The 576,716-nt window shown below is 41.8% G+C and overlaps 13 protein-coding genes and 1 long non-coding RNA gene across 44 annotated transcripts in view; 8 read left to right on the forward strand and 6 right to left on the reverse strand.

Annotated features, from left to right (window-relative positions):
• The window catches only part of LMLN (leishmanolysin like peptidase), a 16,961-nt gene extending 5,352 nt beyond the window's left edge, over positions 1–11,609 (forward strand). The window contains exons 4-17 of one of the 3 annotated variants that reach the window (XM_035129622.3): positions 342–424; positions 670–787; positions 2,790–2,965; positions 3,524–3,629; positions 3,872–3,966; positions 4,282–4,399; positions 5,686–5,793; positions 6,600–6,676; positions 7,466–7,576; positions 7,731–7,863; positions 8,395–8,554; positions 8,782–8,912; positions 9,307–9,520; positions 9,873–11,609. In XM_035129622.3, coding sequence (XP_034985513.1) covers positions 342–424; positions 670–787; positions 2,790–2,965; positions 3,524–3,629; positions 3,872–3,966; positions 4,282–4,399; positions 5,686–5,793; positions 6,600–6,676; positions 7,466–7,576; positions 7,731–7,863; positions 8,395–8,554; positions 8,782–8,912; positions 9,307–9,520; positions 9,873–9,973 — 1,731 coding nt within the window. In that variant the 3' untranslated portion in view covers positions 9,974–11,609. The other 2 variants (XM_088652223.1, XM_035129631.3) reach the window with 2 other exon arrangements.
• A 4,908-nt stretch (positions 11,610–16,517) lies between these two features.
• On the reverse strand, positions 16,518–31,944 carry LOC118091959 (glycerol-3-phosphate dehydrogenase 1-like protein). The gene is made up of 8 exons (XM_035129601.3): positions 31,852–31,944; positions 23,321–23,498; positions 22,144–22,284; positions 20,447–20,585; positions 19,702–19,814; positions 18,196–18,429; positions 17,353–17,459; positions 16,518–16,698 (listed from the first exon to the last, which is right to left on the reverse strand). The coding sequence occupies exons 1-8, from the start codon at positions 31,890–31,892 to the stop codon at positions 16,602–16,604; spliced, it is 1,050 nt and encodes a 349-aa protein (XP_034985492.1). The 5' UTR covers positions 31,893–31,944; the 3' UTR covers positions 16,518–16,601.
• A 6,931-nt stretch (positions 31,945–38,875) lies between these two features.
• On the forward strand, positions 38,876–83,283 carry OSBPL11 (oxysterol binding protein like 11). 4 transcript variants are annotated; one of them, XM_035129540.3, is made up of 13 exons: positions 38,876–39,808; positions 58,168–58,236; positions 62,056–62,231; positions 63,449–63,528; positions 64,389–64,568; positions 67,153–67,354; positions 68,518–68,663; positions 73,300–73,440; positions 74,156–74,645; positions 77,778–77,964; positions 79,546–79,728; positions 80,212–80,365; positions 81,492–83,283. In XM_035129540.3, the coding sequence occupies exons 1-13, from the start codon at positions 39,612–39,614 to the stop codon at positions 81,567–81,569; spliced, it is 2,283 nt and encodes a 760-aa protein (XP_034985431.1). In that variant the 5' UTR covers positions 38,876–39,611; the 3' UTR covers positions 81,570–83,283. The 4 variants fall into 4 exon arrangements, with proteins under 4 accessions (XP_034985431.1, XP_034985440.1, XP_088508396.1 ...); XM_035129549.3 differs by lacking the exon at positions 38,876–39,808 and adding an exon at positions 49,353–49,489; XM_088652270.1 differs by lacking the exon at positions 38,876–39,808 and adding an exon at positions 52,167–52,335.
• Positions 67,961–69,624, reverse strand: LOC132592657 (uncharacterized). The gene is made up of 2 exons (XR_009558189.2): positions 69,451–69,624; positions 67,961–68,787 (listed from the first exon to the last, which is right to left on the reverse strand). It is a non-coding gene; the product is annotated as an uncharacterized LOC132592657 (long non-coding RNA).
• Positions 83,284–84,131: 848 nt separating the features above from the next.
• LOC118091951 (TGF-beta receptor type-2) lies at positions 84,132–119,526 on the reverse strand. 5 transcript variants are annotated; one of them, XM_035129579.3, is made up of 7 exons: positions 116,150–119,526; positions 100,429–100,579; positions 98,371–98,573; positions 89,634–90,445; positions 88,166–88,307; positions 86,464–86,591; positions 84,132–84,803 (listed from the first exon to the last, which is right to left on the reverse strand). In XM_035129579.3, exons 1-7 carry the CDS (start codon positions 116,199–116,201, stop codon positions 84,561–84,563), a joined length of 1,731 nt encoding a protein of 576 aa, XP_034985470.2. In that variant the 5' UTR covers positions 116,202–119,526; the 3' UTR covers positions 84,132–84,560. The 5 variants fall into 5 exon arrangements, with proteins under 5 accessions (XP_034985470.2, XP_034985479.2, XP_088508425.1 ...); XM_035129588.3 differs by having other exon boundaries at positions 100,538–100,579; positions 116,150–116,346; XM_088652299.1 differs by lacking the exon at positions 116,150–119,526 and adding an exon at positions 108,463–108,621.
• Positions 119,527–120,975: 1,449 nt separating this feature from the next.
• On the forward strand, positions 120,976–150,067 carry SNX4 (sorting nexin 4). The gene is made up of 14 exons (XM_035129524.3): positions 120,976–121,188; positions 122,510–122,628; positions 127,651–127,789; positions 129,197–129,346; positions 131,589–131,636; positions 132,097–132,152; positions 136,155–136,227; positions 137,667–137,728; positions 140,611–140,676; positions 142,344–142,433; positions 142,860–142,959; positions 144,603–144,748; positions 147,811–147,925; positions 148,284–150,067. The coding sequence occupies exons 1-14, from the start codon at positions 121,012–121,014 to the stop codon at positions 148,329–148,331; spliced, it is 1,389 nt and encodes a 462-aa protein (XP_034985415.1). The 5' UTR covers positions 120,976–121,011; the 3' UTR covers positions 148,332–150,067.
• Positions 150,068–158,651: 8,584 nt separating this feature from the next.
• Positions 158,652–189,340, forward strand: ZNF148 (zinc finger protein 148). 3 transcript variants are annotated; one of them, XM_035129501.3, is made up of 7 exons: positions 158,652–159,031; positions 173,496–173,841; positions 175,191–175,319; positions 178,801–178,924; positions 179,516–179,599; positions 185,840–185,958; positions 186,779–189,340. In XM_035129501.3, the coding sequence occupies exons 2-7, from the start codon at positions 173,512–173,514 to the stop codon at positions 188,381–188,383; spliced, it is 2,391 nt and encodes a 796-aa protein (XP_034985392.1). In that variant the 5' UTR covers positions 158,652–159,031; positions 173,496–173,511; the 3' UTR covers positions 188,384–189,340. The 3 variants fall into 3 exon arrangements, with proteins under 3 accessions (XP_034985392.1, XP_034985384.2, XP_088508378.1); XM_035129493.3 differs by having other exon boundaries at positions 175,194–175,319; XM_088652252.1 differs by lacking the exon at positions 179,516–179,599.
• Positions 189,341–200,798: 11,458 nt separating this feature from the next.
• Positions 200,799–267,786, forward strand: SLC12A8 (solute carrier family 12 member 8). 2 transcript variants are annotated; one of them, XM_035129407.3, is made up of 14 exons: positions 200,799–200,934; positions 206,576–206,809; positions 208,010–208,156; positions 212,578–212,769; positions 215,420–215,651; positions 237,879–237,992; positions 244,403–244,490; positions 245,325–245,412; positions 253,401–253,547; positions 254,431–255,100; positions 256,482–256,579; positions 257,695–257,812; positions 261,183–261,243; positions 264,916–267,786. In XM_035129407.3, exons 2-14 carry the CDS (start codon positions 206,690–206,692, stop codon positions 265,079–265,081), a joined length of 2,241 nt encoding a protein of 746 aa, XP_034985298.1. In that variant the 5' UTR covers positions 200,799–200,934; positions 206,576–206,689; the 3' UTR covers positions 265,082–267,786. The 2 variants fall into 2 exon arrangements, with proteins under 2 accessions (XP_034985298.1, XP_034985355.1); XM_035129464.3 differs by lacking the exon at positions 261,183–261,243 and having other exon boundaries at positions 264,916–265,092.
• A 94-nt stretch (positions 267,787–267,880) lies between these two features.
• On the forward strand, positions 267,881–327,336 carry HEG1 (heart development protein with EGF like domains 1). 4 transcript variants are annotated; one of them, XM_035129394.3, is made up of 21 exons: positions 267,881–268,020; positions 294,299–294,634; positions 295,202–295,528; positions 298,100–298,423; positions 299,397–299,720; positions 301,424–301,750; positions 304,102–304,443; positions 306,538–306,879; positions 307,368–307,700; positions 309,129–310,532; positions 311,443–311,559; positions 311,666–311,785; positions 312,226–312,305; positions 313,025–313,083; positions 314,116–314,276; positions 316,004–316,138; positions 321,340–321,382; positions 321,528–321,565; positions 322,848–322,935; positions 324,584–324,758; positions 326,113–327,336. In XM_035129394.3, exons 1-21 carry the CDS (start codon positions 268,014–268,016, stop codon positions 326,260–326,262), a joined length of 5,232 nt encoding a protein of 1,743 aa, XP_034985285.2. In that variant the 5' UTR covers positions 267,881–268,013; the 3' UTR covers positions 326,263–327,336. The 4 variants fall into 4 exon arrangements, with proteins under 4 accessions (XP_034985285.2, XP_034985258.2, XP_034985276.2 ...); XM_035129367.3 differs by lacking the exon at positions 267,881–268,020 and adding an exon at positions 272,255–273,915; XM_035129385.3 differs by lacking the exon at positions 267,881–268,020 and adding an exon at positions 272,255–273,915 and having other exon boundaries at positions 304,102–304,365.
• Positions 327,337–335,315: 7,979 nt separating this feature from the next.
• On the forward strand, positions 335,316–355,379 carry MUC13 (mucin 13, cell surface associated). Of its 2 annotated transcripts, none has more exons than XM_060278960.2 (12): positions 335,316–335,472; positions 341,928–342,302; positions 343,068–343,190; positions 343,522–343,628; positions 345,710–345,768; positions 346,554–346,711; positions 348,185–348,319; positions 348,744–348,861; positions 351,141–351,178; positions 352,025–352,112; positions 352,555–352,798; positions 353,783–355,379. In XM_060278960.2, the coding sequence occupies exons 1-12, from the start codon at positions 335,418–335,420 to the stop codon at positions 353,819–353,821; spliced, it is 1,539 nt and encodes a 512-aa protein (XP_060134943.2). In that variant the 5' UTR covers positions 335,316–335,417; the 3' UTR covers positions 353,822–355,379. The 2 variants fall into 2 exon arrangements, with proteins under 2 accessions (XP_060134943.2, XP_060134933.2); XM_060278950.2 differs by having other exon boundaries at positions 335,318–335,472; positions 352,552–352,798.
• Positions 355,380–362,431: 7,052 nt separating this feature from the next.
• On the forward strand, positions 362,432–439,382 carry ITGB5 (integrin subunit beta 5). 4 transcript variants are annotated; one of them, XM_088652355.1, is made up of 16 exons: positions 362,480–363,113; positions 371,737–371,818; positions 375,646–375,731; positions 384,993–385,197; positions 392,889–393,138; positions 397,560–397,728; positions 399,865–400,026; positions 402,317–402,412; positions 403,515–403,604; positions 406,305–406,439; positions 409,251–409,680; positions 430,470–430,692; positions 432,814–432,917; positions 436,337–436,453; positions 438,168–438,334; positions 438,808–439,382. In XM_088652355.1, exons 4-16 carry the CDS (start codon positions 385,164–385,166, stop codon positions 438,901–438,903), a joined length of 2,073 nt encoding a protein of 690 aa, XP_088508481.1. In that variant the 5' UTR covers positions 362,480–363,113; positions 371,737–371,818; positions 375,646–375,731; positions 384,993–385,163; the 3' UTR covers positions 438,904–439,382. The 4 variants fall into 4 exon arrangements, with proteins under 4 accessions (XP_088508488.1, XP_034985223.3, XP_088508481.1 ...); XM_035129332.3 differs by lacking the exon at positions 371,737–371,818 and having other exon boundaries at positions 362,452–363,113; XM_088652362.1 differs by lacking the exons at positions 371,737–371,818; positions 375,646–375,731 and having other exon boundaries at positions 362,432–363,113.
• Positions 439,383–440,834: 1,452 nt separating this feature from the next.
• Positions 440,835–451,972, reverse strand: UMPS (uridine monophosphate synthetase). The gene is made up of 6 exons (XM_035129351.3): positions 451,774–451,972; positions 450,598–450,751; positions 448,907–449,575; positions 446,652–446,827; positions 445,793–445,907; positions 440,835–444,393 (listed from the first exon to the last, which is right to left on the reverse strand). Exons 1-6 carry the CDS (start codon positions 451,930–451,932, stop codon positions 444,212–444,214), a joined length of 1,455 nt encoding a protein of 484 aa, XP_034985242.2. The 5' UTR covers positions 451,933–451,972; the 3' UTR covers positions 440,835–444,211.
• A 4,551-nt stretch (positions 451,973–456,523) lies between these two features.
• On the reverse strand, positions 456,524–476,077 carry LOC148687530 (kalirin-like). 5 transcript variants are annotated; one of them, XM_088652422.1, is made up of 11 exons: positions 475,849–476,077; positions 471,144–471,203; positions 466,733–466,760; positions 465,549–465,720; positions 464,455–464,576; positions 463,190–463,321; positions 460,782–460,946; positions 460,306–460,384; positions 459,954–460,154; positions 459,403–459,541; positions 456,524–457,961 (listed from the first exon to the last, which is right to left on the reverse strand). In XM_088652422.1, the coding sequence occupies exons 1-11, from the start codon at positions 475,942–475,944 to the stop codon at positions 457,416–457,418; spliced, it is 1,740 nt and encodes a 579-aa protein (XP_088508548.1). In that variant the 5' UTR covers positions 475,945–476,077; the 3' UTR covers positions 456,524–457,415. The 5 variants fall into 5 exon arrangements, with proteins under 5 accessions (XP_088508548.1, XP_088508563.1, XP_088508555.1 ...); XM_088652437.1 differs by lacking the exon at positions 475,849–476,077 and adding an exon at positions 471,771–471,909; XM_088652429.1 differs by lacking the exon at positions 471,144–471,203.
• A 3,592-nt stretch (positions 476,078–479,669) lies between these two features.
• LOC148687531 (kalirin-like) lies at positions 479,670–570,017 on the reverse strand. Of its 8 annotated transcripts, none has more exons than XM_088652404.1 (17): positions 569,869–570,017; positions 547,125–547,371; positions 504,517–504,800; positions 503,034–503,138; positions 495,704–495,799; positions 492,864–492,997; positions 491,709–491,775; positions 491,318–491,421; positions 490,752–490,821; positions 489,419–489,505; positions 488,216–488,308; positions 487,528–487,578; positions 485,881–485,958; positions 484,856–485,041; positions 483,118–483,289; positions 481,976–482,217; positions 479,670–480,840 (listed from the first exon to the last, which is right to left on the reverse strand). In XM_088652404.1, the coding sequence occupies exons 1-17, from the start codon at positions 569,914–569,916 to the stop codon at positions 480,589–480,591; spliced, it is 2,316 nt and encodes a 771-aa protein (XP_088508530.1). In that variant the 5' UTR covers positions 569,917–570,017; the 3' UTR covers positions 479,670–480,588. The 8 variants fall into 8 exon arrangements, with proteins under 8 accessions (XP_088508530.1, XP_088508500.1, XP_088508511.1 ...); XM_088652374.1 differs by having other exon boundaries at positions 503,034–503,135; positions 569,869–570,016; XM_088652385.1 differs by lacking the exon at positions 495,704–495,799 and having other exon boundaries at positions 503,034–503,135; positions 569,869–570,015.
• Positions 570,018–576,716: the final 6,699 nt, after the last annotated feature.

Raw genomic sequence — 576,716 nt, forward strand, 5'->3', positions numbered from 1 at the left:
TCCCTTACCTTGGCAACTTTAACCAAAAGCAGCATTAAGAACTACAGAAATGATAAGTGTGGTTTTAGCACTAGCCAGGGTTCGTGTATGAACCAAGTTCTGAAGTATGCTACAAATAAATCTTAATTTGTGTCACTTTGCTACAGATTTTGTTAAAGTTCAGGATACATGAGTATTGTCTGATAATACAATAAAATCAGCACTTCTTTATGCTTATCTCATTCAGTTCAAAGCTGTGAAAATATACTTAGTAAGTGAGACTTGGGATTTCATTCTTTAGAATCTAGTTTCAACTCTCTCTCTTTTTGGTGTAAAGAGACTTTTCTTTTCTGTACATTTAGAATAAGCTTTTCCCGCAAGCTATTTCCAATTTAGAGAAGACATTCCAAGTACGGAAACCTACTGGTACCATCCTATTAAGCAGGTATGTACATGGTTTAGTGTTGTTTAATAATAAGTGTCAACAGAAATCTGCATTTAAGATTATATTCTGCCTGTAGATCAGTATTGTTCCCCCCACCCCACCCCAAAAAACCCACTAAGAGTAATTCCATTCTGATAAGTAAATTAAATTGGTTACATTGGTATACCTAGCTTCTCTGTTATGTGGGTTTATTCTATACATCCATTTTCTTGATAACTAAATCTGTAATTCTGATTTGTTTGAAGACAGTGTGTAACAAATGAATATTTAAGGAAGAAAGATGACCCTCACCGATACTGCCGAAAAGCCTGTGCAGAATATACGAAGTGTGGTCCAGTCACAGTTCCTGAGGAACACCTGCAGGTAATTCAGTCCTCGGCAGCCCAGGTGTGGGGAACTTCCAGTTCATGGTTCGAAGATGGCCTTCCGGGCATCCTTCATTTTTAATAAGCCATGCCTACCTGCCCTGCACCTGATATCATACATGAGGGGCAGGTAAGGGCAGGACTTTAAAGGAACAACTGGGACACGTTCCTTTGAGCAAGGTTTGCTTTTATTTGATTTGATCTGATTGATCTATATCCTACCCTTTGTCCAAAATGGAGCATAGGGCAGCTTACAAAAACAATTATATAATACTATAATCATAATAAAACCACTCCTAAACCCAACAAATGAAAATGCAATGAACAGCAGCAATAAAGCTCTGCAGCGCAAATAACACTTCATATCCAAATTCCTGGACAAATAAAAATGTCTTAATTCTTAGCACATATCTTATGAGAATGGTTGCGCTATATATCCACAGTTAACATCCCTGGCCGGAAAAAACATAGTAACTCTTATAAGTAGCAAATTTCTAAACAGAAGTTGTGAGTCAACTGTACCAGTCATCACTTGCAAGGGTTTAATCTTAAATCCTGTTATAGTATCACAATGAGAAGATTCCATTTCCTTTGGTACTTAACTGGTATCAAGGCAAATCAATAAGTGGCATCAAGCGAAGTGAAGTTAAGAAGAGCAAATAATGTTGGGAATCAACAGGGATGAGAGGACTAGGAGCTGAGTTCCAACAGATTGGTGAGAGGATTGAATTTTCAACTTGAGTGCCGAGAAATTTGGGGTTCAGTAATATTCAAAAGTATATTATGTTGATGGACCTTGGCTACTTTTAAAAATTGTTTTCAGTTTTAATGTCTTGTTTTTAAATAGACTAGAATGGTGTTTTTTTTCAATTTCATTAAATAAAATAAGTTTTGGACAGTCTCTGTATTACACTTTTCAGTGTTTACTTCCTTAGTTTTCCTTGAGTTAACAAAACAGCTGAATAAACCAGCTGAAAGCTGCCTTTTTAAAAACCTTGAACAGAGCAAGAGTGATCATATATCTCACCCAGTGTAAATTCTCTGGCACCAGATATTAAGGCTAACCACAGTGCATGTAGACCATAGCAGACGATGTGCTTTGTACAATCTATCATATGTGTAATGATAATAAGATGTCACAATATAATGTACTACGGCAGGCATCCCCAAACTGCGACCCTCCATATGTTTTGGCCTACAACTCCCATGATCCCTAGCTAACAGGACCAGTGGTCAGGGATGATGGCAATTGTAGTCTAAAACACCTGGAGGGCCGAAGTTTGGGGATGCCTGTACTACAGCATCTTCAGATGCTAAACACACACACACAACACACACCTCACTTTCACAATCTGAATGATGTCTCTGGATTGGAAGTCAGTGTAGTAGGCATGAGAGCTTTCCAAAAGAAAAGATTAAGCATTCATTAATGTCATTCCCTGTTTCAATATCATTTGGTCCTAACACATCTTGCCATTTTCTGAACTTTGGACTCTTAAAAGCACTTGTGGATTCTGGAGGGTATAGCTTTCAAAAGCTATTTTAAAAAATAATCAGGTACACCTATACCCTTTGAATATTGGCTGTGAACAGTATAACAAAATCAGTATAAGTGTGGCAAATCATTGTCTTAATATCTTTCTTCAGTCAGATAAAGAAAAATAGAAAGGAGGAGGATGGGTTGAATCTAAGTCATGCTCAGAGCAGACCTATTAAATGGCTGGCTAGCTCAGTTGGTAGAGCATGAGACTCTTAATCTTAGGGTTGTGGGTTTGAGCCCCATGTTGGGCAAAATAATCCTGCTTTGCAGGGGGTTGGATTAGATGGCTCTTGTGGTCCCTTCAAAATCTACAATTCTATGATTCTATAAATTAGTCATGGCCATTGATTTCAGTGCCTCAACTCTGAGCAGTTGGCTACCAAATTTATTCTGTTAGACTGAAGACAGTTGTTAAATTATGTCTGTTTGAAACTCGTTTCCTCTAAATTTAATGTCTTAGCAATGTAGGGTATGTAATGAAATGCTGAATTGTGGACTTGTTGGTGTAAGAGACCAAGAAGGGGTTCGAGATGCTGACTTCGTGCTATATGTTAGTGCTCTGACTACTGAAAGGTGTGGCCAAGAAAATATTATTGCATATGCAGCATACTGTCAACTGGAAGCTGATACGGACAGGTAACATTTTTTCCTCCAAATTACCGGTAACTTTAATTTATAAGTGTACTGGTATAATGACTTCCAAAGGTGGCTTTAACTGACCAGTTTACTAGATTAACTGCGCTGCTCAAATTAATGGCTAATTCTTAATGGAATTCTTAATGGAATGGAACTAGAATTATCCATTTAAGTTCTTTTTGAGCAGTAGATGTCTGTGTTTGTAGCCTGAATCATGAAATTAGAAGAATTGCCTACTAAAGTAGATGTTGCACTCTTCATCTCTATTGTTTGCAGAGAAATCCAACTTCTCTTTGTTAAGAGATTTTACTAGCAATACCATTATCAAAATCTATTTAATTTATGGTCAGATGGGGATTGAGTGAAAATATGTTTCACTCTGCTGCCGATTGTGTAAATGGTGAAACGACAATTGCTTACGTGCTTTAGCATTCTAAATTTAGATTTTTTGTTGTTGTTGAGTGCACATTGTTTCTATTCATTTATTAAACTTAGTATGTTCCTAAGACAGTGAAATTTTTTATTCTATAGAAATAGATATTTTTCATTATTTCCCAGGCCAATTGCAGGGTATGCTAATCTTTGCCCGAATATGATTTCAACCCAACCACAAGAATTTGTTGGCATGTTGTCTACAGTGAAACATGAAATCATTCATGCACTGGTAAGATATGTTATTTTTGCGTTCATTTAAAATACTAGCAACATCTTTGTGTTGCACCATGCAAAAAATTGTTTGATTTTTGTTTCTCTTCTAAAGACATAGATGTGAACTTTGCCTACACTGTATGTTTATTTTACTTTCAGAAAACTTTTTTGTTGTTTTGAGGTTTGTTAACTTCTAGGCAAAGCATGCTTTCTTATGTTGAAGGTAAATAATATACATGACTTTGCATTGCTTTAAAGGGTTTTTCTGCTGGGCTGTTTGCATTTTATCGTGATGATGATGGAAAGCCTTTGACTGCCCGAAATGCAAATGGATTGCCACCCTTTAATGAAAGGTATATATTTAAATCTATGTTGGACTTTACAAACCTACCGTATGTAGTTTTGTTGAAGGAAGTGATGTGGCATAGTTGTGAAATAATTATTTTGTCAACATTTTAATAGGTTGTGACTCAGTCAGTTTGTTTCCTTGGCTGATTTTTCTTCCATGTCCTCTTTTATAGACAGCCAGCTGTCATGAGCTTCACAGTTATCAGGTTTAATAATATTTTTTTGAAATGGATTTAACATTTGCTAATGTCAGCCTGTTGATCATATTTAGAATTGATCCTGCTTACCAGTCCAGTTAATTCAGTCTGCCTTTCTTACAGCCTTGGTGTATATCAGTGGAGCAATAAAGTAGTAAATAGCGCAGTGCGGTTATGGGATGTACGGGGCAATAAGAAACTGCTTCACAATGTTTTCCTTCTGATAACTCCTAAAGTAGTTGTAAGTATCATTTTCACTTTTTATCAGACTAAATCTAACTAACTTCCTCAGATACAGACATCTACACAATTTGCCTTGCCTTCTTTAGGAGGTTTGTCTAACACTTTGAAAATTATAGGAATAGCTTACTCCCAGTATCCCTGGCAAGCTGCTTACTGGTAAAATAATGCATGTCAAAAGGAATAGTTCTCATTAGAATAATGATCACTCCTTGTAATAGTAAAGTGGCTGCCCCTTTTCCAGCTACTAGAGCACCAGAACAAGGCCACCCACAGACATGGGAGTGGGGTTGGTTCGGGATATTGCAGGTGTGCCAAAGATATCAGTCCATGTTTCAACAGAGAAATGAGAGACCTAAAGGAAATATCTCAAACTGCATGGAAGTTGCCATCATGCTGCCATAGAACCTGAGTGGCATGAAGCCACAGCACAGACACAAAACTTCAGCTGACTGGGTTGCTGCTTGTATTCCTTCAGCCTACTAAAGAGGAAGGAAGTTGGGCAAAAGCCTGATCACATTGTGGCTTGGATAGTTACCTGTTAGATATGCTTTTTATCCTCCAAGTGATTCCATTAAAAGAATCATTCTGAAGACTTTAAATTATGGGTTTTTTGAGATCAGAACATGTTATGCTTTTCATATAGGTGAATTAATTTTTAAACTATTTTTTTAGTTTATTCTCAGCTTCATGAACTTTAAACAGTATTTCTTACTAGCAGCTTCCATCTCCGGCTCACTCCATTCACTAACCTCGCCTACCCACCAACCCCTTTGACAATCCTCCCTTCCCCATGTATATGTAACCCCTCCTCCCTTTACACCTCACCCTTCCCCTCACCCCAAGCTTTAAAGGAGGGGCTTGTTTTTGCCCAAAGCCACTCTCTGAATTGCCTCCTCCCTCCGTTAACATTTGCTGCAGCTGTATTTAATAGGGGAAGCACTTCAGAGAGCTGCTGGGCAAATCACTCTATGAAGCGCCTCTCTTCCCAAACATCTTGCCTGGGGCACCTGCCACCCACACTGCTTGCTCGTCTGCCTGTTCTGCTGTCCATGGTGTTTTCATGGCTGACTATTGGCAATCATGTGAACCACATTGTGATAGCAGCCTTACATTTCAGTGCATATAGGAAGAAGAATTGGGGGACCCTTTTCATTGGAAATCTGTGCAAGATGAAAGAAGCCCCTCCTGGGAACTTAAAATATTGGGGGGGGGGGTAGTTTTGATTCTCATGGAAGAGTATTGCTAATTATTTTGACAGTGGTCTTCTGATGCATCTTTTTGAAGGAGGAGGCCCGAAAACACTTTGGATGTCAATTTCTAGAGGGGATGGAACTTGAAAATCAAGGTGGCATGGGTACAGAGCTCAATCATTGGGAAAAGAGATTGTTGGAGGTCAGTACAGCTAATGATGATACAGTGGCTATTGGGTTTTTTGCGAGGTGATCATAAACTGAAATGTAGGTTTTTGTGATATCGGATACTTTTGTCTCCAGAACGACAGATTGATTAAAGTCTAAAGTAGGATATATCACTGGAAATATTCCTTCCCCCATCCTCAGACTTCTATTTAATCTTTCCCTTACAATTTGTTAATGGGACAGTCACTGCAAATCTAGATAAAACGGGATTATATAAAGCAGTTTTTAAAAGAGGAGCAGTACAGCTTGCTTTGTGAAAGAATACCATACATTATAAAGAATATATAATTGTAATTATTACCTTTGTCTTCATTTGTCTTTACCTTTCCACTCTGCCATTTTTATTTATTTTAAATGAGCAGGATCAGAGAAGCAATTTAGGGTAGCCCCCCCCCCCAGTGTTTCAGACTACTGTACATGCAACTCCTCAGTCTGTAGTCAACTTATACAGTGATGAGAGGGCCTCCTGCACATATCAGCTCATCAGGAAGCCTGTCCCATACTGTGTGGGAATTAGACGCCTAGTGTGGCAGTGCCTACCCTTTGGAAACCACACCTTTATAAACCCCAGAGGTGCTGTCTTCACTGGCTTTAAACACCTATTGAATCCTCTACCATCCAATCTCCTAAGTGGACTTTATCCCAGACTTTATCCGAATTGGCCCAGGAATAGCACTTGCATGTAAATCACTTCAGACCATTTCTTTCCCCACTCCAAATCAAGGAATGAGTTCCTGTTCTGTCACGAAGCTTGCAGTTATTTTTGGTGGTTACTTTCAGAATGAAGCTATGACTGGATCGCACACTCAGAACAGGGTCTTCTCCCGCATCACTTTGGCATTAATGGAAGACACTGGGTAAGAATGTATAGTTTTGGTTTTCTCATAAATATGCCTTGTTTGGACAGATCTTAAATATATAGTTAAGAAACTTATGTAGTAGGTGGTGTTTGAATTTTAGGCTTTGGAAACAATGCAACCTTTCTATGCAAATCATTTTGTCAATATTGTTGCCACTCCTTGTTCTTGTAAATATTGGGGTTTCATGTGAGGTTTTGTCTTAAGATTAATATTTCCGTTCTGGATTTGCATCTGCCACTCGGCTATTTTTAATGCACATGAAAAGCCTATACCTTGAGTTGGATAACTTAAATTCTAACATGAAATTGAAATCAAAATTTCTCTGTTCATTTTGCATTTATCTACTAGTGCAATGTGAAATTGTTTAGTCAAATTAAGGATACTCCTGAACTAATCATAATTCTCGAGCATTTCCCTCCAGTTGAAAGAGGATAATGGGGGATGGAAAAGGCTGGCAATAACTAGTCAGATTTGAATTACCTAGAGTGGCATTAGCACTAGCTGTTGAAATCCCCCCTTCATTGTTTATTCCTTCATTAAAAGAGAAGAGCAATTCCATTTTTTGGCTTCGCTTCTTAAGCCAAAAGAGGAGCGGCAATCTTGGAGGCGACAATACGTGTGCCTGTTTGTAGAAATGCATTTGCCTTTTCTTGCCCTGCCTGCATTAGGAAATGGTTCATATCAGGTAGTTTGATTAACAAATGCAAGAGCTTTGAAATAACTTTTTGCTGACTGTTCAGAAGTGCAATAATACCGTAGCATTTCTGTTTCAACATATGTTTACAGCTGGTATAAAGCCAATTACAACATGGCAGAAAAACTTGATTGGGGCCGAGATAAAGGCTGTGACTTTGTGATGAAAAGCTGTAAGTTTTGGATTGATCACAAGAGGAGAAGGTAAGAATATGTTTCTTTAGATTACATGTTCTGTGATGCCACTGGCATTGCAATAGCCTATTAATGTTTGTCTGATTAGTACTGATTTTTTGTTAAGTGTTGTATAGAAAGATTTTAACAGTTCCCTTATTGTGGTTTTCAACTTTATTCACAGGAAAGAATTGGTGGATCCATATTGTGACACTCTGCGGACTAATCCATTGCAGCTAACCTGTAGACAGGACCAAAGAGCAGTGGCAGTGTGCAATTTACAGAAATTCCCTCAACAGCTGCCTCAGGAATATCAGGTATAAAGGATGTGACTCTATGTGAATTCTATGAACCACCAGTCTCATTCAGACATGAGAACAAGCAGAGGGGCTGGGCACTTCCTCCTTCTCTTCCAGTGCAACCACAAGAAGGAATTTGGAAGCTTTTGCTTCCATTTTAGATTCAGCTTGATTTGTTGTTGGATCACATACAAACTGTAGTTTGTTGAAACAAGTCAACTTTAAATAATAGTTTAAGCAGCTGTCTTGTTTCCACTCACCAAAGTTAAGATTAACAGTAGTTTAGGGTTCAGACAACACCCAGTCAAAAGAGAATGCATTTGTCATGCTTAGCAGACTTGTATGTGCAGTACCTAGCAATACTGTTGGTCCTAAAATAAAAATTATTAATGGCAGTAGCAACTATAGCTTTGTGCTTTGGTTCTCTTTAACATGAATATAATGTATGGAATGTAGGCTTCTGCCGTTGTTGTAAAAGTTTGCTATTACTACCAGGTGATGGTGGTGGTGATGATATGACTGTGCTTCTTCTACCTTCATCTTTTGCAGTATTTTGACCGTCTCTATGGAGTACCATCAGAAGATTTGCCTTATTATGGTGGGTCTGTTGAAATTGCTGACTTCTGTCCGTTCAGTCAGGAATTCAGCTGGCACTTAAGTGGTGAATTTCAACGAAGTTCAGACTGTAGAATACTCGAAAATCAACCAGGTCAGTTGGTTTTGTGTTTAGTTTCTCCTTTAATATCTTTCAGAAATTTTGGGTTCCAATGTAAAGGAAACCCATGGCTTCTTTAGCTACTCCATGGTTGTCATGTTGCATCTGTATCTGAGTCTACCCTGGTTTGTTTCAGGCTCAGAAACTAGGATCTGAAATCACAGTCTGAAGCTGGTTAGCAGTCCACAGTATGTGTTAACAGTGCTTTCCTGGTTTTTTAGATCCTTTCAAAAACTATGGTGCAGAAAAATATGGACCAAATTCTGTGTGTCTCATTCAGAAGTCGGCTTTTGTTATGGAACAATGCAGAAAGAAACTCAGTTACCCTGACTGGGGCAGTGGCTGTTACCAGGTAACTGCAGGAGCTCTTAATTTAAGGTTGCATTTTGTAAAGATGTGTTGTTTAGAAATCATTATTCCTCTTAACTAGTCATTACATGTTTCTATATTTGTATCTAATTGTATTAGACCAGATAGTCATGTGGAAGTCCAAATATCTCCCTACCTCATGTCCCTTAGTTTTATGCCAACAGTATGTCTCTAAAGTGAGCAGATACCCTCTTACCCGGCCTTACCAACAATCTGTCGTCTTCCAAATCTGCATGCAAACAAGTGAAGGTACACACAAATAGTTCTAGCCTTTCCTTTTGACAGCTCGACTACAAGCAACATGTCTCTTAAAAGACTTGGTTTTAAAATTAAATAAATGCTTGCAATAATCTAGCTAGTCCAACTTTATTTCTTAGGTTTCTTGTTCTCCCCATGGGCTGACAGTTTGGGTCAAGGATGAGTCATATTTGTGCAGTCGCTCAGGTCAAATCCTAACAGTGAATATTCAGATGAATGGATGGGTACATATTGGGAACCTAATTTGCCCAGCGTGTTCAGACTTCTGCGATTTCTGCCCACCTGAGCAGGATCCTCCTCCAGTTGCTAATTTAACAAGAGTTACATCTATTGGTAAGCAATCCTTCAAAAGTCATTAAGAGAAATAGAGAGTTCTTGGGTTTTTTTGCTGTCATGTTCTTTGCTAGGAATACAATTCTGAAAATGCTACAAACAGGAGAACTAGTTCACTTGTTTTACACTACAGTGGTTTTAGAGGAGGAGAGCAGGACCAAAACAGACAATTCAATTAGGCTTTGGAAAACACTTTCCCCCTCCTTCTCTTTCTTTAGTTTGGAAAAATGATGAATTAATGTTTAGACTCTCAAAGAGCATCTGCCTCTATTCCTATTTGTCAAGGACTATTTTGAACAGCATCTGCAGAAGTACTTAAACTATGCTAATACCATTTTAAAATTTATTTTAGATTTGTGTTCCTGTTCCCCTAGCCTGGTAGTAACCCTATGGCTATTGATGGCGAACTTGCTTCCGCTACTGGCTGGATTTCTTCTTTGTGCATGGAGTTAAACTGGGCTCCCAGGTTATCCCATAGACTACGTCTAGAGGACACTCCATTTGAGTTCTTCTCAAAGGCAGCTATCCAGAAGAGCAAACACATCTCCACCTGCCTTGTGGCAAGAAGGCCGGCTGATCACTGGCCAGAAGATGCTGGAGAAACAACCTCTAGCCCGAGGAAGGCGAAGTTTACAGCGTCATCTCAATAAGTGCCAGTATTAAAGTTTTGTTTTTACATTGGTAACAAATTGTGGGGAACAAAATCGCCAGTAGTGTTATGTTGCCACTGGTCTGGAGTACTCTAGTTAGGCAGAATTCTCTGAGACTGGTAGCAGAATTTTTGGTATCCTTAGAGATATACCTCAGAGTTTCCTTTAATTTAAAAGCCATGAAAATAAGTCGCCATCATTGCTAATAACTTGAGCCTAGTGTGGCTTTATGGATTCTTGCAGATGGATCCAAAGAGTTAGCCTTTCAGTACAGCTTTAGGATGCTTTGTACACTCTGGTGATTTGAAGATATTCTCTGAAGTATCTGCTGCTCAGAATATGGAGGAACTTTTCAATAGCTGCACATCATGCACTTTTGATATTCTAAATATTTAGGGAAGCTTTTAATCTTTAAGAAATTAGTGTATTTTAATGTTTTTGTTGGAAGCCGCCCTGAGTGGCTGGGGTATAAATTATTATTATTATTATAAATAATGAAAATATTTAATGTCCCCTTAACTTGTTGAAGACCAACTACTAAACTATTATGCTGTAATTTTGATGGACTTAAGCCTTCAGTCCTAAGCATACTTGCTAGGAAGATTTGCCTCCTAGCAAGCATGTTTAGGATTGAACCTTCCTAAGTAAACTTGTTTTGGGTTGGTTACTCGTGTTCCGTTTCTTACAAGGTAATTTGAAAAAAGGAGTAGCCCTCATTCATGAATGTTCATTTCATTGCATTGGCCTTCTTCAAATGCTGGTATACAGCACCAAACTGTGATACTTACAGATTCCATACTGACACCTTTGGGGCCAAAATGTGGGTTTCTATTATCAGGGACCCTATTCTGGTTCTTGGGTGAAAGAATTGCTGAGTTCAATTACGTTGGGTACATGAAGACTTGTAAACTTTTTTTAAAAAAAAGTATGCTGCTTGTGCCACTAAGAAATTGGTAAAAGTCAGTGAGCAACTTGTAGATGAAGAATCTGTTCCCGTGAGACTGAAAAACCCTCAGGGATCATAGTTCTGATAACTTTCCTTTCTTGCAACTGGCACAAATTGCTTTTGTCTTGGGACTGGAGGGGGTCACATCTGGTCCTGCTGATCATTCTGATCCATTGAAAGCAATGCTGCATTAGGAGAAGCAAATGTTTACCTAAATCTTCCAGTCCTCTCAAAGTGTGCAGTGGTAGCAGGCTGATCAGCATAGTGAGATCAGAAACTCGAGTGGAATCAGGTGAACTCTTCCACTAACAAGAAATGCAGTCTCTTTGCAGAAAGTACATTGGGAGTGGCTAACCAGATGTTGGACCATAACTCCCATCCTCTCCAGCTTGGTCAAGGGTCCAAATACAGCTGGAGGGCTAAAGGTTGGCCACCCCTGCTCTAATAGTGCCTGCTAGATTTCTTTTCTTAAAATAAACCTTATTTTTACAAAGAGGGTTTGTGTGAATACAGCTTGTCAGTAAACTGCTTCCTACGTGAAGCATGAGAAAGCTGACTGAAGCATTTGAGAGGGGATTATTTCCTCCAATGATGTGAATATGTGTACACTACTATAAATATGCTCCTGCCAACCTAGCAGTTCGAAAGCACATCAAAGTGCAAGTAGATAAACAGGTACCGCTCCAGCGGGAAGGTAAACGGCGTTTCCGTGCACTGCTCTGGTTCACCAGTAGCGGCTTAGTCATGCTGGCCACATGACCCAGAAGCTGTACGCCAGCTCCCTCGGCCAATAGAGATGAGCACCGCAACCCCAGAGTTGTCCGCGACTGGACCTAACGGTCAGGGGTCACTTTACCTTTACTATAAATATACTATTTATATTACACATGACATTAGCCTTAAATAAGCAGGTGGGGCATGGAAATAGCAATAAAATATTAGGGTTAAGAAATGCTTTAAATATGTCCAATTTGAATAGGAATGAAAATTCTCTAAATAGATCTATAGCTCAACTCATAGGAAATGGTTCCATGGAACATGGAGTAAAGATTAATTCTTATCTGTGCAATAATAATAGAACTTAAATAGCATCTAGTAAGGATGCTTTTATATACTTGAACATTTTTCTCATTGTCTTGAAGCAAAACAATTGCACTGTATTAACTTTTTGGCTAACTTTGTGTATAGGCATTTTTACCAATGTTAATGAATTTGTGTCGTAAAAATAGAACATTGTCCTGTTTGAGAAATGTTTTTTTCTTCTGCTAGGCATTTGTCCATCTGAGAATGTAATGAAATGGAGAAATATCTTAAGGTCCCCTTAAAAGTTGCAAGTTTGTAAATATATTAGCCCAGAACTTAAGAGAGCATTTGCCTGTGTTACCTTCCAGCACCTTTGCATGCAGCTATTAGTTGCTTTTATGCATCTTGCGAAAGCAAAATACAGTTTTAATATGAGATTCTAGTTATATCTGAGAACATGGTAGCAACTTATAATCCACAGCCCTAACCGATGTGACTGGTATTGATTACTGTGTTTAAAGAAATGCTCCTCAGTTAAAATATAAGTAGGCTATTCTCCTCTATGAGTTAGACAAATTCTGGTTGATTAGCAAAGGTCAACACATCTAAAACACATTTTACTGTTGCAGAACAATCTCATGTGCAGGAAGCAAGTTCTGCTACTACCACTGCTGTCACCATCGTTGAGATCAACTGCTTCTGGACATTTTTCTGAGCAGGAGTCACCAAGTCCTTGGGCACATTTGCCAACAGAGAAGCTGTTGTGGGCAGCACACTTGCCCTTCCTCCTCCTGAAATTAGGCTTGGCAAAAAGCATGTTTGCTGCCCTGCCTCACCCAAGCATTGTGGCAGGGAGAACAAGCAACCAACCTTCCTGGAGAGGGCAGCTGGAGAAACAAGAGCTATCTCTTTATATATCACCTACATGCCAAAATGGCACTAACCTTCCTTTGCAATTGCAGTCTGCAGGAAGAAAAGCCTTCTGTTGGGAGTGGGATTTTTTTGCTAGGGAGCATCACGCCTGGGAGGAAAAAGGATAATCCTTCCCTCTCCAAATAATTTCCCATAGTAGAATAAAGCTGGGGGCAGGGAGCCCCATCATTGGCTACAATAGAGGGTTCTTCAAGGTTAATTTCAACAGAGGGGAACTTCCATCTCTACATGTACACGTGTATGCATGTGTGTCATGTTAGCAACCCCAAGATGCAAGAGAGTAGCTGATCATGAGAGGATCATTGGGAGTTGATGCTATGCTTGAGGCATTCATAAAATGTATTAACTGCTTCTCGCCTCAGATTAGATTCTGCAGTAGAATAATGTTTCCCACACTGGAACAAATAATTTCATAAAACTGCCTCTCTGTTTCAGGTACATTTTGTTCTTTGGGGATGCATTGAGGTTTCAAGTTTATTAGAATGAGATTGAGTGTTTCATCAAAAATGGGTCAGGGTGGTGTTTGTTTGTTTTTTAAAGAGAACAAAAGTAACAGTAGGAAGCCATAGACTTATTTCAAAATACAGAATATAAGAGCACATCCCTGACTCAGGACAGAAATCAGTAGATGCAGTTCGAGTTAAACTGTATTTACATTTCAACTATCACTATCATTAATTAAATTTGTACACCTCCCTTCCTCTGAAGATTACAGGGTGGCTCACAACAGAAACCTGTTGTTTCCAGTTAAATACCCACGTTCTTTCTAAATACAGTCGTACCTTGGATCCTGAACACCTTGGTACTCAGACGTTTTGGCTCCCGAACGCCACAACCCTGGAAGTGAGTGTTCTTGTTTGTGAATGTTCTTTGGAATCTGAAGGTCTGATGGGGCTTCCGCAGCTTCCAATTGGCTGCAGGAGCAGGGGCGTTTTGCCCATAGAGGCAAGTGGCGCAGGGCACCAAGTTCACACAGAGTTCTGGAGGGCGCCTGGGAAGAGGCGGAGGCTCGACACCGCACCTCCCAGCATCAGCTCACTGCCCTTGTCTGCCACGCCGAAGCAGCACCGCGCCTGGAGCTTCCTGCTGCCATGGCCACCGCGGCATGGGCACCAGGGAAGAGGTGGAGGCTGGGAGCGGCGCCTTCGCCCGCTGCGCTGAAGCAGCACCGTGCCCAGAGCCTCCACCTCTTCGCCCTCGGAGGAGCCGCCCTCCAGCCTCTGCCCGCCTCCTCCAGCCCCGCAAAGCTGCCAGCAGCGCTGTAAAAAGGTCAGCAACTCTGAGAAAGGGGGGAGGGATCTTTGAACCACGGCACCGGATAGGCTTAAGACGGCTCTGTGCAGGAGCTTCCTGCAGCCAATCAGAAGCCACGCTTTCATTTCCGAACATTTTGGAAGTCGAACAGATTTCCGGAATGGATTGCATTCGACTTCCAAGGTACAACTGTACAAAATAACACTGCCACCATTCTTCTTCTTGGCAAGCACACGAACAATAGGTGCATTACTGTATCTAGCCTGACAAGACTCCTCACCATGTTGGCATTCACTAGCCTACAAGTCATTCTAAACAAGGAAAGATGTTTTTTGATGAAATGTCATAAGGAAACATGACCTATGTTTTACTTGATACCATATAATGCTGCATATCTTGGTTATGAGGAAGGAAATGAATGTTAAAGCTGCTCATTTTAAATATTTTCATTGTGTTAGGTCCCAGTTATTGTACAGATATGCTCCAAATAAACCTACTTGAAATATTAATTTTAGCTAGACAAGTTTCTCCATGCCAGTGAGCTGTTTTCTATTTTAGGTTCCCAACTTGAACTCGTGGGAGGGTTTTATGAGAGCATACTTACCGTACATTTTATTTTATTGTTTTATTGTGTGTGTCTTGAATAAGGTATAGATTGTTTGGGGAATGGGGGTGGGAATCTTACCTATCTCTGCATATGTGGGCCAAAGCAGACACTACGCTTATCTGAATTAATTTATATGAATGTTATACAGTTTATAACTTGGTAGTTTAAAATCCAGCATAAGCTGTGGATGAGCAGTAGAGAACGGTCTGCGGATGCACATCTCTTGAGAACCAGGATCATGACTGAGAGCAGTAATACAGTTAAGACTCCGTATATATGTGCAATCTGTCACTCCATAGTACAAAATGTCAACATAGATTTTTACATGTAAATTGTACTTTGCCGATTGATACAACATACTATTTATGCAGAACTATTCTTTTCCACTTCTTGTCATGAGTGGACTTCAGGCTGGATTATGTATGTGGCGTTTAAATGTGCAATTGATTTTATTATTTTTAAAATATGCGGAAGATTCTTTTAGCATAAACACTTTGAGCATTAGCGTCAAATTAAAGAACCTTGTCTTAAAAAAAACACCCTTTGGTCCTTTTTGTTCACAGAAAACGCACACTTTCTAGAAAGAAATTGAGTTCTGTAGCGAGAAATGTAGAATACACTGCAGCTGCTCTGAAAAAAAAAACGGAATTATTCAGTTGAGTGATAAGCATGCCATTATTTTAAACTTTTCAGTACTGTTCTACTTTGTTTTGATATCACTTTGGGATACCTCGTGGGAATTGTAAACAAAAGGTATTAAATTGCCTTGTGGGACTTAGCTTTCTTGTGTGTTTAAGCTCCACATAACTACATTTTCCCTCAGGACTGTGAGGGAAAGCTGCTTGTCACTGATGGCATAGCTTTGTGGGGTATGTAGCTAAAAGAAGAGCTGAGAGCCATCAGTGGACTGAGAAAGAGAAATCTAAGATGAGGGTGGACAGAGGTGAAGTAGGATTTGAAGAACAGGGCAGAGGAAGTGGAACTGGTGGGACAGATCTCCCCCATCCCTGCTGGAATATGGCGGGGGGTGGAGAGAGGAATCCTAAGGAGGCCAACAAGAATGGGAAAAGATGTGGAGCCATTGAAGGGAGGCACCAAGGAGGAGACTGGCAAAACGTATAATACCTGGAGCATTTTGGCTTGACAGTGAGCTCCCTGCCAAGTGCTACCCCATTCAATTTCACAGGCTTTTTTTGGCTAAGGCTTTCTGCTTCAGTAGATCCAAGTTGAAACATTAATGTGTCACTCAGGGGAAAGGAAGGTTCAGAAATCAAAGACACTGCCTCAGGAGGTTCTTAAATCTTTCACTGGAGGTCTTTAACAAAAGGCTCAACAAGTGTACCTCAAGGGTGCTTTAGGTATCAGAAACACACACTCCCGTTCCATGTCTGAATTCTCGTGAGTGACTTTGAAATGACATCCTCATTTTCAGCTTACGAGCCCTATGTAATATCCTCCACTTCCCTGGCGTCTGAAGTTTATACTGAGATGTTGTATCTAATTGACTTCACTTTCTGTGGAAATGGTTATGCTGTTTTTCTGTAAAGCCTGTGACAATGAACACGGAGTACAGTACAGATGATATCGTTTTGCTTGCTTTTATTCAGCATGGTCAAACTGACAGAATCCTCGTGCAGAGATACTTAATTGGCAAGTCATGACACTATCTTACATGTGTTCCGGATGATTCTGCAAACAAGTGATGAACTCTTTGAGAGACTTCCCTTCATAGCAGATCAGGTAGACGTTTACAAATAATGGAAACCTGGGAGAAATGCAATTGCTAAAATAAAATTTCATGCAAAATACAACCAATTTAAATTTTTATCAGCAAGGTCATTTTTAGTTGGGTTTTCGGAACACTGCTGGTGCATGATGTAAACTTTATCATAAGGACAGAATACTATCAAAATATATTAATTTAAAGCACTGTAGCAAGTATGAATGGGAGAATATCAATTTCTGTTTCTCTGTGTCTCAAGTCCAGTTCTCAACATTTCCACGTCAATTTGCAATTTTTTAAAAATAGAAAAGCCTCATGAAAATTCACCAGCTTTTAAAAGCTGATTTATCATACACATTATTTACAAATCAATTTTCTATAATTTAATGCATTTTGTATGTTATTTTCACTTAGATGTGCACTTTATCCTACTATATGCGTTTTGTAAACATTGCTTGGCCATAGAACTACATGCAAAATTCAGAGAAGTATGAATTTTGAATGATGACTGTGTTTTGGTTCCCATACCTTCTCGGAAAGCGTGAATTATGTAAGTTCACCTTTAAATACAAACTTCTTCCCCAACTCTAGTGATGGCTCACAACAGAGACACCCAAGAGATTTTCTATGGCCAAAGGAACCAGCAAAGTGCAGACTTCTCAGGCAGGGTATTTACTAGAAAGTTAAGCTACATACTTGTCAACCATTTTCTTCTGCTTCAGGATTTTGTAGACTTCAGCAGATGTTTGAGGCCCTTGTAGCTTTTGCCCATTCAACATTTCTTTTTCTAGCTGTTCAATTGTCTGGAAATTATTTTTAAAGAGTTGTTAAATCATTTGTATTTGGTTTAAAGGAAACTGCATCACTAAACTCTATTGAAAGCTAAGTAATAAATGTGAAAGTGCTAAAGCCGGAACTCCCTTTGTTCTCTTTTGCAAAGAATGGAAATAATAATTTTGTGCAGACTCCCAATCTAAGCAATACCCGAGATTTACTTATACAGACGAAAAACGTATGTGTTTTAAATTAGGACAAGCATCTCTATTTGGTATTATTTCCGGCTAAACTCTCTGTGTGACACTAGAAAGCCCACACAGCTATCATGATGACTAGTGGCAGATACCCACCACTGATTTGTCTAATCTTTTAAAGCCATCTAAGTTGAAGACCATCACATTTTCTGGGAATGGATACCAGTTACATGGTGTGAACAACTGTGTCCCTTTCTTTGTTCTGAATCTCCCACCATTATTTTTTACTGGATGGTGCCTGGTTATATTATGAAAGGTGGAGAGAGAAGAGCTTCTTTCTACTTTCTCAACATTATGCCCAATTTAGAAAGGTTAACGTCACACAATGTCAGTTATTACCAAGGGGCCTTGGTCACTACCACTGGTCTCATCCACAAACAAATGCATGCTGTAATATACTAATTAGATATGCCCCCTGCCCTCATAAGTAAATGCAGAATATTATTGGGAAAGGGCTGATAAGACAAAAGTGTACCCATTACAGCAATTAATATCGGGGGGCACTTACTTTTCCACCACGCGCAAAAGCTTCAGCCACCTTCCTGTTGCGTCCCCCGTAGCATGTGGTAATCAGATCAGCAACACCACAACTTTCCAGAAATGTATTTATTACTACGGGGCCTTTGCAAAAGAGTCTGGCAAAGGCAATCATTTCCATCAGGCCCAGACGAATCACAGCTGCCTTGGTATTGTCACCTTGGCCCAACCCATCACAAAAACCAGCCCCTACTGCAACGATATTCTAAATCCAATTGGGATGGGGAGAAAAGGAGAGTGAAGAAAAAAAATCACATGAGACAAAGGCATCACATTTAATGACTTGAGAAAGCATGAATGCTTAGCAAAAGGTGCCATTCACAAATGCATTCTCCATTCAATTGCTCCTAAATGCCCCCAAGTGCAAAACTGCATGCAATTCAGTGGTCTATTCAGAGATATTCAGCAAATGGTGTCGGCAAGTTTGGTCACTGTAAGAAGTGCTGCTGCAGTAGAAGAATATGCTGCTAAAATATGTCTTGGTTGTGACAAGCCACACTTTCTCCACAGGATCAAAGCAGTTGGTGAGACATTTCCATAGAATCGAAACAGCTAATGAGGTGTATCTTTGTATTGAATGTTTTTAAGTGAGATAGTGATATGAGGAAGGGATCATAGCTCTGTAGCACATGGTTTTTAGGCGGAAGATCCCAAATTCCCTTGCATCTCAAATTAAAAGCATCAGGTAGAGGGTGATATTAAAGGGCCTCTGCTAATGACAGCAATGGATGGGACAGAGCTGATCTACAAATAGTCTGACCTAGAAGAAAGCAACTTTGGATGTATTATAGAGTAACGCCTATGGTGTTGTGTGGACGCTGGTTTTTCTTCCTCTATCAGAAACAAGTGTTTCACAACTCATTATAGTGGACAAAAGTGTGTGCATGTTGTCCCACCTTCAGCAAATCTCTAAAAAGTACTTTATCATATGTCCTACGAACTCCAGTGCAGACGTTTAGAAAGTCATCTAAAAAGTGCCCAACATAAAACTAACAGATCTCGCTTAAAAAAAGAAGTCATTGGACATATTTTCCCGCTGTCTACATCAAAGCCCAGAAAACTCACTTGAGAATAGTATGTCCAAAGGATTCCTTTTTTTCTGAGGTGACAAGTCACATATATTTGCTTCCTAATTGGCAGCAGCGATTTAACAACCAGCTATTGTCCAACCTATATCAAGGCCATTTTTAATTAGTATAGAAAGTGGGATATAAGTGCAATTCTATCCAGTGGCTCCGGCACGGGAGGGGTGGGTGGAGAGCAATGGCACCCCACTGGGATCGCACTGCCGAGGGCGGTACGCTCCTCCCACCCCCCACTCCTCTTCCTTTGCCAGTGGTTCTACCAGTTTACAGATTTGTAAAGCCAATGAACAAATGAATGAGAAAACAAATGAAATTTTTTTGAAAGCTTAGCTGGCCACACAGATTGCAAAAACTTTAACTGGCTTCACAATATTTGATTTTGAATTACTCACTTTTAAGGCTCCACAGAGCTCCACAGTGTCACAGTCATCTACCACAGTAATTCTGAAATTTGGGGTTTGAAACAACTCTTTATAGATCTTCCCACTTTCAGCATTTTTGCAACCTACGGAAAGAAGCACAGCAAATTAGGATTGAGGTGATGGCCAAGTAACAGCATATCATATGACTTGGATTTAAATGGAAGCATCTCTTCTAATCTCAGCTATGCTTGTGACTCACCATTAGATATACCCAAACCCAGTAAGCTTTCTATAGGGAGAGATGCTCAATAATGTTTAAATATGCTTTCAGTGCTGTGTTATTGAAAACACAAGTGCCTGTTTTCAAATGCTACATACATTTCCATTTGCAAAATGATGGGCAATAATAATAATAATAAACCACCTGGGTCAGCTGTGGTATCAGTGAGATGTAGAGGTTAAAAGTGTTGGACAAAGGAGACCCAGATTCAAATTCCCACTCACCCATGAATCTTATTGGGTGACCTTTGACCAGCTGCTACCTTTCATTCTTACAGGGGTGGGCAGAACACTGCAACAACAAACAAAAAAGTTGGCAAGGGTTTTTTGGGGGGTGGGGTGGGGGGGAAAGTCTCATCACAGCAGCTATAGATCCACAGCTATATCTTCCAGATCACCACAAAGTGGAGCAGGGGGAACATTCTGGATCTATATTCTGAATAAGTGGACTGTACTGATCCCTGGTTTAGTCATTTGTCTTTAAAAACAGAATTACCAATGGTGGTTTCACAGAACTTTTCATCTGCCACTTCGTTTGCGATGTTGGCTCCCATGAGTACACTGACTTCTATGCCCAGCTTCTCTCGAATGATATCCGATATGAGTTTCAGTCCTTTAGGGCCTTCGTCTATGCCCTGTTTAACAGGAAGGCAGTGAACAAAAGTAAGACTAGCCTTCCTTGCACTTCAGTAGATGAAACATAGATCTGATCCTGTTGTACTCTATGAAACTGAGCACGTGCAGGAGCCGTTTACAACAAAGGGTAATGGGAACAGACAGCACGTTGTCGGGATGATATATATCTTGGTTATGACCCACACAGTGCATTTATCTTAAGATTGTTTGATGTGTGTTACATAGCCAACTTTTAATATAATAACATAAGCTTTAGAAAATAATATATGTGGGGGAGCAACTAGTCCAGGCATGTCCAACAAGTAGATCGTGATCTACTGGTAGATCATTGGACTTCAGTGGTAGATCATTGGCTCCCCCAAAGAAGCTGAACAACTGTGGCTCCCCTTAAAAAAGCTCAACATTTTACCTCCTCCCTGAAAAAACTCAACAACTTTGACCCGAACCCCCCAAACATGGCCCTTCCTCCTTCCTTTAAAAAATCTCAACAACTTTGACCTGAACCCCCAAAAAGGGGGTAGATCACTGCCAGTTTTTAACTCTGTGAGTAGATTGCAGTCTCTTGGGAGTTGGCCACCCCTGGACTAGTCCATTCCAAATATGGCACTTTCGCCTTCTGTTCTGCAGCTTGGGGTGTCCATAGCTCTTGAAACCAACCCAGACGCATGGTTCATTCAAACTGCAGGCAGAGGGGGAGTCTGCACTAGAGTTACTATTATTTATCACCCAAGTCAGGTTACAACAATTAAAACATAACGTTAGAAACAATTTTGTCTGCACCCCATAGGAGCCAACTCCTAGGGACAATGGGGGCTTCAGCCTTCCCAATAAAATATTTGAGGGGGCTTTCCCCCCCCAAAAAAATTGATGGGCATTCCCATTCAAATAGTGTGTGTACCATGTCATGTAATGATCTCAGGCATGCAAGCAAGCCCCGATAAGAAGTAATGACTTTCCAGAGTTTTATGTTACGTTTATTTACAAAACAAAAACCCACACATCTAGAGCACGGCTTCTCACCTGCTCACATAGATGATAGTATGTCAGTCTGAACTTCCTCCCCTTTCACAGCAAGAAGGATGCCAAATTCCCGCCCTTCCTCTCTTTCCCTTCCATTGTCCTCTGACCTTATCCAGTCTCCTATAATGGGGACTGGGGGGGGGCTGGCCTTCCCCCTCCCCACTTCCACTCAACACACTCTCAGTCCTCTGCTTATCTGTTGATTGCCTAGCAACACTTCAGCTGCCTCCTAACTCTCCCGCTTCTTGAGAGCTAACAGTGTCTTCTTCTGCAAGGGGGGTTGAACTACCCCTTCTCGGCTTTGTCAGCCAGCTCTCATCCGCAGTTGGTGTCTCACTTAAACCAGTTTCTGAGTCTGACTCTTCCCCTGCGCTCTGGTGAGCCACGTTCCTGACACATTATCGATTATGCGGGGCGGGGCTTACCTGGGCCCCCACAATATTTTATTCACCCTATATGCAGTCATGACCCTGGAAATTTCACTGTTCCGTTTTCTCCCTAACTGGTCCCACCCCTTGGGAAAGGTTCACAAATTACCTTGATTAGTGTAATTCCAATGGCTCCTTTTTTTACATGGCCAGTTAGCTGCTCACAGATTTTAGGAATGAACTGATGAGGTATAACAAATATTATAATGTCTGCACCATTTACTGTTTCTACTGGGTCTGCTACAGCAACCTGAGACAAAAAAAGAAGAAAGTTTAAACATTATATTATTGAAAACAAACAAGGGCAGCAGATATCCAGCAGTGTTTCCCATAACAGCAAGAGTGGATTGAGATGACATTCACATATATACACATTTTGAGCATACAATGTGTATTTCCTGGGGTTGCGCTTGCAGGAAGGCACATCCATATATGCAACACAAGTATTTCTTGCAGCAGTCTTAATATGGCCTGCTCTCCTGAATTGAGGTCTGTACAAAATAACATTGATCTACTAACTCACATGAAAACACAATGTGTTTTCATAACTGCACATGATTTTTTGGAGAGAGAGAGAAACCACGCTTTTACATTTATATTCTAGAGATATTTAGTAAAAATAGATTTAAGCTTTGCATCTGATAAACTTCTTGAAGTATCCTAGCTCAGTTCTCTTAACAACCTAATTCTATCAATGTTTGCTCAGATGTCGTGCACATTCTACAATTTGGGACACAATGGTCTACAGCTCCTCATAGTATTCTGGAATACCAAGTAGGACTGGAGACAATGTATTTAAGCCCAACCAACTGCAAAACTCACCAGGTCCTTGCATTGTTCTGGCAGCTGTGCCAAGATTTCTTCTTTAGTTTAGATAATGCACAACTCATATCAATGCCTCTGTGTACCTATGCTGCTCTTTAATCAATTGTATTAACCTTCTGATATATTTTGAGTCCAATTCCCTTCTCAGTCTGCTTCTGGGAATGCTGCACAGCTGTTCTGCTATGTTGTTGTTGTTTTTAAAGAAAGGGCAGATTTTTCTAAGCTTGAGGATTGGGGTTGGGGTGGAAGAAAGCCAAAAAGGAGAAGCATGGGAATAGGGTGTTTAGCTCACAATGTTAAGCACGAGTCTTATAAAAAGTGAGCAACCCAAAATGCAGCTATTGTATACTAAATTCCCAGCGTGGAAGCAGCCTTTGTTAATTTGAATTGCATACCATTATGGCCCAACTACACTACCTTTAAAACCTGAAACTACAGTTAAGAAGTTACACTGAACTTACCACGTTATGGGGTAGCTTATGCCCTGGGAGATACTTCACATTCTCATGGTCTTGGTTAATTATTTCTGTGAGTTTTCGCCCATCGATTTGCTCTTCAAATACCCACATATTTATAGTAGGGTGAAATTTGAGGGATTTCTCGGTATTTTTGCCTATGATTTTCGCAATGGCAGTTCCCCTTTAAAAAAAGAAAAGCGGTGGGGGGGGGAGGAAAAGAAGGCAAATAATTAAAGGCAGGGTTAATTGCATCCCCATTCACCAGAAGCGTATGGTTGCACAAGCACTATATCTCAAGAATTTAGACACAAGCAAAATTGGCATAGCAATTTGGATTTAGCAAACTTTATAAAGCTTTACCTCCTATAGTAAATTTCACAAATGGCTACCAATGTGTGTACTACTGGAATGCTACAACATATGTACTGTACATATGCACTGCTTGTGCACTTTGGATGGTCATTTTGGTGCTGCTAACAAAGGAGTTTGACTTCATCCCTGGAGGTGCCCTCTGTTATCTTTCGAGACAGATGGATGCCAAAACCAACACCCCACATCAAAATTCCATGTGGGGTTTTTTAGCTAAGAAATTGGCAGTTTAGATACATACGTCATATTTAGACGTTAAAGAGTTTAACTGAGGAGGAAGTATGGTTTCCCCTTTAAAGAGTTGTGTGCACAGTTAGTCTAGAACTGCTTCTCCACCTAGTGCAGAATTCAGGGCAAGAAGGTCTGAGCATATTACACTGATCCTGGTCCGACTGGCTGCCAATCAATTTCCAGGCCCAGGTTTTGATCAATAAAACCTTATGGCTCAGGACCACAATACCCCCAAGGACCACCTCTCACCATATGAGCCTATCTGAACCCTGAGATCATAATCTGAGGCCCCTTCTTCATGTGCCTCCTCCATGAAAGGTCCAGAGAGTGGCAACATGAGAACGGGCCTTTTCTGCAACAGTTCCCTGTTTGTGGAATACTCTCCCCAGGGAGGTTCACCTGGCACCTTCATTATACACCTTTAGGCGCCAGGTGAAAGCATTCCTCTTCAACCAGGCCTCGGGTTGATTGATATCCAATGCCCTTTTAAATGTGATGTGGAGGGGTGATTTTTGGCTTGTTTTTGTTCTTATTTTTAGTCTGTATTTTGTGGTTTTTATATTGCAAATTGTTGTGAACCACCATGAGATCTACAGATGAAGGGCAACTTAATAAATGAAAATAAAAATGGGGAGAAATGTCGGGGAACATACTACTGTACACAAAAGAGTACATGAACCTTACTTGAATTATCACACCATCTTGCCTAATCTCTATAACAACAATTCCTAGTGCTTTTCTCCTTGTTTCATGCAAATAGAAAGGAGACCAGGACTTCTGTCCCCCAGAGGTGTCGCAAGAGGGGTGTGGCAGGTGCGCTTTGCCCCAGGTGTCATGCCTAGGGGGGTGACAAACTCCTGGGCAGATCGGCGTGGCAGCACTCGCACCCCTAGTGGGCAGATTTTCGCAATTGCCGCAATTGCTGCAGGGAAAATCTGCCTGCTGATTGCGCACGTACGCCCGGTGATCAGCCTGCCCCCCCCCCGGTGGGTGGCGTTCGCTCCCCCCAGCAGGCAGTGCTTGCATCCCCAGTGGGCAGATTTTCATGATTGGCGGGCAGATTTTCAAGATGAATATCGCGCCAATCATGAAAATCTGCCTGCAAGGGATGCGAACGCCGCCTGCCACGGCGCACCCGCCTGGGAGGCTAGCCCCGCCCCCTGCTCCGGGTGCCAGAGCACCTAGCTTCGCCACTGCTGTCCCCTCTGGGGCAACATCAGAGTGTCACCATTGCAGATCCAGTGAAGTTACACTCTATTTTTCTAAGCCCATTAATGATATTCAAGGTCATTCAAGCAAACACAACATCCTCAGGGGAGCTATATCTGAGTGCCTTGTGTTGTGACTGAACAAGTGAAAGTAAAACAGAACCTGGGAGTCCCAAAATTCACTCAGCAAAATTGTATCTCTGGCTGCTGGCAGAAATGTAAGCAACATAGAGCTACAGCCAAGAGACCAGTTGAAAAGCTTTTCAAATTAGTAGTACAAATAAAGTTGGGTTTTCAGGAGGTCCGAGTCTGTTGAGCTACCACAGACTTCACACATAAGCTTCAAAAACCCATCTCTCTGAAGTTAGAACTTAAATCAATCTTTAAAATGTTGGCAATACCTTCTTGCATATGTCTGTGTCAAGCATATCTAAGGCAAAGGTCTTCTCAGCTGAGAGAAGGCTGCTAGATCAGCATTGAGGATCTCTCTGCCTCACTGAGCCATGTCCTAGTAGCTGTCTTCATCAGAAGGCAAAAAGCTTTTGACAGCTTGTACATTTCTTTATTAATACTGTATATTTATATTTTCCTAATGACTCTACAAGGTAGCTTGTGATACCTATTAAATCTGGATGATTGAATTCAGGTTCACAAGTTATATACAACAATCTAGCAGAGCTCCTAACCCGGGTCATCAGCAAGATTTCTCCTAGTCCAGGGATGCAGAAACCGGTGGCCCACCAGAGATGAGCAGACAAACTAGCTACTCCTTAAGACTCTCCAAGCAAAATGTTTGCACATGGCTTAGTCACACTGATTAAAGAAAAGTAAACATTTGCATAGGGTGGGGGATTCAACTCCACGTTTGTGATTGTGAGTATTGAACAAGGACAATGGTTGTTCCAGAGTCCAGACCAACACATCTGAAAACAGGAAGGTGTGGTACTGAGCTGTCCAAAAATCAGCTTCGCATATGTCATACCTGACATCAGTTTGATGACCACATTTTCAAAATGTTGATTTTGTTTGTCAGTTTAACAGCTAATAATAACATTATTCCAGCTTCACTGGAAGGACAGATCCTGAAGCTGAGGCTCCAATACTTTGGCCACCTCATGAGAAGAGAAGACTCCCTGGAAAAGACCCTGATGTTGGGAAAGATTGAGGGCACTAGGAGAAGGGGACGACAGAGGACAAGATGGTTGGGCAGTGTTCTCGAAGCTACGAACATGAGTTTGACCAAACTGCGGAGGCAGTGGAAGACAGGAGTGCCTGGTGTGCTCTGGTCCATGGGGTCACGAAGAGTCGGACATGACTAAACAACAATAACAATAAAACCAAAAACAGCAGCAAATCGGAAACCATTATGGAAAATAAAGATTTCAAGATCTGAATATGAAACCTCCAAAAACAACTAAGAAGCCAATGTTTAGTATGCAAGGGGTGGTTTAGATGTTTTTGAAAGTACAGTACAGTATTGCTGACCATTGAACTTTCACATCTATTTTGGTAGCTTAATGTAATGCAACCCTGACTGCAAATGTTACAGATAAGCTTGGAGGTTAGTGTCTCTGACTCAACTCACAAACAAAAAAGCTCAAAATTTTCCCCCACCTCTGAAGGACTCTGACTTGTAGCCTATCACATGAGAGCTGCATCAGCATTTTGGGGTGCTGGTGGGATGTGGGGGGTGGGTTGCAAGACCAAACGTCTAACCTCTGTTATACACAACCATTCTGCATGCATACATGAAAGGCACAATTCTTATTTCTTGTAGGGGAGCCAGACATCTTTACTGAAGGTGGTTCCTTTGTAGCCAAGATATCACCAAAAAGTTGGTATTTGAAGCTAGCTACCCATGCTATGCTGTTGTGTCTGGGGGCAGCTTTAATTGTGGCTCATTTTGAGTTTGGGTGCAAATAAGAGGCCTTTACCAGGATTGGTGCCATGTCTGAGGGAACTTGCTAGGAGTCACCTTGCCCAGGGTTCCATCAAACCTAACAATGACCCTCTGGTGCCCATACCCCAGTGCTGCATTCAGTCTTTCAAAGCTTACCAAGGGACTAGTGAAGATGCTTTGGGCACCAGAGAAGCTACATGGGTGGAGTTCCATGAGAACAGCACAGCTCCAGCTACCCAGTACACCCTTGGCTCAGCAACTAAGCAGTTGTAACAGCCACCATCATTTTCCATATATCCAGTGCGTTCAAGTGCCACCCCTGAAGTGTAGGATCTGCTACTGTCAATCTCCATGCTGCTAGAGCTTCCAACCCAACAAAGGAACTGTAGCCATGCAACTGGGAGTGGAAAAATTGCAAGTACCGTGTTTCCCCCTTTTTAAGGCGTAGTCATAAAATAAGCCATAGCAGCATTTCTAAGCATTTGAGAAATATAAACCGTACCCCGAAAATAAGCCATAGTGATAGGCGCTGTGCGGAAGAGAGCACTGAGCTCCCCGAGTCAGCAGCAGCAACGCCGGCCGCAGCAGTGTTTGCTGAGTCCTTTCTTGCTTTTGGGACTTGGTTACTGTGCTGGCTTGGGATGGTGTGTGTGCAATTGCTGTTGCTGCTTCGTGTTTTTCAGCTGGATTCTCTGGGTTCTAAGCACTTTCCCCCGTTTGTTTGCGAAGCAGCACTCGGCTGCAGCCCTTGCCTCTCCCCGCGGCTGCAGGAGGCTGCAGTTGATCGCTATCTCCTTTTCCATTTCTTTTGTCTTTGAGCACCCGGCCCCGCCCCCTCTCCCCTTCGTGGAATGAAGAACGGAGTTTTAGCAGCATTTCCTCATTATAAAAAAAAGGTCAGGAACTTTTACTTTAACCTCAAAAATGGGATATTTCCTCTCTCTAAAAACAACTCTGACCTGAACACCAATAAAACGGGAGTAGATCACCTCCAGTTTATAAATCCGCAAGTAGATCGCAGTCTCCTGGAAGTTGGGCTCTATACTTTGGCTGATTGCAAGCCTTTGCATCTTTAAAAAACAAAAACCATGCGCCTCTCAGTCTTAATTTTTCTTTAATTCATCCCCCTATACCCTCCTCCAGCCATTGCCTCCTTCCATTCCTTACCCCCCCTCCCTCTCTCCCCACTTCCCTCACTCCTGTGCGATCTCATTTAGTCATATACTTGCTTTTTCTGTTGTGTTGTCTATTTTATATTTAATATTATTACCCTTTATGATGTTATTTTTTCCCTTGCGATAATTATTTATTTTTTATCTTTAACTAACTTTCCTTTCCATATTTTTCCATATATAACTCAACACTTTCCCATTCCTTCTTAACTCTTTGGATAGAGTGCCCCCCCATTATTGTTGTTAATTTTACAATTCCTGGATTTTTTATGGAACCGAACAGCTCGGGTGCTTCAGAATGTGCCTTCTGTTGCTACAGGGCTATGGGGCTTCACTATTTGACCCCCCCCCCCCAGGTTGGGATTTTTAAAGTAGTTCTGTGGGTCCCAGGGCGCAGAATCACCCCCGATCCTTTCCTTTGTCTAAACAGACCTCTTCCCCCCTGACTTTGGAAGGCTGTGCTTCAAGGGTGATACCAGGGGTTTTTTAAGACCTGCGCCTCTTAAGGATTGTTACGGTCCATAACTTCCATTGCTTTCTAAAGGGTTGGGGGTTTAAAGCACTGCCACCCCCACCCCACCCTGCAGGCGCTCGGAACTGGCAGCGCCAACAACGCGCCCAGCAGCGCGCAGAAGAGAGCACTGAGCGTCCTGAGCCAGTGGGTCCCAGTTGTACCAGCACTTTTTTAAAAAAAAGACACCCCCTGAAAATAAGCCACTGTGTGTTTTTTTGAGGGAAAAAAGTTATAAGACGGTGTCTTAAAAAGGGGGAAACACGGTAGCAGGCAAAGCACAAGGAGCAGAACATCCATATTTTATCTGTTATGGTACATTTCTGGTGCATTGAGTCTTAAGGAACCTGCCTACCTTCCTGCAGGGCTTGCCTTCATATAATAATATAATAATAATTTATTATTTATACCCCACCCATCTGGCTGGGTTACCCCAGCCACTCTGGGCGGCTTCCAACAGAAGTGTTAAAATACAATAATTTATTAAACATTAAAAACTTCCCTAAACAGGGCTGCCTTCAGATGTCTTCTAAAAGTCTGGTACTTGTTTTTCTCTTTGACATCTGGTGGGAGGGCGTTCCACAGGGCCGGTGCCACTACCGAGAAGGCCCTCTGCCTGGTTCCCTGTAACTTGGCTTCTCGCAGCGAGGGAACTACCAGAAGGCCCTCAGCACTGGACCTCAGTGTCCTGGCAGAACGATGGAGGTGGAGACGCTCCTTCAGGTATACTGGACCGAGGTCTTTTAGGTGGATTTAAGGTGTCAGTTTGTACCTTAAATGTGGAGTTGGTACAGTTCATCCATGCTACACTCTGTGGGATCTGTCACTACTTTGCTCCCTTTCATCTCCACCCACTCCCTTTTCACTCCTTAAAGAGGTGTAATCTCTGCCTAACTATCCAGACAGGAGGAATCTTGTGCTGCCCTTGGCTGTTGTGTCCCATCTCACATGATCAGTCTTTTCTTTCTTTCTTCATACAAACAATGGTGAATTTGCACCAAACCACTCATTGTGACATCATTCTAGTACGCCACGAAGAGAGAAAAGTTAAGAATAAAATACACAAATCCTCCCTGTTTTTTTCAAGCTCAACCTCCACCCCGCTTAACATAAATTCTGAAACTTGCCCAGGGTTTACATTATGGAGTATGCATCTCTAAGATCAAGGAGTTATAAAGCTCACCAGAAAACGTCACCAAGGTGTACAGCCATAATGAAATTTGTGTAGTTGTAGGTTCTATTTATTTATTTAGTATTGTTATTGTGGAATAAGAACAAAGCCCCTTTCATTGGTGTGGATTTCTAGGAGAGTGCCCAAACTGGATGTTAAGATAACAAAGACCTGTCTCTGAATTCACTGTTCTTTGAAAGAATGGAAAAGTAAGCATAAATCTTTATGTAAATCTTAGCATAGTAATCTGAGAACGTACATGGAAAGGACAGGGTGGGGAAGACAGGGAGAAATAGGTATGGCTATAATTAAGTCTCGGCCTGTCGGTCAGGGTGTGTGCAACATTTCTCTCTTGAGAGACCAGAAACTCCTGCAAATAAACTACTTAACATTCAATTTCATAGATGGTATCAAATTATTCCACGCTGCGAGGACATGACTAAAAAAAAAAGTAGGTTTCTCTGTTGGTCTAGGAAATAAATTTTAAAAATCAAAAGTGTCCTTTTTGGTCAGTGTTAGAAATTTTTTAAGTTGGGTCCTATTAACTGTGCTGGTTGGTCCTAATGACTTTCACTTGTACCTACATGAAGCTACTATGGAAAGAAAACGCTTGAGAAGAATAAAGAAACACCTTCCCTTCCTGATGCACAACCACCATCTTGCTCTGCAAGTACACATTAGAAAATAGCACCCATGCTGGCTTTCGATGATGCACTGCTACTGTATTATGAAAGCACAGTAATAATATCACATCTAAAACAAATTTGGGAAATTAATCCCAAACTGATTTCAAAAGGGTGTGTGCGTGTATAAAATGTACAACAGTTTCATGCCTGTTTCCCCTAGCACTTTTTCTCCCAGGGGAACTCAGCCTGTCACTGGATATGTTCCCTTTGAGGCCAATGTTCTAGTCTGATCTGCAGGAGCTATAGAAACACAGGAAGCATGATTCAGACTGGAGATGGAAATTCTGCAAAACAAGCAAACGGTTCCCTCTCACAAAACTCTGGAAGGCTGTAGTCCAAAACATGTCTTAGGGAAGCATGTGGGGCATTTCCCCCGAGTAAACTGGTACAGGTCTGTCGGTCTGTCCGTCTTTCTAGTCTGCTCCATTGGTCTACACAGCGTTTCTGCTTGGATTACAGAACTGCTCCGCACTTGTCCCTTACTTTATAGCAGGGGGCCAACCTGTAGCCCCCCGCTACTGCGGAACTACAGTTCCCAGCACCCCTGAACATCGGTCCTGCAGCCTAGGACTGATAGACTGTCCAACAACAATGGGAGCGCAAGAGGCTCCTCTTTCCTGTTTTTATAAGGTACTAGCATTTCAGGGGAGCCAATGCAGCCCCATAGAACATAACAGATGCACCGTCAGCACTAGCATGTCTACTCAGCAGGAAGCCCTATTGGATTCAGTTGGGCTTACTCCCAGGTAAATGGGGTGGGATTGCAGCCTAAGCAACCTCGTCTGCTGGTTTCCTCTGGACTCTCGTTGGGAACGATCGGGGCAATCCAAAGGCAATTAAATTTTCTAAGGTGAAGCGGGGGAGGGGCTGGCATCATAGCTGTCAAGTTTTCCCTTTTCTCGCGAGGAAGCTTATTAAGGATAAGGGAATTTCCCTTTTAAAAAGGGAGAATTTGACAGCTATGGCTGGCATTTTTGCGCAGATGTCCAAGTTAGGACAGATATGGACTACCTGGATATGAATGCAGAGCGAGAGAGGAAAGGTGCGGAGAGGGCTGGGCTGACTCCCTCCGCGCTTCCTCGCCCCCTCTCTGGATAGCCCTTCGGGCACCCTCGGCTTTTGTTGCAAGGCTCGCTCCAGAGAGAGAGACGCTTGGACCTCTTCTCGGCGAGGGCGCACATGCACCCAGCTCTTGGGTGGGTGGCTGGGTGAGTGAGTACCGTAGGTGGCTCTCCGCCCTCTGCCCCCCTGCGATTCCCACTCGGCTCTGTCCGAGTCGTACTCACCAGTTCCCGGAACCGATAATGCAGACTTTGAGCGCAGACATGGTGGCTGGGCTCCCCAAGTCGACTCTGGATCCTTTCGCGCCCGGCGGCGTCAAGTTCGGCGCTCGTCCGCTTTAAGTATCCCGGAGGCTGGGAAAGACGTTTGACACACCCCGGCCTGCATGCGCCGCCTTGTCTGCCGGGATCCAGCCCGCGGTGGAGGGAGGTCAGCCCCTAAAGACCAGTCAGAGAAGATCGGGGTCAGGAAGCCCAGCGGGCCGGCGTTGGAAGGGAGAAGTACAGTAGCTCTCTTCCTGCTGGGTGAGCCATTAGGGCAAACAAGCCCTCCCCCACCAACCTCAGGCTGCCCCAGTGGTGGCTGGTGCTCGTTGGGCAGAAGGCAGGGAGGCCAACGGTAGGGGGAGCCAGAGCCAATGTCAGGCAGAAGCCAACCTATCCTCCCTGGTAAGCTCAACATGGATAACGCTGAGGAAACTGACAGCCAGTGTCACCCCCTGGACTGGTTGATTGGAAGAAAAAAGGCTGGCAGATGCTGTGGGGCAGGCTGAGCTTGGTGGGGCAGTTCCCCATTTGCCCTATTGGACCAGCTTACACAGCTTCTGCCAGACCCACCCCCCACCTGCCAGTCTTCTTATAACCAGTCCAGGTACTGGCACCAGCAAATAGCTCCTTCTTTCTCAGTGTTGCCTTCATGGCACTCAACAGGAAAAAGGACAAAACTAGAGTGTGTTGGCTCCTTTCAGCCCTGGGGCAGGCTTTGCTAATCTTTTATAATATGGCGCTCTGTGCAAGACCAACAGTTGACATACCCAAATGGGTCTTCTCAATTTTGCACCCCTTCAACTCAGGGCCTGGGGGGGGGGAACCACTCAGAAGTGTGCATGCACACGAAAGCTCATACCAAAATAAAAACTTAGTTGGTCTTTAAGGTGCTACTGAAGGAATTTTTTTATTTTACTTCGATCCAGACCAACACGGCTACCTACCTGTAACCTGGCCTAAATCCAGTGCTGTTTCAGCATTACCACTCCTAATAGGCACCAGCTAATGCTGAACATTTTTCTTCTTTGGGCTGTGCTCTTGTACCATTTCTGAGCAAACAATGTGTGGAAGGACCAACATCTATTAAATATGAATTAATAGGTTTTTTAATTTGAATTCAACTTAAACATTCTGAGAAAACTGTCAGATTTTATGATTAAAGGAAATATAAATTTTAAGGCCAATATCTTCAGTATTAGCATATTCCCTAATCACTATCTGGACCACAAAACAAACATCTGTTTTATGGCTACTGAACTTTGATTCCTTGATCAATTAAGAATGAGTGGCTGTGGTGCTAATGAGTGGATGTGGTGATGATATATAAGGTAGAGAGTGCACAATGACTGTACCTGCTCTGAGAGCCTTCTCGACTAAGGCTGGAGTATAGATGCCATAAAGTAATCTCTGGGTCTGTTAGTTCAGGATCTGCTATTACAAAACAGAAAGAATAGGTCACACTGGAGAAGTAGAAAACTGATCCCATTCACCTGTGAGCAAGCACCATTGAACATGGACAGGATTCCTCCAATGCATAATGATCTATAATTATTTCCACTCAGCCTGAATTGGTAAGATTATCTTGAATTATGGAAGATCTGTCTGTCAACAGTTATTAGCTAAAACAGATCAAACTTTCAAATGGCTTGTAAATCTTGTTAAACAATTTTTAAAAGTCCAACAGAAACATGCGGAACCTGCAATGCAGAATCATGGACTTGACACCCAAAATAAAACAAGGTGACTGTCTAGATATTCTGAATTAATGAACCTATAAATCAAAAGTGTGATATTTGTGCATTTGTGTGTGGCAGATGTTTTCAATAAGAGGTAACTAAAAAAAATAAAACTGACATCATGACAAGCAAATTGAGTAATTAATTGCTTACTATAGCAAGTAAATAGTGTTGCTTTAAAGATTGGCTAGCAGTTTCTGTGGTTGAATTATAACCAATTGCCATAAAGACCATTCAAAGACTTTGCATGGTAGGCCTATGTTTCTGTTTTCACTCCAATGCTTGCCTATCATCCTGAATTGCAATTTGTGTTGTCTTATTTTTAATGTTAAAAAAAAGCAAAAAAAGTCACAGGGAAGAGTCACAGAAAAATGTTTTTTTTAAAAAAAATTCTAAATATTCCCAAGCAGAAAATGGGTTTAATTCATACACGATTACTGTTATTGGACAAAGACAACCACGTGAAGGCAATGGAAGTGATCCAAGGTACATTAGCTTAGGGCAGTGTTTCTCAACCAGTGTGCCTCCAGATGTTTTGGGACTACAACTCCCATCATCCCTAGCTAGCAAGACCAGTGGTCAGGAATGATGGGAGTTGTAGTCCCAAAACATCTGGAGGCACACTGGTTGAGAAACACTGGCTTAGGGAACCCATGGAATTTCACACGTAACAAACTCTGGCTGCATGTGCACCATACATTTAAAGCAAATGGCCTCCCTCCTGGGGAATGTAAATTTACAATTTACAGACCTACAATTCCCAGAATCCTGAAACCATAGGAGAACTCATGTGCATTAAAATGTGCTTTAAATATATGGTGCGCACACAACCCATATATTGACTCAAGCAGGCTTCTACCTGCTAGGATTAACAATGCTAATAGTGTTTCATGCGGCATAAAGAATCCTAGTTTGGGGTGGGTAGGTGGGCAATGTATGTTGTTTTATCAGAACTAGACCCCAGCCCAGCCCTACCAGTCGTGCTTCACAGATCCTTAGCTCCAGGGAAACACAGCTTTGCCCTTTTTGCCAGGCAAAGATTGCTCTTCCCCCGCAGTCATGAGCTAATCCACAAAACTGGAGTATCAGGACCACAATTAAGCAAAGGGAAGCAGATTGCCATGTTGCCATAGGAACTGGTGCACACAAAAAACCCAGCAGAAATAATGGTAATGTAGTCTTTAGGAGGTAAAGCCCCATGACTGAGGAAGCAAAATTAACTCAGCACATTTGATGCAGCTATTAATATAATTGTGTTAAGATACAAATAGACCAAGAGGGAATTGAAGTATCAAAGCTGAAGAAGAAAACAATGTGGCTGATGAAACAATATTATTTCTTTCTTTCTTTCTCTTGTAGACTCTCTAACTGGTTGTACATACATGCTTGCTAAGCTAACCCTACTCAAAGTATAAAGGTGACCTCAAGCAACACAGTGCATATAGAATAAATTTCTAAATATGTTGAAACACAGGACCAAAGGTGTGATGCTGCAGCTTTTATCTTAGCATCAGGTGGGAATATGACCTCCCTCCTTACTGTTCCTTTACAGGAGCAAATGCTACATTGAACATGCCCATGCCAGAAGCGCGTAGCGTTCTTGTCACCACATGAAGGCCAGCCTTATACAGGTCTGAAGTGGGTCACTGGTGCCGTGAACTGATTGCACAGATTGAAGTTCAGTGGAACTGATCCCAATTCATCTCCAAGTTTTGCCTCAATCTTAAGTATTTCTGATAAATACCCAGAGATCCACTAATCCAAATGCTGAAACAGCATGATAAGGTTAATAATGCAAATCCTTCAAACTCTTTTAGCGGTAGAAACCAGGGAAGCAGGATTGAGGGAAGCTGTAGGAAAGGGAGAACAGGGATGCAGTCTGGTCAGCAACAAAGAACCAAAGACAAATTATGATATACGGGTCAGAGTTTGGGGAAGGGCTGAAGCTCAGTGATTGAGCACAGGTTTTGTATACAAAGGGTCCCAGATTCAGACTTTGGTGCCCCCAGGTAGGTGCCCTGAGAGAGACTCCTGTGTGGCACTATGGAGAGCCAGCCAGCATAGACAAGACTGAAATAGGCAGACTGATAGTTTTACTTAGGGCAACTTTCTGTGTTCCTATGCTACCAGTATATCCTCGGGTACTTTAATTTGGCTTTGTTCTGAACAGATAGTTAACACCCCGACCCCAGTAAAATGAGTCATTTATTCTGCTCCTTCTGACAGCATGCTCTAGCTGAAATTGGGCCATTCCCCTTCCCTATCCATTTGAGGCAAAAGTCATGCATGTTTGAGCTGCATTAATAAATATGTGATTTCACCCCTCAGATAGCTTGATGGTTGTCAGGGGAACATATTTTAAGCTCCCTGAAGCACAAACAGGTTGCTTTTGTTCACATTAGGCATGTGAGCTATTGACTTCTGTGGGTGTGTTAAGTTTGCTACCTACACTTTCAAAGCTACATGTGGTTTGTTTGTGGCACCCAGCTGTCTGCTGTTTGTTTAAAGCTTCAGCGAACCCATTCAGAATAAACCTGAATTGATTACCTGATACAATTTAAGGAGAAAGATTGCAGGTAGGAACTATACATAATCAGAACCAGCATACAGTATATGCTTGGTTTTCCAGTGATCAAGAAAATCAGAAACCATCTAGTAGATATTACTATGTACTGTAGAACACCAGGAGCCATGGAGGGAGCTGAATATTTGTGGCCACTAACCATTCAGTTAAGGTCAGTATTTTCCATGTATTTTTATGTTTCCCTGGATTATAAAGTGTTGTGAATGAATAATAAGGGGAGGGTGTGCATGCAACTGAATGCACTCCCTGAATGATGATAGGGCAAAGTTGACTGAACCTATTATAAGACAAGATGGCCTAACCTTATTCATCTTGTGTGTGGTAGAAGATATTAAGATCTTAATTCTCTGCCAAAGTTCAAGAGTGCCCAGCTGTACTGGAAATAGGTAACCCTCTTTTTATGTTTCCTATGTGAATAGAAGGCAGGAGCACTAATTAAAACCCTTTAACCATCATTAACCAACTAGTATCAAGTGCCATGTAAATCAATACTTTGTAACCCAGCCACATCCTTCGCTTGAAACATGTAACCTGTCACATCATATGATGAAGGAGGTGTGGTGGTTCACCTATCTCTTAGTGTGAGAATTATCATGGTTTGGTAAAACTTAAGATAAGACCTTTCATCATCACCATTAAAAAAAGTGTTTGACATTGTACTGGCTTCTCTTCTTTCACATGTAGTATTTAGTTACAGGTAGGTAGCCGTTTTGGTCTGCTGTAGTCGAAACAAAATTTAAAAAATATTTCCAGTATTTAGTTTGGTCACTAGAGGGAAACAGCAGCTAAATAAAATAAATATACGTTTCTCTTTTGGTTTTAGTGTGTTTCAGGTGTAAGAACTTGATTCATTTTATTTTATTGTGTTTGCCTAAATATTAATGCTGGGAAACTATTAAAGAACAGACTGCACCTATTGCTGGAAGTTTTGAAAGTAGCCTGCTAGGGAAGACACATACTATCCATATGCAAAGAAATAATTTAAATTTTGTAATCAAGAAGCCCCTAGGTAAACATATAAATACAGATAGTTATTTCACTTTTCATAATAATAATAAAAAATCTTTAATACGGTCAAAGACCAGCAAGACTTTTCATATTAAAAGTTCAAGGTTTTCTAATGCCTTGTCTATTAGAAACTGTTAGCCAATCTAGTATACTGTATATTATATAGCCTAATGTACATAAATATTATATATTGCACAGAAATATATATTTGAAACCTGAAAGGCAAAGAATGTTAACAATCATCATATGGAAAGCAGCTGTCAGGCTCACAACGGAAACTATTGGTATCCAGCCAGGGCTCTTCAACTGCTGCCTTGTGAAAGAGCCTTTATTTCTAATGTATTGCAAGCCAAAAGTATGCACATTTTTATAGGAGGGAAATCACTAGATGCATGGTAGAGAACCTGTGACCATCCGGGTGTTGGATCCAGATGCATTCAACTCCCAGCATCCCTTATTATTGACAACCCGGACTGAGGCTGATAGGAAACTGAAATGCAATAATGCCTGCATGCCTACAGGTTCCCCACTCCTATGTACTAACTAGGACATCACAGAGACTAACAGCAAAACTGTGTGCATTTTACTAGGAAGTAAGCTCCATTGTCTATAAACAGGCTTACTAGGGAGTATGTTTAGTATTGCAGTCTCAATTGTTTTAGATCTCATAGGGAACAGCCTATTTCATCAAGGATAGCAGGCATTGTGCATAATGAAAAGTCATGCAGTGTCACACAAGGATGAATGATGAATGCTCCTCCTTCTGTGAGAGTCCACTGTGTTTTTGCAGTATAGGTAGCATCCCAAGGCAGCAAGATCCATGGCTTTGTCTTACTGAGTGGCATATAGGAATGGCTGAACTTCTAGGGCAATGTAAGAGTGTAGAACTGGTGGTACCTTCCAGATGGCTTAGATACCTTCTACCAACTCTAAGGGCTCTGAAAATATCAAGAATAGGCTCTTCTACACTTGTCTTTCATATTTAAATTGGCTTTATCTTTAGCTGAAAAGAACAAAATAATTTGGCTTTTTAAAATATAAGTTTAGCTTCGATCAAGCATGTTCTGGTCCAAAGTCTTATACGTCGCAATTGGCTAGCCTTTTGAGATGCCACAAGATCCATTGGGTTGCAGCCAGCTAAGTTAGAGCACGCTATTTAAATGAATGGACCTAAGTTAGCCATGCCCATTAATTTCAATGGGTTTAGTCTGGGTCGGGCTAAAAAGTGCCCACAAGCCCTTTGTTTTTATTTTGCTGCAACAGACTGGAGCTGCTGGGGCAGCAGAGAACGTCGTGAACAATGCGGAGCAGACGAAAACGAAAATATAAGAGGCTGTTGTGTAAAAATAGATCTCCATACACCCAGAAGTGGGCGCAGAGGGCGCGTTGGCGTGCAGCTGAGTGCAGCTTGCTCCAAGTTCGGTTTCTTCCGCAGAAATAAGAGGATAAAAAAACCTCCAGTGTTTGATTTAAAGGCCCTTCTGGTGTTTTAGGCAGGTATTATTATCACCGTTCGTTATTAACTCCTCCTTCCTGTAAGGGCAGCCCTCCCCCGTTTCCCTTAACAAAGATGGCGCCCCCAGCGCTCACGCCCGCCCTCGGCCTTCACGGGGCGGAGAAACAGGGACGAAAGCGGCGGGGAGCGGCTAAGCCTGACCCGGAAGGGGTGGGAGCGGCTCTGCTACTGCTGCTGCTGCTGCTGCTGCCCTCGGTTCGTGTGGGCTGGGAGCTGCGCCGCTGCTGCTACTAGTCCTGAAAGACGGAGCCTGGCCGAGTGAGGGAGGGGGCTGCAGGAGGGGCGTTTGCTGTTCATGGTGAGACACAAGCCCCAGGCAGGCAGGCAGCCTCTGGGGGAAGGAGGTACAAGACCCAGGCGGCCACCCTCCTTTCGGCGCCAGCATCCCGCCTCTCTGAACAATTGAGGAATTTCCCGCTGCCTCCCCACCACTTATGCGCCCCCCGTGGGATACTAAGGTGCGCGGAGCTGCTCCCCCGGTTTAAACACGCCTTGGGAGCGAGTGCCTGGATCCCACCCCCCTTCCACGTTGCCAACGCAGCTGGCTGCCCTGCTCCCGATTCATTCTCTGGGTGTTCAGGAAACTCTTCTGTTGGATCCCTGGCCTTTCCCCCAGACCTGGCCTTTCCCCCTCCATATTTTCCCTTTCCACCCTTCAAAGCTGCCTTTCGAGCTTATTTCCATATACTTCCTTGCTTCCTCTATGGCCCACATTTTGCCCCATTCACAAAAGTTCCACTTTGGAGTGACCCCTGGTTTTTTCTAAGGATACTTGACAGTTTTCCTCGAGCCCTTGTTGACTTGGCTTGTTGCTGCTACATACAACCTTGCACTCTCCCACCCTTGGGTGGGTGGGGGCCTGACAGGCCCCACCATGCAAAGTGGGGAGCCTGTGTCTACGGCTCCGGCAGCGCCACCGGCAGCGATGAAAGTGTCCGAAAGCGAAGGCAAGCTGGAGATTTTGATCCCAGCCCAGAACTGCACAAGCAAGAGCAGCAGCAGTAGTGGCATCAGCAGCAGTGGGATCAGCAGTAGCAGAGGAGGAAGCACTACCAAAAGCTGGCAGTATAGGTGAGTATCTCTGCTGAAGCCTAGTGGGGACTAACTTGTTGGTATCCCAAGTGGGTTGGTGGTTCTTTTTTTAGGGTGTTGGGGGGAGGAGTATTGAGAAATGGGAAGTATACACCTAAAAGCACCCATGTGTGTCTGATAAAGTTTCTGGTGCAACTGAACTTTTTCACCCCAGAGGCCTAACTCTAAAGTTGCAAGTCTTTTATTCTGGAGGGCTTTGGAATGATAACACAGTAAAATGTGATGGGCCGGAATGTACATTTCTAAATATGCCGGAATACTGAGTGGGCACATGTGGTGGAACTGCGTTCTTCTGCCTGTTTACCATTGCACTTCTTTGGGTTGTACTTGAAAGCATTTTGTGCTTTGACAAATTTATAAATCGTGCCTTGGCAAGAGCTGCTTACATATTTGGGTATATACAGGTAACTCACAAATTACATGCTTTTAACTAGTGTTCACTCATTTGCCAATTAAAAAAAATTAATGGAAAGGGGGCAGGCATCTGGGATTAAAAACTTTGGGTTCAATGGCGGGTGGAACTGCCAATGTGTTTGACTATACATGTATATGATTTTGATTTTAGGCGCTACTCCTGGAACATAACTCCAGAGTTAGTTGAGAGTCACCTGCATGCCTAAAAATAGCAGCTTTGTACCCAGTGTTGCTTGGGAATTCTAAGAAGCCCCCCCCCCCAAATCAGTACAATTTTGAAATCAATGACTAAAATCAGTGCAGTTTTGATTCAGTCTCCCATTCTTATTCAAAATAGCATCCAGTTATATCCAAACATAGATGAAAACCTGCTCCTTGATCTCAGAAATGGTTTTGCAAAATTTGGTTATAATATCTTAAGAGGTGTCCAAATGCAAGCAACTTTTCAAAATATATAGTAGATAAATGTAGAAATGCTTCCACTGATAAAACAATCAGGAAAGCATAACATTGAATTTCTCCCAGTGTGTGAAATGACACTGAGATTTGTGCAAAATAGCTATTTTGTTTCTTTCTAGATTTTACTATATGCCCTGTTCCTTGATGTAAGGAAACAAAAATGAATACACATCACCCCAAAACAGGCATTTCATTAATTCACATTAAGTTGATTTTTAATATTTACAGTCAGTTAATATCTGGTGGCGGGTGGCGCTGTGGGTTAAACCACAAAGTCTAGGGGCTTGCCAATCAGAAGATCGGTGGTTCGAATCTCTGTGACCGGGTGAGCTCCCATTGCTCGGTCCCTGCTCCTGCCGACCTAGCAGTTTGAAAGCACGTCAAAGTGCAAGTAGATAAATAGGCAGGAAGGTAAACAGCGTTTTCGTGCGCTGCTCTGGTTCGCCAGAAGCGGCTTAGTCATTCTGGCCACATAACCTGGAAGCTGTACGCCGGCTCCCTCGGCCAGTAAAGCGAGATGAGCGCCGCAACCCCAGAGTCGGTCACAACTGGACCTAACGATCAGGGGTCCCTTTACCCTTTACCTTTAATATCTGGTGTAGTCAACAACGCTGAGCTCAATAGACTTGGTATAAGGGAGTTTCGCATAAGATTGATTTGTGAATTGCAGGTGTTCTATAAATCAATAGTGTAATCATATCCATGCGTACTAGGAAATAAACCCCAATGAATTCGCTAAATGTATCTACTTTGATGCTCCTTAAATACCTTGTCATTGTGTTTCCTTTCTAAAGCAATTGTGAGAAAGTATGTTTAGGGAATGGTTTTTTTATTTTTAATGTCAGGACATTGCTAAGCACCAGCTGACTGTGTTTACAGCATGTCACTTCAAATTTTCACTTCTAATGTTACATTACACTTTTTCCTCCTAAATTGCCAGCACGTTACTCCTTGGAGCTGTTACAATTTTCTTTGAATGTGGTAAATTATTTCATACATGACAAAATGAAACCAATGACTTAGTTCTTGGCATTCATCTGGTTCAGACAGAATGCTAAATTATAGTTTAGAATTCCATACACAAACCTGCTTCCTCCTCAATTGAACATGGAGCTGTAAGGAGGAAATTGGGCGCATCCACTTTCATTTTAAACCAACTGTGTTTCATCCAAAGCAGGGACTGCAGTTGTAACTGCAGTTGTATTTACACCAGTGTGGTGTAGTGGTTAAGAGTGGTAGACTCGTAATCTGGGGAACCAGGTTCACGTCTCTGCTCCTCCACATGCAGCTGCTGGGTGACCTTGGGCTAGTCACACTTCTCTGAAGTCTCTCAGCCCCACTCACCTTGCAGTGTTTGTTGTGGTGGAGGAAGGGAAAGGAGAATGTTACTGGTAGCTGCTTTAAGACTCCTTAGGGTAGTGATAAAGTGGGATATCAAATCCAAACTCTTCCTCTTCTTCTCCAGATGTTGTTAGACTGCCCCTCCCAGCAGCCCCAGCCATGACCAGTAGTCAGAACTGATTTAAGTTCAACAACATCTGGAGTGCTGGTTTAAACTAACCACAGTTTGGACAAAATTACAAACTGCAATTAGTTTAAAATAGAAGCACTGCTTCCCAACTTCTCATGGTTGCATTGGAGCAGAAGAGTAAAAGTGGCAGATACATGAACCTGAGACTGAGCAATTCTGGTAAGGTTGAGCAAACCAAACTATGATCTCCCACTTTAGACATACTAAGCCATGGATTGTGTTTTGTTGCTCCCACACTTACAGAGGGAGGAATCTCCCAAGTTCATGGTAAATCATGAACTATGTCAGCCTACTTAAAGAGTCTGCTCTTTGATTCAGGCTTGGTCTGATCTGTAAGCTACAACTTTTCATTATCATGAGCCTCACTCACCTGGGAGTTCAGGTTGCTCAAATTCTGCTAGTTTACAATATTTGGAAATCAGTATTCTTTGAAAGGTAACTTTTATACCAGCTTTGAATATAATGTTTGCCTTTTTCGGTCAAATAATGCTAGGCAGAAATTTTATTTCACTGTCTAGTATTGACTTGGAACATCCCAGAAGGATACAATGCATGAGGGAAAAGTAGTTACAAAGTAGGAAATAAGCCCTGCTGATAGATCGCATAGCAAGTAATGTTTCTTAATCATGACTTCATACACTGCAGCCCACACACTGCAGCACTAAAGCTTCAAAAACTTTATAAAATTGTGCTAAACTAGACACATTTCCTTACTTGCTGTACCTTCTTGACTGCAGAACTTTGGTTTCTTTGTAACCTCTGGATTATTATTATTTTTTAGATGCTAGAATAGTGGAAGGGGGGGAAGAGAGTGGTGTAGAGCTAATTTAATTAGGGTCAGGAAGTGGTTAATTTACTATGTATTTCATTTGTATAGCACTCAAAATCAAATCCATCCCAAACTGGGTCTGTAACACAACTACGTGTTTGTTGTTGTTTGATTGCCATCAAATACTCCATGGAGCCAATAATGTATTGTTGTTGTTAGTGATCTAGCTATATGTGTGTGTGTGTGCGCGTGTGTGTGTGCATTTGATGTCTTGATGATAGGCAGGAATGAGGGCTCCTTGCTGTTCAGTCCCATAGGAGTACAGGTATCTTAAATTCGTGACCTTACAGAAATGGGCTTTTATGATATCACTGCTGAAACAGACATACGGTAAAACAGAATGGGTGTGAGTGCCTGTGGATTTTTAAGGGAGCGGCTTAAATTCGGGTATTGTATTTTTTTATTTTTTCCCTCTTGAATTTTAAAGGTGCGGCTTATATGCTGGCCAATACGGTACTGTATCTAAATCAGTTTCCCCATACCTGAACCAATTGTGTACCATTGTGGATATGCACATATCCTTTGCTACTTAAACAAGAAATTAGTTTTTAGACAATAAATTACAATGCTTCCAAAGTTTCTCCAGGTATGGTGGGATAGGGAAAGGAGATATTTGCCATGGGCATCTACTGTCACACTAAAAAATGCAGATATCTGTTGCAGTTGTGGTAGCCACACTGCGGAGGGCTAGTTACAGCTTTTGCCATGTCTCTCCTTGAAATGTTACAAAAAGCTGTAAAATCACGATGACCAGATATCATGGGTGAAAGAGAGGGGCAGAGTGTGGCAATGATAGCTCTACAATACCATATCCAGTTCTTTAAAAAGCCATTGTTTGTGCACAGCCTTTACATTTGTAAGCTTTTTAGGTGCAATGAGAAGGGCTATGCATTTACATTAAAAGCACGGACTATGAGAATTTGGGTGTGGAGCTAGGTACACCCTACTCAGGTGTCATTAAAACCTAGATACAGTATATAACACATAAGCAGAGATTTTAGGGATGTGTTGCTAGTTCCACCCACTGCCACCCACATGCTTTTCCTCTCATAGGCTCCCCACATTTCCCAAGGTTCTACATTGCATGTGATCATCAGTGAGCACAGAACACAAGAAAATCCTTGCTTGATCAGGCCAAAGACCCATCTAGCCCAGTATCCTGTTCTTACAGTGGTCAGCCAGGTGTCTGTGGAAAGCCTGCAAACAGGACATGGGTGCAGCAGCACTCTTTCTGCTTGTGCTTCCCTGCAACTGGGATTTAGAAGCATATAGGACTAGGAGTCTCCCCGCTTCAGATAAGGACAAAGCTAATATGCTTGTCTCCCCACTAATGTGTTCTGTTTCCAGATATGCATGATACTTGAATAGGGCTGCTTTAATGGTAATTTCTATTATTTTTTAAAAAATAATAATCTAATTTGTCTTATTTGGACTTGCTTGATCATATGTTGAAAACTAGCTGTACTGACCTTGACAAAGATCTTTCAACTGCAGAGGTTCTTAAGGAAATGATGTAGCTTGTGACTGAAAAGCAAAGCGTAACACATTAAAATGCTGCCTCTTAATATGCGCATCCAGTCCTTTTTTGAGAAATGTAATGCATATACTGAAGGCACCAGGCACCAGAAGCTTTGCTCAGAGACTATAGTTCAGCTGTAGGGCATATGCTAGGGATGGAGGAACTGTTTTCAACCTGAAGGCCACAGGTCAGTGGTGCACTGGGCCCAGAAGCAAAGCGTGGTGGAGCAATGGTTGTAAATCTTACCTTTCTACAGTAGGTTGCATTCCAGACATGGAAAAATCAGCCACACAACTCTGCATGCATACAAGCAGGAGACACATTCTAGAGAGACAAGTGCGCTTAAGGAAGGTGTGGAGCATGTCCGTATGGGGACATGGGCCACAGCGAGTTTGTCAAGGCTGGACAAAGAGGCACGGAGGGCTACCTGAGGCTTCCCCACCCTTAGACTATTCTTTCCACATAGAGGATGGGATATTCGGATAGGTAAGGGAAATGCCTTGAATAGCAACTGCCATTTCGGTGCAAGGCATGGATAGGGAATATGTTGCTCTCCAGTTTTTGTTGGAATCATCCATTCCCATTGGCCACAGCCAACATAGTTGGGAATCGAGGATGATTCCGGTATTAATGTACTCGAGGGCTGTATTATATTTTAAAAAATGAATCAAATTTAAAAGTTACAGGCAAAGCTAGATCTCTCAGATCTGGATGTCTTTTTCTTTTCAAATTTGGCTAGACTGAAATGCTTGCCACTGAAAGGTTCAAGCGAACCTTGTAGGTATGAGATAAGCCATAATTGCTATCTGTGCTTCTATGGCATATCCATTGTAGAGCCCTTAATGAATTACATCTACATTGGATTTGTATGTGATGTGATGCGCTGTATGGCAGTGTTGCAAACAAGTTTACAAAAGTTACTGGCTTGCATGCCCGTGCCTGCCTGTCTTAGTTTAGGCACATTGACAGCCAGAAATAAAAGGATAGAGACTTTTCTAACGTACTAAAGCTTCTGCAGGCATGGGAGCACATGAGGAGAAAACAGAATGATAATCTGTTTTTGATTTCTTTCCCATTTTCTTTTGAAATGATAAACAAACCTCACTTAACCCCACTGTACATAGTTACAACAAATACACATATATGTACCATTCCCCCAGTACGCTGCAGAGATATGAAAAAGAATCTCATAGGTTATATAGAAAGTTTCTAGGTTTACATTACAGTGGCCGTTTTTTAAGTCCTCTAGGATGGAAGTGAAAAGAGCTCATAAAAATCAATGGAGAAATTCAGGATTTTAGTGTAGGTATGATTTGGCAACTGGATGCCCCCCCTGCTACCCCCCCCCCCAAACGCTGAAAACTAGTACTGTAGTAAAGAGAGGCATTAATTCCCACTCTTTCCCACACAGGTTTGTCTTCTGCCCTGGGAGACAATGAAAAAAAGGCAATTGAAAATAGAAAGTGGTCCTGCTTTAGTCTAGCGGCTAGCCATTACAGCTATATAATCTACATGCCAGTTAACAGCTTCCCCCTTATTCTGGTGGCAGCTATCTTTGCTTAGGGAAAAGGCTCCACCCTGAAGACTCGAATCAGGGACTGACTATGTCTTTCAAGATGACTGACCCTTAACTGATCAATTTAAAGTAGCAATTTAAAAAGTAGTATATTCATAAAGACATAATGCATTTTGTCAAAAGGAGGAAGGACCCCTGAAATTTCCTTAAATTTAGAATTCCTTTGAAGAGACAAGGAAAAAACAGATATTATGAGGGAGCACAACAATTATTAAGAAGGGAAACTTGTATATTTCAACCATCTTTGTAATTGATCCATCTGAAATCTGGTCATATGGTACTTAGTGTGTAGACAGACACGCCATGCCAAATTTCAGGCAATGTGGATAAATATTCTGGAATTTATTAATATTTAGAACATTCCAGTTTTCTCATGATAGATTGCAGTTCAACCTGTCTGATTTAACTGTGCATGCAGTCTTCTCGTGCCTTTTGTATTTTTAGGCAGGTTCAGATTATTTATTAGATTAGATGGGAGAAGATAGCCCTGTAAGTAGAATAATAGAATCATAGAATTTTTGAGTTGGAAGGGACCACAAGGGTCATCTAGTCCAACCCCCTGCAATGCTGGAATCTTCTGCCCAACATGGGGCTTGAATCAATGACCCTAAGATTAAGTGTCTCATGCTCCACCGACCGAACTATCCCAGGGATAATGCACTACAGTTCTGTGTGTCAATGAGGAATGGGAAAGGGAAGGATGGCAGGACATGTGTAAGATCGCTGGCTGTTTTTTTAAATTATCAATATGACTGCCAGATTAAAGAAAAGTCTCTTTATTCCTGATGCTGAGTCTTAACAGTGTTGTTATATAGCCACAAATGCTATAATTCTCTCTGTTCTGGCATTTCATCACATATGAGGTTAGAATCTTGCCTAAGCCTGTACTGCACAGGTTATGTGGGTGTGAAAGCTAAATGCTGTACACACCAACTTAAGCCACTTCAAATGCTTGATTAAAAAATCCCTAAATCGTAGGCATCATCTTTGGCGAGTAAAATGGGAGTGCCAGGAGATTGCACAAAGACGTAGTTAAGTTCTAAACATTCAGTATCTATCAAATATCAAAGGCTGTCATCTTTAACTTGACCAGGCGAATACTGTGTGCATGTAACATGATTTTCAACATTTGTTTCATTTTGAATTTGGGACTAATTTGTCATCCTGTGGTTTCATCTTAGACCTGTGGTGTGACTCCATAGCATGACTATTTTGGGACAGCCCTTTTCATCAGAACCCCCCTTCTACAGAGCAATCAGAAACTTCAATGAGCTAAATGAAGTTAGAAGCACATAGGTCTGGGCAGTTAAAAAATGTTCGGAAATTCTAGGCACCAACATAACTTACATAGCATAATATTTGTCTGTTGGGGCAGTAAAAATAGAAAAGCAATGTTAAGGTCATTAAGATTCCTGCTGGGTCACACTGCTAGGCCAGTCAGAGGCTTCTAGGAATGCTGCAAGGAGGACATGAAGGCAATACCTGTTCCCCACCCCTGTTGTATGTATGTCCTCTTGTAACTTGGTACAGTATATTGTTTCTAAACCTGGAAGTTCAGTTGCGCTACAGGCAGTAGCTTGGTAATGGGCTGGTCTTCCATGAATCAATCTAAGCCAGAGGCTGTCATCACATCTTGAGAGCAAATTCCAAAGGTTTATATACATTACCTGAATAAGTATTTGTTTCTTTCTGTCCGGAACCTACTACCCATCAATCTCATTGACTTCCCATGTGTTCCAGTATTATGAAAGATGGAGAAAGATTTATCTCTCTCTATTTTCTCTATATCATTAATTGATACATTTCTTAAGTGTTCCTCCTTGCCCTTGCTTGTCTTTCTTCCCTAAACTAAAAAAGCCCCCAATGCTTTGGTGTTTCTTCTTAGCAAAGCCATTTTTCAGCTCTACACTATCCTTTTTGGGGAAATGGGGTGACTACAGTGGTACATGATAAAAAAATGAAAAAATTGTCCAGTGGCACCTTAGAGACCAACTAAGTCTGTTCTAGATATAAGCTATTACATGAAAGCTTATACCTAGAACAAACTTACTGTAGTTGGTCTCTAAGGTGCTACTGGATTATTTTTTAATTTTGACTGTGTCAGACCATGTAGGTCAGACCAGGTAGACTGCTACCTACCTGAATACAGTGGTACATGGTTTTCCAAATCTCACTACACCATAGATTTATATTGGGGCATTATGACACTAAGTGTTTTATTTTCAGTCTTTTCCCTAATGATGCCTAGATACTTTGTCTCTTTTACTGCCCCACAGCTGGTGCTATCGTTGCATTATCCATCTGAACCCAAATATTTCTTTCCTAGTTCAGATCCCATCAGTTAGTATAAATCTAAAAATGTGATTGTTTGTCCCACTGTGTATCAACTTACAGTTTACCAGTAAGTTGATACAGTTGGATTCTTGCAAACCTGACTCCAAGAAAAATAGGGAAAGGCACACTGGGTACAGTAGCTCATTTTAGAGTGATTGGGCTACTGGAAATGACTATGGGGCCAAAGAGTGTATTTGTATAATACTTACAATGTGCTCTGGGCAAAATCACATGTGTGGTTTAGCCCTTCGTAAGCGAGTGTCACTGTGTCCTTTTTAAGGTTGCAGGTCGTGAAAATGAAAATTGGGATGTTGGTTTCCTTAACACAGTTGTTGAATCTTTCCCAGTTTTTAACCCTGCGTTTCTTCATATTAGGGTATTGGATGGTGCATTATAATTCTATAGGTAGTAATAATTGACCTAATGGAGATTGGACTTTTGAGACTTTGCCAGAGCTTCCATTAGATTGAAAGTGTCTGCTGTTCTGATGAGTAAGGTGGTTTGTTTGCGTAATTTGTTGATGGCTAGTTTTCTCTGATGCTTTCAAAAATCCCAGCCTTCCCTTTCCTCCTTTCCTATTTTATTTTGTATCTCTTCCCTCACGTACAGTGTTCTGTTCTGATTTTTATTTTGACAAACTCCTCTTGGCTTCCACTTGCAAAAGACATTTGATTCTGACTGGTTCCCCAAGTTCAGTTTGTAGGCACCTCATGTTCCAAATAATGAAGTGTTTTTAGTTGTTTGAGCTGCTGAGACTGATGTTGTTAGGGCACAGAGCCTGTAGCATATTACCAGTAGTTTATCTGATGTAGATAGTATCCTACCCAGTGTACTTTAACCTTTGCACCAGTTTCTCATTCTCAGCTGGGAGCTTCAAAATGACGCTTGCATCTATTACCATGACCTGTTTATTTTTTTCCATGGTGTTTCTTAACATGATTGCTTTAACAGTCTGACCAAGTGGGCTCTGGCAAACGAAAGCTTATGCCACAATCTGTGTAAGTCTTTAAGGTTCCTTATTCCTTGTTCTTTCTGCTTTAAGACCCTTACCTGGTGATTCTGTGCTGAGCCAGGCATGTTTGCATTTCCTCTGCTGCCTTTCTTCTGGTCAGCTCTTCAGCTTATTTATTCATTTTGTCCTATACCTCTGAAAACAGCTCATAATTGGGTAGTGGGCTGGATTGTGACATCAGTAAGCAAGCTGCTTATCACTGGGATACCCCCACCCACCTTTTTGTCATGTTTCCATCTTGTGGATTTATTGGTTGCAGTGCTTTTGTCATGATTTATGGGTGCCCTACTTAAGATCGTACTTCCTGAAAATCAAGTTTCTGTTTAGTTGCTTTAAAGTGACACAGCTAGAACCAATATTGGTATTTTAAAATTAGAGACTAACTTTTCTAAAATAACTTTGATCTGAATCTTAGCTTCATAAGAAGAAGACAGTGAGGCTTCCACCAGTACTTTAATGTATGGAGTCCAAGTTGTTCATATGAGCTTTTCCAACCCCTCCCTATGCTACCGTGTGTGCTTTTACATTACCTAACATTGCTTTTGTCTGTCTGTCTGTCTGTCTGTCTCTCTCCATTTAACTCCCCTGTTCTATTTTTACGTCTGTGTTCCTTCAGACTTGCCCTTCCAAAGCTGTGACCTCTCCTCCTTTCATGAGTATTTACATCTTTCTACCATTCCAAGTCTCCACAGAAACACTATTTCTTACTGCATTTTACTAAATTCATGAGAACCTTTTTGGGTTAGTGGGGTATAAACTTTAATAAATTGACTTGTGTGTTCAACGATGTGAATATATATATATATTTCCTGACAAGGCTGCAGCCTGCTTTTAAGTAGCATAATAAGGGGAACTGTCTGTGAAGCATAATGTGAATGTACACTGCCATGTAAATAATAAGTAATGCACACCTGCAGATGAGGATCCCGTGAGATTTGTAGTGCTCTGACTGAGAGTTGCTGGGATGACCTTCAGGGCTTGAAAATCTGAACTGATAGACAAGATCTGTCACACTGGCATCTGATCAGACAGTCGTGTTAGCCGAAAAGATTGCGCAGTGTTGTTTTGTTTGTCTTTTTTACTTGCCTGCACTGGGGAAACAGCATTGTTACTTATCTGCTTTCTTGGTGGCTTCAGACACCTGTTCTAGAGATGAGAAATCCTTGGTGCTGTCTCCTCCAGTATGGACAGCAACAAGTACATGGATGACCCACTTCCCAAAGGCAAGAGACTGAGGCTGACTAGTGAACATCACTTGCACTTAGAGCCAGATCCTATGCATTTTTACTTTAAAAGTAAGTGTGCTTCAGACTGCAGCCTTGGACTAAGTAGTGCTTAGTGAGGCACTCTCAGCCACTCAGTGCTGCAGAAATTGACCATTGCTCCTGGAGGAAAGTTGTAGCTGCCTTGGGCTCTTCTTGGGAAGAAAGGCAGGATATAAATATAAGAAAATAAATAAAAGATCCAAACTAGGTGGGTGACCTGGCTTCATGGTTTTGGAAGCTCATTGGCTTTTGGAATTATGGTTGAAGCCAACCTTTAAGTTACTATGGTGCTGAACTACAATTCTCTTACAATTATACTTGGTAATGGTAACTATAAATGGTGATTGTCTTTGTGGGTTACCCTGAGCATTGTCCAATTTGTTCTCATCACTCTGAAAAAAACAAGTCTTACCAACTTGTGGTCTGTCTCATACAATACATCTTCTTTATTTCTTTTTCAACTTTCAACCAAATAAAAATAACAAAAATGTGCATATTTATTTGAGCAAGTGGCTTAGGCTGGAGATAAGCCCAGCAGCTGCCTAAGGCTGTGGCAGCGGTAGCAGCAGGAGGAGAGGCGGCGGCAGCAGCTGTGATGACCCCACCATCCACTTCTGGCCACTCGCTGCCTCGTGTGTGCAGTCTTCTCCCGCACAGCCTTAGTCTTAGTGGATAGTCTTAAGACAGCCCTGAGTTTAGCTTTATCACTATCTGACATTCTTTTCAGTCTCTCTGCAGGAACTACATTTGAATAATCTCTACTGAATTTGAAATGTGTTTCCTTAGTACAACTTCAGATTTTCAGCTTTTGAAAAATATGGCCACACGATACAATTGAAAAGAGGGGGGAAAGGACTGCTTCTCACATTAGCAGTGAAATCCTGTCTATACCTACTTAGAACTAAGTTCCACTGAGTTGCTCCCAAGTAAACATGCATAAGACAGCAGCCTAAATGTTCTGTGCACACACAAAAATGCACCAGAACTCTCTGTTCTTTTCCACTGCCTGTACACAGGGTGATAAATGTTCATCTGCCACATATTATATGTGCTGCAGCCTTTGGAATTGCAAAGTCTGAGAGGTTTCATTCCATGAGCTGCAGGCATGTACTGATATTGTGTGTGATATGTTTCAGGAGTGAATGCTGTAACTGAGTCCTAGTTCAGATCAAGTCCTGAAACCGCTGCTTCATTGAGCCATTTTGAAGTGGCCTTCGGTTATCTCGACACTTCACACTGCTCAGTTCAGAATTTAAAACATGCCTTAGATAGCAAGTCAGTGAGGGTTGTTGACTGTTGTGCCAAAGTAAGTGGAAGCATACAAGACTCTTAACTTGGTCATGAGGATGTGTAGACGCATGCTTATCATCTACAGACACCAACTAACCAATTCTGGGCAGGGTAGGAGGAGTTGGATATGTAAAAGGTGCTAGAAACAGACCTTGAGCACTAAGGCTTACTACCTTCTACTTAAAAACATGTTTCAGTTTCTAGCTGAGAGGAAATGAGTCTTTGTTTATGGGCTTGCTCCACTTTTCTATGCTTTTTCTTCAAAGACCCTTCAAAGGTAGGTTTCAGAGCCTGACAGGAGAGCTACTTTCTAAACGGTGCACGTTGGCCAGACATGTGAGCGATTTGTTTTAGAGCTGCAAATTGATTGTGAACTGTTTGCTTGTTCTAGGCTTCTCAGCACTGAGTAGGGAGTGTAGTTCCTCATTTTAAGCCCTTTAATTTCAGAGAGAGAGCACTAGTTCACGTGATTTGAAGCAGCGTGCTCTGGTCCATGGGGTCACGAAGAGTCGGACACGACTAAATGACTAAACAACAACAACAGGCAGCAGGGTTTAGCAATAGGAACTGACACAAATAAGTAGTTTTGTGTTGCAAAATCATGGTGTTGTGGGCTCTATTCCCTATCCTAACAGTGCTCTGCAGAGGATCTAATACTGCATTTCCTGCCTGTGATATAAATAAGTTGTACTGTTTTAGAACAGAGCTGTTTTGTAAGGGTCATTGCATTAGATCAATGGGTTTTAAAATGTGAGATATGGACAGCTGCCAAGGGAAGCATGAAAGTTTCCCTGATCTCTTCTTCTTGCACCTCTGATGGTTCCTCTCTCAGGACCAGTGGAAGAGTTATCAAACTCCCACACCTCTCCCAGTTAGGTGCAAGTCCTCCCCACTCTTCGCATTAAGCTTGGGGGATCAGCACAGCAAAGCAACTTGCGCCCCCCCCCCCCATAATTAGTTTGGTTTTCTACAGATAGATTAAAGCAGGGGTTCCCAACAAAATTTTCTCGAGGACCCCTCATCGAGCCGCTATTGTGACAAGGACCCCCATTAATTCCTAATCCTAAAATTAAAAAGTGAGAGCCAAATTAAGAGTCTTTTTATATTTTATATTTATACGTTTTTTACAGTTACGATTTAGGTTCAATGGACACTGACAAGATCGGTTCGAGAGTCACTGACTTACTTGCTTGAACATCAAATGCATTCTCTTCCTCTTCATCTGTAGGCCTTAGTCATTTTAACAAACCACTTTTTAACCAACGGTCCATTTTTAACTACGCGAACTGTAGCTTCCGCGAAAAACAACGCTTTGTTTACAAACACTACTGTTTTGCAAAGAGGCAGCGCGCGCAAGGGAGGAGGGAGGGGAATGGAGAAGACAGGGTACCTGCGCAGTAGCGCACAAATGAAGCCGACACGCGCAAAGCATCTTGGGGAGGTGAGCGTTAGTAGAATGCACGCGCTGCCTCTTTGCAAAACAGTAGTGTTTGTAAAGCGCCACCTAACAGCATACAGCAGAACTACTGCCTCTATCTAATTCTAGTTTTGCGCTAGACTCTGCTCATGCAGGAAGCGGCCAAAACAAAAAATCTGATATCATACGAAATATATTTAATATATTTTTTATTCTAATAGCATCTTGCGGACCCCTCTGGCATAGCTCGCGGACCCCTGGGGGTCCCCGGACCACCTGTTGGGAACCACTGGATTAAAGCATCACCTGGGCCAATGGGCTGTGCTCTTTTACTTTTCTGAAGCTTCAGTCCACTTTTCTTGGACCTGAAGTAAACAACCTACTGTCTCTTGTTTTTGCCTGTTACAGTTGAGAATGCTTAAAGGACAGTTTGCCAGTCTTGAGCTTTTTCTTACAACGGTTTTAGAAAATATGTTTTAGACTGGCCAGATCTTATTTGCTTGTGGTTACTGCCTGCTTTGTACTCCTCTCCTCTCTTGCAGGGGAAAGTTAACAGGAAAAGGGGTGGGATGAGTGTTTTGGTGAGTGCAGGAAGTACCCTCTTGTCCCTGTATGACCTCGGGGGGGGGGGGGAACAGTGCATTTTCTTCTGATACATACTGTTGTTTGTCTACCTTGCTGGTACATAATTATATCAAATTAATATAGTATTAGCAAAAGTAATGCTTTTGCTGAACCAGAGGAAGCTGGGACATAATGGGTAATGTTCAACTAACTTTTCCTGTCAAGGATTTCTTCTTGCACATTAGGACCTTGTCCTTCCCGCCCCGCCCCCACTGTATGCCTTGTACCCTCCTCAGATTGTTCCGGAGTGTTCAGGAAACCCCTGGAACAAATCTAGGGGGTGCATGGGAGAAGGCTCCATTGTGCAATTAGAAATCCTTGCACTGATGGAACATTCAATGTAGTGCCATGTTGGATAGAACCTCTTGTGTTCTATGTCATTTGGGTTGATTGCAGACAGACAGACAGACAGACAGACAGACAGACAGAGATGCTGTTACAAGTTCAGCTCATTCATTGTGATCCGCAGCCAATCACTGAGCAAGCAATATGTGGTTATATATTTTTTGTTAGACCTTGATGGCTAGAAAAATTTCCTCTAGCCTTTTGAAAAGAGACTTTCTTCAGCAAGTGGGAAGGGCAAAGAAAGAATCTGGTGAAAAATACCAGAGACAACAATGGAATGAAGCTTTTTGGCATATACAAGGGCCTAATGGACAAGAGTAAGGTGTATTTTTATTAGAAACACAGACACACAGCCTTTTTTATTACACACTCACACAGAGCCTACTCATTAAAAACCACAGTGGTGTACAACAGAATCATGAAAACATTGTAAAATTATAAAGATAACAAAATATGGAAGAAATGGCCAACACTTGGTCAAAATTATTCTCTAAAAGTTTTTGACAGAAGTGTTTTCAGTAGGCAACAAAACTGGTGGCTGTCTGATTTCAATAAAAGCATTGTTTCAAATTACTAGTCTCACTACTCCAGAAGGAATTCTATACTGCAGAATTCTATACAGTATTAGCTGCAGTTTCCAAATCAGCCTCATGGGTAGCCCATGCATTCCAATACAGTACTGTAGTCCAATTCAGCAGTTATGAAAGCTTGAACTGGGATACCAAGAGACTTTTTTTGTATTTTCCCTAATGCTTGTACTACTATGGTCAAGCTATGTCCATATGTAAATGGTCAATTCCATTGACTAAATCATCAAAACTAACATGATTAAATCTTAATACCCTGTTCCAGAATTATGATGTAAAAGAGAAAAGATGGTCAAAGGGATAACTATCTTTCTCCACGTTGCAACAAGCATTTTATATGAGCCAGATTTTAACACCATAGCCACCTGATTTATGATATACATGCCTGATTACTCTGCTGAGGCAGCCACTGATTCACACACTCATTCATCTTTACTACAATATATTTTCTGTCTGTAATTCGTCAATCTTTGCATCATGGATTTGGCTTAATTCTTTTGTTTCCGTATTTTCCGTTAAAAGAGTCAAGCCTCTGAACTACAACTTGCGGCAATTCAGTTGCACCTTAACAAATTGTGGCAAGGTAGTTCTATGTTGATATAATTTGAGAAAAACCACGTTCTGTGTCATCCAGCACTTTAAAAATATTGGCAGTTTGCTCCACTATGAGATGTGTTGCTCTGTCTCACCCTTGAAATGAGTAACGTTTCTGATTCTTTTATGCTCTTTCAATTATTCACACACCCTATGTATGCAGCTCTAAAGGAAGGCACTTTGATGTAGGCTTCTAAATGAAAAATAGGTCATTATATTTAGTAAATGCTTCAGTTCAGCTTGCATCTAGGACAGGTTCTGTGTTTTGCACATGAAATAGGCACCCAGCAATGCTGACTTGCTTAATAAGGTTGTGCCTAGTACAATATCTCTGTGCCCTTAGCTGTATGGGATATGCTGATTTTTTATTTTTATAAGTCTTTTAGAGTTTCTATGGATTTTAAAATATTTATTCCTGGTGTTCAGGCATGCAGGGGTGCTTTTCTCCCAAGTGACCATGGAGAAGCATTCATTTACCTTGACAACTTCCCACCAGAGCAGCATGGGATTCCTTGAATGGTAGATTTTCCAGTTTGATCATTTTATGCACTTTAACCAGGGCTCAAAATATCACTTAAGTTACATCAACCAATTTGGTGGGCCAGTTATAGGATCTGACTGGGGTTAGGAACCCAGAAATGGAGCTCTCCTTTTTGATGGGGCAAATCTCATAGGTAGATCAGGGATTGTTCTTCCATTCTTGAGTAACTCTGTGCTGGCATGTCAGGGTTTCATTCTGTCCTCTTCTGTTTAGTGTCCATGTGGACCTGCTGGAAGAGATTGCCAAAAGGATGGCAGTAACATATCAGTATACTTGCACTACACAGCAATATGTTTCCTTTACAGCGGATACAGTGATGGAGCAGTGTCTTAGCAGGCGCTGTTGGGCTGAAGAACAGACTATGCAGTTTATAGAATAGATGGTGGTGCTGATGCCAACTGGGAATCCATTCTCTAAAGGGAGGAGGGAGTCTGGTGTAGGTGCTGTGGTCCATTCATTAGTGGCCCAGGTACACTCTTTAGATTGGGGATAACCAATGCAGAAGGCCTTCCCTGGTGCTTCCAGGCACCATGGCGCCTATGAGTGCCAGCTTGGTATCCCTCAATATTTTGGGGTGGGGGGAGGGTGGGTTGAGCTGGGGTGGGCCTGCCGCCTTGGATTTGGTTGGTCTGCAAGGATTGGGGGGGGGAGAGAAAAATGGCAGGGATGACTTCCTTGCTTGCTTAGTGGCCCATCCATCCTCTTTGCTTGTTTCTTGCCTACTTGGAACTGGCAGAATAAAAATAATAATTTGAATAATAATGATTTTATTATTTATACCCTGCCCATCTGGCTGGGTTTCCCCAGCCACTCTGGGTAGCTTACAGAAGGCACTTGCTTCACCCCATGAAAGGACTGTGTGTTTTTAGAATTATGCAGTTGGGCACAGAGGGGTGTGTGTGTGTAGTGTCTTAGTAGGGAGGTATATTTGAATGTGTGGTTTGTGTGAGGGAGGGATAAATGCACTTGGGCAGAGAGGGAGAGGTGTGTGTGTGTGTGTGTGTGTGTGTGTGTGTGTGTGTGTGAGAGAGAGAGAGAGAGAGAGAGAGAGAGAGAGAGAGAGAGAGAGAGAGAGGTAGCCGCTTTTTACTATTTGCACCTAGTGAACTTACTTTATTAAGCTGAGATATGAAGGGTGTTCAGACGTTACATTCAACAAGTGTATGATCCGTGTACACAAAGAGTTGATCTGTACATTCACATATAACATTTAATAAGTGCACAGCCTACACAGATTGAGCTATATAAATTAGGAAGTGCACACTCCCACACAAACACTTGCACGTATGTAAAGATGACTTGCATCTGTGTTCAGTGCAACATGTAAACAAGCCTATGATCTTCTGAACCATGGCAGGGTTTCAGATCTTTCTTTTAGATTTTTGGAATTGCACCAAATACTCCATTTTCCAATGAGGGTCATAATTTATAATGTGCACTTAGAGGTTCCAAGAACAGTGTGTTTGGAAATGAAAACAACTCTTTCCTTAATTACTAGTGCCCAGTGATGGATTTGCTTAACTCCATTCTGTTAAGCCTGTTCTTTTTAGCCTTAGTTAAGAACAATTTTCATAGTGAAAAGTTGTCCAAGAGCCCAGACGTAATCTTGGGGGAAATTAGAAACCTTAAGTGTGTTGAGTAATTTAATCTTAATGTTGAAGCTTTATAAATGAGAGGTGCCGTGTAATTTTAATGCAGATTCAAAGTGGTTTCTGTGTCAGTAATGCTGGAATTGGCTCCCCTTAATCTGCAGTCTAGTAGGTGTAAAGCGTCTCCATTCTGAATCAACACTGCAAAGACAAGGAGAAGACCAAGCACTTGCAGCAGTCTCTCTTTCAGAGTCATTTGACATTAATGCTGACTTAGAGTCAGCTTCTAAAAATAAAGTTATTGGAAGAAGATTTAGGCTGCAAATATGAAATTGCAGAACTTCTACGTGAAATGTTTTCATTGTCATTATTACTCTTTTTCTGATGGACTTTGTTCTTATATTTGTCACAGTGACCACATGGAAAATATATCGGGCTATTTAATGAAATACACAAATCTTGTCACAGGCTGGCAGTACCGGTAAGTATGGTTTCTTAAAAATTCACTGTATTACCTAATGATGAAATGAAGTTGTCTTAATCGGTAGGCAGGGATTTGTTTTAAAATGCTGGACATAGTCAAGGGCTGTTTTTGTTCTGTTTTAGAAAACGATAAGCAAACTACAGATAAAGGCAGAAGTGTTGCATCAATAATCTCTTATTTTTGTGCCAGGCATTGATTGCCTGAGCTGTAAATGCCCTCATTTGACTAGCAGGTTTTGTGTGTTTCTGAGGAAAAACTCTGCTATGAAACACATTCGGAAAACCCAGAGCACAGTTAATATTTGGGAGTAAAGTGAAAATAATGAGGCATGCTTTGATTTCAAATGTTATATTGTACAGTACATTTGAAAAGCATAGTGTTTACAAGATAAAATACTGCATCCCTGTGGAATATTACAGATGGTATTCTGAGATACTTCTTGGAGAATATTTAGCATAACTAGTGTATTGCTATTGCAACCATCTTTTGGCCATCAGTATTTGGGGACATTTGAAAAAGGTTTGAAATGCTTGTTTTTCACAAATCTAAAGAGGCTTTGAGGAATTCAAATTTTTCTGCTGCTCCCAACCCCTGCAGTCTTTCCTTCCACCCCGAAAGCTCAGTGTTATTTCGATTTGACAGATTTGGGTATGCCGCTCCTTATTTTTTTCCGGCTCTCTGAAGTATGCACCATGTTTTGCTTCAAGTTAATCACATCAGTATATTTTAAAAACCTGTTAAATTTGCTTGGACTTTAGGGGAAGAATTAAAAAGTGAACCAAGCACTTCACCTTCCTTTTCTCTCCCAATGCCTTAGTTGTATTGCATTGTGTGTTTTGAGCTAAGGGAACAGCATTTCATGATTTCCTCTAAATATCTACTATATTAATTTGCTTCTCCCATCTTTATTGCCTGTGCAGTTTGAACTTGAACCCTCAGTGTGTCAGCAACTAGTTTTCGTTGCACTGAGGTTTCCCAAATACACATTTTGTTATTGGTACTATATAGTGATTAAACTAACCCCATAGGAAACCATTGCATTTTTATTGTCCTATGAACAGGTGGTGATGAAGCAGCAGTAGCACAATTTCGTCTTTTAATAATGGAAATGGTAGTATATAATTACCATTAGTGTTATTTGGTGTGTGTGTGTGTGAGCCATCAGAGTGCCACAAAAGTCCTTCACAAAAAATTATCCCACTTCCCCAGCGCTGATGTCTAGGACAACTTAGCAAGTTTTTAAAATGTCGTACACATAATTTATAAGTAAAGCAACAGAAGTATATATACCCTTAGGACCAAGCCACGCATGGCATGTGACTGGATCTATTGATTTTTTTTTTTTTTAGAAACAGCAGCAACCCATTTTTTAAACACAGGTATAGAATTCTGAATTTGGTCAGAGCATCAGTGCTGGGGAGGAGTCCCTAAGCTCTGTTCCCTAATCTAGACAATTCCATCCTAAATTGCTGCTGTGTTTCCCTCCCCCTATAAAGTATTTAGCAAATATATTGGGTGCAATGCACAATAACCAATGACTGAGCCATACATCAGAAAAGGCCTGTGCAAACAGAAGAGTCTTAAGCAGGAATCTGAAACAAAGCACCAATTGTTATTGCTTAATGGCTAGGGAAGGAGTTCCACAACCTATGCGCAGACGGTCTAAAGGACTTCTACCTTTTGGAAGCAAGGCAAACATCGTGTGGCATTCTTAAAAGTTCCTTTCTGGCTAAATAAAAATATTGGGCAGAGGGTCATAAACCTGCTCTCTGGACATGACCCTGCAGATGAGTATTGGAGATAATGCAGTGCAGTCCCTCCTGTACTCATTTTGTAGAGTAATCCAAGAGGATGCCATTGTCAGTACTATCAAAAACCATAGAAGAAGGAGAATGGTCATACTGTGTCCTGCTCTTAATAAAGGTAATTCTTTGAATGACCCAAGGGTGATTCATCCCATAACCAGGCCTGAACCTAGACTGGGAAGGGTCCAGAAAATTGGTATCCTCTAGGCATGCCTGCAGTTGCTCCACCATGATTCCACCATGACTTTCCTCCTCTAGAAAGGAAGTTGCCCTATATCAAAGGTCCAGGGTAGGCTGCTTGAGGAGTGGCTTGAGGACAGCAGGGACCCTCCCCAATGCAGAAATGTGTTAACTACATTCTGAACCCACCCAGTCACACCCTTTCTGCTAGTTTTTATTAGCCGAGAAGAGCAGGGGTCAAGAGAGTATTGCTGCAAAGACCCTGTCAATGTCACCAGGCTGCAGCAGCAGGTTAGACATGGCAACGGAAAACTCAACAGAGATGTCCTTTGGGCATCAAGTGAGTTTGTCCTCAAAAGTACAAAGCTAAACCATCACAAAGGGCTTCCAAGGACACTAAGGATCCACCCACAACAGCAGGTGTGATCAAACTTCAGGCCACATTAGAAAACTCAGTTGGACATTTACTGGAAGGTGCAGTGCATCTGATAAAGTAAGTCTTTTTTGCCACCTGCACTACTGCATGGTTATGGACTCTAGTGTTTGATCAGCTTCAGGGTGAGACATGTGCCATTTGCATTCTAGTCATTATCCAGCCTGCTTCATCTTCCATGCTCCTAAGAGTACCATGAGGCTGCCTGGACTCCTCAGCACCTGAGAGGACACACTCAGGGTCAATTGTGTGTTACCTCACTTTTTCTCAATTTGATGAAATCTTCAACAGGTTCACCTGTGGGAAATCCTCCAGATATCATTCAGGAATCCATTGGATTCCATAAAACTCAGGGGTGGGCCATCCTTCTTGGTCCTCCATCCCTGTAGGGAGACACTGGCACCAGGAGTCTGCACTTTCCCAGTACCGTAAGTGGTCTGTCCATGACATGGGGTATTGTAGAATCCCCTCCTTTCAGACTGCTCCTCCCTTTGTTCAAAGCAAAAACCATATTCAGGGTATGCTCTGTTCTGTGCGGTTTGCCAGCAGTCTGTTGTGGCGTTCCCATCATAGCCATGGAGGTTAGGAAATGCCAAGCTGGACTGACATGACAATAGACCCCAAATGAAAATTGAAATTGCCTAGAATAATTGTCCTTGTTCTTCCAAAATCTTACCAGAGACCACTTCAGCCAGCTCAGTCGCTGAGGTTACTGAGCAGCAAAGGGGGAATGGCACAGCAGTAGTATTCCTAGTTTGTTTTTATGGCCCAACACCAGACGCAGACCCTGACCCTCTAAGTCAGTTCCAAGTTCAAGAGGTTTTCTGGTGACAAGAGAGTATTTTGATAAACTTTGTTGACCTAATCCCCCAACATTCAAGCTTAGCCCTATGCTGCTCTGAAAAGCCTCACCACCCCCACATCAAAAACATTAGTCTCAGTAGCAGCACAGAGTTATATACCAAGGGGAGAAATAATATTTTTCTAAGGACAAAATGCCCACAAACATGTGCAATTCCTTTGTGGTAGAAGGACTTCCTTGCCAGTCTGGGGAACTGCAGGATCTGAGGTCCTGTCCCTCAGCTTGTACATTTAGCATGACTGTGGACCCAGAGGCAGCTTATTTACTGAGTGGGGAGACAATTTATTGAACTAACAGGAAGAAACTGGTTATAGCTGGCAGACTGGTCTTCAAGGCAGACAATGACTGCCCTTGACTTCATGGAATATTTGATCAGTCAGTTGATGGGCATTCCGAAACTAATCACTTCTCTTATTGACACAACCCAGTTTTCTGTAATCCCAAAATATCTAAATATGACCATCTGCGTAAAGAGCAATTTGTTTAACCTTTAGTCTTGCTTTACTCTTACATGGTTTATTCTCTCAAAACTACAGGTATTTTGTCTTGAACAATGAAGCTGGTCTCTTGGAATATTTTGTGAATGAACAGCTGAGAAACCAGAAGCCCAGGGGTACATTACAGCTGGCTGGAGCTGTGATCTCTCCTAGTGACGAAGACTCTCATACGTTCACAGTGAATGCAGCTAGTGGAGAACAATATAAGCTGCGAGGTAAGACTCTGTAGTTCTTGGACTTCCCCACTAGGAGGAAGCCTTGCTTCTTCTTTGCTTGTCTTTGGGTAGCTGTCTTCTTCAAGTCCGTGACTGCTTGCTGTTTTGTATGTTCTGAATAATTACTGTGTCTGAACTCAAACAAGAATTTTTTAAACAAATTAAACTGCTAGAGGTATAAAACACTTTCTTTTTACATTAAAAAATGCATAGTAGACAAGAAAAATATTAAAGATAAGTGAAATCCTCTAATTTAATTCCACTTTGATAGTTGGCATAAAAACAGTCACATTTTTTCTATATGCATCATTTGGGGAGAGTGGTGCTTTTAGTCAGATGTAACCAATCAATGTGCTGTAACTTTTTACTAAAATGCATATTTGCAAAATGTGACTGCTGAAGATTGAGGGCTGATAGGTCTTCACCCTTTTACACAGGTGTTCAGACAAATGCCACATTTCACTGAAGAGGAGTTTTCTGTTGCAGTCCAGACTGGAAGGTTTCTTCTGACTAATAGTGAATACGTGCAAAACTTGCAACACTTAATATATCTTACAGTTGCACTTATCTGATTCCCACATTTGTCCCAGCCCAATCAGTGGATTGTGAAAAGGTGTGGGTGTGTTAGAACAGTGTTTCCCAACCGGGTGCCACCAGGATATTATAAGGGGGGCCCAGGTGAACAATGCACAAGGCACAGCAAGAGGCCAGGGGACCAGAGAGGGAAGTGAGAAGTGAAGAAAAAAATCCTGATTGGCTGACTATCTGCTAATTACAAGTGGGTAAGGGGGCCCACCAGGGCTTAGTGCTCTTTTTGCCGTGTGCACCCTCCTTTTTCAGTATAGCTTCCTCAGAGTGCATGAGGAGTTGTTTTAGTTCAGCATTTGCCATTGTTTGCTGTAGAAAGCATTTTCCTCTATTTTTGTTGTGGCCCTGGCATCACCTAAAAGCGTACTGTGGACAATCAGTGCTGCATAGATCACAGAACCATTGCAGTGGGAGGTTAGAGTTATAATATGCCTCAGGATCAGACCCAGTAACCCAAAGCAAGAGGTGCCACAGGTTGTATCTATCCCACATTTTGCACACCCTCTCCTTCTGCATTGCTGGAAGTGATGTTCCCTAAACAAAACTTAACTTGAAATAAATAATTGTATTCTTGCCTTGTCTGCCTCTGAACTTCCTTTTCCTTCCGATGATTTTTTTAAAAAATTCAGCTACTGATGCCAAAGAACGGCAGCATTGGGTCAGCAGGCTTCAGATATGCACACAGCACCACACCGAAGCAATTGGAAAGGTAATGTCTGTAACGTATACTTTTAAGTTATGCAGCAGTTATTTAAACTGCCCATCAATTATGTAGTTTAAAGGGTCATAATTACAATTGCTGAAGAAGCGTGAGCCTACCATAGAAAGATGACAGCAATGCCAAGACGAATTAGGTTTTAATGGTGTTTTATTTGAAACGTGATGCTGCAAACTTAAGCATGTATTTGTTGTAATGGTTGAATAGCGGGGACCTCCTCTGATTGCCACTGTAGTAACTTCTCTGTAGCTTCTTATGGCACTGTTCAGTAAAACCTAAACAATCTGACAGGTAGTTAGCTAAACACCTCTAAAACACCCCGAGAAGGAAATTCTACAACTTTCCAACTAGGTTTGGCTTTTTCCATGGACCACTGTCTCTTCTGCACTTGGGATATCTGAAGTCTATTTCCTTAAATTGTAACGGCAATGCAGCCTTTAAAACTGAAACTGCAGCCCTTTCACTTAGGAGTAATCCTTTTTGAACCCAGTGGGACGGACTTCTGAGTAAGCATGCATTGGATTAGACTGTGCATCTGTTTTTTCTTGTAGATATAAATTAGGTGTACAGCACAGCAGAGAAGATGTCTGTTCTCTTTTATAAACTGAAGCGTGGTGGGGGAGGGGGAGCAGCAACCCCATGGGGGCTAGTTCTGCATTCTGAAGAATTATTTAGTATTGGTCAAGGCCTGAATATATGTTGATGATTTAGCCAGTCCTCAGGGTTTTCTAAATCACTGGGTGCATATTCTAATAGTATATCTATGTACTTAATATGTATATAAGTAAAAAAAGGTGGAGACTTCAGGATTAGTTTTCAAGTATTTCCTAATACCTATGTTTGTTCACCAGAACAATCCTCCTCTGAAATCTCGCAGCTTCTCTCTTGCATCGCAAGGAAGTGGCTCCCCTGGTTTGCAGAGAAGACCCAGCCAAAATGCAGCTTCCTTTTTTAATGTTGGGCATCACAAGCTGCCAGCTGGGAGGAGAATTCCCATTTTGCAGCCAGATCATTTAATCGATGTACGAGAGGTTAGTATAATCTTAACTTCTTCTTCTTTTTACCAGTTTCTTGTAAGAATAGCTTGCTTTGGAAAGCAAATAGCCCCTGTACTATCTAAAATTCAACACGATAATTGAATTTATGATACAGTGGTACCTCAGGTTAAGTAATTAATTGGTTCCGGAAGTCTGTACTTAATCAGAAGCATACTTAACCTGAAGCGAACTTTCCCATTGAAAGTAATGGAAAGTGGATTAATCCGTTCCAGACGATGAAAAACACCCCCTAAAACAGCAATTTACCATGAATTTTACTCTCTAAATGACGGCAAAAATCAATGTACAGTGGTACCTCAGGTTAAGTACTTAATTGGTTCTGGAAGTCCGTACTTAACCTAAAGCATACTTAACCTGAAGCGAACTTTCCCATTGAAAGTAATGGAAAGTGGATTAATCCGTTCCAGACAGGTCCGCGGAGTACTTAACTTGAAAGTACTCAACCTGAAGCATACTTAACCCGAGGTATGACTGTAATAGTAATTTACACATTGCAGCGTCCATGACTTATTCTGGTTACTTTTCCCTTAATCTACTCAGGTTGAGGTTGGCGGTGAGCATTGAACTCAACATGTGCTCTCATTCTTTGCTGCCTTAATCATGGGTCGCTAGTACAAAACTAGTAATTGATAAACTGCTATTTCCATTCTCTATACAGTACACTTCCTTATCTGGGTACTCGGGGGTGATAGTTGCGACTTACTCTTATTTTTTTAAATTGTTGGCTTCCTTGAGTATTTTGTATGGAAAGGCAAGGTATAAATTTAATAAATAAATAAATAAATAAATAAATAAATAAATAAATAATCCTTTCATGTTGAGAAAGAAAATCTAACACATGGAACTAAGGGGTTACAGGTGTTATCTTGACCTAAGAGGGGTGGCAGTGGGCGGGGAGATGCCTTACTCTCTGAATTTGGGATTGGATCTTTCTTGAAATGCAAGCTCAGACCATGATTCTTTAAATTAAGAAACTATCTGAGCAGGAAACACAAATTCATGACCAGTTCCATCATCACTCCTGTAATAAGTCTTGGGGCTGGAATGTAGCACTGGATGGTGATGAAATTCTATCAGTCTCCCTCTCGTAGCCTCCCTTATATTCGTTTGAATAAGCTGCACAGTGAATTATCTATGTAATCTGCTCTCATTGCTGGCTACAGAAGGTTGAGATCGCCATGCATAATAGATCACATAGCCAAAAAGTAGAGTGACCCAGTTGTGCTCTCAGTCCTCTGTCAAGTGATCATGGGCAAGACGTCCTGTGCTGCCTGCTCATCATCTGCTCAAAACAAAGTAGAAAACACTGGAGTTTAGGATCCATTGACATCCTTTTACTGTTCGGTTTTGAGGGGTGAGGATATGGTAACTCCTCATTCCTACTGAGCACCAACTATGATGAAAGTTTGATTCAAAAGGTGGATTTCTAAAGTCTCAATAAATCCAAAGCAGGGCTGTTTCTCCTACTGTGTCTTAACTTCCAGGTTGGTGCTTGGCTTTGCTCTGGCAGTGTTAATCATACCACATTTCTAGCTTTCATCTGTCTAAAAAGAGCATTAAGTACAGAGAACAAGACAGGTTTGAGGCTTTAAGATGATGGTGAAGAATTGTGGTTAACCTTTGACTGTGGTTCAAACCAATGCTGAAGTATTTCATGGGGAGGGGGGTTTAAGACAAGACAAGAGGGAAGGTGCAGGACTCTGGAGATATGTGATATCTTGCCTGGTTTCCATCCCATCTGCAGCATCCCCAAAATATAAAACTTGTTTTGAGTAGAGAAAAGAATAGTGCTTCTTTTTAATATAGGGCTGTTACTTTTGTGTAGTAGATTATTAGCACAAATGTTTCTTCCATGCAGGTTCAGCCCAAGACATTTCACAGTAAATGGTTGTCTTCTCCACCTTCCCCCACCCCAAACCACTGGCCCAACCAAGGCTAATTGTGTTATTTTGGAATGCAAGGCAAAAAGGCCCACAATCACCTCTCCCTGGCAATAAAAATGCAATACTAATAAATTAAATAACTAACAAGTTCCTGCCATAGGTGTCAGCAAAGGAGTGGAATGTGATCATTTATAATTATTATTATTCTAAAGGAATGGATTGGCACCATCATATGGTGCTTTTAAAAATAGATTTTGTGTGTGTGTGTGATTGCTTATTTAGTCTGAATATAAATATGTTCTTGCTGGTTTGAATGAGTAGGTTAGCAAAAAAAACTGGCTAGGTGAGTTTAGATAGAGTTATTTCCCAATATAATTTGACTAAAGAACCATCTGAGGTCTCAAGCCATTTCTGCAACTAAAGGCAGGCCCTATAATTAGGCAGAGACCTGGGAGGCAATGGAGGCAGACACACCCACCCCAGATGTTTTTGCTGAGATCTATACCGTTTGGATGTTTGAAGAGTTCAGGGGACTGGATGAAGCCCGAGTGCTCTTTTCATAATGTTACCTTGGCAAGTGAATTTGAATAACAAGGAGTTTTAGGTAAATGAGAGTTCGGCTGATGTTTCAGATGACCCAAACCTCAGCCTTTTGTGCATTGCTTGCCTGCTAGATGATGTCGCAAGCTGAGGGACAGCAGAGAGACTTGATAAGGAACATAGAATGTCTTCCTTCCTCTGGCCATCTTTCTTCCTTGGACCAAGACCTGCTGATGCTCAAGGCAACGTCTATGGCCACAATGAATTGCTTAAATGATTGTTTCCACATTCTTCAGCTCCAGCATGCGTCGCAACAAAAAGGGTCCTTACCTACTGGTGAGTTATATATGCTCTGTCTTCTTCTTTTAATGAAGCCTTGATTCGATCTTTCTCTTCTATGCAACATAGGAAACACATTTAAATGCCTTCAGTACTTTGGAGTTCTTACGCTCCCACTTTGCTGCTTGCAACTTTAGCATTTGCCTATCATGAGTTTACATCACTCCTTTCATGGAATTCACAATGGTGTCATGGCGTTCCTAAGTGTTCAGCATCCAGGCACCAACCAGACCTGCTTAGTTTCCAAATGGTGGTGGCCTTGTGTGCCTTCAGATCATTCCCAAAGGGGAATGCTCAGTCAACCTAGATAGCTGGTGCTGCTGAACTTCCCCAGGGTCCTTGTATGGTGTAACAGCTCAGCTCAGAATCCAGCACTGTGATCGGCAGAAGATGCCAAGTTACCAGTAATGTTTATGTCCCAGCTTGACTGTTCTTTTATTCAAGCTTGTGTATGTGTTTCTTTTAATAGGGCATTATTAGAGTCTACACACACTAGCCTTTGAGAACAGAATGGAACATTTTTATTATTGATGAGGAATTGTATCCATTCCGATAGACTAGCTGGGGGGTAATTGGAGACACCAGAATCATTAAACGAATGGGTGACAGTTTTCCAAATGATGCAGCTTTTATTTTCAAGCAGCTATTATTTATTCAACAGAGATTTATTCAGCTGTGCAAAACCAAGTATTCCCCCCCCCCCCATCATTGCCCCAACAAGACTGCTGGCAAAACATGTGTTCTTTAGCTTTACTTCCTAGAAATAAATTGCAGTTTGCAATTGTTTCCCCTAATGGTTTTGCTAGAATGTCGATGCTGCAACCTGTCCAAAGGGATTACGTAACAACCCAGTCTTATTGGGTTCTTTAAATGGTGTCTGATTACACCTTTCGTAACCCCATCTCCTCCTCCGCCAGAGCAAGTTGTGTGTTTCATCATGGCCCAATCACAGGCATCATTCTAATGACCCGAGGAGGTGGTGTTCTCCTGCACCCATCTTTGTTTTTTTGTAGCTGCTTGAGGAAGTTCAGTTGCTTTTTAGTCATTTGGGGGGGAGGGGGGAGCAAAGCTGCTTAATGAGAGTTGCCTTTTTGGAAAACAAAACAAAATACCCTTCTAGAATATGAGCAAGTTTCAGCGTAAACTCTCGTTTGCTTCAGGGACAACTATCAGTTGGTTGGAACCAAAGATCTCCTTGCCAAACCACTTCAAAAATGGAGCAGATCAGAATTTTTCAGCAGATGAAAACAAGCCATCATCGATCAGAGAGGAGCAGTCCATTTCAGGTTCCAGTCAGCTAACCAGGGTAAGGTAACATGAAAGCCCCTGTTGTGTGCTTTGTTTTTCCCTCTTTACTTAAGAAACAGGGACTGCTCGGGATTTTAATATGCAACTATTTGAGTAGGCATCATTGAGAAAAATCAGAGTTTCTGTGAGTGGAAACAGAAAAAAGTAACACAGTTATCAGTACAGGTATCGCTTCTTAACTTGTAGCTTTTTTCCTTTTGTCATTAACAGGAGGAAATATGGAAAAGCAAGCATTGATGAAAGGAATAATTAAGTAAATTATAATGAATCCTATGCAGTTAAATATAGTTACAAAGCCACAAGCAGATTAAACAGTGAAAACCTTTCCAGGTATAAGTGCCCAAATCAGTCAAGATAAAGTGAGAATGAAATTGGGTATTTTTAATATAATTTTTTGTCACTTAATCTATAGATACCATTCTTAAAAATTAACAGCAGATTAGAATAGTAATGGGGCAACAAGATGTAAGATCTCATTGTAAAACTACATATCCTGATCTTAAAATATCTTAAATTGAAAGGGTATAGTGAAAGCTATGAAAAAAATTGTAATATGACCATATTTCAGAAAGCAAGCCATGACCCTTGGCATGAATGAAAGTTAAAAATGAAGAAATTTAGTGATTGCCCGTTTGATTTAAACTTTGCTTAAAAAGTGTGTGTGTTTAAGTTTTTTTAATGAGTTGGAAGCTAAAGCTAGGCATTTCATGGTTGCTTCCAAACAAGAAACTGATTTACAGAAGTGGAATACCCTTGCTGGAAGAATGTGATGCCAATATACTTACTGACAGTTCAGCAGCTGTTTGCACCCTGGAGAGACAATGCAAGAAAATAGGCTCCCTTTCCCTGCCTGCCCCGTCATGGCTGCTGCTTCTGTTCTGATGACTGCTGTTTACAGCTTTTCTTTACTTCTCCCTGGTTACCACCATACTTTGCTCTAGGAGATGGCAAATTCCCACTGCACACCCTGTTGCTTGCAGCACTTGACGGTGTTACCTAGAAGAGTTACTGAATTGTACCTGAAAAGACCTGGTGCCCAACCCATTCTTCACCGAGGCAGAAATCTCCACACACCCAAGCATTCCTAAATGATGAGTGTATGTAACTGAATAGAATTCGGAGTGCAGTTTGCCATGAGCAGGGAACTTCAAGGCTGGGAGAGGAATACAAGTAAATACAAATGCAAGCAAATAAATAAACTCATTTAGTAAGATGCAACTAGATGATTTAAAATGAAATCACATCTCCCTCATCAGCCAAAGGCCAAGAGTCAGTTTCATAGCCCACTTCCTATGCTGTTCTTGCTGCCCCCCAACCTCCATTCTGCTCCTGTATCCCCTGTTCCTTAGTATTCTCTCCCAGTTGCTGGAATGAGCAAGCCCTGTTGCAAAGCTTTTGAGTTTCCACAATAGCGGTAGTAGTGTGAATGTGGCTGTTCTCTCAGCTACTTTTCTGCCCGCACTGGGATCAATATCCACCACAGCTCCATCCCAGAAAAAAGAGCAAGCAACATCTAAGGTGAGAAGCCAAATAAGAGAGGTGTGTATGCAGAGCTGTGGTGGCTGCTAGTTCTGGCTAAAATGCCTAGGTTAGCAGTTTATCTGTAGACACTAAAGAGTAGTAGGTCTGCTAGAGAGAAGAGCAATTTGATAGTCATTTGCTTGCCATGGATGGCACAGGGCAGAATATGGTGTGACATGAGTGAACAGGTGGATGAGAAATAGTACTTGCTGCCCAAATAAGGCCAAGGCACCCGCTTACAGGAGGGAGTGCTAAACAAACCAGTGGACTAATTGGTCTGAGTTGTGGGGAAATTAATTCAGGTATCACAGCGGTTCTCAAACTTTCTACCCCCAGTGCCCACTTGAGAGGACTGAAGGCTACCACTTACAAAACTGTTGGGTCTCAGGGCAGGGGCAGAAACAATTACAAAATGGTGGCAGGTAGAGACGGAGACAGGCATAATCAGCTGGCAGTTACTGACATCGTTCTTTATTGATATCTAATTACGCTTTGGAAATCTCTAAATTCTCTGGCAGAGCGATTTCCCTTGTGGCAAGAAGTTCCGCAGTACAGATACTGGCCCTGAGGTGATATGACTCAGCCTGCCTGTTTTAGGTAGAATTTGCTGATTCAGGGGCTCTAGATAGAGAAGTCTTTTTATATTATACTCTCCCCCTGCCCTGCCCCCATTTCAAAGTCTTTATTCACCTGTTATTTCTTCTTGTTTAACACTTGTGCCTTATCTACCTAAGCTGAACCGCCAGTTTTTCCTTTCCTCCTCCCTTACCCTTTTATGTTCACTTCTTTCTTCTGCAACAGCTTTCCTCACATTTCCTTTCTTTCCGTTTCCAGTTGCTACTTATTTTTAAGTATTAGCCTTTTGCATCTCTCATTTCCTTCTATTCCTCTTGCCCTTTCCTCTCAGAGAAGGGAAAACTCCCTTTCCTCCCCCACCCCACCTCTGACTCCCACCCATCTTTCTCAGCAAGGAATTGCTGGTACTGGCATCTGTCCAACCAAAATGGCAGGGGCAGGGCGGGCAAGTGAGGAGACACGGTGCGGGCTGTGTCAGTGAGGCCCACTTGAAAGTGCACTAGGACCCACTGGCATTCCCAGACCTACTACTGTTGGAGAATCGTTGCCCCAGCCTAAGCAGGGAAGAGGGGGGGGGAAATGTTTTTGCACCTTTCCGAGGAACTATTAAAGGAAGGTGTCTACTCAGTATAGCTTTGAAGGGCACTTCAAATGGGACATGGGAACAATAAGCATTCGCAGTTATTCTATTCTATAAGCAGTCTTTATTAATATCACTGACATTTTGTGGAATATGGAGGGTAACTCCTGGGTCCGTATGTTTGAAGAGGCTTTGCTCATTTTGATAGCTACCATAGTGGTCAATTGGTTAAGACTCCTTGTTGTTTATTTAGAATGTTACCTGCCTTTCACCACAAGGTTCCAGAGTGGGATACAGCAATTTAGAATACAGTATTAAAATTAATTAAAAACAAATACTTGGTGTGCCTTATCTGCCTGTGTCTTCAGTCTGCCTCTTCCAAGGTGAGACATGATACTGAATATATCATTCCCTCCCTGCCATTGGAGCTAATAGACCTTTGAGTCTGGCAAGCCAGGTCATCTTACTAAATACTTCTGCTATGCTTGGTCTATAGCCGTTTTGTAGTTGGCTATTCCACTTCGGACAAGCAGGAGTTCCTTCTGGGAGAGTAAACTTCATATCCTGTGATACATGGATACATGCAGGCCATACTTCATTTATTTCTTTTTTGTGTGTTGGCACATTTTATATTCAGGGCAAGTCTGTCAGAGAACTTTTAGTGTTCCCACTTTTTTCCATCTGTAATACTTGAAGTCATCATTCTACATGGGAGAAACTGAGCATCATTAGCATTAAGCATAACATATGCAACGACTCTTATTTTTGTTTTACATTTAATTGTTATTAAAGTGGGTTTTTAAATTTCCCACTCAGTGATTTTGTCCCATTGTTTTCAGGAAATTGACAGCAAGTACTAGAAATACAGTGGTACCTCGACTTACGAATAACTCTACTTACGAATGTTTCTACTTACGAATGGAGCTCCGTCCGCCATCTTGGATGCGGTTTAGATAGGATTTTTTCTACTTACGAATTTTTAGATAGGATTTTTTCTACTTACGGTTTTTTTCTCCCAATGCATTCCTATGATTCGACTTATAAATTTTTTCTACTTACAAATGTGCGTTTGTAACGCATTAAATTCGTAAGTAGAGGTACCACTGTATAAAATTTTGTTCCATCAAAGACAAAATATGATTATACCTACCTATCTGTTAAGCAGGTCTATCAGCTGAAGTTAAAATGCAGTTGGTGAAACACCCAACTTTTAATTAACAGATCAAGTAAATGATGCATATTACCAAAACCCTAAGTGTGTTTGAGGTGGGTGTTTGAGATCATTAAATAATGCTCCTGGACAGCATAAGAACTCATAAGCAAAGGCTACCATTCATTGCTAAACCATCTTTAGTTTTTTTAATCAATGTAGAAATCCAGATTGTATAATAATTCCTATTTTGATAGCACCCTAGAGACACAAAAATGGAGCATATTGAAATCCCACCCATATTGCAGAAGTCCAAAGAGATACAGTGACACTGGTTTAAACTGAGTGCTGTCAGCTTTACTAGCTTGTGTCTCTTATTCCTAGAAGTGAAATCATACATATGGGCTAGTTTTGTAGAGAAACTAAAAATAAAATTTGTGTTTTTAAAAAAAATAAAACTTCCATAGGGAGAAGAGAGCTAGTGTGTCTGTGGAGGATGAACAGTGATATTCTCTTCAGTCTAAGAAATTAGTTAGGATGTTTAATTGGGACTAAGTCTTTCTTCTGATTCGTCATTCTCAGGATCACACTGTTAATTGAAGCTTGCAGCCTTAACTGTTGTTAAGTGGTTTGTTTGGCATCACTCCTACAAATGATGTTGCTTGAGACATGAGTGATTATCTGTGAGGTTTGGGAGGATGACTGAACCATCGTGCTTGGGAGGAAGAGGGATTAAGTTATAAAGCCCAGATATTTAGGGCTGGTAAATTATTTGAAGTGTCATTTGTTTTTTGGAATTTACACTAGGAACCAGAGGAAATAAACCCAGATGAGGAGATAGAGGACACATGTGAACTTAAAGAGGATGACCTTGGAGCCGTGGAAGAACAGCGTAGCGTTATCTTGCACCTCCTGTCTCAACTCAAACTTGGCATGGACTTAACAAGAGTAAGTGACTGAAACATTAATCTTTTTGAAATTGAGAGGGAAGTGCTTCTGTAACTGAAGGCTGGCCCGGCCACATCTGGATTTGCACAGACAACTTAATTAACTTGGAATTAAGCCTTTGCTCCCCTTCCCACAAAAAAGCCCTCGCTGAAGACATTCCTACCAGTTGAGTTTATATCAACTAGTTGAACTGTGCTCTCAGAATTGTTTATGTAGGAATTCTTTGTGTAATAAGGAATCTGCTCAGTCTCTCTCTCTCTCTCTCTCTCTCTCTCTCTCTCTCTCTCTCTCTCTCTCTCTCTGTGTGTGTGTGTGTGTGTGTGTGTGTTAGTTCCATCTCAAACTCACCCCAGGTTGTCATTCCTATTGACCACCATGGACTGAAATGGGAAGCTTCCTGCACTTGTGGAGGCTTGGTGTACATTTCAGAGCCATGGAAAATCAGGGTTCTAGAACACTCAGGGAGCCCCGATAAGTATAAGTGATGCCTGAGCTTCAGACAGCCACCCTCCACTGTGTTGGAACACCTAAAGTAAAGGAGAGGGAGGAAGTATTTCATAGCGTTTTCAGAATACGCAAAGTAACATGTCTTCCTCTAGTTTGCGCTAGTTATGGTTGCGCTCTTTGCTTAGAAAAGCATTATACCCTTATCCCATCACTGCCTTGCTTGCAATTCGAAGCTTTAGGTGTGCTTCATGCCTTTCTTTCTTTTCAGGTGGTACTCCCCACTTTTATATTAGAGAAACGCTCTTTGCTGGAAATGTATGCTGACTTCATGTCCCACCCAGATCTCTTCATTGCGATTTCCAGCGGCAGCAGCCCTGAGGAGAGGATGATCCGTTTTGTTGAATATTACCTCACTTCCTTTCATGAAGGTCGCAAAGGGGCGATAGCGAAAAAGCCATACAACCCTATCATCGGGGAAACGTTTCACTGCTCGTGGAGGAGCCGAGTACCATCTGACACGAGTAGTAACTCTTCGTCCCATTCCCTCTCTGAGCAAGGGACTGTCTCAGAAGAGTCCCAGGAACAAGCAGAGTCGGACTACCACACAGTCAGATTTGTAGCAGAACAAGTGTCCCATCACCCTCCAGTCTCAGGGTTTTATGCTGAATGTGTAGAAAGGAATATGTGTGTCAATGCTCACGTCTGGACTAAAAGTAAATTCCTAGGAATGTCAATAGGAGTGACTATGGTTGGCGAAGGTAAGTGGAGAACGCTGCAATTAGCCACTTGCCACAATAGGCTCACTCATGTTTGGTCAGTTTCACAGTGTCTCTTTCACCACTTGCGCTTTACTTGTCAGCTAACCCAGTGTTTTCCAACCTTTTTCCAACTGTGGCCCCCCATGGTTGTAGCTGGGGGGGCAGCTGTGTGCTGTGCCCCCCCCCCCATTTATGAGATTTTGACCTGTACCTTCCTGGAATATCCTGGTGGCCCCCGGGGGCCATATGGCCCCTGGTTGGGAAAAACTGATCTAACCTGTGAAGAAAGGGCTCCATGTTGGCAGAGATGCTCAGGGATGGCCATGTCAAGAGCTCAATGTGCTTCAACAGCGCAACTAAGTTTCAAATTGATTGTTTGCTCTACACACTGGGTGGAAAGCCCAGGGCATTCAGGCATCCTTTGGATTTCATTAATCTCCAGTGGTGGGGATGGGCCATCCAACTCAGTCCCCCACCCCTGCAGGGCTGGATCAAAGCCATTAGATCAGGCATCCCCAAACTCGGCCCTCCAGATGTTTTGGGACTACAATTCCCATCATCCCTACCTGTTAGCTAGGGATGATGGGAGTTGTAGTTCCAAAACATCTGGAGGGCCGAGTTTGGGGATGCCTGCATTAGACCATACTTCACCAGAAAGTGGTTTGACAATGAGGACAGGATGATCTGTACCCCCCCCTTACTTCCAGACAACCCCTTACTCCATCTGGAGCAAAGACCAGAGTGAGGGTGTGCCCTGGCCAGTGTGTTGGTTCATTGATAACTTGGGACAGCCCCATGGCTGTCATGGAGGCCATGAAGTTCTGAAAAGAAATACCTGAGGCATCCTCTGCATGGATGTTGACATCATCCAGGATTATTGTTCTGGGCTCCTCCATCACCATGCCCATCAGCTTGGTCAGATAAGCTGGTGAGCAGCAGAGTAGATGTTAAACCAGCAGTGAGCCTTGTTGACTGTCTTCTTGGCCCAACAACAGGTAACAGGCCCTAACAACCAGCTCCAAGACATGGTTTTTTTCTGGTGATGTAGATGGAAGTACTGTGGACCACACCCACTCCATTGCTGTCCTATCCCTGTGGCTTGTGCTGATGCTGTAATCAGGTGGGCAGAGCTGAGTCAGATCAACTCCCAGCTTGCCCACCCAGGTCTCATACGCACCATGGACAGGCTGATGGCCACAGCAGATGAACCACCAGGAACCCAGCCATGGGAGTGGTGGGAGCAATAATCAAGGTTTAAATAGCCCTCTTCTGTGATAACTTACCTCCCATGGCCATTTCTCTCCCTAACCATGTTCACTGAGATAAAGGCAGCTCTTCACAAGCCTATGATATAAATAACAGCCCAACAACAAAAATGTACTGCTACCCAACAGTTATCCCAGAAGGTATTTAGCTGGTTAAGAACAGCTTTACTAAAGGCATGTACAAACCACCCAGTCCCTGCCACACTCCAATCCTGCCTCATATTCACCTTGCAGGCTCTTGCCCTGGGAGAATCTGGCAACGTTCTCCAGTCAGGTTCTCACCCTGTGCAGGAAGCACGGACACCTTATGAGGAATGAACCCCTTTAGTGTCACCCTTTTGGTGACAAGCCTACCACCCAAGGGCTGCTGAGCTTTTATGCCCTCTGTCCCAGCCAGGTGCTGATGCAACAGCCTACAGGATTAGGTGCTCCTTCCAAGGGCAACCTCTCTTTGGTCTCTTGGTCAGAGAAGAAGACAAGGCTCCAGTCCTGTCAGAACTTACAGGGGACCTCAGTTGTTTTGGGAGCAGCTGGGACAAAGTTCGGTAACCTTGTAGCACATGAAAATGGCAAAAAAGTTTGTCTCCAGATGATGTCTTTTGTGTCTTCTTTTATGATGCCTATGTCCTGGCCCTGGTATGCATTCCATTCAGTATCAACAGTTTCTTCTTTGCTTCTTTTGCAGTGCACATTTCTGTTAATTTCAGATATTTCCTACAGAATTTCAGGCGCACAGACCCCTTTTTCTGAAACTGTTGCTTTGCTCTAGTTCCTTGTGAGAGGTGATGCCATCCATTCTGCACCGAAAACTAATCTTACTCCATTGCTCAACTTATTATACAGTGGAGACATTTTTGTGATGTAGGGTTGTTTGGTGGGACAGTTAATATATGTCATTGACAAGTCACAGTGAGACATAGATACCAGCAAGCCCTAGAAATGTAGAGAAATTGTGATGGGGGGTGGGAAGGGTCATAGGCTTTACTGTTCTAAACTATGTTGGCCTCTTAAGTAGAAAATGCAAACAGAGATGAACCAAATGAATTTTATCTCTCATAGGAAAACGGGGGGGGGGGATATTTTCTGTCTTTACAGTTAATTATCATAATTTCCTAACAGAATAGAAATAGAAATACTTTATTGTCACTACCACTTGTTTACAGTGAGATTAAACGAGCCTCCCCCCCCAATCTCTCAGTCCTTGTTACACTCTGTGTGCTGTTGTACGACCACCAACCCTGAATCAACATAGTACTGTTAGAGTAAGGCTTTCTACCTATGCAATAGGACGTCCTTCCATCTATTCCAAAGGATCTCCCAACCCTCCAGAGCATATTTGCAGGCGCGTGGGTGTCAGGGAGAGGAAGTTATATTGCACAGGCAAAAGTCCTTGCACTAACGCAGGCATCCCCAAACTGCGGCCCTCTAGATGTTTTGGCCTGCAACTCCCATGATCCCTGACCACTGGTCCTCTTAGCTAGGGATCATGGGAGTTGTAGGCCAAAACATCTGGAGGGACGCAGTTTGGGGATGCCCGCACTAACGGAACAGCAACTGATTTTAATCTTTCTAATATGGTTTTTGCTGCATGGTTTTATGTACTTTTGTTGTAAGCCACTTTGATAACTATGAAATAGCAGTATGTAAATACTTTTATAAACAAATAAGCTTGTTTGAATACAACCCTATACTGTTCCTGCAAGTTACTCCCTTGCGAGTTAAAAGAAAAGGGCTGTTGTCACCTTAAGTAAGTGATATATGATTAAAAAATGTCCTGGTTCTCTGCCTCCTCTAATATAAATAAGGGGAGTATGAATTATTTGCTTCTGTTATTGTGGAGCTGATGTGAATCTCTCTTGTCTCGCAGGTATTTTAAGTCTCTTGGAACATGGAGAGGAATACACGTTTTCTCTGCCTTGTGCATATGCTCGGTCAATTCTGACTGTCCCTTGGGTAGAACTGGGAGGAAAAGTCAGTGTTAATTGTGCAAAAACGGGATACTCTGCAAGTATTACTTTCCATACCAAACCATTCTATGGTGGCAAGCTTCACCGGTAAGTATTTATGGTTGGCAGGCGTTTTTTGTAATGTAGTGCAGAATGAATTGCAGGTAACTTTCTTATGGGAATGGCATCTTTTCATCTTCCTCTTTTGAGCTGGATGTTGTAAAACGAAGTCCATGTATGCTGCTGCTGCTGCTGCTACTGATCTAAGCAAGCCACTTCACCACTTTGTTCTGAAAACTTGAGAAGGACATGTAAACCTTTTCTGAAATACTTTTGATGCTTGTTGGAATGTCCCTTTCAAGTCACAGTCTCAGTAACTCGAAAAGGATCTTCAGAGAATTGTAGAGTTGGAAGGGATCCTCAGGGTCATCTAGTCCAACCCCCTGCAATGCAGGAATCTCAACTAGATTTTCAGCATCTAAAACCACCTTGATTTATTTAACTAGTTAAATATTTGCAAAAGATTGATTGAACTCTGGCCAAATACATCAAAGCACTTGACTGTAGTTTCAGTTTCCAATGGGATTTTGGATTAGCGTTTGTATGAGCTTTTTTGTAGTCATAAGTACAAGAGAGAGAAAATGCTGTCATAGTGACTCTGCTGCTAGTTGATATTGTAATGAAAATAATGTTGCTATAGATTTTTAAGAGAACTTTACTATTAAATACTTTTTATTGAGCGGAATTGTATTGTGCACAGCTGAATTGCTGAGGCAGAAGTTGGCTTCTATAGTACAATTCACATTTGCTTAGGTTTAAAATAATGTTAGGGAAACATTTGATTTCAGGGAGTTTTACCTAAAATAGAGTATAGTATCTAGACACTATTTCATATTTAGTATTGGTCGCTATTGGTATTTTTAACAGGATGTTGGGAAAACTGTATATTTCTCTGTAATCCAAAATCTGCAATGCTTCTCTGTAATCAGCATGTTAAGGTAGCAGTGGCCTTTCAAGATGTTGCTGCACTGCGGCTCCCCTTATGCCTGACCATTGGCCCTGCTGGTTGGGACTGATGGGAGTTGGAGTCCAGCAACATCCAGAGGGCTACAGGGTAGCCACCCTTGATGCAGAGGAACGTTTACCCAGTCTAGTGTATTCCTATCTTAGAAAGCTTAGAGGAGACCACCAGAAACTCATCTAGCATTGAATTGTAAGCAAAATGTTCATTTTTTTAGTACGCTAGATTTGGCAAATTTGGTGAAGTTCCAAAACATTGTTGTTCAGTATTAATTGGCAAGCTGCATACTTAAAAGTCTCTCTCTCTCTCTCTCCCCTCCATGGCATGAAATTCTTGAGCTGCCATCAATAGAAAACAATGATTTTTAAAGAAATAAAATGCAAGAGATGAGCGCAAAAATAATTAGTGGACTCCTCTAAGTTTACTATTTTTTTTCTTTTGAAACTGTTTTGAACTAGCTGCACAGTTAAACATTAGAAATGTAGCTTTTAAAAACACATTTGGAAATAAGATGGCGAGCACTCAAATCCTGCTGTACTAGAACTTGCATGTATTCCTCTGTTTCTAAAAATAAATAGCACGATGTGAGCTGTATCCCTACATGAATACAGAGCGTGGGCTAATCTACCTATTGTCACATTTTACTATTTGAATGCTGGTTTTTTTAGGGTTACTGGTGAGGTGAAACAGAATGCTACCAACACTGTTGTCTGTAGAGTGCAAGGTGAATGGAATAGCATCCTTGAATTCACCTACAACAATGGAGAGACAAAATGCATGGACTTGACGAAGCTGTCTGTCACAAGAAAACGAGTCCGACCCATTGAGAAACAAGGGCCATTTGAGTCCAGGTAAGAGAAGTTCTTTTATGTTTTCACAATTAACACTTATTGGGTACACTTAGATGCCTGCATTTCTTTTTCATTCATATTTGTGGGAGTCAAAGTGGTTTTTTTATTTTTATTTTTTTAAAAGTGTTAGAAAAACCTAAGGAAAACCAAAATGGGCATAGGAGGCTCTCTCAAAAAATGCCCCAGAGAATTAGAGGCTCTTCACAGAATGGTTTGGCACTTTCATTAAATGTGGCTGCACTGAGGTTGTCCACTGCTGCCATGCATTTTTATTCTTCAGTTGGGTAACAGCTACATTCTATATTGTGCTGCAAGTTCCTCATAATTTTTTCTGGAAGGAAAGCACTTCCAGGATGCGGTGGCAGTCCTTTCTTGCCTTTTGGTTCACCTTATTCTTAATCTGAGAGGAACCAAAATTATAGCTGTGAATTCTGCTCAAGTGTGCTGCAAGTATTGACCACACACTGACCTTCTTTAATTCAGGAAGCTGTGGCAACATGTGACAGAGTCTCTGAGGGACGGGGACATTGATAAGGCAACAGAGCATAAGAAAGCACTTGAGGAACGGCAGAGAAATGAAGAACGACTGCGGGCTGAGACAGGAGAACCGTGGCAAACTAAGTACTTCGTCAAAGATGTAAGTAACTCAACACAAGTTGAATATTTAAAATGCCAACCTTCCAGCATGTCATAGGGGCTACTGGTTGCCTCTGTAAATATAAAAAATATTCCTCTGCTTAGTTCTTTGCATTCTTTTGAAAAGTTCACATATAAACAGAAGATGGTTGAATACAAATGGCCTCTGCTGGGACATTTTTCTTGCCACTTTATTTTATAGATTAATGCCTTCACTTCAGTTTCTCTATATGATCAATGTATATGCTTCTTTTTGGAACTGAACTGTAGCTTTGGCTTCATATTAATAAGTCACATTTGCAACAATCCTGTCTAGTAGGTTAGCATTATTATCCTTATCTTGCAAGCATAAGATATTGTGACTTGTCTGAAGCCACTCCCTGAGTCTGTGGCTGAGATTTGAACTAGGGATCTCCTAACATTAGCTGCTATGGTGAAGAATCTCTAGAACCTAGAAAAGGCAGTCCAAAATTAGGCTTTCTTGTCTTGTAAGGGCCAGACTATACACTGACTCAGTTCATCTGTAGTTCAGTGTTGGAGCCTCTGACTTGCATGCAGAAGGGCCTAAATTCAATCCTTGGCTTCTCCAGGTAGGACTGGGAATGTTCTTATCTGAAACCTTGCAGAGCCACTGCCAGACAATGTGGGCAATATTGAGCTAGATGGATCAATAGTCTCACATAGTGTAAGGCAGCTTCCTATGAGAACATAAAAAGAGCCCATCTACTCCTTCCTGTTCTCACAGTAGCCAATCAGATGCCAGGGTAAGAACAATGGTCACCTGTGTTCCTAGATGTATTAGAAAGCTCTGGTTTTCTGCTAAGGGAGTCATAGCCTCATGCATATGTACGGTAGTCCCCTTCCAACTCTCCAGTTTTGTACTTGTAAATTCAGCTTCTGATTTGAAATTTGTCGGTTTCCTGAAGGTATCCAAACTCAAGCAACTGTGGCTTGTTTAAACTGTGGATAGTGAGAAGGATCAAATAGTGGTTTCAGATATTATGGCTATGGTCAGTCTCTGGGCAGTAGTGTACTACTCAGTTCCTAGGACAATTAGCATTCACCATTGAATTTACATGGAAATTTTTTCTTCAACTGAGTAATCTTGTTCTCTGTTTGAATTGCAGGGAGATGGCTGGGTTTATTATAACCCTCTTTGGAAAAGAATGCCTGCTGTCCAAAATCAACCAGCAGACACAAACTAGATGACATTTCTTCAAAATTATTCTTCTCTTTTGTTCTAATCCCTACAACTTCCAAAATGCTGTGTCTCACTAACAGTCCTTTGGGATTTTTATACAATTGCACAAAATTAAGTAAGCATAATGGAATAAACTACCAGGGCACTTTAAAGTTGCAGAAAATCAAAAGATAGCAAGAGAGAACCTTGCCAGGTATGTCTTCTCCCCCCCACTTCAAAAAATTTTTATATGGCACTGAAGATTTTATCTGAACTGTGTATTGTATTCTTTCTAAGCACACACTTCTGCAAAAGCTGCCTAAGATGTTTTATATACATATATATATATAAAATCTTCTAGAAACAGTAGCATTCAGAGCTGCTATGCTGTTCTGCCCAAGTGGAATTGCTTCTGGAGTAATAGCTGAATTGCTTCTGGAGTAATAGCTGAATCTGTGCTCCATTTTCCACTTGTTTCTGAACTACTCAGTGCCCGTATAGAGAAACACCTTTTGCTGCTCTGAATTATTATTCTCGCTGAAAACCTTGAAGAGGAAGCTCTTCAAAAGTTGACCTTGGAATCAGTGTTATTGAACTGTCTGGATCAGGACTTGACACTTCTTTTTAAAATTATTCTTCGGAGGCAATGTGTGCATGGCTCTGGAAGAATGAGATAGTCGTGTAAACCACACCTTTTTTAAAAACAACAACAACAAAAACCCCACAACATTCTAAAGTAGATTGGAATTGTAACTGTGGGGTGTTTCCTATATGTGAAAGAGTTGTGGAGAGAAAGGTGGGAGCAGAAGTGTAAAATTCAGAACAATTTTTAGCTCTAGAATTTCCCTTAACCTCCTGCCAGCTTCATTTCCTTAGCAAACTGCTGTAAATACCCTGAAGATGTTCTGTCTCTTAAGAGACTGAAGCTCAGACCTGACTGATGTATCCTTTTTAAAATATATATATATATACTTTGCCCCCACTCACCGTTCACCATGGATCACCTCTGAGACAGAGTCAGTGTTACAGGTTGCCCAGGCAAGTGATTTCATTTGTCTTCTGTGTAAGTTCCGAGTCAAACATCTTTGTGTGCCCGCTGAGTACAAAGACCGTCACTTTGGTTTTTCTACAACACCTGAGAAGGCTTGTTTTTTTGTTTTTGCTATGGGACTACATACAAAACCAGTTGCAATCTGATACCGGAAAACCATGTTCAGGTAAAAACGTCCATTGTTTTTTATGATACCGATATTTTATTGAAGTCTAAGAATTGCTGGCAATTAAGAATAGTACTGATTTATGGCTTTCATTCTTGTTACTACAAGCTACCTTAATTTTTCTAAGAGTGGTGCCTTACTCTGTTTCTTCTGATGTAGTCTTCCAATCAGTGTATATACCATTATCTGTCATCTTCTGGTTTGTGTCAACAGTGGGGTCTCTCCCTGCCATCATGAAAACCTTCAAACTCTGTGTGTGCTGGTCAAGTGTGTTTAGTTTTTTTCTTCCATATTAAGGGAAAAGGTTATCCGAATGCACCCGAGGGTGGTTAAGTAATCACCCTCATTTTCCACAAAGTCTGAAAAGTGTTTGGGGAAAATTGGGGGGGGGGGTATGCACATGTGTTAAGATTCCCTTGTACTTTTTTTTTGCTGTGAAATGCACTGAAATCTTAATGCGACTAGTGTACAATTCCATGTGTGAGAAATGGGGAGGGAAGGAAATAAAGCTACCAAATGGAACTGTTTGGGGTTTTTTTTTGTCTGTGTTCATAGCAATGTGGTGCTCAGTGCTGACAGCATATTCAGCTTCAAATTGTGGAATAGGATTTTCCAGCTCAGAATTTGTGTGCTTTTAAGAATATCTCTGCTCTCTCTCTCCTGTCCCACACATGACACAATTGCTACTTCTGTAGCATCCAGATTTCTCTTCAAAGAGCTTTTGCGAGTAAGATGAGATGGTGCTTTGGCATTATAGGCAAGCTATGTGCTTCCAAGAACTTGTATAGTTTTCGTGGAAAGCAGCCCATTCAAAATAACAAAAAAGGAAGAAAAAAAAAGAAATCTGCCAATAGCTGCTACAGAATGCCAGTGTCTTTCACTGTGATACATAAATATATATATATATATATTTCAAGTATGTACTGTTGGTTTCAATAGAACTTAAGTTTCCCAGTATGCTTACAGGTGCAATCTTAGTCCAGAATCCAGAGAGCCCCCTCCCTGTGCAGAGATCTTCCTCATCCAGTAGCCAACACCTTGCCTTGTCCAAAGAGAGCAGTGACTTTCACAAGTGGCTTGTCAGGTGGCATGCTAAAAGCCCTAGCTCTTACTCAGAAGCCCACACTGTGGTCCTTTGGAGTTCTAATTCAATAGATGTTCTATTAAAGTGGAAGAACAGCTTAAAGCTGCTTAGACAAATAAGCTGGTTAGACAAAATGTGGGTTTTGGCTGAGATGACAATAGTGGAAATTAGGAAGGAAAGTTTGCAGAGTTAGGTGTCAAACCTTAACTTTAGGAGTCAACATGGTATCAATATTGGGTTTCTTAAAGTCTTTGAAAGATGCGACAATTTTTTCAAAACTTTGGAAGACTGTGTTAATAGAAAAATTTATTAATTTTTTAAAAAAGCAAGCGAATGGAGTTCTTCTCTGCTTAATACCTAATGGTTCCAGCAATTTCTTGTGTGGTCTAGTAACAGGCTAGGGTCAAGATTCTGCCTTACTCCCTCATAAAGAATGAACATTGAATGGTGTGTTTTTTTATTTAAAAAAAGCCTATTGTGAATCTTTTTAAAAATAAAGAATTTTTTGTGTTACACATTTAAAATAAGTATAAAATGATTTATATTGCGTGCTGAACATAATACAGTGACTCTGCCTTTTTGCCTAGTAAATTAAAAGGGCTTATAAATACGTTTTATTCATTCAGAGAACTAAATGGGGTTTGGGGGAGGTATGTATTTTTTCTGAGTGGCATGCCCATTGGTGCTTCTGTCCAGCTTTTATTTCTTTCTCCAGTCATTGGATATTCCTGCCATTCCCTTGATTCTCATCTATTGGGCAACCCATTTTGCTTGCCTCATCACCAAGGCTGCTGCCATGGCTGCTGCTGCTGCTGCTGCTGTTGTTGTTGTTGAGGATGTCATCGCAATCCGTCTGCACCATCAAGTTGAACCGCTCTGCCACGCAGTGAGCCGTGAGTCTCGCTTCAGGATCATGGTCCCAGCATTCTGTGATGGTGTCACACAGGAAATGCATTCCCTGAAATTAAGAAGGAAGCTGGGAAGTTAGCAATCTCAAATCTAGGGGGAACGAAATGAACAGGGCATCAAAATAAGGACATGTGTTGTATTTATGATACCTTCCTCTGTGCTCTTCCTTCTGCTTCACTACAATTATTGCCCACTTTTGAAGTAAAAAGGAGAGCAATCAATGTGCGTTACTGGCTCAGTAACATGGTTTTTGGGCTTGTGCGTGATTTCCTTTTCCCTCTAAGGGGCACTGTATTCCATTCACCTCCCCAAAAAATAAACTCTGCTTGATGCTATTGCCCACATAAATTATATTGATGATTTACTGGGAAAGCTACAATAAATCTTGATTTCTTTCAGGCACGTATTGGTGATTAGTGAAGACACTTCCTCCGCAGCCAGTATGGGAAGCCAGTCAAACAGATGAAGCAGATGATCTGCTTTAGTAGCCCGATAGAGCTGACCAGGCAGGGGAAGCAGAAGGTTCTGTCCTGCCTCATTTGTCCAGTTAGCTTATGTGCAAGTCCTGCCGGACGGTCTTTGCTGGGGCAACTAAAAATTGTCTGGAAGGGTCTCGGGCAGTGTTATAATGGAAAGGGTGTGTGTGTGCGGCTCTCAGGACAATGCCTTAAGAGGAGAAGAGGACTGTTCATGAGAGGTCTGTGACTATACGAGGCCATTTTTGTCCACCGAGCACACTTCACTTTGTTTAATACAAAATTACTGATTTCTGTTTTTAGCTTTTATTTTTTCCCCTTCAAATTGCAAAAAACTAAGATAAGAAAATGTACAAGGCAGCAAAGGGTAGCAGTTGACAGCTTGTGCTCTTCGATACTGGGTGCATTTGCAACGGTGCTTCTACAAAACTTAAAACATTTATTCTTCTGAGACTGTAATCATAGGTACAGTATATTCCTGCGTATAAGACTACTTTTTAACCCAGGAAAATCTTTTCAAAAGTCGGGAGTCGTCTTATACGCCGGGTCGTTTTATTAATACGGTGAGTATATCCCAAACTCAATATTTTAACTGGAAAAGTTGTGGGTCGTCTTATACGCCCAGTCGTCTTATACGCCGGAATATACGGTACTTTGAGAGTGCCACTGAACAGAATCAGTATTAGTAATGAGTAAACATACAGAGGGCAGCTCTCTGCATTTCAGAAATATGCCAAATATAAAATTGTACTATGCCAAGTTAGGATGCATTTTATGTTAAAACATATTAGGTTTGATAAGAAAGTAAGTATTATGTTAATTTCAATTTTCCCCAAAGTCTCCATTTTGCCTCAGAAACCTGAGGAGGGGGACAGTGTTTTTTGGGGGGGAGAGGGGGCTTCAAGTTTTCTGCAAATGTTGTTTGTGTAGCCACACACCTCTAGGTCTGCTGCTCAGAAATATTTATTTAACGCATTTTTGCCTGCTCTTCAGAGGAAAAGGCTTCCAGAGCAGCTTACATGAGATCAATAACGAATAAGACTGCCCCTGCCCTCAGGCTTACGATTTAAAAAGAAAAGAAACCAAAATGGATGAGGAGGGAAGAAGAAAACAAACTTGGGCACCAGTTCTCAGTTATAAACTTGAATGGAAACAGTTCAAGAGGAGGAGTAGGCAAAAGAAGGTGGTCTCATGGCAAAGCCATAAATTTTACCTTGCTTTTTTTGTACTTACCTGATGCACCAGCCAATTGCCAGGTATCTCTGGACGCCCTCGACCATGCAATACAACATCTCTCATAACCTCCATGCAGGGTTGCTCCCGGACCTTTGATCCAAATGGTAGCTCATAGTTCTTCACCTCTGCAAGGAAGCAGCGTTGATGTTAGTTAGATGTGCGTGCAATTTAGATACACATTGACTTTGTACTTCTTGGGGCAGTGCTGTGGAGCCACAGAGAACATTCACCAGGAAATGGATAATAAAACTACCTCTAGTGGTGGCTTGCAGCTGTACCTGGTGAAGAACTGTTCATTGATAACATAGCTTGGCAGCCAGGTTGTGAACAGGGGACACTTTTAAATTCAGGCAGCACATTTAAAGATTTGTCGAAATGCCACTCTGTGTTTCGGAAAAGAAGCCTGCTTTAGTATTGGCAGCACGGTATTGGCTGGTTGATGCCCACAGTTTGTTTTAAAACCTGTAAACTGTTAAAAGTAGTAGCACCTACAGCCAAACTGGGTTGTGTTTGAGATGTGGAGTTGCAAAGGGGTGTGTGTGTGGATGTACAACAGGTACTTCCTTAATGGACTACATTGTAGGACACAGCAGAGGCCACTAAGTATTTGTTGCTTGTTTAACCACTACAACAGGTGGTGGACCTGGGAGACCAGGAGTCTAATCCCCACTCAGGCATGAAGCTCACGGGGTGACCTTGGGGGGCCAGTCACTGCCTCTCAGCCTAACCTGAGGTTTGTTTTGAGGATAAAAGTGGAAAGGGCGGAAACCTTGCATGCCACCTTGAGGTCCTTGGAGAAAAGGTGGTGTATAATGGAATGACAGATAAATGAACCCGAATCCATATTGCACCAGTGCTGTATAGCTCCCCACCCCCACCATCCTGTTGACACATACCGGTATACTGCCCTTGTATACTGTTCCACATGCTAGCATCTGGACTTGCATCTCATGAACATTAGAATCAGCACAAGCCCAAATCGCTTTGAATTAGCGGGACAGGTTAGCATTGCTGCTACCAGTTCAAAGCCTGATTGTGTAGAGGGAAATGCTAAAGCAATAAATTAATCCCTGTTAGTGAATTTTTGTTACTGCTGATGAAACGTGGGTTCCTTTAGTGGCCATTCGCACTCCAAACGCTTCCTTCAATCTTAGTATTTTCTTCCATTTTAGCAGGCTCTTAGTGACGCCTATTTTAACATAATAAAAGGGTACAATCATTTCCTAGTGGAGAGGCAATACAATCTCCACTGGAGCCACATGAACCCCCATACTACTGAGACAGGTCATTTGCCCATCTATCCTAGGATTATTTGCCTTTGCTATGGGCAGTGTGGCTTTTTGAGTCCTGGGGCCAGGAGTCTTTCCCAGCCTTGCTACCTGAAACCCATTTTTGCAAGAGATGTCCTCCTTCCATCTGAGAAATGTGTTCTTCTGCTAAGGCAGTAGTGGCTAACCTGTGGCCCTCCAGATGTTTGCTGAACTACAGCTTTCATCCGCCTCGGTGCATGACTGGCAGTCAGAGATATTGGGAGTTTTAGTTCATCAACATCTAGGGAGGGGTGGCCATAGATTAGCTTCTCTGCACTAAGGTTTGCTCCCACCTCCTCTGGCAACTTCTTGTTGGAACAGCCATGTTTGCTTTGCCCAGTAGACCTGTAAAGCTTGGAAGACAGCAGACTCTAATGGTATAGACTTACCTCCTATGGCATCACACCTGGAGGCAAGCTCCCATAAAACCAGAGCCATAGAATAAACATCCATTTGTTTGAAGGACTCCAGATCTTCGAGATTCACTCGAGATTCCAAAACTTCAGGAGCCATATATCTGGCAGTGCCCACCTGACCATAAATTGAGTAGATGTTAGAAGGGGTGTAGGAGTGAAGCCATGGTTAAAAGGAGGCTGCAATACATTGGAAGATTTGTGATACAGACTGGACCTTTTGTGCTCCAGAGTTGCTACACCCCTTTATCTCCAGATTTTTGTCAAAGTATAGGGTAGCCAGGAAAGTTTTTAACGTACACTTGAAACTTAAGAGTTTGATGGTGACCATAAAATCTTCTCTAAACTTACCAGCCCTTAGTGCAGGCACCCCCAAACTGCAGCCCTCCAGATGTTTTGGCCTACAACTCCCATGACCCTTAGCTAACAGGACCAGTGGTCAGGGAAGATGGGAATTGTAGTCCAAAACATCTGGAGGGCAGAAGTTTGGGGTGCCTGCCTTAGTGGGATGGGAACAAAGGCCCAAATTAGATGTGACAATAATTGAGAGCTGTTTTCCTGGGTTTTCTGTTTGTTTCATTCAAACCAAAAGGTGCTGTGGGCAGCTGTGAGTTTGAATGGAGGAAAGTACCACTCTACTGTCTAGTGGGCAGCTTTCTGCTCAAATCACTCCTCTCCCTGCCGCATTTCCACCATGAGGGGAAAGACTGAGTATTGCAGTGGTGTTAGATTTTGAATGCAAAAAGAGCTTGGGAAGATCAAGTAGCCCCAGCCTTTGATTAAAAACTAGCTGCCAAAATCAAGATACCCTCTAGAACCCAGAACCCAGTAGCTATTTGTCATTCAGCAACAAAGGTGATTCCAGCCAATTGTGTAACAACAAGCAGGGCAACTCTCTTAAATCTTAGTTGCATGTTTTTATATGGAACTTGCCAAATGCCTGCGGCAAATTCCATAGTAGCGTTGCCTTTTCAGAGCTTTTCCATACTGCCTGCTATTGTGGATTATATTTGACATTCCGAAGGACCCCCTTCACACACAGAAGGGCCCTCCATCCATGGAAAGGGCAGCAGGCAGCACTTCTGGCCCCACCCCCAAGGTTTACATGCTGAACAGGCTGTCCAGGGGAAGCTTATGAGTGTCATGCTCTACAGATGCAGTAGGCTTTCATGTTACCTGGATCCCTATTCACGCAGGGTTCTGGATCACATGGAAAACCTATATAGGCAGGCTTCTGCTATGCAAATGTCCATGCTCAACACATGGAAGCTGGGATTGGTCAATCAAATGATGTTTTGGGGTGGGGCCAGTGGCACAGCCCCCACTGCCCCTTGCACAGTGCGCAGAACTCTTTGCATGGCTAGCACGTGAAAGAGGCTAAGATCTTTCTACTTTCCATCAAGCAGAAGGGATTGCTCTGCTGGTTTCGTTCTACAGCACTCACCTGTCCGCTGTTTGCAAAATCTTCCACACTTAAGGCTGGATCCAGCCTCAGAGCAATCCCAAAATCACAGAGCACACATTCCTGTTCGTTCTTAATGAGGATGTTGGTGCTTTTGATGTCCCGGTGGGCAATGGGGATCTTTGGACTGCCACAGGCGGTGTAGTCACTGTGCAAGTGAGCCACACCACTCACTAGGGAGCCAGCCATCTTCTGCAAGTCTCTCCAGCTCAGAACATTCCTGGACAAATAATCCTTGAGGTTTCCCTGGCTGTGGTAGGCTGTGATGAGCCAGTATTCTTTCTGGAGTCCAGAGTGCCTCTCCTCCGCCGTGAGGAACTGAAGGATGCTGTCATGCTTGAGGTTGGCATCACTGAAGATCTGGCTTTCGTTTTTCCAGGAAGCATAGTCCTCGCAGGGGAAAATCTTCACTGCTACCGTCTCGTACTGTCCTGAAGAGGCATGCTTCAGCTTCGCTCTCCAGACTTCTGCAAACTGCCCTTTCCCGACTCGCTCATCTAGCTCAATAGGCAACAGTTCAGTGTTGTGGTTGATGTTGTTGGCGCAGGCTGTGCTCAAGGCGACGCAGTGGTCAATCTTGACAGATAGTATCTCGTCGTAGCTAGTGGCTCTGCTGGGTTCAGGCAGTGGGTGGCGCTGGACTTGTTTCTGGGGCCATTCCTTGGCTCTCCTCCTCTGTCTGTGGGTTCGGCAGAGATAGAACGTCACCGTTATCATGATGGCAACTAGCAGTGGGGGCAACAGGCTGATGGCTGCCACGGGAATTATTTCTTTGCTTTGTAGCATGGAGTATCCTATGGCAAGAGGAAAGCAAAAAATAACATGCAGCAAGAACATCTCTGCATAGGCCAGTTAGTCAACATGAACAGCTTTTTTAGTGAAGAATGAACATAAAACTAATACAGGTGAAACTCGGAAAATTAGAATATCGTTGAAAAGTGCATTTATTTCAGTAACGCAATTTAAAAGGTGAAACCAATATATGAGATAGATACATGACATGCAAAGCAAGATATGTCAAGCCTTTATTTGTTGTAATTATTTGTCGTTAGGCGGATCAATTATAAATGGAATGTAATTAATGAAATGTAATAGCGATGTTTATTTTTGTTCAATTTTGTATTATTGTAACTACAGTATTTGTTTTATTACTGTGGAATTTCCAAAAGAAAGCATTTGTAAAAATTAAAAGAAAAAGAAAAAATAATAAGTTGCATTACTGAAATAAATGCACTTTTCGACGATACTCTAATTTTATGAGTTTCACCTGTAACTTGTGGGGAAGAATCACAGCTTAACCCCCAACCACTACAGGTAGAGCTGGAAATGCTCCTTCTAAAAACCCTGGAGAGCTGCTGCCAGTCAGTGCAGACAATACTCAGCTAGATGAACCCAATGGTCTGACTCAGAATAAGGCAGCTTCCTACGTACCTTCTCCTGTATCCTAGGGCTCAACATTTTAAGTGCTAACGTTTTTGTACCATGGGTTTGCTTGGTTGTCTGTTTTCTTTAATATATAGTGCGATTTTGAAAAAAAGTGTCCAAGCAGTCTAACATGTGGCAAATGTTAATTTATTATTTGTTTGTTTATTATTACATGTATATCCCACCTTTCCTCCTAGGAGCTCGAGATAGTGTATCTGGTCCCCCTCTGCTTTTCATTTATTTTATACTCAGCAACTATGGGCAGAGCAGCAGCCACTCAACGATTACAACCAAGTCAGCCACAGTCATCCGTATCGCAGCACTTTACCATGCATTTAGGAAACAGGCAAATTTCCCCCACATTTTACAATTTGGTAAGTTAGTTGTTTTGTTCTCAGACATAGTCAGGAGATCTGATCTGGGAAGAAGCCCCAACTCATTGGGTAAAGCCATAGCTGCCAAGTTATCCATTTTTTTAAGGGAAATTCCATTATGCTGAATAGGCTTCCTCGCGAGAAAGGGGAAAACTTGGCAGCTATGGTAAAGCACATGCCGGAGACTTTTGAGATGTGCTGTTAATTAGTATATATGTACTGTAGATCTGATGACTGTATAAGCGGCTTCATATGCACTCAAGATGACAGAGCCAAATCTTCCTTGCCGACTAAAATGAATAGTCTTTACAAAAAGTCAGCTCTTAGATCATAAACCCAAGAGACCAATGGTGGAAAATGCTGGTAACTCCTTTGCTCCAGGTATTTTGAAAATATGCATGGCCCTGCTATCAGATTAATCTAAGGAAGGAATGCTAAATAAAAGCAGTCTGTCCAGCGGCAGTGTAGGAGCATGGTCCAGAGGTTCTGACTCCCAAGATTCCTTCCACACAAACCCCGTTTTTTTAACTCACATATTTTTTAATTTTATCATGGGGCAGCTAGGTGCAGTGCTGCAGAGACCTCTTAATTTCCCAGAGGCACCTAAACAGGTACATCTCTGTAGGGGAAAAACAGAAAGCACCCAGTGGTGGGTGCTGTTAATGTACTCATAAGATAAAGGGACCCCTGGCCATTAGGTCCAGTTGCGGATGACTCTGGGGTTGCAGCGCTCATCTCGCTTTATAAGAAGCCCAAAATGCATCACTGTGAAAGGAGCATGCTGGGTGGAGCTGCCATAGATGCTCACTCCCCTCCCCAGACACACTCAGCAAGTAAGAACCTGTTTCACGCTGCACCCAAGTGGCCCTAGAAGTGCAGCTCTGGTCGGGAAAGAGACCAATACTGGGCACCTTTATCTTTCCTTGTGAAGTGAGGATTACGGAGCGGATTGATTGCTATTAGGCCAGGTTTGTAAAAGCTGGATTATAACCACACTAAATGCTTGAAGAACAGGCTGGCTAACCTTTGTGGAAAAGATTCTGTTCTGCAGTTCCTAGTGGCTGAAATCACTACTAGGATGGGGGTGTTTGTAAACCGCACTTGCAACTATAGCACCATACTTGCACCTCTGATTTGCAGATGCTGCAGACTCTTGCAGGAGCCTCTTTGCTGCCACCTGCTGGTTGTAATGCGAATCTGCTGCTGCCCCATTAGCTACGGTAGGAGTATTTGCAATGAAACAAGCTTTACTGCTGAGTTTACATTGCAACGTTTCTGCATGTTCAGATCCACCTAAGGGATATTCACTGACTGCATCCTTGAATAAACTCTGGGACGCGGGTGTCGCTGTGTGGGTTAAACCACAGTGCCTAGGGCTTGCCGATCAGAAGGTCGGCGGTTCGAATCCCTGCGGCGGGGTGAGCTCCTGTTGCTCGGTCCCTGCTCCTGCCAACCTAGCAGTTCGAAAGGACATCAAAGTGCAAGTAGAAAAATAGGTACCGCTACAGTGGGAAGGTAAACGGCGTTTCTGTGTGCTGCTCTGGTTTGCCAGAAGCAGCTTTGTCATGCTGGCCACATGACCTGGAAGCTGTACGCCGGCTCCCTCGGCCAATAACGTGAGATGAGCGCTGCAACCCCAGAGTTGGTCACGACTGGACTTAATGGTCAGGGGTACCTTTACTTTTAAGGCCCACGTGCGTGCATTTGTACACATGCTTAAAGGTGTTGTTGGGTTTTTAAAAAATGAAACTAATCAAGCATACAAACTAACACAATGAACTAAAATGGGAACAGTTCATTCAGATAGCTAGTAAAAATGGAATATTTTAAGTTTAAAAAAGAAAGCTACCATTGATGCTAAAGGTTCTTTAAAGTCTGGGGAAAGCATAAATGATTTTGCCTGGCAGCCAAAGGAGGGTAATAAGGGTGCTACCTGGGTATCTCTAGGAAGATTGGCATCCCAAAGCTGAGGATCTACCCTGTTTCCCCTATTTTAAGACGTAATCATAAAATAAGCCAAAGCAGGATTTTTAAGCATTCAGGGAATATAAGCCATACCCTGAAAATAAGCCATAGTGTATTTGTTTTTTGAGGAAAAATAAATATAAGACGGTGTCTTATTTTTGGAGAAACACGGCACATTAAAAAGGCTCTTTTTGGTCACTGCCCACCCGACTTCAGATGGTGGTACCAGCTTAAGGAAGGCCTCAGACAATGACCTCAGTGGATGGGCAGATTGATATGGGAGAAGATGGCCCATCAGGTATTAGGAAGATAAACCGTGTGGCTTTAAGAGTTAATACTGGCACTTTCAACTGAACTTGGAGACTTGCTGGGAGCCAGGGGAGTTGTTTTCAATACAGGCAAGATATGAGATGCAATCTCTTCTCTCCACTGCAAAGAGATAGGTGCAGTGCCTTACTGCTGCTCATGAAATTCAAATAAAAACTTTGAAAGGATTCTTGGCCAAGTATAATACCGAGGAAGAGAAGTTCAAGAGCCATCCCCTAAGCAAAAAGCCTTTGCTGCATGACCTCAGTGGGTGCAGTCTACAGTTCAGATACTGGAAAAAGAAACTCAAAGCACTTGGCTGTTTTACTTGGCAGTTTACAAAAAAATAAAAATCTGCCACAGCTAACTTCTGCTAAGCTGTGAATGTTTCTAAAATAGGCATTGAGTTCAAACCACAGGATCAACCTCAAATGATATAATTTGAGTTTGTTTTGGAAAGCGCGAAGCCTGGCTATCTCCTGCTTCTCTAATGGATTTACCTGATGGGTATGACTACATCGCTAAAGGCTGTGAAATCCAATGGAAAGCAGAATTGTTTTCAGAGGATTTTCCAGGACTTCTCTTATGTGCAAACCCTGAAGTAATAACTGTGTACATAATTCCCATCAGCTGCTTAAGTATGTTGCCTCCTGGGCTGCAAAGTCATCAGCTTGTAGCAGGGATCATTAAATGAGCCTGAAGAATGATCAGGCAGGCAGTTGTTTTCTATGAAAACAAATGCTGAAATGTAAAGAAAAGAAAAACCATCGCCTCATATTTCTCTGTGCCTCCCACTGCTGTCTCTGCCAGAAATGAACTGGTTCTGGAAGAAAGAAAGAAAGAAAAACCCACCTCACGGACAAATGAAACAAGAAATGTTGAGGGCATCTAAATATTCCTCAATGGATATATTCTGAATCCAGCAATATAATCTCTATTAGGTAGATTTAGAGTTATATTATAACCTTGCCCACCTTCCTATGGTCCTTGTCTGCTCTCAAAAGGGTGTAGGAGGATAATGGCATATAATGAGTATGGTATGCTACTTTCTGAACACCAAACAATAATGTGCCACTGCTTTAACGTTCCAAGGAAGCCAAGAGAATATGAGTTTCTTTGCATACCGCTAACTCTAAAGAGGTAAAACTTAACGCACAATATATCTATAACATAGCTGTCGAGTTCTCCCTTTTTTAAAGGGAAATTCCCTTATGCTGAATAGGCTTCCTTGCGAGAAAATGGAAAACTTGACAGCTATGATCTATAATGAGTGCTTTTTTTCTTTAAAAAAATGTTTAGGGACACTCTCATTTTGACTCAAGAAAGCCACCATTTTATAGTTCAAATCGGGAAAAATAAATACAGCAAATGGACAAAAGTACAAAGATTCACAAAATGTTTAGGGGTATGTTTACCCCTACGCCCCCACCCCCCGGAAAAAAACCTCTGTCTATAATGAAAAGCAATTAGCCGCTGCACTGTCCATTTGACCTTGGCACTGGCTGCCATGAGATGTGATCATAATCAGCAGTGTAACTTATTGATAACATGATAATTCATTTGAGGGCTGCCCTCGCACAATACTGGCAAAACCTGGAAGTGATGACCACTGACGGCCACATGTTCTAAGTACGCTTTTACTGCCAAACAGTAAGAGTCACTGGCCCTGTGTGCACATAATGTTAAGCCCAAACCATGGCTAAGCCTGAACACATAAGTGTGTGTTTTTACAGTAAAAATCAAGCCTGTTTCTCTCCAGTCCTCCTGCTGTAAGGTAAGGCATGATTTGGCTTAATGTTATGTCCAAACCCATGCTCAAGTTTCTCTCCCTGGACAGATTTAACATGTCAAACCATTGCTTAACTCAAGGTAGCATGGCGGCAGGAGGACTGAGGGACAGTGAAGTGGCTGTGATTTTTTTCTATTGGTACCTGAACACTTGGCACATTCACACTTAGCCATGGTCTGGCTTAGTGTTATGTGTGAGCCAGACCACAGGGAACAGTATCAACTGCATGCAATGACATGTTCAACTGAGATTCTATTGCTCTCTTGCTCCCAACTGCGGTTTGTTGTTGCTTCTGTTGGTTTTTTACTTGTTTTTCAATGCAATTAAGATGCAACACTGTTCTAACCTTGATTTTTATATGTAATATCACACGACATATAAATAAATGTTTGCATTAAATGTTGCATTAAAATAAATAGTCTGCCCATCAAGCCAGTGGAATTTTCTGGAGCACCACTTATAACTCAGCTATAGATTCTGAAGCTGATAATGTGACTTAAGGGGCGATTTTCTTCCTAAAGCAGGCTACGTAATCATTGCACGGGAGATCACATTGGATAAACTCAAATTTCAGTTTCACGGCTCAAAAACTGCATCAAACTTTACCACAGTTTCATCCAAACTAAGCAGACCCACAATTAGGGCAGGAGTGATGGGGAGAGGCATCTCACTGCTACATTTTGTTCCTTCCCACACATGACCCAGCCTGGTGTTTTATGTTTTTGCCTGACAGGCAAACTTTCAATGGAATGTTTGGGAGGTGGGGAGCTGTGGTTGGGCCATCTCTGTTTTTAGACTGTATAAGCAGGAAACAGATCCCATTCCTTGCAAAACCAACATCTGATAACGTCAACACTGAAAGCGATGGCTTAGCTTGCAAGTCTGAAATAATAATGGCTTGAACATATGCATATGGAGTCAAACAATCACTCCATCATGGGCCGCCAGTATGCTGCCCTTCCAATGTTATTGGACTGCAACTCCCATCTTCCCTGGCCATCAGCTGCGCTGGCTAAGGCCCATCTAACAACTTCTAGAGGGCACCTTGTTGGCTACTACTGGTCTACTTTAATGGTCAGTAATAATAATTAATTAATTAATTATACCCCGCCCATCTGGCTGGGTTTCCCAAGCCATTCTGGGCGGCTTCCAACCGAATATTAAAAACAGTACAGCATCAAACATTTAAAACTTCCCTAAACAGGGCCGCCTTCAGTTGCCTTGACATCTGCTGGGCAGGCGTTCCACAGGGCGGGTGCCACTACCAAGAAGGCCCTCTGCCTGGTTCCCTGTAACCTCACTTCTTGCAATGAGGGAACCGCCAGAAGGCCCTCGGTGCTGGATCTCAGTGTCCGGGCTGAATGGTGGGGGTGGAGACACTCCTTCAGGTATACTGGGCTGAGGTTCTTTAGGGCTTTAAAGGTCAGCACCAACACTTTGAATTGTGCTCGGAAACGTACTGGGAGCCAGTGTAGATCTCTCAGGACCGGTTTTATGTGGTCCCGGTGGCCACTCCCAGTCACTAGTCTAGCTGCCGCATTCTGGATTAATTGCAGTTTCCGGGTCACCTTCAAAGGTAGCCCCACGTAGAGCACATTGTAGTAGTCCAAGCGGGAGATAACCAGAGCATGCACCACTCTGGCGAGACAGTCTGCAGGCAGGTAGGGTCTCAGCCTGCATACCAGATGGAGCTGGTAGACAGCCGCTCTGGACACAGAATTGACCTGCGCCTCCATGGACAGCTGTGAGTCCAAAATGACTCCCAGGCTGCGCACCTGGTCCTTCAGGAGCACAGTTACCCCATTCAAGACCAGGGAGTCCTCCACACCTCCCCGCCTCCTGTCCCCCCAAAACAGTTCTTCTGTCTTGTCAGGATTCAACTTCAATCCGTTAGCCGTCACTTTAACTGATCTACTTTGACAGTCAACAAGACCTTAGGCAGCACTCCTTTCCTGCCTTGCAACATAGGCTACTTTCACACTGAGGATTTACTGTGGAAGATTTACACTGCATTCTCTCTTTTTTTTTCTGGGGAATCTATAATGTTGTGAACAAAACATTCTCCTCTATGTTCTGTCCAGCTTCCCTTTCCCCACCCTTCAGAGCTCAGAAAGTCAAGCTTTTTAAAATTCAGTTGACTAGCCGCACCATTTCCCCAGGTGTAAATGGCCAACTGTGTTACTACAGGGGTACCTTGGTGTTCTCTAAATTCAAGAGAATCCATTCGACTCCCAAAATGATTTGAAAACCAAGGTGTGGCTTCTGATTGGCTGCAGGAGCTTCCTGCATTCAATCAGAAGATGTGGAAGTTGCGTTGGACACCTGGCTTCCAAAAAACGTTCACAAACAGGAACACTTCTGGGTTTGTGGCATTCAGGAGCCAATTTGTTTGAGAGCCAAGCCGTTCAACTACCAAGGTATCACTGTAATCCACCAGGTTAGATTGTTCAGTCTAGCCATTTTCTATATTGTGCTTGAGTCATTTTTTCCTCCTCTCTAGGAATTGACTCAATCACTTCAACCCAAATAACATTGCCTTTATATCAGTCTTCTCCTCCCCCCTTTCACCCCAATTGCAGCAGGGGCAAGAATGATTGGGAATGAAGGTGGGGGAGAAAGGATTTAACACATGCACCCCAACGGCAGAGGTGGATTTAGGGGAGCACAATCAGTTTGCCTACACTGGGAGCTGCACCGCAAGGGCAACACAGGGGGCATCACAACAATGACAAACAACAGAAGGTGAGAGGTGGGTGTGCCATTGAAATTTTAAAGCCCAAAATCTGCCACTGCCAACAGTCTCAATAAAAATAATCTCTAAAATGGGGAAAGGTGGACTTAAACCAGGAAGAATACTCACCATTGGTGTGCTTTTCAAAAATGAGTTTGTCATTGCATTCCTGTTCATTCACACAGCCACAGATGTAAAATAGCCCCTCCTCATTGTGCTGACGGACCATAACACACTGGGATGTGTTATACTTGGGAACCATGACATTTTCCACGGGAAGCTGCGGATTGTGACAAAGAGTACTCACTCTAATGCTCTCGTTGTCTTGTTTCCTGAAATGCATAATTAATCGGGGGGAAATTATCACTGTGAAGGTAGAATAATGTAAGCCAACATTTATGTACTTGTTCACAAACAAATAATAAATCAGTCCTGAACATAGTTTCAAGTTACAAGAAAGGAGATTCCAACTATACAGAAAAAAACTTTCTGACAGTAAGGTAAAGGTAAAAAGGTAGAGGATCCCTGGATGGTTAAGTCCAGTCCAAGGCGACTTTGGGGTGTGGCGCGCATCTCGCTTCAGGCCAAGGGAACTGGTGTTTGCCCGCAGACAGCTTTCTGGGTCATGTGGCCAGCATGACTAAAACACTTCTGGCGCAACAGGACACTGACAGAAACCAGAGCGCACGGAAATGCCGTTTACCTTCCCGCCACAGCGGTACCTATTTATTTACTTGCACTGGCGGGCTTTCGAACTGCTAGGATGGCAGGAGCTGGGACAGAGCAATGGGAGCTCACCCCGTCGCAGGGATTTGAAACTGCGAACCTTCTGATCGGCAAGCCCAAGAGGCTCAGTTGTTTAGTCCACAGCGCCACCCGCATCCCTTTCTGACAGTAAGAGCTGTTCGATGGTGGAACAGTCTCCCTTGGGAGGCTGTGGACTCTCCTTCCTTGCAGGTTTTTAAGAGGAGGTTGGATGGCCACCTGCCATGGATGCTTTAGCTGATATTCCTGTATTGCAGGGGGTTGGACTAGATGACCCTTGGATAACTTCCAACTCTATTATTCTATAGATATACCTTGACACAGTAGCCTAAGTAGTGCTTTGTACAAGGGGTAGAATTCACCATTGCCTGTTACAAATGTTCTGCGGCTTGCCAGATGGAATGATTCCTTCCTTCCTCGCCCCACATATTGTTTTGGGGGTTCTTCTGACCATTTTTTGGGGGGAGGGGAGTCTTGTTGGGCTTGTCCACACTGGAGCAAAACATAGATTTGCACCTGCCTGCCTCCCCATTGATGTGGTGGTGTCCACATGACAGCCTCCTCATCATAGTGTTGTCTTGAACCTGGAAAGATAAGGTTTTTCCATCCTTGGAAAGTCCAAAATAGACAGGATCAAAAAACCCACATTTAAAGGGGGGGTACAGGACAACACCTTCATTCCTATCAGATGAACTCCCATATAAATTAAAAATGTCAATTGCTTGTCCCCAGCTGTGACTTTGTACTTATTAGAATCCTCAAGATATAATGTGCAGCAGTTGGAAAATGTAACTGCTAGGTGTGGATCTTTCCGTAACTATGTTCTTGCACTTTATTTTACACTTAATATGTAAAGGTTTTTATTAACAGAGGTGCCAGAGGTGCCAGAGTTCTGGTGAGTTACGGCTTAAAAAAAGCCCTGCTAATAATGTATATATTTCCTTTTAAAGGTAAAGGTAAAGGGACCCCTGACCATTAGGTCCAGTCGTGACCGACTCTGGGATTGCGGTGCTCATCTCGCGTTATTGGCCGAGGGAGCCGGCGTATAGCTTCCAGGTCATGTGGCCAGCATGACAAAGCCGCTTCTGGCAAACCAGAGCAGCACATGGAAATGCCGTTTACCTTCCTGCTGTAGCGGTTCCTATTTATCCACTTGCATTTTGACGTGCTTTCGAACTGCTAGGTTGGCAGGAGCTGGGACCAAGCAACGGGAGCTCACCCCGTCACAGGGATTCGAACCGCCAACCTTCTGATCGGCAAGCCCTAGGCTCAGTGGTTCAACCACAGCGCCACCTGGGTCCCTCATATATTTCCTTTTACCCATATTCTAATATGATCTGTGCATTTGATTTCACTGACAGTTTGTTTCATCGCCTATTAGGGATGTGCTTAATGCGGGTTGGTGGCTCTTCGCCTGCTTACCATATAGACACACAGATTTCCTCTGACTTTTCACAATAGGAGCTCAGATCACAGTTGCTGTAGCACTCCTGATCTTTACAGACTGGGTACGTGTTATTACACCACTTACATAAATTGCTCTTCACATTCCGCCCTCCTTGGCCATCATGTGCTGTGAGTAAAAAGAAATCAAACAAAAGGAGCATCTTTAGTTGTTTGAATGAACAATTTTGTATATATGTCTCATCTGCTAATTCTGAGTTCACACATGGGTCATTCATTGACATACAGTACTATGAGATGGTCATCCATGGGGAGAGAATGCACAGGTTTCACATATTGCAAGCACCATGTGAACATGTGTTTGGTGGAATCTAGACACACATAAAAAAATGTTGTGGAAATACTTTTATATTGAATTTGCCATAGCCGTCTCATGTCACATTTGTATAATACACCTTAAAGGTAAAGGGGCCCCTGACCATCAGGTCCAGTCATGTCCGACTCTGGGGTTGCGGTGCTCATCTTGCTCTATAGGCCGAGGGAGCCGGTGTTTGTCCACAGACAGCTTCCGTGTCATGTGGCCAACATGACAAAGCTGCTTCTGGCGAACCAGAGCAGCGCACGGAAACGCCGTTTACCTTCCCGCCGGAGCGGTCCCTATTTATCTACTTGCACTTTGATGTGCTTTCGAACTGCTAGGTGGGCAGGAGCTGGGACCAAGCAACGGGAGCTTACCCCGATGCAGGGATTCGAACCGCCGACCTTCTGATCAGCGAGCCCTAGACTCTGTGGTTTAACCCACAGCGCCACCTGGGTCCCTATAATGCACTTTACAACACACTTTAAATGTTTTATTTGCAGCTGTATAGCTGAGTCCTTTATATGTGTGTGTGTGTGTGTGTGTGCACGCTTTATGGATAAGGGGATTCTCTTTATGTAGCAAACGCTGACCATACTCTGTTTCCCTTTAGGCCTCATTAAAAGTGCACTCATTAATTCTGTGCCTTGCATTCACACATCCACACACTGTCACACCAACATGCAAAACAACTTTCACTAACATGCACGGTCACAAACTTTCTGGGTGTTTCTGCATACGTTTATGTTAATGCATAGGCATATGCTTATAGCAAACTTCATCTTCTCTCAAGGTTGCACTTCTGTTATGGGGATATTGTATCCACTGAGCACTCAAAAGGCAATTTACTTCAATGGGTTTTGCTGTAAGTCCCCCCCTTTTTTTGGTGAATAGGACTATCACCATGAGTTGTTTTAAGGCAATATGTGCCAGAGTCTTGACAGAGGAGACTGTTAATAGTCCTGGCTATTCAGGTGATGTGTTTCCATAGAAACTAATTATTAGACAATCCTCCTTACGTCTTATGAATCGGGCAAGAGCAAACCTCCTCCCCCTTGATGATGTAATCTAGATGTCTTGTGTGTGAAGAGAAACGATAGGAAATGCAGTTTGAATCAGAGTATTAGGAGAAATTAAGCCACTGGTGATCTGGTGATCTGATGTAGACTTGGCTGTCTTTTGAAGTATTTAAGCTGTGATCAACCTTCATTTTTGTAAATGAACTCACATATCACAAAATGCCATAAGCATGCCACAGACCTCCTTCCAAAGGAAGCAGAACCCAGTAAGTTCTGTACACTCAAAATGTTGTACACTTGAAATGGGCTGAGCATAACAATCTTGTACGTGTGGTGCTGTGGTCTGGGGATGGCCCATGTGTGATGCTCTCAGAACCACTCTGACACTACCTTTTCACATGAACAAGACTAGGAGGGGGTATCAAGCAAGGGCTAAAATGTGATTGGGACACATTTTGGCTGATCACACAGAAAACGCCTTCTCTCCCACAAACATTTGTGTTTACCTATCTGGCACAGTTCTGACAGATGGAGACGATCAAAAGTAGCAGAATAGCAAATTAAGGCAACATGCTTGATTCAAAGATCAGGACAGGACAGAGCAAGGGCCTGCCTCTCAAGTCAGTTTCAGTGAGGGTCAAGGAAAACACTATTAAACTTAATCTCATCCACAGGTGAAATCCTGTGACCATCAGGGTTCCTAACCCTTGCTACTAGAAGCTTGCAAAGCTCCACAATGATTTGGAATGAGGCAGAGCACTTTCGTTAGATTCACTACTCAGCAAATTTGTTGTAGCTGAGAGTCAGTGGATGCTGTTTCAGAAGCTGAAAAGCAGACCTAGATATCTGGTTCCGATTATCATGATGTTCTTCCAAAGAATATTTTATACCAATATTCAGATTTGACCCTTTATTGTTCTCTAGTTTCTGGCAACCAGCAATAAATCTCCCATCCCATTTCCTGATGCATAAAATGAAATTTTGCATTACAAAAGAGACAGTAATCCTATGATTGGTGAATTCCTGTGTGTGTGTGTGTGTGTGTGTGTGTGTGTGAGTGAGAGAGAGAGAGAGAGACAGACAGACAGACAGACAGACAGACAGACAGACAGACTTTGCAACAACGTTGACTAGTACAATCATTATTGGCTACCACCAAACCCTTATGTCTCCAATTTATTCTTGGAGACCTCATCATATTTAATTAGTTTATAGTTCGTTCCAAGTTTTGCTCTCCCAAACTTTTTTTTTTAAAAAAAAGGTTTTATTTTGATGCTTTACATTTGCCTCTGCAACATCTGGAAAGCTTTTTGTAGAAGCTTATTGTTACTTTACTGCCTGTGCAGCTTTATTAAATTATCTGAGTATTAACATTGAAAGCATTCATCTGGGTTTAATTAGGGGTAAGATGAGTGATGTGGCAGTTAAACTACAAGCTAATGGTTCAAGGACACAAAGTTCTAATAGTAATTTTAGCAAGTTTCTTGCCCTGATTTCCACTAATTAAGAAGCTGGGCTCCTATGCAAAAGCTTGTCTTCCAAAACAGATGGGGAGAAATCACATGATGAACCAAGCTTGCAATAACCTCTCACTGAAAATTTTCGTAACTTGGTGGCAGTGTTTTATTTGGATTCAGAAGTGGTCTATAACAGTGGTGGCTGGTGCCCATTGAGACTGGTGGGGCAGAAGTTGGGGAGCCCAATAGTAGGTAGAGCCAGAGTCAATTACATGTATGTACAGTATTGTTTTGTTGTTGTTTAGTCGTTTAGTCATCTCCGACTCTTTGTGACCCCATGGACCAGAGCACACCAGGCACTCCTGTCTTCCACTGCCTCCCACAGTTTGGTCAAACTCATGTTCGTAGCTTCGAGAACACTGTCCAACCATCTTGTCCTCTGTCGTCACCTTCTCCTAGTGCCCTCAATCTTTCCCAACATCAGGATCTTTTCCAAGGATTCTTCTCTTCTCATGAGGTGGCCAAAGTATCGGAGCCTCAGCTTCACGATCTGTCCTTCCAGTGAGCACTCGGGGCTGATTTCCTTCAGAATGGATAGGTTTGATCTTCTTGCAGTCCATGGGACTCTCAAGAGTCTCCTCCAGCACCATGATTCAAAAGCATCAATTCTTCAGCCTTCTTTATGGTCCAGCTCTCACTTCCATACATCACTACTGGGAAAACCATAGCCTTAACTATACGGACCTTTGTCAGCAAGGTGATGTCTCTGCTTTTTAAGATGCTGTCTAGGTTTGTCATTGCTTTTCTCCCAAGAAGCAGGCGTATTTTAATTTTGTGACTGCTGTCACCATCTGCAGTGATCATGGAACCCAAGAAAGTAAAATCTCTCAGTATTGTTTAGCACTAGTCTTTCTTCACATTCCAACATTGCGCATCTTCACACAGTGGTGCTGCCGGGGCAGGGCTTTGGGGCAGAGGTCCAGGGCCCCTCTCAGCAGAATGAGCAGGAAAGCTGCCCGAAATGCAGCAGGACTGGCTTGCCGTATTTTGAATTGCGTGAATATGGAGGGAGCCCCTGCAAGGCCATGGATTCCAGAGCCCAAAATTAAGACCTGCATCCACATGATCATCTGGAGGAATGTGACAGTGTCGCCTGGCACCGAGAAAGAAAATATAATCGACAGTAGGAGATAAAAGCAAGGGTGATCCATTCATTTATGCGATGAACCTCAGTTTTTCCATAGGGTGCCTCTTAATGCATATGTTGCCCCTACTTGCGTACTTGGCTGTCTTCAATTTATCTGACAGCTGTGTCTAATGACACATCGGCAAGGCATCTTTCCCTAAAAGAAATATGCTTCTGGGATTGCTAAGGCACCCGTGTTGTTGATTCTTCCATGTGTATCCAATAATTTTCAACCAGCACGCTGCTTCTTAGCGTTCCTGTTTGCTGCATCAGTTACTTTTAGTTCCTCAATGTAAAATGCTTCCTACTTGGAAGCACACACTGTACACCCTACTGATGAAGGGGTTGATAGGTCTATGAGAGCCAATGGCTCAAGAGGATGGGTTCTCATCAGCCTAATCTCAAAAGGGCCATTAGCAAGGGTTTCAAAATTTATCAGGGAGAGACTGTTTGTCACATGGCACTTTTTCACACTGAGGATATAATTGCATTTCCGATCACCTTTCACATAGCTTATATTAAGGGAGGAAATATTGGCTTGTTTTCAAATGATTTACCTGACTGGAACTACTGCACATGCAAGGGAATGAGATAGGAGACCCATGAGCTGGTCTAGAGGGCTGGGCCATTTTGGACTGTAGGATGAGAAAATAGATTATAAATATAATGCTCCCCCAAGAAAATAATTCAATGCAAGCAGGAAACTAGCAAACCAGGGAAGGGTTATAGACCTGTTATTTCCCTGTTCTACTAGCTTTATATTTTCAGGGAGTTTTTTTATTTTACATAGGGAAACATAACCACGCCAATCTGAATGGTTTCAAGTGGAACTTTCTCCAACTTTCTCGTGATTAAGAAGAATTGCATTTTAAAATTGTCAAAGAATAGACTTACATAGTGCTTCGAAGATTAGCTATGGGCTGAAAAGAACTTGGCTCTTCATTCAGTTTCTTTTTGTGTTCATCATGAAATGTTAAGAAAACACCACTCCTGTTTACATCCAATTATTCAAATCCCCTTGATATGCCCAAAACGCTGAAGATAACTGAACACAAATTATACTTAATTTGTATACATACACATTCACTAGTCTGTTTTCTTTTCCATAGCTCTCATTCTTTCAAAAAAATAAATATGCCTACAGTGCTGTCCAAGGCTGACCCAATACATTTTGATGCCTGAAGTGGAGCAGCAAATGGCACCAAGTCAAGTTATTTTATCACCTGAGACATAAATAAATCCCACAAGTGCCTCTCCCGCTTTTTGCCAGTAAAAACACAATAATAAGTTAAGTAACTAATAGTAGGCTGCCCTTTCATGACATCTAAGATATGCTACCTGGGCCAGGCCCCATCCATTATATGGGGAAGATAACAGATATAATAACATCATGAGGAGCCTACTCCCCATGTTCTTGCAGAAGTCCCTGCCCAGGAATTTATCATGGTGTGTTTCAGCCTCTTTTCTTGGTGGCTATTCTGGGTTCCTGGGAATGTTCAATTATTTATCTCTTCAGGCCTGCTGGTGATTCCTTGCACCGCACACTAATCTTCACTGGCACACATTTTGAAATTACCGGTAAAGATACTGAAATGAAACAGTTCAAATTAATAACAGCCTTAATTGAAAGTCATTATAAGACTTATTTAAGGCCTGTGGAGAAGGGGTGACGTTCTTTTCAGACACAACTTGGTCAGCACAAATAACCACAGACACTGAACAGGAAATTTGCACAACCCAAGAGCCTTAATGAGAATTCATGTCAGGAGGGGGAAATGGCAACACAAGCAGCACTTAGAAAATCTATTTCAAAGACAAATATACATTGAAAATCCCCGCGGGGAATAATCCATTCCTTTGCCCCATTTTTGCTACCTCTGTGACTATATAATGGTGGTTAAAGCCTGTGCTGGTCATTAATCTGTATTAAATTATCTAAAACAATCCATAAGATTTGTTCTGCATAATGTTTAAGTCATGGTATCTACATAGTCATGTTAGTATAAATATGATTGGGTGGGGGTGGGGGGGTGAAGCACAGCAAACTTATAATAAACCAATTCCTATCTTTGAAGACAGTCCAGGTATCCCTGCAATATGCATATTGCATTGTATTCATTGGCAACAGACAGCACTAGTGTCTAATCCAATAAACTTCAATGCTATATCTGGTGCAAGCAATGGGGAGAAGGCAAAGGTGAATGTCAGTTTAGTGGGAATGGAACAGAGAACAATGGGAGCCCCTGCCTCTAAAGATGTGACTTTGCGGGGAGAAGGCAATGCAGGCAATACTGTACATTATTTGGTTTTGGCAGATACTCTGCTTGGTGCTGCTGTCTGATAGCAGCTGTCACACAGGCTCTCTTACTCATTGGTTGGTATACATTATAAAATTCTACACACACCTGTGTCTCTGTCATCAAGCTGGTATGGAGAAAACATGATGGCCAATAAATTTTTGCTTGTGTGTGTACATGCAATGGGGTTTCATGGTCAATCCTGCTACCCTGGTTACATATACCTGCATGTGTGTGTGTGTGATGGAAAAGCATTTCTTCTCTGTGCCTTTTTACTTGTTACTTTCACAATCTTTTCCTTTTCCCAACTAATCAGACCTCGGGCCCTTGGAAATAAAGTTATGGAGGAGCTGCATGGCATTCTAAACTAAAAAATACGTTGGACGACGAATATTCTCCATTTGCTCTGGGATTAGAAGATTGAGTAATAAACATTTACAACTACAAAGCCAATTTTCTCCTCTTTAGGGTTTTCTTTCAAGTTTAATAAAAGAGATTGCTCTCATAAGCTGATTAACAATCAAGATTTTACTGAAGCACTTTGTAGAAAATTATTCAGATCAGTGAAAAAAGAAAATCCTTCAATAAAAGGAGGAAGATGAGAAATTGCATACTGAATTGGTGAATCCAAGAGCGAGTAACACATGGCCTCTTCTAAAATCCATTGACACCAGCAACAAAAATTCCCACTGACTTTGGGGGCTCTGGCCGAAGCCTAGAAAATACTTCAAGAGTGGCAATATAATAATCTTTCTCTCTGATATGTTTGATATTTTTCTTTTATTGAATGAATGAATGAATGTAGGAACACTGGAAATGGCTTTCCCTCACTGACAACCTGGCGTGGTACAGTCCATTCTCTGTCATCAGCAGAATTCTACCATCTCACTTTGCTACATGTGTATACCAGGCAGATTGGCCTCGGAGCCAGGCAAACAGTTCTCACATTCATCCAGGTATTAAGAGTATAAGATCTAACTTGTATACCCATTTGTACTTGGGCACAGGCTTGATTTTCGCTGAGGTGGTAATGCCGGAATCTGGGCCTCACTATTTCAAACTGCAGTTTGGGTTAATATGGTGGAATCTTTGGGTTTTTCTTTTTGTCAATGTATGAGCTGCACTTCAGGTAACAGGACTCTTAGGATGGCATGTGAATTTAAAAATTATATCCCTCACATTTCATTTAAAAATAAGGAGGTCAGGAAGAAGGATAGGCTAGAATGGTTTCCCCTGACATCTAATTTTCTGTATGAAGGGAATTTCTTTTAAACACATAAGCTCCCACCTGCATTCTGAAGTGGTTCAGAACAAACAGATTTATTATCTCAGTGACAAATAGATCTCGAAACACAAGTATCATATTTTGTGTTAAGCCACTTCCTTAAATAGTGAGAGTTTCCAAGGATAGGGCTACACAGGGTTTGGTTTCCTTTGGCTGAGAGAACACACAAATCTTATGGTGTCTGTATTATGGGGAGGGAATTAGATATAGATCACCTGTGTGGGGTAATTAATAAATGAATCGGAAGGATTGCTGGATCCAAAAACATTCAAGAGCCCCCAGCAGATTATTAAAATCACAGGATTATGCAGCATGGTGAAGCATGGGAATAATAGGTTAATAGACTTTTAAAATACTGTATCCCGTTCTAGCCACTTACAGCATTTCCCCTCTCTACTCCTCTCGCAATGAACAGACTACACAGTTACTAAGTTTAAATGTTTTACTTACAGACTCCAAAGCTCAGATTAATGCCTTATTCCACGCAGCAGCAAGAAGAACACAAGTAGAAATCTTGGGTTTACAAAATACAGAAAAATATTTCTGAGAACACAGTGACGGTCTTTGCCTGAAGCAGTCCAGCCCAGGCATGTTGCCTGGTCAGCTTTGCATAGTGGAAGAGAATGAAGAAAGAATCTTCACTTCCTTCTTCACTGGAGGTGAGGGGGCATGAGCTAACTGAGTCTAAGAAAACAATTTATGTGGTCTTAACCCCCTCGTGCATTAACTAGCCCTGAGCTTAAGAGTTATATTTGACTGCAATTTCCCACATTTGTAATATTTGTTTTACTTACAGACACACAGGTATAGCACACTGGAAGTAAAGAAGCACCCCAACAGCAGGCAGCAAATCCGCTATCCCTACACCTGATTCTCAGAGAGACCCCATACATTACTAAGGTTCTTCAGTCATCTTGCCTATAAAAGGTTTATTGCTAATGGGAGTTGCAATTGTACAACACTTGATGGTCCACCAGTTCCTCATCCCTGCTGTAGCATTATAACCAATCCACATTGAAAATGTCCAGAAGGATGCAGGCAACTTTCTCTCTTGACTTAAGCCCCATAACTAAGGATAACTATTGCTCAAATACGCTCCTTCTATGGCAGATGAGGGTATGGGCTGATTGCCACTTGTATTCAGCAAGTCCGCAAAAATACAGCACAAGCAAAGAATCTGACATGGGATCCAAAATTCAGAATCCTAAATCTGCAATCTTAAGTTTGCTTGCCCAGGAGTAATTCCCATTGAACTCAGTGGGGCTTATTCTGAGTAGGCACACATAGGATTGCACAGGAAGCACCTCAAATTTCATGTGGCAATTCTGACCTTGAGACTCGTGTTTCCTATATTTTGCTTCCCCTGTAGGAATTGTAGACCCATCTAAGTGGATGGGAAGGAACTGGGAAGGGCAGTGTAAAGAAATCTGGTGTTGTCCTTGGAACAGTCAACATGGCAGAAATGTTATCTGTGTCACATTTGAGCAACCGGGGGGGGGGGGGGGGTTTGTGCTCTGTTTTAAGTGCAAATGGTTTTCTGGTGATTTAGATGAACTTCCTGGGGAGTGTTTGAAAATTTCTGGCAGGCGTTCTGTTTACCATCTGGCAGAAAGACTTTGATGAGCCAACAAAGAGATGTCAGAGCAAAGAAAATGCTATAACTCAGTGACAAACTTCTGTGGACCACTAAGCTAAGCATTTTCCAGCCTTTTTTTGTTATTTTATTGCAATGATGAATCTTGCAAGAGGCTATAAATCATGAGAAGCAAGAAGAAGGGTTTAAAATTTAATGCCACCCCTTTCTTAATCAGACAGTTCCAGTAACCATCTCCTTGCAGCTGATAAAGTTGCCAACTGTTACTATTTTTAAAGTCTTAGAAAACAGAAATGTGTTTTTTTTTAAAATGTTGCTTTATAATCATTTAGCGAGACTCATATTACTTGGTCCTCTATTTGCTACTCCATGCAAGTTACAGCAGCTGGGTTTGCAAAACTCATCTTAGCCAATAGCCCTCTATGCGTAACTATAATGTGAACAGCGCAATAAGCCTTCTTTATTTTATGATTATTAATTTAATTTATCTATATCCTCCCTTTCCCCCAGAACTGGAACAAGGTGGATCACAAATTCCCAAAAGCCTGCTGGAATAAAAAACTAAAATAAAATTCTAACCCGTATGCCAGTCCCTTAGACTTGGTAAGGATTTTAGTTTACTGTATACTGAATTGATACAGTATTGTGCTTGTGGTAGCAAATTCTCTGATTTATTGAACTGTGTGATGGCATGGAATGCTTATAAACATTCCAGCTGTTGAAGGAAAGCTGCTAAGATGCTTTTAGTCCAGATTTGCAAGGGTTTTAAAAGGTGGGCTGGGATTAAAACTCGCACAAACCCTGAAGGTAGGGTAAGGTAGATAGGCTCAATGGACAGAGGAGACAGAGAGATGAGGCAAGAAAGAATTAGTGAGAGGTGGCTGAGAGGGAATAAATAGACTTAAAGCAGCTTTTCCCAACCTTGAGTCCCTAGATGTTGCATTGCCACTGGCCAGGGATGGTGAGAGATGTCGTCCAAAATATCTCAAGGGCATACCAGGTAGTGAATGGTCGCTGCACTATGACTTGCTGCAAGCCTAAGGGGGCAATAAGGGCAAAGAAGCAGAGTGGGTGGGGAGCTGAGGGCAAAACTGGTATGTTGGTTATAACTAATGTGTCAATTTTTGGACTGCAAACTTTTCAATTCAAAGTAGATCTGCATAACATAGAAAGCTTCATTACACCTGTCAGGTTATTAGAACATCTAGCTCCTGGCACTGCCTACTGTGACTGGGGTGGAATCAACACACACATAAAAAAACACTGTGAAAATGTGTGTTTTTTTAAAAAAAAGTTTTGAAAAATATATTGAATTTACCATAGCTCACTTTCTCCATTTAGTGTCATATTTATATATTGAACCTCACAACACACTTAAAATGTTTCATTTGCAGCTGCATAGCTGAGTCCTGGGTTTCAAGTAGAAATCAAGATCCTTTTTAACCGGACATTCCAGAAATGGAAGTTGGTACCTTCTGCATGCAACACATGTCCTGCCACTAAATTATAGTCTCCCTCAATCGGACTTCATTCGCCATCCTATTGCCACCACCCCATCCCTAAACTTCCTTAATCCTTTGGATACCTTATTTTATATGCAATAAAAGCAGGGTTGAGAAAGAACTCTGGAGTGCCATCTCCAATCTGTGTGTAGACCAGGCATCCCCAAACTTTGGGCCTCCAGATGTTTTGGACTACAATTCCCATCTTCCCCGACCACTGGTCCTGTTAGCTATGGATCATGGGAGTTGTAGGCCAAAACATCTGGAGGGCCGCAGTTTGGGGATGCCTGGTGTAGACAATACTGTGAGCCACTGCTCTGACAGAAACAATTTACAGTTGCCTAGTGACTAGAAACCAAGACACATGGTGATAGGCAAGAAAAGGAAAGATAGAGAATAAAGTACTTATTCACATAGCACATAGTTAAACTATCAGCAGGGGTGGCCAACTCCCAAGAGACTGCGATCTACTTGCAGAGTTAAAAACTGGCAGTGATCTACCCCCTTTTGGGGGGTTCAGGTCAAAGTTGTTGAGCTTCTTTTTATGGGCTGCAGGGCTAAAGTGTTTAGCTTTTTTTTAGGGGAGAGAAAGTTCTTGGGCTTCTTTGGGGGGGAGCCAGTGACCTACCAGTGACCTACCACAGACGTCCAGTGATCTACTGGTAGATCACGATCTACCTGTTGGACGTGCCTGAATGATAACATTCATTCCCACATTGAATGGCCACCAACTCAGACGGCTTTACATGAGGATTAGACAAATTCATGGGGGATAATGTAGCAATGGCTACTAGCTATGTTCTATCTCCACCGTCAAGAGGCACTATGCCTCTGTGTACCGGTTGCCGGGAATCACAAGGGGTTGGGGGAGAGCACTGTGGCACTCAGCTTCTGCTTGCAGGTTTCCCATGGGCATCTGGTTGTCCACCATGAGAACAGGACGCTGGACTAGATGGGCCTTTGGCCGGACCCAGCAGGGCTCTTCTTATGGTTCTATGCCACCCTTTTCTCCAAGGAGCTCAAGGTCATGTCCATGGTTCTCCCCCCTCTTCATTTAATACCCACAACCACCCTGTGAAGTAGGTTGGGCTGAGAGGCAGCGAGGGGCCTAGGGTCACCCAGTGAGCTTCATGGCCAAGTGGGGACTTGAAACTTTACCTCCCAGGTCCTAGTCCAACACTCTAACCACGGCACCACACTCAGTTCAGTATGCCTACCATTCTCAAAGCCAGTGATAAATTCTGGAGTACAGTCACACTTCATAACTCCCGCAGCCTTGCTTCTTCTAAGACTATTGAAGAAAAATTAACTTTTCACTAATGCAGACATTATGGCTTCAATATGAAGCCAGCTTTTGTTCTCACTCCCCTATGCTTCACTTAACAGTCAGCCTGATGAAGGTTATTCACTATTTCGCTACTTTCTCATTGGTCATAAGAAAGCAATGCTTAATGTTACCTCCTTCCTCTGTTTGGCTTATTTGGTGGGTTTCTTTCTGAGAAAAAACACACTTATTTGGCATGCAGAGGACTGGCAAATAGCTTCCCAGGAGAAAACATCCTAGTCCCTGCTGCAAAATAAACTGACACTTCTTCCTTGCCTGTCTCTGCTTTGCCACATCACAGCTCAAACCCCTCCCCCTCGGGAGACACCTTTCATCTCCCCCAACTTCAAGTAATCCTTGCATTTCTATAGGAAGGACTAGGTCACTCTTTTTGATAACTATGTCCCTAGAGTAACAACAACAAAACAGAATGTGTGATGGAGGATGGCAAGCAACCCCAAAAAAACTATCTTCCTGTACATCTGGTGAGAATATCCTACAGAATTTTCCAGCAACCTTGGAAAGATGCCTATTTGCAAATTAAATACAGAAATTAAAAGTTCTGAAGGCTTTGTTGGTCTAACATGTGTGATTGCCTGTTCTATATGTCCAGTTTGAAGAAAGCCAAACTTATTACTTGCTGGCTAGATACACAGTCTTTCTTTCTTTCACGAAGGAGTTTGCCTGAATTAAAGGCACTTCAGGCATATCTGTACTTGCATTGTACCATAGCTTGCATTCTGGACTGAGACCTCAAAGTCATGCATTCTTAGCCCCACTAAACATTCCCCAGTTGCCTTGGGCAAATCAGTTCTCCATCTTAGAAATGAAAACCACAGTGCCTTATCTGACGGGCTGTTGTGGGTAGGAATAAGACACTGGTTATAAAATACTCCGGGAAGTGCTGTTGAAATGATTAAGAAGTATTTTCTCAGGGTATTGATACAAGGTATGAAATATTTGCAGAGAGGGTGTCTTTCATATAATATACCCATTGAACTCAGTGGAATTTACTGCTGAGTAGGCATCCATTGGATCAGGATGTTGAATAGGCCTTTCCATAGAAATCAAAGTGCTTCATTTTGGCTGTTTGGCACCCAGTATCTGAACTCAGAGGTCCTGATTCACAGTTTCTGATCCTCACTAGCTACACAAGATCTTCACCGATAGGACACTGTTACTATATACTATACACTATACTGTACACGGGAACAATTAAGAAATTTGTAAAGGTTGGGGGAGTGTTTTGCAACGGAACATGAAACATGGTATTCCTTCCTATTATATGTTACTTTGCTTTGCATTCTGCTTTCTGCATTTCTGCTTTAGCACCAAACTGGCAACAGAGGGAGTTTTGATCCAGGCACTCCCTTAAAGCAATCGGGAGTAAAGGAAACTCTTGTTGCTTCCAGTCCTCATTCTTTAGCATGCAATTTGGAAGTGGGGTGCGGGTGGCAAGCAGGAGCTTGCCTGCCCCCCCCAAGAAAAAAAACAGGGACGAGCCATAACTCAGTTAAAAAGCAAAGGCTTTGCATGCAGAAAATTCTGTTCCTGGGTTCTCAAGTTATGAAGTGGTGCAGTTAGGTTACTGAAGATTTCTGATGTAATAACCTTATGGGGTCCTTTTCTTTAGATCAGGCACGTCCAACAGGTAGATTGTGATCTACCAGTAGATCACTGGATGTCTGTGGTAGATCACTGCTAGATCACTGGCACCCCTAAAAAAAGCTCACCCAAAATTTTCCTCCTCCCTAAAAAAAGCTGAACTATGACCTGAAGCCCTAAACAAAAATGGGCCTCCCTCCCTCCTAAAAGAAGCTCAACAAGTTTGACCTTAACCCCCCAAAACAGGGCTTCCCTTCCTTAAAAAAACTCAACAACTTTGACCTGAACCCCCCCCCCCCAAAGGGGGTAGATCACTCCCAGTTTTTAACTCTGTGAGTAGATCAGAGTCTCTTGGGAGTTGGCCACCCCTGCTTTAGATGATACACTAATGTAAGTTATTTCACTTACTTCAAAGTCATCCAGCCTTGCTGCATTTGGCAGCCTTCCAGCTCATTCTAGACTTCTGCCCCAAAGTCATGCCCTTACGATACCACAGCTAATAACCCACTTGGGGTGGTGGGGTTTGACAATCAAGCAGTACGTGCATTTTATTAAACATATAAGTCTAGGCAAGACCTCTACTTGAGAACTTGCAGAGCCATTGTCAAGTGAAGCGGATCAGTCTTTGCCAACTTGGTGCTCTCCAGATGTTTTGGACCCCAACTCCCACCTGCCCCAAACACCTGGAAGGCCACCAGGGTGTCAAAGGCTGCAGTGGGCACTATTTGACCAGAGGCATTGATGCTCCGATTCTGCATCAGACAGCTTCATGGGTTTATAATTCTAGGAGCCTGCCCCTGTTCTTGTCGTTGTGTCCTGTGGAAGGGGGAGAAACAGAACCACGAAGAAGAGCTAAGGGTTGTGCAGGAACAAACATGACAATGCTGCCAAAATAGGTTACTTAAACAGCTCCCCCCCCCCCGATAACCCTTGCTCTGTTATTTGTGCTTGTGGGAAACTGCAGCACATGGAACAGGCAGGGGTCTATCTGTGTGTCTTGCACATGAGCCTATGTAGAGCTCTGCAGGATCAGATATAAGACCCAAATGCCTATGAGAAGCCTGCAAACAAGATCTGAGAGCGACAGAATTCTCCCTGCTTTATGACCTCCCCTTTTATGATTTCCAGAAACTAGCATACTGAGGCATACTTCCTCTGAGGCAGAACATAGCCATCATGCCTAGTAGCCACTGATAGCCTTACCCTCCAGGAGTTGGGTACACTGAATTGCCATAACTCACAGCCATGTAATAATCCATCAAAAGGCACCCTTATGGTTTCATAGAATGACAAAGAATGCATTTTTAGTTAAAATGTTGTGTATCAGTGCAATAAACAAATCCCATATAAAGCCATGCAGTTTGCGCCACATATATATATGAGAAGTGTATATACTACTTCTGACTTGTGTATATATAGCATCTATATGTGTGCATCTGTGATTTAAACAAGAGCCTTTGCAGCCTGGTGGGGCATACTATCAAATCCACGCATGGAAGTTGTATCTTCAGTATTAACAGACTGTTAACAGAAACATAAACACAGTGCGTGCCACAAAGAATTATTTGCTTATGCGATAGTTGGGCTGCCTTGCCAAGCAGCAAGATGCAATGGCAGAAATCTTCCTTTCCCTCCACATCATACTTATTTGGTTTAGTTAGTACTGCACTTAAATTTGTGTGAATGGGTCAATGTGAGAGTGACACAAGCTATGTTACAATCATCTCAAAATCCTGACCATGCTGAAATCACACTATCCAACCAAGTCTGCTGATTTTAAAATGCTGCAATACAATGTAAAAACAACCAATGCAACCCCCCCCCAAAAAAACACATTAGTTTCTTCATCTAACATTGACCCATGTTTGGTTACAGCAAGTACCGTAATGGTTGCAGCTACAAGAAGGCTGACTATAGGAGACAAACATCTACCAAAAGAAAGAAGTAGAGATTGGATTTTCAAGCCTGCCTTGCAGCTAGTGCTTATACCAAATTATCAGACATTTCTTATCCTTCCACTCATCAGCAAAGGAGAAGGGAGCTGAGAGAAGAAACATAAACAGCCTCTTGCTTTGCACAGCTGAAGTAGAAGCTCTTTTTTTCTTTACTCACGGAGCAACAGCAGCAGTAGCAGACTCAGAGTGAGGCTCCTCCAGTAACCCATTTTCTGGATCTTGCCAGCAACTGAATCCGTGCTTCACAGCGTTGATCGGTTCATCCTCCGCCAGCCCATCCAGAGCTTGTGGGGCTCCTGTCTAAAATTGAAGGGGAGGCAGATCCAGCTGTTTCAAATCCAGCTGTGCGTGTGTGGGGTCCGCCCAGGAACTGAAGTTTATGAGCAGGCTAAGCTTGACTCTCTGAACACACACAAATATGGGAGGGGGAGGAGGGGGAGGGGAAAGTTGGCACGGAGAGCAGGGCTTGATATAATGATGACAATACTAAGCTGCTTCAGGGGGGAAAAGAACTCCAGCTCAGCTCTATATGGTCCAACACTGTTTGAAGAGCACCTCATTCCTGCCTCTAATTTTAACAGGTCTGCTAAGATTAGATGTACAAATCCTTTTCTTGGAAAGAGAATGAAAGAATCCAGCAGTGACTATTTCCCCATGTTATCACTTTCCTTTAGTACTGCAATTTGATGTTAAAGGTAAAGGGACCCCTGACCATTAGGTCCAGTCGTGACCGACTCTGGGGTTGTGGCGCTCATCTTGCGTTATTGGCCGAGGGAGCTGGCGTACAGCTTCCAGGTCATGTGGCCAGCATGACTAAGCCGCTTCTGGCAAACCAGAGCAGCGCATGGAAACACCATTTATCTTCCCGCTGTAGCAGTACCTATTTATCTACTTGCACTTTGAGGTGCTTTCGAACTGCTACGTGGGCAGGAGCTGGGACCGAGCAACGGGAGCTCACCCTGTCGTGGGGATTCGAACCGCTGACCTTCAGATTGGCAAGCCCTAGTCTCTGTCGTATATTTGATGTTAAGCTTCATCAAATACCAAAATCCGACATTCAGGAAAACATCTGTACATTCTAACAGGCTATAAGCCTGTTGCCATTATCATCATTGGGTTTTGTTTTGTTTTGAAAGCTTTTATTTAAAACTAGTCAAAATATCTTAAAAGGATACAAAAGCACACCCTATCTTAACCTTCTAGTCTGCCTTCAGGTCTGAAAGACAGTACTGAAGCAGCCTCACTCTGGTTGATGACCATTATTAGGGAAGAGATGGTGTGTGGTGGTGGTTCTGCTCCTTCATGCAGGGCTACTCCTGCCAGATGTAGAACTCAGGGGGGACTTCAGCTCAGCTCCATTGCAGTTGAGAAACTGCTGACGAGGGGTATCCAGAGATGTGGAGCACGTTTGTCACCGATATGCTAACGACAACCAGTTCTACCTCCTGGTTCCATCTGAATTGGGCTTTGCAAGTGGTGTCTGCAAGCAGTAGCTGGCTCTATGAGGACCGATAAACTAAGCCTATATCCCCCAAAGGTGGAGATGCTGTGGGCAAGTGGTTGTTCCATGCCTGGCGTTTAGGGAGACAACCTGTTCTGGATGAGGTAGCAGCCACATAGTCTGGGGGTGTTCCTCAATACTAAGTTGTCACTTCATGTCTGCATGACCTCAGCAGTTAGGAGTACATCTTCTCTGGTTTGCCAGCTACGACCATTCCTAGATCTGGATAACCTGGCTGCTGTGATTTATTAATATATTTTTAGCATGGTACCACCAGTTCACATCAGAAGCTCCTGCTGGTATACCACAGCTAGACTGATGATGGGGACAGGTGGGGACAGTAAAGAAATATATAATACGTATATAATACCCTAGAGGAAAAGAAGGCAGATCAATTAATACATTAATATTTCAGTGGTAAGAATTGTCATTGCAGGCAGACACTTAAATTTCACTGGCATATATCCCTGACCAGTTTTTCTGCAAGAATATCATAACCATTCATGTTATCTTTGTGGATATCTGGTGTTTATGAGCTGAAAGAAACTAGCATTTTTTTCTTCTGGCTTCAGTATATATTCAGTCCAGACACTGAGGTCCTCCTCTGAGGATTTTATGCTAGTTCCCTCACTGTGAGAAGCGAGGTTACAGGGAACCATGCAGAGGGCCTTCTTACATGCAGAAGAAGCCTTCAAATCTTTTTTGCACAAACATGTGCTTACTGCTTATAAGTGTGTATCAGACTTGCTTTGTATGCTTTGAACACAGGTGAATGTGGCTGTGATACTTCTGCTGTACCTATAGCTCACATTTCCATGAAACTTTTTTCCTGTTCCTGTTCAACTGATCAAACTACAAAAATTTACAAGGATCAAAATCCTCTTCTAATGTCCCAGCAATCAAGACATCTCAGTTTCTTCTCATGAGCCACTCTACCCTTAAACCTATTTTGCTCATACCAAAATAAAAACTTAGTTGGTCTTTAAGGTCCTACTGAAGGAATTTTTTTTATTCTATTTTATCAACGGTTGTCTTGGAATGCATTTCTCCATCTGTAAAATTAGCTTTTAGCTATTGCAAGCAAAACATTCATACTGTACTAAACTTGCATGCATTTGCCCTCTCTAACCTATCCTCCCTTCACAACTCCAATTAAAATAAACTCAAAGATGATTTTAAAGACCCTTTGAGTGCTTTCAGTGTATCTGGTTTCTATTCTGTTGTCTCCATTGTTTGTACAAATTTCTTCCAAGGTTATTTTAATTGTTACCTTTGACCATTCATTCCTAGTCCTATAGAATTTCCCAAGTTTTTACAACGAACATTTTATTGGAACAAACACTCCTTTTAAGAATGTGAACTGCCGATGTGCCCTTTGAGTACGACTGATTTAAGATTTGTTTTATAAACCAACAGTCCATTTTATGCATGATTGCACAGTCGCCCAAAATCTGTTTCCCATTATGAAGCGGTCTTTGGGGTGTTTACTCTAGATATACATGTACAGTAAGATATGTCTCTTGCATCAGTTACACTTCCATTTTAAAGGATATGCATATTTGAATTTTCTGAACCCACCCCAGTGATACTGAAATATTTGTGCAAATCCCATATATGCCTCATCAAGCATTATTGTTATGGCTGGGTTCTAAAGACGAAGATAATGGGAAACTTGGGATTGTATCTTCTCTCATGACAACAAAAGCAAATCTGGACAAGTCTCAAAGAGACCTTTTGACTTCCTTACCCGCATTAAAGCATACACGGGGCCATGCTGTCTTGCTAGCTCTCTTCTCTTTTGATGGGGTTATCTCTAAGCTGAATAACATTCAGCACAGCCAGGCAAATTGCCTAGTTCAATCCTGTCTTGTTAACATGGCCTGGGAGAGGCTTAAAGTGTTGATTGCTTGGCTTAAATAAGACTCAAAGTAGTCTGTATTAAACAGTGTACTGGTAACTCCCCATTTATGCGCATTCAAGTCATGTGATGCATTGCCAGAACCCGGAAATGGCAGTGAAAGGGGCAAAAATGGCCTCCCAAAGAGTGCGAGAACGGCATCTAGCAATCCCACAAGCCTTTGCACCAGCCTTTGAGACCTGTGGAGAGTTGGAGTTTGAGCAAGGAGGTTTGGAGGGAGCAATTGTGGTGGAGTTCAGCCAGTCTGTAAGTGCTGCCAAAGAATCCTGGGAACTGTAGTTTACTCTTCACTTAGATACAATTCCCAGCATCCTTAACAAAGTACCATAACCAGGATTATTTGGCAGAAGTCATGTGTTTTAAATATATTGTGTTTAATTAAAACTCACTGTGGATGGAAATACTGGTAGATGGTTACTACAACTGTTGCTTTGTCCAGGGGCAAAACAAGGTTTTATTTCACCCGGGTCAAAGACCTAGTTTGGTTCCCCTCCCCATGCATTTGCATTCACACATACTGACTGGGAGCCTCAATGGCACCATTCTCTGGAGGCTTTGGGGGGGCAGTGAGCCCCCCCCCCGCCCTATAGCACTGCATTGTCTATACCCCAGATATCATATAGGGTTGGGTAGATTATATTTTGCGACAGCTTTAGAAATCTGCCACTGATAAAGCATAATTAAGAGAAATTACTGGACTGGAGAGGAAGTGGAATCAGCCCATGAGGGGCTGCAAGAATTAAGACTGCTGCACATGCAAAGGTACACACCCTCTCTCCTTTACTGATTCTCCCATTAATCCCAGTGTATATCTTATTACAGCCTGAGAAAACACAAAGCCTAAACACGTTTACTAGATAGTTGTTGTTGTTGTTTAGTCGTTTAGTCGTGTCCGACTCTTCGTGACCCCATTACTAGATAGTAAGCCCCACCAAATAAAGTGGGAGTCACTTCCGGATCTCCTATTAGACATGCAAAAAAAAACCTGCACGGCGGGAGGCGGCGGGGGGCGGGGGAAGTTACCTAAACTGAGTATCTCTCACTGTAGCCAATGAGTCGGGCTGGTTGCGAGCCCCATTGGGATTTGCCAAGACTAAACAATATGCACGCAACAACACATGCAGGCTTTAAGTCAGTGACTACTAATGCTAGCAACGTCCAACCGAAACATGCATAGCACCCGGATGATCAAGCGGTGCAAATCTCGCCTTAGTGGTGCCGAGGAGGATCATACGATCACAGAATACCAGTAGAGCTGGGAGGGACCCCCAGAGTCATCCAGCCCAACCCCCTGCGGTGCGAGGGATCTCAACATCTCTGCGACAGATCTCTGCTTAAAAACCTTCAAGGAAGGGCTGGGGCGGGAGAGAGAGCATACTAGCGGGTACTACTCCTTCCCAAAGAGTGCGTGCCACTTCACGTTTTCAGTAGAGCTGCGTGAAAGGGCTTGGGCGGAGGAGGGGGGGGAACTACTGTACCACTAGCGGGGAAGACACGCCCCCACTCCCTTCTTCCGCCTTCCGCGTAGTTACCTCAGCCAGGGAGCCTTCCGCGCCTGCGCGGTGGAGTCTCCGCGTCCCTTTCCCCCCTTGTGTCCTCCATGGAGCATCCCGGTGCCGAGAGCCCTGGCGGCGGGAGCAGCAGCGGCGGTGGAGGCGGCAGCACCAGCAGCACCAGCAGCCAGGAAGGCGAGGAGCCCGAGTCTCCCGGAGGCCCCGGGCCTGAGGAGGAGGAAGACGACGAGGCGGCGGCCGCCGCCTCCCCGGCCACTTACGCGGTGAGGGGAGCTGCGCCGCTCCCGGGGACCAGGAGGGCAGTTAGGCCGCGGCCCTCGCCTTAGTCCCGCTTCCCCGGCTTTTCCTGGCGGAGGCGGCTGAGGAAAAGAAGGACGGCAGGGGAAGAGGCGGGGGTGTTGGTGGAGGGCCTGGGGAGAGGGGGTATTGGGGGGACAGAGGGAGGCTGGGTTTGAGCTGAGGTGGGGGCTTGGGAGGGTTAGTTGCATGATGTGGGGAGGAGGAAGAGGGTCCCGCGGGCGTTTTCCGTTGAGAAGCAGGAAGGGGGAGGGGGAACCTCTAGGCTCTTAAAGAGTTTCTCTCCGCTGGGAGTTCTGCAAGGTGCAGCTGTGCGTGCACAGGTGAGGAAAGCCTCTCCAGCTGAATCCCTTCTCTGTCATGGTTAACGAAATCAAATTGCGGGGGCAATTAGAATAAGATATATTATTTGATTTTTAATGTAAAGCCCCAAAGTTTTTACCTCTTATCTTCAGTACATTTTATTTTATTGCTATGGCTAGTGACTGATGCAATTAAAGATTCTGTCATTGTTAACGAAATTCCCTCAACGCCCTCAGAACTAACGCCCTCAGAACTGCCGTCCTCCTGTTAACTCTCCTAGGAATTCAGGGGTTGACAATAACGATGGTAAAGACTTGGCAGTAGCATGCAAAGGACTTTGCATGGCACCACCATCTCCACGTTCCTGGTTCATTTCTGCTTTGTTATGTATTTTGTGCCTCCTTTCATGTTTTTGTGTTGTGATATTTGGATGAAGGATGATAATGTGGATTGAACAAGTAATACTAACTGGAGCAGGTGGTCTGCCTAAGGCGCACTGTTGCATTGGTCTTTAGCTGGTGAGCTAGGACCCACTTCAGGGTCACGGCATGTTCTGAGGTGGGTCGCAAGAGCTGCACTACTGTCGTACAAATATATGCTTTAAAAATGGGTTCCCAGATTCATGCCATGGTTAAAGGTAGACCCTGGATCAAAATACTGTAGGTTGAAACTTAGTACTCTAGTGTGTGTATTCAAGCAGAGGCTTAATTTAAAACACCACTTGTGGTGCTTGGCTATTCCAGGAATTGAATGTGTGCTGGATCCAGAAAGTAGAAGGCGGCTCAGGCATACAACCTACCTCCCCCCCCCCAAAAAATTCATAACAATAGGTACTGTGGGGTGAGCTTACTTGTATTGTTGGCACCAATGAATAGTATGAAACTAAACTGTGCTCTGCCCTTTTGAAGAACCAGAATTCCAAATGAGTTTATAGTTGTTTTTGTCTTGTGTGATGCTTACTAATCTCTCTCTCTCTCTAAAAAGATGATGGAAGATTGCTTATTGAAGAAAATAGAAATTAGCGTTGCAGAAGCAGAGAAACGGACTGGACGGAATGCCATGAATATGCAGGAAACTTACACTGCTTACCTCGTGGAAACAAGGTGGGTAAAAGAGCATTCAACCAAGGTTAGTTATCTGATTGGCTTGTCTCCAGTAGTTTAAGGGCCAGTTACAGTGCAGTATTCTGTGGCTGCTTTTGGATGACTATGGAAACATGTACTTGAAGGACAATTCATATTAGCCTACTTGTAGATGAATCTGTGAGCCGAGGGCTGTATGTAGTCCACAGAATTCTTTAGTATTCTGAAATAGATTGTATAGATTTAATCTTTGTATCTTTTCTTGTTTAGTTACTCTACTGGCAAGAATTCAAAATGCTAGTATCAGTAGCCATATATAAGCTCAACATAGCTAGCTGACAACTCATTCTGGAAGCATTTTCATATAAATGTTGGTTGGCTGTTGTGGCCCTTTGTACATTATTAACCAAGCAGTTCAAGCTTACTGTAGCACCCTCTCTAACACAGCTTTATTAATTTTTTTGCAAATAATACACAGGTACTATTTTTCTCTGTTAAATAAAATGAGCGTTCTAGAGTATTGTTTTCAATCCTAACTGCAAAATGGTCCTATTCATCTGCTGAAAAAACTGCCATGCTACCCTGTTGAGCTTTTAGCACTGTGGCACAGATGGTAGGGTTTTCCCCTTTCTGTTGTTGTTTAGTCGTGTCCGACTCTTCGTGACCTCATGGACCAGAGCATGCCAGGCACTCCTGTCTTGCACTGCCTCCCGCAGTTTGGTCAAACTCATGTTCGTAGCTTCGAGAACACTGTCCAACCATCTCGTCCTCTGTCGTCCCCTTCTCCTAGTGCCCTCAATCTTTCCCAACATCAGGGTCTTTTCCAGGGAGTCTTCTCTTCTCATGAGGTGGCCAAAGTATTGGAGCCTCAGCTTCACGATCTGTCCTTCCAGTGAGCACTCAGGGCTGATTTCCTTCAGAATGGATAGGTTTGATCTTCTTGCAGTCCATGGGACTCTCAAGAGTCTCCTCCAGCACAATAATTCAAAAGCATCAATTCTTCGGCGATCAGCCTTCTTTATGGTCAGTGATTATGTGCCTTCTTTATGAAGCAGGCGTCTTCCCCCCCCCTTTCTACAGCATCTAAAACATTATTTTTTCATATCTTATTAATTAGCAATATTGGTGAATTGCTTAAGCCCTTATTAAAAAGGAATTTTGTATCAGCTTTGCTTATCTAAGATTATTTTGAACTGGAGATCGAGAGCAGTGGCTAATTCTGACTGCTGGAAACAGAGTCCTTTCTTGTTTGTTTGTTTGTTTGTTTGTTGAATCTCAGTGCTGGATGATGCTATAAAATCAATATAAGGTGATCAGCCCATTGTATCTCCATCACTAAAGAATAAACCTCCAAAGCTAGGTTAAATTTACTAAAGTTGATATACTCAGAAAAATGTCGAAAAATAAAAAAAATCCTTCCAGTAGCACCTTAGAGACCAACTAAGTTTGTCATATGTATAAGTTCTGCTTTGAATAAGAATGGGTTAAATCAGTAACTTGTGGATATTTCAGTTTTAAAATAAGATCCCTTGTTTGTCTAATACAGGGACAGGCAATTTTTGACCCTCAGCTCAATTTCATGTATCCCTTGCACTAATTTCTTATGGGTGGCAAGGAGGGTGACTGGGAGCAGACTGGAGGGTGACAGGGTTGAGGGAGAGCGAGGGAGGGGGAAGGGGACACAAGGAGAGAGAAAAGGAGCAGCCATGTCTACTTTTGCTCTCGGACCAGTTGTCACTGGCTTCTGTCCTGCCCACTGCTGGTGTAAGACTCCTGGCACGTAATCACTGAGGGAATGTAGCTGCAGCAGGAAAGATTCTCCAGCCTTCCCCTAATAGTAAATGTGGTCATGATGCTTCCTGTCTGCAGTTGCTGAATTCCCAGTGTTTCATGAGTAGACTGCTATACTATAGACTGCTATACTATATCCACTTACCTGGAAATAGGCTTTATTGAACTCAGCAGGACTTGCTGCTGAGTAGACAGGATTGATCTGTTAAGGTTCCAAGTTACTTGAATTTAAATGTATTAGGAATTTATTAAGTAACATTTGTCCTTTGCTAGCTCTGTGCAGTTAGAGAGGCTAGATTTGCTGTGATTTAAAACGCCAAAATAAAAATTGAATTAAAATCAATTAAAATAGCAAAATCTAAATGAGAATTCAAGTTCTGTGGACTTGTTTTTAACCATCCCAAAAATATTAACAAGGTGTCTTTATTACAAGTGATCTGCACATTGGGTCAGAACAGGACTAGTTAAAAGGATCCATCTCTATAAGAGAATTGCTAACTTGAACTCTTACGATGCAGTTCACACATAATGCTAATCTAAGTCATTGCTTAGTACAGATGTGCAGTTCCCAGAGTGACAATTGTAGCTGTTTCACTGATTCCCTGGTCTTGCTGGTAACTTTATTAAATCATCTTCAGATAAATCTGTGAAATGAAAACTATCCTAGGGGAAGAGGAGGTTTGAAGACTTGATTAATAGTAATAAGGACTGAAAGAGACATGGTTGGCAGTAAAAATCGAGAGCTTCCATCCAGTGGTCTCAAATGGGCTTCCCAGTAGACCCTCCCCATGCCAAAGGGTACTAGGATAGTCTCTTGACTGTTGAACATTAAGGAAATGAAACAAGTTGTAATTGTTCTACAGGGTATAATATACATCTTGTTTTCCCATACTGCTGCTATTCGTTATTTATACATCACTTTTGGTGTGTGCTTGCCTTTGTATATAGAGCAATGGGACAAGCATAAACAGTGTAGCAGAAATGGTTATAGTGTATTGAATTGTTTGTATGTGAGAAACTAGTAGTATTGAGTTTGGCTTTTTTTTAAAAAAACAAAGTTTACAAAAGCATGTTGAGAGTAACTGTAATAAGCGACTCCACTCTTTTTTCTTTTGCTTGACACCTCTAGATTACAGTTGTGTGCAACCTATTTGTCAATGTAAAATTCCTCTTCTTATGTTAAATTTTGGACTTTATTATATTGGACTGCCTTTCTTACTAAGTACTTTAGTTCTTCCTAATTCAAGTAAATAATTAGACAGCTCTTATCATTTCCTTTGATATGCCAGCCTTTTCGCAACTTCAGTGGAGCAAGGAAGAGAAAAGAGATTTATGAGTAGGTAAAAAACACTAATCCTAAACTGGGAAGGACCTGCTGCATTATCCTTTATTCATTGCTTATCTGTCTGCTTTAGCAGCCAAATACCCTTTTCTGTATTTCATATTCAAATAATTTTGGGCACCTATAATATTTACCAGGATGTTGGTCAAGAAGGATTTTAAATAGTTGTTGGACTACTGGATCCCTTAAATATATTCTTCTTTGGAGGAAAGCACACAAATACAATCATTTGGCTAAGTATTCAGCAAAATGTAACTTTTATTCTCATATAATAATGGTAATATGCCTATGTCCCCTTCTAAACATCAAATAATTCATTTGTAAACTTGTATTAAAAGTGTGTGAACCAGGCCTAACAATGTAAGTCATCCAGTCAAAAGGTTTTTTTAATTGGAAATCAACAATGTCATTCTTGCATTTTCCTGATTTTTAAGGTTCTTTCTGTTTAACGACCCATTTTCAGATAGTTAGTTTTATATAGCAATGAGAATTGACGGATCTTCTCTACCTATTGGTTCAGTTTGGCATTTCTCACTAAGGTAAATAAATGTGGGTTTAGAGTAATTTAGTATCTTAATCACTTACACCATTAAATGGTGGAAATTCAGAGGTATAACATTTTCCTTAACTTTCCCCCCAGGCATTTTGCTTCAGCTCATGGCAAGGACCATTGTTACTGCTTTATTAAGTGGGAAAGCATATGGTTTTCTTGTCAGAACACTTGACAAGCATCGTAATGTTTCAAAACCGATAATAAATTGAAAAGTTAGACCAAATGTCAGCAAGTGATTATCATCTTAATTGAGGCAGGGATTGCAGAACTTGTGTTTAGAGATGAAGTTTATAATGTGGCTGCAAGAATCAAATGATGATGAAGGCATTCAGCATAATGAGTACCTTTTGTGGGTTTAACTTCCTTTCATGGAGTAAACCTCCTGGGAAGAAGTATTCTCACATTAGTGATATTTTATGGCCACTTAATGCAGCCAGATGGAAAAATATTCTTCAAGAATAAAAATACCTCCAATTTTCCCTACCTTGTCTCCATTGTAGTGCAGAATCTCAGCCTTCCATTATAATCTCTCTTTCTGAACCTATGCTTTTGTTAAAAAATAAATAAAAGTACCAAGCAAGACTTAGTGATTGTGTCATTGAAAAGAGCTCAACCACAGATGTAGGTTCCCCACTGTCTCTTCATTGTACTTGCTGCAATGACAGGAGAGTCTGTTACAGGACAGCAGTAGGGAGGAAAGGGAGGCAGAATTCCCATTGTGTCCGAGCATACTTTCACTGCATTGGATGCCATCCATTTTATATATTTTACTCAAGTGCTTACCATTTTTGGCTGGTCATGCTAGTGAAGCCAAAATTTGCACTTGCCATATTCCTTTGCTTTCGCTGCTGGCTTGATGTCAGCTTCCCAATAGTAGCCAAGGGTGTACATACAATATCCTGATATGTTATCTCATAGGCATGGAACCTCAGTAACATTTTATGTGAATATTTAACATGGTGCATATCATTATAGTTGTTTCTGTTCCAGCTTATGGTACTTCTTGCTTCATGTATACGTACACTGTTTCACAACTCAATCTAGCACTAAAATATAGAGACATTTTAAATGAAGTAAATACCCTGGATATAAAAAAATGGCCAGAAGCACTTAGTAAGGTAAGAATGACCATTGCATTTTTAAAAGGTTCATATAGCAAAACCAGTGAAACATTACAGTTGGAATCTTTGGCATTATTTGTTTCCCCACAGTTCAGAACCCCATATAGTATCTCTATAAAGGCCATTGCAAAACCCACAAAATAACATTTCTTAGCAAATTGTATATAGCTTGAAGACTAAGATCTTGTACTGATCTTAGCATTATCTCATCAAAATTATGATCTGATGTCTTTCAGGGCTGTGGAGTCGCAGGCTGAAGTGCAATGTTCTCCCCCAGATTCTCTTTGGAGGCGATACAGTGAATTTGAATTGTTGAGGAATTATTTGCTAGTTAACTACCCACATGTTATTGTACCACCTTTGCCAGAAAAAAGGGTAAGAAAATGTTGCAACTTCACCTCCTTCTGTTTTTCCATCTTTCTTGACACAATATCCACACTATCATTTATCCAGTACTATGCTGGGTTTTTTTAAAGCAGCCTTTTGGGGTTGCCAGTGTGGAGTCCATGGGAACAATGACACCCTTGTAGATTTTCCCTAGCAAAGCCTCTGTGCCTCCCCACCACCATATATAGACATGCTTACTGCCCCCTTTTGCCATGTGGCGTGGATGGGTACTGTGTTTTATTCTAAAAGTACATATGGCTAAATGAAGAAGTTGGAAGAGCTTTATGTGCCCACTTCCCACTTCCTTTTTCAGCTTTATGTGCTTTTTAATGCTTAGATTAGAAATTGAACACAAAGCTTGGCAATGTGTGGGGATTAGGGAAAGGGGAGCAGTATGGGAAACAGGTGAGAAAAATGGAGAAACCAGAGGTAGCAACCAGGGGTGCCACAGGAATCAAAAGGGAGGGAAAAGGGGGGGAACACATGTACATACATTGGATCTAGTAAAACTGATCCTCTTTTATTATTATTATTTTTACAAGTTTCTCATCAGACCACCATTATACCACACATTATTTCTGTTTCCATTGACCAAACTGTAAAAAAATCATGAATCCCGTGCTTTTCAGTGCTGCTGTGGTGCAAAAATGCAGATCGATCCTCAGTTTTACTCGAAATTCTCTCAAACTCATTGGTCAGATGTATGGCTGTAGATGTATTCTGTGATTTGATGGTGGTTTCGTTGTCGTCCAATGTAAAATAATGATAATAATGATCACTCATGCCTTGCATCATTATTGTTTTATTACTGACACCTATTTTTATTTTGCTGTCTGCCAACATAAACCTTAATTTGGTGGTTTTTGGGTGGACTCCATGTAAGATCACAGTACTACTAGGTGCAGCTTTTACCCAAACCACATGGTGGTGGTGGTGGTGGGGAACAAGTATTGTGTGTGTGCTTTCTCTCTTTCTGGGGCATATATATGAATGTGAGAGAGACCTGGGTTAATAGGGAGAGAAACAACCAGAAGATACGGTTCTCATAGCACACACTCAACATTCCAAATATACCCAGGATTCCCAAAAAGCTGGTGACCTCAGAAGGTTGTGAAGATATGTTTACACAAATATGGGCAGTGCCTAGTGAAATTTCAAGAAGGAGGAACTGAACTGTAGCAGCATTTTCAGTCACCAGAGCACAAGGCTTCTGTCCCTTTGCCCCAGAATAAATTATGTAAAGCAAACATAGCTGCTAATATACGTAATTCACATAATTTGTAGAAATGGAAAACATTATCTTAGTGTTTTTCCATTTCTACGAATTATGTGAATTATGTATATTAGTGTGAAGTATACACTATCATGCTCTTAACACATCCCCTTGTTCCACAGGCAGAGTTTGTTTGGCATAAGCTAGCAGCAGATAACATGGATCCAGATTTTGTGGAAAGAAGAAGAATTGGCTTGGAAAACTTCCTTTTGCGGGTGGCTTCACATCCCATTCTTTGTCAGGAGAAGATTTTTAATGCATTTTTAACCAAGGTACCTTAATACTGTCTGCTGGATATTTTTTTAAAAAAACCTTTTCCACCTTGATTCTAATTCATGATAAATGCATCAGATTATGTAAGAATTGTGAGGCTGTAACTCAATGTCAGAGTGCATGCTTTGCTTGCAAAAGGTTCTAGATTCAATTGGTGGCTTCTCTTGAGTAGGAAACACCTGTGTGAAGTTCTGGAAATCTGTTGGCAGTTAGTGTAGAGTCTACACTGACTATAAAATATATTTGGGACTCTTTCTCAGCCCTGCACTGTTGACAATACTGAGTTAAGTGGACCAGTGGTCTGATACAGTACAAGGCAAATACCTACATTGCTCTGTCTGAGACCCAACAACTGTAGACATCTACCGTAATAGGAGCCTGTTTTTTGTTTAAAGCCTGTAATATTACTTCTACTCGTGTTCATGTTGTTTACTGGTTTATTTTCCAGTCCACTTTTAAGGGACGGATGTTTTATTCCCCTAGTTGCTTGGATTTGATCTTTCAGTTTAATTGAAAAATAAACATTAGTGTAATGCACTTTAATTCATAAACTGATTACTGGATACGGTTAATGAAATCTGTCAGGCCTTGTTCACCTGCTGGTGGCCTCTGTTGCCTCTCTTCTGTCTGTTGTGCTGGAAACGACTTCTTCTGACCATCAAGCAGATATCTCCTTTAGCAACAGTACATAAGTGAATACTACATGGACATACTGGAGTGCTACTTCTGAAAGTTTCCTGGACTTTTTGGAAAGGAGATAAACTTGTTTCATTTCACTTTTAATTTGTATAGCATCTTTCTATACTGCTATACACAAAGCGGTTTACAAGCTGAAGAAAATATGCAACAAAGATCACACATCTTATAACAAAAAGTCATAATGAAAACATAAATTTAAAATAAACAACTTATATCGAATAAAGTAATATTCAATAATCCATTAGAATGTAATAGTACACAATAAAATTAAATACCAGCAAATAATAAACAGAAATTCACTCCTAACAATTACAATAAATAATTACTAAACTGTAGTCAATTTAAAAACAGCAAGTTACACTGCATAAAAAGCCACAGCACATACAAAACCATGTTAAAAGGATCAAATTGAAAAACAGACACATTACTTATAAAATTGTTGTTGTTTTTAAAAAATACCGTAAGTCCTTGTTTCTCTTCCTAGCTGCTCCTCCTGTTCTTAAAGTCATGGTCTGGAAACATCTCTTAGGGTTGGCGGGTGGGACAAGGCAGGTGGGAAAAGCCATTGCCTGATGGCCAGCAGTGCATTGGGCAGGATAATGTAACAAGAAAAATCTACTGTAGGCTTTCGATAGTTGAATTTGGGTAATGGAAGCGTCCCATTTTCATCTTGTTCTGTAGTATATCAAATCCATATAAATAGCCGTCCAGTCCTGCCTGTTGAAGATTTTCAGGATTATTTATTGCATTTGCCCTGTAGGCAAAGCTGAAGTGTCTCGATGTCATGACTGAAAAAGGAGGGCTGCTAGCCTGCTCTGTTATTTTTCTGGTGGTTGGTCTTTTCTAGCTGTTGGGAAAAGGGTAAAGTGGGAAAGATTAACTGCCACAGAAGTAACTGGATAGAGCAATAGTTTTCTGTAGACTACTGTGATATTTTAGAATGTGAGCAGTTGATAAATCTTTTAAAATAAAAATATCAGAACTGGCCATTAACTCTTCTCTTCCTGAGTATGACTCATGTTTTTTGCATGGAGCCACCAGAGAACCTTCAGATTTCTGAACAGGTATTGCTAGAATGTGTTTTATGAGAATAATGAAGCAAGTAATACATATCCTGGCTCTTATACCAGACTGGTAAATAACCATTTGCCTCCTCATTTGAAGTGGGTAGAATTGATTCCAGGTGACAGAGAGGAAATCATTGTAAATTGGAGCAGAGGTGGGTTTTTTAAACAAATTACTTTACATTGGTAAGCATGAGCAGATGGAATAATGAAAAGTTCTGTGGGCTGGTAACTCTTGTGGATTTATTTGCAAGGCTGTTTTATATATGCAGATACCCATTTATTTATATAAACATTTCTATCCCGTTGTCCCAGTGCCCACTCAGGGCAGCTTACTGTAGCTTAAAAACACAATACAGTAAAATGCTAGCACTTTTTTGTGTTGGACCAGCGGTGTTACAGAGGCAGCACTCACACATTTATAATGCATTTAAAAATGAAATTGAAATTGAAGTTGAAATGAAAATTCCATTTCTAGGAAGGTGGATGGAAGGAGACGGTGAATGAAACAGGATTTCAGCTAAAGGTAATTATCTCCTTTTATTATAATTGTGACATTCTGTCAAAGGGTAAGCCTAATTTGCAGCTTCATAATTTAATGTGAGGGGAGCAATATTCAAAATTAATTTTTAGCTGAAAGTTATGGCATAATATTGTAAAGAGATTTGAAGAATAGAATTGTAGAGTTGAAGGGACCACGATGGAAGGGACCACGATGCAGGTTTTTTCGCCTAATGTGGGGCTCAAGGCCACGACCCTGAGATTAAGAGTCTCAACTGAGCTATCCCATTTCTGTTCATGAAAGTTTTGTGACGTAGTAGCTAGGCCTCAATACTCAAATGTAACTTGAAATATTGTTGCAATAACTGGTTCTAGTACATTTTTTATCACATGATACTATATTTTATTCTGGTGATAATCTTCTGAAATGTGTGTTTTAAATTTATTTAAGTGAATAAAATTAATGTCTGTGTGTTCTTCATTAGGCAGATTCTAGGTTAAAAGCCCTTAATGCAACATTCAGAGTGAAAAACCCAGACAGGTAAGTGTGTTGTGTGTGTTTTTAGTTTGTTTTGCAATTGGGAATTATAGTTAATGTGTAAATACTTTTTATTTGGTATTCACTCTGATTTGGTTTATTACATTTCTATGCCGCTTTTCATTCAAATGAATCCCAAAGTGGCTTACAAACAATAAATAACAATAATATGATAGAATATAATAGAACATCACAAGTACAGGATAAATCATATAGAATAATTAAAAATAGCATTAGTATAGTAATAGTATAGTAGTCTATAACAAAGCAACAACTAAAACAAGCTAAACATCACAATGAAAGCAAAAGTCATATTATATGATTAACAAATCAATATGGCATTTATAATCTATTTAAAAAAATTAACAACATTAACAAAATAGCAAGCAAAAGATGAACTAAGCACTGTTAAGTTCATACACACACCCTGCACACCCCCATGACTGGAGGGTGGGACAAGGCAGGTGGGAAAAGCCATTACCAGCTGGCCAATGCAGAGTCCCTCACCTCTCACAGCCAGCCGTTCCTTGGGCTGGAGGTGTCTCTCCCCCTTCACTCTTGGTTTATTGACCCTATCTGCAAAGAGCACCCAATGTAAATTTGAAAGGTGATCCTCATTCCCTTTCCCAAATCCCTTGGGCATCTTCTCTGCCCTCTCTTTAAAAGGGTGTTGTTGTTCATTTTGTTTACATACAGAAAATGCTTCTGCATCCCAGTAATAATTTCCTACACATGCACCTCTCCTTTTCCTCCCTTGACATATTTCCACCCAATGATAATTGTAAGCAGATAGGCAGGGCCGGCTTAAGCGTATCTGGCGCCGTGGTTCATAGATACCTTCGGCGCCCCCGCCCCATTTCCCAGCGCTGCTGCTGCGGGCACAGCCGTGCGGCGCTCCCCTGATGGCCCAGTGCCCTGGCACCCTGCGCCAACCAGCCTTGCCTTATAGCCGGCCCTGCAGATAGGCTTTCTAAATGTCATAATATGTCATTGAGATGACCACAATATATCTACTAATAAATCCCACAGTAAAGGGGAAAACCCTGGGGTGAAAGGAATAATGTGGTAATAATGCAGCTGGAAGCCCAACTTTTGCTTTATTGTGAATAGAGTATAGAGCATGCAAAAATATGTAAGTGCAAGTGGTGTGCTGATGATTGGCCATACTGTTTGGAGCTGATAGAAAGCTAGAGTCACAGCAGCATTTGGAGAGCCACAGGTTCCCCATCCTTGTCCTATCCCTACTGGGAATAAGCCCAATTCAACTCCGTTGGACTTCTGAGTATACATGTATAGGATGCTGCTGTAAAGCTCTTACAAATTTGATATTTTTTCATGACTGATTTTGGGAGCCCCTCATTTATGCTGCAACACAGTTTCCCAATGACTTCATGACTAGTTAAAATGATCTCTCACAAAAACAACCAACAAATACAAAATAGAACTTTTCCTTCTGCTTTAAGGTTTGGTGACTGGCTATGGCTCTCTTTCTTTCCATGTCTTTTGCAGAGGAAGTAGACTTTGAGGAGAAGGGCTTGGGAATTTTGACTGGTAAAAAGATGAAATGTTGTCGTAACTAAAATATTTTCAGCTAGAGTCTTTTTGATTTAATAATTCAAAACTGTTTGCTAACAAGCATTTAAAAATATTAGCTATTGCAGTTGTTCTTGAACTAAGCACAGAGCTCTTCCTGTCCTAAGCAATGACTAAGAGGGATGATGAAAATGTTGTGGCCTGCTGATGGAAAGAAAAGAATATCTCAGTGATGCATTAATTAAACTCTTTTCTTACATCATAATCCCTCTCTTTCCCTCCAGTCACTCACAGTTTAAAACAAAATTTGCCAAGCTCAAAGCTTTTTGTTAGTTTCCTTTACAACTCCAGCAGCTATTTTCCAAAAAGCTAATGCAGAACATGGCAACATCTTGCATGATGAAATTAGTGTCTCTGCTTTTGTTGGCTGAACCATGTGCTGATAAAGGCAATGCTCTCTAATTCCCTTCCATTCCCTAGACCACTTTTACATTTATTTCAGCCATGCTTGCTTACTCTTTTTCAGTTCTCTTTGTCCCCTGTTGCTATAAGAATGGGAAATTGGACTGTAGTTAGTCCTTTCCCTTATATTTCAAATGCTGGCAAAAACCCAAAATCAACAAACTCCAACTGAGGGGAGAATTCTCTCATTTTTCTGATATATTAATCTTGCATGTGGTTAACAGTAATGGTAGCTATTTTCAGGCAATGAGAATCATTTGTTTAGTGTGGAGACAGATGTGGAATTGTTTTAGAACAGTAGGGCTAGCTACACAGTATTTTCCCTGAGTTCTTTACAAACATACAGTGTTCTTTCATGGGCACGTAGCTGAAAGCTGGTACTAGATAGCACCTGTGACATCAACCACACACTCCTCCTTCCCCCACCCCATACCCCAAAGTCACAAAGTCTATGCCTTTGCTAAAGTTTGGGCCTTGCCATGTTCCTGATGATGGGCCCTACCTCTCATCCTTTATTTTTGCCAACTTTTCCCATAGCAGTGGGGCCTCCGGCTTTAGATTGGAACAGGGAGCAGCTGTTCTGTGTTGGATGTGCCCCTGAGACTTCCGCACTTAACCCTCTGTGTCTCCTCTTCTCCCCTCTCCTGCTGCAATTGGCTTTGAAAAAAGTTTGCTGTTGAATACTTTTTTTCAAGCCTAATTGCAGGGTAGGTTGGATAAAATCTTAGGTTGTGCAGCTGAAGAAAGCACTGCTGTGATATATAACATTTCCTGTGGTTCCTGAAACCTTTGGATTCTGTTGGAGCATGCCATGGCAGTATTTACAGATGCACTTCCTTGCCATAGCTGAATAAGTTGAGGGAAGGGGTTAAATCAGTAGTAGCAAGAGTCAAAACAAGCCCATGTTGAGCTGAGCATAAATTTTGAAGAACTCTGCGTCCAGCTCTGCAAGCGCTCATGAGTGTGTGCTAGCAAAAAAATATTTTGAGACTTCTTTTTTTGAGTGTTCCAGTAACACTACTTCTGACTGCTCTTAAATTATTACATCTGCCTGCACCCTTAAATTACTCATTTTGCTGAGATGCAGTTGCACTTTGAAATCAGCTAACTTGTCCAAGCTTTCAGCATTTTTTTATTAGCTGTGTTTCCTCCAAAAAGCATTCCACAGTCGGCACTACTTGGGGAAGGGTCTGACCCCCCCACCTTTTTAAATGTGGTCATTATCTGCAGAAATGTACCAAAAACACTTCTGAAAAAGGGTTTAAGAGGGGCCAAATTTTTCTGTTGATAACTTGATTTTTGTTTTCCTGTATTTTTTAACAGAATTCACCATGTTGTGAATGTGCAGTCCTTGTTTTGCACTGGTAGCTTAAGTCACACATTGTAGTGTATTGTTTTCCATCTGTCTGTGTCTCAAACTGCTGAGGTTTGTGCTTGAAATGTAATATTGCGCCTAAATGAGGGTTCTACATTTCACTATCTCTTTGTCCAAATAAATTGTTTTACAAGCTGACCGAATAGAATACTGAACAGGCTATTAGTTAAACCCAAGGCCTGGTTTTGTTCAACCAACTCTTCCTTGCATTAATAAGTGTTCTCCCAAATCCTTACTTTAGCTGATGACTGCTACTTCAGGAAGCTAGAGATAATTCTACTTAAACAAGTCAAACTTTTCCTTAAACTGTTTTACAGTGATACCTCGAGTTACAAATGCCTCAGGTTACAAGTGCTTCAGGTTACAAACTCCGCTAACCTGGAAGAGTTACCTCAAGTTGAGAACTTTACCCCAGGATGAGAACGGAAATTGTGTGTCGGTGGTGCAGCAGCAGCAAGAGGCTCCATTAGCGAAAGCACGCCTCTAGTTAAGAACAGTTTCAGGTTAAGAACGGACCTCTGGAACAAATTAAGTTCGTAACTAGAGGTACCACGGTATTCTGAAGCTGTCATACAGTTTATGGCAGTTTGCGTTCCTGATTGCTAATGATCTGCTATCCGTTTTTGCATTCCCAGGAGATTTACAGAACTTAAACATTACAGTGATGAGCTGCAGTCTGTCATATCACACCTTCTGAGAGTCAGAGCTGTAAGTGTTTCCTCCTTGGATTCTGATGGAGAGTAACATTTATCAATATTGGTTAAAGTACAATAAAAGAATCCATCTATCGCTTGTTGATGTGCAGTTGATTTGATTGTAGTGCTGGGTTTTGGAAGTGGCCATTTATTTCTCTAAAAAACATGCCTTTGCTTTGTGTCCCGGAATTCAAGAAATAGCGAGAAGTTGGAAAACAATCACAATTTTAAGTGTTGTTCTCTGATGTGAGGGGGTAAAAAAAAAACCTGGAACAATTTCACAAATTAAAAAAGGTGCTCAAAAATGGGACGCCCCTTGGGAGGTGTGGATAGTCAAATACTTCTTTTTGTGTTTCCCAGTTAGAAGTATTATGGTTCCCCACCCCCCACCCCGCATATCCATTGTACTGTGCTGTAATAGAGGTCAACCTCTTTGATTTGATTTGATCCCTCCCAGAAGAACATCAGACTGTGCTGTGAGCTCATGTGCCCATTTTTCCTCTTTAGATTGTTGTGGGGCTGGGTAGAAGATTTCAGAATAAACCTTTGCCTTGTGTTCGGGGGTGAAGTAAGGAATTGTTTGGTCCTGTAAGAATACCCATTGGTTTAAGTGTAGGATCTGATATCATGGATTTGAAAAATTAAATATAAAATTGCTTACCTACTTAAGGCAGTAACTAATAAAGCAATTCTGTTAGCACAAGGACTTCTGGCTGTGCAACAGAACCCCCCCCCCCACTGTCCCGATATGCCCCTTAATCTGTTTTTAGGTTTCCCTCAACCCTCCAGAGCAAATTTGGGAAGGGTGCTAACAGTACTACTTGGTTGGATTCTGCCCATAGTCTCCATGTCTGTTTCTGTCTTCAGGCTGTTTTTTAGGGACTAGTAAGTAGCTGATATAATTCTGTTATTTCAGAAAGCTCAGTTTGTCTTGAAAGTGAGCCAGACTTCAGTGCTGGGCATAGTGTCAAAAATTACAATTAAGGCTGGCAAAAAAACTCACACCTGATACATTACAGAAGAGTCAGCAACTATTTTGCAAATGCCATCATATCTCATCCTAATATCCTTACATTTGGAGGCCATGGACCATTTGGATAACATTGTAATTCAGTTTTTAAGAAAAATTGACAAGATTTTCTATTAATGGTTTCTTAAATCAAATAAAGCAGTCACGATGTAAAAGAATATATTTTGGTGGGTCATGATGAGATTGGAACAATGAAGAGAAAGCAGATCAAATAAGTATTTTCTTGTTTGGGTAGAGACCAAAAAGAGAAAATAAAATTCTTGCCCCCTGGTATTTTATTAATGTAATTCAGGCTAGCATTCCAGAAGGCAAAAGTGGAATGGAGCTTTGTTAATGTGAATATCTTATATGGCACACTTTTCCTAGAACGCTTCGGTTAAATAATATGTCTGGAAAAACTAACCACGGCTTGCTTGCTTTAGAGAGTGGCAGACCGGCTTTATGGTGTGTACAAAGTCCATGGGAATTATGGAAGAGTTTTCAGGTAAGATATAAAAGCAATTTACCCCTTGATTGACTGATATTTTATTCCCACCTCTCCAATTCATATTGGACAAAATCAGCTATAAAAAACAACTATAGAACAACTTTTTAATGCAGGAAATCCTATATAATAAAGTCCCTGTGTCTCTGCGTCCAGATTCCGTGTGTCCCTGGGTTACTGCGCATGTGCCCCAGGGACACAGGGATTGGAGGCAGAGACAACCGACAACCGACGCTCCGAAGCCCCGTCTCATGCTGGAGGTGCGCTGCGATGCGGCGGGGGAGAGAAGCGCTCCTCCCCCCCCGCCGCCTTGCCACGCACCGCCGGCATGGGACAGCGCTTCCTCGGTGAAGGCAAGCAGGGGAGCTGTCTGCCTGCTTGCCGTAGCCGAGGAAGTCGAAGCTGCAGCGGGCAATTCGGCTGGGGGACTGGCTTGGCGGCGGCAGGAAAAAGGGGAGGAATTCCTCCCCTTCTTCCCGCCACCGCCAAGCCAGTCCCGGAGCCAAAGTATGCTGCGGTGGGGGTTTTCGCTGTTTGCCTCCCCCTGGGGGGAAGGCAAACGACGAAAAGCCCCCGCTGCGGGGTTGCCAGCTCTGTCGGGAGGGGGGAGGGAGAAGCAGAAGATCCGATCGGTCTTCGGCTTCTCCCTCCCCCGGCCCAACAGAGCCAGCATTTGGCTCTGTCAGGCGGGGGGAGGGAGAAGCAGAGGATCGGATTGCTTCCCCCTCCCCCCACTCGACAGAGCCGGCAACCCCGGGATCTGTGCTTTCTGTCGGCGGTGGGGGGGGAGAGGAACGAACAGAGAGAAAGGGCTGCTTTCTCTCCGTTCGTTCCTCTCCCCTCACCGCCGACAGAAAGGGCTGTCGGCGGCGGGGGGAGAGGAAGGAAGGAGGAGAAAGGGCTGCTTTCTCCTCCTTTGTTCCTGTCCCCCTGCCGCCGACAGCAAGGACAGGTCCCAGGGTTCGGAGAAGCGCTGCACAAGCGCTTCTCCGAACCCCGGGATGTTCTAGCACCCGTTATTGAACGGGCTGAAATACACTAGTCAGTAGATAAACAGTCAAGAGGTGGTGAGAGGAGACAGTGAATTTTTCAGCTGGTATTGGTATAAAAGTTGGGGCGGGGAATGGAGCTCCTGTCGTTGGGAGATTCGCATCCTAAGCATCTTCATACCACAGAAGGCTCCTTTATCACATGAAACCTGTTGGAGGGAAGTGACTAGTGGGTGCTTAGCTTCCAGGGCTAATAGAAGCTTCGCCAAAGGTGGGGTGGGGGCATTGTTCATGTTGTGGTCTCAGTTCTGATCAGGTTTTCTCCCTGTGACTGTTAACACCACTTAAAAAGCTTGTAGTGTAACACTAGTGTGTTTAGTATCACATCCAATTTAGTCTTTAGAAACTCTTGTGTTTTGCTCTTGTCAGTAAATGTTGCTGAAAAGCATCTCTAATACCTTTTTAATCGAGTTCAACAAAACATGTTGCTACTTCCAAACTGAGGGTACAAACTGCAGACTGGGCTAGAGCTGAAGTCTCAGGAATCAAAAGAAAAAGTTTCATGACTGTAGAAGGCTAAGAACCACTTCTTAGCTCTGTCTGGAAATGCCAACACTGCTACTTGAGTGTCTTTTGTTGCCTCCCAGCTATCAAGAAAAGGGAAGCAAGAGGTAGCTTATTAGCAGATCCTCTTTGAAGTACTTTGCCTGTACCTTATTCTGTGCAAAACCTGGGAGAAAGTCCAGCCACATTGTGACATCATGAAACATGACTGGAGAGCCTGAACCTTTTGATCATATTGCATGTGACTTAAATGACAGGTGACTTTTTAGTGCTGTAAGAAACCAAACACCATCATGACAATTGCCAAGATGATCTATATTTAGTTGTTTCAAGAACTGACTGAAGCAATAAGCTTTTGTGATTTGCATGCCTGATTGTGAACTTAACTTGGCCATCTTACTGGAAAATTAAAGAATCTGATTCTCCTTTTTGTGTTCTGCAGCTGGCACATTTAATCCACTAGGCTAATTGATTGCAGATGTGCATCTCTGATTTTAGAACTCTAAACTGTATCAGTGGTACTCCTGTAATTATGCTAGATAGAATAACACAAGATGAACTGCATATTAGTTTTTGGAGTGCTTGGTTTATTTGCAAGATTTCTGTAGGTTTTCAGTAATCTTATTAAAAATGCTACTGAAATTTTAACATAAAACGACATAGCAAAATAATATAAGATGTCAAGAAAATATTACTGGAACTCATGGACAGTAGACATAATGTTGCCAAAAATAACAGACTATATTAGGTGAAAGGTGTTAATTTAGTAGAACTTAAAGGCAAGTGCCACCATTGTTTTAAAATCCTTCTATGGATCTGGTGATAACAAATAGACACAATCAAACTCCATCCAAGTATGTTTCAGACTCTGGATGAGAAAATATTTCTTTTTAAAATTAAAGCTTTATTCAGTAGGAAATTTAGTGATAATATAAAGGTGAGAAAGACTGCTTCTCCTCCAACTTTTGGGAAGTCATTTGTTTTTAAGTGTAGTAAAATGACGTGGTGATGCTTTCCAGTTTTAAATGTTCAAACAAAGCTTCTTTTGGGGGCCTTAAACTGCTGGGAGTTTTTAAAAGTCATATTTTACACGTGGTGTTTGAGATAGGATAGCATATCTTATAATAGACTTCCAAGTTTTGCATTCAGAACTACTGCTTGCTCGGAGGAAGTACAGCAGTTTAGCCAAGTATAACTTGGAGGTTTCTCCATATAGATACCACCTGGGGAGAGACTACATACAGGATGCAGCTTATTAACTTTCTCACCCTTCATGTGTTATGTTGTTTCTTATTTAAAGTTTTTTTTCTTTTCTTTTTTTTCCTCTAGTGAATGGAGTGCAATAGAGAAGGAGATGGGGGATGGGCTGCAGAGTGCTGGCCATCACATGGATGTGTAAGTATTGACTATCTGAGAGTTGATGGAATCCAGATGGACACATTAAGGAGGGGTGCATGTGTAGGAAAATGTAGTTTTGAGAAGATGGTGTGTTTTGAAAAATAGCACTGTAGGCTGCTCAGTATTTCATTGGCTTTAGCTTTGGACTGCTTCAGAATCTGTTGCATTAAGTAGCCCAAGGAATCCCTGGTGACTTAAAAAGGATTTCTTTTTATTATTATTTTGAAACTATAGAAGTTGGAAACGCTTCCAGAGTTTCCCTTAAGCTACTATGCCAGAAACTGGTAGAATGAAACCTGATGTTCTCCATTTGTTTGACAGCAGTAGCTATTCCATAGATACTATATAACTTTATAGCTTTGTTTTTTAAAAGTCACATCTATATATTGCCTGAATTTTAAAGGGGTTCTGTAGAGTATTTAAAATCTGAGGAATTTTCAGTTATCCTAATATGTTGCAGTTTAAAGCCCTACATGACTCAGGCCCCAGGTATCTGAAAGACTGTCTCTTTTCCTACAGATTTGGGTGATGAGATTGGCAGAGGGTGCCCTCTTGGTAGTTCCTCCATCCTCAGTGGCTGGAGACCTGTGACAGAGCATGCTTTGTGGCAGCTTCTGATGACCTTTGCTATCTGAGGTGTATATTGTCACAAAGTATACATATATTTTTAGGACCCACCTTATTTTTGTGACTGAAGGTTGTTTTTAACTATTTAAATATTGTGTTTCAATAGTGTAACTCACCTGGGACCTTATGGTGGTCTTAGGGATCTTAATGTAAAATCATCAATCATCATCATGAACAACATTATCATTTAGGCAAGGTTATTAACATGTTTATTTTGCATTGATCAGTATGGGAAGGTAAAACTTGAGGCTAAATCTCCCTCATTCTGAAGCCAGTGGGATTTTAAATGGTGTAATTCTGCTTAAGCAGTCAGCAGGGGCTTTGACCATAATGGTGATGGAAGGGGTTGGGGACTGCGGGCTGCTTTTCTCTCTGGCTGTCTTGGCATCTGTACTGCCTGGATACCAAGAGTGACAGCTGAGGCTCTCAGGAAGCCAGAGCCTGCCTATCAAAGTTAGCTGATCCTCCATCTCAAGGATTATAGTTTCAAGAAGTGGCCCACTGAGTACTGTATTCTTTTAAGTGTCTTCAACACTTTGCATCCTGGAAAGCTTTTTCAAATTGGCAGAACACCATCCCCTTTCTGGCTGCACTGCAACATTTCTTAAAGTTCTTTGGTATAATAATATTTGGTCAGTAGGGGAGCACCAAAATTCTTCCCCTGCCTTACTGGCTACCTAACATAATGTAAAAGTTGTCTTGTAAAATTCAGTTGATATGTTTTATTTCATATTTTTAGCTGCCTGTTTGACTGAAGAACGACAATCAACTACTCTAACCTATTTTATTGGGTTCCCCTCCCTTGCAATAAAACTGCTTTCTTTTTAGCAGGAAATATATTACTAAAATAAGATTTATCATTTTATTGTAGCAATGGCTTGGAAGGCTTTAAAGGCTTTTAAGGAGCATTTCTCACAAGTGCCCTTTCAATATATTTTGTTGTTGTGAGAAATATGTTTCTTGACTAGTACATAATTATTTTACAACATTGATGAAGTTTCAGGGGCTCTTTTATCTGTTATGCTCTCTTTTGGTAGGTATGCAGCTTCAATTGATGATATACTAGAAGAGGAAGAACATTATGCAGACCAGTTGAAAGAATATCTCTTCTATGCAGAAGCTCTTCGGTAAGCATATTAGCATAATTTCTATGATGATTCTAGTTATGCTTAAAGCATTGCAGTTGAGCACATTTGTAAAGAGTTTACAAATGTAAAAGATTATTGTGCAGGTGAGTTCAAAAGCTTGCGCATACATGGAATTCTGGAACAAGTTGCTTTCTCAGCCTTTTCTCCTGATCCATTAGTAATTGGGAAATAATGGCGCTCACATAAAAGTGGTTGTATGGGATGTAACAGAGGTGCATATGGCTGTAAAAGTGAGTTGAAAGCAACATGGAGAGAACAATTCTCCTTAGCATGTTAATTGGATCAGTAATGCATTAATAATGATGATGGGATTATTAAAATTCAGACTAGATGTTGGTTAGGATGTGTATTTAAAATCTGATTTAAACTGTTGCACATGAATCTCTTTTATTGATTTATTTTTAGGGCTGTTTGCAGGAAGCATGAACTTCTTCAGTATGAATTGGAAATGGCTGCTCAGGATCTGACATCAAAGAAGCAGCAATGTGAGGAATTGGCGACGGGAGTAAGCCTGGTTTCATTTTTTCCCCACTTTCCTTTCCAAAATCTAGAATTGGAGAAAGCCAGGTTCTTGCACTAAATGTCATTAATGTATTGCTTGCTGACAGGAGACTTGTGAAGGGTCTTACTCAAGTTGTAGATCTTAGTAATTTATTTCACAGCGATTTATGCTGTTTATGCAAAACTTCTGTATGGAAAATGTATGTGTTGACCACAAGGGTGTGTTACATGCTGCTCGATAAGTGCAGTTTTTGAACTTAGAGGGAGGCAGGAAAGAGAGAGGGAGAAACTTTTTACTTTCAGACATTTTAAAATACAGTATTATAGAACAACTTCCCTTGTTCAGTGGCCTGGGAGGCACCCAGTGAATCTGGATAAACAGGAGTGTTCTGTGTACTTGGGTAGTATTGACATCAGCATAGTTTATCTCATTGGCCAGATTTTGAGAATGCACAGTACTGCATTCAGAGTACTATTATGGATAGCTCTATTTGTCTAACAGCATATGATGATGGTGAGAATGGAGTTGATCATTTGAGTAAGTCAAAAGGGCAGGAAGCTGTTTGTTTGGAATTTAATCGCATTTTTTTAAAAAAACTGTTATGGAAGGGATGCATGTCAGGAAAGAATAGAAAGGAAGATATAAGCCATGGGAAATATTTAATGTAAAGCATAAGTATGTATGATATAACCTCCTTTTAATTACTAGTTTCTATCCCTTACCTGTTTTAAGCCTTATGTGTTCAATTTATCCGTATGTTTTATCATATGCTGCTCTGTGACCAAAATAAAGTTTGATACTGATACTCCCTGACCCTACCAGGAATAGAGCAGTGTGTAAAAAAATGAAACACTAAGACTGAAATCTTGCATGTGGTTACTTAAATCTTTCTTAAACAAATGGAGTAGCTTAACTCCCTTGTAACCTAAACATCCAGTTATAAACATGGACTACTGAAAGAGGAGTACAGTACTTATAATCAAAATTCAGTAACAGCTTTTTTAGAGTTGGAGCCACTTCATTGGTTCATTTCAGAGAATCCTCTGAACCATTATTTGGAGGACTGGGGACTTGCTCTATGCTTCTCTTTCTTTCCCTGCTTCTCATCTTTATTTTCTGCTTAACGTTAGTTTGCCAAGATAGCCTAATTTGTCCAACTATAGTTGCTCAGAAATGGAGCAGGCAGTTGGCCAGAGATGGAAATGTGTAAACTGGCAGCATATTCTTGGTCTGAGTTGTACCATGCTGCATTAAGTAAAGATATATAGTTAAAAAAATAAATAAATCTTGATTTAGGTTTAAATTTAACAGTCTGTCTCTTTTAGACAGTGTGAGATCGAACATGGTGTCATTGTTAAGAGTATCTGACTTGGATGAGGGAGGGTCTAATTCCCCCTTGGCTGTGAAGAGCACTAGGTGTCCTTGGGGGCAATCAGCCTAAACTGCTTCACAGGGTGGCTGTGAGGAAGAACCAAATATGTCATTGAGCTCTTTGAAAGACAGCTGGGATAAAAATAGAATACATTTTATATGCAGCTAAATATTTTGAAATTTTGTGTGCCATGTAAGCTTTCCTTATCCATGTATTTGGGCACCTTCCCCTCTAGAAAAGCAAATTTCCTAGAATACATGTTTACTCTTTTCAGACTGTAAGAACATTCTCCTTGAAGGGAATGACCAGCAAGCTGTTTGGCCAGGAAACACCAGAACAAAGAGAAGCAAAGATAAAAGTGCTCGAAGAACAGATACGTGATGGAGAGGAGCAGCTCAAAGCAAAGAATTTAGAAAGCCGGTAACTGTTGATCAGGTTTAAAGAAAATGTAGATGTGAAAGTCATATTTGTGCAAGCTGACAGTATGCTGCCAGCATCTGACTATCTTTGGAAACTTTGGTTATCTGTTAAATGGCTAAATACGAGGGAAGAAGCTATCTGGGATCTGTCACACAACTTTTATATATTTCTGGTGTTTATGAGTTTTTGCAAAATCTTTCACTTGCAAAAAGAACATATTCAGTATTCGTCAGAGTAGCCCTACTGAATAGTATGACTTTCGTTGGCTACCACATTCTTAGCTATTGCTTGTGAGAGAAAGCTGAACACTTTCAAAGCATGTTTCATGGTTTATTGTGTGTGTTCTATTAAGGTAGTAACAGGTTTAGCAGCCTGGCTTCTCAGTCACAGAACTGAATACAAACATAATGCTTCTTCACACTGAGAAAACTTGGTTAACTAAAAATATCCCTTTGAGATTTTATAGAAAGCATAGGTAGCTTCCTATTAAGGTTAGATGTATCAGCAGGCTACTCATGAACAAACAGTATGATCTTTTGCTAGGAACAAAAATCTTAGGAAATAAGTGCTGACATTTCCAAAACCAGTGTATTTGTTGCAGAGGAAAACAGCTTTTACGATTTCCTGTGTAAGGATTGCAGCTAAGAAGATCAATATGCTCAGTGTTATCTGTACATCTTGGTTTAAAAACAAAAATTCTGCACCCAGGGAAACCAGGCTTCATGCCAAGAATAGTGGATTTCTCTGTGACCTGCATGAATTATGTAAATTTTGTATATTTGCATAGGTAGCAAGTTCTTAGCAGAATTCTCCCCATCTTTATTATTGTGCATAATTCTGGCTTTGTTAGGCATGAGGCAAAGCAAAGGAACTGTATAGGGCACGGAAGGCCCCCTCCTTCAGCAGTCCCTTTGGCTTTGAAAGCTTCAGCAGATGTTTCCCAGACACTTCCAAACATATCTTTGCAATCACAAGCAAATTTTGCTTTTAAAAATGAAAGCTGAGATTCTCAGGAAGCTGGAGTTCTGCTCTCCCACAGAATTGCAGCACACACATGACCCTGAATAATCTATTCCATTTAATGAAGAGCAAGTTTGTATTTTACTTTTGCCATGCAAATTAATAGATGCTGTTCAGGTCTGTGGGGAACATAGTTTGGGGTTGGATTCAGAGAGAAGGCTTATGCTCACGGAATATTCATCACAGAAGGGAGGGTGCTTCTCATCAGTTTTTCCCTCCCTCTGCAACTTATTATGCCCCTGAAAATCTTCTGTGGAGGATTGGAAAACTCTTCAGAACAGAAGAGAAGATGCAGGGAGAATTGACAAAAGTTGCCTCCTCTTCCATCCCCCCACACCCTGTTCATTTCACAGAACTGTCAGTTCAGATTGCAACCCCTTTCCCTGAATGGAAAGTTGTGTCTGAGAGCCTCATAAGGCTGGCAAAGGTGCAGAAAATGACAACTAAAGTAATCGAAAAGCTGGAGCAATCTATTATAAGGAAAGTTTGCAATGTTGCAAAGTATATATATATAATGTGTGTGTGTGTGTGTGTAATGTATAAAATTATGCATGGTGTGAAGAAAGTGGATAGAGAGAAGTGTTTCTCCATCTCACAATATTAGAACCTGGTCTCATTCAGTGAAGCTGGATAGTGGAAGGCTCAGGACAAACAACATGAGGTTTTTCACATAGCACATAATTAAACTGGAATTCACTACTGCAAGATATAGTGATGAGCACCAACTGGGATGGTTTAAAAAGGGATTAAAATGATGGCTGTTTATTACTTCCAGTATCAGAAGCAGTGTGCTTCAGAGTCCTGGTTGTCAGGGAGCATGAGCCGGGGAGTGCTATTGCGTGCATGTTCTGCTTGTGGGCTTTTCATAGCCATTTAAAGGTTTGCGCACTGTGGGAACAGACTCTTTGTAGGCCTTTGAACTGATCAGTAGACTTCCAAGGCCCTTGACACAGTTCATCTGGAAAAAGGTCTGACAATGAAAATCTGTCAGGCCATAAGAAGTAGAAGAGGGGAACAGGTTTTGTTTCCACCTCAATGGAGTGTATTATTGCAGCCCCTTTTCTTTCTTGCATAGGATGAATGTCTACCATTCATTTCTATTCAAGAATGCAAAGCTGATACAGTTAAACCATTAAGTTTTGCCTCCAAGCTTTGGGATCTTGGTTGGATGATACATTTTGATCCATTGAACAGTTTTGAGTGTTCGAACAGTCATTGGTTATAGATAGATAATGACTGTTATGCATACTTGGCTGTTCATAAAATGTCAAGAGACATTGACACTTTGTGTCAAAATGATTGGGAAATGCAAACTGGTCACTGAAAAAGGCACCAAGTTTTCAGTTTAGAAATAAAATACTTAAAATGTTAACTCCCATCAGCTGGCCAGTAAAACTATTCAAAATTTCCCAAAGAACAAACAGTGCAGAATACACAAGAGGGAACTCCCAGAGACCACCTTGCTTATTTCCTTCCTCCCCCCACCCCCTTACCCATATTTGTATATTTAGACACGAAGTTGTATTTTAATCCCCAAGGCTGTTTAGGAAAGAGTTTCCACATTCCAGAATCCACAGCAATAAAATACTTCCGTGAAAGGTTAAAATTCCAAGTAGCATGCTGTCCCGATCTCCATCTGAGCCTCGAGCAGTGAAAGAAGCATGAGGGGGGGAAATGCATTAATTACACGTAATCACGTTGCCCCCAAATTTTAATCCAGTATTTTAATCCAAAAATTTAGTCCTGTATATAAAACTGACCCCAGTTCAGCTAATTGGAAAATCTGGATTGATAATTAATGACACATTAAATTGATAAATGCACAACTGCAATTAGTGAGGAAAGATGAGAGAAGGAATCCTGAAAAAATCCTGAAAATCACAATCTTTCTTGAATATGTCTCCTTCTCATGAGCAGTTACAGTTGCTTCTCACATTGAGTAGGATGGCGGCAATTGTTCATCCAGTAAATAACAGGATTGATAGCTTGGGCTTACATGATGCAGACATTTTTTGCACTAATTTGCTTTTCATTTATTGCAGTGACTTTATGAAAAGTGCCTGGACTGATATTGAACGCTTCAAAGAGCAAAAGAACCATGACTTGAAAGAGGCCCTGATAAGTTATGCTGTAATGCAGATCAGCATGTGCAAAAAGGTAAGTCTGTTGGACTAATGTTTTAAACTTGGGAAGCACAGTATGAAGATTTAATACATGTTTCTGCACTCAGGAAGGGAAGCCTCAGGATACTCCTCTCTGCATTACTCAGTAGTCTGCTTCCACAGCCCTAAACTGTTATGCTCTGGGGATAGGAACATTTATTTTGTGCTTAAGCTTAGAGCATTCATTACATGATGAATGTAAGATTTGTGCTCCTCCATCATGTGTAAAATTCCCAGGATTTTTAAGTGGAAATGGATGCATGGATTTGGTTAGTTGGTTTTATCCAACTGTCAGCTTGAAAGCTCACTTCAAAACCAGCATTTTCTTTGTTTCCCCCCTATTTCTTATGAAGGGAATTCAAGTTTGGACAAATGCAAAAGAATGTTTCAGCAAGATGTGATGTATGGAACTCAGTCCTTCGTGGCAAATTGCCAGATAACAAGCACAAGTGCATGAACATGGATACTAAGTTGCTACATTATTAAACCATGGAATTGGTGTATTTGTGAAAGTAGGGCACAAAGAATTGGTCTCTGTTCCTTGATGGCCACCTTGTGGCTTCTTTTGCATGCAGTAGCAAATTGAACATTGTAGTTCTCTCTTGAGGTAAGGCTATAAGGAGGATCCAAGTTGGCTCCAATGATTACATAAACTAAACTGTTCAACATACTAGGCTCTTGAACCACCAATCTTTGCACTATGTAAATCATTTCCAGGTGCCCCTTCTTCATATGTTGCTGTTTCACAATTGTAATGCTATAAGATGTGCTCATGTTTTTCCCATTATTATTTTTTTGTCATGGCACAAAATTATGTTTTCAAAGTTTAAGCACCATCTGTAACATAAGACATACATTAAAGCTTAATCTTTATATCAAATTTTTAAACAGTGGGGATGCTCCATATAGTTTCTGTGCTTGAATTTAAAACCAATAGAAATCTATTATAGAATTTCTCCAATTGCCAGCACATGATTAAACAATTAGCACTGAATACAATTAGCAGTGTTACTGACCTCAGTAAAAATGCTTAACACCAGCTTTAAATTTACTCAACATCATCCATCAGGTTAAAATTATTTGGTTCTGCATCAATGTGTCTTTTTAAGCTTATGCCGAACATAAAATTATTCCCCTTGTTGAATAGTAACACCGTTCCACCGCATCTGGAAGAACACTATTAATCTGAATTGCTTTTGCTTACACTTGTAGCAACATGAATGTGAATTGCATTTATATGTGTATGCATCTGTTTTGTTTACTGCACTCATTTTGTCCAGATTTTTTTTTGAAAGGGAAATGAATAGAATGAATTGTTTGGTGTCCTCTCTGGTACAGCGTGTTCAAAAGCAAGGTTGCTCCTTCTCTCTCTGAATCTTAAAATGCAAGACACTGATTCCCAGCTGTAAGAAAGATCTAATGCACATTTGCTCTTCTGCATAGGAGTCTTTAAAATGTCACTTGAGTAAATGTGGAATCATGCCAGACATAATTTGTAGCAATGCTTCTGAGATTAATAGTATTCATTTGTCAAGTATGCATTTAATTATTTTGGATGATAACACTGTATTAGTTTACATATTCCAAAAAGAACTACTAAATATGTTTATTTTCCCCAAATCAGATCTTGTTTCTTGCTGCAGTTATAAAATCAGGTTTCCAGAGTAAAATGTTTTCAGCTAAATTGATGTAATTCTTGATGTGTGGTTTTAAAGGTTAACAACTTATTTTAAGAATGGTTTCATTTTCATTGTTTAAGTGGAAAATTGAGCCACCTTAAGATGGATATATCTATTGCCAATCATTCCATTTCAAAGAACTGTAGAATCTGGGTCCTAAAACTGAGTAAAAACTTGTACATTCCAAAAAACAATAAGCAGCTACAAAGTTAGATTTTTCTAGTAAACTTCCTAGAGTAGTCGTGCCTTAATTTAATACCACTAGGCACTTGAAGTCAATATTTTCCATGCACTTGATCTTCCTAGTGCCTTCCCCTATCCCGCCCCTCTATTTCATAAGCTGTATAACTTAAATGTATTAGTATGCCTTTTTCTTGCTAATTGTATTAAATCTGAGAAGGGATCAAAAGGTTCTTGTATGCTTTGTGCCAAATGCTAAATAAAACTACACTTTATTATTTTTTGTATTTTTGCACTTATTTTGAATTGTCCAATTATTAAAATGGTTGTATCCTATATTGGGCTTCATTTACTTTTTAAGAGGTACATTTTCATTTGATGTGGGACTCAAATTCTTCATTGCTGATATACATCTCTTTCTCCCTCTAAAAAAAAAGTAACCTCAAATCCATTTTTGCTCAAAGTAAACTAGTACATCAGGCCTATTTTAGATGAGGATGCTGGTTGATGCACTGCTTCAGATGTAACCTAAAAGATGGATTGGGCTATCATTAATAAGCTCATTGCCCTCCTGCATTCCTGATCATTCTCAGTAACAGCAGACCCCCACATCTCATCTGTCCAATACTTCATGGAGAGTATTGTTTGCAATTTTTAGTTTTTGTATAATTTGAGAGTGCATGTTGTTCTCAGTCTTCCATCCAGACACTGACCCAACCTAGATCTACTTAGCCTCAGCAAGGATGCTTCATCATATTGCTGGGGATCCTGTATATAATATATTATTATAACAAAGAATTGTACTTCTTGGACTGCCCTCAAAGCAGCGGAGGAGGGAAGAAGGATTCTGCCAATTTTCCCAAGACACTGAAGAGAGTGCCTTGGGGTATGGGGTACTAACTTTTTTATTGGAGCAGACCCAAAAGTCACTTTGTTCCTTGTTAACAGAAGTTTTATGTAAAAGGAGAGAACTTTGATATGACAAAAACACAAAACAAGTATTGCATCTGACAAATTGTACCTGAAACACATAAGGCATAAAAATTTTATGGACTGCTTTCGTAAAGCAGGTTTTTAGCATTTTTAAAGGTTTGCCTCACTTTGGTTTCTTGAGACTCTGGAGCAAATTGACTTTCCAACATGTCTCAGAAAAACTGGCATTCCGTATAGGCTCTCATTTCACTCTGCAGTACTGTGAAACAAGTCTGTTTCTGTTTCAAATTGTTCTAATAGTGTGTTGTTGAAATGTTGACTACTCAGCAAAAGGAAAATTGTGTGCATAGGCCATCAACAATGTTTCTACAAGTATATGGATAGGAGCATATTCCTACCTCACCTGCAAATACTATAGCAGTTGATAGAACCTTTCTCTGCCATATTTGGAAAACCTTAACTCGTATTGAGCTTAGTTTTAGAGAGTTTAACTGTTACTATGGTGCCAAAAGACAAGCTGTTAGTTCAGTACATTTTGCTATTTTGAAGTATCCAGGGAAGGCTGTATGCCAACAATCATAGTGGCTTGCTCTGTGCTTCAGAATGTCAGCATCTATATGAAGGTTAAGTATTAGAAGTGGAACATTTACAAGACAAATGGAACATGTGCCTGCATCAACCATTATCAAGCAAGCTAGCTAATCTTACTATCAACTATGCATGGATTTCTCTCCAATAATTTTTTAGACAGGTTAAACTAATAAGCTAATATTTGCATAAGGAATATATCTATACTGTACATAGAAGAAGCTCAGATACTTCTTGGGCATTTTGCTTTCTATACTCAGTATCAACATGGTATTTCAGATATCTGTTTTGACATCTCAGACGATTGACTCCTGACTCCTACTACCTTACAGAGATGGATATTTCAACAATAATTTAATCTAACAATATTAAACATGCTGGATTGCAAAAATAATTATTCAGGCCTGTTTTGTAGCCAAGGATCTCTGTAGTCTCTGCCCCCACCCCTACAGTATAGGTGTGAGCTCACAAATTGAAATTTCTGCTATGAAAAATTTAGGATGGGGTTCATTGGAGAGGTAGATATGAAGCAGCAGCCTTGGGTCATATGAACCTTTGCTAGATACTGCATAGCTTCTCAAGGTAAGGAAAACTTATGAGGAATAGACTATCCTTTCTGCTTAAAATTCGATATGGACTGAATAGGCTCTTTGTGCTTTTTAACTGCACTTATTCATTGAACTGTGGTGTCTACATATACTCACTTATAATTAATTTTTGGGCACAGTTTTGATTTATGAATGTAGTAAATTACTTACTGACAAACAAACACATTTTATAAACCCAAATGTGAATAACTGTACATCTCCCAACTAGTGTCTACCAAAATTTGTTTCTTTAAAATGAAAAGTACTTAGGTAAAAGAAATGTTTGATTACATATTGCCCCCTAGTGTCAAAGTATTTCAAAAATAGCTTAACACACACAAAAATAAGGCAGAACAATTTGCAATGGTTATCACGACATTTTCACAGGAGAGGAATCTGTAAAGAAATAGGTACCACATAACAAACATCTTCTTGAGTGAAAATGGGGTGTTAAAGTCATTGTAAACTCCCCCTTCTAAATAGAGTCTGGGAGACTCTGCAACTGTCAAATGCCATTTTCTAGGTACAGCTTCCCTCCTGTCCCAGACTCTGCCAAAATTCTTCTCTCCTGTTGCACCTACCGTAAGTAGGATCCGCATTGTTGAGCAGCTGGGATCTTTAATCTGAACTCTGGAACTGCCAGCCATTATGGAATGCACTTGTTGGCAGACAAAGGTAAATTGCATTCTAAGTATCAGGTGTGTTAGCAGGTGGACTGGAAGAATCAAGGCTGAAAGTTTCATATCCACTTCCGATAGATTCACGAGCCACAACTTTTTCGACAGCTCTAGCAGGATGTCAGATTTGTGTTTCTCTACGTGATCTCAACCTCACCCCTGCTTTCTATACAGCAAAACAAAAATAAAAATTTCAGGGGAGCAGAGATTTTTTATTTCTGGCCCGATGCCGAGTGCAGCAATTGATGGACTGTATGTTAAACCATGGTTAAAATGAAACAGGTATGGCAGGAAAAACAGCAGCATACAAGTCACTGCAAACTTTTCAAGGGGATCTATATATTAGTTCAAGGGTTGCCATAAAACCACAGGCAAAAAATTATATACTGTACCGGATTTTTTGGTTTATGTGTTTCCATAGAATTGGAAAGGTGTTGCAGATTTACTATGCGGTCTGCTTTCAAGATACCCCTAATTCAAAATGGTGGCTAAAATGTAATTTCCCTTACAGTTCTGACATGCTCAAAGAGATTTGAAGAGGAACTGAATCATGTTTGTTATGTTAGCTGTGTGCTACCGTGGGAAAGACTAAATGCAACATATGGCAGGTAAATTACTGATAAAAGTAAAATATGGGAAGTGTGCTCTTCTTTCAACATTTTCCCCAGGTGTAATATGCAATGATGATTCATGTTAGTCAGAATACACCAACCAGTACAACAACAAATAAATAAATACGCCAACATTAATAAGCAATTTATTTCATATCAGTTGAAGGTGGCATATTATGAAATGAACTAAATAAATATTCAGCTGTATGCTACATGAAAATAAGAGTAAAAAGAAGAGCTTGTTCTAGCCATTGACTCTTCACATGTTCTGTAGCCAGACTGCTCTATTTGTATCTGGCAAAATATGCAATGCTTCATGTCGCTAGTGTAGCATGGTTACATTTTTTACATGTTAGAAGTGTCTAAATTTTAAGTCTTTTCCGTTGAAGCCATTTGTTACAGATGTGCATCCTCTTTAGCTGAAGCTATATGTTACTCCTTCCCCTTAAGGTTGTGCTCATTGATGTATGATGCATAGAAATTTCTGTGATATTTGCAAATACATCTGTTAATATGTTGCTCTTTTTCCAGCAGCCTGTATAATTTTTGTAACACTTGTATCATTGGTTTTTTGTACTGCTTGGCTTTTGACACAGGGCATGTAAGGTGGGGAGCACAATCTACATCTTTTCTGCTGCATCTGACAACATTTAGTGTCTCAGTTACATATATAGTGTTAAATCTAATTCTACTAGATTATACAGGCTTTCAGCAAGCAAAGCAAAACACTCTTGAAATAAACTTCCAACAATTGTTCCTGCTCCTAACTTGCCTGTGTTTTAAATGTGTGTGTACTGAAATTGCCCTATTGCATGACCGTGACAGGGCTTTTAAAAGAATTTGTATGTTTTGCAGTCTGATCCTGTAGTTTTTTTGGGAGTAAGTCTCACTAAATGAACTATTGCCAATTTAAGATTGAGGGTGCCTATTCAATATTACTACATATGGCATGTGTGCGCCACATTGGTGGCTGCTACTATAGAAACAATTATTGAGGTGTGTGTGTCCATCCATCTTTTGTATGTTAGAATAATCTTTTAGATAATGTTTTGAACATTAACATTCTGAGAATGTATTATTTGTACAATAATAATATGGTGTGATCTTTGATAAGCTGTTATGAGACTGGGTCAATTCTGAAAGGTTATGAGATAAGATACAGTTTTGGTTCTCTTGGTGTATTATCTCTGCCAGGAACTGGATGGAGGGAGTATGTCACAGTCACTGTCGATTCTACTCAACCTCTTTGTAGCTTTTCATACTATCACATGCTATGTTTCTGGACCGGGTGGCTGTGATGAAACTTTGGAGCCCGCTTTATGGTGGTTTGGTCCTACTTGGTGGGGCAGTTCCTGAACATGGTGCTGGGGCAACTCCTGTTCAGTGCCTTGGCTATTGACCTATAGAGTCCCTCAAGTTTCAATTTGTCCTCCATGGTATTTAACATCTACATGAAACCACTGGGTGAGATTGTCCAGGTAACACCAATATGCGGATGACACCCTACTCTATATCTTGTTTCCATCTAATTTCAATGAAGTTGTTCAAATTCTAAGTCCATACCCAACATTGCTAATGGGTGTGGTGAGGGCAAATAAATTGAATTTCAATCTGAAAAATAAATAGGTTCCCCCAGTCATAATTCGGATGCATTATTCAATTCAGCCCATAACTTGTAAAACCAGTTTTGAACAGTGACCAGGAGCATTTGGCCAGGTATGACTACTGTTTCCATTCTTGGATGTCAGATCTAGCCATGGCAACACATGCCTTGGTTATATTGTTAGGACAGCTGTAACCACTGGTTCTTTATTTGAAGAGTGTTTGAAAACATCAGCTGCTTCAGAATGCTGTAGCCAGACTATTGACCAGAGTCTGTCATAGACAGCAAGCACATGTTACAATCAGGGCCGTCTCTAGGCCCGGGTCCGGTGGCGCGGGGCGCCGGACCACCAGGGGCGTCGCTGCGCCCACTAAGAGATGCGGCGGAGGCCGCCCCAGGTGCGCCGGATGCAGCCCTAGGCGCGCCTCTCAGCTGTTCAGGCTGCTCTCCACTGCGCGCAGGGGCGTCGCAACAGGGGGCAGCCAGGCTGGATGGTGCAGGGTGCCAGTCCTCCAGGTGGCGGCCGCGCTGCGCCCGCCCACCGCGCCGGGAAACGGGGGGGGGGCGCTGGAGGGATCCGTCGCGCCAGGGCGCCAGGCATGCTTAAGACAGCCCTGGTTACAATAGCTTAATAAGCTACCTGTTTATTTCTGGGCATATTTGAAAGTGCTGACATTTGAAAAACATTTGGTGGAAACTCAAGAGAACACCTTTGTGCCTGTTCCCTCTGTAACTGTAACTGTGTTCAGGATTGCAACCTAAGTAAATATATTTAGATTGTATTTCATAAAATGATATTAAAATATTTGTGGATATTTATTCTATGATTCCTGTGAAATGTTTATAAATTGTTTGTATTAGTTCATTTCAGTGTGAGAGAATAGTTCAGGCCCAACAGTTAATTTGGTGCTCATTAATTACTAGTATTTCAGTTTTGTGGCCTACAAACTGCAAAAGGGTGCAATATTTGCACACACTGTGACAGGCAGGTGACTCCAGGAATATCAGCTGGCCATCACTCCTGATTAATCAACTTTATTCAGCCATACACAAAGTCTAGAGAGATGATCATCTCAGCACAACGGCACTACCATAGTAGTATGTTGCTGAAGATCTCAGGAGTGTGGGAGAGCTGTGGAAGTATCAGAAACATCACAGACCTGCTGACATTTGTTCCAGTGCCTTCACCATAATTTCCCTACAATTTAACTAACTACAGGCTGCCAAACAAATTTGAGAAAGGATTCCAGATGATGCAGCTTCGGAAAAAGGAGTGGCTTTTGTTGTGCTGGAGGCCTTTCATTCTATTTCTCATTAGAGGGAAAGCTAGTCATGATGGTGGCAGGCTGTGTGCTTAAACCCAGACCTGTCCCAGTCATGTAGAAAATGAGAGTCTGGTATTAACTGAAAAAGGATAACATGGGCTGGGAGACACTAACACTTTTTTCTCCCACTGCCCCATAGCTTATTATCCACCAACCCTTACAACCAGTGTGATTGGGACACTTTAAACATCTTTTCTCCTTATGTCTAGCTTTGCTCTGAGGAATCTAAATTCCTTTTTAAAAGATGCAACAAAGGAACGAAGCTGGAAGCAGAACACCATTTGTCAGCAAAGAGGCAGCGCCTGTAAAAAGTGGAACATTCTATAAAAAGTATATTACACTTGAGTATACTATTATTTGCATATTCATGTGTCTCTTCTCTTTGTCTCCAGTACACTCTCCTCAGAAGGAACATCATCAAATAAAAGCCTGCCCTGGAACTTCCTAATACTCATGGATGTGGGGAGTATAAAATGCTGCCAATAAGTGCATCCACACTACAGTACTAGGTATTTCCTATGGAAAAGAGGGCATATTTATTACATTCTCATCAATGGTTGCTCTCCTGTGTTTCATCAGCCTACCCAGAAAATTAGACTGCTGCAGAAGCAACAGCACAGCACTGCATTATCCAATATTTCCCATCTGTGTTAAGAGGCATGTAAAGTGGCCTTGATCTGTTAGTGATATTATTTTGTTATTATTACATTTATATCTCACCTTTCCTCCCTCAAAGTAGTGCACATTGTTATCTACCTCCCCATTTTATCCTCGTAACAATCCTGTGAGGTAGGTTAGGCTGGGTGTGACTGGCCAAAGGTCACACAGTAAGTTTTATTGGTGAGTAGGCCCGGTCTCCTAGGTCCCAGTCTAGCACTAATTTTACCTATTACCTTTCTGGTTGGGGCCATTTCATTTGCACAGCTTTTTGGCAATCTTTAATTTGTATTTTGCCTACTAAAAAAAGAAAAGAAATTGAGCAACGGCACACAAATGAAAAAATGTCTTAAGTCAAATTGTCAAAATGATTTTTAAAAGCACACAGTGCCTTTTCAGTCTGTGTCATTTTATCACTGTGTTTATTTTATTTTTCCATTTTACCCTTTTCATCTACTTTTTAACATAACTGAAGTAATTGTGCGCAGTGCCACTGAAATGGAAAAAAGTGCTTTGGTATGAATTTTTTAAATGTCTGGAAACAGATAAACAAAAAATGCTGTGCTCAGGTGAATTGCTCCTTCCCTGCCCATAAAGCTGCATCACACTTAGTAGTGTAGATGAAACACACAACACTTTTTACAAAACAATGTGAAAAGTCAATTGCAATTCTGTATACAGTATATCTAACAGTGGGAGGACATTTGGGTAGCGTTAGAAGTATGAGAAGTGAAATTGTGTGTTTGTGTGTGTGTGTGTTTAGGATTGCAGCCTAAGTATCTTCTTGTTAGCTGCTTGTTTAGGATGGGTAACAGTTCTTAGTGAATTGCCTGTCAGAGTCACCACTCAATGTATATGTGCTTAGATGGGCTGGTATATATATTTCAATACTTGCAAAAATGCCATGAGTATAGATTGTGTGTGTGTTTTTTTAAAAATGTTGTCTCTTCAGCTTTGTAATGCAGCTTTCCCCAACTTGGTATCTACCAGATGTATTAGACTGCAACTCAACCATCCAGAACAAAAACAATGCTGGGTGGAGCTGATGGGAGTTGTAATGACAAACTTCTGGAGAGTAGCTCTAGCTCTAGCAACATGATCTAAGCATGCTGTAGGGATTATGCAGGTGCTGGGAGGCCAAAATCTCACTGCAACACTTCTGAATTCATCCTAGAAGGGGAAACTACCAGCTGTCTAGTCACTCACTACTACAGTATATTGAGATGAACCTACCTGATCCATTAGATCAGTAACAGGCTTTGCTTTCTGGCTTACTGTTAGTGAAGACCAGATTGGTGGGAATCGGCAACAGGGCCTATTCAGATGTGGCTCTGCAACTGTGGATTTATCTCTTTATAAATTTTAATTATTTTTGGCCAACTCTTGCAATGCATGATGATGCTGGTGCACTTTTTTGTTTGCCTTACCGTGTTTCATCTACGCTTTTCTTATCAGTTTGGGGACATCGGGGGTGTGGAATAACCCAAGATAGGACTACCTATCCCTTTAACCTTGTTCACCAGAATGCAGTTGTTGCATCTACTCCCCTCCTTCACTCTCCTCAGCACTTTTTAGGTAGGCCCCCTTGCTATTCTCTTCTCCCCACCCCCTTCATCTCCAAGTGCTGAATTTCAGATCAGAGGTCCAAGCTGGCTTAGAAACCACACCGATTAATCAAACTAGTCCTTGATGCTGGTGGCTGCAGTTTACTCAGAGATTTGGGCACACGCTCAGAGTGACTCCCTAACGCCAAAGTTCCCAGCACTCAGAAATAAGTCCTGGGGGTTGAGACCTCCTCCCTCGGCCCTTCGCGTCTCTGTTACTCCTCTCGCTCTTTCACCCACCTTCCCTTCAGGGGGAGATAGCAGCAGCAGCAGCCCTGCTTCTGGTGGCGGGTTCGGATCCTGCGGGCGATTTCCCAAGCTGCACCGCGGCGGCTCTCTCTCGCTCTCTCTCTCGCTCTCTCGGCCCGTTGCTGTCACCGCCAGTAGGAGGCTGAGGCGGCTGCGCTTTCTCCGACCGGCCTGCCGCCCGCCACCGCCGCTGCGGCAGCTTCTTGCAGGAAGGGAGCCATCGCTGCTGCTGCTGCTGCTTGCTGCTGCCGCCGCCATCATGGTGCCCGGGGCAGGAGCCGGAGCCGCGGCCTGGGGGCTCTGAGCCCCCCATTACCTCTTCTTCCCCCGCCGCCCTCGCCTTCTTTTGCCACCGTCGTCGTCATCGCGCTGCCGCCGCCCTACTCTTTCCCCAGCTTCGGTCCGCCGGTAAGAATCCAGTACGGGAGGCGGGCCCGGCCGGGCTCCTTGGTGGGGCCTCGTCGCCTGAGCTCTGTGGCGGCACCGCGAGGGAGGGGCGGGCGGAGGGAGACGCTTCGGGCCTGGAGCGGGTGGGTGGCGGTGCGAAGTGCGTGAGGCGAAAGGGGGCTGAGGGGAGGTGAGAGCCCGGGCTCCGTCCCCAGCCCCCCCCCCGCTCCCCTTGCCTCCTTTCCAGAACCTGCTTGCATGGGGCCTTGCAACTGCTCGCCAGGATCTCGGGTTCGGGCGAGCGAGCGAGCAGGCCTCGCTGGGGCTCCGGTAGCCCTCCGAGCCCTTCGTAGGTCACGAAAGCCAAAGGCAAAGGAGACAAGATATAGGCAAACAAAGGAGGAAGGGGACTATGGGGGGAACGGGCAGGCGGGCGTCGGGGGCGGGCAGATCTCCCCCGGGAGGCTTCCCAACCCCCCCTTCCCCTCTTCTTCCAAGGTGGCCTCCTTAAAAATAAAAAAGGAGAAGAGAGCCTGGCAGACAAAGGGACTTGCAGGGATGACCGATCTACAGAAATGCACATTCCGAAACCTTTGGCCCACAGTGATTTCTTCCTCTCCCCTCTTTGCAGTTTTTATAACCTTGAGGGCTGTTGTTTTTAAAAAATAAGAAGTCACATAGGCTTCAGTGTCACAGATACTTGACACTGGGACAGTCATGACTACAAAGGATGACCCCTTGCCATCAGCCCCCTTGAACTACCGAACCCTGCGATTGACAGCCTGATTCAGAAGTGGCCAGCCCCAACTCTGGTTGCTTCCTTTTCCAGCAAGGGATCCCTAGGATTCCTGAAGACAGCCGGGCAAACATTAGAGACAAAGGGATTGACAGATCCCTATGAACAGGCATCCTCAACACCTAACAGGCAATTCTGTCCTGCTCTGAATGTTGCATTTTGATATAGATGGGTAGGTAAATCTCCTGCAGGACTTTTCCCCTTTTTCAGAATTGTTGCCGCAAGAGTATGTCTCACAGAGACCCACATGCCCTGAATCTGAAGAGCCTGTAAATAGATATGCAGAACAGAGATATCTAGCTTCTTTTTCCTGTTCAGCAGGGGACTCCAGTCTCCTTAGAGACAGACTGTCAGAAACATAGATTAAGGCTGCAGGCTTGTGCACACTTACATGGGAGTAAATGCCAGTAATGTCAGTGGAATTTATTTCTGAGTAAGTAGAGCATCAGGCTGCACAAGACTGTCAGAACGTGAAATGCATCAGTTTCCAGATGCAGAGCAATGTTAAACCTTCCTTCCCTCTCTTCCAGTATAAGCCCAAATACATTTCTTTTTCAGGTACTGAATTACAGAACTGAGACATGCACAAACAAACGGGGGCTGTCTACTTCCTACAACTACTGTTTGGATACATAACTTAGCCTAGCTCATACTCCTATGTGATAAGGATTTTGCAACATACTGTTAGGGTTCATTTATTTGTAAATAGTTGTATATTAAGGTACATACCTTGTCATAAGCAGAGCATTGCTAAGTGGGCACCAAGGGGTATTTACTAAGAGTCAAGCTCAGCATGAATAGGAAGATAAAACCAGGGTGCCATTATGGACCCAGAAATATACTTCTAAGCTACAGAAATACTTGAACATCATCTACACACTTACTGCTTCTTCTAGCATTGTGTGTTTCTCCTTGGGAGTTCATTTGGAATGATTTCAGTAGAGATACATGAATGGAAGATCTTGCATTGGAATTGGTCACCACTATGAATTTCTGAGGAAAAGTTTGACAGCAGTAGTTTCTGGCTATCTGTCTAGAGATTGTCTCTAAAAATCTGTGTGATTGAACAATTCCAAAACAGAGGTTTATATATTTATTCCTGTATGGGAATAATTTCAAAGTGCTCTCATAAATTGAAAATGGCCATCTTGGTTGTTGTTAAAACTTAGCCCAAATACCTTTGCTTTCCTTCAGAAATGGTTGTGGAAAGGTCAGAAACATTCAGATCCAGACTGAAATGGTGGCCTACATAAATATAATTGTAATCCAATATCTGAAAGCAGTATTGCCAGATCTGTGGCTATCTGCTACCTACCATTATTGAATCCACTATCCCATTCCCTCTTTAGTCTGGTTACACTCCATGTAAACAATATTTTGGAGTAAGTGCTTGTGGGGCATGAGAGAGATCATCAAAGCTTTCCATTTACAAGTTGAGACACTTATACTGTAGCAAAACTACAGGGAACCAGGCAGAGGGCTTTTTCGGTAGTGGCGCCCGCCCTGTGGAACGCCCTCCCATCGGAGGTCAAGGAGATAAACAACTACCTGACATTTAGAAAACACCTAAATGCAGCCCTGTTTAGGGAAGTTTTTAATCTGTGATATTTTAATGTATTTTGGTATTTGCTGGAAGCCGCCCAGAGTGGTGGGGAAAACCCAGCCAGATGGGCGGGGTATAAATAATAATAATAATAATTAGATTGTATTCATTTTCAACATCACAATGGGGCTAAAATATGTGAATGCAATAGATAGTTCTGTTTCAAGACAATTTTTGTGAGGCCTTGTTCTGTGTCATTTTTGGAAGATTGGGGTCCAGTTGTGTAGGATGACATTCCACCATGTTTTTCATAAGTGTCTACAAAAAAGAGAGAGCCCCTTATAGAGTTTTAAAGGTACAACATCCTTTCTGTTGGTTATATTTGTTATGTGACTAGTATTTTCTAGGTTAACTATTGTTAATAGTTTGAAGAACCTTGGTCTTTTTAGATTTTAATCTTCAATAACAATTGCTTTTTGTGGGCCAGATAGATGTTGAACTGCCAGGAGTGATTTGGGAAAAGGCTTTCTTCCTTTCCAGAATAGAGAGTTGGGAGAGCTTATTTTTTACACAAATATTGGCTGCGGTTCTGCCAGTTATCCACAAATAGGTTCCTTGGACTTCAGTGGGACTTGCAGATGTGCAACATTGTGCAGGGTTGTAGCCTTAATATTTACTTAACTTTGACAAGGGTTCATTCAGGCTAGGGCTTCTATTAAAATCTGTATGCAGAACTACCGTAGTTTGCCAATATTGAACAAACACTTGTGGCTGGCTATTTATTATAACACATCTTGCCCTGAATGTGAAAATGTGAGGCAGTGCTTTTGTTTGTTTTTGTTAAACATAGTTTTTGTCTTTACAAAAAACTGGGGTTTTAGCCTGTGACCCTATATGATAGATAACCCTTGAAAAGATAGAGGACTATGTCCAATGTTGGTCCTATTCAGAGTAAACCCTTGGATTGACACTGCTAACTTAGGTCCATTAACTTCAGTGGGTGTACTCTTAAATATAATGTACTTGGATACAGTCCAAAGTAACACGTTTTTGATAAATTATATACATTTAAACTCATAACTCTTCAAGTCATGTCTAAGTGATTAGAGGAACAATTAGATAATGTAATTACTACTAAAGTTACTACTAAAGAAGAAAACCCCAACTACAAATGTAGAGTTGGAATGTAATTTCTTTCTTTCACAAAAGCATTCTCTAATTTAAGATCAGCTGCAAACCTTTCAGAAGACAGGTCTCCCCCCCCCCAATATCAGCCAGCAGTGGTAATGCTAGGGTTCCATTTTGGGGGGTATAAGCATCTAATCATTATTTAGAATCCAGTCAAAGCCTGCAAGGGTTGAAAGTTAATATTTAGACTATTACTTAAAGAGTATCCTGCACACCATTGAGTAAAGAAAAAGTATGAGGTGATTTCCATTGTGACAAAAGCGGTTCATTCCTTCTTCTTTTCCCACCTTGAAAGCACCTGCACTCTGCAGTATGCTCAGGGGGGTTCCCCAACTCACAAGAGTGTATTTGCAAGGTGTACAAGGAGTTGCGGGGTGTGTGTGTGTCATACTGAATGTTGACATCATTGGATGTTCACCATGACCCCTCTACTGAGAAACCATATGGAAAGTCATAGGCATGTAACAGGATGTGAAAATACTACCTACCCTTCAACAGGTGCATCGAAAAAATGGTTTGAGACAGGTATGTTGGATGATGAAAGGGAACGCTATGCATTTTTGAAACAGGAATAGTGCCACTAAAACTTTAGCTTGCAAAGGGTGACGTTGTGCAATTTGGAAACTGCTCAGTCGACTCGGTTTGAAGAGATTATACTTTATTAGGGTCAAAGAGTGCCATTACCTTTCAAAATCTGAATGAAGGGGATCAGTGTAAAATCGGCATCTTAGCTATTTTATCATTCTCTCTATTTGAGATTGTCAATAAAGCAGTACATTATATCCTGTTTAACATGAAAACCTAACTCTAGGTTCAAAGCAAGTAAACAGCCCCCAGCCATTTAAGAGAATTGATATCATTCATTGCTCATCATTATAGGTGTATATACACATATTTCAACAAAGCTAAGAGCTAACATAACTCTCCAAAATACATAATGAGTGGATGCCACATTTTCCTAAAATGATTATTTTCTGGTAGACTAGCTTAATTTGAAATGTCTTTTTTTCAATATAAGAATCTCCCACACTTCTAAGAGCCATTGTTGCCTTGTGGGTTGCCTGGGATCCTTAAGTTGTCAGGCCATCAAGAATTTGGTTACAGCAAATAAAGCAACTAAAAGTTGCTAGGCCTTGTTATACCAACTATATTATTAAATAGATCACATATCACTCTCACAGGGTTGTGTTTGTTTTTTTAAAGTCATTATACCACACTAGTGCAATATTTTATTTTTTGAGCAGTTTCACATTTGCACTGATTTTTTAATTTTGCAAAGCATTGCATTTGGCCAGTTTCAATGAAAACGTTATCAACCTGTGTTGCTAACTTGTGGGCTGTATGCAGGCTCCCAATAGGGTTTTTTGACCTTCCCATAATTTGCAGTTTAATTTTTTTAACCTCTCCTGTGTGGATCCTTGCTGTGATGTGTCAAAAGGTTTATTGTGGTCCTCCAAAGTTAACATTTTTTAAAAAAAAAAAATTCCCCAAAACCTGTTTTAAACTGACTGCTCCTGTGATACTGTAATGCCAGAAGGTTTCATGACCTCTCAAAAATTTGTTCCAAATCCCCCCATCACTCCCACAGCCTCCATGCTGTGATTGCATGTACTGTATTAAAAGTTTTTTTTTTTCTGACTCCCAGGAACCTCTGGAAGGTGTCCTTAAAAAGGAGGGAGGTTCACTTCCTTTTACATTTCACTCACACCCACTTTTTCACTTTGGCCACATCCACTTTGACATTTGGTCTCCATGGGTTAGTGTGGCCCTCAGCCTAAAAAATGGTTAAACACTCTGGTTAACAACATGATTTTTGCCTTTTTTTAAAAAAATGTAACATATACGGTAGTTTAATTTTCCTTGGATGATACTTGTTTTTAAAAGATACCACAAACAATGCACCTAGGCTGCTAATAATAAAATTGGCATATAGTGACAAAAGTACTCTTTAAACATTAGAATTGCAGAATTTGATGTGATGGAAGATAGTAATTTTGGTAAAATGTAGGACCACCACCCATTCATCAGCAACCTGAGGACCCCATCAGTCCAGGTGGAAGTACAGTATTTTGTAGAGACCATGTTGTAGAACCGCTGATTCCACATGACTCAAGCAAGAAACCCAAGTCAACTTAATGATGAGAACTTTGGAAGTACAGGTATTAAATATCCTGGCCCTCCTTTCTTTTTGTTAGTCAAGGCAATCAGACTTTCTAATGGGTGCTTACCTGCTTTAAAGGTGTTGCACCCAACTTTTATATAAAAGACCAAATACACAAATAGTATCTGTGTGGGAGAAACCCACTTATCCTTAAAATAGCGAATAAGCTCACAGAAGAGTGATTAGAACACCAAAGATACACACTTTTCTCAAAGCATCTACTCCATCTGTAGTCTTTTGGCTGTTATCCAACAGAGAAAGTCTTATAAAATGTATGATCTTACTGGAAGTCCCTGCCCAGATCATTAGTGCTGTTATTTGTCTTGGTTGTTATTTATTTGAGTTAATGCCGCAACCTATGAAATCTGAAGAGGTTTACAAAAGTGAAACACGACAGGCAAGCTGGAGGCTTCAGTGGGACTTTGCACCTGATCAAATGAGCTGTTCTTTGAGCACGGTAGCTTACACAATTGTTTCCAGTGCAACTGCCCAATTGACCCCTGACTTGCTGCTGTTGTTCCTTTACCAGTGCTCCACTTGCCGTTCCTGCACAGGGGATACCCAGCGTTGCAGCAGTGGATGTGTCGGGGCTTCCTGTTTCTCTCCTCCCCAAAATATCCATTCAGTCTGCCCCAGAGAAAATTTGGGGTGTGTGTGGGGAGCTGCAGGGGAGAGTAGAGGAGGAGGGGAGCCCCATTATGCAAACAGAAGTTGGTTGTTCAAGCAGACACCTTGGGTGCTATCCCATGATTATGATACAGGAATTAATGTGCACAAGTTTCTGAAATGGGATTATTGCATGCATCTATATTGGAATTGCTTTTAGATGTTTCAGTTGTTTTTGTTTGTTTGTGTGTTTACTGTCCTGGCCCTTTTTGGGAGGAAGGATGGCTATAAATTTAATTAATAATAATAAGAAGAACAACTGTCAGATGAGTATGGAGTCCTTGCTTTAAATTCTAGTCAATGGATTAGCCCATTTTGGTTGGCCCATGGTCAAATGTCCCCTTAAGGCAAAAATGCCCAGTGCAGTTGGTAATTTAACTGTCTGTTGGATTGCGATGTCATTGGGTAGAAAAAGCAGGGCTGAATACTCCTCATCCCATTCTCCTTGCACATAGCATTAAGTAAGCCAGTTTTAAATCAATAGCACAACATGAACGAAGAGAAGTAATAATGTTGGAAACATTACAGCACAGTTAGCCAACATGGTGCCCTCCAGACGTTTGTTTAATTTATCAAGAAAAAAAATCTTTAATTGCTTTATATTGAAAATGATTCAAAGAAAAAAAAACATATTAACAATCAAAAAGAGAAATTTAAAAATCCTTTTTGTGTGTGGATTTCATAGTCCCTATTTCACCAAATAGCGTGACCAGTAGTCAGGGGTGATGGGAATTGTAATTCAGCAACATCTGGAGGGTACTCTGCTGGCTAGCTCTGCATTACAGATTTAACACATGCAAATCTGCAGAGCTCCAGACTTTTTGTGGCAGAATACAAGCTATGATATTGTGGTTCCATCGCTCAGCTCTGAATGGCTGCATCTAAACATTTGAAAGACACTGATCTTGTTGAGCTTTCTGCTTCACTAACGCTATGGAGTTAAATGGCATTGCTTCAGTCTTCAAATTTGCTTGTATGCTACAGGAGAAATTCTCCAAGTGGCAGCTCAATTCTTATTGCTGTGATAGCAAAGTTTTGTGCCATAAAACCTGTGGTGTCATGCAGAGCAGAGCAAGGGAACAGTCCTCTGCTTCGAGTTCCTTGTTGGCACAAGGATGTACCAGTGTTAGGAAATGTCTTTGAAGGGACCTCTCTTCCCATCTGGAAAACCTCATTGCACAGTGCTTCTGTGATGTGAAGGGGATTTTCTCCTCTGCTTGAGTGGTAATGCCAATGGCTTTTAGTGCTTTTCCAGAGTGCGAGCCTAGCTCCTGGTTAGCAAGTGGAACTAGCATTCACTCTTCTATCCAGTTGCCTCTACACGCAGAGTATCAGACTCCTAGAAGCATCAGTGATCTCATTCTCTTTGGCAGTTACACTTTTGTTGAAACGGAACATAGCATATTACCTCTAAAGCTTCCTGTACCTTACAAACTCAGTCTCACTTTCACGTGTACCATTCCAATCTTTAAGATGCGCATCTGCCAAGTTGACACAAAAGGACACTAAGATTATCTTAGTGGCTGCCCCAATATGGTGATACTCTTCTCCTTAGAGGCTCACAAGATTTCAAGTCTTCAGCATTTTCCTTACTTAGTCTGACTTTCATTTCCCTAAGTCAAAAAGATATGGGGCAGTAGTGGCTTTTTCTATTTAGTGTTTCATTATTCCCAAGCTTTCAAAAGGCAGGTTTGAAATGGAAATAAATAAATTAATAATATTTATACAGTTTAATGTAGTATAAATATGCTAAACTAACAAGTAACAGTTGCAATTTATGACTGTTTCTGAAGAATTACCTCTGTCCATTTGCCTTTCTTGCTTTACATTTCAAGTGATTTAATTCTATGGAAATCAGTAGGAGCAAATCAATTTAAAACATACTGTCATGGTTTAATGAGGATATATTTTGGTATAAAACCAAGTTCTCTGTAAGTTCTCTATTTATCATGACATTATTCTTTAATTGAGCAACATACCTTTTTAATACAGGTCTTTAAACCATGGACTGGCCAACTTTAAGAGGTGGCAGAGGCCACCCACCTGTCAGTTTCCTGATATCATAATGATATCAGTTCACTGATATCTCTTAAAGTTCAAAGGAGGTTGCTGCTACCTCTGATCAGCTGATGGGAAGTTAGAGGGAACCCCTGTGGAGTCTCTGCAGAAGTGGAAATGCTCCTAAGATAACATAGTACTGTATAGGAATTTTACTGACATACTTTTGAAAAATCTTACATTTAATAGAAGAACTTTCTTACTCTTTTATTACAGTGCTTTTTTTTTAAGATCAAGAAAATTGACTGGAAGATATTCTTGCCTGTAATTTTGTGCACTTGAAGCTCAGTGTATACAGAGCTTGATCATTCTCTTGAATCTTCTTCTTCTTTGGTGATCACTCATAACCAAGTAAGATTGTCTTCGATGAACATAGTCTTAACAGTGAGTCCGTGACTGACTGTGGAGGCCAATTCTGGATCCATACGTCCTTTCACAGTGGGGAAGAAGAAGAAGACTGCTTTGTCCAGCTTTCAGTAGAACACCTTGAGGCATGTTCTACAGAAAATATCTGATACCATTTTTATTAGGGAACATAAAAATATAGACTCAGCCCCACAGCACTATTGCTGCCATTGGTGGCCTGATTTACCAATAAAAATAGTTCCATTGATATCCAAAGAACTACTATTACCTATTGTAGCAAATAAAGTATCTATTTGAATGAAGGATTCTAGTGCTGAATACTTTCTCATCATTGCTGCACAAAATGCTTTCTCATCAGTGCTGCATCAATAACTGAACACTTTACATATGGCAATATTACTTTACTGATATTTTTGATGTAATCAGAAATGTTAAATACTGTAGAAGGGATTATAGCTTCAGATAGAGATTCCCAATAACCTATTAGGCATATTACTGCTGCATATTATTGGAGGAAAGGGAGAGAAAAAAAACCAGGCTGGTATACCTCTGGGTATAGGGCGGTATATAAATTCTAATAACAATAACAATAAAATAAAGTAGTAATGAGTAAAACATACAAACAAATACTGTATTTGTTTGTTAATTATACTTTCCAAGTGTTGTTTGGAAAAAAAACAAACATATGCATTTATGTTTTGGCCAGTAGGAATGATTGTAATATGAGAAAATTTTCCTGCCTGCTATTAACTCTTTTGGGTTTTTGAACAAGACAGGGAGTTATGTCCCGGCTCAGAGCAGAAGATTTTATACTTGAGCAGTACGTTTACCATTGCTGTGAAAGGCTATACAACTGCATTCACTTGCAAAAGATGTGAACAGGCTTTTTGCATGAAAGACAAGACCAGACCAGTGCTTTTTTTCTGGGGGTACTCAAGGGTATGCAGTACTGGCAGCTTCCCCCCCAAAACGTTAAAAGTATGGCACTTACTGTAACAACTTCATGGTGAGTACCAACACCTCCCCCCCTTTATTTAAAAAGGCACTGGACAAATCTAGAGTAGTAATGTGTACTGATGCATTTAGATTCTGTGGCTGAGGCAGAGGTTTTTGTTATATGTGGTGGATACGGCAGTATCATAAGCAATTATTGATATGACGCTACATATTTTCATCCAGCACTGGATAATGACGCATTTACATGACTATATATGCAGCTGTCTTATGCAGAGTCAGACCATTAGGGCATCTTGTCTTCTTGTTGTTGTTGTTTAGTCGTATCCCCATGTCCTTCATGACCCCATGGACCAGAGCACGCCGGGCACTCCTGTCTTCCACTGCCTCCCGCAGTTTGGTCAAACTCATGTTGGTAGCCTCGAGAACACTGTCCAACCATCTCATCCTCTGTCATCCCCTGCTCCTTGTGCCCTTAATCTTTCACAACATCAGGGTATTTTCCAGAGAGTCCTCTTCTTTTCCCATGAGGTGGCCAAAGTATTGGAGCCTCAGCTTCAGGATCTGTCCTTCCAGTGAACACTCAGGGCTGATTTCCTTCAGAATGGAGGCATCTTGCCTAGCAGCGCCAAACCTTCAGAAAAATCTCACATTCTCAAAACTGGGTGATGAGGATCACATGACGATATGAAACGACCTTATAAGAAGTCCAACTGTTTCATCATCTTGCCCTGTGGTATATATTCTGTCCGACAACAGCTCTTCAAGGTTGCACGCTGAGACTTTTCCCAGCCAAGATACATTTTTAACAGATAATGACTGAGCCTGGGACCTTCTCCCTGCAAGACTTGTGCTGCTATTGCTGAGCTATGATAGCTCTGTGATTCTTAAAACCTTGTCAGATAAGTGGCCTGCTATATTGTTTCACTGTACTGGCAGACTAGCTGACAATGTTTCTGTTTGGGGCTATTATTAATCTGAACGTTACTTTTATAGAATCAGATCTAGTGGTAAAGAATTATTTATTGCCTTGCAACCTAATTTGTTGCTTTGTAGATCTTTGCCCAAACTGGAACAGGACAGGCAGGTTTCCTTTGCGTTGTTTGGTACTCTGGTTACCAGTTTGGTCTGAAGTGTTTGGTCCTTCAACCATTCATAATAACAAGCTGAGGAAATACACATACAAAACCTGCATATTCACATTGAATCTAGGACTGGGTGATGAGAGCCATCTTGCCCTGCGGTATATATGTGTGTCTGAATTGCTTTTAATTATGTATCTGATTTATACATAAGATAATTTCTAGCTCATTCTTCCTCATATGATCACAAGGTAGGTCACAATAAAATAACACTTCGATGAAACCAATTCACATTTTAAAAGCAGAGAAAAATACAGCATGTCTTAAGAAACACCCAGAGAGGCACCACTTGGGCTCCTCACTTTCAATGACAATTCCCTAATGGGTTGTATCCAATTGTGCCCCTCTGCTGATTGAAGGCTCTTTGTTCCAGTGGAGCTGCTAAGAGCTGATTTGCCACTCTCCGTATCCCTTGCCCTCTGCTGGAATACTACAGGAGAAAGGGGGGAAATTCTAAAATCACTTGCTCTCATGGAATCTCTGCTGGATCAAGGAGCCCTCCATCAACAGAGGGACAAAATGGGACACAACCTTATGTCTAAATAGGTCAAGGGCCAATGATTATGCTTCAGCACCATAAATCCTTTTCTTTGATGTTTTCAGTTCCATGGTTGTACAAAATATCAATTTCTCCTGGTACTTCCTGCTTCTTTTCCTTTTGTAGAATCATCAACATGATCTTAAATGGATACTGTACTGGAAAATCTTTAGATATGTGACTATCACAACACTCATATATCTGTAGTTTTTGACTTGATTCTAATACAGTAGTTTTTATATTTTCCATAAATAGCCAGAATTCATTGTAAAAAATGGTGTGAGATGCATTGCAACTAGATACAGTGCAGTAGAGTTGATAAATGTAGCATAGCTTGAAACTATGCAAGCACCATGGGTCAATTTGCAGGCAGCAGCATGACTATTCCTCTGCAAGGACAGGAAAAAACCTGTTCATTGCATTTTCCACAAGTTTTTTGATATTTGTTATAGTAAGGAAAATATATCAAATTGGATTCCATACTTTCTACTACCTATCAAGACATAGCAAAACATACTGTGCTGTTTTTTTTAAGTATGTAACTATTCTGTTTGTGAGACTGATATAGGATTTAAAGAATTTTGGACAGTTGCTGAATTTTTGAGCATGCATATTCTTTAAAAAATTGTGATAATATTTTTAGAAAATAATAAACTGCAGGATTACTTAAGTAAGTTATATATAGTTTTTGAGAAGAAGGGAGAAGTCTTCTTTTAAGAGCCAGTATTTTGTTCCAGGGAGTATATTAACGTACCCGAGCTAGTACATGGTGTATAATATCATGCATTTTGTCAAGGGTCAGTTTGTTTTGGAAACACTTCCTTTTGTAGATACAATCCAATTTTCCGGCTGACCTATTGCAGAATTCCTTTATTTTTGAAGTTTCAGTGAAATGTCTCTTTAAACAAAGCTGTTTTTTTCTTATCTAAATAATTTGCCTATCACTTTGTTAAAGGTGCCTTCATCTATCTTTATCTTTCGTCTCTTAAATATATAAATAAATTTGAGGGGCCCACAATAATGTTGTTGTTGTTGTTGTTTTTTAAAAAATCAATTCCAGTTTGATTTGTGTGGTCTTGCCTTTGCCATCTGAATGTGCCTCTCTTGCAAGAGCATCACTGTAAATTATTGCTGGGAAATATAGTTGCTTTCTTGATTTCCACCATGTGTGTAGTCAAGCATAAGGTGCTGGTGTACACTAGTAGCCATCTTGGATAGGCCTGCATAGGCACTGGCAGTATCCATAAACACAGGCAATGCCTGACTTCTCAGACTTGGCATTGATGAATGCTTTGCAAGAGTTTCGTGAAGTTTCTGACAAGGCTTGTGGTGATAGGAAGGTCAGTTGATGCTTCACACATTCTGCATGAAGGTCTCTGTCTAACCCAGTGTTCTTAAAAATTGCTAGGGCCATGGAAATTGTTAATATGTAGTGACTTTTTTCCTAGAAAATGTATTTAAGTGCAGTTCTCTCATTGCCTGTTTAGTCCTTTAATAATTAAAGCAATTGAACGGCAGCAAGGCATATTTTTTCAGCCTTTGACTGATTCAGGAAAGGGCAATTTCACGAAAATGTCAATCTACAGACTCATTTTCCATACTGTATATAGTTAACGTGGGCATCATTTTAAAGATAATTTTCCAAAGTTTAATTATCTGGCAACGGTTTTTCAAAATAGCATGTTACACATGTGTAGAACAGATTTTACATATGAGAAGTTGACATGCAAGCTGACTCAGAATTTATCTATTTTTATCTATCTAATCTTCATTTAAAGATCTATCCAAGAAAACAGACAATAATGTAATGACCCTTTATTGATAAGTTTGTCTCATTTGGTAAATAGAGAAGAAATTTTGTTAGGAATAAAATCAGGTGAGTTAAGGATAATAAAGATTGGTTTAGCATGTTTTGTTGGTCACAAAAACACATCCCTCTCCCACAAATGAAAAGAAAAATCTAAGTGGACTTCTGCTCGCCCAGTGAGACTTACTGTCCTCCTTGTGGACTTTCCATAGGCATCAGGTTGACTGCTTTGAGAACAGAATGCCGGAGTAACTAGGCCTTGAGTGTGATCTAGCAGAGCTCTCCCTTAAGTTCTTATGCTGTGTTTGTCCTTGGGGGCATGGAAGAGGAAAGGGAAGGGAAGTTTCAGTGTGTGCAACCAAAAGTCCTTGCACCAGCAGATGCATCAAGGTGCAGTTTGGAAAATTTCAAGCTAAAAAAATTAAATGGTGCATTCATCTTGCAAGCATAAATCTGTTTTTTCTACCTGAACTGCTCCAGATCCAAACCTAAGGAAGCAGTGATTTTTTGCACTCTAAAATTCTATTCCCAGTTTGGAATCTTTTTGCAAGACGTGTCAGATTTTTGAGACTTTATGAGTAGTTGGCATGTATTGGGCTCTGTACCTGATTATTAGTCTTATGGGTGGCCTGAAATATCTTATTTGTTGAGGGATGCACTTCTTATCCTTTTCCTAGGGAGAGATTTACAAATACCCTGTAATCAGATTTTTGTGAAGTTATTTTTCTTATGGTGATTCGTGTTTTTTTTTTTACAAACAAGTTAGAGTGACTCACAGTACCTTTAAAATTATAGAACAAAGCATTTCAAAAAACACAAATAACCCATAAAAATAGTAAAAGTGTTCATCAACATGCCTTACATTTCCCATGTATGTATCCATAAATACCCAAATATTGTCAGTGAAGCTTGAGTGTGGGGCTGTGTTTTTAAACACTCTGCTTATTAGCTCTATGGCAGGCATGTCAAACCTGCGGCCCTCCAGATGTTTTGGACTACAATTCCCATCTTTCCCAACCACTGGTCCTGCTAGCTAGGGATCATGGGAGTTGTAGGCCAAAACATCTGGAGGGCCGCAGGTTTGACATGCCTGCTCTATGGTATTGTTTACTTTTTTCTTTTATTGTATCATTCTTTTAAAATCATTTTTCCTGTTCTATTTGTCTTTTTTGAGGTGTAACAGTCTACTCTACTTATGTAACAAAAATGAAATAAAAGGTAAATACTCTGCTAATTGAGTTTTGTTTTTTGTTTCTGTATGTGCAGGTTATTGCACTTAAGAATGAACATTGAAGATAAGCTGGGAGGATTGTTTCTTAAATGTGGTAGTATAGAGCAAATGCAGTCATCCAGGGCTATGGTTGGAATGGGTGCTGCATCTGAACAGTCGGCAGTTCCTGTGGAACGGCAGGAAGCAGTGCTTCAAGACCGGGCTATGGCACACCAGGAAATCCTTTCTGCAGAAGAAGTGCTACAGGAAAGTGAACTTCGACAGCAAGAAATGATCCCACACGATGAACTCATGGTCCACGAAGAGACGGTGAAAAATGATGATGAGATGGAGGGGCAAGACAGGCTTCCTCAAGGGCTTCAGTATGCAGTCAATGTCCCTGTAAGCAATTTATTTAGCAGGACTTGCAATTAAATGTTGAGCAAATCATATCGAAAGGTCTGCTTTAAAAAAAAAAGTATGGCAGGAACAACCAAATGAAAACTAAAATAAAAGTAGTTGATTACTCAGAAAAAACAATTGGAGTTTTTTTTAACAACAAAAAAAATCTATAAATACCATGGCTTGTTTTATCTCTGGTGCGGTTTGCACAGTTAAGGAGGTAATAAGATACTGACTTAAAGTATGGACTAGGAATAGAGCCCATGGCTAAATTATCAGCCCCTGGTTACCTTATTTCTTCCTCTGTAAAAAACAGTATAGTCATAATAGATGTATTTTCAATCAGCATTGGGGGGGGGGGAGTTATGCGCAAAGAAGGACTGCTTTTGGATAACAATCTTAACCTTTCTAGAAATCTTGGGAATCTTTGATGCTGTGAACCAACCATTGTTTATTTAGGAACATGTTCTCATGTTTTAATACACATTTTATACACTTTTTAAATATATATCTTACATAGACGGTGCTCATTTGACTTTTAAGTGTCTGCATTCTTCCTGCACAGGATACAAGGACTTGAAAATGCTTGGTCTGATTCTATAACAAAATATTGTTGCTGAAAGTACAGTTCGCAACCTTAGGGGAGAAAACTGAGGTGACAGAAGCTGTGTGTGTTTGAACATGGAACAGCTCTAGTAACAAAAAACAAGGGGGTTAGGTGGGTGTCTGACCTTCACAGCATATGCAGGATCCTTGTGGCACACTTTCCTGCTCTGAGAGCTTTTGTTTCTAGCTGAGCCGGTGATCTTGCCTGAGAGAAAAGAAAACTGAGGGGAAGCAGGGAAGTAAGCTTTGGGGTAGGGAAAGGCTCCTGATTCCTCATCCACATGCCCCTTTGAAGGATGGCCCCTTCAAATAGGTTTGATATTATCATGGTAGCTTTCTGTTCTACTGGCAGAAATGAATGTTTGATTCACAGGCTCTTTGGCAAAAAGGAGGGTTTGGCTTATAACAGTGAAACTGTGGTTCAAATGCCAACATAACCAAATCTTAAATTATAAAGTGTTTTTGTAAGATGAAATTTCTTTGTTAAATGTTAAATTATATGTGGCATGTAGTCCAAGCTTCTGTGCTTGAAGGTATGAAAGGAGTACCATATTGGAATACTCGCCACAAATAGGACTTTTTAAAATAGTATCCCCCCCCCTCTTCACCAAAACAGTATGTACAGATAAAGTAACTCCATATGTATTGCTATTTTTGAAAGAATTTGTTAAAATGTGTCTTATATGTAATTATCTGTGTCATATGTAATTAATATTATCTGATGCTGGTACTTCGTATCCTAGCAGATCAGCGTGAAACAAGAAATTACATTTACTGATGTAGCAGAGCAGCAGAAAAGGGACAAAAAGCTAATACGAGAGGGTTTAGATATGCAAAAGAAGAAGAAAAGGAAACAGCGGTCACCAGCAAAGGTAAGACATTTAATTTGAACCTTGAAGGCAACTGGTGATTTTTCTTGAACTTGCAATTGGAAATGATAGTATTTGGAAACCATAGATTCAGCCACCTAACTTTAATCTCAAAGCCAAGCCAAAATATATTCATAGCTTGTTTCTTTGAAATTCTTTTCACAGCATGAATATTTGACATACTTTAACATCTGTTTCCCAGGCATCTCCTTCTCTAAATATTATCTTTTGATGAGTGTGTGGTTTTTAAGGACCACTTATCAATTACGGAGACTGTTTAGCTTAATAATAATATTGGGCTTATTTAAATATCATAGTGTTTTTCTAACAACTTTGTTTTTAATCAGACAGGTGCACAAGTGTTGAAATTGATTACTGCATGCACCTGAAATTAAATGAATGCCTTCCATTCACTGGCTTCTAATTTGAAATGAGCCATTTTAATCTAAAATTCAGTTTTCAGAGTTGCACATCTTGAATTTCCTCTCAGGAAGTGCAGCCAAAATGCTATGCATGCACTTTGAAGCATAAAATATGAAGCATTTGAATAGATTTTTATTCAGCTTCCTGCAGTACAATTGACACTTGCAAATTCAAATGGAGTACTTGCCCACTGTAGTATTATTCTTGTTTTCATTTGCAATTCCTGAAGTTTAGTGAAAACTAATTGGAAGCACTGATTGGAAGCTATTTTCATGTACTTGTCTCAGTCATAGTTTGAGAACCCCTTTTTCCCTTTATTTCATTGTAGAGGTTGTCCTTCAAATCTTCCTAATATTGTATAGTAAAGGTAAAGGACCCCTGACCATTAGATCTAGTCGTGAGCGACTCTGGGGTTGCAGCGCTCATCTCGCATTATTGGCCAAGGGAGCCGGCATACAGCTTCCAGGTCATGTGGCTAGCATGACAAAGTTGCTTCTGGCGAACCAGAGCAGCGCACGGAAATGCCGTTTACCTTCCCACTTGGAGCGGTACCTATATATCTACTTGCACTTTGACGTGCTTTTGAACTGCTAGGTTGGCAGAAGCTGGGACCGAGCAACGGGAGCTCACCCCATCGCGGGGATTCGAACTGCCGACCTTCAGATTGGCAAGCCCTAGGCTCTGTGGTTTAGACCACAGCATCACCTGCGTCCCTAATATTGTATAGTAAGAGATCACAAATTGACCAGAGAGATTGAGAGCAGGTTGGGTACTGGAGGGTCATTTTCTAGTATTGACTTTGAAGGCTATAACTGCCTAGAGCATGAACATTATATACACTCACCTGAGAAAATGAAGTATTAGAAGGACCCAATCTTAAGTATTTGCATGTGCAGTACTAGGTATAAGTCAAGTTCATAGCTGTATATCAAGAAAGGCAATATTTCTTTTGAAAGCAAGTATAATTAATGGTGTATTTTCTTTTCTATGCAAAGAAAGTCAAACCAACCCACTACAACACATTTAGCAACTTTGTTTTCCCCCCTGCAAGGTGTATGATGGTGAATGCCAATTGTGTAAGGCACCCAAATATCCTAGAACCAACAGGATCTATCAAAACAAGTGTTTTCTGATGAGCTGTTCCTGAATCTTATTGATTAGGAATACCTGAAGAAAGATGGGCTTTCTTCCATGCAAAAAAATCATTTGCAGGGACACCTTTAAAAGGGTTACACTCACTTAGAAGAAACTCTGAAGAACTGCACCAATTTAATGTACCTAAAGGGGCTTTTGGCTTGTGTTTCCTGAACAGCAGTTCTCTGTGCTGTTAAAATGGAGGGAACAAAAGCCGTGGGGTGGGTAAAAAAGCCCATGGGTGCATTTAAAGTAGCTATGAATTATTTATCTTTAGAATTTGAGGTGCATATTTGTACAGAACAAATTTATGAAAAGTCACAACATACTACTGAAACATGCTTTAACAGTGTCATGCGTTGGCTTTGTTCATGTCACAGGGTTTAGCTTAGCACAAATGTGCAAGGATATTGCAACTGCTTTGCTTCTCCCTGATCATTTTGCTGCTGTGTCACCCAGACCTAAGCCATAGGTAGCCTTAGCATGTTGTCTAAAGCCGGGCTCATGGTTTACTTCTCCCAGACAAATACTGAACTATAACCTATAGAACAAGCCTTGGCTACAGCTCATAGTTAGTCTGCAGAGACCTAAGCCACACCCCTGGATTTGGACTGCACACTAAGCTAAACTACAGTATAGTTTAGCTCAGTGTGATGCACTAAAAAAATGATCAGGGAAGAGTGATGCAAGATTTTCTTTTGACTTAGCATGACATGCAAATTGGGCTGTTGTAATGGGTTATTAAGACTGAAAAATGTTAAGGTTATCCTTAACCTTCTGTTGAGATGGAAAAGATAAAGTACACAATTATCATTTCACTAACACATGTAAGTAAAAGTACCAAACTTCAAATCCTGTCACCAGTATGCTTGTACAAAAAAATAATCGCAATTGCTGGATGTACTCCATGTCTTGAGAAATAAATGGATATAACATGAGTGCCTCTAGATTTTATAGCTTTCTGTTCTTGCCCAACTGAGTAGATTAAAGACTGATTTATAGTGCTACCATTTGAGGAGATAGTGGTCCTGTTTGTACACCAAGGGTTTAGCTTGACGGGAATGAATGTCATCCACTCCCAGGCTTGCATGCTCCCTCCCTTCCCCTCTCCTCCTGCTAAGTGTAAAAATGTCTACTTCAGCTGTTTGTTAACTGCAGCTTCCTATGTTGTCTGAATTGGAATACAGTATGTGGTTTTAACATACCAGTAACTGAAACAATGGTTAGTTTTGGGACAAGCCAACTTCATAATCCATGGTTTGAAATCATCTAGTTCTGAAATCTGCCATATTTAGTGTGAAACCACAATTTGTGGTCTGATGACACAGGAAGGTGCAGTTAACTAAGAGTAAAAATAAAATAAAAAAATTCCTCCCAGCAGCACCTTAGAGACCAACTAAGTTTGTCCTTGGTATGAGCTTTCGTGTTCATGCACACTTCTTCAGATACACTGAAACAGAAGTCACCAGATGCTTATATATAGTGAGATGGTGGGGAGGGGTATTACTCCCTCCTTGTGGTGGGAGTGGGTGATTGAATGCAAAGTTTCTGTACCCCTCCTGTCTGCCATGTTAGAGAAGGATGGGGACACAGGCAAACCTGGGAAGATAGGCTTGCTCATGTCACAGTTAACCGTATTTTGAGTGACAACCAAACATGATCAAAAATATTCTGACTTGCTTTTTTGAGAATAAATTTTCTAGCTCTTCTTTGGATGTATTATGTGTTTATATATATCACAAATCTTGTAAAGCTAAGGTTCAATTAGGTCAACTAAAAGATAGTTGATATTTATGTCTACAGTCTTCCTATTTAGCATTGTGGTTTTGCCTAAAAGCACTTGAATTCCTCCATTACGTATTCATATGAATCTTGTAACATTATTGAGAAATTAACGTGAGACTGAATTTTGCCCTTTTAAAAATAGATCCTTACAATAAATGAGGATGGATCACTTGGTCTGAAAACTACCAAATCTCACATTTGTGAGCATTGTCATGCTGCCTTTAGAACCAACTACCATTTACAAAGGCATGTCTTCATTCATACAGGTACTGCTTGAATTTAAGTTGTATTTTATATTATCTAAAAATGGTTGGATCTTTAATAATACACTGAATTATGAAAAAAATGATGCAAACTTTATATTCTAAAGTGCAGGAAATGTGGCATCTAAGCTTAGGTATTCCATGCACCAAAGTGTCAAAAAATACCAGAAAAGAATTAGTGTCATTTCTGTTAATTTGAGATTTACTGTGTTGCTTTGCTTTCTGTATAAGGATGGGTTGGTAAGTCACCCAATTTCCAGTTTTGTCTTGTTCATAGCATAGTCTCTGGGTTCTTATTTTACCAGTGATGGAACTCTAGTTGGAATAGATGAAAGAGTTTTACAGTACCTTATGACAGCATCCTGCCTGATTTTGCTCATGAGCTGCACTCCTCTGTTAGCAGCAGGCTCACCGAATTAATAGCCTTTTTCTTTTTAGCCCAGGTAGTTTAGACAGACTTTTTTATACTAAAATATTTTGGAATTCATTCATATGCTGGATTCCAATAGCTGACTATTTTATTTCTCAGCAGAATCTGTTAGAAACAAATGTTTGTAGCTTTTAACTTACAGATGTGGAATTATATTGTTTAAGGTGAAAAACCATTTCAGTGCAGTCAGTGCGAGATGCGTTTCATTCAGAAGTACCTGCTACAGAGACATGAGAAGATTCATACTGGTGAGTATAGTGCCTTGAGTTTCTTTTTACTGGTGTGTTTAAAGAACTGTTTCCGAAACATGGCCAAGTATTGAGTGATTATGCAGCTTCTGTTTTAACGTGGCATTCAAGAAACTCTAGAAAAGAATTTAGGTGTCTGCTTTAGCCTTGCCTTTTTCCTCCCTTGCCCCCAATAAGTTACTGACAGCTGGTTTGAGCAAACCTTGAGAGAATAAATATTTCTATTGGGTAAGTGGTAAATAGGAATACTTCAAACACTATTATGGCCAAAATGCCTAACCCCATAGGTATCTGAACCCTGTTATTTTTGTAAAAAAAAATACAGAAAATTATACAAGAGTACGCGTTTTAGCAAAAGACAAATAGAAAAAATGAGACCCAAAGTTAAAGCAGAATAGTTACGTTTATATTGGTTTGTTTTAAAATTTTACTTCTGGAAAACCACATTCTGTAAAAAGACTTGGCTTTACTGGGTTTTTGGCATTTTGGTGCATGGCCTTTCATTATCTCTGCAAATATTTAGAAATATAGTCTTTTTTGGACTAGATGCCAATTTTCAGTCTATATTTCAGAAAAGTGGAGCTTGCAAATGTGCTGAGTGTTGCTTGGTGAAAGGTTTCATATCTGTTCAAACTGCTGGTGCTGATGTCTAGTACTTTATGTGTATGCATGTAAACCTTGAGCAACCAAAACATGACAGAAAATTGCACAAATACCCCGGTTGTATTGGAATGTTTGTACTGTATCTGTGCTTATCATCAAACTAGCCTTACTAGTATTTGGATTTGCACTTTTGCTTATACTTCTGTTTCTTCCAAGCCATGCGTTTTTCTGTACACCCGGGCTTCTTTCTGCTGCTGCCTTTCAGTATTGTTGCATTCAGTTATATAAATGATGTGCTGTTGGGTATGTTCTGCATAGAGAAAGAAATGTATTTTATTGAATTTTAGATTGTTTTTACTCTTGGTTTTTATATCTGTTTTCAATTTTTGTAAGTCATCTTGAGTTCATTTTTGAAAAAGTGACTAATTAATATATTTTTTAAAAATATATAATCCTGTTTCACAATTGACGCCTGTGTATTTTGCACTTATTGAACCCCAAAATAAATGGGGGAAAGCACGGGAGAAGGAGTGGGAGGAGAGGTTCTGTTGCACAAGTGGAAATTCATATACAAACAACATGGCTGATTTGAGTACAACTCATAATACATTAAGAAACATGGCAAAAAAAAATGGGCAGGAATGAAATAAATCAGATATTGGAAGTAATATTACTGTTTTAATATAGAATCTACAAAACCTTTCTTTACTATACAGTACTACACAATTATTAATAGAATATAAACTTGCCACTTTGACTGGTATTACGGTACATCTATTAGTAATGTTACTAATTTTATGAAGCAATGCAGTTTTAGCCATGGAAAAGTTTGTGCAAAAAAAACAGTTTTGGGAAATATTTCACTATATACCATTTCCTGAGAATAATTTTGCATACTTCACTTTAAAAATTGGATAATATTTCTAGAATGCCTTCTGTATACTTAGTTCCACAGGCATGCACTGAATGTATGTGAATTGACTGGAGACTGGCTTGGTTATCTGCTCTGCATACATTTTATTAAGATTGTTGGGGTATGGTGCCTGCCGCCCTTGCAGGGCTGTTGCAGTTAGGCAGCCGAGCTGTGATGGCTACCTTGTTTGGTTAGTAGGCAAGCAAAGGAGCTTGTATTCAAACAGAGGTCTGTTAAAGTGGTGGTAAGAGTCTCTTAGCTATGTGAGCTATTTCTTTTTTGAGCAATTCTTCCCTCTTGACTCTGTAGTCAGGCAGCAGGAATGGAGTTACACTGGAAACCAAAATACTGAGTTCAGCTATTACAAAAAACCAACATTACCAATCCTAGTTTCTTGACCTTAAAGAAACCATGCTGACTGGGTTTGGATGCACAGACAAACCAGAGTTAAGCTAAACAAACCATGGTTTAATTTTTAGTCTGAACTGAGCCTATGAGTTTGGTGGTATGTTTCTTATGTGTCATTTGGCTACACCTACTTCATCTAAAGTAATTGTCAGTTTAATGTTTCATGCTTTTAAATATATATTTTTTAATATGTAAGTTGGATCTGTGTATCTTTTTATAACTGTGGGTGGTACTGCTTGCCAGTTAGGTTTGAGTACATGAAATATAAGGGACCCAGGTGGTGCAGTGGGTTAAACCACTGAGCCTAGGGCTTGCTGATCAGAAGGTCGGTGGTTCGAATCCCTGTGACGGAGTGAGCTCCCGTTGCTTGGTCCCAGCTCCTGCCAACCTAGCAGTTCGAAAGCACGTCAAAATGCAAGTAGATAAATAGGAACCGCTACAGCGGGAAGGTAAACGGCATTTCCATGTGTTGCTCTGGTTTGCCAGAAGCGGCTTTGTCATGCTGGCCACATGACCTGGAAGCTATACGCCGGCTCCCTCGGCCAATAATGCGAGATGAGCGCGCAACCCCAGAGTTGGTCACGACTGGACCTAATGGTCAGGGGTCCCTTTACCTTTACCTTTACATGAAATATATAATGTTGTGACTCCAAGTATATGCAGTATAGGAGACAAGAAAGACAGGGCGAAGACTTGAAGTTTTGCTTCAGACTGAGTCAGGGGCTAGGGTGGACAAGATACAACATTATTTTTTACTTTCCAACAGAGAACTGAAATGCTTGAATTTAAGTCATCTTAGTCATTAAGTCAAGGAGACAAATTGGCTTCAATACAAAGAATCTTAACATAAGTGTGTAGTGGATTAAACTAAGACAATGAGCTAATACAGCAGTTTTATGTAAAGGGAAAAACAGATAAAAGAAAGGGAAAGGAAATTATAAAAAATGATATTGTTTTATGTATTAACATGGAAAACAAATATTAAGTGCTACTTGTGTTTGAAACAAAATTATGGAACCATCTATGATATTAAACAATAAATAGCCTGAGTCTTTATAAAAATTCATTGCTTTTATAAATAAATATTTTGTCAGAATGATTCAACTCTGAAGGCTGAATTTTAATTAGCTATTTTTAGCTTTTCAGTCTTTTTTTAGTCTTTGTAAAAGCGAGGAGCCTTAGTATTCTCTAGTTCATCGCTGCCTTGAATACGAAGCAATGCAATAGAAAGTAATCAAATACAAAGTACAGTGGTACCTTGACTTACGAACGGCTCGACAACCGAATTTTTCGACTTACGAATGGGGCAAATGGCCGCACGCTTACGAATTTCTCAACATCCAAATGGAAACCGTGGCGGTTTTAGATAGGGTTTTTTCGACTTACGAATTTTTAGATGGGGTTGCTTCGACTTACAAATTTTTCCGTTTCCAATGCATTCCTATGGGAAATCGCGTTTCCAATAGTGCTTTTCGACTTACGAATTTTTCGGCCTACGAATGTGCCTTCAGAACGGATTAAATTTGTAAGTCAAGGCACCACTGTAATACATGAGGTCTGTCTTTTGGCATATACTGTATCTTTTTAGAGTTGCTTTGCCTCTGTTGTGTCTTTTATTCTTTGACCATTCTTTATTTCTTTACTCAGTACGAACTTTTTACCGTGTTTCCCCCTTTTTAAGGCGTAGTCATAAAATAAGCCATAGCAGCATTTCTAAGCATTTGAGAAATATAAACCGTACCCCGAAAATAAGCCATAGTGATAGGCGCTGTGCGGAAGAGAGCACTGAGCTCCCCGAGTCAGCAGCAGCAACGCCGGCCGCAGCAGTGTTTGCTGAGTCCTTTCTTGCTTTTGGGACTTGGTTACTGTGCTGGCTTGGGATGGTGTGTGTGCAATTGCTGTTGCTGCTTCGTGTTTTTCAGCTGGATTCTCTGGGTTCTAAGCACTTTCCCCCGTTTGTTTGCGAAGCAGCACTCGGCTGCAGCCCTTGCCTCTCCCCGCGGCTGCAGGAGGCTGCAGTTGATCGCTATCTCCTTTTCCATTTCTTTTGTCTTTGAGCACCCGGCCCCGCCCCCTCTCCCCTTCGTGGAATGAAGAACGGAGTTTTAGCAGCATTTCCTCATTATAAAAAAAAGGTCAGGAACTTTTACTTTAACCTCAAAAATGGGATATTTCCTCTCTCTAAAAACAACTCTGACCTGAACACCAATAAAACGGGAGTAGATCACCTCCAGTTTATAAATCCGCAAGTAGATCGCAGTCTCCTGGAAGTTGGGCTCTATACTTTGGCTGATTGCAAGCCTTTGCATCTTTAAAAAACAAAAACCATGCGCCTCTCAGTCTTAATTTTTCTTTAATTCATCCCCCTATACCCTCCTCCAGCCATTGCCTCCTTCCATTCCTTACCCCCCCTCCCTCTCTCCCCACTTCCCTCACTCCTGTGCGATCTCATTTAGTCATATACTTGCTTTTTCTGTTGTGTTGTCTATTTTATATTTAATATTATTACCCTTTATGATGTTATTTTTTCCCTTGCGATAATTATTTATTTTTTATCTTTAACTAACTTTCCTTTCCATATTTTTCCATATATAACTCAACACTTTCCCATTCCTTCTTAACTCTTTGGATAGAGTGCCCCCCCATTATTGTTGTTAATTTTACAATTCCTGGATTTTTTATGGAACCGAACAGCTCGGGTGCTTCAGAATGTGCCTTCTGTTGCTACAGGGCTATGGGGCTTCACTATTTGACCCCCCCCCCCAGGTTGGGATTTTTAAAGTAGTTCTGTGGGTCCCAGGGCGCAGAATCACCCCCGATCCTTTCCTTTGTCTAAACAGACCTCTTCCCCCCTGACTTTGGAAGGCTGTGCTTCAAGGGTGATACCAGGGGTTTTTTAAGACCTGCGCCTCTTAAGGATTGTTACGGTCCATAACTTCCATTGCTTTCTAAAGGGTTGGGGGTTTAAAGCACTGCCACCCCCACCCCACCCTGCAGGCGCTCGGAACTGGCAGCGCCAACAACGCGCCCAGCAGCGCGCAGAAGAGAGCACTGAGCGTCCTGAGCCAGTGGGTCCCAGTTGTACCAGCACTTTTTTAAAAAAAAGACACCCCCTGAAAATAAGCCACTGTGTGTTTTTTTGAGGGAAAAAAGTTATAAGACGGTGTCTTAAAAAGGGGGAAACACGGTACCTGGTTCACCTGTACATAAGATTCCTACTGTATTTGCTTTTCACCCAGGAGTAGAAAGCAGGTTCAGGGAGATCCATGGCATACTGTATATAAATTTGTCAGTGCACTAGCCAGATGATACTTTTATCCCTGGGAAGGGCTAAGGAACCAGCAGATAGCTCATTCGGTAGAGCATAAGACTCTTAATCTCAGGGTCGTGGGTTCGAGACCACACTGGGCAAAAAGATTCTGGCATCGCATGGGGTTTGACTACATGACCCTTGTGGTCCCTTCCAACTCTCCCGTTCTATGATTCTGTTATTCACCTTCAGCTAACTAAATTAAGGATCAGGATATTTATTGCTATAAGTCAGCAACTAGCTATTCCAATTTCAGTTATTTTATCTTGTTACAAGGATGCTTAAAAATGTGGTATTAAATAATAACAGCAGCACTTGTGAACATGCTTGTGGCTGGTCTGAAAAAATTGAGACAAGTTAATCACAAGGGCATAGAAAATTATTTCTCTTCATAAACACACTCTTTTTGTCAATATAAGGAGCTTTTACGTGCAGTCTTTTTCAGTTTACTAGTACATACTGGCAACTTATTGGGGCAAGTCTGTTACAGTGTTAGACTAGAACCAAGCTCATGTGTGACCTTGGGCCCCTCACTGCCTCTCAGATTAACCTACTTCACAGGGTTGATTAAATGGGGAGTGAGAGAACCATGTACATCACCTTTAGTTCCTTAGGAAAGCGGTGAGATAGAAATACAATAAATAATAATGAATAAAATACTGGAATGAAAATGGAAATTTATTGTTTTATTTGTTTTCCTCTAGTTCTGATTGTTATGAATGTTGGGACATTCTTTTTTGATGGGCTAGTTTATTTTTTATTTGATTCTCTTCCACCTCTACTCAATATTTGTGTGATTCTTTTAAGATGTTTGGAGTGATGAGCCACATGAAAAAATATTGGTGTGTGGTCAAACCTATATTTTGTTTACATCCAGCTGATCAAACCAATACTTTGTAAGTTTGTTGTTAAGTAAACCTAAATAATAGCATGGCAGGGAGAGGTATGAATCTGTCTTCTCCTTTTTTTCTTAAACGGTACTTCCTCTTTTCATTTTTATTCTTAGGTGAGAAACCATTTCGATGTGATGAATGTGGCATGAGATTTATACAGAAATATCACATGGAAAGGCACAAGAGAACTCACAGTGGAGAGAAGCCTTATCAGTGTGAATACTGCTTGCAGGTAATTTGAGAAAGAGAAAGAAGGGAGTTTAAGGGAATCTGTTTTTACAATATCTGACAATTGTGATTCCAAGTTTTAAAACCTTGAGGTAAGAGTGCACTTTGGCTTGTCTTCTAAATACCATACATTTCATTGTGGATTTAATTAAAAGCAATTAAAAAATAGATTTTATAGTTATGTATGAAAAAATTATGGCTCTCCAGTATGAAAGGAACATATACCCATTGAGAAACCTAAGTTTTTAGTTATCTAAAATATGCATAATTAATGACAGAGACCTTGAAACAAATTAATGCTAATTGAAAGGGTCATTTAGGTTTCTGTCCTTTTGTCTTACCTTTCCCACAGTTGCAGGTATTTGAAGTGGCAGGAAGGGCCCTTATGTACTGCAGTAGGCTCCTATAGATCAAGAACAAAGGGTTGGGTTTGCAATAACTGAAATTGTTTGAATATTAATATTGACTCTCACATCTTCTGACATGGTAAGGTTTTCACATTGTGACATGTGACCATTTTTTAATTCCCAAAATCACTTATGACAGGGTTGCGGTATCTCAAATATGGCCCCTTCAGGCCTCTCTAGTTCTCCCTCAGGACTCTCACTTCACCAAGCATCTCCTCACATCAGCCATATTTGAGCTTTTGCCTGACTGAAATTTGCCCCTGAACTCTGATATTGCCTCTGGCCTTGCCCATGCCGCCCCAGAGCATTCTCCATGAGAGAATAGGACCCTGACTTAGAAGGACTTTACCATGTGAAAAAATGTGAATTGGCCAAAAGGCTGCATTGCTTTTCTCTAACCAAAAATGTCTTCCACAGTTCTTCTCAAGGACTGACCGGGTGTTGAAACACAAACGTATGTGCCATGAAAACCGTGACAAGAAACCCAACAGAAGTGCCACCAAAATTGGCCTTTTGACTCCTGATGATGATCAAGGCTTCCCTATGCCTTTGAAGGACAGCTCTTTGCCAAAGAAGAAAAGGCAAAAAACGGAGAAATTGAAGTCTTCTGGGCTAGAAAGAGAAAGCGGGGCAGATAAATCTGAGCATAAGAAAGATAAGAATGATTTTTTGCCTTTGTATGCTGGCAGCACTAAGATCAAGGATGAGTATATGGTGGCTGAATATGCAGTGGAGTTACCACATTCTTCCGTCAGTGGAGGGCACCTACAAGAAGCAAATTCTGGAGAAATACACCCACCTAAACTGGTGCTCAAAAAAGTTAACAGTAAGAGGAGCCTAAAACAGCCACTAGAGCAAAGTCAGACAATTTCATCTTTAGCATCTTACGAAGACAGCAAGGTTTCTAAGTATCCCTTTGATCTTGTGGATAAACAAGGCCTGTTGGACTCTGAAGGCAATGCTGACATTGACCAAGTTGATACTTTGCAGGAAGGCCCCAGTAAACCTGTACACAGCAGCACAAACTATGATGATGCAATGCAGTTTTTAAAGAAGAGGCGGTATCTCCAAGCAGCTAATAGTAATAGCAGAGAATATGCCTTGAATGTAGGCACCATTGCCTCTCAGCCTTCAGTCACACAGGCTGCTGTGGCCAGTGTCATAGACGAAGGTAACACAGCCTCAATACTGGATACATCGGGGCTGAATGTGGAGATTAAAGGCAACCATGACAAAAATGTCATTCCAGATGAGGTACTTCAGACTCTTTTAGACCATTATTCCCATAAAGCTAATGGCCAGCATGAAATAGCTTTTAATGTGGCTGATACGGAAGTGACCTCTAGTATATCAATCAATTCTTCTGAGGTGTCAGAAGTCACACAAACTGAGAATGTTGCAACAAGCTCTCAAGGTTCCTCATCCGATAAAGCCAGTATGTTACAGGAATATTCCAAGTTTCTTCAGCAAGCTTTGGATAGAACTAGCCAAAATGATGCCTATTTGAACAACCCAAGCCTTAATTTTGTGAGTGATAACCAGACTCTTGCAGGGCAACCAGCATTCTCTTCTATAGACAAGCAGGTCTATGCATCTATACCAGTCAACAGTTTTCGATCAGGAATGAACTCTCCATTAAGAACAACTCCAGACAAGTCTCACTTTGGACTTATCGTTGGTGATTCCCAGCACTCTTTTCCCTTTTCAGGTGACGAGCCAAATCATTCTTCCTCATCCTCTACCCAGGACTTTCTGGATCAAGTTACTTCTCAGAAGAAGGCAGAAGCACAGCCTGTCCATCAAGCATATCAAATAAGTTCCTTTGAGCAACCGTTCAGGGCTCAGTACCATGGAGCAAGAGCTGGAATATCATCTCAGTTTAACACTGCTAATGGGCAGGTGAATCTGCGGGGACCAGGGACAAGTGCTGAATTCCCAGAATTCCCTTTGGTGAATGTAAATGATGCTCGAGCTGGGATGAACTCTTCACCTGATGCCACAACAGGCCAGACATTTGGCTAAGAAAATCTGTAGAAATAACACGGGCACTTTAGCATGGGTCTGTCAAGAGCGAGCATCTTCTGTATAAGATGGAGTCAGTCCTATACAAATTTAAGGCCTTGGGTTGCAACAAAAAAGTAAGCTGGTACAGAGTATTGGCAACTGCTTTTTGTGTGTGTGATTAGTCACCATTCTTTTTGAATTGCCTTATATGTGGGTGTCCACTGAAAAGGCAGGTGGTTATTTGCTTGCTGGAGATCAGGAGCTTGCTATGTTGAGATTTTATACAAGACAAAAGAAACCAAAAAACCCAGATAAGATGTCTCTCCTGTAATAATTTCTTAGTTTGGTAACATTGATTATTTTGGGGAGAATGATAATTATGAGATTATTCATTTTGGATTTTCCTGGTTAGTTCGTCAAGCCATTGCACTTCAGCAGGGAACACAAATATAGACTGTACAGATAATATGAACTTAAAAGTTTTAATGTCAGGAGATGATGGCTAGACAACTATAGTGCATTCTGAGGGGAAATCTGTTTTATCAACTCTCTTAAAAAGTAATACACATAATATTCCTTCTTGGTTTCTTTGAATTTCCTTTTACAACACTTAGAGATAGGTAATTATGTTTTCTAAATGCACTCCCCTATTTAAATGTCTGATTCAATTAAAAGTACTTTAAAAGGAAAATACTTACTATTAATGCATTTACTTCATTCCTGAAGTATTGCATATTTCTTTGTACCTTTATGTTTTTATCTCCAAATGACAGGTATCAAGATGGTTAGGATTGAACTAAAATGCTTTGTAGATGACATTCCCATTTCCATAATGTTTATATGAATGGTGAACTCCAGGTTTTAAGAGTTTAAATTGTACTTCAGCCTACAAATCTGCAATAATTAACGTTAGAGCACTTAGATTCTTTTCAATTTTTCTTTCTTTCTCAAAAATAAAACTATTTTAGACCTTTAGGTTTGATGTGGCTGCATCATTATCACCTTACATAACAACAGAAGGGTTATCTTAATGAACAATTTCATTGGCAGTTTTACCAACTAGAGCTGGTGACTGAGAACAGTGACCAAAAGATCACTTTTGCTGCATTTCACAAATAAATTAACTGCAAACTTTATCCCTATCCCCTGTAGTTGTTTTAATAGTAGACTGTCTTGAATTACACTGTGTGGTGCAATGATTAGTTCTGTATACAGTTTTAACACGCCGTGCTTCGACTTAACATAAATGTCGGGATAATAATAATTTTTAAAATTGAAGCTTTTATTTTCGTTATATTGTATTCACTAATGGGCTGCTTTAAGGTAATATTGCAGGCAGTGTTTTACCTGAAGGCTGAGCAACAGGAACGCAGATAGACCCCCCCAAAAAACCCCTCACCATACTCAACATTTAGGCAGGGGAGATGGGTGCATGTTTTACAGCTTCAGGTCTGCTCACCACCTCTCAAAGATAGCCCTAACGATACCTCCTTCATTCAAAAAATTTAAGGAAAGCAAAATTTCAATTCCCGGAGAAAACCTTGTTTTAATTAAAATGGTACTCCTAATTTTGGTTGCCAAAGTTCTCCTTTGTTTCACCTGTGTTTCGGACCCATTTTAGAATCTACATGAAAGTCATAGGCAACTACTGAGAACCCAAGACGCATATGCTACAAAATGCCTTGTTTATTCCTATAGGTCACGAACAGGTTAATTTTACAGGAAGGTCTTGTTCTATCCCATTACTCTACATAAATTGCCCAAGGATTTATTTCATAGTACAGTAAGTAAATGCAACCGTGGTACTGAGTCAAAATAAGCACACATGAAAACTTCTAAATAATGGAACTTTTTAGGTCTTTTTAGTTTGTCTCCTGCCCCACACCAGCACAGCTAGCACATAACATATTTTAATTTAATTAAGCATTCGTGGCACAGTGTTTGAGTGCACCACTATTTGTACAATTAACATTCAGTTGTGCTTCAGAGAAGTAAACAGGACTGGCAAGTGAGAGTTGTGCACAATTAGTATCTAGAAGGAATGGCTAAGAGTCTGTGTGTGTATGTAGATATGGCAAGACAGTAAGGCCAGGGTGTAAAGGCTATGGGTTGTATCTTGTGTCCCACTCATGCAAGTTTCTTTGTTCTGGGAGAGCTTTCCGTGAATGGAAGGGCGAGGAAGTCATTTTTTTTGCAAACTCCCCTTTCTCTCACAACCCTTGTGTCCTCTTCCCTTGCTGTTCCAAAGGGACCCCAGCCCTCTGGAGGAGATTGGTGGGGGCCAGAAGGGACTCAGGTGAAATAAATGAAATGGCCTTCCCCTTCTTCATTCATTGGAGCACCAACTTCATCAAAGAACCATCTGTGAGTGGAGGGGTACAAGTTGAATATAATCCCTACAGTGAGAAGACAAGGAGATGCTTCTCTGAAAGTGTCCATTATGAAAAAAGTGAGCAGAGAGGAATGGAAGGAACTATGGCTAGGTTCCAAAGTGTGTGCATGGCCAAGCATTTCCATATTTACCCTTCTGATGGCTGCCTTTGCACTGCATTGAGGGAGTGCTGTTTTATAGCATTCCAACATTTTTAGAGGGACTTACTGGGAACACGAGAGGCTGTAGCTGAGGAGAAGCATTGGCAAGCGATGGAATATAATGAGCAGAACCTCCACCTGTGGCTCTTGAGGGTGCCCATTGGAATCATGTAAAAACCTGTTCCTAAGTTGCTTTTTAGAAGAAGAAGAAATGACACAGATATATCTTAAGCCTTGTCAGTTATAATACAAACCTATTTTATACATGCTAGGAGACAGTGTTAATAGAAATACTTTCTTAATAATGCTTTTTAAAGTGTATTTAGGAAATCTCTGCTATGGTTCTACAGTCCTGTTAAGCTCAATGTTATGTTTGGATTCAGTTAACTTAAACTCTTTGAAACTAGACTTCAATGCAAACATGCTGCTTAATTTTCTCTATTTTTAATGGCTTATATTTTGGGTGACTGCTGGGCCTGAGTGTCCCTTTTAACACTAATTTCCTGTTCCTTTAACTTTGAATATAAAGCAAGTTAATGAAGGAACTGACTTTTGAGCTGAAAGCTGAAGTAGCTCCTTTTCCTTCTCTTCGTCTTAGTTATTCAGAGTAAACAATTGATCAAAGATGATATATCCATTTATTAGAAGAGAAACCACATCATGTACTGCAGTGTACTCTATTTCTGAAGAAAAATTCAGAAGGATTTGTTTTTCATTTATATGGACCACCTCTTCATGCCTTTTTTGAAATTAATTTAAGAGAATTATTACAGACTCCCAGGTATTGTAGGTGGCCAAGGTTTTTGAGAGAAGGAGCAGTTCAGAGAAAGTACAGTGAAAGCTTGAACGTTTTATTATTAATGAGGATGCTAATCCCTACACAATTTCTCCTTGTTTCTTCAGTGGCGTAAAGTCGTGTAGTCAAGGTCTTATGAAAGTATGACTATAACTTTAATCAAGCATATTGCAGAACCTATGTACAAATACTGCGAACTAAACCACAGTTGTCGAAATGAATGAAATGCATTGTAATGTCATATGCCTGCTTTTGTTGCTTATTTATTTTGTGATTTTAAAGATGGGTTTTCAAGTCACTAGTGAATTACTGAATTTTTAGTATAGCTGTTTGATTTCATTTCCAAGTTTCTGGCTTGTTTCCTGAAAAATTTCCACTTGGATACATACAGCATATTCCATGTTTCTTTAGATTAATTTTTTATGATGTGTGTATCATATTTCGTAAATATTTGAAAAGGATCTAAAATGGATCCAGGATCAGCCTGTTTGAGTATCTCAGTATTAACTTGCTTTGTATTTGTAAAATTGCAACCTAAAATTTTGTTGGGTTGACATTGAACTCTTTCGCAAGTTGCAGGGGAGTAGCTATTAGAATATAGTTCAAAGCTTTAGAAGGCAGAAACGTGTTAGTGATCTGGGTATTTTGGTTGGTAAAAATTCAAATGTACGTTTTCCAGTTATTATTAATAATAAAACAAACTATTTTTATGTTTTCTTAAATTCTGCTCAATGGAAGCCTTGTGACTTTTGGAGATGCTTTCCTTTTATGTTAAGTGCATGTTTGTTAGGTATATGTAGGACATTTAAGTACTCCTTTTGCAAAACAAAAAACGAAAACATGTCCTGTGAAAGTATTGCAATGAATGAAAACCATTATGTTTTTTTTAAAAAAATAACTTTCATTATTTCCAAACAACTTTGTTTCAGGGAAATTTTCTAGTTGCTTTTGCTATACTTATATAAAATCATTGTTTCAATAATAATTTAAGAGAGAGACAGTCTTGTAGCGAACACAAACCGAAGCAAGCAAACCTTTCTCAAAGTAGTTTCTTGCTTTCTTTTTCCCAGTGAATGGAAAGGTAAAAGAAAAAAAAGTGTAAATGTTTATTTTATTTTTTTATGCAATATTGTTCTGTAAATATGAGTTACAAATAAGGATGTACCTATGATTGAATCTTTGATTCTGCACAGTTAGAGTTTATATATGAAATATAAATGTGTCTTGACAATCAAGGACTTACTGTCAGTCTTCCTTTATGATGTTTTATTAATGTTATGCATTCCATTTGTTAGACTTGAGTACAAATGTGGGAATTTGTATTGTCTGTAAAGTATGTAATGTTTTTACAGCTTGTTTCAAAAAAAAGGAAAAAAGAACCTTGTATATAAACAGATCACAGTACTGCTTTATATCGGGAGGCATATGATGTACTGTATGTAAGCAATAATGCCTAACAGTGCTAACTTTGCAAGTAGCATAAGGAAAGTTCCAAAAACTGTTTGGGGAGTTAATAGCTTTGATTAAGTTAATGGATATTCTTAATTGTTTTTAATCAATAAATTCAACTGTTTTTTTGGTTTGTAGTATATAACATTGTTTACATAGCACAATCTGAGTTTCAGGGAGAGCAGGCCTTAGATCTGCACCTGTACACACATTCATGATGAAACTAATGGCTCAGATGAGCTTCTGCAAGATGAGTTAGTGTCCTTATTTTTGAAGGAAGATTAAGGATTTGCTCCTCCAGTTTCCGCACCAATTGAGTAAGTTTGAAATTTAATTTTAAATCCTTAAATCCCAGTATAGTTTGGGTATAAATCAGGTTCACGTGATACAAAAAGTGGTTCTTGTTCATAATTCACATTGCAGTTGAACACTGAGTCATGGTTGATTTTGATATAATTTTGCCATAGGGATTTAACAGCTGCTGAGATGAGCTTTATCCGGAGTTCAAGCAAAACAAAACCAAGTCAAAAAGTTTGAACAATGCTTTCAGACTGTACAGAGCAACATAATTATTTGAAAACTATCATTGCTTTGGTGGGGAAAGATCGCCGATTTATAAATGTATATGACCTACATTTTATAGGAAGAAATGTTTTTGAATGCTAGTCATTTATATAATATGTGCTTTGAAGGATTTGCTAGTTCACTTCTGTCACTTTTAGTACACTGGTATCTTTTTATATGTAATGTATGCTTTTTATTATTGTAGCAAAGCATTTCAGTAGAAGGAATTTTGCAACAGTGTTCAAGGAGATTTTATTGTTGGAAACTAATTATACTGGATTCTGTCTCTGTAAGTTTTATCTTTATTTTAACAATGTCAGGAAAAGGACCTTGGTATTCAAATAAACCTGATGATCTGCTCTTTTTTAAGGATACATTGTGTGATTTGCAAACGAGTTCAGAAATTTTACGATGTTTGGTAGAAAATTCAGGACTTATACACAACTTTTAAAAAATATTAGGGGCCGAGAAAGGGGCCGAAAAATAGAAGAATGCTGCTGGAATTAATTTTCTGATACAGTATTTCCCCTTCCCCCCAGCATCCATATGCCTTCTTTGCCTTTCAGTTCATAAAATCCCCTGTAATACCAGAAAAGGAGACTTCAGTGGTCATACAGTATTACTTAAAAAAATACAAGAGATATGTCCATTTTACTATGAGTGTTGGTTTTTTTTTAAGCAATTAAATTCCCAGTTTCATTAATTTAAAAATATGTATAATATAGATGCTTTTGTATGAAACTTGAAAGTATGAATTTGTGTAATTATTTTGTATTTGAAATAAATTAGGTAATGCAGGATTCCTGAGGAATCAGGAATATTGTGATGATAATGTGTTTGTGTGGTAGTTGTGTATGGACATACACCAGAACATTTAATGGATTGTGTGAGATACATTGAGAAATTGCTGTGTGGATACTTGCACTCTTGTCTAGGGAAGATGCATGTACCTTTCTGTACTCACAGCCAATACCTCTATGTATTTTGGACCAGAAAGTGCCATCTTCAGTCCTGGATCTCACAGTTCATGTAATATGGCCAGTAGTTTGGTTCACCACTTTTGTGAACTGAAAGTCATAGGAATGGATGGAATGGTTCCTTCTATTGTTCAGGGACTTATGTCCTTTGGGACTGAAAAGGACATCATAGACCATTATTGTTTTGTTCCCCTTTTCTATAGATCTGAATGTTCTGGGATCACGGTAACTGTGCATTTGAGCCAGATTTGTATTTTCAGGCAATACCATGCTTCAGCTACAGTGGCACAAGCACTGAGTTGTGTAGGTGGAGCTCAACAAGATTCACTGCCTTGCAAATCAGGGAGACATCCTCACAGAATCAAAGTTAAGATCTTAGTATTGGAAAGAGTTTCAAATACCAGGTATGGGAGATGCAGAAAAACACAAAAAGCCAATATAATTTTCATGCAACAATGCCCATTACTGCACAGGGGTGCTATTTCATGTACCCAAAGACCTTTGCAATACTGGAAAGGGAGTTCTGCCCAAATAATAATGGGATTTATCTGTTTAAGAAACAGAGTGAAATTTACTACTTTTTGACTTTTTTCTTTAAGGTTAATTTATTTGGAGTTTATAGTAACCATTGAAAAATGTACACAAAGACATTTTAAAAAAAACCTTATTAAATGTATAAGCAATGGCTGAAATCTCAGTGTGCTCTGGCTGCTGGAAAATAAAAATACAGAACTCTGCATTATGAATTAAGGCTCACAAGAAATTTTTCATGATCACAACATTTGAAAAATGCATACATTTCTTATGTAGCAGAAGATTCAGCTTCATTCTTGATATAAGCCAATGATCAGTCTCTGGGTATTCAAAGGATATCTCTAGCTTTGAATTGTTTATGCACATTACATTTTTATAAGTTATATTCATTTTGCATTAAAATGTCTATGGCTAACACCTCAGTTACTTAAAAGGCAAATTCTACATTGCATAAGGAGGAAGAACTGAAGGCGGACAAACTACAAAATTTTCATCTCTAATGGACTTGCATTGGCAGAATGGATTGGGATAGTCTTATGTATCACACCACCAATATTGTATACATTTTTACTTCTTTACTAAATCTTGTCATTTCAGCAAGCTATACATGTAGAAATGAGTGGAAATGAATGGCAGTCAACTTCTAGGCAGCCAGGGCCACTCCCTGTGTTACAAAAGTATTCTCATCACTCAAAAGAAATGACCATTTTGCTCACTTGTGAAAGCAAAGGTTTCAGCAAGCGATCTCTTGGGTGTCTGAATAAAGGGGGCAGGCTAACAGATAATGAGTGATGTCTTCTACCTGTGGTTGACTACGATTTCAAAGTCTTTCTGTGTACGGGACCTTGTTGCAGATATCCAAGACTGCAGTGGGCATCACTTGGAAACAGCTCAATAATGGCATTTCTTAAGGAAGCTGGTGAAAGTTTGATCAGACAACTAGCTCTAAAACGCTCTGTTCTCAAGAGTGGATACCCAAGGGGAAAACGAGGTGTTTCTAATTAGTTGCAGGTCCCTTCTGGATTCTATCCAAAAGAGCCAATCCATTGGTTGACACTTATTCAAAGTCAAAGCAGAGCTCAGTTCTGGAAAATAATAATAGTATAAAACATATTGGCAAGCTTCATTCTTATCATCCGATTCCATATAGCACAGATCAGGAAAACACCCAATAGGCATGGTAGCATTCTTTTAGCATACTTTAACTGAGCACAGTCCAGTCTTACCATAATTGTTGGCCACAGATTCTGTACAAAGAAGAACAACTGATATTTCTGATGGATAGGGAGTATGGCTTCTGGGGAAAAATATTTTGCACAGTTTCCAAAACTTTAATGGAATTCAAATCAGAGCTCCAGATTTCAGTGTCATAGATAGAGCATCTGGGTAAGCATTTTGAACCTACCCTAAAGATTTTTGGTAGCAATCGGCTGCCTTCCTTTATTGTAATAGAATTTCCTCAATGCTCATATGGTTTCCTGTGCCTTTAATTTCACTGCTTCCATATGACATTTCCAAGAGAGGGTTTCATTTACACCTAGATATCTAAATAACTTGGTTTTATAACCTGCTGATCCAAGCACCACCTATACCTGGAGGGTACGCTGGAGTACTTTGACACAGAACCTGTGGGCTGCACACTGCCTTGTCATGCGGGGGGGGGGCTGGGGGCTGGGAGTGAAGCCAAATTGCCTCAGTCCAGTCCTCATGCTACCTTCCAAAAGCCAGCTAAGCAAGGCTCTGGGCTTGGGGAAGGAGGCCTGAGGCTCTGGCAGGGTCCTAGAGCCCTCCCATTTCCTTTTAAAAGCTGGGAAAGTGCTAACTTGGCTTTGGTAAGTAGGTAGGACGACTCTAGGAGAGTCAGAGATCTCACACCTTCCCAAAGCCCAGCACCTCGCTTAGCCAGCTTTGGCAAGGCAGCACAAATGTTGCTGAGGGCCTCCAAAAAAAAAGCCTCTAGGCCACATGTTAGGCCACCCTGATCTTAACTAGGACTATCTCTGCCAGGAATCGCAATCCTGGTCTAACTTCTACACTCCTTGTAATTCCTGGTGCTTTTAAAATTGGTGCCCTCTTCAAGATTTGCAGGTCCTATATTACTGGTGTATAACCTAATGCAGGGGAGTTTTAATTTAAAAGTACAAATGGTACAACGTCCAAAGTACAAGTGGATATTCTTAGAAATTTGCTCTTATTTTACATATGTGTAAAATTGATTTTGTGCACCTTGTAGCTTCAGAATTAATTTGGTATGTGGGACATTCAATTCACAATGCATACTATGCCCAATGCTTCCTATAAATGCCATTAGTTTCAATCATATCTAGTATAGCCGTTTGTCAGTTCCCCCTCCCTGTCCATGTTTATTTCACTGCTGTAATGAACAGGTACCTGTAAATCTTGGTTCTATGCCATCTTAATTACAGTCAAAGGTTGTGTGTTGAAGGCAGGTCCAAACTTGACATCACTGTGAACTAGAATGCTTGATATAACCATTTCTACTACTGTACTTCCAAGAGCTTCAGCTCCTTGTGAATATTGATGGTATTCCCATTCTTGCTGATATTATAGAGTATATTTAGCCCCAAGAGCTGCAAATAAAGCAAATAGGTCTTGGACTGTTATCATATCTCATTGATAATGGAGACCTTTTATTACCTTGGACCACTCTGCTGATTTAAGGGCCATGATAAAAGTCTTCATCAAAGGGTACATTCTGCTCAACCAGCTGGGCTGATCCACACTGGTTGCGGGCTGGCAGCAAGTCAACCTCTCCATTGCACCCATTGCATATAGTGGACATAAACTTGGTCTGAACCAAATATATTCCCCTCTGCCTTGCCTCCATGAACCACAGGCTTCTGGATTGCTCCCACTGGAAGGGTCTATCTCCAGGGCACATCAAGTGCAGGGCTTTCACGATGTACACAAGAGCTACAAAAGTCAGGAAGGGTTTGCTTTTTGCCCAGGTTACTAGGATGCGGTTCTTCAAGCCGATTCACTTTTAGTGCAGGATTTAACTTTCTCGTGCTTGCCTTGGCTTCCTGCCGTTTTCTGCTCCTCTTCATTGCTGTCACTGCCTGTTCATCTGACCTCTCAAAGTGTGTGACCAAGAGCAAAGAAAAGGTGTAGCAGCCTTTACCAGTGGTGGGAATTTGGCTAAGAGGGAGAGGGCTAGCAAATGAGCAGTAGTGACAGAGGCCATATTCTACATCTGACACACATCGGATTCATATAAATGTTGCGTGTTATTAAAGGTTAATCAGAAACATGTAAGTTTTCATAGAATAATAACAAATAAATAATTTATTTAAGAATAACTACTCATGAGGTATCCCAAAGTGATAAAAACATACATAAAACTAAAAACAGCTAAAACATCTGCATATATAAATACAATTAAAAACCAATACACACATACACAACTTAAACCAGCCAACATACATAAAACCAATTCAAATCCATTACAGATACCACTAGGATTAAAGTTCACTTTGAAGGCTCCTTGAAAGAGGCCTTAAAGCAGGATTCCCCAAACTCGGCCCTCTAGATGTTTTGAGACTACAATTCCCATCATGCCTGACCTCTGGTCCTCCTAGCTAAAGATCATGGGAGTTGTAGGCCAAAATATCTGGAGGGTCAAATTTGAGGAAGCTTGCCTTAAAGGAACATTTAAGTGTCTGAGCGGGGCTACATTTTCACTTTGAGCTATAGCTCTTCTTTTAATTACACACTAAAATTGTTCTTTCCTTGATGAAGATCATAGTTAAGAATTTTTTTCCATTTTGACAATTTATGTTGAATTTTTGATGTTTTACAGCACAGGAATAAAATGGATGGTCTTTGCACGCCTTACATTTTCACCAGCCAAAGACTATGATCCTGTAGAACAGTTACCTTATTGTGAAAGTTCCCACTGATTTGGCAAGTCCGCTTGGCTGTTGCTGTGGCAACTTGAGGCCTAAAAATATTGCATGTCGTTATATAGTCCAGCTGCGGCATTTCCTAGCCACAAATTACATTTGCTGTCTACTTGTTAGGTTGACCAGAATTCTTATTCAGTGAAGTGCTGGTTTTCAGAATAATGGTAAGTCATTAGTAAACCACCACTTATCCAAGCTACACTGTCCAAATTGGGTGTTACAACCTAGACTCATGAATCTTTCTAGAGAGAGAAAAAATCAACAAATGTAAATGTAAAAATACTTTTTATATACAGTCAAAGCACTTCATGTGCATTATGAGAAAAAGCACTGTCTATGGCGAAACTTCACTTGGAGACCTCCTGCAACTTGGTCTCTTTGGCTACAAGCATACCTGCTTGCCTGAACTCAATGGGACTTCAGATGTATAGAGCTCAGGAAGTTACCAGATGAGAATGCACCATAGCATGACCTATAAAACGTTCTCTCTTCCAAGACCCATTGCACTATAATATGCAAAATGCTCTCTTGATTCCACCATCAGCAATACAGAATATTTGTTAGACCTTGGACAAAAATATTAGGAAGCAGCTAACCCTATTTGGAGGCATTCATCTCATATTTCTGGTATTTGTGCACCAAAAGACATGCAATGTATTATGAAAGGAAGCATTTTTTAAAAGCACTGCTTGCCAGAATCCTGTTGATTTTGTGTATTTTCTTTGGTTTAGCCTTGATAAACCAGTTCATCTGGCTCTGTTGTCATACACTCTTTTGCTCATTCAACATATGACACTTGTGTCGCTTGATTTCCCTTCCTACTTAAAAAAGAAGAAGCTATGCTAAGGAGAAGAAAACTACTAAATATAAATGACTGTGACTGGCCTCTTTACTCTTATGAAGAGGAAGCTTCAGGGGTCAGAGCTAATTTTAGTAGTTTTTCCTCTCTTTTCAACAAAGAATTGTAAATGCCAAGAGGATGTATGTGGTTTAAAAATCAACTGGGTAATTAATTGTGCTCCAATATTATTTTTCTATAAATGTGGGGGGAAAAACAAAGTGCCTTGTGCACTTAGTATTATATTTGTGTGTGTGTGATTTGAGAGCTCCAAAAATCCCTCTGAAAGCCTGTTTCTGGAATAAGGCTTTTTGTCACCTTTTAAAAGTACGTAGTAGTACTGTACAGTAGTAGAATTGGTAACAATAACAACAATTTTATTATTTATACCACACCCCTATGGCTGGGTTGCTTTCTGTCCTCATGGACCTAAATATAAAGGATTATCGAAATATCTAAAACCTCATTCCAAAGTTAGAGGGGAGCATAGCTGCCAAGTTTTCCCTTTTCTCACGAGGAAGCCTATTCAGCATAAGGGAATTTCCCTTTAAAAAAGGGAGAACTTGGCAGCTATGGAGGGGAGCCTTTTCACCCACAAATAAAACTGATGCAACCAGCAAGATGCGCACACATCCAGCCGTACCAGAAATCCTGATCTATAATGTCACCGGTGAGAGGGTGTGCTATCGCCCTGGTATTCTCAAGAACGAAACGACTCAGTTAAAACCCTTTTTGTAAAGCCAGAAAGGTGGGAGGGCCGAAAGAAAAGCAAACATCCTGACGTGGGAATATCCCTTCCTGTCCTGCACCCAGCCACCCCCAGTCCGGCCCACGTGGCACCTGGGTGGCTGCTGTCCGTCCCAGCTGTCCAGCAAGACTTGATCGCAAAGGGTCTGACTGGAAGGCGGCTGGGGCGGAGCTGCATCCTTCGCCTTTGGCGGCCGAGAAGAAACAAGGTAAGTATCCAGCGGATCCCCCAGGCTGGATAAATTCAAGCAACGCTTTGCTGCAAGGTGTCTCTGTGTGAGAAAGCGCGCGCGCAAGAGGAGGCAGTGGGGAGATCCTGGGAGCTCGCTAATATCTACACTGACTGGCAGCGGCTCTCCCGGGTTTCATAGCTGCCAAGTTATCCCTTTTTTAAGGGATTTCCCCTTATGCTGAATAGGCTTCCTCGCGAGAAAAGGGAAAACTTGGCAGCTATGCAGGGTTTCTGACAGGAGACATTCCTAGAGATGCCTGGGACTTTGTGCTCTCGAAACTGCGCGTCTTCCCTATGAATTCAGGCTGAATTCCAGCAGTCCAAAGGATCCGGGGCTTGCAAACTGAGGAAGGTAGTCAGGACGGAGGCAGCCGCTATAATACTGTTTTTCAGTGACGGCGGGGCGGGGCGGCGCTCGCAAGGGGCACGAAGCAGCAGGCTTTCTCCAGTTCACGAGCAGGCTGCCAGCGGGCGGCCGTGAGAAAGCAAGCAGGCAGCTGAGGCGGCGGCCGCAACAGGTGCCTCCCGGATCCGGGAAACTCCTGCGGCGGGGCGCCGTGAACGTGGAAGTGTGGGCAGGCCCGGGCGCGAAGCAGGCCTCGTCAGCAAGGGAGGGAACCCCGCCCACACGCGCCCCAAGGGCTGAACCCAAGGGAGTCAAAAGGCGCGTGGACTAGAGACCACCGCTTTTCCCGCCCTTCCCAGTCAAGGCGCCTGCTGTCGCGCTCAAACACCCGCAGCCGGTAGTGGAGCCTTCTTCCTCGCTCAAAACGTACAAAAGCCTCGTTATGCTCTTTCCTGTTTTGGAACTACAGTACGTATTTATTGGCATAATGCTATGTTTAATGTACTGTACAGTATATATTTAAAAGTTGCATTGGAGAAAGAGGATTTCATTAACTGGGGGGGGGGGTTTGTAAGAAAATATCACACGCGTCCAAGTGGTGGCACGTTTGTCATAGGCAGGGTTGCAGAGAGCTGCGTGGAGAAGGACACTATTTCAACGTGCAGCGCTTTGCTTAGCATAGAGATTCACTGCAGAAATTCGAGTTCCTGGTGAAGTCCAGAAATAAACAGTAAAATGCAAGAACATTAGAAATAAATAAAATTGAACATTAGAAATAAATCTTAGAGTAATTATCCTTATAACAAAAATACGTTCAGATTTCTAAACACAATGTTTTATTGTTTGTAAAAGACAGAGATAACTATGTTTAAATGAACATTGAAGGTATATCTAAGAATGACTATCCTTACACCAAAATTAAATTCTGTTTTCTAAATACAGAGTTAAATCGCTTATAATAGACAGAGGTAGCTTGCCTATGTTTTAAATGATAAAACATCTTAAAGTAAAGTTCTGAAGGTTTGGAGAACTTTAGAGATAGTGTGGGGCACCCCCAAACTGCGGCCCTCCAGATGTTTTGGCCTAGAACTCCCATGATTCATAGCTAACAGGACCAGTGGTCGGGGAAGATGGGAATTGTAGTCCAAAACATCTGGAGGGTCAAAGTTTGGGGATGCCTGGGGTGGGGTGTGGTGCAAAGGGCTACAGATGGAGATGATGGAAGACTTATTGGAGATCATGGGCTTTTCCTTTGTGTGAGCAGGTGCTCTGGATCAATGGATCAAGTCCTATTCATTGATTGGTGATATTATTCAAGAGAGATACCCAAACTTTATTTATAAAATATTGAAGACTTACAATGCAGTAGCTCAGCTTACAATGTTATCCTGTAGTGCTTAGTATTAAAGAAAAGCCACTATAAGATAATACTACAGGAGACTTTCCTTAATGGTGTAATCTCTACTCCTATTACACTGGCTTTACTTGAAAATGGAGGCTGCCTGGGAAGTTATGGCACCTCAGTAAAACGAATGTGTGTGTACTTACAGGTTCTGCATTAGGTTTTATTTGCTGTAATGCATTTTCACTTTTTAAAAAACTATTTCCCCCTTGAGTACTAAAAATAAGGTGTTTTAAAGATATGAGGTGAGATATTGGTTAAGGCTTTTATTTAAATGAAGTCATGTGAGATCTTGGATCACTTTACATAGCACAGCCAATAGTAACCTCTGTAATAGGAAAGGGAGCCCCTCGGAAGTTAGTGAAACCACATGTACATATGGTGAGAAATATATTAACCTTTTTGTTTTTATAAACCAGCCATCTGTTGAAAGCGGTGATTTCAGCTTAGAGAGCTTCCTTAGTTATGTGTTTATTGACAAAATATCCTAAGGTGCAAAAGCAGAGATTTTGGTGTTGCTAAATGAACAGAAAAGGCTCAGCTAGTCTTGGAGGGATGTAATTTAGACTCAGTCTATATCTGCATGATAAAAGCCACAGAATCTGCTATGGATATAATTTGGGCACAATCATTTTAGCTGTATGGAATTAACAGCTCAACTCTATACATTTATATTACTTAGAAATAAGTCCCATTGAGTTCAATTATGCTTTGGTTAGTGGATACAGCATTGAATGCTCCTGTGGTAGAAGAGAATAATGAATTAGTGCAGCATTTTGAAACAACAACCCATGTTTTAGGACATAAATAAGTTTCCAGCTGGGTCCATCTATTCCAGCACCCTGTGTCTGAAGCAGTGGAGGCCCCCCACCCCACGGCAAAGCCTCCATGGAGGAACACATCTGCCTCACCTAAATCCTTTCCAGCATGACAGATCAAGGGTTGGATTTGTTCTGTAAGAAAAGGATCTTTCTATAGAAAAGGAAAACTTGGAATGTTGCAGTTATCTACAAACACACAAGAGTCTCAAATACTTGGGCACAATTGCTTGGTGTACAGTCCTATCCACACTTCCTTGGAAGTCAATCCCATTGAGGTTCCATGTGAGTAAATGTTTATACAACCGGGCTGACAGCCTCTGTGAAATAACCCTGTCACTGACTAATTACATTTTTTTTAGCCAGAGCTCACAGGAGCTCAGCTTTGGCACCTATCAGGTGGGTGCCATTGCCATTCTAAGAGAACAAGGGAGAAGTTTGTTGTGAACTCTGGCACCTCTTTTTCTAGAAAAATATTATTGCTCATTGGCCACATTCAGATGACACACATTTGGATAGTATAGTGGTTAGTGTGTTGGACTAGAGCCTTTGGAAAAGGTAAAGGACCCCTGACAGTTAAGTCCACTCGCAGACGACTCTGGGGTTGCGGTGCTCATCTCGCTTTAGGGGCCAAGAGAGCCAGCATTTGTCTGCCGACAGTTTTTCCAGGTCATCTGGCCAGCATGATTAAGCCACTTCTGCCGCAGTGGAACACCGAAACCAGAGCAGAGCACGGAAACACCCTTTACCTTACCCCCGGAGCGGTACCTATTTATCTACTTGCACTTTTTGGCATGATTTCGAACTGCTGGGTTGGCAGGAGCTGGGACCGAGCAATGGGAGCTCGCCCCACTGTGGGGATTCGAACCACTGACCTTCTGTTCGGCAAGCCCAAGAGCCTCAGTGGTTTAGACCACAGCACTACCCGCATCCGTAGAGCCTTTGGAAACCTGGGTTCAATTCCACAGTCAGCCATGAAGCCGACTGGGTGACTTTCCTTGGTCAAGTCACAGCCTGTCAGCCTAACCTATCTGATAGGTGAGGATCAAATGGGGCGGGGGAGAGCCATGTATTCAACTTTGAGCTTCTTGGAGGAGAAGGTGGGCTGTAAACAATGATAGCAGCTGAACTATAGTTTAATGAGACATCCAAATGCTACACCTTGCTGTTTGGTTAAATCTAGTTGAATATGTAAAATGGGTTTTTGATTTCTTCATTAAGGGGTCTTGTGGTTTGTTTGGTGTCATTTTTCACATTCTTCAGGGAGCTACAGTCTTTGGTGTATTTTAACTTTTGAACTCTTCCCCCTCCCCCCCCGAACTAAATGTTTTTTTTCTTTTCTTTACCATGTTGATACCCTCTTCTTTAACACCAACTGGTTCCTTATAAACCACATTTTAAATATTTTTTTTATACTTTCAAAAAATTAAGGCACTAAAACTAGCATGAGCACTGCAATACAATACAATACAGGTTTTCTTTTAGTTTTCCTTCCTTGAAGCACTGGCTGCCGAATGAAATATGGACATAATGCCGAAGCTCTCACAAAATAAAATTTCTGTTTCAAATCTTCTTGAAATTGTTGGGGGCAGGCGGGAATAGCTTATTAAGAAACCATTTTTTTACTTGCCTGCCATGTTAATGTTCCTTGCTGGCTTTTATGACAAAGACTATTTGCATAAAAGCTCTATCTTTGTTGCTGAGAGTTCATTCCCCCTGCTGCTTTTTCCGCTGCATGAAGCCTCAATTGCACTGAAAAACAGCAACCAGTGGTGGAGCTGGCAAGGATTCCTTCCTTCCACTGGAGGGGAATGAACATCAGGGAATCAGTGAACCTTAACTGCTTCATTGCTGCTTAACTGGTAATTTGCATAGGGTAAAGGAAGTGAGTGGTAGTGTAAGGATTTGCCTGTGTTTTACCGTCACAGGTGCCTGGGCAGGTAAAGCAAAGAAGGGTTGGGCTTGTTTCACAATAGTCTACCAGGAGGCCAAAGCTGAAGAAGGCAGCTGGAAAGCAGGATAGGGGAGGGGTGGCTTCTTCCTGAGCTTGGACAGTGGTGGCAGCTAGATTCTGAACATCAAGCAGATGAATTGAAAGTCTGTAGTGAGAAGGTCAGGAAGATAATCCTGCTTTTGTATACCACAACGTGGATTCTCGAAGACATCTTGCCTCTACGTCATCTCAAAGACATTGTGGGCGCTATATTTCTCCCCTTTCTCCTGCCAACCAGCATGGGGAGGGATGAGGCAGAGTTACCTGCCCAGCAAAACTTTTCCTTTTCAGTTGTTCTAGTGCTTCCGATGTCACAGTGATGGCATTGTAAGGAGTTAGGGAAATCAAACAGCACACCTGGGAAGAGCAAAGCCAGGTCTAGCATTTGCGTTGTCATCCTTGCTATGTTACGCAGGTTTTGCTACATTCTGATGTTATTATTCCAGTCTCTGGCCCCCACCTACCCCATGTATTCTGCCTTGGTCAGATCCCACCTAGAGTCCTGTGTCCAGTTCTGGGCACCACAGTTTAAGAAGGATGTTGACAAGCTTGGAATGTGTGCAGAGGAGGGAGACCAAGACGATCAAGGGTCTGGAAACCAAGCCTTAAGAGGAACAGTTGAGGGAGTTGCATATGTTTAGCCTGGATAAGAGGAGACTGAGATAGACATCTTCAAATATCTAAAGGGATGTCACATGGAAGATGGAGGAAGCTTGTTTTTTCCTGCTCTGGAGGCTAGGAACCAAACCAATGGATTCAAGTTACAAGAAAGGAGATTCCGACTAAGCATCAGGAAGAACTTTCTGACAGTGAGAGCTGTTTCACAGTGAAACAGACTCCTGCGAGAGGTGGTTGGCTCTCCTTCCTTGGAGACTTTTAAGCAGAGGTAGGATGGCCACCTGCCATGAATGATGTAGTTCAGATTCCTGCATTGGAGGGGGTTGGACTAGAAGACCCTTGGGATCCCTTCCAATTCTTCTGTTCTATGATTCTGTGATAAAACTGTTGTGCCTATATCTGAAGGTGATGGTAAGTTGTTCCATCTTTTCTCTGAACTAGGTGAAGTACAGCAATGAAGCCTCTGCTGTGCATGCCTCAGCTGTGCAGGAACTCACCTGAGCATAATAGCTGACATTGAGCTCTGTTCCCTGCCCCGTGGCTTCCATTATCATTATGGCATTACCCTCCAGCTACAGCTTTAATGTGGATGCCAGACTGTTTTTGCCCAGGGGCAACACCAGCATGAGGAATGATGGACATGTGCAAGAACTTTTTCATGAAGAAGCACAACAGGTATGTTGCAAAAGCCCTGGTTCCCTACAGCTGAGTTCTGAATTCTGAAACATTGCAAGGTGGTGGGAGTAATGCTCTGAGAAGAGTCCAGATTTGTGTTCAGTTTACAGTCTGTATATGAATTGTTGTTTATTTGTTTAAAAGTCTCCATAAATCATTGCTAATGAATCACTTTGTAGCAAGAGCCACGATTGCTACAAAGCACTGGAATAATCTCCAAATTAACGACTTTGAATATTGGTATCAAAAGCTTATTAGAGAAACTCGCACAAACTCGCATTGGTATCAAAAGCTTATTAGAGAAACTCGCACAAAAAGTGAAAATTGTCAGGGGACAAAGTACGCAGGAGAAGTTTGTGGTCCTTTGGCATGGCTTTATTGAGTATACAGGAGCTAGTAAACATGATTATTCCCCGCCTGCTGCATATTCTTGATTGTGTTTATAGTAATAACTTTTGGTTGGGGTGGGAGTCAAGGGTAATGTGGAACCTGCAAGGAAGATGCTTGTTAATTAGAAAATGTCATTTGATCAATTATTCCAGTTGCTTATGTATATTATTTATTTATAATAATTCTTAACCCCGTTTCATGTCCTGTAATTTGTTTTGCATAAATTGAAATGGTTTATTTTCACATTTCCCACTAAAACCAACAAAAATTACTATTTAAAAAGGTTACTACTGAGGCAAAAAGAGAGTGGTATTTGTGAAAACAGGACTTAATTTTTTGTTTCTAATTTCCTTTTTGATGGCAGGGGCAAGGGATAAGTGTCAGAACCTTTTGCCCTTCCCTGCTGGCTCCATTCTTAAAAATTGGCACTGAAATCTAGTTGCTGATAAGTAGGTCTTTGAAGGCCAGAATCAACAGGAGATTTGGGTTTTGTTTGTAGTAGGGTGGGATTCAGGCAACATGATTATTGGTACTCTTCATAAGCTGAAGAACACTTCTGAATCAAACCAAAGGCCCATCTCTTCTAGCTGCCTGTTGTCACAGTGGCCAACCAGATGCCACAGTAGTGTGACTTATTTAGGATTCTCACTCCCGTACAATAAAGTGCCCTGGGGGTAAGAATGGAGCAAGTTCTGTCATCCTTAAAGTGTGCATTTTGCAGGCATTATAGTACTGACCCTTTGTGCCTCTTTGCTGGTGCCCAGCAAGATGAAAGAGCAAACGTAACCTTTAAATCCTATTTTCATTCAGAGTTCTCCGACACACAACAGACCTTGGTGGAAGATACATCTTTTTGTTTGGGAACCAGTGCTCTTTGGCACTTGGGACGGAGTCTTTACCTCTTGTATGATCAATATCTTTGGAGTAGTTCTCTTTCTGAGGACAGGGTGGCTGGTGGTAAGTATGGGGAACTAAATGACAAGCCATACTGTTATTGATTTGGAATGTGTTTTGATGTCCTTAAGGTGATTTTAGGCATTGCATTTAAATTAGTCCTGAGAGCCTGTGTGCTGGCGACCATTCTTTTGCCTTATGCATCTTTAGGTCTTTCCAGCATCTCTTCTGTAATAGCTGCTGAATTGCATATTCATCTGCATAGCCTTCATTACATATCCAACCTCCAGCTATGGTGTGTCTGTTTTTAAGCAGCTTGCTGACACAAAACACACACATGCATGCAAGCAAGTGGGAGATATAACTGGAGCACTGGAAAACAGCCCAATCCAACCCAGTTAGGACTGTATTGAGAGCAAATACAGTAATTTTAAACCAGTGTGCTTTGGTGTCAACATTTTGCCCTGCTGGCAAACCTGATTACATTATCTGATCATGTGGAGAAATTTGCATGGTATTTGGTGCTCGCGGCCTCTGTTTGGACCACACTGCTGTAGGGATCGATCCTTTTTAGTCACAAAAGGGGAAATCCTGCGTGGTAACAAGATGGTTTGACTAGATGACCTTTTGATCCTTCCACCTCCTGATGAAATGTGGGAAGCTTGTGATGGAGCAGAGAATGGCTTATACTGACTGCAGCAGCAGCAGCAGCATATCATGCCTTGCAAATGGCGCAAAAGCTATTCTGCTAGGTTGACAATCCTGTTATTATTACCAAATATTTAGCATGTGGTTCTACCTTGTCACAGCTGGGTGCTTAGGTGGCCAGAATGTATTTAGGTTGGCACATCCCCAATCACTTTGCCCTGTGCTGCATTATGGTAGAAACAGGCACTGCCTGTGCAACATCCTGGTTTGATTCGAGGTACCCCCTCCATACCACTGGGTCTGGCTTTTTGCTGGTGCAGCAGTTATTGTGGTCCTCTTACAGCCTGCTCCAGATTGTTTGTTGGTTACTTCGAAGTAAGTTCTGCTGAAATCACTTGGAATGCATCTGAGTTCAACTGATTGATTGCAGCAGGACTTGGTTCCAAGTAAGCTCTTTAGGACTACAGCTTGCAGTCCCTGTTGGCATAGACCAGATTTAAATTTTATTTTATCAGCTCTTTAAGGCCCACAAAATCACTTGCTTAAAATATACTTGGGTTCCTATGGCTTTGTTAATTTCTCTCCCTTTATGTCAAAGTAAAATAAAATAGTAGCTTGGGCTATTTACAGGGAAGCTGATCAAATATAACTGTTCAGGTAACACATGTTGCCATAGTTACACGTCCTCCCTCATGTTCCTCCAAGTTCTACTGAAAGAACATAGTGTTGGAAGTGATGGTTGTAAGCAGCACTCCTTCTGCCTAACTGGAACAAACACCCTCTTTCATTGTCTTTATACCAAATTTATTGAGTTTTAAAAATATGTTGATAACAGTTATACAGTTGTACCTCGGCTCCCAAAGGCCTTGGGAGTTGAATGTTTCGTCTCCCAAATGATTGAAAACCGGAAGTGACTGTTCCGGTTTTCAAACGTTCTTTTGGAAGCCAAATGTCCGATGGGGCTTCTGATTGGCTGCAGGAGCTTCCTGCAGCCAATCAGAAGCCTTGCTTTGTTTTCCGAACATTTCGGAAGTCAAACGGACTTCCGGAACGGATTCCCTTCGACTTCAAGATACAGTACGACTGTATTATGAACGGTTATGCATGAACTGAACTTTAAACCTAGAAGAGTAGAAACCCTGTCCCACCGTGGCAATTATTTAACTTCTTAAAATCTTCCTCCTTTGCTAAAGTTCCTCTGTGGTGTAAAATTTCTACTGAGAGTGATTGCGTGTATGCATTGTGAAGATTAGATTTGGAAAGTAGATTGGATTAGAATTCAGAATTAAATTGTTAAAATGGAGAATTGTTGTTTTTTAAGAGACAGAGATTTTAAACAAATATTTACAAATTGCACAACATTGAATGCATATTGTTGTAACCCACCCTGGGACCAGCAGGTGTGAAGGGTAGGTAATAAATGGAATAATAATGAAATAATAATAGCCTACAGGCAATAAATGGCTAAGTGGTCCTTGAGCTGTTGATGGGGAACAAACTGGTTACAGTGGGTTTCATTGGCATCTGCCTATGGGCTGGAGAAGACAGAATATAATCACTGGATGATATTATTAAACAGGTACCAGGGCAGCAGTAAAAAAATGATTTATTTTCAGCTGCCACTATGTGCCAGCCTTTTTCTTCAAATAAGAGCTGGGTATTTCCCAGCTCTTACACTGTTTAGGGATGTATTCTCTGTCAGTACTCATGGAAATTATTTTGGTCTTAGCGAAGGATTCAGAAAATAGCTGGTGCACAAATCTAAGTTCTTGGTGTTCTGACCTTCTGCTTCTGTGCCTGAGTTAGTTTTGCTAGATGTGTAGATATCATGCTATTGCCATTCAATCTCTCAACTCGCCTTGTTATGTTTGTATCCTGCCCTACCCCAAAGGAGACTGGGGCAGCATTTTACACTCACAACAACCCTGGCATATTACATTAGATAGGGAGACAGGGACCTGCCTACAGTCATTTAGTGAGTTACACAGTTGAGTAGGGATTTGAAGCTGGTTCCAAGATCAGCATTCTAGCCCCTATATCACACTGGCTTTTGCTTAAGCTTGCCTGTGAAATTTCAGCTGCTTGTAGCTTCTCCCATAGAGGTTCTGCAGTGTCACACATCTTTCTCTTTCTTTCTTCTTTTTGGTGATCACTCGTAGCCGAGTTACGTAGATTGTCTTCCATTAATATGGTCTTCATGATGTGTCCATAAGTGACTGTGGAGGCCAATTCTGGATCTGTACATCCTTCCACAGTGGGGACATATGTTTCCCGGCGGGAGTTGATCATTGTGAGGATTTGCCAAACGTGCCTTCCTCTCAGCTCACTTCTCCCTTTTGTCCTGAGTTTGTGCTTCTTCAGAGTCCATGACACTTTTGGTAGAAGCTATCCTCCAATTGGAACGCTCACAGGCCAGTGTTTCTCAGTTGTCAGTATTTATACTACATTTTAAAAAGATTTTCCTTGAGAAGGTCTTTTGTTTGTCCACCGGCATTACCCATGGACCTGTAGAAGCCTCCTGCTACCTTTTGCACCGTCTGTCCTCGTTGCACTATCACAAACTTACTAGTAGTGATTATCTGATCTGAGGGTCCATTCATTTGTTTCTCATCAAAACTAGAAATTGGATGCTGCTGTTTCCTCAGAATCTCATTTCCTATCTCTCCCCGCCCCCTCCTCTAACTAGCTTGATATGTATCCAGAATGTTGTAGCTTCATGAAGTGCAGTTTCAGTTTGGAATCCTGCTGGTTTTGATGGCAGTTGCATCAGAACAAGGGGAACTGGAGCCAGGACTCAGCATGCAGACATCTGCTAGCATACAAGCCTCCCTACACAGCTATTTTTTTTTAAAAAAAGGAAAGCATTGTTCTAACTTTGCATCAATTGTTAAGCAAAATAAACAAAACAAAAGCACTATCAGTTTTGTGTACACTAAATATCTTCAAACTAGCCAGGACAGTGGGTGCTATTTGGAAACGCAGATGGCACAAGCATAACCTAACATGTTCTGCACAAAGCAATAATTAGTAAGCAAGAGAACCTAAAAGCCACTGCCCTTCCTTGAGAAGTCATAGCAGGAAGGAACACAATGCCTGTGGGATAAGAGCAGCACACAGAGTGCTTTGAAGATGGCATGAAGCAAAATGCTAGAGTTTGTTCACAATGGGGATCTCTAAAGCTCAGAAGAAAGGCTTAAGAGGTTACTTTTTTATTTAGCATCTGCATGCTGATAACATTTGAAGGCCTTATGACTGGGCTCATACGCTAAAAGCTGCGAAAACATAATAATGCGGTATAAGGCCTGGCTTCTGCTTTTTGTAAAGAGATGCATTAGAAATCCCCATAATGTAGTAGTCCTGTCAGTTGTTATTTTATACGCACGTTTTTGTGAAAGATATGAGCACTGCTAGCCCATCTCAGAGCCTCGTGGTACCTTGTATTTCTTAGAAAATCATGTACAGCATACCAACGTTGCTTTTTTTTTAAGACATGGGAGTGATTTGCAGTAGAGTTGAGTTCAAGTGTTAAATTTTAAGAAACCACATGCCTTCTTCCTACTGGTTTCATGTAAACGTCCTAACGTTTTGACAGTGGCAAACAAGACACTTTGGCTTAGATGAAGTACAAATGCATTGTATTCTTTTGTAGCAAGCAAAACAAAGGTAAGTGTGTGCCTTGAAATGTTTTTGAAATGTAGACTCCCAAATCATATATGTTTGCCCATTTTTATACAACAACATCCAGAGGGTACTAAATTGCCTATACCTGGCTATTTAAATCCATGGATCTCTTTCTTCTTTTAAGTTTCAAGCTTTTCTTTTTTCTCCCATTTCAGGGAAACACTGGTATTTTAATGGGCATGTTTTTGGTCTCCATTGTCATCCTGGTGGCCTTAGTAACAGTCTTGTCTGGCATTGGGGTTTGTGAACGCTGCAGCATTGGAAGTGGAGGAGTCTACTCAATGATTTCTACTGTCCTTGGAGGTCAAGTTGGGGGGACCATTGGCCTCCTCTATATTTTTGGTCAGGTAGGAATGCAACTTCTTTTCAAATAAATTATTTCTCGTGTGTGTGTGTGTGTGTGTCTCCAGTCACCTTTCCCTTTTTTTGCTTGAGGCAATGATATACAAGCCCCATAGCTTATATTATGCTACTGAAGAAGATTTTCTAAATATTCAGTAGAAATTGTGCAATTGCAGAAATTATGAAAACTCTGTTATGTATCTGTTATGTTATGAATAGACTTATAATTGTCTGTATTGGAACAGAAACGTGGCTAATCAAGGTTCTGCACTGGGAATGCTTTTTAATGTAAGTTCAAGTTCTGGATTCCATTTGCTGTGCTGGAGAGCTAAGCAAACACCTCAAAGGGAAATGTGGCTCCCAAGATTTGGGGGCTGCTGGGGAGGAATTTAGGTGACTTAACATTTATTTCTTATTACTGCCACACAGCGGATGAGTGTGCCACATTTGTTACTTACTTGTGAGGTATTTTAAGAGCTTAGAACCAAATTTAGGCCAGGAGCGTTTTGGAATTATCCAAGTACTGTATGACATTGATACCCAAGACAGCTGAAAATCAGTATAAAAATAAATAAATCAAGACCACTTTGTGACTCCAATCAAACTGCCTTGACCAGCTATATAAAGAAATGATTTTGTGTCATGATTATATGATTATAATAATCATTCTTATAAATATTTTAATTCATTAGTGAGCCCTCCACAATAATGTTTAATAATTACATACGGTACTATTATCTTATTCCTTCATTTATACTTGTGATTGGTGTGTTTTAGGTTGCCTTTCCCACTTATTCACACTCTTACAGTTTCTATTTAAGAAATACTTACCAGCTTGCTATAAGCTTTTAAAATCTTTGGAATTATCCAGTTTGGCACTTGTGATTTGTTAATTTTAGTTCAGCAAAAACCTCTGGGCAAGGAACCAGCTCAAGGAACATAGTGCCTATGAACTATATTCCATCAATGTAGACATCGTGTTGAAGTAGAGATTCCTAAGGTGATGGCAATTTGTCTGCAGCTTGAGTCTTTTGACAGAAAAGTTCCATCCTGGCCTAATTTACTGAACTCATTCACTACATGACAGCAGTTATTATTTCTAGCTTTTAGAAGGTCCAAGTATAGCTATTCAAAAATTGGATGACAGGTCAAACAAACCACAGATAACTTTAACCACACTTTGTTGGTATGGATGATGGACAAGCTGTGGTTAAGGAAAAACCAAACTCCTCCCTGTAGCTGTACCAGAGGAGGAGAGAGATTAGGGAGGGGAGGAGGCGGCAAGTTCAGTGCTTATTCTGACTTGTTCTGACTCATTCATATCATGTAATCTTTAGTTTAGGGCAGGCATCCCCAAACTTCGGCCCTCCAGATTTTTGGACTACAATTCCCATCATCCCTGACCACTGGACCTCTTAGCTAGGGATCATGGGAGTTGTAGGCCAAAACATCTGGAGGGCCGCAGTTTGGGAATGCCTGGTTTAGGGCAACCTCCCCCATCTTAGTGCCCTCTAGATTGTTTTGGACTACGTCTCCCATCATTCCCAGCCAGCAGAGCCCAATGATCAGGGATGATGAGAGCTGTAGTCCAAAACATCTGAAGGGGCCATGTTGGAAGGCTGGCTTAGGGTGATATTTGAATAAGGTCACTGAGTGATAACTACTGTATAAAAATGAGCCAATGTAATAAATAGGTACTTATGGTTGGTATAGAGCAGGCATGGGCAAACTTGGCCCTCCAGATGTTTTGGGATTACAGGTCCCACCATCCCTAGCTAACAGGACCAGTGGTCAGGGCTTATGGGAGTTGTAGTCCCAAAACATCTGGAGGGCCGAGTTTGCCTATGCCTCTCTAGTCATAGGACACTCTAGTCAGGAAGCTAGAGAGGAACTTCATTGCCTCTCCCAAAAAGCAAAACAGCAAAAGGAAACTCCACTCAGATACAACTAAATCTAATGCCATCCAGTGACAAAGTTATGTAATGGTACGATATATTTCAGGGCCGCCCCAATAGATTGTTGTGTTTGAAGCGGACCACAAAATGTGTCTGCCCCATCAGCAAGGGAAGAAGCAGGGAGTAGAAACAAGGGCAAGGAAACAAATCAATATTTGTTGAAGACTGGTGTAGAGCCCAGGAAACTCCAGGGGACAGTCCCGCTGTTTCATCGCTAGGGTTGGAAGGAGACCAGCAGCGCCTCCTGTTTGCTGAGAGGCCACTGCCCCGCTCACCTGTCAAATTCGGCATGGGAGGATCTGGCCTGTGGACCCAAAAAGGTTCCAAACCCCCATTGAAGATAATCTTTTAGCATCAACTCCCTTTCTTTGCAACTTCTTCCCCAATGTGGTTTTACTAGGCTTGTTCTGTTCTTGCTTCCTGAAAATTAGTGGAAATGTTTTTATTCCAGCAGGTTTTAGAAGGCTGAGTCAGGTGGCTGCCTTAACTGGACTAGGGCATTTTCTATCTGCCACTATGCTGCTAATACCACATTGTTTTTTTTAAAATAACTGTAAGCTATATATTTTATTATTATTTATTTACAGAGTTTGTTCTATACCCATTTTATTGTTTGTTTGCTTTTCTAACATTTTAAGCTGCCGCAAGGGATGACTTGCTACTTACTGGTAGCAGTTTTGTAACTGGACATATTCTTCAGTGTGTTGCAGGTGCTATGTACATTACTGGATTTTCTGAAAGTATCTCTGAACTCCTGGGCTTCAGTAACATTTGGGCCATAAGGGGCATCTCACTTGCTGTGCTGCTGGGTTTGCTTGGAATTAACCTTGCCGGTGTGAAATGGATAATTCGGCTCCAGCTGCTGCTTCTCTTCCTACTGGCTGTTTCCACGCTGGATTTTGTCATTGGATCTTTCACACACCTCGATCCAGGTAAATCTGCTATTGTTTATTTATCTACTTACCTATTGGACATGCAGTGGTACTTTGGTTCTTGAACGTAATCAGTTCCAGAAGTCTGTTCGACTTCTGAAACGTTCGGAAACCAAGGTGTGGCTTCCAGTTGGCACAGGCACCACGAAAACAATCGCCAACAGCTGCATTGGACGTTTGGCTTCCGAAAAACGTTCGAAAACCGGAACACTTACTTCCAGTTTTCGAACATTTTTCAGAAGCTGGAAAACGCTTACTTCTGGGTTTTCAGTGTTTGGGAGCCAAAATGTTTGAGTACCAAGGCGTTTGAGAACCAAGGTTCCACTGTATTTATTACCCGCCCTTGACCAAAGGTTCCAGGGTGTGCTACATCATAATAAAAATTAGTTAAAATATGATACATAAATAATGGCTCACTAAAAAAACAGTGCAACCAGTAAAATCATGAACAGAAGATGAACTGTGATCAAATGTTTCCAAAATTCGTTTGGAAAACGGTGCGCTTTTGCATGTCTTCTTAATTTCTCTGAAGTTGCGGCTAGATGCACCAGAGGCAGGGTGGGGGTCAGAAAATGGGAGCCACCATATCAAGAAGTCCATCATATGCTGTCGTCCTGCAGCATCCCCGAGGGACCATTTTCCTTAATAGCTTAGAACTTTCCACCACCATGAGGAGACCTCAAGCAATGGACTTCTTTTTCCAGTTGCTAGGCCCCTTTACAGGTGTGAGAGGGAGTTCCACAGAATTCTATGTCTATCAGTTGCTGTCCCCATGAGCTTCGTATTTCTACCTAAAAAACCCTTATTTTTAAAGATCTTCACCTCTGCTACTTCAAATGCATTTTGACTTGCATATATCTATTGCCTGACCAATCCCATAAAACTACTAAAGATAGCTAATGTGTAGCTAGTATTGCTCAACATGTTGATTATAGTATCCTGTTAAGAACTGGAGAGCCTTCCCATTTGTGCAATTGAAGTTTGTTTTTATTTTACCATGAAATTGGCTACATAAAGCGAAGTAGAATAATACTTAATCACCGTTACATCTTTTAAAAAGATGCATGCTGTGAACGATGGCACAAATAATTTTTTTTAGTGTGATTTGTTCTTGATCACGCTGTTAAATTTAAGTACATAAAATTAAATGTAGTTGCACAACTAAACAGAAGGTGTCACTTTAGATTCATTTTTTGTTATCCTGCTGCTATCTATCTTTCTTTCTTTCTTTCTTTCTTTCTTTCTTTCTTTCTTTCTTTCTTTCTTTCTTTCTTTCTTTGGTGTTGCTTTTATTTGTAAAATCTACATTGAAGTTAAATTTTGGAGACCAGCACAGGAAAATGATTCACTTTGCAAAGGTCCTACCATTTTTGCAGTCGTGTTTAATGAGCCCAAATTATAAGAACAGCTGTGAGTTAAAACTGACAGTTACCTGACAGTTTGGGTTAAAGGCTGCTGGGGTTGGTGATTTGCTGAAGCTCTGATTCTGCACATATTTTCGGTAAGCCTTATTGTACACAGTTGGACTTAGGTGAAATATAAATGCAATCATAAATAAACTTTTATATCCTCAAAGGAGCAGAATACATAGTTCCTCTCCTCTCTGGGTAATCATCACAAGTTAAAATAGTAGCTGAATATGTTCACAGCACCTGGCCTTTCGTTACTAAATGAATCGTCATTTCTCACACATCTCAGATTAGGGTTAGGGTTTCTGATAGGAAAGAGACCCATTTGTGCTTCTGAGGTAAGAGATGGAAGAATTAGCACATAATGCATGGCACACAAAATAATAAAATATCTCACTTGTTCTACTTTTTCAGAAATGTAGCTGCCTATAGTTTACAGTGCTTTTTTGTATGTGAGTCCCTCCCTCCTTTTAATTACTCATATAAACTTTACTTGGAATGTCCTGCATTACTGCAGATGTCCTCTGTGTGGTATCTGAGCTTTGAATAAGCTGGGCATTAAAAAAGATCGTCCTCAGAATGTGTGTTTGAGAAGTGGCAGCATTCTTAAGGGGTGTGTGTGTGTGTGTGTGTGTGTAAGGGTGGATATGCATTCCCCTCTGAGCCTCATGAATTTCAAAGGCACTTAATAAATCGGCATAGATTTTTTAAAGAGTTCTTTTCTAACAAAGACAAATGGTCAATAAATGCTAAAAATAACAGTAGCTACTGCAGCTGTGCAAGAGATTGCTATCTAGCTTCAATACTATTTGCATGTAGCATCTTGCCCCCCAATAATTATTCTGAGCTTTTAACACATTATTAGTAGTTTGCTGCTGTTGTACTTTAAGCAAGTCCATATGGAAACTTCTCCCAGGAGCTTTGATGTGATTTAGAATGCAATCAAATAATTGATAATTTTATATAGGGATCTAATGGGAATGATAATCAACGTGAGGATGCAGAACAATGGAATCTGATTCTGACATTTTTCAGAATATGGGTGGTGTTCTAACCATACAAGTTTCAGTTAAGTGATACAGCACATCTACAAAACCATTTGTTTTGCTGCATCGTGGTCTCTCCACTTGTAACTAGAAGATTTTATTTACAAGTATCAGCCTCTGTAGGAAATACTGATAAGTATTAACTATAAGGTAAATGGACCCCTGACCATTAGGTCCAGTCGTGACCAACTCTGGGGTTGTGGCACTCATCTCGCGTTATTGGCCAAGGGAGCCGGCGTACAGCTTCCGGGTCATGTGGCCAACATGACAAAGCCGCTTCTGGTGAACCAGAGCAGCACACGGAAATGCCGTTTACCTTCCCGCTGTAGTGGTACCTATTTATCTACTTGCACTTTGACATGCTTTCGAACTGCTAGGTGGGCAGGAGCTGGGACCGAGCAATGGGAGCTCACCCCATTGTGGGGATTTGAACTGCCGACCTTCTGATCAGCAAGCCCTAGGCTCTGTGGTTTAACCCACAGCACCACCCGCTTCCCTAATATTGCTCCTAATACTGCTCTTAAAAATATAAAACCAATACTAATTAGGCTTTTAAAAGAGCTTTCACCAAGCTCTTAGGGTGTCACAGAGAGACAAAACGCATTTTAACACATTTTAAACTTACTCATCACAATCATCTTACTTTAAAATATCCCCCCTTTAAACTTTCCAGGGGGGAATAAACTCACATCCAGACTTGTGTACACCCTCCTTTTGGTTCTCAAATGAATTCTACTATGTGATTATGCTTGGGTGGAGTTTCCTTGCTGTATCCCTCCCATTTCCTCAACTGCACACACACACATACACACCAATATTATCCCACTGTTCAGTCACTTCCTTCCCCTTGTTGCTTTTATTTTTAGAATTTCAAGGCAGAGACACATTTTTACATTTAGAGGGTTTTCTCAGATGGGGTTCCCATCTTCCTGTATAAGTTCTTCCCTAAAATAATCTGTCTACATTGTATAATCCTGGAAGTAAATGAACTCCTGTTTGATTTTGTTGCTAGGTCACATTAAAACAGCTGCATCTTTTTCACAGAGCGTAAAGTTCTGGCGTCTTTGTGGGTCTTTCTGGACAGTATATTTCATTTCACTCCCATTCCCCCCCAGGATTGTCATTTGGAAGAGGAGATCAGAAGCAGACCTCAAATGTATGCACTCTCTGCTCTTCTTCCTTGAATAAGAGGAGAAATGAACAATTGACCAGGGAGATATTAGAGCCTATGAGATTAAACTTTCTAAAGAGTGAGCTTTGTCTCCAAGGATTTTGGGGGCTAGGGGATTGAATGTAGTAATTCTCAGTTCAGTCACTTTTACTTGCAGTGGGGTCAGGATAGGAGCTTGAGGCCTATTCATAATTATCATCCTAGGTGGGAAAATATTGTCTGAACAAGTAGATTTTGGTAGATAGCTAGCTGATAAACATTAGCTTGTTAAATGTGAAATGGCACACCTTTTTCTTAGTGCCTGTGCAGTTGTCTTGAGGAGATCTCTGTTGCTATTGAAGGGCACACATACTAGCAGCTTTTTACATTATTTCATCCCTAAGGATGTTCTGGTTTTGCAGAACTGGGAATGGAACAATGGGATGATTCCTGAAAATGAATCAGAAGGCATTGCATTTCTATCCCAATTCACAGGGAGGGGTAGGCAATGCCAATCATGTGAATCCCAGGGTTCTTCAAGTGGAAGATATGACCTACAACAATCGCCACCAGCAGCAAAAACATAACCCATCCACAAACTCAGACTTACAAAACAATCTTAACCCCTCATCTGTGCAGGTGATTGGTAGGGTTAGGAGTAGTGGAGGCTTATTTCCACTAGTTTCTGCTGGTGAGTGGGTCTCCACCACCACAGCCTTTGCCACCCCCCTTTGCCTACCAACAGCATGGGGTATTGACAGGATATTGGTTCTGGTGTTCCCAGTGGCTGTAGCCTCAGAAAAGGAGTGGCTGTTGGGTAGAGATGGGCTGGCCATGGGTCTGCTGCAACCTAAACCAGCCCAGTAGCCAGAGAGTGGCCTGATCTGCACCTTTCTACTGCAACAGCCTGCAGCTCACACAGCAAAAAATTAGTAGAATTACCTCCCTGAGCTTTCCAAACTTTTCATGTTGGTGACACGCTTTGTAGACATGCATCATTTCGCGACACAATAATTCACTTTTACTAGCAAACTGGATGTTAAACTAACTCCTTTCCAGCCCCGGAAGAAGCGAGGGGAGCATTCATGTGACATACCTACACACTGCAGCTGACACACATGGTTTGGAAAGCTCTGCCCCTCCCCCCTTTGCCCTGGCTGTCATGAACAGTAGGGTTTCAAACGTGGTGGTCCTTTCATTACATTCAACCTCCCTGTTCCCTAGCTGTGAGATAGGATTTCTCCCTAAATGCCCTTCTGGAACATATCAGTGCAAATGTATGTAGTGCATTCATTTTAACGGTGCTCAGATTCAGCTGTTTGGAGGTTATGCTTGAAAAGGAAGACAGATAAAAAGAGGGGAAACTTCAGAGGAGAACAATTATAGCTTAATTTGAGACAGAGTTCCTCACAATCCTAGGCACATGTGAAGAAGTGGATCTTTCCAAGGTTAAAAAAACTTTTAGGACAAAGTGCAAGCTGACAGCGAGGGACCAGATTCCTAGAAGAGAGAACTGTGATCAAAGTAACCTTCTTTGTGCCTGGATACGAGCTGCACATTCTCCTTTCTACCAAATTGGACACAACTATTTGTATCTATTCATTATAAGCCAAGAGTTGAGAACCAGTGGCTCCATGTCCAGTCGTACCCAGCCCACATACCCCATGGGAATTGTAGGGCAGAGATATCTGAAGGGCCACAGGGTTTCCCACCTATGTATTAAGATACTCATTTTTTAAGGAAAGCATGTGGTTTCCTTCCTCCGTAATTCTTTTGCTTCCCAACACCTGAAAGCCAGAGCTAGATCTAACTTCTCCATTCTGAGATACGTCGTACAAGAATCTACATTGCATTATACACTAAGGAAGGCGTGGGGAACCTTCGTCAGCCAAAGAGTCACATTCCAGTGGCCATTTGCCCAATGGTGGGCAGAACCAGGAGCAAAATTGGATGGAGCAACCAATATAAATTTACTCACGCGGCCCTCTCCATCTTCCACCTAGGCAAGCAAAAAGCATTGGCAAATACACATTCTGTCCAGGCAAAAACAGTCGAGAAGGATGCAGATCTGGGGCTGTAAGCAGGGGCAGCCAGTGCATTAGGTGAGGCAAAGCCATTTGCTTCAAGTGGTGGATCCGACCTCCCCACCTGCTGCTTCCAGGCCTACTGGGGCTTCACCAGTGCCACCAGAACAGCCCTGTTGCCCTTGCTGCTGTGCTGCATTGTGACAGGTGACGGTACAGTTGTGGTGATGGGGCTGGCCAGGGGCATGTGTGGTGGCGGCGGGATGTTTTGCCTACAGCGACACAACGTCTCTGGTTGGCCCTGGGGTAAGGCATGTGGTCTGTGGAGAATTATGTGCTACAGTAGGCACATAGGTCACTTAGCCTCAGTCTCCCCTACTATGGTGAGATGAATTGTATTTCTATTTAAGTTATATAATTTAAACATTGGCATCAATCCATATAAAGCACCACATGCAAATTTATGCAAATAATTTTATCCTCTCTCCCTTTCTTTTGCAATGGGAACCCCTGCATTGAAAACGCAAACCCTTGCTCTTGAAAATGGGAATGGGCAGAAGACTAGATTTCTTTTCCATCTTATATTAGTGTGCTTGCATCGTGCAAGATAAAAGCCTAGTGGGATATGTAGTATTCTTTCATATTCACACTTAGGGAAGGTGTGGATGAAAGGGCTCCAATTCCCACTGGGTCATAGGGCACTAATTGCAAAAATTTCAAGCAGCCTGGCATTTCTAATTAGGACCTATGTACACACCCAAAAGGAAGCGTGTTCTTTAAACCAAGTACAGAACCGAGCCCAGGAAATCCTGTAGGCAGTGCTGCAGTTTATTTTCAAGGACTCTTAGTAAAGTACCAAAATGGAAATAAAGAACTTTAAGAGTCCTTCCTAATAATATTTCCTAGTTTTCATTATCCTAGCATTTCTCTGTAATTCTGTGATTCCTTCCAAGCAACACTTTGCACAGAGGCATTCATTTTCCTGTTTTGTCAATTATTTTTAGGAATCCTATTAAAACAAAGCTATGTAAGGATGTAAATAAAAAAGTAGGTGGCTTTTTTTATTCCTTCTAGACAAAATCTGTTAAGAATTTGCAACATTTTTTTGTTGCTGGGTATTGTTTTGTTTCACAAGAAAGATTTAAGAAGAAACTGATGTTGCAGGCATTTTGTTTTTAAGCAAAAAAGTTTCTCTTTGTGTTTCTTGCTAGGACTTTTAATTGGATATTTATATATCTGATAAAGTTAGGACAGGAACATCTGGTTTGTTTTATGTTTTCTGATCATTCCAAATTGGTAACTATTTGCCATACATGGTAATGCTAAAGATGCTATTTTTTATCTTTTCCTCTTTTTCTATGTCCTGGATAAAGTTGAGAATCAGCAAACATCATTAACAAAGGAATCTAGGCAAGTGGATGCTCAGAATCGCTAATGCAGATGGTGAATGTGTTTTGGTACATTTATAACCTTGCACAAGCCAAAACAAAACAGCAGTAAGCAAGCAAACAAACCCAGCACCAAATTGAGATTAGGGATGCAAGAACATCCCTGAATCCATTCAGCCATTCCTTCACACTTTCATCTGGTTTTTTTCTGTTCTGCTGCAGTTGGTTTACTTGGCATGTCTATTTTCTGTATCCTTGTTCACTGATGCAGAACTATATGTAATTTTCAATGTCTTTCACAGTGCAGGATATACGTGCGTGCCTCAGCCATCAGCAGATATTTTCAAATCAATTTCCTTCCCTGCGTGTTCCTTTTCAGAATTAATGAATTTCCAGAGGGGTAGCCCTATTAGTCTTGTGCTGCAAAAGTTAATGAAGTAGCTAATGCCCCAGACCATCTGTTGTGGCAATCCTAACCATGTCTACTCAAAAGATAGTTCCATTGAATTCATTAGGGCTTATTCCCAGGTAGGTGTGTGGGGTGTTATGGAAGGGGTAGTACCTCTGATGGGGGACATGTCGTGCTCCTTCTGGGGGTAGTTTGTCCACCTTTGGTCCCCACCCTGCACTCAGCTCTCACCTGTGGCTCCTAGAAGCTGTCAGCATGTGACAGCGGCCACACCCTAGGAACGGCTTCAACTGGCTTGCTGAACCAGGTGAGGGTAGCCTATGGGTCTCAAAACCTTGGTGAGTTAGGCATTTTCCCTGCATGTGATGGCAAGCTCCAGCAGATTGAGTGGACGAGACCAATACTGGGTCCAACAGTCAAGAAGGTGGTTTCTGCATGTGTGTAGAGGGAAGTGAGGGTCAGATGGGACTTGTCAACCTGGGAAGCTAGCCCATCTAGGAGAAGGAAAACTCTGGTCCTAAACCTACTCTGCCTTGCGGGATATCTTTGGGAGAAGAAAAGGCTAAGGAGTAAACCCTACACAAATCAGGAGTGGAATCCCTAAGACGGTTGGATGGTGCCTTGTACACTTCCTTCCAGCAACACCTGCAGCCAAGCTGGTGCCAAACATATTGCTCTGCTTTCCTTGGGACCACATTAGTGAGGCTGAGAGAGGAGTCTTGTCATCTGGGCAGCCCAGGACACTGCCTACGTTTGTGTCTCAGGGAGGTCACTTTGGTGCTGCCAATGCAGAAATTTGACTTCACCGCCAGAGGCGTACCATTGTCTCTCAAGACAGCTGGATGCCAACAACAGTTCCCAAGTAAATGGGTTTAGGATTGCAGGTTTGCTATGATTTTGCAGTTCAGTACAAACAAAATCATGTCGCTTTCCCCTCACTCAGGCGCCAAGAAAGGAAGCACTCTGTTTTTATTGTGCAACAAATCCTGTGGGCAGCTTAAACATTTTACCAAGCGCTATTCTGCACACATTGCAATGTCAGTTATGTAAGCACTTTCTGTAATGCAGCATTTTATTTCATAAATTCATATTTCATGCTGAAAATGGCTGTGTGTGCACATCTGCTGAAACATAACACAAGTTAATTTATATTTTAAATGTTTGTAGCAAGCATGATTTTGAAAACATCAGACTTTTAACTGACTTTTAACAGATAAAGTCAGCGGGTATAAAAAGAGATCAGTTCTTTCCAAGTGAAAAGAACAATATTGAATGTTGCAGTAGGAAGCAGGTTAAGGCTGCAATCGTTTCTCTAGGTGCTTTAAGTTCTACATCAAATTCATCTGCCAGTCACTTGCACTTCTCTACTGTGATAAAGATCTTACTAGCTTCCCTGTATTGTTCCATTATTCCCAGCGAGATTGTGTTGCTTATGCCTGCGGCAATTCGGCCTGAAATTGAAATGAACCCAAGGAATTTTTCATGTACAAATACAAATGCAATCCCATCACTTTCTTCCCCAAGTCTTCCACCTAGAGACAGTTGTTCTATGTAAGACATATGGTTTTGTGCGCCTAAACAGAGAATTTCAGGGAAGTGTTAGCCTTCACAATAATATCTTGCCTTAAAACCTGGCCACACAATTTGATTAACGTGATCTGTATTCTTGCAGGTGTGTGTGTGTATATATATATATATATATATATATATATATAAAATACCCTGCCACTCTTCAAAGTATGCCAGACACGTGTACAAACTACTAACATGAAGAGTATTAGTTTAAGGCAACTTCGTGTATTCATGTGAGATACAAGCTTTTAACGAGGTGAAAGGGTGTATAAAGCACAAACAATAACAAGTCATAATGTGCCTTTCTTGTGCAAATACAATGTCATTTGGGGCAGCTTGACACATAATTCTAAATGGCAATATGGTTCCCTTCCAGTTCTGTGACTCTTAGCTGCATTATTTCATGAATGCATTATTTTGCTGTGCTGTTATTGTGGATTATTTAACCACCTTACATTATAATTTACCATGGGGTTATTTTTTGTACAATTTTTTGTTAATGACATTATTAATATTTGTTTACTGGAAAGAGAAGAAGGGGTGTGTGTGTGTTTAATAGAATATAGGTCACTTATTTTTTTTCTATGTTTTGGGGATTCAGCAGAGATAATGCATAGTGTTAACCTGACGCTGAGAGGCAGTGGGGCACTTAGTAGCAAAAAGAAACACTAATGCCAATTGTAAATTAAAGTTATCTTTCGTTAAGGATTTCTGCAAAGAAAGAAATGTTAGCAGGATGTCTGCTGAGCTTGGGTGGAACACCAGAAGACACTCACACCCACACTCTGGGGGTGTGGAAAGCTACATGCTTTAAAACATTTCTTTAACATTTCAGGATCTAAACAGTTCGACACAGTTTTGAAAGAGAATGCATAGGGACATTGTATGCGACATATATGTAAAATATATTTTTTCCGTCTATAAGATGCCCCCATGTATAAGACGCCCCCTATTTTGGGGGGACTCAGATTTAAGAAAATGGGGGGGAGATGGCCCAGAGTATAAGAAGCCCCCTAATTTCTGACATTATTTTTTAGGGGGAAAACCTAGTCTTATACACTGAAAAATACGGTATGGAGAAAGATGTTGATATGCAACTAATCACACACACCACCCAGACATTGCCCTCTCGATTGCTCGTGACTTGAAATACATCTGGAAATTGGCATTGAATTCCTGAGCTGCAAAACTACTGAACAAAAACAGCAAAAGAAATCCCATGCAGCTACTGAACAAGGTAGACACCATGGGTGAACAAAGTAGGAGACTGCTAATGTGATCTTTTATTTTTATTTTAAAAAAACAACAACCCACCCTGCTTGCTTCCACCCACATTTTTCCAATTATAGCGCATTGAATTGATGTGACATCACTCTTGACCATAGGCCAGTCTATTCAACAGTCTGGCGAAGAAATTTATTAACTGGTTACCTGCCAATTGTCTGGAGTCCGGATTGCAGTGCAGACGTATTTCTTTTTAATGATAACATTGTTAGGGGGACTTACATTGACAAGCCCACAGAGGCTTGCAGGATCTCTGAAGTAGATATTCCAGAGCCAGATCATCACTAAAATAAAAGATTTACTAATGGGTAAATCTACTTTAGAGGCAGAAGTGATGGGAGGAACATTTAACTGTTTCAGTACATACGAACACATCTCCCTTCGGCAGACAGAACACTAATAAAGTGGTGCCTCGACTTACGAATTTAATCCGTTCCGAAGGCACCTTTGTAAGTCGAAAAATTCGTAAGTCGACAAACACCATTGGAAACGCAATAGGAATGCATTGAAAACGGGAAAATCCGTAAGTCAAAGCGACCCTATCTAAAAATTCGTAAGTCGAAAAATCCCTATCTAAAACCGCCGCAGTTTTTTTCCGGATGTCAAGACATTCGTAAGCGCGTGGCCATAACCCCTATTCGTAAGTTGAAAAATTCGGTTGTCGAGTTGTTTGTAAGTCGAGGTACCACTGTACATAGCTGTCTATCACTTTGTAGTTTGCTTTAGTTTTCTCACTTAAAATCCAAATAACAAAGGCGGTAGTAGTTAGTGTGGTTGGGCCAGTGGCACACACATGGGCATAGCCAGGATTTTGATTGGGGGGGCAAGATTTGGTTGGGGGGCAGGACTTTTGTTAGGGGGAGCAGAACCAACATGATTGGTCAGTTAAATATTTCTATTGTTTCCCTTGATCTGGGGAGGCAGCTGCCCTGCCCTGCCCTCCCCCCCAGCTATGCCCATGGGCACACAACTAACCTGGTCAGTTGCATTACTGCTGCTTACCCAGAGGTAGAGAGAGGAGCGAGGTGCCAGTGAGATAGGCTCATCTGGAGCTCCCTCTGGTGTGTTTGCACCCTACTAACTAGTCCTTCGCCTCCTCCTTCGCCTCCATGTCATGGTAAGCAGCAGTGATGCAACTGACCCGAGGTCAGGTGATTCCTGCTGCCTAACCAAGCCAATACTCCATAATGGGTATTACAATCTCCGCAAAGTTTCATAGCTGTGAATAGCATCGGCTGAGGAAAATAAAACTTTGCAAGCATTGAGCTCCTGGATCAAAACACACCTCTCTTGAGCTCCCCTTTGATTTAAGATTAGCACTGCAGTCCCAAGCACACAAGTGAGGCTGTTGAACACAATGGGGCTTACTTCCCAGGAAACATGCGTAGAGTTGCCCTGCATAAAATGTGAAGTCTGCTTCGCTGTAATTGTGGAAATGTGAAGCATTTTAATGTGCGAGGCTTCACCCCATTTATGTTTTTTTAGCTGTTGTTAAATTTGTGCTAGAATGTTAATCAAATGGATAGATAAATATATTTAAATATCTGATTCATATGGTGTATGGGAGGCAGGATGTCTTAATTGGCATTCTGAATATGTCCTGGCTGATGCGCTAGGGCCTATAACTACATGGTAGAACACATACTTTTTCATGCAGGAGGTCCCAGATTCACTCCCTGCTATGTGGATGAAAAATAATATTCGACTAGGCCATGGATAGATGTTATTCTGTCCTCCTACAATTTCTATCATTCCTGATCGTTGGCCATGCTGGATGTGGCAGATGGGAATTGTGCAGTAGAGATACAGCATTGCTTTCTCCTGCACCTGGCTGTGCTAAGCAAGATAGACCAGTGTTTGATCTCAATGTATGGCCTCCTTGTATATTCATATGACAAAAGCTGTAGCTGTCTAGGCCAATGGAGTCATTTCAAAGCCTTACAAAATGAATGCTCCCATTCTTTGCCTCAACAAAGAATTGCATTAAGCACCACTCATATTTACATGGCCAAAATAAGATTTGGGCCAACCCAGCTTGCATATCAGTTTCATGCTCTGCCATATAACAATAATTATATGGTAAGTATGCAACAGGTTAGCAGTTTGATTCTAAAAGAGCATGGGTAGTTGTTTCCACTTGTGTTTTAGTTATCTACTTGCACCACCGTTGCCACTTTCCCCAAAAGCTTTTAGTTGCCTCTAGCACCTATGCTTTACTTCTAGTCATTATAGTGATATATATTACTCTTAGGTAAGTGCATAAGCTTTAAAGTTTCGATTGCCCAAACAATTTAGAAGTTCTTTTTCAAGCATGGCTCCCATCAGTTGCTTGTATAACTTTTTCTGCTGTGTGTTTTTAATTCCACCTCTGCCTTCAGTTCGTAAATCATTCTTCAGAAATAGGATCGGTGACATACGTTAGGTGATAATCACAAAAGGCACCTGTTTGCTTTATCGCTTAATAAGATAGGACTTGAAAGAGAATCTGGTGGAAAGAAATACCTCTTTGAACAACTTGGGAAGTGCTAAGGATATAGTGAGATACTTTAAAATTGAGAAAAACAACAGGAATCTATTTTGATAGACTTGTTTTCTCTCTGACGTTGGTCATAGGATGGGAGTTGGTCAATAAAGTGGGTTGGGCAGACGGTATCTTAAAGTTCCATTCCCTGTTCTCAAGCTTTTACCATTTCCATCACGATAATAAAATGGCATTATTCTCTACCATTGTTAAGCTTTGTTTTCTTTCATTTTAATTAATCTTTTATCTGTGCATTTAAGAAATTTTCCATCTGGACTAGCCAACAGTTAGCTTTGAAAAGGTTTTGTCACAGTGTTTCTCCTTCTAAGCTTTTTTTTCCTTTTCCTTTTCCATTTGCAAAACCAACTTTCTTTTCTGTCTTTCCCTTTTTTCCTACTCTAAATTCAGCATTCTACTGTATAACCCATTTTCTTTCAAGCAAAATGGCAACTAAGCTCTCTTTGCATAGATTCTTTGTCTTTGTTGTTGTTTAGTCGTTTAGTCGTGTCCGACTCTTCGTGACCCCATGGACCATAGCACGCCAGGCACTCCTGTCTTGCACTGCCTCCCGCAGTTTGGTCAAACTCATGTTCGTAGCTTCGAGAACACTGTCCAACCATCTTGTCCTCTGACGTCCCCTTCTCCTAGTGCCCTCCATCTTTCCCAACATCAGGGTCTTTTCCAAGGATTCTTCTCTTCTCATGAGGTGGCCAAAGTATTGGAGCCTCAGCTTCAGGATCTGTCCTTCCAGTGAGCACTCAGGGCTGATTTCCTTAAGAATGGATAGGTTTGATCTTCTAGCAGTCCATGGGACTCTCAAGAGTCTCCTCCAGCACCATAATTCAAAAGCATCAATTCTTCGGCGATCAGCCTTCTTTATGGTCCAGCTCTCACTTCCATACATCACTACTGGGAAAACCATAGCTTTAACTATACGGACCTTTGTCGGCAAGGTGATGTCTCTGCTTTTTAAGATGCTGTCTAGGTTTGTCATTGCTTTTCTCCCAAGAAGCAGGCGTCTTTTAATTTCGTGACTGCTGTCACCATCTGCAGTAATCAAGGAGCCCAAGAAAGTAAAATCTCTCACTGCCTCCATTTCTTCCCCTTCTATTTGCCAGGAGGTGATGGGACCAGTGGCCATGATCTTGGTTTTTTTGATGTTGAGCTTCAGACCATATTTTGCGCTCTCCTCTTTCACCCTCATTAAAAGGTTCTTTAATTCCTCCTCGCTTTCTGCCATCAAGGTTGTGTCATCTGCATATCTGAGGTTGTTGATATTTCTTCCGGCAATCTTAATTCCGGCTTGGGATTCATCTAGTCCAGCCTTTCGCATGATGAATTCTGCATATAAGTTAAATAAGCAGGGAGACAATATACAACCTTGTCGTACTCCTTTCCCAATTTTGAACCACTCAGTTGTTCCATATCCAGTTCTAACTGTAGCTTCTTGTCCCACATAGAGATTTCTCAGGAGACAGATGAGGTGATCAGGCACTCCCATTTCTTTAAGAACTTGCCATAGTTTGCTGTGGTCGACACAGTCAAAGGCTTTTGCATAGTCAATGAAGCAGAAGTAGATGTTTTTCTGGAACTCTCTAGCTTTCTCCATAATCCAGCGCATGTTTGCTATTTGGTCTCTGGTTCCTCTGCCCTTTCGAAATCCAGCTTGTACTTCTGGGAGTTCTCGGTCCACATACTGCCTAAGCCTGCCTTGTAGAATTTTAAGCATAACCTTGCTAGCGTGTGAAATGAGCGCAATTGTGCGGTAGTTGGAGCATTCTTTGGCACTGCCCTTCTTTGGAATTGGGATGTAGACTGATCTTCTCCAATCCTCTGGCCATTGCTGAGTTTTCCAAACTTGCTGGCATATTGGGTGTAGCACCTTAACAGCATCATCTTTTAAAATTTTAAATAGTTCAGCTGGAATATCATCACTTCCACTGGCCTTGTTATTAGCAGTGCTTTCTAAGACCCATTTGACTTCACTCTCCAAGATGTCTGGCTCAAGGTCAGCAACCACACTACCTGGGGTGTACGAAACCTCCATGTCTTTCTGGTATAATTCCTCTGTGTATTCTTGCCACCTCTTCTTGATGTCTTCTGCTTCTGTTAGGTCCTTACCACTTTTGTCCTTGATTATGGTAATCTTTGTACGAAATGTTCCTTTCATATCTCCAATTTTCTTGAACAGATCTCTGGTTTTCCCCATTCTATTGTTTTCCTCTATTTCTTTGCATTGCTCATTTAAGAAGACCCTCTTGTCTCTCCTTGCTGTTTTTTGGAAATCTGCATTCAGTTTCCTGTATCTTTCCCTATCTCCCTTGCATTTTGCTTGCCTCCTCTCCTCCGCTATTTGTAAGGCCTCGTTGGACAGCCATTTTGCTTTCTTGCATTTCCTTTTCCTTGGGATGGTTTTCGTTGCTGCCTCCTGTATAATGTTACGAGCCTCCATCCATAGTTCTTCAGGCACTCTGTCCACCAAATCTAAATCCTTAAACCTGTTCCTCACTTCCACTGTGTATTCATAAGGGATTTGATTCAGATTGTATCTTACTGGCCCAGTGGTTTTTCCTACTTTCTTCAGTTTAAGCTGGAATTTTGCTATATCTTTGTCTTACACAGGTTAATTAAAAAAACAACCCCAAGGGGCCATATACATCAGAGGATCACCATTTCTTAAAGATATGGCTCTGCATTCTACAAACAAGTCCCATCAATGCAAAGATTTCTGAGACAAGTGTACCTCACCAGGGAAGGCATCCCACAAATGGGGAAACTGCCAATAAGAAGGCCTCCACTCAATGGTGGCAGCATCACCTAGAGGGCCCCCTCTGTTGATCCTAAGGCCCAATAACACCAGGTCTGATGGCATATTGGTTGGGTGGGTTGGTAGTGGTAAGTTGCTTTGGGTCACTTTGAGCAAGATAAAGCAACTAGCAAATCTAATAAGTATAATATAGCTGCTGTCACACGTCAACAGATGTGCCTTCAGAGCAGACTCCCCCCCCTCATCTGCTCAATATTGGCTAGCAAAATAATGCCATTGTGTTTATAATTCCACCCCTCCAGCCCCCACCTTACCAGTGAGAGAAGGGCTGCAGTGTCATCACTAGATAGTACCTGGGAGTTGTGGAGAAAAGCCACCAGGTTGCAGCTCTTGGTGGCAGCCACACATGCCACGTAACATCTGATTTGGCTTCTAATATCAGGAGAGGCAAGGAATACAAACGTTTCAAATAAATAAAAAATGCTAATGCACCCCAAATTCGGCACCATTAAATTGCTGAACTCTTTAACCTATGCAAATAATGCAAGACTGGCCCACATTGTGCTATTTATTGCTCATTTGTCGTAATTTGTTGTGTTTCTGCCTGTCCTGAGAAGGAGGACAGAAGTCCTGCTCGCTAGGCACTGGGGAAACCATTTATCCTCCCTTATGGTTTGTAAGATTTAAGCGGGTATTTTACACACACTTTCAAGCCCCACGGGCTAGTAACATGTGCTTTTTTTTTAATGAATGCTGAGATTCTCAGATTGCCCAAATCTGTGTCCTTTTCTGTTTTCTGTATTTGTGTGGTATAATCATAGAAATTGCCAAATATACGTAGCACTGCCTGTGCTGAATTATACAGATGCAGGTGCAGAATTGATGTGGTTTCTCCCTTGGCTTGAGTTTGTGTACAGACATGATCTTCCCGTTGGAATTGTGGGCATAAAAATATTTGCGTGCTGTAGCTAGAGATGAGTCACCCCGGGGGTCCTGCAGTAATAATGTAGTTGCCTGCATGTTAAAAGAAGCCCCCTTTGTCTCTCTGCACATGAATGATGCAGTGTGACCTAAATAGCAAACTGTTCCCACTTCACTGGCATTGACAGCAGCTGGGGCAACAGGTGGAGTGCATTCTTCTATCTCCCCTACAGGGCAGCTTTCAGGAGAGGGTTAACATGGGGGAACCCTGAGCAGCTGGCCACTGATAGAAAATTGTATTGTACTTTAAATGGGAAGGTTTGGGAGATCAGCTCAGAATTAGCAAACAGTAACTTGGAAGGAACAAACAGTCAGTGCTTCTGAAGGGTGGTAATTTCCTTTTGGGTAAACACGTCATTAATCTGAGGGAGCACATTCTTTCCCATCAAAAGATAAGGAGGCCAAATAGCCTTTCTCAGGGCTGGGCCTCAGTTAGATTGTTTTTTACCCCTTCAACAACAGCCCTATGCATAGCTGTCAACGTTCGGATTTGAAAATAAGGGATCAGCAGCCTCACCTGTCCCGGGGACAGTCTACGGCAGGGGTAGGCAACCTAAGGCTCGTGGGCTGGATGCGGCCCAATCGCCTTCTCAATCCGGCCCGTGGACGGTCCAGGAATCGGTGTGTTTTTACATGAGTAGAATGTGTCCTTTTATTTAAAATGCATCTCTGGGTTGTTTGTGGGGCATAGGAATTCGTTCATTTCCACCCCCCAAAAAAATATAGTCCGGCCCATCACATGGTCTGAGGGCCCACGGCTGAAAAAGGTTGCTGACCCCTGGTCTAACTAACAATCCAGGATAGCAGCGGGAAACGGCGCTGGAATAAGGGAATTTCCAGCAAAAAAAGGGAAGGTTGAGAGCTGTGGCTTGGAATAAGGGAGTTTCCCAAAAATAGTACCTCAGTAAGAACTTTGCTTCAGGATGAGAACAGAAAAAGTGTGGTGATGGCACGGCGGCAGCGGAAGGCCCCATTAGCTAAAGTGGTGCTTCAGGTTAAGAACAGTTTCAGGTTAGGAACGGACCTCTGGAATGAATTAAGTTCTTAACCCGAGGTACCACTGTATAAAGATGTAGGAATCAAGTGTTTCCAAGAAATTGCACCACTTTCCCCAAGGAAATAGGTCGCCCCATTATCAAAGAGGCTGCAGATTATTCAGCCAGCTATTTACACGGTAATTCTATTTTTTTTTTAAAAAAATGTTTAGTTAGGAGAAAACTATGAAATGAATCAGACTTGCTTCATAATGGATTTTATTTCCAAATGTGTTAGGATCAGAGCCCTAAAGATTCCTAACCATTTGCTGCAATGTATAATTAATGCTGAAATAGGATCAGGTTTCTCTGAAAGAAGTCTTTGTACATCCTGTCCGATATACTTGTTATGTATGCATTTTTGCTGTACATGCATTTATCTTTTAGGGGGAAATATGCTTAGTCATAATTTAGTTTGAGCCCAGTGTCAGCAGAGGTTAGATTTGGTACATTTCTTTAAAGATCCATGGGGCTAAAACTTTGGTCATGCTGAAAAGGAGGCAAAATTGTTAGCCACTTATTAACTGGGTGGGAGAGAAAAAATGCTGGTTGGATTTTCTGTCTTGGGTGCTGTAATACCTTCAACCATTATGAAGAATCAGCACTAAAAGTTAGGATTAAAAAACCCGAGTTTTCTTCTGAACAAATATAGCCTTCCTTTCCCTCATCTCTGGGCAGTTATATCAAGTTGTCTATAGCTGTAGCTTTGTCTTGAATTCTTGCATCTCCCACGTTATGAATTGAACACTATGGGTAGAATTTAGCATCACACTATGATGAATGCACCATCTATGCAAGCACTGCAGCTTTCCAGATGGAACAATCTCCCCTCCCCTCAGCCTGTGCACTGTTCTGAGGATTCTCTCAACCCCATTACAGAGCCAATTTCAAGGGTACGCAGGAGCATAGGTGCCAAGTTCCAGATTGAAATGTCTGGCGCTGCAGACACATTGGAAATGGGCACAGCGGCATCGGAAGTCGCTTCTATGCATGTCCGGAAGTACGTAGAAGCGACTTCTGGTGCCGGTGCGGCACCAGAAGAACATGGCCGCTGGCAGGAGCTCCATAATCCGGGGGAATACGGGGTATTTTGCCATTCGGGACACCTGCGGGAAACAGTAAGAAAATACGGGGGTTTCCTGGGGAAAACGGGGTACTTGGCAGCTATGCGCAGGAGGAGGCTTGGGAAAGCCTGTTGCGCAAGTAGTATTTGCACAGGGCTTCTGCTGGTGGGCTCGTTGGGTGAATCCTTTCCTTTGTATACTAAAGACAACCAACCTCTCAACTATGTTAAATCCCATTGAGCAGATACTAGCTTTCCTGACCTTTCAACAACATTTTAAATAGCTTTTTATGGTTACCCACCCTGGGACCATCGGTTGAAGGGCAGGTAATAAATTAACAGCAAGAACAATAATATATTTAGTATTAATGTCTCTTCTCATCATACTTTCTATATACAAGAAATAATGCATAGTGAGAATGTTTGTAGAGAATGTCTTCTTTTCTCTTTTAGCATTTTAGAAGCAGCTTTCCTTGCAGTGACACAAGGGGGGGGGACCTATTCAATGCCCAGTTTAACTGAGTTCTCCCTTATTCCAGCATCTTTTAGTCTTGAGCTAGGTCTCCAGAATGATGGTAGAAGGTCCTGCTTTTAAAAACCTGCTTTATTTCAACATCCAAAACTCCGCACCACTCCCCCGAATTGCAAGCACTGTATAGTTCAGTCGTCGTCGTCTTCATCATCATCATCATCATCATCATCATTTTGGGCTATTTTCAGCATAGCATGGTTGAGTCTTGCACTACTGCTTTCCCTTCACTTTGCTCAGCTTTAATATTGTCAGCTGACTTATTTTGAATTTGACCCAAAACTTGACTAATCTGTAATGAAGTCCAGGCTTCGCAGAACTTGGCATGGTAGATATCCTTTCGGCAGTTGCATAATGGCTCACCCTGCATAACCACTGCTCACTGGCAGCGGATTCACCTCTCAAGGCGTTTTCCAAGTTCTCAAAGCATTCGGCCAAAACCTCAAACTCTTCCAAACCTTTAAGGTGTGTCCTTTACTCCAAAGCACTAAACACGCTAACATCCCAAAATATGTGGGTGTTTTTTTAAAAAACCCAGTCACCCTTACACAGAAGTTAAAAATGGCAGAAACGTAAACATTTCCTAAGTTTCCTGTCCATTTGCTGAGAGAAGTCAGTGAAGGCTATGGGGTATTTGCTTCTTTTGCAATGGCACACTACACACCGGTTTGTGTGTGTGTGTGTGTGTGTGTGTGTGTGTGTGGAATGTGAGCACAGCCTCTTTTCCTCTGGGATTCTTTTCCTTGCTGTGCATGACCCTGCCTAAGGAACCCCTACCAGGGAGCCTTCAGTAAAGTTTTATAGCAAAGTCTGCCTGCAGACGCCATGAATAATAGATGCCAAGTCCCGGGTTTCATGGATCAGTGATTATCGTTTTAAGGCATCAAGAAGGATACCCTTTTCTTTTTCATGAAGGCAAAAGATGGTCACAGAAATGTGTAGCTTCGTTTGACCTCTGTGACTTTGCTTGAAGGCTTTCCAGATGTCAAGGGGCCCAGACCCTGCCTCAAATCCAGAAATAGTTGAGATAAACTTGAACTGTCCCAGTAGAAACCTGACATTTCCCAAGTCTCTTTGCCTGTTAGGTGAGATTTCTTCAGGGCCAGAAAAAAAGCGATTAAGGATGCAGTCCTATACACACATAGCTAGGGATGAATCACAGAATCATAGAGCTGGAAGGGACCATGAGGGTCATCTAGGCCAACCCCCTGCAATGCAGGAATCTTTTTGCCCAACATGGGGCTCGAACCCACAACCCTGAGATAAAGAGATCATGCTCTACCAACTGAGCTACCCTTTGGGTAAACCGCATCGAACACAATAGAGCTTATTTCCAGGCAGGAATAGCTGTCCATTTCAGCTTCTCCTGGTTTCTCATTTTTCCAGTCTTAGATTCAGTTCCCCACATGCCCACTTCAGTTTGCAGATTTTTTAAAATAAATAAAAGTTAGAATTTCTGTACAAATTGTACATATTTTATATGTAATTCCCCCTGATATGCACATTTTTGCAAACCGATTTCCCTTAATGCAATGCATGCCCCCCCCAAATAATGTATGAATTTATATTCACACTTTAGTTATGTTTTTTGTGCACATTAATTGACTGGAGAGCTGCATTGCAAAACTCAGATAAGTGCAAATTTTGATGGATGGCTGTTTTTCAGTTTTGTTTCAGAAAGTGTGAATTATCTTAGTTTGCCTTTGAATGTGAACTGAATTGAGCCCCCCCCCCCAAAAAAAACCCTCTTCCGGGTACATATGATTTTTTTATTGTACTATAGAAGTAGTAAACCACCTACCACTCAGATGTAGGGTATATTATGCTATATAATCAATTCCCAAAAACCAGACATGACTGTTATTTCAATGCCTTTCTCTGAATGCTGAATAAAAAAGAAAAGATGCTAATAATTCACAGATTCAATTCATTGTTGTAGAATAAAAGAAAATACTCAGTCCCGGCCATAATCATTGAAGGTCAGCTAATGTAAGGGGTCAGGTAGTCTCAAACTGGGAATCTGAGCTGCAGAACCAAAGTGTCTTCCTCTCTTTATCACTGTAGCATCTGGTTGAACGAAGGACCTGCTGGCTTGTTTTCTGCAACGCTACTGCTTTGGGTGGCCAGAGGGCAGTGCTGCAGCTACCAACTCAGTAGGATCAGGTGATACAAGGAGCAAATAAGATTCTACCAGTCCTATAAGCCCCTGGTTCTGGAATAGCTTCTCAGTCTGAGCAGCCTGATGCTTTGCCTCCCTAGATCACCAGCTCCAACACTGATCAGGATCTGAATATTCTAAAGATACAATTTTGCTGGCTTTGCAATTTATGATTAAAATAGGCTTGTTAATTATCCCTGATTTTAATACATGCTGGAGTGGTTGTTGTTGTTGTTGTTGTTGTTGTTGTTGTTGTTGTTGTTGTTGTTGTAAAAAGAACTGTTTCCTATTTATTCCAAAGCACCACAGTCCAGAAACATGATAGATGTCTTATTTCAGACTTCATAGTACGGTACAGTGGTACCTCAGGTTACAGACGCTTCAGGTTACAGACTCTGCTAACCGAGAAAGAGTACCTCGGGTTAAGAACTTTGCTTCAGGATGAGAACAGAAATCGTGCTCCGGTGGCATGGCGGCAGCGGGAGGCTCCTTAGCTAAAGTGGCACCTCAGGTTAAGAACAGTTTCAGGTTAAGAACGGACCTCCAGAAAGAATTAAGTTCTTAACCCGAGGTACCACTGTATTCCCCTTCAACATTTGTTGTCATATCTTTGTGATTCATTAACAATGCAGTTGCCTTTTTCTGATGTTCGTGGAAAGTAGACCATCTCCGCAAATAAGTAGCAATGGAAAACAATAGCATACATAGCTGCCAAGTTATCCCTTTTTTAAAGGGATTTTCCATTATGCTGAATAGGCTTCCTCGCGAGAAAAGGGAAAACTTGGCAGCTATGATAGCATATGTTGGGGAGGATGTAAATAAGGAGAGCATAAATAAAGACTGCAGCAGGCTATGGCGTTAAACATGTGTTTTTTTACTTTGAAACATGCAGAACATGGTTTCGTTGGTTATTCGGAGGAGCTAATGTTGAATAACACGCTGCCGAACTACAGCCCAGGGGAGTCTTTCTTCACTGTGTTTGGAGTGTTCTTCCCAGCTGCTACAGGTACTGTAGAATTGTATAAGATGCACTTACGGTAATAATTATTGTGGTTGTAAGTGTGCTACAAAATACAGAATCCTAAACACCTCCCTTGTGCTTTTTTTAAAACCATAATTTTACAGTCCTTATTCTAGTGAAGAAAATTTGGGAGCAATATCTGTTTGCTTTAAAGTTCAACACAACACACACACACACACACACACACACACACACACAATGGTGGTTGTGCAAAAAGGAATGACTTCTGAACTCTACATAGATCTCTGTCTCTTCTTTTGACTTTTCAGTCTCTTTTCCCCACCCCTCTCAAATGTCTTGTGTATTCCTTGCTATGTCTTTGATGAAAGCAGCAGAAGCAGGATTGGCAGCCTTGCCCACAGGACGTTCTGGAGTGTTTTTGCGTGCTGTTTATTTGTTGGCTTGTTTCTGTACCTCGCTGCCCATGCCCCCAGGGGAACAATAAAATCAATATAATTAAACTCCACGACTGCAGAAATAGACGAGCCACACACCAAAGATAAATTGGAAACCTATCACAATAAATGTTGGCCTGAAACCTGTGGAATTAAGATGCTGGCAGTTTTAAGATCCCTTTCCTAATGATCCCTCATGTGGTTTTCTCCTTTTCCACAGCTGCCACACACTAGGCCAACATTTTCATTGAGCTACTCCAAGTTTCCTTTCCTGATTCTTTGCCACCAGCTCAGACCACATCAGTGTGCTCATTAGGATTCTTTTACCACCAGGTGCATCAGCTTAAACGATGACACTGAACTGCATTTGCCATTTTATTGCCCATTCACCCAGTTTGGCACCTTTGTAGCAATTTGTAATTACCTTTTGTTTTCACCAACCTGACTAATTCGATGTCACCTCACTACTCACCCCTAACTCCAGATCATCTATGAACAAGTTAAAAAAACACAGGCCCTAATACAAATATTGGGGGAAACAACACATTTTTTCACATTCCTCCATTGTGAGATCTGTCCATTGACTCTTGCTCTGTGCTTCTTGTTCTTTTCTAATTTCCCAAGAGGATCCACATGGTGGCTAGGATTGCTCAGGAGCCTTTCATGAACGTTTGTTGGCTCATCTCCAACTACATGCTTGGTTAGTACCTGAGCAGAGACCATTGTTTATTCCTAAAATTAGAGATAGAGATTGATAATGATGGGGGAGAGGCAAAGAGAAACCCCATACATAATGCCGAAGCATAGTTGCTTTGCATCCAACATAGGCAAGTATATAAGGAAGAATATTTATGAGTCCTGCAATAAAAATTACCCTCAGTGTTGTTAAATGGTTCTTCACTCTTCCTAATTCTTGGCAGCTAGGAAAGAAGCCAAACCTAACAGATATAATTTATTTCAAAAGTATGGGTGAATTATTACTTTATTAGTACTAGTAAACCCAGTAGCTATGCTAAATGCTCTGAGTGCAATTTTTGTGTGTTAAGAATGTCATTAATTTGGTTGCTACCGAACAGCTTCCTCTTTATTCTTCTAGTATGTTTTATAGCATTTAGCTTCTCACGATGGCCGTGTGTCAGTGGCATGTGTAAATGAACATCCCGTTCCTCTAGCTAGCTGTGTTCAGATAATGCTTGCAGGAACTTGGCCTTAAGAAGAACCCCTCTTGAGCATTTGGAACCTGACATTGCCACAAACTACAGACAACTAGATAAGCAGCAACCCAAAAATAATGTAGGGGTATGAGCTACTGACTCAGAAAACAGTTTCAGCTAGTAAGGGGAGAAGAATAAGTAGAGAGAGGCCCATGAAGAGGACCAAAAGTGAAAGATAGAAAAAATGGTGAAAGTATACTTGATCCTAAACCTTTTTACAAGTCGAAACAAAATAAAAAAATTCCTTCCAGCAGCACCTTAGAGACCAACTAAGTTTGTCATTGGTATGAGCTTTCGTGTGCATGCACCCTTCTTCAAATACACTGAAACAGAAGTCACCAGACGCTTATATATAGTGGGGAGGGGTATTACTCAGAGCAGGATAAAAGCACAATTAAGATTGAGCTGGAATTAAAGCAACTCAGAGCAAGAGAAACACAGGTATCTAGAGAGAACCACAGGAGGAATTGGATAGTTTCTCAGGCACCAGAACAGATTTTAATTCTGAAGCCACAGCATACTATTTTTATTATTAGTGTTAGTATGGTAGTAGTAATATTCAAGGGACCTAACCGTAATCAGACGACATTGTGATGTAAGCGTAGTCAATTTCTCAGGACTTTCTGTTGTTTTTTTCTGCAACAAACACGGCTTCCACTCTAAAATGTATGCAACACTGTCATTCACTTACTCCACATTAAGACCATAGCTGCCAAGTTATCCCTTTTTTTAAGGGATTTTCCCTTATGCTGAATAGGCTTCCTCGCGAGACAAGGGAAAACTTGGCAGCTATGATTAAGACTGTTTAGCCCATAACAAACATGGCAAACAGTCACTTGGTATTTCCCTAGTCTGAACATTCTGTAGGAATTCTATAGAATTTCCGTAGAATTTTGTTTTTGGCATCGGTCTAAAATAGCCAAAGATGAAAATGAAGCTGTGTGGGTAAGTGAACCATGCCTGAACACCCTTCTCAAGAAAGCCTTAAACATGTGACCCTCCAACCCAAACCCAGACCACCAGCCAAGTATTGTGGCTTGTGATGAGCTTGACAAATGCTCTTGTTTTATATTCCCAGACAAACATTAGAAGAAGCTTTATGAAGACCTTGGTGGGCTGTATAGACTGAGGGGCGCTTTTCACTTGGAGGCTAGTACTGCAAGTTATTCTTTAAGATCCCGGGATATAGAGCTAGCACCAGTCTCTCTTCTTTCATGGTTCTCTGGGGCCCTGATTGGCCCCTAGTCAAGGTTTTTGCTTATTTCTAAAATCTGTGTAAACCAGGCCTAAAGAACCTGCAGTCCTCCAATATGATGTTGGAATGCAGCTCCCATCATCCCTGACAATTGACTGGCTGCATGATTGAAGTTGGAGTTCAACAACACTTGGAGGGCCACAGGTTCCCCAGAGGGCCACAGGTGTAAACCATTCTAGATCTGACAAACTGTTTGCAAACTTTTTACTTGCAAGCCAAAGGTTTTTCACTCAGATCTCCCTGCATTTTTATTTAGACTCCTATCCTCTCTTGTGTTTGACATAGACTGCCCATTTATTGATCTTGGCACCTGTCTATAATATATCGTCATAACAAAACATTTGGTTAAATGCAATTTGTGGTGGATAATCTTAGTGGCAGATTCATGTGGGCGGTACTGAATACAGTTTGTAGATTTAAGGAATCCTGCTCTTACGGTAATTTACCAGTGAGTGTAGTTCAGCAGCACTGGAGTTTGCAGTGGCTGGTTTTATGCCTGGATGCACCTGTTAAGTTGAGAATAAATGTAAGTGTAACAGTAAGGAATTGCTTTGACATTCTGAAATGACAGAAAGCCACATGAGCGATATTTTCAGAAAGGCCATTGCTTTCTATGAAAAAAAGATGAGGTTCTGACTAATCAAAGCCCATTCTTCAACTTAAGCTGCAATTCCAAGTGTGGGAAGAAGATGGAAACAGAAGGTGGTTCAACTACTTCATCCAGCAAAGGGAGACTATGTCCTTCCTTTAGTCCCCACCCCCAATTTGTAGCCCTACCAATATTGGAGCTCCAGTGTTGTTAAGGGAAAGGCTGCAGAAGTTTCAATGGTGGTGGAGAAAGGATTTCTGACATCAGATATCTCTGTCTATGGTTAAAGCTCTTTCCCTTTTTTTCTGCCCTTGGGGAGAGAGAGATCCTGTGCTCCCTATAGCCCCTGGGGCAGTCTGCCAGGGACCTTAGGATTGCAGAGCTAATAACGTAAACAGTCTGGCAGAGGCAACTGCAACTCTAGCTACACAGATGGAGCAGTCTTGCTCCTACTTCAGCATGCCAGAACCAAAGGTCATAGTTGGGTCTCACTTACGGTAACGTAGAGTTCTGCAACTAAGTCACTATCTGGCTCCAGTGTAGTTAAATCAGACTAACATGTCATTTCTAGAGACTGCTTGGACAGAGAATAATAACAATACGGTAATGAATTGAAGGTTGTGGATTAAATTTCATTCTCAGTGTCTTTGGATTTTTTGTTTATCATGCTCCACTGATGTAAGTAACAGTGATATTACTTTATTTTATAGCCACACGGCCAATAATGTCATGCAGTTCTGCTCCTTTCTTTGTAATAGATATTTAAAGCATTTCAGATGAAGCTACTGGCTTTCTTCCCGAACATTTTGTAATGTAATAGTAAAGAAGTGGCTCTGTCATCCAAGCAATTAAACTGTTGCATGAGTTGCATGAGAAGTTGTGGGTGTGGGAGATGTTGATTTTACTGAATTAGTTCAGAAAGATTGCAACAACAACCACAGATAGTTTAAAAATACTGAGAGGGAAAGCCATTCCAGATGTAGGAAGACAGCATTTTTTTTTTAACCATATACGCATGTGTGTGTGTGTGTGTGTGTGTGTGTGTGTGTGTGCAGAAATGTATTAAACAGTTTGCTCATTTGGGCTGAAATATGTACTTGCAGAGTAATCCTAAGCATGTTTACTCTGAAGTGAGTCTCCCTGGGTTCAATAGGATATGGTCTCTCCAGTAAGTGTTTTTAGAATTGCAGCCTTAGGAATTCCCAAATACGGCCCCTTTGAAATCCAAGCATAGCTGATACTAGAATAGGCAGCAAGAATGGACATTATGGTAGATTACACAGAGGCACCCAACATTATTCTGGAAACTGCATTCTGTGTTACCTGCACTTTTCTGGCAATTTTCAAGGATAATCCTAAACAGAATGTGTTACAGTGATCTAGGCGAAGGGTTGCTAGAGCATGCAAAACTGTACAGGTTATCTTGGTTGAGGAACAGACATAGCTGGTGAATCAGCCAAAGCTGGAAGTAGGCACCTCTTTGTTTATGGCATTTATATACTGCACAATCATTTCTAAGTTATGTACATAAAAATAAACATTTCCCACAAAACCTTAATAAACCAAGATGCTATATGGACCTGCAGCATTGGAGAGGACCTTGGGAGTGACTATATCAACAATCATCCTCATCTTGCCGTCCCACAAGAGGACCAGGGCCTAAACAGGATCACAGTCTGCATCCACTGGGAAACTCTCCAGAGTACTCAAGAGTCAATTTCCATTAGCCTTTGAGCCTCTGAATCAGTCCTCCATCCCAGCAGGGTGTGGCCGCTGCTAAAAGTACAACCTTTAACAGGAAACTGATTTTACAGAATGGGACAAACTTAAAAGTATCAAGCAACACCCAAACACTATTGGATTGGGGTGTCTTTTCTTGGGTTGGAATGAGATAGAGCAATCAAAGAATGTCTCGGTAGCAGAGAAAGGTAGCATTTGAGCTGAGACAAAAATGACGGACTGCGACTGTGTGAATGCAAAACTGAGGTAAGAATGAAAGGCCCAAGTTAGAGCAAAGAAGGTGATGATTATTGATACCGTGAACTGACTTTTAGCTTGCCCACACTTCCGCTTGCCCTGTGCTTAGAAAGCACTGGTCCGGGTGATTTCCCCTTGCCTCAGCTCCTTTCCCAGGGAAAACTCGCTCTAAATCAGAACAAACAGCAACCTACTGAAAACCTGATTGCTGTTTGCTTCAGTTGAGTCCTAAGGAGTGGTTTTCCCTGGGGGAAAACAGTGGGACAAGAGGAAGTGCTGATAAGCTGCTGTAAGCTGTAACATAGGAAACTACTCTTTCGGTTCAGTTCTAGTGCCTTTTTACTTGGAAGAAAGATGTGTGTTGCAGGGTAATCCTTTTCCCTGCATACTGAGTGTATGTATGTGACTTTTGTCTTATCAAATAGTTACCAATTGAACACTTTGCAATTAATTCATTAAGGAGAGCCCACCTATACCAAATTGGTAGAGGGTGGGTAACAGTAATCACAGACATAAAGGGCAAATGCTGGATCCCTTTGTCCTGAAGGCTCATGATCTAAACATTTTGTAACAAGAGTTATCTTGTGAATGTGTCAGAACCTATAATATATTTGGAGTACACTACCCACATAATATGTGTGTCCTGTTTGAATGATTTGCAGAGTTGAATGTCAGCGGTCATTTGGACAGGGGACTGCTTTCAAGTGATAGTTTTGAGATAAGCCCTTTTTTGTTTAAATCTCTGCTTTTTCTTCCAGTGCCATTGTCCAGTTTGGAACAAAGAACCTCTTTGTGGGCATGTAGTTCGTAGGTTGTTGCCACTGGATACCTGATGGCTTAATCACAAAGCTTGTATACATGGCCCTGATATCAGCATATGCACCGGTGATGTTTTTAAAAAGGCCACTGTCTTACAGCAATCTAACACAGTGTCCTCTTTATTTTCCCGTGTTCCCAAAATGCAGGTGTGATGGCTGGGTTCAATATGAGTGGCGATCTCAGGAAGCCTGCAACAGATATCCCTCTAGGATCCCTATCTGCTATAGGTGTTTCGTAAGTCCCTTGAAAACAAGGTGGTGGTGCTTATGAGGAAACCTCCTGGTAACTTTCTTTCTGTCATGTGTGATATAGATTATTGTAATATGAAATAGATTTATTTATTACCTGACAAATCAAACCTAGGCAGACAGTCAAAGAATCGTCCTGGGCAGCTCAGCAAAAAGAATAATGAATCGACGTTTGTCTCCCCACCCTCTATTTCTGATTTAGAGGATATATAAGAATTTGTGGATGCTGAGATTCTTCTGAAACGGAATAAATCTTAAAAGAAAAGAAGGGAAAAGCCTCTAGTTTGGGGGGGAGGAATTCCACAAGGAATATGAAACAAACAGGCTGAGTCTCTGACATCCACCGCAGATCCCTAGATAAATTCCACAGCAAATGGATTTTTGGAAATAATTCTTAAATCAAAGGATCCCATAGGATTTGAATTTATAATAAATGAGATACACTGCTGCCTAAATGATGTTTCTCACTTTGGTTTACAGATAAATACTTTGATTTGTAACCACAGATTGTGGCACAGTAGTTAAAATACTTGGCTGTACTCCTATATGCTTTGCCTTACTGGGTAATATGACTGGTCAGACCTCACCTGTGTCTAGTTCTGGGCACCACTTGTGCAGCGACTCAGATGGGAATAGCAATGAAGCAACTATTAGAGCATTTTCAGAACATAGAGCAAGGAAGATTACATGCTACTATCATTGATTATTTACTTAAGTGGATAATTTTATACTCTAAGGCAATAGATGCCTAACATAATTTAGAAAAATAATAGATTGTTCCCATCTTCTTGACACTCATATTTCTTTTATTTCTTCGCAGGTGGTTTCTATACATAGTATTTGTTTTTTTGTTGGGAGCCACTTGTACCCGGGCATCGCTGCGCTATGATTTTATGATGGCAGAAAAGGTAACTAATTGAGATTCTTTAGCTACATAAAATGGATGGACTCAGCACTGAAATTGCATAATTCAAAACTTGCATATTTGAAAACAAGCTATGGGTTTTCTGTGTCCTGGAAATTGAGTCTGTTCAGACGAAAAGCCAAATCACAGTCTGGCACTGTGTAGATGAGTGCTGGACTTGTGCACTCTGTCTTCCTCCCCTTGTGTGATCTGATTTGCCACCTCACTTCTTCACTTTAGTTTGCCTTTGCACTGTCTAAACTAGGCTTACTATGGTTTACACAAGCCAAAGTCTATGTGGTTCAGCTGTACAGCAAACTTATGTTTTGATTCTCAGTCAGAGGCAAGAGATTCTGCCCTTGCTCCCTGAAGCAGAGCAACATGTTACACATGTGATCAGTATATTACACAAATAGAAGCAGCAAGTATAGATCACAGCTGACCAAACTTGTATGAGCTATATGCTCCAGGAAGAGTTAAGAGGAATGGCAACAGAGAAGGGACTTATGAGGTTTTTTGGATTTCCCAAACTTCTCCTCTTATTCATTTCAAATGCCTGTAGTGATCATAATGTAGTATATTGTAATATACCGGTGTGTAGTATATTCATCTTTATGCACCAAGCCTCATAGATACAACATAGATACAACTCTGCATACTGTGCATCTGCAGAATTTAGTTTATTATGCAGATCAAAGTTTTATTTATTTACTTTTCAGCATTTGTAAGGTACTCCTTGAGCAGCTTAGGGATGCGGGTGGCGCTGTGGGTTAAACCACAGAGCCTAGGGCTTGCCGATCAGAAGGTCGGTGGTTCAAATCCCCACGACAGGGTGAGTTCCCGTTGCTCGGTCCCAGCTCCTGCCAACCTAGGAGTTCGAAAGCATGTCAAAGTGCAAGTAGATAAATAGGTACCGCTACAGCGGGAAGGTAAACGGCGTTTCCATGTGCTGCTCTGGTTCGCCAGAAGCGGCTTTGTCATGCTGGCCACATGACCCAGAAGCTGTACGCCGGCTCCCTTGGCCAATAACGCGAGATGAGCACCGCCACCCCAGAGTCGGTCACGACTGGACCTAATGGTCAGGGGTCCCTTTACCTTGAGCAGCTTACAATAAATGGCCATTTGTGCAACAAAAATGTGGGAACTGCTGCCTTAAAATTACACTTCATAGCCAGTATGAAGTTCTTCCTGTTGGAATATCCCACACCGAATTTACTGTGGAAAACTGATTTGAGCAGCTTACAATATCTTACTGATCTCAGTATTACCTCTTAACAGAGGGATTGAACTAAGAGCCTTAAGAATTAAAGCAGGCCAATATTATCAAACGGCTAATGTTCTATATTTTTCAGTGTCTCCTATTCCTTCACTGGAACCCCAGACCAAATTGCTAAATAAAATTATAAAGACTCCCTTTCAGAAAGTCAATCTTACACTTTCAGATTTAGCCCAGCATAACTGCAGTAAAAGTTAAGAGGATTATTAAATACTAGACGTTCCATTGTGATATGGATGTTGGGCAATACGCACCAACCGAGTGGCAACAGCGGCAGGGTAGACGAAATAACAAAGTCGTCTTCAGTATCTTTGCTTGCTTTTATTTACAATTATATACAACACACTCCTCTACTCCATTCTTTTCATTTCACAATCCATCACCACCACACCCATGAACCATTTGGGTAGCTTAAATACAGAATTCAAAATAGTCAATAACCAATCACATTACAGTAAGCAAACTCTACCTTCAATTATTCAAATTAGCAAAAGTTCACAGGTGTGTTAATATTCAGATCAAGGTTACAAACACACATCTCTGTGTAGCACCATTGACCACATCAGTCTTAAAGGAAAAACCTAACAATATTTATGCCAATTATAGCTATGAAGTCTGATATAAAAGGTTTCCTTTTAATTCCCAATTCTAGCTTATTGTGATTGAAATTAGCACTTCATTGGTTTGAAAGTCCAGGGATACATCTTGAGCTAAAAGGTTCCTGCATTGCAAGGGATTAGATTAGATCAGGCATAGGCAAACTTGGCCCTCCAGATGTTTTTGGACTACAACTCTCATCATCCCTGACCACTGGTCCTGCTAGCTAGGGATGATGTGAGTTGTAGTCCAAAAACATCTGGAGGGCTGAGTTTGCCTATGCCTGGATTAGATGGCCCTTGTGGTCCCTTCCTACTCTATGATTCTTTGGTTCTTTGCATCCTTAAGGACACGATTCAGCAATTTGCCCTTACATGTTCAAGAACAGTTTCTTAATAGTTCCAGGGCATGGTCTGAGGACACATGATGTTGCCATCTTGTTGAAGCTCAGCAGATATGGGTCTGGACCAGCACGGATGGCAGACTACATGTTGGCAGGTGTAGCCAGGCCCTCTGCAGCACTGAACCTCTCTCCAAATGGCAGAGTTCATCCAGAGGGAAATCTCTGTTGCATCCTATCTCACACTTCCCAGTGTGTTTCATGTCACTTCCTTATCACAAAAAGTCCAGTCTTTTTGGGAAGCAGGTTTGTTGCATAAGACCTCCCAACCAACAATAATTGCACAGCCTCCGTTTTCTGGCACATTATTGACTCCCACCCCAAAATCATAGCTGCCAAGTTATCCCTTTTTTAAAGGGATTTTCCCTTATGCTGAATAGGCTTCCTCGTGAGAAAAGGGAAAACTTGTCAGCTATGCCCAAAATGGCAAAAGTCTGGAAGCACGCTTGGAGAGCTCTCTTTGCTGATCACTTAGCTGTTGATTCATCACATCACAATCCATTTTAATCCTGCTGTTCCTCCAATGATCTCAAGACAACTCCTATTTTCTACCATGTTCTCCTTACAACAACTTGTTAAGGGAGGTCAGGTTGAGAAATAGTGCCTGGTTCACTTTGACCCAGTAAGCTTCCTGGCTGAGTAGGGATCTGAGCCAAGATCTCTTATACCACACTGTATTCCTGTTGTGTAGGCAGGTATTAAGCCTGTAGACATCAGACCAATCATGATGGAGCTGTCTTACTTGGTCTGCTAGAAAGTAATCTCCTGTTGTGAATGCAGTTCACACTGTGTTCTGGTCTAGCCAGCCTTGTTGTCATAATGTGTATTTAATGGGTCCAGCACAGTAGAGAAGGAGCACACTTGGCTGTTGCCTTTAGCAAACAGAGAGAATGCAAGCCATATGGAAAACACTAGTTTAAATTTTGCTTTTTTCGGAAAAGAGACCGCTCAGCAAATTCTTTTGGAAAGAAAGCTTGAGCCCATCTCCATTCAATCATGAAAACATAGGAATCAGGAGACAATGGCTTTCTTTCTATTTTGAGCGATACAAGGAGCTGCTGATGTAATAAAAGGATTAAAATATGCTAACAGAATTGCACTTTGCTGGTCTTGCATGGCAAATGTAATTTGTATAAAATAATGTGGTAATATATTTGTCATTTATTCTTAAAGTAACATTGTCATCAAATGCAATTTTGTTAAACTTAAGAGAGAAGGAAATAAAGTAAATGGGATATTAGAGGTGATCAAATTTGAATTAAGAATTCCTTGTGAATAATTTGTCTTTATTGAATGGTGTGTGTGTGTGTGTGTGTGTGTACACACTTTTGAGCATCTCAGTGAAAAGACAACTTCCTTCCAAGTTGTGAATGGAATGTCAAGTAGCACTTTCAAATACAGAGCTTTTGGGTAACTGAAATTATATGCAAATCTTGATACAATCCACTATTTGTTTTCAAACGCACAGTGAGATGACTTTTAAAATGTGTTATGATTGTGGGTAGCAATGCTATTTTCAAATCAGTTATTTATTTGTTCATTTTCCAATTGAAAACTTATATTCATTGCCCCCCTCCCCTTTCCTCTGTTTCTTTTTCTCTGTCAGCAACACAGTTTTGTATATGAAGAAAGAAGCTTAGTTTGGTTTTGTGTGGGCTTTATTGGTTTTGAAAGACTGCATGAATTCTTTAATCTTCCTGATCCTGCAGACTGCTTTCATAAGCAGAAACAAGCTGCAAACACAGATACTAGGAAGAAAGCCCCATTGAACATAGTGGGGAATACTTCTGAGTAAACGTGTAGGGGTGATATATATATACATAAGGTGATATATATACATAAAACTGAATGTTTTCTTAGGAAATTATATAATAATTATTAAATGCATGTCAGCTATAGAAGGCTTGTAGTTCAGTGGTGTGGGTCATTGGTAGAGCACCTGCTTTTCATGCAGAAGTTCCCGGTTCAATCCCCTGCGTCTCCAGGTAGGGCTGGAAGTGTCTGCTGTCTGAAACCCTGAAGAGCAGCTACTAATCATCCTTGACAGTACTGAGCTTGATGAACCAATGGAGTGACTCAGGATAAGGTTGCTTCCTGTGCTCAGCCCGCATTTAGAAATTAGGGAATACGAAGGGCAGCATGAAGCCAGCTATGTGGTCCCCAAGTAACAGGTGCTAATTGAGCACTAAGTGTTCTTCCCATGTAAGAGAACTGCCCTCTGAGATTGCTCAGTGTAATAGCAAAACATAACAGGTTAGTGTTCCCAATCCAGGCTCCACACCCTTGGTTTGATGAATAGCTCTCCCTGCATGGCACCCTCCACCCCCACCCCCCCAGTGCCCTCTCAGCAACTTCAATCCTTCTTTCGTTCTAGCCACATGAACCAGAATTGGTGCAATTTATCCTGCGGATGCTTGGCAACTTCAGTGTTCCTCCCTCTCCTCATCTTCCCTTTAGCAAACCCAGAAAAGGAGCAGAGTGTTTACTCATGAGGAGCAGAAACAATGGTAATAGTACCCAGATCTAGTAGTAGTTTTGGTAGTGTGTCTAGGCCTAATGTCAGATGGGGTGCTGGTTACTTGCTGTTAAGCACCTGGTGTGCTTTTACCTGCTCACATCCCATCTGACTCCTGGGCAAGCCTACTCTGTCCGCTGTTTTAATATATTTGCAGGCCTTGCTTGTATCTAGTAGGGAATATGTAATGCAGAATGAGCTGAGGCCTTTGGTTGTTGTCATGATAAGAAAAGAAACATGAGGTATGTGTGCTAGCTTTGTTTTGTTTCCTTTTGTTAGTATGCACAGGAAAAAAGTTAGTTGGATTACCAGATCAAATGGTGAAAAATTCAATTTTTTCTAACTTCAAACTGCTTAAAGCACTGGTGCTGCAGTCCTACACCCTGTTGGGAATAAGACCCAGTAAACTCAGTGGGACATGCATCCAAGTAAACATGTGCAAGCTTGGGCTACAGAGTTTTTCTTTTCTAACATAGTTTGAGAAGAAAGTGACTTGCACGTTTAAAACAGGAACAGAAAAGGACCCAATCCACTCAGTGCTCAATCTTGCGCAACCCCCTTGATATTGCACAGGAGCCACCTTTTGAAGCATACATCCAAGATCAATCACTCAGCACTAAATCATTTAGAGCGTGTTTCAGAATAACACTTTGATTTATATGAAATATCTGATCTGGTTATATTCCATGTAAAAAATAGCCTAAACATCTACTATATCATTTATTTTCTTCATTAGGCAGATAGATGGGATTGTCTTCCGGCTATCGGGAGGCTTTTAGCTTTGTGCGTCTTTTCCGGTTTGATTATCTGTCTACGTAAGTGCACTCCCCTGAAATAAAACTCTCTTCAGGCTTCCTTCCAGTATGTAACTGGAACTGAGAATCTGCTGCATTTCCTGTAAGCTATGCAGGTTTCTTGCTGCTGCTAAGTGGAGCTTTTTCTATGGGATTGCTTCACTCTGTTCATAGCTCATACTATGTAGGGCAAATTAAAGTGTGTTCTTTCATGTTAATTAGAGATTAAATATCCACCAGGATGTTATCCTGGGCAAGATGCACTGAAATCCTACATTTTAAATTGTACTTGGAACAGCTGCCATTCATTTCAATCATTTCGTTTTAGGAGATCTCCCCAATGGATTGGGAGCCATCCTCCCCGCACCCGCCTTTTTTGCCATGTTCTTTAGAGTTTAGATTTCAACCTGATTATAATCATACTCACTTAGAAGTAATTATTCCTAGCATTTGTTGTTGTTTAGTCGTTTAGTCGTGTCCGACTCTTCGTGACCCCATGGACCACAGCACGCCAGGCACTCCTGTCTTGCATTGCCTCCCGCAGTTTGGTCAAACTCATGTTCGTAGCCTCGAGAACACTGTCCAACCATCTTGTCCTCTGACGTCCCCTTCTCCTAGTGCCCTCAATCTTTCCCAACATCAGGGTCTTTTCCAAGGATTCTTCTCTTCTCATGAGGTGGCCAAAGTATTGGAGCCTCAGCCTAGCATACTATGTTTTAACCGTTCAAAGCTCTGCACATACAGTATATTGTCTCTATCATCCCTACACCAGCCTTGTAAAACAATGCTACCTATAAATTAACAATAGTAGCTGAGGCAGAGAAAACAGAAGCACACGCTAGACCACTTGCATGCAAGGCACCCCCCCCTACTCTTTGGCCCTCCCCAATAGAATCATAGAGTTGTACAGGTGGAACTCGGAAGATTTGAATATTGTTGGAAAGTGCATTTATTTCAGTAATGCAACTTAAAAGGTGAAAGCAATATATGCGATAGATGCATGACATGCAAAACAAGATATGTCAAGCCTTTATTTGTTGTAATTGTAATTATTTGTCGTTAGGCGGGTCAATTCTAAATGGAATGTAATTCATGAAATGTAATAGCGATGTTTATTTTTGTATTTTTGTAACTATTTGTTTTATTACTGTGGAATTTCCAAAAGAAAGCATTTGTAAAAATTAAAAGAAAAAGAAAAAATAATAAGTTGCATTGCTGAAATAAATGCACTTTTCGATTATATTCTAATTTTCCGAGTTTCACTTGTAGTATTGGAAGGTACCCCAAGGATCATCTAGTCCAACCCTCTGCAATGCAGGAAAATGCAGCTGTCCCATACGTGGATCGACCTTGAAACCTTGGCATTATCAGCACCACGCTCTAACCAACTGAGCTATCCAGGCTAACCCAAGAATAAGAGACATGGCAACCAATATTTGGGTGAAATCAGGCCACAGCTTAATTGATAAGAGATGTAAGGAGTTTGGCATAGGCATTGTGTAGACCCCACCCCTTCTGACCTGCCTGCCAAAATAACTTATGGGGTCAATTGGGAATGAGGGAGTCCCCGACATACTGTACATCAAGGGGGAATGCCCCTACTGGATTGCACCTGGGGAGTGCTGTGGCCCAACAAAAAGTGGCTGCAGAGCAAGCCATGGGCCTGTGTTATATACTGGAGGGGCTGGCTAAGCCTTGTGGCCCATGCATGCTTGCAATTCGCTGATTAGGTGAGCAGGTGGGGCCAATTACCCAGGCTGCAAGCTCGGCCCAGAGGCTTCCTTTGCTGCCCAGGAAACAGTCCTAGGGACCTCCCACATCAGATCCTGGCATGCTGGGGAGTACCAGTCCACAATGGCTACAAGAGAGTGTGAGCGGACTTGGTGAATTCATGTCTGAGGTGAGATTTGAACTCCAAACTTACCAACTCATCACCATACTATACCAGCTCCCTTGTGTAACCCCACAGATGTTCAGAGCTAGCCCAGGACATTTTGCTGTCTTATGTGGAACAGCAAGTGATATCCCCAATCAAGGTGCACAAGAAATCCCAGATGCATGTCTTCCTAGGAGCAGAAGTACAATAAAACAAACGAAATACATAACACGCTGTGTCCTTTCACAACAACTAAGGCTCTGTGCGCACAATATCTTTAAAGCACATTCTTGGCACTGCAGTTTGTTAAGGGTTGCTGGGAATGGTAACTCTGTGAGGACTAAACTACAGTGGCCAGAATTATTTGCAGGAAAGAATGTGCTTCAATTGTGCTTTGAAGGTATAACATCTGTATAGCTCAAACAGCTGCTTGAGGCAGCCACACCACTCTACCTAATGGTAGAGCCAGCCCTGTAATGTATGCAGCATTAGTCAAGAAACATGCCAATTTTTGCTTTGTTTCTTTTATTTTAGGTGTCCTTGGTGGGCTTCTTATTCTTACTTGGTTTGTACATTTCATCTTTAGCATCCTGCATGGGAGGTCTGTATGGAGCACCCCGAATCCTTCAGTGCATCGCCCAAGAAAATGTGATACCAATACTTGCATTTCTTGGACGGGGGGTATGTAAACACGGAGCATAGACTAATCCGCCTTTTCTTTACAGTACACAAAAGTTCAGACAAGCATACCTTTGGTTTATCTCACCAGACTAGTAGCTAGCTGCTAATTGAATTTCCAGAAGCAGAGGGATATTTTGATCTCCAGTCAGTCTGAGTAGGAAGCACTGTAATCTTCCAAACTTTGTGTAAGAGAAACCCAAACTAGCTTCTAAACCATGAACTTTATTTGGAATGGACCCTCATTCCACATTGTTCGTACCTCATCTGCTACCTCTCAACATATTCTTGCATCTTTCTTTGCCAAATGATTCTCAAGCTCTTTCGTTGTGGCGGTTGTTTGTTTTAAGAGGGAAGGCCTATGGCAAACCTTTTCTCTCCAAGCTGGAATTCAGAAACACGCTAGAACACAGGCACTGTTTAAAGTGAGGGTCTGCATTAAACTTCTACATCTAATGCATAGCAGTGTTCAGACACGCTGCCTCTGTTTGTGCACTTTTTGTTGTTGTTTACAATTAATAGCTGCTGAGCAGGGGCAGGGAAGAGATTTGTAATGAAAGTGTGGGGAGTGAGCTAACCCATTCCTCCCCTTGTGTGGAAAAGAGATTCCGACTAAACATCAGGAAGGACTTTCTGACAGTCAGAGCTGTTCGACAGTGGAATGGACTCCCTCGGGAGGTGGTGGACTCTCCTTCCTCGGAGCTTTTTAAGCAGAGGTTGGATGGCCATCTGTCATGTATGACATACTTGAGACTCCTGCATTGCAGGGGCTTGGACTAGATGACCCTCAGGGTCCCTTCCAACTTTACAATTATATCTGAAAAGATTGTAATCAGATTATTACCCATAAATAACAATATGCATATTCTTTCTCTTCTAACTGTAGAAAGGACCAAACAAAACCCCGGTGGCTGCAATCTGCTTAACAAGCCTTATCACCATGGCCTTCATTTTCATTGGCCAAGTGAATGTTCTCGCTCCAATTGTCACCATAAACTTCATGCTTACCTATATTGTTGTGGACTACTCCTATTTCTCTGTCTCCATGAGCTACAGACTTCAGCAGAGCTCTAAAAAGATATTGAGAGAGGATTCCAAGGTTGGGCTCAGCTGTTCTCGGCCTTTAATACTGGACAGACCATCCTATTATGGATCAGGTGGAATAATGCAAGGCCGATCAGATGGCACCTTGCTAGAATTCACAAAAGACATGGATCATCTTTTTAGGCCTCCCAGTCAAGACCCAGGGGCCAATCTTGAGGGAAAAGAGAAGGACATGGGTGTTAGCCAAATGGCCAAGCCGAGGAAGCAGAAGAAGGCAGTCAAACAAACGTTACAAGACAGCTTTCTCTTGGATCTTGGCAATAACATTGCCTCTACCCAGGATTTTTGCAGTGGTGACCTGGAATACAGTGGTAAAAGTATGCAGAGCTTTTCAGAGCGGAATCACCAGGACGAAGATGGTTCTGCTGCTGTAGGACCCAAGCGGAAGCAAGACCAAGACAGAGGCCAGCATTTTGAAGAGAGGCAGAAAACTGCCAGTCACCAAGTGGAAGGTAACAAGAAGCACAATTAAACTTACCTTTTAAAATGAAGAATGTTGCTGGTACTCCTCCGTAGGCAAGGATGGAAATCGGTTTTACAGGGTCAGTCTGTCAAACCTGGCAACAATTTATCCTTTTTTTCATAACTGTAGAGTCTGTTTTAATGATTCACAAGAGATTCTCCTCTAATTTGCCTGTGGAAATGTTGCCCAGATTTAATTCAGTGCTGGAAGATTTACTATTTACAGTGCACTGTGCCAGTAGTCTACATATGAATCCTTTCACTGTGAGATGTATCGTAACATTTATTTTTACCTTGACATGGGAGGGAATAGCTTCCAAAAGTTAACGTCCTAAACATCAACTCTCCATTCTTTACAAGCAGAAATGATTGTGGTGGTCTTCATCAGATAATTCTGATTGTGGTCTTGAAATTGAATTTGTTTGGTTTCATGCCCATATATTTCCCCCTTTCCCTTTTGCCGTCTGCATAATTGTAGTGTGAAAAGAACCTGAGGCATGCAGCGTTCAGTAGCTAAGCTCAGCAAAAGCTCTCCTTACCTAAACAATCTTATTGGAAGATCTCATAACTTGGACTGCTGCGTTATCTGAATGTAAATAAATTATGTGACCAGAACTAGTTGTAGCATAATATATGGCTACTTGCACAAACCGTGTTTCCAAATAATTGGGATTTTCATTTTCATTTTTGCAAGGAGTATAGTAATAGGAAAGGGGTGGAGAAAGGAGAAGAGCTGCAGTGCTGGCCAGCTGTATGTTCTACATGTATCAGTGATATATTTATGTTCCTCTGAAACCTTGGAGCTTGTCAGGGAAGCCTCATGCCAAGAAGGCCACTCCCTCAGCATCTATGTGAGGAGCCCCCTCATTGTCTTGATTGGCCAACAAAGGCTGGACTGTAGACAGGAACAAAAACATCTGCTTGGTAGTGGGGAAATTGTTACCTGAGCCTCGCCAAACCCCTCCTCCAGAGGAGCTGCCATTGAAGAATCCCTTAATTTTAGCCCCATTCTTAACTAACCGTCTCCAGTAGGCTCTCCTTGCAGAGATTTTCTTCTTTGGTAGGGCTCTTGAAGCAGACTAGGGCTTTCTCATGGCTTTCACACCAGAAAGGGAGAAAAGTTAGCTTGTTGTTGCTAGAAAACTTCAGAACAACACAGCACCTGATACTTGAATTGTATCCTGTGGAAGCAATAGGTTTTTTGGGGGGTGGGAGGGAGACAACACTGCAACTGGATTTGAACTTCTGACAGAAGAAGGAATAAGTTTTGTTCAGGCATAGTGAATACTGATCCCTATCAAGGGCCCTTGAGTGCCTAGGCCTGATCCTTCAGAATCTATCCATTGTTCTACTGTCTCTCTCCTTCTGTAGATTTAAATGTAAAACAACAAAGCCAAGAATTAGAAATTCAGAAAATGCCAGCGTCCTTCTACTCCAGACTCTGTGACCGTTGGGTTTCCCTTGTTGGTGTGAGTTACTCTATAATATTTCAAACCTTTCTTTAGAATAATAAGCAAGTGGCAACTAACATTACTTACAGATCCATAGGGATGCTTCAAGGTTCACAGAAAAGGCTACATATATATGATGCAAGAGAGTACATCTTTGAATACTGTACGAAGTTTTAATCAAAAAAATTCCTTCAGTAGCACCTTAAAGACCAACTAAGTTTTTATTTTGGTATGAGCTTTCGTGTGCATGCACACTTCTTCAGAAGTTTTAATCAGTATGTCTTGGGTTGGAAACCTAGGAGGAAACAAGAAGTAGCAAAAAAGGTAATGCAATCTGGAGTGAGATGCCAGGGCACTATGAGATGCTTCAAATCAGGGAGCTACAAAATGAACCAGCCAATTAGAGTATACCATCACCTGTCCACAATTGGGTAAGATGGAACCCAATGGAGTTAAGATTTCAAAGTCGTCGTTTTTCAGTATGGATACAAACCTACCTTGTGAACAGTGATTTAGGGAACTTTAAAAGGTGAGTATACAGATTAGTGGAGGAGAGGTGTATCAGCAACTATTAGCCTTGATGATTACATTGAAATATCAGATTCAGAAGCAGTATGCATATAAGATGCCGTACTTCTGGGCTTTCCAGAAGCATCTGGCAGGTCACATGATTGGGAACACGATGCTGGGCAACATGGACGCTTGGTCTGATTTAGTAGAACTCTTGTGTTCACCTGCCTGTCACTCAAACTAAATGGAGCTAAATTTTCAGCTGCTTTCCGCATTTGGATCACCATGTGCTCTTTGAAAATTCTAATTTAGACTAATCACATGCTCAGACTAGCATTTGGAGAATGTGGGTCATGTAATTTGCTTCAGACCACATTCTTAAAATGCATCTTCTCATGCCACTGAAGACTCATTAAATGAGAGGTTATCCCCCACCTCTACTAAGTACCAGAATGGGTTTTGTGTGAAAAGTTGTAAAAAGTAGGGTGAGACTTGGAAGAATTGCTCTCCTTCAGATTGCCTAGCAATGTTTGATTTGAAAATAAAGTAAACATTATGGGGGGGAAATGGCACCGGTAGTTACTGTACCCCAGAGTAATCCTACATTTTACATTTTCCAACAGGCAATAGGGTCACTTGCAATTATGTTTGTTATTCAGTGGATCTACACTCTTGTTAATTTGGGATTAGCAATTATTCTATATTTCTACATTGGCCAAGTGAGTCCAGGGCTACCACCTGGTAAGTGTTTTCACTTAGATTGGTCTTGGTTTTCGTTGTTTTCGTTACATGAAAATGTCCCATCTTCTCATTGATGTTTACACTTTTTTATTTACTTGTTTATTTTTGTAGCTTAGGCTGTTAAAGTTGTTGGGGTGGATGATGATGATGATGATGATGATGATGATGATGATGATGATGATAAGAGCATAATCAATCCAATTGTATCAGAAGAAATGTTAGGCAGATAAAAATGCAGTTACACTTTCCATCCCTCTATTGATGTAACCCTAATCTTCCAATGCAACCCATTCTCTTGCACTACTTCTGAAAGACCCCGAGACTTGAACATTGGGAAGTCTCAGTGGAGATGAATTTCCTAACGATGGGGGGAGAGGAGGTGTCACTGAGAACTTTTCTCCATGCTCTCTTCCTCTCTGAACCTGGCAGTATCTGTCTGACACAGAGGCCCTGATCTTAGCTGCAGATTACATGGATGGTTTCGTTGCAAGTCATAAAATAGGATTCTTTAAATCTGGGATGAGGAACCTGTGGCTCTCTAGATGTTTGACTACAAGCTTCTATCATTCCTGACAGTTAGCTTGGTCTGATGAGAGGCTGGGTGCAGCAACATCTAGGCTGCCCATTTAAATAGCTTGGCTGCATTTAGAATGATCAGGCTCGACTAGTTGATACCTTTCGCAAAATATTTAAATTTATTCTGTTGCACCTTCATGGAATAAATTAGGTGGAGTTGTTGCCTTACAGGAATGTTGTTTTTAAGATGAAAATATAAGTAGGTCATATCCATTCATAACCTCCCATCCACCCGTCTAGATAAATCCTCCTGAGAAAAATGCTTCGAAGATTGGAATCTCAATAAGAATCTCATTAAATACCAGAATTTCTGACTACAAAGCGGAAGCCCCTTTGATTTATGAAGTAAAACATGTTAAATATTCAAGAAATGTAATCTGAGGAAATACTCTTTAAGCTAAAGGAGTATTAAAAGAGTCTGGGCATGTCAGGTGTTTAGGGGTTTTGTGTGTGTCTGATTTAGAATGCAGTACTCAATGGCACTAAAATAGCAAGTACCACAGCCTATTGTAGTGGTTCCCAGGCTTTAATTCAATTTCACTGACCATGTCTCAAGATGTAGCTCTCTGATTCTTTTTAGGGATTCTTACAAAATAGAGCCACAGAGGAAGCAATTTGAGAGGGGAGACTTGGGCTGGCAGGGGGAAGTTCTTATCTTTTCACCTTAAGTCACTGCAGGGATGGTCTTCTCAAACCTGTAGAACATTGACATGTGTTTTACTCTGGTTTTTTTTAACTTATGGTTGATTATTTGTTTTTGAATGTTTAGAATTGTTGTTTCAACTGCCTTTTTAATTTCATTGATAAATTCTTTTTGCAAACCAGTTTGAGGGTTGTTTGTTTCACAATAAAACAGTACATAAATTTTATTAAATAAAAAAACGAACAGCACCACCCAATATTTCCCCCGCTGTGCAGTTCTTACCTACATGGTTACCTGCATGTTTTCTTGATGGGTAAAATGCAGCTTGTGGGAGTATTTTTTGGTAGAAAAGGGTTCAAGATCACCTTCTCTCCTCCCCCACAACAGCCCCCCCCTTTCAAATTGTAGTCTCAATGGCTCCATTTTGTAAAAAGCAACCCCCCCTAAAAAAGAACCACAGAGCTGCATGTCAGAACATAAGGAGAGTTCTGCTGGGTGGGTGCCCTCAGCCATAGGAGATATAAACCTCTTACCAAAACATCAAGGAGAACAGGGTTGAGGATGTAGTGCCATCTAAACAAACCAGGGTCAAGCACAGGGAATCACTTCAGGCCAAAAATGTGGTCCAGAGACAGGCAACAGTCCAGGGTCAAGACCACAGGGAGTCTGGACAAAGTATAGCTAGGTTTGTGAACAAGGGGCCAGCAACTAGAAGGCTCAAGAGGGAGACCTTATATACTCTGCCCCCCTAGATTTCATCTTTCAGGGATTCCTTACTCATAAGATCTTGACACTGCGTCTAAAGACACATGCCATCACTTTCCAGACCTGGACCTTTTGGCACAAACATGCTTTATGCATGTATGTATGTTTGACAGTCCTTCACCCAAGGATTACAGGGCAGTTTACAATATAAAAAGGTAAAGGGACCCCTGACCATTAGGTCCAGTCGTGACCGACTCTGGGGTTGCGGTGTTCATCGCGCGTTATTGGCCGAGGGAGCCGGCGTTCAGCTTCCGGGTCATGTGGCCAGCATGACAAAGCCGCTTCTGGCGAACCAGAGCAGCACACGGAAACGCCGGTTACCTTCCCGCTGTAGTGGTACCTATTTATCTACTTGCACTTTGACCTGCTTTCAAACTGCTAGGTTGGCAGGAGCTGGGACCGAGCAACGGGAGCTCACCCCGTCGCGGGGATTCGAACCACCGACCTTCTGATCAGCAAGCCCTAGGCTCTGTGGTTTAACCCACAGCGCCACCTGTGTCCCTAGTTTACAATATAAAAGCACAAAAATACTTAACATACTAAGGAACGAAAGCAATACCTCCTCCCTCAATTTAAATGGCCATAGTTTGTTTAATTAGCCAAAGGCAGAGTGAAAGAGGTATGTTTTTGCCTGATGGCTAAATATAGGTAAAGGTGCCAGGTGAGACTCCCTGGGGAGAACATTCCACAAGCAGGGAGCCACCGCAGAAAAGGCCCATTCTCAGGTTGCCACCCTTTGGACCTCTCATGGAGGAGCCACATGAAGAAGGGCCTCAGATAAAGATTGAAGGGTCCGGGTCAGTTATGTGGGAAGAGGCAGTCCTTGATGTATTGCAAGTCCTGAGCCGTTTAAGGCTTTATAGGTCGAAACCAGCACTTTGAATTAAGCACTTGGAAACTAAATAGCGGCTGGTGCAATATGCTCAAACTGTCTTGCCCTCAAGTATTACAGTGGTACCTCAGGTTAAGAACTTAATTCGTTCTGGAAGTCCGTCCTTAACCTGAAACTGTTCTTAACCTGAAGCACCACTTTAGCTAATGGGGCCTCCTGCTGCCGCTGCGCCGCTGGAGCACAATTTCTGTTCTCATCCTGCAGCAAAGTTCTTAACCTGAGGTACTATTTCTGGGTTAGCGGAGTTTGTAACCTGAAGCGTTTGTAACCCAAGGTACCACTGTATTTACAGCCTGCATTAACTGCTTCAGTGACTATCACAAAGCCTCAATTTGAGGAAAAATATGAAAAACACATTCCCACCATTATTAAACCTTTAAACTTTGGACCAGCTTGGATTAGTAAAAATCAGTGCAGGGTTTTAGATTATGTGTCAAGTTATTAGGAGCAGTTTATCAATACTGCAACTTATTTTGTCTTCTTTTTTTCTACAGGGGTAGCAGCCAACTTCAGCTTTTTCCAATGGATAAAACAACTTTTACTTAATGCCTGCAGGTTGGTGTTAACTAGGGAAAGAGACGTTAATTAATTTGAGATTAACAGTGCAGCCCTATCCATGAGTAAAAATTAAGTCCCATCGAGTTCAGTGACACTTAATCCTAGTGTCTAAGTTATTTAGATCTCAGATATATTACAAAATACCACAAGACATATTTCTCATAAGCCATTCAGCATAGCTAATTAAGTAAAGGCCAAGTCATTCTTTCTGCCCTGCTTATAATGAATCTTGGCTCTCCTACAACCCACCTGCTAAATCTAAACGGAACCATACCAACTATAATCTCACTTTTAATAGATTCTGAGGGAGCAAGAATTTTGCTACACTTCCTAAGGTAGGGTTAACTGCACCACCTCCGTTTTATCTTTTACATTGCAGAGATGCATAACATAACAGCTTATACCCCACCTATTTTTCAAAATGTAAAGTTACATCCCCCCAGCCATTGAAACATTAGCAAACTTGAATGAACAGAGGTGCACTTGAAGTTCACTTAAGTGCATTGTATGGTGCATTCTTGAAATGCATCAGCAGGTAGCACAATTACTTGATTGATTCTGATCCTCTGGTTGAATGAAGAGTAACTCCATTGTGTCCACAAGGAACCAATGAGGGGGAAGGAGGAAGACCTTAAAATTAGTAGCAAAATATGGGAGAATTTTCTGGCTAGTCATCAAGGTCTCCACAATAATCCATATTATATTATGGATTATATATTGTGATTGTTATTATGGGATATATTTTTGTGGTTTTCGTATTGTAAATTATCCAGTGATCTTTGGATGAAGGGTGGTATAGAAATATAATAATACTAATAATAATAATAGTCATCAACAGCTACACTTGGTTGGATTTAGAGCTGTATGAACTCTTTTATGGATATGTGTGTGTGAATAGCTATAATATTAGTTTTATAAGTACTTGCACTACCATCAACTTTGCCATATTAAGAGTACAACTATATATCACATACAGCACCATTCTGTGATCATTGTACATAGCTGTTTTTCTACAAAATGCAGCCACTGAGGCTATAGTGGGGTTTTTTTGTGGGTGGGGAGCTTTTGAACCCTTTCCCTCTAGCTCATTCTCTTGCCCGAAATTACCCTGACCAAACCACTCATTTACAGAATTCTGAACTTCCCTGGGTATCTTGAGTTAGCTTCTCTGGCAGGGGTACCGAATGACCCTCAACTAGATAGCATGGTCAATGGTCATGGATGATGGAAACTATAGTTAAAGAACATCTGGGGGTGTGGGTACCATTTTGGGTACTCTGCTCTATTGGTCCTTCTCTATGGTCATTTGCTGTTTTATGCTTTTCCCGACTCTCCAAGGGTTCCCTCTTTGGTTGTATTTGCTATTGCTGCTTCACATGTTGTAAACACTGTGTACTTACTAGATGACATATAGAGCAAAGAAGCAAAGTCTCTTACCTCTTGCTATTAATTTCAAATAAATTTACAAACTAATGAAATAGTTAGAATCAAACTAACTGAGGGAAACCTTCAATTAGGGTTTAAAAAAACGAAACAAACACAAGTTTAGGGTGCTAGAAATATGTTCTTACATTTTCTAACCCTGAAAAACACAGTTTTTTCCTTCTGTTTTTGTCAAAGAATTATTGCAGTTGCTCCATATCCACAACATAACGTGAAATTGCCATCCATCAGAAACCATGTCTCTTGAAATACAGAAGAGCATCATAGATGATGAACGCATACCTTACCTTTCTTTGCCTGCCATTTTCCGCATCCCTTATATTTCTTCCTATAGGAGTCCTTGTTTATCTTTTCATTTTCACTACTTTGCATAAGTTCATCTGTCAGCAGGTACTTCTACTAGATGCAAAGGAAGACAGCAAACTTAATAACTTTTAGTAGCTTTGTAGAAGAGGGCATTTCAGCAGGTGCAACATTCTGCACCCTTCCTAAATATCTGAACCTGCCAGCTCCCACATCTCTACAGTAGTTACAGGAGCCCCCTTCCATTTGATCAACCTATATCCCATGCTGCTCTGTGCTATATATCTGGAACAACATTCCTATCGTGTCCCCCCCCCCCCCCGATGATCAATTTATAATGCAACTAATAGTTTCTCATTTGTTATTAAGCATCTTGATATTTTCTCTTAAGAAAGTGCTTCTGTTTGGGGACTAAGCACTCAAATTGCAACATGCTGTTATGATAATTGCAGTTCTTATGCAGTTAGAAGAATATAGCAATTTGAAGTGCTGTCTGGAAAGTGGTAGCAAGAGTACCATTGAATGTGGTCCAGAACGTCATTAAGGATGAATAACTTAACCCCTCCCCCCACATGTCTTTACCATATTCTGACCCTAACACCAGTGTTCCACCTGCAAAGAGATGTCTTTCATGGGATTAGATGTTAATTAGACTCAAAGCGAAGTGTGCATCTGACCCTTGTCAATGTTAGTCTTAGCAGCTAGTTTTCACTTGGAGAAAATTGCTAGCATTTTTGTGAGTTCAAGATGTAACCACTCTGTGGCCACAACTGGTGGCACGGAAACTCCCATAATGTGTGCCTCTTGCAGTAAGAACATGTTACAGGTTTTTTTTAGGGGCTGTGTTTACTCAATCCCTCTATATAGCAAAACTGCCCTAGTTGGGGGATGGAAGGATTTTTACACGTTTTAGTAATTCAAAAGGCCCTAACGACATTAAGGGTTTAAATGCAACTGCACTTCTTACAACAGTGTAAGAAGGATGCTTCTGCAAAATAGATGTGAATGCAATTGAGATTGGTCTTAAGTACATATAAATTCACATTCGGAATATAAAAGTATAGTTTTAAAAGGCATTGAATAAGTGTTTAGTAGCCTTTTACAATTTTGCTGAAAAACAAATGCAGGATGAATTTTCTGGGCCTTTTCATTCTCTGAATTGTTGCATCCGGTAAAACCACTGAGCCTAGGGCTTGCTGATCAGAAGGTCAGCGGTTCGAATCCCTGTGACGGGGTGAGCTCCCGTTGCTTGGTCCCAGCTCCTGCCAACCTAGCAGTTCGAAAGCACGTCAAAATGCAAGTAGATAAATAGGAACTGCTACAGCGGGAAGGTAAATGGCGTTTCCATGTGCTACTCTGGTTTGCCAGAAGCGGCTTTGTCATGCTGGCCACATGACCTGGAAGCTATACGCCGGCTCCAATAGAGCGAGATGAGCGCGCAACCCCAGAGTCGGTCACAACTGGACCTAATGGTCAGGGGTCCCTTTACCTTTACCTTTAACTGGAAAGCATCTAAAATGAAACGGGCAGGCGTTATTTTAAATGAACTGGTCTTCAGCCATCAGGTATAGATTTAATTGGACCAAACATTAGTGCAGTTTTATATGACTGGAGCATTTGAAGCAATTGGGAAAAAACTGAAGAGAGGCAAGTGTATGTATTAAGGGAAAAAACCTTCACTGGCCATTTAAAAATAAAATTTACATAAGGAAAGAATTTATGATGAATTTTGGCCAAACCCTCAAGTCATAAGGAAAAGTTTGCATTCTTTCTTCAAGTGCCGTGTCTTTGTGCATAGCAGAGTGGATTGCTTTTCTCTTTCTCTTTTTTTCTATTTTTGTTTACACAGTTCAAGAGTGCAGCTGCAGATGTATTGAGAAACAATGGGGCATCTGAAGGTTCTGTGTTCCTTTTGTTTTTCAGGGGAAAGCCATCTCCGGAGGAGCGATTTGTTGTGACACCGTCCCTTGCAACAGTTGGCATGGAGACCACTCAGCTCACAGAAGAGAATACAGATTTTGCCTCCCGGGACCGCTACCACCATTCCTCTCTTATCACCAGAGAAGAGTTTGTTAATCGGTTCCAGTGAGAAAGCAACATGCCCATTCAATCCGCCAGCCAATTAAAAACACTGGCCACAGACACACCACTTGATTAAAAGGCTTTCCCTTTTAGAACTGATTTTAATGAATACTGAAACTTCCAATTAAAGGAGGGAGTCGGGGGAGAGAGTTTTAAAGTCTTGGCTTCCAAACTCTGTTCTCTTCTCTTAAAAAAAAAAAGTTTTACACCTTTTCCAGAACATTAGGGGTGTTTGTGTGCAATAACTCCACAGTTCATGATTTTTGTTTAAAAATAGAGTTTTATAAAGTTTTCTGGTTTTGTTGTAGATTGTTTATATGACACGCTTAATTCTAATATGTCCATATCTTAGCATGTAATTCAGAAAACCATAGGTACAGGATACCAGAAGAATGAAAAAGGGAAGCAACAGTAGTCTTCAGTATAGGTAGACTCAGCAGGTGAGTTATTCGACAACTGAGCTTTGGACACACAGCTTTGTCAAACTTTAACTGCCCAGAACACACCAAATTTATGCTAAATCTATAAGTAGTGCCCCTTATCCATGTAGTGTGACACAGACAGCCCCCATATCAGACACGTTCCATGCAGCATCTGAGATTTTTTTAACAAAATTAAACCATCAGATGAGGGTTAAAATGAGGATTGCGTGTTGTGATCGGGCACCAGAAAATAACTCAGACAATAAGCTGCACACAGGCAAGTGAGCAGGCTAGCAGGAGTGCTCTCTAAACTCTCTCTGGATCAAGCCTAGAAACCAAGCAGGCCACCTGAGGAAGGAAGCCTCCCACCTCCACATTCTGCATAGAAATGTATTGGGGTGTTAGAGGAGGGATGGAGCTCCATTTCTGCCAGCTACCAGAATATGGTTAAAAAATTTTTAACAAGCAACTAAGTAACTTTTGTACACGCATTTACAAGGCTGACTTAGAAACCCTCTTGACAATTTTTTTTTTAACCTGGCTGAGTACTTCTGACCCTTAAGCCCCCCCCCCCCACCTCACCCCCAGCTACTGTATCTACCGTTTTTATCTACTGTTTCTGATGGTTGTGTGGAAGACAGGTCATAAAGAGGAATCATGTGTTACATGGACTCAGACTGGAGCAGTACCAGAACTCAGTATCTTGGCGCTTAGGGTGGACAACATGAAACATGCCCCTGCCCCCAAACCAACCTCTTATTTTATGACGTGAAAAATTAACAGCAGTTGTAATAAAAAGTTAAACAGCAAGTATATTTCCAGTTAGTGGGTACCCATGAATTATTTTCAGGAGCTCTAAGCTTGTTGACTCAATTGATCTGAAAGCTGCAGTGCAGAATACAGCTGCAGTGCAGAATACAGTGGAACCTCGGTTTATGAACACCTCGGTTTACGAATTTTCGGTTTACGAACGCTGCGGACCCATCTGGAACAGATTAATTCACTTTCCATTACTTTCTTTTTTTTTAAATAAATTTTTATTCCATTTTCCAATTTATCAAATTAAAATAAAAAAACCAATCTTTTATACAAAACATCTTATACTTTCATCTTACATCACTTTCCATTACTTTCAATGGGAAAGTTCGCTTCAGTTTATGAACGCTTCAGTTTATGAACAGACTTCCGGAACCAATTACACCCATGCTTCAGGTTAAGTATGCTTCAGGTTGAGTACTCTGTGGACCCGCCTGGAACGGATTAATCCACTTTCCATTACTTTCAATGGGAAAGTTTGCTTCAGTATATGAACGCTTCAGTTTGTGAACAGACTTCCGGAACCAATTGTGTTCATAAACCGAGGTACCACTGTACTTGATTGCTGACAAGAACATGACACTATAAGCATGTAGCTCCTCTTAAGAAATCTGCGCTGGTTGCCTATTTGCCACTGGGGCAAGTTCAAGGTATTAGTATATAAACATGGAACCACTAGTGAGGTTGCCTCACACAGTATAACCCTATTTGACCACTTTGATCTGTAGAACTGGCATTGTTGGCAGCTGCCACGTAAAACTCCTAAAAACATTTTTTGTTTAGCCATGCCTATCCAGACACAAAGATGATCACACGTTTTAACCTTTTTAGCTACTGTTGATTTTAATCTTGAATATTTATAATATTTAGCAACAATTTTTAATGTTTAGTTTTACATTGTTGTAAACCATCTAGAGGGTGGTTTGTTGGTTTGTTTACTATCAAACGGTATATAAATTATGTTAAATAAAATGAATAAAGAAAAAACACAGCAATCTGCCATATACCATATCTCACTATTGAGTAATTCTAACACACAATATTGTCTGCAGTGACTGGCAGCAGCTCCACAGGATTTTGGGATGGAACTTTTCACAGCCCTACTTGGATATTCCAGGGATTGAACTTGGAAGTATTTGCTGTGCTTCCCCCACCCCCCCACCTCAGCAACAGCACCTCGTTTTATTAGCTCACTTTATTTGCATTCCCACTGTGCTTCTAATGGAAGAAAAACCAGTCTTGCCAACTGATTCAAAAATATTCTGCACAAACTTCTATAATTCCACCCCCGCCCAATAATTCAGCTTCTGCTTTTGCTTTTTACTTTTCACTTGCTTTAATAATTACTCTCACATGCAAGATAATAAGATACTGTGTCTAATTAAGTTGCTAATTTTATCCAGTGTACATAATTCCATATTTGGAGTCTTCGCTGGAGAACTATTAAACTTGTTTGATGCTTGTCAACTGCGAATGTGTGAGTGGTGTGTTTTGATTTAAACTTAATCTTCCACAAATTGCAAAGGATGAATAAGTGGCATGTATGAATGAAATGTATACTTCCTTAGATCTTAGGGCAATCCATTGTTTATTTTTCAGAATGTGTTCTATGCAGAAGCAAAATGTTGATGGCAGAAGGGAGGAATGGTGATTTTGCTACCATATTTCATTGGGTAGCTATGCTACAGTTATTCAACTGAGATGAATGGTACGTTGCAGAATTTTATGTTTAAGTTATTTGTGTTATTCTGCTTGCAAGAAATGATTGCATCAAATTTAGAGCAATGTTGTTTTCTTAATCATGTGGACCATTCAATGCTCATTTGTGCTACAGGTGACATCACTTCTAGTGATGCTCTGTGTTTGGGATGTAAGCATAAATTCAAGAGCAATTACATTGGTCCCAAAGCTAAGCCCCCCCCCCCAAGATAGTTCCATTTCATGATGCCCAGACTAGTGTGGTGGAGTCAGTGGTTAAGGTTTTGAATTAGGACCTTGGAAATCTAGATTCAAATCCCCACTCAGACAGGATGTACCTCACAAAGTTGTTGAGAGGATAAACTTGGAGTTCCTTGGATATTTTTAGTCATTAATACTACAGTGGTATAGGACGACAAATGTTTAAGAAGTTGCAATGATAAAAAGCTATTTGAATTCCTGCTCTTTAAATCTGCTTCATTCTTCTTTCTTGTTGGTTTCCTTTCAAGGATTGATATACATATTTCTCTGAAATTATTGCTTTCATTGGCTATGTGTTTGGCACACTGAAGTCTTATATGCTCCTGTGCCAAAAACCTCAAAAATACCTCTTTACCTATCTCCTGAAAACTACATGCAGTTCAATTGATTGGTTGTATGCCAATTTGTCAATGCGGTTTCTTCCTTTCAATCATTTCAATCATTATCAATCGAACTCTTGGAAAGAGTTCGAGTTCTTGTTGCAGGTGGGTGATTTTAGGTGGTAATCCAGGTTGCAAGGGTAAAATGACAATATGGCAGGCAGAAAGTAAAATGGTTAGGGGTGAGTTTTGGAAAATGATTCCAATTTTGAGAAGCCATGTATTAAAGTAGGCTGCTAACCTTAAATTAAGGAAACTTCATGGTGCTACGATGCCTGGCAGTGATGACCATGCAAAATAAAAGATGGGAATAAACTATAATTGTTTTCTAGTGATTGTAGAATTATTCATGCATCTAGGGCAGCACAGATGTTAATAATATGAGTCTGTTTCAGTTCCTCCTTGGCAACAAGTTATTTAGAGTAAAGATGAGGGAGAAAATAGATTTAATTCTCATGAATGGGGAGCCTATCTCATTCCCAAAACAATATGCAAACTGAAACACACCTATCCTCCAAAATTTTGTTTTAAAATCCTCCAACCACAAATAGTGTCTACGTATATGCATATACTAGGGGAAAGTGTGCATAACATGCAAAAATGCATTTTAGTTTGCAAAACTATGAATATTGGGCAAAACCACAAATAAAAATGTGTGTACTGTATTAGGAGAAACATATCCTAAACTACTGATAATTCTTCAAGAGAACTTTTATAAAAATAAATCTAAACTGATGTGGAAATGTGAGGAACTGGATTTGCCAATCCATAAATTAGGGGGCCATAGGCAGCTGGGTGTTCTCTCAGCCTCACGTTTCCATTCACAATGAAAGGATTTTAATGCCAAGCCATCGTACGCCGATGTAAGGATCACTGAGATAATGGCTGTGAAGCTCTGCAAGCACTATACAAGTGCCAAGAATTATTTTATTGCTGTGAGCTCTATCAGGTGAAGTAGTTCTGGAACAAAAGTGGTGGTGTTTAGTCGTGTCTGACTCTTCGTGACCTCATGGACCTGAGCACGCCAGGCACTCCTGTCTTCCACTGCCTCCCGCAGTTTGGTCAGACTCATGTTGGTGGCTTCGAGAACACTGTCCAAACATCTCGTCCTCTGTTGTCCCCTTCTCCTTGTGCCCTCAATCTTTCCCAGCATCAGGGTCTTTTCCAGGGAGTCTTCTCTTCTCATGAGGTGGCCAAAATATCAGAGCCTCAGCTTCAGGATCTGTCCTTCCAGTGAGCACTCAGGGCTGATTTCCTTCAGGATGGAGAGGTTTGATCTTCTTGCAGTCCATGGGACTCTCAAGAGTCTCCTCCAGCACCATAATAATAATAATAATAATAATAATAATAATAATAATAATAATAATAATTTATTATTTATACCCCGCCCATCTGGCCGGGTTCCTCCAGCCACTCTGGGCGGCTTCCAAAAAAACAGAAATTCTAAAATACAGAAATCCATCAAACATTAAAAGCTTCCCTAAACAGGGCTGCCTTGAGATGCCTTCTAAAGGTCTGGTAATTGTTCTCTTTGACCTCTAGTGGGAGGGCATTCCACAGGGTGGGTGCCACTACCGAGAAGGCCCTCTGCCTGGTTCCCTGTAACTTGGCTTCTCGTAATGAGGGAACCGCCAGAAGGCCCTCGGAGCTGGACCTCAGTGTCCGGGCAGAACGATGGGGTTGGAGACGCTCCTTCAGGTATACCGGACCGAGGCCATTTAGGGCTTTAAAGGTCAACACCAACACTTTGAATTGTGCTTGGAAACGTACTGGGAGCCAATGTAGGTCTTTTAATTCAAAAGCATCAATTCTTCGGCAATCAGCCTTCTTTATAGTCCAGCTCTCACTTCCATACATCACTACTGGGAAAACCATAGCTTTAACTATATGGACGTTTGTCGGCAAGGTGATGTCTGCTTTTTAAGATGCTGTCTAGGTTTGTCATTGCTTTTCTCCCAAGAAGCAGGCGTCTTTTAATTTCACGACTGCTGTCACCAACTGCAGTAATTATGGAACCCAAGAAAGTAAAATCTCTCACTGCCTCAATTTCTTCCCCTTCTATTTGCCAGGAGGTGATGGTTATTCCATATCCAGTTCTACCTGTAGCTTCATGTCCCACATAGAGATTTCTCAGGAGACAGATGAGGTGATCAGGCACTCTCATTTCTTTAAGAACTTGCCATAGTTTGCTGTGGTCGACACAGTCAAATGATTTTGATTATAGGGGATTGGAATGCTAAAGTAGGGAATCAAGAGATAAAAGGAACAACTGGCAAGTTTGGCCTTGGGGTTCAAAATGAAGCAAGGCAAAGACTAATAGAGTTCTGTCAAGAGAACAAGCTGGTCATCACAAACACTATTTTCCAACAACACAAGAGACGACTCTACAGATGGACATCACCAGATAGGCAGCATCGAAATCAGATTGATTATATTCTCTGCAGCCAAAGATGGAGAATACAGTCAGCAAAAACAAGACCTGGAGCTGACTGTGGCTCAGATCATCAGCTTCTTATAGCAAAATTCCAGCTTAAACTGAAGAAAGTAGGAAAAACCACTGGGCCAGTAAGACACAATCTAAAATCCCTTATGAGTACACAGTGGAAGTGAGGAACAGGTTTAAAGATTTAGATTTGGTGGACAGAGCCTGAAGAACTATGGATGGAGGCTCGTAACATTATACAGGAGGCAGCAACGAAAACCATCACAATGAAAAGCAACAGAAGTAGTAGTGTTATAAAGATATAACAACTTACCTTGTATTGGTTTCCAGTACAATACTGTAAAGTTAGATGCAACACCTAAAGCTTTCTTCAAGCGACTTTTCAAGCGTTTTTGCCATGCATCTTGCTTAGTAGCATGACCAACTACTACAAAGAAACATAAGCAAGCTAAAAGGATGATAGTAAAAGGATGATAGGGTACCCAGGTGGCGCTGTGGTTAAACCACTGAGCCTAGGGCTTGCTGATCAGAAGGTCAGCGGTTCGAATCCCTGTGACAGGGTGAGCTCCTGTTGCTTGGTCCCAGCTCCTGCCAACCTAGCAGTTCGAAAGCACGTCAAAATGCAAGTAGATAAATAGGAACCGCTACAGCGGGAAGGTAAACGGCGTTTCCATGTGCTGCTCTGGTTTGCCAGAAGAGGCTCTGTCATGCTGGCCACATGACCTGGAAGCTATACGCCGGCTCCCTCGGCCAATAATGCGAGATGAGCGCGCAACCCCAGAGTCGGTCACGACTGGACCTAATGGTCAGGGGTCCCTTTACCTTTACCTTTAATGGTGTCTTTACAATGGCATCTCACTGCATTGGGCAGGATAGTAGAATGCCATGGAGTCTCAGACCAGTGGCTCATCAGGACTGTCTACCTGGAGATGCCAGAGATTGAACCTGGGACCCTCCTGCATGCGACGCAGATACTCTACCACTAAACTACAATGAATTCCCCTAATGTAACCTCCACCATCTCTTTCTCCTCACAAGCTGGCAAGAGTCCTGCTCTCTCCCCTCTCCTCTCAATGTTGTAAATGTGAGATAGGAAACAGAATGGAACAATTGTGAAATAAAAGTCTGGAATAAAAGACAGGCAATAAATAATTACCAGCAGAAGTAAGTTTTATTTATTTCTGGAATGAATGAGTATAAATTTGATGAAAAGCAGATCAATAGTTTGAAGTTTTTTCTTTAAAAATATATGCATGTTGTAAGGTCACTTTAATCATTTATGTAGTGCCATAATTTGTAATGCAATGCGTTTTTAGCTTATAAAGATTTTGGATGGAATCCTAGACAGCTACAGCACCTGTCTGGGGCAGGGATATACTTATTCAGCCAGAACTGCTTGGGGAAGTTTTTTTATTGCAGTCAGTCACTTGGCTGAAGGAGCCGACAAAATGCTTTCCCATGGCTATCTAGAATTGTGCCGTCTGTGTCTTTACGCATGTGTCGTGCATTTATGGTTGATTTATAAAAATAAATCGAATGCAGGTTTTACATTTGACAGTGCAAAAAGCAGCTTCACTGCCATGCTCAAGAGCACTTGAAGATGCTTATCACCATGTGAACTTCTGACAGGTCCTCTTTGCCCAGACCCTGCCCTTTTGCAATCCCCATTGCCTAGAAGCCACAAATTGGTCAATCCCCGCCTCTTGCAGGAACTAAGGAATACCCAGCACCACCCCTACAACAAACAGCTTTCCTGACTGCTACTGGAAGCCCCTCTTCATGCAAGGCTTGTGTGTGTGAAGGTTCAGGGTAAATTCCCCTGGCCAGCATTACACCCCACTGATTGCCTGGGCAGATTCTGTGATGGGGCTTCTGTTCAGCAGGAAACTTCCTGTCCTAAGTTAAAATTTCCTGTTTTCAGGCATTTGCTTGGGGGGGAGATATCCAGGATCTTGGGCCTGTTGTGCTCCTCCACACCAGCTTTCTAGGTGATGTGGAAGTTCCCTAATGATTTTGATAATCCGGAAATCCTCCCTCCCCGCCTGCCTGCCCCCCCCCAAAAGTTTCTTCTACGGATGCCCTCTATCCTTTTGATCTCTCCGGCTAGGACCATGGCTGCTGAGAGAACCACCGGAGCCGCCTGCAAGGGTGGGGGAGATGAAGGCGGGAGGCGCGCTGGGGGCGGAGGACAAATGGAGGGAGGGGAGCAGCATCGCCCGGTGATGTCAGCTTCTAGGAGGAGCCTTGCCCTTGTGTGCTTTTACTTTCAGGCTTCGTGCAGTTCTCATGCGGCTGTGAGCCACTCGGCTGGGGCTGCTCTCTTCTCCCTCCCAGATCAGCCGCGCCTCCACGATGAAATCCCTTGATCCAGCGGCTTCGCTACGGACCCGGGGAACTCCGAGAGTAGAGGCGGCTCCTTTCCTTTGCACGGGCTCCCTTTCCCTCCCCGCCCACTGAGCATGGTGCTTACAGCAATTATTATTAATTGTTATTGTTATTATTATTATTCACCACCGGGCATGTGAAGCCCCGAGCATCATGCCAGCAACGTGCACTTTTCTGATCCATCAATTCTGCCTCCTCCTGCTCGTGGGGCTGCATCTCTTTGTGGGATCTTTCCCCCTCGCCTCCCCGTCCTCCTCCTCCTCTCCTCCCTCCTCCTCTTCCTCCACCACCGATCGCTCCCGTTTCGCCACGACGGGGCCGCGGGGATCTACCCCTCCCCAGGAGGACTCCTCTTTCTCGGCGGCTTACTTGCTGCTTCCCAGGGCGAAGGAGAGCCCGGAGCCTTCCGTGGCATCTGTCGGCGCTGGAGACCTGGGTGAGTAAGAGAGCGAGAAGCGGGGAGAGGGAAGCTCGGTGGGGATGTTTGTGTGTCCGCCCGCCGACACAGCAGCTGCTGCTCCGGGGGTGCTTAGCTTCATCCGGAACATTTCATCCCGCCTTGGACGGGGGTGGTGGTGTGGGGAGGATTCCTGCAGACGGATTAGAAGGAACATGCCAGCCGGCCGATTTCTCCCTCTCTGCCACCCCCTCAGCATCGCACCGTCAGTTTTCCCTTTAGCAAAAAAGGAGATCATTTCCACCCATGTCCCAGCAGGGGTTGCGCGCCAAAGGAAAGCCACTTCTGTAGGACAGCACCGAGTTGTTGTTTTTGAAACAATAACAATAAAAAGAACTTCTATTATTCGCCATCTCTTGTCTCCCCACCCCCCTCAACCTCTCACTCTTAGGACTTTATAGGGATCTGGCTTTGGGGGGTGTTCAGGTGGGGGCGCAAAGGGAGAAAAATCTCTTAAGCGCCACTTGCAAGTGCTGTAAGGGAAGCTCGTTCGACAGCTGCTCTGCTCCTCGCTTGGGTCGGGCTGGTGGCCCCATGTCGTTGGCAGAAGGGCTTGGGACACTTGGCTATGAGAGGAGGCGTTGGGAGTCCGGCTACTGGATGAACGGCATGATGGATTGTCCTGTCAAAACTTGACTGGGTTTGATTTGCAGATCTAACGAGGCTATTTTGTGTGTGAGAAGCTGCCCCGTTCACAATTAATTAATATCTAAAGATCAAAACAAATATTATTATTACTGCTAGCAGTAACGTATTATGCCTAAAGTTAGGACTTATGTTGCAGTAAGTAAAGATAAATAACAGGCTTTCCAGAAAACAAGCTGCCGCAAGTCATAGAAGAATGAAAATAATAAGAAACGTGTAATATATTTGGGCTTGATAAGTGGGTGATGTATAGAAACAGTTGGCTATTTTAAGCACACTACAGAAGTTTATAGGTAAAATAAGTTCACAGAGTTCTGAAGAGTAACTTGATTGGCTAAGATGCAATCCTATACATATCTAGGAGTAAATCTTATTGAACTTGGTGGAATGACCTTCAATCTAAGCAAAGATGCATAGCATGTCACTGTAAATGTACTGAACCAGGGTTCTCTCCCCGCCCCCCATTACGACCAGTGTTTCACCAGTTGAATGAATGGAGGCTTGTGCAGGGAGCAGAGTTTGATTGAATATTTTGTTTGTAAATTACATTGAGCCAGTTATAAACTGTTTGGACACTTATGTTCATGATTTTCTGTCATTTCATAATATTAAACTGATCAAAGTCTTTTCAAGAAGGATTTTTTAAAAAAGAGGATGATAATGATGAAAGTTAATGTTATTGTTGTTGATTATGATAATTGCCACAAAGCAACTGATAATGAATGCAGAGAATGCAAAACAAACAAAAGTAGAAAATGCAGATAAATGTTAATTTGATTTCCTGCTATTTCTATAACTATTATACTGTACTGTAGAAGAGAGCAAGCAGGAGCCTGGCTCAAGAAAAGAGAAATGAAAAACTGAATATTTAGAAAACACACAGACTTTTACATATTTATTCAGTAGTAAGTCACATTGAGTACACAGGGCCTTACTCCCAGGTACATTTGAATCTCTGGATTCAGGGTCCCATCTTGTCTGGATTCAGGGTCCCATCACTTACCCATAAGAAAGCCCTATTGAACACATGTATAGGATTGCACAGTCATATAAATTAGACTCTTCTGAGAAGTATGTATTGCAAGAGTGGCATGAAATAGATTCTACTTTTCTTTCCCAAGTTTGTGACTACCAAAGCATGACTAGCATGTATTTACGGGATAAGCAATATTTAGTCATTTATAATTCAGGATTTGAATTACAGGGGTGGGGGTAGGGCTTTTCTGCCGGTCCCCTTTGCTAAAATTGGAGGGAGACAAGAGGCTAGGACACACGGATGTTATAAAGGAGGGGGCTTATCTCTTCTCCCATCATTTGAAAACTGGTGCAGACATTAAAAGAAACTTAAAGCATGAAGCAGAGGTGTGCAACTTTTTCCTCTCTCAGCCATACAGGGATTCTGAAACCCAGAAAGAGGCAGTGACACTTGAAGAAGGAATGAAAAGAACAGGCACCCCCTGGCTGGATCAGCTGGAGTGTGTGAATACTGTGATAACTAGAAACTTTGGCCACTGTGGATGCATAGAACTGCATCGCATCTGAAAAGGACTAGAAAGGTTTGGGCTGCAGTCCTAACCATAATTAGTAGGGAGTAAGCAATGTTGAACAAGATGGGAGTTCCTTCCAAGTGAATACACATAGGGTTGTGTTGTGTAACATAAGGTTTTCCCAGCTGGTGTGTCTCATCACCTGCTAAGGTGATGCAGAAAGTCTTGCTCTAGGATGTGTAAATTCTTGGAGATGTCGCAATTTCCTTTCTATAGTACTGCAGTTATCTCTGACAGCCACTGTATGGATGGCATCATAAAGATGCGAGGGCAAGAGTTGTGATTTGACTCTGGGTGGTGAGGATACACTGCAGATCTGCTGCATTCAGTTTACTTTCTATGCTCTGGAGATGAAGGTGGTAAGGGGCCCGAGAGAGGAAAAACCTTTGGAGGAGAGGGAAAAGTTAGTAGATACCTACAGTGCTTTGCCAACTCCAGGACCTTGTGCTAAAGCAGAGGTCTTCTATGCCTAAATGCACAATGCACAGTGCACAAATCCAAAGGCAAGTTAGTTTTGACTAGGGTTCACATGGCGTAATTACTCTGTTTACCAGAGGCTGGGAGACGAGCTGCTTCGGATGGGGTGGGCTGTTCTCTGTAAGCCCACCCCCTTACACCAGGGATAGATCAAACAGTTGCATTGATTGATTGATTATTAGTGTACATTTAGCTCATACCCTTCCTCCTAAAGAAGTCCCTGGTGGCAAATACATTTGTGATAATACCATTTAAAAGCTTATTTTAAACATTTTTTTAAAGTAAAAGCATCCAAAATCATTAAAAAATTAATAGCATCTAAAAGCATTTGAGCATTTTTTATATATAAAAAGATGCAGTCAAATAAGATGTATTATGTTTTTTTTAAAATTGTGCAAATAAGCAAATAAATATGTGGAGTGTCCACAATCAGAATTAAAAAAAATACAGGTAGCTATGTTGGCCCATAAGAAGAATTCCAAAATCCATATTATTGCTCTGTTTACCACTTAACCTGATGAAGAATTCTGGAGAACTCCAAAGTTTGCATACTATTTTGTGACATTTTAGTTGGTCTTATAAAGCTGTGGCCCCAATATGGATTTAGGAATCAGAACAGAGTTACTTAAGTCCAATCCTATTTAAATCAATGAAGTTAACTCTAGCTATTCATGTACTGGATTGTGTTCAGCAAGGATAAACGACAAAAGTCATTTAAAGATATGATAATGCTTATGAAGCAGGTCAGGGGTGCCTGCTCCAAAATGAAATGTGTAGGTATTGACTCCTGCAGAGCTGAGGGGAGGACTCTGAGGAGCTTCCACTCTTGCCTCTGTTCTAAAAAAAAAAGTCCACTTGATATTTGTTCATGGTCAAATTATTGTCATTTATAGACTGGAAAAGCACCCTCCCCCCAAATAAAGAATCATGGAAACGGTAGTTTATGCCTTACAGAAGTACATTTTCCAGCACCCTTAACAAACAGTTCCCAAGTTTCTTTGGGAGGAAGTTCCAGGCTGTAAATGTATAGTGCGTGTGCAGCCTTTACTAGATACTGTCCAAGCCACTAGGCGGTGACTTACTATAAGCAGCATTGCTCATTATTGGAGACAGGATGCTGGGCTAGATGGTCTTGCCCTCATTGTGCCACTTTTTCAGTACTCAACTGTAAACAATATAAAAAAAGAAAATGACATTTACATTAAAAGGAAGGAACGATTGTCTGGTAGATAAGAAACAGGGCAGGGATTCAAGAGACCTTGATTCAGTCTTAGACCTCCCTTTGTGACTTTAGGAAACGCAGTAGATTGGCTCTGTATCTCAGTTCCTATTTGGTTATGATGGATCATTAAGAATTTCCGATCTTACACAGGGTATCGTGAGGACAGCCAGCGACAGTGGTAGGAGGAAAGTGGCTAGCTCAGATAGTTATGAAAAACAAATGTTTGTCTGGGACCCTCCACCTTTTTCTGTGCCTTTGAGATTCAAAAATGAATAAATGAATTCAGTTGATGATTTATTTGTTTCTAACATTTATATCCTGTCTCATTGTTAAGCAAGGACATTTTGGGCCATCCGTTAGGGCATTTTGGAATGTAACCATGTTTTCAACATACAAGATGGGCAGACATTTTGCTGTTGCTTCCTGAAATGGCCGCAACCCGTATCATTTATTGAGATTTATAAACTGCATTTCCCCTAACATTTGTATATACAGTATCTTGACTAGAAGCAGAAAGCTCTCAAGCAAATAGGACCTGGGAAACCAGGGTTCAAACACCCACTTGGCCATGAAGTTCACTGGGAAACCTTGGACCAGTCACTGCCTCACAGCCTAACCTACCTCATAGGGTTGTTGTGGGGATTAAATGAGAAGGTGGTAGATAAGTGTATGCCACCTTGAGTTCCTTGTAGAAAAAGGAGAGATATAAGTGCAATAAATAAATAAATAAATAAATAAATAAATAAATATGATTACTCATTATCACAACAGTGGTCACGTATGGCCCATTGAATCATTTTTGGATTTCAGCTGTGATTGCCTTGGCGTTCTTCCTCTCTATTTATGCGCTGGGCTTGGTTCTGTGGACAAATATCTTACTAGAATAACTCAACAAATAGATTTCCCACGCTCCTGCGGAAGGGGTCCCCAGGAAGAGTATTATCTAAATACCAGGCAAGGTATTATCCCAATGTTACCTGTTATTTTTCAGCACCGTTTTTAGGCTTGCCTCTCTTTTGTTTTATCACAAGCGTTCAGTCTTGTGCTCTAGATACAAAAACTACAGATTTTGCTCTGTCTGCACGTGGAAGCCCAGACTTGCTGTATCTGATACATATCGTATGGCATGCTTAGAGGCACGATAAAGAGAACGGGGGGTGGGGGAGGTGGTGAAGGAGAGAGGGGGGAGATTATAAGTTTATAATCAGGTAGCTTCAGGAAAGACTAGAGACCAGAGAGTGTGAGGAAATACCTTATTCACACAAAATCTGGAGATTAGAGCAGTGGATTATTAATGGGTTTCCTTTAAATGGGGCTGGGGAATCTCAGGCCTCTGGGCCTCGCTCTGTGACCCTCAAAACTCTTGCCAGGCGGCCATGTTCCTGCCTAGGCCACACTCCTCACTGGCCACCCTTTGAGGGCTTTTGTCAGACTACAAAACGCCCTTGAATGCCTCTTGCTTGTCAGACTACAAAATGCCCTTGGAAAGGGGTGTGTTTTGTATATGTTTATAGAAACTGATTTTTGTGTGCGAGGGATGTAGCTACTGTATCCATTGCCCCTCTCGCTTTTCCTTTTGGCCTCCCACACAACTGACACATGGGAGGTTGCTCATGAGGGAATGTGGCCCTCAGGCTAAAAAGTTTCCCCATTCCCCCTAGGTACAGGGATGCAGAGGCACATCTATGACATAGTGAACTGGGGGGGGGGGGAGATGCAGGCACATACAGGTGAAACTCGGAAAATTAGAATATCGTCGAAAAGTGCATTTATTTCAGTAATGCAACTTACTATTTTTTTATTTTAATTTTTACAAATTCCACAGTAATAAAACAAATAGTTACAATAATAGAAAAATAAACAAAATAAACATCGCTATTACATTTCATTAATAGCATTCCATTTATAATTTACCCGCCTAATGACAAATAATTACAATTACAACAAATAAAGACTTGAGATATTTTGCTTTGCATGTCATGCATCTATCTCATATATTGGTTTCACCTTTTAAGTTGCATTACTGAAATAAATGCACTTTTTGACAATATTCTAATTTTCCGAGTTTCACCTGTATTTCAAATGCTGCAATGCTAAACCACCATGTCCTCCTGCTTCACCCCGAGGCATGGCTAGCTAGCCTGTGCTTTTTTGGACTGCTCAGAACATTCCCATCCACCCTTCAGGCTGAAATCATAATTAGAATCCACGGACAAGGAGAAAAACTTTCCCACCCAAAAGGGAAATGAGAGGCTGTGTTGCTGAGGCAGCCAGCCCAAGTAATAATATAATCTTAGAAGAATGCAGCTCCCTCGAGTAAAGGAAGTTCTAAAAACTTTAACATGCGGAACCATTAAAATAGCTGTTGCTTGTTTGGCTGTAACTTTGTCTGCAGATCTAGGCTTCTGAAATGCGGGGTGAGGGGAGCTCAAAGTGAAGCACTGGGGGGGGGGAGTATTTTCTTTTATGTGTATAAATGACACACACGGCCCTTGAGATGAGAGTGTTCTCCTCAGGTGGCGTAGGCATCTTTAATATCCCAACATCTTATCTCATTGAAACTGAGCTTCAAGGCCCCAGCAACATCCATTTTGAGGTAAACAAGCCTCGCTCTGCTTTTTCTGGGCCAGTGAACTACAGTACCTAGGGTATTAAATATTCCTCTGAAGAAGAGCTATGTATCATGGGATACAGGTAAAGGTAAAGGGACCCCTGACTATTAGGTCTAGTCATGACCGACTCTGGGGTTGTGGCACTCATCTCGCGTTATTGGCCGAGGGAGCCGGTGTACAGCTTCCAGGTCACGTGGCCAGCATGACAAAGCCACTTCTGGCGAACCAGAGCAGCACATGGAAACGCCGTTTACCTTCCCGCTGTAGCGGTACCTATTTATCTACTTGCACTTTTTGACATGCTTTCGAACTGCTAGGTTGGCAGGAGCTGGGACAGAGCAATGGGAGCTCACCCCATCGCGGGGATTCGAACCGCTGACCTTCTGATCGGCAAGCCCTAGGCTCTGTGGTTAAACCCACAGCGCCACCCTCGTCCCTCTGTATCATGGGATACCATGAGGTAATTTTGGACTCCGGACTTAATGGTCTTACAGTTTATTTCCATACATGTCTATTCAGACTCAAGTCCCATTAAGTTCAGTGGGAATTAAAGCCCTGGTAAGTGTAGGACTGTGCCTTTATTTAAGTTAATGGATCCGCCAGCTTTAAGATGTGTATATTTCTTTGACATGCGATGAGGCAGCTCTGTTGCATTTGGGGGCTGTCCTGTTCATTCTGCTGAATGGGGCTCTGAACCTCTGCCCCAGAGCCCTGCCCTGACACTGTTGAGATGTAGATAATCCATCGTTTTTGAACAATGAAACAGGATGTCCTGCAAGTCAATGATTCACAAGGAGATAAGAGGGGCTTAAATTTAATAATGTTCTATGTGTTGACTGCGTAATTAAATTAATATATCCTAGGCCAGCTTAGGGTATATCTGGGGTATTATTTCAAATAGATCTGAAATGTGAGTGGAGCCTAAAGTTGCATTGGAAATCCACATTGAGTTTCAAGGTCCAGTGCAACCAAGGCAAACATCATAGATCCATGTGTATTCTTGCTTTATTATCTCCCAAAGTTATTGGAATCCTGCTCCCATCATCCCTGACTACTGGCCACATTAGCTGAGGGCTGATGAGAGTTAGGAGTCAAATGACACTCACAATTTGTGAAGTGGGCCTAATTGTGAAAAGCTATAGACAAAGTGGTTTGTCCAATTGAAGAACGTTGGTTTTTAGGAGTTTCCAGAGGAACTGGACACAATTCTGATAGACAAAGCAAAACCTTTAAAAAAAGTTATTTCAAAAAAGCAGCATAGAAGTAAAGACCTTGGCTATTTAATGGGCAAGTCAAGGCTCACAATTCATCATGAAGTCTAATTACCTTTGTTGCTGTACTTTATTATGTTTTATTGTGGACTCTGGGCATAATTGCATCTGTGTCTAGGAAGTTTTAGTGCTTGTCACCTGCAAAGACATTCTGCCCTTGGTGCAGGTTCTGCAAGCCCATATGAAAATGTAGCCCTGAAAAAGATCCAAGCATTTAAACAGCCATTGTTACTTGATTCCAGCTTGAATTACAGAGCTAAATGCTAAACATTTCGGTCCTCTTTGGGATATTATCAACTCATTTATCCAGAGTGGGATGTGATATACTGCTAGGTTGGCAGATAACACAGCAAATAAAGGCTCTTTCAAATAGAAGTTCTTAAAGAAGAAACGTGATCTCTGTTTGGAATAATCGTGAGGAAAAACAGGCGAGCATAAAGAGGTGAATTGAGTTGGTCTGATGCCTTTCTTTTTAACTGCACATTTTCTGTGGCAGCATAAATGAGTTGAAAAAGATACACTTCCATGCCTACTGTCTCGTATTTAGATTGTTATTTAGATATGCTTCAAAACTAATTAAAAAAGTAACTAGAATTTATAACTGAGGATTAGTATCCACATATTTGCAACAAACACAAAAATTAAATTTGGGTCACCATCTGCTTATATCCTGGCCTTGCTTTTTCAGGTGGGTGGGGTACAAACAGGACCTATAACAAAATATTCATCTTTTATCTGTACCACCTAACAAAAGTGCTCAGCTTTCCAGCCAGCTTTGTCTCCTGCAGGACACTCCATTTCACCATGTCATTTTTGTTGTTGTTGTTGTTGCTTTTTCTTATCCCCATTGGAGGAGGGCCTTCTTTCAAATGTCCTAACCTGCATGCAACAGGTGCCCTTTTGGACAGTTTGTGCAATTTTGGTTGCAATCCAATACATAAATATATATCTGGGACTTACTTCTGAATAGAAATAGGTAGACTTTCACTGTTCATTTATTGCTTGTGACTTTTCCTCCCTCCTTTTATTTGTTTTTTAAATACAAACTTAGGTGTGTGTTCTTAAGGGGAGGGGTCCCATTCCTATTCATATACCTGTAATAGTAATTGGTTTGGGTTGTGGTTTTGTTTTGTTTTGTTTGTTTGTTTGTTTTGTGGGGTGTTTTTTTTTACATGGGCCTTTTATTGACAGGCTGTTAACTGCCTTGGATATTGCACTTCAAGGCAGTAAAATCAAATAACTAATAACTACATGGGACGTTTACGATAAATACAAGGTGGCCTGGCTCACAATCTTTTAGCTTTCAAACAGGTGTAGAGATGAAATGAATGGGAGAAGGTGGTCCTTTTGCTCAAGAGCAGAGGACATCCAGAAGGACATGAGGAATGGATGCATGGCCTGCCACAGGGTTGGCACAGGAATTCCTTGGCAGAAGCCTGGGTGGCTTGGAAGCCGGCACAAAGCAGCTTGTTGGGGAAGGAGACTTGGCAGAGCACAAAACCTCCTCTAGCCCCATAATCTCATTTGGAGTAAAGTGATCCCCGCACTCCAGCCAAGATGGTTTGTGGCTTTTGTGGGGATGAGTGCAGCAGATGTTAAATCACAGGGGAATGTTTAGCCCTTTGCTGTTGGCTACCTCCTAACCTTGTGGCTTTCGAGCTCAATACTGAAATGTAACTGGTGGGGCTTTGATTAGGAAAGGAAAAGCCTGCCCAAAGTTTGCAGCTCCCCACCCCCTGGCCATCTTCTCCCTCCTTTATGCCAGTAGGCAAGATAGTTCGTGTCATGGGGGAAGAGGTGAAAATTATAGGGTGTCGAGAGATCCAAGTGCAGTTCACACCGCAGCAGCTACACCCTTCTGAGACAATGCACTGGAAGGATGTGCCTAGGAGGGGCCTGGGTTTGGGAGTTCCGCTCTCTGTGAGCTGTGGGGAACGGGATGCCATTCCAAGGAAGGAGGACATAAGGTGAAGAAGGTGGCGCCTCATTGCCCTGAGGACCACTTAAATCGGGAGGCTGCCCTTCCAGCCTAGCTGAGACCTATTGGACTCCACGAGGCTGAATTAGATCAAGTGCCTACAGACTAGCTACATCTGTGCAGTGCAGCACTGTGCTGGGAAAAAATGCAATGCTTGCTCAGCTACAAAATCTGGTTATTTAATGCAAAGATTGTTTTAATGAAGGCTTTCTCTTAGTTAATTGCCCTTTGACTAATTCACTTAGCTGACTTTTTTTTTTAAGTACCACGGAATTGTTTCCTTAGCTGACCTTTTCCTAAAAGAACAAAACACCAAACCACAGAATTGCTCTGTTACTTTCGATATAGACCTTTGCATCGTACTTGCTTGCCTCTTTATGTGACCTCCATCTGCAGGGTGTTTAATTAAGCCTACCTTATGGAAACCTCCATAAAGTGGTACACCTTGCTCACTCCTGATGCATTTGCGGCACTCGGGACACTTCTAGGCTGTTCCTACATTTGAGAGGGATTCAGTCACATACTGGCAGAAGCACCTTGCACAATTGCAGTGGGTTTGGAGGTCTCGCTCAACAAACCCGCTCAGACTAAATTTCAGCCATGTGTAAGGTTAGCTTGGTGGCTGCTTCTGCTTTGCACCTTATGCTCAAGAGGGGGTGGTTTGTAACAGAGAAGCGGCTTTACACTTCTCTTGCCAGCCACTTTTCTTTTGAAACTCCCCCTTACTTGGTTTTGAAGTAAACTAGGGCCTAGGATAACTCTAGAAGAGTTATCAGGGCAGAAATTTGTGGCTTGCCAGTTTGTCATTTTCACTTAAAATTCAGCAGAGCAAAAAACAACAATTCCATTACATACATACAGCTTGGGGCCTGTTGCTTCTGAAGTTGCTGTGGTGGGGGTAGAACTAACAGGGTTTTAAAAGCACATAAGTCCTTGCTTAGTGGGCAGAGTAGCTTTGAGTACCATGCATCTGGATTTCCCACCTGCTTCAGCCACAACAAGCATTAATTGTGGTCTGGCATTGCTAAATTCTGTGGTATGAGAAGAAGCAGGACCCCAGGAGACCATGATAAACAAAGGGTGACACCCGACGTCTCTCGGACTGGCCTCATGATGGTCTTTCCAAGTGCATATTAAGAAGAGGAAGGTGGGTATTATTAGGGTTTAAAGTGCAGGATTGGGATCTGAAGGCTATTCTTAGCTCTGCTTCTAACTTCCTGGCTGAAATCCCAGCTTTGCTCAAAGTCGGTAGGAGCCTGCCATTAACTTCTGTGAAGCCAGGCTCTAACAACACCCAGATCCCAAATTAGGGATGCAGAAGTTCACCCAAAAATGTCAGGTTGCAAGCCAATGGTTATTTTTGTGGAGCAAGGGAAATGAGCATTCTTATCACTGCAAAGGCACGAGCCTTGGATCGTGCTTCAGTAGTTGGATACAGAGGCTATACAGAAGCAGGAATCATCCACACATTTTGGCTTGGGTTTGCTAGCCGTGTTTTGTCCCTACCTTTTTCAGAGTCTTCTGTGCAACTCAGAGAACTTTGAGGGGTGTGTGTGGAATGATGGAGTGGCCTCTCATATGGTCCTGGACTTTAGAGCACACGGAAGCACTTCCACAGACTCCCAAGCTGAGCACAATGGAATAAACTCCTCCTGAGACTTGGAAAGGGGAGACAGAGTTATAATTACAAGTAAAATAAAATAAAATACATCTTCCATGGAGTCTAGCCCAAGTTGAACCGTCATAGGTGGCCCTAAATGCTCCTTTATTCATTCTGTATGTTAGCACTCCTTCTAATACTGCTAATACTTTGCTGGTGAGTGCTGACAGGATTGTAGCCAAAATTGAAGCAATGAGAAACAAGAGGGAGAGATATCAGGATGCTTGGGGGGATCCAATGATGTCAAGAAGTTCAAAAAAACTTTTAGTTTTACACACACAATCAGACCAAAAACTAATACCCCAAACAGCCCAGTGAGGGCTGAGCATTCTCAGTGACCACATAATTCCAGGTGTCTGTTGTAGCTGGTAAGGAATAGAAAACTGGCAGGGAGGGCAAAAGGAATGGCCGGCCAGCACATTGAACAGGAACACTTCACACTGCAGCGTTTTGTTGCAGGTTGTACTCGTATGTCATTCTTAGGTTAAAGTGCTAAAAACTGCACTCAGCTATCAGTTTTAAGACATCAAACCCTAATAAAAATGATGGGGTTCTCATCACCCCAAATCTAACTCAGAAATGTCAAAAATGTGGAACAGCTCTGGCATGTAGTTTGACCGATCCTATAAATGGTTGAAAGATTTTTGTCCGTGTTATTGTTCAGCTCTGTTCCTGTTTAATTGCAGCTTTCCTGTGGGTTGCAGGTTATATAAGAATGTAGACGTTTCCTGATTACTGTCTAGCAGAATATCTGAACCCTAGCTTGACATGACATGTTTGGCATTTGGATGACAATGAAAATCTTCATATATGGAAAACAATCCAGTTTCCGTGGCCTCCTCGTGCCTACTCTAAAGGCACACTTTGGTGGCTAAGAACATTTCCTTACAGTTATCCAAATCTGATGGGCTATAAAATTAACCTAGCAAAGGCTCTGCCAGGCAATGTTCTGATCACTCAGGCCTGAAACTATATTTCATCCCAGTCAACCTGTTCTCCACACACTCATGGAGCTGCCATGGTTTTCATTGTATTTATCAGTGCCCCCTGCCTCCACCCGCCCTTTTATACTCTCGGCTTTGCAGCCAGGATGTTTTTTTTCTTGCCATTTTATTGTTCCAGTGACCTAGCACCGGTGGACTCTTGCCAGTCAACTTCCTCTCTGAGCTGCCTGACAGACTCCAACGATGTTGCCATCAGAAATGAGTAGAAGTTGAAATGGTGACAAAATAGGGGGTCTCTCTCTCTCTCTCTCTCTCTCTCTCTCTCTCTCTCTCACACACACACACACACACACACACACACATAAAATTCCTACCCATCCACATTATTCCTCGGTTGTTGTGGTGGCGGTGGCGGCGGCGGTTCTTTTTCTTTTTATTAAAGCCCAAAGCATCAATTCTATTTTACCAGGAACAGAAAGAGTTCACAAGAGAATTCCAAATGGGAATATAGGTACTGGGTGGGGTAACTTTTTAAACAAGCAAGAAAATCCATTTATACCAGAATGAACTTTGCTAATCTTGAGCACTGTCAATAAGATAAGCTGAAAAACATGTCAATAAAGCAAAATCATATGCAGAATTTATAGAAAGATGCATTGGTGTTCATTATGCACCAGAAAACAATAGTTATAACCAGCCAATGCCTGTTGATGAAGGGGTCTGTTAGCAGAAAAAATACTGCTGTAGATTGAGACTATGCCCCAAAACCAACACAACTCCTATGCTGGTGTCATGCTGAACATTTTTTAGCATTCACAAAACATGGAGAATCCCTCTTTCAAGTATTATTCAAAAAGAAATAATAATGGATTGCAACCTTACTTTTTAATTTTTGTAGACTTGGAACATAATAATATTGATGGTGGTAGTGGTGATTAATAATTCCTTGGAGGTGCATTGGCTCATTATGAGTTCTTAATGCATGGAGGTTAGCCTTTTTAAAGGGCTCTCGTCTTCTCCTGTGCATTTAAACCAGTTTCTAGTCTTTTGTTGTTTAGTCGTTTAGTCATGTCCGACTCTTCGTGACCCCATGGACCAAAGCACGCCAGGCTTTCTAGTCTACTCTGTGGTAATTTTCTCTCTCTCTTTCTGTGGTGGGCTGTGAGTCCCACTTGGATTTATCTGGCATTGGCATCCTGTCCTTGCTTGTTTTCCCAGTATCACAGTAGGAACAAAATGGAGAGACATTCCAAACAAAGTGATCTGCATAAGTAAAGAGGAATGTGGATTGTCAATAAGAAGTATAGAGTATTATGCAGAGAAAACTGCATGTAATTCAAAAAATGCAATACCAAAACAGATTTGTATATATTTTGATAAATGCCACCTGTAAAACAAAACATGCAGCACTGTTGTTGATTTCGGGATGCTACAGTCAAGCAGATTGCAGGTGCCACATTTATACCGGTATGCCCAAATGGAACCACAGATTCTCATGAAAGGCACCAGTGCTTCATGTGATCTTCCCAGTGGCCTGTGTGTGCTCCCAAGGCATGTGTGTGGCAGCACTCTCTCTTGTCCTCAGAAACCAAAACAAATGACAAAATAATTACATTCCCAGAATTTCAAAGCCCATTACACTGGGCTTGGCACCAGTAGCTCAACATTCAAGGTTTACAAATAATGTGAAATAAATGTGCTGTGGCTGCGCTTGTGCCAGAGTGTGGCCTGCATGAGACCACACTGGTGCAGCTCATTAAAAAAATAGTGGTACTTTTATGTGGTCTGTCCATGTGGTTTTCATTGTTCCCCTCTGTGCTGAACAGGTTGCCTGTCCCACTAAGGAAAGGGTTAATTGCATTCCTCTGCTTATCAGAGAAAACAGTGCACCCTTTTTAAGGAATATTCTCCACATGCTGAGGATGCTATAGAATTGGTTTTCTGCTTTGAGGATTTTTCTCAGTGCTGCTCCTTTCAGGGAAAGAACACGGAAGGAAACTGAAAGAGTCCAGATTTAGGACCGAAGCTTTTGTTCGCACAGCACAAACTCGCTTGGCTCCAAAACAGCCTCCACCCATAATCATTACATCCGCAGCAGTGTTTGAAAAACACAGTCCAGAGAGCTGCTTTCCTAGTAGCTGATAAAGGAGTGGGCTGCTAAAGTGTGTGCTGCCACCCCATGAAGCAGGAGAGGCCCACTGTCTTCTTTATTATTATTTTCAGCCTAAACCTTACTACTAAAGGTTTCCTACACAGACTGAGGAACTAGGGAATATAGATTTTATTCTCTCTCTCTCTCTCTCTCTCTCTCTCTCTCTCTCTCTCTCTCTCTCTCTCTCTCTCTCTCTCGTGTGAAGAGTTACTGTGGATTTTGCCAGATTGCAAACATTACTTTTACAGTTTCACTTACTTTTCTCATGAGATTCTCTTTTTGTTCAGTGCGGTTTAATTTCCAGAAAGATGAAGAACACATAACAGATCTTTTTAGCTTTAAGGTTGCCATATGATCCTTTACTTAGAAGACACCCTTCCCTTTCTTGGGAAGGGAGTAACCAACCACTTCAGAGCATGGCATTTGCATTAAGTACAACATGTACCTCTCATTTCAGAGACCACAACGATCGAGGGACAGAAGAACAGACATGGTTCCTGCTAGAGATGTGGGGTGCCCCCCACCCATTCTCTGCCCTTGAATCAGTGCATAAGCTAGAGTACTGGATATAGTTTAGGGAGATGCAAATATAAAATGTCTTCATGAATGATGCTCAGCAGATACCTTTGGGCCAGTCACTTTCTCTAAACTACCTCATAGGGCTATTGTGAGGGTAAAGCATTGGTTGGGGTGGGAGAGACCATGTACACTGTCCTGAGGAAGGGAGGAATAAAAAAAATGTAATAAACAGCAAGTAAAGGGAACAAAGTTGCGTAGAGTGACTCTCTATGACCCTTCTGTTGTACTATGAAACTTGTAAACTAGGGAGGTTTAAATTTGAAGTGTGAGTGAGCCAAAATACACCCACCCCAACCATGCTCTCTATTGACTGTATATTAGGCAAGTTTGTGAAGAGGTCTTACTCAGCTACTAATGTATGACTGACTGACTACATGGGATGATATCCTGATCAGGCCATTTCCCAAGTTTGCTAAATGTTTCTGGTGGGTAGGGAGGCCTTGCCTATACATAGCCTCACAATCACCTCATGTGTGTCTTGTTGATAAGAGTTCCGATATGGTTAAATTTCGTTTCATTTTAACTGGTTGTTTTCTTAATCTACCCTGTTTCTCATATTTTAAGACATACCCATAAAATAAGCCATAGCAGGATTTTTAAGCATTCAAGGAATATAAGCCATACCCCGAAAATAAGACATAGTGATAGGCGCAGCAGCAATGCCGGCTGCGGCAGGAGGAGGAGGGAAAAAATAAGACATCCCTTGAAAATAAGCCATAGTGTGTTTTTTTGAGGAAAAAATAAATATAAGACGTGTCTTATAATATGAGAAACACGGGTATGTTTTCAATTTGTTAAAACGCAGCCTGAGTCTTTGCGATGGGGAGGAATAGAAACCTAAGTAAATGATTAATCCCTTCTTTTATTCAAATTCCTTGTGTATCATAATATTGAAAATATAATGTTGTGTAAGCAGCACATTTATTATTGTGTCCCCCAATCCATACACACATACACTTTTGTAGCCGTTGAAGGGTGGAATCTACGAAGGACAAATTGTGGGGAAGGAGCTGATTATCTTTAATCTATTGAGTGATATAATTTTCCACTTTTTGACTCTGAACGTTTAATTTGTAAATGTGTTTTGAGAGGATAACTGCGGAAGACGAATTCTGAAGTATTCAACCATTTAAAATTTGAATAAATCAGAACTCAGAACTTCGTTTCTCTAATCAGCAGAGTTGCTTATCCTGGCACCCTAGCTGAAAAGCAAACACTTCCCCCTAATTCCCTTCTGCAAGTCTTTTAGTTAGCCTTCATATTCTGCCCAGAAATGTTTCAAATATGTTTCATTTTGTGTCATTTTCCTGGTGTAGGGGCAAATAAAATTATATAATATAATTGTACCAATACAAAGTATTCTGTTACAGATCAGATATGCATTTTTTAAAAAAAAACAAAAACAAAACAAAACATTACTGTATACACAGAAATGAAAAATACAATTTCCCTTGTCAACAGAGGTCATAAATAAGTTAACAGAACAGGGATGCATGCAATACCAAAGGGGTATGTATAATTAACTCATAAATTAAGCCTCTCTGGCCTGTTATACTGTACATTGATTTCATAGAGTCTGTGAAATTTAGAAAAGGTAGCCTTTTTTTCTTTTTAAAACCCGACAAATGTTGGGTTTAAAGTTCCTAAAATGTTTATAATATTTTCATTTAACAGCTGCTACATTCCAATACAGTACTTCCATTTGGTAAGCCCCCTTTTTAGGAGTCTCACTTAGGGGAGTTAATTTGAGCTTTGCCATCAAATTGAGCAGGAACAGGATTTGAGTTGTGAGCTTAACAGACTATACAAGTTAAGTAGGGTCAGGCCTCAACAAGTCTTAGTGGCTGCCCTTTCCAGAAATGGGGGCTAGAGGATTCAGAGTCTATGTGCCTTTGACCTCTGTGAAAATAAAGGTTTAAGTCGTATGGTAATGTTAGTGAGCTTCCTGCTGTTTGAGGCATGCCCATTGTGACAGGAACGGAACCTGTAATCAACTAGAGCACATAAGGAACATAAATTCAGGGAGATATCTCTGTACTTTCTTTATTTTATTTAAAAGGCTTGTATTCCACTTTTCAGAACAGTCAACTCACAAAGTGGCTTCTGATTCCTGAGATACACTAGTAACAATAATTAAAATACAACAGTAAAACTGTTGTATCTGATTACAGTCGGACAATTAAACACAGACTAAAATAGGCTGAAACCAGCATTGGACATGCATGGCCCAACCATTCTATCAGTCTCACATTTTAATCCTCAAAGGCCATTCTAAAACAGTATACTTTAAGAGCTCATTTAAAGGAGCTGAGTGACAGGGCTTGCCTGATGTCCTCCTGGAACTGAGTTCTATAAAGGGGAGGTGAGACCACAGAAAAGGCCCTGCTCCTTGAAAGTGCCAGATAAATAACTGTTGGCATCTTTGTCTGCTTGACATTCTCCTGCAGGGCATCCACATAATTGAGAATGGTAGAAGAGGCAAGGCTGGTGCTGCTGACAGATGAACACATGTCATAGATTTAAAGGCAACTAGCTTGAACTTAGGGGATGCGGGTGGCGCTGTGGGTCAAACCACTGTGCCACTTGGGCTTACTGATCGAAAGGTCGGCAGTTCGAATCCCTGCGACAGGGTGAGCTCCCATTGTTCGGTCCTGCCAACCTAGCAGTTTGAAAGCGCGCAGTGCAAGTAGATAAACAGGAAGGTAAACAGCGTTTTCGTGCGCTGCTCTGGTTTTGCCAGAAGCGGCTTAGTCATGCTGGCCACATGACCTGGAAAAAAACTGTCGGACAAACGCCGGCTCCCTTGGCCTTTAAAGTGAGATGAGCGCCACAACCCCAGAGTCATTTGCGACTGGACTTAATTGTCAGGGATACCTTTACCTATCTTGAACTTACTTCCAAGGAAATGTTCATGGGGGTTGGGCTGCACAGAATCCAAACTGATTTATAAATAACGCAAATAGCAGCTGTAAATTCAGTAGCAAGAGTTAAAAAAAATCCAGACGGAGTCCATTGTAATATGCTATACAAATAGATCACATCCATTATGTATTGTTTTAGGAACTTCACAATCCAGTCAAACAGCTAAAGTGGAAACCCAGAAGTTGGGTTAACAGCAGAATCTGTTTAGGCTGGATGCATTATAACAGTATCACAAATGTGTAAAAGGAAGTAGCATTTATAATAGGTAAGTCTGGTAATCATCACAACTCATGTTGTAGTTATAACTCTGGAAGAAAGCCACAGAACCAAGGGCTGTGCAATAATTTCATATTGCAACTAAAATATTTATCTTGACAAGAGGAGAGGATGGACACCATATATGCTTAAATCAGGAGCCAGTGGCTTTGTATGTGACAAAAGAATTTATAACTGAACTTTATCTCTATGTAGAGGGAGTTACTTATATAAGAGGCCATTGTAACTTCTGCTTAGCTAATCTATCTCAAAAGACCAGTTTTCCTATTACTTGTTATTTTACTTTCCTCAATGTCATAAGATCTGCATCTGGATTGGAATTGCTTTTTAAGTGTTCTAATTGTTTTATCACTTGTGCGCTTGCTACCCTCTTTTGCAGCATGGGGGGTGGGGAATATAAGTTTAATAAATAAATAGGATAAGGATTTCTTCCTCATGCACTTGATCTAGAGCATGAAGGAGTCAAACCTTTACTAAGGCCATATATACATAAAATGCAGTGAGGATCATCCATCACAAATCTTAAAAACAACCGTAACTAAAGACAACGATAGAAACCATCAACTAAAATTCTGGGTAAATGTAGCTTGTATAGCATCAGAAATACAACAAGCTAGGCATCAGCAGGGCTAGCCCAAGACTGATGCAAAGAATTAGTTCACTGTTGGTATAGATGATATCATAACCGTCTTATGATGCCACTCTCTAAAATTCTGACTACAGACACACACAGAGAGAAAGTGGAAGCTAGTGAGAGAACAAGCAAGAAAGCATAACACAACCTTAAAGGGAAAATCATGTGGGAGGACTATCAACACTTTCCAGAACCTCTGTGTCACAAAAGAGCATGTGATTCCACCCGGATAAGGCATTAGTGTGTCACTGAGCAGCCAAGTCTGATTGCTCGTTCCTCATAACATTTGGAAGGGGGGATGGAAGGCACATACATTTTTGCATGCCCACATGCATACCCAACTTTTTCTGCTTGAGTGCTGCTATATAGGGACCATAGTCTACATTACATTCCAGGCATTGAGTTACAAATGCATGTGCTGCACAGCCTGCTAGGTTTTAGAATTTCTAGAGCAAACTGGCCCCGGCAAGTAGCTTGTTGTCTGGGGGCATGATTTGCTGGTGTGACACTGTCAGATATGAGCACTCTGGACACTCATGTGTGCTGGCTCTGGAATGTTGATAACAGTAATCAAACGCACAAGCTTCTCACAGATGAAGGGAACCTACAGGACAGAGTTTGCCAGACCACTGTTGTTATGAGAATAGACTTGGCTTTGCCTTGTATGGTCCTAGAAGAGATTTTGAATCCAGGAATACATTATCTGAAAGCACATCTCGCTGTCTCTGTCTTTAAGCTGAAACATCTTTACATATGGATAACTTGCGGGTTTCCCAAAGGCATCTGGCTGGCCACTGTGAGAACAGGATGTTGGACCATATGGGCCATTGGCTAGATCCAGCAGAGCTATTCTTATGTTCTTAACTTACAAGGATCATGGGCTTCACTAAAGCATGATCACCGCTGGTAATGATCACCAACTGTTTGCAGCCAACCCATGGTCTCTTGGAAAGATGTTAAAAATAATTAGGAGGATAAATTAGGTCAACAGGGTGTAATTACAAAGCTGGGATACATTCCAAAGTACAGTAATTCATGCAGCTATGACTGCCAGGGGCAGGGGATATGAAAACAAAGGATTCTGTGGTGGTGTAGTGTCTGTTGCTAGAGAACTATTGGCTCTGGGATGATATGAAAAAGTTAATGCCCAGTATTTTTTGCTGCTGCATTGCTATTGGTAGTCTGAAATGAGAAATGAGTGGAAACCCAAGATGATTCACATGAGATGTGACGGAGGGGGCACATGGGCATGCATGTAAATACATTCTCCCTCCCTCTCTGTTTTTGCTCACACATACACACACATAAGCACAGGTTGGGCCCAAACACACACAAACATAACAACCATCTGCCGTCCGCTAATAAATTTGTGATTTGTTCAGGGTAATTAGGATCAGACCTGGTTTTGCTTCTGTTTTAATGATATTTTCTTCTCCCTTCCAGCCATTATGAGCAGCGAAAGTTCCAACATCGAAACAAGGACTTCCAGCTCTCATGCACACAGTACAGATGCCTTCAGTGCCCTTGGCAGTGTCAAAGGAAGGACACTGTGGATGATAACCGACAGTGCTTCTGTGTCTACAGCCAGAACAAGAAACTCTGCATATATTGAAATGATCAGGTCTGGAGATACAGCTCAGAAGTCATCTTCGGTGATGCAGGCCAGAAGAGCTGATGCCTCACCAAGTTCCTTGGATATTGCTCGATTTGAAACAGGGACTTTGAGGATACATTCTCCCAGGACACCTGTTTCTTCACTTTCAGAGGATAATCACCCAAGTGAGTTCCACCATCAAAAGTCTTTTTGTATCTGAATGGACTGTCAAACCCTGGGAAAATACCTGAAACAATAAAGCTGAATGGGTGTGTGTAAGAATAAGGAGAAGTTGGATGTGGCACAGATTGATTTGAAAGGCTATGGTCATTCCTTTGTTAACAATTAGAAGTACAAACATAAAGGTGTTTGATGGTGTTTGTAATCATTAAATTTGACATGTTTGTACCGGTAGTTAGTCTTAATTGAAATTAACTGGAAAATGAAAAAAATGGAATCTGAGTCCCACCCACCCTTTTCAAGCAAAGGTATGAATAAGATGCCTCACAAAGCTGAACCTGCATAAATTTATGCAAATAACAAATTTTGTATATATTCGCCTATTTGCAAGATTTACCCTCCAGTTGTTTTTTTGTGTAATGCCCAAGTATAAAATAGTTATTGCAAGTTCTGTACAGTTCTTGACACCAGATGTAATGCAAGACATCAGATTGATGGAAGCCATGGTTCCACCTCAAATACCAAATTGCTGGAGCCTGATAGGGTTAAATTTTCTCATTTCCTATTTACAGTTACTGGGAGCAGCCACCATATAGATAGAAGGTGGGATGCAGACAGCACAACATCCAGTTTGCATATCATAAGCATGGGCAGTTCAACAACGGCCAACAGAGACACAGAAAGGACTACACAGTTTCTTACAGACAGTGTCGCTCCGACTGATTCATCAAGAAAAGACCCAGTTTCTCAGAGGGAAGTCACGACCTTTCCTGATCGAACCCAGTTCCCATCTCATGCGACACATTCCAGAGGAAGAAGTAACACATCAAAGGTCACACATTTTCCTGATTCTTCAGCAAGGATTCGGCTTGCCCAGTCTTACTTGCCTCCAAAGACTAGTATGTTGTTGTTTTTTCTGTTCCAAAAGACTACTTCTTAATGAATTCCCCATAGAGAAATAATAGCAATATACTGTTTTAGAACTGCTGTAGTGTGATGCCATGTGAGCTGTGAGCCAGGAAGTTGCTGCAGATTTTATCTCAGCTGAGCAAATATTGGTGGCCACAGGGAAGCCACTATTTCTCAGCCTCCCTGCATCTCAGATATTGGGATGATACTTGGCTATCTTGCAGGGTTTTTTGAAAGGATTCCTGAGATAATAGATGTGAAAACTTTAAACTTTCCAAAATGCAAAGGATTGTTTATGATTAATTTGAGGGGGTTTTCTCCAGAAGTGGTGAGGCGAGTCACCATAATGATTTGAGGACTAGATTCTTGGCATGCTGTTTAAAAATCACAACAGAAACTATGTTGATATTTTATGTGAAATCAAAACAATTGTCGTTCTATGTCATGGTAGTAGTCTGTTGATGTTGGATAGCAAGATTCTTCACTGAAATTCATAAAGCAGAGCATGATAAAGCTATCCGTTCCTTGTTAATCATCAGCATTGGATAGTACTGTATACTTTTGGTAAAGATTGAGGTTCCCACCTGGGGTTTCATGACTAGTAACCACTACTGGTAGAAGAAATCTTTTCCACTTACAGTAAAAAGGTAGATGGAAAAGAGAATATGGTTCCTGTGTTTTTAATAGTTGTGCAAAAGAAGAAATTTTACCAGGAGTTTTGGAGAGTTGGTTTAGGTTCTAGACTGGTGAATCCTGATAAGACAAAAGTGGAAAAGATGCAATGTGGGGAAAATTCTACTGCTTTCACACTATCCATTTTCTTTGGAATCACCATCTTTTGTTCACTCACATTTCTTCCCATGTTTTTTCAGACTCCCACCCCATGAGGAGACAGTTTTAGCATTAGCAATTGGCAAAGCACTATTAATGCTTTTCAGACCTTCTGTGCCTTTAAATGGAACACTTCCTCTTTACCCATTTTATTGCTTCCTGTTGATCCAAGCTGGGATTTTACTTGTTCACCTCTTGAATAGCCTTTCCCAATTTATTTCTTTTATTAATTTGCTACCCAAGCCTTCCTCCCAAAAGAGCCCAGGACAGCAAACAGCAAAACAAGAAAGCAACACAATTCAATTGCCCCACTGTCAGTTTCTCTTCCAGGTGATGGTGGAGATTATTACTGATCATTGACTTAGCTCTGGTTTCATTGCTAAGAACAGAAAAGGAAGAAAACCAGAAAGTGAGACAGGCAGTGGTAGAGTGAAAAGGGGATGGGCAGAAGAAGCATTGGCTGCCTCATACGCTGCTGATACATTCTGTGCATTCTTTGGGTTGGGACTTAGTAGGAAGAAACGAGTGAGTGAATGGGGATAGCAAGACTTGGGAGCACTGCTTCCATTTATTGGTCTCCATATTTGGGACCAAGGGTATTCAGTGGGGATACTTACTTGCCAGCAAGATTATTTCGTGGGATGTCTGAGTGGGGGCTTTTGGAATAGCTGTTGGCTTTTGACTTCCTTTTGCCTACCATTTAGCCACAATCTTATCCTGAACTTTGATGGCTGCAGCTCAGCAATCCTTTCTGCAAAAGGGCTGCAGACATAGCTCATTCAGTTAATGGAAATAGGTTCTTTGAAATACACAATGTATGTTGGAAGCTGACTGGGTAAATAATCATGGTTGTGTCTTATCAAATGCTGCCTTATTAAAGCCTTGTTATAATAATGCATAGAGTTATAGTGTCACTCTGGGGAGGAGTTTCCAGCTGGAAATGGATTGCATCACAATTGTAACACCAGCTCCCTTTGGTCAATCCCCTCCGCCAACATTGCATGCCACAGTTGTGATGTGCTTTGCAGCATAGCTGCCAAGTTCTCCCTTTTTTAAAGGGAAATTCCCTTATGCTGAATAGGCTTCCTTGTGAGAAAAGGGAAAACTTGGCAGCTATGCTTTGCAGAGCAAGTCTGAAGGTGCCTTGGCTGTGGTGCAGGTGGGCTTAGCTGGGACAAGACTTTGTGGGCCAAATTAAGACTCTGTGAGCCTAATTTGGCTTGTGGGTGAGAGCTTTGCAGTTAAAGAGAAAATATACTGCACAATGATTGCTCAGAAATATGTGCCCAAGTTAGCATCTTCTCCGTCTTTCCAAGATCTTGTTCTTTGCTTTCTCGTGTCTCTTGCCCTTTCTGGTCCCGAAACATGAGTCACACTAAAGGTTCCTTTCATAGCATAATCCTATAGTGTTGCAGGGTTTACAGTATTCCACTGGGTTTAAAGTGGAGCAAGCTACTGCTTGTGGGAATTTCCTAAAATGTAGATATTTTTGAATATTTCAAAGCAGTTCTTTTATACTAGCACTTTTCCCTCAAATTTTATTATAAAGTTTTTAAACCCTGACTTTCCCCTCAAGGTTTCATCATTTTTATCAGGTGGTGCAGGGACAGGAGCGCAATTAACTTGTTTTCTGTTAGATATGTGTGAATGCAATTATGGGAAGAAATGCAATGAGATCCACCTTCAGCGCGTGCTGGTAGCACATCTAATATCTTCCTCTTCTATTTCAGCTGCAGAAGACAGTAGTCAGTCAAGGAGTAGCTCAAATACAGAGAGAAGCATTCCCAGTTCCCACACAGATGGTGTGTCTGCTTCAGGTTTAAGTGACAGGGGTGGAGAGAGGACATTACAGACTTTAAGAGATGTCAGCAGTTCTCTTAATGCAACGCAAATATCCCCAGCCACGAGCAATGAAATCTCCACCTCTTCAGGCCTCATGGTTTCCTCACATGTGTTAACTCCAGTACAGACTGGACAAATGGATTCATCACCAGAGGACAATGATTTCACTGAAGCAGCACTTCCACATTTCCAAGCTCCTTCAGAAACAACAGGTACAGGATGAAGATCTCTTTTATTACAGAGTTTGGGGCACTGTTTCACTGGTTTGGTGTGAAGATGATGCCCAAACATCAGCAATGAATATAAACACGAAGAGAAAAAGAGCATATACCTTATAGCTCAGAGATAGGAAACTGTGTCCCTCAAATATTGTTGGGCTCTGTCTCCCAGACCCAAAAGCACCAGAGCGCCCTCTACAGCAGCACCTACTGCAGTGCAGGCATTAAAAGCACAGAAATGAAGCATCCCTACACACACACAATCATAGGTTCACTCCTTTTTCTACTACTCACAGATAACCACCCTTTTGACTGACTTAACATAGGATCATCCTTTCTCATCATAATCTAAGACATCTTTCTGAACTTCATTGCTTTTGTAAGACAAAAGGGGATCATAGCTGCCAAGTCCGGATCGTAAAGATCCGGGATCGGCAGCGCGCGCACGACCGGAAGTTGCGTGACGCAACTTCCGGTGGCGCTTCGCCCTTCTATGGGCACCAGAAAATGGCGGCGCCAGCGCCGGAAGTCGCTTCCGCGCATGACCGGAAACACGTAAAAGCGACTTCCGGCGCCGGCGCCGCCATTTTCTGATGCCCATAGAAGGGCGAAGCGCCACCGGAAGTCGCGTCACGCAACTTCCGGTCATGCGCAGAAGCGACTTCCGGCGCCGGCGCCGCCATTTTCTGGTGCCCATAGAAGGGCAAAGCGGCACCAGAAAAATGGCCGCCAGGAAGAATCGAATTTAAGGGACAATGCCGGGATTCTCTGCCAAACGGGAGACCGCCGGAAACGGTGAGAAAAAAAGGGGTTTTCCCGGCGGATACGGGATACTTGGCAGCTATGAAGGGGATATGAACTTGTTTTCCATTAGAGCTGTCTGAATATAACTATGGGAAGAAACGCAGTGTGATGTCCTTTTAGCGCATGCAGGTGGCACATCTAATGTCTTAATCTTGTGTTTCAGCTGCAGAAAACAGTGGTCAGCCAAGGAGCAGCTCAAATACAGAGAGAAGTACTTCCAGTTCTCACACAGACGGTGCGTCTGCTTCAGGTCTAACTGATAGGGGCAGAGAGAGGACATCACGGACACTGAGGGACATCAGCAGTTCTCTTAATGCAACACAACTATCCACAATGGCTAGCAATGAAATATCCACCTCTTCAGGCCTCACAAATTCCTCTCACACGTTAACTCCAGTACAGACTGGACAAATGGATTTGTCACCAGGGGACAATGATTTCACTGAAGTAACGCTTGCACATTCCCAGGCTTCTTTGGGAATATCAGGTAAAGCATGAAGATCTCTTTTATTCTAAATCCTGTTTCACTTGCCTGGTGCAACGATGAAACCAAAGCATTAGGATGAATAGATTTTAAAACGAGAGCAAGAGGAGATTAGATTAGAGAGACAAACCACTAAAGGTGGTTTGGAAATAAACTTGTCTACAAATGTGCAGACAACTGAAGGAAGTTAACAGTAGCTTTTTAATCTCAATTTGGTTTAGAAAACAAGACAGGTGTTATGGTATGTTTGAGCCCACTCTAATCTGCATCAGATTCAGTCATTTATTATTCTGATTTTTTACACTAAGTAAGGAAACTTTTAAAATCTAGGGGGGAAATGGAGGACTATGCAAACATGAGGTTTTAATTGTTGGTCATTATTCTTTAAGACTATAATGTCTAACTAGTATAGTACTGGTATTTCAAATTGGGACTTATTTACACTTTTGGAGGGGGCATGAATCATTTGGCAATGTCCAACATCACATGAATGGACCTCCACACATGCAATGAGAACAACTCCTTTTCTCCCTTGCAACCTCCTGCTTTGCGCCCCCCCCCCCGTCTACTCCAGACTGACTCCCAACTCTCTTGAACAGATTTTAGGGACATGGCAGGGGGATCTGTTGTATCAACGGTGGCTTGTTGATAGGTCACAGGATGTCACCCAATAGGCCTTTCAGAACCTTAACATATTTTGACTCATTGATTACTGGTAGTAATAACAACATACTGTCAAAGATCTATCTCCCCCCTCCTGGAATATATATGTGACTTTAATCAAGTTAAAACTATATGGCGGATGGAGCTAAGATACTGGAGTGTATGTAGTTATATATATTTGTGAAAATGTGTGGCCAAAGGGAACACTTGTTTTTTTATTAAAGGGGGATATTAGAGAGAACTGCTTCAAGTGGTACATTAGTTAAATAATTAAATAAAAGTTATGGTTCAGTGTACTGGAAATATAAAAGTAGAATAGAGCAGGGGGATTCAACATGTACCCCACATATGCATTTTAACCTATAACAAGTATAAAGATACAGATTTTTTTAATGGTCTTGGAGATTATAGCAGCTGAAAAACCAGGTACTGAACTCAAACAATTTCTCCAACTATTGAGGAATGGATTAATGAAATATGGAGGTACTTAGCATGGTATATATATATACCTGAAAGAAAAAAGACCAAGAAAAGATGCTTTTTATTAATTTATGCTATAAAATGCATTTAATCCAAAGTGATGTTTCCAATGTTATGACGACAGCTGGAAATAAAAACAAACCATATACAAAACATTAAACTTTTTTATCATAAAACAATGGGTTGTTTCCAACTAAATATTTGTGTGAGTAGAATGACTTCTGCTCTCGTAGTAGAGCTTCCCATCTCACTCCTCCACTCCAATGGCCTCTGAACCCTCCTAATCAGAGCAACCCATCAGAATTGATTTGGGTTTGGCATGGAGACACAGTGTGGGAGGAGAGGAGGGAAAGTTCTGTTGTGTGGGCGGAAGCCATTCCTCTTTTTTTAATTCAACCATTAATCTAGGCATTCATTATTTTTATTGGGTTGCAGTGCACACGCCCTCCTTCATGTTTTCCATTCAATCTGCATGAATATAAGAAAATTACATAATAAAACTTGAGATACCCTTTCTATAACTGGAGATGGCACATCTCATTTTTTTCATTGTTGTGTTGCAGCTACTGAAGATCTTGATCACCAGCCAGCCAGCAGCTCAGATACAGAGAGGAGTATTTCTAGTTCTCATACTGACAGTGCATCTGTTTCAGTTCTCCCTGACAGAGGTGGAGAGAGGGCAGTACAAACTCTAAGAAACAACAGCATTTCTCAGAGCACAACACAAAAGTCCACCGCCAGTAATACTGAAATCTCCAGCTCTTCAGCTCTCCCTAATTCTTCTTACACGTTGACTCTGGGGCAGACCAGACGGATGAATTTCTCAACAGAGGACACTGATTTTATTGAAGCAGCAGTTACACATTCCCAGTCCCCTTCAGAAGCAACAGGTAAAGAATTAAGATCTTCTATTTTGTTACAGATTTGAGAGCACTTGTGTACCTTGGCTGGTGTAAAACCAAATTTCTTGTGAAAAAAGAGGGGATTGCTCCTGATCCTAGACAATGAGAGAAAGTTCACATAAACTTTGTGTTACAACCCTGGGGACTCTTGTTTGTGCTTAGAGGACACCTTTGAACAATTTAGCCCTTTTATGACATCCCTTTTCCAGCCCCACCCATCACCCCCTAAGGGCTGATCTGAAGATTACACACTCCCTGGAAACAGTAAGTGCCCTCTCCCTCTCAGTGGTATTGTTTATATAAGTCACCATCTGAGCCAGGGCAATAGTGTTGGGACTTTCCACGCACTCCATGGTGACTGCTATCGATCATGAGTGGGCTGGAGTAAAAGGAAACTTTTCCCGTTGTGGCCCCAATTCCCTGTGGAGAGCTATGCTGCGGCTTGACTTGGGAATGGAAAACTTGCCAAAGGGATGCTGAGCCCCGTAAGGGGTATAGCCTTTTCATCACCTGCTCTGAAGATCCTTTCTTTTTGCCATACTCCAGGGCCACTTCATAAGTTACAGCGTTAACATAGAGTTCACTGATGAACACTTCCATGTGGTGACACTTCCATACAAGGGACATAATATCTGGTCACATCCACACCATGCATTTAAAGCACATGGCTTTCCCCCAAGGAATCCTGGGAACTGTAATTTACAGTGCACACTTAACAAACTACAGTTCCCAGGAGTCTTTGAGGGGAGCCATGTGATTTAAACATATGGTGTGAATGTGACCTATAAGTGACTTGTCATCGGAGTGCCGGTGTTGTGCATTCATTCATAGTAACTGCTGGAGTAGATGATCTCAAAACAGTATCAGCAATCCACATGGGGAGTGGCTTCCAATTGTCATTTTATTTAAGAAGCAGCACACATAGTAAATGGTTACAACAGTTAAGATATTCTATTAAAAAAGAAAAAAGAGTTAAGATATTCTAAAACAACTCAATTAGGAAGTTCCTGCTAGTGATTTCTTGAGTCTTGTGGGCCTCGTTGGGCAGATGGCATTAGCAGATTCTGGCTTTTGGAACTCTTGGAAAAGGAAGCTGCTGTAGGATAAGTGCTGTAAAAAGATAATAACTTCTCTCACTGGGTCTCTTGTTAGTTTCACAGTGGTCCCAGGGGCATAGCATTCCTGCCCTGGAAGTGTCTTCCTGAGCCAGAGGTCTGGGTAACTCAAGACAGTATTGAAAAAGGAATTTTTTTACCTAATATGTACTCTTCCATCGCTCTTGTGAGAAGCAAAGATGGGCTTTTAGGATCTCTTAAGTGACACAAGCAAGGCTATAGGTGCCACATACCCCTCTGCTTTTGATTTGGAACATCTCACTAGTTGTGGCCTCTGCTCTGGTTAAATTCAGATGGAAAAATCCACATTTTAGCTTTAGTAATTTAGCTTATTAGAGTTTCCACTGATTAATTACATTGACCTAAATGTAATATGTTGTCCAACTACTGGTAAGACCATGCCAGAGATAATGAGACATAGGATAGTGACTACCTCTTATTATTGGATTGGCTAGATGAAGCCATAATGAGGTACTGTACTAGACTGGAAATTTTAAATTAGGTTAGGTAAGATGAAAAGCAGGTGGCCACTGGCACATTTTTTTAGAAACTATTTAGAAACAACTGAGAGCCAGTGTGGTGTAGTGGTCAACAGCGGTAGACTCGTAATCTGGGGAACCGGGTTCGCGTTTCCGCTCCTCCACATGCAGCTGCTGGGTGACCTTGGGCTAGTCACACTTCTTTGAAGTCTCTCAGCCCCACCCACCTCACAGGGTGTCTGTTGTGGGGGAGGAGGGGAAAGGAGATAGTTAGCCGCTTTGAGACTCCTTCAGGTAGTGATAAAGCAGGATATCAAATCCAAACTCTTCTTCTTCTTCTATTTTATATAGGGGATACATGATTTTGCCCAGCTCATGGGAAAGCTCCCAACTCATTGTGTTTTTCTTCTCTCTTTACAGATTTTTTTTAAATGAACGCCATAGAATAAATCTAAATAAGCAAATTCTCCTGAAATGTAAAACATTTCCATATCATTAAAAAAATACAGAAAGTTGTATTTGGATGAGATGACAGTGAAATTAAAATGATAAACTTAAAAACTGAAAATCACGATTTTTATAATAGGCTGCTATTCTAAAAAACACTTACAAGATAATGAGCCCCATTGGACAAATTGTGACTTACTTCTGAGTAAATGTGCATACAGTTGCACAATTAATGTATGTGCATAACTTTAGTCTGAACTTGTAGACAAAGTTCTAATTCCAGTTTGTTCTCTTCTAGATGTTAGGACTAGCCAGCACACATTCAACAACTTTGGTGCAGAGGAAAGGGTCTCTCAGACTGAGAGTATGTTCTCTACTGCCACATTCATCAAAAGTGGAGATGGGACATTAGGATCTCTAACTATCAAGAGCAAATCCACAGATGCAACAGAGCTATCAACCTTTGATCTGGAAAATGTCAGCTCTTTAGATTTAACCCTGAACTCATCAAGCTCAGCCCAAAGTGGAAAGGAAAGTTTTCCATCTACCCAGATGGATTTCAGTGAGTCCTCAAAAGAGCATTTATTTACATATTCCTCCAAAACATCTGCCTATTCATCTTCTACAATAGATCTTTCAAGTGAGTTTTCCATTTCTGTTATTGCTTCGGTTAGAAATCGGCTTGAGACGTACCCATTCATTTGTTTCCTGTCTGTTTATGTAGTTTTCTCCATAATCCTCCCCTTATTTCTTCCTTTTTAAAGTAAGTCAGCTTTTAACTATTGTATTATACACATGAATATGAACGACTATAACTTTGCTCTTTGCGACACATCCACACTTTATTTAACTGTCCTGTGCACACCTTATACCTTTAGAGCACAGCCAAAACACATTCTTTCCCTCAAAGAATTCTGGGCACTGTAGTTTTTACACCTCACAGAGTTACCATTCCCAGCGATCCTTAACAAACTTCCATGCCCAGAATTCTTTCAGAGAGGAAATATGATTCAAATGTGCTTTAGAGGTATAGTATGTACACAGCCAAAGTGTTTTGTATACATTTGTGGTTCCTGTGGCAAAACATATGAAAATGTGCATAATGCATGTATGTCTTTACACACACAAGCACATGCAACTGGAGCCCCTGCTATGCATGGAACAAATATGCTTATCATGTAAATCAGGAGTTACCGGTAGCCCCACTATGCAAATTGGGCTGCTGAAATGGAGAGATCTTAAGGGAAAACCAGGACTGAATTTCTGTGTGAAAGGAATGCAGTTCTGCACAACAAATTCCTGTGCATGTGTTCAGAAGAATTCTTACTTTGCATCCTTCACCCTTGCCTCAGCCCCAGCCCACTGCACTGCTATTTTGCATCTGGTGGATCTCAAGTTCCGGGGGGGGGGGACGGGGACGGGGACATAGTACAAAACAGTACATCTGAAGTCTTCTCATACATGATTAAAAAAATGTGAGGTGGCCCTTAGGTGCAGCAATTTCTGCTGCTAAAATGATACACCATTTTTAAACTGGGTAACAGCTTGACTCTTTGGCAATATAGGACTCAGACCCTTAGTGTTGTGCCATCTACCCTTTAGAATTTCTTCCTGTTAAATATTAGACAGGCACTGTCTCTGTCAACTTTTCAGCACTTACTGAAGATCTTCCTCTTCCATAAAGCCTTTTAAGGAGATATCTTTCCCGGTCTACATCTGTATTGCAATTGTTTTTAGATGTTTTAATTGTTTTATCACTTGCATATTTGCCAGCCTAGGCTCCTGTGGGAGGAAGGGCGAGGGATTAATAATAATAATAATAATAATAATAATAATAGCATCAACAATAACTATTGTGGCTTTCATGCAATTGTTTCCTTGGCACATGTCCATTCTTTGTATTCCATCTTTGAAAACTCTATTATTATGATCTATGAAATTACACGCAATGTAAAATACAGCTCATCAGCATTTCTGATTGTATAGCAACACTGTAAAGCATATCAAATAGCTGCTGACTTCAAATCCTCACTGTCTAGTTTCTGCACCATTTTTTCATTAAAAGCATTCTGTGCTAGTCTGCCTTCCACTTCAGCCTTATGAAAATATTCCAACTCCATGGAACCATAAGAATTAGTGTGATGTAGTCATCTGATTTTCCATTTCTACACCCAACATGTACTGGGGGCCACCCAGCCAAATACATTCTCAAGTCTCATTAAAATCAAAATAATTTATGCCTATATCAAAAGGATATAAGAAGTGATCACTTAAGCCTAACTAACAACATCTTTCTTTGAATTGTAATCATGCTGTGTGGCATTAGTTGAAAATCTTTGAGGATCAGCTGTATTATTATGACTTTAAGTATTCATACTTAAAAGTATTGAAAGAAGCAGTACTTCTGACAGGAAGTATGAACACCTAAAGGAATTCAAAGAAGGGATACATATGAAATTTGTATTTTCCTCTTCCCCAACTATCGTATTTTTCTGTGTATAAGACTATGTTTTTTGCTATTAAAAATTAGTCAAAAATTTGGGGTTGTCTTATACATGGATAGCGAATGCACAGGGGTTCAGGCTCTGGCTCTGGCATGGGCAGCCAGCTTCCCTCAAAAAATCACAAAGTTGTTCTGTTTGATGTTTGCAATATTGATTTCTTAATTTTGGGTTCAAAAAAATAGGGGTTGTCTTATACGCTGAAAAATACGGTGTGTTCTGTTTTGATTTAGGTACTGGAAGCAGTCTTCAGCCAGTTAAAGTGTCTGATGTGGAAAGAAGGCTTTCTGGGGCTTCTACAGACAGCATATACCTATCAACTGCATTCATGCATGGTAGAGAGAGGACCTCGCGGTCTTTACCAGATAACAGCACATCTCCTGATGCAACAGACAGTACCACTTACAATACTGAAACTTCCGAGTCTTCAGATCTGACCCTGAGCTTGAATTCCGGAGACGAAACTCATAATGTCTCACAAAGTGAAGTGCAATCCGCTGGATCTTTTACTGAGCACCTGCTTCAGCATTCCTCTGAAGTTCCAATGTCCCCATCTTCACCAAAGGATCCATCAAGTGAGTTTTCTTTAGGAAAAAGAGTAAAGGAAGAATTGACTGTACTCACCATAGTTTGCATTATGTATGTCCATACGTGCTAGAATTCAACACCTAGAATTCTGAAGAGCTTTATTTTCGTGTATATCTGTATGCATACACACTTACAAATTATCAAGTCTCTCATGATAAGCATTTCTGTTATGAACTGTATAATTTGTTCAGAGCATGGCATTTGAGTTTGGGGGTTTTTCCCCCCCAGCAAAAGGGGATCTGGACTACAGTATGAGCCAATTAAATGTCACTATTTGCAGTATTCCACTGGCAGATCTGTACACAGCACATTAAACCACATGCCTTCAAAATGGGGCAGGATTTAATTCACTTTTCCGAAGTCTAGTAACTGCACATTATGAATAATGAGACATTATTAATAATACAGGTCCTGATAGAGAAGTTATATGCTGTGAGTGCAATTTTAAAATTTCATTTTCAAATTCCTCTTTCAGTTCTTGAAAGTAGTCAACATTCAATGAGTGATGCAAGCATTTCACACACTTATACTGAAAGCACTTACCATTCAGCAACTTTCAGCAAAGGAGAAGCACAAACACTACAATCCATAGTTAACAATACGTTTGCTGAAGCGACTGAAAGAACCTTTTCATATATAGAAGAGTCCAACGCCTCAGAACTAAATCCTTCCTCACCAGAAGCATACTCTAGAAGGACTGACTTCTCAGTAAAAGGTTTTGATACTTCTGGGCCTTCAACGGAGTCTTTCCAAAACCTCAGTTCATCCAGGATACCAACTTACTCTTCCTTCCAAAGTGAACCTTCAGGTTGGTTTTTATTTTATACCTTGCTTTACCTGCCAGCACTTATCAATACACAAGTATCAGCCTAACTGCATATTTTTCAAGCACATGTAAGCTTTACATGATAAGGCAACAAGTTTTGTTGAACTATATTTCTTGTTGGTGAAACTGAATGAAGATGAATCTGTAAAAGATATTGCTTTTTTGTACCGTATGTCTTTTTATTCTTGGGACCTACAATTGCTGGATGTCCACAGTAATCCACAACTAACACTAAGCCAAGCTTAGTGCAAACAGCAGTCCTACTGCTGTTGTGAACAAGGCCATGGTTTGATTTCTCGATATGTCCAAACCTGTGCTCATGGTTATATCTCACTCTGCACAAGCAACAAGCTGAAACCAAGGTTTGTTCTGAAAGTGGCCCTTACAGGGTGACCTCGGAGAATAGACAGATTTGTGAGTTCACCAGGTCCCCACCTGGGAGCATTCTGGACTAGAAGAGCTGAAAGAATTTTCAGTAGTAGCCCTAAGGCTCTGGAATTTATTTCCCAGAAAAGCCTGCCAATTTCAGAGCCATAGCTCAAGCACTGTAAAACATTTCTCCAAATCTTTAGGAGATTAGGATGAAGTAACTGCTGATATTAGGTAGGAGATTTAAGAAAAAAAGTTTGGATTTAATACTGTGAATTGTACTTAAGGAATTTGTTTTGAGTTATTCATTATTGTCATAAGCTATCCTTGGCACTTTTTAAAAAGTGAGTAAGAGAAAAGCGAAATGAAGCAATAAATGTAAAGGGATAAGGTTAGTTTTGTACTGAAATCCTGTGGACACTTCCTTGAGTCTAACCCCCAGTGGGGTTTACCTCCGAATAAGCATGTATAGCATTGCAGTCTAACGCCTAATCCTATGCATGTTCAGTCATAAGTAAATCCCATTTGGTTTAATGATATTTACTCACCATCTCTTATCGGCTGGCAACATAAAATGATGCATTTACAGCTCATTTTATGCAGAAGCTCAGTCCAATATTGTGAGTTACTTCAATAGTCACTTGTACTTCAATAGTCTTGTTCAGTAAGAACAAGAAGATATCAGCAAGAAGAGACCTAGCCTATTGCTTTTCTTAGTTAATTGTTGTTGTATTCCTTCCTACCATGATTATTGTCTAGGATTTTTTTCTCTCTGTGTACAGTTGTAATGTAAGCCATCAAACCTCCCATGGCCATGAATTCATATAAAATGATAATGATAAAATGATAATGGAAGTTACCTATAATTGCCACCTTGAGGCTTTAATAAAAAAGGAACTTTTATGGAACTTTTTTGTTTTAATTTTGTTTAAATTTTATTACATATGGAATCTGAAACAATTACTGTTTTTGGGGGCCCCCAATCTGTATCAGTAGAAATTTCATGCTAAGAATTAATAATAATTTTTGCTTGTATTTTAGACACTGGAACAGACTACCAGCCAATGAGTAGCACTGACACTGGAAAAATAATCTCTGTTTCTCATACTGACAGCACGTACATTTCAACCACTTTCACAAGGGGCGGAGAAAGGACGTTACTGTCTATTCCAAAAAGCAGCACATCTGCTGACTCATCAGAAAGTTCCACTTTTTATGCAGAAATTTCCAGCCCTTCAGAGTCAGCACGGTCCTCATTTTCTGTGACCCAGATCAGAGGAAGCAACATGTCCTCCGGCAACATGGGTTTCTCCTCACCGTCAACAGAACCATTGTCTGTACATGCCCTGAAAACACCAGCCTACTCTTCCACAGTCAGTGAGCTGCATGCAACTCAGTTATATTCGAAATCCGAACTGACACCTGCTGGCAGCTTATCATTTACACCTTCCTCTTCAGCGTCACTGAAACAGGATTCACTTCCACCCACTCAGCTGCCAACTCTGTTTTCAACCTCAGAATCCCCTCTTCCATTGTCTTCCTCTGCTTTCCCATCCCTGCTTTCACCATCCCCTCAAACACTTTTGCCAACTTTGTTACGCAGGCAGTCTCCAACAGCAATGCCCACGCTGCCCCCTTCCTCATCTTTATTGCCTCCTCTTTCCTCAACACCGTCGTTGCTGCAGCCTAGCAAGCCTTTGGAAAGCAGTGTTTCTGTGGTTGCATCTGAGGGGACAACTGGAACAGACCCACCCACAGCTGGAAGTTCCAACAGGCCGTTCAGCAGCCAGACTGAGACATACCCGCTGAAGGACAGCACTGATCTGGGGACAACAGGATCTTCTCTTATTCTGACCCAAACTACTGAACTGCTCACAGACCACTTGTTACCTATGACAGTATCCCTAGATGAAACCAAGGGCTCGGAGGGGCAAAATGTTTCTCTCCCAGGGACCAGGGTTGGAAAAATGCCTCCTGTTCCGACTATGTCTCCCACATACAGGGCTGAGAGTACCACGGTTTCAGAGACAGCCAAAGCAACAACTGCTTTGTTGCCATATACAACCACTCTAGAGGATGCCTTCAGTTTGGTGGGGGTAACCACAGGAAAGAACCTTGTGAATATAGCACACACGAAACTAGGATTGCCTACGTCGGCATCAAGCATGGATGATGTGGTCACTACAAAGCCTCAGAAAGTACTTCCTCCCCTTCCCACCAAGATGCCATCTTATGCCACTGGAACTCCCACAAAAGGAATGGAAACGAGCACTACAACTGCTTCTAAAACCACCGATTCCAGAACCACTACTGCCCACCCTCCCAAAATGTTTCCTTCCAGCAAAACCACTGCAGGGACTATTTCTGCTTCACCGGTTCCCACCAAAGCCACTACATTTGCATGGGTAGGAAGTCCAAGGACATTTCCAGCTTCCCATGGAAAAGGTAAGCCTTCTCTGAGAAATGATGGAAATGGTTATAACATGAAAAATGGATTTAATGGTGCTGTATCATTGTACTTTTGGATGGGAATTCATTTGGTAGATTATCTTCTTCTTTTTTAAGTGGTTATGCATTTCTGCAAAAAACATCTACTCCAGAGCTCAGAATCAAAAAAAGCATCTATAGGGGACGAAACTGAAAGGGGACACAGTAACACCTGTCTCAAAACAACCCAGCAGTGTCCACACAAGGTTGAATGTCTGTTGGGATGGAGGAAGGATCATGTGTAGAATAATAAAATGGAATCTGCAGAAAAATGGGCATGGCTATCCCATCTCTCTAGAACCCTGGAGCTCTCTACAATGCAACCTCTTGTTGCAGGTCCCAGTTGTACAATAGTGTAATTTTGTTTGCATCTGTGGCATAATTTATGTACTATAGTTATTTTTGTAATGCCTTTACTCCTTTAGTTCTCCAGCTTTTAAGCAAGGCAAGGACCTATGGTTGAAGCCCTTTCCACTCTGCCTGCCTGCTGCACAAAATTATATTTACGATGTAGGCTGAATAGCGCTTTGTCTCTAAGGTGTAGGGCTACATTGTGAAGCGCATCACTTCTTTTTGGCTTGAAGGTGCCCATTGCTGGTAATGCTCCACAGGTACCCCACCTTCAGAATGCCAGAAGTGAGAGTCAGATCAGCAGGATGAGTGAAAGCTAGTTCTCCATGTGTTTTGGGAAACCAACAGTAGCCATTCATTGGATGGTTTTGGAGAGTGATCACCCCAGCAGCATATAGTCTATGCAGTGAAAGGTGCAGCGCACTACCTTGCTTGTTGAATGTGGGGGTTGGTTCAGAGGTGAATTTGGTCACATCTGTTGATCCTGACTTCATTCTTCAAATGTTTTATTTCACAGCTAATGCATGCACTGCAGAGACTTGCCTTAATAATGGGAAATGCATTGTGGATAACTTGATGGACAAATTCCAGTGCCAGTGTTCACCTGGTTGGCAGGGAGAGGACTGCAGTACAGGTAAAGAATGAATAATGGCAGCCCTTTACATCAATGCTTTACAGCAGTGAAAAGTGGGTTGGTGGACTTCCATTCTAAAGGCTGTGGCTTTTCCCTTCTGTTTCAGATGTAGATGAGTGTCTGTCTAATCCATGCCCAGCCTTGGCCACATGTACTAACACACAAGGTTCGTTCCATTGCACGTGTTCCCTGGGCTACCAGATGGAGAAAGGAAAGTGCAATTTAGGTAAGAGAACTGAAGGGACTGGGGGTGTTGTTGGATTCAACCATGCATCAGCCACAGCTAGCATGGCCAATAGTCAGGGAATATGAGAGTTGCAGTCCAACAATGGCTGGAGGACCATGAGTAGCCACTGCCAGTCATTGTAGACAATACTGAGCTAGATGGGCCAATCGCCTGACTTGTTATAAGGCAGCTTCCTGTGTTTTAACATTAATGTATGGTTGGCAGTTAACAATGTTCTGCTGTGTATAATGTCTAGTTTGGGCCTTAGAAACAAAGCTTCCATTTAAATAAAAAGACAGGTTTTACTGTTGTGGAGAAAAGTTAGGTTTCCTTGGCATTCAATGTGTTTGTTTGTGTGTGTGTGTGTGTGTGTGTGTGTGTGTGAAAGAGAGAGAGATCTAACCCTTAAAATGGCTAACAAACTATCCTCTTGCCTTCAGTTCGAACCTTTGTTGGCCAGTTTAACACAACTGGAGGGCAGTACTCAGAGTTTCAAGTTGAAGAAGCTATTATGAACATGGTAAGTGTCAAAAGTTGATTTTTAAGCATAGCATTTAACTGACAGTGGCAGCTTGTAAGGAGGCAGTTCGCTGAAAGAAATAAGGGGGCTTCTTCTCCTTTCCCAGCTCTTTTACAGAAGGCTCTCTTATCAGGGGCATGGCTGGCACCTTTGCCTGCCCTACAGCACAGTAGAGGTTGTCTTTTAAACTTGTGATTGATCTTAGAAAGTTCTCCAGCACATCCTAAAGTTTTCCACTGTGGACAACTTTGCCCATCATGCTGCTTCTTGCCTTTTTCCTCTCGTGACCCATGAGCTTGCATTCGGAACTGTCACAGTTAGGAAGCACCATCTGTTCCTCAAAGGTGTAAGCAGAGCCAGCTCCAGATTTGTGTGGGCCCCTTGCAACAGCACACTTGCACCCAGCAAACACCCACCCACCCCATGCCTATGCCTATGCCTCTCCTTTGCAATAGGTGGCCCAAGTTCCTCTCTCCTCTCCCCACGTGCTGCTATTTGTGGGTGACCAGGACCTCCTTGGACACAGCAGGCAGGGAGAGGAGGAGCGGGGGATGGTGGTGAGAGGCCACACCAAGCGAGCAGCAGCAGCCCAGCTACCTGGTGCAGTTGGGTTGGGATGCATGGCATGATGGCAAAGCTCGGAGCTTCTGGCTCAATTTGCAAAACAAACAAACAAACGAAAACAATACAATGTCTGTTCAATTTTCTTTTCTTTTCAGCTGAACAATTCTCTTTCAACATTGCCAGGCTATTACACTTCCACTGTTAAAGCATCCAGGTAAGGCTCATGAAACAGTAAAACCATCACTTTTGGTGGCTGGGCTTTGATTTGAACTCTTGCCCCAGAGCTATAGCTTTTGTTGCTATTCTAATAATAATAATAATAATAATAATAATAATAATAATAATAATTCCCACCCATCCGGCTGGATTTCTCCAGCCACTCTTTCAGCACATATAAAAACAATTTTACACTGTGATATGTAGTCCACAGTCCCTCCCACCCCCCACCCATGGCACTGTGCCACTAATAATTGGGAAGAAGAGAGACTGCAATAACACATATTCTTTCCCTGATTCTCCCCACCTCCTTCTGTCAGTTCACTCTTTACCTCAATTGAAGATTGAAGCCCTCTGATACAGTCTGCGGTCTTCACCTACCCTTTAAAATGTCACACACATTGATGCTGCTAAAGAAATAATAAATGATAACCACAAGATGGAATTTGGGCAGGAGCAGTTTATCATGCTGAGTAATAAAAGATGCCACTGCTGAAATTTTCTCGTGTACACAACTCTAAAGGAGCAGAAGCCCTTTTCCCCTTTCCCCTTGATCAACCCGTGGCTTCTTTATGTTGCATGGAATTGGTGCAATTTGGCAAAACAAACCCTAAACCCTTCCCTGCAGTATGTACATGTTGCTTCCAGCCAGCATGCTAAGTCACAGGAATGCACCTGCTCTGAAGATTCTTAATGGAATCAGGCATGCCAGATTTTCTAGCAAAACCAGCATTGGCTTTATAGTCAGGTCCTTGGCATGGTCCTAGTCTTCCCCCAGGCACCTGCAAAAGTGGTAGGAGCTCTGCCTAGAGAAGGGTCAGTGGGCACTTTGACTCTAGCAGCCTCTGGAGTGCACTGCCTCCCTGCCCTTTTGATATAAAGCACCACAGGCAAACAGATACTGCCAAGCCAAGACTAGGAAAATGCGTTCATGCTGTGTGTATGATATTTGTACCATTCTCAAATAAGTGTCGTGGTTCTACAACTGCAGAATGATGATGCAGACTGCATTTTCTCGCTCTTTCCACAGGCAGTCGGGCATCATGCAAGTGTCTGTCCTGAGCACCTTTTCTTTAGTCTCCAACGTCACCCTTTTTGAGGTTGCTAGCACCGTGCGAAGCCATATTCGAGCGTGCAAGGCTCCCACACAGACTTGCCAGTTCATCTCTAAGCTTACACTGCTCCACAGAGGTAAAAAGACATGGTTAAACACTGTGCTTTGAGGTTGTTTTTTTCTTTTTCTTTTTCTTTTTTAAAAAAGAAAGTTTTCAAAAGAACATTCTGTCTTTTCTTTTTTTCTTTTTAAAAAGCTTGCTTTCTTCAAACCTCTCTTTGAAAAGCTTTGTTTCACTGAAACAGAAAGCCTATTGAAAGCCTCTATAGGATAAAATAAAGGTTTCATTCTCACATGTGTGAGAAGCTTGCCTCCCTACAAAAACTTTCTTGTAAGTAAAATATGGGACACCCTGTGGGATTATGGTCTTTGTGTACAGGCTTTTCATGTCAGAGGCGCAGCATGGAATCCTGACCACATGGTGCTAACCTGTCAAAGATACGGGGCAACACTTCTCAGAGCCATAGGATGAGAGTTGACAGTATAGGTTTTAAAAATAAAACAGTAGTACTACTAATAATAATATAGATCCTCAAATTGATTAGATTACACCAAGGTTTGTCCAACAGTTAGATTTTTCAAGGATGCTAATCCTTAGTGGAAAAGAAGGGAATTGATTTTAAAAAAAACAACAACACCTGATCACAGTCAGAACTGGCAAGGGAAATGGTATTTCAGTGTCCAACCCACTAAGGATGCACAGAGGAAACACAAAATAACACAAAACCACAAAGTTAAATTACCAATACAAGAAAATGGGCTCTACCATAACCAGCAACCTTTCCATCAATGTGAACTGGACAAGCATACAGTGGTACCTCGGTTTAAGGACAGTCCGGTTTAAGAATGATTTGGTTTACAAACTCCACAAAACCGGAAATAGTGCCTTGGTTTGAGAACTTTACCTCGGTCTAAGAACGGAATCTGAACGGTGGAAGGGCACCGGCGGTGGGAGGCCTCATTAGGGAAAAGCGTGCCTTGGTTTAAGAACGGTTTTGGTTTAAGAACGGACTTCCAGAATGGATTAAGTTCGTAAACCAAGGTACCACTGTATTGAGAAGACATCTATGGCAATGGCTTGCCTCTTCAACAAGGTATGGGAGAGTGTGATGCTAATGACCAATACCAAGATAAAGGTCTACCAGGCTTGCATGCTGAGCACGCTGCCTTATGGAAGTGAATCATGGCCATTTTACACCTGCCAAGAGTGACACCTCAATGCGTTCCATATGCCTTTATTAGGAAGATTTTAGGCATCACATGGCAGGACAGAGTCTCAGTCAAAGTTGTGCTCTCCCAAGCCCACATTCCCAGCACGTTTTCACTTTTGTCTCAGCGACGTCTACGCTGGCATGGGCATGAGCAATGTCTACGCTGGCCTAAAATCATGCACAAATAACACACAACACAGATCTAAAAATTACAAGTGTAGTTAGTAGTATACACAGCTATTACCAACACACTGGAAATGCTTGGATACTGGATTAGCAAGATCAGCTGGTTAAGTTTTTTTCATTCAGAGATGAACAACAGCCATACAGCCTGGTACCTTAGCAATGGTGGCATTTCAAAAGGGAACAATAAGGGTCAAGCAAGTGGTAGGGAACCTGTGGCAATGAACAGGGATGGTGTAAACCGTTGTCTGGCAACATTTGGAGGGCCACAGGTTTTCCCCATCCCTTGCTCACAAAATATCTAATTCCAGTCCTGATATTTGTAGAGAAAGAATCCAGTGAAGGTGCACTTTCCCTATGCCTAGTTAATGACCTTCCCAATGTTATTATTTTATTTTATTTTACAATAGTTGGCGGTCTGTGTAAACACAAAGATCCGGAATGCGACAAAGAAACTTCTGTGTGTGTAGACTTGGACGGCATTGCAGTTTGCAAGTGCCAGGCTGGATACTTCAAATACAACAAACTGGATCATTCCTGCAGAGGTATTATGCATTGTGCAGCTGGATCGCTGGGGTTCATCTTTAATCTTTTGGTTCCAGTTCAAAGGATATTCCGCAGATCAATGTGATTTCTTGTATTTCTATGTGTGCTAAGCCCTGTGAATAAGTATTAAAAGCTTAGGTTTCCTTCTCCCAGTGCTCGTTTTTCTACAGTAGAAATTGGGGATATGGTCTCTTGCTTGCTCTCAGTGCAGCAATAATATTATCCTTTTACACAGCATGCTGTGTAAGCCAGAAATATCCAGTGAAAAGAATAAAAAGGGGGCAGGCCAGGGAGGGGTCTGATATGCCTGTGGCAAAAGTTCAGTTTTTAGAGATGACATAGTGTGGTTATTTCTGTCTCTGTTTTGTCTGATCTCCAAGGGAAGCAAAAAAAAGATAATTGCTTTTTATTCACAGGCTGTTTTGGTGGATCCTTCACAATGTTCCAATTGAGCTGACCCAAAGTGTGAATTGCTTTTTCATCCTGAAAAGTAGATAACACATTTAGAAACATGATCCAATCGCATTTAATTACCCTATTGGACATCTTTTAGATTGAATCCAGTTCAGTCCAAAATAAAATACTATCCCCACTGCTTGTTCAGGAACTTCTTGCTCCATGCTAACTAAGCCATGTGGATGAAGCCTAGATCCTGTCTAGATTTCAGCACTATGACCTCACTTTTTCTGTTAATGGAAGTAGCCGCTGTGGCCTTCCATTAGTCTACACCAGGCATCCCCAAACTTCGGCCCTCCAGATGTTTTGGACTTCAATTCCCATCTTCCCCGACCACTGGTCCTGTTAGCTAGAGATCATGGGAGTTGTAGGCCAAAACATCTGGCGGGCCGCAGTTTGGGGATGCCTGGTCTACACCTCAGACATTAATTAACATGGAGAGACAGAAGAACTTTGGAAATCTGACATCTGTGCTCACTCTGAGATAACCCTCATTTTATTTCTGTAGCTCTCTGCAGGCATTCAGTTTGAATTTGCAGAGGTTCAAACATGAACACGGATGCTGATTTCCATCCCCTTGGTTCCCTGCACACTCTGGGCGCGCCCCCTGACCAGTACACCTTCAGTATTAGCCTGAAAGGGTTGCCTTGTTCACGCGGAGCATTTCCAACATTGGAATAGGAAACTTTGACAATCTGCTTTCATCTATAATAAGTAAAATTATAAAACAAATTATCATAAAGACAAAAATTTAAAACCTCTTGTAGAATCTCACATTCACTTGCGATTTAGCAAATCAGTGGAGCCCAAAACCAAGACAGCACTCTTCCTATGCTTCAAGGCCCCTCAATCCCAAAATAAATTTTACTTTAAAAGACACAGATACCCCACAATTTCTGGGGAGTAGGGTCCCTGGCACTTGGGATATTGTGCTTCTTTTTCTCTTCCCTAACCAGCTCCTTTGACTTACATGTTTATTCTCTTTCTTTCCCCCATAACCCCCCCCCCCAGCTTCTTTTTCTTCTCTGCATGGCCATCCAGCATCCTTCTATCCCCATCCCCATCCAGCTTCTTTCCACCCCCCCTTCTTGTTCCACCCCCCCTCCATTCCCAAGATCATCAAGGCTTCTTCCTCCACCCATCCTCTGAGAGGAACCCTCTCTCACCTTTCCATGGACACAGGAGTGAATCAGCCAATTCACTCAGTCATTTTGCTGGCAGCAGCCACAAACTGGACAACCTGCAGTTCCACTTGCTAAAACCTCTGAAACTCTCTTGACCAGAGCAGGCCAGAGTTAAGTGCAGTAACACCAAGTTTGGTTTAACTTAAATTCTGCAGCACTCTAGATTGGTTGGGAACTCCTACACAAGCACCCCATTAAGCAACAGCTGTGTCCTTGACCAGCTCTGGGGACACCTACATTAGTAATCCCAGCAAAACTGGGAGATATGGCTGAATTATGGTCCAGGATGCCCTCTTTGTTGGCAATTTTCAGGAGTTCGTGGCACCTGGGGAGGAGCCAGAGCTAGATTTCTGAAGTCCTGCCAGGGCAAGTGAACGAATGAGGAGTGTATATGACTCTTATGCAGGATCAGGGAACAGTAGAGAGAGAGAGAGTTGCTTTAGCTGGCTGGCTGGTGAAGAACAACGCACGGCCAACTCTTAATAAGGAACCTCCCTGCCAAGTTTATAGTGTCATTGGTTCCAGAGATTTTCTGCATGAAAATCAACCTAAACTTTGGCTGTACTTGTCTAACAGATGCAGATTTACCTGCCTGTTTATCTGTCTTGAGTTCTGGATCTCAAGTGTTCTGTTGATGTGTCCTGCATTTTGAAAATGGTTGTGTTTAGACACAGTGGGTGGGTGGCTGGGGTTTCTGCACAGCAGAAAAAATATCCAGATGTGTTTCAGTGTTGGGGGGGAAGTGGTTTCTGGCTTTCAGATAATAGCATGTTTTGGAGTTAACGCTTTATACATTCTCAGAGGGGTGGAGGCAAGGTGCCAAACCTCCCGTGCCTTCCATCAAGCATAGCAGCAATTTATTTAACTTGCTCATTCCACTGTTCTAAGCTGCTCACTTGAATAGTAGAGGGGTTCCTTTTATGGATGATGCATAAAGGGCAGGGCCAGAACACCACATAATTGTTTGCCAATAGGGACGCAGGTGGCGCTGTGGGTTAAACCACAGAGCCTAGGGCTTGCTGATCAGAAGGTCGGCGGTTCGAATCCCTGCGACGGGGTCACGACTAGACCTAATGGTCAGGGGTCCCTTTACCTTTACAAGGAACGTGTAGGGCCTAACTTAAAAACACTGTGTGCAAATTGTTTAGCCTTGTGGGCTTCAGCAAAACTGAACTGGAAAGCTGCAGGCGAGTTTCATATTTAACTTTTCCTACCTTCCTTATCTTTATTAAGCTCCGTAGACCACATATAAATGCGACCAATAACAATCAAAGAGGATTGTCATCTCCTTGAAAACTAAAGATAGAAAATACAATCTGAATTTTGGTCCCACTAAATAAATAACAGAATCAATTAATTTATAACATAAAGATGAAATGCAGCATTTAAACAAATAGCATCAAAAGCCCTGTATTTGCATAGGAACGACAATGCAGGCTCCACTGCTTACTCCACACTGTTGCTGTATACTTGCAGCAGTGCTTCTGCTTCGTTCAGTGGAAGGGGAGAGGAGGAAATCCTCACTACTTGGTAAAGGTTTCCTGAATTTTTGCTGTTCTCATTGCAAATGCCCCCCCCCGCCTTTTCCAGTCTTCAGAATGGCTTTGGCCTCATTCCCTTAAACCCCCTGAAATGTAGAGGGATGGGTCTTTGGTTCAGCATGGATTTAAAACAGTTGACTAGCAGAGGTCACTATTAATCCACAGGAATGCCACAGATTAAAGTATTAGAAACAACATAGAAAGCTGCTTTATACCATCAGGCTATTTCTCCATTTATCCTGGCATTGCCTATCCTGAATAGCAGTGGGTCTCTGGGTTCCTAGGGACTGGTTCTTCACGTTACCTGCTAACTGATCATTTTACCCAGAGATGCCACGGATTCAGCCTGGGACTTTCTGAATGCAAAGCATGCATTCTGCCTCTTGTTTCTTATGCCTTCTGGGACCTTGTGAATGATAAATATGTGTTATTAGGCGGAAACGACATGTAAATCTGTAAACCAAAAACAGCCTCTAGAAACTCTAGCAAAGGAATAGTGATGATACCTAAACCCTTTGTCCTCCAGCCATTGAAAAAACTAGGCCTGGGTGATATATCGATGAGGAGCAGATCATGATGTGCGTTTCATTCAGCGGTATATCACTGGTGAAACTGCCACTGCTCCCAAGTCCCTCTGCTAGCAGTGTCTGCTGGAGGGAGTCAAAAGTTCCTTCCCCCAGCAGGTGCTGCTAGCAGAGGGACTCAGGAGCTGCGGCAGTTTCACCAGCGATATATCCCTCTCTGCCTTCATAGGATGCAGAGGGAGAAACAAGCTGTATCAGCGATGCGCCAATACTTGAAGGAGGAGTATGCAGTTGCCCTTGCCTCAGTCGAGCAGTTAAAGGAGCCCCCAGCCCAGTGCTGGCTCCTGCAAGCCGGCAGTGGGGTGGGGGCTCTGTAAAATTGTTCAGCGGAATGGTTGCAGCTCCCCGCAGTGAACAGTTAAAGGAGCCCCGATGGTCCACATGCAAGCGGGCCCGTCTCAGCTGGGGGGGGGGCGTTCCCTCCCCACAGCTGAGTGGCGCAAAAATGCTGCATTGTCCCAGCCTGGGTGAAACCACCTCAGCTCAACATTGCAGGATATTGCCAAACCATGATATTTTGCTGGCGATACAAATGCTGAAAAGCTGATCATGCCCAGCCCATGCCTCCTCCTCTCCCCACCTTCGCTCCTGTTCCTCTGCTCAACACTGCTGTCTGCACAGGCTGCTTTTGGTTAAAAATGTATTTGAGTGAAATGTGGACACCGCTACAAGTCTTTTCATATGTAGCATTGCTGTGAGTTAAGAGTGACCTCCACTGGCCAGCTGGTTTAAATGCGTCGAATTACTTGCCCAATATTGTCTCATTTTTATGAATTTATTTGCGCTGTTTATAATCCACGCTTTTGTGAGAATATATTGAGGGTGTATATAACATGGATGAATCAAATCAGCAAAATGCATCCATAAAAACATAATTAAAAACTTCAATAAAACATAATTAAATGCCAATTGGTGAAAAATAGAAAGTTCCTATTTCAAGGTCTTCACTCACTGCTTGGAAAGCCAAATTATGCCTTAGGGAGACTGAATAAATGTGCTGATCCTTGAGAGGAACTCTCCGCCACTCTGTTCCTCCCTGGTTCTCTAAGCTGAGCTGAGCCAAGGTTTGAACCAGGCTTGTGTTAGAACTCCCTCTTCACTAATGTTGGGTCCCATCCACACCACTCTGCCAGCCACTACTGATTGTGCAAATTTATTGGCCAGAATATAACAGAATGTTACAATTGATTCTGGACAACCCAAGATGTGCTTGTGTTGATTGAAGAGCAGCTGCTGGCCATTCCCAATGGAAACCCACTTTGGAAACTGAGAAGACTTTCAAAAGCAGTTTTTCACAGGCGTTTGCTGTTTAAAGTGGGCAGGGATGTAAAAAAAAAAAATTGCACCGAGTTCACCTAAAGTAGCTTTTTGGATACCAGCAATTATCTTTCTCTGTCACTGAGATGTGCTCATGGACATTCTCTTTCTCTTTTAGCTTGTGAAGATGGGTATAAACTTGTGAATGACACTTGTGTGAGGTACAGTAAATTATAGAAATCTGTTTTCTTTGTTTCTCATTCCTTTCCCTCCTGCTCATTGCCATCACCAGCCATTAATGCATTTTGATTACTTTCGTATTGGTTCAATTAACAATTGATTGAAAACTTTTTTTTCCTGTTTCAGTTGCCCATTTGGATTAGGAGGATTCAACTGTGGGAATCGTGAGTATCCGGTCTAGCAGCTCTAACTCCCAAACTGGATTTGCTTTTCTTTCAATAAATTATGTGACCTTTCAACAATAGATTTCAAAAACAGTGTATGACCGAGACTTTAAAGGCAGTCCGTCATAGCACATCAAAAACCCTTCATTTAAAACCAACAGGTGTCTAAGCAAGCAGTTTTAAGGGATCCGCACAAATAGAGCAGAACAGAAAAAAACATTATCAAACCTAATATTTAGACATTGTGAAAAAGAGAGCCCACCCTGACCCAGGAAGGAATACAGAGAGGAAGCCATATGAGACTCCTGTCAGAGGCCATTCCAGAGTACTTGGGCCACAGCAAAGAAGGCCCTTCATCTACTGAAAGCTAATGTGGTGTCAATGTAAAATGGTGCTTTCAGCAGGCCCTGTTGAAAGTTCTTCATTGTCTGGGTGGGAGGATTCATACAGAAGGAGAATTTCTGCAAGGTAATTGGAAGCCAGGCAATTTAGTTCTTTATATGTCAAAATAAAACCAGTACAGCACACTGAATTGAATTTGTAAACCAATCAGCAATGAGTTCAGATGTTTCAAAATATGTAAAATATGTGTATATCATCTAGTACCTGTTAATTGACACTGGGTGAGCATTTTCTCATAGGCTAACTGGTTTTTCCAGTTCTGTCAAAGAAGCTAAGCTATACCAGTGAATCTTTAACCCACAAGCATTCCATGACATAAGACAGGGGTCCCCAGACTTACCGGCGTTTGGGCCGGTTCCCACCGCGCCAATCGCGCGGCGGGCCGGAGGACGGGGGAGCGCGCGCCTGTGCGGGCCGGCGGGCGAGGGAGTGCGCGCCCGTGCGCATGCGCACGGGCGCTTGGTGGCGCGCTTCCAGGGTGGAAAAAGCGCCGAAAATCCGTTGTGTGCATGCGTATGGGCCTCCCCCGACCCGGAAGTGCACCAGAAATGACCTCTTCCGGGTCGGGAGAGGCCCATACGCATGCGCACAAAGGATTTTCGGCGCTTTTTTCCCGACCCGGAAGAGCGCTGCCGCGCTGCGCGCCGTAAGAGCAGGCGGCGGGCGGCGGGGGTCGTCGCGGGCCAGATTGGCAGGCAAATTGGGCCGCATCCGGCCCCCGGGCCGTAGTCTGGGGACCCCTGACATAAGAGCATCTCAGAGGCTATAGCTAAGGGAATCTTTACAGGCATGAGGAAGGTGACAGTTACACATTATTGCCTATACATAAAAGATGAACAATTTTTCATTGAAGCAATATTGTTTCTGTTCTCTGCTTTAGCGTATCAGCTAATCACCATTGTGATCGCAGCAGCTGGAGGGGGACTTCTGCTCATCATGGCAATAGCTCTCATTGTCACGTGCTGCCAGTAGGTATCCTAAGCCAAGTGCCTTTTAAAAAAATAAAATACTAAATACCCATCATGGGGAAATCGTTTTTCTATTGATTATACTTATGTTGAATGAAATTGCACTTTTAAAATGTTTCTTGTCCAAACGTTTCAGAGTTGTATATCAACCATATCAAGATAAATGTTTTGGCGGTATTTAGCAGATATCACAAATACTAAAAAGCATAAGTAAGATCTGGCAGAAGCTTCTTTAATTTTTCAAAAGAAAGGGATATTGTCGTTATATTTCCCCACCACCACCACCTTTTGTCCAAGGAGCATACTAGACCAGTGTAGTATCTGACTCCCTGCTAAGGAGGGAGGAGAAATTTGATGCACTTTGCATTTTAAGGCAAGCTTACTTAGTCAGCACTTTCTGAAATTATACGTGAAATGAAACACAGCTATCCTTCAAAATTCACACTTTCCTTAATTTTGTGCTGCAGTTCTTTAGCCAAGTAATCCATACAAAAACACATACACTAGGGTCAACTGTGCATGTTGTTGTTTAGTCGTCTTAGTTGTGTTTGACTCTCCGTGACCCCATGAACCAGAGCATGCCTTGGAAACTCTGACTTTCTTCTCAAAGCTTCTCCTTTTTATGTCCATGGAGTTTTCTTGGCAAAATACTGGAGTGGTTTGCCATTTCCTTATCTAGGTGGATCACATTTAGTCTAAACTCTCGGCTATAACCTGTCCGTCTTGGGTGGCACTGCACGGCATAGCTCATAGCTTCTTCGAGTTATTCAGTCCCCTTCGCCACAACAAGGCAGTGATCTATGAAGGGGTCAACTGTGCATAGAAATGCATATATCTCTGAAAATAACATGCAAAATGTGCTTATATTCAATGAAATGGCTTTGCAAAAATGAGTATACCAGGCAACATTTCATACCAAAAAATATGAGAAATTTGCAGTAAAACTATGATTTTTCATGAGGTTTTTAAAATTGCAAACATATGTGGAAACATATCTGCACACCACACCCCTATTCCCCACTCCAGTCATAATTGTGTTTTCACGACAGCCCTGTAAGCAAGGCTATGCAGAAAGAGAGAGCAACTGGCCCAAGGACATTCAATGAGCTTCATGGCTGGTTCAGTGAAGATTTGCATCTGGGTCTCCCTCATCCAGGGAGGGACCCAGGTGGCGCTGTGGTTAAACCACTGAGCCTAGGGCTTGCTGATCAGAAGGTCGGCGGTTCGAATCCCTGTGACGGGGTGAGCTCCCGTTGCTTGGTCCCAGCTCCTGCCAACCTAGCAGTTCGAAAGCACCTCAAAATGCAAGTAGATAAATAGGAACCGCTACAGCGGGAAGGTAAACGGCGTTTCCATGTGCTGCTCTGGTTTGCCAGAAGCGGCTTAGTCATGCTGGCCCCATGACCTGGAAGCTATACGCCGGCTCCCTCGGCCAATAATGCGAGATGAGCGCGCAACCCCAGAGTCGGTCACGACTGGACCTAATGGTCAGGGGTCCCTTTACCTTTACCTTTACTCCCTCATCCAAGTTCAACCACTATGCCACACTGGCTCTCTTATGGTTATGAAAAAGATGCATGGGAGTTTTATAGCTATCTCCTGTCCTTTTCATATGGTTTGCATATAAATGTTTCTTTCTTTATTCCAGGAAGAATAAAAATGACATAAGCAAACTCATCTTCAAAAGTGGAGATTTCCAGATGTCGCCATATGCTGAGTATCCCAAAAACCCTCGAGCTCAAGACTGGGGGAGAGAAACCATTGAAATGCAAGAGAATGGGAGCACTAAAAACCTACTACAGATGACAGATGTTTACTATATGGTAACTAATCCTCAGCTTGTATGTGTGCATTTTAACAAAAGTCCAAAGGTTATATACCCAAGGTTACAGTCAATATAATTGGTTTTGAACAGGGGCTGTTGTGCAGTCAGTGTATGTTCTTGCAGCCTCATATGCTGATCTTGCCATGGAAGGCTTAAAGCTAAATGAGAACTTTATTGTATCTCTGCATAAAGAACAGAACAGAAACAGGAAACGTTCAACTTCACCTAGCTCCAGTTAAGTCCGTTGCCACCTAGTGGCAAAACTATGTCTATGCATGCAGATAGTCCAGCCTTCTACAGGCTGCCAGTGTTAGAGGACTAGAATGCACTGGGTAAAGCATACAGCCGCTATAGCATCATAATAGTACTGTACATGAATTACGATGTAACAATCCCCATAACATCCAACAGTGATGTCTCTGTCTCTTCAGTATGGCAGATTACTAAGACCTTGGCCTCAGGGAGAGCCAGGAATATTGTTCATTACCTTCACAGCCTCCCCTTTGCCCAAGAAATCAATGCAATCCACCCCTCTCTAGCTAAATTATGCTGAGAGAGAATGATTAGCCCAAGTTCATCAAATGAGCTTGATTGCTGAGTGGAAATTTGTATCCAGGTCTCCTTTATCTTCATCCTATAATATCTGAGATTAGCAGCCATATGACAATGATAGCAGCATATCTCCTACATCATTGATTCCTACCTGGCTGTGCTTCACTCAAAATAGCTGCCCTGGAAGCTTTCCCCATAATAGCTACATGTGCATCAGAGTACAAAACAGATGTGCTGTATGTGCTCATTGGTCTGAGTTGCAATGGCTATGATTTGTTCATGCCAGTAACAACTTGCGGGGGAAGCTTGCTTTCCAGTATGCTAAGGAAGTATTGGGCAGCAATATATTTTTCTAGGTTGCATCTGATTGGTTTAATTCTGTTTCCAAAGCTTTGGCATTCCAGATTTTTGGTTTGGAAGAGAATGAGAAATAAAAGTGAAAAGAGGGATTCAGAGATTTTACTGTGTTTACCTTTGTGGCAGTATATAGACATAATAATAGTAACTGCTTCTAGTTTTAATTTCATGGTAATCTGTATAATTTTATACTACAATTCCATCGAAAATTCCAAACCATAAACCACAAACACTAGCTATTATTTTTTCTTCGGTTGCCTTCATGAGCCTGGTGGCCTAGAATGCCCAAACAATTATTACTGAATAATCTCTATCAGAAGAGCTTATTATCTTTTGGAAGCATTGGTACCTTCTTGTATTAATATTAAAATCCCACAAAGGATAAGTGCTGGCTATTGAACCTTTTTTTCCTTCCTTTCTGTGTCCATGTCTTATCCTTCTAGACAACCAACCCAAGGAACCCTGAGCTAGAAAGAAACGGGCTGTACCCACCTTACACAGGTCTTCCGGGATCCCGACATTCCTGTATCTACCCTGGCCAATACAATCCTTCCTTTGTTAGTGATGACAGCAGAAGAAGAGATTACTTTTAATGGAATTGCAGGAGAGAGATGGGAAAGCGAATGGAACATCAGCCACTGCCTGCTAATTCTTTTCTGGGTACACTTTAATTATACAGCTCAGATGCTGGCATAGTTTGTATACAGAAAGGAAACTTTTAACCCTTGGAGGGCACTGAACAGGGTTGTCCGAAAGGAGCCATTTGTAGCTGCTGTTGAACAGCAAAGGGAAGGCAGGTGTAAAGAGCAGGTCAGCACACAGGCCTGTCTACGAGGCAAGGGAGAAGCTTAAAGGAGTTCCCGTGTGTACATTCTGCATCTTTTACTTATCACTAATTGTGTCACATAATGTGAATTTGATAGTAGATCACTAAAGCAAAGCTAACAAACGCTGTGGATGACACTCTAAATCTAACGCCAGTAAAGTGTGTTGTGTTTACAGTTAACAACTCGTGCTGTGTTTGTGTTGCCCACGTATTATGCAAAGCTGCGTTGAGTGGATTTTATGGAAAGAACCATTTCTCTGTCACCAGGTATCTATTTATGGGTACTGAGGAGATAGTCACAGAATGCTGGGGATGTGTATGGGAATGTGGCCTAAGGATGGGGGGTTCTATGTAATGTGCAAAGTTCAGGGTCCTTTTTCTTTTCTTAGGATAATGCATCTTCTTATTTCCTGTCTTGTCATTCAGTTGTGTATTGACTCAGTTGCAACGGTGCTTGCTCCTGCCCTGTGTTTGTCCCCAATTTATTATTGACCATTGTCTCATGAACAGTAATCATTGCCCCATGCCCATGCCTTCTCCAGGCATGAATTTTTTCTTCCTCTGTGAACTCTTAGTGAATTGATTATGTATGCCAGTCTCATACTATAGAACCATGCATGCGTACACACACACACACACACACACACACACACACACACACACACGTGTATGTGTAACCAAATGGTGGGTGAGGACTGCCCACAGTAAAAATGGCGGTGTGGGGGTGTTTTATGATATTCAGGCTTACAATATCTGAAATTTGAGCTCAGAAAATAAAATCCTGAAATCATCAGATCAAGAAGAAGAAAAAGTGATAGGAATCTGAAACTCTGGCTCAGAATACCTGAAGTGCCATAACATGTGCCCCCAAATTTGGCTGGGATGCTTGTTGAATTTCACAGGCAGCTGACAGTTCACTTTTAGTTTAGCTAGGCTAACCACAGTGATATGAGACCAACAAACTGTGCTTGTTCAGTGCACTGCTGCTACCAGACTAAACCCCACAAGAGGTTGAGCTAATAGAGCTGGTTTAAACGGCATACAACCAGCTTACCAACTCAAATTTTCCCTCTCGTTAACTCATTGTCCTTTACTAGCACTTAAACCAGAATTCCAAGTCACTTGTAAATTGTGGTGGTTGGCCCCAGAACCCATGTTCTTCGATATGGGAAAAGAAGTCATACTAGAACACTCCTTTTGTGATGTCTTGAGTTGTAACACAAGACATCTTCTCATTTTTTGGTCATTTTCAAAATGTCCATCCCTTTGCTGCTGAAGAAAAGCATGTTTTTGCCTCTTTCTTCCTCCCATCCACATAACCAGGGACCACTGCGACACTAAATAGCTCACCTCCGATAGTTATTTATTTTCGGATTTCCCAATCCCTGGCAACACATTCCCCCCCCCCCTGCAAGGCTCGCCCTGACCCATTCCATATCATGGAGATAAGATACAATACGGAAGATGGCTTAACTTTTATGCAGGTAGCCATGGAAGAAAGCAACCAGGAAACATTTTAAGTGAGATTGGCATCATATGTAGCTGAACCCAGACCCAAGTACTCTTGTGTATAGCTTTTCCTAATGCAAAACAAAAACCTTTGCTCTCTCAATGTTCTAAAGAAGGTGTGGGCTTTATGAGAAAAGAGGACTTTGTACAGTGTGCAGGAAGCTGCGGGGCGGCTGAGTGGTGACGCTTTCAGCTTAATCATGAAGGATTTGGAGGCAGTGATTAATAGTGAGAGACCTAGCCTGCAGTGCGGCATGTGATTGTTTCAGATTGGGTGCGTGGGGGGAGATTGGATCAGGCCAGAGGTGTTTCTTGTCCTGCACTCCTGTATCCCATAGCAACCACTTCAAAATTGTGAAAAAGGATGCACTTCACCAGAAGGCGCAAAAAAGAAGGAAATAATCCAAGGATGTGGGAGAGAAAGGAAGAGACATATACTGTCTGTGTACCACTTCTGAATACATAGGCTAATTGCTAGTGATAAACCTACTCTCTGTGACCATGTTGTCTTATCTTATGAATTAAGTTCAGCTATAACTATAATCCATGACATTTTTGAGGGTCCAGCCTCAGATTTCATTAGTCATAAAGTAGGCTAAGATACCATTCTGTATAATGGCTAAATTCACAAGTTTAACTACAGCAACCGCTTCTGCAAGCAGAAAAGGACTGGGGAAAATATCCTGAGCAGTCTAGTTCCTCTTGCTCTAGCTGTACCTATTCTGCTTATTGAAATTATTTGGGAGCAATATTTCTATTTATTTAATTTAAATTTTTTTTAAAAAAAAGATCAGCTGTGTTCAGGTCACTTTACTGCTTTCTGTATTGCAAATTGCTTCAGGGTGTACTCTGTACTGTAAAAAGCTCCCCCCACAAACACAGTGTAAAATTAATCATCAGGTGTTTTCCTCAGACTGATCTTGCATTGCCACATAAGGAAGCTGGATGCGAAAGGGAGTTTGTTCACCTTGATCTGGCAAGGATGATTCAAGGGGGGGGGGAGCTAACCAGGTGGTCAGTGCAGTCCAGCTATAATAGACCTGATACTGCCAGCCATCTGGTTGGCGGGTGTGTACACAGAAATAGACATGAAGCAGCACATGTTCAGCCATATTCCCTTCATGGGAGTAACTATGCCCACTTTTATGGAAAGGTGTAGCTGACAAAACAGTTGCCAAACACCCGTAAAAGCTTTCAACGCTTTCTGTCATAATATTATATTATAGGCCTGGTCCAAGCATCCCTTTAAACCATAGTTTAAACTATGGTTTAAAGTGAACACTTGTGGTGCTCCAGCTCCACGACTACTGTTTCCTTTCCCACTTAGAGGAGGAAAAACTGTGGAGGATGGCTTCCCATTAAGTGCCAACAAGCACATGTGCTTTGTTTCTTTCCTACCTAACAAGCCACAATGGTTATCCAAAGTTTATTTGTTATTTATTTTATTTATTTACCCTATTTATGGATTGCCCTTCACCCAAAGGCCCCAGGGCAGGACTGCACAGAATTGAAACCGAAATAAAGCCTGAAAACTTAAATTCCATACAAATAAAACAGCAGTGTCAATTAAAATCCAATCCCAATGTACCTGACCCTTCCCTAAAATCCTGAGAAAGCCCAGGTGTGGTGGTGAGGCAGGCTTCAGAGGGGGGATCGCTCCAGAGGAATGGGGCTACCCCTGAGAAGGCCCAACTATGGGTCCCCACCTTATGGGAAAAGATATGGAAAGAGACATTATTTTAGATACTTGGGACCCAGTTAAGGGCTTTAATTACTAACCCAGGCACCTTAACTGGCCCTGGCCTGGAAGATAAAAGATAAATTTTGTAGTTACAGTATTTCAAAATCGGTGCCATGTATGAGCTTTTCCAGATACCTACTAGCAGCCTAGCTGCTGCAATTTGCATTAGTTGCGGTTTCTGGCCCATTTTGAAGGGCAGCTCCACATAGTTCAACCAGTTATGCACACCAGGGCATACATAACTGTGGCCAAGCTATCTCTGTCCAGAAGTAATTGTAAGTGGTGCCCCAGCCAAAACTGGGCATGGGCATTCCTACCTCTGAGGTCACGTGGACATCAAGGGATACAGCTTTGTTATTAGCTTAACATCATGAGTGCTGGGTTGCATGTAGCAGGAAGTTTGTTTGTTTTCCCTTTTGAGTGGAAAGAGGAGTGGCGGTGGAGCACCTAATGACTTTTAACTTTATTTTAACTATGATTTATTGTGACTTGCAAGCCAGCCCACAGACTAGCTGAATAATCATTTCCCCAGCCAAAGGAACTCTGGGAGTTGTAGTTCTGTGCTCGGAATTGGGAATTTATTACGAGAGAGCGAATTCTCAGTACTCTCAACAAACTACAGTTCCTAAGATCCTTTGGGGTCAAACTTGCTGTGGATTCAAAAGTGAATAATAAAGAGTCCTTGGTGGAAGCTCTGCAGAGTCCCACTGTGATGCCACATAGAAGAAGCAACAACAAGAGGAACAGTATAAAGGGGAGTTCAAAACATTTATTTATTTAGTAGAAATGAACGAGTATTTCATAGTTACTAATTTGAAAATCAGTTATGCTAATTTTTTAGTATATTTGGTGACAGTGAGATTCTGAAATCTGTGATGGGTAGTACAATTGGGGAAAGCCTGCAATATTTTGACACTACAGTATTTTGCAGAAATAATCAAGATTATGAGCCTACGCAGTTATGTGACCGAAGTCTCACTGGACCTGGTGGGATAGAGGCTTAAGTTTGTATTCAAAAATGGTCATGTGTTTGGGATTCTTGTTCAGATATAACAGTGCAACCCTAACCATATTGACCATATTGACTCAGAAGTAAGTCCTATTGAATGAAGTAGATCTTACTGGCAGGTCGTGGGATTAGGATTGCAGCATAACAGAGCAGTCCAACCTTCCTTTGTGCTGGGCTGGTGGTTGGACTGGGTGGAAGTGTCCTTCCTCTGGCCTCCTTCTGGATGCTACCTTCAGCTCCTCTTCTGCCGACCAGCAATATCCTCACCACCAGCAACCAGCACAAAGCCCCAAACTGGACTTTTGGGGGGAGGGAGGAGCTGAGCCAGTCTGAGATGCTGCCCCAGTCCCTGCCATCCTCACCACTGTGTGCAGCAGGACTGCGGCTGAGGAGGTGGGCTCTGCTATTCCATAAAGCTCTGGCAGGATGGAGGTGGGGGGATGCAAGGAGTTGGAATGTTCCCTAAATTATTACTTGTTTCATAGGAAGGCCTATGGAATGTTGCACAAACTTTTGAAAGCTTACAACGTTTATTAGAGAGTTCTATCTCTGCTCTGTCCAATGTTGAAAGGAAAATGATCTTACAACATCCAATATATTATATTTCTTTACAGTGTTGTTGGTTGTTAAATGAAATCTGCTAAGGGTTTGCTTTTTTTTGCTTTTTGCTTTCTTCCATTAAAACAACAACTAAATTTGGCAGGACTGCAAAATAGGAAGTCACTCTCAACTTTACCAGTCAAAAATGTATGTGATGTCTACCATGTCGTTCAGACGAGATGGATAAAGCCTTGTTTGTGTGTCTTCATAATGACTCTGAATGTACCGCCAGTTTGACTTGCAATTGTCTATTGTACTTTGTTCTGGATTTCAGCTTTGCATACCTGTGAACATAACTTCTGAGATGTTTTGTTTATTTTATGTTTCCAACAGAGTGTTATTTAAAGGTGTATCTTATTTTCAGCCTTCACTAATTATACAGTACTGTAGTTCCAAAGTATAAAGTATAAAGTTTGGATTATTTTTATACCAGCATCCAAATATTTGACTTCTGGCGTTCTAGTCAGTGTAATAAAAATGATACAATAAAAGTATTAATAATATTCTGAACCTGAGTTTTTATTGGTACATGCAAACAAGACAGCACCCACATCTCAGTTTGCATATGGAGAAAAGTTAAATAATCATAGCTGCCAAGTTTTCCCTTTTCTTGCGAGGAAGCCTATTCAGCATAAGGGAAAATCTCTTTAAAAAAGGGATAACTTGGCAGCTATGTAAATAATACACTTCTCAAACGTCACCACTGAAAAATTTGATAGGTAATGGCTATAGCGGGTTTTTCCACACACACACACACACACACACACACACACACACACACACACACACACACACCAGGGCTCATGAAAAGGCAGGGGAGGAGATAGTATTTCAATAAGCAGGTACATTGTGGTTATAAAAGTTGGCAAATCTAGCTGTAAGATCCATATTTGAAAAGTATATTATACATTCAGAAAACGAGAACAGGTGCTTTTTTCATAATCAGAAGATTCTAAAACCTTACAGTAAAAGGGGGGGCAGTCCCTCCAAAAATATATATACAGTAGTACCTCTACTTACGAATAACTCTACTTACGAATGTTTCTACTTACGAACGGAGCTCCGTCCGCCATCTTGGATGCGGTTTAGATAGGATTTTTTCTACTTATGAATTTTTAGATAGAGTTGCTTCGACATACGAATTTTTCTCCCAATGCATTCCTATGGGATTCGACTTACAATTTTTTTCAACTTATGAATGTGCGTTCAGAACGCATTAAATTCGTAAGTAGAGGTACCACTGTATTGAGGGGGCCCAAAGTGCCTCGCCCCCAGGAGCCTGAGCCTATGATCAGAACTGGTCTTCCAGATCATTCTGAGCTGAGGCTGCACACAGTGGTTTACTAGCTTCTTATAGCCTAGGACAACGACATAAGGCATAATTTGACAGGCTTACATTCCTGTCTTATTAAATCCAGTAGAAAAAAATGCACTTATTACAGTGGGATTTAGGTGCACCTGTTTTCTGCTGGATTCTTCAGGGAAGATAGCCTGCCCGTGATCAAGTTGTATCAAAGTTTTATTAAAATTAATTGATCACATGAGATGCAACTATCTTAAGGCACATATCTGATTTATTTAAATCTATATTTTTGTTATATAATCATTTTTTGTTGACAGGACTATTGCAACCATGGCTCTTCAATAGGAATTATTTATTGAAAGAAGATTTAAACCTCTCCTTTCTCTATGAAGTTCAAACCTGCTTGCAAAACAGTAAAATACAACACTATATGAAGCAAACCACCACAAAACAGTAAGAAGCATAATAAAACATACCTCAGTGTGCTATATAAGTCAAGTGACTGCCTCTTATTTTGCTGTTAGGAATTGGGGTGTTTTATTGTTTGCATTAGCTATGGATCATTTTATTCTTGCCCATTTTTCTCTCTGCCTCAGAATTTGACTGGGTGAGGGGCAGTTTAGGAATATTTTAAATAATAGGTAAAGCATAATAAAAAGACAATGTGAAAAGAGCAAATAAGAGCAAACACACAAAGGGTTGTGTATAGTTACAGTAGGCAATAAATTTAAAACTAGTATTCCAGCCTCTAAAGATCTTAACCTTTAGTAAGTTTCTGGCCTTGAAGTGGAAGGACAAAATGCAGGAAGCAAGACCAACCTCTCTTGGTAGGAAGTTTCAAAGTCCAGGTGTGTCAATGAAGAATGCTCTACCTGAAGCAAAATGGAGGATGCAATTTCTAGTGCAAAATCAGCAGGTAGGAGAGGGTGTTAAAGTCATCTTTGTACATAACCTTCTCTCTCCCAGCCCATCCTCACTAGTCACTTCTCTGCAGCAGTTTGTCCTGAATATCCTGACCCATCTTTTGGTTGCAAACTCAAACCTTTGTCAACCTGGTGCTCTCCAGATAGTTGGACAACAGCTTCCGTCAGTCCCAGCCAGCACGCTTGGAAGGCTTTCAAGTGAGCAAAGGTTGGTCTATGACAATAGTGTCAATATAATATTGCAAATAAATGGAGCACCTAATTCTTCCGCGGCAGTTCGCCTTGAGTTCAAGGTCCAAGTAGTACAAGGAAACAAAACCAATACTTTGATAGCTGCAAAAAATAGTAGAGCTTAGTTTCATAGCAATAAACACCTGCTCCAGTCTGTGAAAGCTTAACCTGGAGATAAAAAAAACAACCCTGGACTTTAACCACCGGGAAATAATTTGCATGAGAGGCAACATATGGATCAGTGTACAGTTTTTTAGGATGTTCATCTGGATTTGAAATTCATTGCAGCAGCTTTAAATTCTTGTTTTACATAGGAGGATGGTTATGAGATAAAATGACCAAGACTTTGGCAAAGTATTTAGAGAAGTGCTTCCAGGCACAAGCCCAAATATCCTGAGTCCCTTAAGCACCCCATAGCACATTCACCTTAGCAGATAGGCACTTCTGACCCAAATGGACCAGCTTCCTTCACTGAAATGGATGGGAGAGCCCTTGCAGGTCAAGAAGCAACAAATGTTCACCAGAATTTATGCACTGGTGAGGAATTTCTTTTACAAGACGACAGATGTGTTTGAAAAATAACTTCCTACCAGACTCAATCTGCTATGGGACAGGGTATAATATTCTTTATCATAATGCTCTGGTGCAGGGATATGCCTTAAAATCTCAAGGGTTTTTACCATAACTATCTGCAGAGATGATTTGTGAACTTCTGTTTTGTTTGCCTGTTACCTAGAATCAACAGGGCTGTGTAACACAGGCTGCGAGTTCAGAAAAAGGAAATAGATTACAGGTATTTCATTTCTGCTTCCAACTCTTTCTTTTTCTTTATTTCTGTTTGCTACCTGGTGATTTCAGGACTCAGGGTGAAATTTTATATTGGGCACTCAATTTTAATCCTTCCTCCCCCAAGTGAATTAGTATAAGATTAAAAATAAATTAAATAAAATGCTTATTATATATGCAGGATAAATTGAACACATAAGAGGCACGAGATAGGAATGTGCCCACGGTCTGAAAAATCATATAACTTTTACTAACATATCAAATACATGTTTCAAATGTGAAATGTCATACTAATATTGCAATATTAGATTCACTCAACCCTACACACAGCAGAGAAAATGACTTTCCTCCTGCTACTGAGGAGTGCTAGATGAGCCAGCAGAACTGCTTTTGGCTCCTGCTCCCCCAGCCTTAGGATTGCAGCCTACAGGCATCAATGTCAATCATAAACAAAGAAAGAAAGCCTCTGCTGTACAATCACTATTATACCTGCTTTCTTATAAAGTTTTTTTTATAAAAACAACAACCCAACAACAAAACCTAAAACATTGGTATATACTACCAATAAAACAGTGATCTGGCATTTAAACCACCATAAATTTGGGTGCCTGCTTACATAAGTCTTTGGGAGCATGTGTAATACATAAACACCACCCCAACATTTAGTAAGGCACCAGCCATAAATTAAGCGATACAATCCATTCACAGCCCTGACGTCAATAAAAAGTTGACCTCTGGACTGGTAACTATGATCTAAAATATACTAACCCGAAGGGGAGAAAACATTTCCTTGTAGGATTAGCAGGGAGCAACTGCAACAATGAAAGGCTGTGTTCTCCTCACCATTGTATGGTTTATCTTCTGCACGGAGGCAGGTAAGTGGCAACCTTTTCTCTGAAAGATGTTTAAATACGGTACCAGTTATGTGGGTAGGATAAACCCATCTTATTTCTGGGTTCCTTTCCTTCTCTTTAGAAGGACTGGATTTGTCAACTTCTGCATCTCAATTATTAATCCATGATCTATGAACGGCAGTTGTGGTGATTTGCAACGAAATCCAATTTCCTTCTTTTTTCAGTTAACTATTTTGTGTTAACCACCTCTGCAGCTTTAGGCCAGAACTTTGACTTTTAAGTAACTCAGAAGAATAGCTAAGCAATCCAAAGGGATTGTACTTCTGACTATACGGAAATTCCTCACCTCAACCCCAGTAGAATAATAATAATTAATAATAATAATAATAATAATAATAATTTATTATTTAAACCCCGCCTATCTGGCTGGGTTTCCCCAGCCACTCCTGGCAGTTTCTAGCTAAATATTAAAATACAATATTCCGTCAAACATTAAAAGCCTACCTAACCAGGGCTGCCTTCATATGTCTTCTAAAAGTCTGGTAGTTAGTTTTCTCTTTGAAAAAGAGGCTGTTCCACAGGGTGGGTGCCATTACCGAGAAGGCCCTCTGCCTGGTTCCCTGTAACTTGGCTTCTCGCAGCGAAGAAACCGCCAGAAGGCCCTCGGTGCTGGACCTCAGTGTCTGGGCTGAACGATGGGGGGTGGAGATGCTCCTTCAGATATACTGGACCGAGGCCGTTTAGGGCTTTAAAGGTCAGCACCAACACTTTGAATTGTGCCCAGAAACATACTGGGAGTCAATGTAGGTCTTTCAAGACCAGTGTTATGTGGTCTCGGCGGCCACTCCCAGTCACCAGTCTACCGTGTTTCTCATATTATAAGTCATGTCTTATATTTATTTTTTTCTCAAAAAAACACAACATAGCTTATTTTCAAGGGATGTCTTATTAAGCTGCGGCTCCAGCCAGCTCCCGGGCTTCGCGCGCTGCCCGCTAAGGCTCCTGCCGGCTGCCGGGGCTTATCAGGAGCGCGCTTTGAGCTGCGGCTCCAGCCAGCTCCCGGGCTTCGTGCGCTGCCCGCTAAGGCTCCTGCCTGAGACACAGGCTGCTGGGGCTTTGCTTAGCAGGGTCCCGATCCTTTGTTCTTTGCCCGCCGCGGCTCCTGCCGGCTGCCGGGCTTTGCGCGGCTTGAGCTGCGGGTCTAGCAGGGTCCCGGCGCCGCGCGCTGAGGCTCTACCGTAGCCGGGCTTCGCACTGAGGCTCCTGCTGCAGCTCTTGCTGGCTCCCACTCAGACGGAGCTCCACGTGGCAGCGGCATCCAGTTCCGAGGAGGCATCTTCCTTTTCTTCTTACGGTACCGTATTTTGCACAGACCTGCTCCCACCACAACCCGGTACTGCTACATCTTATTTTCGGGGTATGCCTTATATTTCGCCAGGTCATGAAAATCCTGCCATGCCTTATTTTTTAGGGATGCCTTAAAATATGAGAAACACGGTAGCTGCCGCATTCTGGATTAGTTGTAGTTTCCGGGTCACCTTTGAACGTAGCCCCACACAGAGTGCATTACAGTAGTCCAAGCGAGAGATAACTAGAGCATGCACCACTCTGGCAAGACAGACCGCGGGCAGGTAGGGTCTCAGCCTGCGTACCAGATGGATCTGGTAAGCAGCTGCCCTGGACACAGAATTGACCTGCACCTCCATGGACAGCTGTGAGTCCAAAATGACTCCCAGGCTGCGCACCTGGTCCTTCAGGGGCACAGTTACCCCATTCAGGACTAGGGAGTCCTCCACACCTGTCCACCTCCTCTCCCCCCAAAACAGTACTTCTGTCTTGTCAGGATTCAGCCTCAATCTGTTAGCTGCCATCCATCCTCCAACCGCCTCCAGACACTCACACAGGACCTTCACTGCCCTCACTAGTTCTGATTTGAAAGAGAGGTAGAGAAGGGTATCATCCGCATACTGAATTTCTACCCCTGGCTAAACCAGGTGAGGGTAGCCAATGGGTCTCAAACCTTCGGTGAGTTAGGGATTATCCCTGAAAGCAAAGACAAGCTCTTGCAGATTGAGCAGACGGGACCAATAGTGGGTCCAACCGTCAGGAAGGTGTTTTCTGCACATGCTGTAGAGGGAAGTGAGGGGCAGATGGGTTGTCAGACAGGGAGGGTAGCCCATCTAGGAGAAGGAAAACTCTGATCCTAAACATCCACTGCCTTATGGGATATCTTCAAAAGAAGAAAAAGCTAAGGAGTAAACCCTACACAAATCTGGAGTGGAGTCCCTAAGACGGTTGGATAGAGCCTTGTATGCCTCCTTCTGGCAACTCCTGCAGCCAAGCTGGTGCCAAAGGTATTGCTCTGCTTGCTTTTGGGCTACATCTGCGAAGCCAAGGGGCAGGGCAGTCTTGAGCAGGTCGGGCGCCCTGGCACTGAGGGGCGGAGATCTCTCCGGCGCCCCCGCCCTCGCAGGGCGTAGCATGGCTTCCTTGCGGCTTTGTCGCGCAGCACCCCGCCTACCGGCCCAGCGCCCTAGCACCCCGCGCCACCGGGACTCTACCTAGAGCCGGCCCTGCCAAGGGGCAGCCGTCTGGGCAGCCCAGGACCTCCATATACATGCCTAGGCTTCTGCTCTGGGGAGGTCACTTCATTGCTGCTAATGCAGAGGTATGACTTCACCACAGGAGGCACATTCCAATGTCTCTCGAGACAGAAGGAAACGAACAATATGTACCGGTATATAGGCTCCAGTTGTAGCTGCATGCAACTAGTAACCGCATATGTGACCCCAAGTGACCCCAGACAGTACTGTGCATTGTTATCTGGATTAAAAAGCTACATGCAGTCAGTTCAATGGGACCTGGAAAATCATCAGAATGCAGATAGGGATGAGAATTTTCACCTGTGGCAGTGATGCATGCAATAGCCTCCTTCTAGGGGTAAATCTCCTTTGCTGGAAGAGATTAACAGTTTACAACAGACACTTCACGTCCAAGTTATGTAAGAGAACTACTATACCGTGAATGAAGCGTTATCTTTTCATCCAGTTTGAAATTTGGCTTCTCGGGTATTTACATTGTCCAAATTTACTTTACAATGATATTGATGTCAGCTCTTGTGAGTTTCAGTTTTAGAGTTGTAATTTGCATGATGAAAAAGAGAGAAACATTTGTGTAAAAAGCTAAACAAATTTCATGGCAATGGGCAATGTTATCTTGCTTCTCCTCCATGTCCTGTCACATTCAAGTGTGACTCACTCAAGCAAACACAGTGGTTCTCAAAGGGTGTGGTGTGCTATGGTATGGTATGTTATGGTATTAGATAATTTGGCAGGATATACAACCAGAAACAGTATCCACACCTTTCTTCAAGACCATTTGCTATTCTTCTACAGTTAAGGGCTTCAGGAAGCAGAACAATTGGCATACAAAGAGACATTGATTAAATCCGAGCCAGGTGAAGGTAGGAGAGTTTACATTATCCAAAGGCCCCATGGTAATTTTAAGCAGGTGAAGCCACTCCCTTGCCTGTGTCAATTGAGATGTTTGGTGGGATTCTGCCTTGGGCCTGTGCAGCCTGGCTTCTTCTTAGCTTTCCTCTACTAGGAAAACTAGAACCTTTGGAAGCAAAGTGCACTAAGGAAATACTCATAAATTGGCAGAGGATCTTTGTTCTCCTGGCAACATTATGGTATATAACAAGCACTTGTGAAATAAAGGCAAAGTCCACTTCTCCGGACAGTTGCTGAAAGTTATTCTTAGCCACTGAGGTCACATGTGTCTCAATGGATAATACAGGGTCCAGGACAAGGAATACACCCAACTGTATACCTGAATCTTCATGAGAAGTGTATATCAGCTAACAGGAACCATGACAGAAAATTCCCATTTTTGGCTCACACCCCTGGGATATTCTGTAGAATGCAGTGCCATGAGTTAAATTTCTCCAGATGAATGATCTTACAGGTCTATACAGGGGCAGGCAAACTTTCAGACATGTTGATCCCAAGTTGTTCAGGGCTTTATATGTTACTAAAAAGACATTGAACATAGCCCAGCTAATAGGAAATACAGGTAGAATGTTTACATCAGGCATCCCCAAACTTCGGCCCTCCAGATGTTTTGGACTACAATTCCCATCTTCCCCGACCACTGGTCCTGTTAGCTAGGGATCATGGGAGTAGTAGGCCAAAACATCTGGAGGGCCGCAGTTTGGGGATGCCTGGTTTACATCATCCTTGCGTGCCAATATCAGATTAGGAGAGCTCAGTTTGTTTTTAGTTATAAACAGGTATCATGTGTTTATTAGTCATTCTTCTTAATGTGAGTATAATATAATTGGGTGTGGTCTTGCAGAGTCTCTTAACTATATAGGGAATAAAGTCAGGGCACATTGAGAAAAATGAGTATTTTTTAATAATAATAAAAATTTGGAAGGAGTCTGATTTTAATTGCCCTTTTGATAAAATGCGTCACAGTTCACTTGCAAGTCAGACTAGTCTACTCAGCTCAGTATTGTCTATAGCAGTGGCTCTCCAGGGTTTCAGAGAAGATTCAATCAGATGCACAGCACAAATGTGATCTTTGATCAGCTAAACTACTTGATTCTGAGGTGTCAGTTATGGGTGAGATAACATTTAATCAGTTCCCACTAATGTCATAGTGACACTCTTTTCCTCAGGATACAGAACTTTCTACAATTATTCATTCTTTGATAGCCTTCCATTTTGATTATTGAAATCCACTACTCTTTGTGGAACTGTTCTGATTTGTAACTTGGATCTTGTGCAGAATTCTTAAGTCCAACTTTTATTGGAGGCGGCCTCAGAGCGTGTACAACTCCTTTCCTTACCAGCGGTGTCTGTACTGATGCTGAATTTTATATTGAATCACTGCTGAAAGAACACACTTTACCCTAGATATAATCACATTGAGAGTCTTGAGTTTAGGAAAATAGCAAAGCCAGGTTCATTGATAGGAAAGTTCTTTCTAGCTAAGATGGAAATATACAAGGAGCCATGTTTGCTCTTTGTTCTCAGCAGGAGGGCACACAAAAGATTGCTCCTTTAACAAGCTAAGAATGAAGAAGTAGGAAGTAGGAAATGAGCTGCCTAGCACCTGAGGGAAGATCAGCACAAGGGCTGTCTAGGAAAATGGGAGGTTCTTCTCTATCTAGCCTCTTCATGCAAGTATATCAGCCTATAGTGCAAGCTGAGTTGCACCCCAACATTTTCAACAGCCTGCTGAATGGCTTCCAGGACTAGTTCAACCTGTCCACTCCCTTTTCTTGGCATTGCGGGTTCTCCATTATACCGGTAGAGAGCACGATTTGCAGTGGGGGCTAGCAAACCACGCCTGTGACAAAGGTGGGGGCATGAGTGGCCACCGTTTGATTGGATATGGGGCTGTTGTTGGGCATAATCGTATGTATCAATTTAGTAAGTCAAGCCATATTGATGCCTCTGGGAGCCTGAAGGAAGAGGGGAGAGTTCAGTGCACCCGGGTCCCCGTCTCTCCCTGTTGGATTTCCCCGTGTTGACAAGGCAAGTTATTATTATTATCATTTCTGTCCTTAGGTGACAGTTGAGAACCAATGCCTACGCAACCACTCACATTGTTTTGGATTTAATAAAGTTGTGGCCAAATTCATGCCAAAAACCATTAAACTTAAATCCTGTCTACGTTGTGATTTATTTAGGGGTGGTTTGGGGACCTCCACACGCAAATGTTTCACATGGGACCAGGGCCTCTTTGTACAGGTGTTTACATCCAGAGGCTCTGAAACTGCTGCCTGTGTGGTGGAAGTCCTGCAGGCTTGAGGCCCACTCCCACAGCCCACTAGAGACAATATGTATGGCCTAAACACGGGACAACAACTGTGAACCAAAATTCCACTATGGCCAAAACAAATGACGCTACATTAAATATTATAGATTTGAATAAGTGTACTTGTTCTCTTACTCTTTCTGTGAGTGAGGACTGTAATTGTTATTTGTTGTTTAGATAGATAGATAGATAGATAGATAAGACCACGGCTCCCCAGACTATGGCCCGGGGGCACATACGGCCCCCGAGGCTCTTTTATGTGGCACCCGGGAACCCCCGCTGCCGCCACCTGCTCTTACGGGCGCAGTGCGGCGCGGCTGCCGACTTCCGACCCGGAAAAGCGACAGAAATATATTGTGCGCACACGCAAACGTCATTTCCGGTGTACTTCCGTGTCGGAGGAGGCTTCTGCGCATGTGCACAAGCTATTTCCGGCGCTTTCCAGGTTGGGAGTGTGCCAGAAATAGTGTTTGCAGATGCGCGTGCCCAGCCGTGCGCCCCCGCACCCCCGCAGGCGCTCCCCCACCCACCGGCCCACCATGCAATCAGCATGGCGAGCATCCGGTCCGAAGCTGGGTAAGTTTGGGGACCCCTGAATTAGACGCACAAAGATGTGGTGCTTTTCTCCCCTTTATTTTTTTTACTTTCAGGAGCAGCAAATACCACAGACACACCGAGTGTCTCCACGCCCGCAGAAACATCGAGTGTCTCCACGCCCGCAGAAACATCGAGTGTCTCCACGCCTGCAGAAACATCGAGTGTCTCCACGCCTGCAGAAACATCGAGTGTCCCCACGCCTGCAGAAACATCAAGTGTCTCCACACCTGCAGAAAGATCGAGTGTCTCCACGCCCGCAGAAACATCAAGTGTCTCCATGCCCACAGAAATATCGAGTGTCTCCATGCCCACAGACACATCGAGTGTCTCCATGCCCACAGAATCATCGAGTGTCTCCATGCTCACAAACTCAGCGGATGCTCCAACTTCCACAAATGCAACAACTGCAGGAATACTAACTACATCAGGTAATCATTACACAACTGCTTCCTGGCTTGTTTTGTTCAAAATAACCAGACACTAACCAAATTGCAAAGCATATTGTATAACAGAATATTTTCCCCTCTTCTCCCCACCCCCAGGCACTGTCAGGAGGTCTTACACACGAGTAGGAGTCTGGCAGAGACACATGCCCGGCTGGCATGTTCTCTCCCTCCTGGTCATTTGTTCGGGAGATTCAAAATCTTTATCCAGCCCAAACATCACAGTAACTGATACCTTAGAGGAATCAGCACACTTCAGGATCAGTAGAGTATAGGTAGTCAGTGTACAGACTCAGTAGTGCAGCATTTCGGCTAAACTATGTTTATTTACATATACACACTCGGAGCATCACAACTCAGCTCCTTCCTCTTCAGCATCAGACAGCAAAGAGAAAGGACAAAGGACAAATGTCCAACATCACGGAAACACAGTAATCCAAACATCCTGCTTCCGTCACTTCCCACAATGTGGAATTAAAACATACACTGTCATGTGATATAAACAATCCCATGACTGCAACACGGGAAAAGAATCCTAACAGGCACACCCCCTAAATCTGCTTGGGGTGTGTGTGTCATACAACTCTTTGGAGCAGATATGGGGGTGGTGAGGGGTATGTACAGGGGAGGAGAGGGGAGGAAGCCCCATTATGCATTCTCAATGGATCTGGTGGGCTTTATAAGTTCTTCCAATGTATAATCTATAAGGAGGGGTGGAAATCCTGGTTCTCATTATGGTTTTCATTTTAGGACCCCTTACTTGTGCTGACCAACCATGTGAACATGCTGCTACATGTATTGATCTGTTCCGAAGCTTTTCATGCCAATGTCCTTATGGATTTTACTATATGCACACATCAGGTTGCCAGCAAGGTGAGTTGTGCATTTATTTATCTCTTGTGTGGCTCTGTTCAAATGAATACAAATGCTTCTGTTACGATGCTTCTGCTTTAGTGAATGCTGAACATGTCTGAAGAAAACACTAATATGCATCCATTCACCAATGCCTAGCATTCTCTCTCTTTGTTTAAACAAATCCTAGAATCATGATTTTTTCTCCTGTTTCTTGTCTAACCCAGGACAATATATCCTTTTCAAAACAAGCATACATTGACAAATTGCAAGTCTAGCATGTAGCTACAGCTAATAGAGGACTGGTTTTCCAGACGTTATATGACTAATATAAGATCCATTGTAATTTTAGGCAAAGTATTTCCAGGAGAATTCACTCTGATTCAACCATATAATCAAGATTTGGAAAATATTCATTCTGAAGTTTATGCAGCTTTGTACCACAAGGTCACCAACATTGTAAGTTTATTTCATTGTATATCCTCTTTGATATAAACTAATGCTCTACATCTTTTTCATAGGTACATATAGATATTTCTTGCTATTCATAGATATATCAGAGTGAGTATGGTTAAACTGCATAGAGAAAAATTTCACTGAGGGTGCTTTTTGACATATACATTATAACCAGATTTTGTCTGCATGTGCAGATACTACTTTTATTTAGACTGAGATTTTATCCTATATTTGGGAAACAAGTTCGTGTCATGCAAGCTTACTTAATATGCAGAAAATGCCACTTAATAATTGTATTAAAATGATACTCTTGTCTACAGCCTTGTGATATGGCTATTTCCACGCATAAAATAACTCCTTCGAATTGCCTTCAAATTTGAGGGCCAGTTTGTACCCAATCAAACCTAGTGGTTATAAGGCAAGACTGTTCGGAAGTGGTTATGAAGTTCTAGAAAATAAAGGGAAAGAAAAAGGCCACGGTCAGGCCTGACAATTCCTTTTAAAAAGCCTATTGCCCCTTCTCAAGATCTCTCTGGGCCATGCCAAAGAAGGAAGCCCTGTGAGAACCTGGGAACACCTGATCCCTCTCCTGGCCATGGCAGAGACTGCACTGCCCCACAAGCCAGCTCCCCCTTTGATTATTCACTTGGCAATTGACTGCACTGGAGAACTTCAGAAGTTCTGAAATGGTGCAAACTTCACCATCAATTTATACAAGACACCACTGAACATAAGTAGGGGAGGAAACTAATCCAATGGGCAGTTCGGATATGTGTGTAAATATCAGTTTTATTTTTGCATATACACTCTGCTGAATTTTTTTAATCATTTAAAACCTGTGTGTGCTTCCAGAGCAGCAGTTCCAAGACTCTTTTCTCTTGACGCACCACTTATGAGTTGCGCGATGTACAAATTGTAATGCTCTATGCCAGATGCGGTATGATTTTAAATAGTGTTTCCTTGCTTCTTTTATGGTAATTGTATTGTCATTTACATTCCATAGAATTCAAACTCTGATACAATAAAACACAAAATAAGAAATAAAAGAAGCAATACAAATAAAAGAAACAATGTGATATAATTTAAAATCAGTATGTGAGTACATCTGAATGAAGCTGAATGGTGGTCCATTTCTAGAGTTATCACTATAACATCTGTGAGTTACTCAGCAACTCAGTTTGCATTGAGCAAAACCATGGTCAAGCAGAGTTTGTTGTTACATGCAAATGAAGTTTATTCCCAGTTTTCTTCCTACCTTGTACATCACATCTGAAAATAAATTTGTAATATGGAGGCATGAAAGAGAAATGAAAGAGTACTGCCTTGAGAAGCGTGTAGAAGAATGGACAAGGGGATTGAAGGCATAATGATATATTCAGCTACTTAGAGCTCCACACAAGTGAGCTCTGTAAATGTTTTATCTTTGCTCGCAGTGTGTCAGTTGCCATCTTGTAAGAAATGGTTTGCTGGCTAGGGTAGAGCCTCTACGATACCTTCCTGGTAGTTGTTTACTGCAAGCAGTAGTATAGTGTTCTAGGGCTGCAGGGGGTAGCAGGCTCCCTGCCTCCAGCACCCTAGAGAGGTGCCCAATCAGCATGAAAGGGGAACTTTTAAGCTACTGTTTGTTCCGAAAACTAAGCATTCAAGAACACTTAAAACACAAGGTGCTTCTGTTTCAAGAGAATGGTGTGCAAGTTCTAAATAAAAACTACTGTCTAAAAAAATTAAAACATAGATCAAAACACCAGACAATAGAAACACTCAGGCAATGTTCAGAGTCCAAATGCCTTCTAAAATAAAAACCATTTTAACCTGAAACTTTGCAGGGACTGTGCCTGCCTGATTTCTAATGAGAGGGAGTTCCATAGAGTTGTGCCTACTGTGTTGGAGGCATGACTCATTACTGACAAGACTCACAAGTTGTGCTTCTGGTCCATGGGAGACCTCTAAGAAATAGGGGATTGGAAGGAGTACATGGGCTACTGCTCTGGGATTCAGTTTTGCAATTGTCATCCCCCCCGGTCTGTTTCCCTTTATTTCCTGCCTCCTTTTAACTGATCCTTATTTTTATCCATGTTTTACAGTTCAGTGACATATTCAAGGATGAGAAAAGTTACCAGGAAACAATCATTATAAGCATAAAGTAAGTACGGCAACTTTAATATATACATAGCCAGTAGGGCCTTCAACAAAATGTTGTGGTGGAGAATGTTACTACCGTAGTTAGGATTCTAGCTCATGCCCTTTTCAAGGATATGCCTTTCCACACACACACACCCCACCCCTGGTTTTCTACCTCTGACTGTCAGACAGCATTTTGAGGCCAGTAAGCATGCTCGGTCTTCATCAGACTCCCCACCACACTGCAATTAGGGTTCTTTTTCTAAACATTTTTTTTTGCACTTTTGCAAATCTTGGAAGTTTCACCTATCCTGCAGATACCTCCCTCTTGTACTTGGATGGTGTCATTTTGGCTACATAAGGAGCCACATTTGGAAGAATCAAGTTTGCTAGTACTCTAGAGCAGGTGGTTCCCAATTAGCTAATTACTGAGGACCCCCTGTTTTTCAAAAGCCAAACCACCGACTCTCTACTTTTGAAAATTTTGATACTGTATCTCTATGGTAGTTACCTCTGTAAAGCAATTTTTTTTAACAAAATGTGGGGTAGCCCCTCATAAGGCATCATCTAATGAATAATATGTTAGGTCACTTAGCTGGTGTCTACAGTAGTGTTTGGGTGGACCAAGGGTCTGACTTGGCATAAGGTACTCATATATATACTTTCTCTCTCTCTCTCTCTCTCTCTCTGTGTGTGTGTGTGTGTGTGTGTGTGTGTGTGTGTGTATATATATATATATATATATATATATATATATATATATATATGCTAACATATCTCTAAGATATGTATGTATATACATTTCAGACCATCTACACAAGCATCGAAAAGGCTGAGTAAGGCTGAAGCCGCAAGCAACATCGATGTTACATTAATCAATTTGTTTGATATAAACACAAATGTAACACCTCAAGAATGGATGGAGAAGGTTAATATTTCATATGACATCATCAAGTTCGATCGGAGTAAGTACCATACCCTTTTCAGAATCCTTATATGATCCTACACCAGTGTTATTACTAAGTAGTCTATAGAAAAATCCCTATCCCCAAAGTGCTCCTTCTGCTCGATGGAATTCTCTCGTTCCTTCATCCTCTTGAGACCAAAATCCCATTCTTTGCAGTACTACATGCCTATGACTTTAATTGCTGAGATGAACTGCGACCAGTCAATCAAGTCCAGCCTAGCAGAGATAGGTGAATTTTATTCTTCCACCTCTTAGGGAGGACATTAAAAAGCAATAGGACTGAGTTAATTTCCTGCCTATAAAAAAACCCAACAACCCCAAGTTCTTCCTGTTGGTTGGGATAAAGTAATTGTACTGTTTCTGACAGTTACGCAATTATACTGCTGCTGCTTCCTATAGATATGTTTTTGCATCCCAGAACTGTAGTTGCTGCTGTTCTATAATTCCCAAGAGCATGCCAATGCTGTTCTCAAGCCAAGACTTGCTGTCTAAATAACTACTGTATGTTAATAGTAGTTTTTAGTGGGTGTGTATGTGAGATCTTACACAAAATCTTCTGTTGCTCTCAGTTTCAATCTTAATCTGAGAGTTAAGTATCTTTCCTATACTTTCACCCCCAAAGTAGTATATTGTTAGATGAGAAGACAAATTATTAACATTGTTTGCCCCTCAAACAGTGACAGGCCAAGGAACAGTAAAACAGGATGAAGGCATCTACTGGAACAATGTCTTTGACACATTGGTGTGTTGTCAGACCTTGCTAGCTCCAAGATAGGGTGCACACGGGGCCCTGATGAGATGCAGGTACATGGTCAGAAAAGCAATCAAAATGGCCACATCTGTGCCAGAGGCCAGGCACTGAATCAGATGGATGGGGATCAAAGAGCCAGAGGCAAATGTGAGGTCACAACCAGGAGAGTAGACAGACTGTTGTCTACAAGTTGCTCAGGCTGATAAACTGGCTCGGCAGCCAATGGTTTATTCCAATTTGCTTGACAAGTGAAGCTCAGAGGGTACTCTTTTCCAAAATACACCCTAACTTGCTTGCTGCCCTAGAGCACAGAAAATACTGGAGACTGATTGCTAGTGACCAAAGTTTGAAGCGCCCTGCTTGCTGCTTTACATTCATGCAGATGCTGTGTACATGAGCTCTAGAGGCTCTGCATCACCACAGCTGTAGGCAGTAGCAATCAACAGGAGAGCACTGCTCACCGGGCATCCTAACACTTGAGTCTCACTGATAGTTCCTGAGACGGGAAGATAGTGAGGATATTAGGAAGCCAGGTGAGCAATGCCACTCCACTCCACCCCCTCCCCCCACCAACTGCTACTGACTGAAGGTACATGTGCCAGCTGCCCTTGTTAATTGCTTCCTTCCTTGAAAGAATCTGCTGTTAAGTTGTGCTTAACATATAGAAATAACGGTTGCTGAAAGTGGTGTTGCTCTCTCTGCTGTTGCTCTCTGTATTAGATCTATCACAGTGTGCTGTTTATGGCTGTGATGTAAAAACTACGATATGCAAGGACACAAGCAGTGATTCTCATCCTACCTGTGAATGTCATTCACATCTTGCCAAGAAGAACACCGAGGACAAAGCTTGTTTACGTAAGGCCTTATGTGTGTCCTTTCTTTCTCACCCTTCTCATCTCTGCTTTCAGCTGTCATTTGGCTCCTTCAGACTACCGATTTATTGAGCATTCATCCTGAATTGCACCCACCCTGAATATTTTATCCCATAGCATTTCTTTTACTTTCCCCCTTCCCTTCCTTTATGTCTGGGGGTTTTGGCTGAATTTACAAAGCTGTTTATTTCGCCTTCCCAATTTCGCTCTACATATTCATAAGCACTCCTTTCCTTGTCATTTGCTTCCAGAAAAAAAAAATGTTTGCCAGCCCCTTAACCTGGAAATGTTTTGCACTGTAATTTTCCTGCCACATATTTTGTGTTTGTGCAGCAAGTACTTTTGACTTCCATTGGTACAGTACAATGCTATATTTGACTACCTCTCATTTTCCACTTTCAATACAGTTTGTAAGTCCACTGAGTGCTCTCCGAAAAAGAATCAACGCTGTATTATGACAGCGGAAAACATTCCAGAGTGTCGGTGTCAGTCTGGTTTCCAAAAAGAGGGTGACAAATGTCAGGAGTAAGTAAGAGGCAAATGGAAGGAGGGGTATTTACCGTGGTTCTCCCTGGCCTTTCCCGAAGCAGGAGTGGGAAATCTCAGGCCCACAGACCAAATGCAGCTGTTTAGGTCTTTCTGTCTGAACCTCAGGATTCTGCTCAGGCCATACCTATCCACAAACAACATCTCTTGCTCCTCCCACTTTTAGCTTCTGGCTCTGCCTGCCACTGGCATGTGGGATGAAGCCTTTGAACGGGAAATCATAGAATCATAGAGTTGGAAGAGACCACAAGGGCCATCCAATCCAACCCCCTGCCAAGCAGGAAACACCATCAAAGCATTGTTGACATATGGCTGCCAAGCAGGAAACACCATCAAAGCATTGTTGACATATGGCTGTCAAGCCTCTGCTTAAAGACCTCCAAAGGAGGAGACTCCACCACACTCCTTGGGAGCAAATTCCACTATCGAACATCTCTTACTGTCAGGAAGTTCTTCCTAATGTTTAGGTGGAATCTTCTTTCTTGTAGTTTGACTCCATTGCTCTGTGTCCGCTTCTCTGGAGCATCAGAAAACAACCTTTCTCCCTCCTCTATATGACATCCTTTTATATATTTGAACATGGCTATCATATCACCCCTTAACCTTCTCTTCTCCAGGCTAAACATACCCAGCTCCCTAAGCCATTCCTCATAAGGCATCATTTCCAGGCCTTTGACCATTTTGGTTGCCCTCCTCTGGACACGTTCCAGCTTGTCAGTATCCTTCTTGAACTGTGGTGCCCAGAACTGGACACAGTACTCCAGGTGAGGTCTGAACAGAGCAGAATACAGTGGTACTATTACTTCCTTTGATCTAGATCAGGCATGTCAAACCTGTGGCCCTCCAGATGTTTTGGACTACAATTTCCATCTTCCCCAACCACTGGTCCTGCTAGCTAGGGATCATGGGAGTTGTAGGCCAAAACATCTGGAGGGCCGCAGGTTTGACATGCCTGATCTAGATGCTATACTCCTATTGATGCAGCCCAGAATTGCATTGGCTTTTTTAGCTGCTGCATCACACTGTTGATTCATGTCAAGTCTGTGGTCTACCAAGACTCCTAGATCATTTTCACATGTACTATTCTCAAGCCAGGTGTCACCCATCCTGTATTTGTGCCTTTCATTTTTTTTTGCCCAAGTGTAGTACTTTACATTTCTCCCTGTTAAAATACATCTTGTTTGCTTTGGCCCAGTTGTCTAATCTGTTAAGGTCATTTTGAAGTGTGATCCTGTCCTCTGGGGTATTAGTCACCCCTGCCAATTTGGTGTCATCTGCAAACTTGATCAGGATGCCCTCAAGCCCATCATCTAAGTCATTGATAAAGATGTTGAATAAGACTGGGCCCAAGACAGAACCCTGTGGCACCCCACTAGTCACTTCTCTCCAGGATGAAGAGGAGCCATTGATGAGCACCCTTTGGGTTCAGTCAGTCAGCCAGTTACAAATCCACTGAATGGTAGCATTGTCTAGCCCGCATTTTACCAGCTTCTTTACAAGAATATCATGGGGCACCTTGTCAAAGGCCTTGCTGAAATCAAGATAGACTATATCCACAGCATTCCCTTCATCTACCAGGCTTGTAATTCTGTCAAAAAATGAGATCAGATTAGTCTGACATGACTTATTTTTCAGAAACCCATGCTGACTTTTAGTGATCACAGCATTCCTTTCTAGGTGCTCACAGACCGTTTCCTTAATGATCTGCTCTAGAATCTTTCCTGGTATTGATGTCAGGCGGACTGGGCGGTAATTGTTTGGTCCTCTCTTTCCCCCTTTTTGAAAATAGGGACAACATTTGCCCTCCTCCAGTCTGCTGGGACTTAGCCTGTTCTCCAGGAATTCTCAGAGATTACTGCCAGTGGTTCTGAAATCACCTCTGCCAGTTCTTTTAATACTCTTTTTATGATTCTCTACTCCTCCTCTAAGTGCTTTGATGTTTTGCTACAGGGAGGATAAAAACGTGAAGGCATTGGGGGGTGCTGAGGACCCCCCCCCATTTTCCATTCCCCCCAATTTGTTACTGAAAGAAAGAAATGGGGGCACAGAAATTGGAGGGGGGTTAATTAGAGTGGCAGTGGCCTCTTGAGGCTGTGATGGTCAGAAAAGATCATTTGGGCTACAGAAAGACAAGTGTGTCAGTCCCTCTGTTCTATTTCTTCTTGGTAGTTACGGTACTATCACTATATGGACAATCCCCATATAGTTTGGATGTCATGTACAGTAGTTACTTTGTGTGACTTTTTCTTTGTTTTTAGGTGTAATTTTGGCTACTCTGGAGAAGACTGTAAAGAAGGTAGGCATGAATTTGGGGTGGTTTTTATATAAAGCATAAAGCCATTATCGACAAGTTGAGCAGAGTCCATAGTAACAGAATTAGGACAATGAATTCACAGCAATAAATATACCTTCACCCAATTTTTGTGTGTGTGTTGACTAGGGGTGGGGCAGGGCTGGGGATTTAATTCAGTTTGTGTTTAAAGGCAAACTTAGTGAATTTGCATGTTTCAAAACAATACGTGAACTGAAACACAGCTATCTTTCAAAATTCACACTTCTCCAAATTTAGCAGTGATGTTTTTCAGCTTAGTAATGTGTACAATAATGCATGCATTAGAGTAAATTATACATATAATTGCCTATATTAGAGAAAATAACGTACAAATATGCTTTATATTGAGAAAAATAGCTTGCAAAATGTGTATATTGGTCCAAACTGCATACAAAATCCCGTTCATTAGGATAATTTTACACTAAAATGCCTAATAAATTTCATAATTAGATTTTTGAAATCCCACACAAATTGCTGGAAATATGTGGAGAACGGAATTTAAGATTGGAAAAATGAGAACCCGGGAGAACTGAAAGTTGACAGATTTGTCCATCCCTACTTCTGAATAGCTGAATGTTTTCATCTTATAAAACATGTTATGTATATATTGCAAGAGGGTCATGTGTGCAATAAAATAAAATAAACAACTATCTGACTCTTAGAAGACACCTGAAGTTCAGGGAAGTTTTTTTATGTTTGATGTTGTATTGTGTTTTAATTTGTTGGAAGCTGCCCAGAATGACTAGGGTAACCCACTCAGAAGGGTGGCATATAAATAACAAATTATCAGCATCATCATTCTCTTTTCAGTTTACCTGGCAGCCCTCGTTGGAGTATCTGTTGCGTGTGGAGTTGTTATTATAGTCTTAATTGGAGTGCTCATCTACAAAGTAATCAGGTACATATGACAACTCTTTGAGTTGTCTGAATATGCCTAACGGTAAATTTTATAACACTGGGTGGCCACTTGAGTCTAACTTCCCCTATTGAATTTGTATCAAAATACTGTAAGAGAACAACTGGACACAGGCCTACTCCTGTATCCCCAGTAGCAGCTGTCGCCAAAAATATTCATTTATCTTCTTAAACTGATACAATCAGCTGCACCCTGCCTGGCCATTGTTTTGCATGACAGCACTATTTGTGATTATTCGTTATCACTCATTTCAGGGAAGTGTCCAATTTGCATTTTGGGGAATACAGGAAGGTTAATCAGGGTATGGAAAAGATCAAGATGTGTTCATCTCTCTCTCTCTCTCTCTCTCTCTCTCTCTCTCTCTCTCTCTCTCTCCTCTCTCTCTCTCTCTCTCTCTCTCTCTCTCTTTCTTTCTTTCTAGAAGAAATAGAGCGCCTTCACTTGAAAGAAGGAGCTTGCTACAAAATGATTATTCAACCACAAGAGAAACTCCTGGAAATGGTTCTTACAGCAACCCTGCTGTAAAGCAGAGGATGTTCCCCAGAGTCCAAGCTGGAAATCCTGCAGGGGAAACCAGAACAACCACAGCTAACCAAGGAGGCAATTTCCGTGAAGCAGGCGCAGCAAACAAGGCTTATGTTCCTGAGCGGGACTATGATGACGACAATGTAAGTGGCTGCTTTAGGAGAGATTCATGCTGCTCATTTCTAATGCCCTGCTGTGCCTTTCACAGTTCTGGATTATTATTATTATTATCTAGATTATTCTGGATTATTATTATTATTACTACAATTCCTTTCTGTACTATTTTTCAGCACAAAAGTCCCCGCAGCGGAAAACAACCTATTAAAACAAAATATACAATAGAGTAAAATAAGTTGCCATAAATCAATCAGTAGGCAAAACAATATAAGATAGCAAAGCCACAACATAGGGGGCGGGGGGAGAAAGACTTCCCAAGCTAGAAGAATTAAGGGTGCTCTCACCCACCTACCCACACTAAGTATTTGCCCATTGATTCAGTTTATTTTGTAAACTGCTTAGAAACTATCTCCCCTTTTAGCCAAGCTGCAATATCCCATCTCCTTGAGCTGTTTAGCTATTGCTGGCGTCACCGGTACCTGGAACCTGAGTGATGGCTACAAGAACTATAATATCTTATCTCTTTTTCCACTGTTGATTGGACATTTGCTTTTCATGTAATGAGTCAGAAAAGAGCCAGAGGGTTAGCAGCTCTTGCTCTGGAAGCCTTGAATGGTTGACAGCATTTGTAACTGGGAACTGAACTCTAATGGGAAACTCAACACCCAGCTTCCTTAGAGCACTGATCCCCCTGGACAGATTCCTACCTTGCCTTGCCTTGCCTCTAATATTGGCTCCTGCTGTGGGACACCTAGTGAATTTGGATAACTAGCATCGAACATTGCAGTTCAGGTAACGGGAAATCATCTTAATAACACAATTATAGCAATATAAGTGATACTTAATGAAGTATTTGTGGCTTGTTAGCACAGAACTAACTTTTACCTTTTAAATGGTAGAGGTGTGACTAGTGGAAGGAGACAGAACAAGCATGTTTTGTAATATATATGGCTATTTTTGTGACTGCATCTATCCCTCTTAAATTATTGTTATTTTACATTGTTTAATAGAATCCCTGGCTTGAAATGTCATCAAGAGACAGATTCTGAGTCTAACCATAAGAGACTGCGGATGTTTGTGAATGTGAACACTACTGAGAAGCCAACACATTTTCCTTCTGAACCACTTTGTGACACTACTGTTTGGTAATTAGAGTGCTCACAATACAGGAGAAGAATCCTACTAATCACTTCTGAAGGCTCGACATGCCACCTAAACGGCACTAGCTCTAGTCTCAGTCCAGAGAAAGGCTGAGTCTTTTCTTCTTGTCTTTTTTTAAAGGATTTTTTTTAAAGTATTGTTTTCAACAAATATTACCTTAGAAACTAGGCGAGCAGTCCAGGCAACACGAGTTGGTGATGTGACCTCTGTAATGTACTATTAATCCCTTTAACTTGGTATATATCTCCAGCAGCATGCCAAAGCACATTTTAAAAATTATTTTGTAAATAAATATAATTGCAATGCCCTGTGTTGTCATTGCTACCTCTCTGGGGTAAACATGCTACATAGTGGTTTTTTATTGGTCAGTGCTAACCTCCCCCAAAGTAGGGAAGGTGTTCAAGACCAAACCAAGCCTATCGGTGTGTGTGGGTGCACAACTGTCTCCAATAAAGATCCCAAGAGTAGTATTCCCAGTTCCCCAAAATTAGCTGTTAACTCTGGAATCTACACAGCACAATGTGTGTACTTGTACCTGCCTTGATCAGTTGCTGATGGTTTGTAGGCAGATATCACTGGCCCCTAGAAGCCTGGCTCCAACAGGGCCTGAATGACAACTAGTTCTGGGCCTGCCATAGAAAGCATTTTACAAATGCTCATATCCTTGTAGATTACTGGATGACTCTTAATTCTGACGCACAGATATAATCAAGTGTCAGCCATGCTTTCCCTAATAAACTGTTTAAAGTTTTTTACTTGCTATAAGCGTTTAAATAAAAGCATGTAATATGTGACCACAGTTACTTTATGTCAAGGTGTTCTTATCCAAAAAATGTCGAAATTGCTTTGCAAAAATTATGAACAGCACATTGTCCACAAGATGGTGCTGTATCATTAACTACAACTCTAGTTAACAAACCTGAGTTCTGGTGTTCCTGAAACTTTTGGTGCAAGGAGATCATTTTCTCATGGAATAAACATAGCTTCTTATGCTGCACTGCCACAAAAACAGACCCTCCAAGTGTCCCTATTTTCCAGGGACAGTCCAGGATTTACAGATGCCATCCTGGTTTCTGATTTGATCCCGGAATTTCCCGCATTTCCTTAGTTCGGCCCTATTTTCATTGGAGAAATGTTGACAGATATGGAATAGGATGTACCTGTTTTCATCAGAGAAGTGTTGGAGGGTATGGCTATAAGAGTCTTACTTTTGCTACCCACATATCCAAATCACCACACCTGAAATCATGCCCATAATGAGTTCACTTTTACTATGGCTGCTGAGTTGTCTTCCTCTGCCCTGTTTTGAAAGTGAACTTTTTGATCCTGTATTTGCATTGCATTGATAGTATTTCCTATATCTTATTTATTTACAAGTATGAATTATTATTGTTCTTCTTTTTACCTTGCAAGCTACTTGGAGACCTTCTTGTAGTGTGCCCAACCAATAAATAAATAAATAAATAAATATTTAAATGCTGGCTTTGTTGTCCTTCTTTAGGCTATGCTAGTCCACAGACTGGGTTGTGGGGTCCAGGAATGATTATACCACCTATTGTTTCCTCATATTCCTCAAATAGTCTTACAGTGACATGGTTTGCGAACAGAAACAGAATCAAAGGCCAGTCCAGCACAAGAGTTTTCTTGAGATACTTGATCAGGAAAGCTGAAGAACAGGATGATCTGATGCCACTACAAACTCCCACCATGGTTCACCTCTCCTTTCATGCCCTTGTAAAAGAAATTAAAATGAAATCCAAATTACATTAAAATCCAAATACTGCAATAACTACATGCAAATGAAGCACATTATTGAATCATTTGAGTTCGTAACCTTGCATTTCTTAGTGCAAAGTTGCCTTTCTTTTTACCACAAAATACAGTCAGCCTTATATTCATAACCAAAAAGCAGACTATCGCCTCAAATGCACCAGTTTTCTAGACTATACAGGTGACTTGCATCTTACAGGGAAAAACTCCTGGAAGGGCCTTCTGAAATCTTGCAAGAGCCCTCATGCAACCTTCCCAGAGCCCAGTAAGCAGGACGAGGAGCTTAAAAACCTTGTATAGGGCAAGGCAAGGCCCTCTCAGCACTGACACTGGACAGGTAGGGATGGCAATGTGGGCCCGTTCTGGAATTTGTTCTGGCTTTATGTGATTTTGCTTATATACGCTGTTAAAAATATATAGAATTATATAGAAAAACGCACAGACTTGTTTGTAGATAATGCTGTTCAATTTAAACTACTAGGTTCAGCTACAATATATTTTCCGCTGGTTCTGCACATAAGTTAGTATAATAGTGTTCCTCATATATTAAAGGCATCTGCCCCAAAGCCCTGAACAGATACCGTGTTTCTCCAAAAATAAGACACCGTCTTATATTTATTTTTCCTCAAAAAAACACACGGTGGCTTATTTTCAGGGGAATGTCTAATTTTTTTAAATTAAGTATGGTACAGTGGTTAAACTGCCTATCACTATGGCTTGTTTTCAGGGCATGGCTTATTTTAGGAGAAACACGGTAAGTGCCTATGTTTCAAGCCTTGCCTTGTACATCACTTTCGCTGGAACCTGCCTACGAAACCACAGCCGTGCCACATTTCCACAGCATCCCAGTGGAACCATCCGGTTTTAATGCATCTGCCCAAGATCAGCTTTCTGTTCTCCTTCGCAACAGCTATCGCGTTTGTAAAGACAAATGGCTCATTTTAAGTGCTGGCATGTGCAGGAATGCGAGAAGTTCTCACAATGCTTCTCTGGCAGCTGCTCCCAGCTTCCTGCTGAATCCTCCAGAGTAACAACAACATGCATGCTGGTTAGCCCCCATCACTGTGGGCAATTAGGAAGGATTTATTTGAAGATCTCTAGGGAATCTCAGCTCAGGCCACACAGAACGTTGCCCATAAGAACATACCGTCTCCCAATTCTTTAGCCAGCAATAGGGACCTGGCAGCTGGCCCTCCCGATACGAGTATTCTTTATTTGGCTATAGCAGCAAAAAGTAGAAGCAAGGCCCATGGGCCTGTGGTACATAGGACAGAACAAAAAAGCACAGTGGAAATTTGCTACCTCGTTGACAAGTGGTAAATTGTGTGTGTGTTTCAGGGGAGATGGGGGTGGTATCGATTTTGGAGGTCACAGGCCTGACATTTTCCCAACAGTTTCTGCTTTTTCATATTGTTTCTGAGAATATGCTTACTACTTTTTTCTAGTTGCAAAGAATGTCTCTTCCTCAAATACCTGTGATCCTTTAAAAACAAACAAACATATGAAGCCATACAAAAGTGCTGTGCTGTACAATGCTTTATATGCCTACTCAGAAGTAATCCCCATTTAGTTCAATGGGACTTATTGCCAGCTAAGTGCGTATAGGATCATAGCCTTAATCTCTTTTTCAAATAATTTCTCTCAAATGCCTAAAACTTACAACAGCCCTCTTCCTCCAAGCATATTGTTTTCTTTGGGGGTTTTTTTTTTGATGCAATTTACACATGGTTGAACTGAAACCCTTCTTTTTTTCATATGCTTCATTTGGAGCCACGTTGGTCTTAACACAGAGGGAGAAAGCAATATAAGTATGATGGAAGTGAGAGATCGGCTAACCGAGCCAACGATGCAAGCACTGGGAGTATTAATGTTTGTCTTTCTAGACAAGCAAGATGATTAAACTGCTGTTGAAGAGCCATCCATGTTAAGTTAAAGGATTGGCTTAAAGCCACAAGCTTGTTTTAAAAAACGCCAAAAACCCTCCACCCTACATATATCACCCTGTAGCACAGAATGATTTCCATTGCATCTTGGCATTCTATGTTAAAAGACCAGCAACTCATAAAACTGGTTCGTGAACTAGTTCAGTGGGAGAGATGCTGAGATCTCATGACACTTACTGCACATCAGTGAGGTGTATGTCCATCAGCATCATATTAATTCATCCTTTGACTGGCAGCTTCCTAGCTTGCTTAGCCTAAGAGCTCAAATTACAGGAAGGGCAGAGGAACAGCTACTTTTCTGCCAGCTACTGTTTTTAGACAGCGGCTGGGACACGATATGACTAAAACTGGGCGGGTGAGAGGGGCACAGACCAGGAGGGGAGGGGCCCGTGCATTTTATTATTATTATCTTTCCCCTATATTTCTTGTCCAAAATGTTTCACAATGTAAAATATGTATCTCAATGCTTAAGGAGGACTATAAAAGGATGGGGTGGGGAGATTACTTTTAAATTGTAAGTTATCCTAATAATAAATAAATAAATGCAATAGCCTAGCAAATATTCAGTAGATTCACATCCTGCCTTTTGAATCAAAGCCACCAACGACACTTATAAAATACAAGAGATAGACCAAGTAGCACATGACCAGCTACAAACAAAACAAAACAAAACAACCAGCTGCGCTGGAGGTAAGAAGCCACTTCTATACTGTGTCGTACAAATGGTCCATCAAGCCCAAATGCTGGCTACACCAAGGTTTCCCAAACTTGGGTCTCCATCTGTTTCTGGACTACAACTCTCATCATCCACAGCTAGCAGGTCATGGACAATGGGAATTGTAGCCCCAAAACAGCTGGTGATCCAAGTTTGGAAAACCCTGGTCTAGACTAACTGGCAGCGGCTCTCCACAGTTCCAGGCAGCAGTCTTCCTCAGCTCTACCTGGAGATGCTGGGGAACTGAACTGGGACCTTCTGCATGTGAAGCAGATGCTCTACTCCTGAGCTATGTCCCTTTTCCATGAGCAGGAGCTGGCAGTGGATGTTCCTTTCCACAAGACTGTTGCTATAAGTCGGCCCTGGAGCTGGGTGTGGCAGTCGGACTGGAACAGGCTCTTTGCCTGCTGCCTCGTTCCCTTCTTCCTCCCCACCCAACTGCACCAATCCATCAATAAATGCAATGTAAAAAAAAAAAGTAGGTACTTGGTAAAACAGGCACAAGAGCAGCAAGAAAAGGAGAAAGAGCAAAACACTTGGTTATTACATACTGTAATGAATTATGACAGGTTTCCTGTTTGTGAATTAAATAGCATGGGACAATTAGCTGCTGTTTTAAGTTAGTAAGCAAATGGCTTTTAGATTTTGCACTTATCAGCAAACTAGAGATTAAGCAATAAAATGAGTTGTTCCGCAGCTGTGGTCCTAGGCACACTTACTAGGGGGTAAGTCCTATTGAACACAATAGGGCTTACTTCCAAGTAAACATGCACAGCAAGTAATCTTTTGTGTTATCAGTGGAAATAGCTATTGGGTTTGCCTTGTCCCAAGAGAATTAACTGTAACTGGACTAGATACATCAGGACATATCTTCCTATATGCCCCCCCCCCCCATGTAAGGATTGCAAGGCTCACAGCAATAAGTCTAGCAGACTCAAAATTATAGGATAGCTGTTTGTATCCTGTTTGTATCCTAAGTGTGAACAACAAAGAGACTTGTGGCACCCTAAAAACCAATGTATGACTGACAGCTGATGAGCTGGGCTAACCAATGTGGAGCTTTCCAGATGTTTCAGATGACAACTTTAATCAGCCCCAGCTAGCATGGCCAATCAGCAGGAATGATGGGAGCTGGCGTCTACAACATCTGGACCTTGTTGGCTCTATCGCTGATAGAGCATATATCACATAAATAAGGGCAGCTCAGGAATATGTGAAGAGCAGAGCTTTTTTTTAAAGCTGGAACTCACCCTGGAAACTTTCAGGTGGGTGACATTGCCATTGTAAGAGAACAAGGGAGGCATTCATGGTGAGTTCTGGCACCTCTTTTTCTAGAAGAAGAGCAGTGGTGATTAATAGAATACCTCCACCTGATCTTTCATTTTAAGTTCACATAAAATGAAACACAGGTGATGCTGTAGATTAAACAGAGCCTAGGGCTTGGCGATCAGAAGGTCAGTGGTTCAAATCCCCGTGATGGGGTGAGCTCCCGTTGCTCGGTCCCAGCTCCTGCCAACCTAGCAGTTCGAAAGCACGTCAAAGTACAAGTACATAAGCGGGAAGGTAAACAGCATTTCCATGTGCTGCTCTGGTTCGCCAGAAGCAGCTTTGACATGCTGGCCACATGACCTGGAAGCTGTCTGTGGACAAACACCGGCTCCCTCGGCCAATAACGTGAGATGAGCACCGCAACCCCAGAGTCGGTCATGACTGGACCTAATGATCAGGGGTCCCTTTACCTTTACCCTTTAATCTCCAGTAGGGGCCAATTTTACTTATATTTGATAGCTGCAGTACTTTTCTATTACTGGTAGTCATGAAATTTCTTTTCCCCCTCTTATTCTTTGCATGCTTCCCAATTTAGAACCAATCATGACCAGACCAGAACAGTTCACAGCCAGGAAGAGTAGGCAATAAGCTTTAACTACTTGTCATGTGAGTGTCAAGTCATTTATCCAATGTGTACAGGTCTTCTTCTTCTTCTTTATTGGCGATCACTCGTATCCGAGTAAGATTGTCTTCCATAAACATGGTTTTAACAATGGGTCCGTAAGTGACTGTGGAGGCCAATTCTGGATCCACACGTCCTTCCACAGTGGGGACATTGGTTTCTGGGCAGGAGTTGATCACGGTGTGGATTTGCCAAGTGCACCTTCCTCCTAGCATGTTTATTTGCGTCCTGAGTTCGAGTGCCTTCAAAGCCCATGACACCTTTGGTAAAGGCTGTTCTACAACTGGAGCGTTCGCAGACCAGTGTTTCCCAGTTGTCGGTGTTTATACTACATTTTTTAAGATTTGCCTTGAGACAGTCTTTAAACCTCTTTTGTTGACCACCAGCATTACGCTTTCCATTTTTAAGTTCGGAATAGAGTACTGTAGTTGCTTTAGAAGACGATCGTCAGGCATCCACACAACATGACCAGTCCAACAAAGTTTATGTTGAAGAATCATTGCTTCAACACTGGTGATCTTTGCTTCTTCCTGTACACTAATATTAGTTCGCCTCTCTTCCGAAGTGACGTGTAAAATTTTTCGGAGACACCGTTGATGGAATCTTTCGAGGAGTTGGAGATGGTGTTTATAAGTGGTCCATGTTTCACAAGCATATAGTAAGGTTCGTAGTACAATAGCTTTGTAAACAAGCATTTTGGTTTCCCTGTGAATGTCCCGGTCCTCAAACACTCTGCACTTCAATCGGGAGAAAGACGCACTCACAGAGATCAGGAGATGCTGGATTTATGCACTGGCGGATCAGGGACACCCAGGAGTTGTTGTGTCTGCTGAGGAGCTGAGCTATTTTTGAAACTGCACTCTCATTTCTCTCTAGGGGACTGGGAGAAGATCTGTGCAGTAATTGGTAATTATAGAGTTAAATATTGTATCCAGTTATTATGGGTTGGAGCTAAAAGATCCAATCTTCAGCTTGTTTTTACTTTCATTTACTTATGCAGTAATGTGTCAGCCTGTTTATCAAGGTCCTACAAAGTGTTCCGGGCCTACAAGGTGAGTAGCCTTGGCTTTGATGTAAATACTTAACAGTCTGATCCTTAAAATAGTGGACAGAGACTGACTGATACTGGAGCTACCTAATCTTGGCAGATGGTTAACTTAAAAAGATACATACAGTACTGTACAGGATAGTAGTAGGAAAGTGTACTTGGAAGGTAATACACAGATTACCTTTACTCCAGGGCATTACTTTAGAATTGCACAGCACAAATCAATACCTTACAGTCCAATAGCTTTATATAAGTTTTATCAGAAGAAAGTTCCAGCAAATTCAGTGAGGGTTTTTCCAAGTCACTGGGCATGGCAGTGCCTTGTTAATGGTGCCCTCAGGGCAGGACTTTGCGGTAGAAGTCCAGGGTTCACTAAGCAAAATGGGTAGGAAGGAGTGCCTTCAAACGTAGCAAGTCTGGCTTACCACGTTTGGGGGTAACTGAAAAGTAATGCAGCATACATTTCCATCATGGGCATAGCCAGGATTTTTGTTAGGGTGGGCAGGCTTTTTGTTGGGGGGGGGCAGAATCTCAGTTTGCTATGTATTTTTTATTGCTGGGGGGAGGGTAGCTACCCCTCCCTGTCCCCACCTTGGCTACATCCATGATTGATTACCATGGAGGGCAATTAAGTTCAAACTCTAGCGTTGTACTGGAGCTGCGTACCGACCAAACATAATTAAAGCACACGCGCACCCGAATCCTGGGAACCGTAGTTAAATGTGCTGTGCTGGGAATTGTAGCTCCGAGGGGTAAACTAGAGTTCCCATGATTCTTGAAGGCGGGGGGGGGAGAGAGACGTGCTTTACATGTACGGTGTGTATACAGCCTGAGCAGCAATTTTATTCAAGTAATAAGTAAGCGTCTATAGGATCACCATTTAAGGTTGCGGCAATCTAGAACAAGTTTATTATGCACTCGCTTACTTTTGATCTGGAATCCACAGATCCATTTAGCTTATTTAAAAAAAGCCTTTAGTTTAGATTAGGAATTTAAGGTTGTGATCGGAGGCGGGGAGGTGCATCCTGATCGGGCTACAGAGAGTTAAAAATCCCCGGGCGCCTATTGGGCAGGCTGGGCGGAGATTTGCCATTCAGATCCTGTAGGAAGTAAGTTGCTGAGTCTTGGAAAGAGTAAAAAGAGAGTGTTCCAGTAAAGGAAAGGGGGGAAAAGGAGACGCGGAGAGAGGGGCACGCAAACCACTAGCCAGAAATTCAGATGCAAAATCAGGCGGAGATGTTGAAGAGGCTGCTAAGGCAGGGCCTGTGAGAACTCGGCGGATGAGGAGTCCCGCAACTTTTCGAGTCCCGGGAGAAGTGCGCGGCGGCGGCGCGGGCGCAACAAGGCGAAGATTGTGCGTGATGGAGCCTGCTGTGGACGCGGCTGCTGAGGTGTAAGGAAAGAGGCAGTGTCTTCTCGCCCCCATTTCTCTCGTTCTCTCCACACACCCCTTTATCTTTTGCCTTGGTTGCTCCGGACGAAGCAGGAATGCCCAGGATCGCGCCTCTTCCCTTGGCCGAGCCGACCGGTGCCTGCAGTCGCTCTAGCGGTGGCCTTTGCTGAAGGAGCGACGCCGCCGCCGCTCTCCCCTTCTCCGGCGCAGCTGCACAAAAGACTTTCAAGGAGCCTTTTTATTTTTCCCCTTCTCCAGCTGCGTTCGTCATGTCCCGGCGGAGGGGGCTCCTGCCTTACCCCGCCACCGCCGCCGCCGCCTGCATATGCATCTTCTCCTCACTCTTCAACACTGTTAGAGGTTAGTGGATGGCTTCAAAACCAGAGTTATAATACAGAGGAATGGTATTTTGATAATAAAACTACTTCGGAAGGTATAAGGGAATATGTGAAGCAGCGTCTTAGTCCCCACCTCCACAGCAACAGGGTTTTAAAGCTTGGCATACCGAATGGGAGACAAAGTAATTGAATTAGTTGTTGAATATTTCAGAGAGGTGTGCACGAACTCCAAAAGTGATTGACTGAGGAAGAAAGTTAAGTCGGTGGGGCTACTCTTTTTAACATATTTTTAAAATAATCCTGTGACTTGTTCCACATTGTTGATGATTTGAATTACCCACACTGCCCTTCTGGATAAGATTCCTAGGGTGTGAAAACAGCACATATAAAGACTTTGTATAAATATTTAAACAAAACAGAAAGCATGGGGGTGGGGTGGGGTGGGGTGGAGAGGGGAAGAAGTTGTGGGTAATCATTCTGGACCATTGTTGGGGGTCCTGTGGCCCTCCTGTTCTCATTAGCCCAGCTTGCTTAGCCAATGGTTTGGCATTATGGGAGTTGTAGTTAGACAATTTCTGGTGGGCTATGATAGGCTCTCCATCTGACCCCTGCTCTGTACAATAGAGAAAAGTCATTTGAGCTCTTGAAGGTTGTAGTACAAAATGTAAAAGGTGTAATGATGTAGTTGAATCACTTAATTGCAGCCTATCCTATGCTTGTTTGTTCAGAAGAGCTGATGTTTGTTGTTTTGGAGTGGAAACGAATGAGTGACTAAGCATCAGGTTTGCCAAGTATCTTGGGCAACCGCTTGCCATAAGTAAAGGCAGGAGAAACAGAAGCCAAAGATGGTTGGTAGTGCTGCATTAAGAATGCAGGTGGCAAGTTTTCACAATGAGGCATGAGTAGGCCCCTGGAGTGAATTTGCAAAAGGAAAACTTCACATATACAGTATATATACTGTGTATAATCGTAGGCTATGCGTGAAGACTTCCCTCACAGAAAACATGTTGTTTTTATGCATGCTATAATCCATCCCTTACAAAGAAAGACCACTTGAGAAAAGCAACCACCAAAGATGGGTCATGTTTATCTTGCAGCACAAGAGAGGCTTCTGTGGTGTGTTTTCCCATCAGAGCCAAACTGTAAAAGTGTTTATCCTGCTAGAGCTGGCTGTCACATAAGGTCTTTGATAAAAAATAGGAGCTGGCTTCATATAAACATGTTCACTTCCTATGTTACTTTACTGAAATTGTGTTTTAAAAAATGTATAGGGGGAAGTGGTTTCGGAATGACCAGAGAAGAAGAGACTTGTAAAATGTCAGTGGCTTGACAGCAGTTGGGCAGCTCTCTGTAGCTAGCCTGCAAAATGTGTGTATCAACAGTGTTTGGATGTTGGTTTCTCAAGCAAGCCAGGGTTGGAATTATGCCCTGGAATTATGCCTGTTGTATGCTACCTCCCACTGCATGCTTCAGTTAGAAATGGTTGTATGCTTTTAATACTGCTGCATAAATGGCAGATTATTACTGCTCAGATTGACTGCTCTTCCCCAGATGTTGTGCAGAAAAGATCCTGTAGGCTGCTGCTGTCCCAATATCACTTGTGAGTATTAAATGGCTGAATGTGTGCTAATGCACGGCCAGTGAAGTTGCAGAGATGCCACCCTCTCTCTGGTCTGCTGTCCCAGATAAGCTACTGAGCAAGCTAAGATCTGATGTGTCATCTCTCATCTTGAAAAATAGGTGTGCATCGTTTAGCACTTCAAAAACAAGTAGATATAATGCATGAATTTTCAATACTTACTTTGCACCCCTGTCAAAATTGTATCCCTCCCTCACACACCCCTACATATGTCCCTCTCACAAACCGCACACAGGCATATTTTTTCCCTTCCCCCACACAACATACATACTCTCTCAGCCCAAATGCATATCCCTCTTCCTTTGCGATTACACATACACACAGGCCATATTTTCATGCATAACCTTTTTCAGATCAAATATAATATATGTTCTCCCCTCACCCCTTCTCACACACAGACCGACAGAATAAGGGATGACTTCGCGACAACTTTAGATATGTCAGTGCCTGTTCTCTTGACAGATGTCTGTCATAGATCTGTATTGGAACCATTGTTGTTGAACTGGTTTGTAAATGAACTGTACTGTACTGAAATATGACAGGATTTTTATTTATTTTTTTGGTAGAATAAAAACATAATCTCTTGTATGTTAGTATCATTACCAAGTCTTTATCAGGAGCCTCATAGAGGCCTGTTTCTTCAGATAAGGGATCTTCAACTCTCCTGTATGCTTTCCTCTTTATCGGGCATCCCCAGGAGATAGTTGTGAAGAGAGAGAGAGAGCTGGGGGAATATGAAAGATGTCCATAGAAAAACTCGCCAGTAGTATCCTCTTATAGTGACCATGCAAATAATGGCCAGTGGGAAACATTCTGAACTGATCTTTTAGGATTTCAAAATGCTGGGTTATTTGTGGGGCATAGGAATTTGTTAACCCCCCCCCCGCAAAATATAGTCCAGCCCACCATATGGTCTGAGGGACGGTAGACTGGCCCACGGCTGAAAAAGGTTGCTGACCCCTGCTATAGAGTCTGTATCCTTGGGTAATTAATTCCCATTGACTGTCTCTCAGTTTTGCCTACTACTATATATTATTTGTGTTTACATACTGGCGTGTCTCCTCTTTCTTGGCTCAGATGTTTTTAGGGTTAGCAAAATAAGCACCTATAAATTATGGGCCTTTCTAAATGTCTCGTGGAATGTGTGTACTTCCCCCTGCTTCCTTTACTGTTCTAATTGAAATATTTGTAAAACCTCTATTTGGCTTTTGTTATGAGGTTTAAGAATATTTCACAGAGCCCCACCTTCTATTGAGAAGAGGCAAATCCCTTGCCAAACCTTCCCCTTTACAAAATGTAGAATCTGGTGCTGGACTTGTTTGAGACTCCTGTTTTTACTTTGCCATTTGGCAGGGGAGGGGAGAATTCCAGCTGTTTGTACAATGCTCGAAGCATTGCTCACCTTACTGTTGGCTCCAGTCCAGTTGTCCAATTCTCTGCACCATTGTTCTTTGTTACATCAGTGCCGCAGTTTGTTGATATCTAGTGTATTTTATTCTATAATAACATTTTACAAAGCTCCCTAAAACCTAGATAATTTTTTCTGTGCATTTCCACCTGAGAGTGTATTTGTCAGTGGCTACTTCCAGCTCCTGCCAACCTAGCAGTTCGAAAGCACGTCAAAATGCAAGTAGATAAATAGGAACCGCTACAGCGGGAAGATAAACGGCGTTTCCATGTGCTGCTCTGGTTTGCCAGAAGCGGCTTTGTCATGCTGGCCACATGACCTGGAAGCTATATGCCGGCACCCTCGGCCAATAATGTGAGATGAGCGCGCAACCCCAGAATTGGTCACGACTGGACCTAATGGTCAGGGGTCCCTTTATCCTTTACCTTTTTACTTCCAGACATGTGGCTCCTAGTGCTGCATAATCAATTGGTCTTCTTTTGTAAGCTACAAATAGAATTTGAAATCAACTTTCCACAGGTTGTGAGTGTTGCTGTTTTTTGCTTGCTTGCTTTGTCTTCTGTGTTTATAAAGTAAGCAAACCATCCACTTAGGATATTTCAATATCTTTTTATTTAAGGATAAGTATATTAGGTGTGGGGAGGGCAAAGTCTGAGGCTTCTTTCTCATTCTGAAAGAGAGTAAATCTCTTGACTACCAAATACTGGGGACTCACAACAGGGGGCGGGCCATGATTTTTTTCTTGTGTTCCTCTCTGAATAATTTGGTTGGCTACAGTTTGTAGTACTGATGGCGAATTTCTGGCTCACCAGCCTGCCATCAGACCAAATCAGCATAGCCAAGTATTGGGTGTGGTGGGACTTGCATTCCACAATGCTAGTCTTATAGACAGATATTGAGGTAGATGGGATCGGAACATCCTTGACAACTGTGTGTAAAACAAGCTTGTGTTTTAAGAGCTGAGTGAGTTTCCACCAGATAAATTGGTCAGTTACTGTCATTCCTTTGTCCTTTTGCCTAACAAATGGTGGACCTTTACTGTATTTCGTTATAGCTTCCACCTGTGGTAGATACTAGTGTACCTGAGTTTAATTGTGGGTAATACAGATACCTTGTACAGTCATACCTCATGTTACGTCCGCTTCAGGATGCGTCTTTTCGGGATACGGACATGCTAAACCTGGAAGTCCTGGAACGGGTTACTTCTGGGTTCCGTGCGTCTGTGATCTGCGTGCATGCACAGAAGCACTAAATTGTGCTTTGCGCATGCGCAGACGCATCAAATTATGTCATGCGCCTGTGCAGATGCGGCGCTGTGGGTTGCAGACTTTTAGGGGTGCAAACGGCACCTCGGAACGGATAGGGTCCGCAACCTGAGGTACCACTGTATTCACAAAGTCTGCTGTTGTGACCTTAATGACTGTGAAATAAATCTTGCCCTTCTCAAAATAACTTTGACTGAAAATAAACAAACTGTGGTTTCCTCCACCCCCCTACACCTCAAGTTTATCCTTGGGATGTCTGTGTACAGGAAATCTTTAAATATCCCATCACATTTTTATCATCCTTTCTAAAGGAATTGGAACTTTGCCTGTATATATTAGGCGGTCAAGGAAATAATATCCTCTTGGAACCATTTACTCTTCTCTTGGGGCAGTTGAGAATAGTGTGCAGTCAGTTTAGATTGAGGGTCATCTAACCCCCATTTCCAAGGCCTTAGAAATGGCGGTGAAGAAGTGCTTGGATAAGACCTGCATTGACACAATTCTCTGTAGGTCATACAAGGCTGGCTGTGGCTCTGTGTCATCAAATGTCTTGCCAGTCGTATTGCAATTGTTCCAACAACCCATGTTTACAAAGCTACCAACATGCATATTTACAGTGAATTCTCTGGTTGCCCTTTTGATTTCTTCCTGCAGTTACATTCATGGATGATTCCCCAAAATGGTGGTTTAGACTTCAACACTTGGGGGGCATAGCTGCCAAGTTCTCCCTTTTTTTAAGGGAAATTCCCTTATGCTGAATAGGCTTCCTTGCGAGAAAAGGAAAAACTTGGCAGCTATGTTGGGGGGCAGAATAAAGTGATTTGATTAGAGGAGGGCAAGGTAGATCACAGCCATTCAGTAGCAACTATGGTGCCTTTAACTGTTCTCTCAGCCAGGTGGGTTCACCTTAGTTACAAGAGGATCCAGTTTTTTGGGCTGTTGGGAGGACTCAGTCTCAATGACCCAGACCTATGGACTGGACTGATCCTAGGTCTTTCAGTGGAATCCCCCTCCCCTCTCTCCTTCTCACTCTTATATACACTCTTTCTCTGTTGAGCTTAGGCTGGCCTACATTTCATAGTACTGTAGCAATTTTGTGGCTCACAAAGCATATGTAGCCAAAGGCTGGAAAAACTATTATTATTTACGGTATATTTGCCGCATGAAAAGAACTCTGTGACTGGCGTGCAGGACAACAATAGTAGAGCAGTGTCAAGGCTTTCTTTTATTGCACTTTCCCTCTGCAATCAATATAGGTATTGTTGTTGTGATATAGTCTTTCAATGTTTTTCGAGCCTGTTGGGTCAGGGCAGAGGTCCATCTAGTTCAGAATTTATCTCTCACAGTAAAAAGGTAAAGGGACCCCTAACCATTAGGTCCAGTCATGACCGACTTTGGGGTTGCGGCACTCATCTCACGTTATTGGCTGAGGGAGCCGGTGTACAGCTTCCAGGTCATGTGGCCAGCATGACAAAGCGGCTTCTAGCGAACCAGAGCAGCACACGGAAACACCGTTTACCTTCCCGCTGTAGCGGTACCTATTTATCTACTTGCACTTTGACATGCTTTCAAACTGCTAGGTTGACAGGAGCTAGGACCGAGCAACGGGAGCTCACCCCATCACAGGGATTCGAACCGCCGACCTTCTGATCGGCAAGCCCTAGGCTCAGTGGTTTAACCCACAGCGCCCCCGCGTCCCACTATCTCGCACAGTAACCAACCCAATACCCACGGGGAGCAAATTCAGGTTCTGCTTGTGAAACAGCACTCTGCCCACTTACGGTTCTCAGCAACTGGTATTCAGAGACATAATGCCTCCCAAAAAATTCTAGCATTTTGTTCCTCTTAAGGAGGGAATCCTGTAGGATACACCCCTCAGTTCTTAGCCTGCAAATATGCTTGATGGTCGCTGATGCTACAGTCCATTGATTCCTGTACTGTCAGGTTTCAGAGAGCGCTTTCCTCCCAAAACCAAATAAAGTTATAAATTGGCTAAGCTTTGTGTATATATGGAGGCATTGACTACTGTAAACTGCTTTGTGCATGGAAGCTGATTTGGCAGATATTGAATAATACATCACTTGTCTACCTGGAGGACTAGGTCTAAATCCAAGAAAATCATTCTCGGTGTAGATGCACTGAAATCTTTGAAGTCCATTGATTCTAGTTGTTCTACTCTTTAGTATGACTTAGCTAGATGCAACCCATATACTGTACTGGATCTTACTAATTCCAGCTCTTGTTTACAATGGAACAAGCTCATGATTGTGGTTAAATATTTGAACGGGTGTGGACAATGCTAATTTGAGTAAAGGCTTATAGCTTGATAATGTTCATGTTTACTCAGATATAAGCTCCCTTAAGTTCAGTGAGATATATTCCAAGTAAATGCTGCTAGGATGGTAGCCCTGGTCCTGGAATACGTTTTCACTGCCTGTTTCTATTGTGATAACTGTGCACAATGATCAGATGAAGAGCCTGGACTAGATTTAGATTAGGCCATAGATTTTTATCCCATCTTTCTGAGTATTTAACCTCACAAGGTGGTTTACGCCCTCAAGCCAAATAACAAACAGTCAGATACTAGGGAGAGCTTTATTAATAATAAGCTTTATTATTATTAAAGAATTTTTGGTTTACAAAGGTACGCACAATGTCCCCTTTTTCAAGGTACATTTTCCATACGTCAGTTTCGTTTGTTGAGACATTAGGAAGAAAAGGAGGGAAGAGGTGGAGGGGGCCATGGTGGGTGGGGGTGAAGTCAGAAGGCAATGTTTCTATTTTACTTAATGTATGTATGGGGTTGTGGGGCTGGAAGCATGACTAACAGCCCTACCCTCTACTCCTGATGTTGAGTTATCAGATCTGTGTAAAATAATTCACTCATTCAAGGGAACTGCCATTGACACAGTAGGGAAGCTCTTCTTCTGAATCACACTTTAAAATAGCACCACTTTAGAAAATGCATCTACATAGCACACCATGTTCTCTTCATAGTCCAACCCCCCCCCCCCCCAACTATTCTGGGCTTTTTAAAAGCAGGAGTGCAACCAAGTGGCTTTTAGTTCTACAGTATATTTATTTATTTCCTTCCTTATTGTTTACAGTTTAACAAGCCACATTAACAAGATTATTTTATGCACTACCAAGCCGCCTGTGGCAAATGACTATAAAACAATATAGGGCTTCTCAATGTTTGTATTCATTATATGGCCAGTCAAGAACCTTCCAGATATTGCTGTAGTAGAGAGTGCGAACCCAGGACAATAATTTTCACTAGTTCAGTAATAAATCAAGGAAGATGCTAGTTCATATTGCTTATCACAGAGTGGTCTATTCAAGGCATAGCGTAAACTGGAATGCTGCTGCAAACCTGACATTTCAGTTGTGTTCTTGAGAACATCATTTGCATATTTGTTCCATGAGTGTGGTGGTTGAAGAGCATGGGAAGTGTTGTGTATAGGGTTTCTGTGATGGAACCACCCCTCTTCAGGTCAACTGGACATCATAGGGGAAACCCAGCCCAGTGTTTTGACAAGGGGTGGATACCTTATTTGGGGAGCACCAGAACACTAACGCTTCTCTTTATCCCCTGACTGAAAGTGCCACAGGGTTGTTTTTTTTTTTGCTAGGCCCCAAAGCCTGAGTTGAGCTCTGTGTCTGATTAAATTCAGATCTTTGGAAAGCTGAATCTGGGGCACCTGCCTCCTTCTGAAGCATTAAGTTTCATATAGTGAAAAGAATAGGGTGTCACTTCTGGACTTTGTTTGGGGAATTCTCAGTTCTTGAGTTGGAATGATGTATGCAGCCACCGCCCAAGTTTTTAAATTTTCAAATATCAGCACACATTGCAAGAAATCTACCAAGGAAGCTGTTACGAAGGGAAGCTTGAAATCTTCCACTAGAGAATTGGAATTTGTTCATTCTGTGTTTGCCATGTAGTTCAGTTCTTTCTCTTTTGAAGCTACGATTGCTTGCAATGAGAAGTTGTGGGGGGAACCGACCGGTGCTTTTGTTGACTTGGTAGGACTGTGTGCATATTTTCATTGAATTGATCCCTCAGTATGGAAAAAAAGAAATCACAATGGTTTTAGAATCTAGCCTTGGGTCAGGCTCTCTCTAGATTTCAGTGTCAATTCAATGTCATCAGCTGTGTTCATTTAATTAGATTTTGACCCTGTTTATATCTGGGCACAGAAAAATTGACACATCAGTATTATTGATAGCTTTGCCTTGTCTAGAAATAACACATCATAACAAAATTCCCTTCGCTTTCACACGTGCAATTTTTTTTGCTTACTGGTTTCCTGTTTTGCTTACTGGTTTCCTATAGGCATCTCATTTGCCCTTCTGAGAACAGAATGCTGGACTAGATAAGCCATTGGCCTGATCCAGCAGGATCTTCTTATAAGAGTGTAAGCCTGCAGGCAATATCTGTTTGAATTGTTTTGCTTTGTACTTTGCCTTGGTGTTGAACATAGCCTGGAGATTATTATAGAGACAAAGCCTTGCACCTCGTTCTACGGAAGTAGCCATTTAATTACCAAAGAACTACCATAGCAATGTGGTCCTTAACTAGAATGGAAGTACTGGGTTTTCAGCCACTTCAGTTTAATTGCTGGCTATAAATCACCCTGAATTTTTTTTAAGTGCAGTTGTTTAATTGGCTGCATGTCAGGACTCTGCAGTTTAGAAATGATTCATCAAGAAAGATATGTATCAAAGATGTATAAAACAGTGAACACCACATGAGAACTTTAATAGACCAGGACAGTGGTACCTCAGGTTACAAATACTTCGGGTTATAGGTTCCGCTAACCCGGAAGTAATACCTTGGGTTAAAAACTTTACCTCAAGATGAGAATAGAAATTGTGTGCTGGCGGCGCGGCAGCAGGAGGCCCCATTAGCTAAAGTGGTACCTCAGGTTAAGAACGGACCTCCAGAACGAATTAAGTTCGTAACCAGAGGTACCACTGTAGTCTAAAACCTAGCGTGATTATCAATAGAGTAAATGGCAGCATTTTCTAAATGAGACATAATAATATTATAATAATTTATTATTTATACCCCACCCATCCGGCTGGGTTTCCCCAGCCACTCTGGGCGGCTCCCAGCAGAATTAAAAGCATAATAAAGCATCAAACATTAAAAACCTCCCTGTTAATTTCACTGTTTAAAGATGCTGTCATGGGATGCAGTCCACCTCCTTTTGTGTTTTGGAGAGCAGGGAACAGAGGTGATATCAGCAATATCCTTTCCTTGCTTGCCATGGCACATCTGTGCTGGAAGTGCAGTTCTGCCAAGTGTGTTGAAACATATCAATGATGAGATCATAGAATTGGCATACCCAGCTTAGAGGTAGGTAGACATTGGTAGAGGAAGCTGTGCTTTTGTCTTACGAGGAGCCACAAATGCAGAAAGGAGGTTTTTATACCCCTGGCCAGTAATTTAGAAAGTGCTCCAAATTAATGCAGAGAAGTCTCTGCTATCAGCTGTTGCCTTGGTTTCTGTAAAAGCAATGCTCCTTGTGAGACTGATAGACTGAGATATTGAATAACGCTCCATCCCTTCATTATGAGACTTTTGATCTCAGGGTTGTGGGTTTGAGACTCAAATTGGGCAAAATGAAGAAGAGGAGGAAGAAGAGGAGGAGTTTGGATTTGATATCCCGCTTTATCACTACCCTAAGGAGTCTCAAAGCGGCTAACATTCTCCTTTCCCTTCCTCCCCACAAAAAACACTCTGTGAGGTGAGTGGGGCTGTGAGACTTCAGAGAAGTGTGACTAGCCCAAGGTCACCCAGCAGCTGCATGCGGAGGGAGGAGCGGAGACGCGAACCCGGTTCCCTAGATTACAAGTCTACCGCTCTTAACCACTACACCACACTGGCTCTCTACATTGCAGGGAGTTGGACTAGATGATCTTCATGGTTCAACGCAACAATTATTCTCTTTTTCTCTGTGTGTGTATGTATGTGGCTTGTCTGATTATGGAGGTGTGTATTATTTCTGCGCATATACACACTGACTTTTGTATTTTATTGGCTATTGTCCAGGATAAACGAACTGCCCTGCATACATGGATATCCGGTGGAAATTATTATATTAACACTTTAAAAGAATAAATAGGTCAGAGCAATGAAATGAGATAGTTATGTAACTTGCATGTGTGTTCAGACACAGTTTAATTAAATGCCATGTTATTAAAAGGTCGATTTCAGATCAGTGCAGTTTACGCAGTTCAACCAGAATCCATTCAGATCTTAAACAGTCTTAAAATTAGGGGTGCCTGTGATTCCCCTTTTTAAAAGCAAGTCAATTGACTGCCACAAGTTCTCGTATTCCAGAGAATAACCTAGACACATTTTATTTAAATAAGTGTTCCATAATTTTTCCAGAAAAACTTTTCCCCACAGTTAGATTTCTAAAATTCCATTGAGTAAGCGATGCTACAGAAAAATACTGTAATTTACACAGCACTTTCAGTGTGCTAAATCACCAATGTTTTTACCACACTGCAAGCAGGGTGGGGAAAATTCAAAGCATCTGGTTGCCATGTGCCTAGAAAGTTTGTGCTGGTGCCTAGGAATTTGAAATATTTGCTAGAAAGGTGCCTAGGATTTTTCTTCTCAAATGGCCTGTTGCTTTCAGTGTAAGATGCAACTTTTTACTCTGTCAGGGCTCCTGTACCTGTCTCTTAACATCTGTGCAACTACCGGTAGCAGAAATAAATATGGTAGGTGTCAGGAGATTGTTGCGGCTATTCTCGAGTAAAGACGCTCCAGTCTGCTCTGTCTTTAAGAGCTTTATTGTGCATATTATTTACAGTGCAGAGACATCAGAAAACATGACTGCCTAGTCTGATTCAGAACCCGGCAATGGTGTTTGTCTGCTTCTGCGCCAGCATAATAGTCTGGGAACCCCAAAACGCCGCCCCCTTGCCCTACGTCTGGGTGCATGACCCAACGTGGGCGCCGGAAGGGGCTGTGTTGCTGGGCGAAGTGCTGGTCAGGATGACTGAAGGAGGGTCCCTGTAGGGAGTCCCCCTGACAGTAGGCAACACTTTTCCTTATCATCTCATCTCCATGCCGTGAATGGGAAAGTTATGGCTGTTGACTTTTCGCCTCTCATGTTGCTGTTTAAAGGAGCCCTGCTATAAAAATTTCTGGGTACTAGTGGTAGATTGGAATATCACTTTGTCAGAGGATTATTGTCCAAACACATAGGAAGGTAATATGGTTGATTGGGCTGGAAAAAAACCCCCTAAACTTTGAGGCTTCATTACACTGGGATACTTCGGTGATCAGACTTATCTCAAAGTGCAGTGTGGCTTTTAAAATAACCCCCAAGACTAGTTATTTTATTTTATTTATTAAGTTTATATCCCATCCTTCTTCCCAAAGGTGCCCAGAGCGGCAAGTCTTAGCTCTAAGCATTGAAACTGTTAAGTTGTTCAAGTGCTGACTGCCTGCCTATAGAAACATTAATTCCTAACACTAAAAACAACCTAACCTAGCATGTTTTTAGCTAAATATGAGAGTTTTTGATAACTTGCTAGACAATGGTTGTTTATTTAACCTTATCTAAGTAGAAAACAAGCAATTACCTCATTTTTATAAAGCAACAAATCAGGCTTTTTTTTGGGGGGGGCAAAGTCATCAGTGTGGTGAGCCAATGAGGTATAGTGGTTAAGAGCGGTGGACTCGTAATCTGGTGAACTGGGTTCGCTTCCCTGCTCCTCCACATGCAGCTGCTGGGTGACCTTGGACCTGGCTGACTTCTCTGAAGCCTCTCAGCCTCACTCACCTCACAGAGTGTTTGTTGTGGGGAAGAAAGGGAAAGGAGATTGTTAACTGCTTTGAGACTCCTTAGGGTAGTGATAAAGTGGGATATCAATTCCAAACTCTTCTTTTCTTCTTCTTCATCACACATCAAGAGAAAGACATTCCCAAAGGGTTGTCTCTAATAAAGTCATACTTAGAGTACACTCACTGAATCTTTGTAGTTAAAATTAGCCATGGCCATTGATTTCAGTGCGTCTGCTGACTGCAATCCTGTCCAGGTCTACTCAAGACATAAATTCTGTTGAATTTAATGGGGCTTAGTCCCCCAATGGGGTTAGGATTGCAGCCTTAGTTTTGTTTCTGATCTGCCGTATTTATTCTGGTGTGAATAGTAACAAGCACCCTGTTATTTCTCATGGGGCATTTTTTGGTAAATTTCTCTGGTTTGCTCTCTTAAAGGTTTCAATATTTGCACAAGTGGCAGTGCTACCTCCTGTGAAGAATGTTTGCTTGTTCATCCTGAGTGTGCTTGGTGCTATAAAGAGGTGAGTTTTCACTTTCCTTTGGTCCTTGATGTTTTCATTGCAATGTCTTATATGCTGTTCCTCAAAAGTTACTTCTGTTGCCACATTTGGAGGGTGTGCGTTCAGTCAGGGCCACTGCTGTTTCCACTGTTTGGGTCCATCTGTTTTCTCTTAGTGGGGTTTTGGTGCTTCAGGGAGACCAGCAACTGCAGTTTTTCCATCCTATTTCCACCTGTAGTGCCTCTTCTTACCCTGTCCTCCCTACAGAAGTTCCACTACAGCAGGGGTCAGCAACCTGCGGCCCATGGTCCAGAAGCGGCCCATGGGGGGTTGTTTAAACTGCCCACAAGCCGCCCGCTCGGCGAGTCCCCACATGCTGCGCTTGGCACAGCACGGAGCGGGGACTTGCTTCCGCGGCGCCGGAAATCGCATCTGCGCAGGCGCAATCTGGCCCACGGAGCGATCTCCGCGGGAGTGAACCGGCCCAGGCGAGGTAAACCTTGCCGACCCCTGCACTACAGTGATAATCAAGCTTCAAGGCAATAGAAATGGAAATACTGGGGCATGTCGCAATGGGGGAATTGGCTCTTGTATATACTTAGGCTCACTGCCTTTGAGACCTGCCGAGGCCAATGTTGTGGGACTCTCTGGAGCAGATTTTGGGGGGCATGGGGAGAGGAGAGGAAACATCAGTCCTCTTGCACCAGTAGAAATATTTTACAGGATGCAACCTGTAGGAAGCGAGTTTCAATTTAAGCACGGTAATAGGATAACACTTAAGTTGGTCATCTGAGGTCATAAGTGCCAGAGTACTGCTGCCTGTAGGGATGGGAAACAATCACTCTTGTTACATTTATACATCCAGCAAGGAGGATAATGGTGTTTAGTTCTTCATATGCTCAGCCTCTTGTACAAAGAGTACATACGCATAGGGGAAGGGTTACTCTCCACCCCCCACCCCAAATGCCTCAGAGACATCTTGTATGCATCTGCAAGAAGTGTGTTTCTGCCAAGTGTATAAGTGGTGGTGACATCAGAAGGAAAAAATATTGCTTGCGAAGCTGTGGTGTTGGGCTAGATTTGTTTTATTTTCTTGGCACAAGAGGGCTATTTTTTGAGTGGCTCTGCCAACAGAAATGTTTATCCGGGAGTTGTTGTGACCGCTAGTTATAGGTCAGCCTTCAGCAGTAGCTGCTGATGCTGCGTTATCAAATCAATTATTTGGTTTAGGACCCCCCCCCCCCCGATTTGACTGGAGAGCAAAAAGGTGAAAAGGGGCTGTTTGTAGACAATAATTCCTGAAGGCCACAATAGCTCTTAGTTTAAATTATCTGCCTTTAATTGTGCCACTGCCCAGTAAGGAAAAGGTTTTCAATGTTTAGTGAAAAAAGTTGACATTGCTATTCTAACCATAGCTGCCAAGTTCTCCCTTTTTTTAAAGGGAAATTCCCTTATGCTGAATAGGCTTCCTCGCGAGAAAAGGGAAAACTTGGCAGCTATGATTCTAATAGTACAGGGTTGTAGTAGACCTTTTAAGCATCCTTGTTTCTTCCCCACTTTGTACAAAAGTTCCCACTTTGAGTGGGGGGGGGAACCCTAGCCAGGAAAATTTATATTTAGAGTCACAAAAACCTTGTTAGCCAAGGAAAAGGTTTAGGTTTTCTTGGGCCATATTAAACTAATTTGGTGTGCTAGTGGAAGGCAGCACAAGGGCTCCTTTAAGTGCAATTCAGCCCCGCCCCCCAAGTCCTCCCCATACACCTCCCCAAATCCCCTCTGTGTGGCCGGGAGAACTCCAGAGCAGCCTGCTTTTTGGGGGAGGGGGAAGAGGGGAGTTAGTTCCATGGGGCAAGCTAAAATGCTTGCACTTACTGAATGACAGTATTGAATTCCAGTTCTTGGTTCCAAGTTTATGGGGCTCCGGGATTACTAAGGATTGCATCCAAAGCTTTCAGTCTGTTATCAGAAGCTCCTTTGCAGTAATGGAGATCTACTTCTGAAAGTTGTGCAAGAGAAGGATCCAGTGCAACAGGCCTGCTGGCGGAACTATTTCATGAGATCTCACTAGTGCATACTCATTTGTCTGTTTGTGGAACCTCTTGGGCAAGAGGATCTGTTTGCAAAAGGCAGCCCACTAGCGGAGCAAATTCGAGTTCCAACCCTTTAACGTCCTTGAACGCAACCCATAAGCAGCAGCCCTGCATACACTTATTCTGGGAGGAACCTCAATGAAAACAATGGAACCAGTGTGGTGTGTTGGTCAGAGTGTCGTACTAAGGCAGGCATCCCCAAACTTCAGCCCTCCAGATGTTTTGGACTACAATTCCCATCTTCCCCAACCACTGGTCCTGCTAGCTAGGGATCATGGGAGTTGTAGGCCAAAACATCTGGAGGGCCGCAGTTTGGGGATGCCTGTACTAAGGGCTCATCCAGACTTATCCCGTGCCTGGAAAGCATGGATTTGAGTGGTTTTCTGTATGTCCTATGCTTTCTAGGAACAGATCTGTGCCGTTTTGCCCTTGTCCCACTGCTTTCCACCAAAAAGCCCACTCTTTATCGATAAATTGGAGCATACATCAACCCAGAGAAAACCTGATTCAGAGGTAGAGTTTGGGTTTTCACCTGGGGAAAGTGGTGAGGCAAGTCTGGGTAAGCCTTAAGACCTGGGAGACGAGGGTTCTAGTCTAGGGTTACCATATTTTTTCCAGTGAATCCGGGGACACTTTTCAACTTCCTACTAAACAGATGGATTTTGTCAGGGGACTGATTTGTAAATCCGGGGACTGTCCCTGGGAAATGGGGACGTCTGGTAACCTTATTCTAGTCCCCACTCAGTCATTAAGCTCACTGGGTGACCTTGGGTCAGTCACCTTGGGTCAGGACAAAATGGAGAAGGGTGGTGGTGGAAGCATGTGCCCCACTCTGAGGTCCTTGGAGGAAAGGTGTGGTATAAATCTAATTTTTAAAAATTCTCACATTTCTGAATATAGGATTGCACCATCAGTGCAAATATTACATTGTAGTCTGCAGGCAGAATTCTATTTTCAGATTTACTTTCCCTGTCCTGAGAAGTGTGGAAAAGCTGCCTGCCTAATGGAATGTTAACAAATTCAGTTTTGTGCTGCTGTTCTTTGAGTATCCTAAATTGCATGTTTGGAAGTGGCAGAACCTCAGCAGGATATTCAAATTCACCATGACACCCCCCACCCCAAATTCCAGTGGCAAGTCTAACAGGGCCTCTTTTTTCTGAGAAATTTCCAAAGCTAGGTTTTTAAGACTTGCGGTTCTCCACAGATCCCTGTGCCCTTTAATCTGTTTTTCAGGAATAATGACATTTTGATTTTGCAGGAGAAAAGAACAATTACTAGCCCTGAGTTGGTGCAATATATCTTAGATCAGGCTTCCTCAATCTAGTGTTGTCCAGATGTTTTGGGTGACAACTGCCATTTGCCCCAACAGCATAACCGATTGGAGTCCAACAGTTTCTGGAGGCGCCAAGTTGGGTACACCTGGCCTAGACCTTGCTGAATTACTAAATCCCTGGACCTTTTTACTTACCAGCCGCAGTACTTTCAGTTGAGACTTAGGTATTAGTTTTGTTCTAATCAAACACCTGCAGATTTAAGTAAGCAATAGATAACAAAAGATGGGCTTCCTTAAATTCTTAAAAATGGTGGACCATGGTCTTATGAAGCCTATATGATCTTTCTTTTCATAAAGTCAGAGAGCTAAATGGTATCATAATGAAAGTGTGTTTCATCTGAAATCCTTGGACAGAATATTTCTGGATATAGTTGTAGTGCTGTATGTGGAAATAACGTGCTCCTGGTATGTATATGCCTTGAGGCTGAGGCGTGACAGAGGCAAGATATTGCAGGAGAAATGGCAGAAATTAAAAGAGGATCGCTGAGTCTTGATTTTTATTATTATTGGTGTTGCAGAGTAGTGAGCAAAGAGAGAGGGAATGATTGGCATGCTAAGCAGAAAACATCAGAGAATGAGTTAATTTTTTCTAGATATATAAGATATAAAGGAATAAGGAAAAAACTGGCAGTATTTTCTTACAACCTGGTTTGCATAAGGTAATAAACTTCTAGCTCATATTATGGGTTAGCTTCAGTGTGCTTTAGCCAAAATTTTTGAAGCCTCCAATGTCTTCCTCTTTGAAAAGAAAAAAGGAGGGTATGGTTTGTCTATATTTCTGCTTTTGCAGTTTTTAAAAAATGCTTGTACCTTATTGTGGTCTGTAGAATGTAATCTGTACTCAAAGATTTGTCAGATAATGTGTATTTTGTAATTGGTGCCAAAAACATGTGTGGAGTTTTACAGCTGGGGGAGTATTGCAGATGCAGGAGAGAGATAACTGACTGGGGGTGTCTGTTTTGTTTTTGTTTTACAAAAATCCTTTACTGTACTGTTGGACGAGGTGGGCAAATCTGTCAATTTCAGTTTCTCATTAAAAAAAAACACAACTCTTAAGTTCAGTTCTCCACATTTCCTCGTTAGTTTGCTTTTTTTAAAAAGAAGACTCCTTGTAAAAATTCATCGGCTCTTCAGTACAAAATTGTCTTCATACATATTTTTGCAAATCAAACCTGCCTTGTGTAATGCATTTTTATGTTATTTTCATCAGCACATTTATTTATTTTTATACAGCATTTACATGCTATCCATACTCACTTTGAGCCTCAAAACGAGATGGAAGAAAAAACACATTTGTTTAAAAAATAAACCCCAAGGATTCCTCGGTAGCTCTTAGTGCAGAGGAAAAATACAGAAGAACAAAGCACATATCACTGAAATAGTTCATGCAGAATAATCTTTCAGAGTGTATCAAGCGAGTAGCATGCAGAAGGTTGGTTTTTTTATAGAAAAATAAAAGAGTAGATACACGAGAAGACTGAAATGTACTGTACAGAGGTGAATTTTATTCTGGGGCCTCTGCAAGCTCCTCTGTTTCTCTTTTTGCATTTGCAAGTAGAGAAATAGGGCTCATCCCACCTTTTTTTGGTTCAAAACGTTTATATGCTGCCTATCCAAATAAAAAGTCCACCATGGAGGCTTAAATATTAAATAAGAGTACATGCTCACCTGTTAAAGCGTCATTGGCAAGGGGTGGGGGAAGATAACAATCTGGGCGGCTGAGCTAAAATAGTTCCGCACCCCTGGAGTAAGGTGTTCCAAAGGCATGGGCCCACCATAGAACAAGCCCTCTTGTGCCTGCCAAGCTCATTGGTTAGGTGGCAGGCAAACAAAGAGGACCTGTGATGTAGATCTTGGAGGGCATGCAAGACAACATGGGTGCAGACAGTCCTTCATATATCTTGGACCTCTTTTTTCAGGCTTTAAAGCTTAAAGCCAGCACCTTAAATTAGGTCCAGAAATGCAACCATGTACCACCTGTCCAGTACTCTCTAATGTTTGGATTTTATACCAACCGAGGCTTCCAAGCTGTCTTTAGAGGCAACCCTGTGTAAAGCGTGTTACAGTAGTCAAGCCAGTACATGACCAGGAAGAGATGTGGCTAGGCCAGATCTCTTCATATAGGGTGTACCAGCTAAAACTAGTGAAACAAACTCCTGGCTATTGATATCTGACTGGGGAAGCACACAAAAATGCTTTCCTGCCATCCCATAGATGCCTGAGATGTAGGCATGCATTCTTTACAAGTTCTGTTTAATTTATATTGCTTTTAATGGATTTGTATGCTTTGGCCAGAAGCTCTGCATCCAGCTCATCCTGTGTTGACGAAGAACGTTTCCACATGTCGGAAGCAACTAAGAGATTATTGGCAGTGCAGTCCTCTATATTAGCCTTCCCCAACCTGGTACCCTCCAGAGGTTTTATACTAGTCACAACCACTATGACTGTGCTGACTGGGAACGATGGGAGTTGTAGTCCAAAAACATCTGGAAGCTGCTTGATGGACAATGCCTCTATACTTGTTTCTTCAGAAGTCTCAGAAGTTAGTCTTCCCGTATAAATTTGTACTGGATTATTCTTCAGCCATAAGGGTCCTTCTCTACCCCACCCTACCCCGAATTTAAGGTGGAATGGTGAAGTATCATTGCCCCTAGGTGCATCCCACCATGTTATCTGGTCAAATGGACTCAAGGTTGTTTTGTGTATAGCTAGAGATGGAAAGATTGAGGGCACTAGGAGAAGGGGACGACAGAGGACAAGATGGTTGGACAGTGTTCTTGAAGCTACGAACATGAGTTTGAACAAACTGCGGGAGGCAGTGCAAGACAGGAGTGCCTGGCGTGCTATGGTCCATGGGGTCACGAAGAGTCGGACACGACTAAACGACTAAACAACAACAGAGATACTGGACAGACTAGACGAGCAACAATAGAGCTGTTCAACCCAGATGCAGGTTTATTGCCTGGTAAGAACTGGGCCTCTGATCTTTGCTGAGCATGACCCAATTTTCGGTTTGACCTTTCTTCTACCTAGTCCTTTAAAAAAATCTCTGCCAAGGATTGTGCAGTTGCATACTTGTGGGTTGTGATTGTGCTTGCTTGCAAATTTACTTATTCTGTTTTTTGAGACACAGGCTCAACTAGTGATTTGTGCATAGAAAGTTCAAATGAGGAAACTTTTTTATTAAAAATAATAATTGCGAATTAGATAATGGGTGTGTGTAGCTACTAGCAACAAGAAAGCCACAAAAAGGTCAATATATACTTTGCCCATTTTGCAGTTTCAAGTTAAACCCCTTGCATTTGTAACTTGATAATTTGGAGGGATTTTTTTTCCTCCTCAAATTGGTGAAGAGTTTTCAAAATCAAATATGCATGTGTGTGCCCACAAAAATGGTTTACTGCTTTTGTTTTTTAGTTTTGAGGTTTTTTATTATTATAAGACTAGAATATCAACTGTTTGGAATGAGGCAAGATTTACATTTCACATACCAAATATAACTTCTGGCCAAAGATCTCTTATTTCAGGAACTTGTTTCAGGAACTTATTTCAGGAACTTGGATCGCTATGAAAGCTCCTGAATAGCAAGATGGACTGTTTAAGTAAACTCTAATATTTTTCAAATGTTTCGAAAAATGTTAAAAGAGCCCATTGGGGAGGGGGGAACCTTTGTGAGACAGAATCTCAGCACATTCTATGGCCTTTGGTACTAAGCCTTAATATCATCAGCTCCTTGTTTGTAATACAAGATAATGATGATCTGCTTTACCGGATTACAAAGATACTGGCTGTGAGAAGCTTTGATTCCCTAAAGAAAGCTCACTGTATAACTACTATTATGGCTGCAATTAAACATGCAAAGGCAAGGAAACTGGTAGAAATTTGACAAGTAGTGGCCAAGTTGTTAATGCATTCGCCTGCATTTGGAGTCAATACAGGAAGATACTTTACAAGTGAGCCAGACTACTAGTCCATCTAGCCTGGTATTGCCGTATATTCCGGCGTATAAGATGACTGGGTGTATAAGACTACCCTTAACTTTTCCAGTTAAAATATAGAGTTTGGGATATTGTTGTTGTTGTTTAGTCGTTTAGTCGTGTCCGACTCTTCGTGACCCCATGGACCATAGCACGCCAGGCACTCCTGTCTTCCACTAGTTTGGGATATACTCGCCATATAAGAAATACGACCCGGTGTATAAGACGACCCCCAAATTTTGAGAAGATTTTCCTGGGTTAATAAGTAGTCTTATACGCAGGAATATACAGTAATGTGTTTCCCCTATTTTAAGACGTAGTCATAAAATAAGCCATAGCAGGATTTTAAAGGATTTGTGAAATAAAATACATACCCCGAAAATAAGACATACAGTACCTCTGCGTCGTGCAGAGCAAGACTGCCGAGTGCCCCAGCCAGCCAGCGGGACCCAGCATGCCGGCCGCGGCAGGAGGAGGAGGCGGCCTTCAGGGTCAGTGCCCAGCAGCACCGCGCCAGATCGAGGAGGCGGCCTGCCGGGTCAGCACCCAGCAGCGCCATGCTGGATCGAGGAGGCGGCCTGCTGGGTCGGCGCCCAGCAGCGCCCCACGGAGTGCCGGGTCGAGGAGCTGGTCTACAGAGTCTGCGCCCAGCAGTGCTATGCTGGATTGATGAGGCGGTGCTCCGTGCGGTGCTGCTGGGCACCGACCCTGCAGGCCGCTTCCTCGATCCGGTACTCCGCGTGGCGCTGATTGGTGCCGACCCGGCAGGCCGTCTCCTCAAACTGGCGTTCCATGCGGCGCTGCTGGGCACTGACCTGGCAGGCAGCCTCCGGGATCCAGCAGCAGCAACGCGGCAGGAGGAGGAGGCGGCTTGCTGCGCGCCCCGAGCCCTGAGCCAGCGGGACCCAGCAGCAGCAACGCTGGCTGCGGTAAGGAGGTACTTACAGTAATAAAAAAAAATAAGACACCCCCCGAAAATACGTTTATGGCTTATTTTCTTGAGTAAAATAAATTTAAGACGGGGTCTTAAAATATGGGAAACACGGTATCTACTTGACAAAGGTTCTCCAAGGGCTTTCCCCAGCCCTGATTCCTGAGATTCCTTTAAATGATTAGTGTTCCTTAGTCCAATTTATATTCCTCCACCAGCACCAACATTCCTGTGGGAACAAGTTCGAGTCGTCCGTAGTGGGGAAAGGTTTGGGTCTGAAGCTAAGGAGTAACCATCTGTTTGTCATTCAGCTGCTCTGATCTCTTTCTGTAATGGCAGAAATCTAAATCGTGGTGGTTTTTGTAGATTAAAAGATGACTCACTCTTTTTCCTGCCTACCTCAGCTTGCATTGTTTCTAATGCTTTAGTTCTTCTAATTGCTACCTTTCCGTCATCCTGATGTGTCTGTAGAAACACACACATGTATGTTCAAATCTGAAGAAATCCTGCCTTTCCCTGAGGCAGTGGTATTTAGGTGATACTGTAAGCACTTAAAAAGGGTTTGCCTGTAAGAAACACCCCCCCCCCTCAGTTTTGTCTGGCCAAATAAGAATATTTCCCTGATAGGGATTTTGGAATTGTAGGTCTTCATTAGACTTGAACCATGGCAAACTAGAATCAGATTCCCAGTGGCTGACCTTGTTACTGGCTGACCTCCCCCCCCCCCCCCAACACCTTGAAGCAGTCAGATTCTCTCAGCCCAACCTGGGTTGATTGTAAGTTAAAATGGAATAACCCCAAAGGTTGCATTTTATCAGCTTTTTGTGGAATTAACAGGATGAAAATCTAATAATAAAAATGGCTTCCCAACTAGCTCTGTGTTGAATCATTACAATCCTTTGGGCAAACTGATTTTCTCACACTGCATACTTCAATTTTGTTTCCTCCCAGGAATTTGGCAGCAAAAAATCCATCACTTCGAGGTGTGACTTCACCGAAAATCTAATAGCCAATGGTTGTGCGGGGCACTTTGAGAGTACAAAAAGCAGCATTAAAATAGCGAAGAACCTTCCTTTGAGCAGCAAGGGCTCTAGTGTGGCCAGTTCGGATGTTATCCAGATAATGCCACAAAAGATCTCACTAAATCTGCGGCCTGGTAAGTTAGCACCAAATGTCTGTAACCTGTATGGATAATTTGCAAGCAACCTGGACACTACCGCAGGGAGCCAGTGTGGTGCCTTCCAGCTCCCATCAGCCCCAGCCAGCATGACATATGTTCAAGGATAATGGGCACTGCAGTTCAACAAAAGTTGGAGGACACAACGTTGGCTTCCTTTGCTATATGGGTTGGCTCACATGCAATACCAAACCATGGTTTGGAGATATGGGAGCAAGTCCTATGGCTGTTGTTCCCGTCCCCCTGCTTTCTACTCATACAATCCAGTTTTCTAGTTAGTTGCTGGGTTTGTTTATTTATTTTTGTTTATATATATTTGCAGCATTTCTGCACCACCATATAATAATATACCAAGGGCTGCAACAAACCATAGTTTACCATTGCCTCGGGACCCTGTAATACATAATTGTAAGAAAGGATCAGACTCTAGGTTATAGGCAAGCCACAATATTGAGAAGATCTCTAATAGTCAAACCGCCCTTGTTTCCTCCCCTTCCTTTCTTGGAAATGATCCTTCCCCAGCCCTGATGCACAATTGCTGGAGGGCATGAGGTTGGGGAAGTGTGTTGTTGATTGAGAAACTTGCCCACACTTCTGCTTGTCTCACCACTTTTCCATGGGAATACCTGCTGCTTACCACTGAATCAGAACAAATGTCAATTGGTTTTTCTGTGGCTTGACGTTTGTTCTGATTCGGCAGTAAACAATGGGTTTTCCTGGGGAAAAGTGGAGAGCTGCTTGGACCCGTCCTTTCAACGCATGGGGCAAATGGCATGCACTGGGTTCTCAATCATTAAAGTTTTTTGAAACTGTGTTCCCATTCCCCCTTGAAATCCACCAGCTACTCGTCTTCAGAAATATTGGGAATTATTCCCATTGTATTATCTCTTGTCTTAATACGGCTAAGCGACTTACAGTCGTCCCACCTTGCCTGTAAAGACAAGATGAGCTTTGATTGCACTGACTCGAGAGATGAACTTCTGATCCAAGAAGCTAGAGTTTACCATATTATTGGCTTTCTGCCAAGACAAAAAAAATAAAAGGGAAAAAGCAAGAATATTGTTGTGGAAATAGTTTTGCAGAAAAGAGGCATTAATACAGTTCCAACGTTTGCATGAAAATATTTAGCCTTTGATATTTGGTTGTTTTTGTTTTCTAAAAAGGCCCTTTGTACTGAAGCTAAAGGCCATTATGAAAGACAGATTCACTAAACAATTGTGTACGTGCCTGGAATGTCTGTGTTGTGTTGTAGTCCAGGCAAACTGCAAATAGAGGAAATGTTTTCCCTTTCCATTCCTCTCCTCCTCTGACAAGGAAAAGGTTTTGGGTTTATTTATTAATAATAAGGAAGGTTTTTTTTTTTTACTAATGTAATAAACAAAATCTGCCCTCATTCCCTTAATGGGTACACAAGAGCCTTCATAGAGTCCTTTGTAGGTCCTCCATCGGTAGGAGAAAATAACAGAGGCCAACCAGAGAATATTGAGAAGCAAAGCAGCTAATAAGCTTGATCTTTATTAACTGTTGCAACAGGGTGTTCTCTCACACACAGGAGAGAAGGACCCAAAACAAAAGTGTGCCTGCCCTTATATAGACATTTAAAATGCCCACCTTCCAGTCCAAGGCCACCCCCAGAAGCGTCATGTATACATCACAGAAGGGGTGTAGCCCAAGACCACCACCCCAGACACGAGGTCTACAGCAGAAATCTGAGTATGTTGTTTTCTCTCCTGTCTGTCAGGAGACCTGATAATGCCTTACAGTATCTGATTGCATTTCCTGGGTAGCCTGGCCATTCCTTTGAGGTTGTAAATACATAGTTCCTGAATCTCTTACGCATATTGATAGTGTGCTCAGCTTAATAGATACTTGCCAGATTGTATTTACAGGGAGGTGTAAGTCCCTACCGTCCAAAGACTTTCCCCATTTCTTTCCTCCTTGTAGATAAATATTTGAGGTCAATTTGGGAGAGTCAAAATGGTTTCAGGACTTTTTCTGTACTGTTTTCAGTCATTGGTTTATATATTTATGTACGTGTTTGCCTTGTACATTTAAGAACATTTATTATATATCCAAGACCTTAAAATTCTTATAACACTAATAATGAGGTTCTTGTGTTCCTCTGATGAGAGCCCCAAGTTCATAAGGAATTCATATTCCCCCCACACTCACAAATTTCCCTAGCATTAAAATTAATCACAGCACAAAACAAGCAACTCCCATCACCCAAAGTGGAAACGCCTGTTAGTTTCACATAAATAGATAGGGAACTATTGAAATTTGGTTACTGAGCATGCTAACTTGCAAAAGCCACACTGAAAAATGGTTTTAATCTCCTCCTCCCAAAATTGCTGTCATTGTGCTCATTAATGGATCTCATGCAACAACTCAGTAGCGTTCTCATCGTGCACTTGATGGAAAGCAAAGCTGACTTGGTTTCATGCTGGTGAAGCTGATAGGATGTTGACTCCCAGCAATGTCTGTAAGGCCACAGGTTCCCTTTTTCTGGACCAGTGTAGACCCTACTCTGACTGCCAGGAGCTCCCAGCAGAGATCTTTCCTGCTCCGCTACTTGAAAAAAATTAAACTAGAGATTGTTTTTTGAGAAGCTTTCTGTATGCAAAGTCTATTCCAGACCACTGAGCTTTGGGTGCATACATTTTAATGGCTATGGTTTATTGTAAACTGTTCTCGCCAGTGCAAATCCATTAATATAGTTGCCACTGCTAAACGAGACATGGCAACAGATACACAAAACTATATCCATGGCCCTGCTTCTAATCAATCTATGCAAATCCAGAGTGGCTGCAGCTGCAGGTGATATACACAAGCCTAATGCTGTAATGTGAATGTTGATTTTAAAGCTTTCTACTGATGGAAAGTTCACATTTGATTCAGGACAAGTTCACACATTCAGAATCGCCCTCCATGTGATGCATTCCAATTGTCCTGGAGAGAATGCGTTTGCAAAGAGAAAATAGTTGTTGAATGGGAACAAGGCTCCCTTGTTCGCTAGCAGTTGCAGGGTGGAAAAAAGCTTTGCTAGAGCTGAGCCATCTGTCACATCAGTCACTTCAACAACAGTGAATCTTTGGGCTGCAGGTGAAATTCTTACTTTGGCAAGAGGAGGGGAAGCAAATCCTCTTTCAGAGCGTAATAAAATGAAATTGCAGGGGCTTTAAAAGCAGTAGCAACAAAATGTGAAAGTGTAGAAAAGTTACATACACAGGAAAAGCACTTCTGTATGTGTGTGATAAGCTTTGCACATAGCTTCACATGGTTATAATGGTCTTTTACTGCAGAGGAAGCCAATGGCATATATTGTCCTAAGCCAGCCCAGTATTTCCATGCTCCTGCAACTTTCCACTCTTAGGGACCTTGCTACTTTGACCTTTTAACCCATTGAGCCTTTTCTTCCTTGTCCCCCACCTCTCCATCACTGCATTATGCTCTCAAGCCGTTGTCCCCCCAACCCACCGTTGTCCCCCCAACCCACTTCAATTCCTTTGCGTCCTGTTTGCTCCTCCTCTCCCTCAGCTAGAATCTGTCCCATCTCCATCTATCACTAACGATGGCTACGGACATTGTAATACGATCATATATATGTCACTGGAGAAAGGAAGTTGGACTACTGTCAAAAAGTTGTGCTGAGTTACTCTGCTAGCCATGTGGAATTGCCAATTTTTGCAGGACCACTGCTGTTGTTGATGTACATTCATCAGTTTGTTTTAAGTGATTTTATTGGATTTTAATGTTATATGACCGTATGGTTGTGACCTGCCCTGGGACCTTATGGTGAAGGGCTTTCACTATCCCGCAGTTCTTAAGAGGAAGCTGGATGATGACCATCTACTGCTGGGTGTCCACAAAACTGTGCATACCTATGGGGCTAAAGTAGATTTAATCTTATTTCCCTAGTTTGTGAAGTGAAGAAGGATTATGTCTGTAAACCCTTGAAGCCATAACTTCCTAGCTGCACACCTGTGTTGTTAGGAAAACATTATACAAGATGCAACAGGACATAATTGAGAGTTACAAGCAAGGCTTCCGTTTGCAAACAGCCCTTAGTGTAAGTGGTGGAGAAGCATTTATAAATTGAGCAGTTAGTAAATGAGACTGACTCTGTTTTGTTTCTACACCAAGCAAAATATATATTGCAATGAACAGGATTACTTAAGTTGAGTGGCCTAGGAGTAGAATTGCTTTCTACTTCCTTGACAGTTGAGGTGAAAATCATGCTTGGGGTCTGCTCTCCATCTGCAAGGCAAGGCAGCAGGGCCTCCTCCATTGTTCTAGACCAGGGGTGTCAAACTCAAATTCATCGGGGGCCGCATCAGCAGTTTGGTCACCCTCAAAGGGCCGTTTGTATCTGTAGGACTATGTGTCCACTCTTTATTATCATAAATTATTGTCACTGCATTCAATTATTACTGTTTTTTTGTAATAATGTAAGTAATAACTAACATAGTCAGAATAATGGCAAGTAGATATTCAAATGTACAATTATTGTACAATTTATTGAAAAATGATTTTTGGTAACTGCACTGGGTGGTGGAGGCTCGCTAGGGTTTCATGCAGGAGCTTTGCAGAGCTACTGGTACCTGGAGATGCTGGGGTCCTTCTGCATGCAGGACAGATGCCAGTGAGCCACCACCAGGGTGGTGGCTCACTGCATGCCAGTGGTGGCTCACTGCATGCCAGGCCAAGGGTGGTGGCTCACTGCATGCCAGTGAGTCACCACCCTTCACCAAAGGGACTGGCTGAGGTTGACTCACTGGAGCTGTTCTCCTGGTTCCAGGGTATAAGGGCCAGAAGTATAAAGCAGCATCCTATGTTTCTGAGGAGAGGGAGAGGGAGGGGAGGGAGGAAGGAAGGAAGAAAAGAGGGAGTGGGAGGGAGAGAGGAAGGAAGGAAAGAGGGGAGAGAAAGAAGAGTAGGAAATAAGGAAGGGAATAAAGAAGGAAATAAAAAGAAAGAGGGAGAGAAGACAGAGATAAAGAAGGAAGGAAGGAGAGGGAAAGAAAGAATAAGAATGAGGGAGAAGAAGAAAGATGGGAAGGACGGAAGGAAGGAAGGAAGGAAGGAAGAAAGAAAAGAGGGAGCAGGAGGGAGAGAGGAAGGAAAGAGGGGAGATAAAGAAGAGTAGGAAAGAAGGAAGGGAATAAAGAAGGAAAGAAAAAGAAAGAGGGAGAGAAGACGGAGATAAAGAAGGAAGGAAGGAGAGGGAAAGAAAGAATAAGAACGAGAGAGAGGAAGAAAGAAAGGGAAGGAGGGGTCACCACCTTGATTCAGCGCCAGAAAAGAGCGCGAAGGGACCCAGGGGCAAAAAGCATTTCCCATGCAGCGTGAGGCAGCGGGTGTCCGTTTTAGGAGACGTGCGTAAAGCCTCAGAGTTGCACGTTTGTGAGGCTGAGCCGCTGTTGAGCTCACGTTCATGAGGCTGAGCCGCGGCAGGAGGAGGAGGAGGTGAGGCAAGAGGAGGAGGAGGAGGTGGCTTGCCGGGTCGGTGCCCGGCAGCGCCGTACGGAGAGTCCCGAGCCTCTGGGAAGCAGCAGTGCTCTGTAGCACTTTGAATCCGAATCCTCGTCCACGCGGCGCTGCTGGGTGCTTTGTCTGTGCTTCAGCAGCAGCAGCAGCCGTTTCCAGGCGCCGAGCCGTGGCAGGAGGAGGAGGATTCAAAGTGCTACAGAGCACGGCTGCGTCGCAGAGGCTCAGGACTCTCCGTGCGGCGCTGCTGGGTGCTGACCCGGCAAGCTGCCTCCTCCTTCTCCTGCTGTGGCGCCGACAAACAGAAAAGAAGTGCCGACAAACAGCTGGGGCCTGGGGGGGTAGAAAGGCGGCCGGAGCAGCGCTGCGTGGAGCGCCCCAAGCCACAGCAGGAGAAGGAGGAGGCAGCTTGCCGGGTCAGCGCCCGGCAGCGCCGCACGGAGAGTCCCGAGCCTCTGTGACGCAGCAGTGCTCTGTAGCACTTTGAATCCTCCTGCTCCTCCACGCGGCGCTGCTGGGTGCTTTGTCTGTGCTTCAGCAGCAGCAGCAGCAGCAGCCGTTTCCAGGCGCCAAGCCGTGGCAGGAGGAGGAGGATTCAAAGTGCTACAGAGCACTGCTGCGTCGCAGAGGCTCGGGACTCTCAGTGTGGCGCTGCTGGGCGCTGACCCGGCAAGCTGCCTCCTCCTTCCCCCCCCCCAGGCCCCAGCTGTTTGTCGGTGCTTTGTCGGCGCGGCGCTTCAGCAGCAAGGTCCCGCTGCTGGGTCCCGCTGGCTGGGGCGCTTGGCGGGCCACATGACGAGGTCTGGCGGGCCGGATTTGGCCCCCGGGCCTTGTGTTTGACACCCGTGTTCTAGACAGTGGATGGCACCTTCCTTAGAACTGTCTCATGCACCAGCTGTGGTACACGAATTTTCTTATTTTCTTCTTCCTTTCTGGTCCCTTTCTCTTTAGTATTGCATCTGTTTGATTTTAACCCATTATTATTGCAGTGAACTAGCTAAGAGTGCATTGGTAAAGAAAAACAAAGAAATGAAATGGCTCCCAGCTAGTAGCTGCAAGTCTCGCAACTGGAAGATATTGTTGTGGCTTGGCTGCCCGCATGGATGCAAGCTAAAGAGCAGCCACATCAGAGTAGCACTTTATCGTTGTGGCACTGATATCACCTGCCGATGGAACAGACTCCCTCGGAAGGTGCTGGATTCCTTCACTGGAGGTTCTTAAGCAGAGGTTCATAGAATCATAGAGTTGGAAGAGACCACAAAGGCCATCCAGTCCAACCCCCTGCCAAGCAGGAAACACCACCAAAGCATTCCTGACAGATGGCTGTCAAGCCTCTGCTTAAAGACCTCCAAAGAAGGAGACTCCACCACACTCCTTGGCAGCACATTCCACTGTCGAACAGCTCTTACTGTCAGGAAGTTCTTCCTAATTTTTAGGTGGAATCTTCTTTCTTGTAGTTTGACTCCATTGCTCTGTGTCCGCTTCTCTGGAGTAGCAGAAAGCAACCTTTCTCCCTCCTTTATATGACATCCTTTTATATATTTGAACATGGCTATCATATCACCCCTTAACCTTCTCTTCTCCAGGCTAAACATACCCAGCTCCCTAAGCTGTTCCTCATAAGGCATCGTTTCCAGGCCTTTGACCATTTTGGTTGCCCTCCTCTGGACACGTTCCAGCTTGTCAGTATCCTTCTTGAACTGTGGTGCCCAGAACTGGACACAGTACTCGAGGTGAGGTCTGACCCCAGAATACAGTGGTATCTGCCATGGATGTTTAGAGATTTCTGTATTGCAGGAGGTTGGACCAGAAGACCCTCAGGGTACCTTCCAACTCTGCAATTCTAGGGTTCGAAATGAGATTCATGGGTAATTGCTTCAGTTGCCCCCCCCCCTTGCAATTGCCAGGTTGCTACTGAAGCCTTAATGGAAGGGCTCTCTTATAGATTTTACAAAAAGGAAAGTATGCTGTCTGGATTTTGGCATGTTATATCAATTACATGTTGCAACAGGAATCTTTGTGAAGAAGTATTCATATTTCAGGCATGAATCTGTGGCTATTTCTGGTAACAGTTAAGGGGGTGATTTTGCACCGTCAGCTGAGCGAATGCAAGAGACAAAGAAAGGAAACAACCGGCTTGCCCTTTTGCTTGTTAACCTGCCACAAACCTGCTGCTTCCACAGGTGATCCGACACCTTTCCATGTGCACGTTCGGCAGGTAGAGGACTACCCTGTGGACCTGTATTATTTGATGGACCTTTCCCTCTCCATGAAGGATGATTTGGACACCATCCGGAATCTGGGAACGACGCTGGCTGAAGAGATGGGGAAACTCACCAGCAATTTCCGCCTTGGGTTTGGCTCTTTTGTGGACAAAAACATTTCTCCCTTTTCTTACACAGCACCCAGATACCAGAACAACCCTTGCACTGGGTAAGCAAAGGGCCGGCAGCTGTTGCAGTCGTTGCTTTGGCACCGAATGTACAAGAAGATAAGATTTCTTTCCTATTGAGCAGAGCAAGCTAGAACCTGCAGCAGCATCCCATGGCTGCAGGGAAGGGCTTGCAAGACCTCACAGCTTGCAGGATCATTTAAAAGTAGAAACCTCACCTTTGAAAAAACAGCTCTGTATTGAATTTTGTGTAGGATCACGACATCTCTGATGCAGTATTTTTATATTCCTTTTAAAGAATATATATTCTAAACTGTGCAGCTATAAATACATATGGGAAATGGAAACTTTGGTCCTTGGGTTTTTGAAAATATTATTCTTTATATTCTTGGCCTATGCATTTGTGTATGTAAAATTAGGGCAGTGGCCAGGATCCAAAGGCCCACTCAGTCTAGTGCTTTGCATAGGATTTTCTTGGCTGGAAGTCCCCTCTGACTGCATGGCAGAAGACCAGGCCTGCGTAGATGAGTGACTCACCAAGCTAAACTGGGTCCATCTACCATTTGTTGTGGCTTGACAACTTCCTGTTTTTTTACAGGTCCCAGAAAGGCAGCAAAACCCAAGCATTGTGAGTCCCTTCTAGACTGGAGGGCTGCAGTTGTGTTAGTGGGTCCCAGATTGTGTGGGCCTGCAAAACACTTGCAAGCAACTCAAAGGGGAATGGGTGGTTTGCAAAAGTAGTTATTGATACATGGTGAGTGGTGTCTGCCAAAGAGTAAAAGTTAAACAAACCTGAACTCACCAAGTGATCACAAGCCGTTAAGCTACATAGCTGAAAGTAGTTCTTTGGATCCCAGCTAGTATTACTGTCTAACTTGCAGGGATGTTTGGGGCAGGTAACAGCTACTGCCTAATCCTTTTTTCCTGGAGCAATCTCCAGGATTTCAAACAAGTGCCTAGTGGCGGCAAATTTATTTGACATAAAGCCAGTGGTTCCTGATAATTTAGCAACTCTCCTGTGGCTTTTAGAAAGAAAAAGTTTTAAGAGATTTTAAAGCTCTGTGGGCAAGACACTTTGGAAGACTTTTCTAACCCTAACCCTAATATTCAGGTATAGGTGTTCCTGCAGGCAAAATAATTTACTTAAAAGGAGAGCTTAAATGAGAAAGAGAGAAGCTGGAGGCTCACTCAAGCCCTCTCCACACACTGCATTTACACACCCCTTTCCCATCACATCAACCACACTCCTGGCACAGCCAGAATGCACATTTGTGTGCAGTTTGTTTTCGAGCGGATGTGTTGCATCCAAAACAAATAACAAATTATTTTATGCATATGTATTTTTCACCAGTCTCGGCAGCCTTGCTTGCATTTTGCTCTACCCCAGATTGAATTTGTACAGCAATTTACAGATTTTTGGCAAGCATCACTGTGGGGAAGGGGGTAACAGGGTCACTAGCGGTGAGGAACATGAGCTGAAGCATTGAAAAGACAATCAGCTATGCAAGTATTGTTCCTGAATCTAAATCCATGAAAAGTAGAACCTTTCTTCTTTTAAAGCGGGAGTCTTCTATAGTCTCTATTTCACGCATGCATATTAATATTAAAATACAGCGCTCCCTGAAAGTTGCAGCCATAATCCTATGCATGGTAACTCTGAAGCAAGTCTCGCTGAGTTCAGTGGGGCTTACTCTCAAGTAAGTACCTGTAGGACTGCAGAGTTAGGAGCAATCTAACTCCATGTTCCTCTTCTTAAAGCACTCCGGCATCTGGAACCCCTGTTATCTTCTATCCAGTGTCAGTAACCTTGGGCATGAGGGAATCAACCGAACTGCTGAAATTAAACTGGCAGTGAATGAATGCTTGGCTCTGGGCATGAGCATTTTCGCTCTGACGGTTGCCTCGTGTCAGCCAGTCAAGGCCTATTATGCACGACATCATGCTCACCTGCTCTGGGCTCTCTGCAGCACAAAGCTACAGGGATACTGGACACTACTGTTTCTTCTCTGGCTCACGTATCCCTGCAGTCTGAGCGCTTGTTCCATCTATGCAGTCATTGTTTGCCATTCACATCACCTTTGTAGGGGGGAAAGTGATGTGAATCAGGGCTGATAATAGTCCCGAGCGTTCTAAATTGGGCAGACAGCTTCCACAAGTAGAGCATTTGGCTCTCAAGTTCATGGAAGGCTGGAATAATACGGAGAAAGGGATGTGTTGGAGGGTGTGAGGCTTGTCAGTGGGCCTCTGCTTTGTGTGACTGTCATTGCATATAGACTGTGAGCACCTGAATTAGGCTGATAACCATGTGGAAAAAAGGAGAATAAAACCACAAAATTGTGGAAGAGAACTGTAAAGTGAACCACTGTTTGCAGACAAAATCTCCGGCACTTTAATTAACAATATTTTTGGGTGTGTAATTAGTGCACATTGTCCAAACAGTTCTGTGCCAGAAACACAGAACAAGAAAAGCATTTCAACCCCAAAGTGACAGCAGGGGAAGAAAAGGGCTGAGTAAAAGAATATCACGTGGTTTTCAGCAAATTTACAAGGAAGGCAAAATACCAAACACACACACACACATGTCCTTCTCTAAAGTAACTTATCATGGTTACAGAGCCTGTTTAATCACACCTACTCAAGGCCACATTTTCATAACCTACTAGAAAAGTCAGTATCTTCGGCTTGGTGGAGATACAATGCTCTGTCTACTCTTCTTTGGAATCAGGAGTTTCTCAAATCAGGAGACAGGCAGTTCTTCCTTCACCACTCTCCCCCCAACCCCCTCTTGCTGCTGCTAATGGCCACTTTCCCTTTTTCTTGCTTCCCTAATTTATGGTTCAAGGTAAAGTGGTTTCCAACATTAAGTGGTTTCCAATTTAAGCATGATTTGATATCAGACCTGAAATCTGTTTGGCAGATGATTTGGTAGTGACCTGAAACCAGGGGTTACTTTCAGTGCAGATGTAATGTTAAAATTATGATTAAAACTGGTAAGAGAAGGGGAGAAGAGGGTATGTTTATTTGGTTGGAGGGTGGTTACTGCTTGCAAACCACAGTCCCATCTGCAGGATACGTTTAAAGCAGTATCATACCACTTTAAACATTAATGGCTTCCCCCAAAGAATTCTGGGCTGTAGTTTGCTAAGGGTGCTATGACTTGTTAGGAGACACCTCTACACCCTTCACAGAGCTCTGTTTTCCAGACTGGTTTAGCCTCAGTTAATACAAACCTTAGTATGTAGTATATATAACTACTGAGAATGAAGAGGAGAGAACAAGCATATTGAGGTTCTGTGTTATTTATGATGGCCAATTTGCCAAACCCTCCACCCCAGCTTAACACTGACATAAGATCTCTGCTAAGCTTCAAATCACAGAGTATTAGCTAACTGAACTAGAAGCTGCTAAGCTTCTAGGGACTCCTGTTCATGCTTATAAGAGAAAGTAGCACGATTAAAATGAAATTATTCTCCTGAAACCATAGAACTAGTGAAAGCAAAGCAAATAAGTCCTTTTCAAATGGGATAGTTGTTTTTCAGTTTCTGAAGTGGGGAGACTCGAGAGACTTGCTTCACTCTAGTACATACCATGCGGAGAAATGAGCTTGTCAGCTCAACCATATGAGTACATAAAGCAGTCATGTAAATACAAGACAGAGTGACAGAGACTGAAAACAGAGAATTTTCCAGCATTCCTTACATCTGTTCCCCAGCTTGCAGCAGCAGCCGTTCTTCATCATGGCCAGTTCAGCCCCTCTTCTTCCCTGGTGGGCTTCTCACATTGCTGAGGTGATAGTGACACTATGACAAGGAGGGGGAAATAATAATTTTTAAAAATCTGTAGGGCTCTTTTGCATACACATTATGAGCATCTGATATAGCCCCAATGGAATTGCAGGCCAGTTTCTCTCCTATTCATTTAAACTACATGCACTGAAATATTTGTGTATCTATTACAACTCTTTATTTCCCATCTTTCTGAATATAAATATTTCCAAGGTTGCTTCCAATTAAATTTATGTATTTTAAAAATACAATAAACATTGTTTAACTACTTGAAAAGTCATCAGAATCCTTCCTACAGGACAATTGATGGAATATTGCCCTCTTGGGGTAGGTTGGAAGGGACAGTCCAACTAGAGCAGGTCTAAGGCTTGCCTGCTTCTTTCTGGTTCATGCCAAAATCTCAATCCTGAACAACAGCCAGTACCAAGTTTACTCAAAAGAAGTATCTATAGAGACTTTTGTCTGGGGCATATTCAGTTTCAAAAATAAGTTGCTCGTTTGCAGTGTCACGTGTATGGTACATTATTCAGAATCTGAGTAATTTTTCAAGCCAGAAAGTTGCTCTGAATTTGCATTCTTGAGCAGCTTTAGTAGGTATGAATTGCGACGCAAACTCTGGTGTTATTATCTTACTGTGCAGACAAATGACTCACAATGATGTTCCATTTCTTTTCTAGTTACAAGTTATTTCCCAGTTGCGTCCCATCCTTTGGATTTCGCCACCTTTTGTCCCTCACGGATAAAGTTGACCGGTTTAATGAAGAGGTTCAGAAACAGAAGGTTTCCCGCAATAGGGATGCCCCAGAAGGTGGCTTTGACGCAATCTTGCAGGCTGCTGTGTGTGAGGTGAGTAACTTCTGGCAGATTGTGAATGGTTGACTATACAGTAGTCTGGTTAAGAACTTAATTCGTTCCGTAGGTCCGTTCTTAACCTGAAACTGTTCTTAACCTGAAGCACCACTTGAGCTAATGGGGCCTTGCAGCACGATTTCTGTTCTCATCCTGAAGCAAAGTTCTTAACCCGAGGTACTATTTCTGGGTTAGCGGAGTCTGTAACCTGAAGCGTTTGTAACCCGAGGTACCACTGTATCTGACATTCCTTGTAACCTGTAGGGGTTGTGGGTATTGGAGATGGGAAGTTAATTGATTGTGTGTGGGGAGAACATATTTTTTAAAAATGGCACCGATAAATGAATTCTCAGAATAGCTTTGTGCGCCATGTGGAATTTGTGCTTTTTAGGTTAGCTGGGGAAATTATACATCTCTATAGTGAGATTTGTGAGCAGAACCTGCCCTTGGGATTTGTTCATCTCACCACAGGGTATATGTGGTAGTTTGCCCCTTTGAAGCACAAAAAGAAAGGGTCTGGCACATTTGTGCATCCCTGTCAGGTGGCACTATCCCTAGTATATGTCTCCATCTGAAGAAAAATTACAGTGCCATTGTTACTTGTCCCCTTTGGCTGGTAGTTCCATCCGTGGCATTCCTTACCAGTATTGTAGATCCTAAATTTGCCTCTTGTTTATGAACAATGACTGCATTTGACACTGGGATTTGGGTGCAGCGTTTGTAGTAAAATACTTTTCTTGTACTTTTTTGGCTTTGTATATTAGTAAGGTATATGGCATGACAGCCTATTTAAAGAATCTGTTGATACTATTTTTGGATAGGTTGCATCTATCTGACAGAGCTTCAGTTTCTGCTGCTTGTTTTCCTTTTATATATATATGTTTTTTAAAAAACCCATAGCTTCTGTTCAGATCAAAACACAGCCTGTTTCTTAAATGTGCAGGCACAGTTGCCTCTCGTCAGCTGCCTTGGCAAAAGTTCCACTCTTGGCAGAAAGACAATTTTTATTCAAATGGCTGTCAGCATAATAAAAGGATAATATGTTTGTCACTTCCCTGGAGGGGGGAGTTATTTCCTGTGTTCAGCAGGGAACACTAAAGACAGCATTTTTTTTTTTACACCTGCTGCTAATAATAATGTCTCTCATGGCTTTTTAAATTTTATTTCTTCACACCTTTTTTCGCTGTTCTGAAAATGGAGCTGCTTTCCTAAGTTTTGGGAGCAAATATAAAATGCATGCCACTTTTTATGATTCTAGAGTTGGGAACTGTAATAGAATATAACACCCCCCCCCCCCGAGGAGCGATTGCATGATCAGTGAACTCTTACGGGAGTCGCGGTCAGCAAATCTGATTTTCCAAGTGTCTGGTCTTTGTTGACCTCAAAGGAGGCACAATTTCCCTAAACTAATATATCCCCTTGGGAAATGCAGTTAGTTGCTGCAGTGCATACATGGCATTTTATATTTTGCTTTGGCCTGCCCTTTGTAGCCTTTGATCTTTTGGGTATTTCCTTCAAATAAGCAGGTCTCACAGGCTACTGGGGTATTGTATCTGTTTCACAGCTAATGTGGCATCTTGCTGGACCTGGAGGTCATGCTGTCAACTACTGACTGTGACATGTATGTTGACCACTGAAAACGGCATTGTGCTTGAATGCCTAGAGCAACCATTTGCCCGTTTTAGGCAGGAGTAAGTTGTTTAAGAGGGTTTTCTGTCAAGAGGATAATGCATAATTTCCCTGAGCTTAATGTTTGGAGGATTGGGTTTCCACATCTTCCTACCAGTGGCAGGAAGAGCATATTTTAATTGCTGCAGATAATGTCATGCACAGATTATGTTGTGCATTCCAAGTTACTCACCAGGGACTAAATTTGCATATTTTTACTTACGATTCTGCTTCGTTTATTACAATACATGCATTAGAATTTCTGGTTACAGAATTTGAAGGTTATGGTTATAATTCCGCTCTGTTTTTATTGTTTTCCTGTGGCTTTGTTTCTGTTCACAGCTCTTTTACAAAATAGTTTTATCTGTGTTATCGATGATACTCTGAAGCAATGGCTATCTCCTGCTGTCTGTTGGCATGAGCAAAGGCTGATGGGTTTCTTCTTTTGCCTTGATTTCAATGTAGAAGGAGATTGGATGGCGGAAGGAGGCTTCTCACTTGTTGGTGTTCACTACGGATGATGTCCCACACATAGCGCTGGATGGGAAGTTGGGTGGATTGGTGCAGCCACATGATGGGCAGTGTCACCTGAATGAGGCCAATGAATACACCGCTTCCAATCAACTGGTGAGAATGCATAGCAATGAGACGGATGTGTAAAATGTCTAGTTATCATTCTAAGGGTCTCTTGAATGCCACGCAGGTACATCGGACGTTGTTTTGACTTAACATTTGGATGATTTTTAAAACACATTCCCTTGTGTCTCCAGAGCCCTGTAGGAGACAAAATAGTATATATAAAAGCTGCCTCATGGAGTCCCTTGCTTCATCCCAGCTCTTCCCTCAATGTTGTGTGTGGTAAACAGCTGCTCCTTATCAGTGTTCTGTCCTTGTTGCATTTCATTTCAGGATGGAACAACTTGTTACCCCCAAACCCTTAACTGCTGTTTAAAGAGGGTAGCTGTGTGAATGTCTCACAACTTACTGTGTCTTAGTGCAACTTGTTGAGTCTCCATTATGCTTTCAGCAGCAGTCATGTGTTTCAGCTTCTGTTTGCCCCTTACTAGCTAAGTGCTGTCCTTCCATTTATTTGTATTGGTATATAAATAAAATATTGGTAATCAAAGGACAAGGCAAACCTTGATTTGACACTTCGAATTCAGTGGCGAGGTCTGCAGATAGCTATTTTCCTTCTTCGGCTTTTCTGGATGAAGAGCCGCTTTGTTCTTGCTTAGCTGTTGGATTGTTTTTCTGCAGGCCAGGCAAATTGCAAATCCTAATTATTATTGTGCCATTTAATGAGCATGTAATGTTCCCCTCCCTCCATGTTGAAAGTGTTCCTAACTCGCTGTCTTTAGACAATGGGCTTGAATCCTTCCACAGGACATTTCTTTGTTTTCCTGAGTAAACAAAGTCAGTAAATGTACATATTCATTGGCCATTTCTGTAATTTGTGTACTAGCCTAGAAATCACATGAAAATCTATTCTGCCAGCATAGTATTGGAAGAATGTTAGTGTGTTTCACAATGGAAGGCCTGGATACAAATTCCTGCTCCGACAGGGACTTGGCTAGATGACCTTGGTTAGTCATCAGTTTATCCATCTGTAAAATGGGAATATTACTGGCCGGTCCACACAGGATGGGGTGGAATCAGTGAAAAGTTTGGCACACCTAATTTCCATTGAAATGGATTAGTACTAATGTGCATAGATAAATACTTAAAGCTGCAATCCTAAACTCCCAGGTGAATGAACTTTGTGGAATACTTGTCTTGTTAATTTCTGTGGGATTCAGATGGCATTAAAGATTAGGTATTCAGAATTGTCTGTACAAATTATTCAGCATCCTGCCTATAATTTTCTGTGTAGCAAGAATAAACGGTATTCTTAATAGTGCATTCACACTAAGCTTTGCTCTGAGTTGGAGGTAATTGATGCATGGCCTAAACTGAGTGGATTGCTATTGTCTGAACTCTCTTCTTTGCTCCAAATGTGTGACATGACAGAGGTTTTCCTCCACTTATCTATATTGGGGCAGGATGCTGCCTTCTCATGCTGTTACTTCACTGCCATTTGTATGGGTAATGGGTGGGAAGGTGCTGGAAGGGAGAGCTCCACTGGTTTCTATCTTCTTTTGATGGTGCAGAGAATGGTCTGAGAACACATAATGTGGGCACATGGTTACAATCAGGTCTTAGCCTGGATAGGAAGCCATGATGCCTCAGTGCAAGCTATCCAGAACTTCCTAAGAAGAGGTTTTGGGATGTAATGAAAAAGGGTAAAGAGAGCATCTGACCCCATGATTGGCGGGGAATTGGGCAGCATGCCTATTTATTCATTGCTTGGTTGACTTAATGCAACTAATTTGCTTGGAACCTAGTTCAGTGATGAAGTGTCCACTATACCATACAGGCCTTCCTGGGTATTAACCTCTACAGGGGAGGCCTTCTTGGTAGTGGCTCCCTGATTATGAAATCCGCCACCCCACTGATTCTTTTGAGTTTTCAGTGCCAGCGGAAGGCACATTTCTGTAATTTACCTCTATAACAACAACCCTGTGAATTCGCCTAGTTTTCACGTGATCATAATGAGTGCACTTACTGATGGCAAACCAGGAATACAGCTTTGGTTCGGACGGGCCACAGAGTTCCATTCCTTGACACATGGATACCGTAATATGAAATAGGTCTTAAAGTGCATCTCCACAGCGTGAATATCTCTTATTTGCAGATGTGTGTGCTTAGCTATAATTGTATACACTTGGAGTCTTTGAAAGCACAATCCTATGCATATCTACTCAGAAGGAAGCCCTGTTAACTTCAATGAAACTTACTTGCAGGCAAATAGGATTAAAGTTGCAAAGCAGTTATAATTCATTTTCTTTGTCTTCACTGGTCTTTCTCTATCTTTTCCTAGGATTATCCTTCACTTGCTCTTCTTGCAGAAAAACTAGCTGAGAACAATATACACCTAATTTTTGCAGTGACAAAAAGTCACTATGTTCTTTATAAGGTAAGTGTTAGGTGTAAAGAGGAAGAAACTGGTTTCCTGTTTGAAACCTACTGGAAAGTGAAGAGGGAAGTCAGTAAAGTCAGAGTGGGCCTTGAAAGTCACCCCACTCCAGGGGTGAATAATCTTTTATGAGGGTTGCATTGCCCCATTGTAGCTCCTCCAGGGGTTTCATGCCAAGGTGGATGTGGGCCACATTCTCATGCATGCACACAAAAACACATGCAGGAATATGGCATATTTTCACACATGCAGGTACACTGGGAGCTCTCCATTGCAGATTTGTCCACTGTTTTTGAAACTTCCCCATCCTTGCCCCAATCTTGAGAAGCTTGAAATGACTCTTTCAGGTCTGATTAAGATTGCAAGGTGGCAGTTTTGCCACTGGAGTTCTGGGGTGAGAGGAGAGAATGTGTTAAGACGTCTAGTACTTTGGAGGAAGGAAGAGCTGCTTGGAGTTAAAAAGCACTTGAGAATGTGCTTCTGATCTGGCTTTAAGCCCTGGGAGCTTTGCCTTTGTGTAAATCAGGCTGCAATCCTAACTGTGTCTACTCAGAGGTACAGTATGTTCTGTTGGAATTCAGTGGGGCTTACTTCCAAATAAGTGGGGTTAGGGTTGCAGCTCTGCAGTGCGCCCTCCTCCCAATTTCATTCTTCAGTTAATTTCAGAATGGAGCTTCAGTGAAAAGCAGCTAAGCTTCTTAAAGTGGATAGATCAACGTTAGTTATCATGAAGGCACCAGAAATAGCTATGGGATTTAATCCTTTTTTTGGGAATGTTGCCAACAGAAGTGGATTCAGCACAACCTGCCGTTACTTAAATCTTGTTACTTAAAAGTGAATTATGTCTCTGCACTGTTCAGAGGCTCAAAGTACCTTGTGTATCTTTCAACAAAATTTCCCCTTCTCCATCTAATTAATGTTAGTGAACAGAAGTCTCCAAGGACCAATGTTTTTCCCTTTTATAAAAAATTGTGGCTTTTTAATTATATTGATGAAACTTATGAGAGGATATAATTTCCTTTGTTTTTTAATAACTTGTTTCTCTTTTCTCTCTCTCTCTCTCTCTCTCTCTCTCTCTCTCTCTCTCTCTCTCTCTCAAAAGAACCTTACTGCCCTCATTCCTGGAACGACAGTAGAGATTTTAAATCAAGACTCTACAAATATTATCCAGCTTATAGTCAAGGCCTACAATGTGAGTTTTTCATTTTTGGTGTTTAGATGTCATCAACTTCGTCTGTATGTTTTAATTATTTAGAATACTTACATCCCTCTCTATGGCCCCAAGAGGCTCTCAAAGTGGTTTACAAAGGAGTCTCAAAATAAAAGATGCATTCAAGTGTGGTATTGGGGAACAGACATAACTTTGTGCCACTATTCAAGCATATCATGAAATGAGGTGTGTGCAGATGATGCCACCTAGCTGGTAAGAAAATTGAACTTGTGTCCTGCACTGTAAATCTATGGATGTCCTTAAATTTACTACTACGGTCCATTTCTCTTTGCCTTGCCCCTGCTTCAGATTGTGGCTTCTTCTTGCTTCACACATCCTCCATCATCATTGTTGACCAGCCATCCCCTGTCCTGGTAACTGTGACATTTGAGTTTCTCTATTGAACCACAGAAGAGCCAGTCTAGTGTAGTGGTTAGAGTGCTGGACTAGGACCTAGGAGACTGGAGTTTAAATCCCCACTAGCCCAGTCTTGCCATATATCAGGAAAATTCCTGACATGTCCTGGTTTTCAGGTGTAAAAATGGTGTTGGGGGAATTTTGCCGAATTGGTCAAATGTCATGGGAAGCCTGGGTGCATGGCAACATGATGGAAAAAGCTCCAAAAGCTTAAAATCACCTTGAGGTGGGATAGAAATGCAGTAAATAAATAATGAACAGGCATTTGTGTGCTTACACAAATTACCCACTTCTAAGTGTTTCTCTTGCTTTTTGGCGGAGATTCCGAGGTTGGATCTTCTCGTACTGTATGTAGGTGATTTTGTACATAGGTGTCGTATAAGAACATAAAATTATTTTGCTATGAAGGATTGAAGCCAAAATAGGAGCTTTTAACGGTTTCATCTCTTGGCTTGAATTCCTGTTAACTGATTTCTCATTGTTAATCCTCTTTCTTGACTGTTTTCTCTATAATGTTTCAACGCAGAGAAGTGCTGTTCCAGAGTGTTTATTACTTCCTTTTGATTACTTCCCTTTCCCTTATGAGTGCCAGAAAAACACTTTTAGTCTCTTCCCATGGAGCAGCACTTAGAGGTTAAGCTTGGCTGCGTGGATGCCTATTAGAAGTCAAAGCTGCATTATGCAATGTGGTGGTCCACGTTGTCCCCCGATTGGCTATTTGGGACTATAAAAGAGGCTCCTGGGAGAAAGGAAATCTGCCACTCATGGGCATGCACCTACTTGTTAATGTTTTTGTAGTCCCCTTTGTCCTGTATTTGACTTGTAGATAGACCCTGCCCTGATAAGAAAGGTATATTTATACTGAATTATAAAGGCAGCAGCACATTCAACCTAGTAATACCGGTCCTGACTGGCAGCATCTTTTTGTTTTAAAGATCACAGCAGGAAAAGGAGATGGCATGTATAAGGGATACCCATTTCCTCCGTTTGTTTTGATTGTGTGGGAGGCCGATGAGGATAGTTGGCATGTGGGTAGCGGATGATTTGTTGCTGTGTATGCCACAAGAATTTTGGAACTATTTAGAGTTTAAGAATCTCTTGTTAGTAGCCGCCCAGAGTGGCTGAGGAAACCCAGCCAGATGGGCAGGGTATAAGTTGTTGTTGTTGTTAGACTCCAATTTCGTTGGTATTGTATTAAGACAGCCATAGCCAACATGGTGCCCTGTAGAAGCTGCTGGACTACAACTCTCATTGTTCTTGCCCATTGGTCTTGCTGACGGGGGCTGATGAGAGCTGGGAGTCCAATTATATCCAGAGAGCAGCATGCTGGGTCTGTTGAAAAACAAGCCGTGTTAACGTTGGAGAATCTAGCAGAGATGCATTTTTAAAACACACACACACACACACACACACACACACACACACACACATTCTGCTACTCTGCTTTTGATTTGGAAATACTTGATATCCTGTTTATCTCACTGTAAAAGACATCTATGACAATGCATCTTTATAGCTATTTAGAATGCTTATAAACAAACACCCTGAAGGGAGGAGCAGGGGTCCATAAAAGGTTTGAACATATTTTTACAGCAATGGTAATGAGCGAAGGATAAACAACCAGTCACCATTATAGCTACGTGTGCCCAACTCATTGTTTCCTTCCTTGGAAAGCCAATACAGTTCTGCCCACTTGCTAACCCTGGAATACTGATGAAGAGGAACTGGGCAGCGAGTGAAGCATCACAGAGGAGGAGTGCAGGCAAAGGGGCAAGTGGTGGAGAAGTGACTCTGGGCTTGGGAGTAGGACAATTATATTCCAATTATATTATAGTTTCTTGGTTGGAGAGGGGATGTAGTGGATTTAGTAAGTTCAAACATCACTGCAGGTGCAGAGGTTTGGAAGAATCCCTAGAACAGATTTGGGAAGTGCAGTGATTGTTATACTACCCCGAGCCACCAGACCCCTCAACAACTTTGAGACATGCGTTAGACAAAATTGCAATAATACTAAAAGAGCCATTTCTTCTCTTTATAATGTTTGTTTATTTATTTATTAATTAAATATATATGCCTCCCTTCACCCTCCATTCCTCTCATTCTCAGCTGGAATAAAAGAAAATGCCAGCAAATTACTCTGTCGGTGGTATCTTACTTCATATGCTGTTCATAAAATAAATCACTAAAATGTCTTAAGAAGTGAAATGATGTATGTGCTTTTTAAAAAATTTAACTGATGGGACTCTGCTTCTTTTTCTTTTCTAGAGTATCCGATCTAAAGTAGAGCTAACTGTTTGGGATAACCCTGAGGACCTCAATCTGGCATTCACAGCCACGTGTCAGGATGGCTTGTCATACCCTGGAGTCAGGAAGTGTGCAGATCTTCAGATAGGAGACACTGTGAGTTTGTTTATCCAGTGGGCAGGATAGGAAATAATCGTGGTAGAATTGCATATGGGCCAGCAGGCTCCCATGAAAGGGATAACTGAGGCAGTGCTATAATAGGAGTTCCCCCCTCCTCAGAGGTGCCTATGACCTCTGGACTGTGAATTTCTAAAAACCCACCTTCTTCAAACGGCCTCTTTGTAAAAAAAAATCCCTCCGTCTAGGGAGCTATATTGTTATATTGTTAATTGTTATATTGTTCTGCTATTTAAGTAGCCTTTGATAACTTAATGTTGCTGCCCTTGTCAGTTTTAGATGGCTATAAGATTGTTCATTGTTATGTTTTTGATATTCTGAGCTGCCTTGGGTGGGCTGTGCCCCCAACAGTGGCACATAAATTCAGTTTTTATTAGTTTAGAGATAGGAGTTTAAGAGGATTGCTTCCAGATCTAATACTGAAAAAGAGAGACCAAATTCTGCCAGTGAATTCTGTTTGAGGACTACTTGGAAACTGGAAGGCCACAACGTGCTGGGCTTGAGGGAAGCAGCTTTCCATTCCATACATTGTGTAATCTATCTTGAAAATGGTAAAAGCATTTTAATGCATTATTCTCGTTTTGAACTTCTTCATCAGCTGGATTACTACTTTCCCTTGCATTGCTCACAGGGTAGGAGCACATTCCTGTGCATGTCAGAAGTAAGCCCCACTGAGTTCAAGGGGCCTTATCCCCCATTTACCTTGGAGCAACTTTGCAATCTTAAATCAGTTTGCAGTCTTAGATCAGTGAGCACTAATCTGTACTTGGCTTGTCATGAGTTTATATTGTCGGGGCATGCGCTCACAACCCCTTGCATTTGTACTTGGAAAGAGCTAGGGAAGTAGATTCCTTCTCTTGACAGACAGAAGTCAGAAAAGCAGCATTTGCAAACAATTGCCTTCTTTGCTTCCAGTGCTCGTTCCTCAGCTGTTACTACAAACGCCTTCCCATGTGGCACCAGCCTGTGGATTTTATGTACGGTAGAATGTTGATGCAAGCTGTGGTTTTGCTTACATCCACCACAGTGTGTAAAATATTCAGTGTGAACTGGGGCCTGTGTGCATTAACACTTACGTGAGAAGGACCGAGGAATAATTACCTTCGGACAATCAGAACACGGGAAGTCACCAAATTGGTTTAATTTGGAAATGTATAATTGGCTTTTAAAATTGCATTATGATTTGGTATGATTTGACATTGTAATAATGTGGCCCATATTAGAGTGTTATTAATGAAAAAAAATAAGAAAAAATATTTTGAAAAACCCAAAAAACACTTACGTGAGAAGGCCTTGAATGGTAACCCTCCTCCCCGCTGCCCTGCAAAGAGTAAGTGCAGAAGGGTGACATGAACAAGGCCTATTTGCATAGGCGTTTTCAATATGTGCCATCGTTATCCAACAGAAATGAATATACCAAACCACACATTGGGAGAAGGCACTGTAGATCAGGCTTCCTCAACCTTGGCCCTCCAGATGTTTTTGGCCTACAACTCCCATGATCCCTAGCTAGCAGGACCAGTGGTCAGGGATGATGGGAACTGTAGTCTCAAAACATCTGGAGGGCCGAGGTTGAGGAAGCCTGCTGTAGATGCTTCATGCTTGTTCCCCTGAAGAAGACAGAACCTGGGTACAGTGGTACCTCTACTTACGAATAACTCTACTTACGAATGTTTCTACTTACGAATGGAGCTCCGTCCGCCATCTTGGATGCAGTTTAGATAGGATTTTTTCTACTTACGAATTTTTAGATAGGGTTGTGTCTACTTACGATTTTTTTCTTCCAATACATTCCTATGGGATTCGACTTACAATTTTTTTCGACTTAAATATGTGTGTTTTGAACGCATTAAATTCGTAAGTAGAGGTGGGTTCTAATCTGCTCTGATCACAGGATTGGGAAACTTCTATGGTCCATGTAATCCTGGGGCTCCTCCCAGCAAACGTTTTAAGCTCTTTGAGTTGTTTTCCTTTGTGAAGGAGAGCAGCTCCTTCCTTCATACCCCTGCAAGTCTCTAGATCAGGCTTTCCTGTGCTGTTTCTGAATTGTGGACAGCACTGTTGGGGTTACTAATAGCGAAACTTGCTGCAGTGTCCCATCTGCACATTGCCATCTGGCACAGAAGAGCAGAGCAGGCTGGGATTTCAATAAAACAGAGAATTCTCAGTGACCCTTCGAAAGAGCCAAGAGATTGCCCCCCTCCCCACTGTATGTTTCAAACCAAGCCTGTTTTGAAGCACACCAGAAATCAGCTGATAGATAAACCTGGAGCAAAACTAACATTCTGCATAGACATATGTAAATACTTTGAAGTTTCATAAATCACTTTGCTCCATTTGTGCTACTCTGTTTCACAGGGGTGGGCTGTCCCTTGTTTTATTAGCAACAGTTCTGCATTCTCCAAGCAGCCTGCAAATTTGTGTTCATTTAAAAAAAGAAAAACAGAAAGGGAGGAAAGGGGGCAATAAAAGAGACAACACTTATTTGCAGTCTAAGTCATTTGCCTTCACTTCTCAAAGAGAAAAAAAATCTACCGTAGTGCATATGGCATTGGGGGGGGGGGATTGTGTATCATAATATCGTGGGCATTTGGTAGCTTGTGGATACAATCATTTAAAAACACCACCATCATTTTGTTCATTTTCATTAATAAAGGATTCACAGTTGCATTTGCTGTTTGAGGGAGCTGCCTTAACCTGTCCAACGGTAGAGCTGGTTCTGCCAAAACATTTGAGTTTTTTAAGGCTTCTGATGATTTCCCATTCCTACCTTTCACTATTCCCGCATAGGTTTCCTTTGAGATATCAGTAGAAGCTAGGAGTTGCCCTGCCGAGAACACCTCACATACGTTCACTATCAGGCCGGATTGGTTTCGGGACACTCTGGAGGTGACCGTCACCTACAACTGCGTGTGTGGATGTACCAAACGGATAGAGCACAGCAGCAGCAAGTGCAGTGGGAACGGCACCCACGTGTGTGGGTTATGTGACTGTGATCCGGGCCATGTGGGAGCCAAGTGTGAATGTGAAGAAGGCGAGAGTGGGAACATGTACCAGAACATGTGCCGCGAAGCTGAAGGGAAGCGGGTCTGCAACGGCCGAGGGGAATGCTCTTGCAACCACTGCGTCTGCTTCGAGAGCGAATTTGGGAAGATCTACGGGCTGTTCTGTGAGTGCGATGACTTCTCCTGCCCAAGAAATAAAGGTGTAATCTGTTCAGGTAAGTGCGAGGCGATATAATAATCCATTTTCCTGTCCAACTCGGATCTTGTGAGAGCTCTCAGATGTGAAGGGTGAGCCATGCAGAGTTTCCTCTCCCCGAGATCTTCTGTTAATCGTTTTCTTAAGTCGAAGGTGACCCTCCAGAAATGGGCCGTCTCAAACAGGTCGGGCGCCCTGGCGCTGAGGGGCGGAGATCGCTCCGGCGCCCCTGCAGCGTGCAGCATGGCCAGGCGCCCTGGCGCCCCGTGCCACTGGGACTACACCTAGAGCCGGGCCTGTGAACTACACAACTCCCATCCCCTCTGACCGTTGGCCTTGCTGGATGGGGCTGCTGGGAAATGGGAGTCCAGCAACATCTGAAGGGTCACTGGTTCCCACCCCACCCCAATTGTGCAAAAACATTTCAGAAGGCATTCGCTTACAAGCCAATGCACCAAGACCTCTTCTCAGCACAGGAAAATGTGGTTTCATATGCTAGACCTACGTTGTCACCAGAAGACAGCATGTTCCAAAAGCCATATTCGCCATGTGAAACTAGTGCGGCCAAATCACTTCCTGATTTGCAGCCCCAAATCACACTTTCTTGGTAACATTACGGTAAGTTATGTATGTTGCACTCTGAGGTCTCTGCCAACAGCTAATGAGGTGAAATGGACGAGGAAATCCACAAAACGTCACGAGTATTGTGTTACTAAATGGTTATTTGGGAGAAGGGAAGATGGTGCTGTGTTTGACTGTGATCATGCATTGGTAATGATCAAGCCCACTAGAATAGAGATAGCTAAGTGGCTCTCCAGATGTTGATGGACTAGGACTTCCATTAGCCCCAGTCAGCATAGCTAATGATCAGGGGGTTGTATTCCAGCAACATCTGTGGAGAGCCGCAGGTTCCCCAATCCATACTGTACAGTTTAAGCTTTTTAATCCTTTTGACAACACTTGCAGAATGTTTGCGTACATGCAGACGGCTTTATGTACACCATCCCAGAAATAAGGGACGGGAAAGCGAGATGCATACTCCTTTATTTCGCAGTATTTATATACCGCTTGATCAGTGGTAAAATGGCTCTGTGGTAACTGCCTGACTTTGCAGTTCAGCCTTGATCACTGTAAGCGTGAACTTGTACAACACTGCAGTGTCTTGCAAAATGAAGCATACTTTCCATGGCCTGTGTAGCAAGAGCCACCTTTAAGTAGTCATCTGAGCCTGAGTCATACTGGGCACTCAGGAATCTGCAGATGTTAGGTCTGCAGTATTTCTTCTTTTCAAGGATTAAATACTGAAAGCTACAGTGGTGGCAACAAAGGAAATGAAAAGGAAAATGGCTTAGATTAACTTTAAGAGGAACCGTGTTATCTGTCTTCTTGCAATTTGGCTTCCTTTTTCTCCCTAGTCCAGATGCTAGTTTGACATCTGGTAACCCTGGATTTCTAGTGCCACATTTACTGCTAAGCTAGTACCCTATAGCTTTACTAGAAATAATGTAATAATGCTGTTTAGTGTGTGTGAAGTTTTCTAGCAGAGGTATGAAGCCCTGTTGCTATTGTTAGAATGGTGTTTTGGGACTTTGAATGTGATATAATTACTGAGGACTGGAGTCCTCCTAAATGCAGGATTATCCTTCTCTTTGCTTTCTTACTAAAACATTTTTTTAAGGGAAAACTCATCCTTTTATATAGTGCCTTTTGAATGCTTAAAGCGGTTCATGTACTTTTGCTTTGTAATTCTTTTAACAACCTTATAAGAAGAAGAGTTTGGACTTGATATCCCGCTTTATCACTACCTGAAGGAGTCTCAAAGCGGCTCCACATCACTACTGAAAAGCCATTAGTGGTAGGTGTCAGGTGAGCCTCCCTAGGGAGATGAGCACTTCTGAGAAGGTTCTCTCTTCAGGTATGCATAATAAAGGTTCCTCTTTTTTTGGAGGAGATTTTTGGGAATATTCTGTCCTGGGTTTTGCCAACTGTAAAGGGTAGTCTGATCACCCCTTGCCATTGGCTATGCCTATTGGGGCTGTTGGGAGTTGTAGTTCACCTCTGGAGGGCCAAGGGTTCCCCACACCTGATTTAGCGCCATCCTTTTGGGCCACTGCTCTCATTTCTTTACGCTGCTCCTTGAATTGGATGTGAATAGCAGAAGCTCTGATCAAAACCACCTCCACCGTTTTAGCTACTCGAGTGCCAAATTGAACTCTGGCAGTCATTAAACTCTGTGGCAGACAAACCCAGAAGGACAAGAACACCCTGAGGAGAATCCAGAAACTTTGCAGAAGCAATCAGCAGCAGCAAGGCAGCTTAAAAATTATGTGCAGACCAGAGAATCTGGAAATAAGATATATCTGCAAAGTTCTGCAAGCTGGTGGGCCCATCTCAGGATGGATAGTGCTTTTGATTGTGAATTTACAGGGCTCATATAGTATTCTTTTTACAATGGCAAAAGAAGGTGAAAGCATGTTTTATAGCTAGCATATGATGACTTGGATGCCTGGAAGCTTTCCCAGGAGTGATTCAGTATGTTTAATTGCAGTGCAAGTCAAAAGGAGACAGTGTTGTTTGTAGATGAAAGCAGCCCCTACATTGGGGAATGAATCCTAAGCCACATGGAGTGTTGAATCATGTCAATGCTATATTTCATGCAAGTAAAATAAGATAATTCATGCACTTTATGAGGAAACGGTTATGATAATAGGGAGAACAACAAAAGGGTATGATTTGGCATCAGTTGAGGGCGATCCAAAATAATTTAAAGGATTGTCACCACAAAGGAGAACAGCAGACTCCCCCTGCTATCAGAGTTCAGCCATATCTTATAATTTAGAAAATTCTGCATAAATTACACACAGTAGTAGAGCAGGGGAAGGAATTTTTGTGTGGTTTAGTTTGCTCATTACGATGGAAACATTCTCAGTTGGAGTTCCTGCCTCTTGCAACTTTTGTGATGCAGTCTCTTGGCACTAGTTGTCAGCTTTAGAGATCAGGATCCAAACAATTAGCAACACATTCTTTATGTTTGATGTGTTGCTGATGCATTTTAGTCCTTGTAGATTTTGAGGTCTCTGGAGGAAGGGTGCAGTTCAGACAAGCTGTCCTCCTTCACTGCTGAACTCTTGATTCTTTCCGGGTCAAATGCCTTTTAGATTCTTCGTAAGGATTGCTCCCTTTTGATCAGAAACAAGCTGGAAACTGGAAGCGATACTGAAGTTTCATCTTGGTTGCACTTGTACAGTAGACCATTGGAGGATTGTGTGGTACATCGCCCAATAAGGCTGCAATCCCATGCACTCTTATTCAGTAGCAAGCCACATTCAGCACAGTGGCGCTACCCTCTGAGTAAATGTGTGTAGTTTAGAACTGCAAGAGTGATAATGGTTTAATAGTAAGAATCATAACTGAGAAGGCTTTTGCACTCGCCTCTTTGAAAGGTTGGAACTATATCCCCGTGTGCTCCCATTTCAGTTTCTATATTAGTATTTCCCCCATTGATCAGCACTTTATAAGCTTAGCCCATAAGAAATATGCATTAAGGTAGGAGGTTGCTGTATTTTGTTTGACCTATACATTTATTGTTTAGTATAACTTATAATTTATCATTGTTAAAATGCCTATGAATACCCTACAGCATGTGGCATGAATTTCTGAACCTTATGACTAAGAGGTTATCTACCTTCATTAATAAGCATTCCATTTCTAATGCAGAGTCAACACAATTTTCTGCAATGTATAATTCACTTAAATAATATGTGCTGAGTTAATATTCTGATTCAAGGAGAGAGAGAAACTTTTGACAGAACAAATTCGGCCTTCCTGGGTAGGAACCTCTCCCCACCCCAAGACACATTTTGGTTCTGTATTCTAAATTCCTATTAGTCAATTGTAGCTAGTTATTATGTTTTATAGTCTTAAGTTTTTCTTTTTCCATAAGATGCTAAGGAGCTCTGTTTTAATAGCTGTTAAATGTTCCAAATACATTGTAAGAGGACAGATGGGAAAATATATCCAGCTAGATTTCTCTCTCTTTCTCTTTCTCATAAGCTTCCCAAAGAAGCAATTTCTTAGTTCCAGCAGATACAAAGAAGGCCAACTTGTGCAGACTGACCAAGCTTTTTACAAGTCTTTCTCTTTCCCTCAGCATCTCTCTCTCTTTATGGCTACTGCATCTTGATACATATAACTGTGTGTGTGTTTTCTGACTCATGACTAGGGATGGGGAGAAATTTGCATTGTTTCCCATTTTCATACGAATTCACCCTTTCCAAAACAATACGCAAACTGAAATGCAGCTATCCTTCAAAACTAATGTTCCTTCGAATTTTCTTAATGCATTTCTCCAACCAAAGATTGTGTACAAAAATGTAGCTTTTTTTGGGGGGGGGGGAGGTGCGCATAAAAAACAGCACACAAAAATGCATTTTGTTAGGGAAGATGACTTTTAAAACTGAATATAGCAGGAGAAACACATGCTGAAATACTGATGTGTTTTCATTGAGACTTTTAAAAACCTGGTGTGGAAGTACGTACTGGACTGAACCGTGAGATTGGAAAAACAAGAGACTGAAATGGACAGATTTATTCCTCCCTACCGGGTACACTTCTGGTTAGCGGCAGAGATTTATGGATTCCCCAGGCATGTTTTAAAAGAAAGTGAGCCGGTGTTGGGGTCTGCTGGCCTGCTTTTACTTGAATTCCATTCCAAGTGCCTCTTAACAAGGATTAGGCGTGGCATGCTTCTAGCCATTGTTGCCACATGGGTTAACATGCAGAAATGTGGGGTTAAGATTTAGGTCCCTCAGATGTAATAAGGACTGACATGAACAGCAGGAAGTGGCGTCCTGTTGTTTGTTGCTAGTTGTAGTGGGGCGGCTTCTACTGTGTGCATTAGATTTTGAGGATATTCTTTGTGCTTGGGAGTCCCAATAGCTTAGCAGTCTTTCCTCCCTCTTCTGATGCTTTATGCATGTGTCTTGGGGGTCATCAGCCTTATTCCCTCTAGGGGTTAATGGAATCAGTTTGACATCACCCCCATCCTGCAGGCATCTCTTCTCCAGCTCCCCTCTCCCATCCTCCCATTGCTTTTGCCTTAATTCCCTTTGTAAAAAGTCAGGAGTTGTTTTTCCTGCTGGGATCTGTCTGTTGCCCATCCTTGTAATAACCCAACAGAAGGCCACTAACATAATGGCAAACAGCTCAGGGGGAACCTTCACTTGCTTGCAATTTAAAAACAAAAACAAAAAACCAGTAGTGGCCAAAAATTAACCACTTAACCACATATTGCCCAAGCAAAATATTTCTCAGTGATGTGAAGCCAGAGCAGATGTGAGCAGGACTGATGGATACTGGATTTTTCCAGAATTAACACAATGACTTATCGCCCCCTTCACATGATGCTGTATGTGCAAGAACAGGCTGTATACCTACTTTAGGGTACAAGGAGAGTTTCACACCTTCTGGAACCACTTTTTTTCATCTAATAGATAATTTGCAGGCCTTGGGTTCAGTTTGGAGATAGATGATACCAGTCTAGATCATGAAAAAGTCAAACACCAGTTGTTTAGGATTTATACATGCAAACGTGTGCTACTTTCGGTGGAGCACACCTTTGGCTATGTAGTCCTCTGAAAGCAGCAGAGTGCAGAGATGAAGAGAATCTACATATGTTGTCTGTTGGCAGTGTGTTGGTTTCGGAAGGATGCACCTCCAAATACAGCTTCCATTGAAAGCAATGCAGTGCAGAATTTTTGCTTGGATGATTGGCACTGGGAAACACATTTGTATGTGTGCATCCCTGCGCAGTAGTCCTGATTCTAAGGCAAGGGGACAGTGGAGCCATTTTGGACTTTGAGAATGTGCTTCCTGCAAAGCTAATTTCCCCCCCTTTAAAAAAGAACAGTCATTTTTAAAGCTGTAAGTGAAGCTTAAAGGACCAGCTGTCTGCCTGCGTACTTTCCAATAACTCTGTGGACCTGACAGGGAAGAATACATAAGTGGTATCTCTGGATCTTGGGCTGCGGCTTCTGCCTAGCAGGCACCCCTGTTGCTTGTCAGCTCTACTGAGCTAGCGGGCAAGATCAGAAATCATAGGATCATAAGAATTGGGAGGAACCCTGAGGATCATCTAGTCCAACCCCCTGCAATGCAAGAATATGCAGTTGTCCCTTATGAACCAGTTCTTACATGTGGGACACAACTCATCCATTAAGAAATATATTTGCCCTTTCTGTGCCCCCCCCCCGCTCCTCCACTGCTGGTTAATGAATGACTCTGGATATATTTTCTCCTCTCCTGTGTCGTTGGGGCTCATTAGCTGGGAAGGGTCTTCACATTCTCCTTGAACAGGATGCGCTATATATTGTTGTTGATAAAAAAGGCAGTTCTTAGATCCCATCTGGCACTGCCATGTGGAATGAAATCATGCAACTGTCACATGCTTTTTTAAAATGGCTATCGGGTGATTATTCACTGTTGATGTTGAAACCTCTCTCCTTAATTAATGCATCATCTTAAAATGTGTGCATGTGCTGGCTAAGTGCTACTGTATTTCTAAATGTGCTTATCTAGCATGTTTTTGTTCCTTTTTTCAGATCAGCTAAGCTACCCTTTCCCCCTATATTAACCTCTGATTTCTGAAACCTTTACTTGAAATTTGCGGTTTAAAATAATTTTGTGCTGGATGTGCATGTTCAAATGCTCATTTAGTCCTGTTTAGTAAAGAAATAGATGCAAGCAGCAGCAGCAGCAGAGCTATTTTCCCTAATACGGGAATGTGATATTGCACTGCTGGCATTAGATTGAAGATAGCATGAACATAGTGGGAAGGGTTAAATCTCTGGGTTTTTTTAATTTATGAGAAAAGCATTAAAGCACCATCCTGGTAGTACAGGAATCGCTAGTACATTCATGTCCAAAGCCTATAAAAAGGGAAAGTAACTGTTCAGCATCTGAATGAATTTGGCAGCAGCACTAAAAAGACAAAGCCCCTCCAAGTAGTGGATTCCTGTTGCATGCACCAACATTTTTTTTAACTGTGAAAACCCAAAAGACCATTTTGGCAGCTGAACTGATAATCCAACTATTATTTTCAGTATACTGCAAAGTATTGTTTAGATGCATCTAGGATCGTTGGAGCGGCAAAGGAGACTTCCTTGAGTATAGAAATCCTTGTGACCCATATACTTTCCTTTCCAAGGGAAGAGAAAAAAAATCAAACTTCCTCATCAGCAAAGTCGTAAAAGAATTTCACAATTTGCACAAAGATGACGGGTGCAAAATAAATAGATCTCTGTTTCTGCTCATAACGATCCCTTGTTTGCTCATCCCTTTTGGATTATTGAAATCCAGTCATCTCAGTAAGGCATGTTGCTTAGCGTATTAGTTGACTCTTGCTACCGGCTTGTCAAAAAGCAGGGAGATTTCAGCAGAATCCTTAACTTTTTCTCCTTGCCTCCCACTTACTCCCTTCCTCAGACATTCTCGCCTCCAGTCCTGGCCCAGGTTATAACAGCTATAAATTTATCACGTAAGCTGTTCTTATCTGTAAATTTATGGATTCGGGGGACCTGCTACATTTATGCTGGGCAGTCAAGTTAGGGGAAAAGGGCAGAATGTGGGGGAAATGATGAGGCACAGAGACTTAACCTGTTACACAGAGACATCAGAAGTTGCCTTATACCAAATCAAAACATTGGCCCATCTAGCTTGGTACTGTCTGCGCTTAATTGGCAGCAGCTCTTCAGGGTCTCAAAAGAGTCTTTCCCAGTCCCGCCTAGTTAATGGCAATACAGGGATTGAAATTGGGATCTTCTGCCTGCATGCAAGGAAGGTGCTCTGCCACTAAGCTACACTCCTTCCCCAACTGTTGATTTCCTTTTGTGCTCTTAAGCACATATAGCACCTTTGGATGGTGGTGCTGAGGCAAAGGGTGGTGTGGCCCACTGCTGTGCAACATTCTGAGGCTGCACATTCCCCTGAACCCTGTGGTGCATTCACACCCTCTCTTTTCCCCTCTCCCCACCACCTCCATCCCTAGTGCTTTCCCCCTACCAAGACAATTTTTCCTGCTAATCCCAACAATTGATAGCTTACATGTCCCTGATAGGATCTTTCCCCATGTAGTGCAGAATGCATCATGTTGGGAAACGGCAAATGAGCTGCTTCCATGGCAGCTTACGCTGTAGAGAGCAGCCTCCCATGATATATGTTTGGTGATTTATTTATATTTTTTGGCGGGGTGGGAGACGAAGAGGAATGACAGGGGCAACATGACTGAATATCCCAATCGGCTTGGCCCATAATAGGGTAGGGCTTGCTCTCCCTAGGTTTGAAACAACGAATGTGTGAGATTGGTATTTTGAGGTGGTTTATCAGCTCTCTCTTGGTAGGGTCAAGGGGTCCCACGCTGCTCCAGCCACACTGCTCTATGCCTTGGACACTTGGGTCTTTGACAGGCCACTGTGTGTTTCTGCATTGAACGGTCCCACCTTCCACAGCTGACAGCTCTGCTACTGCTTGTTCATGTGGTCACTTGTCCAAGGATATGAGAGACATCTTCCAAAGGACTCTGACATGGGCATCTGCAATAATTTTTGTGGTGTGGGCAAGGGGGACCCAAAAATTGAAAAGGGGGAGCAGTCTGGTTTCTTGCAGAGAAAGGAGAATAGTGTTTGTACATTTTTGCCCCGTATATCTGGCTCTTCAAATGCTAGGCACATACCCTTTTTTAAAAAAATGAATGCTGGGGGGGGGGGCAAAAAGATTATGGTTTATTTGGGGCGTGTGAGAGAATGTGCAGACAAGAATCTATGATGTTCCTTGTTCTCCCAGTGAGCATCCAGTCCTGTAAATTTTGGTTCTTCAGGAAGCGGCAGTAACGCACACTTAAAGAGTCTATAAAGGTATCCACTGCTTTTCCCACTTTTGTTTCTGTTTTTAGGGGCCTGAGTGGTTGGTTAGGGTAGTTTAAAGTGCAGTGACACTTTAAAGACTAATTGATTTAAAGTGGCATGAGCTTGAAGTGGAACAGCAAGCTTATATTCACATGGGTTGATATACATGCCCTGTTAAGTCAAGTTAACATGGGGAAGGCTGAGGTGGAATGTAAAAACACACCTCTGCGTAGTTTTGTTTTTTAAACGGGAACGTGGCACATAAACGGCTTATGGTTAGTGTATAGGACATTGTTGTGAAGTTGTCCTAATGAAAGCTTCCATGGCCTTCATGAAAATTCAGTACTTTTATAGTCATCTGACCAAGTAGGGGGGAAATAGTCAGAACACTCACAGGTTATTTGAAGCTTTCTGCCTGCGGAAAAGGAGGGACTGAATAATTTTGCTAAGAAAAGCCTTCATCCTTAACATGTGCAAAGGCCACGAAACTCAAGAGTCTAGAAGGGTTGGACGCCTGCTTTTTGCCAATTGCTAAATTAACTCCAGTCATTTCTTAGCCCCTGCTGAGAGCATGAAAAACAAGGGTGTGTGTGAAGACAGGAAGCAAACTGGAGAGATGGTGGAAAGACTGTAATGACTTCATGATCTAGGTATCCTTAATGTGAACTGACAGTGTTTTTAATTATTGTTGTTGTTTATATAGTACCTCGTTTTCTCCTTTCATTTTTTAATTTCCTTTTTGTTTCTCTTCTTTGTTAAATTTGCAAATCAATAATAATAATGAAGACAATTCTGTGGTTTTTTGTAAAAAAAAACGACCAACAACACAGACTAAATGGAAAATGCTGATTCAAAGTAAATGGCATTAGCAATAACTGGAAAATGATGTTCTCAGTAATAACTGCATCTGTGAATGCTGAATGATTTATATGAGAAGGGTTGGCAAAACGGAGGGTGCTGGACAGTCTAAAGAAGTGTAATGTTTTGGAAGAGCCATGTTTTTCCAAATACTGCCTCCCAATGAAGCATGTCCAGCAACATTGCTTTGTAGCTGTGTGACTTGTTGCGTAAGGTGTCACCTGCACATCCATTTAAAGCCCTGCTGCATCACTTTAAATGTTCTTGGCTTCCTCAAAGAATCCTGGGAACTGTAGTTTCTTAAGGGTGCTGAGGGTTGCCTGGAGACTCTTGTTGATTTTTAAATCACTCTGGGAATTGTAGCTTTGTGAGGGAAATGAACCCAATGTTTGGGAATTGCCCTGTTGCAGATTCTGTGGGCAAGGCGCATCTTTTCATATACACCCAGGGTGGGGTATCCATATATCCCCAGTGCCACAACATTTATGCTGCTTTCTTAGGTGAAGAAATGTATTATTGGGGGCATTCCAGTCTCCTTGCACTACAGTTTGGAAAATGAACCACCAGCTCTTGGATCTATACAGCCACTGTTGGTATTGCATTTCTTTTTTCCCCTTTCCCTCCCTGCCCCCTTTTGGTTTGCAGCTCTCACCTGGGGTGAAAAAGGATCCCTACGTGGTTGCATTAAGTTCTACACAACATAGGCCTAACTGTACAACTGTACTGCACACACACATTCATTCATTGATTGGGTTGGATTTCTTTTTATATGTGATCCTGCTGAGCAGGTGAGAAGCACATTGCCAGAATACAGTGAGTGGAATAGCTTGCAGAGTGTGACCAATTGAGGATGCTTTTACATCATCAAACCGCACCCCCCCCACACCCTCTCATTCTTGATTTATGATATTTATCTTAATTTTCCCCAGTTTATTGTAGTGTGCGGGGGCAGAAGATAGTGGAACAGGGAGGACAAGTTGGCTTAACTTTTTAATTATTTGTCCTGAGGCTCAGTTGTTTCTATGAAGGTTTCTTGCTCAGGCATCCTCCCTCTTCTTGTTTCAGAGCATTAAGCAGAAATTGTGGGAGTTGGGAAAAGTGATTCTCAGTTTTCTTCAGATGCTTATAGATTGTGCACAGCCTCATTTCACAAAATACAATATACTAGCAGCTGTGCAGATTGATGTATTCTTGGTAGAATCTTTTTTATTCTGAGTCTGGAAGTACTCTAGCTTTTCCCGTTTTCACAGTTGGTTAATCTCTTTTAACCCTAGTAGTCTGCTAACCTGGGAGAAACATCTGGGAGAGCTTCTGCTATCTTGTGCAAAATTCGCTGTGTGTCACTTTGATTGGCAGTGTATTAACCAAATGAAAAACAACAAAGCCGGTGGACCTGATGGGATACCTGCCAAAATCTTCAAAGTGGGCGGAATTGAACTTACACAAGAACTTCACAAGCTCATCGAAAAAATCTGGGAAAGAAGAAATCCCAGCAGACTTTAGGGATGCCAAAATTACCAATCTCTTTAAAAAAGGGGGACAGAACTGATTGTGGAAACTATCGAGGCATCTCTCTATTAGCTGCAGCCAACAAAATTCTTGCAAGGATCTTAGCAAACTGTCTCGTAACAATATCCGAGGTGACCCTTCCTGAATCCCAAAACGGCCTTCGGCCTTCTAGGAGGACAGTGGACATGATTTTCACCACTCGACAGCTTCAAGAAAAATGCAGAGAGCAAAACGAACCCCTGTATATGGTGTTTATTGACCTGACTAAGGCTTTCGACACTATAAATCGTAAGGCCCTGTGGACTGTCCTGAAAATTGGCTGCCCAGATAAATTTGTAAACATCCTTCGGCTCCTCCATGATAATATGACAGCAACAATCGCAGATAACAATGGCTCTCAAAGTGAACCATTCACAGTGGGATCAGGTGTTAAACAGGGTTGTGTTATTGCCCCAACTCTATTCATTATTTTCATTGCCATGATCCTACACTTTGTCGAACGGAAACTCCCCACTGGAGTAGAAATCATATATCGAACAGATGGAAAGCTCTTCAATCTGAGCAGGCTGAAAGCAAAGAGTAAGGTTACTGTAACTTCCGTCATAGAGCTTCAGTATGCTGATGACAACGTAGTGTGCGCACACTCAGAGGATGACCTCCAAACCATCCTAAATATCTTTGCAGCAGCTTACGAAAAGCTTGGTCTATCACTCAACATATCAAAAACCAAAGTGCTGCACCAACAAGTACAAAATAACCCCTCTGCAGCGCCACAAACCCAACTCAATGGTCTAACGTTGGAAAATGTCGATCACTTCTCCTACCTAGGCAGTTATCTTTCCATAAGGGCCAAAATTGATGCCGAAATCCAGCACCGCCTGAACCAGTGGTTCCCAACAGGTGGTCCGGGGACCCCCAGGGGTCCGCGAGCTATGCCAGAGGGGTCCGCAAGATGCTATTAGAATAAAAAATATATTAAATATATTTCGTATGATAACAGATTTTTTGTTTTGGCCGCTTCTTGCATGAGCAGAGTCTAGCGCAAAACTAGAATTAGATAGAGGCAGTAGTTCTGCTGTATGCCGTTAGGTGGCGCTTTACAAACACTGCTGTTTTGCAAAGAGGCAGCGCGCGCATTCTACTAACGCTCACCTCCCCAAGATGCTTTGCGCGCGTCGGCTTCATTTGTGTGCTACTGCGCAGGTACCCTGTCTTCTCCATTCCCCTCCCTCCTCCCTGGTGCACGCTGCCTCTTTGCAAAACAGTAGTGTTTGTAAACAAAGCGTTGTTTTTCGCGGAAGCTACAGTTCGCGTAATTAAAAATGGACCGTTGGTTAAAAAGTGGTTCGTTAAAACGACAAAGGCCTACAGATGAAGAGGAAGAACTGTAAAAAACGTATAAATATAAAATATAAAAAGACTCTTAATTTGGCTCTCACTTTTTAATTTTAGGATTAGGAATTAATGGGGGTCTTTGTCACAATAGCGGCTCGATGAGGGGTCCTCGAGAAAATTTTGTTGGGAACCCCTGGCCTGAGCTATGCAACTGCGGCTTTCTCCCGATTGAAGTGCAGAGTGTTTGAGGACTGGGACATTCGCAGGAAAACCAAAATGCTTGTTTACAAAGCTATTGTACTACCAACCTTACTACAATGGAACCTTGGTTCATGAACACCTCGATTAACAAATTTTTGGTTTATGAACGCCGCGGACCCATCTAGAATGGATTAATTCACTTTCCATTACTTTCAATGGGAAAGTTCGCTTCAGTTTATGAATGCTTCAGTTTATGAACAGACTTCCGGAACCAATTGCACCCATGCTTCGGGTTAAGTACGCTTCAGGTTGAGTACTCCGCGGACCTGTCTGGAATGGATTAATCCACTTTCCATTACTTTAAATGGGAAAGTTCGCTTCAGTTTATGAACGCTTCAGTTTAAGTACTCCGCGGACCGTCTGGAACAGATTAATCCACTTTCCATTACTTTCAATGGGAAAGTTCATTTCAGTTTATGAACGCTTCAGTTTATGAACAGACTTCCGGAACCAATTGTGTTCATAAACCGATGTACTGCTGTATATGCGTGTGAAACATGGACCACTTTGAAATGCCATCTCCAACTCCTCGAAAGATTCCATCAACGGTGTCTCCAAAAATTTTTACACCTCACCTGGGAAGAGAGGCGAACTAATATCAGTGTACTGGAAGAAGCAAAGATCACCAGTGTTGAAGCAATGATTCTTCAACATCAACTTCGTTGGACTGGTCATGTTGTGCAGATGCCTGATGATCATCTTCCAAAGCAACTACTCTGTTCCAAACTTAAAAATGGAAAGTGTAATGCTGGTGGTCAACAAAAGAGGTTTAAAAACTGTCTAAGGCGAATCTTTAAAAATGTAGTATAAACACTGACAACTGGGAAACACTGGCCTGTGAGCGCTCCAGTTGGAGAACAGCCTTTACCAAAGGTGTCATGGGTTTTGAAGACACTCGAACTCAGGACGCAAGGGAGAATGTGCTAAGAGGAAGGCACGCTTGGCAAATCCACACCGTGGTCAACTCCCGCCCGGAAACCAATGTCCCCACTGTGGAAGGACGTGTGGATCCAGAATTGGCCTCCACAGTCACTTACGGACTCATGGTTAAAACCATGTTTATGGAAGACAATCTTACTTGGCTACAAATGATTGCCGAAGAAGAAGAAGAAGAAGAAGAAGAAGAAGAAGAAGAAGAAGAAGAAGAAGAAGAAGAATGTGTGCTTATTTGTGCCATTTTGGAATGTAGACAGAAGCTAATGCTCCTGTCTTGAGTCATGGAAATAACTCTGTAGGAAGCGGTTTAACTTGTTTGCCTAAGAAGGAACTGCTTCTCATTACACCCTGTTTCTAAGCTGAACCTTCTAGATTTTCCAAAGTTCAAAGCTTTTTCCTGCATTCCTCTAAAGTTTGGACTTGCTTATTTTAAAAAACTTGAATCCCACCAAACAAAGCCTGCAGGGCAGCATGCAACATTATGTAGAAATAACAATAAAACTACTGTAAAACGCCCTAAGTATCAACTTTATAAATTAGAGTCTTCTAGACAAAAATAACAGCAAACAATATAAAAATTAGCTTTAGTGAGTCGGAATCCCAAGCTACCTAACCATTTTAGGGCTCGGACCCCAAATGTTTAACTAACAATGTAAAAAGCAGTGCAGAGCTGCCATAGCAGGGGGGCTGCTACAGAAAAGGTCCCGCTGCTTGTAACTACCACCTAACATTTGCTAACAATGGGACTTGGAGCAGTCCTGCCTCTTCAGGTGATGTTTGTGCATTCTAGGGGATTGTGTCTTCTGTGAGAGAAAGCATTCTGTAAATCAGGGATAGCCAATGTGATGCCCTCCAGATGTTTTGGACCACAGCATCTCCTAGCATCCCAGACTATTGGCCATGCTGAATGGGACTGGGGGGAGTTGTGGTACAAAATGCCTGGAGGGCATCATGTTGGGCACCCCTTGCCCTGAATTAACCTGGACCAAGATGTATGTCTTTATTTAGGGCTTTAAAGGTTAACACCAGCACTTTGAATTGTGCTCAGGAGCTATTTGAGGACCACTTCATTTTTTCTCAACTGTGGTGTTATGTTCTCCCACCATGTAGTGGTGATCACAACTGAAGTTTCTGATCCCTCTCTTAAGAACATAAGAAGAAGCCTGCTAGATCAGACCAAAGGCCGGAATCCTGTTCCCACAGTGGCCAACCATTTATAAGGGTGCAATCCAGCTCCATTAAAATAAGTAGGAGTCCTGCTGCTGACTTTAGTGGGAGTCCCATTATGATTTTAAGTTAGCTTGTTTGCCTTATTTCTGTATAAGTGATCTCTCTCCATGCAGGAAACTTAATTGGACTGCGTTAGAGCTCCCACCTGGCACTATATATATATATATATATATATATATATATATATATATATATGGGCAATCATGCATTTATTTATTTTTAGGAGTTTCCATTTGGGAAATATAAAATGCTATTCAGCCAGTTTAATCTAATTATAATGGTTCCACTTTGGTTTTTTTCCTTTCCTTTTTTTTCAAAAACCCAGACAAGCACGATGAGGACTGGCATGTTTCCTTGTAAACAAATTGCAGAAAAGCTGCAGCGGAGGTCTGTGTCTTAAGCTGTGCCAAATCTCTTAATTTGTATTGTGCTCTTGACACTTCTGCTGAAAAGGCAGAGGAGTGGAGAAAAGGGGAAAGTGAGGGGGAGGGAAGAGATGAAGGGAGATGGTCTCTTTGTTGTGCCTTGTTCACTTAGCAAGGATTCCTGCATGAAATGGGGGCAAAGGAGGCCAGGACAGCATCCTGCCAAGCCCCTGAACAACAGCAAGACAGCAATGTTCTCCAGTCTCTGCTTATTTAGCTGCAATGGGATGCATCTCAGAATTTGAGTCTGAGTCAGTCCCATATATCCATCTCCCTTGTTGAGAAAGGGAATAGCTTTGGTGAAACCAGCATTGTTTCTTGGACTGCTGCAAGTTCCTGACTCATGAATCTGTTGATTTAGCTGGCCCGTGTGTCTTGTTTTTATCTCCTGGGAGTTGGGAAGGTAATTTAAAGTACACGGGAGGCAAACTGCAGGGCCTTTTACCATAACAAAACCAATAATAATTAAGGGAAGAGCTGTGGCTCAGTGGCAGAGCATTCACTATGCACACAGAAAGTCCCAAATTCAATCCCTGGCACCTCCAGGTAGAACAGGAGAGAGCCCTTTCTGAAACCCTGGGTAGCTGCTGCCGGTCAGTGTAGACAGTCCTGAGCTAGATGGACATGGTGGTGTTCTCATCTCCTATGGCAGTAATTTAGCAGCAGGACTCCAAGCCTGAAGGAGTAATACCTTTATCTCTGTTTTGTCTAATATCAGGACAGTTTACATATTACAGCTGTAATTTATGGCGGTGGCTATGAACTATCCCATAGAGAGGCTGTACTGTGAGCTGTTCATTTGCAGTTGCTCAGTGAAGGCATTGGTCAGTTTTCATCCTGCAAAAATAACTGTCTGCTATCGCTTGCTGAAAAACACCCAGTCTTCACAAAGGTCCATATCATTCCATATTCATCCCACAGAAATGGCCATCCACAGAAAGATGTGAATAAGCGTCTTTGGTCACAACTGTTTAACCTGCTGCTGTACTCTGTCCTACAACACATGCAAGTTGTAGTCTGTGCTACAAGTGCCTAGTCCTAAAAGAAATTCACATCCTGCTGGCCAGTTGTTTTGTGAGCAGGGCTCAGTAGTGTGGAAAGGCTAAGGCAGGGGTAAGCAACCTAAGGCCCGTGGGTGGGATGCGGCCCAATCGCCTTCTCAGTCCAGCCCACGGACGGTCCGGGAATCGCATGATTTTACCTGAGTAGAATGTGTGCTTTCATTTAAAACGCATCTCTGGGTTATTTGTGGGGCATAGGAATTTGTTAATTCCCTCCCCCCCAAAGAAATATAGTCTGGCCCACCACATGGTTTGAGGGACAGTGGACTGGCCCACAGCTGAAAAAGGTTGCTGACCCCTGGGCTAAGGTGTAGACTCCCCCCCCCCCCGCCCCAACTTCCCAGCTATTTTGGTTCTTTTCCAAAGGTACAGATGTGTGTATCACTACTAGCTACTGCATTGGCCCTGTTGAAGTGTGAGCATAATTCTGATTTGGACACAAAACCCCTCATCCTGCTTGGGGCTGTACACACAGAAGCTTGCGTCCATATGTACACAGACCAGTGGTGGTGCAGGGCAGTTGTGAATCACTTGCCTGCTCATACTGCACTCTTGTCTGCCACTGATTTTACAAGCATAGAGATCTAGGGAAGAGAGCTTCTGAGAGTATTGCATGGAAACTATCATGTCAGTCTGCTCCCTTTTAAGAGCACTCTAATAAAATTGGCTATTGATTTTAAAGATAAAATTAGGTTTACTGCTTTCAGTAGAAGAGCTGGAAACATCTGACATCTCATTTCAGAGTTAAGCTAGAAGGAGCTCCTTGTGGCAAAGCAGGAAGTGAAATATTTCTAGCAAATGGCATTAATAAATCGGATGCAAAACCAAAACGAGAATGGTGGGTTTATCAAGTGCACAAAAATATATTTATTTAACAGCAACAGGTGCTAGGGTACAGGTGTTTCTTGATACTAACCCCCCCCAAAAAACCGGGAAAGAGAGAGAAATGCTTTAAACGTTTGATAATGGTACCTTACTATCATATAGCTGACATTTTGTTTCAAGAACAATATAACTCATTCACCAATTGAAACATGCTGCAATCATTCAACTTCAGGCATAGCATTTTTAAAAACTGAAGTGGCAGAATGCCCTGTTTCAGACGTGTTAGTCACCCAGTCTCTGTATGTTGCTTTGACACCTCTGACTTGTTTTTAGAATGCACTTTCCCCGCTTGGGCTGAAATTATATTCCAATTCACTTGTGCCTGCAGAAGGGGAAGGGTGCTGTGCTTTTACAGCATTTATTGTTAAGAGTTGGAATGCTTCTCCAAGACAGCCTTTTACATATTGTAAAGGTTCCTGGCCTCTCCCTCCCTCCCTATCTCTTAATTTGGGGTGTGTGTGTATAAGAAATATCAAACAGACTGCCACAGGCTTGGGAATTCTTGATGCATTTATGTCTTGAAAGCTGGTTTAATTTTGGTAATGAACCAGTTGCAGCTCAGTTTCTTTCACGGTAATTCCAGCTGAGCATACTTTTTAAGTGTCCAAAGATTTTCCTTGCAATAATGGAAACAACAAAAAATAACCAGTGCCTCTCTTTCTGAATGGAATTTGCCACAGCACAAAACCTCCGTTTGCGTCTGAGTAAAAATACATGCACTTCTCCCATCTGGCAGGAGGAGCATTCACTGCTGCTTTTGAGAGCTACTTGCCTTTGTTGTCATTTGTCTCTAGAAACAGACAAAACCATCAAATACACTTTCAGAAAAGTTGGGTGGTGCCATACCTAATAACATACCACAGTAGCTACCTGCTGCCACAGAGGAGGGACAATCCCATTTGATGATTCATTTTTTAAAAGTGAACAAAACACCACTTGGTTTAGTATCTTGGCAGTCAACCTTGCCACCAGTGCCACCTTCAGGCAGACAAAGTGGGGCTTGCTGACAGCAAAATATCTTCTAACTTGCAAGCTTGCAAGCCTTTCTTTGTAGCTGCTTCCTTACCTGCCCCACACCTGATGTCACCTTTGATGTCAGATGGGTATGGGGGACACGGGCTTGTGGACTGGCTTTAACCCTATGTGGTTAGAACTGGGAATTTCACAGCTGAGCCAGAGTCTATACTCCTGGATGTTTGAAAGTTGTTGCCTGCGCAATAAGCCATATTTAGCACTCCAGCACCCTTGCTACAAATTGTTTATTTATAATGTGTTATGTGCCGCTCTGGAAGTGATGCTGGCTCTGGAGTGACAAGCAGCATCCACAGGATTCCCAGAAACTCTGGTGGGGCTGTATCCACTACCTCTTAGGTTGAAATGGCCTGCAGCTCTTGGGTTACTGCTAATGTACCTCTTCCATCCTGCAGAACTTTAGGGTGATGTAGTCCTTGCCCAAAGCCCTTACAGTTCCAGGAGACATGTACGAGGAGAGCAGGAGTGAGTGTTGGGTTCAGCCACGAAACTTTCAATGCAAGTCACTTTTCCTCAGCCTAATCTACTCCATAGAGGCAGCTGCGAGGTTCAGATGAGATAGCAATACATTAAAACAAAGACTGTTCACCTTTGGAATAGGGTGGAGTGGGATTAAATAAATCAAGGCATTATGTTACATGTTTTCTTTGCAATGTAACCTTGTTGACTCTAGTACGAAGGTTACTGCAGATTCCGCACACCCCAACCCCCACCAAAATGTCTAGGGAGGGGAGTCAAGGAGCTCTACTTTTCAAATATGTTGAACATCCCAAAGTGGCTGGCCTGGAGTTGTTTGGTTGGCTCAGATACATCTGCTTTTTAAGATCCTCTTATTTCCAAGTATCCTAAATAGCAAGTCGTGACCTCTGTGAATGGTTTTTATCATAAGCAGCTAAGAAATGATTCCTCCAGGGAGAGATTGCTGCAAAATATTGTCAACAGCAGTGCTGCAAGGTCTGTAGTAGCCTTTTAATGTTTGTTGGTGTTGGCGCAAAGTAGAATCTGTTATTTCAAAACAAGGAAAGAGACTCTGAGATGAAAATATTTAATAAGATTAAATATTTGTTAGTGCAAAACAGACGGGGATGAAAAAAAGAGGGTGGGGTTTAACTAAGAACATATTCCTTCAGCTGCATCAGGAAATAATCAAGAGCCAAAAAGAGAGTGTCTGAACTTTTGCTCCACTTGAAACAATAAGTATGGTAGGAACTTGCTTCTATTTTAATTTTCTTGCTTAGGCCCTTGGTCTGCATGCTGTGCAGATTAAGCTTGCCAGGTGGGATCCACAAATGAGATGCCACCCATTTTAAAAGTGTCCTTTATTCTGGAACATATCAAATGTACAGCCTTGTTATTTTTTACATTTGAGTCTAGCAGTTCTTGTCTAGCCTTTGTTGAGTTCTGGCGTTGAGTGTGTTGGGGTTGAGCCCAAGAGTGGAATTCCATGTAGTGCTAAGTGGGGTATGAGGTTCACCTCCAATGGGACATTCTCTCCACCCCCCACTCCCTGTGTTTAGTGTTCCCACTAAACTTGCTCTGTCTCCCCCCCCCCTAGCAGATTTAGAGGCCAATGGGTGGGCTAGTCCTGTTGCACGAGTGGACCACATTCTGCACATGAAACTATTAGCCCAAAGAGACTTTGATAGACCTTGTGGGAACTTGTCATCTCCAGAGTAGTGGTTGAGGATAAAATGGACCATCCTTGGATACCCTTGTGTTATAAATAAGATGTCTGGCCAGCTTGATGTTTTGGGGCTTTGTTACATTCCTATGTAGAAGATGGCAAGGCTTGTTTTGTCGGCATCAGAAGTATGTTACATGTGCTTTGTCATTGTTGGTTGGCTGGTTTGCGTTGTTGTGGAGAGGATTCAGTAAAGCGAGTCCCTGCCTGCAGTTTGACAGGGTACAGCTGACAGCAAATGGGATTACCACATCATGTGCAGCTTGTGAGAACTACACCATAGTTTGTAGGTGACACTTTTTGCTGAACGTGATGTCTCCCTCCACAGTCAGTTTTTAATTACTCATTCCTGCTATTGCCCTTTTTACTACTACATAACAAGATTGCAATACTGTGTAAATTAAAAGTGTTTGCTTTCAACACAATCCTGTGAAGTACCGTAGGTCATTTAATATCCCCATTTTTCAGACCAGCAGTGAGGAACAGTGATGTGCCCAAAGTCTCACAGCGAGTCTATGGCTGAGCTAATACTTTTTAAATCAAGCACAGAGCCAAGCTCAGCCTTGTAACATTGAACACATTGGCTCTTGGGTAGCATTACTGCCACTTAATTGGATTTTCAGCTGTCTTTTGGAACTGTGTCCCCATTTCGTTGGCAGCATAAGTGACGCCTGCTCTGTTCAATTTGCCTCTAGGTCATGGGGAATGCCACTGTGGGGAGTGCAAATGCCACCGTGGTTACATCGGGGACAACTGCAACTGCTCGACAGAGACAGGCCAGTGCCTTTCCAACGATGGCCAGATGTGCAGCGGCCGAGGCAACTGCATTTGTGGGAAATGCCAGTGCACAGAACCGGGTGCCTTTGGAGAGACGTGTGAGAAATGCCCTACCTGCCCAGGCGTCTGCAGCAACAAAAGGTATTGTGTAAACTAGCTAGAGTGAAAACCCTTCAAATAACTTGATGACAGTGCCTCATTATGTCGCTCTCCAGCTTCATTGGTGTCCATCCCACCTGCCGATATACCTACAAAAATTCAGGAAGCAATGATGCATCACAGCTTGAAATTCACTTACCACTAGACTCCAGTGAGGTTGCTCATCAATATTCCAGTTGGGGAATCTGCAGCTGAGACGTGACATGTCCAAGACTACATCCATGAGTCCATTGTGCTTATTACAGCTTATTGTAGATGAGACCGTAGCTTTGAAGTACTTTCCATACCTGAAGTCTTTGGCTCAGTTTTTGGCCTCAGCAGTTAAAAAGGCTGGTGGTAGAACTGGGGAAAATCCGTTTGAGCTAGAGGGTAGGAGACTCAACAGTCTCAGGATCATGCATCCACCGTCTGTCTTCATGCAAGGCAGCAAAGGATGTAGTTCTGTGGTAGAGCAGCTGCTTTGGAAGCAGAAAGCCCCAGGTTCAATCCCTGACATCTCTAAGCAGGTCTGGGAATGTGTCCTGGCTGAGATCCTGGAGAATCACTCCCAGTCTGCGTAGACAAGGACCAAAGATCTGACTTGGTATAAAGCAGCTTCCTATGTTACTGTGTTCTATAGTCCTAAAATCCATTTAGCTTGCATTCATTGAGGTTTGTTTTGCTTAATGGCACTTGTTCAGGCTTGTATAGCTGGCGACACCCCCCCCCCCAAGCTGAATGCAACTCCTTGCTCTTGTGTTGGAACCTGTCAGGTATCTGACAACCTCCACCCCCCCCAAAGTTCCAAATCATATAGCAAAAACAGGTTTATCTTGACGGTTCACACGTTGTGCATGCATGCATTAATACAGTAGTATTGTGTATAATGAAATGCATGAAAGGATCCTTCAAAGAATGCAAAATGATCTGAAGCAATATGCATTTTCTTTGTCATTTCAATTTTACACAGCTTTACCTGGCTAATTCTTTGTATGTGTATTAGCCTCCAAAGGTTGGATACCTTCTCTATGAAACAGCACTGTCCTAAATATAATTTCCCAGTGCAAATCCTTTTTAGGGTTCTTCTTATCACTTCCCCTTTCTTCCTTTTTTAAAAGTATTCTTAGAGGATTAATTGCCATTTTACTTCCCCCAAGAGTTAGAGCATTAAGAAGAGCCCCTTATTTCCAACAGGTTAATTGTGAAAACCACAAGAGCTTTATCTAAGGCACTATCTGTAGACGCAAGTTGTGTTGACCTTAAGGACCCATGTTCAAAAGGCCTTAGCTTGTCTCTATCCTTTATCTGGCATAAAGGTCTCCTTCCTGTGCATACAGAACACAAATGCCACTGTTTGCTGCTGGTGGCGATTGTAAAAATATTGCTCACAGCTGAATCCAAACTGCAAGGGGCACTTGATTGTAGAGTAAATATTTATAGTGCTATTTTAAAAGTTGGGAATCTCTAGAAAGCTAGTGCGAAAATTAAGAGGGATTTGGAAATCATTTTGGCAATTGAGTTAGGATTTATGAAGTGGAAAATCACCCAATTTGCAGTTGAGCATGGAATGGAGGGTTGATACTCCAGCAGTGACGACTACTTCTTCAATGGGGACTGTTTCTCCTTACATACAAGAAACAAATGTGTAGCCATGACCCCTGAACCAATAAAATCAGCAGCAGCCTTTATATGTGGTTGCCACAGAGGGGGAAAGGTTTTTATTTTGAGAAAAGGTCTGACTGTCCATGTTTCCCCCCCATGCACACAGTGGTTGCAACAGTGCACTGAGACTTGTGAGGCAGAAGACAGGGAGGCCAACAGTAGGTGGAGCCAGGGAGAAGGATAGGCAAAACCAGTGACAGACAGAACCCACTAATTCTAGTTTTGCTCCCATCCTCCTTCCTGCTGAGTTATACGGTTATAACACTTAAGACTAAGGAGGAGGAAGCTGATGGCAGTGCCACTTCCCTGGACTGGTTCTAAGCAAGAAGGCAGGTGGGGACCGACTGAGGGTAAACGGAGGTTGGTGGGGCAGTGCCCCATTCGCTATGGGGGCAGACTCCACTGCACGTGGATGTGATTTGAAGGGAAGTCTCTCAATCTCCTCTCATTCCTCTTTCTAAGGGACTGCATTGAGTGCATGCTGTTTAACTCAGGAAGACTGGCTGACAACCAGACCTGCCAAAAACACTGCCGGGACGAGATCATTACTCGAGTGGATGTTCTCAGTAAGTACAGGCAAGATAAGCTAGGCAGAACCCTGGCAGAAGTCGATGCTGATTATCAAAGTCGCACCACTTTAGGGGAAAGGGAATTTGGAATGTATTTCGTTAAAATGTAGACAAATGGTTGGATGTATTAGAATTGTAAGGGAAAGGAACATTAAAGAACAACTGTGTGCATAACATAGGAAAAGAAGTAGCTGAGAGGTGATCCTATTGTATAGATATATTGGCTAGTGATACAGGAGACAATTGTTTCAGTTAAACAGGAGTGGTCCTTCTGTGGCCCTCCAGGTGTTGCTGGACTACAATTTCCAACATCCCTTAGCATTAGGCACACATACTGGGGCTGATGGGAGTTGCAGTCCACCTCTGAGTTAAAAGAAAATTGTTGCTGCATGATCTAATGGCAGCAGATATAGCCAGCCGCTCTCTGTCTGTAGTACATTGTCGTCTGGATTGAATAGTTTGATATCTCCGGACTTCAAGCTCTGTTCTGTTAAACCTTTTGTCACATTCCATGTGTGTGGCATTGGGGGCCATCACAGTTGTAGCTGCTCAGCTGTACTTGTGGCTCAACCCCACTCCCGCCAGTTCACAGACAATGACTATTTGCCAATGCAAATGTTGCAACATACTTTTGTTCTTCCTCTTTGTCTGTCTGTGGTGAGTTTGTTTGCTATTTAAATGTGACTCCATTTATCAACCCACTTTCTTAGGGAGAAAAGTCCAGATTTTTTCATTAGTGGCATCCAAAACTGCCACAGAGGCAGTCGGTTTGTGTGTTTGTTCTTAAAAATGCCCCTTGAAGCCCTTCTGGCTACTTGTGTAAATACAGATGCCTTCCAGTCACGAAAAGCTAATTTCAGATAACTACATGCATACAGATAACCCTGAAATGCAGGCTTTTCGTTTGAAGCTGCTTTCCAAACTCATACGCTTAAGCTCTGCAGAGATAACATAGGCAATATTCTGCTGAATTGCATGCAAAGCTCTTCCTGTGCAAACAGAAAAATTATGGAGATCTACTTTTGGGAAGTGATTTGCACCAGCTTTACAAGTCTAGGGTAGAATTGAACTGAAACGTCTGGGTTCCTTACTTGCTCCTTTATGGGGTCCCAACAGAGGCATGGACTCTATGGCTTCTGTAGCCACCACAATTTGGACAGGGCATAAAATATGATGGCATAGTGATCATATTGGACTCCTTCAAACCTACTTCATCACCTCCACCTCAGAGTGTCCTATTGGGATCCAGCCTCTGGTTCAACACTTTCACAGCCTCTCCTGATTCAGATGGAATGGGGAGAAATATGTGTGTCACCCATGCTCCAAACCCCTGGATGACAGCTCCCATTGGCTTCATATAGATGTTGAATAATATAGGAGAATGGACCCTTCTGCTTCACTTTCACATGCAGTGGCCCAAACCTGCTATAGATGGGTTTTTTCCTGCAAACCCATTTGACGGGCCTTTTCATTTCATCTAACTGCCTGTCCTTATATGATCCACTGGGGGTGGGGGGAGAAACTGCTTCAAACAGCCATGTCTGCCCCCCTCTTCCTCCCACAACTCCCCCCTTTCTCTCAAAAAGGACCCTTCAAGCAATTTCTGGCGATAAAAACCATTCAGCACATTTTTGGAATGCAAACACAGTGGATTGATTGCAATTTTGATAACATCTCCACTTTGTCAGCACTTTGCAGCTGTGCGCCTCAAAAATGGGACTGTTGTCTGTGGAGTATTCAAAAATGAAGGCAAGAGGAAAGCAAAAGGAATCCATGGGAGAGCGTGGATGCAATCCCTTGGCATTGTAGCCAGCATCGTTTGTTAGTAGGGCTTTACTTATTAGCCTAAACCAGATAGGTCTTTTGTGTGCATTCTTCTGAAAATCTGTAGCTGGGTTCAGAAATGATGAGATGGAATGTCTGATCAGACCCTAGGAGCCTTTACAAATTGTTGGTTTATTGCTAAAAAAAGTGAACTTGATACTTGGTTTTAGCAGTGATCCAAACAACAAGCATTAGAACAGTGAGATACACTGCTTTCCCTCAAATACCACTTAAGTATTTTTTTGTTAAATATTTCTGTGTTACATCTGTTGTCTTCGCTTTCAATTCAGTCTTTCTCACAGTTCCTTTACGTGTAGTGAGAGACACTTTTGTCATTGACATATTTCATTTGAGGGAAAAGAGAGGGTGGAGATTCTGTTCTTTTGTTCTGCTGCCTATTATTAGTGTTGGGGTTTGTGTCAGGGGTAGGTCCTTTGTTTATGTATTTATTTTTAATGATAATACGAGAGGTTAGGGGGGGCCGGTAGGTCGTTGGGTCAGGATAGCCAAATTGATTTGCATGCTGTTGTATGCTGTGGGGATAGATCATTGTCCTGTTGTGCTGTGATATGTGATAAAAGGGAACCATACCGTGGTGAATGAGTCCTCCTTTGCTTGTCCCCATGCTAGTTTGAATTTGTTGGTTAACGTTTACTACTTTAACTTCTTGGGTTCCTTATCTGCTCTAGAACCTTACCGTGGTCCTCCAGAGATTGTTGGGTCTTCAGCTGCCATCAGCTCCAGCCAGCATGGCCAATGGCTAGGGATGATGGGAGTGTTTAAAAACTGCAAACGAATATGGGCAAAAGTGAGAGACTTGCCAATGAGACCTGCCTGAGGATGCAATTTTCTCATCTGCCCCAGATCTCTGGCCACATAACTATTCAGTTTAATGCCTTCGCTTGACCCTATGCAGCATATCTATCACAGCATGTTTTTCAGTAATGCACAACACTGACCATAGCAGTGTTGAATATTTTAATCTCCATCTCCCCGCTACTCCCTATGCCCCAACTGGATTGCAAAATTAAGCTTATTTCCAGACAATTACTTCCTTCATGGAGCTTGGCATAAGGAAATGAAACTTCCTCTTCCAAAGATAGCCTTCCAAGTTTCAGTTTTGCTTGGCCTTCTTTCAGAGAGACATAGAAATTCCTCTTTAAGGAAGGTGGGGCCATACCAACATCTCCTTTGCAATCTTGGAGTTGTGTTTATCCATAGCTTTCAAAATGTTTAGGCATGTAGCCGAGTCAATCTTTCACCTACTCACTATGTTAATGGTTTCAACAATTTTAGACATTTGAATGGTTTCCTAATTTGCTCCATATGTACCATCAGGAATGCTGTCATATTGAAAGGAATCCAGAGACCCAAGAGACTTAGAATCTCAACATATTCTTCCATTTCTGGGGTCAAAATAATGGTAATTCAAACATGTGTTTTGATGCGCTGAACAAATGCCCAGCAAAACAAAGGGAGCATCTAATGCTAGGGATATGTTATAGGTTGAAATGCTTTTCAACATATGCCACAATATGCTAGGGTTTTAAATCTTTGTGTTATAAATAGAATTGTCTTACATTTTATTCCAGAAACTGATGACCCTCATTCAGTCTTGTGTGCTTACCCACTGAAGGACTGTGTGATGAAGTTCACCTACACGGAACTCACCAGTGGAAAGACAAACATCACTATTCTCAAGGAACCAGGTTTGTTATATCGTACATGCTTTGTGCTGTTTGTCCATAGTCCACACCAGCAAGGCAAAAGTTTGGTTGTGGACTTGACTGGAGAATCCCTTAGAACATTTTGCTTCCTTTAATACCACTAAGGGTACAAGAGTTTGGATGTTGTCCCTAGATACTCTTTCCCTTTTAAGATGTGCAGAAAACACATGAGCAGTTTTAGGTATTTAAGGCAAACCAAGCCTTCCCCCTTTGGGGGCTTTAGTGTGGTGGGGCCACTTCCACAGCCCTGCCATGCACAACAGCCAGGGCAGTAAGTGAGAGGTTAAATTGCTGCACCAGCCTGGAGGTGGTGCAGGGATTGAGCCTGATGCTGATGGATCCTAGGCTAGCTCAGCCTCCCTGCCCCCCTAATACCCTGTTTTGGGACCTATCACTGGCTGCCCATAGAACTCCCTTGTGTCTGTATATTTCAAAGGGGCAGTTCTGCATTGCTCTGTTGAAGGCAGCCTGCAGGAGGCCAGCTTAGCTGGGAGGAGACAGCTGAGCACTAGAGGGTTTGGGATCGCTCTGTCCACTAATGCAGGAAAACTGCATGTAGGTTAAGCCAGAAGAACAGATTCACATAGGGAGTGGTCCACAGAATACTAGTGAGAGGGGATGAAGGTGGATGGTCAGTGATCCGTGCCAGGCACATCTGGAGCACATCAGGAGGACCTTGTGTGATGGGGGGATGAAGTCAACTTACCTCAGTGTTGCAAGCATTCTTGCCAGAAGAAACATCCGAGTCAATTGGAGCTTACAAATCCCCACCCTTATTTTTAAGTCTAAGTATGTGCAAAGTAAAAAAGAATCTAGATAAGCAATGGTATAGCATGATAATCTAAAGCTCCTGATCTAAACAGCTCCAGACTTTGGGGAAGAGTCCAATATTGGATTTAAAATAAAAAAATTAATAAAAAATTAATACTTTTTATAGTCGAAAGGTTAGGCAATATTGTGCCCTACCTTAGCTTTAGGGAATTGAATGTAGTTGCGCCCCCTCTCCCCAGTCGTCTGTCAAATTAGCTGAGCTGTGAGCTTGAAGTGGGTGGGGCATCATTTTCAGATGGCATTCCTTTCTAGGCAACTTTGGGGCTGTATGCCAGTGGTGGACAGGGCAGAGCAACGGATGTAAATTTTATCTATGTAAAGTAGGCCAGTTTGTATATGCACTCAGATCCCCCTCTTTAGCTTCCACCTGGACAAGCAAGAGGCATTATCAGAGTTCAAGGACACATTCTGAGCCAGGCAAACACACTCAAGGAGCGTGTGAAATAGGACCAGTGAAGAATGTGGGCTGGGAAGAGTGTGGCTGAGGAAAGGGTGAAACTTCTTAAGAGCCCAGGCTGAGGTTTCCCACCCGTTCTTAAAAAAGCTATACATATGGAGCTGTCACATGCAGCAAGCAAAAAAACATGTGAAATTCCCCATCCATTGACCTTATATGTGCACAGAAGTAGCCACTTGCTGGATTGGGGATATATAAAAACTCTGCTGCTGCAACAATATATATGCTGCAAATGAATTAGCAGAGCTGATAATATGTTAATAGTTAACTGTTGTCTCTGAAATACTGCATCATAAAAATACCTGTATTTGAAAAGGCAAGTTCTGATGTTTTCTGATTATTACACTGGATTTAGATAGTGTCATTATCAGTGATGATCAACCGGGGTCCCTTTCTTTTCCTTGCCAGAGTGTAGCAATGCCCCTGATGCCATGATGATCTTGCTGGCTGTGGTAGGCAGCATTGTGCTCCTGGGGATTGTCCTCTTGGCAATTTGGAAGCTGCTGGTCACTATTCATGACAGGCGGGAATTTGCCAGATTCCAAAGTGAGCGTTCCCGGGCAAGATATGAAATGGTAAGCATTCACTTCATGGGGGAAAACTGGGAAAGAGCTGGAAAAGGGCTCAGTGCATAGGAGGTGGGAAGAAATGTGCAAATGTGTGCTGAGGACTAGAGAGCAGGAAGTGAAAGTTTTTCTTTACTCTGTTCAGGGAAAGATTCATGGGGGCTGCTTGAGACCAGAATGGTGTGCAGGGAGGCAGAGGTGGCTCAGGTGGAGAGATGCACACGTGCAGTGGCTGTGTTGGCAGCAGCTGAGGAGCCCCAATGTATTGGCAGCTCAAATTGCCTTTGCCCAGGAGGGCAGGCTGCAGCTTTGCTCTTGGGGCAGTTGGTCACTCCATGAAAAAATAGACAGCCCACATTAAGGGGAGGGGAAAACAAATGAGATTCCATTGATTTTAGCGGAACTTGTATTTGGTTTGCATGTCTAGAGTGTAATCTCCCTGTAAATGCACTGTTTATATCACTTCTTTTTCTTTTTTGCAGGCTTCAAACCCTCTTTACCGAAAACCTATTTCCACCCATAGCTTAGATTTCACATTCAACAAGCTTAACAGGACCTATAATGGTACAGTTGATTGACATTATGCTTGAAGGTGGAAGAGAGAGTGGAATGCTTGACAATTGCTTGGCTTCCTCACCGCTTCCCAAAAAGGAAGACTGAATCCTTTACAGTGGGACAGTATTCTACACTTTGACTTGAATGTCAGGAGATGGCTTCTATTGCACATTGAGGACAAATGGGTACCAGCCCATGTGCTCTGCAGATTCTAACCCAAGCCCTGCTGATGTGCTGTCACTGACCTGGAGCTCTTGATGCCTCGGAAGCGCCAACCTATTGAACAATGTGCCATATAGCAGCTTCAGCCATATCTTGGTAGGAAAAAAACATGCAGGTCCATTTCATAGGGGTATTCTGTCACTGCTGGTTTTTAGGGGAGGAAAAACTAGCATTGGAGAAGGTGGTGGAAGCATTGTTTTTTTTTGAAAAAAAAACACCAGGTGTTAAACAGTTTTTAGAATAATTTTTTATATTAAAAAAATAAAAGCAATTGCATATATGTGCTATGAGTACACTTATTCCTCTGCTTCCATGATCAAGTTTTTCTTTATGAAGATGTGTCTTTAAGGACTTTTTAATCAGAATTTAAATGAACATAAACAGTGAAGGCTGTTTGCTTGTTCAGCCCATCAGTTTTAGCTTAACTTGTACACTTACAAGCTGCTCAGTTATCTGAAATTCCACATTACAGCCCTTCTCTCTGTAGATGCTGTTACTGCAGTCACAGAAGCTTTTAAGTGGCCGGAAATGTTTTGACTCAAAACATGCTTACTTAGGATTAATTCCCACTGAACTTTACTTCCAAGTACACATGCTTAGCATCTTGTTGTTAATCATTTTAACCTGAATTTATCAGCCCCTATTTGCTCACTACGTGACCCATGGTGAAAATAAAATAAACACAAGTGTGGATACTGCAATATTTTCATAATTCAACTAACCACAAAACTTAAGATACATAATCTTGGTTTCTGTTTAATGTCACCAGTTTTGCATGCTGGCAAAGGAGACAACTAGAGGTCCTCCAAAGGCTGCTCACTAGTTCTCACTATATAACACGTTAGGTTTAACTTAATCTACTTTAACACTGAACAATAAAGATCTTTAAAGAAGCATAGTGTTAAATGTATTAAGATCAGGTTTCTAAATGCTTAGTTACAGAGAGCTAGCGTATAAAGTACTTTTGTTTTATAAAGCTTACTGTTTGTTGGCAGTGACGTTGCATTTCCTCTTCGCGAAGAAATCAGCCTTAATGCTGCGTCACCTTGTCCAAGGGGCAAAGTTGCTAGGTTCACTGTTCAATAATCTGTAATGAAGAGGTGTGGCAACAGGAAAACAACTAGATGGGCTGAAAAGCAAAATCAAGTGAGTGGTGGGACCACTGCAGCCCCGGGAGGGAGAATTTTCATATTATTCCATGCAGTCAACATGTAGCAAAATGACAACTGCAAGGCACATGAGGTAGCTACTTGCACCTACTCCACCAAGTAACAACCATAGCATCGCAGCAGCTCAGCTTTAATATGACATGTATGAAAGGTCTTAAGCACACAAAGACCATTATCACAAATCCAAATATGAGTTTAATGAAGTGCTGCTTCAGGTTTTTGCAATGACTGGGGAAAAGAACAGTACTCAAAACATTTCATGACTCTGCATTTATTAAAAAAAAAAAGGGTCTATACACTTCCCCTGTACATACAATATTACTGCAAACACTGTCCAGTTTCAATATAGCAGGCAGCTGCAAGTAGAATTATGTTAGGACTTTAAGAAACTATCACTCCCAAAACCTACATGTACAGTGTAGATACGTCAAGTATGAACTTAAGGCTACAACTTACCTCTAATTGTGTAGCCTAATGCCTGGAAGCATTTCTTGCTCCCTTAGTTGAGCCTGCAAAACAAGCCTCCAATTTTAAAAAAAGAAAGAAACTGATATTCTTGAGGGTTAGAGTATATCTATTTATTATGGTAACTTAAGAGACTGTTGTATCACAGCCTCAGTGCAGAAGGCAACATACAATAAAAGGCTAGCCAAGCTACTACTGATTCTCTCATTCTGACCCTTACAGGTCACACAATGCATTTGCCAGGAGAAAACAAAGTTATTTTCATTTCCTGCTGGAGCAATAGGTGCGGACATAGACCAAGAGGCTGTTTAAGCTTGCTACTATGAACAAAATTACTATCTGCTGCCCAGCATCAAACTGTGTTTATTTAACATTTTTATATGCCACCTTTCCATCAAGCCTTCTAAAGGCTTAAAAATGGCAACATAACCAATAAGAAGAGAACAGCCCATGGCATGTAAAAATAGAACACTCATCAATCAAAGCCAGGATTGATGGAGGAATGAGAAGAGTTGTACAATTACGGTACCTGACATACTAGAATTTATGAACTTCCCCTCTTAACCACATTAACTAATTCACTCACACAAATAAAGTTGTCTTTTACATGTCATAGTGGCTGGACACAGTGGAAAAGCACTGTTTGGCTAATAGCAAAGAAAGGTTACATATAACAGATTACAGTTATAAAGGACCATGTTACAAAAGGCTGAAATTGTCCTTCACTGTTAAAATAAACTGGCTCCAGCTTCATCTCAAAATGAAAGTGTAAAGCAGCCAAATTAAAGGTGGGGTGGAAACTTGGAAACAACAACAATTAGGTACTGCAAAGCACCTCATGCCACTTACATCTTCTGAATGAAATGGCCATTGAACACTTCAACAGAGAAAGGGACAGAACTACAGAATTTAAATGGCTATCAAGTGTTTGTGTTGATTCCTATAATAATCTGTAATGAGCATTTCAATAACAGCCAATTATGGAGAATCACTGTTATTAGGGTAGCTGGCTCAGAGCCTAGTATTGAATGAAGTAACAATCTCTGATGGATTTGGTTCTTCAACAAGTACTGTAAGCCAGTAAATAACTGCAGAATGAATATTTTTGCCATTATTGCCACTTTTCATCATTAAGCTACTGCATTTCCTTTCCTTGACACAGATGTTTGCCAAGCAACCAGTCTAACAAGAAATATCACCTGATGACCACAACGCCAAAGACTGCATCAGCTTAAATGTATAAAAGTCAAATCTAGGCACTTAAAAAACCCTCACATATTTTACAACAAAGATACAATTAAGAAATTCAAGTTGTTTTATAAACTAGCAGAGGTTAGCACATCCAGCACCTGTCTCCCTGTAATTCATTCACTGCCTCAGCTAAGAATGCCTATGGTATATAATGCAAATGAGGCTTTTCTAAAAACACACACAAACAAATTGTGACCTAGTTCTCATGTTGCTAACATATGGAAGAAAGCCAAGGAATGTAAAATTAGAGATTATAGGAGACATTAACCCTGGACACAGATTTCTTTACAGAGATGTGCCTGAATGAAAAGCATTGTTCTCTTGGCCACTTCCAAAACCATGCCAATTAAGGCCATACACATGCAAAAAGTAATGTATGCTAACAATAAGTCCAATCTGAATGAACGAGGTATGTGCAACAAAACAAAGGAGATTCAACTACTATCATTTTGTCAAAACAGAACTCCTCTTTTTTTGTTCCCTGAAGTGAAAACTCAGCTCTTTTCTGTTAAATATCTACTACTTCAATTAAACAGTTCTTTATACTTGGGACAGCCTTGGACACTTCCCTCTCAATCATCTCCAACTATTGCTTTTCAGGAGTATCTATTTTCTCATCACACCAACCCATATGAGTGATGCAGGCACATTTAAAAATGCTCTCTGCCTACCACTGCTCTAGGGAAATGTTAAAGGTAGGGCTAGACCCATCAACTGTCTTATATCAACACAGATATTACACTGAATACACAGACAATGGCACGAAGGGGGTGTAACTCAAGCAGGTGTTAAGAGTAGTGCTGAGCCTACAGGAATCCCCTAAATATGGTTAGGAGAACAGTACATCTGCATTTGTCTATTTTGTTCCAAAGCAGCCCAAATGGAAAATATTTCATTCAGCAGACAGCTGCTTTCACATTTATAGACCAGCAAAAATGGTTGCCAATTCCTAAACAATAGGTAAGTTTAGTTCCTTAGTTTTAAGCAGTTATTGTGGAATACCAAACAGTAATAAACAAGTCTATGTAAAGCAGGGTTGTCATATTTCAAACAATGAAAATCCAGACAGAAAAGTTGCGCTTTTTCTGGCATGATTGCAAAAAAATGACATTTTGCAGCTATTTTAAGGAAATATTGGCCAAATTGGCATTGCTGACATGGGCTGCCATATGTCCAGATTTTCCCAGAGTTGGGCGATTTCCAGCCAGACACTGCTGACGAATGTGGTATTCCAAGTATGTCTGGGAAATTCCGGACATATGGCAACCCTAAGTAAACAAACTTTTGAAAACACACAAAGGGTTATAGCACCCTCTGGTGGCTTAAATTTTATACAATGATACAAATTTCTTTTTTTTTTAAAGCCAAGACCTGTAGAATGCAAGTGTTCACCAGAAGAGCTTGAAATTTACAGAAGCATATGGTGACACCCAACTTTGTATTGTCTGCAAGTGGAACATAGTTCTGCTCACTGTGGAACTTGCCCTTCTTCTACTCCAGAGGGTTGGGGACATTTAATGGCAGATGGGGGGGAGGGGCTCAGGGGGAGGAAGAGGATTTCCACACCACTGGGTATCATCCAGAGTTCTCTTTTCGAAGTTTACTTTATTGTTGTGACAACCATTGCATTTTACCAGTGAGGCAATTATTAGAGAAGCAAGGATCCTGAATGTGCTTCAAGGTAGCAGATCATTAATGGAATGCATCATCTCCATGTATTGCACAAGCATATTAATACCTAAGGCATGCAATTCCTGCACCTGAGCAAGATTTTGAAACATATTCAGATCGTGATCTAAAGCACCAAATGCTGGGTGGAGAAACTGCCCTGTGGAAGAGGGCCTAGTGCCCTATCACACTCAGTCCTTACATTTGAACACAACTGAGAACAGCAACTAAGAACTTTAAAATACTGCAAATGCAATGTGATCAGGATTTGCTCACCTTCCTCTTTTCTCACAATCTTTATGGCTCTGTGGTTCGCAAAACCACTGGATTTAAAAAAAAGCCCTTTAAAGTGTTTTTAAAAATGGGATAGCAGACGACACACAGCTGTTTGAATTCAGAGTCAAAATTTACAATTTCTGTACTGATTCTCAAATAACTTTATAGCAAAATTTTAACATACAACAACATTCATTAGGCAAAATAACAACAAAGAATTACCTTCTCAATCTTTCCTGCTTCTAGAATTTGGCTTGCTTAATGAAACACAGCAGTTGTGCTATTTTTGTGCACTGACACCAATTCTCTGCAAGTAGCTTTCCCATGCTACTTTCCTGTAAGTCTCTGCTTCATCTGGGTGACTGGGCGCAGATAAGATACCACGGCCTACAATGATGATATCCGAACCTCTTTTACCAATCACTTCCTGAGGACTGAGGTACTTCTGCCCAAGCTTATCACCTGCAATGGATCGCAATCACAATATGCCATGTTATGCTTGCTCTCCAGGAGTTTCGTTCATAAAAGAGTTTCAAGAATGTCGGTGAACTCCAAAAAGTGTTCCCCACGCTAACACTGAGTAGAGATTTAGCCTTATACACTGGTACCTTGGTTTAAGACCAGTCCAGTTTAAGAATAATTTGGTTTACAAACTCGGCAAAACCGGAAATAGTGTATTGGTTTGAAAACTTTACCTTGGTCTAAGAAAGGAATCTGAACGGTGGAAGGCCTCATTAGGGAAAGTGCACTTCAGTTTAAGAACGGTTTTGGTTTAAGAATGGACTTCCGGAACAGGTTAAGTTTGTAAACCAAGGTACCACTCTATTATTAAAATGTTATTAAGTGTGCACAGGAAATAAGCATGCTCTACAAGGATCTATCCAAGATGAGATAATCAACAACATGAGGTACTGCACATCAGAGTAAATAATTACCAAATAGCACAAAATAACAGCTTTCTTAAAGGGTTATTAACACTAATTTAATATGAAACATAAAGCCTCACTGGCATATCCATGGCAAATATGCCTTGATATTTGCATATAATTTAAAGCATGGCAAGGTTGCATACAAAACAGCAGGGACTGGTTAGCATCCAAGGCTATGTATGCAGAGATCCACTCATACAGCAGGACTTCCCATTCCTTTCCCAACAGACCCTTAAGATCTTCCCTGGAGGGACCTCCAGCACCCTACCTACAGTGTAGCTGGGGGGGGGCTACAGGGGAGAGTTCCACTGTGCAAGTGGAAACCTGCTGTACTGTTATCAGAACCAAATGACTGACACATGGAAACATATGTGAGAGATGTTATTTGTCTGCTGTTACAAATTCTGAACTTGCATACAAGCACGTATAAGTAGGAAATTATTTCCAATAACCTTAATGCCCAATTAGTTTTCAGTGAATGAAATAAGAAAATACTGGACAAAACATTATGAACATTTAGGGAACATGTATATTGTATTTTATGATACTGCACTTATTTGGCTGCTTCTAGTGTGGAACAGTTAGTATGTTTTACTCCTGCATTACAACTCTGTATGTAGATCTGTTCATCATCTTCCCCACTCTCCTCACTGCAGTACATGAATAGGGCAATTCTGAGACTATTTTGATGTGATCTATCACCCAAGACTAGGGAATGCAGAACCAGACATACAAATCTAAAGGCAATCTCAATGTTAGGACAAGGAAGGGTATAATTTGAACAGGAACTACTGGGGACTTTGACTGCATTTTCACCCTCACCAGCATACAAACCAGAAATATTTATGAGTGTACCTCTGAATTATTTCAATTATTCTGGTATTTTCATAAATATTTTGTACCATCAAACAAAGTGCCACAGAATTGCTTACCTCCAGCCAGCATCTGAACACCAGGAGTCAGATGAAGAAATTCAGGTTTGTCAATAATTCTGGAGCCAGAAATAAATCCCAGAATAAAATCTGAGTGTTCTTCAGCCATTTTAACCTAAAGGAAAACAAATAAACAAGAGCAGTAAGAAAATGCTTTACACTCTTGCTCTAGAATGGAGGAACAAATACTAAACATGGTGCAATTATGCAAGCACAAAGACTTGCAGCCTTAACAAAATCAAGACAACATGCTAAATAATCAAGAGACTGTACTGATCAGAACATCATACCTCCGTTCACAATGGATACCATTATCTCATTAGCAAATAAGTATGCCAATCACAAATATAACCTCCTTGCTTCCTTTCCCTCAATTTTCCTCAATTCCAATTTTCCTCAATTCCTACCCTACCCACATTCCCCCAAGAACTTTGTTTTTCATTTTTCAGCAGTGTAAACTCCCATTATTTTGCCTCAAACATGAATTTCACTGCAGTATTATGCTGCTACGCCTCCATTCTGATCCATTCCATAGAAAGCAGCAGCAAATATTATTTTTGCTGGCTATGTCCAACTGGAGAAACTTAAAGTAGCACTTTAAAATCCAAGAAATGCTGCTTTTCTAAAGAGCTACCCCTTCCTCCCAGATGGTGGGGGGGGAGAGAGAGATCTAGACCATTTAAGACAAGCATCCCCAAACTGCGGCCCTCCAGATGTTTCGGCCTACAACTCCCATGATCCCTAGCTAACAGGACCAGTGGCCGGAGAAGATGGGAATTGTAGTCCAAAACATTTGAAGGGCCGAAGTTTGGGGATGCCTGATTTAAGACATTTTGTTGAGATGAAAGCTCCAACTTACCACAGCTTTTGTATAGTCACCAGTGGCCAGTGACCCTTCTGAGCTCATCTCACCGATCAAGAGACACCCTCTCTGTAAAGGATGCCCTACTTCTTTCAATCCCTTAATAACTCCAGGTCCAGGAACAGCATGAGCATTAACTATATCTGCCCAGGATGCTATTTTGAAAATACCACCTGAAACAGAAAATAGACAGGTATCAGTTAAGCGTCTTTTTGGCAATCAGATAACTACTTAAGAGATTGACCAGGGATACCCTTTCCACAACTTTTATTACCACTGTAGAAATATTGTCCAGTCATGTTTCCCACACCTATCAAGGTCATAACCACACAGTACTATCACGATGTGGAATATCAATATTATACAATACAATAAAATAAAATATACTTTATTCGACTGATGGTCAGAAAGAAAAAACATTTCTCAATACAAATATAAAAATATAAAACTGAAGGCATCAGAGGGATACATAAATGAAGTATGACCACACTACTGAACCTCCTACAGGTAACCCACATCAAGGCATTCGATTATACGTTTCCGACACTTGAGCGCCAGGAAGATGAATTTAGCCACCGAGAAGGGTATTTTCCCAGTGGGCTTGTTTAGCAAATATGCTGCCTGATGTTCTCTTAGTCGGGAACTAAACTGAGATAAATATGGGGTTATAAGATATTGCCTTAAATCATTATAAAAGGGACAACTCAGTAATATGTGTTCTGTGGATTCTACCTCACCCAAGGCACAATGGCACATTCTCTGACCGTATGGGATTCCTCCAAATCTTCCCCTCAAAACTGCCGAATCAAGAACATTCAGTCTGGCCGCAGTAAATAGTCTGCGGTATTCCACGTAGTGGATAGCCGCCAGGTAACGGGCTGGTGCAGCCCAATACACCTACTCCCCTAAAAACATCCAAGATTTCACGTGGGCTATGTCCACCTGCCTGGCGATATCCCCCAATCTCTGAGTGATCACTGCTTTAGCACGCCTATACGTCATGGACTCAATATAAAGGGAGGACAGACCACACTTCTGCACTTCCTCTACCACTTCCCCTTCCCATGGAGATTTAAAATTATCCCTCAGAATCGGGGGGGGGGGCAAACCCACTGGTCTGAAACATAGTTTGAGCCATAGCCATAATTTCGCTTTCAGGGCCACATACCTAAAGGCTTGGCAACTGGTCTCCAATCTCATGATTGCACCCACAATCATGAGGGGGATCCTGAGAATGGCCCTGAGGAATTGTGATTGGATAGATTCCAATCTTACAAAGTCCCTACGCGAACCCAAGGCAATGCCCACCAGAAGTAGTGGGAGAACTTTCATTTTAAAGAGTCGCAGGGCAAATTCCACTGTTTGTGCCTGTTTCTTGGAATACAGGGATCTAATCAACAGAGCTGCTTTAGAAGCATTTGTGGCTATGTATTCTCTGTGTGCCAAGAAGGACCTGTTTGATCGAACTATCTGACCCAGGTATTTGAAGCAACTAACCTGCTCTAAGGGAATACCATTAATTGACCAAAAATTAGGTTTTGGTCGGGCAGCAAAGACCATTATTTTGGTCTTGGCATGATTAAGATGGAGCTTGTGTTGGGTCTCGTATTCATGAAGAGCTCGAAGCATCCTCCTTAACCCAATGGGGGAGGTAGCTAAGAGGGCAGCATCATCCGAATACAGGAGGACATTCAAGGCTCTACCTGCTAATTTTGGCAGGTGGAAAGCAGCATTGGTCATATGAGCCACTAGTGAGTTAATATAGAAATTAAACAGGGCAGGGGCAAGCAAGCAGCCCTGTCTTACCCCTCTAGTGGTGGCATTCGGATTAGAGACTAGCCCTTTACCATCTAGCCTAATTCTCAGGAAGGTATTTGTATGCAAATTCATAATCAGTAAAAGAAGGCGGCGGTGGATAGATGTCGCTGCTAGTTTTGACCATAGCTGGTTCCTGGGGATTAGATCAAAGGCCAGCATATCAATATTCTATATTTGTTAGCACCCTGTATGCTAGCCTCAGGCTTGGTTTCCTCAGTATTATTTTTTCTCAATATAGCATACAATCTGAATAAAAGTCAGCTCAAAAGCAAGGCCCTTGAAGGCTTGAAAATAAAGAGCTAGTTTCAAGTCAGCGAAGGCCGCATCAACATTTCAAATTAAGAGTACTAGGAACATATGCAGCCTTATAGAGATATGCAACAGGTTATAGGTTGAAGAGAGGAGAGAGGGGTTGGTAGTTATGCCAAATTCACCTTCATACTGATGCTTCACAGTATTTCCGATGTCTGCAAACTTGCGATCTTCAAATATCAAGAATTCATGCTTATCTGCAAGTGCTCTCAACTCCTTGGCTATTTCTTGGGTGAAATCATCCAGAATATCAATGTGAGTTTTAAAGATACAGATGGAAGGGCCCAGAGTCGCAGCGAGCTGGAGCAATTCTTTGGAGTTAGTCACATCAGCAGAAAGACACAAATTAGACTGCTTTTTCTCCATCAGCCTGAGAAGTTGTGCAGCGAGGGGATGAGTGTCTGGCAGTTCAGCCCGAGCAGTAAAGCTCATTTCTTTGCACAATCTTTTCACAGGAGCAGTACCATTTTGCTCAGAAAGTTTAATAATATTCTCCTGGATGAATTTTTCTACTCTCGCCACCATCTCAGGAGAAACTTTTTCCTGCTGCTCAAGGATCTTGAGAATTTTAGACAAGGTGCATACTGAATGTAGGCGTATGCCATGCTTCTCCAACAGGGCTCCCCCTCCTTGCTCTCTGTCCAATAGCACTATAGCATCTGTAACCTTCAACCCCTCTTTGCGAAGGGTCTCTGCTGTCTCCAGAACACTTGAACCAGTGGTAACTACATCTTCAATGATCAGACAAGTTTCTCCTGAGTTTATTGTCCCCTCCACAAGACGTTTGGTACCTTTTGAAGCAAAAAAGGGCATTTTTCATTAACTTACCAATTACAAAAAAAAAAATCAACTTTGCCAGCTCAACTGAAAATATTATTGCTACTACAGTGATACCTCGAGGTAACGCCTCAGGTAACAAACGGTTCATGTTACAAACTCCGCTAACCTGGAGTTGAGAACTCTGCCCCAGGATGAGAACGGAAATCGTGTGCCGGCAGTGCAGCGGCAGCAAGAGGCCCCATTAGCGAAAGCACGCCTCTAGTTAAGAACAGTTTCAGGACCTCTGGAACGAATTAAGTTCATAACTAGTTCTATTAAAAATAACACGTGCACTACACCAGTTAATAAAAACTTGTGCTTAAAACTTCTGGTGACTGGGAGTGGCCGCCGAGACCATGTAACACTGGTCTTTAAAGACCAACATTGGCTCCCAGTATGTTTCTGAGCACAATTCAAAGTGTTGGTGCTGACCTTTAAAGCCTGAAATGGCCTCGGTCCAGTATACCTGAAGGAGCGTCTCCACCCCCATCGTTCTGCCCCGACACTGAGGTCCAGTGCCGAGGGCCTTCTGGCAGTTCCCCTCGCTGCGAGAAGCCAAGTTACAGGGAACCAGGCAGAGGGCCTTCTCGGTAATCGCACCCGCCCTGTGGAATGCCCTCTCACCAGATGTCAAAGAGAAAAACAACTACCAGACTTTTAAAAGACATCTGAAGGCAGCCCTGTTTAGGGAAGCTTTTAATGTTTAATAGATTATTGTATCTTAATGTTCTGTTGAAAGCCGCTCAGAGTAGCTGGGGAAACCCAGCCAGATGGGCAGGGTATAAATAATAAATTATTATTATTATTATTATTATGCACTAAGGCTCCTAAATCACAGGCGTGTTATGTATATCAAATTATTACCTTTCTAGATCTGCTAAAACGACAAACTGTATATACACTACCGAGGAAGTTGGAAACATTTTTGCTGTCTTAAATATTCATTGCTTATAATGCCAATATATATGATCTAGGTAAATTTGATTCTTTTTACCATAATCTTTAGCTTCTTTTCGCCGTATAAGCATTGGGATCTGGTTCGTTGAGCAGATGATTGTAGCCAGGGGCAAAGCCGTGTATGGGACCCCGCACACAGTGTCATACTTGATTGCAGCATCCTTTGCTGTTTGAAAAATGAAACTTGCTACCTGAAAGAAATTGTTTTAAATATAAAATAGGTTCTACCATTATAACCAAACACTAATACATTGTCAATAAAATAAGGGGAGTCCACAAAGAATCACCAGAAAGTGAAACCATAAGCACCAAAGATCATATGGATCTTGTTTCTTCACATGATGCTTACTTCATCAACTAATTATGCTTGTGTTCTTTGCATTTAGGTTGAAGAGCAACAAGCAGTGATACGTAGCTTATTTCTTTTCTTGGAAGAATCATGTAGTCGTGTGATCTCTGTGCACTAGTGGGAATCCTCGTGTTGGGTTCTGCTAGCACAACTATTTGGTTGAATATGGCATAAATGATAAGGTGTGCTACCGAGTTCTGAGAAGGGTATCCTTTGCAACAATGCTGACAAGACAGATCAATGTTCTTATCTCTTTGTGCCCTTCTTCCATCCACATCCCTCTACCTCACCTTCCACTACAGACCAAGCATGATTATGCATGAGGGAAAAACCACCCCAACATGGTTCCAGGAGTACTACTAGCTGGCAGGATTGTATCATCTTTGACAGCCGCCCTCTTCCCCAGCAACTAGATGACCCTCCTGACTCTTTTAACACTCTTGCCATGTTTGTTTGCTTGTTTAAAACAGGCTTTCCAAATCTGCAGGCATGGCTGGCCTCCACCTCCCCTCAGTCCCAGTCAACATTGTTAGGCCCGGAGATGATAACAGCTGTTGTCCATTAGTACCGAGAGCACTATATTAGAAAAGGCATTAAAGCATTTTTGTCCTGCTGAAAAGGCTCACAGAGAAGCTGACATAAATTCGATAGTAGCAAACTGCCCCCCGCTTACGCCCTTGGGGGAAAACAAGGAGAGGCAAACCCGTCAGGACCAGTTCTTACAGCTGCACAGCGGTGCTTAGAATGACCCCCAGCTGCAATAGAAACTTGAGGCGCTGGTCTCTCGGCTTCCCTCCTCCAACTGCCTCGGTCCCGCCTTACTCCCTCACGCGCGCCCCGTTCCCGCCCGCACGTGGGGCTCACCTTGTTGAGCAGGGCCGGGTGCGACACGATGACGCGCAGGTCGACATAGACCGGTGAGACGAGGCCGCTCTTGAGCACGAACTCGCCGAAGCGCAGCGCCTGCACGCCGTACAGCTCCGAGGCTAACGCTTCCATCCCTCGAGGCTCTCTCGCGCACATACGGAAAACAGCGTCCGCGCGCTCCCCTGAGGCAGACGCCGAGTAATGACGCAAGGCAAGGCGGGGCGGGGCAACCCTCCTCCGTCGCTAGGAAACGGGAAGATTCCTTACGGGGCGCCACGTGCACATGCGCGCTAGAGGTGACTACTCTCGTTACCCCATCAGACCCACTATTAGTGGCGTGTGGACATCACCTAGCAGACACTGTTGTGGAGGCACGAAGCGGCGACTCCACACCCCCGGTCTCCAGAATAGAGCTACCCAGGAGAGGAGAGATGGGCGTAGACAGGATTTATGTTGGGGGGGGGGCAGGACTTTTGTTGGGGGGGGTAGGACCGACGTGATTGGTCAGTTTGTGATTTCTACACAAGGACGAGATGGTTGGACAGTGTTCTCGAAGCTACCAACATGAGTTTAACCAACCTGCGGGAGGCAATGCAAGACAGGAGTGTATGGCGTACTATGGTCCATGGGGTCACGAAGAGTCGGACACGACTAAACGACTAAACAACAACATTATTTTACTTGATCTAGGGAGGCAGCTGCCCCCCTTAGCTACACTACGCCCATGCCTTGGAGCGTTTGAGGGGGAAAGCAGTCAGTAATTTTATTTATTTTCAGCCGCACCCCCCTGGGAGCCAATAACCGCCTTCAGGGTCGTATAGCACGTTCGGGTTTACTCGCTTCGTAAGAACTTGGGCAGTGCTCACATTTAGGACGTCCTCCGTTGTGGACGTTTAATCTTTAGGCTGGCTCTGCTAAAAGTTCGGGGTCACACTACAGTACCACCTTTGAGTAGCCTGATCAATATAGACCAGTGGAAATTAACAGTTTTGGTGTGCGTCATGTAGCAAAATTTGTATTTTTTTAAAAGGTAGTGTTAGCAATGTCAATATCGAATTTGCCCGAACACAGTAGAGCTCATCATTTCTCATTATTTCAAGGTTCATATTACAGTATTAAAGCACATATATCAGAAATCATAAATCCTATTTTTTAGGGAAGAAAAGTAGTATAAGTAGCTTTCATTAAGCATCCCCCCCTTTCATTAGCTTTCATTTGCTTTCATTAAGCATCCCCCCCCTTACTTTTCAGTTGTATCTAATGGCTTTACATGGCAGGCAGCTCTCACAATTTCTTCTCCTGTGTTCTCTTCCCATACTACAGTGTCATATAAGTAAAAATAAAAGCTTGTCTTTATAATATCTGTCTTAATTGCTTTTATCAGCAGAATTGCTTTTATATTAAAAAATAAAAATCCCATACTTGAATCTTTTGTATATTGTATTTATAAGGAAGGCAATAGCCTAAAATGTAGATTTTATCATCTGTAGATAACATATATATTTATATATACTGCAGAAGAGTAAGAACATGTGACAGCAGGAAATCACTTTACAACATTACACATGAAGAATCAGAAGTATAAATAAAATATTTACAAAATGTTTTAGAAAACACAAATGCATACAAAACAAAATCAGTAATAAAATAATGAGATAACACTTAAGGCAGACCAGCAAAAGACTGAAAATGATTAAGGCTGTGGAATTCGTTTGCACCTTGAAATTTTTTAAGCTCTTAATACAATCCCTACCACCACCACAGAAATGATTGTTGCAAATATTTTTAAAGTGTATTTTTAGTAGTCTGCTGTGCCCTTTACATGTCTGACCTTATTTTCAGTAGTATACTGTTGAAGTGACATGCTAGCAAAAGCAGACTCAGTGGTTTGACAGAAAGATGCAAAAGCACCAGCACTGAAAGAGAGAGCATAAGGATAGCCTAAGATATGGCTTAAGTAGAACAGATGTTTGTTACTACTAGCTTCAGAGTATAAACTGAGAAATTACAGAATCTTGACATGTTAACAGGCACTAGTATAACGATTCTAGAAGCAGCTTGATATTGGACAGTAATTGTATAACCAGCTTGGGGATCTGGCATTCTCTTAGGAAAGCACCATTTTCTGTTGTGTCAGTCCATAAACAATCAGCTTTGGGGAGAAATCAGAGCCCTGTGGAGGATTTTCTTCTACAAATGGATAGGAAAGAATATGTCCATGCAATGGCACACAGATATTCATCTGAGAACTAAGTTGTGTATAGCAATCCTAATTACAATCCAATGGTCCCAAACCATGCCACTTTGTTGCATACAACTACCGGCTGGAGATGACATACCCAACAAAATCATCAGAGAATTAAGAGCACACATGAACACGAGAGATATGCAGCCAGTCTTAAGTTGCTTTGTTACAAAAGATTAAAAGCAAGATTCCAGGAATTGTCACACATAATGCCTAAATGACTTTTGAATCTCTTGGATGTTGTTGATGTTGCTGCAGAAGATAAGACATTCATGGTATTCTGGGTTAATGTAGATTTTACATTCACATTACAAAGCCCTTTGAAGCAAAAACTGCTTTATGCCTGAGAAAACCACTCTCAAGACTTCATGATAAAACAGCAGCCAGTCCTTGTCTTAAATCCTGTCTATTTGCTTGCCACAGATTCAGGTATTTCCCCTCCATAGGTGATTATTCCATAGTGATTTAAATGTACCATAGAGGTTTGTTCTTCAAGGATGCTTAAGTAATCTCTTTTGCATTTCCCCAGAATCACAAATAAAAGAACCAAAAGTAGGTACACATTTTGACAGTCACTCTTCCACGTATATGTAGAAGAACAGAACAAGAAAGTAGGTAGGCATTTTTTTATGCTAGCAGCTACCACAGCTGGAAAGAGCAAGGAGATGTGGCAAAGATCCACATCTATTTCTTTTATCAAATCTAAAAGCTGTGATGCTTTACTGAGGTTGGCCTTGGTTCCAGTGAAGTGATCCATGACATATAGTCTGTTCTCACTATGTTACGTATGTTTATTCAGAAGCAGCGCTGGCTCAATTGTTACCATGTAACGTGAAGAAGCCACCTTGCACAGATGCTGAAAGCCTGGAAGCAGATAGAGCTGTTTGTGTCACATGGCCTGTAATGCATCTCTGAACTAGCTCACGGCACTCAGGTGCAGTGGAGGATGCTGGCCCATCAATAGAGCTAAAGTCTCCTTGGCTTTTGTACATAGAATAGGGAAAGACACCATCTTGTCCCTTTGCCTCTGACATCAACATGTTTTGGGCTGCCCATGCTCAGAAGGAAGTACCTACTGTGTTCAGCAGAACTAGCTTTCCATTAAGTATGCATAGGATTGTAGCTAGCCTAGGTCACACTGAAGCCACTGGGACTACTTAGTTGTGACTAGTATCTTCCATTGATTACAGTGGGATTCCGCCATGGGTAACTTGGGCTGGATATTGGCTGTTGTTTATACCTGAGCCGATATGCTCCACCTCTGGATAATTGTCAGTGCTTTGAGGAAATTGTACCAACCAAAAGGAACCTCAAGAGTTGATCCTATCCCCATATTCCTTACTATAACAGTGGGTTGGATGATCACTGCATTGATGTTCATAGTATAACAAACCTCTTGATTAAAAAACAGCAGGGGGAAAAACACTTCATTGAAAAGTTAAAGGACATCAGCTTCTTTCCCTATGGAAAGGCCCTCTGCTTTGTTGAACCACGTTTTCTAGCCACAAAATCTAAGTCGAGTACCTTTCTCCTTTTCTGTACTGATTTGTTGGCTTGTTTCTTGATTCACCAGACATCAGTGTGTTTACCACCTTTCTTATTACTCTCACTGTAGTAAGAACATTTACAGCTCCTGATTTGATCTGTTTGGGGTTGTGGGCAAGAGAAAGGAGAAAACAGTAAAATACTCCAGGTTAATATGTCAGCTGCCACTGAGAGGCTACAGAACCTTTGTCACTTGGCTACCAGGTTACCTAATCCTGACAGCTGCTTAGGACACAAGTGACTAAAAGATGTGTCAGAACTATTAGTATATTGTGTTCAACAAATGGATGCCAACTGAACAGGCAAAATGAGAGAGCTCACCACGCTTTTGATTATTACTAGGTCCATTGCCACATTGCAGGGTTTATAGAAGATTAGTTGGTGGGATAGAGGAAAAAGTTAACTTTGAATTGCTGATTGCTTTCTAAATGATTAGGATATGGTCAGTCACTGTCTTGGCACTAAATTGCTCTTGGTGTAAAAAGCTGGACTAGTCTTACAATACAGTACAGTATTAATTTGAGATAACTGCAATTTGGAACTATTATTCAAAAGCTTCTTAAGTTTGAAAATACTTTAATGATTTATAAGGGGCTATTAAATTAGTGGCATGTTTAGTTCACAATAATGGACCATTACAATGACTTTTAATATTAATAGTCTTTTTTGAATTCTTATTTAACACCAGAGTTTGGGATGGAACAAATATGCTAGCATAGATGTTAGGATTCTGGAGCTAGGGAGAGAGATGTGTGTGTACAAATATGCAGTAAACTACCAGTCTCACACATCAAGACTAATTTTGAAGCAATAATTGCAAGAATGGACCCACTATGTTTACCACACTTTGGCCTTGATTTCACAACTGATCAACTTTTAAAACTGAAAAAGGAATACGATTCCTTTTCATTTTACAGACTATATGAGAATTCAACAAACATCCTGCAATAGAAAAAGTCTTTGACATCTAGTTTACAGATACAGTAATTATTGTAACATAGCCTTTTCTCAACACACAGGTTTCACAAAAAAGTCTGTACAAGAGCTATAAAAATTTCATTTTAAAAATGTCTCATTGTGCTTCATCAAAACATTTTTTGTTCCAGTGAATTTACCATCTCAGCCGTAGCACACTGCTACTTTACAGTATGTTAGCTTTGAATATGTGAGTGCTGGAGAATCCAAAGGACTTTTGACAAAGGTATACTATGATCCTGACCAATACGGCATACCTAAGTCACTTTACAGGCAAAGCTGACATTATGATAGCACAAGGGCCATAAAAAACAATTCTGCCACAAGGTTAGTTCTTATTGAAGACAAGTGGAATTCTCCTAGTGAAACAGAGCTTCATTAGGACTTGAGGAGCAACAATTTCTGCAAAATCTCGAATCCAGTCCAGTGTTGTTGTTTTCAGGAAATGCTGACTGTGGAGGGTCAGCCTAGTTTTATTTCTTTACTTTCCGTTCCCTTTCAAATACATGAGTTAAAGTTTAATAAGATCAGCAAGGGTGTCCAGGTCTTTTAGAAGGCTGCCTTTCAAAAATAAGGCAATGGTGTTTTGGTTACCATTTTCAAATGATGTATTTTTCTAAAATATTCATCTGTATTTGACATGACATCATTTGACATCTTTTGCAAGATAAGCCACGCAAGGAGTTGCATATGCAACATCTGAAAGCCTCAAATTCTAACCAGTTAGATAATGCAACTGCTGGAAAAGTACATATACTTCCTTTGACATCACATCAACTAGAATACTTTACACAGACATAAAGAGAGAGATTCCACCTTCTCTCTTTTCAGACGCCATGGTGCTTCAGTGTCAAATCAAAGTACTTGTATTGCATTATATTCCTGGGTTCATCCTGCTCATTATGAAACTCTTAACATTGGGAATTGGCCGCACATCAAACTGGTGTTTGCGGCGTTCAATGAAGCTGGATAGGCGTGAGGTATCCAGTGGGATTTTGGAATAGCTGCCGTTGTGAAACTGCAGCCAAGGGTGCTGCAGACAAGTAGCTGCTGTTGGCCTCCTCCTGAAGTCTTCCTGAAGGATCACAGTGATGAAGTCTCTGGCAGCATGGCTTACATCACAGAAGTACTCATTGGGAAAGCTGAAGTCCACTCGGCACACATTGATGCAAGTCTCCTCCCTGCTTTCATCCAGAAAGGGGGACACACCGCTCAGCATGACATAGGTGAGCACACCCAGGCTCCAAATATCTGTGCCCAGTGAAACAGGAGCACCTTGGATAACTTCTGGAGCAGCAAATTCAGGGTTTCCAAGGAGATGATGAACATGGTAATGGCCAGTGATTTGAACAGCATCTTCCAGGTCTATTAGCTTAACACGAGGCACCGGAATCCGCAAGTCGATGAGCAAATTTTCTGGCTGTGGAGAGCAAGGATAAAAAAAGGTTCCATTGTTCATTGCTTTTGTATTATAAATCAGTTTAAGCCAACATTGATCACATTTATAGCCTGCTTGCCTTCCACCACAGAACCCAAGGCAGTGCATATGTGGTTCCTGTGGTCTTTCAGATCATACATTCTTTTGCTTTTCCTCTTAAGGAAAAAAATGTACCAACAAAAAAGAAGGTTTTGTATGTGCTGGCACACAGGTATGTCCCAAGTGAAGTACCATAAGTATTTGCTTGGCTAGTTTGGAGGCTTTACATTTTGGGACTTACAGAGCATTTCAATGAATATTTGCTCAGAAGTAAGTTCCACTGTGTTCAATCGGCCTTACTTTGATGTATAGAGGATTGCAGCCTTAATTATCAAATTAGATTGACCACCCAGCAAAGCACCATGCACAATGCACAAACTTGAGTGAAAGGTTTCAATGGATACCAGCTGAAGGACAGAGACATTTTGACACTTGCACTGGAGTACAATGATGTTTAAAACAAAAGGCACTACAGGAGGCCAGCCTGTAAGATGTACAGGCCACAAATGCTCACTAGGTAGAGGTGGGTGAATGGCAAGCATCACGTACAACCTTACAGAAAATATTTTACATCTTAGATTTATGTACGGTAGATATTAGTTCATGCCTGAGTAGTAGTAAGCCTCTGTTGCACTGCCCATGTGTGTATGTTGCTGAAGTATCAATCTTTCACAACATTCTGAGCCAGTCTAAGAAAGGATTTAAGCTTCATGTATGCAACATATAAATTAGTTTTATGTTTACATCTCTATCAAGGTATAAGCAAAGTTATGCGGACAAATGAAATGAGATCTCATCATCCCCCTCCACACCCCCAATTACACATTTTTCAACAAGGAACTTTTGTGCGAAAGGAAGGAAATAACTGGCATGTGGGATCTTTGTGGGAAAACATTGAAGATGTATGTGAGTTATAAGCAGTTCTTTTTTTCTGAGGGTACGCAGGGGTATGCACACCCCTGAAGTTTTTGTGAAGTTTTGTACTTTACTGTATTTATTTTTCCCAATTTGAACTATAAAATGGTAATTTTCTTGAGTCAAAATGAGCGTACTCCTAAAGGTTTGGGGTTTTTTTTAAAGAAAAAAAGCACTGGTTATATGTCATTTGTTAATGACAAGATATTAAAGCAGAAAAAAATGACTTCCTGTAAGTGAATTCTCAGAACTGCTCGGATTTTTTTTTTTGAAATTTGGACCAGATGCCTTCATGAGTCACAAATATGGTTTTAATGAAGTAGTTGAAAGAAGGACAGATTAGTGACACAAAGTAGGTACTTTTAAGTGTTTTCATTATAGGTAGATTGTCTCTTCACCTGAATTTAGAACACAGTAGATTGAATGCTTGGAATTCACCATGATAAATAGAGATACACCAGCTTCCTACCTTTATATCCAAATGAGCGACTCGGCAGTTGTGAAGGTACTGTAAGGCTTCCATTGTGTCTCTTATGTAAAAAGCTACTTTCTCCTCCATCAATTCATCATGATTCATTAAGTAGTCCAAGAGACGGCCATCATCCATCCTAAAAGCCAACAATTATGCACTGTGAAAAGAAATCTAGCATAATCACAAACCCTTGCTAATACTTTAAACATGCAACTACAACTTATAATGGAAGTGGCATTTTTAAAAAGCAATAAATAAAATGCTTATATATTGGAGTGTAATAAGGGCTATCTCATTTTAAATATAGGAGTCTTTATTTAAGTGCATGCTATTTCACACTGACTTATTATGCCCACCCAATGCACATATACACTAGATGCACATATACACTAGATCGGGTAATCTGACTCTCACAGTCATCTGAAATATTGTTCTTTTCATGGGGAAATGAAACCGTTTTCATTACAATCATGAAATGTGTGATTGCAAAGATGGAGGATTCCCTCAGTATAACAAACAAGAAGCTTAGCTTCCATCAAAAGACTTACAGTTCTAAAATTAAGATATAGGAGGAAGGTGACTCATAGGTGTCATGAATAGTGATATACTGAGGGTGCTGCAAATGTTGCAACATGGCTGCCTCGTGTGCTGCCTGCTCCTCCTTCTTCATTTTTTTATTGATGAACTTCACTGCAACATCCTTCCTGGTGGCTTTGTGGATACATTTCTTTACAACAGCAAATCGACCTCTGTGGGGAGAAATGATAAAAAGTACCGTATTAGTCATTCATAAATCATACATTCACTGCCTTAACAGATAACTTAAAAGAAACACTTTTAACACCTGATTGTGTTTTAGTGAAATAATTGATTCCAATCTCATTTAGTGAAATAATTCACCTTCCAATCTCATTCAGTTCTGTGTAGGCGAAATCAAAGTTCTCTTTCCAGGTCACGGTGGCTCCATCTGCTGCAGAATCTGTGAAACCCAAAGGGATGGGGAAATGGAGTTGGTTGCAATGCCAATTATAGTATTTATTACACATCAGTAATACAAAGGGAGAAGTTTAAAGAAAGAAAATCATGCGAGAGCCTTGACAAGCAAGCAGACGGCATGCCACCGAGTGTGCACCTGGATCCTAAAGATTACGCCTTCAAAACAAAACAAAACAGCTGATCTAAATACATGTATGCTGATCAGAAAAGACACGATCATATATATGTTGCCCTCAGATATCTATAGTTGACTACAAAATGCCAACAAGAAGCTTGATAATCACACAAACTTTAGCATTTGAAGCAGAACTCTGACCAACCAGTTCTAATATTATTCCCTCTGTAAATTAGTATCCTTCCCTTTTTGACCAAGTTCTCACCGTATTCTGGAAGTTTCACAAACTCAGAGGCCTCGCTGGGCAAACTGATTCCCCAGGGGTTGCTGGCGCTGACTCGGAACTGATATTGGCATCCAGGTGTGAGATCTTCAATAACGAGGTAGGTGTCCAAGGTAGAGGCAACAGACTGCTGCCAGACCTGTGAGCCTACGGGTTATGCAGAGAGAGATTAAGATAACATTTTTAAAAAGAATATGACTATAGATTTTAGAGAAGGGAGGATGCTGTGCCTTACTGACTTTCCCCCTCCACCCCACAACACTGAGACTAAGTTTTAATCCAGCCCTAATTGATAACAAAAGAAAAGAAATACAGATTCTTTTAGAAGTCACCTGTGCTAAAAAAAGAGCAAAGAAAAGTAGCAACCACTTTGTCTTCTTTTGTTGCCTGATTTAAACATGCAGCAGTGTGATGTTGTAGAATGGTCTATACCATATTAGACCAGAGCAGGCATAGGCAACCTTGGCTCTCCAGATGTTTTGCAACTACAACTCCCATGATCCCTAGCTAACAGGGCCAGTGGTCAGGGATCATGGGAGTTGTAGTTACAAAACATCTGGAGAGCCAAGGTTGCCTATGCCTGGATTAGAGGTAAGGGACATTATTTTTGAACACCATATTACAAAATCATTCCAAGTGGAAAACTAGTGCCATGAGAAAATCATTAGAATTTTATTTTCTATTGGTAGGGAGTTGAATAAATACACAAATAAATAAAATTTGCACAGGAAAGGATTCAGTAACACTCTTCTTCATCTGTAGACTGAAGCGGTATGGTCTGTGTTACCACTTCAGACCCAGCTGTAAAGAGCTTCAAATTACTACCCATTCTCTCAGGGCCATCTTAGGTGTTCCGGGCACCGTGGTGCAATGATCCCTGCAGGGCCAGGCGCAGCGGACAGGGTGCGACAGGCAGGGACGCTGCCAGCTGTGCTCCGCCTCCGCCTACTCGGCTGAAGCACGATGGCAGCAGCGGCAGCGAACGTCGAGGGAAACCTGGACCTGGACTGCCGCGGAACATTGTGGGGCAGCGCTGTCTGTGCTCGCTGTGAATTGAAGGAGTGTGGGTGGAAGGTAGCCCAGGTCCAGGTTCATGTTTCTCCTGACGGAGGCAGCTCCGCTTCCGCTGCTGCCGCCTCGCTTCAGCCACCGCTACCGGGAAAGGAGTGGAGCGCGCGAGGCGGAGGCCCGGGGCAGCTCCGTGTGCCTCCTTGATGTGCCTCCTGCTGGGCGGGCACCCTGGCGCACCGCGCCAGTAAGCCTAATAGGAAGGATGGCCCTGCATTCTCTTCTGGGCAATCTTCTGGCGGCCAAATACCAGTGGTGGGCAGGGCCAGAGGCAGAAGTGGGAAGAAACATTAAATGTAAAATGTACAGCAGACTAGTTTCTACACACATGCAAACATTCCTTTCTGTCCTCCATCCCGGCAAGCAAGAGGCATTCTCAGAGTTCAATAATGCATTGTAGCCAGGCAAACAAAACAAAAACCGAGAGAGGCAGGAAGCAGGGGCAGTGAGGTGTGCTGCCTAGGAGTCTTGCTTGAGGGCTAGATAGAAAGGCCTGGAGGGCTGCATTTGGTCCATGGGCCTGAGATTCCTTCCCCCAGCTTATTGCAGCATGCTGGTCATGCATTTTGCACTGGTCTTTATCAGGTGTATGGACCAGTTTGGTGATCACCACCAGTTGAAGAAACCTTCACATCTGACTGCGAGAGCCAGGACAACTGAAAACAGGCTTGCCAGATCAAGTCCATGGGTTTCGCCTTTCACTTAAATAAGCTGGCAACCCCATGTAAAACTGGTGCTCCCTTGCTCCACTTGCCGTTGCATCCTCTGAGGCCCATGGTTAGGCCCACTGCTGGCCAGCAGAAAAACCTGGCCCTGCTGCTGCTTCTCTTGCCATTGCCACCCATTGGCCTGCTCTCTCCCACTGGCACACAGCAGGCAGTGCAAAGAAGCCATGGGAGTGAAGGGAAAGAGCAGCAGTTGCCACTGCCTACTCACTGGCTGGCAGAGAAAGAGAGAATATGCAAATGGGTAGAAGCAGGGAGGAGGAAAGAGGTCACTAGGGCTTCTTGCCTAAGGGCTCCCAAAACCTTGAGCCAGTTCTATTCACCTGTATTCTCCTGCCTGCCGCAGGACATGACTTGTCCCAGTTGCAGATGAGAGGGAAAGGCAATGGCGAAGCCACTGCTGCTAACTTGCTCACAACCTCCCAGTTGCACCAGACAACCCTAGCAGAAAGAGGCAGCATAGGCAACACCCCAAATTAAAAGGCACTGAAGCCTATTAGTTCAGCCTAGCAGCTCCGCACAACAACTTGGACCATCCTATTACAATGAGTTGCAGACCAAAGGTGTACTGTGAGTATGGAATGTTTAAGCATATACCTTCTTCTCTGTACTCCACTGTGTAACCTGAAATGGTGCAGTTCCCTGTACTGGATGGAGGCAGCCAGCGAAGAATCACCGAGGTGCAGCTTCTTTCCTGAGCAATAGGGCGATTTGGGGCTGCAGGGACACCTGGGGTGTAGGCAAGGAAGCAAAATCAGGAGTTGCATTGCAAAGCACGCGAAAGAGGTTTTATTAAAACACACAGAGAGAAAGTTTCCTAGAGCAATCATGGGTACAGCAGAACTGATGGACATGTATTAGGACACAACTACCGTGTTTCCCCGAAAATAAGACACTGTCTTATATTTATTTTTCCTCAAGAAGACACACTATGGCTTATTTTCAGGGGATGTCTTATTTTTATTACGCGTCCAGCCTCGCCTCTTCCTTGGTGCCCTCCGGAACTGCGCCTATCACTATATCTTATTTTGGGGGTATGGCTTATTTTCGGGAAAACAGGGTACAGTATTAGAGACTGCCAGAGATCTAGAATATGATCCTGTACTTGTATGCTTTACTCTGCTGGATAAATGGCAGATTGGAGAGGTGGGGAAATGGTTGGGGCTGGGGCGCTATCTCCACTCCTCCCAAAATTGTAGCCCTAATTCCTAAGTCTTTGCTCCCATAAAACCTGCAATTAACCTAATCCAAGTATCACCATTAAGCACTCACTGGTGACAATGGGCCAAGCTATACATATACCAAAATTATGGGCAATTAACTTTGTTGTCGAAGCTTTTCTTGCAAATAATAGTACACATGAGAGCTGATATACATGTTTAGGGGGTGGGGTGGGGAAGTATGCTGCTCACCCTCTAGGATTGTGTGTATATATATATATGTTAGAGAGAGGAAGAAGGGGAAGAGATGAATTTATAGTGGTGGGGGCATGTGGAGGGGAGAACTGGTTATTTCCCATGTACTTAATATTTCCTATGTAGAAAGTAATACACCAAGTGCATGCAGTACTTCAAATGCAAGTGAGGAATCACCCATTTGAATACCATACACATACACAACCAACCTGGTCTGCAAAAGCCTAGCATGTCAGCTTTCCACAGGTTTTGACATGTGTGGGTTCCTCACTTGCATTTTGAAGTGGTATACAGGCCCATGTACCATTAAACCATTTCAAAAGCTGATTGCACCATGATTAAAACCAATGGAAGCTTTGGCTGAGCAAACATACAAAAAGCCCCTGCTCTGCAAACCATGTCTTCCACCATTGCAAACAGAATATAATCCAGCAAGGAATCCATTACCTTGTACTTTGATTGTAGCTGAAGTGGACACTGTTCCAAGTTCATTTGTTGCCACACAAGTATAAATACCGCTGTCTTGAGGCATCACATTACAGATCTTCAGAGTGATTTCACCTGAATCACTGGAGAGGTGCAGATGTCAGTGTTTAAATCTGTTACTCTGCTAAGCATTTTACACTGGCTCAGCTTCCAGTGGTAAGCTGCTGCCAATCCATTTCAACCGACAGAAAACAAGTCTCAGTGGATAGCAGACAAGTACAGTAGAGCCCTTTGTATCATGCAGTTTTGTGGGTGCAGATGACTTACAAGGAGAGGAGGAAGAAAGTAGTAATGGATCCAGCTCACTGTGTTAATGATTAATGATTTAGAGGCCCATAAGAATGGCACAGTTCAGCACCAGGTAGAAAGTGGTTCTATTTATAATAAAAAATCAGTGTGGGCTGTTATTGTGGTCCTCTGCTTCTTCTAATACTATCACTTAAACTTTCACTGCCTGTCTCTCCCGGAGTCAGCATAAATGTTAAGAGGTTGCTGCGGTGCCAGGAAAACCCATTATAAAGGCAATAGGGGTATCCCACAGAGAACATCAATATTTCCTTTTGGCCTGCCGAGAGGGCTACCCAAGAACTACTTCCCTTGCTTCTCTTCTAGAAAATGCTTGCAGCCACATACTTTAAGATGCATGAAAATGTCACATGGAAACAGTATGGAACAATTCTGTGGTTGTACCCTGTGATTTATTTCATGGATAAAAGTACTCACACCACATGCATGCCTTTGTACCTCTTGACAGCCTTATCCTCCATAAATTTGCTCAATTCCTCATTTGCGGAGGAATGATAAGAAAAGTCTTGCTTCATCAGTCCAAAGACCCATTTAGTTCAGCAGCCTGTTCCCACATTCACCAACCATATGCCTACATTATTATTACCATTATTTTTTTCAAATTTCAGTGTCCTAAACTGGCTCTCCTAACATATTTGGACATATAGGGTCGTTAGCTGGATTCAAACACTTTTAATGCACCACATTTTCTAGGCGTGCAACTGCTACATTTGTGCCATCCCAACACCCTATGCAAAATATGAACATACCAGGAGGAAACTGCATATGCAGCTGTGCTGTTGTCATTGTCAAGGATGTTCTGATCTGGTCCTTTCCAGGTTATGGTTGGCTTTGGTCGCCCACAGACTTTGCACTGCAACATTACCGTGTCACCAAGCAAGCAGGTGATGTCCACTAAGGGCACGAGAAACTCTGGAGCAACTGCAGCAAAGGCCACATGTATAGAGACATAATGTTCACTGAAAACATAAAACTAACCACAGGACATTGAAAATACAAAATGTGCCTCAGTGATGCCTCTGTTGTATTGAGGGTTATTTATAAAGGGCTGTTATAAAGACCTTGCCCAACACCTCCTGTAAAACCAAGCATCAAGCAATAAAAGCATCTGTTATTGCGTGAAACTTGGGAACCTGAAAATCTCAGCACTCTCACACACAAATATTCACACCTGGAAAGTATCCATGAGGAAACCCTACATCCCGTTGTCTCCCATGAAATTCCAGAGCATTGCAAAGAATTCTGAAGGAAGTTCTAGAACATGAATAACTAAAATCATGTTTATTGTATTTGGTAGTTGTACCAAGTAAGAAATAAAGATACAGGAGAAATAATATTTTACTGTAAAATGAATAGATAGGTTTATGCAAAAAGTTAGTAAACTAGAAATGAAGTATGGAGAAGTCAATGAATTACAAGAAGATTTATTGTCAATTATATAACTTTATCCTTTTTAGTTAATGGTGTAATTTGTAACAAATGATGTAAATACTTTCTTTTTTGTATTTTGTTGCTGTGTAAGCATAAATAAAGCAAAACAAAAATTGAATAAACCAAAGTAAACTGCATTCAAATAAATTATTTAAATAAAATATGTTCATTTTTTGTGAACAGATGCAATATGAAACCAAATATTAATCCAAGTAGCATAATATAGAAATATGATTGAATACTGAATATCTCACATTCCTCCCTTGTCCCTCCCTCTCACACACATATTTACCAGACAAAATTTGAATGTGGATTCAAACTGGCTGGTTCACCATGCAATAGACTCCTTGGGACTGTGGTGGTACTTGCTTGGCATCATTCTTTCTTGACTAATTACTCAGATAAGATTTCACAGGACTAGTTTGGGCAAAGATGATTAAACCCAATGTTTGGTTTGCTAGATCATGGGAACAACCTGCCACATTTTTCTGTCCTTACTCACCTTCCTGGATGAAGTTTGGGTTGATGATCTGGAAAAAGAACACATACATAAAAGAAATAGAAAAGTCTTTTTAATGGGACAATGGCATTGCCCACTTCTAGACTCTTTGACCCATAACACATTGCCCTCAGGCCCATCTGTTGGTGGGTCACTGTCCCTGCTTTCTGGTAACAAACTGCACATCATTCTGATGTAGACACAACTAGGGTTGCCATTTGTCCGGAATTTCCTGGACATACACAGAATACTGTAGTCGGAAGCAGCATGTGGCTGGAAATCGGGAGGGGGGGATCATCACTGACAAGCACTGGCACATCAGAGTGGCGGGAGGAACCCGGCCAGATGGGTGGGGTATAAATATATTATATTATTATTAATTATTATTATTATTATTATTATTATTATTATTATTACCACCACAGATGAAGCTCTAAATATGCACAACATTAAAATTTGAAGCTTTGAGTTATAAAGGGTTTCAAGTGAAATTTGAACCTTAGTTTTGTGGGATGACTTTAGAAAACTGTTGTTATGAGACAGGATTATTAACCTGTCAAATCAAAATGTTTTAGCTTTTTAAAATATCATTTTAATCTACTGTAATAATATTTGCAAATACAGTAGTAATGTTGGGACATAATAAAATTAGAATTTGTGTGTTCACACACTGAAGCAAATTTAGTTATTTTGAGCAAATATTCTGAAATTCATTCAGAATACTATAGAGCATTCCTACTATATACATTTAGGCCCAATGTGATGGTCAAACTACACTTTGTTACACTTCTGAAAAACATTACCACTCTTACTTGGAGAAAAAGCAGCCTCTGTAAGCAATACTTTGCTTCAGCAGCAGAGAGCAGCTTTGCACCAAAATTCGTGGATTAACGATGAACTGCTTTGCAACCACTCAAACACAAATGGATATTTAAAACAAAGAACATCATTATTTCACATAAGGCTGAGATGGGAGGATTTTTTTGTTTTTTTTGTTTATAGGCAGTACTACACATTATAATTGCTGCAGGAATAGAGCTGGCATTTTGTGTCTTAAAATTTACCAGCAAGTGAAACCTCTCAAAGTCAAATTTCAAAAGTGAAATTTGACAAATCATATAACTCAAAGTTTCAGTTTAAAAATGATGAATTTTAAATGTTTACTACTTTCCCCCAACATTCACATTTCTTGCAACAATTATAAAGTGCAGCTGCACCCTAAATATGCAGAAACCAGGACTGACAAAAAAGGGTTCCACATCATTTAAGGTTTTAACAATGCATCTTCGGGGCAAGTGGCCATGGCAAATTCCTAGTCCATTTGGATGTGGCTCAGTTGCACACTAATAAGCCTTTTCAGAATCTATCTCATGTCCAGCTTTTCTTTTTCTGCCTTTTGCCAGCCTGAGTTCTGCTCATGGAGAATATAGCAGTTACTGTGTCACCTATCAACTAGCCATTAAAAGTTTGGAGCATTTCTCGGGGGTGTGGTGGGGTGGGGTGTTATCCTAACTGGCATACATCTTTAAAATGTGAATTGCACTTCCAAATGAGCTTGTGAAACAAACTGAAATAATTATAAGCTACCTTTCTTGTAACATTATTGTCCTTTGTGAAAAACCAGAAGACATAAATCAAGAATGGGAAACACGTGGCTATCAAAATGTTGCTGGACTTCCAAATAGCAATCATCCCTGATGCCTGGCCATGCTGGCTGGGGCTGTTGGGAGTCAGAGTCTAACAACTTCCTGAAGGGCATAGAATGATACTCTAACCAGGCATAAACAATGCTGGCTGAAGGGACCTTGTATCAAGGCTTTCTGATTGTCGCACAGTACAGTCTGCCTGTACATTTAAAACACACAACTTCTCCCAAAGAATCTTGGGGTCTGTCATTTGTTAAGGGTGCTGAGGAGTGTAGGGCTGTGGTGGGTAAACTACAGTTCCCAGTAATTTTTTTTTTTGGGGGGGGGAAGCCGTAACTGTTAGAAGTGCTATAGAGGAGCATTAAGTACAAACATTCCAATTGTCCAAGCAGCCTATAGGGACCTCTAAGCCAGTTTCCTGTCAAATGTCACCCCTTACCGACTCTCTGCTCTTGACAGCACCATTCAGAGCCAAGAGCAGCTGCATTTTTTAATCAGGAAATCCAGCTGGTTGGTTGTGTTGTGAAAAGCAGAGGGAACCTATTAAGGACAAGCTTAGAGAAGGGAAGAGGTATATAGTAACAATTTTGTTCTTAACCTACCCAAAGAGTCTGCCTCAAGATTCTGCTTTGGAGTCTAATTAATGACTAGCAGACAGACAGAGGTAAGTGTGTGCCTTTGCTATATATACACACCTTTCATGAGAAGGAACTGAGGAAGAACAAACAAAGATGGATGGATGAAGCCTTTTACTAATCAGTCAAAGCAGGGAGAGTGTGGAACTGTGAGCGGTCGAAGCCAGCTGCTTGGAAGATGGCTTGACACTGTAAGTATTAGGCAGGATTACTGGACACGACATGGTAAACCAGATGAATGGAGTATTACAGAACAAACTGAAGCACTGGGATACTGCAAGTCTACTTTGGGAGCTGGGTGGCAACGTGTCCTACCGTACTTTACAGAGGACAGGCCTCTACTTGAAGTCCAGTTTCAAGATAAAAAGCCCCAAGTGGCCCATGAAGCCCCATCAGGGCCCATGAAGTTATCCATCAACAGTGAATATCTGGACAGCAAATTGAGAAGGCATATAGATCACTTGGCCAAAGTCTTCCACACTATGATGAGATGGATTAAATTTCTATTTAAATCACAGTAACTGTCTCTATTTTTATTTATTATATTTCTATACTGCCCTATATTTGCACAGATACATATAAATTAGCACATACATAAATTAGCACATACATCTGTGTCTTCTTCTGTCAATGGATAAGTAGCCAACTTGCTTGGGAGTTCAAAACAGCACTGTAACATTTTGCAAGTTGACAGAGTACCATTGCTAGGGCAAGGCAGATGGCAGAAGGCCGCCTTCGCAGAGGGACAAACGTTTCATAAACTGTCACGAGGAGAAAGGGATATGCTCCTTTTTCATGACAATAACATAATATATGGGGGAGCACATGAAATGAGCCTGTGTAAGGCCCAGTGTTGCTGGCCTTTTAGATTACGAGACCTTGTCCCTGACTCCTTCCATACAAAAATATTGCTGTATCTCATTTTCTTCTGGGCTTCCTCTTCCTTTGTCCCTAGGTTTTGTGTTCATATAAACAAAGCAGTGAGGCCAACAATGGATATTCTATTAAAAGAATTTGAAAATAAACTATAATTACAAAGGCACAGCAAGTACAGTGGTATCAACATAGCACTGTTTAGCCAAAAGCAAATAAAAGAAGGAAGTTGGAAGGTAGGAATTCACTGCCTTGTTGTATCTTGCTGTATTAGTTGGTCTCTAATGTGCTACTGGACATTTTTTTATTTGTTGTATCAAGTTTGTCTTACAGCTGAAGTCTGCAAGGCATGTTTCACTGCAACCAGGGATGGGGCACCAATGGTTCTTCAACTCTTGTCAGACTACAACTTCCATCATCCCTGACCATTAGCCATGCTGGGTGGAGCTGATGGGAGTTGCAGATCTAACAGCTGGAGGACCACAGGTTCCCCACCTTGTAATAAATGGAATCTGAAATTGCCCAGATCTTACTGGTAAATGCACTTCAGTAGTACCAATGGACAGCAGCTGACCATGGACAGTTGCTAATATCGGTCAAAGCACGGCAATTTCTCATCAGTAATGATTAAGGGCATATTCAAGTGATCGCCAATGGTAGGTGTTGGTTTTTTTTATTTTCATGTACAGTATACTCTTCTCCAAGGAATGGAAAACCAGCATTGTAGGCAGTCCAAAACACACTGGTGCATACAAGACACACATTTACAGTATAGTACAGTAAGGATTAGCCCAAGCCAATCTGACACCTCATGTGCAGAATACAGTGGTACCTCTACTTACGAATAACTCTACTTACGAATGTTTCTACTTACGAATGGAGCTCCGTCCGCCATCTTGGATGCGGTTTAGATAGGGTTGTTTCTACTTACGAATTTTTTCTCCCAATGCATTCCTATGGGATTCGACTTACATTTTTTTCGACTTATGAATGTGCATTCTGAACGATTAAATTCGTAAGTAGAGGTACCACTGTATAAAGGGCAGTTAAAAGGTTTTAAACAAATTAGATCAGTGATAGTTTGTTGCCCTTTAACACCGCCCTAGATCTGCTATCTGAGATGGCATTCTGCCTATCAGTACAGTCAGCCCCAAGTGCATTCCACTACACATGCAGAAATTCTGGTGTGTGTGTGTGGGGGGGGATAGAAAAAGGTGCAAGGTGGGGGGGAGGGGAAGGTGCAAAAGGGTTATTGTCTACCTCCATGCTAGTGTTGGGATCAAGGTCATCACATTCTGACTCCTCTGAACTGTTTGTCTCCTTTTTGGCAGCATGGAGGAAAGAGAACAAAGTTACAATGGGGATAGAGATTAAGTGGCACAAGATCAGCAGAAGCAGGTGAGAGCAACTTAGCAATGTGCACTGTGCAACTAACATGCTTTCCAAACAAAGAGGCACTAAGTGGCAAGCAGGAAAAGAAGAAAAAAGGTGTAGTAATCTTGAAATCATTCAAGGGGAAAAAAAATCAAAGGGTTTAATGGAAGCAGGAGTATGAGGAACTACCTCTGCTATACCAGCCCACTCCCACCCCCCATTTTGCAAGGCCTTTAAAACATCCACAACATGGAGAGCATTCACCAAACTCTTAACATTCTGTTCTAGTGCTGAGATCTATATCCTCCCAATGAACTCAAGTTGAAATAAATTGTCAGGTGGAGCCAAAAGAGTTCAATCTCCTTGGATTTTTTTAAAATACATTTTCAGGTGTTTGACCATTCAGCCTATCAAATGTCAATCCTTTAAAAATGTACATGATCCATATACTTCAGTCAGCTTAAACATAAATGCAATCTGTGCAAGTACATAATTTTAAATTTAAGCACCCACCTTAAAAATCCAAACGGCATTTTCTTTGTTTCTTTTTTTTGTGCTCCTTGGCCCAAATCCAAAGAAACATTAGAGCACAGCAGAAGGTAGCCCACTTACGGCTGCACTCAAAGATACCCCCTCCTGCACCGCTCCTTACAATACCAATTGCCTATTGATTTGAGGTGTGTGTGGTCAGACTCAGTCCAGGCATCCTATCCCAACTGCTTATTGGTCTTATCACTGCTGATAGATCAAATTACTCGTTTGATGGTATGCATCACCACATAACAGGCACTGCAGGCACACTTCTGAGTGGTGGATGTGGGAGATCACCCTGCTGCCACAGCAAAGTTTTCCATTCTTTTGTAGGATAATCCGCAAGCAGATATAAGTGGATCACCCTGCCTGCCCTGTAGTGACTGTGGAAGGGAAGGATGCAATAATGCAATTCCTGATCAAAAGAGTAGTATCAAACCTTAGCTAGAACAAGGTGACAGGTGTGTTTAATTTCTACCATGCCAAACTGGCACCAAGAGAAAAATATCACTTTTTAAAGAGAACCAGGCTCATATACCTTAAATAGTTTAGTTACAGGGTTAGGGTTACAGGTTTACCACACCTATCAGCCAATCACCCATTCCCACCACCCTTCTAATTAATATCCCTCCCCACCCTCTCAGTATATATAAGGGTCTGGGGACTTCTGTTTTAGTGTATCTGAATAAGTGTGCATACACACAAAAGCTCATAGCAATGACAAACTTAGCTGGTCTCTAAGGTGCTACTGGAAGGAATTTTTTTATTTTGTTTCTTAAATAGTCTGGTCAAGATGATTCCTGTTCTGGAAACATCCTGGCTTCATTACTAACTTGCATTACATGTGCCCTTGAAGACAACTTGGAAGTTTTGATTGGTATAGATGCAGAATATAGCTGTCAGAGTTTTGGGTAGTATGGCCAGATGTCTACGTGTGTGTGGCGATCTATTCACCACATTAAATATGCTGGTATTTACTTTTAAACCCCTACACATCTTAAGACCCCCAAACCTGAAGGAGCACCAATTCTCACTGCAACCTGTGTGTGATTAAGGACCTTCTTGGTACTGGCATACCCTCTATGGAGTAATCTTGTTATAGAGACTTAGCCTGGTGCCCACATTGATGGCACCAGGCTGAAATATTATTGTTCAGCCTGGCATTTAATCTTGTGCATGTTTTAAGAATGAAGCCTCTCTCTATTCTGATTTTATTGTTGCATTTTATGTCTATCTTGATGGTGCAATGCCCTGAAATTTTTATGAGTAAAGAATGCTATGAAAAGTTTTAAATAAATATAGCAGCTATACAGAAGAATTTTAGCAGGTGCAGCTGGTCGTGGCAGAAGTGGGAAAAAGCTGCACCTGCTAGAATTGCAGCTCGTATGCATCTGTTAAAGTTATATGAGCCCTATCTTCCTTTACATCAGCTAGGGTAAGCAGATGAAGGCATCAAGCAGGCTCATTGAAGTTAGCACTGCTGTATAGACACGGACAAACACAAGCATATTAACACAAAAATGCAAACATTGTTGTTAGAATGCATGCATATTTTATACTGCCAACACCACAGTTAGTTCAATTTAAACCCCAATTCAACAAAAACACTTCTGTATGGTCATTGGTATTCCAGAAACACCATTAATTTGAATGGAAACCAAATTATTTGCCTGAAGATTTTCTATCGCATGAGTCACAGAATGTAGACTTAGTCCATTTGATAAAGTTCTAAAGGGAGCAGGAAGGACCTGGGGTGGATTCTAGGTTTAGGCACTCTTCCATATTATCCAAACACTGTATGTGACAAATCACACAACCAGAATGAAAACTTGAGAAAAACCTTACAAATAAAAATGACAGTGTATTAGTAGCCCTGACAAATGCTGGCTGAGTGGCATCAGCAGGGATCTGGAACAGCCTAAGGACATGAAAAAAGTGGCTGGCTCCTCACCATATTTGGAAAAAAACCACAAACAACTTTCTGATTTCCTGAGCCCCACGGAATTCAGTAGTTCATTAGAGACCAAGTGCTTTGATGGACTGAGGCTTAAGAGCCTGATCAAAATAGTTGTTGGAAGTTAGTGACAGAAGAGCCCACAATATTATGAGGGTGATCCACAACAACTGATCACACCACAGCTAGTGCCTAGGGGGCCACAATTGGAAAAAGGTTGGGAGACACTGGTCTAGGGTGGCAAAGGGTGAATTGGCAATGTTTACTGTGCAACAACTCAGGTCATCACTAAGGCTAGCAGTTTGTCATTCTGCTGGAAGTCACAGATCAGACTGCCTCATCACAGATCAAGGTGGTTTGGGGTGGACCTTTTTGTCATATGCTGTTATATTCATTAAGGGTTGCAAGCTTATCATAGTTGCCTTGCACATTTCATCCCCAAGAGTTTCATGAAACTACATTGCAGATCTCACAATGAATTTGCTACATGAACATTTTGCAGCCTTTGCCCATGAGAAGGTTGCTTGGCATAAAGCTGTTATGTCAACCCCATAAAACAATGGTGTAGTGGTGGGCGAGAAGGTAAAGCTGGCATTTCACAATTAATTCCATGCCCCACTTCTTCATGGAAATTTTCAAAAAATGTGTCACTGCAAGCAAAATGCACATACATCTCTGTTGGGCCACTTACAAAACTCCTGCTTCACTTCCACAAACATTCCTGGCACTTTTATAAAAATTGCACTGAGATTTCTTCAGATCATGTTTATGGAGGGCAGGAATTTTGTGCCAACTGCATGACTTGTGTGTCTTCCACCGTCTCCAGTAAGTTATGCCTATTAAGAGGAAAAGCATTGAAATTGGGTTTCGGGGAGTGGAATTCAATTCCATGGTGGACAAAAAATTCCCTGGATACTCCTTGCCAAATCAGCTAGAAAATGACAACCAGTGATGTGATTCTCACGATGACTTTGAGGACTAACAGGCGTAAGTGGGATTTATGACCGTCTTATGTAAACTTCTTAGAAATTTTCTTTTTTGCTTAAGCAGTCTAGAAATATTGTTAAATAAAACAAATAAAAAGAGACAATACTCAGAGTGGTGTCCCCTCACTCCCTAGGCATCACAGTTCCCAACTAAATGACTCATTATTACAACTGGATATTCCTAATCACTTTTTTTGGGGGGTGGGGAATGATTAGCCAGAAGAGCTGGAAGTTATTTGGGTTGTTCCTATACAGCAGGCACAATTCCAGGAGAAGATGTCAGAAGCCACATGAAAGAACCAGAGCAGTAAGTAAACATTGCCCTTACAGAACTGGGTGGGGGGAAAGGTGCAGTTTTTCTTCCTCATCCCTAATTTCTAGGAATTTAATTTCTAGGAATTTGTTGAATGCATCATAGAAGTCTTCAATATGAACAGTCTTAGTCATGATAAATCTATAACATACAAATTAATCTCTGTAGTATTGGAAACGCAGCAACCGCTAAACTAGTTTAAAAACAGCAGTGTTAGGCAGTGTCTAAGCAGCCCTAGAAGGATGAAACAGCTCCACCAAAACTTCTAGCAGGTCATTTTGACAGAGGTTGCCTGTTCTGCACTGTCATTGCTTACCAACCCCTGAAGGCATTTTGCTGCTCATGGATCATTTGTTGCAGATTGTTCCTCATCTATTAATAGCCAAGTCTTGCCTTGTTTGGGCTGCCATGATTTTTGGTCCCTCCAAGGGAAAATTTTGCTTGACTCTACTTGGTCTTCAACTGCACATCTTAACTGCGCGTACACTTTTGATGGTTGCATTAAACTTTTGAAGTTAAATACCACACACAAACAAACACACACACACACACACAGAAACTATTTACTTACATTTTGGATGCCAGTGGTGAGGAGGGAAAAAAGCTGTGTTGTATCTTGCATGCAAAATCCGGCCAAAATGTCTACTACTACCGAAAAGTAAAACAAATTAAATATAAAAAGCAAAAAGGGAAAAACAAAACAAAGTAAAAAGCCAGATGTCACCCCCTGTCCATATAGAGGATGTTGCAGGGGGAGTGAGGATGAGAAGCAGGAGGCAGCGCACAGCTTCTGATGGCCTTACTCACTTTAACAGAGACTTTGTTGCCCAGAATATCCTTGGGTTTACGTAGGCCATTGGCTTCAGTTTTGCCACTGCTTTCCTTTTCTGCCCGCTTTCTCATGCGCAGGGTATGCCATGAACATGACTTCCTGTTGTACCAAAAAATGCACCAATCAAATGGCGTATCTTAGTAGGAAGAGGAAGGGATGTGGAAAAGCAATCAGCACGCATGTTCTTGATACCTGCAGCCCCCCCCTTAAGAAGGGAGAAGCCACTTGCAATATGCCTAGTTGGGTGCAAACATTCAAGTCAGGTTTTCAAACTAGTATAGAACAAATGTTTTGTTTATTCTTGCTAATTGAAAAAAGATATTTTCTGTAAGATAGCTGCAGGTCCGCAGATAACAGCATACTTCTTATTCATAACCTGCAAGGGTTGGCAAAGTAAATTCTTCCAGTTAAAGTGAAAATATTGCAAAAATCAAAGAAATCAAGTCTTTGTGCATATCTTACAGAGCAATGCAAAGCATTTGTATATTCCATAGTTCGGTGCCAGCTCCCAAACATCAGAAGTTAGATAATAACCACTTTATTAGATAGAGGAGATAAACATCATAGTACAGCTGAGTTGATAAAACACAGCCATGTTGAAGGAACAGGAACTTCTTTGCTTAAGTGTAGCAATGCTTGTCTTTCTGCTCTAAGGAACAGAAAATGAAGTTTCTATATTCCCATTTTGTGTCCCAACACATATCCTACCTTTGCCACAAAATGTTTTCTTTAGGATGGGGAAGCAGAAACAGGAAAGCGTATGTATCAAAGCAAATAACAATACTGAAAACTATTTAGTCATTAACTGGATCGCCACTGCATGTCACTTTATAACAGAGAATCCCCCCTCCTAGTGAGAACTTGCTTTTCAAAAACAGAGCAAAACAGCTAGAACCATGGCCCAGTTGTCTGCTGTATTTGTCTTGGGTTGGTATGTATGTATGTATGTATGCATGTATGCTGCAAGTCTAGACTCTGATCCCAGCTATGAAGACGTAACAACATACCTTACAAGAAAGGGCAGGTCTGCACTTCATAACTGCCACAGGAAAACACTGCTGTAACACCAGTGTTTCCTGCGGAAAATATGTGAAGGGTGGGCATCCGCACATACATCTTTTAAACATTCATGTACATATATCTGGGATTCCCAATTGAGCAAGAGGTTCTGGATGTGTGCACACATGTATGACATTCGCCTTTTTTTACTGTGGTGAAAAATGGTGTGTAGAGCTACCCAAAAAGTTGCATGCAAACTGGGAAATGAATGAACATTTATGAATTTTCTCACAAAACAACACTTCGTTCCAATACTGAAATGCTTTTGTGCTTATAGTATTGTACACCAGATTACTTGGCTGCAGTGTAATATTAAAAAGCATAACAAAAACCAAGGCTTAGAGCAAGTAAGCCACACCATCACAAGACTAAACTGGTTTATATCAAATTGTGGTCAACCATAGTTTATGAACTGTGATATATGCTAGTGTTACAAGAGAAGTCTCATAGGCAATATTGTCTGGGAGCATGCAATGGATATCAATATCAACTAACCATGTGATATTGTACTGTACCAGTCCTGTTCACAACCTCCACATGCATACTCACTGAACAAGTGGGGGAAATATAGCTTCATACTCAAGTATATTTAGCAGAAGGTGTGAAAGGGGCTCCTGATGACCTGTGGTTTCACTCCTCCACCCAAACATTCAGTGAATGTGTGTACTGCAGGCATGAACAGGGATTTGGTTTGCAGAGCTCAGGGGGGCAGATTTCTCCAAGATTATACTTGGGCATAATATCCATAGAAGCATGAGAAGTAAATGGGAAAGAATGGGAACATTATTAAGGAACATAAAACTAGTGAAGTAAGATTGATATAGATTTACTTTTTTTCTGAATAAAAGGCCAAACTTTTAATGTTGGAGAGGAGTAGAAGAAAAATTCCCATTTCCCCCTATGCATTCAAGTCAGCTTGAAGTAATTTTGAGAACATAAAAGGCTTTGAAACAAATTCTCAGCATTTGCAGTGATATTCTATAGTAGTGTGAAACCCATGAGATACATAGGCCTTCTCTCTGTGTACTGTTATGTATTTATGCATATATTGTTCATGTTTTTCCCACCCAGCAAGTCATTGTGCTTTATTTCGGTGCAATGTTTGCTGTATCATAGGTCTTCCTGTAGCATACCAGTTTTGTGCATGAAAAGTCATGGTCAAAAACCTAAGTCCCAGCCCACATGACAATTCCCCTTGCCATGAAAATATCTGCTCCCACATCTCTCTGAATTTTGTGAATATGCCCCCTGGGCTGTTCCTAATATGGGAGGTACCCTGAGCAAGGCCAATCACACAAACGCATGACAAAACCAGCATGTGAGTTCCATTAAGAAACTTCTGTTACTCCCCATTTCCTCAGGCCTTGACATCACCTGGATGAATGATGATCAGGACATAGCTCAGTTGATAGAGCACAAGACTCTTAATCTCAAGGTCGCGGGTTCAATCCCCACATTGGGCAAAAGATTCCTGCTCTGCAGGGGATTGGACTAGATGACCTTCCTAGTCCCTTCCAACTCTACAATTCTATGATAACTTTGTAAAGACTATAAATTATTAGGCCCAGTGCAGACATAACCATATTAAGCATTGACAAGAAAGCAGGAGGTGTGCTGTGAGCTAACATTCTTTCTCCCCTCTTTGGTGCAAATTCACCTCTTGTCTTGTTGGTTTTCGCCATAGTTGAGCACTACACCCAGGACGCACCAATTCTAACCATGGTTAATGCGAAGCAGCTTAGCAAATATTTGCAGTCTTGCTTCAAATCCTGGTTAGAAATCAGACTTATGGCTAAACATGATTAGCATCTATGCAGATGCAACAATAAATCATGGCTAAGGCTAATAAGGGGGCACGGGTGGCGCTGTGGTCTAAACCACTGAGCCTAGGACTTGCTGATCGGAAGGTCGGCGGTTCAAATCCCCGCGACAGGGTGAGCTTCCATTGCTTGGTCTCAGCTCCTGCCAACCTAGCAGTTCGAAAGCACGTCAAAGTGCAAGTAGATAAATAGGTACCACTCCGGTGGGAAGGAAAACAGTGTTTCGTGTGATGCTCTGGTTTTGCCAGAAATGGCTTAGTCATGCTGGCCACATAACCTGGAAAAACTGTCTGCGGACAAACATCGGCTCCCTCGGCCAGTAAAGCGAGATGAGCGCTGTAACCCCAGAGTTGTTCGCGACTGGATTTAACTGTCAGAGGTCTTTTACTTTTACCTTTAAGGCTAATAAGAAAAAAGTCTTTGTGTGGAAATCTTCATGTGGGCTATTCCCTCTCTCTTAAGATTGTGCCTGCACTGGGCCAGTGGTGTCGCAACGGGGGGGGGGCAGTGGGGGCGGTGCGCTCCCAGTGCCATGTCTCCGGGGGTGACAAGGCAGCACCCCATGGCGGCGGCATGAGCAGCCATCATGCCGCCGCGAGCAGAGGATCCCGGTGCGCTTGTGCTGCGTCACTATGTACGGTGCTGCTATGTAGCGATGCCCTGCCCCCGGGTACACGTCATGTTTGCCGCTCCGGGTGCCCGAGCGGCTTCCTCCGCCACTGCACTGGGCCTTATTCATTTGCTGAAGCATACATTAAATCTAATGAGTCAACACACCTAATCTTCAGTACTTAAAAGTCCATTGGAGAGCTCCCTTCAACAACTGTACTCCAAGGAATCTGTGCAAGATAACCAATGCTGAATCAATTTTTGACAACTGAAGATTAAAAAAAAATCAACTGGTTTTACAAAAAGGATTGTACCTTCAGTATTTAATATCAAAAACATTTTCTTGCATTATTTAGTCATTTCAAACCGACAAATTTCAAAAAAAGGTGAAATAGTATTCACACATTTGTTAAATAAGCAACAAAACATTGTAAGAAAAATAAGAACTTAAAGAGGGTCAAAAACTGGTCCTTTTTAACCTCATCAAAACATGCTCATGGTGAAAATTTATTTTACATATTTAAAATAGTACATTTAAAATTATTAGTTACATTACAGGTACAATGATGAACATTGCGACTATCCATAATATTGCACAACCTGACTTCAAATATGGGTTTCTTTAAATAGTGCAAAATACTTTTTACAGGAATGTACTCCAAAGGGGATTTCTCAAACCAAATTATTTTTACAAAATATTATGTGAACAGAAAAAAGAAACTTTCAAAATAAAAAAGTTACAATCTGTACAAGAAATTGCCATTGACAACATCAAATCTCTATTCCTTGAGAAGTGGGTCTCAATCCAATACAAGGCCTGATGTATGTGGGTGGTGTTTTTCTTTGCTCTATATCATTATAACCAATATATATATATATATATTTATATTTATTTATATATATTATAAGCAATTTAAAACACAAGATAAATAGAAGTCCAGTCAAATCAGGTCCATATTTAGGAAAGGATGGGGGGGGGGGAAACCATGCCCTTTAAACTGTCTATGGATTTCAATTCTTTACAAACTATGGGGGCAGAGCAGGGAGAGAACAAAATTCCAACAAAAGCCCAACTATGCCAACATGGATACCCCATGTTGTGTTACCAAGCAAAGTTTGTTCCAATGGCACTGTAGATTTTTAAAAAAAGGCAGGAAAATCCTAAGATTTGGGTTTTATTTTTCCTCAAAAATCCACATACTGCTCCCATGGAATCCAACACAGCACTTACTTTATGCCTCCATCGCTATTATCTGTAGTTGATTTAGTGAGGGGAGCCAATATATTCCCTGGGATCCATCCTTCTGCTGCTGGTGAATGGTCATTGGCAGGCTGGTACACAAGGAACATGTTCTGCTGGTTAATGGCAAGTACTTGGACCACCTCACCCTGGTTGACACAGATTTCATTCTCCTTCAGTGCATAGTAATCTTTGATGACCACCATAGAAGAGGTCCCATTGCACCCACCTAAGTCATTCTGAAGAAGAGACACAGAAAGCAACAGTGACAAGATAGCTCGGGTGCAATGCTAAGGTTTTTTTTTATCAGCATCTCCTGGGCAACACATTTAAGTGTACTAAGAGTTTACAATACATCTCAGTGTGCACAGCAGTATGTTGCCTAGGCAACTGTACTGTTTCCTTCCATGTGATGCTGTGCAATTGACAGACTACAGATCTGTTGGTGTAAATTTACAAATGCATACTCATTGTCACTATAAGCAGTAGCTCTTTTTAATAGCCTGCTTGTGAACAAAACCTACACATAAGCTTGGGACATAACAGTTGTCAACTAATTTCATAGGAGATTTTTGAAAACCAATTATTTTCCTAATCTGGGAGATGGGGGGGGGGGCAAGAAAGAACATTAGTTAAATAAATGCATCAAGTTACATCGGTTTTGGAATGCAAAGTGAAACCCTGGTCACGTAATGGAAGTACTGCAGCTGATATAAAGAAAAATAAGAAGCAAGAAGAACTTTGTGTGCAGAAGCTCCCTGGTTCAACTCATCTCCAGGTAGGGCTGGGAGAGAGTTAGGCCTGAAACCCTGCCAGTCAGTGTAGACAATACTGAGCTAGGCAGACTAACAGTCTGACTTGGTATACCACAGATTCCTATGTTTCACTTATGCCAGTTGTTGCTGAGAAGTCTGCAAGAAGGAATGAAGGCAATTCCACTTTCTTGCTGTTATCTACTTCCTCTGAACATGGACTTCCCATTCAGCCATCAGTGGGGACCATTCCCCAAGAATTTGTCTTAAGATTGTTGTGGTTCTTTAAAACAATTACAACTAATAGCCACCAGCACATGTGGCAGTGATCTCAAGGCTAGAGATGCACTTGTGTTTCCCTCTGTCGAATTTGCTTTCAGCTTTTTTGAAAAATTGCACCATGCAAATTCTTGAGCCCTTTCCTAACACTCAGAACAGGCTTAACACTGACTTTGCTGTCTGAAAGCTGAAGACCATTTCATTTTTTTGATCAGCAGTTACCACCTATATATTGACTCACTGGTTCAAGTACTCACATCCACCAACCAGGATCAGTAACAGGCCAAATTTGAAATGATGGCAATTTCAGTATAAAAAAAGAGGGGTGAAAATACATACATACCTTGATTAATTCATATTTGTCCCCAGGCTGGTGCTGCTCATGCCCTGTGCTGCCATTGGAGGTAGATATTTTCAGAGGTGGAAGAGATGGGTTACGCATTGTAGCCTTCAAAGGTTTATCCGACCCTACTGGACCTGAGGAATAGGGTCTGGTGATGGGCTGAGGTACCCTGCTGGTTTGGGGTCTCATTACAGCAGAACTACTGTTTTCTTTGCGCTGGTACTCTATAGGAGACTGTAGTGCTAGAGTAGAACACTAGGAGTTAGTACAGACCTGCCCATTTGCGACACCATGTTTGCCTAATGCAAGGGATGCCATGTTTAGCTTGTTTCAAAAAAGTAGCCTGGGAAAATACAAACCATTCACCTACATAGCTTGGAAGCACTGAAAGTTTCTCTTCAGGAAGAGTGAGGGAAGCACTTTCACAAGTGCTGACTTAATAGGACTGTAAAAACCCAATGGTGCAGATCAGGCCTGCTTGGAGCTCATAATAATACTCCCCACTTCCAGCCTCTCAATAACAGCAACAATGAACAGTGTCTGCTCAGTGATGCCCCTCCTGCTTTCATAATTTGTTGCTCTGGTGGTTGATACTAAATAGCAGCTAGTCCTAAAAGTTTACTAATCATTATTTTATTTAAGATGAAATTGGTAAAGAAGAGAGGCAAAGGCAGCTTCTGCAAAATTTTGGCTTAAGAACAGGAAAAAAATCCCTTACTATATGCAAATATAATATGGATGGGGAACCTGTGGGCTATATCTGTTCTAAGCAGGAGTCCATAGTTGAAACTACATACTGTGTGAAGTAGGACTTAACCATTTATAGAGTTATTTGAGAGTGGCAGTAAGTATCTGGATGGGGTGATCTGGGAGACAATGGTACAATCCAACACACCCCACCCTGAACTCCACTGCTAGACTTCCTAAAAGAAAAAGATTTTCACCCTAGATTTTCATCCTTATCACAAAATTTATCTGCCTCCAGTCATGCTCCATTTAAAAGGAAGATATCGAAGGTCAGTGTGCATGACAGTTATGGAGGCGGCCTGCAACAGCAATCTAGGTAGGAATAAGGTTCTGCCCAGAACAGTCAGAAAGCACTTGGGTTTTCTATAATCAAGGACAGAGATAAAAATGCCTACCATTTAAGAAGTCCCTCTGTGTGTCCAACACTTGATTGATATCCTCCACCCAAGCTTGCTGGATTTCAGGATTGGCTGCCTGCAAAATGAGCCTTTCTGACGTTTCCCGACTCATGAGTGCGAATTTGCAGGGATCATTGTCCACATTATCCTCAAGGATTAGGTATGTCATCTGAAAGCAACCAGAGAAAGCTCAATGCTCATTCAAGGGGGAAGCAAGCGAATTCAGGTGAACTATGTAGCAGCTCAATTGAAAGATGGCCCTGCCACCACTGTCCAAATGAAGAGCAGCAACCACAGAAGGTTCACTTCTCCAGAGGAGCAACTCTCTGGAAGAGAATACTTGGCTCTCAGCTTTGTTCTTCAGCTTCTGTGCTGAACAGAACAGAACAGCTTCAAGAACAGTTCAATTATCTCTGAGTTACTGGCTTTCTTTAATGGTTAGCAATGCTAATAATTATGGGTGGGTGGAAGCAAATTGCTCTACATGAGATGCCCTCCAAAACAGAAAATGCTTTCAGTCATATTGCCAAAAACACAAGCATCAACAGAACAGCCTCTAAGAGGGAAAGAATAATGCTATTTGCCCAGGCATACAATGGAAGTGTTGGGGAGGCGGGTCGTGCTGTGGTCTAAACCACTGAGCCTCGGGCTTGCCGATCATAAGGTTGGCTGTTCGAATCCCCGTGACGGGGTGAGCTCCCATTGCTTGGTCCCTGCTCCTGCCAACCTAGCAGTTCGAAAGCACCTCAAAGTGCAAGTAGATAAATAGGTACCGCTCTGGCGGGAAGGTAAACAGCATTTCCGTGCACTGCTCTGGTTTGCCAGAAGTGGCTTAGTCATGCTTGGCCACGTGACCAAAGTAAAGCCAGTAAAGCAAGATGAGCGCCGCAACCCCAGAGTCATCCGTGACTGGACCTAACGGTCAGGGGTCCCTTTACAATGCAAGTGTACGAAGGTTTATCATCTGCTGACTGAAGTTTTTTGCTGAATTAGAGCAGGGGTTGGGAATCCTTTTCAGTCCTGAATGTCTCTTTCCTTCATGGGCAACCTTCTAGGGGTCAGATGCCAGTAGGGCAGATGAAAATGTGTGGGGCAATGGATGCAACTTCTACCTTTGTACAGTAGGCTATATCTGAGCCATGCAGAATTCAGAAGCACACACACAACACCCACCCATCAAGGCAAGCAAGAGGTGTTTTTGTAGGTCAACAATACATTTCATCTAGGCAAAAGCAGTGAAGGAGACTGCTGAGGCTGTCTGCGAGAGAGTGTAGCTTGGGTATGGGGTATGGCCAAGTGAGCGTACCGAGGGGCCAAGGGGCTGCATTTGGCCCCTAGGCCTAGGGTTCTCCAACACTGGTTTAGACACTTCAGCTCTAATTAGATGTGATGTTATTTTCATGCTCATTATCCTAACCCTATGCTATCCTAGCAGTTTTATTTAATCACTCACTCAGTCTGCGTGCACACACACATGTCACAGAATAATAGAATAGAATATTAAAATAGATTATATATATATACCATACCATGGCTGCAAGTCAGAGAATGACATGATAGAACTGTAGGACTGGAAAAGGGCCTAATGACCATCTTCTTTAAACCTCCTGCACTAAAGCAGAAGGACCTTTTCACACCACCAACTTTGCTATCTAGTGTGCAGCAAACCAAGAAAAGGAAAAATGCACTGCAGTGGAGTTTCCAAATGACTCAAGGAAGCACAACCACAACTTACCTTTATGCTTCGCTTAAACAGGTACCCAGGTGTTAGAGAGCCTTTCCTCAGAAGTTCACTAAAGATGACAATTTGCTCAAAGAGGAAAACTCTGCGTTCTTTTGGCCGAGAGAGACCTCCAGAATCCTGCTCTGTTACATAGAATGTATCCTGCTGTAGCAACTTCCCTTGGGCTGCCAGTTTGCCCTAAGTTAAATAAATGTTAAGTTAAACACAGATGGTATAGAAAGAGGAAAGGCACCCAATCATGGCCAGCATGTTATCACATGGTCTGGATTTGCTCATGTGTGCGAAATGATTCATGATGTTTAGCCATTTATGCTCAAAACCCGCTACCAGGTTCATGCACCCAATACCCTAACATGAATATGGAATTATGTACAACATATGCATGCCCACCCATATATCTGACCCTTGCAAACCTCCTGCATCAAACCCCCCCGAAGGAATACAGGAATTTGGCATGCGAACACACAGGTATATGTGCATATTTCCCACACCATACTGTATTGTATGTGTGATAAGGGATTCAGTCCAATTGCCCTGCCATATGTAAGATTTCCACATTGGTGACTCTGAAGCAGATGCCTGAAGTGTTACTCAAAATATAAGCAATCCCACAGTGGAGAATCAGGAGTAACAGGGAAATTATCTATAGGCTACAACAACTTCAACACACTACATAGAAGCTTCAAGGTTTCACTGGACTGAGAGTCACAGTGATGCCTCCAACAACAGCAGCAAAGGTAAAAGGCACCAGGCATAAGAAACTGCTTGCTATGTGATTACAGGTGCCAAAGGAAATGATTAAACAGCTGTGTGTGTATATATATGCACATGTGTGAGAGCACACTCCTGCCCACAAGTGTACAAACGAAACTTCCTTCCTGTGTAAGAATCAAAGCAGAAAGTTTAAGCATATCATAACCACAATTTTATGGAAGAAAGTTCCAATGAGACACAGCTATTAGTTCCAACAATTGTACTATTACATCCACATTCAAAAATACAGTATTGACTTCTACCTCAAAGCCCTGAAGACGACCCAGGTTCATCATGTCATTGCAGCGTTTAGGAACAAGGCACATCAGCTCCACAGCTTTCTATTAGAGAGAGGCAACACATAATCAGAACGGGAAGGAATGAAAGGGCATCTAGTGTGCTACCCTACTCAAGGTAGGGCAAACCATGTATTGACCATGTATCCATGGTACACAGGCCAGAGTCTGAAAGTGGGTATCTTGTAGAAAGATGTCAGTGGAGCAAATAGCTCAAGAATGCTCAAGCAAGGGGGTCAATGCTTATTTTGCAGGACAGTATAACCAATTACTAAAGCAGCTATACAGTGGAACTTCAAATACGGCTTCTCATCACACCTACAGTGTGACCCAAAAATCCACCTACAAAATAATTCTAGCAAGCACAATTATTGCCACCAAAGACTGACCACAATCCTCACCCATGTAGATGCCTGCTGTACACAAGAAATGCCCAAAGTGACCAGAACAAGAACAGCCTGCCTTGTTTCGGCTGTGGTGTGAAAGTGGTTCAGTGAAGCCAACCACAGGTGGGGCAGGAATTGAATTCCCCTACTACCTTCCAAGCCAGTCATATGAAGCTGCCTTTGCCTCAAACCATCTAGAGACCATTAACTATCAGCAAGCCCCACTTTACCAAATGCAAGCCCTGATGAAGCCGTTAGCTCCACAGCCTGCCTTTAAGTGGGGCTACAGAAGGGTTGGTTTTGAACATAGGAAAAGGATTTTGAACTCCTGTTCAAGACCTGTGAATGAGGGAAAAGCTCCACCTGACTGTACAGTATTGTCTAATTTTGTGTTATGCCATGCCCCCATGGTGCACTCTCTCAAAATTCAAAATGTGCCCACTGATCCAAAATTATCAGCAACCACTGCAGTATGGGACAGAGTGAACCTATGCATGAAGAGAAAGCTCCCCACTTCAGCTCCCCGCCCCCTAAACTGATGGCAGGAAGGGGGAGCAGGTATAGCTCCATTCAACACAAAGATGAGCATGAGGAGAATGCTTGAAAGGGACTTCAATAAAATTATCTGAACAAATACTGTTTGGTGCACAGCTAGCCAACACAGTCCCCTCCAGTGGTTGGATTACAACTCCTGGAGGGGGCGACGTTGCCTGGGACTGATGGAAGTGAGGCTCAAGCAACATCTTGGTCTACTGAAAGACCTTTTGCAAGTTCTATGCTGGTATCCAAACTTATGTCTTCCCAATTTGTAACTTGTTTTTAATTAATGCATCATATCAAATGTCACCTTGTGTCAATTGCAACTATCCTTGATGACCAAAGGAAGAGGGGAAGGGAAGTGTAAAGTAAGGATATTCAATTTGCTGCTCATAAGGCTAGGTTTTCATTCACTAATTTTAGCCCTAGTTGACATTTTACATTAAACATTACTGAAAATGAATACAGCATAAAAAGCAAGCATGTAAAGGCAGTGGGGGTGGGGAGTAAACAATTTTAAAAATCCTTTTCTCCTTGATACTGGTTTCACCATATCAAAATCACTCTTTGAAAATATATACTTTTTGGGTATCTTGACTTTCTGTTAATATACAAACATCCAAGCCAGCTCGCAACATGAACACATTAAAAATAATACAAAAGAGAAAAGACAGCAGATAAAAGTCCATACCTCTGTCTCTGAACATTCCAGCCCAGCTTTTTCACTGTATTTTAGAAAATCCTACAGGAATGAAAAACATCCTCTTTAAAATAATTAACAAGAATATATATTGATACTTTCCTCTTTGAAAGCATACTTGCTTACTTGTGGAAATGATTTTGCATGGCAAGGTTCCAAACCCTCCCGAGATGTAAAGGAACAAAGAAACATGAGACACTAACTTTAGGTGAGTTTGTGCTGCAGTTTAAAAGTGCCACCCATTTATAGACATAAAGGTCCTAACTGATGAGCAAATAGAACACAAGACTGAAACAAAATGTATGCATTTACAAATTTTATTGTGATCTACAGTAACTTTGTTATGCACGATTGAATCTGAAGGCTTTTTGAATGCTGAACACGCAAACCGTACCTTTCAACTTTAAATGGTCTCTATAGGGCACCTGGAAAACTCCCCATCCACTCTCAACCCTGCCTTCACAGTGCATGCCCCCTGCACTGCAATAGCTTTGATGCAGTATGGGGGAAAACAAACAAGTAAAGCTACGGAATACATACAGATGCCCTTGTACACCTCCAGGGAGCATTGTGGTTTAGCCTGCTATAGCAATTGGGGTTGTTGTTTTTTGCCATTATCAGTATACAGGTATGTGGATAACCTTTTCCCTAGACACAACATTTCCCTGGTATATTTCACCTTGAGTAGTAGCTGGTACTTGGTTATTCTTTGAATGGGCTTTATTAAGAAGTCACTGAGAGTTAGCCGCTGGTTTATTTCTTGTTGCACCTCCTAGAAAATAAAAAGTAGGTAATATCAACAAAAATACACTTATTTATATCTTGTCTTTCTTCCAAGGAAACTCAAGGGGTCCCATCCAAGTACTGACCACACTATGCCTTACTTAGTTTTAGAAAAAGTTTGTAACATGTGCCTTCTGTCAATTCCCTGAGATTATAGTCATCTATGACATGTTGACTAGCCCATCTTTCCAAATTGAACAGTTAGACTAGTCCAAATGTTACTACAATAGGCCAGTAACAATTAAGATTAGTATTGTACAGATGTATATAATTTTCCTTTACTCTTCTTGTTGAGTGGGTGCGTGGGTAGAAAAGGAGGCTAAAGTGAGTGTATCAAGCATGAAACGTTGCTTTTTTAAAAAAAAGGATTTTAAGAAGAATTTGTCAGAATTTTTAAATTTAATATTTGAGGCAGTTTCTAGACCTTGAGACAGACATAAATGGAATCCTTTCATAAAATGGTTTAGGAACCATAAAGTATGGAGGGGTTGCTCTCTTCCTTTAACTTCTGGTATAATTCTCCATATTTGTATGTGTATGTGCAAGGACACCCACCCACCCTCAGTTCCTCACACCTGCTACAATATCTGCCAATCATCTATACATCTGTTAAAACAATGAGGTAAATGACAAAACTTTCTGATAAAGAGTATTTTTGCACTTTAAAGATGAACTAATTTAATTATGGTGTAACTTTTCATCTGTATCTATTCCACCTGTTTTCTTTCAGAGCTAACTTTGACTCTAAGTGGCAGGTGTAGAGCTTGCTTTACCCCTTACTATTTGCATAAATATGCTTTACCAAACAAAAAATTTGATACCACAGGTAAGTAAGACAGCCCCCCACAACCTGCCTGGTCCTACCTGCAACAAATGCACAGGGAATCAGGTGGGGCAAAAGAGAAAGAACACACTGTTAAATATAAGACAGAATTTACTTGGAAAGCAAAGATAGAAAAGGGGAAAGCCAATAATCCAAATGGGATAAGCTTGCTGACACAGCTGTAGGAATGTGTATGCAAATATGAGAGGGGAGAAGAGATCCTGTCAGGTGTATTTTAAGCTGCAACATGAATAAGGAATGAGGGCCAAACCTTACCTCAAAATATGCACCACATTCCGCTACTATATATTCAGATTTTGGTTTGTTTTGACAGTACACCACATACATGTGTAATCGCCTCTCCTGTAAAAGCAAAATTTGCATAGTTTTCTTAGTCAAAGCCCAGATTAAAGCTTTTACCATTGCATGGACAGTGACAGAAAGCAAATTTAATTATTCTTGTCAGCCACAGCCCAGACGGTCTTAGGGAGTATTTATTTACCTTGTTTTAATTTTACTGTCTACTATCACCTGATCAAAGGATTGTGTACAGACACCAACTTTCGGAAAAAGAATGAGGAAAGCAAGATAAAAATTAAAGTCCAGTTCCTAAACCTGCAGGCTTTCAAAAGTATCTATGTGGTAGAGAAGCACAAGCCCCCTCCTTCCTCCCAAAGAAAATGTGTGAGTGGGTCGCCCCATTTGGACATCAGATTCAGGCAATTCATCTTGTTCAAGAAGGGTAAGACTGCATGATTGCTTGTCAGGAAACATGCCACACATGCCACTGCTGTTTTCATTTTGCTGCAACTTCCATATCGCTCTGGTTAGCTTTCTGAAGCAGCTAGGCACTGCTGTAGTCTTGCTGCTGAGAGGACAGGAACAGAGCTCATTGGATCACTGACTGTAACAACTATAAAAGCAAATAGGTGGTACAGTCAACCAGAATCCTCAGTATACAAAGAGATAGTTCATGGGCTCCTGTGTCAAATGGCCCTACACTATTATTACTTCCTCAAGCCAAAAGATGAGGACATGCTCAAGGCCAGCCAGCAAGTATATGATTGATATAGGATATTAATCCAGGTCCAAGCCCATCAAGCTATTACTAAGGAGGCACTTGTTCTATAATCCTAGTTGAAGTGTAAAAAACATAGACTGTTGAATAAGCAATGTATTATTAGAAATTGCTGAGGTATACATCTGTGTTAGTTTAGCTCTGTTCTTGAAGACACACATCCTGTACAAATATACAAAGGTTGTAGCCAGGAAGTAAGCAGCTAAACAGTATTTGAAGCAGCATTTGGGGTGGTGGGTACATTTCCAGCCAAGTTTTAACAGAATTAAGTAAAACACAATATTATTACAATTATGGCTTTAGTTAAGACAATTTTGTGGATATTGAAGGAAAATTAGTTTCATTCTGGAAAAGCAAAATAAATACTCCACTCACACATCCAATTTTACGGCTTGAGGGAAATCCAGGTATTATTCCTATCCTCATTTGGTATGTGTATATATATAATAATAATTAAAATATCCAGTCAGCACAACAGGGACACATTTAGGAGCTATTTCCGTTTTTTAAAAGGACTAGCATGAAACTCACATGTTTGATGAAGAGCTGTGCTAAACGGTCATGCTCTTGAAGGCACTTTTCCAGTTCAGCAAGAAAAAAACTGCAATAAAAAATACACAGCTATCCAATTTGCAACCCTGAGATTCTCCAATAACATATGTTCATTTGATTTTAAATGAAGGATTTTACAGAGCCTCATCATGGGTGCAACTAACAAATAATGGGAGGCATAGAAAAATAATTTCAGCAATTACCAAGCCAAAGAGGCAATACTAGAGTAAGAGGCCAGAACAGTGCTGTGTCCTGTAAGTCATAATATTCATTCAACTAATATCTATGGCACTAGACACTAGAGTTTTTGCTTGAAGCTTGCAAGAGATCTCTTGAGGTATAACAAATGTGCAGAATCACATACCTTGTGGCACTGAATGAAATGTCGATTGCTGCTACTAGCTATAGAACATTAACTCACAATGAACTTCTCCCAGAGGGTGAGGGGATGTAGTATAGTAGTTCAGACCAAGTAAAATGTCTATTTATATGATATGTCCTATGCATTTTAGCAATAGTCAGTTAAAAGCTGACTGCAGACTTACTCTTTGTGCCAGTCATAGATCTGGTGAATGTTACCAAACACAATCTTGTCTTTCCCTTTCATGTCTTCAGGAACACCCTTTTCTTCTATCCTTTTCATGAATCCCTTTAACAAAATTTCAAAAAGAAATTTAAAAAAGAAAATTTCAAATTCCAGATTTTGTTATATTTTAGAGGTACATATCATATTCAAATGAGACTTATTCTATATCCATGGAAAGGAGCAATTAACCCTTAAAGAAGTGCAAAAAGACAGCATTAAAACATTTCTTCCATACCCTCAGATTACAGATAAAATTATCTGGTTTTGGTTCATGAAGATTATAATGTTAGAAAAATACTCAATTTGAGAAGCCACAGTAAGAATATATACCCAATCTAGATTGTACTCACCTCCACCACAATTCCTAAGTCTTTGACATAGTCTTTCTCTGTCTGTACAAGTTCATTTAAAACAAACCTAAAATTCAGAAGAGGAGCATATTGTAGTGGCCAGGTTAAATATATGTCAGGTATGCATGGTCAGCACCTATTTTCACTAGTAGACTAAGTAGTAGTACTGCAGTAGACTTTTCATTAAGTAGACTCTCATCTGAGTCGGGCAATATCAGGACAGCTCAGGTCGATTATAAACAGGCAATTCCCACACCAAAGGCATGTGTTGTAAAAAAAGAAAATTATATGGTGGTACAAGAGGATTCAAAGCCACCAAAGCAACCAACTTCTTTCAACTCTCATTACATACATTAATTTCACTGGTTGCTCAATTGGAAATAGTGGGTGAAGACATATACAATTAACTCGCATCTTACAAGAGGGTTTGGCTTCCTAAAACTCAGCCCTCCAGATGTTTTGAGACTACAATTCCCACCATCCCTGATCACTGGTCCTGCTAGCTACGGATTATGAGAGTTGTAGGCCAAAAACATCTGGAGGGCAGAGTTTGAGGAAGCCTGTTCTAGAGGTTCATGCATAAACGCAAAATGCATAAAGCCAGGAGACTCTTCAAAGTGGAGGGCTGCTTACTGGTTCTAGGAAGGCCACACAAGGGTTCTAGGACACTGCCAGAACCCTTGAGCCTTCTTTCCAAAGCCTGGCAAGCCTGCAATCACAGCTGTGTACGGTGGCGGCAGTGGTGGGTGGGGACTAAATAAATGGGGAGCGGGGAATGGTGGATTTCCTGCCCTCTCCATTTATTTATTCCCCCCTCAACTGCACAAAGCTGCAATCATGTAAGTTTACAAGTGTAAGCTGCGAGTTACCTCTATAACATATTAAGAACAGAGGAATTAGTTTTAAGAATGCCATCACCTTAGTTTATAAAACTGTCCCAGGGAGAGCTTTAATTGGTTCTGTGGTTTAAGCATAACTTCTTCTGAATCAGAGCAAAGTCAGTTGTTGAAGGAGCCTACTGGCTAATGCCCAAAGCCTCAGCACTATAGGCTTTATCCACTGGTTCTGAGGTCACGTATAAGGGGCATTCTTCTACATTAAAAACACAATTTTTGGATACCTACTTGAAAAAAATAACAACCAAAGTTTACTTACATCCTGCCTCTCATAGCTTTGGCTTTTTGTTCTTCTTCAAGGTTTCTTGAAGGAGGAGTTGAAGGCGTCACATTTTCATTCAAGCATCCAGTGGAATCCTTTAAGCTACCCCGATAGGAGCCTCCTTCTAATGACTTAAAAATAAGAAAAAAGCCAAAGGATTCAACATAAAATCTTAACAGATTGGCTATATATCTATTCCTATAGCTACTTCCTCAGGGGACCTGTATTTGCAATAATTAGTAAGTGGGCTGACGGGACCCTTCAATTTTCTCAAAATGTACTCCAAGGTGACTTTTTTTTTTTGTTTAGGCTGATTGGGGGAAGACAGCAGAGTAGAACTGGCTTGATTCAGTACAGCAGTTTACAAGCTAAGAACATACCATTCATTCAAAAGTTTTCCTAAATATTCTGAAGACCTCCTGAATAGGATAAATGTTAAAAGGTTACAGTATATCTGTGCTAGGTGTTTCCTGAAGCTGGTATCCACTTTTTCCCTATGTGTTGTGTACCTTCCATCTGCAGATCTGCTCTGCAGCACACTTTTAGGCTGGTCTGGTATCATGGATTTGGTTAGTCCCAAACCAAATGATACCTAATTCGCAGTAAAAGTAAAAGGTAGATTCCCCTCAGAAGCAAATAGGTGAAAGTGAGGTCATGCAGCTATTTTGTTCTTATTCCACATTTGTGCAGAAAACCAAATCTCTCCTTTTTGTTTTAATGGGGAAAATAGGAAGGGAAGAAACTGAGGGATACCAACAGTGGAAGAGGGCTGCCGATTTGCAATACCTAACATCACACTAAGAGAAGCTGGCTAAAATGAGCCATTTAAATATTTAATTTATTCCAGTATACAAAACACTCAAGACAATACTTGTTTCATTTAACAGAAATACCATTATCCCATCTGGGATCAAATTCTTATTTTTTTTAATTTCAAGACACAGAAGCACAGCATCTTGGATTCTAAAAAAGTACAAAGTGTATTGTCTGAATGGCAATTTATGTAACTATTTGCAAAATGAGCTTTCCATTTCCTGTATCAGATTCTTAATTGTAAGCAGTGCTTAAACTGGTTTCCTAGATTAGCTGTCATGGGATTCTGTGGTTTACCAAGTCAGAATAGCAGCATTGAAATCACATATGGAAGGGTAGGTGGTAAGGAGAGAGGCAAGAAGAGTTCACAAAGGCATAAGTGCTGTTCTCAATCCAATTAAACCATGGCTTAACATAGTCATCTGGGACGCGGGTGGCACTGTGGGTTAAACCACAGAGCCTAGAGCTTGCAAATCAGAAGGTTGGCGGTTTGAATCCCCGCGATGGGGTGAGCTCCCGTTGCTCGGTCCCTGCTCCTGCCAACCTAGCAGTTCGAAAGCATGTCAAAGTGCAAGTAGATAAATAGGTACCGCTACGGCGGGAAGGTAAACGGCATTTCCGTGTGCTGCTCTGGTTCTCCAGAAGCGGCTTTGACATGCTGGTCACATGGCCCGGAAGCTGTCTGCGGACAAACGCTGGCTCCCTCGGCCAATAAAGCGAGATGAGCACGCAACCCCAGAGTCGGTCACGACTGGACCTAATGCAGTGTTTCTCAACCTTTTTTGGGCCATGGCATACTTGTTCCGTGAAAAAAATCATGAGGCACACCACCATTAAAAAAGTTAAAAATTTTAACTCTGTGCCGCCCTATATTATAATTATGACTGTAAGAAACACTTGCCAAATATTTCTTTCCTGTGGGTCAGTGGTGAGTATTGGTGGCCGCCAGGCTCGTTTGCACTGAGCTTTGGGAAAGAGGAGGAGAAATATTGCTTTCCGGCAGGTCAGCGCTGCCTATTGGCGGCTGCCAGGCACGTGACAATGCAAATCGCCCTTCTCGTCGCCGCACGTCGCGGCACACCAGCCAGCGTCTCGCGGCACACTAGTGTGCCACGGAACAGCGGTTGAGAAACGCTGACCTAATGGTCAGGGGTTCCTTTACCTTTACCTAACATAGTCAAGTTGTAACCAGGACTAAGAGATGGCTGACCTTATTAGTACAGATAGATTTTAAAAAGAAACGCCAACCTCCATCTGAAAATGAAAACTGAGTTTAGCTATGATAAAGATGATGGAATATTGCAACAAGCAAGCCTGACTCAAGAAGTTGTTTATTTTTTGAGTAATACGGCTCAATTTTATGCATGTTCCTTTGAGATGTCCCACTGAGTTGTACAGCACGTGCTCCCAAGCAAAGGTAGATAAGATAGCAGCTTTAGTTTGCCCAATTGAATTAAGCTGCCTAGGATTATTTGTTACTGTATTCATTACTGTAAACCACCTGGAGTGTGAAACATTAAATTGAAAATATAGCTTCATGAACCATATACTGAACAGCCCTGGAACCAAGTTTTCCAAAAGTGGCTCAATTGCCCGGGGGGGGGGGGCATACATGAAACAACAACCTTTTAATACACCTAGTGCTTAAAAAAAAAACAAGCAGAAAAATGACAGATTCGACACAGCATAGCATTTGACTGAATAAAACATTTTAAAAGTAAAAATACTTGTTCTGCAATCACACCCCTAGAAATTTACCAGGTAAATAATAGATGTTAGGGACTATACTATAGCCAGCTGATGTTATCAGGAATATGTCAATGAATCAAGTCATTTGCAAAAAATAAAAAATAAAAATGGTTTTACTGCAATTTAACTCTAGCAACCAGTTGACGATAGAACCAACATGGAACTGCAATTAGCTACTCAATGGTGAGATAGTCAGCAATATGACCAGCAGCCAAATTACGGTGTTGCTCAACTAGGATGTTTATCTTCATGGGATCCTAGGTCTTCACACTTACCAGCTTGCTTTTGACCAGTTTTTCTATTGCACTGACAAGATCCGCTGCAGTTGGGACATCGGAGATGCTCTGTCGAGCAGCTAGCAAAGAGGAGGACTGCAAGACACCAGTTTGCAAAGGAACAGCAGGTTAGCGGGAATGAGAAGGAACTAGGAAAGCCAAAAGGTTAGCAGTTTGAGGTCACACAATGGAGCACAAGCAGTGGGGGGGGGGAACATGACAGGAGCATGAAGAGTTGAGGGGAGGTCATGACATACAAAAGGCAGCAGCACTCAGCAGCAGACTGGCAAAGCACATAACCTGCTCTTGGATTATGGGTAAAATGTATGTCTGATGGGGTTCTTCTAAAGACCACTATTTAGTCACAAAGAAGAGCCAAAGAATAATTAAAAGAGCAGTTTAGATCCTGTTTCTATATTGTGAAATCTCCCAAGATTTTTGTGCTACTTCAGGATCAAGCAGCAGTGGGTGAAGGGAGCTACCCTTTCCCCCGGGTCTCTCTCCATATTCCTGCCAGCATGCAAAATCCGTTCCTCTCTCTTGCTAAACTCACTCCTATAGAGTACAATACAACAGCAGGTTGGATTAGACTAGGGATTTGACAAGCTCAGCACTTCATTGTAATGTTTTGCAATAACTTCATGTTATTATGAAATTCTACTTGGTGTCCAATTTATTGCCAAAGATTCAAAAATGGAAAACACTTTGGATGGTTATTTCTTCTTGCTTTCAACTTTAAAAATGTGAGTGGCGAAGATAGATCAAAGTATCAGTGGTAGCATTTTTTACAATACCAAAACTGTATAATGTAAGTATGTGTAGAGAAAACATATGCATTTCCTCCCCAAACTCAGACTGTAAGTTATGTGTGCCACACTTAGCAGGCCATTGGAGGTCTTATCTCTCCCTCTCTCTCTCTCTCTCTCTCTCTCTCTCTCTCTCTCTCTCTCTCTCCCTTTCCAAGACAGGAAAAGAGAAACATCTGAAGCAGTACAGAGAGATCCTCCAAATCTTAAAACAGTATTAAAATACATTCTTACTAAGTTTGCAATCTTTTCCACCTATCCTAAAGACTAGATTTTGGGTGGTGACAGGCTGTTGTTTTTAAAGCAAGGTGCATAATACTCTGAAGCGAGAAGAACACCCAAGAACACCTCTCCATGTCATTTCCTTTGGGATGTGAGGAATGAGGCCGACAGAAAAGATTCACCCTGCCAGTTCTTCAGCAGAACTGGACCTTGGGTGAAGACAGAAGTTGTCCGCATGTGATGGATGCAAATGCCCAGGCCATTCCTGCTCCTTAAAAGGCATTGAAATTTGACAACTGTACTACAGCTAAATGAGGAGGCAGATATAGTTTATATGCCCAATGTGGCATAACCATGGATTCCTTTGACCTTGACTACTCTAGGGACGCGGGTGGCGGTGTGGGTTAAACCACAGAGTCTAGGGCTTGCCAATCAGAAGGTCGGTGGTTCGAAGCCCCACAACGGGATGAGCTCCCGTTGCTTGGTCCCAGCTCCTGCCAACCTAGCAGTTCCAAAGCACGTCAAAGTGCAAATACATAGGTACTGCTACAGCAGGAAGGTAAACAGTGTTTCCGTGCACTGCTCTGGTTCGCCAGAAGCAGCTTAGTCATGCTGGCCACATGAGCTGGAAGCTGTACGCCGGCTCCCTCGGCCAATAATGCGAGATGAGCGCGCAACCCCAGAGTCGGTCACGACCTGACCTAATGGTCAGGGATCCCTTTACCCTTTACCTTTACTCTAGGCCCTGGTACTGTCTAGTTTTGCCTATGTGGAAAAACTACAGAAGAGGTACAGAAATATGCATAGTCTGTAGATTGCATACAACTTGCATATTGGCCACCTGAATTTTATAAGGGCAGATGACGCTTTAAAAATAAACTAGTAGGATTAACAAAGTTTAATCAACTTCACAGGTGTTGCAGAGGGGAGAAGAGCAAAGGCAATCAAGCACCAAGAAAAACCTAGTGAAATTAGTAAGTGTTGCTAAATTGAACTCGGAGAAGTGATAGTAAAGATCAGGCAGGCAGCTATTTCAATAAAGCAGACTATTGTCTGAAAGTCAGCCAGCGCTAGCAGCTGAAGGCTCCTTAGGAACTGCTGCTGAGTGATGCATCACTCTAGTCGCTTTATCCCTAAGAATACCTACAGTAGACATCTTGTCATTCTCCTCTGATACCTTATCTTTCACTTAGAGCCAATCAGCAACTCAAATTAAAGTCGGTGAGAACAGAATTCCAAGTAACCGCAAAGGTTACTTCAGAATACAGCACAGAGGAGTTACCTTATGGTGACCAATCTCAGTGATGTGGGGTGGAAAAATGTTCCAGTGCTCTGTTCTTCCACATAAACATTTCCATTTCTTAAACTCATTAGCAATGAATGGATACCAGTTGTAAATGTAATACTAGGTAAGTCTGGCAGTTTCAAAAGTTTTAAGCTTTGTTTACCAAATACAAGCAAAATAACTTGCTAAATGAGATCATTTTCCAGAGTGATCTAAACATTTTTGGGAAAATTTTCCAACTCAATATATTTCAGAAAATCCATATCACTGCCTCATATCTCAGCTTAGGAAAAGCCTTAAAAAGAAATGAGTAATACAGGTTACTGGAATTGTATTTATGGGAGGAAACACAGTAAAAAGCTCTTCTTCACCCTGGAGACTTAATCCTCCTTGTGTATACCATTTTACTGTATTTCCCTTCAAGAAAAGTGTAACCACATCATATCTTCTGGTTATGGGAGATACTCAAGACTGTTTTCTTCAAAAGTTATATGACAAAGTGACTAGACTACAGTTTAAGGGTTCCCTCCAAACCCATGTGGATTTCAGCCTCAGTGCTTAGGGTTAAACTTCATGTGATGCTTTGAGTCTCAATATGGCCAAAGTGGTATTGTTTACAACCAGAATAGCTGTGGTTCATGTGTCTCATCAAAATTACCTAACCCAATTGCTATTTGCTTTAAGGAAGAAATGACAGGCATGCATACATTTTCCCCTACAAGGCAAAACAATGTTTTTTTGTTGGGTGAGGAGGAGGAATCTATAAAAAAATGGCCTTCAGGAAAAGAGATAAGCATTTCCCCTTTCAACTTCTCATAGTCTCCCTCCCCCTATTAAGCCAGATAAAAGTTTATTGCAGCTACTTTGGTGGGAGAGAAAAACATTGGGAAACCACTCACATTATGAGTAGTTTGACTCCAAATCAACATGCCAATTACTCCACCACTCTTCAACAAGCTGCAAATATAATCTATAGCAAGGCCCTTTTTACCACTCTAGTACATTCAGAAAACTGAGCTCTCTGTGTTCCAATGAACAAATCAAGGTAATGCCAGGATTGCAGAATGCTCTCACAACTACAAGGTCACACAATCAAGTATGAAAGAACATTTAAAGCCCAAGGCCCACCCATGTCTCTTTTAGGGCTGTCACACCTAGCCACAATTAAAAACAGCTTGACTACACTGATGGGAAATGAAGGACTCCCAATGATCAGCAAGCCCTCTCTCCATATAGCAATGGTCTATGGCAGTGGTTCCCAATTAGCTAATTACTGAGGACCCCCTATTTTTCAAAAGCCAAGCCACAGACCCAGAGGCGTCTTTCCTATTGGGCTTACTGGCACCTTGCACCAGGGCACTGGCCTCTCAGGGAAGCCCCAGCGAGTGGGGGAGCTGCACGGCTTTGCCAGCGGCCTCCCCTTTCCCTGCACCCGCCAGCTGTGCCTCGCCAACCATATGGCTGGCGTGTGTGCAGCTTGCCTCCCAAGCCTCCACAGGAGGAGAGCGATCCCTGCAGAGGCTTAGGATGGAAGCTGCGCCCCGCCAACTATATGGCTGGCTGGCGTGCATTGCTCTCTTTCTCTTTCTCTCGCCTGCCTGCCCTGTGGGAAGAGGGAGGCGGGCAAGGGGGAAGCGGAGTGTGAGGAGGAGGAGGGAGGGAGGAAGGAAGGGAGGGAGGGAGGGAGGCACCCCCACTTGCCCCCTTTTCTCCTGCAGCCGCGGAGCCTCTGTGCTGCGTTTGCAGCCCTGCTTGCAGGGTCCCCTTGCCTGTCCTGTTCAGCTACATCTAGCCCGATCCATGAGTAGCAGCAGCTGCTGCCCTGGTTTCTCTCTCTCCCTGGAATCGTGCCCTGTGTTTAATGTTACAGGCAACTCTATCCCAGGAAAGGGAAGCCTCCTTGTAAAGCAAGCCAGGCCATTTAGCACCAACCCCATTCATTCCAGCAGCTGGCCATCACCCACTCCAAGCCCTGCGAAAAATATCATCACCATTATTACCTGTGGTTTTTGGTCTTAGCCCCCTCCCCCCAATCTATTCATATTCCTTTCTCCCTAATTTCCATTATTACATTTTCCTCTAGTTGAGACTTAAAACAGAAAGCCCTAATTCCCAACTGTGTTTCTTGCTGCAGTCCTACTGTAAGTTCCTATTAGATTCAGCAGGGCTTACTCTCAGGTAAGTGCAGTTAGGGCTGCAGCCTTTGTGATACAAGTCCATAATTGTAATGGTAGGTTTAATTGTAGCTGTGAGAGAGACTAACAACGGGAAAACCCCCAGAAACCCAGAAGACAAAAGTCTCAGATTGATGTGCATTATAATCATAGCTGCCAAGTTATCCCCTTTTTAAAGGGATTTTCCCTTATGCTGAATAGGCTTCCTCACGAGAAAAGGGAAAACTTGGCAGCTATGATTATAATGAGTGAAATAAATATTTGACCCCCTATCAACCAGCCAGATGTCAGGCTACCTGGTATCTTCACTGTATGTAGCGAGCTGAGATTAGAAGCACCTGCTGTAAGGGAGAGGTCTTACCTGTAATCCCAGCTCATTACAGTACCTGCATAAAAGACACCTGTCGACAGAAGCAATCAATCCAGCAGATTCCAAAACAGCCACCGAGTCCAAGACCAAAGAGCTATCCAAGGATGTCAGGGACAAGATTGTAGACCTGCACAAGGCTTGGTGCAGCTTGGTGAGAAGGTGACAACATTTGGTGCAATAATTCACAAATGGAAGAAACACAAAATAACTGTCAAACTCCCTCGGTCTGGGGCTCCATGAAAGATCTCATCTCATGGAGTTGCAATGATCATGAGAACAGTGATGAAGCAGCCTAGAACTACATGGGGGGAACTTGTCAATGATGTCAGGGCAGCTGTCACCATGAAAACAGTTGGTAACACACTGCGCCGTGAAGGACTGAGATATTGCAGAGTCCGCTAGACAGCACATGTACAGGCCCGTCTGCAGTTTGCCAATGCACATCTGAATGACCCAGAGGAGAACTGGGTGAAAGTGTTGTGGTCAGATGAGACCAAAATCGAGCTCTTTGGCATCAACTCAACTCGCCGTGCTTGGAGGAAGGGAATGCTGCCTACGACCCCCAGAACACCATCCCCACCGTCAAACATGGAGGGGGACATATTATGCTTTGGGGGTGTTTTTCTGCTAAGGGGACAGGACACCGCATCGAAGCGACGATGGACGGGACCATCTATCAACAAATCTTGGGTGAGCACCTCCTTCTCTCAGCCAGGGCATTGAAAATGGGTCAAGGATGCGTATTCCAGCATGACCAGGGCCGTCTTAAGCATATCTGGCGCCCTGGCGCAAAGATCCCTCCGGCACTCCCCTGCCCCGTTTCGCAGAGTGGCTGTCTGGTGGGTGAAGTGTGCAGCGCGGCTGCTGCAGGCGCCGCAGCGTGGCACCCCCCTGGCGCCCTGCGCCACCCCACCTTGCCTTAGGGGCGGCCCTGAGCATGACAATGACCCAAAATACATGGCCCAGGCAAAAAAGGGAGTGGCTCAAGAAGAAGCACATTAAGGTCCTGGAGTGGCCTAGCCAGTCTCCAGACCTTAATCCTATCGAAAATCTGTGGAGGGAGCTGAAGGTTTGAGTAGCTACACATCAGCCTCGCAATCTTACTGACTAGGAGAGGATCTGCTAAGAGGAGTGGGACAAAATACCTCCTGAGATGTGTGGAAACCTGGTGGCCACCTACAATAAACGTCTGGTCTCTATAATTGTCAACAAGGGTTTTGCCACCAAGTACTAAGTCATCTTTTGCAAAGGGATCAAATACTTATTTCACTCATTATAATGCACATCAATCTGAGACTTCTGTCTTCTGGGTTTCTGGGTTTTTTCCTGTTGTAATTCTGTCTCTCACAGCTATATTAAACCTACCATTAAAATTATGGACTGGTCATTTCTTCGTCAGAGGGCAAACGGGCAAATTTAGCAGGGGATTAAATACTTTTTCCCCTCACTGTATATATATTAGGTGAACTTCAAGAAAGAATCTGCTGTGTGCATCATACTAAAACTATATTGAATGTAGAACACTCAGTCTACTACTGCATATCTACTTCAGAGGCCGCTGCTGGCAACATTATGACTTATATATCCAATCCCATGACAAAGCTTTTCAAACCTTGGGCACAACGTGCACCACACACTGCACCATTAGAAGTTATTGCTGCAATCGCCTTTTCTTGCCCAATTTTGCTACAACACAGGTGGAGACAACACCAGCATCATGCTAGAATACCACATGTATGGCTGTTGCTGTACCACAGTGGTTTTAAGAAGTATTCTGGGAAACCCAAAAGTTCCTTGGAACCTTATCAAGAATTTCTCAGTCAGAATATTGGTAACAGTAGGCAGGCTTCCCTGAAAGAAAGCTTGCCCACCGACAAATCTTTCCTTGCAGCAGTGTATTGCAGGGCAAGTATTGGGAACTGTTACTCTCAGTTCATGTAAAGAAATGGCGAGGCAAAACAGATAATAGAATCATAGAATTGTAGAGCTGGAAGGGGCCCCATCTGAACCAAACATTCATATTATAATACACCCCAGAAGCACCCACAAGGTCCAGAAATTCCCCAGCAGGCAATATCACATAGAAAGCTTTCTTCTGAACCCAACAACTACTCTACAGAAAATGTATGAAATGCAAAATAAATAAAAAAATCAAGCTACAAAGGTAAGCAGACTAAGTCACAAATATCATGACAGGAGGGAAGCAGACTAAGTCACAAATATCATGACAGGAGGGAAAGGAAAATGTCCTTGAACGCTGCAACAATGGCCTTGAAGATGGATTACTCAGTGTCATTCCTTCTGGATACAAAGTGAGGATGTATAATAACAAATTTCACTATATAGTACCCTACTGAAACACCATGCCTGGTTCCTTGGATTCTAGGAGGTTGTTGTGTTTTTTTTTTAAAAAAACAAACAAACAACGAAGTTATTCTGAGAAAAAAACATGAAAAAAAGACCTGAGTCCTACCATGTCATCCTGTGTGGGATCATTATCAAAAATCTTCATAGGAGGAGGGAGTGGTGTATGAGATTCTTCATCTGGCTCATCTTCGCCCCAACCTTTCTTGCTCTTCTGAAAGCAAGGGAAATTTCATTATGAACAGGCAAAGTTGGATAGAATGAGAGAGTCCCTCTAATAAAATAATAATAATAATAATAATAATTTATTCCCTACCCATCTGGCTGGGTTTCCCCAGCCACTCTGGGCGGCTTCCAACAGAAAAATAAAATAAAATAATCTATTAAACATTAAAAGCCTCCCTAAACAGGGCTGCCTTCAGATGTCTTGTAAAAATCTGGTAGCTGTTTTTCTCTTTGACATCTGATGGGAGGGCGTTCCACAGGGCGGGCGCCACTACCGAGAAGGGCCTCTGCCTGGTTCCCTGCAACTTGGCTTCTCGCAACGAGGGAACCACCAGAAGGCCTTTGGTACTGGACCTCAGTGTTCAGGCAGAATGATGGGGGTGGAGACGCTCCTTCATTATATCTTTATGGTGCTGGAACTCCATAATCAGACCAAATCCAATCCAGACAGAGGAGTGAGTTGTTGTGACAGATATAAAAAAAATATTTATTTAGCCTGTCCCCTCTGATGCCTAGTGAGGTAGAAAGAGAATTCCCTACATAAGGGAGTCCCATGCAATCCTCTAACCCCCATATTAGCATCTACATAAAACACTATTAATTTCCTTTAAAGAGGCAAGAGGATCTACAATAAATCATTCACTGCAGCATTAGGACTTCAAATTTGCTTAGGAAAGCCCACCGTGCTGCATAAAATAGCAAATGTTCTGCTAAACAGTTCTCAAGTTCCTCATTGAACTGGATCTGGCTGTCAGGCATGAAAAAAACTCTTTTTTTTGAGCCTGCTACATTCCTGGGCATATATTTGAATGAGCACACTAGCTCCTTCCAGCAACCTAGTTCTATTTATTGATTTATTGCATTCTATTGGCAGAGCAACACCTTAAATGCAGCCCGAATAGAATAATTTAAAATGCTTTGAGCAGCTATTAGAGCAGTCATAAAATACCCATAAATGCACCCATATCTGCAGCTGCAAAAGGAAGATAACAAATCTATGCAAAATGACCAGGAAAAATGTGGTGGTAAATAAAAATGCAAGAGCTCTAGTTCCCTTCATGATCCATGGTGTTATTTTACATCACACAGCAAAGATGGTGGACAGTAGACAAGCCCAAGCTTTGGAAGTAAGGAGCCAACAAGCATAAATGCTGAGGACTAGGGAGTAACTAGCCTGCACGGGTCAATGCAAGATTCCTCTTTATAGCGAGGATATAGGGCTTCCCCAGTTTTGATACAAGGATGAATGCTTTTCTACAGTTATTTCAAAACTTATTCCAAAAACGAAGAGTGAAGAATCAAACAAAAGGAAGCTTTATGCTCAAGTCAGCATTGTTAAAAAAAAAGGTATCAAACTATGTCCATACCTCATCCGCACTGTCTCCCTGAGGTGTGGTCTCATCTCCAGGCTTGGGGGATCCCAGGTCAAAGCTTTTCCTTCCTTCGCGCACTTTCTTTTGCTTCTTGATGTTACTGTCTGCCTTTCCGCTATTCAATCGGCGTACTGGACTGGTTAGCCATTTCTTCAGTGTGTTGGTAGAGCGCTTTGGACCAGGGGAGCTCTGGATGGAATTGATGGATGAATGAGGCTGCAAATTGGCCACCGATTCAGATTTCCCTCCATTTTCATTAGAGGATGCTGAATAGGAATCTGTCAGAACAAAATAATAAAAATGCTAAGCAAGACAGGGTATTAAGTTAGACAGTTCTTTCTGGAAATGGAAGCTGATTTTGTTGATATAAATATTAAATCAGAAGCAGAGTGCCAGGTTTAAAATTAGAAGAGAACACACAGTTAACTCTAAACTAAGTGGACACTAAATGTACTCATTTCCCTTTCCACAGGTGTCCACCATCCCTTCCTGATCTGTACTTATGGAACACTATAAATCTATTGTATTGGCTGGTCTGTTTGTCAGGTATGAGTATAATATCTGAGGAATTCACAAATCCTCAGTACTGTTACTTCTCCTGCCAAAATCATGAAGAGTCCATTATGGTCAGTTGGATGTCTGTCCATACATTCGCCAAGGAAAGTTTGCTTTTTCTGGCCAAGTTAGGGGGGGGGCTAAGTCAACTTAACATTTCAGAGTTGCCTATCTGTAAAAACAGCTGGCACTGGCTTTTCACCGCTACTGATATTTTCAGCCTATGCATTCATATTAAGTAGCATTAAACTGACAAGAGATAAGCAACCACGGAAAATGGTTCCACTCTGCTATCTTATGTACGATAGGCTTTGGACATTTTCCATTCACAGAAGCCACATGATTTGGAGGTGGGTGAATAACGCAAACTATTATCAGAATGCTGTTTGTCAGCAGATTCCAACGTCAGACTAGTTGATCTAACATTCTGAAGATATATGCAGGATACAAGCTTGTCTTATTCCACTACCAACCATTCTAATTTTGCTGAAGTGCTTTATACTTTATGTGTGCTCACTATAGAGTTAATAACATTTGGTACCCCATGTTTCAGCAATACCTCCCCCAGTAAACTAGTGTTGTACTTTGGAACAGACCCAACTGTCCTCTGTCCTGGCACTTGGTCAGCCAATTACATTAGGAGTTGCTGAATTAGTTTATAAAAATATCAACATATATGTGGGGGCTTGAATGCCTGGGAAGGTGCCATATTGACACTGCTGTACAATGAAGCTTTGTTCCATCAGGACCCTGTGTTGAGTGAACAAGCATTGCTAACTGGAAGAACATTCTACTTGCAACACCGTATTATTTCTGCACAAAACTCCAAATGATATGCTAAAAAGTCCACAGCATGTATATGTTTGATCCAACATTCCAACTGTGCATTGATGGGCAATGAAGTCATCAAGCACATCCCTCCCCTAAGTTTTAACAAGTAAGTTTCTTTGCAAAGGTACCAGTTTATGAAGCTTCTATGTAGTCAAGCAATTGTTCCCAAAAAATCAACCCTGCATTTACAATTTCATATTGACTTTTTTAAGGACTCAAAATATGCCAACTTTGAGTGGACCAATCCTAAAAAAGGTCAGGCAAAATGGTCAACCCTCACCCATGTCCACTTCATCAAACCTGGCCCTCTTTCAAAAAAGTTTGGACACCCCTGCCTTAGTGGAACTGCTACCTCAAGTCAAAGCATCCACTTTTCAACCATCTTCTAGCAACCTATGCAACCAGGGCCATCTTTACCTGGGGGTGCAAGGCACCTGGGTACCAAATTCCGGGGGGCGCTAGGTGCCCGCCGCTGAAGCCGCCTAAGCTCTTAACTATCTACCTGTTATGAAATAAGAAATAAATTTGATCAAGCTAGAAAAACAAAAACAAAATACATACGGTATATACCTATATACCGAAATGTATACCTACTGTTTCACTAAAGCACTTTTGACTTGGTTGCTCATTTACCAAAGACGTGCCGGGCCAGTGGCGGCACTTGTCATTCAACTAAATTTGGGGCGCTGGGTGGATCTTTGCATCCCGGTGGCGCATATGCTAAAGACCCCACTGTATGCAACCACATCCTACAGAACATCCCCCCTCCATCTCAGGAATAGTTTTTCAGGAGTAAGAAGGGGCTTAGGTAGGTACAGGGAATCAGTAAAAAATGGGTGCCTTGCTAGGGCTTGTCCAAGACACTTGCCAAAAGACAAGATGGTACCTCCTCTCATTCCATGTACAAAAGCCAACCAAACTGGCAACTGAATCTTACTTCAACACTGGCAAGAGGGCAGCATATTTCACCATACCTGCAGGCAAGCTACGTGGCACTCACAGCTCTGTCCTTCAATGTCTTGCTGTCACTCCCTACTTACCAGTATCCACTCTTTGAGGCAGTTGCCTCACGTTGCCTGATGACTGTTGGGCTGCCTTCTGCCTCATGCAAATGGAAGTGTTTTCTGTCAAGGCAAATCTACCCTTGAATACAACCCAATATATGTGCAGGTGATAATTTCGAAAGAAACCAAAATGAGGAGCAAAACAGCTCTCAGAACCTGCACATCTGCTTCTTCATTTTAAGTCATAGTTTGGCTTATTGTTAGGTGTGAACCAGGTCACTGTCTGGATCCAGAGAGAGAGAGAGAGCGCACTACATTGAAAGGTTTCAGCGGGACACTAAAACTAATTGTTCATACAAAGAGCATATAAAATCAGGCAAGGAATTTCTCAATGGCAAGTTTTCTTACAAGTTTAAATTTCTGGCCTGCTCCATTAATATTGCCAATTTAGCCTAAGCAATAACTTGTTTCTGGCAAGATTCATTAGAAAAACTATGTGTCAGAGGTTTTTGTGGCTACTCTTGAGTAACAACGCTCCACACCTCCTTGTCCTTAAGGTGTTTTTAATGTGCATATTATTTACAGTGCAAAGAGACTGGAAAACATATCTGCTTAGTCCGAGTCAGAACCTCGCAATGGCTTCTTCCTGTTTTGCGGCCAACATAACAGCTTGGGAACCCCAAAGCGCCTCCCTCTCGCCCTACGGGGTGCCGTGTGCCTCAATTTGGGCGTCGGGGGGGGGGGGAGTGCTGTCCTGACTGCTCTCCAGTGGCCGATCCCGTCATTTCTTTCCCAGCTGTTTCCTTCTCTACGCGATGCTGAGGCTCTCGCATGCTGTCAGAGCCTCTCACCTCCCTCTCTACTTTCTGATTCCTGTAATCCGATCCGCTACTGGACTTGCTGCTCTGAGAAGAGCTCGACCTGATGAGGGGGGGCTGTTCTCTATAAGCCCTCCCCCTTACACAATGGTTCTGTATTGGGGTGGTATTTCAACTGCTTCTTATTCAGGTGGCTTCCTGAATCAGCACTTTTGCTTTAGCAGCACACAAGCCATGATCAAAGTTCCCTTTTGCTACCCACCAGAAGTAAGAAAGAAGGAAAAGATAGGGTGGGGGCTGAATTTTTAAGGCATGTAAGATTATTACGTCAAGAGCAGACTGTTTGGGTGAGTATTAACAGGTGCACTACCTCCTAGATCAAGTGGGGGTAAGTAATGAATATTTAAGGCAATAATATGACTTTAGGGATGTGGGTGGGTTAAACCACAGAGCCTAGGGTTTGCCGATCAGAAGGTCGGCGGTTCGCAACGGGGTAAGCTCCCGTTGCTTGGTCCCAGCTCCTGCCAACCTAGCAGTTCGAAAGCACGTCAAAGTGCAAGTAGAAAAATAGGTACCGCTACAACGGGAAGGTAAACAGCGTTTCCGTGTGCTGCTCTGGTTTGCCAGAAGCAGCTTTGTCATGCTGGCCACATGACCTGGAAGCTGTACACCGGCTCCCTTGGCCAATAACGCGAGATGAGCGCCGCAACCCCAGAGTTGGTCACGACTGGACCTAATGGTCAGGGGTCCCTTTACCTTTAATATGACTTTAGTCAGTTCAACAGTAGAAGACAATAATCTAAAACAAACACTTCAGCTAGGCAAGTAACTTCTGCCACTTACATAAAATTTTATAACCTCAAACCAAAAACATCAATCAAATAATGTTATCTCCAATAGATAAACTGTAGGCTGAGATAAGTTTCCTTTTGAAAACTGGAGCTTTGTTAAAAAATACTGTCAAAGTTATGGCTGAAGATAATTCCAGGCACTTCATTAAACTGTGACACCACAACTCCACAAAACTTATTTCATAATGTGTATATACTGCTAGATCGCAAGGAAAAACCTCACATGTCCTATATTTCAGGATGGCTCTGCTCTCTAAAGCCACAGCTCTACAGCAGCTCTTTTTGACTGACTGACTACAGGGTAATGCCACAAGGTGATATTTACCTATGGTTACTTGGTTCTTGTAAATGTCATGGAAACTGGTTCTTAGCTTCAGACCCAATTGATTTAAAGGCTTCATCAAAAGGTGTGGATTTTTGTCCATCATTATTTTAGGACTACATACCTTACTCCGAGTAAGAGAGAGAGAGAGAAGCCATCTCCATTTTTACCTTGATGCCACTCACAAGTTTAAGTCACAACCTGTCTGTCTGCTTCAAGGATGAGCAAGAAATTTCAAACCTCCAAAATGGACATAAACACACCTCAAACAGAAATAGACTAAATACAAAGTGGCACTTTGTAAACCTGTTATTACTTAGATCCAGAAAGGAACAGAAAGCTTGTTTAATTCTATTGTTTTGTTTATTTCATCCAGGCTGCCTAGGCCAGGAAGAAATTTTACTATCAAAACATTAGTGTGCAAGAATTTGATTCCCAGCCCATTAGAGAGATTGTGATTATGAGATTAACATGATTTAAAAAAAAAAAAAAAAAAAAACCCTAGCAAACCTTCACTGAAACTCTTTCTGCTCATCTTACAGTAGTTTCATTGACCATGCATTTTAGAGAGGTCTCTTATTTAAGTAAGAAAGCTTGGAGCAACATGAACTAATCAACTTATAGTACCGTCATATAAGTATTATTTACTCTGATTGAAAAATGGAATTCTGCCAATTACAACAATCAATGCCTTATCAGGAGAACTCCTTAACAAAATAAATAGCTTACCCAACCCACCAAAATCCCAGCTCTAGGGTTTAAGCACCAAAGAAAGGCAAAAGCAATTATCTTTCATTGAACCAATTTCTGCTGGCAAACATTGTTAGATGCAAACTGAACCTATCCTAAGGACTGGTAAGGAAAGATACCTCAGGTCTGTAGTGTAACATGAGTTGCCTATATGAGGCCCTGGCATCTTCAAATGAAGAGTCCTGAGTAGTATGCTAGGAAAGACATGTATAGAAACCATTGAGAGTAGCTACTAAGTATTAAAAATGGTGCTGGCTCATACTGACTTACACCAATGAGTCATGAGAGCAGTTTATTACATAACCAATAATAGTATCCTCCTGCATACTCCAAGTCTTGCACCACCTTAGTTTTCTTACAGAAGTGAAGAGCAATTTTGGAAATGACTAAGATGTGCTCCTAGCTAAATTTTATACTCAAGTATTTATCAAACAATGCTTCTTTAGTGTTTTGATATGCTGCAAGAAAAAATAGGCACCCTAAAATTTTATACATGACCTTACTCTGGACTGCAATGTATTTAATGCATGCCTCCCTATAGGTAGAAAGAGTAACAAGGATGCAGTGAAACTTAGACTCATAGAATCGTAGAGTTGGAAGGGACCCCAAGGGTCATCTAGTCCAACTCCCTGCAATGCAGGAATCTCAGCTAAAACATCCATCCAACCTCTGTTTAAAAAACCTCCAAGGAAGAAGAGTCCACCACATTATGAAAAAGACTGTTTCATTGTTGAACAGCTCTTACGTCAGAAAGTTCTTCCTGATGTTTGTAACTTGAAGCCACTGGTCCAAGCCTCAAGAGCAGAAGAAAACAAGCTTGCTCTACTTTCCATGTGACAGCCCTTTAAATATTTGAAAATGGTTATCATATTTCCTCTCAGTCTCCTCTTTTCCAGGCTAAACAAGCCCATCTCCTCAGCTGTTCCTCATAAGGCTGGTTTCCAGACTCTTGATCATCTTGATCACCCTCCTCTGCACACATTTCAGTTGTCATGCTCAGCCCACAGCATTATCCTGATCCACCAAGCTTGCAACCCTATCAAACAAGATATTAGATTTGTCTGGCAGGACTTGTTTTTGGGAAACCCATGCTGGGTCTTAGTAATCAAAGCATCCTTTTCTAAGTGCTCACAGACCAAGTGCTTAATTATCTGTTCTAGGACCCTTCCTGGCATTGATATCAAACTGACTGGTCAGTAGTAACCTGGGTCTTCATGAAATAAACATTAGAATCTACACAGTATATTATTTACTTGCGCTTCCAGGGTAAAATCTGGGCTGTGTGAATTTAAGGAAGTTACCACTACCAAACAAATAAATTACTGCTACCAAAAAAAAGTAGTAGTTTGCCAGAACACAAAACCAGTAAGAACTGGGTAGTCTTTTAAGATTGCTCTCTTCAAATATTGGCAATGTCTATTTAGAAAGCCTTTCCCAAACTTCTGACAGCAGAGGCACACTGACCTACCCCTGAATTACACTGGGAGGAGCACATCGGTCTTAAAACCCTATTAGTTTACTTTCAGGGTGTAAGTGTAAGAGAGGAATCCACCCTTGGAGGAGCCTATCCATGCTTTCTGCATGAAGTCACTGATCATTTTGACATGTTTCCTGACTGAACACTGACTCATGTAAAACCTCCTCACTTGCCTCTCGCCATAGCCTTGGACCTAGGTCAGCACCAGCAGCTCCTCACATGCTGAGTAAAGGTGGCCAGGGAGAACATGTGGTTTTGAATTTCATAGAATCGGATCAGTTTGGCCTTTTAAAAACAAACAAACAAACACTATTCCTTATGCCCAGCAGATGCTAGCTAACTTATTTTATTTATTACATTTTATCCCATTCTTACCCATTCTTACTTACTGTTTACATTTTTTTAGCCCCCACCCTCACAACAAAAGCTCTCTGGTAGCTTAGGCAGAGAAAGTTTGGCTTGCCCAAGGTCACTCAGATACCTTCCATGAATGAGTGGAGATTTCAACCCGGGTATTCTGCATAAAGAAACTTTTAAGAACAGCAGCATGGTTAGGCATTTGCAAACGGTCACAATTGACAGCTAGCAAGACTGTGAGCCAACCAACATAATTGCAGGTGGAAAGCACAGCAAACAATCAGGTGGCAGGCAATTATTTCATAGCATACGAGTATGAAAACAATTTTCTTCGTGAACTCGGTTGACTTCTGTTCTTAACAAGCTGGTGTCTATAGAGTCTTTTCTGCTTCATGTAGTTGTTCAAGTCAACCAAGCAGGAAAATGAACTCGTTTCATTGATCCCTACAGAAATCCTCTTGAAAGAACGCAAGTCATGGACCATTAACCAGACATCTTTTCCACTTGTGCAAGGAAAGGATGGGATTTGGGGAACTGGGGAAGCTACAGGTATAACTAGCTGCTCCTGCCTACTTGATTTGCAGCTTGAGAGAAGGGAGGCTGTTCCAGGAATTTGGCCGAGTGCCTTGAAATTATGACTCACAGCAACCTTCTCTATTCCTTTCATCCTCTGAATATAAATTATCATCCCCAAGTTGTGTGACAAAGGTGTATTGAAGTCAACATGATCAGACAGCTATTTAAAAGTAATAATTTGTTCCTGCCCTTTCTGGGTCAACTCTGGGTGATTTCAGATAACAAAAAGCAATGTAGTAGGCATCTAAAAGCCTGCCACATAGTGCTTGCCACTACATTGAAAGTGGCTGACAGAAGCCTTCAACCACAAAGTTAAGCTCAGTAGGGTGATTTTATTGTTTTTAGAGTTTGCTAAAATGATGTTATTGTTTTTAGAACTTTGCTGAAATGATATATTTTTTTAAGAACAGGGATTTTTTTTTAGAACAGGGAAAATTCCCTTTTAAAGCTCTGTAGCTCTATAGCCATAGTAGCTTAACAAATGGAACTGTTGTTTAGCATCCACACACATGCTACTGTAGGACTTTCTGCTTATTAATCCCCCCCTGAAGATTTGTGAGTAGTTTACCAACCATACCAGCGTGATCAGAGTAGGCTCTGTTAGAAGAATGCTTAGCCACTTTTTGACTCACTTTGTATAGGATGGTGCTGGCCTTGGATGATGTAATCTGTTCCAATAAGAAATTTGTTTCATTAACAGATGAACTGGGAAGGCCCTTCACAGCTGAATTTGAGAGCCAGCAAATGAAGATGCTCTCTGATGCTCTGTGAAACAATGGAGCTTGTGTTGAGTTGACAGCTGCTTGGAAAACGTGTATTATAGCTACATTACAACAACTGCTACTCTGAATTATTTGGAAAATGGGTGGGGATGATACTCTCTCTCCCCAACATAAAACATAACTATCTGAAGAAGTGTGCATGCACACAAAAGCTTATACCAAGAACAAACTTAGTTGGTATGTAAGGTGCTATTGGACATTATATATATATACTGACTGTGTCAGACCAACACGGCTACCTACCTGAATATAAAACATCACTGTATCAACAAGGGATTCTCAGAAGGAAATAAAACTGGCAATGCTAATTGAGCCACTGAAACTGCTACATTTTTCTCCAACTCCAACGGGATTGAAAGAAATCGAAGACAAAGTTTAATTATAGTTGGATACACATTTTATTGAAAACTCTTATAAATTTGAACAAAATATGGGGCACAGCAATACATTCTCATATTAAAAGCAAGATCTATAGAATGCCTGCTTAGTTTGGGAAAGTGAAAACAAGCAGGTTCATGTGTCTGCCTCAGGGATTCAGCATGTGCTGTGGTGGAAGCAGAGAAAGAATAGAATAGGTGCTGCAAGCACCAACCTGTCTTCAGAAAGGAAACTATGTATGATTATCAAATAAATAAATAAATATTACACTGAAGTCTCACCAATGCAACTTTTGTATGCAGTTTTCCACGGTGAATATTTTCCAGCTATTCTCCAAGAGATGTGAAAATGGGTCTGATCACATGGTTCAAGCAGTTTTCCTTCATATGAGGAAACACCGACAGCATTAGGACTGTTATTTCTATGTATTGTGTATTGTACATACGACATGAAATAAGTGGTGTAGAAGATTATAGAAAGTCTCAACAAAAGATAGCAGTTAAGTATGAGGTTATACATACCTGCAAAGGTGATTGAAAGCAGTCTTCCTCAACTTGGTGCCTGCCCCTCCAGTTACAGGACTCATAGCTCCATCATTTCTGACTGTTGTCCTTACTGGCAGGGCTAATGGAAGTTAGGAGTTCAACTACAGTGGTACCTCGACTTATGAACGACTCGACAACTGAATTTTTCGACTTACGAATGGGACAAATGGCTGCACGCTTACGAATTTCTCGACATCCGAACGGAAACCGTGGTGCTTTTAGATAGGGTTTTTTTCGACTTACGAATTTTTAGATGGGGTTGCTTTGACTTACAAATTTTTTCCGTTTCCAATGCATTCCTATGGGAAATAGTGTTTCGAATGGCACTTTTCGACTTGCGAATTTTTCAACCTACGAAGGTGCCCTTGGAATGGATTAAATTCGTAAGTCAAGGCACCACTGTACTTTTGGAGGGTACCAGGTTGAGAAGCCTGGGTTAAAGAGTCAGACCCAATTCAAGTCACCTCTTACTGGATATTGTTGTTGTTGTTTAGTCGTTTAGTCGTGTCCGACTCTTCGTGACCCCATGGACCATAGCACGCCAGGCACTCCTGTCTTGCACTGCCTCCCGCAGTTTGGTCAAACTCATGTTCGTAGCTTCGAGAACACTGTCCAACCATCTTGTCCTCTGTCGTCCCCTTCTCCTAGTGCCCTCAATCTTTCCCAACATCAGGGTCTTTTCCAAGGATTCTTCTCTTCTCATGAGGTGGCCAAAGTATTGGAGCCTCAGCTTCACGATCTGTCCTTCCAGGGAGCACTCAGGGCTGATTTCCTTAAGAATAGATAGGTTTGATCTTCTAGCAGTCCATGGGACTCTCAAGAGTCTCCTCCAGCACCATAATTCAAAAGCATCAATTCTTCGACGATCAGCCTTCTTTATGGTCCAGCTCTCACTTCCATACATCACTACTGGGAAAACCATAGCTTTAACTATACGGACCTTTGTCGGCAAAGTGATGTCTCTGCTTTTTAAGATGCTGTCTAGGTTTGTCATTGCTTTTCTCCCAAGAAGCAGGCGTCTTTTAATTTCGTGACTGCTGTCACCATCTGCAGTGATCAAGGAGCCCAAGAAAGTAAAATCTCTCACTGCCTCCATTTCTTCCCCTTCTATTTGCCAGGAGGTGATGGGACCAGTGGCCATGATCTTGGTTTTTTTGATGTTGAGCTTCAGACCATATTTTGCGCTCTCCTCTTTCACCCTCATTAAAAGGTTCTTTAATTCCTCCTCGCTTTCTGCCATCAAGGTTGTGTCATCTGCATATCTGAGGTTGTTGATATTTCTTCCGGCAATCTTAATTCCGGCTTGGGATTCATCTAGTCCAGCCTTTCGCATGATGAATTCTGCATATAAGTTAAATAAGCAGGGAGACAATATACAACCTTGTCGTACTCCTTTCCCAATTTTGAACCAATCAGTTGTTCCATATCCAGTTCTAACTGTAGCTTCTTGTCCCACATAGAGATTTCTCAGGAGACAGATGAGGTGATCAGGCACTCCCATTTCTTTAAGAACTTGCCATAGTTTGCTGTGGTCGACACAGTCAAAGGCTTTTGCATAGTCAATGAAGCAGAAGTAGACGTTTTTCTGGAACTCTCTAGCTTTCTCCATAATCCAGCGTATGTTTGCTATTTGGTCTCTGGTTCCTCTGCCCTTTCGAAATCCAGCTTGCACTTCTGGGAGTTCTCGGTCCACATACTGCCTAAGCCTGCCTTGTAGAATTTTAAGCATAACCTTGCTAGCGTGTGAAATGAGCGCAATTGTGCGGTAGTTGGAGCATTCTTTGGCACTGCCCTTCTTTGGAATTGGGATGTAGACTGATCTTCTCCAATCCTCTGGCCATTGCTGAGTTTTCCAAACTTGCTGGCATATTGGGTGTAGCACCTTAACAGCATCATCTTTTAAAATTTTAAATAGTTCAGCTGGAATATCATCACTTCCACTGGCCTTGTTATTAGCAATGCTTTCTAAGGCCCATTTGACTTCACTCTCCAAGATGTCTGGCTCAAGGTCAGCAACCACACTACCTGGGGTGTACGAGACCTCCATATCTTTCTGGTATAATTCCTCTGTGTATTCTTGCCACCTCTTCTTGATGTCTTCTGCTTCTGTTAGGTCCTTACCACTTTTGTCCTTGATTATGGTAATCTTTGTACGAAATGTTCCTTTCATATCTCCAATTTTCTTGAACAGATCTCTGGTTTTCCCCATTCTATTGTTTTCCTCTATTTCTTTGCATTGCTCATTTAAGAAGACCCTCTTGTCTCTCCTTGCTGTTTTTTGGAAATCTGCATTCAGTTTCCTGTATCTTTCCCTATCTCCCTTGCATTTTGCTTGCCTCCTCTCCTCCGCTATTTGTAAGGCCTCGTTGGATAGCCATTTTGCTTTCTTGCATTTCCTTTTCCTTGGGACGGTTTTCGTTGCTGCCTCCTGTATAATGTTACGAGCCTCCATCCATAGTTCTTCAGGCACTCTGTCCACCAAATCTAAATCCTTAAACCTGTTCCTCACTTCCACTGTGTATTCATAAGGGATTTGATTCAGATTGTATCTTACTGGCCCAGTGGTTTTTCCTACTTTCTTCAGTTTAAGCTGGAATTTTGCTATAAGAAGCTGATGATCTGAGTTACAGTCAGCTCCAGGTCTTGTTTTTGCTGACTGTATAGAGCTTCTCCATCTTTGGCTGCAGAGAATATAATCAATCTGATTTCGATGCTGCCCATTTGGTGATATCCATGTGTAGAGTCGTCTCTTGTGTTGTTGGAAGAGAGTGTTTGTGATGACCAGCTTGTTCTCTTGACAGAACTCTATTAGCCTTTGCCCTGCTTCATTTTGAACTCCAAGGCCAAACTTGCCAGTTGTTCCTTTTATCTCTTGATTCCCTACTTTAGCATTCCAATCCCCTGTAATGAGAAGAACATCCTTCTTTGGTGTCATTTCTAGAAGTTGTTGTAGGTCTTCATAGAATTGGTCAATTTCACTTTCTTCAGCACTGGTAGTTGGTGCATAAACTTGGATTACTGTGATGTTAAAAGGTCTGCCTTGGATTCGTATCGAGATCATTCTGTCATTTTTGAGATTGCATCCCATTACAGCTTTTGCCACTCTTTTGTTGACTATGAGGGCCACTCCATTTCTGCTACAGGATTCTTGCCCACAGTAGTAGATATGATAGTCACCCGAACTGAATTCGCCCATTCCCTTCCATTTTAGTTCACTGATGCCCAGGATGTCGATATTTATTCTTGTCATCTCATTTTTGACCACATCCAGCTTACCTCCACTCATGGTTCTTACATTCCAGGTTCCTATGCAATATTTTTCTTTACAGCATCGGACTTTCCTTTCGCTTCCAGGCATATCCGCAACTGAGCGTCCTTTCGGCTTTGGCCCAGCCGCTTCATCAGCTCTGAATCTACTTGTACTTGTCCTCCGCTCTTCCTCAGTAGCATGTTGGACGCCTTCCGACCTGAGGGGCTCATCTTCCAGCGTCATAACTTTTATATGCCTGTTGTCTTTGTCCATGGAGTTTTCTTGGCAGGGATACTGGAGTGGCTTGCCAGTTCCTTCTCCAGGTGGATCACGTTTAGTCAAAACTCTCCACTATGACCTGTCCATCTTGGGTGGCCCTGCATGGCATAGCTCATAGCTTCTCTGAGTTATTCAAGCCCCTTCGCCACGACAAGGCATTGATCCATGAAGGGGCATTGATCCATGAAGGGGATCAATACTGGATATTATCTACCAGTAAACAAAGTATGATCATTTGATCTTTTGATCCGTCTACTGATGGGCAATATTATTCTTGCCAAGGGACTTACAACTGCCCCTTTTTCTCTTCCTTCACTATAACATACCTTGGCCCAGGGTTATGGGCTAAACAGTATGCAATATTTAATAGCAACACATAGATGTGAGCTGGGCTCATAAATGTCTAAAAGAGGGTTTCAAGGAAAAAAGTGGCTTTTTTCCAGGTAGCATGAAAGCATTTTGTACAGCATAGGCACAGAAATAATTTCCATTAAATTACCTATCACATCACGTAGTAGGCAACTGATAGACCACCACCCTGACAAATACAGTTCCATGGCACTGAAACGAGCCCTTCTGAACCTAGCTATTGCCTTCAGTCTTACTAAAACTTGATCCTCCCCGGTAGAGATATAATTGTCAGACGTAATCTCCACGTAATCACCCTCTCAAACAATGAAGAAAGAGTGGTAACCAATTAAATCTGAATAAAATAATTTAACGTTGACTACTAATAGAGATGCTATTTGTAAGCAATTCACACACATTTATTATGTTCATATAGGTTCTACCCTAGAAATTGCCCTACTGCTCAATGAAGAAACCAAGAGAGAACTCTCCTTTCTTACAAATGGTTAGATGAACACGCACTGGGTCCTACCCAACTTTGGAGGGGGCTCAGCGTACACATGTGATGTCATGTGGTGGGAGGAGGCACAATCCTGCTGCAGCTGCAGGAAGATCCAATGGGTCCCACTGTGACTGCAGAATGCTGAGGGGTCTCAGCCCTCTCCTTGAAAATTTTGGGGCAGCCTCGGCCCCCTGCCCCCAAATTTTGGGTGGCCTGGGCCCCCCAGATGGTGCCCCTAGTCAAACATGAATAAATGCTGACTGGCTTGCCTGCTAACCTCCTCTGATTAGATTCCTGAGAACATTCATTATGAATAAAGTCAGATCTGCATTTACCTCTAACCATTATTGCCTTTTAAAATTAGAGTAGAAAATAAGTTTTTTTGGTACAGTGGTTAAAATGCTATCATTTTAACAAAAATGATAAGGTAATTTTAAATTATTTTGGAACTCTGCATACAATGAATTTAATCTATACAAACCTATTTATTTGTGGTCTCTTCCAACTCTATGATTCTATGATTTAGATAGTACACTTAAGATTATTTTCAAATCAGCAGCTTGGACTCCAAAGCTGCTATGTATTGAAAATACCATTACAATACAAAGTCAGTCTTCTAATCAGTGAACTGATTAGCTGAAGTTCTAGCTGTCGCAGCTTTGGTGGTACAAAGCCCCTCTGCTGGTAGCACCTTCTCTCTGGACCAATCAGGAAGCAGAGTGGTGTGATAATGTTCGGTTCTGAAGTTACGGCTGCCCCCAACCATAGTTCCTTACTGAAGACTCACAGGGCGTCGGCCGAGCCAGTGGATGTGCTAAATCCATGAGTGCAGGGCCTTCTAAAAAGTAGTCCAACAAATCAACCCAAAAGTCACGTGCGCACACACTTTTTCAAGTTCCCCTGAACTCTTCATCAGGCTATATGGTAAAAAAACACAAAGGGGAGAGAGAAAAGAGGCTGTTGTTCAAGCCATCTGGGTCTGCATGTGGTAGGAGTCTTTAGTTTGAAGAAGAGGTAGCAGAACTCAAAGAGATACTTTTAACTTCAGGATACTCTACAATGATATTATTGAATGGAGTATAACATCCACCTGTGATTATTCAACTGTCTTAAAGAAACCTGTTAAATAAGTTTCCTCAATTTCTTGTTCTATGTAATCATAGTTGCCAAGTCTCCCGTATTCCCCGGGAAACCCCCATTTTTCCAGCCGTTCCCAGCTGGAAAAACAGATTTTTTTGTTTCCCCCCGGTTTACTTACCAGCCGGGGGAGGCTCCTTCTGCGCATGTCAGGAGTCTCTGGACATGCACAGAAGCGATTTCTGGTGCGACGGCTATTTTGGAACTGGGCGGAGCATGCTCAGAAACAACTTTCGATGCTGCTCTGCCCAGTTCCAAAATGGCCGCAGTGCAGCCTCGCCCAAATTAAATAATTTCTTTTTGTCCATCAGATGCCAAGATTTAATTAGCAAATAATCTTCTACGTGCACTGAAGCAAGAAGATTTGTGCATTAACCCTTACTTTTCATTCCAAAGAATGCACAATTTTGACAAAGTGCACAAAAACTGCTACAGTAAAAATGGATAGCTTACACCAATATTCAGCTTGTAATTGTTGGCTTGTGAATTAAATATGCATATTTGAGGTTTATACTGGCACCAAGAGGAATACAGAAAATACAAACACACCCTTCTTGTAACCAGGGTGTGAAAGGGGCACAGTTAATCTCTCTTTGATTCAGAAGGTAACCAACTTCGTGCTTTTTAGCGTCCTACTTCTCAAATCCACAGAACGCTAAGGTAAGTTTAAAAAGAGAAAACAACCCTGCACAGGTTAAACTTATTGTAAATTGCCACATTATTTTCTGAATGAATTGGCAGTTTAATGATACTCCTATAAATAAAAGAAACAAAACTTCTAATGGTCAGTCTCATTTGATCTCGTTTTTTTTGGGGGGGGGGTAACCCTTTGTTTTCACAGCTGGGAGTTATTTGTGAAACTCTGGTTCTTTACAAGACTTCTTTTCCTTCCTTACTTTTCATGCTTCTTTGCACCACTTTTCAAAGTCAAGGACACTCAAAATAATAAAAAGGATGCCTACACCTGGTTTAACATCAATGATCTATAACACTAACTACATTTTACCAGTTTGCCTTACTGCAAACTGTCCATAAAGCAAGTGTGGGGAAGCTTTTTCAATCTGAGGGCCATATTCCCTTATAAGGAACCCTACAGGAGCCACATATGTATGTTGGGCAGGGCCAGGGACAAAAGTGGACAGGGAAAATGGGCGGGACACCTACTGTTGTACAGTAGGCAAAAGAGAAGAGTGGTAAGTTCTTACTTAATATAAGGCAGGGTTATTCACTTTTGCAGACCCGGAACAAGAGGCAATTTATTGATGAACACGGCAAAACAAACATCACAAGGAAAATGAAAGTGACCACAAGAACAAGCTAAAGGATGGAGTCTTGGCTGGCTCCACTCCATAATAATACCATGACAATATTTAACGCTATCATTCTACACAGTGATTTCCACATATACAGCCACACTTTTCAATCCATGCAAACAAGAGACATTTATCACAGTTCATCCAGAGAAAAACACTTAAGGGGGGCATGGAGCAAGGCCAGTGGTTTAGGGAAGAGTCCTATCAGGCTGGAGAGAGAAGGTTGGAGGTTCTCTATAGCTGACATAAAAGTATGCCTCTTTTAAAGACTTTTAATGTTATTCTTTCCCATGTCAACCCATTCTTAGTGCTACACATCTTGTAACTACACCCACCTGACAAAGGAAAGAACTACATTTTGCAAAAAGAAAACCCCCCAAAGGATTGCAGAACTACCTGAAGCATTTCCTCCCTATGAAAGCATCTACAATGCCTACTATTGGCTGGTAAGACAGGGTTTCACCAGACCACGCATCTGAGTAATTCCATTTGCTTCCTCATAGCTATCATTCAGGAAGCACAAGGAAACCTGAGGAACTTGTTCAACTGTCTTAATCTCCACCATCTTTCCCTTGCCATGCAGAATTTCAAAACAGCCAATTTGAACACACATTTATATTCTCTGCTTTATGGTTCAACTGGAAAACTAAAATGTGAAGCCTTCAGTTCCCTGACATTTCCTCATAGGATAATACTGTGGTGCAAATCATACCAATGCAGGAAGGAATTTGAATCAGAAATATATTAATTTTCTTGTCAGTATTTGACCACTTCCTTAACACACAGACACACACATCTGGCACTCCTAGCATTGCTATTCTCTGGTATTTGACAGTTCTCAGAAACCCTTGAGCAACAGCCTTCATTCACTGTAGCTTCTTGTATGTGACATAATTATGGCTGTAACTAGAGGTCCCAAATAAAGCCTGTTGTGAGCAAGACTGCAAGAAAGTGATGTATTATGTGTGACAGAACACTATTAACAGCACCTCATCAGAATATATTGTGCTCGTAACCTATATATTAGGTTTTTGCATTACACAAATAATGTTCAGAATAGGAAACGTTTCTTTCAAATTTAAGGAACAAGTGGCAAACCTCATTCTAACTGCCAGTGCGCAGCCCCCACCTCTCAAAAGTGGGCCTTTGAAGCTTAAGAACAGGTAGGCTGCTAGCCAGTAACCCAAGTTGCATTCAGTCATAGAAGTTTAATGACTTAGGACCAGTTTATTTAAGGCAGGCACCCCCAAACTCGGCCCTCCAGATGTTTTGGAACTACAACTCCCATCATCCTTGGGGATGACCGGTGGTCAAGGGTGGTGGGAACTGTAGTCCCAAAACATCTGGAGAGCCGAGTTTTGGGGTGTCTGACTTAAGGGATCACTTAACACACATGTGCCTTCTTGATCACTTCAGTCTGTGGAACTTGCACACACAATGTTTGTTCTGCATTTATGAGGAGTCATTCCTTCCGTGTGGCAGTTCCTATGCTCTGGAACTCCCTGCCTATTGATGCCAGGCAGGCACCTTTATTATGCTGTTCCTGCCTGTTTTAGGTGCTTTTAAATGTATTTTTTTTCCTAACTGTATTGTATCACTGATGAGTTTGCTGCCCTGGGCTCCTTCAGGAGGAAGCATGGGATATAAATCCAATTAATTAATTAATCAATCACACAGAGAGGAGGGTTGTTTCTAAATGGCATATCTTGGTCATTTTACAGGGCTGCTATGGAAACAGTTGCTTAATAGATGCATTTACAGAAATAGAACAAATTACACAAGTTTTTTGTGTATTTATTGCAGTAAGTGAATCACTACAGTTCTTTCAACCCTGCCAGGTTTATGCTAGAATTGCTTATTTTTCGCTCTCACCTCTCTCCCACAATCACCTGCAGTGCTCCGCTGCTGAGAGCAGTGCACAGATTATGTGGCATGCCTTCACCTTGGGCAGCTGTGGGAAGCCCTGGGCATCAATTAGAAAACCACATGCACAGTTTCCAGGAAGGACAAAACTAAGATGTTATTATAGTTAAGGCTGTGTGTTGATCCCAGATCTCTGGGAGGGTAGTTATTATGCCTCTTCTGATTAAAGACACCACACACAATTCCATTTGGAAAACCTGTGATTCAGGATAGGCTAAGGCCTAGTTCTCACTGAGATGATAGGTCTGTGTCTGGGCAGTACCACTACAGGTGGGGCTCACATGATTTCAGTGTTCTTCCACTGGCACAGAAAACTGGCATCTCAGGGAAAGCATTCTAGCCTACATTTCTCCCCGCCTTGTCTATTTTTTTTTTAAAGGGATGAACACATTTAATCATATAAGCTTCCCCATCTGCAGTGGTGCTGCCCAGACACATTCCCCACCTTAGAACCACACCCCCAAAAAAGCAAGTGGGACGAAAATCTAGGGACTTGAAGAAATATTTAGCTTGGTTCGTTTCATGGCTGCCCACTGCCCAATGACACTTGAAAGCTGCTCAACAGCATAATATAGACTGCCCTTAGCTTCAGAGTTTGGAGGAATTCTGTACCCTACATATAACCCTAAGTTTCTCCTTGTATACAATGCCCTCCAAGTTTTTCCTTGTGTGTGTGTCAGATCCTGGGTTTAAGGACAAACACGTTATGCAAGGTTCTGCAATTTACCCATAGATCCAAACCATAGATTTGCTGTACTAAATTCACTTTCCCTTTGTACTGGCCACTAAAAGTCTATTGCTTAGGTGTCTTAAGCTGCTAATGTATTTGACACACTTTCCCACAGGCTTTGTTTGCCAACATAGCTCAGAACTTTCCCCTATTCAAACTTTTTGAGCTTTCATAGCTTGTTTAAACAACACAGCAGTGTGGTACCTTATCAGTATTGTACTTTGCACTGAGCAGCACATTGCAAATAATCATGTTCATTGCCCTCTTTTCTTCTTAAATTTAAACCTTCTGATGAACTGCATGAACCCCTCAAGACACCTTTCCTAAACATTAAAGGAAAATATTACAAAGAACCAATTGCCATTTAACCAGTTGGCGTGTTATGTCCAAATTTTCAATTTAGCCATGAACTGGGCAACCCAGTAAATGTTACCATCTCAGCTTCCACATTTATAGCTTGGAAATTGTACAGTATTACTATGATGACAAAGATTAAGTATCTGATCACTTTAAATGATCAGTTGATTTAAGTAAATTGTTCATTCACTTCAGTAGAGTTTTTAGGAAGGGTGCAATTGCTACTGTGCAAATCATGCATTTCCCAACATGCCTGAAGAGCAAATAAAATTCCAGGAAAGGTGAGGGGGAATCTAGACTTGCCAGGTTCAGGATTTTTTTCAGTTTGCATTGCAAAATTTTCTGATGCCCTAGAGCAGTGTTTCCCATTGTATAGTATGTATACCTCCAGGGGTATGTGAAAATATTTCAAAGGGCACATGGAAGGATTTATTTATTTTACTTTATCATAAATAAAATAGTAATATTAGGACTACCCACAAATTATCTTCACCTGGGAAAGGGTATGCCAGTAGAACTGAATGCTCAAAATGAATATGCAATTAAGTTAAGTTTGAAAAACACTGCCCTAAAGAGAGATTTTATTTAGCTTGCCTAATATTGTATTTCCAAGTGGCATTTATTATTTGCTGTTATTAATGAACTTACAAATCCATTGTGATTTAGTAAGGATTACAACTCAAGCCTGGCTAAAATACATCTTTGTCTACTATTGCTATTTACTATCTATCATCCCTGACTACTGGCCATTCTGACTGGGGCTGATAAGAGCTATAGCCCTACATTTGGAGGGCCACAGATTTCTCATCCCCGGATTAGAGTGTTAGACTAGATCTGGGAGGTTAAAATCTCACTGAGTGATAGCAGGGCAGTTACCATCTCCCAGCATAACCTATTTGCATGGTGAGGCTCCGGGCCCCGCAGTTCCCCCAGAAATAAACACAGAGACACGCATATGTTGGGTTAATGGGATAAATAAGGCCACAACTTTATTGGTTACAGATGTGAGCAATTTGGCTTAGGCAATTGGGTGAAGCAAGACTATATCCTGATTCCTGCCCGTCTGCAGGAAGTCTAAAAAGGTCAACCACTGATAGGGCGAGCCCTATGATATACATCAATTAAGAGCACTCCCAGGGTCGCCAATGGGGTCCTGGCATGGCCCTAGCCCACACCCAGGCTTCAGACATGAACTACAGCCCCGGATCCCTTTAACAGGATACCCTTAACATGGAGGGGCAGCCCCGAGGCAACAACCGCCCCTCCCATGACAAGGCTTACTCAACGCCTAACCTTAAAAAGTTGTCATGATTGCTACTAGGTAGGTGAAAACCAAATGGCTGGTGCCAATTTGGTAAGTGAAAAAATTCCTACCCGGCCCTAACAACCAGGCAACTGGCATTAGTCATAGGAAGGCCATAGTCATGCAATGCAAAAAAAGAGGGTGGGCGGGCTGGGAGATCCAACAAAAGGAGATGAATGGAAGCTGCCCGAAAGTCACGCTGCTGTTTAAAGGGCAGATGACCACGCCTCCTGGATAACCCAATTGGTTAGATGGGGTGTGTGACGCTGCTGGGTAACTGGGAGGTACCTGAACCCAGAAAAGGGCAGCTGTCCTAATAGGACTGTTATGTTCACCAAAGAGTAGCTTTGAAATGTCTATGGCCCCATCTGCACTATATTTAAAGCTTAGTTTAAACAGTCATGGCCTCCGCCAAAGAATCCTGAGAAGTGTAATTTGTTAAGGACGCCAAGAGTTTTTAGGAGACCCCACGACCAAGATTAACAGTCTCACGTTCAACCTAATGTTCCGATACCACCAGCAAGAACACTAGAGGTTTCCCTACTTTTATAAAGAACTGCAGCTATGCAAAAAGGTCCAGTTTATTTCTCACAATAAAAAAACTTCACTCACTGAGAACTTTGAAAGGAACCCACAAATCAACGACTAAGACACCATGCTGAACGCTGTCCATTTGAGCCTTTTTGCATGTCCACAACCACCACCTACACTTTATAAAACAATGCTGTACAACTGTTGTAACAATGGAAGTTTACACTGGATTTTGAATTTGCATTGCTATGGTGGCAAAAGAGGGCATATCTTGTTGCTTAGCATTTCTTGTAAAGAATGCAACAGAATGGTTACTGCCTGTTACAACTGGGGGTGAAATGCAAATAGCAGAACCATTATGAAAATATATAATGACATAGAAGCATATGTACCACTGTGACTGCCTTGGAGGAAAGAGCAGGTATTTTTTGATGTCAGCAGATTCATGACCATAAATACATGGCTTGTTTATACACTGAAACAAACAGCTAATTATATAGCATGTGATTTCTAGAGAGGAGCTCTGGCTACCAGTTCCTTATCCCCATTTCCCCCATAATAATTTATCCACATTTCTCTCTTTTCAGTTCTTTCATTCTTGTGACCACTGTTTTACAAAACAGAATAAAAACATTGAATTTCTTCATAATTGGATAGCTTAAAAGAGGCTTTATTGACACAAAAAAGATTCAAGTATCAATACCCAATAGCAAGATTAAAAAAGACATTCAAATCAGTATAACTGGGGGAGTGGCTGAACACACAAAGAAAAAAATGTGATGACAAGACGAACAATGCTTGTCTATCTGGGGATCAATAGAAGTCATTTACACATGAAGTAATATCTATTCAAAATACCTCAGAGCTGTTGTATTATTATAATTTAAAAGGTTTATTAAAATAATAATAAAAAGATGCATGCTTTATAAAGCAAATCTAAAAGCAGAATGACTCAGAGATACACAGTGGGCCCAAGAGTCAAGGTCTATCTTTTTCATTTCTTATCAAGACAACATTATATGTTCAAAGGTCAGCACATAGCCTTAAAGGAAAAACATCAAATTTTAAAAGTAGTGCCACTATACCAGGATTTTTCTGACAATCCAAAGATCCCGCTAGCGGAGGTTTTTTTAGAGGTACAAATAATCTATGTGCTGAACTGCATGCTAGAGTAGTTAAATGATAGCAGATAGAGAGAAGATATACAGAGCCCAATTTGGCAGCAAAACTACTAAAGAGAAGGCACATAAATGCTAGCAGTTGATTTCTTTAGACAGGTGGGTTGCCCAGAGAGCTACCGTGAAGAATGACGACTGCCTTGGCACTGACATTGTGAAGAGAAGTAAACCTGCAACAAGTAGATATCAGTGATGATGGAGTTTCAAAGTGCCTTACAGAAAAAGGATCCTATATAATAAAGTGCAAGTGTCTCTGCGTCCAGTCGCTGTGTCCGTGGGATTGCGCTACTGCGCATGTGCCCCGCGGACAGCCGTTGGGACTTGGAGCGCAGAGACGGAGCGTGTTGGCTGGCACGTAAGGGAGCTCAGCCTCTCGGCGTTTGAGGCAGCTCTCACGAGAGAATCCAGAGGACGCGCGAGATAGCCCCATGCTCGCGAGCGAGCTCTGTCTCCACACAGGCGCACTCGCGAGGCTGTTTATTTCTCGCGTGGACTTACTTCTAAGCAGCAGCGGCTGTTACAAGTGGCAGCGGGTGAGCAATGTCAGCTCTGTGCATGTCCCCAAGGTTGCTAGAGCAACAGGTCTGTTCTAGCACCTGTTAATTTAACGGGCTTCATGATACTAGTAAAAATATAAAACTACAACAAATTGTTTTTTAAAGCACCATAGCCATTCAATTACCACTAACCCACTATCAAAAACAATCAGCTAACAATAACAATTAGCATTCCCCCCTGAGCCACAAGATTTGTAGACTACCTAAAAAGTAAGCTCAGCAGTTAAAAGTTCATAGAAAAGAATTTGAATCTTTAAATAGTTAGAAAAAACTGAATATACAGCAGGAATGGGAAGCTTTAGGGAACTATGGAAAGATGGATGGGAAGTTGATGGAATAGAATTATGGAACGTATCTATTTCTTTTCCTTTTCCTCCCTTTTCTTTCACTTTTTTCTTTTTTATTCTTCAGTTCTGTACTCATCTCTCTATCTATATATATTTTACCAGTGCTGAAAAGAATGCTTTCTATGCCTTTTTGTAACCTCCTATGAGAGTCTTTGTTTAAGCACTGTTGCACATAGGTACTAAAAAAACCACCTCTTTTATTGTTTTAATTTCACAGACTCCAAAGGCTAACAATGCATGTATCCCACAAATAGTTATTTGCAATTAAAGTTAGGTTTTTACCAGTTTCTCATAGGTTGCTCCTGATGTAGAAAAGGTGAAAACAGCCAGGTCCAGAATCATAGGCCTGCACCCTTTGTTGCCACATAGGAAACACAAACAAACATGACCAGTTTGCGTTCCAGATACCATGAAAGCACTAGCTATGGGGGGGGGGCATTACTCTCCCCATTGCTCCTCACTCCTGTTGCCTAGGTCCATCAAATGTAAAGTAAGAAGTTCAAAGTTACAACCAGAGATATCCTTATGATACAATGCGTCCATAGGGGGAGTGCTGTCTCTACATTAAAAGTAAGCTAGAGTTTTGTTGTAATTTTCAGTTGTACTCAACACTTCTTGTTTTGATGTTGTAAAAGAAAAATCTGTATCTCTAGCTGACTCAATGGTAGAGTCAGCAACCATTTCATCTGAAGGCAATTTAGAAATTGCTATTTTGGCCCATTTGAGAGCCCCACATATCAGCTTAAACAAAGAAAAACAAGGATGTCAGAAGATCCCATCACAGGTTGTACCATGAGTATCTTCCACTTGACTCTGAAATGAATTGAGAGGTAGATGGATAGAGTATGATATCAGAGAATTTATCTGAGTGTAGCCAGCAAAAATAGATGGTGTTCCACATAATAGGTACATGCCAATAAGTCATTCCAGACTGAATACATTTCTATTTCTGGTGAGGCACTGTTCTAATATTTGAAACCTGTACATTTAAGTAGCCTTGCCTGAATCTTGTGGGCTCATTTTTTTGGTTTGGAAGTTAAGGTAAAGGTAAAGGGACCCCTGACCATTAGGTCCAGTCGTGACCGACTCTGGGGTTGCGCGCTCATCTCGCATTATTGGCCGAGGGAGCCGGCGTATAGCTTCCAGGTCACGTGGCCAGCATGACAAAGCCGCTTCTGGCAAACCAGAGCAGCACATGGAAACGCCGTTTACCTTCCTGCTGTAGCGGTTCCTATTTATCTACTTGCATTTTGACGTGCTTTCGAACTGCTAGGTTGGCAGGAGCTGGGACCAAGCAACGGGAGCTCACCCCGTCACAGGGATTCGAACCGCCGACCTTCTGATCAGCAAGCCCTAGGCTCAGTGGTTTAACCACAGCGCCACCTGGGTCCATGGTTTGGAAGGTACTAGTAGCCTAAGTAGGAAGTAAAGTACCAATGAGCCCAAGTTTCAGCAGAAATCCAAAGTGAAGTTTCCCCTCTTGGAAAAATTTGGTTTCACATTTTCTCTGGTCCAATTTAGATTTTCCTTGCTAATGACCTTCCTCAGAGCAGGAAACACTTAAGCTATAGCACAGCTCTACTTATCTCAACTTACATTTTCAAGGTACAAGGACATGGGAGAGTAATGCAGAAAGCAAACTGCACAGGCTTTTAAAAAGTCTCAAAATACAGTGGTACCTTGGGTTACAAACTTAATTCATTCCGGAGGTCCGTTCTTAACCTGAAACCATTCTTAACCTGAGGTGTGCTTTTGCTAATGGGCCCTCCCGTTACCGCTGCCGTGCAATTTCCATTCTTATCCTGGGGCAAAGTTCTCAACCCGATGTACTATTCGGATTTTTAATTTGGCACATTTTACTAGAGAATCTTCTGCTATTCTATTTTATGCAACAAACAATCTTAGTAGTTGTGACCGTGGTTTATATTTTATGTGTGGTGCCTGATGATTTTTATGGTTACTACTGTTTTCCCTTTTGTTATTTTTCTGAATGATGCAATGGCCTATGGCTAGCGTAATAAAAGTTGATGATGATGATGAACCTGAGGTACTACTTCCGGGTTAGCAGAGTTTGTAACCTGAAGTGTTTGTAACCACTGTACAATTCTTTAGAGATAGACACATGGGAGCACCTATGACTTTAACTCCATTTGCATGTTCACCAAAGAGTAGCTTTGAAATGTCTATGGCCCCATCTGCACTATATTTAAAGCTTAGTTTAAACAGTCATGGCCTCCGCCAAAGAATCCTGAGAAGTGTAATTTGTTAAGGACGCCAAGAGTTTTTAGGAGACCCCACGACCAAGATTAACAGTCTCACGTTCAACCTAATGTTCCGATACCACCAGCAAGAACACTAGAGGTTTCCCTACTTTTATAAAGAACTGCAGCTATGCAAAAAGGTCCAGTTTATTTCTCACAATAAAAAAAACTTCACTCACTGAGAACTTTGAAAGGAACCCACAAATCAACGACTAAGACACCATGCTGAACGCTGTCCATTTGAGCCTTTTTGCATGTCCACAACCACCACCTACACTTTATAAAACAATGCTGTACAACTGTTGTAACAATGGAAGTTTACACTGGATTTTGAATTTGCATTGCTATGGTGGCAAAAGAGGGCATATCTTGTTGCTTAGCATTTCTTGTAAAGAATGCAACAGAATGGTTACTGCCTGTTACAACTGGGGGTGAAATGCAAATAGCAGAACCATATGACCACAGAACAGAAGCCAGATTCTGACAGAACAGAAGTCAGTTTCTGGAAAGTCACCACTTTTTAATCACAGCTAGAGGAAGCAAAATTATTCCTAGGGGCATGAATATATATGAGCACTTAGATGTAACCAAAGCAACTGGCACATATTTTTGAAGTTTAACTTCTCAATCTTTTTATGTGAGAAAGTCAAATATCTAAGATACTTTAAAAATAAAGCGAAGCAGACTTTGAAAATTGCAGACTGCATATGACTTATTAAGTCTGTTGAAGGAGATTTTGTAAGATTTCTGCCTTTCTAAATATATCTCAAAGAAACTGCTCTCTCTAAAAGGTTTCTCTATCTTGCCCCATCTCTCTGAAGTTTATAGAGCTGGGCCCCCAAAAAGCTTCAATCCAAATTGAGAAAAGAATCATAGAATCTTAAGAGTTGGAAGGGACCCCAAGGCTCATCTAGTCCAACCCCCTGCAATGCAGAAATCTCAGCTAAAGCATCCATGACAAATGACCATCCAATCTCTGTTTAAAAACCTCCAAGGAAGGAGAGTCCACCACCTCTCGTAGAAGTCTATTCCACTGCCGAACACCTCTTACTGTCAAAGTTTTTTCGAACGTTTAGTCTGAATCTCCTTTCTTGCAACTTGAAGCCATTGGTTCGAGTCCTACCCTTCAAAGCAGGAGAAAACACACATGCTCCCTCCTCCATATGACAGCCCTTAAGATATTTGAAGATGGCTACCATATCTCCTCTTTTCCAGGCTAAAGATACCCAGTTCTTTCATGTGCTCCTCATAAGGCTTAGTTTCCAGACCCTGATCACTTAGTTGCCCTCATCTGCACATTCCAGCTTGTCAACATCCTTCTTAAATTGTGGTGCCCAGAATTGGACGCAATATTCCAAGTGTGGTCTGACTAAAGCAGAATAGAGTGGTACTATTGCTTCCCTTGATCTGGACACTATACTTCGGTTGATGCACCCTAGAATAGCATTAGCTTTTTTTGCTGCTGCATCAGTGCTTGTTTTTTCAAAAGATAGTTCTAATGCAGAGCTGGTTTAACATATTAGCTGTCTTCAAGACATAATAAGGATACAACCTATGTAAAAAAAAAACCCTGCCACTTCCCATTGTGCATCAGCCCCATATGCACAGCATCATGTGTGACAAAAACAAGCACACCCATTTTGCCATGAATCCATGTGGCATGACATCCTATTTGTACTAGGTTTATCATGACATGCATATGTTGGGTGAAAAATTAGTGGCTATGCAGTTTCCTAGCAAATACATGAGACCCATGAAGAAAATTCCTCGAGTGTGAGTAATAACAAAGCATTAATATATACTGTCTGTACAGTTCTGTAGAACAGGCTAGTTTTATAGGCTCAAATTGCTGATGGCCAGCGGCTGGGGCTAAGCCTAAGCAACAGTGCCTAAGGCCTCCTAGGGAAGTGGTCCTATAATTAGAGAAAACAGTGCTGGGGAGGAACCAACTCAATGGGATTCTATAAAAGAGATAAGGAACCCAAGAATGATTTCCATAACCATCAGGCAAGGTGAAACATCCACATTATCTTGCATAGGTGCAAGCCCATAGGTAAATGGGCTTGATTTTAGGGTCATTGTTATGGACCTGCTTGCAACCACCAAGGGATCCTCACACATGGAAGACCATGCACACACATTGGCAAAAGAGTATTTTTCAGCTGAGAGGCAGAGGTGAGAACTGAGTTTTTCCCTAATAGGTGATAGGAGTTGTCTAGCCCTAAGAACACTGCACAGGCAGTTCTAGAAACTGTCTCCTTTTTACCCGCCTGCCTGGAATCCAGAAAGCAATCTGTGCACAGAAGTTTTTTGTCCAAAATGCTTTTCTGCTGGACTGAGCAAATGCACTCTCCTTTTCAATCTCATTTGCTCTTCTGTAAAATAGAAAATAATGGCCTTTCTCAGAGGCCAAACCTATTAAGTACAATACAAATACCAATTATCATTGTTTACAACAAGCACTTATGACCATTAGAGTGATTATATACCTTCTTGCTATAGAAAACCAAGTCAGGAATTATACAAACTACATAATGTAGTTAACACCTTGTCCTCCCACCCACTTCTGATGAATAGTTTTAAATGCAGACTGAAGTTGCAATTGTCTTTTCCAGGAACACAGAGAGAAAATGAAGAACCTCCACCCCTATTACATTTTGTCCAAAGTCAGCATAAAGAGAGGTTTGAAATTTCATTTATTTATACACACCATTTACCAAAGTATTTTGAATCTGCAATCTGAAAAAAATCCCCTAATGGGAGGGGAATAAATGCTTTCAGAAATACTGTAGTTATTTCTCATAACTCCTTCAGCAACAGTTTGCTCTTATCACAAAGCAAGGTCACAAAGTTGTCTGAAGAAAAACTATGAACTCTGCTCCACCCCCCAGCACACACACTTTTTATCTCCAAGTTGGTTTTAAAATACCGCCCTGGTTCATTCAATCATTACATTTGTCAGTTCATTAGTATCAAACAGCATTTATGGGCCTATTCTATCTTTACACAGAAGCATACTCCACAGAAATTGTTGGGGTTTACTCATCACTAAAAGCACAGAAGGCTACAATCCTAAGGTCAAATGAACACATAGAGTGCATAGGCATGTAGACAAGAGTTATAGCTCTAGAAGTTGTGGACTCTGTTTGCACTTCCTTAACCAGCAGCATATGCTGGACAGAAACCTAGAAAGAAGTCAGTCTCTCTCCTGGCAGAATACATCTGAGGATATGTGCAAACAGAGATAAAGAGTTGAATGACAAGTCAGCAGCAACAAGTAAACCACATACATATACCACTTGGGAAGGGTGCAGATTAAGAAGAACCAACTTCACATCAACATGCTATTTTTATGGCAGTTTCTACCGTATATACAGTGCAGCTTCTTCCTAGCCCCCTTAGGCAAAACTCTTGAGCACCCTTCAAACACCAGCCACATAGCAAAGCCAGGGTTACTCATTTCAAGTTTAATATCCCCAGAGTTAGGAGTAGCAAACATTTAGTTTTTGATTTGAACAGCCTACCCTCTTCCTCCCAGAGCTTCAATGTTCAAACGAGAAGCATATCCAGTTTAGTAGCCGGCTACCAACCTCTGCACGTTGGGAAACAGCAGCAACACTTGGCGAGGAACCAGCCCAGGCAAGGCGTGCTGGTATAAGCGTGCCTCCCACCCTTCATTCTGCCTCGAGGGTACTCATGGCAACCAGGCTCCGCGGAATCCACCAGCTGAGCACAGCACACTCACACCAAAAGTATCCCACCGCAGAGTAAGAAAGAAAAGTACCTTCGGAAAAAAGAGGAGAGCAGAGGGAGGAGCTCTCTGGAGACAGGGGCAGGGCCAACCCCCAGCTGGTGCTTATCTACTTTTGCCTGCAAGGCTGGCTCGGAACACGATTATGCAACGCGGACGAGCGCGGAGAAGGGAGGGAGCGAGAAACGCACCTACTACGAAGCGCGACGCTTTCCTGTTTAGCCAAAACATTGCACAAGGACTTCTTCCGTCTACTCCGAAAACAAATGACAACCTCTCCTCCTTGGGGTAGACGTTGCAAACAATGAAGTAGGCAGTATGTCACTTTCGATTGCGCCAACTTTAAATAACAAAAACCCCTATGTCTGCGACCGTCACATCTGTGGTATACTGCCATTAGCTCTCTAAAGATATACAGTATCTTTTTTTCCCCCGTCCGCGAAAGCGGGTGGGGGAAATCCACAGGTTTTCCGCCCGCTTCTTCTTAGTGACGGCTCTTTTATTTTTGGAGGGATCTCGGTCGATCAACCAGCTGTTGTTGTGAATTCTGGTTACAACTTGGTGGTGAGGACAGAGAAACCGCGGGTAACCAACTTGCAGCTTCTTGGTTCTGGCGCTGCCTGTTTTCTCAGCTGGCTCCTGTGCAGAGTTGCTAACTAGCCAGAAACTGGCTGTGTGTGTGTGCCATTTTATTTTTTTAAAGCTTGAAGCTGCAACCAATCAAACTTCAGGGCGGGGGCCGTTACTGGGACTGGTTCAACAATTAGCAAAGAAGGAGATATCCAACAGGTTAAGCTTTCCCCCAGCTTTCAGATGCAGTGATGAACTAAGTTTCCCCTTTCCTACAGTTTATGGGGCTGTTGGACTCCAATACCCATCAGCCAAAATGGCTAGTTATCTGGTATGATGGGAGTTGTAATTAACAAGACCTATTGAACCACATTTTCCCCATTCTTGCTTATTTTAAAGGCAGAATGGCATGGTCACTGAGAAAATTGGCAGGCTGGCAGCCCTGGCTGTATCAGCTGTTTGTGAAATACATGCTGACTCCTCTCCAAAGCACAGTCCTTCCCTTCAGGAGCCACTTACCCCAAGGCTGCTTATAGCATATATATTAAGATAAACATTGAGTTTGGAATGCATCACTTGGGAATGTTGCAAGAGATAAAACAGAAGGCTCATTTTAAAACAAATGCCTGCAAGTGTAGCCAATATAGGTTTTTATTTGATTTTCAGTCACATAAGGTGGCTGCCTTATAGGAAGTAATTCAACTGACACAGTTCACCAGCACAGATAGACTATAACAGGGAAAACTGCATCTGCTAAATTTCAATATGCCATGGTGCAGCTGCTAAAACAAGAATTTTAATCAGGAAAAAAAGCAACATGCCTAATTATTGCTGCATAATAACCAGAAATTCAGCAGGTGAAAATGTTCATGCATAAAATGCAAGGCTGAGGAAAACTTCACCTGCTGTATTTCTGCCTGTCAATGCAGAAGGGCTGTGAATAATAAAAAGGGTAATGTAACCATTCTAAAGTGAGATACACATGTCTGAGTAAGCTTCTGAAGTTGTGCTTCAGTATTTATATAACCCTAGTGTTCTTGCTTCCAATTTCAGAACAATAGTAGTGCTCCAGCCTTTACCAAAGGTGTCATGGCCTTTGAAGAAACTTGATCTCAGGACGCAAGGGAAAAATGTGGTAAGAGGAAGGCATGCTTGACAAATCCACACCATGATAAACTCCCGCCTGGAAACCAATGTCCCCACTGTGGATGTGGATCCAGAATTGGCTTCCACAGTATGGATCCATTGTTAAAACTGTGTTATGGAAGAAGGTCATAATTCAGTTCTCAGGAATAATAAATCGACTTCAGTGGCACTAATAAGTAGGTTCATGACTCATTACTTTCAGCAGTGGTTTGTGTACGGTACTAGCGTCCAAAAGGGTGTGCAAGTGACATCTCCAAGCAATGTCAGGCTTGATGTTTTAGCAGGGAAACTCAGCTTGCAGTGTGATTCCTTGCCACTCCCTTCCCTGTTTGTTCTTCAAGGTAGCTATTTTATCTATTTGAAGAATACCACAGAGAGATGTTTGCTTTTTTTAGTCTAGTATGGTGTGATGCTTCTGGACTATAAATTCCTTTGGAATGATCTTAATAAATAGTGGTATTATATTACAGCTGGCAGCTTCTTTGACTGGCCCTGCTCTTGTGCCTTTAACAGCAGGCTAATACTGAGAAATTAGGCAGGTGAAGGCTTTTACTGCCATGGAAATAATGTGATGAGAGAAGTTCCACCTGCTTAATTGAGCCTCTCAGCCTGTTGTTAAAATCCCAGGAACAGGGGATGGGAGGCGATGTTTCTTATCCAGTGTACCCTGCACATGGAAACTCACCAATCAATAACATTTAATATGCATGCCTGATGCATCTGGGATTTTAAAGAGCCGTTTCCAAGCTGATAGTAAAAATAAAAATAGTTTTTTTTCACTGCTTACACATAAATTTGAACAACAGAATGGTAAGGGAAGGCCCTGATAGGTGCTGACTAGAGAGCAGCTACATAGTTCTTTGAAACTGAATCTGGAACAGTTGAAGTATTAGGATTTAACTGTGTTCAATGAAGCTCAGGATGGATGGAATCCAAGTTGGGGAACAAAGCATAGTTTCCTTCCCATAAACAGAGCAGTTGCTGTCTAGTTAGCACCCACTCCTTAAGTGTCCTGTAGGTTGTCCCCAGCCACAGTGGTACCTCAGGTTACAGACGCTTCAAGTTACAGATGCTTCAGGTTACAGACTCTGCTAACCCAGAAGTAGTACCTCGGGTTAAGAACTTTGCTTCAGGAGGAGAACAGAAATTGTGCGGTGGCGGCGCAGCAGCAGTGGAAGCCCCCATTAGCTAAAGTGGTACTTCAGGTTAAGAACATTTTCAGGTTAAGAGCGGACCTCTGGAACGAATAAAGTTCTTAACCCAAGCTACCACTGTAGTTGGTAGTGCATGAGACTCAAGGTCATAGGTTCAAGCCCTACATTGAGTAAAAGATTCCTGTATTGTAGAGGGTTGGACTAGATGACCCATGTGTACAATAGAAATATACACAAATGCACACCCACCCACCCAGGTAGGGCTCCTGTGTCTTTAACAGAAGTAGCACCGGCAAAAGTGAGCAGGTGAAAGTTTTTTTAGCATGGAAATTATGTGATGGGGGTGGCTTAATATTTTGAATTTGGCCTTTTCATAGGTTTTAAAGCTCTGACAGGGGAAAGAGAGCTGGTAATGCTAGAGTGTTCGTTTGACTTTACAGCACACCACCTTTCCCCAAACCCTCCAAAACCAATTCTCTCAGGAGCTATTTCAGCTATTTGACCAAACATGATGTCCTTCTGAGCCACCTAGAGGGCATTTCTATCCCAATAATAATCACAGAACAAAGCTGTCCTTTATGGTTCTGTCTCATGCCTGTATTGAAATCAGTTGTGACTTGCTTCCATCTGAGCAAGACAGGTTGTGACAAATAACGTGCCATCTGTTCCACTGAAAGAAGATGATGAAAATACTGAGGTTTCCAATGGAAAGTTGCAATAAAATATCTGCCTTAGCAAAATATTTATTCAGCTAACCAAATGCAAATTTCCCACCATCCTTGTTTCTCCACAGCTAAGGCAAAAGAGAGGCATAATGGACCATTGTCAGGTTTTGAGGAAGTATACAGGTGCCATGAATAGTCCAGAGGGAACATAAAGGAGAGGCAAAATGGTTTCTTTGAGAGTAAGCAACATTTTCAATAAAGCTAAATGTTGTTGTTGTTTTTGGCCTGTGGAAACATTCCAATGATCACTTGATTCCTCAAATTATGCAGGAAGAAGCAAACCCTAAAGCAGGCAGGTTCATGCTATATTAAACTTCAGACCCACAGTTTCTGGAAAATAAACTAGTTACTGGAAGAGCAATCTAACCAAACCTACTGTTTTAATTTTGAAACAGACATGCTGCTGTAGTACTTCAGGGCAGGGAAAACCACTGCGTTATTTTTGAGTCTTGTGTATTGACACAAGTATCAAGAGGTAAGAGTGGGGATTCGGGTAATTATGACTACAATGTTGGGATACGGGTTGACGATAAATGAGGACTAAAAAATACAGCATTGTCTGACACAACATTAAACATACTGCAAAGAATAATGGATGATTAAGAGGAAATTTTCAGGAAGTTACTCTTCTCTCTCTTGTCTATATAACCATGAAAGGACCGGGAGGCCTGTGTCACACTACTTCTATCTAAATACTCTACAAACACCAGGTTTTTAGAGCACCAATGTAGGTTTGGATCAGAAGTTTGAGAATCTTGTACACCTGCATTCCATATCAAAAAGAACTTATGTTTCTTCTTATGGAAAATAGTAACTGCTAGTTTAAGCTTTGTGGCTGCCACTGTAATCTACAGAGAAGTGGATACTCACATATTAACAATGTAAGTATTACAGAGTTCTTGACTTCGGGCTTTTAACTCTTGATATTAATGTGACTGACTAAGGACACGGGTGGCGCTGTGTGTTAAACCACAGAGCCTAGGACTTGCCGATCAGAAGGTCGGCGGTTCGAATCCCTGCAACGGGGTGAGCTCCTGTTGCTCAGTCCCAGCTCCTGCCAACCTAGCAGTTCGAAAGCACGTCAAAGTGCAAGTAGAAAAATAGGTACCGCTACAGCGGGAAGGTAAACGGCGTTTCCGTGTGCTGCTCCGGTTCGCCAGAAGCGGCTTTGTCATGCTGGCCACATGACCTGGAAGCTCTACGCCGGCTCCCTCGGCCAATAATGTGAGATGAGCGCCGCAACCCCAGAGTCGGTCATGACTGGACCTAATGGTCAGGGGTCCCTTTACCATTTAAGGACGCAATAATAACCAAGCAGCCCATCAGTCCTGGACTTTCTGATGCACTCTATATAGCACTTTTTACCAGGTGCATTGGTAGATTACAGCCCCATATTATTACACTGCATAAAAATTGCATATGCTAATTTGTATGCAAAGATACAAATTTAAACAAACAAAAACAAACCCTGGCTCTTGCTGTCATGGCTTGCTCTGAGCTATGAAGTGCAAACAGGATTTTCTGGACACTGTACACTATGTCAGGGGAAAGGAACCTGTGGCTTTCCAGATGTTGTTGGATTTCAGCTTCCTCTAGTCTTAACCAGCATGGCCAGTGAAAATGGGAGTTACAGTCCAGCAACATCCAGAGGGTCATAGGTTTCCTGCTGTATGTGGCCCACTGTCCCACCTGAAATCTTTGGTTAGAACTGCTTATTTACATAATTAAACTACAACAAGCACTGTCCAACATCTAGCATGACTTCTCTCTGTCTCAGTCACCCACCCATCCCCACTCACCTCTTTCCCTACTCTCACTGTATGTGCCCTGGGTAAATTCAGATGATGGGTGGGTAGGTCTAATTGGTACTGTGCTTTGCTTAGCCACATTGTAAGCCATTTTTTTTAAAAAAATACAAAAGGCATAAAGCCCCCAGCCCACAAGCTAACAATGCAAATGTCTTTTATACAGTTGACAGCTCACAGTTATACTTAAGAAAGACATGAGAGCCAGTTGTTTCCTTTCTGCTGTAGTCTTTATCATTTAAAGACTACTGATAAAATACATTATTAAATTATCAAATGAAACCTCATCATGGCTCACATGGTACTTGAATTCTAGTTAAGCTGTGGATAATTTTTCATCCCTTCCTTCTTCGGAAAATAAAAGGACACCTTCTGTCTCTCTCTAAATAAACTCTAAGTTTAAAATAGAATGGTACCAACTCCGTGTCTTAAAATAGTCTTTCCTGTTTTATTACAGAATTTACAGATAAATAAATAAAGCGCCTGATGAATTGCCAGTGGTGCTTCTTCAGGGATAACTTACTACTGATTAAAGTCAAGTGACTTTAATGATACATTTGGTTTGCCAGTTCTGGTAAACAAATATACCGTAAGTCTAGATAAGCTTGTGTACTCAGAAACAACAATCTGCAATCTAAAATATACATTACAGACAACAAAGCTTCCAAACCGTCTACACAGGAAATTAGCCCTATCACAATACAACCATTTTAATACACTTTTCATCTCCCTAATATTCTGTTCATAATATTGCTTTAGGCATTGAGGGGAAGACTAATGTCATCAGAAGCACAAGTGGCAAAATATATTCCACTGAAGCTAATGCAAAGCAACCTGCTCTCCAGTTGTTGGGCCAGAGGGAACTGAAGATAATTGAGTTAATTTAATTCACTTAATTAGGAGAAACACAACCACCTATGATCACTAACAACTTCAAGCGCCAGAAACAAAGAGACATCATGAGCATGACGTGTCCAGTCCGAACATAGCTGCAGGTCAAAAATATAAATCATATAACTTTTAGATAAATAGGTTATACTGTACTAAGTTATTTGATTCAGGTAAATAAATTAAGCCAGGTGCTACAACACAGAGAAGATCTGAAAATGTTGGTTGTTGAGCCTTTCCAAGAGGAATCTATCCTGGCATTTTAGCACAGTAGATCCATCAAATTTATCACGTTCAACTGTTACATGCTTTCATATAAAGTATGGCAAGAGGAAAGGCAGGTCACCTTTGGTTCTAATGAGACTAACAGCCTGATCCTATGGTGCATCATAGCTGCTGGACATACAGTATCTTATATAAAAGAGGGTGGGACACACAACTTTCTTTTACAAAAGTCTCCAGCCTTAACTTTGGATTTTAGCACAGGAGCTTCAAAAGAGGGATGTTCCCACTGCCCATAGGTTGCCCTCCTCTACTTTCTTATCATTAAAAGACAACTTAGTCATGCACATACTCATCTGTGGTAAGAATCACACTTGGAGGACAAACAGGAAATTTGAGAAATTGCAACAGTATCTTAGCATCTTTCAGGCTGTGCCACAAATGACTATGAGGGCAATTTGGCTACTAAATATTTTTCTGGGCTACTAAACATTTTACAGGCTCATTTGTAAGGCCTTTTGTAACTGTAAGCCAGTTTTTCGCAGAATGAGTTCCCCGCTCAGCACCTGTACAGCGGATGTTGCTCTATGAGTGAGCCGGCTCATTAGCTTTGAAGCCAGATTTTTTGGCTCAAGCTTCTTAGAAAGTGTAATCACGTGATACTTAAGCTAAGAAAATCTACAAAGGGTCCTGCTACTAACAACTTCAACATGACAAGTTTTATTTTAAATAATTTTCTTTCTTTGTTTTTTACAATGGTAACATAAATAGGTATGTCAATTTTATGTAACCACTTCCTTGTACTATGTCAATTTCATGTTAGATATAGTACTATTTAAATGAAAGGAGTGAAAAAGGAAGGTGTGTTTTACTTGGCTGGATGGATAGACTGCCTTCCATCCATGACATCTCTGCCATCTTCCACTTCCTTTCCAATTAGAATACAGTAAACGCAGGTGGCGCTGTGGGTTAAACCACTGAGCCTAGGGCTTGCCGATCAGAAGGTCGGCGGTTCGAATCCCCGTGACGGGGTGAGCTCCCGTTGCTTGGTCCCAGCTCCTGCCAACCTAGCAGTTCGAAAGCACGTCAAAAGTGCAAGTAGATAAATAGGTACCGCTACAGCGGGAAGGTAAACAGCGTTTCTGTGTGTTGCTCTGGTTCGCCAGAAGTGGCTTTGTCATGCTGGCCACATGACCTGGAAGCTGTATGCCGGCTCCCTTGGCCAATAACGCGAGATGAGCACTGCAACCCCAGAGTCGGTCACGACTGGACCTAATGGTTGGGGTCCCTTTACCTTTACCTTTAAACCTGCAATTTACATACATTCAATGCTATTTTTGTAGAAAAAGAGGTGTCGGAACTCACCATTAACACCTCCCTTGTTTTCTTATAATGACAATGGTGCCCATCTGAGAGGTGCCAGAATTGAGTTATGGAGTTTAGATTGAAAAAAAGCCCTGCCAGCATTTAACTTGTGTGCATTTTGCTTTACCTGCATGTCAAAAAATAAATAATAAGTAAGGAGCAGGAAGGGGCAAGGTTCCAGAAAACATTACTTTGGCAATCCCACCCACCACTCAACCCAATGGGTTTTGACTATAAACGATTTAGGCTTTAGGTGTGATCCCTGAAATGTAACCCTGGCATAAGTTGCTTTCTTACCATATGGTAATTTAATACTTCACATCTCCATCCTGCAGCAAAATTACAAGAATAAAAGAATCTGTTCCCTCTGTTAAGCTCAAGAGAGTAGTATACACAGATTGGCAGTCTGAGTAGATTATTTTCTTTCCCTGAGAAAGAAATGACAATTCTTCGTTTGAAAGAGATAAGTCCTGTACTATTTAAAACACTAACCCTTGCTAGAAAAACTAAAGGTGTATAAGAAGTTAGTTTCTCATAATGTTTTTTCTTAAATTCCTCCAGAATTTTCAACATTAAATCCAGGATAGGGAATTTCCCAGTGTTTTTGGACATCTCACCATGATGATAGAATCTGTAGTCAAGCAACATCTGGAAGGTCACCACTCCCCCCCCCCCTTCTGCCTTCATTATTGACTGCTGAGTTTACTTTACAGATATATTTTCAAAAGGCTGGAACACCAGTATCATAGTAGTAAAGTTGGAACTAGAAGGAGGAAAAGTGGAACAACACCAGTCAAATGAGGCAGCAACAAGTGCAAGCCTAATAATAACATACAAGTTTGCCCCATCAGGCTTTTGCAGATCATCTATGGGCACAGGGACACTTGTACCACATGCACAATGCAAACTCAGTTCACGTAACAAATTTAAACACCTTTCTACATTCATGATTTGGAAAAGGATTTTTCTTCTGGATCCATCCATTTATCTAACCTGCTATAAGCACACACATAACTAGGTTAACCCAAGGCCAACTGGGAAATTAATTATTGCAGCATTGTCCCTATTCTGAGCCCTCTTCATATTAAGGGGCAGATTCCCTTCCTCTGGTCCCAAGGGGCAGCATGGACACTGCTGCCAGATATACATAACATTCACCTCCGGAAACTGCTGCTCTTAGGCCTAGTTTTCACTGAGTAGGGAAAGCTGTCTTTGAGCTATACTACTTGAGCCACCAGGTGATGCTTCTCCATGGCAAGGGAGGGGGTTGAATCCCTGTTGTATTGGGTGGAATGCTTGGGTAGCATCTCCCCTGACATGCTAGTTTTTCATATGCATGGATTTTTATTTTTGTATTAGGGAGAATTCAATATGGAGTGAGTGGGTTAGCCAGACACAGCTGACTCAGATCAGTGAGAATTAGTTATTAGGTTCATGCATATTTTCTTGATGTATTAACCCTGATTCTTCTATATATAAATATAAATGTAAAAAGGGCATGTGGGTGTGTTTCTACTTTTCACCAAAACCGCTTGACTGATTGAGGTGAAATTTTGACACAACATCACATGCGAATGTCCGAAGGATATAGGAAAGTGGCTTAGAATGTCCGAAGGATATAGGAAAGTGGTTTCAAAACACACCACTCAGACGAAAATGTATGCTAGGAAAAGAACTAGGTTGCAAACCAGCACCCTCTAGTGGTGGCTACTCTGGTACCGCACCTATAAAACCTTTCCTCTCAACAGCACCTCAGCTCCTGTTTACATACGGTACTAGGCTGAAGCCTTTACAGACTAGGCCGAATGGAGGTACTGACTCACCTGGGTGGGGGTTTGGGGGAGGAGGGGACGGGATAGGTCAGGACACGGTGGGACCAGTCACAGGGATGAGCCGGGGTGGGGTGGGGGGAGAAGGGGTTGTGATACATCATGGGTCGGGACAGGGAGGGGGGAATCACAGGTATAAGCCGGGGGGGAGAAGGGGGCAGGATATGTCATGGATCGGCACAGGGTGGGGGGAATCACAGTGATACGCCTGTGTAAACAGAACACGGGTAAAACAGGGGGACTCTGAAAGTGAGGGGAGTCTGAAGGGGGACTCTGAGCCTCCATTTAACAGACTGAGCCACAGCAACGTGTGGCAGGGCCAGCTAGTATATTATAATTTAACTTATCTTTTTAGAATGAGTTACCAATAACTGAGTAACTAGAAAGTTTCTAACTGTAAATCAGGAGAGCCCTCTTGTGAGAGGAAAGAGTAACAGCACACTCATTTGCCACAGCAAGAGGGTGGCGTGGGTTAGAGCCCAGCAATAGTTTTTAGGAGTTGAAAAATGCTTTTAACAGTTGAAAAAGGCTCTACTTTTTCTAGATACCGTTTTCTTTTCTTTCTTTCTCTGTGTAGAACTAAATGGTGAAAACGTTCAAGAAAGACTGTAAATGCCATCTTGGTAGTCAAGATAACCCTGGGACGAATTCGCAGTTGCTGCAAGAATGAGCTCACCTATGTTTATGCACTTGCTTTGATATGCTAACTTGCTTGCTTTGATGCTATGCTTCTCTGTAGCCTTAGGACACTTGGTTATTGGCCTAGGCAGGGGAGCAATCTAAGACTTAGAGGCTTGCCACCTATGCCTTCATTGGCACACAGTGTTTGAAACCCTCATTGTTCTAGGCCAGGCTTCGTCAACCTTGGCCCTCCAGATGTTTTTGGCCTACAAATCCCATGATCCCTAGCTAGCAGGACCAGTGGTCAGGGATGATAGGAATTGTAGTCTCAAAATATCTGGAGGGCCGAGGCTGAGGAAGCCTATTCTAGGCCAGTGATGGCAAAACTTTTAAAGACAGAGTGCCCAAACTGCAACCCAAAACCCACTTATTTAACGTGCCAAAGTGCCAACACGGCAATTTAACCTGAATACTGAGGTTTTAGTTTAGCAAAAACAACTCATACATTAACATATTTTGTCTTTAAAGAAAAACACAATAACAGAGCTTTCAATGATACAAACAACTTGTAAAAGTTTGCATTAAGATGGTCCAAACTAAGTAAGGAAAGCAATCCCAAGCGCTTTCATTGACTTAAAATTATTTGCCACAATATGCTCCGGAAGCCTCTGCGCAATTGGGCACAATGAACTTGGGCCAAATAATAGCTGCGACCTCCATTTTGGAGAGAGTCGGTGCCCTGACAGGCATTGCATCCCACTCCTGCTGCACAGTTTCCTGCACCGACCCACCATGCACATGGCGCTCCAGCTGCCCAAGTTGAGCTGAGGACTCGACACGCTGCCCTCGCCTTCTGCTGGCTCTGTGCAGGGGCAATGGCGTGCGTGCCTACAGAGAGAGCTCTGAGTGCCCCCCCCCGGCACGTGTGCCATAGGTTTGCTACCACTGTTCTAAGCGCATTTTGCGACAGGGAATTTCATTAGCACGAGCAGTTTCTGAGCTCTGAGAACAGTATTGTTGCACCAAATATTCAGATTAAAACTGCAGAGTGGAAGGAAAGAAGGACCTTTTTCTGCCTCCCCACTTCCAGCTACCGGTACTCTCTGAAGACTGGAAAAGAGACCCTCTTAAGAATATTAGGGGGGTGGGCAGGTGAAGGACAAGACAATGTGAAAAATGAATGTAATATTTTATCTGCAGTTCATTTATTTTCAGCTTTGTATTCTTGTTATAAAAAGGTGCACCTGGATAGACATTCCATTGTTGTACCCATAACCTAGGTTTAAGGTGCCATTTAGCTCCTAGCTTTCATATCTCGGTTTCTAACACTGTTTGGCAGGTGGACCAATGGGAGGGTCTGGCCAAATTAACATATGCTTCTTTTTGTATAGGTAAAGGTAAAGGGACCCCTGACCATTAAGTCCAGTCGTGACCGACTGTGGGGTTGCGGTGCTCATCTTGCATTATTGGCCGAGGCAGCCGGCGTACAGCTTCCAGGTCATGTGGCCAGCATGACAAAGCCACTTCTGGCGAACCAGAGCAGCACACGGAAATGCCGTTTACCTTCCCGCTGTAGCGGTATCTATTTATCTACCTGCACTCTGATGTGCTTTCGAACTGCTAGGATGGCAGGAGCTGGGACTGAGCAATGGGAGCTCACCCCGTTGCGGGGATTTGTACCGCTGACCTTCTGATTGGCAATCCCTAAGCTCTGTGGTTTAACCCACCCGCGTCTTTTTGTATAAGTAATGCATAAATGCTTTCCCGGGTGTGGACAAGTCATGATGAATGCTTGCTGTTTCTGTGTATGTCCTAAGTCTATAAAGGCAGCAAGGCTCTCCAGGCTGTGTTGTAGATTTACACCTTCTCTTAATAAAACACTAGAATTTATCACTTTGGCATTTTTGACATCCTTCTTTGGTATCCCTGCACCAAACCAATCGCACAACCACCTTTGGGCCTGTGGATCAGATTTTGGACCTGTGACGAAGATTTTTAAGCAATACAAAAACCTGTGCAACCTGTTTACCAGAGGTGAAAGTGGAATAAGTGCATACATCACAAGCAGTGGCTGTGTACCCACCATGCAGTTAAAGCACATGAAAAGCATACACATGCCACCAAGAACCCTGGAAACTGTAGTTTACTCTTAACAGAGCTACCGTTTCCAACACCCTTTTAAAAACTACAGTTCCCAGTATTCTTTTTTGGTGTGTGTGTGCTTTAAATGCATGGTGTGTATTGAGCCTAAGATTCCTCCCTTTTATAGAACAAATCTCAGAATGCTGAATGCCTTCTTCTGTCCCTTTTTGCCTTCTAATTACTTAGTCAATATCTTCAGAAAAATGCAGACAGTGAAAATTGCCTACATTCTTCTGTTTGCCTGTTCACTAAGATCTTAAGGGATGTCAGTTCTTTTCACTACTTTGCTGCCTTTTCACTGCCTTTGTTGCTCTGTTGACACCTGGCTCCAGAATAATAGCTGTTTGTCTCTGTTACCCTGTTAAGTGTGTTACTGGCTTGACCTTTGTTGGGTTTTTCTTACTCCACTTTTCTGTCCATGAACACATGAAGTGAATTATAACATTTAAAACCATATAACATAAAAAACATAAAAACAAACAATATATGACAGCAGCGAATGAAATCCAAGTAGGCATTCTCCACCTAGACTATATTTGTGATTGTCCAGCTCAGGCAAAAGCCCAAGGGCTTTCTTAGAAGAAATGATGCTAAGGTGAATTGCTTAACAAAAACTATCCTTCCCAGCTAACTGCTATAATGTGATAGAACTCAGGTGCTTTAGGTATTGCTTTTTGGATCACCTGATCAAAAGTTTCAAAAACAGTTAGAAGTCTGGTGCTTTATTTTTAAATATTTTCCCCACTCTTCTTTTTAACACCCTTGAAAACCCTATATACTGGGAGAAGGTAATTTTCTGAATGACTCAAAAGCCACCCAATCAGCATTATGCAGAGTCCTGTACTCAGACAGAAGGGATTGTTTTATAACAGATACAATGTCTGGCTAAACAGTATGTAATTGGGTTTCCACTCAAGCAGGAAAAACAGGTCCCTTCCTTCCCCCACCCTTTCCTGGCTGATGCAGGTGAAAAGGTAAGTATGCACATCAGAAGTGCAGACAGCACACTTCCACAGCAGGCTGGCAGCTCAAATTATGAATATCTGTACTTTTATCCTCCCTTCATTTTAGCTAGTGAAATAACAGTGGAGGGAATAACAGCCCTGTTCAATTTCTGCCTACCTTTTCCTGAAGGGAAGAAACAGTCCATCTCCACACTGCTCCGGGAATGTGAAATACAGAGAGCACTGCTGGGGACCAGGCCTTCCTGAGGAGGACTCCTCTCTGTTGTCCGTACCAAACACCAGCCGGGCCTTTCACTTGGCCTTTCCAGTAACTCCACCGTTTGTCCCACCTGGATACTCAGCTCACTAATATGGCTGGCTATAAAGTCTTGTAGTACCACAGTTAGTTCACATCCTCCAGACAGCTGTAAGGGGAGAAAATTGGAACAGGAAAAAGGAAATGTGAGTCACCTACAACAAGGCACAGTGATATTTCATATAACATTGGCTCTTGTACTGAGAAACATAGTTCAGTTTAATAGTTTCCATTGCGGATGCTTCCAATTTGTTGCTTCGGATGGGATTCAGCCACATACCTGTAAGGCAGTGATGGCCAAACTTGGCTCTCCAGCTGTTTTGGGACTACAACTCCCACCATCCCTAGCTAACAGGACCAGTGGTCAGGGATGATGGGAATTGTTGTCCCAAAACAGCTTGAGTTTTGAACAAATGCACAAAACATGTACAGAGTTTTTGGCTGCAAAGAAAGGTCTTTTTTTAAAACAAACAAACAAACAGGAAAGCTAAGACAAATCTGCATGGATACAAAATGGCGGCCAGTGATCTGTCTATATTTCTGTTCTGCCTTGTTATGTCCTATGGTTAAAACAAAAATAACATTAAATGTAAACTTTCCATAAATAATAGAACTGAAGCGATGAAAGGAAAAGGAAAAGTCAATCTAAGCCCTTACAACGAGATAAGATATTTTACACCATAATTACTCTCAGATAGATGCTTGCAACAGCAAATATGGTATATATTGATTTTGGGGGTACATAGCTTCAGCTCTAATGGTAAGCACTGTTGATGTCTGCAGTGCTGAAGTGTGATGTACTTCTGCCTTCATTATTCTCTTACCAGTCTGTGTGTAGCCTACAGGGACTAACTTGCAGCCCTTCAGTTGTTGGACTGCAGCTCCCAACTACTGACCATGCTGGCTAGGGCTAATGGGAGCTGTAGTCCAACAACCTCTGGAGGACCACAGGTTAGACACCCCTGGTGTAGTCCACACAGCTGGCTAATGATAAAGGCAATGGCTGTGCCATTCGAGAAAGGACTGCCTTTGGCAGAGACCTACCTAGGGTCCCTTACATCCTTGGCAAGGAGTTGCATTGGCACCCCCAGCAAGGAGCTGTATTGAAAAGAATCAATAGCCTACATCTGTCATGTATGATCTAGCTGAGATTCTTGCATTGCAAGGGTTGGACTAGTTGACCCTTGGGTCTCTTCCAACTCTACAGTTCTATGATTCTAAGTTTCACTGCTTCCTTGTTACTCTTTTTACCAAATCTTGGCAACCCTTTTCTTTCTTTTTGGCCTGTGTCTATGCTGTTTGATGTTCACAATAGTTTAGGGCAGGTACTGTTTGCTAAGCATCCTACTCAGTTGCTTCTGGATTCCTGATCCATGAGCCCAACTGCATAAGGATGTGTTTACTGACTGCTCCCTCTCCTTCACAGTATTTTCTGTGGATCGTCCTATGAAAGGTCTTAACCATAAGATCACTCTGTAGTTGGGTGAGAAGGAATGTAGCAGAAGATTGATTAGACCTTTATTCATAACACTGACTAAGCCTCATTAAGATCAATGTTTTCTTACCATTTCTACAGCAAAGACACTTAAGATCTTGTCTCTCTGCATACATTACTTCCGATCATCCTTAGCCATCCCCAAAAGCTGAAGGACTACCCAGGAACAAAATGGCTCTCAAACTGTGAAGCCAGTATAAAGCCCTGGGGAGCTGCAAACCAAACTACTTCCTGACCTATCTTTATGCCTAGAGCACGGGTGTCAAACACAAGGCCCGCGGGCCAAATCCGGTCTGCCAGACCTCGTCATGTGGCCCGTGTAGCCAAGGCCGGAGCGTCCACAAAGGCAGACTAGGCGAAAATGGAGGGGGCACTGCCGCCGCCGCCCACCCGCCCACTGTGCCCAGAAGGGAGAGCGAGGGTTCCGACAGCGCCTTCCCTCTCCGCCAGCAAGCGCGTGACAAAACGTCGCCGGGGCTGTAGGCAGGCAGGAGAGTGCCTGCTGTGGCGCCCGGAAGCTCTGGGCTACAACAGGCGCTCGCGGAGGCTGGGAGCACCACGCTCCACCACCTGCGCCACCCCATCCAGGGCTGGGGAAGGGACCTGGCAGGCAGGGCCCTGGGCGCGGTGCTGGAGCAGCACGGGGCTCTGTGCACCCTTACAGCGCTCCTCTTCTAGGCTCCTCGCGCCCATAAATGGAGCGCTGGAAGGGTGCGCAGAGTCCCGTGCCGCTCCAGCGCCGCACCCAGGGCCCTGCCTGCCAGATCCCTTCCCCAGCCCTAGCGGTGGCAGGCTGCAGCCTTCTACCCTTAAGAGCACTTGAGAGCAGCTCCTCAGTCGATCCCGCGCCACAGCGATCCTCCTCTGTAGAAAGCAAGAGATCTGGGAGGACCTTGCCTTGAAATCTGCCAATGATTGCGGGTGTTTGAGCGCCTTGGTTGCCTTCCATATGGTTGCTCTAGGCGGGTTGCAAGGATCTGAAGGGTCACCTGAATCCGGGTCGTCAAAAGTGGGGAACTGTGCTCGATCCTCCTCCCCACCCCCCTCCCAAAAGCGTCCCTGTTGGTAACACCTTAAGATATCTCTGCTGCTGCAGTAGGTAGAGCATGTCATCTTAGGGGGGGTTGAACTAAAGTTTTGCAGATTTCTCCTATGGGGAAGTCTTTAAAATACATTTTTGAGGTATGAGGAATTCAAATCTGCTCTTATTTTTGTGACCGGACTACATTTGGCTTGGTAGATCTGCATTCCATTTTTTTTAATAAAAAAGGCACATAAATTAGTTTTGCAGAACTAAAATCAGTTATTACTTACATTATTACAAAAAAACCAGTAATAATTGAATGCAGTGACAATAATTTATGATAATAAAGAGTGGACACATAGTCCTACAGATACAACCGGCCCTTTGAGGGTGACCAAACTGCTGATGCGGCCCCCAATGAATTTGAGTTTGACACCCCTGGCCTAGAGGTTTTTTTTAGAGCTTTGATAGTATCAGGAACTGACTGCTAAACTGGTCCTTGGAATCAGCACAGAGCACATTCCTCTGTGAACAAACCCCACTTTTATTCCCCGATGGTGCTGGGAGGCTCAGGGGGATGCTTGAGCAATTCGATCTTTATGAAATCTGACATGAACTGAGCTGATCTGTATCTCTGGATTAATATGTGGATTGGAGCCGTTATCAACTGAACTTCACATTTTTCTGACACTGCTCTTATCTCAAAAGTCACCAAAATGCATTTTAAAATGCACATTTTAAGAGACAATATGTTTAGAAATAAGTACTTTAAGGAAACCATATTTAATTATGCATTAAAATTCAGAGATTTATATGGAAATGTGATGGAATGGATTTCTGAATGAACACAAGTAAAAGTGACATAGACAAGAAACATACCTGAGCCACCCATCTCCAGCCTCATATTTTCATCACAGACTTGAAACTTCCCTGGAGTGTATATCTAAGGGATCATAAGGCACTCTGGACAAACCAGGATGCCCATTAGCTTAGCTGGTTTTAGTTGCTTAAGTTACATTTTTGAAGACTCTGTAGTAGATACATGGTGAACTATGAGTTTGGCTCATTCAGATGATTTCGGCACAGCAAAAAATACTATAACTGCCTTGACATACATCAGAGCCAAGGATTTCAATGTCATAATTTAGGATTAGGTTGTATGGATAATAAAGGTAGTTCATTTAAAAAGTTGAGAGAATCAGGTTCAATTCAACTCCTTTAAAAGAATATAGTCTGCATACAATGCAACACACAACCACTAGATGTCCATATTTGCTGTCTAATGCCAAACTGGACGTCTGCATCAAGCTAGGCTGTTTTGGACTGAATGATGGGGGTGTGATACAAGATATGCCCGGACAGTGTATATGATGGTCAATTGTTAACTGACGGCACCAACCAAAGCTGAAAACGGACCCATCAATTGCTTACACTAGTAAGGCTGGTGGATGTTACAAAAGCAGAGGCAAACTTTCTCTAGATGCTTCATACAACTTTTGGAAAAAATAACATAAAGATTCAAAGGAAAGTACCCTAAAATGCTGAGGGGGAAATTTACAAAAAATAAGCAAAGTCAAGTGGCAGAATTCCTAGAAATCTACATGACCACAATGACATCAAAGACATAGCATCTAGCTTTCTATAACAAAGCCTAATAAGCTTCATTGTCATTCTTAAAATTGCATAATTTGGATATTTTTGCAAAAATGAAGTCCTTATAGAAATGAAGAAAGCTTTGAGAAAATGGATGCAATGTCTGTTAAAAGCTCAACAAGTTTTTAAGGACAATGTAAGGTTTCCCTTGGCTAAGGGGCACAGGCACCTTCCTTATATACCTTTAGGTGCCAGGCGAATACATTCCTCTTCAACCAGGCCTTGGGGTGGGTTTATTGGTTTGTGGCTCCCCTGTTTTTAATCATGTATTCTGCATTTTCATCTTGTATTTTTATGTTGTGAACCACCCCAAGATCTATGGATGAAGGGTGGTACACAAATTGAATGAATTAATGATTAAATGAATATTTTGAGCAACCAGCAGGGTTTCCATTTTCTGGTTGCAGCTTTTGGCATTTTACTGAATTCTAGATCCTCTCATGGCTTCGTGGGAAGCTACTCTTATCTAAGGAACAGTACAGTAAACTGCAAAAGCCACCTCATCAATTATTTGTGACCCCATTTCTCAGAGAGGGGCTAACATAAAAATCAATTTGTGACATAGCTCCTGTCAATAACTTATTAAACTCTTAATCCCCTGAAGTAGCAAAAACCGCTTGGGTCAGGGGGAGAGCACTCCTGAACTCTGGCGCTTAAGGGGCATTTGTATTATTTGACCCTCATATATTGTTACCAGGAAGAGACTCTTTGGCCTTTTCATCTTTTTTCATTTGTTAAAATGTCACTTGAGGTAGAACTCAAGCTATGGCTCCATCAAAGTGGGAGTATAGCCAGAGGAATTCCAATGAAGTTGATCAAGGACATAAGGTTGCTTCTAGTGGAGCTACTTGCTAGAACAACTTTGCAACTGCCTCCCCCTGTATTAACAAATGTATAATACGGCAGGTTTGGGGCAGTACAATGTATTAGATTAATGAGGAGGCAATCCTATGGTCTCTTATGTTGGAGAGGGAGTTCAATGTCAGATTCCTCTTCCCTGTCACTGCCACTGAAGCCTCCAATGATGTGGGTGCATGGGGAAGGTTTGGGAAACCACTAAGATCTGAAAGATACAAAGTCATCCCAGTCCCCTGACATGCCCCTTTAATTCATAAGCATGCCTAAATATCCCTTGCACTCTCCACTGTTCCCAATAGGAAGGAAAATATAAATTAAATAAATTAAACCCAGAAATGGACAAACACAAGATTTTTGTCCATTTTTCTGCCCTGTTGGCTTAAGTAACTTCAGTCTCCTCACCAACCTTAGGACTGCATCATTAGTGTTCAAAACGGAATCATGCATGCAAGTTATCTAGAATCCTCCTTCAAAAGGAGTAGGTCAAAAGGATTAGGTCATATCCTTCATCCTTGACCATTGACCGTGGTAGCCAGAGCTGATGGGAACTGTAGACAGCAACATTTGAAGGGAGTAGTTCAAAGGACAACATTTTTTTTAAAAGCTGTCCTGGGGTGTGTGTGTGTTTTGGGTAACCCTGCTAAGATAGTTTTATATAGAACTTCTATGTTCAAAGACAATTTGCACTGGATACCAGTTGCTGAGGGACTGTTGCCTACATGACCTGCTTGTAGGGTTGCCAGAAGCATCAGGCTTTCATTTATTTGGAACAGAATGTTTAAAAGAGAATGCTGAGTTCAGTGGGGCTTTCTCCCCCAAGTAAATTTGTATAGGATAAGTCTCCTTCGCCAATGTTAATCCAAGTACTGTTTTGTAATATGCATTTTTTTAAAGGCTGCATACTACTTATGCGTTAGTAACATCGGATAAAAGTCAAGCCTTGAGAATATATATTTCTCAGGTAAATGTGTTAGTACCATGCAATATGTTTGTGTCTCCTTATTTCTGTAATAAATTCCCTCATTAAGTTTTATTCATTTTCTTTAACAGCTTTTCACAAAGCCACCACATGTTTGCATTCAATAAAAGGAGGAAGGAACATTTATGTGAGCTGGAGCAAAGGCAAACAATAAAAGGGTGGGGGGAAATAGGTAGCTGATTTAAGAGCAAATATATAAAACTGAGAAGGAGAACATGAGACCTTCCAGATGTTGTTGAACTCCTGCTCCCATTAGCCCCACCCAGAATGGTTAATGGTAAAGGATGATGGGAGTGGTAGCCCAACAATATCTGAAGAGCCATGGGTTGCCTATCCATGCTGTAGAAACTCAGGGAAATTATCACACTGTTGTGGAGTGCAGTTAGATTCACAATAAAATCAAGAAAAGGGAAACACAAAGTGTTCCAATCTCTGCTGCTCCACAATACTAACGGAAACTGGTAGAGCCTTTTAAGTTACAATGATGTGCGTCTTACATCAGTCCCATGTGGAAAATGATACTTGATTTTCCATGAGGCACCTATCTGTAAGTGGCATGCCTGCTTTATTATTGTCACACTCAGCTCTCTGCACTATTATAACGTTATGTTTGATCTACGTACATCAATATGGAAGATTGAGCCAAAGAAAAACTATAAAAGATGACACTCCAGTCCTAGACTTTCTTTTTCCATATTTAAATAGGGAAATGTAAGGGAAAATATCTCCATAGATCTGGACTGTAAGCATATATATTTGCTTCTAATTCCAATCATTGCTCATAATCACAAAGTATTATTCAAGTCCATCACAGCAATCAGATTAACCACACCTTTCCAGTAAGCCTCCTCCATAAAACCACTGGACGGGTAATATCCTGTGAAGGGGTTTTGTGAAAATATTAAGAGACTGAATTGGCACTACTCTCTTAAAGAGACATGTTTCCTCTATAGCACAAGCTGATTTTATCTATTCATTATCTAGGAAAAATTGGTTAGATTAGGGGGAAAGCTCAAGAAATTCAGAGTAAGGAAACACTGTTAACACGCAACAGCAAAATTCACAACATTCAACACTACCAGGATGATTTAAACAAAGCACACATCTTCACTGAATACTAAACAAACTGCCATTTCTGTTAGGAAACCTCTGCCCATCAGGCTTGGATGAAAGCCAGTTTTAGTCACTATGAAATTCAGAGAGCAGAAAAGTGAGAAAGATAGAGAATGATGATTGATTTATATCTACAATCTAGGGTGGGGGTGGCAAATGGAGTCCTGTCAACTCAGCTCTCTCCACTTGTTGAATTTCAACTGCACATTGTTCAGTATTGTTGTCGTGCCCACTTGGGTGAATAGGAAAGGGCAGGATGTAATGTTCTCTGTGCAATTTACAAAATGTTTCCTGCATAATTTTATGAATTGTATTTTCCCTCCTGTTAAAACAGATGGCACCAGTCACTTTTGTCCATCCCTGCCTATGTGTACCAGGCCAGAGAGCTAACCAAACATTTGAATAATTAAAGCTACTCCTTTATAAGCAGAAAAAAGTCCTCCTAAAAATGTCCAGAAATATCCTATGCAGGGGACTGGGATGCTGCCAAAGATATTTTTGCATGATATCTTATTGTCTTTGTATGAACACTCACCCTGTGCCCTGTCAACATCACATTCCCCATCTCTGCTCCACATTGTTGACACATATTAAGTGATCCCACACAGCATGTAGCTCAACATGCAGCGACTGTTTTTGTCACCAATCCTATATCATGCATAATGTGTAGGAATGGTAACAAAAAACTCCACTCCATGACAAATCTCCATTTTTCTTATACTGCATAAGATCACTTACCATGTGTTGATAATGTGGAGGCGGGGAAAGTGATGATGTCCAGATATGGGGTAAGGGATGCTACATGTTACAGGGGAAGAGGAAATCATACCCACACTCCACATTAAACACAGTTCCAGTTTACTTAGTTTTAGGAGGCCTCATTGATTTCTTGAATACAGAAATCTCAAAATGCTTTGGGATCCAGAAGCTGTTTGAATTAAAATAAATATGGACTTGTGAAACCTCCTTCCTGGTCTAGGTCTCTTAGGTAGGAAAGAAGGAGATGGGGGGGGGGAGAGATTCAGTTGGTTTTGTTGTTGCCAAAGGAGAAGAGAAAATGTCCACAGAATTATGGAATCATAGAATTGTAGTTGGAAGGGATCATGAGGGTCATCTAGTCCAATCCTCTGCATTGCAAGAATCTCAACTAAAGCATCCATGACAGATGGCCTTCCAACCTCTGCTTAAAAACCTACGGTATGTATATGTATGGTCCTTTAGACCAAGAGAAATCCAGTTGTTTTACAACAGGTGGAAGAGACCACAACAGTAACTGGAAACATGCAGTTATAGTAGCTGAAAGAAAATCTGTTTCTCCGTGTTTAGATAAAATGCACCTTTTAGTGTTCCAGATTGCTTGGGCAGATTGTGGCACAATAGGAATCCGTAATAGACAACCACATCTACAACCTGACTCTGCTGATTTTTGGACTGATGTAGGCAGCCTGTGCACATACATGCGCTACACAGCTTGGGATGATATGCTTGCACAATTTGTAAATGTTCTTTAGGAAAGAAAGACTTTGCAACTACTGCCCTAGAATAGCAGCTCATTAACATTATCACAGAATTGTTTTAAGGTTGGGGATGTCCATATGGCATTATGCTTTGCTACTTTTTCTTCTTTTACACCACATATTGCTGTAAACATCAGACTAAGATAAGGAAGTCTGTGTGAGCCTCTATTGCAAAGTCCTCAGAACCTTAGCAGAAAGCAAATAATAGTTCATGTTCAAATACTGTAGCTTTACATACAGATTGCAACAATAAATGAAAATGCATTTGTTGCTTTCAAACGTTACACAATTCAGTGAAATACTGGTGAATGACAAAGGTGACCAGTGAAATTCTGCGGAAAACAAAGTCATGTGTCACCTTCAGGTTCTTAACTAAGACTGAAGAAGAAAGCAAACATGGAGGAGCAGACTGAGAGGTCTTGAGGACTACATTCAGTCCCTGTGTCCAAGGTTCTCCACCCCTGCACTGGTGGCTATACTCAGGATGAGGGTAAGCTGGTACCTCAGAAACATTGCATATGTATGAGGCCTGTCATTTGAGTAAATAAATCTTAGTTGATCAACTGAGTTTTAATGAATTTTAATTTGCATATATTTGCATCTAAAGTAGCAGGTCAGACAGAAAAAATGGGATTATTTGTTTTCAGATTATGTATACATCTGTTGCACCAGGCACCCTTTGTTCTTCTAAGAAGGCACCTAAGGATTTTTAATTTATATATTTAAATATATCACATAAAATAATTGTTGAAAGAATTAAAATCTGCTCCCTGATTAATTGGAAACACCTTTTCAATTTATCAAAAGGTTTTAACTGTTTAATTACCAAAACATGGCATTGGTGAACAGCCATGAAACTCATGTAGTAATAGTCTTACAGTGGGTCCCTACTGCCTTATTTGGCACATAGCATTTCCAGAATGTCTTGGCTGGCCCTTAATCACTTAGTCACTGCTACTAATTCAGAGTATGGACAGAACAATGTTAGAGGGGGAGGGGAGATTCCATAATGGAGGAAGCACCACTTTCTAAGCCTGTCATGGCCTATGACCTTGCAGTACACCATGGAGGGCTCTGATGAGGAAGATGTTCAGACTGCTTCCTTGGGAGAACTACAGGTGCCTTATTGAGGGCCTTCCTGTCTGGAAGACATAGCTTTGACTCAGAGGATGAGTCCCTAGAAGAACCTGTCTCCCAACCTCATAGAAGTCAAAAGACTACAAAATAGTGAAGAGCCTTTAAACAGCCAGTCAGCTGCTCCAAGGACCTACCATACTTCATGTCTTGTCAGCCTGTACAAGGCTTCAGTTAGCTCTAGCTCCCAGCAGAGATGACATCTCCTGTAGCTGCCTGAAGAGGAGAACACTTCAGCCAACACAGCCCCATTGCAGCTGTCAGAGATCCTGTTGTGCCTGCCCAGACCTGACTCGGGCCTGACAGTAGGCAAAGCCCTGCTTGGCCCGTCAATGATGTGGTATCTCTTTTCACCTCTGTTTTGTTCTTAAAATCCCCTCCCTTGGTTCCAGTGCATGAGAAAATAAATCTGCCAGCATAGTATTTCTCCCTTCTCGGGGGCATGTCAGGGGAACAGGAGGGATTTTGATCCAGTGGATCAAAGGTCTCTGATTCACCCCTGACATGCCCTTTTTGTTTTCCTACTATTGTCAGAGCATCAAAGGCCGCAGAACTTTTTACTGCTGCGCCATGGAAGTCTCCAGCAGTTATCTTCTTCACTCAGTTTCTGCTGGTGAAGCAGAAAGTCTGAAGCAGCCCCTCAGCCACCCTCCCAAGGAACTTCGGGTTGTTCCCTAGCAGCCTAACCCTAGGTGAATCATTCATTACCTTGCAGTATAATGTTTTGCTGCCAGACAAATAGGTATTGAAGTTTCCATGGCACATTTTTGTGAATGCAAAGCAGAAACACTAACAAGCATTTTACCATTTGCTGGATAGCAGAAAGAAGAGGTAGGTAAAAAAAAAAATCTTTCCCTTTTTTTTTTGTAAACAAGCACACAAATTTATTACGAAAGAAAGAAAAAAGAGCAGGGACAGGCAATTCAATTCAATGACCATCCAAATATGACAATAATGGTGGTGGGTTCATCAAACATTTGCCACATTATGCTTGGGTTAGTAATCTTAAAATATGGTATGTGGTCTGGATTTAGAATAAAACACTCTTTGCCCTGCTGAATAGTTCAGTTTTGCATGGGGCTTCACTGTGATAAACCTCTGTTCCTGTTCATCTGTATATAAAAAAGTGTTTGGATTAGGGTTTTTCCCCACTGGCAGCCCAGTTCACTATGATAGCTGTAAATATCCCACCCCACCAAAGTGAAAAATACATTGAAATAAAAACCTTATTTGTTTGATACTGCTAAATTAATAAGCATTGTTGAACATACTTGGCAGCATCACCTTAAGAAACCAAATATCCATTCTGAATGCATAAAATAAAATCCTGATGGATGGGTTCAAATTATTCCCTGGTGTTTTCCTCTTCTAAATGCTGAAATCAGAGAACAGATGTTTTAGGAAAATGGTTTTAATCTTAATTGGAAGGGATTATTCAAACTATGTATAAACCAGATGGCTCTTGAAGTCACACTCCTTTTTGCCCCTTTCTAGAGAGGCTTCTTTCAGTCTTTGCCATTTATTTTAGGTTGTTCTCCATTTAAGAATCTTACTGTTGCTTTTTTCATTTTTTTATTGACTGTCTTCAGGTACAGTTACTGTAAATTCAACATTCAGCTTTGACTCAAGGGAAGATTGGAATAAATTTTACTTAATGGTTCACTGGACTGATCCTACAGAGAAGACTTGAGCTGACTTCACTGACAAACATATGCAGGGACAGGGGAGAAATATAGAGGGATTTAGCAACACCAGGGATTTCTTATTTTTTTGCGGGGGGGGGGGAATACTGGAGTTTTGAGGGCAAACAGTTGCAAACCCCCCCATTTAAATTGAATCTTATAGGTGTTGCGTTGCAGAAAGGTAATCTGAATAATTTCAGGTTAAGGATACACCTGTTAATGTTCATGTTTAGAAAGTGTTGAATGCAGACACCTCACTCTATGTGTGCATTCTTATGAAACTCATGATTTAAAACATTTCAAAAATTCCTATAATAATGGAAGAATGGAAGAAGCATTCTGGGCTAGGGATTTTGAGCAACTCATTTTTCCTGTTCACCTCTACTCTGTTGATTGAAAGTACGGTATGTGCACACCAGGGTCACAATGCCACACTTCTTTTGTTTTCATGACTCTTCTTCCTGATCTGAACCATTTGTGGCTGAGTAACCACTACCCCACTCTCCTCCCCCACCTTAGTTCATTTGGAATGGGGAAAGCTTCATAGAAAAGGCATGCTAATGAAGTTGTGGACAGCATGAATCCCCGTCAATATGCTCTGATCTTATTAATTTGGTGTGTAAATTGGAGAAAAATAATGAGTGGCTGAGGCAACGCAGTCAGATGGGCAGGATATTACTACTACTACTACTACTACTACTACTACAGTCACCAGGGCAAGGAGGGGGAGAACCCTACCAGTATTTTTCTGCACCCCCAAATCCAAAGCAGTATGCCAGCAGTCTTATCCTAATAATGGTCTTGATTACTGTTATTAGTGATTCACAATGTCATGTTCAAATTCACAGCAAAAGTAGCACATAATTACTTCATTATTCAAGGCAAGGGATGTGGAACTTGTGACCACCACAATCTTCAATCATCCCAATCATCCATGCTAGCGGGGGCTGATATGAGCTGGAGTCCAATGACATCAGGAAGGCCACAGTTTCCCTATCCCTGTTCTCAGCAATCACTTCTAAAATGTTCATTTTAAATAAACTGGTTTCCCTCTCTATCCTTCAGCGTTATTCACATTGCAATCCTATGCATGTCTGTTCAGAAGTAAGTCACATTGAGTTCAGCTCGAAAGCAAGTATGTATAGGACTATAACCTTAATTTCTATAAATGCTAAGCACATTAAGTGGAAGTACATCCCACTGGTTTTACTGAAAGTTATTTCTAGGTAATACACTAGGGGATGAGTTATAATGCCTTTATCAAAGAAAGCATGGCGGAAAGTCACTACAGGAAGAAAAGGGTCTATGTGAATAGATTCCCAGATCCTTGACAAATCAAGGATCAACCAGGATCCCCCAAATTTCTATACAATGACCATCAGCTTTTATATGCAAATGAAGGTTTTTTAAATCTTTTACAAAATAAAGGTCTCATTCTCAAAGACAGGCAACACCTGTGAAATTTGAACAACCAACTATTTTGCTAACACACCCCATGATTTCGCTTTCCCTGACTACACAATGTGTGTGTGTGTGTGTGTGTGTGTGTGAGAGAGAGAGAGAGAGAGAGAGAGAGAGAGAGACCATTGCCTTTCTTGGCTTTCTTCAGAAATCCAAAAATTCACACCACTATTTTTAAATGTATTCATATTATCAGTGCAATAGACTTAACCATCTTAATAACTTTTTGTTAGCAATAGCAGATAAATTTTAAATGTACATACTAGGTATAACTGTGTAGTACTAGTGAGTGATGGTTACTGTCATGGGAGGCTTACAGGACACACCAGCCACATACTTTAATCTCTCTCTCCAACACGAACAGCATGAGGTAACTCCTGAGGCCACCCAGTTACTGCTAAGTCTAGTGCCACCTAGTAACTAAACTACACAATGACAATATCCACACAGTATTACATACGAAAAAACAGTCCCTGATCACCACTTGCTAAGCTAGTAGATAATTACAGTGGTACCTCGGTTTAAGTACACAATCGGTTAAAGAAGTCTATACTTAACCTGAAGCGAACTTTCCCACTGAAAGTAATGGAAAGTGGATTAATCCATTCCAGACAGTCCGTGGAGTACTTAACCTGAAGAGTATTAACCCGAAGCGAACTTTCCCATTGAAAGTAATGGAAAGTGGATTAATCCATTCCAGACGGGTCCGCGGAGTACTCAACCTGAAGCGTACTAAACCCGAAGTATGAGTGTAATTGGTTCTGGAAGTCCGTACTTAACCTGAAGCGTACTTAACCTGAAGCAAACTTTCCCATTGAAAGTAATGGAAAGTGGATTAATTAATTAAACTGAAAGTACTCAAACCGAAGCATACTTAAACCAAGGTATGACTGTACCACCTACCTTATGGTTGACCATTTCCTGATATTTGGTAGATCATCAATAGCAGTATGATACCATTCTAATTACTGACCAAGGAGAGTCCTGGTTGGTACTGCTTCCACTTCATGTTAACCCATTTATAGTAATGCCATCTGACACCTGCTGTCTTAATTTAGCTCTCAGGCTAAATTAATTTCCATAACTTTCAACACTTCTCTTTGCAAATCTTATATCCATTCATGCTTTGTATCATCAAGAGGCACACCTTTTCCCACCTCTTGCATACTGTATTTTAGTAATCTCCCATTTCCACTCATACAGTTTTAAAGCCCTAAACGGCCTCGGTCCTGTATACCTGAAGGAGCATCTCCATCCCCACCATTCAGCCCGGACACTGAGATCCAGCACCGAGGGCCTTCTGGCGGTTCCCTCGTTGCGAGAAGCCAAGTTGCAGGGAACCAGATAGAGGGCCTTCTCAGTAGTGGCACCCGCCCTGTGGAACGCCCTCCCAGCAGATGTCAAGGCAATAAGTAACTATTTTACTTTTAGAAGACAACTGAAGGCGGCCCTGTTTAGGGAAGTTTTTAATGTTTGATTCTGTACTGTTTTTAATATTCGGTTGGAAGCTGCCCAGAGTGGCTGGGGAAACCCAGCCAGATGGGCAGGGTATAAATAATAAATTATTATTATTAATTATTATTACAGTTTACCTACTACATTATAACATGTAGTATTTAAAACTATTATTATATACTCATATGACCAAGCTACTTTTCCATTACTTGTGCCAATTATCCAAAATAAACCCACATCAACTCCTTGTACCTTCAGAGACAACCTTTCACTCATTATTAAATCTATATAAGTTGACAACTGTATTAGATAAAAATCTAAAACACAAAACAAATAATACCGTATGAGGAAAAAGATCATTCTTATCAAGTTGCAGTTCTGATGGAATTATTACGACCCTGCTGCAATGACCATCTGCTAACATCTGCTATAATCTTGCATTGGCTACAGAAATTAAAAGCTTTTGCTCACATGCAAAGAGGGTAAAAATAAAGCAGAAGGAAAATTCACTGCAGACTGCATATATTAATATCACTAACTTCAAAAGAGAAGATAGATAATTTTGCAGAAGATTTCCCCCATTAAAGTCTTCTATGAACTACTTTTTTAGATCAGTAAAATGATCCAAGCCACAATGGAGAGAAACAAAACTGTTCACCGAGACATAATCATAGCAGTGCACAAAAAAATGTGAAACCCACTGTACCTTGCCCTCCTGCTGTTGAACAGGTGTGTTCTGAACAAACTAACACTTGTCTTATCAACTTGACGTCATTGTTACTGGGTTGACAAGATGTTTCCATGACAAATTTGAAAGCTGATCTGTCCCCTTCAATTCTGACGATGCCTCAAGACTACCTCTCTTTTCCAACATTTTCATGGGTAACACCCACCTACTATTAGGTTGGATGAATGCACAGCTGAAATTTAACTTATGTCTTCACGAGCTTGGAAAAAGTAAAACAAAGCTATTTGTTGAGCTCTTCCCACAGCTTTCTGTTCTGGTTCTACTGTGACCACATCTTTATGACCCATAACACAATGTACTTTCAAAAGCTGTTGGCTATATCTGTATTAACAAAGGAAATCAGTAACACAGGAAATGACAAACCTTGTAAGCACACAACTCTATTAACACTTTGAAGTATATCCCTCCACTTATACACACACAAACACAAGCACAAACACACTGATGGCTATGAATTATCATCTCTAACAGACAGAGCTCATAATAACTAGCAGATGTCTGAACTTTGCATGATTGGGAAGAGATTTCACATGGATTATGGAATGACATAGCTTTCCATACATATCAGGGTGCTTCAAGGTAAAGTAATTTATATTCTATAGTCATGGATGACAAGTTGCAGTAGAACAGCAGGAATCTGAGTAGCTTTCATATTCCATCCCATCACAGTTGCAATCCTCTAATAAAATAATGCTAGAAGCAGGGCTCTGGGTGCAGAGGAAATTCCCATAGCACTTGTAACTCTGTTAACACATTGCTGGTCTGCAGGTGGGGTAGAAAGGTTATCCCAGTTGACAATGCATATACTGTACATCTCTTCTTTTCTTTTTCTTTTTGCGTGAACAGATGCTAAAGACAATTATTAGCTTGATGCCATAAGGTAACCTTTCAAGGTTAAGGAAATGGGACTGAGGCTGTAGACACCACTAAGTAGAACAGCATAGTACACACTGGAGTGTATGGCGATGGTACGACTCTTGCCATGTGAGGGCTCCTCATTCTGGAATTGATCAGTGCAAGCCTTGTTCAAAAAGTCCACATTGATCTTTGAAGCCCTGCCTTCTGAAATATTTTTACTGGGGGTGGGGCGGGCTCCAGGAAGATGAGGCCAAGGGCAAGAAGCCGGGAAGGGACAGAAAGAATGAAACTTGATTCCATATATAGTAAAAGAGCCCTGCGTTTTAGTACAGCGGTACCTTGGTTCTCAAACTTTATCCGTTCCAGAAGTCTGTTCCAAAACCAAAGCGTTCCAAAACCAAGGCACACTTTCCCATAGAAAGTAATGCAAAATGGATTAATCCATTCCAGACTTTTAAAAAGAACCCCTAAAACAGCAATTTAAGATGAATTTTACTATCTAACGAGAACACTCAAAATGGAAGTGTGGCACTCAAAACGGAGCACATTTGGCTTCCGAAAAAGTTCACAAACTGGAACACTTACTTCCGGGTTTGCAGTGTTTCGGTTCTAAGCTGTTTGAGTATCAAGGCGTTTGAGAACCAAGGTTCTACTGTATGTCTATTTAGAATATTGTTCTAAACTTCTACACAGTGCTGTTGTGAATCAGTCAAGCATTCAGCTGCATACAAGTAATTCAATTATTATTTTTTAAATTTCTAAGACTAAAAACAAAACACTGTCACAAAATATGAATGAGTGATTAGGCCAACAAAATAATTCAGGAGCAACCAAAGTCTTTCCTTTACTTCCTTTACAGCAGTAACTTTACTTCACTAGCAACCAATGATAGAAGGTAAGACTTGGCAACTTCTATTATTAGTAAATACATGTCTTTTTTTTTATTCTGATGATGAAAGTCAATACAAATCATTTGTTGTATGGCTGGGTAGGTCAATTGAAACCAGATTTCCAACAGGCAGCACTGGCACATACATATCCTTAATGCTCTGCATCTGGTTTCCAGAACATCATATTTTTAATAAATCATGTTTCCCCCCCCCCTCTATACATGTTGCTTCTAATTTGGTAACAGGAAGTTGATTTCTCTCTCTCTCACACACACACACACATGCATCTAAGGCAGATGCAGCTTTGGCAGCTTTGTACAAGATATAACACATTAATAGATATACTTTCTCAATTGTCTATTATGGTTCACTGATGAGGAAGCAATATCCCTGCTGACCCCATGACCAGTGCAGATTTCATCTGATGGTCACTAAATAATACACCTCTCTTTTAATCACCATATGCACATTATTGTCTCCAAATAATTATACAGAACCAGAACTAAGGATAGCATTAATAATCAAGCCTGTATTGAAGTGTGTTCAATTCCTTCGAGTGACTTCTAGAACTTGAACAACATGTATGTATGTCTGGTCTCTCCACACTCTTCTCACAACTTGCAGTATATTCATAAAACAAAATGATAGATAGTGACCCAACTTGTAAGGAAGAGTTTTGTCTGCATCTCCTTATCTTGGCAAACACACTTCTGTGTCAAAATTATGAAGAGCAAACCCCAGCAGAGAATGTCCCCTGCTTCACAAAGCAAAATTCCCTCAACAATATGTCCAAGAGAACAACTCTGAATCAAGGAGAGATTTGTCAGTTTAATTATGATCAAAATGAGCATAATTAAGAAATCTTTTACACACTGCTTTGCTTTCCACTGTACACATCTAAACACATTTTATATAAAAATATATAAACACACACACACACACAGCGCTATTACAGTGGGTTTGTACATCAACACCTCCAGACTCAGCATGTAGCAACATCACAAACACAGCAAATACATCTACTGCACACATTTTTATTTGATTACCACCATTTTTGGAATTTTTCTCCGTGCTTCTCTGTGGTGTCTATTCTAGTCCAGAATTTTCAAAGTTCATTAATCTGTGGGTAATCTCTTTGAACAACAATGAATAATTTAGCACTTCAATCACTTCAGCTCTTATGAGCCAGAAACACTTTGTAAGGCAGTGCCCATATTGTCTGAAAGCTGTTATTTTATGTTCTGGCAGTCGTCATAGTAACTCATCGGGGAGTACCGGTATGTGAAAAAGCCCATAATATATAGAGGAATGATAAGCGTAATAGTAAAATTTGAGAATGGATTCCATTCCAGGATCTACTATCTGTCCAAACTGTATGCTTTAAAGCTTAGGACAGCGAATATCATGTGCTTGCTTAGGGGGTGGTGATAGCCTAGTTACATATTATTCACTCACTGATCGGCTTCCTTTAATAATCTGCCTGAAAATAAATGGCCCGTTTATAAGACACTGGAAAACAAGCTAAAAAGCCCTGTGCCACGTCTAGGACAGAATGGAAGAACTTGCCTTTCTAGATCAAATTTCAGAATTCTGTTTCCACAGAATACAGAATACAGGATTGTGTCCTCCCCCCCCCCTTTTCCCCAATGGAAGGTTGGATGGGCTTTTTTTTTTTAAGAAGGTGCTTCGGATAGGAAATAATCTTCCTTAGACTCAAAGAGTTTGGAATATTATGCGCTAGTACTTTATCAATGCTCTAGTTGTATCAAAGGATGTTGGTGTGTGGAAGAGGAAAAAGCTTCCCCATTGTATACTGTTTGATAAGCTTCCCCAGTGGTCCACTGTGCTGAATAAATTCCTCAAATCTCCCCCCCCCAAACAATGGGGAAATATTATTAGTAATATGTAAAATATACATGCTTTTTCTCTATATCTATCATGATTACTTGTCAGGTAATATTAGGGCTGTTAATTTTAAGGGCAGACCTTTTAATTGTTGAGGCTATTTTGATTCTAATACGTCACGGTAATGAATCATAAAACCTATCATATTTAAGTATTTATTTCCATAGTACTAGAGGAATGATAGCGTATATGTCTACTCAGGAATAAGCTCCACTGAATTAAATAAGATTTCCTTGAAGGTAGGTGTATATACACTTACAAACTAATGCTACCTAGTGAGCTCATTAACAGAGATAAGGATTGAACTAGATACTTCCTAGTACTGTACTTTCATTTTAGTACCATAACCACTATGCTATACTTGCTCTTACTGAGGCACAAGTAACATTCTGTTATTTCTAAAATGATCGTAAGAAGAACATGCATCTTACAGACAGGAGGGAAATTAAAAGCCAAAGTCATGAGAATATTGTCTATTGGATCTGAAGGCAGAATCCTGGATGCACTGCTACTTCTTGACATATGAGTTATTATTGGATTCTGTGTGGCCTGAAAGACACCCTTTTGATATGAAAACCTCCTCAGAGTCACGGTATCTCTGAAGCATACGAAGCAGTGAACGTATCTGACCTGAAGCAAATGCTAATGAATCCTACCAAACTTATACGAATGTTCAATTAGAATGTACAATTAGAATGGTTTGTTAGCCTAGTTGCCTCTTCTTTCTTCTCCTTTTCCCTAGCTCCACCATACCTCGAAGCCTACCCTAAGAGGTCACTGAGTCACTCTTCAATGAAATAATTCTTAATTAAAGCTAGACCCACAGCTTGTTTTCTCACCCATCTAGAAACCTTGTAAATGTTTCAAACAGTAGAGAGGTTCCAAACCAAAATCCCAGAAGGGATCACTGAGTAAAACCATAGTTAAAAATTGGTTCAATGCACGATCTGAACCATTCTTTTTATCAGCCAAGCTTTCACACAAAGTTGCATGGCCTGTGATAATATTCTCGGTATAACCTTGAATCTTCAAATAAACAATAGCTTCTCTTTAGCATCTTAAGAGAGATTTGCTGAAATGCTTAATAACGGTATCCGTTACTGTTACATTAGCTGTTACAGAATTATAAAATTGCTTGATAAAAGATTAATGCAACAGTGTGTCAGTACAAAGTTAATATTGATAGCACTTTGATCAAATTTGTAGTGTAGAGCAGTGCTCCCCAACCTTTTTATCGCCGCGGACCAGTCAACGTTTGATAATTTTACCGCGGCCCGCTGAGGGGGGACGTTGATTGTTTATATTTTATTTAGATTGTTTTGATTTAATAATTTTAATTTATTTGTATTTAAATGTTCCTTGGGCGGCCCAGTACCAATTGATCCACGGACCGGTACCGGTCCGTGGCCTGGGGGTTGAGGACCACTGTAGAGCATGCAAATAATATATAAAGTATTGTAAATTATCTTTCCTGGTGTTTTCACCTGTCACTTTCTATCAATAATATCCCTGCTTTAGAAGATGTAAATGATTTGCCAGAGTTACTCATTCCTTAACCAGGGGATATATGCCTCAAGTTATTTATTAAGTGCCCTGCTTGCCTTAAGGACTTTATAAGCAAGCATCAAAATGAAGAAAATGAAAGAGGAAAGTAGGTTGAATATATATTTCCAAAACAATATTTTATTCTTGTATAAGGTGAAGGTAAAGGGGCCCCTGACCATCAGGTCCAGTCGTGTCCGACTCTGGGGTTGCGGCGCTCATCTCGCTCTATAGGCCGAGGGAGCCAGCGTTTGTCCGCAGACAGCTTCCAGGTCATGTGGCCAGCATGACAAAGCCGCTTCTGGCGAACCAGAGCAGCGCACGGAAACGCCGTTTACCTTTCCGCCAGAGCGGTCCCTATTTATCTACTTGCACTTTGATGTGCTTTCGAACTGCTAGGTGGGCAGGAGCTTGGACCGAGCAACAGGAGCTCACCCCGTTGCAGGGATTCGAACCGCCGACCTTCTGATCAGCAAGCTCTAGACTCTGTGGTTTAACCCACAGTGTCACCTGGGTCCCTATTATTCTTGTATAGCAGCCTTAAATAAGCAGTGGCCAAATCCTAAATATTATTTAACGGGCTAGAGGTAAGGCAGGGTGTGTTCAGACAGCACTTTACTCTGTTTCCCCAATGTTTCCTTACCTGATAATTTTCAATCTTTCACACAATATAAAAGCCCCTTCTGTAAATCTAGTGGACTCTAGTGGAAGTTTAATGCTAACATTTCCATGTTAATGGCTTCCAGAAAAAAAATCAGTTGGCTAACCAATTAACCTGGAAAATTGTGAGATAAGATTTGGGATGGTGTTCCAGCATAAAATTTCATAGGGGGAGCATGGGTAAACAGAAGCTCACATGCACATAAAAGGTGGGGGGTGGAAACACGTTGGATAATGTGAGCTGTTGTGTCACAACACACCTTCTGCTATGAATGGAATTTAGTGTCATGTGGAGGTGCTGAATGTTAGAAACTGGGACAGAAGCACTAGTGTTATAACCTGGAAAACTAACACAGTAATCCTCATGTCTGAATGCACCTACAGGCTCTATGCATGAAAGAGTGAGCAATAAAAAAAACCTACAGTGTCAGTGTGGAGCTGTTGAGGGGGAAAGGGTACACACACTGGCTTCTAGTAAATAGGTATCCTGGACCAGGTTGTTCATGTGCATCCACTACTGTTATCAGGGTTTGGCTTGTAAAATGCCACTGTAAACATGAACCTCACCCAAAACAGACATATGCACATGGTAGCTAGTTCGAAATGGACAGAGCTAGCTGGGAATCAACATTAGCTATGTTTTCCCCTACTCTTAAACCATTAGATAACTGTCATTGATATCAGTACAATGTACTCATTTCCATGTTACCAATGTTTAGGGACAGCATGAAAGATATATATTAAATGGGCACTTAAAACAACAAGAGTGTCAAATATAAAAAGGTACCAAAAATACAAAAAAGAAGCTTTTAACTGCATGATCATACACCATTCCTCCTTTAGTTTACTTTCCACAAATGCTCCCATTTATGAAAGACATGCTAGACTGCAAATAACCCCAGCAGGGCAGTTTGCTCAGCAGCAGAGAGGGAATGTCTGCAACATTTCACCACACCCATCATCCCCTTTTATGGGTGGCCTGAGGAAGCACTTCCTTGATACTCTCTTTGACAGCAAATGAGTATATGAAAAAAGAATCTGTGGACTGGAGCTGCTTATTCTAGAGGAATGGATAATTATTTTTCAGGTCCTCACTTAAGCACTTATGGTAGGTAGCCTCTAAAAAGCTGTAACAAAACACAACATTATTTACACTTTCCATTTCAACTTTACACCTACCAGTACTTAAAATGCTTGCAAGCTAATTCTGCCACAAGTCTATTCTGATCTTTTCAAGTTCTTCACCCATTTGTTAGAAATCTTGACTGAACGGTAACCATGTTAGTGACCATGTCCTTATAACATGGAGCTGTTTTTCTGCATTTACACAAATGATTGTCCAGCATATTTACACAAATACCAGTCCCACTCTACAAATTCTTACTCCATTCAAAAACAACACATTTACATCCTAAATTGTTCATTCAAGCAGGAAAATAAAATCCGGCTTCTTCAAAAGGGGAGAACACTCTTTCTCTTAATTAGAAATTGAATCGGAACACTGTTTGTACCTTTACAGACTTGGGTTTGAATAGTTCATTTTACTAGCTGATCATGATTTTACTACAGTATTATTATCCCCTTGACCTAATGTGATGTAAGAGGGAAGGGAGGGGTTCAGGTCATACTCACTCTCTTCTTGATCTGTTTTGAATGCCTTGAACTCATCCACTTTAACATTCTGCTCCTTTGCTGGCTGCAACCTCTTTGCGATTGAAGGCAAAACTGAAAATGTTTCTGTCTGTCTCTCTCTCTCTTTTCGCCTCCCCTTGCCTGTCTGACTTTCCAGTGAAGCTTTATAGGTTTGCAACATGGTTTATTTCCTGCAATTTAGCACCACACAGTCATTCTGAACAGAGACTTTGTACCACCTCTGCAACTTGTATGGGCTGCCAGCTTTTATGTCAGTAACTGGGCTTCCCTTATGCTTTGGAAGATTCAGCCATTCTGCCTACAGCGAGATCACATGTACATCAGAAGCATCTTGTGATTTACAGACATTGCATAAGCAATTAGCTGCAATAGCAAATAGTTCACTAACATGAGCTTTAGCTGAAAGCTATGGTGTTTGCACTACAAAGACATTTTATGAAGGTATTGATTGTAAAAGGATCTTTTCACACTGCCTAAACTACAAGGCAATGATTGGCTGACAATCTGATTAGCTGGCTAAGGACATTTGACTCCTGTATTTCAATATTATGCTTTAAAAAAAGCTGTTTGGCTGCTTTCAGTTTTCAGCTGTTTGGCTGTTTTCAGTCTATTCTATGGTTGTGTTTAAGTGCAATGCTAAACCATAGCTTAAGGTTACAAGAATGAAGGTGTATATCAATTGTGTGGTTGAGAAGCAGCTAATCATAAATAAGAGAGCTTTGCTCAGAATGAACCAGATGCCTATAAGAGTTGGGTATTGAGCGTCTTTCAGTGATTACAGTGTGAAGCTCTTACATAAAACAGTGTTTCCAATGGTGTTTTGTCAAAATACAGTCCCAAATTCAAAACAGAAATTCAGATTTCACTGTCTCTATATTAAGAGTTAGCTTAAGAGTCACATTGGGATGCGGGTGGCGCTGTGGTCTAAACCACTGAGCCTAGGGCTTGCCGATCAGAAGGTTGGCAGTTCGAATTCCCGCAACGGGGTGAGCTCCCGTTGCTCGGTTCCAGCTCCTGCCAACCTAGCAGTTCGAAAGCACATCAAAATGCAAGTAAATAAATAGGTAGCGCTCTGGCGGGAGGGTAAACAGCATTTCCGTGCGCTGCTCTGGTTCGCCAGAAGCAGCTTAGTCATGCTGGCCACATGACCTGGAAGCTGTACACCGGCTCCCTTGGCCAATAAAGTGAGATGAGCGCCGCAACCCCAGGGTCGTTCACGACTAGACCTAACGGCCAGGGGTCCCTTTACCTTTACCTTTATTCTCAAAACACAACCTTGATGGCAGAAAGTGAGGAGGAATTAAAGAACTTTTTAATGATGGTGAAAGAGGAGAGCGCAAAATATGGTCTGAAGCTCAACATCAAAAAAACTAAGATCATGGCCACTTGTCCCATCACCTTCTGGCAAATAGAAGGGGAAGAAATGGAGGTTCCATGATCACTGCAGATGGTGACAGCAGTCATGGAATTAAAAGACGCCTGCTTCTTGGGAGAAAAGCAATGACAAACCTAGGCAGCTTCTTAAAAAGCAGAGACATCACCTTGCCGACAAAGGTCCGTATAGTTAAAGCTATGATTTTCCCAGTAGTGATGTATGGAAGTGAGAGCTGGACCATAAAGAAGGCTGATTGCTGAAGAATTGATGCTTTTGAATTATAGTGCTGGAGGAGGCTCTTGAGAGTCCCATGAACTGCAAGAAGATCAAACCTATCCATTCTGAAGGAAATCAGCCCTGAGTGCTCACTGGAAGGACAAATCCTGAAGCTGAGGCTCCAATACTTTGGCCACCTCATGAGAAGAGAAGACTCCCTGGAAAAGACCCTGATGTTGGGAAAGATTGAGGGCACAAGGAGAAGGGGACGACAGAGGACGAGATGGTTGGACAGTGTTCTCGAAGCTACCAACTTGAGTCTGACCAAACTGCGGGAGGCAGTAGAAGACAGGAGTGCCTGGTGTGCTCTGGTCCATGGGGTCACAAAGAGTCAGACACTCCCTTACTCTATTGATTCTGCATGGCACTGACAGCATGCAACCTACTGCAGGGTAGCCTATTGCAGTCACTCTTGACTTTATGATGACATTGTACTGGATGAAAGATAGTAGTAGCACAACTATCGAACATAGCTCAGATATTTTAAAGGATAGAAAGGAGGAGGGGAGGAAAAAAGAAAAGCCTGCTTGTGATTCACATATGCAGTGCTCCCTGGGTGCAGATGCAAAAGGCCATAGAAGCACAAATTATTGCTATTTGAAAACGCCTACCTGTCCCCTTCAGTGCAGAACCCCAAAGGTGGTGACAGAAAAATGAATATTTCTCAAAGTCTTGAGTGTGGGAAGCAAACACAAAATCTTTGTGCTCTTGATTCATTTGTGTGTATGTCTTTCCACCCAGGCAACCGCTTTGACGATCGACCCCTTTATGCATCACAGTCACTTCAAGAGCCTGCCAGGGGTGGGGGTGGGGAATCACATGGACAGTTTTACGTGGGTGACCCAGAAAGGGAGGGGGGAGTTATAATTGTTGCATTATGGGAACTGCTGGTTAAACTCTGCTCAGAAGCAGATGGGGTAATCAAAATTTACACTGCAAGCACATGCTTAGGACAGTTTGCTTTTATAAATGATGAACAATATATAGCAATGGCAGAGTTCTTTCTTGCTCACCGCCTTCCCAACAATAAGCCAATAAGTTCCTGCTGCTGGAACTTAATAGTTTAAGGATCTGAAGTATATTTAAGCCATTTTCTTATGGATCATTTCTCTATGTGTTTTCATGAACTAAATGGAAAGAGACCACCCTACTTCAATTTTCACAATGTGCATCTCATGTTAGAATTCACAATCTCATCCAGGTTTAATGAAAAGCAAGCCTCATTTAGTTTGATAGGGTGACTTTCAAATAGGTGCACAGAGGACACTTAAAGTGCAATGCAGCTTTTTTTTGAAAGCAAGAGGAAGTATTTCTGTTCTGACTTTAGTATGCCAAACACACATGACAACTGGATGACTGGGGGGAAACGTGTTTACTCTAAGCCAAACAACCAGGACTTTTAAATTTAAAAAATCAAGTTATTTTTATCATATAAAATACTATCACTTTCAATTGTTCTAAAACTACACAGAATGAAAGAAAAGCAAGGAGGAAGCAAACAGGACGAAAGGAAGGAATTCTGATGATTTGGAGCTGAGTTGCCAACCCGTGGTTTACAGTCAAAACCAAAATATCAGGATGCTTCAGAAAACTGAGGAATACTTGATTCTTTTCAACAAGTGATGCTGAACTGGATCATAGTTATATCTTGGGGGGGGGGAGTCCAAACTACTCAAACAGATTTACCCCCATATTGCTAAATAACTTCTAAATGATCAGTTATTTTGTTCTACACATAAAATGGGATGTTACTGTCACTGCACACACACCCCTGAAAGTTTTAAGTATTTGTAAGTATTTGTAATCTCAACCTTTGTCCCTTAAGTGGGGGGGGGGGGACCCTGCTACAATATTTCCTACAGTCCCCAGTCCCCAAAATCTCAATGAGTTACTAAGCAGAATCATTCATTTTCTATCTCAAGTAATTATAAACAGCTTTGTGCACATGAACTCTAAGGCAGTGCTACTTGAAGTGGCAGTCTGTGGAGGGAGCCATTGGCTGCCAATGCCCGGTGACTTCACCACAGCCCAGGTTGGGTGTGATGCTTCAGAGACCAAACATGGAACATGGTACATTGGGGGTGGGTAATTGCCGCTCCACCACATCAGATACCTGCACTGGGCACCATGCTGCAGGGGGCACCACAACAATGCTGTAGAACAGAGTGTGAGAGATGGGGGGCCAGCCTCAACAAGCTTTGTAGCCAAGATGGGTTGACAAAAGAGCAAGAGAAAGATAACTGCATGCTTGGCGAATATTGAGGAATATAGAAACACAAAAAATCGGGGGTGGGGGGTTGAGAAGGAAACACAGATGGGGCACTTCCCCCCCCCTCCAAGGTTTTGAATGCAACTGCACAAGCATGCAGTGTATGTCAATCTTGCTGTGCTCTTTGGCTGTCTCATACTCTGTATGGGTAAGGGTTTGTGTGGCAGGCTTTCAAAAACCATCACACAGGCTCCTGACAGGAGGACAACAGAAGCAAGAAGCAGAAGGAGAAACTGAGTGGAGAAAAGAAGAAATCCAAAAGATGACAGCGAGGAGGGGGCAATAAGGAGAAAGCAGGAGGTAGGAGGTGGTGAAAGACAATTTATGACAGAGTGAGTGAGAGAAGGCAACAGAGGAGTTGGGTGAGAGCAGGGGCAGCAAAGAGGAGTAAGGAGAAGGTAGGATGAAAAGGACCAAGAACAAGAGATGGTGAGGGTGAGGCTGGGGGCAGAGGAGAACAGAGTGATCAAGTGAGAGAGAATGGACAGGAGCAGAGGTGGGAGGGGAAATGGCAGCATAAACAGTGGAACACAAAGGGGAGAAAGGAGAGAAGTATAAAATGAAAGACACAGTAGGGACTACAGAAGAGGAAACTAGAAACAGAGTGACAGGTAGGGGAAGGGAAGGGAGAATCAGAAGTGAGGTGTTGTATAGGGCACTAAGCTTTTTAATCCAAGCAACATTTTGCTGTGGGTTCTCATTATGGCATTCCTCCCACCCTGGCTGGACCTCTTGTGTTGTAACTGAGTTAATCTGCAGAACCAATCTGGTGATCTTGCTGCCCTACCTTAGCAGGAGAAACAGCTCTGTGGGAAGAAACAGACACCATTCCCTCTATTTCCTGCCCTTTGTCAACTTTTCCATTTTAATCACTATCCATTTATAAAATATATTTTGGACACTATTTCAAAAAACCTGAAACGCAGTGAACAACTTGCAGACATTTATTTTTTTAAAAAAAACAACAACTAAAAATGCGCACCTGCAGAACTGCATACTATTTTGCAGACAGTTAAGTAACTCTAACAAAGATGTGTCATGGAGTGACCAAGGGATTTTGATTTTATTTTATTTTTACACTGGGGAGAGGGGAAAGGGAACAGAACATTCAGGAGCAACTACATGCTAGTCCACTGTCACAGAGCTGAGTATCTCATGCTAGTGTATGTAAGAGGGATGAGGAGGAGGAAGAGGAAGAGGAATTGTTTATTTCTTCCATAGCAATTCCATGTAGGCAGTTACCTATTTCAGAGTCCTACCCAAGACAAAACAACTCTTTAAAATAATATTAATAATCCCAGCAGTACTGGAAATTATCCAGGAAAGAAAGCAATAATGTATGTGTCACCATTGATTACATACGCACACAAATTCAGGCTTTAAAGCCTCCAAAAGAGACGTCAGTGACACCACCCACAAAATGCTCTGCGTAGATAACCATCTGCTACCATGAGTGATGCAAATGCATTGGAAGTGCAGGGCACCAGATTTTTAACAAACAAATGAGTAAATAACATGAATTTTCACTGTTTATTTTCATTAATTTTCATTGTGAGTCATGCATCCATACCTTTTGAAATTCCTAATTAATAACAACCGGATGTCTCACGTTTGTACCTGTGTGGTCAGCATTTATTGCGGTAGGTCAATGATGTTGATGGGCACTGTTGAAGTGTTTTCAGAACTTGATTGCTTTAACCTCTTACTTGGGCTTTGGTGGGAAACTGCTGTTCCTACCAGAGAATTGCATTTTAGTCCAGGCTTTGTTTCTCTGTTGCTAGGGAGGGATGGGGAGGGTGTGCATTCAGAATCTCAACCTGTGCCTGCTCTCATAATTCCCACTTACTGAATTGGCTCCACTTCCATATGTGTGTGTTGGGTGGCAGCCATGGGGGGGGGATTTGAGGATACATGTTACAGGAATGGGCACCTGCTCTATGCTGGTATTCTCTTTACTATTTGATAGATAAGACTTGATTCCTGTATACAGTGCTTTTTTTCTAGAAAAACAGGTGCCAGTACTCACCATGAAACTGTTACAGTAAGTGCCACACTTTTTAACAAAAAAGAGAGGTGCAGGTACTGTGTACCCCTGAGTACCCCCTGAAAGAAGCACTGCCTTTATATAAAACACTAGCCACATAGCGTTTTGTTCTGTTGTTGTTTGATTCTTACACTTGAAACAGTTATGATCACTGGAATAATAAGTTTTCTATTTGGGGAGAGGGAGCTACAGAAATACACCAGTACAGCATAAAGACTCTTGGCAGCATATTTGATAGCAGTACATTTGAAGGTAAAAAGGGCACTGTCTATTCCTCTGCAGATAATCCATATGGGAAAGTTATCATAAGTGGATTCTGAGTCGTATTGTCAAAGGGAGACTTCATGCTCACCAAAGAAACATTTAACTTTAAAAAATAGTTAAATGCCACTGGAGCGGCCAACACTTCCTCCTCCATGTTCCAGCAGCCAACCAGGATCCACAATGATGCAAGCCAAACAGGACATCAAACAACACAGAGCTGCTTGCCCACCCTCCCGCTACAGCTCCCCAGTGGCATCGCAGGAAGACACATGCTCAAAAATATTACAAGCCAGACTAGAACTCTAAAAGGCAAAGTGCCAATCATATTCTGCCCCCTCCCCATCATGGAGAAAATCTGAAATAAGTTACCAAATACAAGTCAAACGGAAGGGAGTCCCCATACCATACATTACAATATGAAAATATAACATAAGCATGGACTTCAAATGAGAGCCCCATGGGTTCCTGGCTCCTGACTGTGGTAGATGGGACTTGATGAATTTTAGGAGTTGCATAACAAAGGCACAAAGTAAGCAAGCAAGCAAGCAAGCTGCATATTGAGCCAAGCAAAATGAACACAGGAGTAGAAGAGCAGACAA

The sequence above is a fragment of the Zootoca vivipara genome, chromosome 1 (assembly GCF_965207765.1).
Source record: "Zootoca vivipara chromosome 1, rZooViv2.hap1.1, whole genome shotgun sequence".
NCBI classification, from domain to species: domain Eukaryota; kingdom Metazoa; phylum Chordata; class Lepidosauria; order Squamata; family Lacertidae; genus Zootoca; species Zootoca vivipara.

What these genes read in the sequence shown, in the direction of transcription:
- LOC118091959 (XM_035129601.3), bottom strand. Translation starts at nt 31,892, where the DNA reads ATGTCTGCGCTCAAAGTCTGCATTATCGGTTCCGGGAACTG. An exon ending in ATTATCGGTTCCGGGAACTG is followed by an intron (nt 23,499 to 31,851) that starts GTGAGTACGACT and finishes CTTTTTTTAAAG; the next exon opens with GGGAACTGCCATTGCGAAAA. An exon ending in GTTCTGTGAAACCACCATTG is followed by an intron (nt 19,815 to 20,446) that starts GTAATTCTGTTT and finishes TTCTTTCCGTAG; the next exon opens with GTTGCAAAAATGCTGAAAGT.
- OSBPL11 (XM_035129540.3), top strand. Translation starts at nt 39,612, where the DNA reads ATGCAAAGTGGGGAGCCTGTGTCTACGGCTCCGGCAGCGCCACCGGCA. An exon ending in ATTTAATCGATGTACGAGAG is followed by an intron (nt 64,569 to 67,152) that starts GTTAGTATAATC and finishes CTTGCCTGCTAG; the next exon opens with ATGATGTCGCAAGCTGAGGG. An exon ending in TTGGCATGGACTTAACAAGA is followed by an intron (nt 73,441 to 74,155) that starts GTAAGTGACTGA and finishes CTTTCTTTTCAG; the next exon opens with GTGGTACTCCCCACTTTTAT.
- LOC118091951 (XM_035129579.3), bottom strand. Translation starts at nt 116,201, where the DNA reads ATGGGTTACTGGAGGAGCCTCACTCTGAGTCTGCTACTGCTGCTGTTG. An exon ending in GCTACTGCTGCTGTTGCTCC is followed by an intron (nt 100,580 to 116,149) that starts GTGAGTAAAGAA and finishes TTTTACTCACAG; the next exon opens with CACATGATGGCCAAGGAGGG. An exon ending in GCAATTGGCTGGTGCATCAG is followed by an intron (nt 84,804 to 86,463) that starts GTAAGTACAAAA and finishes TCTTAATTTCAG; the next exon opens with GGAATGCATTTCCTGTGTGA.
- SNX4 (XM_035129524.3), top strand. Translation starts at nt 121,012, where the DNA reads ATGGAGCATCCCGGTGCCGAGAGCCCTGGCGGCGGGAGCAGCAGCGGC. An exon ending in GCTTACCTCGTGGAAACAAG is followed by an intron (nt 122,629 to 127,650) that starts GTGGGTAAAAGA and finishes GATGTCTTTCAG; the next exon opens with GGCTGTGGAGTCGCAGGCTG. An exon ending in AATTATGGAAGAGTTTTCAG is followed by an intron (nt 137,729 to 140,610) that starts GTAAGATATAAA and finishes TTTTTCCTCTAG; the next exon opens with TGAATGGAGTGCAATAGAGA.
- ZNF148 (XM_035129501.3), top strand. Translation starts at nt 173,512, where the DNA reads ATGAACATTGAAGATAAGCTGGGAGGATTGTTTCTTAAATGTGGTAGT. An exon ending in ACATGAGAAGATTCATACTG is followed by an intron (nt 179,600 to 185,839) that starts GTGAGTATAGTG and finishes TTTTATTCTTAG; the next exon opens with GTGAGAAACCATTTCGATGT. An exon ending in AGTGTGAATACTGCTTGCAG is followed by an intron (nt 185,959 to 186,778) that starts GTAATTTGAGAA and finishes TGTCTTCCACAG; the next exon opens with TTCTTCTCAAGGACTGACCG.
- SLC12A8 (XM_035129407.3), top strand. Translation starts at nt 206,690, where the DNA reads ATGGCATTACCCTCCAGCTACAGCTTTAATGTGGATGCCAGACTGTTT. An exon ending in TGAGGACAGGGTGGCTGGTG is followed by an intron (nt 208,157 to 212,577) that starts GTAAGTATGGGG and finishes CTCCCATTTCAG; the next exon opens with GGAAACACTGGTATTTTAAT. An exon ending in TTGCATTTCTTGGACGGGGG is followed by an intron (nt 253,548 to 254,430) that starts GTATGTAAACAC and finishes TTCTAACTGTAG; the next exon opens with AAAGGACCAAACAAAACCCC.
- HEG1 (XM_035129367.3), top strand. Translation starts at nt 273,633, where the DNA reads ATGCCAGCAACGTGCACTTTTCTGATCCATCAATTCTGCCTCCTCCTG. An exon ending in TCCAGCTTCCCATGGAAAAG is followed by an intron (nt 310,533 to 311,442) that starts GTAAGCCTTCTC and finishes TTTATTTCACAG; the next exon opens with CTAATGCATGCACTGCAGAG. An exon ending in TGACAGATGTTTACTATATG is followed by an intron (nt 324,759 to 326,112) that starts GTAACTAATCCT and finishes TTATCCTTCTAG; the next exon opens with ACAACCAACCCAAGGAACCC.
- MUC13 (XM_060278950.2), top strand. Translation starts at nt 335,418, where the DNA reads ATGAAAGGCTGTGTTCTCCTCACCATTGTATGGTTTATCTTCTGCACG. An exon ending in TATCTTCTGCACGGAGGCAG is followed by an intron (nt 335,473 to 341,927) that starts GTAAGTGGCAAC and finishes TTTTACTTTCAG; the next exon opens with GAGCAGCAAATACCACAGAC. An exon ending in CATCATCAAGTTCGATCGGA is followed by an intron (nt 346,712 to 348,184) that starts GTAAGTACCATA and finishes TCTCTGTATTAG; the next exon opens with ATCTATCACAGTGTGCTGTT.
- ITGB5 (XM_035129332.3), top strand. Translation starts at nt 363,023, where the DNA reads ATGTCCCGGCGGAGGGGGCTCCTGCCTTACCCCGCCACCGCCGCCGCC. An exon ending in CAGAACAACCCTTGCACTGG is followed by an intron (nt 393,139 to 397,559) that starts GTAAGCAAAGGG and finishes TTTCTTTTCTAG; the next exon opens with TTACAAGTTATTTCCCAGTT. An exon ending in TGCAGGCTGCTGTGTGTGAG is followed by an intron (nt 397,729 to 399,864) that starts GTGAGTAACTTC and finishes ATTTCAATGTAG; the next exon opens with AAGGAGATTGGATGGCGGAA.
- UMPS (XM_035129351.3), bottom strand. Translation starts at nt 451,932, where the DNA reads ATGTGCGCGAGAGAGCCTCGAGGGATGGAAGCGTTAGCCTCGGAGCTG. An exon ending in AAAAGAAGCTAAAGATTATG is followed by an intron (nt 449,576 to 450,597) that starts GTAAAAAGAATC and finishes TTGCTTCAAAAG; the next exon opens with GTACCAAACGTCTTGTGGAG. An exon ending in GTGACTATACAAAAGCTGTG is followed by an intron (nt 445,908 to 446,651) that starts GTAAGTTGGAGC and finishes GTTTTCCTTTAG; the next exon opens with GTTAAAATGGCTGAAGAACA.
- LOC148687530 (XM_088652416.1), bottom strand. Translation starts at nt 471,392, where the DNA reads ATGATTTCAAGATTACTACACCTTTTTTCTTCTTTTCCTGCTTGCCAC. An exon ending in TGTGAAACTTCCAGAATACG is followed by an intron (nt 460,385 to 460,781) that starts GTGAGAACTTGG and finishes TGGGTTTCACAG; the next exon opens with ATTCTGCAGCAGATGGAGCC. An exon ending in GAACTGAATGAGATTGGAAG is followed by an intron (nt 460,155 to 460,305) that starts GTGAATTATTTC and finishes TTCTCCCCACAG; the next exon opens with AGGTCGATTTGCTGTTGTAA.
- LOC148687531 (XM_088652404.1), bottom strand. Translation starts at nt 569,916, where the DNA reads ATGTTAAAGTGGATGAGTTCAAGGCATTCAAAACAGATCAAGAAGAGA. An exon ending in AGGGAGACAGTGCGGATGAG is followed by an intron (nt 503,139 to 504,516) that starts GTATGGACATAG and finishes CCTTGCTTTCAG; the next exon opens with AAGAGCAAGAAAGGTTGGGG. An exon ending in ATCTATGACTGGCACAAAGA is followed by an intron (nt 490,822 to 491,317) that starts GTAAGTCTGCAG and finishes TTTTTATTGCAG; the next exon opens with TTTTTTTCTTGCTGAACTGG.